The sequence below is a fragment of the Temnothorax longispinosus genome, chromosome 7, assembly GCF_030848805.1.
Source record: "Temnothorax longispinosus isolate EJ_2023e chromosome 7, Tlon_JGU_v1, whole genome shotgun sequence".
NCBI classification, from domain to species: domain Eukaryota; kingdom Metazoa; phylum Arthropoda; class Insecta; order Hymenoptera; family Formicidae; genus Temnothorax; species Temnothorax longispinosus.
In genome coordinates this window covers 19,616,914-20,111,766 of record NC_092364.1, presented here as the reverse complement: position 1 = coordinate 20,111,766, position 494,853 = coordinate 19,616,914, and the positions used below count along the sequence as shown (strand labels likewise).

The following is a 494,853-nucleotide window of genomic DNA, read 5'->3' as shown; positions in this document are numbered from 1 at the left end:
AAAGAGTCACGGTCGGTCTCGCTCCGCGTGTACTTGGCGCGAGACACTACCGTGTCTCTTGATAATTTGTAAAAAAAAACATTTGTTAAAGCGTAGTTATTATTCAATATACCTATACCATTACATTGTTACAGATTATTCTTGGTGCATATCGATTCGAAGCAAGATATTCATGCGACCGTCATTTATGCAGGACCTGAGGTCACTGCCTCGTCGATCGAGTTTAACAAAAATCCCATTCTAATCCTGGGTAACAACGGTAATTTAAAATCGATCCTACCGTACGATTCTGTCAGAGTGAACTCCAAATGGAGAAAATGGTAAGCTTAACGAGTCACTGACGAACCAGCATTGACGCTAAATCGTTGGTCTTACAACTGACTGTATTTTTTATAGCTCTTATTTGACGACCTTAAGGACCGTGGATGAGATCGGCGTATCCTTCCTGACAGAGTGCGAGTGTTACTTAGGCGAGATCGTTTTGGAGAGCACGAGAGTTTCGTGACCGGCTTTACAGTTACATTAAGATTCCGCGCGAGAGCGAGACAGTTGCGCATAGTAAACGTATTACGTCATGATAAAAGCATATCACAAAGTCCTTGGATTGCGTACAGAACCGCTCCTTAACGATTACACCTTATAGATGCCCTTCCTCGCCTGCTCCTCCTCCTCCTTCTCGTTTCTGCCGATTGAGAGTCACTTGGGTGAAAGGCGCGCGTAAACTGTTCCGCGATAGACCAATCGTTCGATTTTATTAGACCACTCCGGCATTCTACCGAGGGATCAGGTGCGAAGTTGTACTACGACTAAAAACATTCCTGCGACAATGTCGATGATAAAAACAAAATTGCTCGCCTGTGGCAAGCATTTATCCACGGTATTCAATGGGCGAAGATGACATCTTTGACATCTTAAGTAATTCGTTAGCTTAACGAGACTTCTATTACAAGGATATCTGCATTCTTCGATATAGCAAAACGCATGCCGCAACGGCACGGCGGATGCGAATTCTGTTACAGCCACTTAGACGCGGTCAACTTCTTTACACCGGATATTACAAATCATCGGCATTTGCGCACTCGCACGGTTAAACGAATGGTATTTGTGCCCAAAGGTGGGCATGCAGCCACGCGTATTTGATATATGCATTGTAATCAATGTGTCGCCTACTGAGAAGATGAGACGTACATATATTTAATTGCATTGAGACCCTCCGGTGCTGTGCAATCAAGTCGCCGACGCTTTCCAACTTTACTCATTGTCAGTTAACGACGTGCATCCACAATATGTTCTTGCGAATTTCTTAAATCTATCGCGGGGAATTCTGTGAATCGATTTTCTCGTTAAAAATTCAAGAAAAAGGATTTTATTCACGTATATGCAATGCGTCGTGTATAAATTTTGCGCTTTTTAATTTGCATTAATATAAAAGAATTCTTTATTACACACAACGCGATTTATTATTTTCATGCTACAGTAACTTCATTTTCTCTGTTGAATATTCCCACGTATATTGTTACAAAATCTCGAATACTCGTTCGTTCGCGTAAAGATACACGGGGCAATCTCGCGCTGCGCGTGTGCTTTTGACGCGAGACACTATCGTGTGTCTTGATATTTTTAAATATATTTCTAAATATATTTTAATTAACGTGTATCGTTATATATTTTTAAGTATATTTTAAAATGTATATATGTGTGTATTTATTCCCGATATATTGGATATCCTCTCGCTTTTTTATTCTCTCTCTCTCTCTCTCTCTCTCTCTCTCTCTCTCTCTCTCTCCCCCTCTCTCTCTCTCTCCCCGTATATAAGTGCAAGCACGCACGGACGTGCACACATACGATAAAAAGGGAGAAAAGTGTTTGTTTATCGTGCAGAGCGTATCGAATGTTTGAAGAACGATGCGGAAGACTGCCGCAAAGCATTATATCAAGTCGATCTAGAATTCTAGAACGCAAAGAATTTAATATACTTGGTTTCCCTCGTGATTTCACTTATTTTTCATGCCATAAAATTATATCTACTTTTTATTTTTTTCTTTTGTGGAAGATTAATTGTTAGACAAAGAAATATCTTTCAGAGAAAGACTTTTATTAGAGAGAAATATATATTTGGCACACATTTTTCCTTTTATACATTTTTTAGCGTTACCATTTTCGGTGCTTGTTCGAAGCAAATGAGAAGAAGAGATGCGTGTAAAAGAATATTCGTTATTTTCTTCCGGTGCGAAGCTTATAACGCGAACCGAGAGTTTCTTCCTGGCTCAATAATTTATAAATTATTTACAAGAGGTGAAGCGACCGTAACGTTTCCACCGATTATTCGGCGTGTATCGTCCGCTGTTCCACGAAAAGAAGAATTATTCATGGTATATTACGTCGCGCGCGCGTTATTTCTACCGGCTTTTAATCGCTTCTTCCTCAGGATCCCGCTTAATGGCGCAATCTTAAACGCTCCAAGCGTGTTAGCGAATTATTGCGTAAAGAAAATTTATATATTCGCATGTCTTTTAATTTATCATTCGCAGTCACACACATCACACGCAGTCATAAATTTATTGTTTCCAAGCTGGATATACTCATTTAACAACAATCTTTTTCATTTAACAGAACCATTAAGATTGTACAGTCAGGATTTTGAAAATCCCTATAAATATAAATATATTTCATTACATTTATATATTTTCTATCTTAAAAATTATCTTAGGAGAGAATTTACATCATCACACCTTAAATTAATTTACCTTAAAAAAAAAACAGAAAAAATGTAACTTTTCTCTTAGATTTATTCTTCTATCTTCAAATCTATATAATAAAGATATAAATAGAAACTGTGTTGCTCATCCCATACACAACATACACGCACATGCACACACTTTCTACTTTCTTAATTATACTTATCTATGCAAGTTTTAAAATACTTGACTTTATAATAATTTATTTATTCGTCTATTTGATATTACTGTTAAAGTCTAGCGATCAGTTGGAGCATGGATAGAACGCGGTTCTCTCAAACAGCTACAATGCTCGTGAAAAAGGTCAGATTATTTCATTCTTTAGGAATGCTCGCGGTTGCGAACAATCCCTCGCTGCTAATAATTTCTAATAATTTCTATTGCCTTTTTAGATTTCCCTTTAGCACAAGGGAAATCTTCCTTTTTAGAAAAAGGAAATGAGAAATTATAGAACGGACAAAATTATATTAACTTTCGCGTATTACTGCAAAGGATTACGCAGCAAAATTTATTTCTGAAAGGCTTATGATTTTTTGCATTATTATCCTGGAGGCGGAGAAAACTTCATTATATATTGTGTCTAACTTATATCTTGTACCTTGCATATGCGTCAATGCATATGTTTATTAGAAAAATATAAGAAAAGGTTTTAAGCATTTAGAAAAACACAAATGTACAAGAAAATAAATTAAAATTAAGCAAATGTATATATACTATATGATTATAATAACTATACTCAAAAGGTCTTAAACTTAAATTATCAGATATAGATATATAAAATAGCATTAAAAGATCCAGAAGAAAATATTGTAACACACACGTGGAAGATTAGCTTTAAATTATTTATAAAGATTAGGTAATAAAATTTTACGGATGATTACGGACAATTTTATTTGAAAAATCGAGAGAAACAGGGAAGTGCATTTTAGAAAGGATATGTGATGTACGACATCAGACGATAGTATATGATCTTGTAAACCAAATGGGCTTCTAGAACACAGGATAACCGCAGCTCTTCGTGACAAAATTGAATTGTCGATCGGTGTAAGCTAAATGTCGAAAACTTTCTCCTGTGATGGCACGTACCGCGTGCGCATATTGTATGTAAAATGTGCAAGTAGGCAAGGTGCGCGCGAGAAATTGATTTTACAGTGACATTTGTACTTTCTACAGGCATGTACAAGGTGTCCCTCGCTAAGCGCATTCAATAAACACAATATAAAAATTATCGAAGTGGTGTCCATCGGACTTTTGCATTGTTGCATTATGATCGTGTTTCTGTCCAATTAAGAATAAGTCTTCCAAGAGCAAAAAAGAAATTTCTCATCGGATAATTGACGATTGCGAATATAATCCGTTTTGGCAACTGTGAGAAAAATTCTCTTGATCAATACGCAGTAATCTCTCTTTCTCCCAATTCCCACGTAATTACGTACGCGATTATACTGACGTAGGGGATTGTTGTTCGGGAAAGAAAAGGATTAAGTCTTAACCGTTTTATACTCACTGTTACTTTCCATAACATGTGACTACCGTATAGAAATGACGCACTTGTTGTGTTTTGATAGTAAAAGCAGGCATATGATTTACGTATCAATATTATTAAAATGAGCTACAGTAATCCGACAGAGATAATTTGATTTGAATGATTGATTTAAATGATTTAAATGATGTTGATCCTAATTTCGTTCAATGTTAGTCTCTTACACAATAAATTAATTCTTGAATTTTGTAATTCTTTAATCTCTTTTTTAAATATTTTTTTTATTATTCTGGTTAAATTATCTTTTTTTATTTTATAGTTTAACTATCGATATTTCGAGTTATTTATATGAATATTTTCTGTACGCAAAGTAATATACACAATAAAAAAAAAGAGTTTCAGTATTGGATGGTTAATATAAAAAAAATAACTAATTGCACTTATACGGTTTAAAAAAAATCCGAAGAGAAGAATAATTATATCTTGTAATTTTTGTGATGTGCGCGATACAATCTTAATTTTATAAATTCCGCAATGTTCCATTGCGTCCTAATTTTGAAAATTTCGAGTTCAACTGGAAGGAACTACTGCTCCTTTTTTCTGAATTAAAGAAGTTATTTTCTCAATTGTGTTATTACGTCACTTTTGCAATTAAGTAGCTCTGTAAAAGAAGTGACGAATGCGGCGCGGAACTTTCGCTACCATTGATTACGATTGCAATTTTACGTATACGCGTCTAGAAGCGCCTTCCCGGACAAACGGATCGTTTCGAAGACAATTTGCGGAGAGAGAGACTCCAGACAGCGGCAACGGCGATTCCAGGGCTCGGCTTCTTTTCTTTCGCGTTTCTCCGATGGATGCCGTTTTAGAAAGGCGACGGAGAAACCTCTAGAAGCGTACCGAGAATTCATCTCAGTGGCGTACCGTGTTATCGAGTTTACACGCTTATTTTAACGTATATCGAATGCCATCAGCGAAAAGAAGATTGTACCAGTAGAAAGTTAGTTTGGTCTTTTAAGAATGATACTTAGACATGAAACACTATTGTTTCTAACGTTTTGATAGTATTTTAATTATAATATTTTAATATAATACTTTAATTAATCAAATATTGTATAGAATATATTTGTTAAGAAAATATTGAGGAAAGAAAAATATAATATATCAAGAAGAGATTTAACCGCCCTAAGTGTATGTCGAAGAAATGAATGTTATGAGAATGGATTGAATAATACGGCATTTAATACTATTGTACTTAAAAACGTATTTATTTATATAATTTTATGTTTGAGAAATGAGAAAGAATTTTCTATTTCGTTATATCTGCCATATAAAATGTTTACTGCCACGAATCTTTGCACAGCATAAATCTCAAAGATTTTATCTGAGATGCAAAATATTCTCTTTAAATGTGTTGTATCTGTCTACGGAAGACAGATTAATTTAATTAAATAAAGGAAGATAATATTTCAACTTTTCGAAAAAGAATATGACTTTTTGAGTTTTTATGTAGTGTCTTCTTCAGAATGTAATAACTTTTTTGGAAAAATGTTAAACTGTCTTTATCTTGTTTTTATTTCATAATATTGTAGCTATAAAATGTATTTTTAATAATATGTCGTTTAATAATACTTTTCATTCAATTCATTCCCAAAATTACATATTCTATGTAGTCAAAATAGGTAAGTTTATTAAAAAGAAAGAAATATATATGTTATATATGTATAAAATTGCATAAGGTGAAATTTTTTAAACTGAACTTGATTAAAAAAATATAATGCTAAAATAATCGTCAATTATTATTTATCTGAAACTGTCAATATGCGGGTAGTGTCTTTCTATTGCTCATGCAAGACTCTTTCACGCCATTTCAAGACAATTGTCGACGATAATAAGCTTCAACGAGAAAGCGAGCGCGAAAGAAAAGATTGCGATATTACGACCATCTTTATAATATAAAAGTTAATAGCATTGATGATCAAATTATCATTACGCTAATAAATCGTCATTAGAAAATCAGAAGTGACCACGGCATCGAAACGGACAGCAATTTCATTAGAAGTGGCGCAAGTGCCATCATTGAAATTCCAAGCTGATATAATTTGAATTTCATTTTACTATGACGTAAGCGTACACTTCGCTTAGTTTCGTATGCGAGATGTCGAGAAGTCTTGTTTGTAACATACTGTTGTAAGAAGAGATAATTGCGCAGCAGCAAACTCTATACGCGAAAAGAAGAATTCTAGATATTCGTAACGTTTCGAAAAATAATTTCAATTTTAATAAACAAATTTTAATTTAACATCCAGACAATACGTAATGCGAGTGCTTGTTTGGTATTTCTACGAACCCAGGGAATCTTAAAATCCTACTTATGTAATGTGATTTCTTTTATGTTTTCTTTTCAAGTCGTTTTAATTTTCAATAATTAAAAATAAAATATAAATTGAGGTAACAATCAAAATAGAATTTATGCGGTACGCGAAACGTAACATTTTCGAAAAGAGAAAATGTATAATTCTTCAGGAGAAAAAGAGTTCTCTTCTCTTCATAATTTTCGACACGGAATCTTCTACTTTAGAAAATTGAACTTATTAGAACGGAAAAAAATTGAAAGCTTAAATTTCCTAAGTTACACTAACAGTAACACTAAAATAAAATAGCAATCAATATATCTTTGATCTAGAGATATAATTATGTTATTTAACCAAATTTAAACTTGCTTTATATCTGCATATAAATTGAATTCATAAGATACAGTACTTGAATTTTATATTGAATACTTAAATTCAGTTACCCATTTATTGTAGTAATTTCTTCAAGAAATATACTAATTGATAAAATATAATTTACATTTTGAGAAACGTCTACGTATAACGTATTTGAAAGAGTAAAATTAAAAAAAATATAAAATAAGAGAACTAGGCAGACATTAAATCCTTTTCCTTGAAAGTTTCTGATTTTGAAATAGATACGTTTCGATACATTCTTGTGCCTAGTTTCCTTTTTTTCTTTTCTTGCTTTTTTTCGCAAGAGGAGCAGTGAAAAGTGAGAGATTCCATGCACGTTATCGTGCATCTTACGTACGTTAACGGTTTCGTACAGCACTGTATACGGCAAGCTCCTGCTGTATGTAGCACGTACTTGTGTAGAGGTAATGGCCGGGCAATGTGCAATGCGTGCTGCACGTAGACAGGAGCAGACATTTCAACGACGTGTATACCAGTAAAGGAGGATACCGTAAAGAGGCGCGCGCGATTAACTTTTCAGTGTGCCGGACCGCATCCGACTACGTGGCGTTGTTGCGGCTCAGCTTGTATTCGTCGTGCTTCGCGAATTATCTCTCCTGCACACGTTAACTAGCACTCTAGTACTTAGTTCTCCGACAATTATATACTTTACGAAAGATGATATTCCCTTTACGAAAAATATTTATTTCTACATTGTAATTTTTATCCTGACTAGGAAGTAGTGGTTGTGGTATACGGAAATAATTAGGAAGAAAGTTTCACTTTAGAGGGAACGCTGTATTATGTATTATTACGAAAACACAGTCCTGCCTTCTTCTTTTTAAAGATATTAAAATTAACTTATGTCGAATAATTCTCGCGCAATTTATTAAAAAAACGGATAATTTCAAGAAAGTTTTAAGCGCTGCATGTTTTTGGAACGTGGCATTCACTTGCTCTTAGCTCCGTTGTCGTTGCGTGCAAAAATATATCGCAAGCAACACACGAAAGTATGCGCCTCGAGGCGAAAAGATATGCTCTAGAAGGTTACAGGCGGCTTTGCCGTGTGCTCAGCGCATAAAGAAAACTAATTAGCTAAGTACTGAAAGAAAGAAAAAGAAAGAAAACGGATGCCGGCTTCTTTTCGTATATAATAATCGCGGATGATGCGGGGAAAAACGTAGATTCTCTCAAAACATTTACCTCCAAATTATGTATCCTGACTTTTTTCCCAATGTTGATCTGCATATTGAATTATATTAAGAAAGAGAGAATTATACGATAATATGATTATAAAAATTACATTTAAGATACTGAACTATTTTCTCACTTTTCAAGCTAAAATATTTATTGAATTCCCTCAGTATCTCAATTCTAAGAACCACATAGAAAAAGAGAATTTAGTAATTAAAGAATTACAGAGTCCGTGGAAAACACAGTAAAGAAAAAAATATAAAAGATAAAAATTAAAGATTAAATATAATGTTGTACTCATGCTTGGTTGAATTATATTAGCAATATTTGATATACTTAGAGATTATTATTTTTGAAATTCTTCATGTAAGTCGTAAGATATCCTTTTGCTTCGTTTATTATGCTTTATATAAAATGCTTTTATTTCTATCTTTTTCCAAAACGCTCGCTTCATTCCTATATGTTCATATGATTTATATAATTTCTCATAATTATCATAACTACATGAAAAGTACAGAGAGGTGCTTTACTCTTACATTAATGAAATTTAATAGGAGAAAAAAACAGCAGTTTTCGACCAATCTCTCTATCTGGTAAATTATAACGTGTGTATAAAGGTAGAAATAACTGCACTTTAATATGCGTTTCCGGGTTGAAAGACCATACTCAGACACTTAGTTAATGAGTGCAGTCGACCCTCCCTATTTTTTTATCACCTCCATTCTCAGCGTTTCTTTATTCTTAGCGCTCTTAATTATATTAATAGCATGTTCTTAGTGTCTCCTCTCGTGCTGTTTCTCCGTTACCTAACATTTGCCATATGACCACATGGCAAATACAATGAAAATGTTATCTCGTGCGTGCGTACAATGACATTTTCAGTCTGTGCACGTGTCGTTACAATAAGTGTGGGAAAGTGACAGAAAGTGTTAAGGAGAGAGAAATTAATTTTGACAAATAATTATGAGTTTTTCTTCTTGGAAAGTCTTAAAATCTTTGGTTTTTTTTTTTAAATTATAACTTTTAACCAAAATCTGACGTCACAAACCTCTTTTGCAGCTCGCAAATTAATAGCAGACTGACTTGTGAAAACAAGTCAATTGCATTATAAGAATTGCTTCTCTAAAAATACGCGGAAGCCAAGCGAAAAGAAAGCGATACTGCTAAAAACAAATAGAAAATGTAGGATATAGTTATTATAGTTTCTCATACAAACCTAGTTTTTGAAAACTTCACTTTGGATTAAAAAATTAATTCATATGTCGTCAAATTTTCCTCGACAGCAGCTATCAATATACATGTGTATAAAGGTAGAACAATTTATAAAAAACATAAAAAAGATATTTTACACACAATCTTTTTAATAACTTGAATAATTTAACTAAATGGAACTTCATACTCTTTTACTTGTATGTTAATAGTCGTTGTTAAGATAAGTAATTGTATATATATAATTTATAATCGAAGTTCTTCCATGCTTAAGAAAATAAACAAAGATATAAATCTTTCCATTTCTAAAAGGTTACTAGTTTCAAAAATAAAACTAAATTTATCTCTGTATTATGTTCTTTCCGATTAGTAGCGGCGTATTACTTTGCATAAAAAGAACCGGTTGCTAAACAATTTCAATCCTTTAAAAAAAAAAAACCGCGCGAGAATGCGAATTAATTCCTGTCCTAAACCTGAATACGTTACGATCGCGTAACTTGCGTACGAACGTAAATTAATGCATTTCCCACTGACGAAGATATGCGGGGTGATCGATCTCTCGCGTCAATTTCGCAAATTCCAGCGCGTTGCGGCGCGCGCGGAAAGGAAGGAGCGAAGGTAGGAAAAGCGGGCGAGTGAGAGCGAGAGAAGGAAGCTGCGAGCGGGAGAGATAGGGGAAGAGGGAGAAAGAGAAAGAAAGGGAGAGACGTAGAGGCGAGCAGATAGGAGCAGCGTACCTGCAATCTACCTGTATACTTCTCGACGCGTGACTCCAGTTGCTGATCGAACGCTCGAGAGATCGGTCTCGCGATAGATCTCACGGTTCCGCGACCTGCATACCTTCGCGAAAACGCGCGAAAAGGGGTGGATCGTGCGAATATCTTACGAGACATTTCATATTTCCGATTAGTATAATGCGTGGATTATGTGAGTCGAAGGAATCAGCAATGATAACACGCCGGTATGTTAATTCACGACCTTTCCCGTGAGTCGTGGACCTTTGACTGAGAAAGTACGAGCGTACAACGAAGATTTGTCGTGCACGTGCGTTAGAGCTGTCGGTGTGATTTTCTCTACAATCTATAATTATATTGTTGTGCAAAATAATTGTACAATTGTATGAATTTAATCCGCGATTTACGATGAATGGCGATTACGATTGTTTGGAAAAAGGTGAAGATATTACAGAATTGGAATTGGGGTCGATAGAATATCGGTGAGTTTAAATGCAACGCGAAAATTATCTATATCTTTGTATTATAGTTTACGTAGCTTTATTTACTGCATGTGGAACAATTAAACGTGTGACAGTTGGCTCAATAACCCGAAGAAATTGTTCACGCCTGCACTGTGCATCTTGCACTATATTAATGTTAAAAAAACATATAAAGAAACATATATTTAAAGGAAAAATGCATATTACAGATGTATTGCATTGCGTATCTATAAATAAAGAGTAGGATCCATCAATCGATTTCGTTTATCCCTCTGCATTTAATCCTTAAACGGTCACCTCACTTTTTTTCATTAACAGTTATCTGGAGTGATTTTTACACCTCAATTAAAAGTTATTGTTATTAATTATATATTTGCATATTTTTTATTGTTTTATAATTTATTAGTATTTAAGGACAGTATGTATATAGATTTACTCAATATTTTTTGAAAAAAGTAAGGAAAAACAAAAAATATTTGAAAAAAAAAATAAGCACATTAAAATTACTGTAAGTGCGTGAACTCCATTTTTTGACACTGACAATGAGGTAAAAATCATCCCACGTGACCATTCCCGGATTAAAAGTCCGATATTATGGTAACATAATTGAAAAGTGTACAATTTACAAGATATTATTTTATATTACACTTATTGTTAGATCATGTTTTAAATTAAAATATATTACTAAAACAAATATAATATCCCATAAAATATTCATTTTTCAATCGATCTCGTTTTTACATCTTTACATATGTATAGACTAAGGATATTTTTAAAAATATAGAATTTTATTCCCAAAAATGGGAATAATCTTTGAATCTCGGAAATGATTCTATCTAGATCTAGAATAAAAAATATGCTGTCCATCAAAATTCCTCTCAAAAACAAACAACCAGCAATCTATTTGAAGTTTTTTTCCAAGAGACGTACTACTTTCAAATCATGTAATTCGGAGTAATATTTTAAATGGAACACGCACATACATACATCGCGTGTAGCAAATGGAAGTCAGCGTAATATCAGTACAAATCTTTATTTGAATCGCAAAAAGGAGTAAAACGTGCTTTCTGGCCTCATAGAAAGCGGAAAGCAGAACTGAAAAGCATTGCGAGGTGTAAAAGGATTCCGCGAGCGCTGACCAGAGCGCTCCGGTGAATGTAATAATGATCTACGTCAAGCCCTCGAAACGCTTCGAGAAATGCCTCGCAGCCGTAAGAACGGTCCGTTACGTATGTTTATTCACGAGTACGAGAAGTGGAAGATTCGCGGCTAGAACGTTCACTATTTTAGATAATCAGCATTTGCAATTAAATCCTCCATTTATCATGCATTAATGTTCTAAATTTCTGAAAATAAATATTGATATATGTAATTTGAAATTTTGTAAATACACATTTTATTTATATAATAAGAGGATTTTGAAAAATGTATACGTATTTATAAAATCTGTGGTTATATAATATCGAAAATTATTCTCCAAGAATTTCGCAAAATAGCATAACCTGCATAACGTTACGTCTCGACATAAAATATAATTAAATCTCGCGAAATATACACTCGCTTAATTGATAATTTTGATATTTTCCGAGAATATTTTATTAAGATTTTATAAATATAATACATATTTTATACTATCTAAATTTAATGGATCCATTAATTAGTAAAATCTGTAATATAATAGATAGCAGTCGTTCTATTGCAATAATATAAAATTAAAAATTCTTTTTATCGGATTTTATTTGATAGATTTTAACGATGTGTGTGTGTGTGTGTGTGTGTGTGTGTGTGTGTGTGTGTGTGTGTGTGTGTAATTAATCAGAAAGTTGTAATATTCTACAAATGAATCTGACCGTGACGATCATGAAATTGGAAATTCCTGATTTAACGCAACGGTTTATACGATACTTCTGCAAGCTCGCAAATTATCCCGTTCATTTCATACCGTCTGATGCCTTTCCCCATACAAGCGAGAGAATCTCATATAAGTTTCGAATAACGTCTCTCAAATGTCACTTGTCATCGCACTGAACAGAGAGATGATTGTTCGGGATAACTCCATGGTATATGATGATCATTGATCATAGCATTTCTAACAAATTAGCTTCTTTGCGCAAAAATAAAATAAAGCAAAATTATATACATATGCTTTAATTAACGTACGAATTTAATTAATATATATGTTGAAAAGTTGCGATGCGGTCTATAATAGAAGATATCTTTGCAATGAAAAAAATAAAAAAAAATCAATTTTTTGTGTAATTTATTATATAGCTATATATTATGTAATTGTAATATACAGCTATTTCACTTAACTTGACCATCTGAATTCAATGACAATCTGCCATTAATAATCCCATACATTTTTCTTTCAAAAATGTAAATTAATTAAAGCAGAATAAATTTATAAATTGAAATGAATAAAGTAAATAATAATTGGGTCGTTTATCAGGCTTATATTGACCTAGATTTTATTTATTAAATTAATTAAATTCGTCTATAATTGAAACTGTGAGAGAATTGTGCTTCTATATATAGTTTGACACAAGAGCGTGTGACCGATTACACTCATACCATTGTTTAAAATTAAAATTTGTTTGTTGATAGTTTGAAAGATTATTAGATATATTCTCATGCTCTTACCATCTTAGTATGTATTTTATATCACGTATACGTACGCATGCACATACAGAGTGTCATATTTTATAAGTCAAACTTGTAAGTATAATTCTGTGAAAGTGAGTTTTATAAAAAAATTGTAAAAGTATTCAGAAATTATAATATAAGATATTTCAAGTGATCAAGTGAAACAACCTATGTTATAGCTATATATATCATGAAATAATGTAACAAATTTATGCTACTGGTATTACACTTGTTTTATTATTTGTCCCATTTAGAATTTTTAGAATTTTTGTTTTATTTCCAGATAATCGCGTTCCTGCGCATACGTTGTCAGTCGTATCAGTGATTATCACGTTCAACCATCTGTTTTGGACTCTACGTAACTGTAATATTAATCCAAGTTATAATCAATCTCTATAACCCACGCAAATGATACAATCCAAATAATATAAAATGTTTTATCACTAACTTTACGTGATTTTCAAAAATATTTAAGAAGAGAAGCAAAATTAAAGATAATTTAAAATCGAATATTTATTTCTACCTATATATGAAATAAATATATAAGATACATAAAATCGAATAAAATTGAAAGAATGTGTGAACGAAGAAAATGTGATTAACGAGATCCTACACGAATATCCTTAATTGAATGAGCGCCACATAAAAATACACAAGACTATGCTCGAAATAATAGTGAACAAAGAAATTTGACAAGCAAATCGGAAAACGATTGTCACCGCAATTGAGACATTATCAGACTTCGAGTTTGATATTATTATAAAAGTCAATGATGTACTACTATTGATTTGAACGAAGAAAAACATGGAAGACACAGCGACGATCGTGCTTGATTCCACGGTGAGAAGTCAAAATTCGAGTCACTCGAAGGAATCGAAGGACTCGGTGAATTCAGAATTAAAACCGGAGAGTTATCTAGAATCAAAACACTCGAAAGATGTCCTTATCCCGGAAAAGCAACAGCAACAGCAACAGCATCAGCTATCGAGGCGCGCCGAGGATCAGCAGGATCTACGAGCAGCTTCCGAAGCTAAGGACGATTCTAATCTGCTCATGTTCACGTCCTGCGGGCAATTGCTGCTTGGTAAGTCTCGACGCAAGAGAGTTCCCGATAATTTCACTAATTATCACGCTAATATTATTGCTATTCATTTTTGGCGAGATGTATATAATTGTGTCTTTCCGCGATAAATTTTGTTATGTATATTATATTGATTATTATATGTCAAACTTATTATAATAATGTATACATAACATTATTAAAGTTGATCCTCCAAGAGTGAAGAAGATAATTGATTCATGCGCTTTTGCACTCAGGTATTGTCTTGGTCGTCTTTGGTATCCTGGTGCTCGTCCACGGTGCTTCTTTAGGTGGATCTGGCGCAGGACTTTGGGCAGGTGCAGCCGCTCTAGTTGCCGGTGCACTAGGAGTGGTCGCAACACTAGCAACCTCGTCCACTAAAACAAATTCTGCTTTCTCGTCCGCTCATCTTGCGTCCAGTTTAATCGCTCTGGCCCTCTCGAATATGGCCACTATAACGGCATTAACGGCGGTCGTCAGAGATTCACAAAGGGCACCGGACATATCATTTCTCAGTCTTTCCGTATGTTCTTTATATCTATTTCTTGATTCAACCGTTTAGCGCTGACATTTCGAAAAAACAGTACTAATGAATCATTTATAATAAATCGATTCTTTCCATTATTCTGCATATAAAAGTATCAAAACATGTACTTAAAAAATAAATAATTTAGAAGACATCTCGATCTTTTTTTAACTCATACCTCTTATTTGGTATTTATTATAAAATTAAACTCTGTATATAACTGCTATTGTAGGTATAAGGATAAATATTATTATCTTATGGATTAAGAACTTCTCAATGTATGTTTCAGGGTGATGACAACGATGTGATGGAAGTAGATAACGGCTTGGCGGGTTTGCTAGCGAGCATTGGCCTATTGGTCGCTAGTGTGGCAGAGCTATTAGTATCCGGTTATAGCTGCCTGACCTTGACACCGAAGCTATGTGGCTGCCTGAGAGCGAGCACCGCCGACGATATGATGGTCGACGGTCATCTGAAGACGCGCAATATGGTTCACCAGTGGGTCGTCACGCAAAATCATATGCCGGCCAAAAGTCAACAGCCACCTGTCTACGTGGTGCACTCGGTGCCAATGCCAATGCATCCGATGATTCAGGTAAGCGCTTTCGGTCTCTTTTCCCACGACCTCAACCAAGACCTCAACAGCTGCAATTATTCCTTCTTGGGGTAAGGCACCCCTAAAAGCGCGACTTCTATTTGCTTACGTATCTTTTTCTTTTCTTCTTTCATCCTATTGTCCATCTCTCTCTCTCTCTCTCCTCTCTTTTCTTATCCTCCTTGCTCTGCTCTAGATTTTTTCTTTCTACTCGTCACTTACTTTCTCTTCATTCCTTCTTAAGATGCCTGAGCATCTCTCCTCTTTTACCTTATGTTCCGTTTATTGTATTTCAACATTTCTATCTTTTACATTCTTATCTTCTATTTCCTCTCCTTTATCTTTCTCTCAATTTCTCACACAATTTTCATCATAGTTTTTAAATCATCGAGTTTTTAAATGATATAGATAACTTTAAAAAAATGAACACCTGTTTCCAAATTTCTTAAGAAATATATAACAAAGCTTCCTCTATGAGGAAGCAATAATTCAATATGTCATTTGTATATATTCAAATATAATGATTAAAATAGAATAGAGTCTATGCATAAAAGAATGGGCTTAATTACAGAAATAATATAAAAGATGTTTCGTGTTCATTACAGCCACCATACGGAATGCCATCGACGCCCGGAGGATTTGTACCTAGATCTCTTCCGATTTCGACAGCGATGCCATATGGTGCTGTGCCCATGTTGTCCCATATACCTCCATACGCTGGACGACCGCAATCTCAAATGGTAAATAATACCTCAGTAAATTAATAACTAAAATAATATACTTCAATGCAATTGTAATTCGTACGAAATAATAAAACTAAAACGTATAAATCGGCCTGACTGGCAATAATTTATCATCGTGACGATTCGACCATTGGTTTTGGTCCGATTAATCGTCAAGACGTTAATAATCTTTGATACTTATATGTATAAGCATCTCATTTAAATAATTTAAATTAAATTATATTATTAAATTTATTGCGAAAAATATTACCTCAGCCAGGATGAGGTAATATTAAATTATTAAATTTATTGCGAAAATTATTAAATTTATTATACCTCAGCCAGGATGAGATAATATTTTTCGCAATAAATTTAATAATGTAATTTAATTTAAATTATTTAAATGAGATGCTTATATATATAAGTATTAAAGATTATTAACGTCTTGACGATTAATCGGACCAAAACCAATGGTCGAATCGTCACGATGATAAATGATTGCCAGTCAGGCCGATTCATACGTTTTAGTTTTAAAATAATATAGTATAATAAAAGACGTGAAAATTATCCTGCTAAAGAATGTGATTTAATAAAAAGATCAAATTCGGTGATTGTTAATGTTATTATTTCGATAAATGACAATAGATATTTAAATAAAAAATATAACTAAAGTGTGTAATAGTAGCGTTATAAACTTTTAGATCGCTCGACACACTTTTCGTATTTTAATTTGCTTGCAAATTATTTTGTTTATTAATTAATTCACTTAATCATCGTGAGCAATTGCTCATTTGTAATTAATATGTATTTGAATTTAGTTCCGATCAAAGCACAAACGTCAGCCGTTCGCAGATCAAGAGGAATCAAAAAGGCATTTTGAAGTTAAAAACGAATCTCCAAGGATGATGTCACCGACCTGCGAAGATCAAGTTGATCTGGCGCAGACTTACACGGGCTTGGACAAAAGAATTTCCGAAGAATTTATTTCGATCGCAATGGATCCTGACAGAAAGTCGAAGGTTTCCAGCCATCACGGCAGTGAAATTGGAACAACTTTTTAATAATTTTTACTTACAATAATTGAAGAATTTGATACAAAAATAAAGCATTTGCTCACAATTTATGTCTATCTTAGATACGATTTTGTATCTAAGATTACAGATTTAAATCAATCCTGCATACTTGATTCAGTATTTCAATTTCAAGCATATTAAATTTCTATCTATTAAATGTAACATCTCATTAAAATTATTGCTCTTGTTCTCAAGCATATATAAAGTGTAATGCAATTTTGAAAAGTGGAAACATCAAACCACGTCCTTAACAAATAAAACTAATATAACATTTATTTCTTATCGCAAACATAATAAATGTGCGATTATCTGAAATTCTATTTGTAAAATTAATAACTATTTATAAATCTTTATACTCATTTCTTATCGTTTATTTTCTGTTATAACATAATTTATTTATTCTTAGTGTTTTTCAACGTGAAAAAAAAGGAAAAATAATTTATGCACAAACTATATATGTATAAACAATATAAAGATAAATATAAAGATTTGTAATAATACATATAATTTTATAAATAGAACTATATGTTCAGAATACTGTAACTTTTTCAGAAAAGACAAGCTCTGAATTTATGTAATTTTATCTAACACAGACTCAGTCTTCCTATTCTGTTATATCTATATGTTTTCTACAATGTAAAACTATTTTAAAATAATATTTAGGTTTTATTAATAAAAATATTTATTTCTGTGCTATATAAAAATCTTCGTTTTTTTTTTTTGTTTTTTTTTCCAAATAATAAAAAATAAAGTGTGAGTTGTGCTGCATTAATTCGTTAAGCATAATTAGAGAGATAATGTTATATATAATTACAATTCCTTCAAGTGTCTATTCATGTTATCTATTTCAGTTTTATTGAGATATTAAATGTTATTAATTTAAACTCATTATTGTATTGTACAGTTATAATTTCTTATTCATATTCTATGTTAATTTAACCGTAGCTTTTGTATATGCATATGTAATATATTTTGTTATGTAATATAACGTTATATGAAATATATATAATGCAAAATAAATTTTTATCTAAAATTACATCAAATTTTTATTTTTACTAAACACACGTCATAGATTGATATCCCGTATCCCTACCTACCCGTATTCCGTGATCTATATTCCTACCTATTCGTATTATAATCTATTATACAAAGATTTAATTAAAATCGCGACACGATTATAAAGGGTCTAATTTACTGGTTAATTCAGCGGGATACCTGATAAACGGGATGAACTCATTAAAAAAATTTCTCATCGACTCACCGATCCGATGCGCAACGGGCGGAGTTATTCGGCCACGTAGCTACGGCGGTGATACCTGTAACATACAAACATAAGATTTAAATTAAAAAAGCGCTCAAAATTATCAACATTTCAAAAGTTAATTCTTATGCACCTCTTATTCGTCTTTCAATACAATATTTAGCAAATACAATTATCTATTTACCGAAAAAAATCTTTACTGGAGTAAAATTTTAAATAATTTATCTTTCTTTAATTACTTTTAATTTATCGAGATAAAACAATTCAAATAAATAAAAACAAATTATTAATTTTAAACAATTAAGAGACGACACTTACCCCAAGGTTGCTCCGCCGGTGCCCGATGCCTCTCCCAGGTCTCCTCCTCCTCTCAGGACGTCAGGCTCCTTCTCCTCTCACCGCACAGGACACTCGCGAGAAACACACCCGCGGATAAACTACAATCGCGCGCGGACTAATTATCAGTAAAAGTCTTTCTCGCGCGATACCGTCCGGCACTCCCGTTTAAAAAAAAGCCCACGAGAAGAATATTCCGTCAAGTATATGCCGTAATATTCTTCAAATAGACTTTGAAAAAGTTCTTTAGTCCGATTACTTGAACGGCACTCCCGAAGCAAACGCGACGAACCGGCTGCGGTTCGTTCGTTCAATTAAATCGGCGGACGGAGGGTACGTTAGGTTTTCCGTCTTTGGATTTTTATCCAAGCACAACAAGAGTTTTGCTTGGGTAAAATCCTCGTACTGGGTACTGGGCCTTCCCACCTCGCCGAGGTCGTACCCATCGGAAGGAAGTTTCTTTACTGCGTGATAGAAAATTAGGTATTATAAAATCAAGTTATCGATATACAAATATGGATAGATAAGCTACAAAGAATTGGAATAAAATTGCAACATGATTAATAATTGTCTTCTTTTTCATTAAATAAATTAATGAAACAATAATTAAAATAATAAATAATTTAAAAATTGCCCCGATTCGTTCTGCGTTCATCACCGCGTTACTTTAATGGCGAGTGGCGACGAAATGTTCCAAAAGATGTCGACAACTTGTCTCTCGATACTACGCGAATCGAGCGGACGATTAATATAAAGACACGCAGACGCAGTTTGGTTAATCAAAAATACTGAATCAGTGGAACGCCATGATACATCGCTCGTGAATGCTTCATAATCTCGTATATATATCTCGCGTCGCGTAAGTCAGCGGCCGGCAGTCACGATTCTTCGTCGTGCAAATAATTAACAATGCAATTTTATAACTTTCGTGAAATTTACGAGTTCGATATCGTACGTGTATACGTGAGTAATTTAATTTCAATAGCGTACTCTGAAATTAAATATCATACGTAATATCATACACGTACGGTATCGAACTCGTAAATTTCCAAAGTAAAATTGCATTATTAATTTGCACGACGAAGAATCGTGACTGCCGGCCGCTGACTTGCGCGACGCGAGATGTACGAGATTTTTTAAGCATTCACGGGCGATGTATCACTGTATCACGGCGCCGGCGTGCCATAACTCGAATCACTCGATACGGAAATATAACTCAGTCCTCTTTTTCCGTACGAAGAGAATCAGAGATCGGAGACAACTCTCACACGACAATTCCGGCACAGCGCGCTCGAAGCACGGCACGAGACAAATGAATGCTACACATTCGAATCCAGAAATACTAGTATGTCGGGACGAGCGAGCGCCACGATTATCGCTCGCAAATATCACGACGAAAGCATAAATCGTTCGGAATTGCCATGCATACCTTCGCCGACTACGCCTCGACCGTCTCCACCTCGATGTCTCCGTCTCGAGCGAGCGATTATTCGCGCGATACGTTTATTCCGTACAAACACTTGACACACTCGCAAATTATTTAACGCGCACACGGCACGTACTTACTCGCGTAGGCGATTATTCTCGCGGCCCGCGAAACGAGGAGCAGGAGTGCCAACCGCAGGAACGATGAGCAACGAGCGCGTTCCGAATAACATGGCACGGAGCACGAAGCACGGAGCAGTGCGGGAGCACGGCGCGGCGGCGGCTCGGAGCGGCCGAACGTGATTGGCCAGATCTGGGGGCTCGACTCGCGTCCGACGTATCGTATCTCCCGACTCACTCGACCACAGCCGACTCGGCGGCGGCGGCGTGCGCAAGCAAGTGATACGTAAACACGACAAACACGTTGAACGGTTGAACGGTGCGAGACGTCGCTCGTGTAATTTCTTTCTTGTAAACGAAAAGAAATCCGGTTACGGGGTGTCGCAAAGTGAACGTACGCCGAATATTCCGTTCCTTCTTGTGTCGAGTGAAACGAGTGGAATTTCGTCGCTGGGCGAGATAAACGCCGAGCGCCGTGCTGGACGCTGGACGTACGCCGTACGTGTTCACGTGTCATTAGGTAAGGAAATTTCATTAACAACATTGAGAAACAAAATGTGACAAAACAGTCGGTTCTTATCTGATACAATCTTCCTGCTGTTGTATTGACAGATTTTGTGCACGCGCAGATACGGAATAGGTGAAGCGAGATTCAAAGAGGATAATCAGCTAAAACTGTCAGAGGATTTTAAGACTAGCCTCCAACACGATGTCAGCTGAAGAAAATTTTGAGCAGGTTAGATATTTACTTTTACTTTTCTTCCTACATAAATTTAAGTTCCATTTTATCATGTGAATGTAAATAAATCTGAGCATCTCACAAATTTCCTTGAAATTTACTTCAATGTGTATGTGTGCGTGTGTATACATTTATTTTTTCGGAGTATAATTTATATGTAAATAGAAACATTAATTAAAAGAAGTCATTAAATTAAAGAAGTATACCTTTTTTCAAAGAAATCTGGTTAGAAGCTTTAATTTTATACAGTAGACAATAAAATCTTACAAATAATTACTGAGATGTGACCATCACAATCTTTTTTCTTACTATGTACTTATACCTTGCTGCTTTGATAGTTCGAGGACGAAGAAACAGAGGTTCCAATTGGCGGGACTCTGCCCGGTGGAAGGAAACGTCTCTTCTCCAAGGAGCTGCGCTGTATGATGTATGGCTTCGGCGACGATCAGAATCCTTACACAGAAAGTGTCGACTTGTTGGAAGATTTGGTTATCGAATACATAACCGAGATGACACATCGAGCTATGGAGATTGGACGTACAGGACGTGTTCAAGTGGAAGATATTGTATTTTTAGGTAAGAATTACATATGTACGTTTTAAGTACATATTTAATTAAATAAATGTTTAAATTGTTTAAAGCTTTCTGCTTTCACACAGAAACTTACTGTCATATTGTACACTTTTCCAATTCTTAATTCGTTAATTTACTTGCAGTGAGAAAGGATGCCAGAAAGTATGCCAGAGTGAAAGATCTTTTAACGATGAACGAGGAACTTAAGAAAGCGAGAAAGGCTTTCGACGAAGTTAAATATGCAGGTACTGTCAAAGAGTAGACAATACAAATTGTAATGTTATATCCATCAACGAATGTAAAACTGAATGCGTATAAGTTTGTATTAATCTACTTGAGAATCTCTCGTTCGTTTACTTAAGTAATCTTTCAAATCAGCATGATCGAGTTGCAAGTAGTATTAATGCAATCTGTTTGGTCATATAATTGATCTGCATATGTACCTTGAGCGAAGCAAAGTATTGGTTTTTTATTATTTACATTTATTGCTGGGATAACGTCGCTTTATTTTGCAATAACATATAATTGTTTATAAGTAAACACCTGATTTACTGTCTTTTGTTACAGATAAATAGAAAAAATTTTTATGTTTTTAATATAAAATTATATAGTTGTACAAAAACGCAGTAGGCAGAGTAAAATTCAACAAATAAATAAATGATAAAATATTAAAATAATCTTGCACTACTGCGAAATATATAGTTTGATAAAAATATAATGAAAAAAAAAGAGGCGACTGGTTTCAAGAAGCGCCTTTTCTATATTATGTAACAAAGAAAACAGTTTCTCTGGCTATCTCTTAGGAAGATTTCATATACTTTATATATTCATATTTTAAATGAAGTTACATTATATTGCTACAATAAACTATATACTGTACGTTTAATACAAATATAACTCTATGCAAAACACATTTTGCTGCTCTATTTTTGTATGTCACATATTTTCACGTAGCAAAATAGTTATTTACTACTATTATCATTTAAATTGTGGACTGTTTTATCCAGAGATCGTTTACATTTTCATTTTAACTTTATAACAGAATTTTTTGCATGGTTTGCGTGATTCAGCATGTCAAACAGCGTTTGCATGTAGTTTCATTTATTTTGTATGCTGTTATTTTCTCTCCTACGGTTTTACACGAATCAAGCGATTCTGCAATTATTTTACAACGTCACGAACGGCCTGTTTTGCTGACAGAATAACGTCATTGAGTCCTACACCTTGGTAAGAAGAACCGCACAGCGCCAGGGGAATATGGTGCGCGGAAATGTAATCGTGGATGCGTTTTACACGTGCAGTATGACCGACGACGTGCTGCGGAATACAGTCCTTGAGAACGGCAACGTTGTGGGCGACTGGTTCCTCGTCGATTTGTAAGATATTCTTGGTGTGATTAATCGCCGTCGTTAACAATTGCTCCTCCGACGGATTTGGCCCGAAATATTTCTCGAACCACGCACCTCCCATCATTACCGTCAACACCTAAATCATGGTCACAACACGTAATTTATTATCATTAAGTAAAAGAATTTTTCTTACACGTTAATTTATAATGCTCACAGTTTTGTATATATAGAAATAAAAGTTATATATTAGAAATAAAGATTGTGAATTATGCCGTAAGTGAATCGACTAAGAAACAAAACGACCTGAGCGGACAATAAAATCGTTCCGAGATACACACGTACCGTGGAAGACTCGGGGAATATGCAGGAGTCGAAGATTACCCCTAGCAGAGGTAAATTTTCCTTCGGCGGTACGAGGAAGCCGAACGCCTGCAGAGGCAGTACATTTCCCTGGAATTCAAGATTGACCACTCCCACCGTTACGGTAGGTATCGCTTTCAGTTCCGCTGACAGTCCAGGATGTTGCTCGCGCAACAGCTCGGCCAGGTCCTTCGCGCCCAAGCTCGAGATAACGCGCGAGCATTCCTGAGGCTCGCCATTGACCGACAGTTCCACGCGATCCGATTTAAACGTAAGCTTTTCGCACCTCTTCTCAGTCTGTATCCGCGCTCCTCGTTCCTTCACGTTATCGGCCAGTGCCCGAGGCAATTGCTCGAGTCCTCCCCGCAAGCCCCACAGTATCCATCTCTCCTTTTGTGCTTTCTCCACCAAAGTCAACGATCCGACCGCGGACTCATGATCCGCATTATCCTTCGCTGCGTCAGCTTTGTCTTTTGATTTTGTAAAGATTCTTTTCATCAGCAAGCCTTTCACTATGGAGCCGTGTTTCTGTTCCGCTTCGAACAGCGATTTGAGCAGAAAATTAACGCTTATCTCGCGGGCATCGCCCGCACAGATCCCACAGATCATGGGGCTGATGATGTTGTCCGCAATATCCTGGCCCAATCTTCTTTGGACAAAACTATAAATGCTCTCGTCCTCCATAGACACCTTGGGAGCCCTCAAGTCCGTCCATATGCGGTTGATCAAGGGACGATCTAGCAGCGAGGACGTCTTGAAGATACCCTTTAAAGAATTTGGCAGACGATGCAGCGCCTCGTCCATGTAAATCAATCGATTCGACGCCACAGGGTGGCTTATTCCAATGTAAACTAATTTGTCGTTCAATTGCAGGTCATCTATCAGATTAAGGGTGTTTTCCCCACCTTCGCCAAGTGTTCTTACGGTTCTTGGTCCTTGCTCGAAAATCGCTCCGCTAGGCGAGCTTCTGCTGCGTATCCATCCACCCACGCGACTGGAAGCCTCCAGTAAAATGATAGACGATAGTCTCGCGTCGAGAGCGTAATACGCTGCCGACAGGCCTGATATACCGCCTCCTAGTATTACTGTCATTTCAGTACTTTAAGAGGAGTCACAACAGCTCCGATAAATAGTCGATGTCAGCGCAATGTTACGCGATTAAGTGCTAATGTATGTTAGCTTACGTGAAAAATCTACAAGTAATAATTTACAGTATTTTATTATATACAAACGATATTTATTATTATATATGAATAAAGAACAAATCTATTCGCAAAAGTAAAACAAATATGTGCTAAGTCATTTGCAGGATGACAATTTATAGGAACGTGACACGCGATGTAACTCGAATATTTTAATTCTGTTGGCTCCACTTCGGCGATGTCATCGAAAGAATATTCGAAAGGACATTCGAAGCACGACGGGCGATTTATTTTTTCCAAAGCTTGAAAAGGCGCTCTCAAGATAGCAGGTTATGTTTTACAGGCGGAAACACGTGCGAGGTCCAATCGTCCTTGCTCTTTAAAATTTCCTATTTTCCCTGACTCTAAATTAAATCTCCAAACGAATTACAGCCACTCTATCTCGAGTTACGTTCTACAGAGAAAATCACAGCAACGTAGGCACGTGAGAAGATTCGCGACATCGCATACTTTCGGACATATCCGGATACATCTAACAATCTCTAACCACTCCTGAATCTTGCATTATGTCGATTATTGTCTCGCAGCTGGACGATGCTCCACGTTCGGCAACGTTTTGATCGTCAGAAGCGTCTGGCGGACCGCAAAAAGCAAAAGACTTTCTTCTTCTTTTGATAGATCGCGACGGATCTTCGACGTTCAAGGTCGTGATTTATCGAGGATTTATCAGATCCTCAGTACGAATTACGATGGATTTAGGATTATATTGTTCAAGGGATCTTATATGATTTGGGAATGAAAGAAATGAAGGCGAATAATTTTTTTTAACATCGAATTGATAAAAAGAAAATGAGGAAAGGGCTAGATTTCCTCATTTCCTCGACTCGGATTCCAACGATCGTGACGCATCGAGTTGTACGTTGTATATACCTAGACGAGCGCACATACGTGCGGAATTCAGCGTTCCTTTCCCCTTCCCGACGGGACTGACGACGGACGAACTGACGTCAGTGACGTCGTCGCCGTTTGGCAAAGTCAGTGCGAGCTCTGCAGTGCGCGTGCGGTGTGGTCGTGAGCTGGTGGAGGATCTCCACTCGCGACGGAGTGTGTGTGGTGGTCGCGGATCGAACCCCGTTTTCCTGGAATCTCGCTGACGCTTTATTCCCGCATTCCCGCTTCCCGCCTCGAGTATTCTCGTCAATTTTCATCGCCCACGTCGGTCGGTCCAAGGAGCACGGAGCCCCTACGGAGGTCCCGTTTACGGACTCGCGCGAGTTTTCGGCAACGAGGACGAGGACGAGGACGACGGCAGGTGCGCGAGATGCACCGGCGTTAATCGGCGGGAAGGTCGCGTCCTGGCGTCGATGAGGCCGACGGGATAGAGCGAACGGAGAATCCAGCGGGTTGGCGATGCAGAACAGCGACAGCGAGAAGGCGTCGCGCGGCGTCGCAGAGCGCGACGACGAGGAGGCGACGAATAGTAGCGACGGCGCCGTCGAGGAGGCGGTCGGGGATCGCGACGACGAGGCGTCGAGTCGCGACGGCGCCGTCGAGGAGGCCGTCGCGGATCGCGCGAACGACGACGAGGCCGCCGGGGTCGCGGAACGCGACGACGAGGATCCGAGCGGCGGCGACGCCGAGCAAGCCGCCGCCGCCGCCGGCGTGGATCGCGACGACAGGGATCGCAAGGACGCCCGGAAGCCCGTGAAGAAGGGAAACTGCGTGTGGACCATGTGTCTCCCGTCTACCTCGGGCAAGGAGACGCTCGTTGCGAACAATAACTACGGCTGCGAGCACTACAAGCGAAAATCGAAATTCGTGGTAAGCTTGGAGATGTGGCCCGTTGTTCTACGGCCAGCTTCGAGTAGCTCGTAGAGTGTTTATTTGCGGAAACTGATGATTTAGTTTGACAAATAAAACTATAAATATATAGTCTTAAAAATTGGCGTTTATCGGAGTATGATATGAAACATTAAACTTGTAGTTATTTTTAGATAGGGATGTTGTAATTTGAATGTCGAGTATCGTAGGTTGTTATAGGAATATGATAATGAAACATTATCTAGCGTCATGGCTGTTATCGGAGTATGATATGAAACATTAAACTTCTTCTAGTTATTTTTAGATAGGGATGCTGTAATTTAAATGTCGAGTATCATAGGTTCATGGCTGTTAATGAGTTTGATCTTAAGACTCATATTTATTTTGCACATATGAAAAACCTGATATAGGACGCTTTACTTCTTTTTAGATAGAGACGTTGTAACTTAAATGTCGAGTATATCTTCTTAGATTTATAACTATTAATGAGTCTAATCTTGAGACTCATATATATTTATTTATTTTACATATAAGTATTTTACATATTGCGCGTGTAACATTCTTGTATAAATTAGAAATGTAATAGTAATGAAAAAGGTATGCTCTGTTTTCTAATTAATTATTTTCCTTTTCAAATCTGATCTCTTTTACATGCTCTTGATTTTTTTTTCTCTTCATAGACTCCATGCTGCAACAAGGTGTATACCTGTCGGTTTTGTCACGACGAGCAAGAGACGCACACAGTGAATAGGAAAGAAGTGACAGAATTGATATGCGTTCTATGTGACACTCGTCAACCTGTCCAAGCTACCTGTCAGAATTGCCATTGTCAATTTGGCAAGTACACCTGCCTGGAGTGCAATCTCTTCGACGACGAGGATAAAAATCAATACCATTGCGACGGATGCGGAATATGTAGAGTCGGCGGCCGTGACAAGTTCTTTCATTGTGCCAAGTGCAACATGTGTTTGCCGATTCAGTTACAAAATGGGCATACGGTAAGGATACGATAATCCAAGATGCATGTTTTGTATGATAAAATGATTGTAATGTATTCGGAACGCGCGAAGAAATAATTGAACCCTGTCGTTTACATTCTCAGTTTGCAATTATTATACACGGAATAAATTTTATTTTACAGTGCATAGAAAATGTCTCACATTCCAATTGTCCCGTGTGCCTGGAAGACATTCACACGAGTCGTATACCATGTCACATTCCCGATTGTGGGCACTTGCTTCACCGTATGTGTTTTGAGGAATTGTTGAACTCGGGACATTACGCCTGCCCGTCCTGTCAGGTGTCACTCTTAGACATGACGGACTTGTGGAAATACTTGGACGCCGAGGTATCGCTGACACCGATGCCGGAGGAATATAGCGACTGTAAAACCGATATCTTATGTAAAGACTGCCACGAGGTCAAAAATCTACTTCTTCATACATATATCCGAAATGCTGAGGCGTGAAAAATGATTGAGTGATATTAATGGCAAGATACCTGTTATTTCAGGAATCTACGGTAAAGTTTCACATCGTTGGGTTGAAGTGCTTGAACTGTGGTAGCTACAACACCTGCAGGATAAAAGGCTCACCTTGTTCAGGTGACGTTCAATTACTAATCGATTGATTTAACCCTCGTGGAACGATTATGTGAATTCTCGATAATTCGTGCAGATCCCGATGCCCTGAACGAAGCAGCTGGTATTACAGAAGAGAAGGAAGGATCGTAAAGCCAAAGTTCGGATAATATTATCCGATACTGTCCATCGATCGTGGAAGGAATATAGTAACGATGATAGGAGAGTATTTGTATTTTAGAATTTTATCTTTATTTCATCTTTTTGTAGCAAATTGCACTTTTGTTGCCTTCTTAGTACTTTTTGTTTAAGTAGTACAGTAAAAATTAAATATCTTGTTAAATGACCACTGATGTTATCGGAACTAATGCATAACCGTTTTCGGTTATTTTATATAATACGCTGTAGCACAATCTTCGAGGTTGAGTATGTAGATGATTTCAGTAACGTAAGTATTAACAAAATATTTCTGCAAACTTTATTAAATCACGAAGCAAGCTCGATGAAGTGGGAATATTTTGCAAATGTTCTTTTTCGCGTACATTTACGAGGATATCGATTTTTATATTTTCAATGTTTTTATCTTATCGTTAGACAGGATATCCAGACTTATCGCGCAGTATTTCAGGCATATCAGGATAAATTGGGAGTCGATTTTTTTCAACGAAAATATATTTTATTTTGTTGCAATTTTTCTATTTCCAACAATAAGTATTGTAATTAAAGCTTCGTGTTCCTTCTTGCAGCTTAAAAGTAGCTGTAATTACTGCGACATTTTTTATTAAAAAAATTTGAATTTCGAATTGCTCCATAAAGATTATCGATAAAAGTTCTGCGCGGTAGATCTTTGGATATTCTGTATATATTTTCTGCGTCTGGCTACATTTATCTTCAGAATGGCAACTGCATTAGCAGTTGACTACTAATTACGCCTAAGAAAATAATTAAAAAAATTGTGGAATGGCACGTGTGTAATGTGTATGTATGTGTATACGTACGTGTGTTTAAGAGAAGATGGAGAAAAATAATACAATGTTTCGAAATTTTTCATATTAGGCAGTGTAGCACCGTGTCACCCTATCTTGAGTAAAACTACATATTCTGCATATTTATACGTTGCTGCAACACTAGTTTTCTCGTAAATATCTAACGAAATCCTATCATTGGCAGTGGAAGATAATATATACATAGCATCTTTGCGAGATTAAAATGTAATGCTTGGTGGCCTAATTCATTGTACTTTAAATGACAGCATAAGTCGATCGTGTAGAAACAAGAGTAAAGCCTTAAGACAAATTTCTGTTCGTAAATCGCTTGGAAGCTTCCAGCCTTATACATTCTGTTTTATTTAGGGAAAGATCTCATTTAGTCGTAATCTAGTCGCGGAAGATTTGAGCGCGTATTGCTGCTCCTACTACGATTTTTCTCGTAAGTGTGAATGTTTTATACAAAACACAGGTGACTCCGCACGGGTGGCACACACTAATGCAAACAATAAAATGTATCAACGTAGCGAATAATTAGGGAAAAGTTATACTTTTCGTTGAATAATGCTGAGATATATTACGTACATATGTACCGGTGCATTTCGATGTGCATATATTGAATTTGCATCTCTCCTGGGAGAAGCATTCTCTTAGCAGCTAATATATTCGCCTATTAATATATATAATCTGTTTTAGTGTAATTGTACACACATACATATAATATCTAGGTGGAATACTTGAATAATCACGGCATTAATCATGAATCTTGCTGTCACGTTTGATAAACAATTTTTAATTACCGAATAGCTATTGTCAGATACAGCTCACTTTATGATAAACAGTCTAAAAACGTTCGGCAGGCACGATTAAATTTTCTTTTAAGCTCGGATTTGACAGTTTCGTAGGATTATTTAAAATGCTAAAAGTCAAGTGTCGCTTGAAATGCAATTTTTCAAGATTTTGTTCCTGAGTAAGACAAATCGCGATACCGGTGACTTCAACCTTACCATTCCATTTATCATTCTATTTTAGTGAATATTAATGATATTTTAGCGAATTTTTAGTGATATTTTAGTGATATTATAGTGATATTTTTAATAAGCAATAAAATATTGAGCAGTCCTTAAAAATCTCTGTAGGTTTCTTTTTTTATATTCATGTTATAAAAATGAAGCATACTTAGATGCGGAAGCATCGAAAATTTTTTAGGGTGCTCGATATTATATTGTTATGTTATATTAAATTGTTATAATTCCATACATCAGCGAACAGTGCAATTAATAATTGTCACATTCATTAATGTCGCTCTTCATATACATATATTTTTAGGAATGATATTAATGGGTGCTATGACAATTGCATTTAATTGTATAACATTCCTAATTCCATTGAAGCAACTTTATTAATGTTAAATGTTTACCTGTTTAGGATCCGTCAACAGATTAAAAGCATCTCGCATATTACGTGTCTAATCTGCATTAGAAAAACTTTGTGACGCAGAACGGTATACGTAGATTCCATTGTGATTATTATCACGATTTTATTATTCACTTGTAAATTAAATATGAATTACAAAGGCTCTTTGTACATAATGGTTGCAATAATGATTTTGTTTTATATTACGTATAATATATACTATTATATCAAATAAATCAATTATAATTTTATTTATTTAATCTTTCCCATATTTATATATTATATAAAATAAAAAGAGGATGACAAGAGTGGGTACGTACTTGCGCACGGAAAACGCGCGTGTTTCGCCAAGAGCGTATATTAATTTGTTGACATCCGCGTTTATGCGATTCGGGTATGTGCATTAAAATCTCACGATGAAACAGAAGCAGAACTGTTATATTTTTATTGCGGGTTTTTGTTCTGTGAAGGAATGATTTCCGTCTGCCAGAAATACCTCCCTAGAAATTCGCCTCTAGGTTGGTAACCGTATTAATGTCACGGGATAGACGCTGTTCATTTATTGCTTGTATTTTAAACTTATATCTTCCGCGTTTTTTTTTTAAACTTCTCTTCCGTTTAATCAAATACGCAGACTGAAATCATTCTTCCACGGGACGGAGTTTACAGGGAAAGTAGTAAATAAAATTACAAAATTATATATAGTATCCTACTTCTTATTATCCCGTACGTGGACGCCAAAGATCTATTTTCGTATTACTTACACCTCAGGCGAGAACGGCGCGACGGAATTAAAGTCGATAAAGTGCAACAACCCCGTGATCCTGGATGAAAATTCGGTTGCACTGTGGCTTTCGTATATGTTACGTATAAGCGAATTCAACAAATTGCACTCGACGCGTCCAAAATTACCGACGATATCTACAACGACGCATAACTTCGTACAACGACGAGAAACTTTTAACTCTACGGTGCGCACACGGGTTGAACCTAGTCTCCTTTCTTTACACAGAATCAATTTATCAGTACTCTATCATTAGCACCTCTTCAGAAGTGGATCTAGAATTCTAGCTTGAGGAGGGAAACTAGCATGTTGGCTACATCTAAATACATTATATAAAAGATATATATGTATTATATGTATACTATGTGCTATATGTGTGTATATCAAGAGACACTGTAGTGTCTCGCGGCAAGTTCACGCGCAGCGCAAGATCGCCGTGATATATACATACATGTGCTATATACATATATATATTTATAAATATCTCCAAAAAGAAATCACAAAATACAGAACAATTTTACAAAGTGACATAATGTTTAAGTTTTGCAAATCGTGAAACAGATACTTCTTCGCTCCATCTCTTACATCTGCTTTTATTGCATATATATATTCAGTTTTCTCGCAAGAGAAAGATAAATAATTTCCAATAGAAAGTATTAATCGTTCGAATAAATAATCTCCAACAAATGATAAATAATTTCCAATAGAAAGTGTCACACACACAATCGTTCGAATAAATAATCTATACTTTTTTTTCAAAACGAATGCACGGTTAAAAATGCTAATTTTTAAAAGAAGATGTGAGACGGAGGAGGGAAGATATATGTATATGTTCATTTCCATGTTAGATCCACGTCTAATTCGGTTATCCCCGAGGATTAAGGAAAGAGTTATTACCATCATTTATTTCCGCTTTTTTTTTCCAAGGTACCCTCTTTGTCACCCGCGCAGTGTAGAGTTAATCTACGCATATCGAGGTCAACCGATCGAATTCGTCGCTTAATTTACATCTCGAATTCATAGCGCGTGAAATAACCGATAGTGATCCGCGCGCCTTCCTGAAACGGAAGCGCCCTTACATCTTCATCTACGACTAGTTTAACGATTTCGTCTTTTGTACCACAAAGTGCGACCGCGAGCGCCGGTATTTTGCTTTTTACATTCCTTCCTCTTGTTCTCAGAAATTCAAAGAACGTGGGCGCAACGGCACATATCCATGATTGCTCAAGAAGCGTCGGGCGGCGCGGGTCATGTCAAGCTGGTCGCGGGTACGACCGCACGCCACTGTTATCCACTGCGCTTCCAATTGTGTCTACGAACAAGAGAGAAGAAATTTGATAATTGCGATAGTAACCATGTTGCAATAAACTTGTGTTTAATTTAGTAGTACCCCGATAGGAAAAGGATGCAATATTTTACAATAATTACGTCACGAAATGTGTGGAGAAATTTCACAATAATTGCATTAAGATAATTCGCCATAACGCAGCGGTTTTGTCAGAATAAAATTTCTAAATATGATATTTGCCCAAAAATTGATAAATTCAGCTCACGTTTGGCCAATTCCGCGACAATTTCCGAATGCGAACAAATACGCAGACTTGTTTCATGGATATCCGACGAAAACCGATGGATTCTTTATTTAAAACTTTGCCATACTGATTACGTTAATATTTCATGTCATAACATTTAAAAATTACTAAATTTTATCCAGATTTCGTCATATAATCTTACAGATCTTTTCCTATCGGGGTAGAATATTCTACTTGGCAGCGTACGCAATCACAGACATAAAATTCAATATTCGCTGCGATATAAACATACAATTTATTAGACACAATTTACAGTTAGCTGCAATCAGTCAACTAATTGTCTCTGTAAATTAGATTTTAAAGCTCGATGAAATTAACGTTTATAAGTGCGCGACCTGCGTGAAAAAAAGACAAAGTGTTAAACAAGGAACTCACCTTGGTGCGTTTTACCGGCCTGAGAGGCAGAGGGCTGAAGATACAATAAGGACTGTCGAATGCGTCAAACGTGATCGCTCTCTTGGCATTCGGCTTCCGTTGTTGTACGGACGTAAAGTCGTGAGGAGTCTGGAAAGGATAGACACACTAGCTACAGCCGGCAAATAAGAGATGTTCTTAGAAAAAAAAGAAAACAATAGAATTGGCTTTATATTTCAAAGAGTGAATATAAGGAGTACGAGAGAGGAAAAAGAAAGAGAGGAAAACGACTTGAGACTCGCAAATAATTGACGAAGAAAGACAGATCGAAGTATTTTTCGAGGATCAAGGAATTTGCAACGATACATCTCGTTGTGTCCTCCTTTCTCGTTCAACGCCTTTTCCAGAGGAAGAGAGAAAGAGCAAAAAGAAAGAGAAGAAGACTGCCCACAATTTGTGGAATGACTAGGCTCTTAGGTGAGGGCGTAAAGGCTGATTTTGGGCAAGGATGACTTTTGTTTGTATATCGCTCCCTGTCTATGAGCTCAAGATTTCACATCTCGAGACACTTTCTCAACTCATCTAAGTAACTATAATTTAAGAATCTTGATTACTTTTACACCGATTTTTCTGAATTATACTGAACTTTTATATGATAAGGAAAGTGAAAAAAGATCTCTCTGAAATTTTTTTCCGAAGAAAGAAAAAAGGACTCGAAAAAGACAGATGGGAAAACTTGTGATTTGTTCAACTTTACATTTAGTCAAGTTGAACAAATGTCCAAGTAAAAAGAAGAAAAAAAAAAGACTAGGCCTTCACATTTTAGATTCGCGCACTAGGGTTGTTCTCGACTGGATATCCCGCATAAATATCTTTGGATTGGGAAAAGATTGAGGTACTTTGGTACGCTAGGCCAGGCCTGTATAAGGAAAACGATTTCAGTTAGTGTAATGCAATTTATTAGTTAGTGTATGCAATTAACATGCGACAACTCAATATATCATAAAAAAAAAAGAAAAAACAAGTACATATAAATAATATAAATATTTACATATATATTATTTAAATATAAATATTAATAAAAATATTTAAAAAACATTACGCTCGTGCAGGGCTACATCGAGGATTCGTTTTAAAGGACGAAGATCTGACATGGAATGGATGTTAACATGTTGTTTGAAATGATAAAATTTACGTAGGATCGATTGTACGATACCCCTTTCTCATGCTACCGCATATTTTGCAAGCACAACATCATTAATATATTAGTCATTTGCGATTCATTGTCAGAATCCATTCTCAGCGAAGTTAAGACTGAAGCAAACAAAAACGAAACAAGATCGGTCACCTGCCGATTATATGTACAAGCTTACAACGAAATAATTAATAATTTAATTCTTCGAGCAAAAGATATATAAAAAAATGACCACAATTTGCAAGACCAACAAATGTCTGTCACAAAGGTATGAGCATAAATAAATTTAAATGCTTTTTCTATTGGTCACGATTAAATAACATGAACGTTTTCTCTCATTTTCGACGTATAAATTAATATTTATAGTTTTAAAATAATAAAATTAATAGTAATATTAAATAAATATAAATAATTAACGGCCAAGGTCTCGGCACTGGTATAAGTTTCAATAAATAGATCGAGTGACCTTAATGTTAGTTTATATACCTAAAATTAACAAGAATTAATAATCTTTGGATTGGGCAATATTAAGCGACGAAAGGAATACAAATAGCAGTAGAAGAAAAAAATAATAAAGAATTATCGATATCTTCTGCGCTAATTGGATTTTGTCCCTCAAATAATGAATAAGAAGCATTATATCAATGAGATGTGAAGATACAGGCAAAAAATTCAAGTACAAAGACATAGCGTTGAAAGAAAAGTTAGAAGGCCGGCTAGCGTGTCTAAGGACGATTGGTACGAGAATAATACCAGGATAGGGCGGGTTGATTATGAATTTGAATTGGATTTTGAGTACGTTGCTCTACCTTTGTAGGACTGGGTCCTGCCGTCAAAAAGCTATCTTCCAATGCCATAGATGCGGGTGAGAACAGTGTGGAAGTCTCCAAACTTTTACTCTACGATAAAAGATATATATTATTATCCGTTTGTCTCAAATTTCTCGAGATTTATGAGTGCGTTCAATGAACATAATAATTAGAATATCATTAAATTGCGGACGGCGTATATTTCTAGATTTATCAAGTGAGATGCATTTCGTAGAAGCTGATTACTTGTAACTTTCGTGTTCATTGAACGCAACGTGATTTGCCTCGAGCAATTGTTTGGCCAACATACTGGTGTTTCCACAAGGAAACTAATGTCGGAACTATCCTGAGATGCCCAAGCCTGACAAAGAGCCTTCCGCGCGCGCTTCCCTCCTGGAGCACTGTTCTCTTTACCGCGCCTTCGTATCATGCTGTTGTAGCCCGAATCTTCCTGAATCGTACTTGTTCCAGCCTCGTTTTCAACCTCCTGCTTTATTATTTCGGTCAGTGCGTCCAGGCGACTAGGAGTAGAGGGCAACTGTGCCGTTCCGCTTCGTCGTTCGAGCTCGGCAAGAGCGTTTTTGAACGGCGTTGGTGTTCTTGGTGTAATACCGTCTGTAAGAGTGAAAAAGAATCCTAAGAAAAATTTTTTATTTGTTTAAAATGTCCTACACATAAGCATTAGAGATTACGTGGACTAAGAAATAATAAATTTGCGAATTTACGATTCGTTTGAAACTCGTAGTGCGACACATACAAGTATATCCTAAAAGGGGTGTACCATTTTGACTTCGTCGGAAACCGGTAGGCTGTGGAGTCGTAAGCGGGCCAGGACTGCTCGCCTTGGGCGTACTCGCGCGCGGCCACGACGTCTCCGACGGGCTCAGGCTGTTGAGGAATTGCGAAGGACTGAACGGAAGTTGTTTGATAGGAGTCGAAGGGGTGGTGTTTCCCGTTTGCACTTGTTGGCTCGTTATGATGTAATCCGACTGATTCCCGTTGTCGGAGATGTCTATCCTCTGCAGCAAACTGTGCGCGTTTTTGCGTCTGCGTAATATAGGCGGCTGACTCTTCTTCTCCACGTGCTGCTCGGGTATGTCTTCCAAGTCGGGCATCGGCATCAGCTTTATCTCCGAGCTCTTCGAACCGGATGTCTCGGTTGATATTTGTTGCAGGTTGAAATATCTACGCAGAAGAAAGAAAAAAGTTAAAGGCTGTCGGGAGATATATGGACATCACGTCGTTCGTTTCAAAGACAACATACTTGGGTACTAGCGAGGCTGTCTCGGCCTTGGCTCGCGAAGATTCCCTTTTCGACGGAGATGCACACTTCTCATCGTCGTGTGTATGCCTGTTTAGCTGTAGCGCGTTGTATCCCGCTGCAATGCTGTTCCCAACATGCTGTTCCCAATTTCTGATCCAATCAATAGACTCGAAGTTGAGAGTCTGCGAAGAGCTACCCGCCGTTGAACTGCTAGTCGAGGCCTTCATCTGACTCTGTTCATCTTCCAGAAGAAGCGGATCCCTTGCGGTAGTGCCTTGCGTATTTTTTCTTTTGCTTCTGCCTAAATACAGTAAGTTTCGTTCATTTATCGCCGTGCTCTATCGAGTCTAACTGGCATTATAAACAGAATCATTACGTACAGTTCAACAACGAAGAACATATTTTACATTTATTAGGTTAAAATTTATATTGTTACGACATTACTGCATCAAAATTCGTAATCGCCCGTAAATAGTACCTTTGGTCGCAGTTCTTCCTTCTTCGCCTTCATATTTCCTTCTCATCGTACTATTCCAATGATTTTTAATAGCATTGTCAGTCCTGCCCGGCAAAAGCTTAGCGATCTTTGCCCATTGATTGCCGACCCTACGATGGGCCTCGACGATTACCTTATCCTCAGCCTCCGTCCATGCTGTTTTCTTTATCTCCGGATTCAAGTGATTGTGCCATCGTTCTCGACACTGTTTGCCAATCCGGCCTTTAAGATGCTTCGCTATCAACGTCCACTTTTTCGGGCCATATTTATCTACAAGTTCCACCACTTTCTCATCTTCCTGTAAAACAGAGAAGTTTATAAAATATAATAAAGAAATGTGTATTCACATGAGATATCTTAAGAAAATATTTGGCAAGCAACAAGAAATTCGTACGCATTATTTACATTGCATTTAAATCGCTCCTTTTAATATATGAATACAATATGCAAATCTTTTTAAAACTAATAAAATATTATTCGATAATAATTCGATAATGAAATAACCGAAATACGATTTAAGTCAGCTTTCTCCGGTCAAAAAATATAGTTTCAAGAAAGATGTTACGCCCTGAACGTATCACATCCTCTACACGTGTCTAATCGTAAATAATCTGATTTGTCAGAATGACACTCGATATATATGCAAGTATAAGGGGATACCGAGCAGGTATCTCGACCAAGGGATATCAGTGGGAAACGCTATAATCGCACGTACGCGTACGCAATTCGCGGAGTCGCGCTACTTGCCCTTGGCTGTTGCCAAGTGCATTGGCACGGCGACGCAGCATCACCGCGACCCAAACTTTTTCTTATTGCATATCCCACCGAGGCGAGCGCCGGACACGAATGCCGGGATCCTTATATCTGTATGCGGTTCGCCTCGTGTAGGTGGTATGCGGCAGTGCCGTACAACGACGCTATGCTACCCAGCATTAAAAAAACTCGATTAAAACGTGATCGCCTCAGGACATCGATACGGTACTTGGTCGTCCCTAACAACGCGAGAAAAACATTCGGTTTCGGGAAACTCGGGTTCTTTTCGGAACTTTAATAACTTCTGTTCTGCGAAACAATTCAGTAATTCTGGAGTTGCATAAGAGAATCCAAGTCTGATTGTATTAGATATACGCATGCATTCTATCGTACATATGTATTCAGGTGTAAGATTATCGAAGACTGATAAAAATTCGGGAAAGGTTTTTCGGGAATGATGAGGATCGGACGTTAGCGAAAGCTGCCCACCTCCTTCGTCCACGGGCCCTTGACCAGCTCCGGGTTCACGACCTTCGCCCATCTCTGTTGGCACTGTACGTCGCTCCGATCCGGGAACTGGCCAGCTATGATGTCCCATCGCAGACCAGTGCCTTGCTGTTCCGCGTTGCTCACTAGCTGTTTCAATAAAGCGTCCTGCAAAAAGAAAGATCAATGTGTAGGAAAGCGAGAAATATTTCGTTCCACCTTGCCCACGGTACATTTTATTCGCGCGCCTTAAATGCACGAAACGAGGAAGGACGGACGGACGGACGCATGGGAGATCGATCGACCCTCGTGGGCTTTCCCACGTGAAGCCGTGTAAGTGCACCCTATGTTCTATGGGGTAACCGAGGCATCTGCCTCCCGACACGACGACGCAACTCGCTGCAGAAAATACGAGGGGTGGACATTTTTTTGGGGGAGAAGGGGGATCCGTATGTTCATTGTTTTCCCCCGTCCTCCTGTCCCTCAACTTGCTACATGGAAGCGATACATGTATAACAATACGTGTGCCTGGCGTATAAAAAGGTACAGCCGGAATTGATATAAATTTAAAAGATCTGTCGGGAGAGTTTTCCGGACAGATAGTAAAATTTGCAAAAAAATTGATTTTATCGCGATTATTAAGATCCATTATTAAACATTAAAGTTTTTCTCGATGGATTGATTGATTCTCGATAGACTGACTCAAAGATCCAGGTTCAATCCTTCCACATATGAAAAACTTTGTGTTGAAAAATATTATTCCACTGTGAAGCAAAAATCAAAAACACATCTCAAAGTAAAAAACCGGGTAAATAAAATCGTGATACTACATCCTTTGCGAAGATCGAGAAGAAACAGAAAAAACTATTCTGACAATTCAGTATTAGATAACAGAAAAGACATATGACAAACTTACTTCTTCTTTGGTCCAACGTCCTTTATTTATGTGTTTCCCTTGTCCGTAATTGATATTTGCGGGAATTTGATTGGACACTTGATTTTGTACTTGATTGCTCTGACTAGCCGGTGTGCTGTACTCGTTGTCGGACTCTCCACCGCTGCTAGAATCGTAACCAGATCGGGACCTGGAATGACAAGCAATAACATAGAAGTGAGATAACTCGTGTCAAAGCAAACACCGCAGGGAAACGCATGAATATTTTTTTCAGTATAAATAGTTTAAAAAATCATCTCTAGATACTCTCAATATTAACCGCAAGCCTCTTCGAGATTTGATTTGTATTCATCGGGTACAGATAACACAGCAACGTGGCACGCGTCAGGTTTTATTGCATACATTGATAAAAAAAAAGATAAAAAGTACTCGATTTTTATAAACTTAGTATTAATAACGCAGGTAAAAAAGTATAGGAAATCGGAGATTAGATTCCGTCAGCGTAATTTCCTATAAATATTGCTAATAATATAGTCCTATAGGGAAATGAGCGTCTTCCTTCCCGTAACGTTCGCTCATAATCACCCGAATCAGGACTCCACAACACAAAAGCCGAATACGGAAGCTTCAGTGAATATCTTCTATCTATCCGGGAAGTTAACGGTTGAGACGGGAAATCACGGATGGGTGAGTATCCTTCCTGTCCCACTACTCTTCCTCCCTTTTTCTTCTTCTTCGTCGCTCGACTTTTATCGTCGCCGGCCTCTCCTAATTTCGCCACCCTATCGCGATTCGGGAGGCAATTCTGACCGCGAAAACGCCGGTTTTTTGCGGTTACAAACGACCTGAGCCTCCCTCGCTCCGCGACTTCCCGTCACGTCTCGTACGCAGGTAATTGGAGCTCTTCCTTATTGGGCTTTTGCATCCTTCGCATACTTCCCCAACCACCCCCCCCCCTCCAATCAAGAGTCCATCCTTTACTTTAACTTTACTTTTTTTACCATCGGTGGAATGATCAAGTTATAAGAGACTAAAGGCGCACATACAATTTATTTAACTTCATTAAAAACCCGCCGTCGTCGCCATTTATTTTTTAAATAACTTGTACTCAGTATTAATAACGTAGAAATTGGTAGAAAGTGGGAAATTAGATTCTATTAATGTAAAATGTTGCTAATCCTAAAATGTTGCTAATAACATCCTGCAAAGAAATGAACACGTTCCCTTCCTTAAAGATGAAATTTAAGTCATTATCTTGAATTAACTAACATCTTATTTTTAACTACCATGTGTCGAAATTTATTATTTTAATACAAAACAGTATTATTTTAATTTCATTAGTTCAGTTAAATTAACGATATATTGAGTATGAGTAGTGGCGACCTATAGGAATGATTAAAAATAATTCAAATAATACTACGAATTTAATAGTGTGTCATTTACACAAGTATATATATATAATTTTTCATCGTTTTACGTGTCAATTGTCAGAACTCTTTTGGAAACGGGATCGAAGATTCTGTAGGATCCTTCGGGGAAGCCAGAACCCAATTTCTCGATTACATCGACGATTAAATTCTGAATCGCAAAATTCTAATTTCTGTGAATTCCGGGGGTATGAATTTCACAGAGGTAGGTATAGGTCACGCCGAATAACAATGCATCCGAGAACAGAAGGCAATGTCGAATGCTCCTCGGTACGTGCCGTGCAATCTGCTTCACCCTCGCTTTTTCCCCTTTCCCTCGCCCCTAAACAGCTGCATACGCCGGGGAGAGTCCGGGGTGAGCGACTGAAGATATAGTTAGCTTATGCAACGCGATAGCAACGCAGCACCCGCGGAACGTATGCGTGTGCCGTAAACATATGTGTGCTGCAGATGGCCCGGGGTTCCTATCGTCGCTTCATACACGCCGGGCGCCATCGATCGAGACGTCCTCGCCCCTAATGAACCCCTATTTCAATCAGGTTTATCATAAATATCGCAGAATGAAAGAAAAATGTTATACCTACAGGCATATTTTGCGCTTAAAAAATAAATTCTTCGTAGGAAATAATTTGTTAACTTTTACCGTGGTGATGCGCGTGATAATTTGTCGCGTGCGAAATATGGCGCGCGACTCCAAGGCGATTTATTTCAAGTCGCGTAGTTGCTACGCATTATATAGACGATACGAAAGATGAAGTTACGTCATCGCGAACGGTCTAGCACCATGGAATGCAAACAGGCTAAAACGACACCACTCCCGTTTGATTATACGTCCGAAGAAAGAGGCTCTCTTAATAACGACGCGGCTGCTTGGCACAACGAGCGCTAGCCCCTGAGTAATATTATAATTGCGTCGAGCAATAAAACAAAACCTCGTTTTATCGAATGTACGTACATACCGATTAAAAACCCAGTCGTCGTGCCAATAAATTGAGAACGTAAGAGCCGCAATCCACGAAACGATGAATTAAGTCAATTAAGATGTTAATCGTACGTTTCGACTAGTAATTATAGTCGATTTTTTAGATGATAAGTTTCGGTAGTGCCATGTCCTGCAACTTTTTATTAATCTGCAAAGAATATCGTCTCTCCGCAGGTGTACATATTATGTTTACAGCGATGCGAAGCAATGTTTCGAGAATACTTAAGAGTCTGAGAATACTTAAGTGTAAGGTGCACGTGAGAAGGTAAAGCGGAAATGCCGCTGTAACGAAATGTATCAAGAAAGCATCGCAATATTCGCAATCGTCGTAATTTCTATCTGAATAATAATATTAAAGTCACAGTTTTTTGTTTGTATATTTTTGGGGCTTAATATAGACTTTTGCCAACTTACTGCAGACTTCGCCATGGAATAACAAAAATTAATTTTGCAGGACGAGCATAAAATTAAAAACAAAGAAAAACCATGTGTAAAGGCCATTGCACGTAACAAAGTTTTATTGTTAGTCATAATCGTAAGGCCGTAAGAAAATAGACCAATCACACTCGATTATTCTTCGAGCTCAAGGAGACTAATCGACTGTGATTGGTCTATTTTCTTACGACCTTACTATTATAACTAAAACTTTGTTACGTGCAATGGCCTTAAGAATTCCTAAATTTACAATTAAAAATAAAGAGAACCGTGAGATAAGAATTTCTTTAGATAAATCGACAGTTTTTCAGGAATAGACGTGAAAGTATCAGGAATTCTTATATAACACGTAACATTTACGATGTCCTCGCTATAGAGGAATTTGGGCACAGTTGTCACTAATTCTTGTTAATAAGAGAGATATCAAATTAGCACAAGAATTCCCGGAAAGTTACGTAAAGGTTCTCGTCTTCGCGGAACTCCTAACCGCCGAATCGCCTTCTTCGAATTTAAATCCTTCAGGCACGTGGCGTGTCTAAAAGGACCTCTTCCACATTCTTCATCATTCGCGAAAACACACCGGCTTAATCGCGGTCTCGATATAGCGAACGGAAACGTCTTCTACCTGAAGAGATATAGTGGACGGATGGGATATTCTAATCAGATTCGAGAGAAATAAAAAGAAGGTAACCAATGAAAAAGTCCATATATTTGCATACGCAAAATAAAAATTTAATTTAAGTTAAATAACGTCGAATCTTTAAATATAATAAAATAATAATAAAATACAAATAAATTTTTAGATAATTAAAATACTCACATTTATCTAAAATTTTATACTGCGACGTGAAAAATTAGAATTTCTATGACTCGAATATAAAAGATTTCGCGCAATGTCAGGTGTTGAAAAATTACCACACTAATCGGACAGCGAAAGCAGTTGGAAAATATTTATTCTTAAAGCCTGTTGTCATTGAAATGAGAAAATATATGGCAACACAAGAACACGACGATAAAGGGACATCCTTCGTCCTTCGATTATTTCGGCAAATTGTCAAATAAAATATTCGGGTAAATTTATCGGTGGTAACTTTTACCCGAGAGGCGACAACAAAAGCAGGTGCCGCTAACAGCTGCTTACTTATCTATGAAGATGAACGGCGTGTCTCTTTTGTCACCGTGCAAAAATTTCCTTCTTCAAAAGCTTTATAGCTCCGGTATACATAAAATACACATGTACATAACCGTGTATATCATGACATGTGTAATAAGCTGTGAAAGTTAGCCTTTAACGCAATACAAATAATGAACAGGACATAAATTCGGCATCGGCTGTTGCATGCCGTCAATTTACGAGGCTCAGCGTTTATTCGTTCGTCAATAATAAATTTTTAGATAATACAATTCATATAATCATAATCAAACTAATAGAGCTTTTCACGATCCACGTATTCGCTTATTACAGAGAGATATATCGAGCCTCCAGAGAGATATAAGACTCTCCAAATGGGGGGGAGGAGCGAGGGGGTGCGGATGGACGTCGCTAAATTTCAGAGACAATAAAACGATATCGCGAGACCGGGCGATCTGACTTCTCGTGAGAACGGGAGAGAAAGCCCCGGGGCTGTGCGTGCCGTAGTATGGACATCTGCCAAAGTCCCGAGCTTTCCCCTCTTTTTTTTTCCATGCGCACTTCTTCCGTTCACGTTCAGCGCTCACGCGTTCATTTCGCCTTTACGACACACACACACCGGGCGCCCTTAGCTCCTCTTCCTTCTTTCCTTACTTCCTCCTCGCTTCCGCCTGTCGCGCGTCACGCAACAATAAGGTCATCGTGCAAGGCGTCCCTTCGTGCGCGTATGAAAAGTCCGTCGACGGCGGCGGCGACGGCAGCGGAGATCGGCGATTACGACTTGGCAAAACAAACTTCGCACGCGAAGCTGTAACGAAATGTGCTGAAGTCATCGTTAATTAATGGATATAATAAGCTAATTTTTCATATCGATTTCTTTATAGATATTCAGAGAGTGCTTTCTTGACATTGCTCTTGTACTAATAATTATAATGTTCCAGATAATAATCTCATACAAAGATCTCTAATTATACGTTAAATTTTCTGATGGAAAGTTCAGACATCTCCTTTGGCTTCACTCTTCGGGTTTTTACCGTTTCTTTCGTATACAAGCCAAGCTCCTGAGAGGACTCTTTATCGCGCGAAATATGAGATATCGGCATTCATACGTCTTATCGAGCGAACCGTGCGGAACTTCGCGCGCCGGTTACAACATCCCCGACGAACGTAACAGAAACGGGAATATTGGGTCAACGCAAATACTGATCCCGCCGCCGCCGCCGCCGCGTTGGTCGCGTGCGACGCCCGCAACACAATTGATCCTTTCGTCAATTTTCTAGTGTCCGGGACCAGGTGTATGGGATCCAGGGAGCGTTCGTTCATGGCTGTGGCGTCAGCTGCTGCCCCGGTGAGTCTCACCCTCTTCGTCCCGGTCTCGTTCACGATCACCCAAGATACCGGCGCTTACGATGACGCGTGCTCCCCCCCGCGCCACGGCGTCATAGGACACTCGCGTCCGATGACACGAGTTGTCACACGAACCGATTGCTCGCCGGCCCGAGGTAAATGCTTTTGGAATTTGTGTCATTCACTCCCTTGAGTGAACACTCTTGCGTTCGTCGCCGTCGATGTATAACTGGGTTATCTTTGTTAATTACCGATCTCAGCGTAACGCATAACGATGTGAAATAAAGTGTTATAAAAAAATTGTTTACTATTATGTTCGGTGAAATCATAATATATCGAAATTTAATTTAGAACATCCAGCATTTCTAAAGAGTATATATTGATTTTTTAGAAGTATCGACTATTTAAAACTACTTATTTCTAAGAAGCCAATATATTTTTTTTTGGAAGTGCAATGTTCTAAATTAAATTATATGTACCTATACATTATTATATACTAATATTTATTATTTTTATATTCGAATATAAAAATAATTTTTTGAGATGCATCGAATATAAAATTAATTTTTTGAGATGTCATGTTTATGATAAGTACGACACAAGCGGCATTTTTATATTATTGATCAATAATATAAAAATGCCGCTTGTGTCGTATAACTTATCATTAATATGTCATCTCAAAAAATTAATAAGCATTTTTCATAGTATTCTTATTTCATTGAGAAAAAAAAGAACTTAAAAAATTTAAAAAAATCCGTCGCAAATAAATTTGATTTAATAGAAAGCAAAATCTAGAAGATTAGAGAACATAAATCATCATTGTTATCAGATCGGAGAGGGAGGACGTAACTCATCACTAATTAACACGAGACATTATTAAATCGTTTTCAGGTATGTGACTATGTCTGGTGGCAACAAAATCTTTTTGTTTTCAACCTCGTCATAAAAATTTCGTCGCCAAGGAGTCAAGCTTTCTTTCTATCTCAATGATCCCTTTTGCTGCTACGAAACGGACGAGACTCTGATGGGTGGCTCTCACGGTTGACTAAGTATAAGGTTATTGACATCGCAGAACCTGTTTCGATTAAAATATCTGGTTAAAAGAGTACATGAAAGATTCCTCTTTTACAAAAAAGAAACAATCAAGCCATTAATAATTTCGTTACATGCGTAAGAGTCAAAGTCAAAGACGTCGATAGATCAGTATCAAAGCTCGAAACGCGAGACGCGGTATCATTCTTCGATCAATGCTAAATAAATATTGCCTCGACATATTTTAATCTGATGGTAAGAATTACCTATTTGCGCACAGGGCCATACCGAAGCCCGAATGTGAAAGTCCGGCCGCGAAAGAAGATCCGATAAAGTTTTCTCGCCGCCGCCGCGCGTGCATCCAGATCGACTCGAAATCGCTGGAGGAAGATTCCTGGCACGAAAACCAGCTAGTTTGGCGGACAGCGTATTTTAATGAGGCCGCTAGACGTTCGTGAAGGATCATCGCTCGGCGCGGAAGGCCACGGGGCAAGATATACAGGGCCGCGCCGCCGAGATGAATTCCGTGCGCCGCGCCGCGCCGGTTCAGACATGCACGGCGCGGCGTGAGTACGACCGGGGTAAACGGCTAGGTAAGCATACGTATGTACCTACCTACACGTGCACTTTATATACGCGCGAGGACCGTGCGGGCCAGCCAGCCAGCCAACCAGCCAGCCAGCCAACGACATCAGGGTGGAAGTCTTTACCGAAAGACATCTGGCTACCACCTGCCTCGATGCCCTCGCACTCGCTCCATCAAACTTCCCCATAATAGAACGCTCCCCGAGCATACGCACCCGCTCTCATATGACGCGTGCACATGTGAGGAGGTACACGTATGTACGTGTGTGCATCGCGACCGTGTGACTCATATACCGGCGCGGACATAGGGTTGCGCGCGTACGCGCCGGCGATAATCGAGTGATCGCGCCGCTCCTCTCCCGTTCCCGTGGGGTTGCACGAAAATACAGGTTTACGGTATGCGATAAGGGTCTCTCCGCGTCAATGCCGTATCGAAAATTAAATATTCATCCGCAATCTAATACGAACGACGAAAGTACCTATTTCCGCATCGAGACCGTATTGTCATCGTGAGCAAAATTACGAAGATAATATGACTACATAATATACTACATTTTTTATAATTATTTCCTTCTACAGTGAACATACGATATCACTTCAATAACGATTTACATAAAAAGTGTGATTTTATATTATATATATCTATAAATTATTTATTTATATATATTTTTTAATTATTTCTTTGCAATTTCATCTAACATTTCTCTTTTGTAATTAACTTCGGACAGAGAAACCTTATTTTCTCATAAAATTAAAAGATTTAATAAAGTTAATTTTAATCAAGTACTTATAAAATCAAATCATATCGAAAATATTAATTATTCAGCAAGCAATTGGCTTATTCTACAATTCTTTAGATAATGTATATATAAGAATATGCATTAACCGGTCATTCACTGGTGCATCTACCCCAGTGTACATACTATCTCTCATTACCATACACATAAATATATATATATATATATATATATATATATATATATATAATACGCATGCACGTCTACAAGACGAATTCCATCACCCCTCCGTGACGTGAAAAAAAGGCGGGAAGACCCTCGGCAACGTGCGCGCGCGTTTCATCCCTCTCGTTCGTCGAGGTGCGCCTTGTCGCCATACACCACGCCTTTTATCCCCGTGCCCATTGCGAGGCGATTGTACATCGGACGAGCCACCCGGTGCTCGTTCCCATGACAAGTGCGATGGGTATTTTCACTCGTGAATCTTTAATTCCACCGTGGGAATCGAGTCTACATAGACCAAAGATCCGCGCACACTGCACCATATGTATGTATGTATGTATGTGTGTGTATATATGTGTGCGCTTGTGATCCGATTAAATTACATCTTCCGCGATCGAGACAGAACGCGGTCCTTTGTGTCATTACGCGGAGATCTCGCTGAGGGGGAGGAAAATCCCCTCGCGGAAATTATCTCGTCTAAAATATGAACCTTCGTGCCTTTCTTATATTCTAATAAGTAATAAACATATAAGTTCATATTTTTACTTAGAATATAAAAAAGATGAAAAGAAAATATGGTACAAGATAAAATAAAATATAAACAATAAACATAAGAAGCTATTCAATGATTAGGAGAATGTTCAAAGAATAAATAATTCTACTAGAAAAGAAAGATTTTTCCAACTTTGATTGATTAGAAATGTAATATAGAAAAAATACATACAGATACAGTTTTTATTTTTTAGATACCTGATGACGTTTAAATCTTTGCTTTTATATTTCAATGGCGTCTTGGTATTCTGAATACTCGTCTAATTTTGAGTACTAAATTAATTGCGCATCGAATATGATAATAAATGCGAGTGACTGGTCCCGCCAGACTCCGAAAGGTGGGTACAGTGGCTTGCTTAGACAAGATTATTTAGGGGCGTTTTCAGTTCAAGCATCTGCTGGAAATCAAGTTCGCCCTTGCGAGCCCGCCGATCGGCATCTCGTCGACCCCGCGCGGTGCGCCAAATCGATATCGAAACATAATGAAAAGGAAAGAGGAACGGGCTGCGAGAGCGGGGTCGGAGGGCCGCGGTCCATCCCGTCTTAAAAGGAGCCTCCTCAAGGGGCCCGGTCGCGAATCTCGTCGGCAACCCCCTTCGAAATTTGTTATTTGACGTTTTTTTTTTTAGGGTGGCTTTCTTCTGGTTCGCCCCACACGGTCCGATTCCGGCGAAATTTTAGGGCAACGACTGCACGGCAGCTGTCCAGACGTGTCGCCGCGATTCAGTTTTAAATTCGATTGTAGAACTCGAGAAATTTAATCGCATGCCCGAGATCACAACGCGCGCTCCGACATTTCCCATTGAGGGAAACGTGTCCCTTTGCGCGTTGACTTCAATTCTAATGACGAGGCGAGGAACTCACAGATCTCACCGACGATTCGTAAACCCCCCGAGACCGAGCTGAGGGATAGCTCTCTCTCTCCGGTCCGAAAGACCACACGCGACGCGAGTACAATAATACACGATCTATTTATGTAAGGGACCCCCGGGGCGCGCAAGTGATGTATAGCTAATGAGAATTCAGGCAGTTTTAAAAATGTTTTAATGTTAAAAGAGGAAAAGCTTCTAATCAATTTACCGTCTTTGACGATTACCATTGCAAAAACGTATCGAACGACCTCGACAAATATCGTGAAAGTAATTATCAAAGATAGGCGATTAGGGATTAGTTAAAATTAATTAATAACAGAGGTGAAAACCTAGACACAATAATTTTATAAAATAAACACATTTCTTAATTTAAAAATTAAGAACAAAATAAAAGTTGCAAAAGATTTTCAATCAAGAAACATTAAATTTTTTATATCGACGATTGTAAGCTACGTAAGTATATATTATTGCGAATCGATCGGTTTACTTCGGAAAGAGGAAACCGTATTATTATCGTAAGTATCGCGGTATCAATAGCTATTTCCGCCTCGTGGCCAATGACTTCGATACACGCCACGTGGGGAATCCACAGAAAGAGTCGGAAGACGGAAGATCTCAGAAATCGTCTCCTTTCCTCTCTCCCATCTATCCCGAACAGCCATTCATGTCTCTGCGTGTTTGCGTGGAGCTAACATCCTTCCTTTTCCATTCGTTGATTTCGTAGCGGAGTCTATGCTAATATCTGACCTCCCAATGGTACTCGGCATGCAAACTTAATGACCTCTCCAAGATCTCGGCTAAGTGTGAAATCGTTAGGGTCCACCTTTACGGCAACCTTGCTGTTGCTAAGCAAAAGACCTCCCATTGTTTCCTTTAATTTTTCGAACCTTCAACCAACGAGACATTCGGCAATCACGTAGAAGGCAGTCGCTTGAGCTCATAAAATTTAAAACTTTATTTAAAAAAAAAACTTTTCCCATAGAATTTGTCCTATCCCTAAACTTCTTTTGAGGATTAATAAAATAAAAGCGGAACATAAAAGTAGGCAAATAAATAATACATGGATATTTAAGAAAATGCGAGGAAAATGCAGGATAAAATAAAATATATTTTACAGCATAAATAATTTTTAAATTTACATATACAATTTATATAAAAAATATTAGTCTTATGTTAGATCTATATTCGAAAAGAGATCCGAATGACGGGCAGAGCCGAGCACAAAGCGTTCTTATTCACTATGAATTTATAAGCAATAACTCTCAGGCAAATACAAAAAAAAAAAACCCGCGGGAAAGTGGACATCGCAAAGTGTCTAATCAAAACGAAAGTGATGGATACTTCTCGCAAGGAGATATTCTTCTCGACGAAAGGAACGGAACCGGGCCCCAGGGTCGAACCCAGAGAGCGAAGAGGTACAAAATAAACGATGCACAAATTTCCAGCGCAAAATTGACCTGGAACCGGGTTTAAATCTCCTTAGTCAACCTAGTCTCCCCCTGTCTCTCCCGCTCCCCCTTTTGTCTTGCCGAGACTGTATAAACCTGCGAGGACGACCGGCCCGAAAAATACGAATAGTCGCCTCACGTTTCTTTTTAACTTCGAAATTCGCTCTGAGCGAATGGCGTTTTGAAGAGCGGCGCGATATTCGTACATACCTTGCCGGGTACCATGCTGCGAGAGTAACCACGATGTTACCCGGGCATTCTTGTCTACCATCCATCCGTTCATCCTCGGACGCTTGTCAAGCTTTTTCCCCTGTTCCCCTTTTCCTACCTACCGCTGGGAATCGGAAATGGCGCTGAACAAATATCTCTCTCGCAAGGTATTACCGCGTATTAGATTTCCATGTCCTTTACCCGACCCTTATACATACCAGACCTGACATTTCAACGGAAACAATTGCAATTGTTACTAAAATGGCGTTTACCTTTGTATCTACCTTTGAAGCAGACCGCGGAGAATTCTCAGAAAATAAAAGATGCATTTAGCACTATGGTTTCTTCCGAAAATGTTCCATTATATTTTTTTTCAATTTGTACACGTCCATAAAAATTGCCTCCTTTTAACAGTGTGTACCTAAAGCGACAAAAACCCTAGTCTAAGTTGACTGCATCACACCGAGAAATATAATAAGGAGGAGTAAATGAAACCTACCGGCATGCTCGAAAAAAAGCATTCTTTCCTTTTCACAGAAAAAATGTCTCTATGGTAGGCACATGGCTGAAACGGTACGTTGCAACATAATGGAAAGTTTTCGGCGTCTTAAAAAGAACGCAGTTTCTTGAAATGCATAAAGAATTTTCTATTATAACGTACGTGTTATTTATCTAAATTACTTGTATCTGTATTAAACGCTGTTTAAATTTATCCTCGTTTATTTTATAGTAAACGTTTGGAAAAGCTCTGAAAGTTCTCCGAAATACGTTCCGAACAATCGGCCATTGAAAATGAAAGACTTTTTGGGAATCAAGTGAGAAAGTAGCGAAACTATTTTTTCACACGGTAAAGTAAACTTTGATAAAAGAAAATCTTTTAAAATTACATATATAACGTCAAATATCGAGAAACTGCAACAAATAGCTCCCCTCGACTTTTTTGCTATGAAAGAATTCACTAAAAAAGAAATTAACCAAATTGAGTCTGTTCGAAAAACATTCGATTACATCTCCTATAATATATTGTATCATTAAAAATTCATAAGATACTCATTATTTATGTGTATTATATAGCAAGATATTTAAGAGATATTAATCGTATTCTTATAAATAGGAATCGTGAATCGAGAATCACATTATTTCTGAAAATATAAATTTCACCAAAATCAAACATTTTTATCAATTTAATTAGATACAGCAAAGTATATGGTTACTGACCACAATTTTAATAATCTTTTAAGTATTTAATAATTCAACAAATAAAATTTTCAATAATTTAGAGATATTGTAAAAGTAATTGCACAAGAGCAGGATCACAATCGTCTTTTACTACTTAACGCATTTAGTGTTCGTTTAAAAAATTGAACGAACGCATCCAGGAAAGTTTTAAAAGATTTTAAAAATTGACTATCATCTGAACCACAAGATCGATATAAACGCCAAGATTAGTTTACTTATAGAATATAGATACATAAGTTTAATTAGTAAGAGCTGGAGACTCTCTTGGAATAACTAAAGTAAATAAAAATATTAGCAATATGGAAAGATACGATCGTATTTATCTCTATTAGAATTTAATCTAAAATTTAATAGGGAATCTAATATCTTATATCAAATACTTTTTGTAATTTCACTAATATCTTATGTCTAATAAATATTTCTCGGTAAATGCTAGCGGAAGTAATTCAAGATTCACTAGCCAAGCTAATGAGAGTAACAAGTACGCGCCAAGACCAGCTTCATATAATCTGCTTTGCGATAACGCTGTATCCTTTGATATCATTGCGTCATATTTCCGTTGTCGGAATGCCGCGCGCATTCCCTCCACCCTCGCATTCGTATATACGCGATATCACCGGCGGAGTTTTCTCTGGCGATTGAATATTTGGTCCAAGGGACTTTGATGTCGTAATATATATGTCGCACTTAAATCTCTTCAGCGCGATACGCGTATGAAAGAATTTCGAAAGATACTGAACCTACTGCTTATATCGCGCGTATTTGTACAGCGACGAATCAAGAGAGCCTGATGAAAGTACCAAAAGCGATACAAAGTTATCGTGTTTGAAAAATATAAATAGATCGGAGCAGCATTAAGGACGGTAAAAATAACAAATTTTTGTCATATCCAATATGCTAGAATATTTTGCAAAATTATTTAAAAAGCGTGTGTTAAAAATCGTAATCAAAGGTCTACAATATCTGATTTTTATAAATTGATCTGTTAAATTCATCTCGATATAGAGAAGCAACGAAATCCGGGTAGACGAGGAGACGAAATGGAACAACTAAAGATCTCCGATTGTGAAGAAAAGGAGTAAGAATTCAAATATAAAAAATCCTCGAGAATTTATGGGGTATTAAATTATATTTTTTTTTTTATATGAAGAATGTAATAGTTTCAAAAATCTACGCCATTAAAATACTATTCTCTTCTCTCTCGTCTCTTAATATTCCTTCCATAATAAATTCCCAATTAAACTTCCCCTCTCATCGCGTCCCATCACGACACAAGTCTACAAGAAATATTTATCGACCGATTTGTAGGTCGATCCGCAGGTACGATCTTTGCGACAAGAACCGAACAGATATTATAAATAAACACGTGCGTGGGCCTCTCGAGCCGATTATACTTACGCTTCCGTGATCGGTGGTGAGCAATAGGACGAGTGATAGGTCGCTATCTCGTTGTTGATCGACAATCCATTCGGCCCGAGCAATCCAGTCGAGAATATATCCATCATAAGCGGCGCGGACGATTCTCGCGGGTGGCGGACAAGAGAACGGGGAAACGGGGAACGGGAACGGGGACGGGGATGGCGGACGAGGGGGCAGAGCCGAGGGAGAAAGCGCGCGGGGTTCGGCGATAAATGAAAATATCCTCTCGCCCGCGTAGATGCTCCGAGCACCCCCCGGCTTACGAGCACTACCGCCTGCACGCGTAGTAGGTAACGACGCGATCCATTGCGGCGGTCCTGCTGCGCGTCTCCGTCTCCGGAGAATTTTGCTCTACCTCGCAAAAGGAGAACCGCGCCTCACGCGGTCATGTTTACGCGCTTTCCCGCGGTCCCGCGCAAAATGAGACCCCTACGAGCGTCGGCACGCCACGCGCATCCCTTCTCCACTTTCTTCCTTCTTCGGCTTTTGTCTTTTTTCTTTTCCCTCCGTTTTTCTCGTGAAAGCGTGTATATCTCGCTTCTCCCGACCGGACGGAGGAATATCCGTCGATCCTCGAGATCGCGAGGGAGAGAACGCGACGCCTAGCACGCTACGATAAACGGTGAAAGAGGGATGCGCGCTCCGACGCGCGCGCGAACGGCGCTATAAGTTTACGCGCCGAAACACTTCCACTGCCCCGATGGGTATCACGTCGCGCGTCAGCACTCGGCGATTTCGGTGGGGAAGTGTCGCGCTGAACGATCCACTTTCAACGGCGGTCGAGTTCGGACTGGCGATCGCTATCCGAAGGAACTCTCGCTGGCAGCACCGCAGCAGCAGCAGCAGCAACAGAAAACGGCAGGTCTAACGCTGGAATCGGTGGCGGGGAGAGAAGGGGAAAGGGTCGACCCTAGGGAGAGAAAGAGACGAGAAGAGAGAGAGGGGGGGAACAGGAAGAGAGAGAAGGAGACAGAGAGAGAGAGAGAGAGAGAGAGAGAGAGGGAAATGCACACGAGGAAACCGGCATGGCATCTCGACTCCGAAGAGTCCGAAGGGTGAGGTGGAACGAAGGCGCCGGTCCGGTCGTCTCTACGAACTTACATGCATACGTGCCTCGGAACGTACGCGGGGAAATCGCCAGGAACGATCGACCGGCAAGAGGCGGCGATGTACGACGCAATGCGCGACCTGATGCCTGTGCGGAATAACAATCGACGCCGATAAGTAGTCGGAGAAAAGGGCGCGCGAGAGGAAAGCGTGTTGGAGAAATCCATTCATTCTCAGGCCCGCCGCGCTGACGTCGCTTTCGAGTTAAGTTCCATTTCGACGAATTGCACGTATTTCGTATAGAAAGAGCATGATAATAAAATCAATCTGTCGAAAATGCCATCGAGTTCCCTTAAAATTGAATTGTCAAACCGTTTAAGTGAATTTTCCAAAATTTATGAAAAGGGTACGCTATGAATAGTTAAATCCATTTTGCGTAACGCGTAACAACATTAAAAAATCTCTCTTGCGCTCGATGCAGCTCGAAAATCGCTGCCACCCAGAATTTATCGTCAAACTTTAGAAAGGTTTTGTTATTGTCATTGCTTTATTACTTATATCTATAAAAATTAAAATATAATGTTTACAGCAAATTTATTTTGTGCATGATTTAATTTTTCTCTCGGCGAGTACCGCTCTCAAAAGCACGAGGGAATTGAACGCCTTGAACGGCGCGGTGTCCTTAAAACAAGAGGAGCGCTTTGTTTGTGGGAATGTACTTTAATAGCGGCGCATACCTTGGAACTCCACGGACTACGCCTTAAGCTACAGCTACACTGCAGACACCGCTGCTCGCCGAGTGTCTCGACATGGAAATTTCAGAACCGAGGACGACGGGACCGAAATAAATATAATGAAAAAATAATTGGTATATCGATAGCATAGACAAGTCATTTTGTGACATCAAACAATGCGACTTGTTTTCTACAAATGTCTCTAACGCCAGTTACGGTGTAATCTGCACTTTGCCATATTAAAATCGACATTTACTCTTCTAACGTCATAATATAAAATAACAGGTTGCAAAACAACAAAAATAAGGAGCGTCATCCTATTTAGACCGTTGTTAAAATGCTGTTGCACAACTTTTATGTAACTTACTACAGTGTAAATGGAACTTTAAGTCGGTTAACCCACGAGAGGTACACCGAGAAAAATAAGAGAAAGGAGAAGTGGAGAGAAGGAAGATGAGAAGGAGAATTGAAAGAAAGAGAAGAGGTAAGAAAGGAGAAGGAGGAGGAGGAGGAGATCGCGGCGACGCTGACGAGGAAGAAGGACGTGAGAAAGACGAGGAAATGAGAGGAAGGGTTGCGGACTCCGGGATAAGCCGCAAGGTCTCGGCGGTATCACGCCGTCATGTTCTGGGAACCGATCGATTCCTTGACGAACCGCGGCAAAGGAATTGCGAGTCGATGGCGCGAAATCATGGAACCTCCTACGGATCACGCTTCGAAGAATATCAGGGACGAAAAACGCGCCGGAATTTCGGCGAGTCCAAATATATTTCTTCCTGACATTACATTAAACATATATAAAAAATTAATATAATGACAAGATTTTTCTCTCTGTCAGAACCTACATTTTTTCTTGAAATCTCTTTCTCCTTATTTATTAACGATTTACGGTTTGTCAGTAAAAATAACAGGAGTTTCAATTTGTCGTAGGAAGATTTCAGTTTATTGAATAGAAAGCAGGTTTGTGCTGAAATACGCTCGCTATTAATTTCTTTTTAAATACCGACGAAATTCGTGCGCCAACGTGATCGAGAAAAAAATGTGGAAGCTGAGAAAGGCAAGAAGAAAGAAAGATGGAGGGAGAGAGAGAGAGAGAGAGAGAGAGAGAGAGAGAGAGAGAGAGAGAGAGAGAGGACATCACGAAAAGGAGGCGACGTCGCGTGACTCGTCCCGAGACCGGGAACCCGCTTCGAAATTGAGAGCGGCATATGTCGAAGTTGAAAGAATATGCAAAATCTGGAAGAAAGGACTTCCTGCGAGATGTATGCAACCGCGAGAACGAAGCGCGTCCGGGCGGGCGGTATTCTCCGCGGCGCGGCGGCTGATTCCGAGAAGAAACGACGAATAGAGAGAGAGAAAGAGAGAAGGTCGCGACGTGGAAGGAAGAAAAATGAGGAACCGACGCGGACGCCGCGCACAGGTACACGGCCGTGCTGATACCTCCGGATTGGATGCAGGTCGCTACATGACACGGACAGGTTTTCCTCGACGAAAAGAACACGACGGGCGCCCCGCCGCCTTCCGGGTTCTCAATTCGGGATAAAAAGACGAGAGCGCCGACCGTGGCGGTCCAGCCCAAGACTCCACACAGCTGAGAACCGCCAGCGGCCGTCACTGCTCGGCAAAAAGATAATGAATCCGCAGGATCTCGCGAATAACGGACAAACGTCTGGTATTGTGCGCGATTTTTGCAAATCACCTGTTATTTTTGAGAAACCTCGGCGGACCGTTTTCTCAAATTCTGCTGAAATTATTTTTTCTTAAATGATCGCATGACTGCGATTACTGAATATTCGATTCTTAGAGATATAAATAGTTACTTATGATACGTAGCAAATACATAAATGCAATTACTATTTTTCTATATAAATTATTTAATTTATTGGGCATTTGACATTATATAGATACGTCAAAGATAAAATATTAATACAGAGTATTAACTTTCAGTACTCCAAATCTTATACCTGAAAATAAAATTATTGCTGCAAAATAATTATCGTTTTACTTTTTCTATTATACTTATTTTTCTTGCAAATGAAGTTTTTTCTCCCCTCTCTGTTTCTCTCTCGACCGCACCAGTTCACGGTCTGCTTTCTGTACAGTCGAATGTTTGTGAGTCCGAATTTGATTATCTCTAACCGACCTGTGGACGAGGGTTATACGTACGCGGTAACCCCGTAATTTCGAAGGCATTAATACCCAACGCGTCCGCAAATCGCCGAAGTTTATTACGGCGGTGAAGTTCGGCCAAAGCACCGAAACGGGACTCTGCCGGCCGGTACAAAGCCACGAAAGATTATAACGTTCGAGGCTCCCGGTGAGGTTTCGTGCAATATTTCAAGAAGATTTATTCACGAAAACAGTCTTCTATATGGCGAAATCAAAAAAAAGGAAGCTGAATTTCACCAGCATATTCCATTAATAGCGATAAAAAAAAATGTCATATAAGCACGAGCTCACAAATGCAACTCTTTTCGAGTTACGGATATTGAAGGTTGTCTATTGGCAGAAAGATTCCGACATCAGAGTAAACCAGCAATATCAAGTATGTAAATATTACATGACATTGCTCTCGGATATTACAGCGGAGCACAAACATAGAATTATTATTCCTACTAACAACGTAAGAAGGAATAATAATTCTATGTTTGTGCTCCGCTGTAATATCCTACTGATGTCAATGCTGCTATACTATGACGCCACGTACTCAGCCTTCGTCCCCTACGCTTACTGAATTATCTCTAATTTTGTAGATACATATATTAATCTGGGAATAGTCACCTGGGGGTGATTTTTACCCTCCAGTAGCGTGGAAGATATAGCTCAGTCACAATAGTTCTCGCTACTGTTCGACAAAATCCATATCTATTTTTATTTCTCCATACTTTTTTTTAAATATTAAGTATAATATAAAATATATTAAATAAAATACTCTTTTGTAATATTAAGTATGACATAACTCTATATACATGATTTCAAATACTAATAAATTGTAGAGCGACCAATATAATACACAATATGTAGCTAATAATAGCGACTTTTAATTCGAATGCAAAAACTCATTCAGATTTCTCGATTCGCGAATCCTAAACACGATTTCGTTAGAGAGAAAACATTCTGCCCGGAGAAGATCGTGTGTTCGCCCGCGTTTTTTCGCGACCTTCTCGTCGAGAATGACGCGGGGCGATATCCATGCCACGCACGCATCGCGCGTCTCCGGTCTCGTATACATCTTTCCGAACTGCATCGAATTTGTGTATTATGGGACCGGCGCGCGGCGTATTAAAGAGCCACATGCGACGCGATGCAAAGCGCGGCGCGTCACGGCGTCGCGTCGCCGGGTGTCGATCCCTGCCCTGCGCGCTCTCGAGCACGCCGTGCGCTGAATAGCGGCGCATCCGCGCGACGGGTGAAAGAGACGGGGCCCCGACCAAACCGGGAGGGTTCGCCGCCGCTCGTCCGCCTCTGTTCCTATGAACGAGGCAGCTGTCTCTCATTTGTTTCCGCGCGCGCGCGCGCGCTCGCGCGAGATGACCGTCGACATCGTCGCCGGCGACACCGAGAGGTCAATCTCGCCGATTATTCCTGCGCGGATTCTCCGACGAGAGGAATCATCTTGCTGGGCGGCAATTTTTATCGACCCGTTTATTAAACTGAGTCTTATTTTTGTACACAAATTTTATATTGCGATTTTTATTCTAAATATAAATCACTATCTATTTAATTATTTTAATTATATCCGATTTTTAATTATTCCCGATTTGCGATCGGGGCCACGTCGATTCGACGTATTACTATGTAGCGTTAATTATAATTAAACATTGTGACTTACGTAGTAACCGCGTCGTACTCTCAATGCCCATTATTAACTCTACTCTGTTAATTTAATTATTTTAGTATTAATTTGGGATTCTCAGAGGAGATATAAGAGCAATCGTAGTTTGACTGAAATTCTTCGATGTTCCTAGCCGGTTTTTAACGGTACTGCTCCGGTTTTGGGTCAACTCGTTCTATTTTGTGATTATTTTGTAGACATTCCTAACTCCTTTATAAATATTATGGCTTTATTAATTTTTTTTCTAAGTAAATTTTTAGTAAATATTAGTTAGTTAAAACATTATTTAGTTAGTTAAATATTATTTATAATTAAATATTTTATTGTGCATAATAAAAAATATATATATTCAATAAAAGTCGTGTTAAAACATGGACAGGCGTGGAGACGTCAAACGCGTGCGGGCAACCGAACGGAATGATTATAAGAGTACGATCTTCCTACGCGAATAAATGGCGCGAAATGCGCGTCAAATAGAGGACCAGAGAGCGAGCGGCGAGAAAAGGGGGACGTGGGAGGTGCAGGAGGGCACGAACCGGGCGCGAACGGCAAGGCCAGGACGCGGAAGGGCGTGTGCACGAGGAGAGACCGCCAGCAGGCGATGGCACGCGTGGTTGTATATATACGTTCGTCGTCTGCGTTTTGTCCTCGTCTAGCAGTTGCCATGCGAAGCACTGGAGCCCGCGGGTTGACGTCACCCTATCTCCCGACGGACAAGCTTAAAATTGATAAGTGGGACCTCGCGTGGGCCGTTCCGGGACGAAGAGGAGGATCACTCTGTTTACGAAGTATTCCCGCGCGTGGAAATAAAAAAGCGCGGGAGAGACCCTTGCGTTCATCGATCATCAAATGGATGGACGAGATCCCGAAGTTTTTCGAAAGCTCGTAACAGACTACGCGATTGAGAATAAGTCATTAGAACGGATTATTTAATTGATCGAATTTGAATCTTCAATTCATCCATCTTAATCGCAAATGCATAGTCTGACGCGAGTTTTGAAGATCTACTCCGGAAATATTCAAGAACATCTGTGTCAGATGTTCTTATATACATAGGCTCCGTCTATGCTCTGTTTGTTTTATACTTTGTTCCACGTTTCTGTCTACCTTGTGATCTGTTTATCACGTTTTGCTTGCATTCTATCAACATCGCAAACTACATTCTTTTATTTTCAGGTAGGCATCATAGCAGCGGCATTACTGACGTCTCACTTTTCGCAGATGCATCTGAATATCAAACACATTATATTTACCTATTTTGTTATTACCAATCTTATATGCGTAAAAATTATTGTTATTGTCACGTCAGGCCGATAAAGGATTATTATCATCACGATTGGAGCAATAATCTCATGTTAGAAAGTTTTTCAAGAGAGAGAAAGAATCTTCGAGAGAAGACTCTTCGGCTTTTATCGCAAAAAAAATATATATACAATCGTGAGAAGAGTACTTTAAACTCCAGAACCTTTGAAATACTTTGTACTGATGTTTACGTGAAATTTTTATGTGTTTATTGTGAGATCGATGCCTGTGTACAAAACAAGTTTAACCCGAGAATAGTCACCTATTTTTCTTTTTGCGTAAACGATCACCTGGGTATTTTTTTTTACACCCCAATTAAAAGTCAACAAGTATTATCAATTACATATTGTACATTTGATTCTACAATTTATTAGTATATTCGAAATCATTATAAATTTATTCAATATTTTCTATAAAAAAGTAAGAAAAAAATAAAAAATGGGTATGGATTTTCTCAATTAGTAACAAAAAAATATAAGATTTATTTAACTTTCTCGCTGCTGGGGTGTAAAAATCATTCCAGGTTACTACCCCTGGGTTAAAGATGATTTCGACCAAACTCCGATTAAAACTTAATCGGAGTTAACTTATCAAGTAATATATCACCTATAATGTTTTGTACATAGATAGAATTATTAATTGTTGTTTATATAGAAAGAGAGGTCGAGAACAATGAATTATATAGTCGAAAATCTTGCTTTGAGCGACTTTGCCGGTGAAATTACTTAATCGCGATTAACTTAATCGGAGTTTGAGCGAGACTCCCTTTAAAAATCTTCAACAGAGTAAATTTTTCGATTTTAACGTCGTCTCTTGGGTCTCACCGTCTCTCACGGCTGTATCTTATTAATTCTTATCCCGAAGGAGAAAGTCGATCCTTTCGGCGCGGGTTATTTTATACTTCGCTCGGTTATCGGATACAAGAATGAGAAAGATGAGATCGCGACGCGAGCGGATAAAACAAAAGCGTTACCGAAGACCAAGCGAGGCTGGAAATCATACATTGCATCTTCGTAAAAGACGATACAAAGAGAATATACAATAATATAACACAAATTCAAAAGTCAAAAGTGTAATCTTAAAAATTTTATTCTTTTCTATCGGCACCTCTTGCGCAGGGTTATTCTATACTTTTCTCGGTTATCGGACACAGGAATGAGAAAGGTGAGATGTGAGATCGACGCGAGCGGATAAAACAAATAAAAAGCGAATGTCACCGAAGAGCCAGACCGGAAATTGTACATTGCATCTTTATAAAAAGTGACATGAGAATAACACGATATACAATAATGTAACGTAAATTTAGGAGAAATATTGTCGATTACAATGAAACGTTGTATAAATTTTCTGGCCTGAATATTCGAGGAAAAAATATATTTGACGATACTTATAATATATTAACAAAATTTCTATACTAGTATAAGAAAAATAAAATAATACATGCTATACAATAATATACAATCCTATAAAAAATTGTTGCAAAAATACTGAAATTCATTATCTCGACGTGACAATGTACCAAATCGATGTATAAAATGTATCAGTGTACAAATGTCAAACCCAAATATATAAATACAACTTTCGACAAGATCAGTCCCTAATTTCGCTTCACGAAGCAAACCTGAAAAGCGCATCTTCTGTGAATATAAAAAAGGAGGACAAATCGATAGACGCGACGCATTCCGAAACATTCTGTACGGAAAATCGGAAAAATCGGGGATCAAGGACCAAGAGGACCAAGACCAGCGACGACGTCGTTCATTCGGCCGGAAAACAAGTGGCACACGACGCGACGACGATGATCGGGGTGACAGTCGAGCAACAATAATAGGCAATAGGCATCGCGAGATGTCGACGAGAGAGCAAAGTGTCGAATTCACCTTGACGAGGCGCGATCTGTTATTGTCGTCAATTGTCACTCTCGAGCTCTCGTCTTCGCCTCGCGACACGCGTAAAATAAACGAGCCGAGATCGGCGCGTTCCCGCCAACCTGCGCGACGCACGCGAGAAGATGAGACACGCTGATGGAAGCGTCCCCCCGGCTGCCCGGGGCACTCCGGCCTCACTCCGGACTCCGGCCTGCCTGGCGCGACTCGACAACGCTCTGAATCCCTCGATCCTCGTGCCCCTCGCGATACGCGGGTGAGCGGAGTGAGAGGGACGCGAGATACCCGTCGCGCGGGTCCACGCGTCGCTCTCCCACGCTCTTCCTTCCCGCCAAAAACATCGCGCTTTAAACACGGGGGACCAAAGGAGCGCGCGGCTCCCCCGACCCTTCGGAGGGAGGAGGGGGGGAAGAATTTCGTCCACCTCCCTCCTTTCTCCCGTCCCCGGGGCCGGCGAAAAATAACCGAGTACAGAGTTATCTAATTTTAAATACACCAGAGGAGACAGAGAAGGGGGAGGTAGGGGGTACGGGGAGACGCGTCTGAGACGCAGCCTCGACGTATACGCGCAAACCCCTTTTCGTCGGGGTGGGAGGGAAGGGGGGGCCGCAACATACAAGGGGGCGACATATACGTGCACTCACCTCTTTCTACCGAGGAACATGTTGCCGCATCGTCTCGGGGTGAACATCCGAGATGCGTCTCACGTAAACCGCGCGCGAGAGAAAGAGAGAGATAGAGAGAGAGAGAGAGAGCGGTGGACGCGTAGAGAGCGATTTAAACAATATGGCCGCTCTCTCACCCTCCGTAAACCGGAACAACCGCGAGAGACGCGACGCGACGCCTCGCCTCGGCCGAGGCAGGGGAGAGAAACCCTCGTTTCGGCGTTCCGCGGGCACTCTCACTCCCCGCGCGAATCGACAGCGCTCCGATTTGCACTCGCTCCGAGAGATTTTACAACGCTGCGTCGCGCACTACGCGACCGATCTCACGTCTCGCGTCCCGTCGGCGGGTCTCGCGTGTCTCGCGTTTTTTGACAGACCGCGTTTACGAGGATTACGAGGTATAGATCGCTCCCCGTGACGCCGCGAGCCGTTTACCTCGCGCAGGCTAACTGCCCCGCGGAGTCGCCGACGACACCGACGCGACGCGGAGATCAGCCCCGTCGGTCACGTAGTCCAGCTCTATCCCCTCCTGCCCCCCCCCCCGCCCCACGCTGTTCTACCGCGCCGTACGATCGGTGATGCTTTAGAGCGGAGTTTTTACTTTATCAACGGCAGCAAAGAAAAAGATCTTCCTAATGTTTTGTAAAAGATAAAATAATTATAAAATAAATGTAATTATTAAATTTAATGATTATAGTAATTATCAAATGTTAGTAAATTTGTAATTTTTGTTATTTACCTATTTATTAATAAATAAAACTATTTAGTTTAGATAAATTATTGTTTGTATTATAAGTGAATAAATTTTAAGTGAATAATTTAGATATCCATTTCATACATGTAATATTAATGTCAATATTAATTAAATATAATTATTTGAATATTTCTCAATGTTATTATTTATTAGTTAATAGATAAATTATTTTAGTTAAATAAATTTGTTAATAAATTTATTTTTAATTTTTATATTTAAATGGACAAATTTAATATTTATCCATTTTTTATTTTATTCATTTTCATGTTTGCTTTCTATACAAGTCTCTCCGTCTCAATCTTTTTTGCATACGTCATATTCATAAATAAAAATGTGTATAATAAAATAAAGAAAGAAACAACAATACAGAAGGAGCAGCTGATAATCTGACAAACGAATTTATGTCACGTGGTCGACAGTGTCGACACGCGCGAACGGCGAGTTTTCCGCGCCAATTTCACATCCTCTCGATTTTCTTTGACACTTACGTCAACATAGGTGTCAACAATACAAGCGAATGACTTAATTAAAAATGAAGTTCAGATGTAGAATGGTGGATACGGGTGCCATGCGGGATTTTACAAGTAAAATTTAAATTTCGTGCTTCTAACCTCATCGTGTGTGGATGCCAAATGCCAAATGCGAATCTCTTAAAATGATAAATATGATGATGATTGATTGATGATAATGAATATGCTTTCTCTATCTCTTTATTAACTACGAACGTGTTTTTTTCTTCAGGTATTGTTAATACTATATCCCGAATGGCAAAATACTGCGTGCTGCGATTGACGCCGGACGAATTGTGCTTCAACGTCGGCGACGAGCGTATCCCCGTGCTCTGGGCGGTGCTCTCGCAGCAGCACTTCTTCGCGGAGTACGTTATGAGCGGCGTGTCCGAGCAGGAGAACGAGATCTATCTGGAGTTCGACGCCTCCATGTTCGCCAGAAGCTTGAACAGCCTCCGGGTGACGGCGAGGAGCGTGAAGATTAAATTGACGAACAAGCGACAGCCCTGTCTCACGTTCGAGATCGACCTTACCTCCCTGTCCGTTGACTCGCGGCAGTGCGTGCACGACGTGCCCGTGAAGCTCATACCCCGCAGAGAGTGGCCGGAGCACAAAATGCCGGACATTCCCGAGTTCGACGTAGGTATAGCAATGTACACTCTGTAAATCGTGCTTGATCGATTCGGTAAGGGTAGAACCTTGTGTTCCACGCAGATATCGCTGGAGATACCGCAGCTGAAATACCTACGTTACATCGTGGACAGAATGAAGAGCATGAGTCCTCAGCTGACAGTGATTGCCAATAAATCTGGAACGTTGGTGGTAAAGATCGAGGTGGACTACGCTACCGTGTCCACTCATTTCAAAGGGCTACAAGTTTGGGAAGGCAACGAGGAGCAGGAGACTAACGATATCTCGGCGACTGTCAACGTAAAGAAACTCGCCATGTTCCTGGGTTGGGACATTCTCCATCCGGACAGCGTCAAGTGTAACTTGTTGCAAGAGAAGATGGTGAAACTAACTTTAGACGTGGGGGATCACGTTAAAATACATTATTTTATGCCGGCCATTGCCTCGTGAGCGAAGGGAACGAAAGACTTAGATGTAGTGTTATTTAAATGCAAAAAAAAATACATATATATTTCTTACGATTCTCATTCATACGTTCGCATCCATACAGGTTGAACTTGTCTATTAAATAAGCTGTACGCCAATTCGAAAATAATCCTTACAAATTTATAATATAAAATGAGTAACTAATTATAAGCTAAATGTAAATTCTGTTCGCTCTCTTGCCTGAAACTCTGATGCATCTGATCGATCTGTTGTATTTTCTGATTCAACAGGGCCGTCTGTTGATCGAGCCATTGCAGACTGTTCATGTGCGCGTTCAGAATTTTTCCGATCTGAACAATAGGATCGCTGGAGTCCTGAGCGCGGTTCGCTTCGTTCAGGTGCTCTATTATTTCCTTCAGATCCTCCGACATGCGTTTTAGCTGGGTGTCGAGATTCTCTGACAAGCGATAGGTGTAATCTCGATCGGAGTCCGAGACGGAGAGAGACGCCAGCTCCTTTTCCAATGGTACTAAACATTCCTGCAACTCTTTCTGTTGTCCAACCTGAAAGATATTATTATTCCAATTTAACGTGGAAATTTAGTAATTAATTTTTCCCGTGCTCTAAAATCGCACAGACGTCAATCTATACAATTGCAGATATACATGTGTAACTTACAACGTAGTCCAGCTCGTGTTCCAATTGCTGCTGCTCGATCTTCACTCTTTCAACCTCCTGATTCAGCGAAACTATCTTCTCCCCGTTCGTTATCAACAACTTGTCCCAGGCATTAACCTGCGTCGCTTGATTCACAAACACCTTCTCTTGCTCCTCCAACTCCAAGGTCCACTTGTTGATCGATTCTTCAAGCTGGCAGAAATTAATAGCCCCTGGTTGAACGCCGGTCGCGGAGCTGACGCTGCGATAAAAATAATTGAACTTACAGTTAACAACGAACAAAAATTAACTAATTATTCTAAACACGGATTTTGTAATTAGCATTACTTACGTGGTGGTGGTGCCCAGTGAAGTGTGAGTAGACGGTGCTGCTAGGCTTGTCGAAACAGCGGCGGAGGTCGTTTTGCTCAGAGGGAATCCAGCGGAGGTGGTCGTCGACGTTCCGAAGCTATATCCTCCTGTGGTGGTAGCTGCGAGAGAGAATCCAGTGGTCGAGGGTGTAGTGGTACCCGTTTTCGAGGCGTCAAACGACAGTCCCGGTGTCGCGGATGTCGCTGGCGTACTGCTAGGAAGATTGAAGCTCGGAACGCTCGGTACGGACGTTGTAGCAGCAATTGTACTACCGAGACCGAACCCAGTTCCAGTAGCCATGGTGTTTGGAGTGCCAAAGGTTAAGCCGGTGGCTCCTTGAAGATATAACGCGTACGTGTTAACATCTTTCTTACATTGTAAAGAGGCGAATGCTTTGTTGCGCCGGAAAATAGGACGTACCTGGTGTACCCGCCATGGGTTTCGATGCGCCAAAACCTGCGAAACCTGGCGCTGCGGTTGTCGCGATGGGGAATCCCGTGGACGGGGTCACGGCCGCTTTCGCGGGGTCGAACGAGAGCCCCGTCGTCGCGGACATGAGCGTCCCACTGCTGGTGAGATTCGTGAAGCTCGGCAGACTCGTTGCCGTAGATATGGACGTCGTCGTTGCGGTGACGCCGCTTCCGCCGCCGAGGCCGAAGCCGGTCCCGGGTATCATGGTGTTCGGAGAGCCGAAGGTCAGCCCGGTGAGTCCTTGCAACAGGAAAAGTGCCAACGGGCATCAAAATACCGAACGCGAGTCTCCCTTTCTCTCCCCCGAGCTAAAGAAAGCACAGAGACGTTTCCATTTCTGTTCCCGTTCAGCACGCTCGGCGTATACCTGTCGTGGGCTTCGGCGCGCCGTAGGACAATCCTTGGGGATTCGGAGGCGTAGCCATCGTGTACTCCGTGCTCCGGGTCTGCTCCAACCGTCTATCTTAGCGGTTAAAGTGGTTAACTGGAGCCTGGAGTCCGGAGCTGCGTCGAGCACTGAGGGCACTGGGCGAAGATAAACGAAGATAGACGAGCGCGCAGTTGTCTGAAGTGCGCGTCGAGTCGCCGGCCAATCCGACGGCGGCAGAGCGCGCGCGGCGACCAATCGCGTCGCGGGAAAACGGTCCCGGTTCTCGCCCCGCTGACCGCCGACCCTGAAAGCGGGATTCGATGGCACAGATGGGCACAGATGCACTTGTATAACCTGTAATACGCATGTAACGTATGTACTGTAGCGTTTGTGACGCGCGGTCTATGCCCTCTATGCTACTGTCATGCTACTGTAATTATCACGTAGCGACGATAATGAGGGATATACCCATGAGATCTGCTTTTTTTTTTTTATATTATAATCCAGTGTACACTCTGTACTTAAAGTAGAGTAGATTCAGTAGATATGTTTGAAATTCGATGAAAGCGAGGAGGGATCAATGCAGTTCCATTCTAATGCGGTCCGGTGCAGCAATAAAAAAGCAAACCCGTCGGCGTGGAACCGGCGCGCGGGGAAGTCGGGGAACGCCGGGCGCAGGACGAGGATCGGATCGGAGTCCCACGCGTTGGTTGCCGCGCGCGCGGACGCGGACGCCCCGCGGACGTTCTGCGTTCGGGTACGAGTTATTCATACGCCGCGCCGACCGCGACGGCCGTGTCTGTGGCACGCGTGGAAGGACCCACGAAATCTCGAATCTTCGTTGGACCTGACTCGGGACACCGAGCGCGTTTGGAAGCGCGATCTCTAGAACCGGGGATAATTCTCGGGCCGCAGTTCGCGCGGACAGGTCCGGTTTGAAGCTGAGATCCGAGGGTTCGACGCACCACGATCAGGAAGTCGTTGTGCACACGCGAACTACGATTTGGACGTCAAGAGTGATGAGAGGTGAATATCGCGATAATCTCGAGGAAGTTAGAACGTCCTTTAGATGCATTTTACCACATATTCTAATTTTGTTTGTATCTTTTAGATTCTGTGATTGCTTCGTGAAACGCCGGACTGAGAGTGCAACGCCTTCGTTTACCAACAAATTCAAAAGTTTGTTTACTAACGAAAGGGATACGTGATCGTCTAAAAACGTGCACCATTTTTGTGCAATAGTAATTCTTCGATTAGAAAATCGATAATCTAAGTCAGATGTATTAGGGGCCGCTTGTGCAAATTTTATAAATCCAAACAAAATACAAATTACGACGAAATTTTCAAGTGCAATTATAATAATGTCGAAGCTAATTGGCTTGTACGCGTGCTTTTGTTTATTCCGGTTTGCGAGTAGCTCGACTTTGACGGCACCTCCTCTATCGGCTCTGGTAGTTGCGTTCGAGAGTGTATATGATCTATCGCTGTTAGCTAATACCCTGTCGGATCAAGGGATTGATGCGACAGTGATAATACCAACGTATGCTGCCAACAATCTTTATAATAAATTGATCGACGTTGAAGTGCTGCAACTGGACGTCGATAAGTCGGTGCATGTCAACAAACGTGCATTGGAGACGTGTGAAAATCTCTTCACGGATGAGGAGATATTGAAGAAAATACGAGAGTTTCAGCCCACGTTCACTATATTTCCAGCATTAAGGTATGTTGATCTTAAAATTGTTTTCACAATTTTATTACAATAGATTTAAAAGACCCAGGCTTGATTAATTTAATGAAATATTAATGTTTTATACTTTTTATGTTTTTTAGACATGACGGCTGTTTGCTCCCATTTGCAAAGCACATCGGATCCATTCCGGTAATCTGGATAAAGAATTCGGATGAGGAACTATATGCATTTGAATGCACCAGAGTTGCCCTGCCGGTGCATACTGGCGGATTTTGGTCGAGACTTTCAACAAGTTTCTCAGGGAGGTCCATATTTTCCGCTGCTAAGAACGATTACCTAGTTCCTGCTCTACGATTAACAGCCAAATATCTGCCGGACGTTAACATCGATTTGGAGCACCTCTACTCGGATGTTCGACTAGTGCTTTGGGGAGCCGATACAGTGTTACGTTCTGATTTTGCGTCTTTAACAGATCTACTCGTGGAGGTTCGTAAAATGCACGTTAATTCTTTATCTTGGTATTTTTTTTTAATGTTTCAGCAGTCTACGTCCTAAAACTGTAACTTATCGGTTTGAAATTGCTCTTAGGTTGGCTGTCATCATTGCAGAGGCGCGCATCCCTTACCTGAGAACCTACAAAAATCATTGGTCGAATATAGGACGGGCACTGTCGTTGTTCTTTTAGAAGAGAGTTACGAGACGTTGATTCGAGAACTGGCAAAGAAATTGCCTCAAGGTAGGGAAGGTCAAGCTGTCGTCTGGAAGAGCAAGAGCGATACGATTACTGCCGCACCGGAAAATCTTTTTATTGACGATGACGTCGACCGACAAGATCTCATAGGTAAATAATTATATATGATAAGAAGTGTGGATATTTTTACAAGAATGAGAATTAAATATAAAATATTTCAATTCATTCAAATCAGATTAGAAAGAATGTACATGATATTTTGTGTTGTAATGTAAAGATGTGAACTTTTAAGTTTCAAAAAAGTACGAGGGACCTTTATCTCTTTCCCACGACACAATACATTTCACAGTAAATGAAAACAATGAGTCTAGGCGTTTACTTGCGCACAAGTGAAATACGTGCCTCGCGAATGCGAGCTCTCCAAAGCGCCATTGAATTGAATAATCGCGCTGAAAGAGGATAATAGTGCAATAGCGTAAAGGCATTCTCCCTTAATACTGTTGCCTCATTGTTACAGGTTACAGCCGAACCCGAGTGGTGTTGAGTCATTGTACCGATACAGAATTCCTGGAAGCTGCCTTTCACAGGACGCCTCTGATATGTCTGCCGAGGAACGCTCACGAGTCTCGCAACACGGCTCGCGCGATCGAGTTGGGTTTCGCGCGCTCCATCGAGGCCGCGAACGATCACGCCTCGGCCGTGGAGATCGCCCGGATAGTCAACGAGATCCACGAGACGGTGGCTTATCGTGAAAACGCGCGAAAGGTCTCCGTGGCGATACGCGACAGACTGAACCCACCTTCCGACAGGCTCATCTATTGGCTGGGCTACGTCGCGAGGACGAAAGACGACAACGAGAAATTTCATAAGCCGAAAAGTCATGCGAGCACACTTACGGAGGATATTCGGTTCTTCGTTGGCCTTTTGTTAGGCGTGATCGTCGGGATTGTCTGTACGGGCAGCGCGGTCGTCGCGCGATATCTCATCGTCTCGGCTAACAAAGTGCAAACAGCGAAGGGACGATACACGCAGTGAGCGTGCTCCATTGAGATTCGACTCGATATACGCCATGCATGGACATTTCCGTATATGTATATTTATATAAATGCACGTAGAATACAGGTACATACGAATACAAAGGTTTTTTTACGAGCTAGGATTTATCTCATAGTTAGCGAAAAGACGTTTTTGCTATTACTATATTATTATTACGAGAAGACCTTCTCATAATTTGACTGACAAGACTACGAGTCTAATGAAGTGTGATGTATTATCGTGAAGAAAATAAATTACAGTTTGTCAATACTGAATTCTGTATGTCGTTGGCACGAGCGTATTCCCTCGTGTTTACGTTTAACGCTAAGTTCTTACAATATACGGACGAATCGCGATATCTACTATGCGTTGCTTAAGGCCGTATCCTAAACAAGTAAGAGAGATAATAGGTATGCAACCTCACGAAATAATGCTTTATGTCCATACAATGTTATATTCGCGAAATATCTTATTATAGAATTCATCAAATAAGCGTCGTTCACTGACGAATTAGATTTGTGGAGCAATTTTATATTCGCAAGAATTTTTTATAGTATGCTCTAGACACGTATTTATAACTGCACAGTACCATTATATACGCATGCATGTATATGCGTGCATATGTAATAGTACTGTATTATATTTGAATAATTCCTTATTCTGCAATAATTTGAGTAAATTATTTCAGCAGATTATTTGAGAAGTTGCAGAGTCCTGTTTATAAGACATTGCATAATATTTCATATTTATATAACTATAAAATAATAAAGCATATATATATATATATATATATATATATATATATATATCTGTCTTTCAAAATAATAATTACGTGATGCGTTATGCTACTACGATTTCGGCCGAAGAAAAGTGCGAAGTCTCGCGTGTAATTCGTTGTGAGCATAGTGTCCGCTGATTATGGGAATCAGAGAAAATTCGTAAATGACTAGACTGCCGACTTAACTGGCGACGGCATGCGATAAAGCGGTCATATACACATATATCGTATTATCATCATATTAAATATATAAAATAGTGAGAGATAAAGTCGCGGATGAGCTAAGAGTATTTCGTGTAAGCTGTGAAAAGATTGCAACGCAAACAGATTCTCCTAAACGAAGCCATGACGAAACGCTCATGTATATACAACGATGATTACGGACGTAGAGTCTAGAAAAAACGGTGAGACGATATTTACATTCATTGGCAGTATTGTTCCCGATTCGTGCGAGTAAAGAGCGCGGAGATCCTCGAGGCGGATTCGTGGACCGCCTCGTAATACGCATCGCTCGTTGCCACGCGCCCGTCGCTACGTTGCTCTTTAATTAGATGAAAAAAGGATTCTATGAACTAGAGAGCATCGATATACAATGTGAGACATACACCTACGAGACACCGTGCGGAGGTCTTTACCTCGATATAAATGGGACACTCGTCGCGTAATTGCACGCGTATCATGCGCGAATGTGCGAGAGCAGGGAGAGGGGGGGAAAACGACGCGCGTCGTCTATTACCACGTTTTTGCTTTCCTTTGCATACTCCCACTGGCTTCTTTCTCTCTCTTTCTCTCACACTCTTTCGCTCTTTCATTCTCTCTTCCTGTCGCACGCAGAAATAGTAAATTGGCACATCGGGGCGCGATGTCGAGCGTCGCGAGATGCGTAATATATGTCACGAGGAGAAATCTAGATAAAGTTCCGACGAAATCTTCTATCACTCGATTCTCGCTATAAAAAGAATGCGCGTACTAATTATATGAGAGATACATATAGCTATATCGAATAAATAAATATATGTATATATAATATATGTATATAATAGAGTCGGAAACGAGAGACGAGGGAAACTTGATGCCGTTACCGTGTTCGCATTGTTACCTTGGAACTCGAATCGTCGGGCCGCGCGAGTCCGATGATGCAAAGCGAGCATGCAACGGGCTTGCGTCAGTGTGTCCCTGGAATATAAAGCCTCTCCTCCGCGGTACGTCCGGGTCGAGATAAAGTTAAACGATTAAATGTAAATTTAAAGTAACACATTCGCTTTCGATGCATTAACGTTCGCGCCAAGTAGTGTGGCACCTGACAGTCAAACGGTGATGATAAGCCACGCAACAGCAACCTCGCGGACGTATCATTAACGTTAACGTTGTAATAGCAATACCGAGAATCTTGATTGCCGCAGGCAGTTTCGCTCGAGCCTCTAAGTAAAAAAAAAAAAAAAAAAATCGTAGGTTAAAATGTTTAAGTCAATGAGTCATGCAAAGCGAAGGTGAAGTAGATGCTCTTAGTAAAAGAGCGTCTTCGATCAAATCGAAACCGTCCGTTTTAAAATAAATGCATGTTTCGAATTGTAATATTCATTTATCATTCACATATAGCTCTTCGCAGCATTTTCTGCGCTTTCTTATGGAAGCAAAGGCTTGAAGCACAAGCGAACGCTCTCGTATTGCATTTTATTATTCTCCACGTGAGAATGAGAAAAATGGTGTTTAGCGACCGTCAGGCGGAAACCGCATCGACGTAACGCGTCGTTGTGTGTAGCCTCTCGCGGCGTTAATTGCGGATATACAACGCGAAGTGGCAACGAATAATTAATCCAAAACGTGAAGAACGACGTGAGCGCCGTTCCTATAGATAGGCCGGACCCCGGAATGCATCTGCCGCCTAGTTGCACACGTGCTCCTCCCGCGTGTGCCGGCACATCTCGCACTTCACGTGACAGCACCAGACAAATCGGCACTTGCATTTCTCGGTGACGTCCCGCACTCGCGTCTGGTAGCCCCGGCCGCAGCACAGCAGCCGGCATCCGTCGAGACCGAGGGACGTCCGGTTGCACACCCTTCCTCGCGTACCGGGAATACCAAGCCTGCGGAGAGAACGAAAATTATGACGTTGCGCGAAAGCGCGTGATAATATCGCACAAAATTTAAAAAATGACGCGTCGTCGACGATAGAGAATTTCCTCTCAATTCCTCGGGTCATGTTGAATCCTTTGAACGCAACAGAGCTCGTGATGAAATAATATAAAAGAGACGCCGGATCTTTTTCACGAGATTTTCCTCAATAATATGCAATTGTGTATCCTCGAGTATTCTTCAAAAGTACACAGAAAAAAAAGAAGTGCCAAATTAAAACTTATACTCAAATTAACGCGTTCATTGTTTCGCATATACGCGACAATCTATAATCTTCTTATAAGAATTTAAAAACATGTGTTTCTTGCATTTTTTAAGACTGCACAACTCGTGCAATCATATCTATTCGACGGATAATGCTGGAGGATTATTCAACATGATCAGGTCGAGAAGGGGTGTTTTTGCGCGGCGCGAATTTAGACCCACGTGAGATTCCTTTCGCAGTAGTCGGGACTGTCCTCGAGATAAACCAGATCCGTCTTGTTCGGTCGCTTGAGATCGGGACGCGCCGGTCTGAGTCTGGCCGGTCTTCTACCGCCGCGTTGCGCCAGCCGCACCAGAGCGGCACCCTCGTGCAAAGCCGCCAGGGCGACTCCGGCCACCCGGAACGACGGCAATCTTCTCCAGCACACGCGCACGCTGCAGGAGCCGGACATACCTGGTGCGACAGAAGAGAGGATGGAGAATTTATTCAGCGGGGCGCGCGAGAATGAAGAAGCGACATCAATCGCGGGAAACATTTATTGATATTTATTATATTAATATTTTTTATATATTAATATTAATATTTTATTTCGTCGCATTTTATAGGTAGCCACGATGTGCGTCGTGTTTGCGCGAGAGAGCGACTACGGGCATCGAGGGATCTTCTCCTTGTTACTCACCGTGGCACTTGCAAACGCGCTGCATCCTGGAGCGAATGGCGCGTCTACCGGCCTCGCTATCATGTTTCCTCATCAGCTGGCCGGCCAACCCTTTGGGCCCGTACAGAGCACCCTCCTTCACCGGTTCCTCGCCACCCTCGGACCATTCCCGCGAAAACTTCTCCCCGAAGTGTATATCCTGCGGGAGAATCCGCACACGTTTCTGAATAAATTTTCCTAAACAACGTTAAAAACTTGACGCTAAGAATTTGCGAGAGGAGAGAAGACTTCCGGCAGATATATCTGGAGTCGAATGTCTTCTAGGGAACTCTTTCGGATTTTTTTTTTTGCATCGCCCGGCTTTCCTTCGTTTTGCGGCGGCGACAACGAGCCGAGAACGACCGTGGAGATTAAGCGAACAGGTCCTAAGCCTGCCCGAGGAGATTTCGCGCGGTCCTTAAAGACCCCCCAGCTTTGAAACTTCCGAAGCAGCTTTACGCGCGATTCATGGTTACGAATGCGCAGTATACGCGGTACACACAAGTTTCGCCCTGGATGCTGGCGGAGCTAAACAAATGCATATCATCAGAAACGATACAACTTCGTCGCGTAAAATTCTGAAAATCCTATTTTGCCACATTTTAGCTTCATACCGCGCGAAATAACTTTTACATTACTTCAGTATTCACGTAGGCTAATATTTATATTATTATCACCGTTTTTTTGGTGTGTATTAGCGTTTCGTCCTGACGTTTCGTATCTAATAATTTTTTTAACTTATTAACAGTGCCGACTTGGTCGGTTTCGAATGTTTTCCGATGCACGTCGGCAAACCGAGATTATGTCGTGCCCTCTTTGCTTTCGCTGTCAGATGTTGTCTAAACGTAACCCTTCCCCTCGGACATTGCCACTTTCTATCTCTCTCTCTCTGTCTCTCTCCAGTGGCATCATACACGTCGACTTATCGACGACAGCCTACTGTAGTCAAGTCACCGAGGGTCTTCGATAGTATCTTCTCGGTGATAGTGATAAGTAAATAAGTCCCGTATTTCAGTCTCGTGCGTGTGTCATATAATCGCCGTGATTAGAACTCGAAACAGAAGCACTCGCGTGCTTCGATCTTCCAATGTCACTTCGATTACTGGAAAAAAGGTCGCGTGCATATTTTTATTTTACAACAAATTATCGTAAGTAGTTACTTTTCGCTTCTGATATCCACTAAGATATTTTAATTTCCGAATATTCCACTTCAACTACAACAAAACAGTTATTGCAATTAATAATTATTAAAATTGCTAACATAATTTAATAATATAATTGTCGACGATAAACGAAATATTGGCAAATAATTCGTTACTTTGAGATCCATCGAGATATTCCGAATATTCTATTTTAATCATAAATAGTTACTGTGATTAATATGCCAATAATTTTGACGCTCTGATTTCCACTGTCGCGATATTACTTGATCCGGCTATACGTGAAGGTTCCTCAATTATTGCCGAGCCAGCTTGATAGTATAAAAAACGATAGTAAAACAAAAACTTATTCAGGCCCGGTGGCCTTTAACGGCGAGACCCTCCGGCTGGCTGCTCGGCGAGAGAACGAGCAAACATCATTACCTCCGAGTTCTGATGGTGTCGCCGGTTATCCGAGGCATTTGTCCACCAAACTCACCCTCGTTAAGATACATCCGACCCTCCCCCGCGATTTTCACGTTTTCTCACGCCCTGGCTCTCGCGACTGAATGAGAACTTTCCTAATGTGACCGTCACGCGATATTTTCTTGACAAAATGGATATCAAAAGATATTAAAGTCGCAGAAAAAAAATGACAAGTAAGAGAGGAAAAAAGAGAGAAGGAATATACAAAATTCTCAGTCTAAAATAATTATTTTTTCTTCAATGCAAAGTGCTTTTACAGATTGATCTCTCAATTAGCATGAAGATGTAAAAAGAGTGTTAATTATCGCTAAGATCACCAAGCCTGATACTCATGTTCTTTACGAGAATCCGTTAATTTATTTATATTTAAAAATGATTAACGGGATTAATAATAATAATTAATAATAAGAAATAAATAATTACATTAATAATATATTTCTTTGTTATTATTAATAAATTCTTACACCTAACTGTCTGCACGTGTCACGCGTCTAACGTGTGTTGCGCGAACTCTCGTTCCTCTTTGCCCGACTAAGTTACGTGTCCGGGATTGCAGGGTAAGAGGGGGCGGGAGGGGTAGGTGGGGGACACAGGGGCCGGTGGGTTGTTGCAACTTAACAAGCTTAGCTCCCTTAATCCCCTTGTAAGCCGGCAATGTCTACAAGGGGTCAGCCGTTCGCATGAAACGCATCCGTTTACTGTTCGAGCTTTGTCTTCGGAGCTGGCATTAAAATTCGCGTCGAAAGACCCGCGCGCCGGTGAGAGACGGCGGGCAGAGAGATATCAGATAATTACCGACGCCACGTGTCCCGGGTACCCCTTGCGGCGCGATATTGGATGCGGGATACGCAACACGTCGGTTGCGCATCCAGCTCTAAAGATGTTTAATGTACAATATTTAATATCGGATTTTAATACCGAATTATTTGTCCTTTCTCGTAGAAATGTAGATTACTAAACTATCGATCTTTATCCAATTATTGAAAAAGATTTCAAAGTGATAATGTGGATAAAGTAAACGCGTAAGATATAATAGACAGTTGGATAAAGATCGATGATACGAGACACGCGACGTTTACAAGAGATTTATAGATCACGGTGTCGCGCAGAAAGTGATATGGCGAGAGTGACGCGTCAAGCATAAAGATAAAGAGAGACACGTATACAAGGAGATATACGGTAAACGAATCCTCCATGGACACTCACCTCGCTGCATCCTCCCCACTGCCAATTGTTCGGACGTCGCGCTCTCACGCGATTGTCGCAGGAGCAATCGGTGAGCTCGCCTCTGGAGCAGGCTCTCGTGACGCTGTAAGCGACCCCGGCTGCTGATACGGCGTATATGAACGCGGCCTCTCGGCTATCTGCAAAACGCAAGCGGATTTTTTTTTTGTCGCCGTTCACAAGCCGACCACTCTGGCCGGGGTACTTGATGTTACGAGAGTGCAATGTGGGCGCGCGAGCAGAGAGCAACTCCGAGAAGCGACACGCATCCGGCCCGCGCCCGCGCGCGTCCGCGGGTCGAGCCGCGTCAGGCATCGAAGATGCCCGTGGAGTACTTACTGACTAACATGACGCCGCCGAACACGTTCTCGGGATTTTCCGGGCTGACGGAACAGTTCCATCTCGCTGATCTAAACTGGTGCTGACACTCCTCTATGGCGAGCCTAGCGCCCGCTCTGACTGCCTGCAAGCGTATAAGACGGTGAAAGCTAAGAATCAAAAGGGACGCCGCTTTTCGGATACTCTCGCGGAGAGCGACGTCTCCCCTCGCATCGAGCACCAGCCGGTGCTCAAACAAGCGCGTTTCCCGTTTTTTAACATCTCATCCAACTCTCGATTTGTCGATGACGTGCTTTCGTGCATGAGCATGTAAAAAATGACACATGGAAGATCCACTTTTTTTCTTCGATGCAAAATACTTTTATAAATTGATTTCTCAATCTGTAAAGTTCGATACTCGCGTTCTATACGAGAATGCCACGAGAATTTATTTATATTTAAAATTAATTAAGAAATTATTACCATTTACTAATATATTTATTATAATATTAATAATAAGAAATCAATGCATCATATTAATAACATATTTCTTTATATTATTATTATTATTAATAGATTCCGAATGTAAGATGTAACGACCGATGTGACAGTGAAAATTGAGAAAATTTGAGTCACCTCTATTCCTCATTCACGATGTACCTACTCAACTTTCTCTTTATCTTGCCACGAGTATGAGTCACCGTTTAAAAGCACGCCACCACTGAAAATTATCATCTAATGTCCAGCTGCGATAAAACGAATTCCAACACGCTTGCGCAAAAACACGACGGCGCGCTTTAATAAACCGCGGCCACCACGTTAGCGGTAACCATAGTGGATATCGAACGTCGGCGTACATTCCGTGGATCGTTGGAAAGCGATTTAGCTGGCTCTTAATGGGTTTGGTCGCTCGTTAAAAAATTAAACCTCGATACCCGGATTGACATATGAATATTCATGCCCCGGGGCCTCTTTTGTCGGTAACTCACACACTCGGAAAAACGACACCGCGCTGTCGGCGATATTCAAAGAGATATCGTGCCTCGGCGGTTCCCCAGGTTTACCTAGGTACCTAGATAGATTCCTAGACGACCGTCCCCTTTGCCCCCCCTCCCCCTCCCCCTCCCGACACGTTTTGTGCATTAAGGAAAGGTAAACGCGATTTTGGGATGGCGTGAACCGCACGACGTCCGGCTCCGTTTTGTTCACGCGGGGCAGCGGCAACCGAGATCGAACCGCGCGATGCCGATCGGGAAACAAATTTGTTCCGCTTAAAGAGTTCGTGCCTACCTATTGTATCGCAACGGTAAATCTTCGGATGCCCACATAACGTGCGTCCCGTCGCGAGAGCTTTCACGTCCCGCAACGAATGGAAGGATTACAATCAGATTTACAGACGGAACCCAGCAAACACCAAGTAACACGCAACTTACAATTTCCTACTCAACAATGTGTTATATTACATGTAACAGTAAGTTACATGTTACTTGGGTTACATGTTTGCTGGGAACAGTCGTTCAATTATGTAAAGAAACGCCGAGTATATATACCCTGATTGTCGCTTAATTTCCTTCTGCGTACAAGGTCGTTAACTCCGCTTCGCGAAAATGGGCAACAATGACGAAATGTTAGTCCGAGAATTCGAATCTCTATAATGACGACTCCGTATATAAATCCCCCGGAGATTAAACACAGATTTCAGAAATTGTCGGCCGCGAGCCCTATAATTCCTCCGTGATTCCTCCGATAATGCCCAGAACTATCTAATCACGACACCATTAATCCGTTTATTACGCGGAGGCGAAGCAGCTTTCTCGGAAGAGCGACTCGACGAAAAAGATTTCGGTCGGCCGAAGGCCGAAGGCCGATGCTCGGCCACGCGGTCGTAGGTCCCGCGAATCGAATTAGCCGCGTGCTTCCCCGGGCATTAATCCGGGGAGAAAAGAGAGAAAGAAAGAGAGAAAGAAAGAGAGAGAGAGAGAGAGAGAGAGAGAGAGAGAAAAAGAGAGGGACCCACCGGGGCCCGCTACGAGGTAAATACCTGCAGGACGGGTGGCGAGCGGGAGCATATTGCCTGCTGCTTGGCGGTCAGGTGCGCGTTCTTACAGTTCTTTTCGGCGCTCGCCGGGCCGATCACACCCGCGCCGGCGATCTGCGTCTGCGAGTCGACGCCGCTCCCTTGGATCGGGCCGGATGTCAGCCTCGGCTCCAGCCCCAAGTACCTATAAACCAGAACACGCGCCTTGTAATAACGTAATGACGGTTATATCGGGTGATTAATTTAATTAATTCCACGCTTCATTGCGCACGCCGGGTTTAGGCGTGCCGCTAAATAACGGGTCGTCGCGAATCAACGGCGCAATTGAACCACTGTACCCTTGTCTCTTCTTCGATTTACGATTTACGAGGATGCCAATGTGGTATCTCGATCGGGGAAGAACGAAACACGCCGTGTCGGTTTTTAATCACTGGTCGAAGGTTGATTATTATCGATAAAAGAAAGATGAGAAACTCCAACGATCACGTTCGATCTCCGCTGAGGATGCGCACTGTTGTTTCATCGCGATCTCTAAAGGGCCAGCGCACGAACATTGCGTCTTACGCCTTACGTGAGAATCTTGCGTTACGCGACACGCAAGCCAATCTTACGGCAACGCATGAAGAAAACCGTAATGTAACGTACGTAACATAAGACTATAATTACGTTACGTTCTTCTTTGTGCGTAACGCAAGATTCTCACGTAAGGCGTAAGACGCTACGGCAATGTTCGTGCGCTAGCTCTAACCGTCGCCTTTTGATCGCCACGAGTCCACCGTCGAATCCAAGGCGAGTCGGCGCGGAGAACGTACGCTATCGAGAGAACGCGGTGGCCGACAACTATGGATCATCTTACGATGAAATGCCTCACAACGATACACAGCGGCGGGAACCGCACGAGCTACCGACACTATACGAGAGAATACTCTCTCCGCCGTGACGAAACACCTATAATTAGAGCAGGTATTCGGGTGAAAATTATAGAGGGGGAGAGGACGACCGGGGGCCCGAGAGAGGGTGAAACGCGGACTAAGGGGAACGGGTGGGGAACACAGGATATACGGGGAGGACGAGAGAAGCCGTGTAGCCTCGTCGTGAACGAAGTCAGGAGGAAAGCCAAGCAAGTGAGTTAGGCTGCTCGCTGCCTAAACTCTCTAAAACCGTCGACGATCTTACTCCAATTTGTAACTCGAAAACCCCCGTTGTTTTTATTCCTTGCTAATTAATCGAGGAACCGTACTGATTAAATCCGCATTTTCTTGGTTTCTGAATATTTTAGTGTAAATGACAATTCTTTGCTGATTCGATCAAGACGACAATAAGATATCTATCTATCGAATCATATTATTGAAATTACGAAGCTGTTTCCCAATCTTAATTCTTACGTACGCGCGTGAAATTTATGTTTCCTGTAAAATATCGACGTCATAATAATTTTCGTGTTAGATGCAGGCGTTTGAAATTATGGGGTATTCCTTACGAATTAATTTCGACGAGAACAGATAACAAGATCATACACTATTAAATTTGTAGTAATAAATGACTCAAATTATACCCAATTTGAGTGATTTTTAACCATTCTTGTAAATCGCCACTGTTTCCGTTCAATATGTCGTTAATTAAAACAATGTTAATTTAACTGAACTAATAAAATAATACTTTTTTGTTTTAACATAATAAATTTCGACACATATGGCAGTTAAAAACAATAAAATGTTATTTAACTCAAGATATTGGTTTAAATTTTATCAGTTTTGCTCGGGCACATTTTTGCAACGTCTCACATATCAAATTATATGCTAAAGTTGTTGATCTTGGTCAGCATATAATAGTAACGTGTGATCGTTGATCCGCGGTCGGATTAATTTGCCGATTACTGTGCCGGCACTTACCAGCAATTTCGTTAAATGTAAATCGCCCAGACAACTGCCTCCGGTTTCCTTGCCTCTCGATGCCTTTAAACGCCTAGCGCGTTCTCGTTCTCCTAAAAGCATCGGCTCTGCATTGTTTTCAATTCTTTTCGGCTCGAGGGGTTCGATTAGTAGCACCGTCCGGACATGGGCAACGCTCGTTTACACGGTAAATCTTAATGAGAATCGAGGGTGTGGCTTTTAGGGCTCGGAAGCACTCCCAGCTGCCCTTGGGGCACCAACGGGAAGGAGACGGTGGTCATGGTGTATCGATGAGAGAGCGAGGGTCGTTCGAAAAGTGACTGAAGCACACTCGCTACTTGGAATGATAATCAACGTCATCGATACGCGCAATAACTGAAAATGTAATCGTGTACAATCTTGTATAGCGTATCATAATTTTTTTCACCCACTTCGCGGTCGAATACTTTTCGAATACTTTTTGGTAGAACACGTTTTTTTGTTAAATTACATATTTTTAAATAAAAATAGTCAACCCGAGCGTTTTAGTATGTAATCATGAATTACAAGGCGGACCTCCACCGTCGGGAATAAGCATTTAGAAAAGATCACGGAAGAGACGTTGTAACCACTTTATCCACCAACCGGTTACTTTCGTTCTCATCCGTTAGCCGTTTTCCGAAGCATCCGTCAGTCGTAAAGGAGCCGATGATAGTTCGTCCAGGGGTGCAGCTTTCATAGGGAACCGGCGACGGTGCGTGTAACGTTTATTATTTATTTGCGGCCGAGAATACAGACGGTGCCGGCATCAGCAGTCAGCAAGACTCGTCAAGGCACCGTCGGAGTCGGGCCAGCTATTTCAGGTTTGTTTGGGTACGGTTTACGGCCCTTCCGAGAGCGCGTTTTACTGATACTCAACGGCCGCGAGTCTAGTCAACCCCACCTTTTCGTCGTTTCGGTGTTATCTTGTGTATACTCGTGAAATGTCGCTGACTCTCTCTCTCTCTCTCCCCGTAACCGGGATTACCGCCGCTTACGCGAGGCAAGATCGAAACATTCCTAACAGACGCGTTCGATCCCGATGATGAGCCGGAACACGCCACCGCCACCGTTCCTTGCGGTCGCATCGCGAGAAACGGTGTTTGCAACGAGGATGAGCCTCTCGTCAAACAGTCGAGATTTTCTTCCCGGGTGGCATCCCGATCGAAACAGTCGTCCGATATTGCGGTCCGTCAAAGTAAAGCGAAATATACACCCTCTATTTCGCGAAGGGAAACACTCGGTATCGATATCCTAAAAGCGCCGAGGAGTGGTCCCCGCACTGTCTTAAACATGCCCGAACATCGAGGAGACAAATGAAAATAAAATCTGAAAACAGAAATATCTTTCGCAATTGTCTTTTTCATGCATTTTTAAATATAAGACCGAGCGTTGTTGGATAGTGCCATCAGTTTTAACTCCTTGCCCTTTCAATCTATGAGTCTATCTATAGATCTGTCTTCGATTTTATCTCGTTTTGATAGCACCGTTTCTCTTCAATTCTCGGAAATGCCATTCCGAGACAATCAAGACGAGCGACAGTAACCAAAAGCGTCGTTAGCGGAAACGGGTTGATTGTTCGGACAACCGGTCTAGTTTTGCGGTGGGCGCAATCGATATCGGGCGATCGGTTAAAGCGGTCAAGGACGTAACGGCCGGGGAAAAAAAACGATGGGGAGACCATCGCTTTCTGCTTGCAATCTTTTGTCCCTACGTGCGTGGATTCGCTCACGTTGACTGAAAAATAGATTTTCTCCGATATAGGGATGTTTTAGAGGATTTTTAATATGCTCACACTCATTAATACATTTTTAGCATTTTTTTTTATCTTTACCCCGTAATCCTTTAAATAAACAAAACATTTTAAAACTTTAAAAAATTCATTTAAACAAACGGAGTCCATATATCACTGAAACTGTGTTATTCTTGAAGAAGCACACGCGGAACGGCTTTTTTAAATCATAGATCCGTCAACCGAAGGACTGTTTTGGTAGAAAACCTGTATGTGCATCAAAATATACACAAAAAAATTACTCCAAGTGCATGGAGACGGACCTCACTGAGGAGAGGAGAAACGCGCGTACAAAGAAGACGAGGGGGTGGCAGGGGGGCGATAAAAGAGCAACAGAAGGGAGAGGGTGGGAGCAGAATAATTGCACAAAGCGCCGATATGAAAGAATGGAATCCATATTCAGGTTCGCCTGATGTATCCGGCCGCGCGCGCCGGAGGAGAACCGTCGCGTCGGTCGGGGCGGCTTTTCTCCCGCGTTCCTATTCACGTCCGGAGAGCGGAAAGGGAACTTAGAGACAAGAACGAGACGGGTAGGAGAGACGATCCCGCGTGGTTCAACGACGACGGCGAAACAACCGCGATTATTATATTATTACTCTCGAAAGCGGGTATCGCGTTGCCGTCATAACCACGTCGGGGCCGCGGCTTTGTTCGTGTGACAGTGATAGGGCCCATTTATGTCGAGAACACTCACTCACGGCCGCCGATATAATGGCCGGATAAATTCTACGAAAGCCTACAATACGTTAGGTACGTCTCGTCGATATTAACCCCCTCCCCGGAAGAGAGCGGACGGGGTGGATGAGGGGGAGGGGGACGACGCGCGGGGGATAACCCATCGGGGTGAAACGTTGGCGTACCGTTGAAGCACGAGCGCCGGCACACGGTCCGAAACTTCGCCTCATTCTAATTAGTATCGATTACCGAAAGGAGAGTCCCTCGTTGCACTACCGCCGCCGCACGTTACGCACTCCTCGATCTCTCTACCCTCGTTGCGTAATGGCAACCGGCGAGGGGGAACGGCGGCGTGTACGTGTGTATATTCGCTCGGGGATATTTGCCCGCAGTAATTTTTCGATCGCGTCAACGGATTGACTTGACCTCCGTTGGATCGTTGGGAAAGTGCGTTATATAGCTGGCTGGAACGGGGGGTCGACAGAAGGAGACGGACCCATGGCACCCCCCGGGGCGTAACGCTAGGGGGGCGCTAATTAGGGTGGTTAGAGTACAAATGTTGTGGCTGCGCGTGCAGAGAACGTTTTTTCAACGTTTTCGGTACCGTGATAATTATATATCAATTTTCTTTTATACCTATATGTCTTCTTTTTTCTCTCGCAAGTACATTATTTATTTTCACGATGATAAAATATAATTAATATTTTAAACTTAGACGTTCGTGAAATTCATCGTTATTGTGGTAATAACGTGATTACCTCGCGATAGAAGTTGAAATCTCCACGATCAGTTGGCGCTAATCGTTCTGAATCAATCACGAAAGACACTGCAGCAACACGAGGACATTCATTCTGCAAAAGTGCTCGTTATTTATCCGCCGTTCCTTTCGCGTCTTGATTCGCGTAAACAAATGTGCGAGCGTGCAGTGTGTCAGTAAGAGATTGCTTCCGCCAGGCAAACTGCCTCGAAGTTCGTGACGAGGAAACGTTGGCAACGGTCCCTGTTCTTGATGAGCTTCGGACATGTACGGAGGCTTAAAATATGGGACGTATATTTTTTCATACATCGTAGTTTTAAGCTTTCGGGTTTAATCCCCCGAGATATACTCGAGATATAGGTACTAATCGACATTCCCAATCTCTTGCACTGTTAAATATTAATTAAGGGATGAAATTTAAACCACTACCTTGAGTTAAATAACATTTTGTTATTTTTTACTACCATGTGTGTATCGAAATTCATTATTTTAACACAAAACAATATTATTTTAACTTCATTGGTTTCGTTAAATTTTAATATATTGAATAGGAGCACCTACAAAAATGGTTAAAAATAACTAAAATTGAGCATAACTTATTGACATTAAGAATTTAACACTGTGAACATATAAATAAAATACATAGAAAAAGAGAGATAGAGGTATTTGAAATTTTGCGTCTCATAATATTAAGATCACTTCACGACTGAACGAAATTTAAGAAATTTTTTTGGGACAGTCAATTTTCAGAAAATCTAGGTATATAGAAGAGCAAAAAAGGGCAAATGCCTGGTACCTGGACAGCGAATAAAGTACACTTTACGTCGCCGTTCGCTACATTATTTATTGAAAAATCCGTCAGACGTCGTCACCGATAAATATCGTTTCGATAAATCTCTCTCGCGCGCGCGGTACATCAATCTGGCTTACGTTTTTCGACCCAATACGGATATCCTCATAGCCGTAGTGCGAAAACAGCCCTCCCCCATGTTGGTTCAGGCTTTCGTTGCGCCGGGTTAAGGGTCGTTCACGCGTGAAACAAGGAGCCGCGGCGAAGTGCCCCGGCAGGATCTTAACGCTCGGTTAGACAAATGTTGTCGGATACCACGATGGTTGCATTAGCATATTGCGCCGCGCCACATGCGATTTGCATTTCAGGATGCTCGGGCGCGATCGGTGAGGGGGAGAAAACGGAAGGGAAGTGGGAGATACCCGCGTTTTCCGACTACGGCCGTATTGTCGAAAGTTAATGGGATATGTTACGTGACGCGCGCGTCATTATATGACCGATCGTTGAACTCGTCATTCGAAGTCGCATTCATCGGTGAGAAGAATCACGGCTGCAAAGCCCGACATTGGTCGTCGGTGCGAAAAATAAAGCGTACCGTCGCTTTTGTGGACATTTAACGTGTCTAACGACAAGCACAAGTCACAAATTAAAAGTAACAAATAATTTTAGGGATATCTCCTTTCCCTCAATTATGACCAATGGAAAGCTAACTCTTAAGAAGAGATACGACTTGACGTCGCGAAAACGTATACGTCGTCGCGCGCTGCCTGACAAAAGGAAGACGAACGGTTGAAGGCGAGGAAAACGCTGTAACGAGCGCTGTGAGCGAGTAATTAACGCATGGGAAACCGGAGTATATAGTCACGCGTGACGAGGCGCCACGCACGCTTGATCTGCAGAGTCCGTATGATAGACGCTGCAGGCGACTGAAAATAAATCAAAGCATTCTCGTAAAGCGCTTTGCATGGAGGCCTTCATTTCAAAGCAAAGAAGAAGAAAATGTCGGCAATCCTCCATAAATATCCCATCTCTGTGTATCTCTCTCCAGCTATGGACGGAAATAGTCGAGTACCCGAGTACATCTCTATAAGTATTCGCCGTATCAATTCGATAGATATAAATTCTCCAATTGCGCACCACCCTCTTAATATGTCAATCCTTATCGCTCTATAAATTTATACCATGTTATAAATACCGATCCTTTATCCAACTTCGATTTGTATAAATTATCTATTAATATACCATTTAATTATTGATGGTAATACTTTTAATATGATTAACTGAAGACTCTCGATATTGAAATTAACAAGTAATAAAGAAAAAGTGGGCTTTGAGAGTCAAAGAGTCGATTAACTGTGCACGTGAGTTAATTTTATGTAACATTTAATTAACAATTCAATCCAAATTATAAACTTCAGAAGATTTGTTAATAGTAACATATACAGTAACATTTCTGATATTCGCGGTAATTTTTTGGATAATTTTGCTTTTCAATCTCGATCTGTGTATCTCATTTGCATCACTGTATTTGCAGAAATTCTTTTGGCGGACCATCTCCAAAAGTTTCGATATTTTTCTCTCGAGAATCTTAATCTCACGTTTTTCCTCGCGATGATCGAAGAGCCGGAGCGTTTCCGTCCGTGCGTACGGTGCGTACGATTTTACCGCTCATCTCGCGCGTACGTCGGCTATTTCTGATCTACGCGCGACGACGTCGGCACGTCGAACTCAACGATTGCGTCAGCAGCAGTCACGGGGCGATATGTAACCACCGGTATATTCGCGCGTGGACGCGCGCGGATCATCGGGCGCGTGGGTGCCGCGCCGCGATTCATCGCGTGCGCGCGAGGAAAGAGAGTCGTCGTCTTGTTGGTGGTCGTTAATTCTTGTCGCGCGTCCTCTACCGCTTTGATCACGCGAGTATGCTAATTGCCGCTCGCCGCCCACTCGCCGCGACAGACGGGGAACGCGAAATGAGGAGCGGCGAGAGACGAGGAAAAAAGGAACATCGGCCCGAGTGACATGAAGAAGAAAAGGAGTTGATAGCGCGGAGAGGAGAGTAGGAGAGGGATGTTTCGATACTATCGCGCGCGAAGGAACGACGAATGGATTTGTTGCTACAAATTGGAGAACAATTCGTTTCAGATGGCGTGATGTTTATGATAATTAAAACCAAAAATAAAACGCTTGATTTAAATTTTGAGAAAGTCTTTTCGAATTTAAATCACGAATTTTTTTATGTAATCGCATTTTTAAAGCCCCCTGCAATGCTAGGCAATAGGCAATAGGAACAGGGAACAGAAATCATGTATAAATACAGAGTAAACAGTGACACAGGCAATAGACACAGAGTTTCCGTCACGTTGGAAATTCTGTGCCTGCCTGTTGCCAACCAATCATAGCATTCGAATTTTTTAGGTTGTAATTAACGATTTTTTTGTTATTTCTTGTTCCTATTACCCGTTGGCTGGCATTGTGCAAGGGACTTAATTCTTAAAAAGTTCTTTATTTCCAACTTGAAACTCGAAGATTATTCGTCACCGTAGCTAAACAAATTCAATTGATGAGAGAGTAAATCATTGTCATTAAATCATATAGATTATTATGTGCTTTGTCTGTGAATATAGGGCGCGGTAGATAATCGTATTATCATTCAGGAACGACGTTAACATCGAAGGAGGAATTATCGCGTGCTCTTTTCCCTTCGCAAATGAAACGGCGCCTTTTTTGGCACAAATGAAAAATTTCCATCGAGATCGCTTCGCCTCTCCGAAACGAGAGGTGAAAGATCGAGTGGATGGCTTTGGCACTCTCGACCCGCCGTGTACACACGGCTCCGACGTGAGACACAACGTATACAGCGGCCGACACAGTATTTATTTTGTCCCGCGTGTGCGTCGCCCCGCGTATGTGAGACCACCATTCATGCCTCTCCACCCCACCCGTCCCCTCCCCTCTCTCTTTCTCTCTCACTCACTCACTCTCTCTCTCTCTTTGCTCGCGGTATATGCGCGTGTATGCCTTCGCTAAGAAGACAATTATCTCGCAGGCCTCGCAGGCAGGGCTCGCCTGTGGCGGCGCGCTTTGTGCCGCGGTCGCGGTCTCTCGCCGCGTTCCTCAAATCTTCGAAACCATTTCGTCGGTACCCATTATTGGCTTATGGGACTTACACAGGCCGCGTGTACGATAAACTGAGAAGTCGAGCCCGTCTATCGGAGACGTCCAGGTTCGCGTGGGAAATCGTAAGCGACAATATCGAGAGATCGCGCGCGGATGAATCGCTTCAGCCATTTAACTTCTAAATCCATATCGTTCATCAATAAATACTGATTAAAAATAAAAACAAATCTCCGTTGTTGAATGTTGCGGAATAAAGTTTCTCTCGCACACCGTAATGCTCAACATATGAAGTCTAGATTTGTTTTCACTTGTGAAAGTCCGCATGGCGAGGAGGTTTTTTGCGGCTCGCTCATGAATATTCCATATCACTCCGGTTACCGGAATTGTTCGGATTGCTGGAAGACGCTCGCGGTAATCTCCGCGCGTTCTCGCGAGCACGAAATCGCGGGGGCCACGTCGCGTCGTACCTTCGACGTGCAGTTTTTTGTTTGTCCGCCGGACGGGATCAAAGCGCGACGCACAAGTACGCTGAGAATAATCGCGGACGTGCGGGAAGATAACTTTTGGCGGGTAACAGCCGCGCTCGATATAAATCCTCGTCGTATTACTCGAATAAAATGTAAACGTAAAGCGGAATAATATAATATCGTAAATCACGTAACACGTGCGACGACTCGAGGTTCAAAGGGGCCCGAAGCGGAGAGGGCCTCCGAGATTGAATGGTCCTACGAATAGCGCTACGAAATCACGCGTACGAGGTGTATCGCGATATTTATCGTGTGTTTTGCCGCTAGCCGGCAGGACATTTCGCAAGCACGCATCGTTAGATCGTACAAATATCGTGTGTGCCAATGCCATTCGCAAGGTGCCCTAAATACGAGTCCTCTGACAAATTCGATCATTTATCAACAAATACTTTGTGATAGCTTGTCGTTCGCGGCACGCGAACCTCCAATTTTTTACGTCAAGCTAAGTATCTTTCATTCATCTTCTATTTCTATCTCTTTATATGTACAACAATAGTTTTGGCGAAATGAATAAGAGTGCCGAACTCTGGGCGATCGTAATTTGCACTTTTAAGATAAAAAATATTTTTCTTTTTTCATGCCGTAAACGAATAATTGAAATTAATATGGGATATTTTTCCGATCTGTTTTTTCGGGCTGCAGAACATTAGTGGAAAAAGGACAGCAAGAAAGAACGCGCGGCGGAGATCGAATCAGGAAATCTGGAGCTAAAAAACGGGGAGAACGAGAGTGCGGGTGCGCGACGAACGTAAAGCAACGCGGTGAGAGAAAGAGACTTTCGGCTGAGACGTAAACATAGATACGCGTACACGGTCCATTGAGAGGGGCCCCCCCTCGAGCTGGTACAACATGAGAAAGTCTGATTAGCTCTTTCGTTTCTTATTGGAAAACTTTCATTGCGCGGCTACGTCGTCGCGTCGGGGAGGGCCAGCAGCCACCGGGAGAAATTCCATCTCAACGGAAGCGGCTCAATTTAGCAGAAAATTCTTTATGCTTTCTCCCAATTACCCCGGTGTTTACCCTCTAAACCGGCCTCCTCCCCTCGCCCGCCCGTTCCCTCCTCTTGCGTATGGATTTTCCGCTTATTAAGCCATTGTCTCGCGTGCTCCATGACCCGAGAATCTGGCCAATCTGTGGGCCCGCAGAGTCGTCAGATCGTGGCGTTGTAATTCCCCGCTACTTCGCAAACGAGCGAGAGAACGAAATAAGCAAACACGGTAATTATACCGCATTTAATTCAATAATGAGAAGGGAAAACTTGAGGTTCGATAACTTGATAATTAGAACGTCTGTATCGCATTTTTATCTTTAAAGAAGCTACGTGGAATGGAACTAGTGTGACTGATTTAAATTAATTTTAAGGACAGGATCAAGAGACGTAAAAATGAAAAATACAATTTGAAAGACAACTTTGAAGACAAGATCAGGAGGTGTCAAAATGAAAAATACAAATTCGCGACAAGTCTCTCTCTCAGCGCGGGAAGAACCCGCCGTTGAATCTACGGCTGGAACGGCTGATTCCGAGACGTTGCTTGATCGTTACGCGCATCGTCGCTCGTGTTCTATACCTAAGGCGCGAGACACGCGATAAAGATACGTTCTCGAAATAAAAATCCTCGCCTCGCGGGACGCTTAAACGTAAACGGCAGCATCGTCTCTGGGCGAAACGCGCCCTCGTCGCGCTTTGGCCGCGTCACTTCAAAGACGAGATTTTTCGGAAGCGCGCCGTATACGTTATCTTTGACGGTCAGCCTCGGACGAGCCGGGGAGGACGCGAGGAACGGATGCACAGCCGGATGTCTATACCGCGCGCGCGCGCGCCTTTTTACTTTTCCCCCCTTTTCCTTCTTTTTTAAAGCAAAGTTGCAGCACTGTGTGCAGCCAGTTTGTTCCTCTACCCTGCGGTGGCTCGTAATCTGAGAAAAACGAGCGTCACCCGTTCCATATACAGGCGAGGCTTTATCCCTTTAACCGCGTCAATCGAATTACGACGCTTTATCTATGACTCTTTTCGCAGCATTGCTCTCGTCGTATGCTGCGTTTCGTGCAGCGGCAATCAGACGCACGAGCGCGATAAGAGACTTTTATTTTTTATACTATATAAAAGAAAAAGGAAACAACGCATGCAAAATCGCAGAATTTGCACCACGTTATACCGTGTGCGGCGGTCCATATTTCTTATATCGTAATTCGTGATCGCGTATGCACCGAGCGGCCTACTTTATGTGCACAAGTCACTCTTTCGACACACAATAGATTCAGGCTATCGATTCCTGCATTATATAATTTCTGTGTCTAGTAAAACGAAGAATTTGCTGCCCGCGGTGTGTAATTTGTGCTCGCAAGCACGACTCTTTATCGCGGGAAATTAAAAGAATATAAATAGAAGGAGCGAATCTTGAACGTGAAAAATATCGAGCAAACTTCGAAATATAATGTATCGCGGCGTATACGCTGGGGAACCGGGTATATTCAGAGCGACAGTAGACCATTCTTTCGCAAGTACTATCGGTATCCTTTGAACAATCGCCCTTCACGTGCTCCTCGACGACTTATCGTATCGGTCGATCGCTCGCTGGATTACGCTTGATCGATCTCGTAACGGATAAGTAGCGGTTATTTGAGAAACGCTCTCTCTTGATCTGGATCATTTAAAAAAAGAGTACTTTTATATATAGATATTATCAATCGCCGTCATTAAAAAGCCAGGACACAAATCGCATTAAGAAATCTCGCTCATATAAGAGAAATAAATTGGAAATAAAAATTCTAAATATTACAGCTATCTTTGAAATTATTTGCAGATACAATTTGCGAGAGAGAATATTGTATAAAAATGAGTATATAACACACTGCAAACTAATTCTGTACACTGTTAAATATTAAAGGATGAAATTTAAACCAATACCTCAAGTTAAATAACATTTTATTATTTTTAACTATCATGCATGCAGAAATTTATTATTTTAGCTCCATTATTTTAGTTAAATTAACGACATATTGAGTGGGAGCAGTGGCGATCTATAGAAATGCTAAAAATGATTCAAATTGTGTATAATTTGACATTATGAATTTAAACAGTGTACTTCAGATAGGGACAAAAATTATTTATTGTGCAAAAAAGCTTGCATCCTTCATCGTCAGTACGTCGTTTGATCATATTCTTCAGAAAGCATTCACACCGCGTAGGAATCTTCGCCGTCGTCCAAGATTTAACATCGAGTCGCGACCATCCGATTGTCAGTCCAGAATGCTTTTACGCGAACTCGTCACGCGAGTGCTAGACGAAACTTCGGATTCAGCGCGGCCGCAAGTTCGCGGTCCTAAATCTGGGCTATATGTTGACGGAGTCATAATTTTATCAGTGGGACTTTTATTTTTTGCACGCGCGACTAAACGTGTCGCACGAAAGCCGTAGACCAAGCGTGACTTCGCTCGTGTACGAGTAAGAACAACGTATTTTGTGTGACGAGAAGAGAAGGAGGAGGGGGAGGGGGGGGGGGCAACAGTCGAGGTCACGCAGCTCCGGTGCTCGGTGGAGACGCGGCATTTTATGGTGAACGCGTTTTATTGCTCACGGCTGCTGGCCGCGACCGAGTAGTCGGCGACGTTCAAAGGCCCGAAGCGGAACAGTAAAGGCTAGTTTAACGGTGCTAACAGCGACCACAACACGAAATGTATTACTATACCACCGCGGCGCGATTCCTGGCCGCTCCCTTTACCTCGTCCGTTCGCGCCCTCCGCCCCCTCGGGGCCCGCTGCGCCCCGCGTGCCCTCGTCGCGCGACAGGTTCCACCTGACATCCCTGTCGATAGCGCGATAATTTACAGCCGCACGTGAGTTTAATTAAATTTTCCAGCCGAGACGATCGGCCGGCCGCGAGTGACCGGCGCCCGCGCGCGCTCCGCGGAAGAAAACGGGAGAAAAGAAAGAAAGAAGAACGAATTTGGATAATTTCTGGAAGGAGAAGCGAGCATATGTCCGTCAAAAGGATGTCCATAAAATTGTCGAAGCAATAATAATTTTCTTGAATTTATTATATATATATAAGATGTGTATATAGGAAAATGTATAATACTGATTTATTTTTTTAAATAAAATGCGAAGAAGCGGAAGGTTAATTCTTCATAGACACCCCTTTCAAGGAAATAAAGGACAGAACGGAATCCAGCGCAACCTCGAAAACGTCCGTACCAGGAAGCAGGAGTTTCGGAGCTTATAAATAAATACGCGCGAGCGACCGTCTGGCGAGGATTAAAATTGATTTCGTGTTTATAAGATGTCGCGGATACCTTTCTGCGCGATCCCCTTCTGCGTTGGAACGTCGCGGCGCGTTCCAAGAGGAGCGCATCGCGAAGGTGGAGACGGAGAAAGGGGGAAGCTTACCTTCCGAAAATAGCCGCGATTTAACGTTGGGTTTAATGTGCGCCGATGCTGTCGCTGGAGCGTGCGCGGGGGATGCCGCGCCACCAAATTAAGGTGGCATGCAACAACGGGGCACCGGGATAATTGACCCCCCCTTTTGCCTTTCAGTTTTATTAAATTTTTGTAAGATTCAACGATACGAGAAGCGGGCTTGTAAAACGCGATATTATATTAGTTGCTTTCCATTTACATCAAAACTCAGATAATTCTCACTTGTGATGTCATTCTGTCTTTATTATTCATTAATTGCCAAAAAGGATGGAACGACGTCACAAGTGAGAATTATCTGAGTTTTGATGTAAATGGAAAGCACCTATTATCTAACGATATTTTTTCAACTTCCCCCGGTCGTTCACCGGGCAGTCTCATGTGCGATAACACGCGGAGAGAGAAATTGTCTAACTACTTAAAGAAAATATTCGAAAGAACACAGACAATTACCAGAGGAATGAAATTAAGATTGCATTACGAGAGATATGATAAAAGCTTTATAAATGGGGCCTCATTAAAAGTGTTTGGGGCAACGGCCGGAGATATCGGAGATAAATGTGGACGGCAGAGCCGGGATTCCGAGAGAAGTCGTAAAGGCGTCTAATCTGAATTTTTCTCGCGACAAGTTTTACGCAACAGCGAGATAATGCGGCACTTTTGTCCGTTCGATTGTGCGATACCGCTTAAAAATTTTTCGAGAGAATCGTATATAGGCGTCTCCCCGCGGGGGATCGTAAATTTTCCCGGCAAACAACTTCCGTAATATTTGCAAACGGGACAACGGAGAGAGATCGCGAGAGTTTCCCGACGAGATAGATCAGATAGCCGAGTCAAGGATATACGCGTGCCAAAGTCCTGTCGTTCTTTTTCCCCCAGTTTCTATTAATATTGTGTCTTCTTAGCATCGCGTATCGTTTTCGGGCGAATCTGTAATTTCTTATCCAGATCCAAGCGTCGCGAGATAAGACGAGCTCATACGATCGATCTCCCGACAATATAGACACAATTTCGCGGACTGGCGCGACCGGGACTAGATTTTATCGGTGTGCGGCTTTTCCGCGAGATTGTACACAGGCAGATGTCGAATTGCGGCGAGATCGCGAATTTTCCTGGCAAGACGAAATCGATCGATCCGGACGCTCACTTTCGTTCTATCTCTCCTCTCTTTTAGCGGCCGCCCCGTTGTTCCGCCGTTTTTCCGCGTTCTCTCGCTCCGGAGTTTCATTTCGGCGGCCTCCCTTTCGCATCTCCGATAGACGGAATCGTTCCTCCCTTCTTCTGGCACCGCCGGCGCGGCGCGGCGGAGCGAGCGAGCGCATGCTAAGCTGGAAGAAGCCAATCTCAGAAATGAATATGACTGCTGCAAAATTCACGGAACAATCCGCGGGATGCTGAATGCGACTTGTTTGTCTGTTTGTTTACGCGCCTAGTTCCGGTCCCATCTATATGCACGCGCTGCATCACTACCGGGCCGCCGCGCGCGCGAAACCGACCGGGGTGCAATGGTTAAGCGCGTCGGCCTCTCGTTCGTTTCGGCGAAAAACTCGCGTTCTTCGCATTCTCGCCCGGCTCTTTCCGGCCAAATAAGTAATAAAGCGTTACGGGGATTCTCGTGCGAGTCAACAGTCGGGACTGAAAATGCCCGACGAAGGGTGCAGAGGGGAGAAGGCCGGAGAACGTTACGTTACGCTCGCGTACCTGCATGCGCATTGTTCCCCTCTCATAATGAGAACATTTCTTGTCGAGTTGAGAGCTGAGCCGTCGCGTTTAGACATTCCCGATATACTTTGTTTCGGAGATTTAATTATTATTTTTCAATACATACCATACTGAAATTATCGCTCATTTGCGTTTTTATGTATTCTTAATAAATAATAATGCAAAGCAGGCGAAAAGTTAAATGGAAAAAGGAGGTAAATCTGAAATTCAAATACGGATATGTTATATAGAAATTTCGTGGATCAAGAGACACGGTAGTGTCTCGTGCCAAGTACACGCGGAGCGAGACCGACCGTGACTCTTTTATCTAGATCCCTTAAGAACTGCGAACGCGATATTGTGTACGACAACGCGGCGCTCGAGAACTGGCAGCACTCCGGCAAATTCGGTCGGAATTGAAAGAGCGCCGTGATATCAGCGGGAATATTGTGGCTAGACGAGAAGGAGAGGATAAGAGCAACGGGGCGGCTTATAGGTAGCCAAGGGTGGCGGCCGAACTCGGCGGCGGAGAGAGCGGAATCTTCTCGTTCTGAGAGAACATCTGCGCGAGTGCACCGGAAGTGGCCCCCGAACAGAACTGTTTCGCGTGAGGACATACCGTAAAGGGTAACGAATGAAATTTTGAACCGGTCGAATGACGAATAACGAAAAAGTGCGACGTAGGCACTGGCGGATACAACGGGAGCGGGAGCGCCCGATTGGTCGGCCCGGCTGAAAAAGGGTTGGATTTTCGAGTGAGCATCGCGGTGTAAAGGGTGGAGCGCTCGAGCACGCTCCAGCGTGCGTGTTACACAAAACAGAACGAGAGAAAGAGAGAAAGGGCGAGGGCGCTTGAGAAGGGGGCAAGGGACGACGATCCCGGAAAAGAAGCGGAAAAAGAGAGAGGGAGGGAGAAAGAGAGAGAGAAATAAAAAAAAGAAAGAAAATATACGCGTGTGCACGCTCAGCTTTCTCCGCTCGAGTACACTTGAGCTACGAAACCAGCCTCGAGCTTGTTTCCCCACAAGTTTCCTCGAAAGCTTGTTAGCGAGATTCGCCATTTTTCCCACCCCCGCTGACTGCCCCTGCCGATGCTGCTGCTGCTGCTCTTCTCTTCTCTTCTCTCTATGTCCCGTGTACCTTCCGCCTCTTATACGCCGCCTCCATCGTGGTGCCCCTTTTTCTACGAGAAACTAGCTCCTGACAAAAGATCGACCGGGAAGATCGAGCCACCGGCGAATCGAGAGTGCTCTCCATTTCGTGTCCCCCTCTATACATGCCTCTCCGCGCGCATTACGCCCCAGTTATCACGATTCGTCCTCTTCCCCTCCCCCCCGCCCGTCCACCTCATTTTTTTCTTCGCATCGATACCACGGAAAATGCCGACAGCGAGGAGGAAGGATCGCCTGCGTAGAACGCGGCAGAGGCAGGAAAACTGGACGGGGGCTGTTTGCTTTTTTGTTCCCGCTCTTCCTCCTCTGCGCTTCTTTCCCTTTCTTCATGTTTCCTCTATCCGTTCGAGGCTAGATTAGAAGAGGCCGCGGAGCATGATCGCTCTAGTCGGGCCCGAGTAGATTACACCTTTACTTATCTAAGGGAATGAAGATTGATCTTTCAGAATTCCAACGATGAGATAGGATTCTTCTATGTTATGTATATACATAACGGATATGATAATTGTATTCATTCACAAGGTAAAAAATCTAATAGCAGCCGAGTCGGATGATTTTGTTAAAATAGTAAAGATAAATCTCTTTGCGATCTGAAAGTCTCCCTTCAACTTTGAAGATTTAAATCTATTTAATTGAAATTATTTTTATACGATAGTATTGCAATGTGCAAATGAAATGTCTAAATATATATATGATATATAAAAATCATATTTTATGCTAACATTATTTATAAATAATACTTTGAAGGAATAAATAGAATTCATACTTATTATGTTTTACTGTACAGTTAACATTTTTCTACAGCGATTAGTATGAACAAGATTTGTTCACATTTTTATAAATTATCACAATTGGCAAGGCACTTTATTAAATAATTAATCGAAATCAACAAACTAGCTGTTAATCGTTTGAAATCGTCTCAAAGTCTCTTGAAAGAAAACATAATAGGGAAGATATCTCAGCCAAAACTCGTAAGTGGATCATTCAGTGTTTCCCAAGCTCTTCTTTTATATTTCAGACCATCGGACCGTCGTTAAATACTTGGCGCAACACTAAAACGGCAAATTGCTTCTCATTAACGCGCCGCGGAATACCGCGCGGCGATCCTTCTCGGCTACCCAACAATAAGTACCTACCGCGGCAGGTGCAAAAACTTTGTTTAGTAATCATTGCTTCATGCGAGCGGGGTTTACGAGCTTTTACGAGAGAACGGCCATCCGACAGATGTTTTAATATAAATTTTGTGACCGATTTAAAGCTCGGCGCGCGGTAGTGATGTATAGCGGAGGGAACGCACTCGACGGACCGCGCGCGCGGCGCGCGTCTTAATGGAGTTTGCGCGATTGCCGCCTCGCTCGGAGAGAGAGAGAGAGAGAGAGTTTTAATAGCTACGGGCGTTACGAGATGTTATTACCGAACGGAGAAATGCCACAGCAGCGCGCACAAGTCAGGTATAATTAATTGATCTCGCGTTCTCGTGCCCCGGCGACTTAATGCTCCGGCAGAAAACGAGTAATTAAGTAACACGTAATTATCGATCTGGTTACGCGCGTCCGATAAAGCAATTGCAAACGATGAAACGGCACGATGCGAAGGAAATCTTTCAACAGTCGCGGGACCGCCGCGGGATTAACAAAGTTAATTGGGAGAAATTCGCGGGATCGCGTTGATTTCTTTTTTTTTTTTATATTAAAACTCAAACGTTCTCCCTTCACATTTTTCGCATCGTTTGTATCCAAGCGTTAATTATATCGCGAACTTCTTATGTAACATTTATTTCGTTTCTCTGGACGGAATGTTTCATCTCGTCGAACTTGACACCAAGAATGCGTTAAAATGCAAAGCAACTACGAAGACCCTAGAGAGACATATTCGCCTCTATTCACCTGCTCGCATTCGATACATATACATATACACGCTCAAACATATAGGACGTACGCGGGTAAGCGGCATTCGTAACGGCGCCCATCATCGACGTCATTACATCTCGGGGAAAGAGGGTGTCTACTAACTTGTCCATTAATATTAAAGATCCGGGGTTCGACTCGAGGGCGATGTTGCGCGAGCTCGACTATGACTTCGAGAACGGAGTTCGGGGATGGCGCCATTTAACATTTATATTATTGACAATTAAAGTTTCGCGGCCATGATGTATCGCTCAGTTCAGTTCTCTCGTGCTTTCGGATGATCATCGAGAGCCCAACTTTAGATACTCACAACAAGGTTATATTTCCCCATATATACACGTCATGACTTTTATTGCGAAACATTGATCATACAGTGACCGAGTTCGGGAATCGAGAAAGTTAAGAGTGCTTAACTCGAAAGAGGGCGTAAAAAAAAAAAATTGCGACTGTTATTTGCCCGGAGAAAGTGTTCGAAAAAGAAACGCGCGGGAGTAACGGAAGCATTTTTTTTTTATTTCTGTAAAGTGCCAGAGACCATCGGGCGCCCCGGGTCCGCGCGAATAAATCGTCAATGCGGATTAAAAAATGTCTCGCGTATTTGGCAGGTGGTTAAGCACTAGTCGGATATATACTGGTATACACGCGTATATATATACGCGTCCGCCGGCGCGATGCAGCACGTGGGCCGCGATCTTTTCGAAATAATTTAGGGGGACGGAATCCCCATGCGCGCACGCATGTACACGCATCTGCACGGAGTTATTTATGATGGATTAGACCGGGATTTAAGCCACGACTAATTTATGTCAGGCCACGGGATTGCGATTCTCAACGATTTTCTCCCCCTCCCTCCTTCCCTCCCCCACACCCCCTCTTCCGCCACTCACAAATTACGTAGCCGTGGGCTCTCGTGATTTGCGTGCCTCTCGTTAAGACAGAACGCATCGGATAAATGTTAATTCAGACGCGATACGAGGCGGCGTGTCTGGAGTACTGACCCCGGAATCGCGTGGAAGAAAAGTTTGCGCGCCCTGCTTCGAAAGGGTTGCGTATTGAGCCTAAAGTTTTCGCGATAAGATCCCGTTAATTTATCGCTGAAATTATCGCTGTAGCTTTATAAAAAGGAGAAATTACCTTGTTATTTATAATTTACCAACTTATTTCACTCTATATCGGTTATGTATTTTGATTTATTATCAGGAATGCGTTTATTTAATTTAGTAAAACCTTATGACTCTGTATCTCAGAAGTGGGGAGAGAAAAGGGGGCAATATAATATTATTAATTTTAACATCATGTATATTATTCTAACTGTAAGAAAAACGAACTTTATAACTTAATTAAAGCTTGTAATATAATTACTCAAAGATAATGCAATAAAACAATGTTTTTTTATTATAAAAAATAATTTTATATAAACTTGCTTGTTTTGACATAAGAGTTAAGAGATAAAAATAAATACCAAGAGATCAATGTTAGTTCACATATGTTCTCGCTTAACTGAGTTTATATCCATATTATCTAGTTTATTTTCGAGACGCGCAGTCTGAAATTCTGTTTTCCTGGAGAGAAGAGGATTTCCGATCTTATCCTCCTTCTCGTATTCAGACGGATGAAAGACGAAGGCAAAATCACTACAATAATATTTCAAGTCTTACAAGTCTGAAGAAATAAGTAGAATACTCTCTCCGGCCTATTTATTTCTTCGCTCACTTCCGTCTCTTCCTTGCCTATCCCTATATCCCGTCCTATCCGGATCAATGACACCGCGCGCGTTTCATTTTTATTCCGTCCTCTGGCTATCCCTCCATCGCCCTCCCCCTCCGCTGCTTCTCTCTCACCCCTTCTGCGGCCCTACGTCCCGATATCTCGCCGGCCATAAATTACGCTCCTCCTTTTATTTGCACGAGCACCGAACTTAAGTAACTAGATCCGAAGTTCACATCGAGGGGTTAAACGCCCACGGTACTCTCTCCTTCGGCACGGCTGCGATACGCGGCGGAGTAGTGGACCCACCCCTCTCGCCCACTCTCATTCCGAGCAGATGCAATTGCGTCGTCCCGCGGGGGCGAGAGAGCGTGTCGCACAGCAGCCGGACCAAGGGGTCCAATAATGGCGACTTGAATAATACAGGAACCGAGAGAGAAAGACGGAGGGAGAAGGAGAGAGACGGAGGGCTATTGCCTGCGGAGTCAAATTATTGTCGCCGCCATGTTCCTTCTATATTCGTGCGAAATTTCGTACGTTATCGCGATGCACTTTCTACCTAAATTGCGGAAGACTGGAGACGGATCGAAAATTCGAGGTAAAGGTCTCGTTCATTCGGTCCGGATATCTCGCTCGCGCCGCGGATTTCGGAAAGTTTATCCGCGATAATATTCGATCCGGGAAGTTCTCCAAAACGAAGATCCGATAATCGGCAAATATTCGCGAAAATTTCGATCGGAGGTAATTGGAGAACGGCACGGGCAATGCGCAATTGCTTCGGTCGCGCGCTCGCAGCTTTTAGAGAAGAATCACGAAAATATAGACATTTGGCGGTTGATACAAACAATACAAAATTTCCAAGCGATATGTATCCTTTCATCGAAAAATGTATGATTTTACGTATTCTCTTTCTGCAGTTCCTTTATCGATACAAGACAAATAAAGGAGGATATAAAAAAATAATTTTATTTTATTATTCGGAAGCAAATATAATTTCAGAACTATACTAATCACTTACTCAGCAATACATCTTTCACTGTTAAATATTAAAGAATGAAATTTAAACCAGCACCTTGAGTAAAGTAACATTTTGTTATCTTTAACTGCCATGTGTGTCAAAATTTATTATTTTAACTCTATTGCTTTAGTTACTAATTTTAGTAATTAACAACGTATTGAGTAGGAGCAGTGGTGACCTACGGGAATGATTAAAAATTGAATATAATTTGACGAATTCAACAGTGTCCGCGCGATTTCGAGCTTCGGCGACTATTCCCGCTAACCACATTTCTTTCGATATATATTGCAATTCTGAAAAAGAAGGAATAATAACATTGCTCAACTGCCGTTTAATTTCAATATTAACGTAGAATGAATGTCTTTTGTAAATAACTTCTAAAAGAGATCGAAATAACGATCGCACGATATTATATACGACTTGGCCGTAATAGCATCGCGCTAATCGCGACCGTTCCAGCGCGAGCTGCGAGCGAGGAGACGAATAAGGTGACCAAGGGAAGAAGTCACTGGGGAAGACTCGTTAGACTCTGAGTGATCTATAGGCCAAGATAAACCACGCGTTCAACAAGTGTGCGTCGCCGATAGTCTATCTATAGTCTGCCGAGCAGCACGGCGCGAGGTACACACCACGGAGCGTCTGACGTTTTTCCGATATTTCCGGAGAGAGAGCGAGAGCCGGCGCGGCGTCCGCGATTTCGATTAGACGTCGCGGAAGATCGTCTCAGGAGTCACGGGAAAATCTATCTGATTTTACGGGGCAATTGCGGCGAAATTGCGCGCGCGGGAGTTGTAACGCGACGACCATTGAAACGCTCGACATATTCCCCCTCTTTCCCCACCTCTGATATTTATCAATCCAATACGTCAATCGCGCCGTGCCTTCCGGGCACTGCGCCGTTCTATGGAGCCGCGGGTCGACCGCGAGCTAACAAGGTTATTGTTCCTTGATGAATATATGAACATTTGCGCGGTTAATTACGTGCGCCGCGAAAAAATGTTACTGGCCATACGGGAACAATGAGCGCGCGATCGCAAAAGCGAGCGCAAATAACGAGCCGGCCGCGTACAGCCCAAGGAAGGAAAAAAAAATTGCGCCAGGTAGGCGAAACGGCCGTTATTGTGTAAAAACAAAAATCGCCGAACGCACTCTCGACTCCCGCTATACAGTTACAAAAAACCTGATTGTTCCAGCCGGCAAGTACCTTTGAAAAAAGGAGTTCGCGGTATAACGATGCCCCGGCAATTTTTCATTTTTCTCCCCTTCGCTATACGTGTTTCTGCATAACTTCAAAATAATTCGGTAGGCCAAGCTTGTTATTGACTTCTTTTCAAGTTATTTGTCAACCTTTGTCAAACAATTCAGTTCCGGATGTTACGGTGTTATTATCGGAGTAATCGGCGTATCAGGATCGTGCGTCTCGAGGGAAAAAAAAACAACGGAAATTCGCACGCGTAACGAAATCGTTCTGGAAAATTGGAAAGTGGACGGGTACAAAAGAGCGGGTGAGAGACAGGAGTGGAAAAGAAAGGGGGTAGAACGCGGAGAAAGAAAGAGGAGGCGGAGGACTGAAAGAGAAGTATCCCCCGTACAGCCTAACCTGGCCTCTTCGTTATGACAATATATCTCAGACTCCAGGGAAACATCGCCGAAGGAGTCCCGAAGGCATGCTACCAAAGCTCGCGGCGGCCTCCTTTGTCGGAGATTCTTCGGGCGAGAGGAAGAGATGGCCAGCAGGACGAGGGGTCAGAAGATGCAGCTTCACTCTTTCTTCTCTCTCTCTCTCTCTCTCTCTCTCTCTCTCTCTCTCTCTCTCCCTCCCTCCCTCTCACGCTCGCTCGCTCGCTCGCTCGCATGCCCTCTCGACGTAAAACGAGAAATACTAAACAAAACAGGATGCTATTAGGTTTTTGCCGCGCGCCACTGAAGCCTCCGTGTGCCGTGCCCCGCCGCGCCGTCCGATGATCCTTCAGGCTACCAACGCGCCGCGAGGTTATTATTAACGCGCCACGAGGATTTGGCGGTGCCGATCCTCTCGATCGCTCGAGAGGTTTCGCAGAAAAATTCATCTTGCGTAATGTGAGCGTTGTGTGCCGGCGTTGTTTCGACGCGGGGAAACGGGGGAAATAAGTTTCGACGGGGGGGGAGCGGATTTTATAGACGCGCTCCGGCACTCCCGCGAATTCCGAACGATCGAATTAACGAAACGCGCGGTAATCCCGATTTATCCCTTCGGCCAGAGGCCGTAGCGTATAGCGTCACCGGATCTCGGGGCAGGGGGAGGCTTTCGCGAGGGGATGACACGTCGCGCCGAAGGGGAACACGTTATCGGCGGCGATGCCGTTTATTTTTACGAGACGGCTAGGTCATATATTACGGTACTCTTTATATGGGTCTTATAAAAAAAATATACGAGGACCCGGGAGTAGCAGTAACTAAAGTACGACGAGATGCGCGCGTTCGTATTGGCCGCGACGCGCCCGTCGTACCCCATAAAGCGCTTCCATACGTCGCGGAGCGAAACACATAACGACGAGATCGCGCGCCCTTATCCCGTCATCGAATCTCGCGAGTAATCTACCTCGAGTCTCCGACGAGCAGCGTCTCGATGTTGCGCCACATCGCCATGAGTCTTTGTCTTCGCGTAAAGTACTCTCGGATTTGAGAATTCCTGTGTCTTGAAAAAAAAAACGAGTCATTACGGAATAGCCTTTTTTTACTTTTCGGTTTGTCGAACATGTATTTGACAATGGGCAAGATAAGAGCGCGCAAACCTGAAGCAAAACGTATAAGATTCATAAAAATTATTATTAATTATAAAATTCCGTCCATTATTTATTTTGTATTATATCGGCGTATCGGTCAATATTTATTAAGCATTCCGTTCTTATCGAAATGTTACCGCGTGTTACGATCATCGCGTTACGATCGTGCGTTAAAGCGCGGGCAAGAAACTAGCCACGGGCGAGCTTACGACGATGACATAGCCGGCCGGCCGGCGTTGCTCGCAATGTCATCGCCGTCGGCGGATGTGCTCCGTCCGATAAAAGCGCGGTGCCGAGAAATAAAGCGCAAAATCGTCGTTCGGGTCCGGCTTGACCGTCGTCCCCGGGTCGTTTCAGGAGGAGCCGGATAATGGCCGGCGCGGCGGCCTGCCGACAGCGACGAGACCGGGGGATTATTGCGGGGTAACGTTAGAGTGTTAATACCAATTTTAATCGCTCGTCGTAAAGACGATGCGCGCGTGCAACTATAACGCACCCGACCGGAGACTCGCGTTTGGCAATAAAGACGCTTTTATTAAATCTGCCTCGACGGCGGCGGCTGCGCACTCCCCTCGCCGTCTCTCTCTCGCCACCCGGGGCCCCTCTTCACCCTCGTGCTCCGCCGCGTGTTGGTTTACGGCCGCGTTCTTTCTATTTCTTTATGAAGATCGTGACGTTTCAAAAGACAGCGGCGTCGTCTTTGTCTCGATCGCTCGTCTTCGTCAGTCGAGAGCAAGCACATCTTTGTCGCCACCGCATTTTTGTCAATCGCCGAATAACAGGTTTACCCTCGGAATCTGGACTTGTAATCCGCTCACCGAGAGCTTTCGTTTATCGGCTTGTCAGCCAACTCTTTGCCTGAGAAAATGCCATTCAATACTGTATTTGTAATCTATTGAATCTCCACATATTACATTTTTAATATGTATAATTAATAATAGCAATTATTTAACACCGTTCGCAGTCCGCAAGTATTTTGAACGTCGTTCGGTAATTGAAATCCCATTTATGTATTTACATTTTATTAAGTAAAACTAAAAAAATTAATCGTCTTTAGCATTTTTTTACATATCAATTTTTTTTAAATTTTAAGAAACTCATTTTCCTTGCAGCGTAACTTGTACCTTCAAATATTTGATACACAGCTTATTGCGATAGAGTTAAAATAGGCTTTGTTGCAATACAATTAAGAAAATGTCGCAAACAGTACGCTAGATTTTCAAATTTACGCGTAGAACGAGAAGGAGCGATAAATTGTTCCCGCTCCTCTCCCTTCGGCTAGGCCGAGAGGAATCACCCGAGGGTGCGCGTCTAATTCTGAAGCACGTTAGATTCTATGGACGGCGGTGGCGGAAAAACGCGAGTGATCGATAAATCGAGTGCCCGCTCGAAATGGTAAACAAAAGCTGAAAATAAGAACGGAAGCCCTCGTTAAACCTCATTAAAACCGGGATAGTCATGCTCGAGGCACCCCCGGAATTAATGCGGCGTGTATACGGCGTGGAGGGGCCCTCGCGTTCCCGTAGCGAGAATCGAAAGCTTCGAAAATTCATGACTCGCTTCGGAGATACGGGCCTCCGGTCCGCGCAACGGACATCCATAATGACGACGTTGAAATCGACCGTGTTAGCTGCTTTGATAAACTATTTGAAGGAAAGGAAAAGGAAACGAACGCGTACTTTCGCCGACGACGAGAAGAAAAGCAACGGGGGGGTTTTCTCTACGAGAGACCTACGCTAAAACTCAATTCTTGAATATATTTCGCGATCGTAATTGATAGATGATAGATGATAACTGTAGGATATCACTGCAATTGCGGTATCTAAAAAGCGATCGATAATTTGAGTTGATTGATCTCGTTGATGTGCATCTGAGCATCTCCCGCGCCATACTCGTACGCGTCGTTAGTTTCCACGATCGCGGATAAGAGTCAAGTCGGCTCTCCCGGGATATTCTTCAATTTAGTCGGTAGGCTACTCTTTAATGAGATCGAATGAGATAGCTAAGACGTTAGTGGTATTCTCTGGTAGAACGACCGACCTGAAGCACTCGTCGATATAGAAACCGCGCATGCTTATGATTTAAACGAAGTTAAGACTAACGCGGTATTACGAGGGGCAGTAATGAAAATTATATAACTCTCATAAAAAAAAAGAATAAAGAAATAACGTGAGATCAAGTCCACGTATGCATATTCGTTTATTTTCTAAAACCGCAATTGCAATGTATATTTAAAATACTCTTATTATTCGTTTGTCTATTTTGACGGAGCGACATCGATGCCACGATATGATTAACAAAAAAAGTCTAGATAACATTAAATACTATTCTCGAGTCAATCGAGAATAAAAATCAAAAATGTAAAATAGATGACAATTCAAAGAAACACCTGTCTCATTTGTCTCGTTTTAACAATAATGCACAAGCAAAATCCGCGGCTCAATGGTCGGAGTATCGTCCACCGGAATGTATATTAAATATCCATTGTGCCGTGCGGATCGATGTTAAAAGCGAAATAGACGGTCGATACTTTCCAATATCGGCGTATCGGTGACCCTAATCGGCGGATTCGCCACGCGCGCCGATATAGGCGGGCGATTAATCGCCCGAGGGAACGGGTTTGTCGGAAATGAAATATCTGGGTAGAAAATCATGCTCGGCCGTAAAGGATCGACCCGCTCTCTTCCTCATTTAAGATTGTATAAGGGGGCACGTTGTCGCTACCTATACGCCACGCACACCGTAGGCGGTGCGGCTCGCGTAGCCATTACCGCCGGGGCTTCCTCCGATCTCGCTCGCGGCGCGGCGCGTCGGCTCGGCCGATCGAAGGGGATTATTCGTCCATTATGGATTCATGACTATCGACGACTGTCCGGCGCGTCGATGAACATTCTTCAAATTTACGCCGAAAATCCTCTTCGACACGGCCGTATTCTCGATCGTTACCTGATTAACGTTACCCTGCCTGGCGATTAAAGTTCTACTTTTTTCAAATTATTATTACGGTGAGAATTTTTCGAGCGCGATAACGAGCAATATTGGTTTAATAACTTGGCGAGTGTTCGAATTAAATCGGTGTAGTAAAAGAAGATAGTGAAAGAAGCGTTTAAACGTAAGTTATAGTCGTTGAGGAAAAATATCTGACTTTCATCTCAAATCGATGACAAATACCATCTTTAAATAAAATTTAAAATATTACAGACAGGGATGGGAATTTTATTTATACATTCGCTGGAGTTGCGATTTCGTAACTGTAATCGACGCGGGGGGGGGGGGGAGGAAGAAATCTGAAGAAAATTTATCGATAACTACGCGGTTGATTCGGGATTCAGCGCACATTGATGATAGGAATTTATTGCAATTATTTCTCAATCGGTCCGCCTTTATACGAACCAAACCGCCGGGTTGTTGTTTCCCTTTCGGGAAGACAGCCGGTCGGGATGAATCAAACATTTCGTGATTACGAGACTGTATATATACGGTTGCGGTTTCCAATACGTATCCTTGAACCCGCCCGTTGAGTGGCGTTCAACATAACTCGCGTAATAACTCGCTACTTACGTGCCACTTTAGATCCGCGCGCGCGCGCGCGGCAACATCTCGGGGGATGCTGCCGTTCGAATAATCACGAAGAAAGCCGTATAGCGTTGGACCGTATTCCCGGCGGGCCGGGATTCCCTTCTCGCGTGATGCATCCGCCGCCGCGTTTTCGCGAGTTATACCGTGGCATCAGCGCGCGATCATCGTGTCAATAAAAATAATCGACTGTCCAGAACTCGCGGAGGACATTTGTCTGCGGTGGAGAACGCATTTGTTTGGCCGGCCGCGGCCAAACGGCGAAGTGCTCTCGGAGAGAGAGAGAGAGAGAGAGAGAGAGAGCGAGAGAGAGAAGGGGGGGAGTGCGATGGAGAGACAAGTTTGCCTTCGTCTCCCGGAGGAAATTACCGTAGATAGAGATGATGCTTGCAGGAGAATGCATTCCCTGATCGTGCGCGCGCGCGCGCGCGATTGCACGCTAATGATATTATAAATCTGGATAAACTTCTCAATTTTGATAAATAATAACGACATCTTTCCCAGGTCCAACGCGCTAACTTTAAAAATTTTCTTTTTAACACGCCGTTGTAGACCTATCACCTGATTGTGAGAAGAGATCTTTATCCTAAGGCTCTATAATTAAAAAAAAAGAAAGATCTCAAATTAATACGAGATTGGACGAAACAGTTATAGGAATGATCTTCAATTACGCTTTAGAATTGATATAATTTTTTAAATTATGGATGATAAGACCTTGTGCGATTATTTCTTTACATTAATTTCTCCTAAGCCGTTTCAATTGATATTTTTATATTAGTTTAGCGCCCGCAAATTAATTACTATTTAAAAATTGCGAGTAGCTGAAACATAAGAATAAAATGTCATCTGGTGCCCCTGGCTTCTTCCATAAGAAAACGGAGGCGTCGATAGGCGTTCTTGGCAGTGAAAGTACTGAAGATCTACGTTAGGAATATGCGCAACTGCGATAGTCAGAAGGTTTAATTAAACGCTAGTATACAATCGCTGAACTTAAAATGTATCATATTGCTATCAAGATATTTAAAGAGCGTTAGAATAATTAAGATGATTTTTAGATATTGTCACGAGCTTTTTCGTATTCGTACTTCTTATTTATCGGCCGTTTTCATCGTGCGGTCAGATTATAACCTCACAAAAAAAATTGATCAAATTCAGAGATTAAACGGTTAAACATAAGATTCAACTCGGCATTACCAAGGCGAAGTTCAAGAAAATTATTTTTACCCGTTTACTAGATACAGCGTTATTTTCACAACTGCTCCTGTGTCTATCGGAAAAAAAGGCAAAAGTTAAAAATCATTTTTAAATGATCTTGAATCGTATCTATTTTATTGGTATGACTTGGGTTGGTTCAAGAAGCAACCTCGGTTCAAAATATTTCAAAATATTCATCTAAATGAATATTCTAAATGTTTTTATGACTTAGATTAGCCAGGGTTTACCCCCTCCCTCCGCCTAATATTTGTTTCTACCAATGCAGATTAACTTTAATTTCGGTTTAACTTACTTTTTATCTTTTTCTAATTCTCAGAACTTAGAGAGATTAAAGTTTATAATCTGCATTGATAGAAATATACATTGGTAATCGCGTCATACGTTTTTATCTCGGTGAACGACGAGTTAAATACGAATCTCTTGATGTCCCGGTTTGTTTATCCGATAAAAGATATACATTGCAACTTTGACTCACCACCAGTTGGCTTGCGCGCCGCTTTGCCACGCGACGATCAGCAAAGACACAAGTAGGTAGCTCATTGACATGACGAGCGTACGTTGCGTGCGGCGATCCCGTGTGGACTCTCTCTCTCTTTCTCTCTTTCTCTTAACTCGACCGCCGAATCCTCAAAGTCGAATCTCCTCCGTGGAAGCGCGAAGGAGAGGAGAGATTACGTGGAATCGTCCTTGCCTTCTCTCAACCTCGCATTCTTACATGCGTCGCCGACGACGGTCCGCGTTTCGCATCGTCTTCTCCACGAGCGCGAGCGCGAGATATCGAACGACGAGACGCGAGATCGTCGACCGATCGAAGATCGCGCGCGAAAGTGGGAAAGAGAGAGGAGCAGAGCGTGGCCGGGATCGAGAGCGATCTCGGAGCGCGCGCCCGGAGCGGATCGACACCCCGCGCGTACCCGCGTCTCCCCCTTCTCGCGCCGCTCTGTGCCCGAAAGACCGTGGACTTTCTGCAGACGAAAGTTCTCCAACTCCGGTCCCTCGTCTCGTCTTACATGTTTCCGGCGACGCGCGGACCGAATTTCGAATGCCGCGATCGCGACGCGACGCGATGAATCGAATTTTGCGCGGCCGGAGCCGGATCGGCCGTAAATCGGCGAGTAAGTCGTTTCCGCGCGCCGAAAGGTCTCGCGGCTTCGAGCAAGCGATCAAGCGGAGATCTGAGGCCCCTCAAGGGAATCTTAATCGGGCGGAACTTTGACGCCGCCGATGAGAACCAGTCGTCGTGTCGTCGACGCACGGTGAACCGCGAGCGGAGCGGAGCCGACGCGAGGCGAGACGACGCTCCGTGAACGTTCGCGTACGGACTGTGGTGGCCGGTAGTCACGAGGAAAAGGGCAACGGGGCTCTCACGGTGGGCGGAGTCGCCGCTCGTTCGCGGCACGCCGATTGGCCGCGTCGCCGAAGAGCCACCGGAGGCTCCACTCGCGCTAATTAAGCATTTCGGCGCACCGGCGACGGGACGGTGCCGGAGCACGTACGCTCGCTCGCTGAGCTCGCTCGCGATTCGTTCTCCTCGACTCGCGCTTGCTCATCGAATCCGACTTAACCGGTGAGACCCTGGAGACTGTCCCCGCGTTACGTCTCGCGTACCTACGTCCGGCCGCGCCGATTACGCGTTTTCATCGCTGCCCTTATTGAGATGGGAGACCATCTCGTAGGAGCGGACATTTAAAAGATACCGCTCGTCTTCCTTGGCGTATTCGTAATAGGGTGAGGAAGGGCTATTTGAGTTAGTTAAAGAAAAAATCGGGTACAAAATTCTTCAAGACAAGGAGGCTCTTAAATTTTCAAGGCTTTTTGGCTTTTTGTCTTGAACATTTTTGAGCCGATTTTTTTCTCATCGTCGAAAATATCATAATCGGGTGGTTCCCAATAAGACAACTTTGATAAATATGGAAATTAACTGAAAACAAAGATTGAAAGTAATGATTATCTTTCAGATTGTTAATGAAATAATTGGTGAGTGTAACGCGATTCTTTTCTGTTTAATGATGCTAGAGGAAGTGAATTAAGTGATTAATAACGTAGGTAGCCACCTGGATAATTATTGACTCTTTTTTAGGGAAATATACAGATAAGAATTTCGATCCGCGATTTATTATTTTTGATGGAAGGACTTTGCTGACACAAGCAAAAAATTCATCTTTACTCATAATCGGTCGGTGCGTAAATTTGTTCAAGCAATAGAAAGGACAAATGCGAGTAATCTTAAATATTTAACTTTCTATCGCTTAAATTATTCCTTGCGGGTTTGAGAAACGTTCAGTAGAGAAATGAGTGTTAAATAAAGCTGCGTTATAAATTCATATTTCCGGAAACGCGAAATGGATTTTTATACAATAACGTAACTTTAACTTTACGTTAATTTATACTTTTATACAAAATAACGTACACGGCGTACAGCGCGTACATTATATTATTTTATGTTATAAAAAAAGTTATATATCGATATAATACAGTTAAAATTATTCCTCGTCATTACGATAATGATGGAAATAGGAGATTCTATTTGACAGAGCAATCGTTTCGTTATTTCCTGCCAGTCACGAATAGCATGCATTGTTTAATCAATATTGATGTATCGCCATCCAAATCGAATTGATTTCAATACATTTCGGTATCTTCAGACAGACATAAACTCGTTTCTAAACAACACACAATTGCATCGAGTGTTTACATATCACCATAAGAATTGTACATAATTCTTCTAATTTTTTTAGAACTTTCATATTGGATCTATACCCTGCACTTTATAATAGGTCCAATGAATTATATGTAATTACGAGTATTTCATGATTAAGATTAAGATCATCTTGAACAATAAGTTTTGGTGATAGATATTCAAATCAATGTCGCTATTTTCCGGATTGTAAATTTTGCATTTATTACGCGCTTGAAGAAAATATTAACGATTTTTAATCTACGATTTTCGATCATTACACATCTTGAGACTCATATTGTACATAACGCATAATTTATAAAAAATATCATAAAATTAACATCGATTCGATATAGTCTCGGTACTATTGAGATGAAGATTTGGACTCGCCAAAATCATTCTACTTTCAATTTTTATAACAGCATTACGAATTGTAAACTACAAGACAAATGTCCATATCTACCAATGCAAGTTATAATTTTAATCCTGGTTTAACTTACTTTTTATTTTTTTCTAGTTATAGAGTTAGAACAAGATAAAAAGTAAGTTAAACCGAGATTAATCTACATCGGTAGAAATGGACAATGGACAAAAGTGATGCATGTGCCGTGCGAAATAATTACGATAATCGATAGAGCGTACTATATATTAGAATAATTTTTTGAAACGCCGCAATATTTAATCTTGAAATGAAAATCACGTTTCATTATTTACTTTAAGCAAAAAATATACTGACATTTAAAAAGCCTATGTTTTCTGGATACACAATAGTATAATGGAATACATTTATATAGATTATAATTACTTATTGACGTAAAATACTTATGTAATTAATTGATTGAATTTATAGTAGTCAAAACAGTCGTCCGATCAAAATCAATTCGAATCGAAAGTTTTTAGGAAAATAAAAAATAAAGTAAATGGGTATTATTTCGGTTGTTGGAGTAATGCAGAGAAAATTATTTTGCCACGTTTTTTTATTATATATAAATTGTAATTTTTTTTTAATACTCATTTGTCATATTTATATATTATGATATAATGATTTATAACATTAGCAATAAAATAATTATCTTTTTAACATTTTTTGTTAATATTTACGATGTCAAAATTTCCAATAGATCAACTATTTAGAAAAACATGCTTTTTACGTCTTATGTTCATTTTTTCATAATGATATTTTTGTCAATTAATATATTATGAGGCTAACGCTGCCATCTGCGGGTCTGATAGGGCAATTTATTACGAGCAACGGTGGGTAAGGATTCGGAAAACATGTGATTATATATTTAACAAAAATATTTTCTGCGCAAAATTATATAACCCATAATAATGATAAATTATTACAAATAATTTTAAATATATTTATAAATGGATGATCATCAAACAACATCGACATACAAATCACAAAAATGTATATATTTTCTTCTTTGCAGAATTATATATTATGTAATATACAATATATTACACAATATTTTGACGCCATTAACAATGTTAATTTTACATCGCGTTTCGTTAAGCGTAGTATAATGTGTTTTTATTCAGAAAAACTTTTGATCGCAAAAAGGAATCCACATCAATCTAAATATAACGATACAGTATTTATTTTAACTAATATAAACAGTAAAATTATCTTATAAGTGAGCAATATACATATATATACATACATTTAACAGAGCAAAAAGTCATCTCTCTGATAGAAGTGCTTTGGTAATTTGAGCTATAAATGTCATATACGCATCAATTTACATTCAAGGCACTCTCACCGCATGGACAAACTCCGACACTGACATTGACAACTCATGTGACGAACAAAAATAATAATTCTTTTTTCGATTAGTTAATTAAAGCAGCAATTTAGTGTCATTAAAAAATCAAAACAAACAGGGATATATCACATGCGTTGTTCGAAAATGTCTTGCGTGGTCATACAGCCCCGAATTCCGCTTGTCGTTGCGATGGGTTGTGATACAAACCGGCCATCGCTTCCTGCAACGCTCGCAGGCACGCGACGTGCGCTCTAAATCCACCCGCTCTATCGACCTGACACTCGTTTCGTATATGCGAAACGTATCCGCGAGCCTGGAGCTCCCGCCAGTTAGGCGGCGACGGCCCTTCTATCTGCTGTCGGATAGGCGTGTAAGAATAGAGGGGTCCTTCTTCTACCTTTGGCACCGAGTAGTTCTGATTTGCCTGATTGCCAAATTTAATTCCCGTGCTAAACTGAGTCGCCCTAACGGCGGGAGATACGGCGGCCTTCGCCTCCTTCTTCTGGGTCTGTATCGCGGAAGCGAACGACTCCACGATATTCTTAGCATTCGCGTCGGAGAACGTCAGCTCGTCGATCAGAGCCTCCTTCTCGCGAATCTTTTTCTTCTTCGCCTCGACCTCCTCCTTCGCAAGCTCTAGCCTCCTCTCCTCGTCCTTCTGCTTCTCCAATTCTATCATCTCCTCCAGCTCGTACTCGCTTCTGCCGAGCTTAGATTTACTCTTCGCTATTTGCTCCTTGTTGTCCTTCTTATACTGCTCTATCTGCTTGTTCGTTTCAATTACGTCGATGTTATTGGCCAGGTTGTATATTATCGTCTCAATTTCCTCCAGATAATCGTTATATTCCCTTAATGTGGCAAAGTCTTCTTCCCTTTTGTTAAAATCTCGCAATATACGCTTCCTTATGTTCACTTCCTTCTCCACCATAGAATCCTCGAACATTTGAACTCTGAAGTTTGCTCTCCTCAGTGGAATCTTGCATTCTGGACAGGATCCGGAGCCTGAACAAATCAATCGTAAGCATCATTGAAATCGCGCTCTCCTCCAAATTAAATGTAGTAAACAATGAATGGTGGAATCAAAAAATCAACCTTTCAGAAAGAGCAGGTCCACGCAGCTCTCGCACAATGCGTGACCGCAGACGTTCACCATCATCTTCAACGACGGATTCCGATATTTGGTGGTTTTACACCGTGGACACGCTTGATCATCCATCTTCGAGACGAAAGAAAGATAAGATAAATATGAGATTTAACAAGACGTCTCTTTAGCTTAGAACGGGTTATGCGCAAATGCAATAAATCGTAACTTACCTTGGCGGCGGTGTTGTTTCTCGCACAAAATTAATAAGTTAAAGTAACTACTCGGTACAATCAGCTGTCACTCACAAACTATATCTAATATTACGTTCCAATATCATATTTATGTAATGTTGCTTACAGCCGCGCACGACTCATGCAACGTGCAACTCCGGCAACATAACCTGCCAAAGATATTTCGTTTCTCGATACACTTACTCTCGAATACTATCGAACCACCTATCGATATAGGCAGTGCTGAGCAATGCGACTTTGACTTTGAAAGAAACAAATTTCGTCGAACAAAGATTTGTTTTCCATTCTCTTGAAATTGTATATTTTTCCACGCGTGTTTACTTACTTTATTTACTTATTTCACCCCTTTTATCAATTATGCAACAGAAAGATTCAATATTATAGTGAGAACGAAGAAACTGCGAACTTAATAAACGAGATAACTGTTTGTCAGTAAAAATATATAATCATACCCAGTCGAATTCGCCAAAATTAACATTAACTAAAAAACTGAATGTTCTTAGTTCTTATTAATAGATTTGTTTTTCTTTAGTTTTTTATTTTTCCAACCGAGAATAGTTTTAACGTTGTAACTTATTTTATTATTTTATGTTACATTTTACCATATATATTTCTATTATTGATTTTATGTTTCATGTTTTTTTTTCTATTTTTTTATTTTATTTGAAAATAATGTACTACAGTTTTTTCCGTACAGGAGAGAATTTTCTCTTAAAATTTACCCTGAAATCATGGCAGTTGTGGGACAACATGTACCACCAAGAATTTTATGCGAGCTATTCTGATTAATATCCACCATAATAAAAAATATTAATATCTATTACATTAAAATATAAAATATGTTTGATTAATTTTACTAAAATACATCTAGGAAATTTCAATAATTTTTCAAAATTTACCAATCTGCTTGGTAATTTTTATCACATTGTTTGTAAAATGTCTTTTGTATATTTTAAAAATTCCTTGGTTGCCAAGTTGTCCTAAGTTTGTAGTAAATTTAAGGGTAAAATATAACAAAAAATTCTCTTCATATTTAGTTTATATTTAAATGAAATATTCTTAATAAGCTTAATAATCTTAACTAGTTTTAATTTAAATATATATTATATATTTATAATAAATATAAAAAATATATATATATAATAGGTTGGCCAATAAGTCCGTGCGGTTTTTTACTTATAAATGTTACTTATAAATAACCGCACAGACTTATTGGCCAACCCAATATATATAATTAAAAAATTCTCGATACATGCAAATCGAACTTCCGCTACACATAAAATACCGGAATTTGTAACGGTAGATTGCACTTCCTTGAATTATGGGGTCCGATTACGTAATTTACACGCGTTAGTAAATTAAGAGAAAATTAAAAATAGCGCGCACGAATTTCCCGTGCGAATTCACCGCGTCTCCCGCCACTGATCTACTATACGAGAACCTGACGTGTGCGTTCATTTTTAAAACAGGAGTTGTGCGAAATTACGGCTATAGTCCGCTCTTTTTTGTTTCTCGCTTTACATTCGTCGTGTGCTCCGCCGTAACAATTGTTAAACATTCGTTGTTTTAGATTGCGAGGGGAAAGGAGAAAAAAAGGAATCGCGTAACGGCGAGGAGCGGAGGTAACGTTCAACAGACAGACACGGCTTAATGAGCACGGATCTCCCCGACAGTTCCGCAAACTTGGAGCGCGCAATCGAATTTATTAACCCATTTATTAATTCGTTGCCGGGCGTTTGTTTATCGAACATTCGTCTACCGGAGCTTTTGGTCCGAACTGATAAAGTTTCGCCGCGATGTTTCGCGCGCTGTGAAAACGGCACGGGGGAAAATCGCAACGCTAAAGTTAGCAGCGAACGGGGCGAAAAAAGAGATCGAGTTAATAAGCCGATTAGCGATCAAAGGACCCGGGATATTCTGACGCGGCGCGAGCAAAGGGAGAGGGATTTTTGCTGGCAAACAACGCTGCAAAATTTATCGCCTATTGTCGCCTAAACATGGAGCGTTCGGAAAAAAGTGAAAGCAAAACGGGCAGGCGCGAAACACGGCCAAGTGGTGCATCGGTCGCGAAATGCGGAGTTCGTTGTCGCGAGAGCTTTCCGAGAGCCTTCGATTCTTCGTCTTTAACGGTGCGCGCGGTTGAAGAAATTTGCGAGAAAAGGCTGAAGTGACATCAAATATTCCGTTTCCGTTCACGCCGCGACCGAGGAATTGTTGGTGTATTTTATTCTATAAAAGAACCGAGAGAGAGAGAGAGATACAATATTGATGTAACGGTTGCAAATGTAAGGGAACTTAAGCGGTACTTAACGTTTGAGCACAAATATTTTATAACAAATTTATAACAAATATTGTCAATTTTTCGGTTTTACGATATAAATGCTTTTATTATTATATGTATAAAGAACGAAAAACAATTACTGAATTACAATTTTGTAATAAACCTGTTTAAATACATATAACTGGTTTAATTAAATAAATATCATTTAGAGTATCTTCCTTTTTAATAATTTTATCACAAATTTTGATGAATTTGGCATGAAACTTAAAGAAAAAAAAACGGTTAGAAATAAATAAAATGCATAGTAACATAGAATACACGGAAAGTATTTACAAGTAACTCTCCTTCACTAATATGAGACGGAAGAAGTATCTAGTACTGTAAAAACACAACAGAATATAACGTTACACTCAAATAACACATAAAGACTTGAGAATGGCTGCTGTCTGGTTGTAGACGATGCTATACTGACACAGTTTCGAGAAATCCCCGCAGATTACATCATTTGATGGCAGAAATAAAGATTTTACTCCGTTCTACACCCCACGTTCCTCTACAATATATATTAACTTTTGTGTAACTGATAGTTCTTTATATATCATTCTCTGCTGTTCAACATAAACTTGACAGGGTAATTAGTGGAATTCTTGTGAATCCATTTACCCAAAACATTAAAAACAATAATGATAACAATATATATTGTTATTTTGTTAATTATTTCTTTATAATCCTCTACTGTTGACCATAAACTTGACACGGTAATTATATGAAACTTTTATGAATAAATGAACAGCAGAAAATTATAAGGCAGCAGTTACATGAAATGACAATATATAGTTATTATTATTATTTTTAATGTTTTAGGTAAATGAATTCACACAAGAGTTACATTACCATGACCGTGTCAAATTTATGTTAAACAACGGAGAATTATAAGAAAGTAGTTACACGAAAGTTAATTAACAAATAATAAGATAGACTTGAGATTAATTCGCGATGAGAAAAATATATAAGAAGCTTGCTATAACTCGGAAATATGATAAAAATGAAAGAGAGACAGAATTTCTTTCCGTACAACATGACGTTTCGACAGAGAAGATTTTCCAACGCTTTCCGTGATTTTTAAAAACTTCCGCGCAGTCTTTCAATATTTTTAATTCTTTAGAACATTTTGGATTACATCTCTCGGAGGTACGAAATTCCCGATAGAAATAATAAAAGCAAAAAAAGGGACACGGAAGAGAATCGCGCAGCGCACGTTATTTAAATTGTTAAATTCTATACGCCGGCGTCCTACTATTTATAAAACGGAGTGCGCGATACCGAGAACAACAGCGATATGTATACACTCGCGTACAATTTCCATATACGTTTTACGATACTCCAACCGACTGGACCAACAATCCTAAACTCGACAAGAAGTGACAGTGGCGGGGGTACGTACGGTGGAGGTACGTAAGGTAAAAAAAAAACAGGGATGAATCTTATAGGATCCACTGCCAAGTTTAATCGGCGCCGTGGTATCTCGCGGGGGCGGTATTCGATTCCCGGATTCCCGGCTAGGGATGCTGTGTGGGATGCGAAGAGAGAGAGAGAGAGAAAGAGAGAGACAGAGAGCAAGGGAAAGAGAGAAAGCAACCGGGGAAAAGGAAGGGAAGGAGAGAGCGAGAGCGTGCGCGACGGCGGCGGCGGCGACGACGACGACGACGACGACGGCAACGACGACGATAAAACGAAGAGAGATACACGCTTGCGCCAGGGATATCAACCCTCATCTACTCGCACAGTGCACCCCCTTCCTCCTCCACCCTGAGTGAAGGGGGGACGAGAGAGCGGGGCGTGTGCGAGGATAGATGGCAGGGCGTCTCTCCCGGGCCGCGCGCAGGGCCGCGCAAAGCCGCGTTGCACGCACTGTCAGTCCTCTCCTCAGTTTCGCTCGGCTATCCGTGCAACGAGTTGACCCCTTCGGTCGGTCGGTCGATCGGCCCGCCGATCCGAGATCATCCCCCTTTACGCCGAGAGGGAGGGCCGCCGCGTGTGTCGATCGTCGCCGCGCGCGCGACCGGCCGGGCCGCCGCGCGCGATCGGCGCCGCGACGCGCCGAGAGAGACACGCCTGTCGCCGACAGGAAGCGGGATCGCGTGGTTTCCGCGACGGTCGGAATCCTCGGCTTTCTCGACGCCGATCTCCGATCTTATAGATTAGAACGTGTTAAAGGAGAGAGACGGTGAAACGAATCGAGAGCTTACATCACTCAAAGCGCACAGTTGATTTCCGACACCGACAACTTCGGCGCGGCGCGGCACGGCGCGGCGAGACGCGATCAGCCGGAGCGCGATTTCGCCGAGGGTGCGATAAGACCGGGGGGAGGAGGAAGACGAGAAGGAGAGTCAAAGATCCGGAGGGATGCACGTATCACGCCCCGCCGGCGCTTTTCAATTACGCGAATCTAGATCACGAAGCTGTTAGCGAATTAAGCGGGCTCGAGAGAGAGAGGAGCGGGACTATGCGGGCTGGACGCGCGACGGAAAGAGGGTAGGTAACGATCGCGCGCGTGCCGTCGCGATGAGAAATCGCGCTGGGACAGACGATACGCGGGTACGAAGCAGCGACGTAACGGTGCCATGGAGCGTGGAGGCAAGAAGAACCGGAAACCGTCGATTCATCCGATAAACTCGCCCTGAACTCGTCTCCCCCCCGCTTTTTTTTTTCTCGTCCGGCGCACGTTGCTGCCAATTTCGGCGGAGTGCGAGGCACTCGGAAACGCTCGCGGGGCCGCTTTACGGAGCCTACGAGTAATCGCTCACCCCTCCGGCGGCCTCTCGCCGGACCTCCGCTCCCGCTTACGGAGGATCGATCGGAGATCGGAGGATACGCGGCGCACGAGGAAGGAAGATCGATTCCCGGCACCCCGAAAACGACTATGAGAGATAAAAAATGAGGTGTCTAATCTTGACCCTCGGTCTGCTGATGGTTTCGGGTGAGTTTCGAAATAAATCGCGTTCCGGGAAATCGCCCCGACCGGTGTCGTCGCGTCGTCAATCAACCCGCACGTCGTCGACAACGACCGGCCACACGCCAAATCTCTCACCGAACGCGACGTACCCCGACGTAACGGCCGGCCGACCGCGGAAGCGGAATCCGCGTTTAGGCAAACAACACGGCCGGACAAACATTCAACAGCCCTCGAATAGCGCGAACGATAAACTACATTAGTAAAACCGCCGGCGAGGATACATTATATACAAATATCGCGGGTTTTACGCAATTTTGTCGATTTTGTCGCGCGCAAGAAAAAAGTCGTTTCCGCTCATTAGCCAACTCTATTCGTGCGATTTGCGTTGGGCCGGAAAAAACGTGCGAGGAATTCCCTCGGCTTTTATCAGCTGCACTCTTTTTTCGCGCTCCCTTCCTTCTCGCACGTAGTCTCGAGTCTCGGAATAATCCCAAGATTCCCACGAAGAATGATACTCCGGAAATTTCAAGATTCGAAATTCGTACGCCGTTGCCCTCGCCCGAGAAATATATCGTAATTAAAATTAACAAAAGAGAAACGTATATTGAGGCTTCAATAAAATTAATTAGCGCGATCGATAAATTCCTGTAAATAACCGTTTTAATTTTTAATTATGCGCGATGATTAAAAACGTATATATATATTTTTTTTTCCTACGAGTGCGCGTGACATCTCCGTACGCAAAAATAAACGTCGATGGTCATTCAACCCGACAAACGGTCCTTGACCGTTGTGTCCGTCGTATTTGCTTGGACGTGCTACTCGGTTCGATTAATGGGGGATGCGGCAAAATTAGATTTACGATTCTAGCGAGAGCGTACGAGCATTAACCACCCCCCTCTTCTTTTCAGCGCGGTTTAATGACATTTACGCGAGAGGCACGTACGCATCGGGCGGCGTGTGTAAACCGTCTTTTTACTGTCTCGCGATGCGCGTTGAATATATCCTCTCCCCTTTGGCGAGAGACGCCGCGCGATATTATGTATACCCAGCTCGGAGGGTGCCGACGGTATATTACCGGGGGTTTAGTTAGCTCCCAAACTTAGTCTTAACTTCGTAATAACTTAGTATTAACATTACCCTTGTCCAAAATACGGGTTTATGCAGCAATTAACCCGAAAGTCCCATGTACTCTGTAATGTAATGAGACAAGATATAATATCACACACACACACACACGACGTAATGGTAACGCCACGGTTAATAAAAGAGCGATTCAAAGTGCAAGCACAATTTTCTGTACCGTGTGTACATTGTAGAAAATATACTTTTCATTGTCGCCCTTCTTTTGGCAAGCGTCAACTCTCGTTTCTTTTCTGTAGATGCGACCCAGCTAGCAGGAATACGTCAAAATGACGTCAAAATTTGGTCAAAAGACGATTAAAAATGACGAACTAGGGTCACGGACCGATGACAACATTCAGGACGTTAAAAAGATGTGGCTTTACGACTTCTTTGGTCTTTCAGTGACATTTTAATGATGTTTCAGTAACGTATTGACGTTTTAGTAACTTAGAAGATTGTAAAAATCAAAATTATATACAAAATTATTTTTTACTTAAAACGAGGTTAATTGTAAAATACACATTTTATGTTTTGTGTTTACTTAACTATCACCACAATAATCTTAATGTCTCTATTATTATCACAATCCTTTATTACTCGAAAAAATTTAAACTCAATTTTTGATCAAGGGTTTAAAAATAAGTTTGCAAATAAAACTGTTAATTTTTAAAATAATTTAGGATGTCAAAAATTACGATATTATATGATGTTTTTGTACAACGTCATTAAAATGTCACAAAAAAGACATTTTAAACCAGGTATTATTTGGTCACTAAACCAATAATCACCAGTAATCACAGTTTTTGATGTCATTCTGATATACGTATGCTACCTGAACAGTTATCTGTCCCAAATCTGCTCGTTACATCTCATTGTTACCGAAAAAATATCAATTAAAGCTTATGCGCGTGTATATTTTCCAACCAATTTATATTTTTCTGCAGAATTATACTAGTAAAACGGAGACCGTAAAATTTTATTTCCATCGCTTCAATGGCTTTAATGATTTTGGCCTTTAGCTCAGCTTGGCCTTACTGTTCATTCAACAGTAAGCGGTACCATGGAGACTGTTATATTGAATTTTTACTCTTTCGACAAAAAATTTTATTGAGCGCTATTTAATTGACTCGCATTCACACAAAAATATTTATATACAACTCTCGTGTTTTTGTTTTTCACTGGCTAGTAGCCATGTGTAGAGAATTAATAATTCGGAAAATTTAAAATAAAAATAAAGCATGATATATTTTTGTTCACTTCTTCCTATATTAACAAATAGATAAATATTTATTGCGCTTCGTACGAGCGTGGGAGAGGTAAAATTGAAAAATTTACAAAATGAGGGCATTATAAGATAAATAAAAATTGCGATGCGCATATGATGAGATAATTTTTCGCGGTGAAAGCACGGAATTTAGAACGGAATTGTAAAGTGATATCATCCCACGCGCGAGAATCATATCAAATTGTGTAAAAGTTTGAAAGATTAGATTTTTCTTAAGACACTAATAGGATTGGGTTGAGATATCCCTTAAGACAATATAAACGTTCTTAAAACGTATCTAATATTGATAATTTTTAGCCCCGGCTTTAAGATTAAATTGGGATTGTGCTTTTAAGTCTGCGGAACTGATTGTGAGTAAACGCGCAATTAGTCGGTTGCTGCTGGCTGTTAGGAAATGAACTGAATTTACACAACAACGTGATAAGGAAACAAGCAAAGAAATTAATTCGACTGTACATTCTTGTAAAAGTAACCGTAGAGGATAAAAGGAAACAGCCGAGGGGCGGAAATTCTGATATGTATTTTAACGTGGGTTATGCGGGGCCGCGCAAATCCCACGGAAGCGCGGAGAGGTAAATATTTACTCTCGCAACTACCTGCATCCCTTTAAAGTTACCCTTTTGGAGCGGCATTTATTTTTAACGCACGATTTTCTGACGACGACGGTCTTATCGGATCCGAAAACTGGCGCCGCCGATATCGCGAGAGGAATTTTCCTTCGCTGCGCAAGGAAGCGTGCATTCCCGTATATACAGCCCGTTTCTTATATGCGTATATCGTTATTACGTATAAAAAGTTCTCTCTCTCTCTCTCTCTCGCGTACTTACACATTTTCACTATTAATGGAGGCTGGGGGATGTACCCATCATCCTCTCAAGTTGACCGTCCATGTACAAACGGCTACATATATATATATTTACGGAAAACGTCCGACTAAAGTTACGAACTTCCCCGTGAACGATGAACGATTCACAACGTTAGAGAACTTGATAAACGGGTAATGGAGAGTTCGCGCTGTTCTATGTGCCGATTTACGATACGGCTATTTTATGGCTGTTTATGAATCTAATATGAGGACATTATGCTACAGGCTATGTTGAATTGGCATACAATTGTATTTACGGATAAATGTTGAATATAGCGATCCAATGTTTCATGCAAAGCTCGTTTGATTGAATAAAAAATAAATATCCATTCGTTAATATTCGAGATGCATGTGAAATATTTTCATGGACTTTTTAAAAATTAAATTTCTCTTCTGGTGTCACGGAAGATTCAAGAGGAAATTTGAAGGGAAAGGAGCTAAAAAGAAGGGGAGCTTGACAATATACGGTAGACAGCTTGTTCTTTGGATACAAAGTATAAATCTTTTTATGGTTTGAACGCGAAATAATTTCCTCGAAGGAGAAAACGAGATAAAACCAAATTGATTATAAAACATTGCGACAAAGAAACCAGAAGTTCCTGAATTATGCAAATGAGAGGTTCTCGCGCGATTTAAATCTCAGAGACGTAAACAGCTAGTGAAACATTATTCGTCGTACACCTTGAATTTATTTCGAAAAGGAATTTAACGGTTTTTTTTTCTCAGGTTTTATTGTCAAGGTATTGATCGAATATTGAAATTGCGGCAGAGACAACCTCCGACATTTTCAGTAGGAACGGACCCTTTAACGAGAAGTAATATTAGCAGAAATAATCTGCCAATTTGCTAATATTGAAAGATTCTATAAAAAAAATAAATAGAAGTAATAAACATACGATTCTCTAATGCACCATTTCCCCAGTGATGTTGATCGTAGAAAGTATATATACTTTCAATCGAACATTTTCTACCTCAAATAAATTGTTCTCCCACCAAGCTTTAAAAGAAAGATGTCCTCATTTTTTTTAACCGCCACCACGATCTCGCAGGTTCTAGCTTCCCTTTTGGAAAGAGGGATCTCCCACTACAAAAATTCCTCTGACAATGGTACTAAAAAGTTACGAAAGAGATATTTAATAGAAAAATGAATTTCATCTTATTTTAAATGATATTTTTACGGGTCTATTTTGTTTTAAAATATTTGCCGGAGAACCGTGATGGGGAAAAGGTTTAAATTTATCATCGGCTTTTCCAGGACGATTATCCTAAAATCTCTGAAATGTTTATAAAAAAATAATTATTCCGTAATATGCAAAACTGTTATGTAAAATACGAATAATTTGTTGCGTTCGTATTACGTGCGCGACGTGTGTTTAATTTCATGTTATTTTGCAACGGGAGTACCGGGCAATAAGAATTAAAGAACACGCCCGTTAACCCGGGAATAATACAACCTTTTTCAACGACCTAAACTACTTGGCGGGATGTACTTTAATAAATCATTGTTATTTATTACGCAGTGCATATAACGACTCTATGAGATACGGGAGAGTTCGTGAGTGTCCGAAAAAGATAGTCAAAGAAAGTCTGAAAAATAGGGGCGCCTTTTGAAACGTTTATATCCGCGGAATTGTCCTCCCTTTTTTTTTTTTTTGTCGGAGACGCGGTATAATATCCCGAAGCTAATTCGCCTAATTGACTGGAAAACGAAACTTTTTATCGGTAATTCCGACGCGTTCGAACGGAATGGCGATAACATATATCTTCTCGATCTTCTCGAGCGGTGTAAATTACATCCCGCGCGACCGTCCGCAACGTTAAAGGATTCACCCGACCCTTGACACAGCCTTGTTGTATTTGGTTAAAGTGCAAGGACCTACCCGTTGCATGGCCGATCACAGGACACACGAGAATCGTGCATCGGAGCCGCTCGATCGAGGACCGTACTTTGACGTCTCGGCCTCTCGCAACGTAACGGCCCTCGTCGGGAAAACAGCGACGCTGAATTGCCGAGTACGAAATTTGGGCGACCGTACGGTAAGTGCAAAACCACCCTCCCTTTCGCTGTTAGAAGTGACTTTTATTTTTGTAAAAGAATATAACGCGAGAGATATTTCGAGTTTTATCCCATTACCAAGTATATTGATTAACTCTCCAGTGGGCGCGTGAAAATTTGAATTGTGGGAAAGAGCGCGTGTGGAGTGTAAATTATTTATGCTATTTATTTATGCTATTATTTACATTATTTATGCTATAAATATTAAACCAATTAATATTTTTTCTTTTGTTTTGTAAAATACGCCCCACGCGCACACTGGAGAGTTAAATAAGTAAAATATGTTTAAATTCGAGTGTACGGTTGGATTGTTTGAATCAATACCATCTTCTCCTGATTAAACTCTGTTAAAAGGGGTTTAAAAATATAAGTATGGGAGAGATGTAGCGTAATAATATTCTGTAATATCCTAATAACGACTGAACTGCCGTTTTACAAAGCCAATGTAGTTTTATATTCTAATAAGGTTATCTCGCTTATTATAATAAGCAATAAAGTTTAATATAATACGATTTTAGTATAATATCGACGAAGAATACAAGTAAGTAACGGTAAAGAGAGCCGTTCTCGAAAGTTTATTTTAAGCTCTTTAAGAGGAAATTTGAATGATGCGAAGTTTCAGAAAATATCCCTTTAGCGCGCCTGAAAATAGACGTCCACTCGATATCGAAGAAAATTTTAGTCTCTAGTAATATGCATTGTAGCTCGCGCGAGTGCCACTTTTATCTCCGGTATATATCGCGAAATCGGCTGTCAGTGCTAAAATATTTCTCGCCGGCGATACTCCTGCGCCGAGGGGAAACTTTTACCAGAAATGGATCGACTCAAAAACACGGCAGCTTTAGAGAGCTTTTATTAAAAGCCTGTCTATTAGATAACGCAACTTCTTTCACGGGCACACGTATCGACTGATACCCGTCAAGGATTCTTCCACTACGCTCGATGCACTAAGCGCTTTAGAGTGAAATATAAAATACACGACTTGCGCGCGCGCGCGCGAGACGATTAAACTTGTCGCGGCGGATAAATACGTACGTACGTGTTATTTGCGACGTCGCGGTGCCATTTATAGAAGAAAGTTTATGAATAAATTATAAAGAGAGAGAGAAAGAGAGAGAGTCGTGGAAAGCGCCGTGGCTATCGACGCCGCGAAACTTATACGAGCCACGAAACGCGATTAGTTGCAAAACTTGACTGCGGCGCAGTTTCATATCCCCGGGCGTAGTTTTTCCGTCACATGTATAATAAAGTTGGCCCATCACGAGACACTCATATATATATACAAAGAACACCGCGAGAATGGGCAAGACTGCAATATCTCGACTGCCATACCTTTTTTCTCCGCGCTTTTTTCAACTCGCGCGCGCGCGCGCGCGCGACAGAACGCCCGAGAGGGATTTCGACAAAAAAAAGGCATCATATACCCCCTTTCGCATCTTTCGCGTCTGAGTTTTTGCTCGCGCGCGCCGCTCGTCTCTATTTCATTAACACCGTTTTTTATATTTTCCCCCGCACACAATCTGTCTCTCTTCGCTGCGTCCATGCGTGGGGTAAGTTGAATTACGTTTTCACAGAGCAATGTAAATTTTACACCTCCCGGCCTCATACGAGGGGCATTAATTTTAACGGAAAACCTGTTATTCCAAATGACGATAATACGCGGATTGTATCGCGATAATTTTAACATGTATAACCAAATATGAGAAAAGGCAATACCATTTTCTACCTTTATTAAAAATTTGCGGCTACGTGCGGATATGTCGAATTATTATTTTTTTTTTCTACAAAGCAAAAGCACATTTTCCACATTTCCTATAAAATCACATTAATTTCAGCGGAAAATTTATATTAATGTAAGCAAAGGATTAATCTCGAACGTAATGCGAGAATTTTCACGGTTGAAATTATTTGTGGAAAAAGCTATTTTTTCTCATATCGTCTAGAGTGCCGCTATTATATATAACATTTAGCTATTATTCATTAAAATATAGATGAGCCACACTTTGCTGCAGATTAATATTTTTGTACATTATTATTATTATTGCGTGCATTATTATTATTATTGTATGTCGCTTAACACGTCGATTAATACGTCAGAAAGGTACGCTCGGTGCACGTACGCTATCGAAAAATTGTACACTTACGGGCACTGTCGTATTTGAAGTGAACGCACGTATTGACATTTTCAAAATGGAATTCTGAAAGCTTAAGATTCTTTGCTCGCGTGACTTTTCGCGTATATATAGTAGTCAATTCTACACGGTAATCACGACGGTGGAAAGGAAAGGGATGGCAGGAGTAAAAAGGGGGGAGGAAAAGTTCGGATTTTCCAATGGCTAGCTAAAGTATTCGAAAGCGCACAAGTTTGACGTAAATTGATAAATCGATGTTTCCACTTTAGCGTATAAGCATATTCCGCTCGCGGAGTCGCGCGTATTAGGTATATATACACAAACGTTCCTGCCGTATTTCGCGCAATCGCGAGAGGAGATTTCTAATGTTGCTGCACGGTGGGTAAATATAGGTCGGCAAGCACGCGGGCAAATTCGTGTTATTGAGGCGGAACGACAAAGGGCGCTAAACTATTTTAATTACAGCCCCGTATAATCTGAACTATGCGATATGATTGCTTCGCTTCATATACATACGCGAAAGTAACGTAAATATAATTTGGACATTTCCATATGCTTTCTATCAGCTGGTATTTAAAAGGCAGTTTGAACGTCATTTTGTTTAGCTTCCGGGGGGGGGAAGGGGGGAACTTTTCAAAACACGTCCATCACCGTCCATTATTTTGCAAAAACATTTACAAAATTAAATGAAAATTGAATTAAATTGTTTTTACATTCATATAATTTAATTTCCCCTATAGAATTTAACATTTCTGGCCGAATTTGACGTTAACATTTATTTTTTTACGTTCTTGTAAATGAGATTGCCGGACCTGCTCGCAGGCCTTTGAAAAATTATTTCAACTATACGTTTGCCGGTGGAGGCATTTTTTTATGAGCCGAGAGGGGGAGGAGAGGGGCGAAAACGCACGGCTGTTCCATTCTCTTTATTAAAAGGTAAAATCGAATATGCGCTTTTCATTAGCACTAGATCGTAACCGCGCGTCATATGAACAAAAGCCGCGTTACGGTTCTTCTGCCCGCACCTTTTCCCCTTTTCATATCAAGCCTCGGTACGCCGAGCACGCGTAACAAAACTCAATGAAGCCGTTTTTATGGGAGAATACGCATTTTTGTCCTACGTGTTCGGCATCTCGCGTGTCCCCGCTAATATAATATCGCTCAAACGCACGCTATACGTTTACGTAAATCAATCACGTCGATCCATTTCGAGGAACGTAAGACACGATCTGTCGAATGTTATCGTAAATGTAAAAAATTAAAACGAGCCAAAAAGAAGTGATGAAAAAAAAAGCACTGAATTACATATCGGGGATTGAAAATGAATTCGCAATATATATTATTCGCGGAGCGATTTCGCGCTGTGGGGGAAAAACCCTCCGAACTACTATTCGTTACATCAGATGGGCGGTATAGGGATCATTTTTACATGTCCACAGTATCGCGAAATCCGCTTAAATTATACCGCAATCCCTTGATCGAACCTGCGGACGCCTCATTCCGGGGCCCGCCGGGGCTCAGCTGCGCGCGGAAAAGGGCGGACATCTATACCGCGGACGATGTTGGAAATGGACGTTCGCGACGTGTCCCTTTCTTTTCTTTTTTTTCTTCCAGGTGTCATGGGTGAGACACAGGGATATCCATCTTCTCACCGTGGGCGTCGAGACGTACACGTCGGACCAGAGATTCGTCGCGTCGCACTTCCCTCACACGGAGGACTGGACGCTACAAGTGAAATACCCTCAACGACGAGATTCCGGCACATACGAGTGTCAAGTGTCCACGACGCCGCCCATAGGTCATTCCATGCTCCTCTCCGTCGTCGGTCAGTTTTCCTCCTCTTCTTCCCTTTTCGCGACCGCCAGCAGCGCGTGCTGGGAAGCACCGCCGGGGCACGCGCGCGCGCCTCGCTGATTTCGCCGCGACGCGGAAATTCACGCTATATCTATTTGCCGGAAGCTTAATGTGCGCCGCACGTGCATCGCGATATACCCGGCGGCATTTGCCGCGCCACGGACCCCGCTGCTGATTTACCGCCGCGACTTAATTCACGTGGAGTTCCCTCGACGGGACGGGCGAGACCTGAGTGTTTCACGTCGCGTCGCCTCTTGTCTCCTGCTCGCGCGTCGCGCGCGCTGACGTTATCGGGTGAGTTCACCCGGAAGGATCAAATTATCGGACGGATACGGTCGAGGGGACGTATATACGTTTTATGAAATCGGGGAATATCGACCTTCTCCATCCTTGTCTTCGGATTTTTATGAAGCACGTTGAAGTTCGCGCACGGCGAGAGATTCGTCCTACCAGACGGACTGCAATCTCGTCTTCGCGAACTTCGCGAATTATAAATTTCTGTCATTATACACGCGCTCGCGCTCCCCGTTCCGCGGATAGTGACTTTAATCAGCTTCGTGTGACTCCGGAGTTAATATCAACCTGATATTAATAAATCTGACGTTAATATCAGACTCCTCTCATTCCGAAATTTAGGAATTGAACCAGCGGTTTTCAATACTATGTCGAAAGTATCTGTAAAACTGAATTATTAACCGCGATAAACTCTCTTTCGCTGGGTTAGCAGCATTTAGCAGGAAAAAAAGCTGAGGAATAAAGTATAATACGGGTAACCTTCGATTAATTGGTTCCGTGTTATTGAAAACCGCGTTTTATTCGAGACTTTTTTTAGGAGTCGTACAATTTTGGAGATCACGTTCCGTGCTATTAAAAATCGTGCAATTCAAAACTCTAGATTCATATATAAAATTGAGTGAGCATTTGGTTCCAAGGGATTATTTAAAAAAAAAAAACTTTTGAAAAATAGAGATGTCACAATTTTTTTTACCGTGCAATTCGAGTATCGTGTCGGTGTGTCGTTCGAGGGTCACTAGTAGTAATTAAAAAATGATAACTTGAGACATAGATACGTCTCATTAATTTTTCAGTTGTGCGTTAATGCATTAATGCATTAATAACGAATCATTTATTAATGTTTATCGTTTATTAACATCTGATATAGTGCATGTTTGCTGATTCTATATGATCGATAATGTCAGTGTTTCTAAATGTAGTAATAACAAACGAGAAGCAAACAAATATCAAACGCAATGTGTTTAACGCAAACAGTTCGTCATTAATTGCATGGCTTTTCAATTGAAAATATTTATTTAAATTGAAAAATTATTTATTTATAAATCATTGTTTGTTGCAGCTAATATTTTTCCATTAATTTTCATGAATTAAATACTGTAGCGGAATAATATAAAATTACAAAATTCCGGAAAAAAGATGAAAATAAATTTAATCAAAAGAAAATTAATTAATAAGTATGCGCAGTATGTATAATTTTATAATTTTTGTCTCTTTCATTTCCGTTTAAACTCATCGCCGACTTTCATTAGCTTCATTAGCTTATTATTCCGGTTTCATTTTACATCAAAAAAATATTACAAAGAAAACGACCCGAAGGTTGATAGTTGATCCAATAACAATTTTAATTGGAGATATTAAATTCTTTATGAATATGCAATGTCCTTTTTACCTTGAATTAACGTTTTCCTTTGTGATTTTTATAAAGTTCGCATTTGCCAAATTATAATTTTCCCCAATTACGAAATTTTACGAAAGTATAAAATTTGAAATGCTTATCACATAATTATTATTGAGTGAAGATAAATATAAAATCTATATATTTATAAATTGCTATTGCAGTCTCGAAATGAAATTAATCTTTTGAAGAGAATAATTAAATTTCATTTAAATGTCGTCTAAATAACACATTATAAATATCAATTTCCACACAAGATATCCGACAGAACCTCTTCGTTAATTAATACATTACATTAATGCATTACATTAATAAATTACTAATATTAAACTTTCACGTAAGATACGGATTTTTTTAATGATCATGGGTAATGCGACTTTTTTAATAACACTTCCATGCACATTCTTTCGTTATCGTCCATAGAGCCCGTGACGGCGATCATTGGAGAACCGGAAATGTACATAAACAAGGATAGCACAATGAACTTGACCTGCGTCGTGCGGCACAGTCCCGAGCCACCCTTGACCATTCATTGGACTCACGATCATGAGGTAAGTTTTGTCATCAAGCGCGGCTCTCATTTGACGGAAATGAAAGCAAAAAGGAGACGGAAACGCCGGTGGATTAATTTTCAATCGCCGTTCCCAACTAGGACGGTAAAAGACGGTAACTTAAATCCACTGTTCTCCCCGGCGCTGCCATAATTCTTTGCCATCTCCCATTCAACTTACACTCGATCTACTCCGTCCTCACTCCATCATGCGACCCGTTTTAAGCAAGTTTTTAAATCTAAGATTCTAAGTTTGCTGAGAAAAGAGAGAGAGATAGAGAGTGGGAGGAGGGGAGGGGGAGGGAAAACTTTTAATTTCAATATTACCTGTTCGGAACGTTTCTCCTTGTGGAATTTTTAAATGTACGAACACCGCGGAAAGAACTCCGTCTCATTTCTCAACTTCAAAACCTATCTCCTATCCCTGTTATTCCTTCTCTTTCTCTTTGCCGCGTAAAGTTTTTCTAGTATGCTTTGCCGCGACCCTGGTCGCATTATACAACACCTATTTCCACGACCGTGTTTCTGTCTCTGTACCTCGCGGGCTTCTCTACTCCAGGTCTTATATTCTTACTTTCGAACTCCACCGACAGTTCATCGCATTAACTCTCTCGTCGTCCTCCGCGGTATCTCCCGTTTCGTAATGTTCCTCGCCAATATCGCGCGCTGTACACCTCCGTTCCTCCGTTTATTACCCATTCTCAGTTCACTTTATCAATATTTCTTCGCAATTCGCGGCGCAGTTCTGAGATAAACGTGCAACATTTAATTTAATTGTCACAGTTTGTTGCACCAATTCCCCTTATTCAGTTCCCAACGTATCGTTCATCGCAACTTGTTTGCCATTATTTATTTCTTGCTCAAGTTACTTATTTAAATTGCTTGTATTACGAAATGATAAACAAGGCGCGACGACACATTAAGAACTGAACAAGGACGTGGTGCAACAAATTGTGACAATAAATAACTAGTTAATAAGTAATATAAGTAACTTGTTCAAGTTGCTTTGTTGCTTATAGCTTATATCATTAATATTATTTTATTTACAATTAATATCATTTTGCAGACCTGATATTTATTTTCATTATTTATTTTCATCTCCTCTCCTGTTTACGCTCGTCGAAGTTTTTCTTGGCCTACTCCACGGGCGGATTTATTTTCCTTCTTTTCACTGGCTATCTTTCCTTTTTCACCTTTTCCCCCTCATTTGAGGATTTTCTTTTCGCAATCCGATTTTTGCAATCCTCGCATGCGGGTCCAAGTCCTTTTTCCGCTCGTCTGTCACTTTATTTCTTAGTCTATCTTCCGCAGAATTTGACTTTCTTCCTCTCCCGAACGGGGAACACATCCCATCTGTTCCGTCGTCCTCGATCCCGATAAGCTTCCGCGCGTCGCGCGCGCACGGGAGAGATTTCTCCTCGTGTACTTGTTCCGCCGGTGTCTCATCATTCGCTTTCTATCCCGTCCCGGACGCTATTGCATCCTATACAGTGCTAGCCAATCCTGCCTCGATATCCCGAACCCCCGAGTGAAAAATTTGACGTGCAGTATTTCCTACTGGCCCCATATTTTCCGTCTGTCTCGTCGCACGCACTCCTTCCATCCGTAGCGACCTAGTTAACCCCCCCCCTCCCCCGGTCGTTCGTATAGGGAGAATTATGCGTGTTGAGATATGCAGTACGTAGCATAAATATCGGTAAACGCGCAATCGTGCCACCGCCGCCGCCGGGACAATTGATTTCGGGTATCGGTGTCTATTAACTTCGTTACGCGTAATTGCGTTTTGCGTTACGTTTGCAATTGCGAGGAAAATTGAGATACTTATATAAATAGCAAGCGCACCGAGAAGCTTTGGTATAATTCACGAGGAAATAAAATTTCGCGGTGACCCGCGGAAATAGCGGTGTGTTCGACTGCGAGAGTTTCCGGCGCTCGTAGCGAAACCTCCCCATCGACCCGAGAGCACTCGGCATTATCCACAATGTAATCCGCTTTGTGTATCCTCATTATAAAAAGGTTTACATAAGATCGTCCTAATTCGAGAAAGTTACGTCGCAGGAAAAAAACATTGTGGTTTGGAATACCATTTGCCTTGGAAATGTATCTTCAGACAAACATTTCAGTTCGAAAGTATCTGTATACTAGAACTTATCACAGATTCTGCAGACGCGCAGAGATTATTGTGAAATAAATCAAACGTGTCGTAATTAATCTTTCGAAATAATCTTCCGAACAAAATCGTATTGGGGATTAAATTCATCCTTATTTCTCACAAATGGTAAGACATTTTTTTTTGTTCCAAGATCAGCGCTTATCGCTTTATATGGATTGTTGTAGAGTACGCTGTGACTATTGGGATACATAATACAAGCGAGATTACATTCAATTGGTATTATTAACTTTTGACTGTTAAATTAAATACGTTTATATTCTGTTTTGGGAAGAGATTTAATTCGTTAAAAACGACAAGAGATAAAGATAGAAAAAATGGTATTGCGTTAAGAGAATCACGCAGCGGTGCCGACGGGAAACTAAACGCGATATACACGAGAGGGCCGCAAAAACACGGATGTTAATGTCAATTGAGCATTGCCAATTTGACATTTTGGATTTTCAGAATTTTGGACATTTTGTGGCCCGCCGACAGCATTTAGCCCGTCGTGCCATTGTTGCATTGGAATTCGCTGACGGCATGCGGCTGTAGTAACGGCATGCAAACGCTGATGAATGTTGGATCGGCTTGTGAAACGGGAATATGTTAATATTATGTATTAAACGCTAACTTTCATTAAACAAAGGTTCAATGAAAGCCAAATATTTCGCCGTATATCTCGTTTCCGAAATATTTCCAAGATACGCGAAAAAATCCGTAAAAGCGAGACGCTGTTAAAAAAAATGCTCCGTCAGTACGACTAAACAAAAATGAAATATGGCGCACGTGTAGGTAATGACATTCGAAATATTATACACGCATACACATACGTGTGGTACATACAGATAGAATAGCGAGAATAACACGCTCGTGGTTGAAATAATTATTTGAACAGTTATTAATTCCGCTCATATCAAAACTTAATTAAATACGGGGTGCCCTGTGTTTCATGATTGATTTTTCGTTTTAATTTCGAAAAAAAAACTCACACGGGCACGTATCTGATTTGCGTGGCAAAGCGAGAAACACAAATAAAATATTTTGCTTTCATACTGACTAAAAGCAAATGTAATATTTTTCGTTTCCGGCCTCCGGTATGCATACGCTTTGGAATTTTTACGCGAAACACGCTAGACGGAATTTTTGATACCTCAAACAGTTTTGAAGGTATTCCCGCATATATTACATTTTCCGCGGATCCGAATAGCTACGTGGAATCGCTACTTTGTTTAATATGGAAGGCGCAAGTTGCTATCTGTTGTAGGCTCTCGATAAATATGCATTACGTGAATATATATGACGTTGCGGATAATAACGGTGGGGGATTCGTTGCCAGATGTGTAATAAGCGCGCGGGGCATGATTCAATCAAAATCCATTTCTAAGCGGACGTGAGAGGAGTAAAAAGCGATCGTCTAAATTTAAAAGAGGCAGAACAAATGGGCGATGTGGATATATAGAAAAGTTAAAATTAAAGCAGACAAAATATATGAGCGCGGGTAAAGAAATTGTCGTATACAGAGACGGGAAACGGCACTCAAACTGCACTCGGAAAGAAAATAATACAAAAAAAAGCGACATTTAATATAAAACAGACGAGATGTCCCGAGCTGTAGTTGTATTTTTGGATTTATGGTACTTCTCCGCTGTCTCTACTATTTCTCTCTCTCTCTCTCGCACGCATACTCCGAAAGTTTTTGAAATCCATTCTGCAACGGAGTGACATACGATTCGTTTATTTTGAAAGTGCTGTAAGTTCAGCTTTGAAACATTATGAGTTTCAACGAAATATACGGACATAAACTGATAACTGCTATATCAGTTTCACTAAAGTTTTCAAAACTGAATTCCCACCAGAGTTTACAAACCGGGAAACGCGATCGAGCTCAAAGGAGAGCTGCCCGTTTTTAATCCGCGTCCCCGAAATACACCCGCGAAAAACGCAAACGCGATAACGCACGCGCCGCTAGGCGCAAGAAGAACATGCTTATTTTTAAATAAATTAATAGCGAAGGCACAATTTTCTCGACAAAACCCACTATTTACGACGCTATTCGCGGAAGAGGAATTCCACGAAGCTTTTCGCGCCGGGATAAAGACGGAACTAAAGGATTTATCTCTCGCATTCGTATAATCCAGGATAAAAAATCCAGCTACTTTATTACAGCGACCTTCTTTTGTCCCTTCCGCCCTTCTGCGAGGTATCGCCAATGTCCGCGAGCGAGGCCTTTTTTCCGACGGAGGATTAATTAATCACCCGATTAATTGATCCCTTCGGTCGGTTTGTCGAACACTATTGCATAAGCGTTACAGGAGGAGATTTAATTAGAATAAAATTTTTTTTCCGGGGCCTGCACGTGACAGGTGATCAATTATGACAGTCCGCGAGGCGGGGTATCGGTTATCACGGAGAAGGGTGAAGTAACGACCTCATACCTTCTAATTCAACGTGCTCAAGCGGCGGACAGCGGACAATACACCTGCCATCCCAGCAACGCCAACACAAAGACAGTCTTAGTCCATGTACTTAATGGTATGTATACTTATATTAATCTTATAACGCACCTGCTGTTACGCAGACTGTTACAACAGGTCTGTATGGGTGGCTTAATGCACCCTTAATGGCCGATCTTTACACGCTATTCAGTCCCAATTATCCGGGCGCGTATAGTATATCGCGAGAAAATAAATATTACCGCGGCCGGGGGCGGTTTAAGAGAAGGAAAAAGCGGCAAAAGAGAGGGCATTAATCTTTCGCTTTGCAGGGGAACATCCAGCCGCGATGCAGCACGGCGGGCAGCTCAGATTAGCCAATTTACCTTTTGTAATGATCTCGACGACGCTTTTGACCTTCCTGAATCATCCTTATTAGACGTAGAGCTGGACCATTGTGAAACGTTAGTCGGATATATTTTCTCTCGGATCCTTCCTTCGCACCTGACCGTTTGATTTTCCTCGAGAGAGAAAGAGAGAGAGAAGCATCCACCCACCGCTTAAACGTTCCATGCAGTATGAATAAAAACGATCGATAAAATAAACCGCCACAAGTTCGAGAGTCTTTCTAACGCGATAACGTGATTTACATTGTACACCTGTTATTTGGATGCGTTGTTATCAAAGGCTGTTACTACCGTCGTTCCCTATGATTTATTGTTTATTAAATACGTTTGAATGGAAAATATAGCCTTTACACGACGTAACATAGTCCTTTAATCAAAACTAGTCTTTATACCTTGCGAGAATTATTCAATATTCTTTACGGACTGTAAACCGTCGCCTACGTATTGTCTACGTCAATAAGCGTACCTCACGAAAGTCTGTATAGGAGAATATAACGAGAGAGAATCGTACCTCGGAATCGAAAGCATCGTAACGTATACGTAAAAGATGTGCAAGGATAAAATCGATAAATATTTAACAAGACCGTCACGATACACAATCACTTAAGAAGAAACTTGCCATTTGCGATCCGAGCTGGATCTTGGTAGCCTAATACTATTTTCTGTGTATATTTCATACATATATTTTTCCAACTTGTTAAACTGCGCGCCGATTGTTGGTCTTAGAACAGTTATTGTTGGAACATTAAAATCCCCTCTGTCGCCCTAATTAAATCGATTCGATTTAACTTTGTTATTAGCATCTAAATCACTGTGAAGAATTTACTGCAAAAAATATTACCTCAGCCAGGGTTCGAACCTGGGTGTCGTACCAATTCGACGCACAGATTGATAGAGGCTCCATATTATAATATTTTTCGCAGTAAATTCTTCACGCAGATTTAGATGCTTATAATATCAAAATTTAATCGAATCGATTTAATTACGGGGAAAAGAGGGGATTTTAATGTTCCAACAATAACTGTGTTTTAAGTCTGACAAACAATCGGCGCGCAGTTTAATAAGTTGGAAAAATATGGGTACAAAATGCACACAGAGAAAAGTAGTATTAGGCTACCAAGGTCCAGTTCGAGCCGCAAATGGCGGTTTCTTCTAAATTGACTGTAAAATCGATAGTTATATAAACCGAAACGCTTCTTGCCTCGTGCAAGAGATGAAAAAAAAAAAAAGAATCAAATTTTCGTTTGTGCTGAAACACGGTAAATGTGCGATTCAGGGCGAAGAACAGGGTAAACGAAAATCGAGTACATTTGCGAAAATATCTGCCAGTTACTTAATTTGGGGTGCTCCAGACTCCCCGAGCAACAGGTAACGTTACATCTATTTTGCTTTACCCACGTTTTTACAAGACAATATACGTTGCGCTTGCCAAGAAAAAGAGCTGCGTACATGTTAATGTTACAGGAATAATTTAGATTTCGACATAGAGAGAGATTCGTGTTAAAATCTATTACGTTGTGAGGGGAGAGAATCACGTATAACGAAAAAAAAAAAAAAAAATATATATATATACATAAGATACACTGTAAAGCCATTAAAATGGAAATATTCGATGATGTGTGAATGAGCGTGTCACGCTGAGGTATGATTGGAATCATTTGCAAACAGAACGCGTTCGTACAAACGGTATAAGTTTTTGTGCAGCGGAAACTGTTCCTTATAACGAGATCGTCTTCAAACCCCGATGAGAGAAGAAGCTCCGATAAGTTTGACGCGCTCGAACGAAAAATAACGCTTCGGTAACCATCGAATGTTGTGTGCTACAATCACGTTAAATTTCTATTTCGCCAATTCGAGACGGACCTATCAAACGTTTCGCGCTTCATTTCATACCAAACAATTTGACGGCGTGGATCTATAGTGCGCTTCGAATGACTGTTATAGAGCTCAAATGTGGTGGTATAATAATTATGAAAAGAGATTATAATTACAAGTTTGGTATCATAAGGTTCGAGATTGTAATTGTCGAGGAAAGTTTGCCCCCGTTTACTGTACGAACATTGATATGTAATGTGTCTTTGTTTTTTCTAATGCGTTACCTTAGAACATATGTACCTGGAAGGGGAACGGAGGATCCTGTGTCCAAATCGGGTGCGAGACGGTGCGAGAGAGAGAACTCGGAGAACTACTTTTTTTTTTTTCAAGGAAAGAGTATCTCCGTCCGCAATGCGCGAGCGCGAATCGCGCCGTAAAAGCGCGGTGAGCGTGACGTCATCCCTACGCTTGCGCATTGCGAGCGAAGATTGATCTGCCTCTCTCTCTCGCGCCCAATTTGAATACAGATCTTTTCCACAGAAAGCATACAGGCAATTTCTCTTCCACGTATATATACGTTCCAAGTGTGTTACCTTTAATATATTGTGTCGCGCAAAAAAAGCATAATAGAGATTCTAATATTTATTCAAGAAGGAAAAAAAATAGCTTAATTTTATTAATGTTGGATTGCATCTCGAAGACTTGGATTGTTTAACGAATTTAAACGGTCAGTTTCGGATTTACGGCATTTTGGTCTCATAACACGCGCTTCTATATCGTTGTCGCTCTAATACAAATTAGAGGGTGTACGCCGTGCGTTTGGCCGGGAAATTATTCGACGTTGTGTGGACGATTCGAGACTCTCCGACCACTTCTTGATTTGGCGAGTCTATTAGATAATAGCTATTTGTTATTGTCGTGCAAATAAATCAATTATGATTAAATCATGCGTATCGAACGTCTTTTAAGGTATATCGCCGTCTTGCTCCAATTTCGAGTATAAACGATATTACATTCGAGGATTAGATTTGGTTTTATAGATTTATTCATGATATTGAAATAAATCATTAAATCAAAAATAAACAGGTTAGACGCGAGAATCAAAATTTCAAGTCAAAATTTGGATCACGATAAACAATCTGCTAATATACGGAATGCCCCGCAGTCCTCCCTAGAAACTATTTGTTAACGAATTCGAGAGAAAGACAAGTCGATACTTCCTTAGCTGAAACCTTATTCGTACATGATCTTTCAACGATCAATATCGCGATAATCTCAAAATTAAAGTCCTATTAGGATAAAATGTACGTGATGCTAAATAAAAAGAAACCAAAAACCTTTATTTCCAATATTGCCCTCTTTCATAATAGAATATTCAATCGCTGTTAAATCACATACGATTGACGTGACAAGAGATGCGGTAAATATACTTCTTTTTTTTTTACAAGCTTACTTTTTACAGCTTACACGGTTTGTAGTGGATCCTCGTCACTTTCGGAGACGCACACCTCGACAGGTTTTTCCAAGCTGCGCTTTAATATCGAAGCAAATATCTTTAGAAAACCGCGTTCTGAATCAGAATGATTCGTTAGTATAACATGAATCCCTTGATGCGCAGCGTCCAATACATCGTGATGCAACATTTCTCCCGTCAGATACAAGTCTGCAGATATTCCTTTCAATACCGACACGCCCGATCCGGCACATAATGCAACGGTATTAATGTAACCATCTGAAATATAATAATAATGATGCAAAATAATATGTACATTTATTTATCACCCATCAAGTTTGACTTCTTTCTTTCAGCATTAAATTATTTTTGCCAAGATCTCACCTGTACCGCGCGCACGTGCCAATCTTACGTACTTCAGATTAGTTCGTTGCTTTACTAAATTTACCGCTTCGTCGATAGATATTCGGCTCTTCAAGGTACACAACCTTCCAAATCCATAAGTCGCGTTACTCTCGTTTGGCTGAATCGGATTGCTACTCTCGAGCTCTTAAAATATAAATTTAAATGGTAAGATTAATGGTAAGATTAATGTTTTAATCTTAACGATTGAGGTAAAGATCCTGTAACGGGTTTTCTTCTTACCGAAAGCTTCTGCTAGCCAATCGTTTACACCGCCTTTCACAGAATCAAAACTGCTGTGCGGAGAGAAGACAGCGATCTTATTTTCTAGACACCTCGCTACTATTCGTTCCTATTATGCAAAATAAAAAAATAATGTAAAGAAAATCAGGTTGCAATAACATTTCAATGAAGATTATATTACAGGACATCACGGTACCTTCCAAGATGCAGTTGTGATAGATTTCAACGGAGCAAATATTAGCGGATGATACGTGACGATCAAATCGGTTTTTAATCTGACAGCTTCATCCATGACATCTTCGGTTAAATCATTTGTTAATAAAATATGCGACACAATCTTCGGTTCCGTAGGTTCAACCAGTAATCCAACATTATCCCAAGAAGCTGCCAGCGACGTGTCCGCAAACTTGTTCATTGCGCTCACAACATCCTTCAACGGCATGCCTTTGTTTTCTGCAGTGTGACTCATCGCGCGTACAGTTTTGTACTGTCTAATATATCTGTATCGAAAGTAAAAATTCTCGCAAGATAATCCCACGTTGTACAAGCGCTTCAGCATTTATGTGCAGCTCTGAAATAAAAACGTATTTATGGATAATATGACTTATATATAAATATATTTCAAGTACAAAGTTATATTGAAGGTAATATCCAGATATATTTTAATTTACCATTTATTTATCACAAAATTAAAGTCGAGTTTTGTTGACAAGAATGTCGAGATATTGAGCTGTTACACTATAAACTACTGAAATTAGAGAATCTTGTACGAATTAAGCTTTCAAAGAAAGAAAGAAATAATAAAACTATTCACCATTCTACGTAACTTACAATTTTTAGCAAAATTTGTTCGTTGCTACACAAAATAAAAAATTCGACTAAAAATTAGGTGAAATAATGACGTTTCTCTCATGCTACTCTGAAGAGGTAATAACTCTTAATTTTATAACAAACGTTATTATTTATTATCCACTAATTTTGGATCGTCTTATTTCTAAGTAAAAAAAAAGACAAATAAAGTACGACAGAATCACATGTATCTTATAGATGTATACTTTATTCGTTATAAAACCATATCTTGACTGAACTATCATCGCTCGCGGACGCGAGTTGACCAGGAATCGCGGGATTCCACTGAACACAGTTAACATCTTCAGCGTGCGCGCTGTTTATCGAGCAAACCATCGTGAAATTCGGTTGATGCGGGTCGCAGTCGCCGTCCTCCTTAAATATCCTAATGATATCGTCGCCGCACGCGGTCACCAGTAACCCCGTGGTCTTACACCAGTCGATGTCGTAAATAGTTCTCGTATGGTATCCCGACAACGTGCAGATACACTTCCAAACTGGGTCGTTATTCGGCGTAGCGACGCCCATGTCGTTCCCAGGTTTATATTCCCGCCATATCTTCACCGTTTGATCGTCGCTGCAGGTCGCTATACGATTGCCGATCTTATCCCACGAAAGACTCCACACCGTGGACGTGTGAGACGACAAGGTTGCGATGCACGACCAGTCGCTGTCGGCTGCGTCTTCCTTAAATATCTTCACCGTGTTGTCGTAACTGGCGGAGGCCAGGATCTCTTCGTGTGGATGCCACCTCACCTAAAAGCACGCTCTTTTCACGTACACTGGATATAAATCTTCTACTTATAAATTGACAGACCAAGTAACAGAGATTTCTCTTAATAAATATATATACTTTAATAAAGACTTTTCAATGGATAAATCTGTAACGTACCTTCTTTACATCTTGAGTATGAGCATTAATAACGGCGGCACACTCGTATTCATCGTCATTCACTTCCCATACCCACACGGATTTGTCTCGGCTACACGTGGCGAGTAACTGGCCGGAGATCGACCAGCTGACGCTTTTCACCTCGTTCTCGTGCCCTTCCAACGTCGCGTTGCATTCAAACTGTCCCGACTTTTTGTCCCACACCGCGGTAGTGGCGTCGAAGCTCGCCGATGCTATGTAATTGCCACAGTGGGACCAAGCCACCTCCCTAATGGTCCTCGAGTGTCCTTCGGTGAGGATCATTTTCGTAACCCACTTGGGCCCTTCCAATCCCCATATTATAATCGTCTTGTCCTCGCCGCAAGACGCTAGATTCGCACCCTTGGGATGCCAACAGACACTCCACACTCTGCCCCTATGCCTGGTCAGGCTCTGCTTTAGTTCCAACGTACCCATTGCTACCTGCAACAGCATAGTTCACCTGTCAGAGGTAAAACGACAATACATATCTTTTCGTTTGAGGGACAAATCTATCTAAAGAATTACAAATGCATCAAGACAAGTAACAATTAAAATGTGTGCTTTCAGGAAATGGACTTGGAAAATAAATTTTTTAAATAAAATAAACAACTACAGTTTAGGATACGTTGGAACTAAATAGCGCAGCGTATAATTTTCGTTCTTTCTACCAATCTTCGTCGTTCTTACGTACGGCATACGTGACTTGCTTGTTAATACACGTGATTAACAACAATGAGTTGACCGGAGAGATCTTGTCACATGGACGATAATAATTGGGCGACCCTCGACCGAAATTAATTCGCTCAAACTTATTTAATAAAATATCCAAGGATCTTGCAGACTCACCGTTTCTGTTCTCAAGGCGAATGTCAGTCGGCGTCGCTAATTCTTGCATGCATGAATATACCGGTTGATAACGGGTGGAATATTTATGAAAACGATAAGCCTCTGATAACAGTGATAACCTCCTTTCTCGTCGCTGCCCGCGACGATCCTGCGATTGGCTACCGATTACCGATAAACGTGGGATTTCATGCAAATAATTACCGAAGATGATCACAGAGAGCGTTAGGGTCCACTCGCGCAGAATTGCGCGGTAATTTTCAAAATTACGCGACGTGGATTGTTTGCATATTGTTTACAATATGTTTACATGAATCTTTCTCATGTCGACAATATAATCAATGTAAATTTTTATAAATTGAATAATTGAATGACTTCTTTAAATTGTATTTTTGCAAACAGTTCTGGAAAAATAAAAAGTATATATATGTATATATGTTATAACTTTCATAGTAAAAAAGAATTTAAAAATAAAGATAATTTGTTTTTATATGATTTTCAAAAATTAAACTTATTTAGATCCCCCGCCCCCCCGTTACAACAATTTTCATTGGCCTTCTATATACAATATAATAATATATATATTTATATACATATATAATATAGCCTGCGTTCGTTTATTCACGTTATGTGTATTATACATATATTTTATTTTCCCAATAGCTCCCAATGGGAATAAACAAACGCAGGCACGTCGAGAAATTTTTTGGCGAGCCGGATAAAACTTCACGGAGTCCGGATTCGACACGCAAACCCATAGGTTGAGGATCCTTATCCTGGACCGTCAGATGCGCTACATCTTTTGCTCCTCAGTCACTTTAGAACAGGTCGAATCAGCTCAAATTCGGAATAGGCAAGCGTTGCTCCAATAAATTGCGCGTCCGCTCCATTTTCAAAACCTGCCGAAAAAGAGCGTCTCGGAGTAAGCGCGGTCGTTCGCCTCGCGCACGCGAGGATTTCAATCCGACTCATCACGCTCAACCGCGACGCCGAATTTACATTTAATTTGCGGTTAATTAGACAGGTACATTTTTAGAATCTCACGTCGCGCTCGATATTCAGCCGCGCGCTAATCCAATATATATAAAATCTCGTCTCTCCCAAACCTGTTTATCCGAAGTGAAGTTGCGCGCAATCGCCGTGACGGCGACGCTACGCAACGCGGACGTCATCATCGCGCGCCGCCGAAAAGGTAAGCGGAAGATCCGCGCCTAGAGGTAAGACGGCAGACGGTAACCCCGGCATCCCCGCCATCCCCGGCCCACCCAACAATCCCCCAAATACATAATAAACGAGGGTGGCTGCGAGAGGGGCGCGCGGAGATTTCACGAATGAATGAAAACCGTAGAAAAAGGAAGAGGAAACGTCAGCCCCCGAGTCGTCGACGCCGTGGTCCCGTGGGCGTCTGCTGCCACGGCGCGGAGAGGAGCGTAATCGCGGGTCGCGGACGCGGACGCGCTGACGTAAAAAAACCCCCGGTCGGCCGAGAGTCGCCGCGCTGCTGCGCCGCGTCGAGCCGAACCGAGTCGTTCGTCAGCCGAGGTGATTCTACCGCGTCGCAGGTGAGGAGTACCGAGGTACTTGGAGGTGAGGAGGCGCGAGGTGGGAGAGATCCGCGCGCTGCTCGTCCGGCGGCTTGTCTCGTCGCATCGCGATCATCGCACACATCGCATTCGTGCGTGCACACGGAGTAGCCGACGACGACGACGACGACCTGCCGGAGCGGGACGAGGCACGGCGACACCTGCTCGGTGGGTAGGTAGGCGTGCGACAGCGACGGAGCGCGACAGACACGTCGAGAACGCGAGACGCGCGTCGTACGTAACGTAACGTAGGAACGGACGGACGTACGGGCAGACGTGCGTGTGCATGCGTGCGTTCGGCGCGGTCAGCGGCAGCAACAGCCAGCAACAGCAGCAGAAGCGGCGACGGCCATACTCAAACAACGGCCGAGCCGAGCGGAGTCGGGAGTGCGCGGCCACGAGAGATGAGGTAGATAATAGGAGTTTCGGAAAACAGGCGTGAGGGAGAGAGAGAAAGAAGGATCCACACCGATCTCCGTGAAGCGGGCCGCGCGCGTGAAGCTGCAGGACAGGCAGAGAGCGAGAGAGTGAGAAAGAGAGACGAGGAGAGGAGAGCGCGAGGAGAAGAGAGACAGACGAGGCGACAAACGGAGCACGGAGCTGAGAGCTGAGCTGAGCCAAGTCGAGGCGACGAGACGAGTCGAGTCGAGTCGAGTCGAGTCAAATCGGCGCGAGTGTAACCGCGATATATCGGCGCGCGAGGGCGAGCACCAGCGGCAGCGGCAGCAACAGTAACAGTAACAGTAACAGTAACGAGTAGCAAGGAGAGCACGAAGGAGCGGCTCGGAACGGGCGGAAGTGTGGGTCGCGCGTGCCTCTGCGTGCGTGCGGTGCGTGCGGAGAGAACGTTGGACAAGGGATAGCAGACAGCGGCGGCGGCGGCGGCGGCTGCGGCAGCTGCGGCAGCGGTGACGAGGACGAGAACGACGACGACAGTGGAGACGGAGGCGGAAGCGGCGAACGGGGCACCGCTGGTCGAGCTCGGCGCGGAGGTCCAGGTGGTCGGCGGGATGAGCGCCAAGACGGACGTCAACAGGCGGGTCCTGGCGATCCAGGCGAAGAAGAAGCGGCACAAGCCGAGCAAGCGGAAGGGCAAGGCCGGTTCCCAGGGCGAGCAGGACGCGCAGAGCTCCAAGGGTGCGCGTGGTACCGGCCAGGTGGTCGCTGCCACCACGACCACCGGCACCACCGGCAACGCTGCCACCACGATCACCAGCACCACCACCAGCAGCAGCAACACCACCACCACCACCACCACCAACACCAACACCAACGCGACGTACGAGTACGCCTCGGTGTACGCCTCGAGTAGGCTTCCGCAGCGCGCCTACAACAGCGACAACGGGACCAGGTAACCCCGACATGCCTGATCGGCGCGCCGGCACGAAGACTCATCGTCCGGACTCGTTGCGTTACCCCCGCGTTATCCCCCTCACGTTACGTTGCTTTCGCGATTTTGTACGGGCCGCGTGTCGACGATGACAGCTCGTCGTCGAGGAGTACGCCGCGTTCCGTTTCGACTCCCTTTCCGTCATTTGGGTTCCTGTGTCACGGAGATATCGATAAGTGGGTGATTATGTATGTATATATGCACGTTCGTGATTGCCGAGGGAGAGAAATTGTGGATAACGATGATTAATACGGTATTTGATGTAAGATAATAATTGTGAGTAACGATTGTAGGTGGCACGAAGGATTAAGATGAATTATTCGTGTAATCTTTTTATTAATCGGGAGCTTGGAACGACAATCACGCGTGTTGGGTGTGTCGTAGGAAACGCTGGATATGAAATTCGCGTATTCGATTACTTATGATCTTCAACACATTATTTATAAATCAATAGAACAACATATTATTTCTAAATCACTGGGTAATAAATATATGTTCGTTGAATATCACCATCGTAGAGACGGTCGACGTGAAACCTGGCTATTGATTGCGCACAATCTGCTTTCTCCCTCTGATTTAGCTCGCACCTCTCGTGTCACGAGGAAGAATCAGGTGTTTCGATAGTGTCGCGTTAGTTAAGTAATTTATCATTTACGATTGACGAATTTGTCGTAGATCGGTACCATGTCATAGTTCCAGCAATGAAACGATAGAGGACGACGATGCGTTCAGTAGCGAGGACGAGGAGCAGGAGGACAGCAGTGACTACTGTAAAGGCGGGTACCATCCCGTGAAGATAGGGGATCTCTTTTTAAATCGCTACCACGTCACGCGCAAGCTCGGCTGGGGTCACTTCTCCACCGTGTGGCTCTGTTGGGACCTGCAGGTACGATTCCCGGATGTGCAGTAATCAATTCTTCTTTCACACACGTATACATAAACACGGGACGTTTTTTTGAAACTTATGCTGCAGGATAAACGTTTTGTGGCGCTTAAAATAGTGAAATCCGCATCCCATTTCACTGAGACTGCATTGGATGAAATTAAATTATTAAAAGATGTGCGCGACACGGATCCCAACGATCCTAAGCGCAACAAGACCGTCCAGTTGCTCAATGACTTCAAGATCAGCGGCATTAACGGCCTGCATGTTTGCATGGTATTTGAAGTGCTTGGACATAATCTTCTTAAATTGATTATCAAGTCGAACTACAGAGGAATTCCAAGAAATAACGTTAAGCGCGTCATCAGACAAGTCCTCGAAGGTCTCGACTATCTTCATAATAAATGTAAGATGAATGTTTAAGTCAATGATAGGATTCAATTTTCAATTTTATATACGTAGTCCGCTTTATGCAATAGTTTAACAGATTATTGTAAATCTGAAATGGAAAATCACTACAAGTTTCAATAAGTTTACCGCTGTGTACACTACATGTTGCATTCTCTTTCAGGTAAAATTATTCATACAGACATTAAACCTGAGAATGTTCTTGTGTGCGTCGATGAGATTTATATAAGAAAATTAGCTTGTGAAGCGACAGAACTGCATTCTATGGGAGCGAAGTTACCTGTGTCCCTGATTTCTACCGCGCCGAAGGAGTTTCAAGAACCTACACCAAACTCCAAAATGTCCAAGAATAAGAAGAAGAAATTAAAGAAGAAGGCCAAGCGCCAAAATGAGCTCTTGAAGAAGCAGATGGAACAGATCGAGGAGCTAGAGGAACAAAGTAAACTCGCGAATAACACGAGAGAAAACGGGGAAGTTGAAACGAATAGCTTAGACCAGGATCTCAATACAGAGAGCATAGAGGACAATACGGAGAGCAAAGGTTCTCCGGACATCTCAGAGCCATCCGCGCCTTCCTTGCACATGAACGGAGTAGACGGTTTGGCGGGCGGTGAGAAGATACAGAATCCATCGCCCGAGCAATCCGAAAAGATGGACAACGTCACTCTGTGCGATGTGGAGAAAAGCTGCGGCGAAGGTATGCTACCACCTGATCCCGACGATACTGACGAAGGTAGCGAAGGTAAAGTAATCGTCGCTGTCGAGCGACGACACGTCTCTTTTTTTCTCTCGTTTTCTACTGCAATTTTATTTGTCATCTATCGTCTTACTTGCAGAACGTAGGTCATTGAACCCTCCGGAAAGTAAGCAGTTGAAACGGGCGTCCATGTCTCCTTTGGATCCTGCCATAATGGATTGCGAAATAGAAGTGAAGATAGCAGATCTCGGGAACGCATGCTGGGTTCATAAGAAATTCACGGACGATATCCAAACTCGTCAGTACAGGTCGCTCGAGGTTCTGTTAGGTTCCGGATATGACACCTCTGCCGATATATGGTCAACTGCTTGCATGGCGTTCGAATTGGCGACTGGCGATTACCTTTTTGAACCGCACAATGGCAAAGACTATTGCAGGTAACGATTACAAGGTTCAACTGCAATTGTGTGAATTTTGTAAAAATTGTATCAACGCTAGTTCAAGGATTGAGTCAATTACTTATTAACGTTCCAGAGATGAAGACCATTTGGCTCATATTATCGAGTTGCTGGGAGAAATACCGAGACGTATCGCTCTCTCAGGGAAGAACTCGAGGATATACTTCAACAGGAAGGGCGAGTTGAAGCATATTACCGGATTGAAACCGTGGGGCCTGTACGAAGTGTTGACAGAGAAATACGAGTGGACGCCGAGCGAAGCGCGCGAGTTCGCAGAGTTCCTAATACCGATGCTCGAGTTCAATCCGAGCATGCGAGCTACCGCAGCCGAGTGCCTGAAGCATCCGTGGCTGCAAATCAAAAAGTGATCGCGTTTTTTATTGTTTTATCTGTAATATCCCCCTCAACTTTCACCCCGGTCCTACCGCCCAGTTGTCGCAATCGTAAATCGAGAGTGTGATAGGAAGCCGAAAACACTTGTAAATGTCAGGTGTTATTTCCGTACTGAAAAATTATAATTCAGCGACCCACAATTTGCGTACGAAGAGCAAGTGCGTTTTAAGAGCGCGTACACACACACATACACACTAGAAAACTATTTGATATAATACGAATTACGGAAATAAATTGTAACATATGTTGTTATATTACTCGTACGCTACGAGCGTGTCTCCGCGTGGGAAATGTTACGAAACTGTAAACGTTTCGAAAAGATTGTTATATACCCTTTACAAATGGTGATTTGACAATATTGCGGAAGTCGCCTCAAGGAAAGTTGTCTCTCGAATGCAGCGAGCGAAGTGTCGCAAAATCCGGAAATTGTTCAGGAAGAAGATCTTGCAACATTCCGCTGATTTCCACATAAAAGAAAAAAAAAGAAACGGCCGCGCGCGTGCTTCCTAACGTAAACACTCTCAACACATCGGCTGACCATTTGTAGTTGTACACTTGTTAAATCGTATTTTTATTTTGTGATGAGAGAACTTAAATTAAAAAGGAATTTTTCATAGTATACTTTATATATACATTATTTTACACACATTCGTGTCGCATTCTTCGTACTCGTCATTTAATTTATCTACGGATATTCCAAGAGTCGTGGGATCTGCTCGTAATGCGCTGTGAAGGTACTGGCGGGCTCGGTATCGTGTTTGGTTTAAAATTAGGACTCATTGCCTTGACTCAGTTATCCGTGTGTACTTTTATACATCGCACACGCCGGTCGCTGTAAATTCTTGCCAACAAACTTGTCGTGAAGTCGCAACGGGACAGAAATGGCTACTTAATTAATATTTTACGTCTACCTCAATACACGTGGACCGGTTTAGAAATACTCATCAACAGACGTGCGCGTAACGAAGGGCCGCATTCAAATAAATGTAAATTGAAATAGAGGGATCTGTACATTGTAGATAATTGAGAGTCGGTCACTGGATTCTTGGGATATGTAATTTTTTACGCGGGCGCTGATTGGGATAAGACAATATGTATGCGCATATTCAAAAGTTTCATTTTTCTCTAATGTGAAGTTTTATATAAAATTTGAAAATATTGTTTTTCTTTCGTATCGCTTTTGTCAATATATCTAAATTTTATTAGCGGCAAGCGCTGATAAAAATAGCGCGAGGTAAGATCGCGCTTGCAAATGTTGATATAAAAAAATTTATATATACTTTTGTAAAAAGTATCATGTGCTTTGTCTTATTCCACTGGGCCCTGCAATACTGATATTGTAATGAACATTTCTGTTTGTTATAAACTTGTTTACATCGCTAATGCGAATGCCTGTATACATAATGTACAATTACCGAAGAGAAAGAATAACTATATTGCGAGTAAGGTCTTGGCAAGCATGATGGGGACAGTTGTAACAAGAGTGATGTTTGAATTTCATGCGAACTTCTTTACTTCGCGAACACTGACTGACTATCGAGCTCTCTGCCGATTATAATTGTCTTCTATTTTATAAACGATAAAGCGAAGCAGTGCGTTCCGACCGGACCGTCTATGTCGCGCATACTTTCCTATGCACGAGCGCAATTCATGCTTCCCGCTGAATGTTCTGTTTCGCTTCGCCTGCCAGTTTGAACTGAAGTCATTTGACAAGAAAAAAAAAGAAGGTCTCGATCGAACTGTGTGTGGAGAGGCGTGCGTACGTGGAATTATACATTTCGTCATGATGTACAAATGTCTTGTCACTTACTGCGATTGTATCTCTTCCCCGGGTAAAAGAGGAAAATACTCTCGTAAAAATATACAGCATTTTACGATCTATTTTTTTAACACAACACATGCGTTCTTTATTTTATTTTTGATCGTATCTTAATAGCATAATTAGCAATATTTCTATTTGATCATGTAAACACTCCAACGTGAAATGTTGTACGAGGCGTACTTCTCCTAATTTATTAAAAATTGACGTGCATTTTTATGAAACACGTTTGCTGATTTCCATTTATATTTTCGTTGTCGGTCATTTAATTTAGCGGATGAGTCATATATCGCGATTAAAAAATTGGAAAAGAAAAACGTGCATCCCAAAATTTTTAGTGTAGATAGAAAACAGGTGATATACGACACGCGAGATGAGAAAGTGCCTCTTCTACCCGCGCTACAATTATCAGGTAGAGGAAGAATGCGTTTATATGCTGTTTTATCCCGGCAATACAAAACCTGATGCATTTTAGGTTGTAACACGTTATTTATCATCGTTTCCCCTGCAGGAACTCTTTCGTGAATATCGTGTGGTCTCCAGTGACGGCGATCGTGGCGAATCTGTACAGTATATAGCTAAATTTTAGCGGATAATTACGGATAATATTCGACACCGTTCTACTAAATTCAGCCATGAATTAAATCCATTATTACGAAGGCAGCGATCGCGGTTCGATTTAATTTTCCCATTAGTATTCCTCGTTATTCATGATAGAGAACGCGCTTCTAATCAAATCAACACATCGAGCTTTTCTCGGAACTCACATAATTCTTCTGAAAAACAAGTATAAGGATATGTAAATTCCAAGGATCTGTCGTGTGTAGCCGAGGATCAAAACCGGTGAGTTTCAGTTTTCAGTTGTATAGGCACGTGAAGAATCCTCCATCAATAAACAGAATAATCAAACCTACGCTTCATTGTTACGGGCATCTTCAATGGCAATTAATATAACGTGAGAAAACAGGATAAAAGTTTGAGCGTTTAATTATTTAGATATTATTTCACGAAGCGAGGTCGAAATTGATGTCGAAAAGAAAATCCGTACGCGAATATCACAAACAAGAATCGAGGTAATTCTTACGTGCTTGTAGGGCTGAATTCAATGAAATTATACATATATAATGAATATCACATATGTATAATTACACGTGTATATATTTTTTTATTTAATATATCTATCGGTTTTCATCCCCGGTTAAGAGAGATAGGTATCGAACGAAGCGTGCAATTAAGGAGTATGGTCCCGTCGATACGACATAATTATCAATAACGGATCGTTGACTGGACTTAAATGATTTTGTTGGACGACCGCGAGTCAGCGTATAGGCATTGAAATCGCGTCCCGATCGTCATCAGATCAACCGAAGCTCAAGTACCGTGTTGCCGTGTTGAAAATCGCTCGCATTGTGACCATAGATAATGTTATATCTCATATTAATATATCATATGTATCATACATATATATATTAATACCTCTAGTATACTCTCTATACATATAAATATAGATATATACATACATATACATATAAACATACGGATATATTGAAACGATAATTACATAGGTGTGACTCGCGCTGCTTGGCGTTAGGATATAGTTAGAAGGAAATTAACAAAAGCGATAATAGCGAACTGTGTATAGCTCTTGATGTACGAGACATCCCCGTCGCCCCCTTTCCAACTTCCGAGCGGAATAATTTTACTTACGCGAAGTAGATAGCGAAGAAAGGGAGAGAAAAATAAGAGATATCCCTCCCCACCCCCCTTCGCGATAGAGAGATCTCTCGCGCACAAATGTGTATAAATGTAAGGGAGATTCGCGCGGACGTGGATGATCGGAAATCAGTCGGACGAAAGGGGAGGAAATGGTGTATGAATACAGGGACCCAATATAATTGAAATTCGCACACACGCACCATGCAGGGACTCATGTTCCAATCGGGTAGATTCTAAAAAAAACTTGTTCCGAGCGAAGCAGATTTGTTTTCGATCGGGGTATATTAATCGCGCCGAGGAACTCGAGCGTTGATACACGATACACCAATATTTGTGAATTATATCTCGGGATCGGAGCAACCGGTATCATATCGCGACTTAGAAATAAGGGAGCGCAAGTCCCCGCGCGACGGAGGGGGGTGTGATATCTTCACGCACGTGCGATGTGCTTCTCAGACGAGTTTTCGATTCCTTTTCTCGCGCGGGCCGAGGGCCAAGTCGCGAGACGTGATACCGATTGCCCTCTCGTCCCCCGAAAAGGATCGACGATACGCAATAAAGTTGTACGACGTTAAACGTATAGCGGAGACTGCATTGCGCGATTGCCGTCGGTCGTTTTCTTAATTATAATCGAGGACGCGTAATCGCGTTGCGGGAGAAACTCCCGCAACTCCGTTCGAATCTTCAACGAACCGAGCGCGTCGGTATATACCGCCGACGTTAAAGTGCGAATGCGGAGGACTGAGGAAGAACGTGGCCTTGATCGAGGAGCGAAAATAAACGTCGACGATAAGTTTGCGTGCGCTTTGTCGAAGGGATTTTACTCCGCGCGCGGTTTCTCCTCTCTTAATCTTAAGAAATTGGAAATTGAATCGTGGGAGAGCGACGCGAGCGACGAGCGAAATTTTTCGACTGATATAGGGACGGAGAGAGTAGAGAAAAAGCTTTGCTATATCAAACACCAAGTTTTATTACATGTAAGCGCGCGACGCGCGCGAGATGCTGTAAATATTGCGGGTAAAACCCGGAGCGCGCGGGGTTTTGCACATTTTTAGAAGAAGCGTTTGCGTATTAAAGACGATCCCCCACTCGGCGATCGAGCCGCGGAAGGATTGGCAGAGGTACCCTTCTTCCGAACGGGTCACACGACGTTTAAAATGTACAGCGATTATATATCAGAACGATAGAGGAGATATTAGGATGCGCGCGCGCGAAGAAGAAATAAGAGAGATAAAAGGTGGAAGGGAGACGCGAAAAGTCGGCGTACGATAATATTATTATCTCACTGATTGGTACATAGTCATACTGGTCTCGTAGCGTTATAGAGAGCCATTTAACTCTGCATGCTTAGCCAATTTGTGGGTCGCCGGCAGGCCCGGCCCGCGAGGTCCTGCCGCGCGACGGACGTTTTAATAAAGGGTTGTAAAGCTATCGATAGAGGCGCGTGTAGGCGCTTGCGATACGTGACGATCATCTTTAGAAGTTCATCGAGCCGACAAAACATGCAAGTTACAGCGAACTGAACCCGGACGATGCGTTCGCGAGAAAAACGGGGCTGGAGCATCGAGACAGGGAAAGAGTCAGGGACGGCGGGTGTGTCGTCGTCGTCGTCGTCGTCGTCGACGTGCGCTCCTCTCTTAGACAATATCCCAGATTAGCGCGATAAAAATATGCCCTTTGTACCAGCCGGGCGATCGAATCCTCTCGCGAGAGGACCGGAGCGAGACGCTCGATTGACTTAATTAGTCCCGCCTGATCGCGTCGAATACGTCTGCGAGGTGCGAAGGAATGGGAGGCGTCACTCTCTCGACACACGCGCGTCATTTGGGTTCTCTGCAAATAATGAGCGAATTAATTTCGCACATTCAAGCACGGATCTCCGTCCGTTTCGGCATTTATGTTATACAATTGCGTTCGATTTTCAAAATTGACGGAGATTAATGAGAGAAGGATTCTCACCTCACTCGCTTCCGACTTAAATCGTGGAACCATATTCCTTTCCTGGATCGCGCAATCCGTATAATCCGTTCCTTTCCTACGGATTCCTGATAGATCTTTTCCAACGAAAACGCTTCCTTCCGCACCGATGAATGTTCGAAGGTGTGTTAAATCACGTTCGTCTGAGCGTACCGTACAATCAAAGTCGTGCACTCTTCCCTTTCAGGTATCCTTGACGGATTGACGCTCGCGAGAAAGAGGGAAGGGAAAAAAAATGACGGCGAGTATATAAATCATCGCTGATCTATTGTATACTAACGTCTCGTGCTCCAGTCACTCGATGTAACGAACCGTGCGAAGCATTTAAGAACTCTAGAGCATAATAAAAATAGCCGTAACGAATCGAACGAATAAATGGATTTGATGTTTAGACGCTGCCTCCGTTATGTGCCCTGCCGCAAAGAATAATGAAAAACAGACAACCAATGTACCCCCCGCCCCCACCCCACCCCCATCTGAGAGAGATCGATATATATGAGAAATAAATTCGCAACAAAATAAAAATGCTTCTCTTTTTCACTCGTCATCCGTCGCTTTATTAAGGGTAAGAAAGCAGCAGACCTGGATTCGCTCACGTGAGTTTATTTATATATGTATATCACAAATTATATCACCTTTATTGTCCCTGTGACTACGGTCGTACAAAGTGTAATGTACAATATGTTCACGTTTTTTTTTTTCTAAATATGCGTATTTCAGACGGTGGACGAAGAGAACACTTGAACAGAATTCGTCTCGCAATTTTTTCGTTGATACACCGCGCCAGTTACAAGGATAAATCCGTGTCGCCCGCCAAATATCATTTTATATTATAATTCAACTCGAATCACATTACAGCGGAACGTAGGACGTGCTATCTTTCGCCAGCTGGTTTCTAGCTACAAAACGTAACACGCTGGGTTAACGCTCGGCCTCAAGGAAGCAAGATAACGCAGTCCCTCCCACGAGTGATACGATACGAAACACGTGCTCGTAAACTATTCGCATGACGGCATACGTATTCCCTTCTCGCAATAACATCGTCGCGGATAATTAATAACTAGGAAACAGATCTTTTTTTAATTTCAATCTCTCACATTTTCTGATTGTTTAAATCAAAATACCTTCAACACGCTGTACAGACATATTTAGCGATACCAAAAATACAATCCATTTTGTACTATAAATATTGAAGAATATTGGGATGTTGTAAAAACGCAGATGACATTTTTTTTTACAAATACAATTAGACAATTCTGTGAAAGAGATGATAATGAATAGGGACTGTTTTAAATTTTTTTCAGTCAATTTCAGTAATTTACTATCGCTAATTAAATCGTTTGCGAATTCTGTTCGAATAACTTGTTACTTATTGAAATAATAATTATCACATAATTGGATAAAATAATGCTAAATGATAAAATATACAACATTATACTATCGTTATGCACATTACTGTGACCGACTTCGTTGTTTCCTGGTTATTATAATTTTACTTTCATACAATATTAATTTTAGAATAATTACAAATATGCATAACAAGAGTAACACAAATAGAAATCTGTTGTATGTACACATCTCTAATACCAACGAAGGTATCAGATCGTATAAATAATCTTCATCGAATTCAACAAGTATTGCGCGATTAAAGAATTACACGTGGAACAAGTGATTAATCCGCAGGGGAAAAATATACTTGTGGGAATAAGTTGAACTAATCAGACCAATCCTCCTCAGCACTGCAAATTAATAGTATTTCTGTTAATATTTTAGGAACTGAAATCAATTTACTGCCCATCACCATCGTTGCCAAGCTGCTTTGAATAAAGCAAGCATATTGGACAATACACTGCTGTTCACTATATAAGCAATAATGTAACGATGCTTACAATTATACAGGTACGTGTAAATATTAGGCGAAAACAAATAAATTACGAAAATATGATGTAGAGACAATTCAACCTTAGAAAAATTTCACTCGTATTGTAGCTGTATAGAGTTTGCTGTGCACAAACTCTCTTATCCATTTTCTCTTTCCATGTGGTTGTTCACAAATCATGGAAATAATTAGAGAATTATAGGAGATAACATTTTATATTCCCTATGTATCAATGAAGTGCGTTAATAAAACGTATGTAAGTTAATATTAAGCAACAAGCGAATTTAAAGTCAAAGAGAAATTCTGTACTAATTTTAAATAGAGGAAATTGTAAGTGCTCTCCTTCAGCTCAATGGAACAAGGCAACATTTGCAGCTTTGATGAAACAGAAAATTCTCCTTCATGTGAAAAGATCTATACTGTTATAGATTTAATACTAATGTTAATAAATACTTGTATATACACCCATTTGTAGGCAATATAATTTAAAAGCACGTAGTTCAGCACACATAAGGGCACACCACACACACAAAATAAATTAAATACTTAATATAGACCCGTGTCTAGGACGTCCGTTCTTCTCCTTCCCGTGCGGCGGTTGCCCCTTAGCTGTTCCGGTGATGTTCAGATTTAATTGCGCGGTCGATGCCGTGGTCGCCTCGTCATCCGATTCTATTGGACTGATTCTAATAGCTTGGTACCATTGATTCGTCAAATCCGTCATCTGCGACTTGCAGTCCTTCAGCTCCTGCTGCGTGAATCGTCTCGTGAAGAACGGAATGAAAAATTTCAGATCCCACCTCGCGAAACCGCGAATTCGCGATTGCAAGAAGGACACTTCCATTTCCTCCTCCGTGAGTTCCGACAAGTGCTCAGAATCTATAGTTTGTCCCTGTATTAAAAAAATAATATATCATCTATATGTGTATAAAAATTTTTGTACGTGTTATCTGTGTTATATAATTTTTTAAATTACCCATTCTCTCGTTTTGCTCAATGTAACTTCCTTATCCTTCTTCTTCCTCCTACTGTTGCTCTTCGGCTTCTTTTCGGCCCTCAAGAATTTCAGCAGAGGCATCGTGGACCCGCCGAATATCAAGGTCGTAAACAATACGATGATAAGCGTCGTCGTTATAATAACGTGGCGCGTTTCATCGCTGAAATCCAAATGAAGCGATAACGCGTATGATATGGCACCGCGCAGGCCGCTGAACCACATGATGAACATCATCTTCCTCGTGATTTGATGCTCGCGGAAACGATTCACGAGCAAGGCCAAAGGAAAGATATTGGCGGCTCTTCCAATCAGGCACAAGATCACCGACCAAACGACTAGTGCTGGCTCGAACTACGGGCAGGAAAAAGAGACTTAATCGAAAGGATTCGAGGAGTGTATATATTCGGCATATTATACGATACACTTACCCTATGTCTAAAGCTAAACAATGCTAATCCCAAATAAGCAAAGACACAGGTCTCAGCAATGAAGGCTAACGTACGCATAGTCTGTTGCATCGTAATCTGCGTAACAGTTGACAAGTTGAAATGCGTGTAGTGCGACATGACTATTCCATTGAACAGAATCGCCATAATTCCTGCAACAACGAATCAGTATGAAACAAATATAAGCGATAACAGAGTTGTACAACAGAGAAATTTACTGTATAAAATTATCACAAACGCTTACCTGACAGCTGTATGCCTTCCGCTAAAACATACGGGGCGTATGTGAACACTAACATTATGCCAAACTCTAAAGACGGATTCTTCCTGAGGTCTACGTGCTTCAACAGCAACGCGCTTATCAAAGCGAACACCACGCCGATGCCCGCCGACGCGAAGAACATGAGGCAGAACCGATTCAAGCCGAGTATGATAGCCTCGCTGGTCGTCGCCGCGTTGTTGGACTCCAGGACGGAGGTGGTCAACACGATGGAGATGGCGTCGTTCAGAATCGATTCACCAAAGACCAACATGTTCAGGACCGGATCGACGTCCAGGGCGTGAAAGATCGCGACCGTGGCGACCGGGTCCACCGCCGATATCAGCGACCCGAACGCGAAGCTCTCGACGAAGCTGAGCTTGTACGCCACTTGTGCCAGACCAAGCAGATATATCCCGGCGCCGATGACGAACGCGGAGATGGCCGTCCCGAAGATGGCGAACACCATGATGCTGCCGATGTTCTGAAAGAAGTTTCCCTTGTGCAGATTGTAGCCGGACTCGAAGATGATGGGCGGTAGTAGGACCAGGAAGAACGCGGTCGGCGAGAAGGCCTCCTCCTTCCTCCAGTTCGCTATGTTCTGATGCGACATGAGGTTTATGATCATGCCGATCGCGGCGCCCAGGAAGACGATCACCACCGACTCGGGCAGGTATTGGAAATTCGTCTGCAGCATCAGGTGTATCAGCAGTATGCCCAGCGCCAGGACGCACAGCACGAAGAATATGGACATGGAGCTGTTGTGCTCCTCCTCGGCGGAGCCCTTGTCGGGGAGGACCGGCTCCGCCGGAGCGACGGTGGTCGTGGTGACGTTGCTCGCGGTGACATTGGTCGAGTTGGCGGCATCCGCCGGGCTCTGCGACGGCACGGGAACAACGTCCGTCGTGTTCCTGTCGGGGCTCGGCGACGTCGCGGGGCTTTTCTCGGTCGTCCGGTGGCTCGCGACATCCTCCGGCCGCGCCGTGCTCGCGGCAGAGGTCGGTGCTGGTGGTTTAGCGGTTGAACTGGTTGAACTAGCATTGCGACTGACGACTTGACTCGTATCAATCGCGGGTCGCACGGTGCTGGATAACTCGTGTGATAACACGCTGACATTCGTTGTGACACTCGGTACGGCCGAGGCGTCCGTCACCGAGGCCGCGGTGACGGATCTGTTCTCGGTGACGATCCCGCTGGTGCTTAGGTTAACTGCGTTCTCGCCGCGCGACACATGTTGCGACACATCGCACAGCAGCAAGATCCCGATGACGAGGCTCCACCTGCACGACGGTACAGAACGTGCTCGAATTGTTGTCATCTCTCAACGGTGTAGCATCATCTATCTCGCAGGTAGCAGAAGACGGCTTGCAGTTTTTTCTCTTTTTCTCCTCTTTTTTTTTACCGAGATGCCAGTCTCGCTAGAGCTCAGTAACTGACGTTTGACTAGTGGATTAGAATGTTCAAGATCATCAGCTGACTCAGCCGTCAGTCCCTACGAATATAAAAAAAAATTCCCTAGATTATTATCTGTAATGACTGTGTAATGACACTAATGACATTTGTACGAATCTCTTGTGTTAAATAATTATCATTGATAATAATCTTTCGCCGACGGAAATTACGCCCCTTTCTAGATTTTGTACCCCAAAATATGTTGCTTACTAAAGTTACTCATATAAGAATACAGTTATCTTTTTTATTGTCCACCTCATTTCTTTCTTTATTTTATATCGTTACACTCCGTTGATAAAATAAAAGGTAGATATATATGTATAAGAAATAAAGTTGTCGACTCCAAGAATTAAATTCCAAGAAAATGAAATACTTGGAGTTTTTATCTGCATCACCTTATCAATTCTATTAATTACCAACCATTACCAACTACTGATTATATTTTCCAGATACTTTTGACGAGATTAACATCAAGTTTTTGCAGTTCAAACACGCGGACTTAAAAATTCTAAGAATTTCTGGAGTCGCTGGTTCTTTTTCATTTTTCAGTACAACTCTTAATTGTATCCCAATTTTTTATTGATTTTTGAAAATTTAAATTCTTGCTGTTCGAAATCTTGGTTTTAGAAATTTTTGGAAATTATATTCCTGATACTTAGTTAATTTTTGAGGGTTTAGATTTTCGGTTCGAACTTTCAGATCGCAGGAGAAAGGAATGAATGAAATTACTCTATATCTAGAAACGCTATATTTATTCCGCTTGTGCGTCACGTTTATCTGTTTTTAAAGGTTCATTCGCATATTCCCACGCTAATCCAACGCGACCAGCTTCCGCTGGTTGTACAGGATCTTCGCCTAGTCGCTGTTCGGCACCCTTCCAAGATCTTTCTTGTAGATATTGAGCCCCCGCCTTGCCAATGGCAACAGTACCTAGTAAAAGAATTGCTGTATTATTACTAGTGTCTAATTACATAAAATCGCTTTGAATTGTTAAACTGCTTGCACAGAAAATACATGTAAAAATGTAAAAAAAAAAAACATTTGACGCTTCGAACATATAAAAAGAATTCTTTAACAGTGTAGTTACAAGAAAAGTAAGTCTCTTTGATCTTTGTGGAGACAATTATGTCTCTTCCATGAAACTAATTAATGCGGCAAAAGATATCAAATAACTTCGTATTAAAAGTACGATTTCAAGATTGCAATTTCAATTTTTACTATCTTGTTCATTGTTTTGATATTTCTTTTAATTCAAATAAATTGGATATACCTGAGGAACGGACTGTTAGAGCATTCATTTGATCTGTACATAAAGTGTCGTCCTCGCAATTTCTGACATTGCTAGTAATGAGAGAAACATCCGAGTCCGTTGACGGCTTAAAGTCGACGTAGTGAGGGCCGCCGGGTAATATTTGTCGAAAATCCATGAAATATTGCGGACAGAACTCCCTCGCGCTGTTAAATGCTAATTCAACTTCGTACACCGTAAGCATAGGCTTAAAAAAGTCTCTCGAGTCGAATACCTCGTTCTCTGGGCAAGCTATCACGACAAAGGCGTCGATCTGTAAATAAAAATCGAATAAGTATTTATCGACATGATTGTATAGCAAGATTAAAATTAAATTCAAGTCAAATATATTTTATTGCACCCTGCTGAACGTACCTCTGGAAAATTTGCGAGCTTGGCAGGATTTATCTTTCCTACACTGAGAAGATAAGACTTTTTATTTTTCTGTTTGAGGGTTCTTTTCACGGTGTTAATAGCCGTCAGGTATTCCTGAATGCCCAATGTGGCCACCACAATTCCCACAACTCTGGCATCCCTCAGCTTCTCTACCAGGAATCTCCTTCGCTTCAACCATGGTGTGCTCAACGCTTCAAACTCGCTAATTTTACCGTTTGCGAAACAGTACCACCTTTTCACGGGTATACTCATCGCTAATAACGCGAGAGTCTTTTCTCCCTCGCCCAAGAAGAACCCTTCGTAATCCTGTACGTTATATCCATTTTCTAAGGTGTAACCTCTACCCAAGACGACTGAGGCCGAGCTTACTCTCGTATCGGTATATTCCACGTTCGACGTACAATTTAATTTAGACAAAACTAAGTGTTTATATACAGGTTTCAATGCGTTATATACATTTTCTGTAATCATACAATGTGCATTACGTTACTTTATCCGCCATCGCCAGCTCTCTCAATCACTAGCAACATCTGAAACATTTACCAATCTCATGCGCGTATGCCACGTCGTAGAAAAATATAATCTTCTTCCCGCAATCTGGAAAAATTCGCACGAACTCGTCGCAGAGTGCCGTCGCGTCCAATCGCTTCCTCGGCAAAACGTGAAAGACCGGCAAGCGAGCGGTGGGACTGAGGCAAGTGTGTCCGAAGTGTATTATGCCGTCCGCGTCGACGTGCTGCGCCGTTACCTCGTCGACGCAACAGCTACCGCAGGTCGTATCACCTAAGATATACACCTTTCGCCCTAGGCTTTTCTCCAAACGTAGCGCAACCTCCACCGAATCCGGTAGCAGGCTGTCCGGAAACTGTAGGCATACCTACAATACACGAAAGAGCATTACGACCCCATAAACATTCAGTTAATAATATAATTATACATGTATTAATATATAATAATATATAATGTATTTATATGTAAATATATATGAATATATTTATATATAATTATATAAAAAAATTATCAAGTTATGCTACAAAACTGCTCATATCAAATACATGTACAGATGGAGGGATAAAAACAACAGTGTAAGTCAAATTTTTAAAAATATTTTCTCGTGTGCATAGATGCAATTTATGTATTGTACAGATTGCATCTACGCACACGAGAAAATATTTTTAAAAATTTGACTTACACCACTGTGGTTTTGAACCCCTCCAGATATAAACTTACAATTAACCTAATCTCATCTATCATCAATAAATAACTCCAGCAACGTAATTATCGTTATCGTTGCGTCGCTTTTTATTTATCCAGCATTCTTGCAGTGGATATAAAATCATGCATCTTGCATAAAAAGAAAGATCTGGCAAGCTAATAACATAACCTCAACCTCAACTCTTTACCGCGTCTCTAATTCGCGAAAAGGAACGATTTGCTGATTCTTTTCAAAAAGATCTGCAACTACAATTCTACGGTACGCGCGAGGAATTTTTTTCAGAAAACGCGTGCATCTTCCAGACCTGTTTCAAGGCGTTTGTCCGGACCCAACGGGCGCATCTCTCCACGTCGTACGGATCGTCCTGAGCGTCGGTCACCTCGGCGACTTCCACCACGCTTCTTTCGCTTTCCTTCGTCAACGAAATCATTCCGAGGCCGAAGATCGTTTATACGTGTCGCTAGAATTGCAAATTACAGCCGGTCCTCACGAGGCCCCGCGCAAATTTGCGCGGTTGTCATACTTGCCATTGTCACTTAAATGTCACTCCCCCACCACGTGTTCGCGAAATCTTCCTCCGCCCTCTCCTCTGCCTCTGCACGTCGCGAAGACAAAGGCACTATAAAGGCAGAGGCTAAAAAATTGGATAAAAATTTTTCAAAACATTTATAAAAATCTCGGAAGTCCCAGGAGGGACTCCAAGAACTCTTGAGGAGGAAGGGAAAGAGCAAAACATATCTATATAATATAAAAACATCGACCTTGACAATAAATTAATAAATTAATGCAGAATATATTATTGCAGCCCCATGACTCAAAAAGCCCTTCCCAATCCTATTTTTGTACAAATACAACCTACCGTAGACCCTACGGACTACAGATCCCCGAAGGACGAGGGGAAGAGGAAGGATCGGTCATCCGATCTGCTATTTCCGGCTGGCATCCCTCTCACATCGAATTCGAAACGAAGATGTTTCGCGCAGAACGAATGGATACTCGGGATCTTGCGCCTAATAATTAGTTAATTTAGAGTTCCATGCATTTCGTTTTTGCGCTTTCGAACAATGCGCCGACTCTGTTATTCTCGAGACAGTTTTATGACGAAACTGTCAAATTGATACGATATTACCGCGAAGCTGACAATGTCCATTTCCACTTCTATCCGTATCCAGTTCTAATTCTTAGAACTTAGAAAAAAAAAAAGATAAAAAGTAAATCAAACCAAGATTAAAGTTAATCTGCATTGTAGAAATAAACTTAAGAGTTTTACAAGAAATTCACTACAGTTACGAAAGTGGTCGGTCAGGCGATTGAAGGAAACTTGCGTTCGATCGAACGTAATTGTCGACTTGGAAAAATATTGCTCCGACCTATTTCGCAACGTCGCATCTATCTCATTATAGATGAAATATTGATATTTCAATCTACGTGACGCACTTTATGCTCTCGGCACGCGGAAAGTTACATAATCTCATCGCGGGACGCGACGAGGCGGGCGATCTAGGCCAGGAAATGAAACGCGGGGCATGAATATTGCGTCAAATAAATGTATTCGTGTATAAATCTGCGTGTGCATAAAAAATATTTAAACGTAATAATAAATAAATACAAAACAATATAATCGTTATAATTTTCGTTATCCTTCCGATTTGTGCACGCTACAGATCCTAATCGCGATCCCTCTATATGTACGATTCGCGCGGTTCGGCATTTAATTCTCCTCGTGCGATTCTTCCACGCCGGAAGGAAAGTTGAATCATCATCGTTGAATTATACCGGTTTCGATCCTCGATCCCGGGCATCGCTGTCATCTTCTCTCTCCGTAAATCCGAGATCAGGAGCGAGATCAGTTCCAGATTAACGACGACGGGGAACGGTCGAGAGAGAGAGAGAGAGAGAAATAGATGCTTGTGCAGAGATGAAATAAACGACGAGTTTAAGTACATATAGTGCACGGAATTTTTATCGGCTTTAAAAAATTTCACGCAATGTACAATTCCCGTAACGCCTTCCTCTGCAAGATACAAAACGCACGGGTCATCACCCGATCACCCTTGCTCGCGCGCATATCTTCTTATTCTAGGGGCCCCCAACCTGTATGGCCCGGATTCGGGCCCTATGAACTTTTATTAGGTCTGCCAAGAAATTTTGACATATATATGTATAAAATTAAAGGCGCAATAATATATATATTTTTTTATTATTATATATTATAAATATAATAATTATTATGTACGTAATATATATTTATAATATATAATAATTATTATCTATATATTGTTGCGCCTTTGGTTTTTTTACGATTCGGTCGTCGCTGCGTCAGACTTTTATAAAACTTAATATAAAAGAATTTAAAAAATAAAGTCATATTATTTTTACAATTTTCAAGAATAAAAACTTATCCGGTTCCCCGGACATTACAAAGATTTAAATATTTGACCCTCTTGACAAAAGAAGATCGGAGACCCCTATTTCATACATTACGCTCGCGTCGAAACTCGTTATTACTATTCCTGCTCGTCTACATTACGTAAAAATAATTTCAAGTAGCACATCGTAAAAGAAATCAAGTTGGATTGTATACAAGATTGTATAATTCTGCGACACATATAGCTATGTTACAAATAATGATACCTTTTTTTTTTCCTGGGTGTACTGATAAAACGACTGAAAAATAAGATGTTCTTTAAATTATATTTATAATATATTATCACTGTACCATTTGTCTTCACTCTCGTCAGCGGCTGTATATCGTTATACATCTCGTTGTTTTAACGCGCGATAATTACAAACTCCGCGAAACACACGATCCGAAATCAGCAGACAGGGACGCAGGATTGGTGTACATACATACTCGTGAAATATCGGTGATTTATTTAGGATCGAAAGAACTTGAATGTGTTCCGAAGCTCCGGAAAATCCGTGAGGAATTCATTAAGTCGCGATTGCCGTCGAGAGTGTAATTGAACATTATGTATGTACAAACGATTATTACTCCTTACTGTAATACATTACATAGTTTTGCTTGCTTTTTTTTTCTCTGTATATACGTCAGTCTTGGATTGCTTTTGCCAGAATACGCATCGCTTCCGATGTCTCCAGAGAGTCGTTTTTAGATTTATATGTAGAAAAAGAATACACGATCAGAGCTCACATAATAAAACTTTTCACCTCGCGAGAGAGAGAGAGAGAGACGTCATCATCACTTCGTGCCATCACTGCACTTTTACGAACGTCAGTGTGTTAAAAGCAGAAAAGGAATCTAGAGATCAATAGTTTTCTTTTTAATTTTAATTAGAACATTTTGCGTAAAGCATCGCGCATTTAAGATTAAAAATAAAACCACACATTGACCATAGGAATGTATGCCGATCAATTTCGATAATTACAGAGACATTTTCAAATTGATCCAACGATTATTATGTGATTATCCTTTTTCCACACATGCACTCTCCAATATACATCGATTACCCACATACCTAGTGTGAATCCATATGTGATGCTAAACAAAAAGGAAAGTCGTAAAACCCTATACATTATTTAGAAACAGTTTGTCTCTTTGATTTTGCGTCTTAACACTAAGACTGCATATAGAAATGAATCCAAAATAACACGTATAAATGTTATTCCCTTTCTTCTCCTTGTACTAGATAATCTGTTATTGACGGTACAACGAATTTAGGAAGAAACTTACGAAGAAGAAGTATTTTTATTCTACAATTTTCGTCGGAGAACTATTTCTGAGAATATAAAGTCTTGTAAGAACAATTCCATTCAACATTCATGATTTTTCTTTTCATATGGGATCGATTATCACCTTTTCGATTGTATCGCCAATAACAAATCACCTTGTATTAATTTACATTTTGCATTTCCACGATTTTACATATCAGTCTGTTAATGTAATTACTTTCTCTTTGCCTTTCTCACATATTCAGTGTCGATTCCAATGATGATGGTATTAATCATAATGACGGTAATATAATAATAATAATAATTCTGAGAATAAATCTCAATAACAATAATGCAAATAATAGTCGTAATATAATAATATTAATATACCTTAAAAACGTATGTACAATATTCACCGACCCATTTTTTTAAGTATCAATAAGATTCTCCTACAAGTACTACGGATGAAGTGGAATAAGTTGCTTTAAATAATTACTTTTTACAAAATTACATTACAAAGTGGCATATTGAAAAATCTGAGCGAGTTATCTATCTAATCTATTCACATTTACAGCTGCTAGAATTAGATTTACGCGGTGGCTTTATTACAGCTAGACTACTGGAAAGTATACATGTTTGTATATTATGAATAATTATTGCCATTGTAGAACAGAATATTTGATAAATCAAAATGCTCAGTGAAACATGTATGCGCGATCCAGCTTGTCTCTGCTGAATAACGTATAAATAAAACAATAAGGTCACATATGATTTATACAAATAATTTAGTAATTATATCTGTGTGCTTCAAGATATGCAGTATCGGAAACAGTCTGCTCGACACGTTTATCAATACTAAAACACAGTTTCCCATGATAGGTAGATCTCAACGATATCCACAAAAATCATGAAAAATCGACTTACAGTTGTTCTAAAACTCTTAAGATGCATAATTAGCTTGATTCAACTATCAACTTTCACTTCTTAACATACTTTACTAAAGGAGGGTCACGAGCCTAAGATGCTGCGGACTGCTTGGTCCAACGCAGTGTCTTTCGAGTCGCCGGACTGCGATGACGAACTACCGCTACCGCTGCCTGTTAGGGTGTTCGTAGGACGTTGCTTAAGATTAAGAATGCTGTCGATGGCGGACTGTACTTGCGCGTTGATCTCATCGTGCTCGTTACCGGTGTTACCGCTTTCGCTACTCGTCACGTGGGCAGTACTGCTTGGACATTGCGTCTGGGAGTGCAAAGCCAATTCATCCAAGTCGGTATCCTCTGACAAATCCCGTTCAAGATCAGTGGCACTACTCCAACGCCTGTCGAAGGACGTATTTACATCCTGCTCGCAATCGTCCTTCATAATCGCGTTCGAGACACCGGGCAAATTTGTATTTGCAACATTTGCACGAAGACACTCGCCGTTTGCTCGTGTTCTTTCAATTTTCGATGATCTCGCAACAGCACACGCACCACTACCACTGTTATTGCCGTTTTTACACTTCAAAGTGTCTGCGGTAGACGGATATACACCCAGTGCCTTCTGAATCTCCAACCACTCGTCGTAATCACCACTTGTACTACTCGTCGTCTTGATCACTGGTTTGCATTCCATTTCGTCACTTGGGAAATCATCTTCCAATTCGCGTTTTACAGATACATTCACCAAAGGTGACGATGCTGTTAAGGTTGACTTGTTCTCTTCCACAAGGCCAGGTTCAACTTTTGGCACCAACGGTTTTTCTTCCTTCTTAAACTCCGCTGTAATTTCATTTGCAATATAGAAAGTAAATATATAAGGTAATAAAAAAATATATATTTTTTTTTAATTAAAAATCTCGTGATTCCAAAAAAACAATATAAATGCATACATATTGTATTAGCTATTATATCGATTAAAAATAATTGATAACATGCGCAGTTACCGTTAAGTTTTGCCTCCTGTTCCTTTAACCTCTGGAGAATACTTTGCTCTTCAGATACAAAAGATCTATCAATCATCATCAATTCTGACGTCCTCACTTCACGCTGTAAATTTGTTAATGCAATAGTAACGTTAATCACTTATGTGTGAGACTGATTTATCAAATAAAAAAAGAAAATTTGGAATATAGGATACAGTTTTCTATAATTTAAAGTTAACCAAGTATCAATTTTATTAAAAATTCAACTTAATGTATCTAATTATCAGATAAGTGTATCATATTATTCATACCATGCTTTCCATTAGGAGAAGATACGTGTATTTATTTATCATAGAGCTGAACTTGTTCAATAGATGTTTCGCTGTCTCTTCAAATATTTCGTCCGCTTTTGTCAGATCCTTGGGTCCTAGTACTTGCTCATTTAAACAATGATATCGTACCAAACGTTTGCAAGCATCACGCTTGCCTGAGAATGGTGTATTCATATCTGGATTGGTTGCGCCATTTTGATCGGTTTTTAGTTGCTGTTCCACTCTGCAAGCAATGACATAATTACATGTCAGTATCATTAAATCTCGAAAAATGATGATTAAATGTAACAGAAATGTATATTTAAATACGTACACATCACTGCGGTTGACCTGCCTGCAAATCGGGCTAATCGCACGCCTTTTTACGCCTTGCCTCGGACTTATCAAAGGATTGGAGTTGCTATTAGGACTGACGAGTTGCTTCATCGTATTCCCGTTGGTATTTACAGGGCTCTGAATCCTTTGCGTTCCCTTGTTTATCATTCTAGGCGAGGTCACCTGACTCGCAGGCGAGCCGCTTTGAACTTGCACTTGAATAGGGGACGAGAGCTCTTGTTTCACAGGGCTCGGTGTCTGTATATTCGGTTTGAAATCCAACGGGTCTGTCTGACACTGCGTCGATTGTTGTTGACACTGTATGCCTGTTTGCTGCGTTTGCAATTGGGTCAATTGTTGTGCGCTGCTCTGTAACTGTGAAGTTGCTACGGAGGTAATAGGCGGCGAGAAGATTTGCATGTTCGCAGAGGACGGATTCAACATCTGAGTCCCGTGGTTCTGATAAAACTTATGCTGTTTGACGTGCGTCTGCTGCATACTCTGTGTCACACAAGTATTCGATATACTCGATTGTTGCCCTTGTATACTTTGCGGCACCTGTAATTAATCGTCGTTATAAAATATAACATTATGACACATCCAACAATTGTTTCTATGCATAAAATATATTCTTGTAAGTAAATATTTACAACAACTCTCCGCTTACCGTAATATTATTAATGAAACTACTATTCGAGCTACTTGGCATTGTTGTAGTTGAACTTAGAGTTTGAGATGTTACTGGCATAGCAGCGGTGGAAGTTTGTGTCTGTGTTTGCGCCGCTGATGTCTGGTTCTTGAATGAATTTTGCGAATGTATAGTCGACGCAACTGTTGAAACTACGTTTACACTGAACGTCGTTTCGGTCGTCTATGTGGAAAAAGAAATATTTCGTTGGAGTAACAAATATTAAAAAATATTTCGTATATCTTGGCGATTATTTTCTGTGCTACAAATTTACTTACGCTGTTGACAGAATGTGTAGTAGTGCTAACGACTTTCCCACTGGCTAATATCTTTGCTTGCTCTTGGTACAATTTCGCCAACGCCGTCTGATCGTGCGACGTACCAGATTTTCGAGATAAAAGAGCTTGGATTTGTGACTGAATGTTCTTCAGCGATTGCTGCAATTGAGCAGGAAGCTGAATAGTTTGTACTCTTTGTACCATTTGCCCATTTGAGGGAACTGATACGTGACTGCCGGCAGAGGATGTAATTAAAGGACCATTGGCAATGATCTGAGTTGGTTCGCTCTTAGTAGGATTTGTACTATGAGATACCGTCGTGTTTATTTTATTAGTATGATCAACTTTTTGTAAATTGGACGTAACCATTGTTGGTCGAGTAACGGTTACTGTCTTCGTCTAAAACAAAAATAAGAGTAGATTTTAAATTACAAAAAGAGTAAATAAGAGGTAAAATGCACATTTTGTAATATTAACGCATTTTTAGAATAGAATCGACAATCATTTATATTGAGTAAAAAATAGATAAAGCAGATTGGAAGATATAGAAATGCATTTACATACCTGTGAGTTTATGCTTTGAGCAGTAACAGCAACTTTCGTCTTTTTCACGATTTTCGTCTTCTTTGGTGGATTGTTGCCCAAGTTCCTAATTTGTTGTTGATTTAGATTGTCAATAAATTGACTAGGAAAGCCGGAATTTTGAATTTGTATATGTTGCGGCATCTGGGACGGTGCAGCTTGCACCACGATGTTCTGAATATTATTTTGGATTGTTGGGGCTCCACCAGAACTGTTGACGATTATCTGGCTCGTTGGAGTGTTGATCTGAACTCCTTGCAGATTCTGATTACTTGCATCCGGCTCGCCAATCACTATCTTCTGCGTTTGATTTTGATTCTGTGTCTGATTTGTCGCGTTTAACTGTCCAGCCAAAAGTTGTTGCAAGAGCTGCTGACTGATCACCTGCATCTGACCATTCGCGTTCGCGATTAGCAGCTGATCGTTAGGATTCAAGTTTCTCAACGCATTTAAAATTTCAGGCGTGATTTTAGGTGCGTTATTTAGTATACTGTTCGCCGCCGAGTTCAATATATTTGCGCCTTGGGATTCGACATTTTGAGATTCGTTCGGCTGGGCGGTATTAGAAGTAGGAGCGGTCGTAATCAATATATTCTGATTCTGATTATTTTGTTGCGTATTGATTCCTTGCTGCACGACGTTAGCCGAGTTCTGAGACTCGAAGTGATGTGCATTAACGGAGGAGAAGGTATTTGCTGTCACTACCTTCTGTTGCTGAACATTCACATTTTGCTGAACACTCGTGTTGTGTAAAACAGCAGACGTATTTTGTTGTTGCAAACTGGTCATGACATTCTGCTGCGCGTGTGCTATATCCTTGATACCCGACAAATTTTGTTCTATATTCTGAACATTACCGGCTGTATTTTGTTGCAGCACATTAATCGTATTTTGTTGAATACTCGAGTGTAAAACATTCATGGTATCGTGTTGTTGCATGGTGTTACAAGAACTTTGTTGCTGCAATATATTCATGGAATTATGATGAATGTTTGAGCTCTGTAAGTTTTGTTCAAATATTTGTTGCACATTTTGAGTTTGTACGGTTTGCGCAGTGATCTGTTGATTATGTTGAAACAGTGGCGATTCCTGCTGCAATGTTAGAGTCTCCTGTTGACTCGTTTGCTGAAGACTCTGATTAGTCTTGGACATATGGTCGTTTTGTGCTATTGAGCTACCGGGTAATGATTTTTGCACATGAGCGTGTTGTCGGTGCGCTGGCTGCTTTCCCAAATTTTTCCGTATATTTGTTACACAAGTGTTCATGAGTCGTACCTGACTAGACTTTTGTAGAGAAAGATTGGAATTTTGTTGATTGGAACTCGTCTGACTTGCATTAGATATTCGAGAACCTTGAATGCCATACATAGACGAAGGCTTTGATAAGACATCTGGGGGATTCAAAGGAGTATTATTGCTCGTTTGTGACAATGCAGATTGAACATTCTTAGCTTGCATCAGTTTTTGTACATTGACGTTCTTAGACGTTTGCGTCTCCTGTAAAGGTCCGAGGCTACTTTGAACGCAGATATTAGGTAGCGAGTTAGTCTCTTGAGGAACGTTTGTATTCTTCTGCTGATTAATCTTCGAACATATCTGGCCATGATGCGGACTAGTAGTGCAAATGACATTTTGCGAGCATGTGGAACTTATAGTATTGCCTGAAGCTTGATTTCCACTAGATAAAGGAGATTTGGCATACTTTTGCCTCTGCTGGGTCGTATTTGGAGCGGACTGTGGCGTATTTTGCGTTTGGCTGAAAAATTGCGAGATAATCTGCGAATTTTGTCCGCTACTTTGAGTCAGGGATCGTATCAAAGCTTGCGCTGTCGCTCCATCCATTTCTGGTTGATTGGGTTCGGGCTGATGCTGCAAAATAAGTTGTTTTCCGTCTTCTCCAATCGATATACGAAATTGTCCCGTTAGCGTATTTTGTACAGGCATCTGGAGTTGGGTGACAAGCTGATTGTTAAGTGGTTGCGATGCAGAAGCTTGCGTGTTCGTTGTGTTCGTTGCAGGTACTTGAGTTAGAGTAGGGCTAGCAGGAACTGTTCCTTGCGATGAAAGTTGGCCTAGAGGTTGCCCGAGATTAACTTCGCTTTGCTGCGTTTGACAAGGAACCTCGGTTTCAGTTGTCAACTCAGAATCAAAGATATCATCGTCATCCCCAATACCCGATATTTTTATGATACGGGCAAGATCTAACTTCGGTTCGTCATCTTTTCGTTTGGCTTTCTTCTTCTTTTTCGCTTTCTTCTTAGGAGGCGGCAACAGATTTTGTTCGGAGACAGGTTGCGTGCACGAAGTATTGCCAGTAGTGTTACCAGATGTAACTTGTGAGATTTGCGACTGAGGACTTTGTACCATAGCATTCTGAATTACGATGGGATTGCTAGTTCCTGAATTAGCTATAAAATTAAAAAATATAGCAGAAAATTAATATCTTATGATACATACAGATTAATGTCGTGAATTTTAAGACATGACAAGAGATACGTAAGATTTAAAAGATTTTACGTATTTCTAAACATTTAATTTAAATACACTAAAATAAAAATTTAAGTTCTCTTAATTTATATAAATTACGTTCTACAATATTTTTTCAAACCAAGAGAAATATTTAGTGTTCTATTTCTTAACTTAAAATATTTGTATGTAATATTGAAATATAATTATAATTTATTTTGTTGTAACATTGTTATGTAATAACTTACCTGGCGCAGGACTAGTTGGGGTATGCCTTATTACTGGAGGAGCGGCTGAAGGAAATCCGTTGGGTACAGCGAAGAATGTGGGCGCAATCCCCTGCAGTTGCATACCTTGTGCTGTGACAACCCTCACCAATTGCTGTTGTGTTAACTATAATTAGAAATTAAATATTTAATTCATTTCTTACTCTATTGGATATTTTTTATCATGCTATAATTTGTATGCAAGTATCTCAGAGGCTGTTATACGTATTCTATGTATTCTCACCTATTTCATGTAAAATATGTAATTTTTTATGACAAATAATTATAACTTTACCTTCTGTAACATTATTGAAATTTATGTAATTATTAAGGTAAAAAAGATGTATATAAACATAAAAAGTACTTTATGAAAATTTAATAAGCGATGATTATATATGAATGTCAATATGAAGAATGCGCGCATGAATGGATGAAACCATCACCTGTGCAGTATGCGTTTGTTGCTGCGCGCCTGCTGGCGTCCTTAGTATGAGTTGAACGCCTCCTGGCTGCTGCTGTACAATGACAGGTCCGGTAGACGGCAATACCTATATACCAAATATGACAAATATATGAAGCATAGAAGCAACATTTTATGACAATAGAAGAATGCACATAAGCAGTCGTAATAAATATGAAGCATATCAAAGTACCTCATGATGTATATATTTTCATGTAATTACATAATGAATATGCAGATGATAATAGACATAACTAAGAAACACAAACCAGTTTATTATAATAATATACCTGATTCAGTAGCAAACCCTGTGCTGTTGGGATCATTGTTGCTGTAGTTGGACTTGGTTGTGGTCCAGCAAGAACAATTTGCGGCTGACTCTGCTGCGTTACCTATAAAGAAAAAGAAATTTACTTTAATGTAAAATCTCATGTTGTGTAATGTACATTTTAAAAAAATTATAAACAGCATTAAAATATGTTATTTTTTAAAATAAGTTAGCTAAAGATTCTCGACTATTGAAATTAACAATAAACAAGGAAAAAATGAGATTCAAACACGATTGTGTGTAAATTAATGTTATGTAATATTTAATTATTTAATACAAAATTTTAAATCGTACGTTTCTTCAGCAAAGCGGTGACAGATAAATTAAATAATCTCACGCTCTCCGACGAGCCTCAGGTGAGCATTTCATTGAATAGTCAAAGATAGGTGTAATTTTCATGAAAAAATACTAATAAAATTTTGCTAATTTTAGACTATTCACAGAGTCTGCCAAATAATCGGAGAAATAAAAGTTGGATCTAACTGACAAAGAGAAATGAAATCAACTCACCAAAAGCAGTCCAGACAACGTGAAATTGACAAATGGAACCCATGGTAAAGACATCGAGAAGCAAGATGTATTTTTTTAATAAAAAAAAATAAAATAGATAAAATAGCTAATAAAATAGCTAATCAGCCAAGCTAGTTTTGAGTTTTGACTTCAATGACTTATTGTCCAAATTACCATTGCTCATTATTAGCGCACTGAAGACGATTACAAGTTGACAAGTTTGACATTTCATATTTATATTTATATTTATATTTAGATGACAAAACATTATTTGGATGACGATACATTATCTAGATGACGATAATTAACACTAAGAACTAGCTCGGTTCATTAGCTTATTTTATTTCCTTTGATTTTTATTTACTGAACCTTGAATTACTTTCATATTTTATTTTTATTTTTAGTATCGTATAACAGATTGAAGAAAAGAACAATTTTATATAGAATAGATTTGAAGTTAAATTATAGCTAAATGCCATGTTAGATGTAATATCATTATTTGTTTAATACATGATTAATGTCCAATTTATCTACTTAACTATGTGATATAAATTATTTAAGTAAAGTATTCGAGATGTAGCAATTAAAAATAAGATTAAAACTAAGACCGTACCTGATTTGTAATTGTAGTGGTAACTCTTTGCGACTTTTGTTGAGAAGCATTACAAATTTGCTGATTTGGTGGTTTTGGCAAAATTTGCGGTGGTTGCTTGGTGGGCTTACCCGCCGCTATTTGTATCTGTTGATTTCCAAATAACTGGGTTCTAGTCACCAGTTGGGTAGGGGTAGATTGATAACCCTGTGGTGTACCGTGAATTATTTGTAACACCTGCATTCCTTGCTGTAGTATGGGTGTATTAGGCCTAACCTGGAACACGTGAAAAATAAAAGAATGTATGGATAAATAGATAATTTAATCTTGCATTATTAAAGACACATTTCCTTTTTTTTATAGGAAATAAGCGAAATAGATAGGTAACAGTACATAAAAAAAAGATAGGCTGTAGTCATCTGAACATAATTATAACAAATTACAAGAGTTAAACTAAAATGAGATAAAGCTCTCCAATTTCTGAGCGGGATAATGAAAATATTCTCTATTCATTTTTAAATAAAACAATAAAAGAAAAAGATGAAATTAAGATATTAACGGGTATTCTAACAAAATCACTAAAATATATCTTATACGGTAAATATACAGTGTTGCAAACAAATAAAATTTCAATAAGCAGATAGAGTAGAATTGAAGTTTCTACGTTTTTATAAGTATTCTTACCACAGGTGGACCAGGGCTACCGCCAGGTGCTGGGCTTCTATTGTTGAGAGAATTATTCCCGCTTAATAGATGAGGGCTTTTTGCAGGGGGATACGGGCTAAGTACAGGGCTCTGTATTTGGCTAACGCTCATCGGACTCTGCATGGGGCTTTGCATCTGCATGTTAAAGTTACTGTTCGAAGTCGACGTGTTGACCGGGCTTGGACTATTCCGATTGGACTGTATCGAGTTCGAAGCCGGACTTCTAAGTAAAAGTCGATTAGGGCTAGGACTCGGCGTAGGTGGTGCTATATTAGACGCTGGACTTTTCAAGGGTATTGAAAACGGGCTGCCCGGTGAACTAATGTTTTGACCTTGAATATTTTGCATAGACTTAACGGTATTCATAGTACTGACCACATTCGACGGTTGCGTTGTGCCTGTTAATGCTACTGACGCATTTAACCCGGGGCTTATCCCCTGTGAATACTGTCGCTGTGGTTGAAATCCAGTCGACTGGGAGGAACTTAAAGAAGAAACATGACTCAATGACATAGTCGGTTCATTGGATGCGGATATATGTTGTACATTAGACGTCGATATATTTGATAAATTAGGGTGCATTGTACCAAGGTGCGGTATGTTCGTAGTGAGATTCACGTTTGAAGCGTGATTCACATTTGCAGTGGTCGCATGAATCGATTCGCTCGGAGTGCTCGTGAATATGCTGGAACTCGTCAAAGTTCCGGAGTTAGAGATTTGTGAGATTGTTGAGATGTTCGAATTAGGATGTTGCGATATAGCAGAGTTTGGTACATGTGCTATATTTGACGATGCAACGATGTGTGGTGCAATAGTCTGAATGCTCTGTATCGTTTGGAATGGAAATTGTGTACTGCTGGAATTCAAACTAGTTGGCGTCAGACCAGTTGCCAGAGCATTTGCAGGTCGATTAAGACCCTGATTCACACCAGAATTTATACTAGTGGTAGCCAAATTCGTATTTGGATTAATAGCAGATAAAGCTGATACGCCGGAATTCGCGACGGTTAAATTGGTATTCAACGTAGCAAGATTCTGATTCACGCTCGATGAGTTTAGACTCGTCAGATTTGGACCGGTCAGTCCAGCGCTTACTCCAGATAGCCCAGAATTAATATTCGTGGAATTTATCGTATTGAGCCTGTTTATCCCGGTATTAACCCCCGTATTAATGCTATTCAAATCTTGTCCCAAATTGGACAAACTGTTGTTAATACTGTTTGAGCCAATGTTGGAGTTGATAGCATTTAATTGATTCAGGCTAGGATTTATCGCGGTTAGCCCTGTGCTTATACTCGGCAAGCCCAAATTCAGCAGAGGATTTGATGTGGTGATAACATTGGACGTGAGAGAAGTAAGACTGGTATTTAGTGATAGTGATAGTGGCAATCCCATATTAAGGCCCACCCCAAAAGTGGGGGTGGCCGGGGGTAGGCCCATACCAGTCCCCGAGGGATTTATGGTACTCTGATTCAATTGATTCAACTGATTTACGTAGACTATGTGATTTCCAGTTGCTGACCCATTTCCTTGCTCTTGTGGCTGCAAGAACAAGCGGTGACATTAGAACACCGACATTCTTCAAAATCACATTCATGACAGAATGTGTTCGCCAATAAAAATAGCTTACATTATTTGATGTCTGTTGCAAAGCAAATGTTAGCGACTGGCCACTGCTATTCTGGGCTTGTAACTGTTGTAATTGCTGCAACTGCAATAAAAATGAGTTTTTCTTTACGTATTTTCTATATTTTGTATAAAACAAGCTACATAGATGTTTAAATTTGGAAGGAGATACTTAGAAAAGAAGTACATGTAGGAGTATAAACAAAAAATCTATGCGTTTCTATGAAATCTTACTTGTTGTTGGGTCAAAACTGTAACTGGATTATTATGACGCGCATTCGGGGAAGTTGTAGAGGATACTGAGTCCCCAAGAAGAGGGCGTGACTGAGGCTGCTGCATGCCCACGCAGCCCCTCTTTACTATGGGCAGCGTCTAGCCACCTTTTCAGCTTATTTTGTTCTTTCCTATATAAAATATCATTTCATTCATCTCACAATTTGAAGAGATTCACCAGAAATTACAATATATATAGTTTGTAAACATAATGTACGAATAATTATAACTTCCAGTGATTAAATCTTGACTTGTACGTGAAAATTTTATATTTATCAAAAAACTGACACATTCCAGATAGATAAAACTACCAATAATTCCATAAACATAGTTGAAATATATATATATATATATATATATATATATATGCCTCAATAAAACTATTCAAGATATTTTATATTTAATGTCTAGAATCGTTTAATTTTTAAGCAAATTATATATTATTAATACACACAGATATTTACCAAAATTGTTTAACAGTTGCAGCGAGCGATATTTGCGTTTCGGCGCCACTCAACACGTCTGCGGCCTACGTTCTCTCCTGTTCCTGTCATGCATACAATTTCGTATTCCTTCCGAAGCTCAGGGCAGCAGCGTGCTCAATATCCTCGGAGCGCTCGTATCCACGTGTACGGTTAACGACGCCTTCAAAAGTCTCGCACCAGTGCTAACCATTCGTGGCCGTTACGGGCATTGCTTCGCAGCACGCAGAAAGTAGTTCCCTCGCGAACCACTTTACCCATTAAAAAACAATTGCGCAATCGCATCGTGGATATATCCTGACTTATACTTAAAGCGCGTCTGCCACGGGATCTTATCCATTTATAAGTGCAGCGACGCTACGCCTGTCCATGACAACACGGCTCGGGGATGCACGTTCGGCAGAACGGTGTCAAACAGGATATATGTATCACTTTACGAATAAACAGTTCTCTCGTGTTACATTCCACTCGCTATCCCAGGTCCAGGAAGTAACTCACAGACATTCTTGAATACTTGTCAAATGGCGTAGAGTGTAATGTCACAACATTACGCCTTCACCCACACGATGTCCGTCGCAGCAATCCTTTTCTCTGGACAAAAGGTCTCTCTGTCGTCGCTGTGCCGCGCGCCAGCCTTTCTACGGGCGCAGATCTCGCCACCGCGACTTCCGTCCTGCAAAGAAGAAACGGAGACCCCGATTAGCCGTCGGCGGATCGAGCGTTCGCGCGAAGACGCCAACTAGCCTAGACGCTTTCCGCGGATCGGGCGATCAGATCGGCGGGAATCTCGGGGGCTCGCCTCGGAGGGGATACGCGAGAGAATCTGGGGAAACGCGGTGGTAAACGTGTCACCGAGCGGCCGAGCATCCGCCGTGGCCCACCGTGCCCCGTGACCGCGACGAACTCCCGGGCCGTACGGTGATTCTCGGGTGGACCGGGGGATTCCGGGATGACGATTCGGTTGGCCCGGGCGAGAATTCGGGCCAGCTGGAAGCATATTTTGAGGTTATAGGCAGGCGCGCGCCTGTGTGCGAGAGGTACTACGTGCCACCAACACACGCAATACGGGACGTGGGAAATCACGCACGGCACAGCTCTCACTCGCGGGTGCAGGTCGGCGGCGCGGAGTCGCGCACAACGAAAGGGGTCGCCCCCCCGGGAGCCCCGTCGACTGACAAGGCGTAAACAAAAGAGAGCACTCGGAGAGCACACGGCGACCACGGATCCCACCGGGGGCCGCCGATCGCGCGCGGCGGGGTGCCGGGCCGCGCGGCGCCGCGACGACGCGCGTGCACGGCTCCGCCGCCGACGCGGATAAGTGCGCGCGGCGTCGCGGCCCCGAAAAATCGTCAATATTACCTACGGTACCGCGTACGCGGGGCTCTGGCCACCCCGTGTTTTCCTCCTGGGAATCTTTCGGCGCCCGCGCGCGACTAAGCCGCGCGCGATCCCGCGTACCCGGGCGCGTACCGCCGCGACCACGCCGTCGGGAAAACAAACGCACACGGAGCACGCGCGACGACGATACTCCACTGAAAATAATAAACCTTTCAGTTACACGACGGGTATCATGTACGCGTTACACTATTCGGTGGCAACGGCCATCATGTATTTGTCAAGGCTGCCATTGGCGCGGCGACGTAAGGCCCCACGATCGGCGCCACTGGCGGCGTCTCGCGTCGTCGCGCCGCAAACTTTTCGCGACCGGGGTGGTGGGGGGGTGGGAGACGAAATAAAGGCAGGAACGCGCGAGAACGCATGAGCGCATTCGGTACTACAGCCGCTCGCTGAGCGGCTGGGCAGCAATTAAATGTGATTGGTTGGTTCCGAAAGTAAGAACCAATGGCCGCGTTCAGCAAACAACAACTGTTGAGTTCGCCCTATCAACGCTCTGCGCTGATTGGTCGGTTCTAAAAGTAAGAGCCGCGCACATTCGACTGCGACTCAGCGGCTTGGTCTGCTGAACGCGACCATTCAAATTCTATTGAGCTGCGTTCAGCAGAGGAAACTGCTTTGCAATTGTTGTCAAATTTATTAATCTTTAATTGGTGCAATTTTCAAAAATTCTGGCAGTATTCACGAATTTTACAAGTTGTCTCTGCTGAACGCATTAGCTACTTACAAACCGAGTTTAAAATTAGAATCTGCATTGGTAGAAATGGACAAGTCGCTCAGTGAGCACCCAATGGCTGCATTTAGCAAAAAAAACAACTCAATGTACGCTCAATAATTATCTATTACGATTGGTTTTTACATTTAGGTCTAGAGAACAATTAACGGCAAGAACCAATTATGTTAAGGAATCACTGAGAGCTCGCTGCTTTTACTGTACGCGGTCAATATCTGGCGGAAAAGAAAGAAAGGGGGGAAAAAAAAAGTGTCGTTTCGTTAATTAAAAACGCTGGGTGCTAGACTGCTAATTTCTAATGATCGCTAGCTCGCATCGAGTCATCGCGCGCCATGGACTTCAGATATACAAGAACAATGTCAGAGGTTTCCGTCTCTCACCCCTAATTATATTTACCGATATCTAGAGATAAACTTGACTCGTCACTGACTTGTAAAAGATATATTCGCCTTTTATTTAACGCTAAGGTAAGAATGTTACAATATAGAAAGTTTAATCTATCAATTTTTATACGAATAAAAACTATAATCTCTCTATCGTTAATTACACTTTGAAGAAATTTAGGATCCGACTACGTATGCCACGACCGTTGCGTGATCTAGCTTGCCAGGTATCATAGTTATTTTCTCCAGCGTCTTCTTCCTTCGAGATCTCTGCTCCTGCTTCGAGAGCTGTACGAGGTGACCGTCTTTGTGCTGGGCGTAATACAATTCCGTGTCTTCGAGTATCCGCCTCTTCGCCGCGGTTATACGTACCTGCGGGCAAAGGGGGCATTTGTAAAGATATCGTTTGAAAAATATTAAAAGGTGTATTTGCTTCTTTGCTTACTGCAAAGTCCAGGAGAAGTTCGCACAGATGCTTGGCACTGTTGCACGGCGGCCCTTCTCCAGAAACCCCGCGTCTCAGCAGATCCTCCATTCTGAGCAGGGTGAGCTCGTGCCGCTGATAGGCCTCGACTACCGGGAGATTGTTGCTGTTCACGTTGCTGTTACTCGATTCGGTGTGCCGCAGATTCTCCGTGGATCTCCGGCGTGTTTTTGATCTCGCGTCGTGACTCTTTAGCGTGGCGTCCGCGCCGCTACTGTGACTCGGTAGGATCGCAAATTTTCCCACCACAGGGTCGAAATTATCGGAAATTCCGTCACTGGTGAGAAACACTATGTCACCTCTCTCGACCTCCGTTATAGCCAGCGTTAGGTTATTCAATTCGGGATTAGAGCCGTCCACCGGACCTAGGGCTCCTAAGGCATCTCGCATGTCTCGCATGCAATGAATATCGTGAGATCCTCGCGTTATCTCTCTCACCCCGGTTTTCCTGTTTTCGTTTTAACACAAGGACGGATTATCAAACGGACCTAGTTCATTGTGCGTAACAAGAAATACGTACCCTGAATATACGTAAGCTAAACTATCACCAACGTTGCAGGTACAGGCAATGTATTTTCTCTGGCATATATTTGTATCCGTATTTGAACTTGGCAGTGGAAGGATTGTGCACACCGTTAAGGTAGTGAGCATCCCTTGCTCCTGAAGAATCAACGAATGTGCCGCGTGGAATGATCGAAGTAACGCTATAAACACGTCTTTGGTCGTTGTCATTTCACCATTTATAGACGGGCAGAACAAAGCTCGATTCAAATACTCTATGCTACCATGAACCGCAGATCTGGCCGCTATACTCGCTTTCGCACCTAAAAAATCACAAATTATACAACTCGCAACGCTAAATTAAAGTAGAACAGGGCCAGTGGCAGAGAAACCGAGTCCAACTAGTTTTAATGAAGCAATAAATATAAAGAAAAAGAATAAATCAAATTTTTTTATCAGAAACTTATGAAATAAGTTTCTAATACTTGTAACTCGAAGATATTCATTCCATGAATATATTCTAAAGTTATTCTAAAGTTATGAATACATTTGTCAAACAAAACTATTAATTTGCACTCGCCCCAACTTCTATTTTCGCTTTTTATGACAGCTTATTTTTCTCTCAGATTTACTGTGCTTTTACCCCAATTAACACCATCCGCAAGAGCCAGTATGGCAGAGTTTGGTCTTGCCACAATGCCAAAACAATCAGCTATCGGCTCTCCATTGTTGGTGTCGTTTGTAGGATTTTTCTCATATAGCGTAGTCGCAATTCCAAATGCATTTTCATGAGGATTAAACCAATCGGCAACTCCAGCAATCGTGACGTTCGACGTCGTCGAGCCTGAGAAGCGTCACATTTTTATTTTGTCCAACAACGCAAGAATCTGTCTCATCAATTTTATCTTAATTCTAAACTCACCGCTTCTATATTGCTCATTCTGATCCAGCATATCGATGTAATCGATATCGGTATCGCTAATACTTAAATGTTTCTGTTGAAGATTGACCGCGGTGAGACCGCTGTCGGGACCGGTGTAGGCCGCAAATACTTCCTCGTTTTCTTGAACGTCGATCTGCCTGCTCGGCAATTCTTCCGGATTCCGGCCGTGTAAAATTGACGGTCCTTCTTGTTTCGTTTCCAGTCTAAGGACGTTAAAAATACATGTATTAGAGCAACACGGATAAATAGAAGGGTGTGAGAGTAAGTCGGGATGTGGGAGCGTGATCCTGATGTTCTTACCCATTGAGGTAGCGCGTGATGAAACAACCGCCAGGGAAATCCTGAGTCAATGACTGCGGGCTCCGCAGCGACTGTTCTCCAAGGCCTATACTTTCCACAGCCCCAGCTAAGTTGCTGATAGACAGTTGGCGCATGAAGCCGGCAACTTTCTTCCGTAAGCTTGGCATCTTTTCGAGGAGGAGTCCAAGCAAAGGTACAGCGATTAAGAATGTTAATTATTGTCTAACATTACTTCATCTGATGTAAGGCTCATACCATGATTATAGCTACCGGCGATAGGTCGCAAATTAAACCTGAAAAGATCCATATATAAGTGCGCATTATGAAATTTATCAACCGATAAATTTATTTCTAATCTATTCTGTCTTTTGCTTACTCTCTCCAATCTACACTAATACAAAATTTAAAGGAGAGGTAAATTATATCTTCCTTAACTCTCTGATGGATGCATGGGGTGTCGTTTACATTCTACAACAGCTTGTAAAAAATTATCGACTTATTTCAATAGAGAACCGATTAATATCGAAAAAACATTAAAATTAAAGTTTCAACCTGTTAATATTAAACAGAAAATAAAAAATACCGATTGTTTTAATATTTATAGCACAAATAATGGGATGTAATTTGCACCCCATGTGTCCTTTTACGTTTTAAATTTTCACACGTCTACTGGAGGGTTAAACGGAGTAAACGAACAAAATCAACTTGGTTAATTTGTTCGCCGACTATAACTTCAATTTGAAACCAACCACGAGCCCGAGACACGGATGTGCATACAACAAATCAATTGTACATTCATATTCCGTGGAATCTATAGAACTTTGTTGAATAAATTAGAAGGGAGAATTGTCACGATCTATCCCACGTATGTACATCCACGCGTTTCAGGCTCGAATCAAAGTTCCAATTATCCTGGGCACGTTATCCCTCGAACAATGCGCAACGAAGCTCACAGTCGTCGAGTCGACGGATTCTTTTCTCCGTTCAGAGATTTCATCACCCCGACGCCGCGGTCGTCTCATTGACAGCTCGACGTGTCAAGTGTCACTGTTTTCCTAAACGCGCACACACGCCAGTGCGGGACGGATGACGGATGTCGGCCGGACCCGGGGATGGGGTCCAAGGAGAGAAAGAGAGAGACAGAGACACGCAGTGGGGGAGGGCCCCACGGGGCGACCACGGCCGTGTCACACGCGCGGATAATGAGACAATGGGACAATCACCTGGGAAAATTCTCACTGCGCGGAAACGGGATCGCGACGCGCGCCGCGCGACACCGTCGTTCTCCACCTCACCGCCATATTGGGAGGACGATGTGTCAATAGCCGACTGACCGACCACGGGCGAGCGGTCGGCGCCGGCGGGCCTCCCGTGAGTCGCCCACTCCCGCTACGGGGCCCCCCGCCTCGCCCGTTCCCCCGTACATGGAAATGGAAATCGGCACGTCGCTCGCGCGGCCGCGATTGACACGGACGATAAAGCGGCGCCGAGACGACGGGACGCTCGCGTTATCTCGCCGAGGTGTAGTACGTCGTAGCCGTCGTAGATACAAAACAAATACGCGCGCGGGACTGGGAGGGGGGCGATCCCGTTCAATCCCGTTCCCCGAGAATCGACGATTAGCTCCGATTCTCGCGCGGCGGCGGCCCGAAAACCGAAATCAGCTGGGCGGTCTCGCGAGAGGGAGACGCATTCGTCCCACCCCGCCGCCCGCCGCGTCGCGCGAATTGCGATTCGCGCCGCGCGATGACAGTGACGATGACGACGGCGACGTCGACGACACGGCTGCGCTCTTTTTTTGGTCTGTTTTGACATTTGGCGAGTCAACATGGCGTCCGCAGCACAGATGAGAGTCCGCGAGTCCTCGCGGCCGTGGCTCTAGCGAGGATCGCTCCGCGTACGCGTCGTCCCTCTGACCCGACGTCGAACTCTTCCCCGCGAGCTCCTGCTCCGCGACGCGGTCGCGCGGACGTCGCGCGACGTCGCGCTCGACCCCCCTCGACCTCGAGGCGCGTGCCGTCGGGGCCAGTGCACGGTGCGGGAGAGCGTTTCTCTCCGCTTCCGCGTGCGGAATTGCATCATTACGTAATCGTCAATAATCGCCGCCTGAAATCCTGTTGTCCGAGCTGGCGAGATTACGCTCGCCCGCTCCCCCCCTCCCCCCCGCTGACCTTTGGCTCTCGATCGCTCGAGGAAGGAAGCGATCCACGGTGCCCGGTTGACTCCAACGTGAACGAGCTTCACGTGACGTTATTTTCATGTATGTGCACCCCCCTCCCCCCTCGTAAAAGAAAATTTTTATATCTTGTATTCCACAGCGTGCGATCTGGTGCGCGGATGTAATTTATAAACATTTGTTTGATATCAAAGTGCTCATGTGCGTTTTCTCCGATGTTGCACTTTCAAGGTATGGGACTGTGAATGCGCGCACGGACCGGTGCTCTCTAGGAAGCCGATAGAACATAGGAAAAATAAGGGCCAGAGATTATCGCACGGATGACAGCAGAAGCGTAAGATGTTCGAGTCTCCGAGAAGTCTCCAGGAGGTTTGCATCGACTTCATCTGCGGTAACGTTCTCGCCCTGTGCAAGGTTCACCCTAGCGACACAAACTCTCCCAATACTCTGAGTAGTAGTCCCGTATCCGGTAAGTGGCGTAAAACTTAGTTGGTCGGCGCAACTTGACTCTCGCAGACATAAAGCTGCATATAAGTTTTAGATCGACAAGATAACGGTACGGCGAACGGTAATAGCGCAGAAGTTGATACTGCAACAGGTAGAACATCGTCTAACGATGCTCCCAACTCGGCGACTTGGCTCACCTTTAGACATCCGGACGCCTTTTTGCCCGCCGAAGTGTCGGAGCAATTATTATCGAACCTATGTGAGAAGAAAACGTTATCCGATTTAACGATCACGCTTTTCGACTCGAAGACCACTAGATTAAGGTGACGAGACTTTTGGGTGCGTTTAGAGAGAAGAAAAATTTTATTAACGACAGTTAAAATCTTCTTCCAGGCACGTACGATTGAAGGATGCGTCGACATTGTCGGCTAAAGGCTTAAGCGTTCTTAAGCAACATAAAGTTATAGATTTAATAGTAAACGGTCTGAAGATCACTGTTAATGAATTAATTAGCTGTTTAGGCGATTGGAGTATACAAAATCTTAGGTCGCTAAGTGTAGCTAAAGGAAGCTTTATGGATTTTTCAAGGTTGTTACAACATTTCACGTATTTGTAATATTCTCAAATCGAATTATGGAAGCTCTCTATGATAATCCATAATTTTATATCTATATATTTTTTTTGTTGTAGACAACGCATGGTAGATATCGCAACGTTAAACAAATTAAAGGCACTTCATACCTTGAATGTCTCAGGAACAGAATTTAATAAACACGGCTTGGACATAGTAGTCGAAGATCTTCCCCTTTTAGAGAGCTTAGATATATCTTGTACAAGAGTCGACGATATAACGCCGTTGAAAAAATGTAAAGGTCGTTTAAAGACATTAAATATGTATAATTTAAAGATAAGTGGATGCGGAAATTTAATACCGGTGTTGCTGGAACTAAACGAATTAAGGCACTTAGATATTTCCGATGAAAAAGATCCGCATGGTTTTGAAGTTTTCGCACCTGCCAAGCCAAAAATAACAGATTTTTTAAGAACTCTGAATTGTATGCCTTACTTAACAACCCTAGACTTATCAGGTGAGCGGTGCAACGTGATATTTATATGCAATCTCACATTGCGTGTTGCACTTCATGAAATTATTAGTTAATTATATTGATATTTCATTAAGTGTAACGTTTGTTTACATAGGCAAAGATGATATAAATCCGAAGGATTTAAAAAAATTTATTGCGTCACATGTACACTTGAGGTTTCTGGGATTGGTGCATTCCGATGCTTGTTACGATGAAAGTTTTATAGATTCTACACATGAGGATTACAGACCTGAATTTATTGTAAGTTGACACAATACATACTGACTGTGCAAGCATATATTATGTCTCTGTATTATTTTAATATCTAAAAAAATTGGAATTTATATTTTTGTTATATATTTTATTTATAATATTGTATCGTTATACGTTGCATTACATTTTACATTCTAAATTTAACATTTTCAATCGTCACTTTACTTTCCTTGTTAGAAATTTTGTTATTTATTCTGTACTATAGAGATAAAAATTAAGAAAAGTGTAAAGAAATATATGTATAAATTAAATAGCATAATAATAATAGCAAAATAATCACTAACATTTTATTGATAAGAAAAAGGAAAAGAATAAACGTGTTTACAGATGAAATTCATGTGAAATAAATATACATTTGCCTTTTGCTTCAGATCAGTGGTACAGCAACAGAGTCTCAAATTTTGGAAGCCCTTAGGAGATATACATACAGACCAATATATCTTCAAAAATGTCTATTTAACTTGTTCCGTTTGACACCAAACTTCCTCGAACCACGGGTCGATGTGATAAAATTAGTCTTACCTGGAATGAGAGAGCATCCACAGGAGTTTCGTGTACAAATGGCGGCTACTGCGTGTATCTATAATCTCACAAAGGGTGAATTGGCCCTCATGATTCATCCGTCGATACTTAAACAAATAGTCGAATTAACATTACTAGCGATGGAATCATATCCAACTAATCATCAACTTCAAAAGAACACGCTGTTGACCTTGTGTAGCGATAGAATCCTACAGGATGTTGCATTTGACAAATATAGGTAGTTATATCAATTTACGAATCTAATATTTAGAAGTGCGGTATGCTGAGATTTCAATATCTTTAGTTTTAAACTCTTATCAATATTTTGCACATTATTTGCCGTAATGTCATCAATATTAAACAAGTGGTGTATTTGAGTAAATCACAATATATTAACATAAATAAATAAAAACGTTATTTCTTTAGGTTTAATTTTTCTTATGCATATAAAATGAAACGTAATAATATTATCTATGAATAGAGGTATTGAAATTTTCAGCATATACGAATATATTCGTGATATATAGATAAATCTAAAAAAAAAGTGTTTTTTATTTAACAGGTGCGCAAGATTAGTTATGAATTGCTTATCGACATTTGATGATGCATCCATGAATCGTATGTCTGTGGCCATTTGCTCAATATTAGCAGCAAAGATATCGACATTGGAAACCTCTATGCTTGGCGCACAACCACAATATATGTTGAAACTGCTTGCAATGGTTAGATCTAAGGTCGAGTCCAAATTAGTAGATATTACAATGAAATTTACATTAAGCGCACTATGGAATTTAACGGATGAGAGTGCGGCTACATGCAAGGTTTTTCTTGACGAAGGTGGAATGGAGTTATTTCTTGAAGTACTGGACAGCTTCCAAGGAGAATCTAGTGTGGAAACCAAAGTTCTTGGTTTGTTAAACAATATAGCAGAGGTTCGTACCGGAGTCTTTAATATAAATGTGACGTATTGTATGTTTAATAAAACGTTATATTAATATGTAATTTAATTTTTTGTATCGAAAATTTCAGGTCGATCATTTGAGACCACGGCTTATGCAACCTCGGTTTATAAAGATGCTTTCTATGCTGCTCGATTCCGAGCACATTGATGTGTCTTATTTCGCAGCTGGTATCGCTGCGCATTTACTTAGCGATGGTCCTGGATCTTGGTGTAGTATGCCATCACAACCGAGCAGGGAGCAGTTATTAGATCAACTGGTCCACGCTGTAACTCACTGGCAAACACCACAGGGAGAGATGGTTGCCTATCGTAGCTTCCAACCATTTTTTCCACTGTTACGTTGTACAGATGCGTATCCTGTTCAACTCTGGGCAGTATGGGCGATTCATCATGTTTGCACAAAGAACCGTAAGTTTAAAACAGAATGTTTTATGTGACAAATTATGTTAGACTGTAATAATCTATTCTGATAGTACAATAAAGTGTAAAAATTTACGAATTTCTATACACACAACATAATAATCGTATGTTTATTTTCAGCAAAACGTTATTGTGTGATGTTGATCAGAGAAGGAGGAGTAGAAACTTTAAAGCAATTGGAAAAAACGCATACAGAATATACGACGCAACCGAATTTGCAAAGTTTATGTCAGTCAATTCTGGAAACGCTTGAATTAAATTCTTAACGATAGCTGTTGCTTTTGCAAATTAAATACCCCATGGTATACTAGTCAATGTTTATCTTAGTGCAATCCTATATCCTGTTCTCTAGACCAAATGAATATAAAAATCATATGGCCATGAATAATTACATCACAAAGAGATAGACTGCAATCAACAAAACACGACACACAAACCATAAGTCCAAAATATTTTAATCGAGTTGATACTTTAATTAGGTTGATATTGGGTGGCTGAATTGAAGATCTGAATTGAGAAATAGATATATCTTTGTATATTATAGAGCATATTGTTATATGTAGAATTAATTTTGAAAATTATTCAATTATATAAGCAATAGTTGTATGGAATGAACTAATAAGTAAAGCAGATTTATAACTTAAAAAAAAAATAAACTACATAATGCATAATAGTATGTCGAGATATAACTTTAAAGATAATGTAATTTTTTATTTTGAAATAGAGGAGAAAAGGAAAATTTATCATTTTTTAATCGTTCATCTAATTATATCACCTACTGTCATTGATATTTGTTTTTTTATAACTTCAAAGTTACATTAATTATTGCAGAAAATAGTATAATTATTCAATATAATAATGTTTGTAATGTCCCAAAATATACCTATATTTTTTACGATTTATTTGATGATGAAGATTATCTTTATAATTTATATCTGAGATTCTAGTCTAGTTAATTATTATCGTAAACGAGAACGAGTAATTAAAATAAACATCTATTTAAAATATCTGTAATTAACATCCTACTTTGGATGTAGATTGGATTTTAATTATTAGTAGTATGAGAAAAAAAGATGATCATATTAAATTATTTTGTACAATTTATGCAATGCGTGCATAATAAGATTGTATTGATGTTTGATTGAATAACTAATTTCACACATTGACATTATTATAAACAAGATGTATAAAGAAACAATCATTCTTAAACGTTTATGCCTAATTAATATATCTAATATTATATATAATTTATATATTTAATATATAATCTGAAATTGTAGACTAGGATCTTGAATTATGTATTATATATTAAACATTGTTGTATTTTCCAGAAAATTATGCTAAACTTCTGTCTCTTTCTACGATTCAACAAAGTGATGGGATATAAGATAAGATGTTAAAATAATTATTTTGTTAAATGTCATACTTTAACGCTTAAATTCAGATCTTCAATATATTTTGTTAGTAAATATTCTTCATGGAATTTATTCTTCATTAAATATTGATAAAAACATCCTAAAAATTGATCATGCATAATACATGCCTTCAGAGATTATACAAAAAATCAGAGAGTTTGTAATAAAAGAAAAATACATATTAATATTAGATTATATCTGTTATTAAAATATTGCGAATTTATATAAACGAAATTTATTCTTCTGATATCATTACATGTTGACACTTTTAAAGTGTAAGAAATATCAACTTAAATGGTACTGAATGTTAATAAACATGCTATGCAAGCCTTTATATATTGATGCTTTTTTTGGCGGATTAGTTACTGCATTATTACACATCAATACTAGTATTGATTTTATAAGATTTTTAAATAAATAGTAGATGTGTAAAAATGCATCTTTCTCTTTCTCTCTCTCTTCTCACTGAAATATCTAAAATTCTATATTAGCCAAGAAATTCTTTATTTACCACTCATTAATTTTACATTTTATATTACACATATGTCTTAATTATTTTCTTTTTCTTTTCCTTAATGAAACAAAAAATTGTTCATGCAATTTGTATCATTATCACTCAATTGATGCTGATGCTGCGCTGCACCTGCAAAATACTTAGCGACATGGAGGTAACATTACGAAATGTGTCTCAATTAAAAATGTGTTGAAAGTCGGCACTCCTCCTAACACCTTAGCACAATGGATCAATATTTCAGAAACATATTTTACACGCGTCTTACAAATTAGTAGCAATATGTTTAAGATAAAACTGAAGATGTATAGTTAGTACTTAGTACTGAATAAATGAAAGTTGCAATGAAAAATATGCAACGTGTAGTCAAACATTTCACATACAGGATAATTCTAATATTTAATAATTTCTTGGCGCAACTTTCAGTTATCATGCATACAAAATTTACTACAAATTATAATTATATGATATTATTCTAGACATTCACTTTGTAGTTCAATCTTCTTACCGTTGTTTTATATCATCTTTTTGACGTGCAAAACTGACGGTGCATTTTTTATCAAGTAGATAATATTACATATCAATTCATGTGTATTATAGTTAATAATTATTATTCAGTTAAACAATCATTATTCAGTTATGAATATGTTAATATTCACAACAGATGGATATTATTATCTATAGTTCAATCTTTACCTATAATATTCTGTTGTATCTGCCTTAACACAAGACATACACATCTCTACATATAATTATCCCTACAATTATAATATCTATCATTTTATGTAAAAAATCAGACCACATTAAAATACAAACTTGCTTTCATACAAATTTACTATTTGTTATTAACTTTTTTATGTCAAAGTCAGTACGGTGCGTTTTCAGATTCTGCTTTCAGGTGTACACACAAAAATTTTATGATATATATTTTTAAATGATATTGTATTATTTACCTGAACTACTCACTATGAATATAATTGTTCTTAATAAACATGTAATATTATTTTCATACAAAATTAATGATGTAATACATTATTGAAGTTTAAACATCTTGCACATGTATAGATATATAGATAAGTTAGACTGTTGGTGATCAAATATTTCAATTTGCACAAACTGAATTGAGCCTGAAGTCAAACATTTCAATGACACCTAATTATATAACGTTTGTAATTGTAAGATTATATGATTATATTTAATTATGACACTTGTATAAGTTTATTTACATTAAATATATATATCGAATATAAATATTTAATAATTTATTTATATTAAATATATATATTAAACATAAATATTAAATGTATTAAATGTATATTTTATTGAACATACATTGAAACGTATTTTGTATCAGATACATAAAACAGTTGAAATATATATATGAATAAAGTAAAGCAAAACATTTTGGAAAAGTTTTAAGGCGGATACAAAATCAATTTTATAAAATTTATTGGTGCTAAAACTTTAATAAAAATTTATTGAACTACAATAGTGAATGATCGCTGTTCTACATTTGTAGTTTTATGTGATAATTATTAAATCAAATATAATTAATTGTGCCCAACTGTCCAATCTTTTTTTCTTTTGACATGATGTTTTTCTCTTTTTTTTCCCTTCGTATCAGTTTTTTTTTCTGTGGACATATCATAAGAATTTACTTAAATATCTTAACCGCTTTTCAATGCAATGCATGATGATATACACGTTTGTAAGTTTCTTGTGCGAATTGTTAATCAATTTTTCACAAAAACTTACAATTTTCAATGTTTTATCTCACAAGGCCATACTCTATACTTTCAATCTACGAAATATTAAATATATGAACAATATGCACGTTTAATTGAAATTAATAAAAATGTAATAAAACGTGATAATTTCTTTAACTAAACTAATAAAGAAAAATGCAATATATAGAAAAGTGAAGCGAACAAGATGTCATTTTACAATTTGATATATATTGCAATATTTTTTAATAGTATAGATATTTATTATGGCCAAGTGTCAATACTAATGTATCTAAATATCATATTCCATTATATTCAGTGAATAAAGCGATTACAACTGTTAATTTCTTTATAATTTTAATTTTGTTGCATTACTAACAATGAGTTCGATCATATAGATACATCAGATTATATTAAAAGTGATTAAAAGTTAAATTTATTGAGAGTTAAGTAATGTGTTATTACTAATCATAATTTTACTATCTCAATCATATGAAGGAATGGCCAGCAAATTATTTAAAAAAATTGGTCCAAAGATCCTAATAGACACAGTTATCGCGACGTTACATAACTGAATAAAAGAGAAATGTGAGCAAGAGTCACTCAAAAACATCTAATTAGAAAGTTCTGATTTAACGCATATATAAATGTATAAACATTGTATTAATTTATTACTATTTTTATTCAGATAATTATCCAATTCTCAAATGCTTCTGGTCCTTCCTCCAGTTATAATAAAATGTATAAAGTTCAGAAACCTTCAGAAAGCTTAGAAACGTTCAAAGAAATGTTCCTTTGTTGCTGTAAATATTTTATTTCTTCGTATCTACCTCTCAAAAATCATGAAATTGTTAATTATTGATCAATAAAAATAAGCATATGTGTAATAAAAAAATTTAATTTCTTTACGCTGAGAACTTTTCTTTGAGCGGTATAAATAGGAATTATCACATACATGACGTAAAATAACAACTTACCTTGATACTTGTAAAATAATGTTGCCCTTAAAATGGTCAATATGGCATATAGTAACCACGTCTGTAACTCCTGCAAGAGAAAACCATGAAGTAGTAGAATTTATAGAAAGCACGACAGAATTCTCTCTTTAAAAGAACACAGATATTGTGGAAATTGTTAATGAATTCGTTAGAAGGTAGTAAAACCAAACAGAAATTACCTAGGTCGCCTCGTAGGTCGGTATCCAAAGTATGTATTACCACGAATAATTCCTTTAGCCATGCCTCGATAGCCTCTTGCACCTCTGGGACCCCTGTAAATACAAGAAGCAATGAAATGCAATGTCGATGCTATAGAAGATCCAAATAAATTTGAGTTATGTATATCAATTGATTATTTTTTATTAAGTTTTTATAAAAGTCTTTATATTATTTTATAAGTTACAATTATAGGATATGTTATCTGAAACAGAATTACCTATTTGTCATGGAGAAACCAGGCTTATTTGTTCTTTTAGGCATTACTTTAATTTGACGTCCTCTGAACATAGATTCATCCATGGCCATTGCGGTCTGTACAGAATCGCGTTCGGCAAATTCAATATAAGCAAAGCCCTTGGGGTGACCATCGAATTTATTACACAAGATTGTCACTCTGTTGACACTGCCGCAACCGTGAAAATGTTGCTCCAACTCTTCAGCTGTAGCGCCATAGTCAACCTGCGTATAATACAAAAGAAATCAAGTTTTTAAGTCTTTGCAACGCTAACATACATTATAGTAGTACATTTTTAAAGAAAGATGCTTGCTGCAGATTTCAATGGTCGTGAATGAATTGTGCCAAACTTACATTGCCGACGTAAATCGACCGGTTATCAACTTCCATCTTATCTTCCAACGACATATTTAATGGGCTTGCTGAAATATAAGACGTGTAATAAGAATAAAATTGTCACTGCATATAGCTAAAGTATTCGGTTTTATTCTTAAATGTACTTTCTCATATAGAAGACACAAATTTTGCAAACTTACTAATACCAGGTGGACTGCCCATGTTCATCTGCTTATCTACCTCGGATTGGAGTTGTTTCAATTTCTCGGCTTCCTCCTCCATTTCCCTTACTCGTGCTTTAATCGCCTCCAATTCCTAAATCACAATATTTCATAAATTAAATGTCACATCGGTAAAAAGGATTTTTTATTGTTGTTGCCATATACTACTGCAATAATAGCATTTAGTTACAGGATCGTCAACGTTTGCTTCGCCCAAGTCACGCTTCACGCCGTCGCACTGCATAATAGTGTCTCCATCTTGACCGTTTTCAAGACCATCCAGACCATCGATGTGGTCGCCAGCTAAAAGATCGGATTCAGACATCTCTGAAAATACAATAGCACAATCGTAAGTTATCAGAGAAACTGTAAATTAACACCGTACTTAATATTTAGGTTTACAAGCGAGGAGGCAGCACGACAGAAATGTATTCCCGCTATGTTGCAAATTATTTTTATAAAAATAAATTTCCATCACATTTATTCACGTATCGTATGCATAACGAGATTTTCTTTATTTCGAAGTAAAGCAAGAAATAACAAATATAAAAAGTTATTATTCTATTCCAAGCAATGTGCGATATGCATTGATCTACGTTCGCTACTCGTTTCCTCTATTACACAGGCACGTAATTAATTATACATCGGCATTATTAAGCAATTATAAGACTCGAGAGCCTAACAACTAGACAAGTCGTGCGAGATTTGCGATACAACACACCAACGTGTACGACTCGGCCGAGTTGGACGATCGCGAGAAACGAAGACGACAAAATGTTGGAATATACATATTTAACTCGCTCGTTCGCGACGATTCGAGAGAACCGCGACGAGAGGCGGCTCGTGCCCTTGGCGCCGTGGACCCGGGACGAGAGTCGCAGGTCGGAGATATAAACGACGCGCGACACAACGCGGAGCGATTATGTGAAACGAGCCGGGGATCAATTTGATCGGCAACCCCCGAGAACGACGCATGCACTGATATAGCATGTCCTATTCTCGAAAGAGAATATCCTACGTGAAAAAGAGCCGACGGACGCTACCGTATTCACCCGGGGGACGGGGAGAAACGTACAGGAGAGTATGCGGGCGAACGTTCGAGATATCCCACGTATTGCTTCGAGGCGACTCAAAACCGCCTGTCGATTTCCTTCTCACGAAAAATCAGTATGAGAAAATTGACGCGACCACCGTGCGAGGAGAGCGAATCCAAACCTCCTTCTCGGATAGAGGATAGAGGGAGAGAGGGAGCAATTTTCAGCGCCACCGTCCGTGCTGGACCCGGAAACGGCGAACTAAAAAATGGGCCACGTGACGAGAGCGAGGCCGCTGGCGCTATATTGAAATTGGAAATGTAAATGTATATGTACATTTATATATATTTATGTTTATATTTGTATTTTTTTGTTTCAAGCCATAAGTTTCTGAGCGAATAATTTATGTTATTTACGGTTACTTATTGTTAGATCGTATATAAAAGTCATAAAATAAAATATTTTAGTTAATACGGAATGAAAATATTCTTGTATAGATTATTTCTGCATTTTTAAGGAATTTAAATAACGTAAATTATCGCTCAGAAACTTATGGCAACTTTTTCATAATTAATTTTGATAATAATATTATAAAGACAGTATTTAAAAAAATCTATTTTTCTTGTTTTCGATAAAATTTACTTTTTTTTAAATGTGCTTTATACAGTTTTCAAATAATTTTTAACCACGCTTCCGGGGTGGTTCAAAAATGTTTTACAATGGACAGCACATTTCATACTCCGCGGCATTGCGAGACACACACGCTCATTGGCTGCGTTTAATGGAAAATACAGCTAGTAAAGTAATTAGCGCACGGTCGTAATTAGCGCTCATGTCAGTGATTTTCCTTTCAGTGGCGACTGGGGAACAATGGGGGAACGATAGTGCTGCACCCTGTGGACCCGGAAGTTGTGAACTTATCAAACTTCCGTCTTCCGTCGCCATTAAAATGCAAGGAGTCGAGACCTGTCAAGACCCCCCCCGATTAGGTTATCGAGGCCCGTCAAGTGTCAAGTCTCGTCGTTAAAATCATGACGTCCATCAGCGAGGTCGACGCGGTGCCTAAATCGAAAAAGCCGTCGGGTGAGCGATTAAAACGATCGTTAAAGGGGTTTTAAAGGCAAGAGACCGAACGGTCTCGAATTAACGGGCTTTCTTGCTGATAGGCCTCCGACGACTTCGTACATCCTGCTCGACGATTCCTCGACTATCTCGAGATAATTTCGAGTACAATTTTGCATATTCCCCGAGTTGTTTAAATAATGTATTGCGAATCTTTTTTTAGGTCTTAATTATTTACTTGTTTCTGCTGAAGTTGGCTAAAGTTCGATTGACTTCTGCGTATTTTGGAGTCTAGAGTTGGAAGGGACGGACACTCGATCGCGCAGGATCACGTATCATCGAATCAACTAACGTTTACGAAAATTGTCTTAATTTATTTACAAAACGCGTTAGCTCTTGGTGATGCGATACGCATTTTCTTTCGTCTAGTGATTCATCTTTCCGTCGAACAAAAATTGTGTCTTGCTGTGGAAAGCAGCGCGAAAGATCTAACAGATAGCGCAGGAATATGTCTATCTAGAAGATCACTTTAAACATCTTTCCTCGTTATCTAAACACAATCTCGTTTCCTTTATTTTATATATACAAGAAACTACTCCCGTAACATGCAACATTCGAGAAAACGAAGTCAGGGAAACAAGATTATTTGATATATTGCATCGATTGTTGATATTATATATACTGTGTATTTTCGAAAATTATTCCTAATACACGTGAACTTTGACTGTGACGCAGATAGCGCGTTTAAGCAGCAGCGGCTACCAGCCTGGCAACCGATACTCACAGCTGGCACAGTTCTACCGACGTTCTTCGTGATAGGAGTCGCATTCATACCGGTCGGCATTGGATTGCTTTACTTTTCGGACGAAGTCAAGGAACATACTATAGATTACACCAACTGCAACTCCACGTTCTTGGAGAGCGATGGGGTGACGTATAAGAAGTGTGCGGACGTAATCGCGGCAAATCCAATGGAAAACTGCACGTGCAAGATAAATTTCGAGCTGGCCACGGAGTTTGCCGGCAAGGTTTACATGTATTACGGCCTGACAAACTTCTATCAGAATCATCGGAGGTACGTAAAATCTCGAGACGACAGTCAACTGCTGGGACACCTGGACTCTACAGTCTCGAGCGACTGCGAGCCGTTTGCCTACGATGAAGTGAACAATACCAAAATTCCCATCGCCCCGTGCGGCGCCATCGCAAATTCGCTCTTCAGCGACGAGCTGACGCTATATTCCGAGAAGCATGGCAATAAGTCAGTACCGTTGCTAAAAACTGGCATAGCCTGGCCATCCGACAAGAACATCAAATTCAGAAATCCAGAGGGCGATCTGAGGGAGGTGTTCAAGAATTTTGCCAAGCCTAAGAACTGGACTAGACACATCTACAATTTGGATGAAACGAATGATGAAAATAATGGATTCCAAAACGAGGATTTAATTGTGTGGATGAGAACTGCTGCATTGCCCACTTTCAGAAAACTCTATCGCAGGGTCGACCACACTCAAGAAGGCTATAAGAATGGTCTGCTTGCGGGAAACTACTTTCTTGAGGTCAAATATTGTAAGTAATCTAAGCAAATTGAAACGCGGTGAATTATAAGGATACTCGGGATAACGAAAATAATGAAATAAAAAATTATTGATCGAAAATTTGTAAAATGAAGAATCAAAGGTCGATGTCATTCACATATATATTTTACTTAAATGAACATAATGAGAAAAATGAAGTAACGTTTTCGAATGTTTCTTTTCAGCATTTTCAGTATCCTCCTTCTACGGAAAGAAAAAGATGATTTTAAGTACAACTTCACTTCTGGGAGGAAAGAATCCCTTCCTCGGTATCGCTTACATTGTTGTGGGGAGTTTGTGCTTACTGCTGGGCGTAGCACTACTCATTATACATATTAAATGTTCTAAGAGGTAACCAATATATTCTTACATCATGTAGCCTCCTCACTTTTCCATCTATATAAACAATAAACATATAAAACGTCTTACTTAACATCCTCTATGTGGTGAAGGAACATCTACACGAATTATTGAACATAGTCTTGTAAAACCAAGATATTAACCATTAATATCTTTAATGTTCACAAATGTACTTTAAATTTTGTGCAATATTAAACATGCACGATCTAATATATTTCAATCTCAGACAATATAATCACTTGTGATTTGCAAATGATTATCCTCTCGAATCAGGTCGACACAGAGACACATATTTAACATTTTTTTCTGTAACATGAGTTGATAATATAATATATCTGATATATGTTATACAGCAAACTAATGTAAAGACGACTACAAGAAAGTATTCTTAGGGCACCCATGTATGTTCTTGTAAGTGTTTGTGATATTGTGTTATGTCTATCCTTTATAATTGACGTGTAAAATGTTAACTTGATAAAATATGACCAATCGGGCGATCCTTTTGTCGTTTATAACATCACTTCAACGGAAATACCGAAATGTATAAAATATTTCACTAATATTTTACTGCAAATAAAAACTAACAATTAGCTCGACTAGTCATATTTAGCGTATTGTATGCTTTGCCGGAATGTGTGCATTTTTCCGCTACGTTTCTCAGACTAATAGGATGTTTATTTTTAAAGAGCTACGTGTAATTTGTTTTTTTATATTAAACGACTGATAGAATATTTTAATACAACACTGTTGATTTTATTATTTACATAATTGTGATATATATATAATAATTAGAAGACAAAATAGAATTCCATATAATTATAATATAATTGTTACAAAGTAATGATTGTGTATCATATGTGAGAACCATAAGTTATAATTAACTGTTTGTCCAAGTGATTTCGTTACATGCTTGTTCTATGTTTTTGCGTTTTGTATATATATATTTGTACATATATTTTTTGTTTTTGTATATATATATATAGTATGGATATACGCACATTTTTTAAATCAAATTTGGAAATAATTGCACTTTTTTGTGCATTGGCACAAAATTAAACAAGAGTTGAAGTAGTTTCTCGATATCCTCGAAAAATCGGCCAAATTATTACAAAAATTCCTTTTTCGACAAAAAACAACACGGACTAAATCCGATTCAAATTATATATATATATATGGGCATATTATAAAAAGCATGTCGCATGTCCTGAAAAAAGAACATTCATCTCAAAGTCGATAGTATATATATTCCTAATTTACGTATTACATTTCGAAGCATTTTAATTTCTCCTGTGCTTTTATATCGTTGGGTTTTATTTTATTAGCAAACTGAGAAAAGTTGGGCGTAAATTTTCTTTCGCACTTATTACATATATATATCTTTTTTTTTAGCACCGCCGACATGATCAATGTGACTCCAACTACGGAATATCATCATTAGGAACGATTCGTTTACTTGAGATGAACATAATTTCATCAGTATGAATAAGTCCATCGATTAGGACGAGAGAATTTTTTCAACAACATTGATTTTCGCTTGGCCGTCGTAAACCGAAATACGGATAAATGCGGTAAAGCAATAAACGAATAAAACAATTTATTGTTTAAAGGATAGTTATCTTTTAAAAGTTTTTATATATAATCAAGTTTCAGTATTGCTATAAGTACGGCATACACAATAGGATTTTCATAACTGAATTTTATATCCTTGAAATTATACTGCGCTTGGAATTGTACTGTAAACTTCAAATAGAATAAGTCCAATTAATTATTCGAAACTTAATTGACAAACAAATACCCGTCGTCATTAATTTTGAATTAAGTTATGAATATCCTATTATGGAATACTGTACAGGGTGTGCCGAAATACGTGGTGCAACCGGCAAGGGGGTAATTCTATGGCTCAAAATAAGTTGAAATAGTAAAATAATATTTTTTTTTTCAAATATTTTATTTTTTAGAAAAAGGACTTTGAAAGTTAATCGAGTATATGCATTTGGCTGATATTTGACGTAATGTTTTTTGCTACAGATATTCTGTACGATTTGTCTTCATCATTCCGATTTATTTTAAGCCATAAAATTTTCTTCCCGATTATGTATTTCGGCCCACTCTGTATATCAGCAAAATGGACGAAAGTATTATACAAATGATCGTACAATGCTGAAACCAAATGTTTATTAAAATGTTATTCCATTTGTAGATAGTGAACTTTTTGTAAGATATTCTTTTGAATTAAGAAATGCGCTTCAATGCATTTATCGATGCACTTAGCTTACGTTTTACGATTAAAAAAAACAACAAATATTATATGTGCTGTCACTTAAAAATTAATATTTATTGCATAAAATAACATTTATAGATTCTACGAACTTGTGTCTATCATGCACTTGTAATTTCTCGATGTCTTGGAAGCGTGAGATATATATGGAAAGTGGAATATTGCGTTCCTGGAAAATTAATTGCGTTACAAAAATGTAGATAACAATTCATACATGTGTATATATATATATATATATATCTTTCCGATAACAATGGTTCTTTTATGAAACTCGACTTATGAAAATATGACTTACGACAAAATGACAAACTGATACCATTGAAATTGATTGTCGATCAACCAATATTGTGTTCTCGTGTATGGCTCGCGAAAGTATCCAAAAACCGGCGATGCGTCATCAAATTAAGTGACAGCGTTTAAATATTAATCCCGAGCCGTTATACGTCCTCGCAAATTGTTCATTAATTTGGATCTCTCTACAGCGACAGCGTTGCCCTCAGAATCTTTCTTCTGAGTGCAATTTTGATTTATCGTGCCTTAACTAGATATGCATGCATTACCGAGCGACGTAATTGAAGGGACGGTGTCGTGTCGTAACTGCGATTACTTTGTAAAGAGCGTAAAAATGAATTGCCGGGTGTCGTATTGCGATGTAAACCACTTATAAGATCAATCTAGTCTACTGTGAACATAACAATGAATAAAGAGAAACGATTAAAGAGTCAAGATGCGGTATCCTCTTCGTTTATAATAATCAGCCGTTAACGTTATATACTAGCGATACGGATTTCTGGGAACTCTACTGTCAGATATGAAAAAGAAAATGAAAAGAAAGCTTTACGAGCTTCGCTCGAAATCTGGACGATCGTAGCGAAAGAAGAATGTTTAAAAGATAAGCGGGGTGACTGAAATCTTATGTTCATTATTTCTGTCAAATGAAGATTAACTTTATATCTTGATTTAACTTACTATTTATCTTTTTCTAATTCTTAGAGATTAACCGAAATGAAAATTAATCTACGTTGGTAAAAATGTACGTTAATCAGCGATTAATTTATCAAGTAATATCCGTGTTACTTTATTAACAAGTTGTTAATTTTTGTCTTGTCTGACATATGGGAAAAAGCCTAGGATTATATATCGGGGACAATGAATCATGAAATTAAAAACTTTGCTTTTCGAGCGAATCTCGAATCTGGACAATCGCAGCGAGAAGAGAATTATGTTTGAGAGACGATTAGGGTGACTTTAAATTTCGATTTATCTGTCCATTTGTCAATGCAAATTAACTTTAATCTCGATTTGACTTACTATATATTTTTCTAATTCTTACAAATTTTAACTGAGATTCAAGTTAATCTACGTTGACAAAATGCGCGTTAGTCATGCAGTGATTGATTAACAAAAGTAACATCCATATTATTTCATTAAGGTAAAATTATTCATTTTTATTGTCTAATCAGTCTAACATATGGAAAAAAGGATTATATCGGGGGACAACGATTTCATTTAATTATCAAATTGATCGCTGAATCGGGAGGGGGGGGGAAGTTCGAGCTCTCGCCCCCCGAAGAATTCTTCGCCTCGAACGGGGGATTCGGGGCAGAACGCGTCGCTCGTGCGCGGGCGCGGCGAACGGAGCGGAAATATTTTCCCGAGGCGCCATCTTGCCCCGCAACCGTACAATTCGTCAGTGCCTGTGAATGGACTTGTCATAAGTGTCTTACTTATTTAATTCCGCCACTCTGTCCCCGTTCCCCGTTACGCTCTCGCGAGCCCCCCGCGTATCCAAATTCCCCGGAGTGGTGGCCGCCCGCGCACGCAAGGTGAGTACGAAGCCGTCGTCCTCGTCGCCGTCGCCGTCGTCGTCATCGTCACCGTCACCGTCATCGTCGTCACTCGTCATTCAGTCGGGTTCGGATGGACGCGACGGGGTACTCCGGATCGAGCATCTCGCGCGACGGTCGCGCGACATTGTCAACAACCCTTTAATGTCGTAGCGTCGTAAAACGGGTGTGCCGCGCCCCGTCGCCGCCGTCGTCGCCACCCCTCTCGCACGGCCGTAACTGAGATACCCCCGCGGGACTGACGTGTCAGTCGTGTCACGTATACGTACACCTACATCTACTCCGATCTAGTCGCGCGACGAGGGACCCCGGACCCCTCGGTGGGCGGGTACGGCGCGCTCCGCCAGTCACGCTCGGAGCGGAACGGCTCGCCTCTCTCGTCTTCGTCGTCTTCGTCGCGGAGCGTTGCACCCGGAGGAGGCGCGCGGCGGCGAGGTGGAATCGACCTCTGGAACGCCTGGCGATCTCTTCGCCAGCATAATTGTACAACGGCAATAGTTTCCTGCCCGCGCCTGCCTCCCCCGCGCCGTCGCTCTCTCCTCCGCGCGTTGACGTACGTTAACTCTCGGAAATCGTCGAGATAACGCGAGTGCGCGAGTATCTCGGCTTCTCCGAGCGTGCGATGCCTCGGAGATATACGATTCCCAACAAATGTGATTGTTCTTTTCACGGAGATTCTCTAAAGTGTGTGTGTGTAATCCCCGCAGATTGTTTACCGCATCTCGCCGTGCCGTCGCTGGTTTTCCCAACTCCGACGTGACAGATCTTGACAGTTAGCACACGTGCGAGCTTGTGCACACGGGGAATAGAAAGTCAGCGGAGCAGTGCGAAAGGACGGAGAGGATAATGATCAATACTTTCACGGTCAATTATATGTATAATGCTGTTAACGCGACGGAAGGAAGCCTTAGAAAGGATCTCGGGCTCGCTGTGATATATCTTCTATCTAGTGTAACAGATTAAGGCTCTTCCAGCTCATTGTTGGCTGTGTTTATACTCTTCTTTACTTTCCGCAAACAGTGAGTGACGATATCTGCATAGTCATGCTCGACAGCGGGGAGAAGAAGACTTAGTCAGTGCCGCGAAAGCAGATGCACGTGTGATTACAAAGGAGTACAATGTTTAAGTAACAACGTCGATATCGTGCGTTGAATAAACGCGAATGGATGCTATGGAAGATCTTTAGATTGTCACCTCGGAGATGGGAGAAACAATAACGGCGTCGAGAAACATATTCTGCGGCTCAAAATCTCAAGGCGTTGCTAATTCGTGCGACATTTAAATATCGAGAACAATCTCTCCATATGATTTTTTTTGTATATAATAATTATCATTAGACGGATTGGTAACGTTGCTCCGATGAGGAATAAAATCACACCGCGCCGCGATAAGATAAGGCGGGGAACACACAACAGAAACACGCCGCAAGGACGATAAAGCCTCACCTGTTTCTCTTTCTTTTTCCAGAAGAGCAGTACACAGTTTTCGCTTAAGGAAGGTGCAGCATCTTTACCTCCGTCAGTGTAAGTGATCTCTCTCTCTCCGTGGACGCTTTCTGCATGCGCTCTATCATCTGTAAACGGGGTAGTTTTGATGATAGGTCTCTCTCTCCCCTGTAGGAAACGTCTCCAGGTTATGCTTTGTTCAATTTAGCGACTTGCTCGTCGAAAACTTTGCTGAGGCGCATATATAACCAGTAGGAGTTCCTGGTTTTCTTACTTTCGAATCGAGCGCGACGTCACGGATCTTCCAAGATCTCTTTTATTTAAATCATAAAAGTCAACGTAAACGTTGTATCTCAATCGATGTTTGATCGCGCGTGCGTGTATACGTGTGAAATTATTCCTTTACATTTTCTCAGTGAGATACGTGAGCTGTTATATTTTTGCAACGACGTGTCAATCGCGTTATTGTACATAATTAATCGTAAAAGGAGCTTAGGGAATATTATGAGCTGTGCCTATTAAAAACAAAATATAATATTTTTCTATTTTCTTTTTAAATTAATAGTTGCTGTTGTCGCTACGAGTATAATCTTTTGTCATACTAGCTCGATTCGCAAACGTATTGAACACGTGTGCATCGCTGCTACTTCTTTTTTTTTTTCGCGCATATATGCACAATCTTGCGGAGTCTCGTTTGAAATTCCGACGATTTTGACAAGAAAAAATTTCATGTAATATTCATTTGCATAATACCATATTAATTTAACAGATTTAACGTGTCATTATCATCCATATACGCAGAATGACGTACTTATCATGCATTTAAGGTGTGACAAATTTTATCTATAAAATTCTCGTTACTTATTTATCGTGTCATCTGATAGCCTAGGCTTTTGTTGTGATTCGGAGTATTCGGAAGTTTTCTGTATTTCGGGGCGAAAGACTAAGAGCTTCGTCAACAACCGCCAGCGATATTTCATTAGTCAAGAATGGCGATGCAGAAGGTAAATTCCAACGATGTGTTCATAACCGTTGAATTAACAACTGTAACTCACTCGTAATAACATGATATTCAATGTGAGAGCATATTATTAGAAGATCTCTGTGTTTCACAGTAAATATCTATCAGTATTTGTAAAAACAATCTGATATTTTTTTTTTACAAGCAGTTATTGCTATGTGTGTTATGTCTTATGTGACATATATATTCGGATTATTTTGATTTTCCAGTTTTTTTTTGTTACAATGCACCTTTATTAGTTTTGGCAACGTTCACCAGCGGAATAACGCGATAATAATAGGTAGTGAATATGATGATGACAAATGTACATTATGCAAGTCAGTATTGCATTAAATATTGTTGTACGATTATTTGGGGTCGATTCGTTTCGAAATTTAGAGCTATATACTCCATGTAGCCCAGAACAATACTTATCTCAGATAAGATAGAGAGAAAGAGAGATAATATTAATTAGAAATTTTTATATAGGCACATCTCAAAAGAACCTGATTTCTATACGATATTAAAAGAAAATATAGGTATATTCTTTTATTAGTCTCCAAAGTCAATGACCTTTTATACTTACATTGAAGCATGTAGGCATATTTTTATACATCATTGGATAATTAATCAGGTGAATTGTGTTAAAGTACAGATTTTAAAATAAAATCGTGTTAAATATAGGTAAATTGTACTTTACTTTCTTCGCTTAGCGGTGCGGTATAATTTGATTTACCTGTATGCAACTTGTATAAACTTTTACGATATTTAAGAAAAAGTACAATTTTTTATAATATAACAATTATAAAAATATAGTATAGATAAAATTGTATTTACATTTCTCTTTCCGCAATTTATATTTCTTTCTACTATTTGTTTGTTACAAGTAATTTGATTTAATGCCTTGCATGCCTTGATTTTAGCTCTGAGCTTCCCGCTATTAATTGACTTATAATTGTATTTTACTGAAATTTTGGTGATAATATCACTAGTTTTGTGACGTTTAAAATAACGCATACTTGTAGCTGCATGGCTTTCCTGTGTAAACAAAACATCCATATTTATTATCAGACGCTACTTGCGTCATAATTGGCCTGCTATTATTTTTACATTATATAGCAATTATAGGTTGCGTACATTAAAGATTTTAGTCAAGGTTTATAGATTTATAGATCTTTGAAAGACTACGAGTCTTCGTAGAATGTAAATCCTGTAAATAGCTGCTTGTGTACCATACGTCTGATATAACATGTGTGATTTTTTTTTCCTTTTGCCTTGGAACGGATACGATAATAAATATGGGTTCCCAGAACCAAGATACACAATACTACAATTGAGTAACATGTAGCGATGATATTTTAGATGAGAAGACAAGGGCAAGACGTCATGCAGGTGAATCTAGCAGGTATTAGGCGAGATATTATGAATCTCGCCCATAATTACAGCAATGCCCAGGTGATTAGTGAAATCTTTTTTATATTACTTGACATTATTTTTCATCATTAACGTATTAAAAATAATAACGGAATATCTAAAAAGACTTGAATGAAAAAAAATTAATAAAACTAAACGAATGTGAACATTCTGAATATCAATATGAGATAATTACTGTTTTTCTACAGAAAGCTGTACGAAAAGCTACCAGCAATGATCCTTGGGGTCCAAGTAGTACACTTATGGCAGAAATTGCCGACTTAACATACAATGTTGTAGCGTTTACGGAAATTATGCAAATGCTATGGAAACGATTGAATGATCATGGGAAAAACTGGCGACATGTATACAAAGCCTTAGTTCTCTTAGAATATCTTATCAAGACAGGAAGTGAAAAGGTAGCGCAGCAGTGCAAAGAAAATATTTTTGCCATCCAAACTTTAAAAGGTAACAAATGTGAAATTTTATTTTATAATATATGAGATCAAGTATTCATATGTGTGATATATTATTGGAAAATTAAAGCTCTATATATAAATAAAATGCAGAAATGCATTGGCGTATATTTGTAATTAATGAACAAATCTAGGAATCCCCGGTTTTTCAACACAGTCCTATTATTCGTTTGCATAGATTTTCAATACATGGATGGGCATAAAGATCAAGGGATTAATGTTCGAGAAAAAGCAAAACAATTAGTGGCCTTATTAAAAGATGACGAGAGATTGAGAAATGAGCGAGCTAGAGCGTTGAAGGCAAAAGAGAGATTTGCACAGTCGGTTAGTGGTTTTGGAAGTGACGGTCTGGACACAATGTCACCTGTTAGCAGCGATGTAAGTAATGTGTTATCGATCAATGATTAAAAACTATAAATTTACACGTTATTATCTTGTTTCAGTTTCAAGATTGGGAACCCTGTCACTTATCCGAATCAGCAGCCAGACGTACAAGTAGTTCCTATTTATAGTAACAAGCACTAGCATTTCGTAGCTCCTTTTTGGTCAAGACCTTCCAAATTGAGATTACTTTAACTGGGACGAGATAATTCTTTTACACATTTGATCTAAATTCTCTTATCATATCTCGTTTATTTTTCGCGCAATCTATCAAACGCAAACATTAATTACTTTACGTAAGAATTAACGCAACAAGTATATTTTACAGCGGAATTGGAAGCCGCAAGACCGCAAACGGTAGGGGAGGAAGAATTACAACTGCAGCTGGCCTTGGCTATGTCTAGAGAGGAAGCGGAGCAAGAAGAACAAAGAAGACGCAGCGATGACGTTAGATTGCAGTTAGCTCTGAGCCAAAGTCAGCAAGATTTTAAGTAAGTGATCAGCGGAATCCACAATGTAATTCATAATAATCAAGTAACTCGATACAGAAAAAAAAACACCCGACTGTGCATTCACGGGACAATGCCACGTGTATGAATTTCAGAACTCCGCAATCTGAGAAGCAAAGCCACATGCTGGATTTACTCGATGTAAATTTGGGAGAAGCGAGCGGCTCTTCTGTACAAACCGATCCTTGGGGTATTCCGATAACAGCTCCACCGCCTAGACCACAGGTACAGGTAATTATGCTGCGGACTTTTAACAAACGTACTTTGCATGATAACACGAAATTGTATCGTTTTTGCATGATGCACCACAGTCTTTGGATTTATCTGAATTTCATGCGTATAAGGTATGTCCGATGAATGTTAGAGGACATTATTGACATTAAATATGTATTTAGAAGAGCGTACAAGCATGGAATAACGGTTTTGTTATTATTGACAAATGGTGGAGTTATTGATAAACTGGTGGAAGAATAATAGTGTACTCGTTTTACAGCCACAGAACGACCCATGGAGTGTTCCAACAACGAGTACGACATCACCCGTACCCTCGGTAGACCCGTGGACGCCCGTTCCGCCACAAAGACCAAGTGAGTCTTATTATGATTATTGCAGCAACGTGCTCTTTACACGATTGTACATTTATTTAATCTCTATATTTATATTCTTTTTGCATGTGTTCTTACGTCTCTCTTTGACGATTTCCGATAATTCTCAGGATCCTCAGGTATAATCAGTTAATTTTTTCACATAATTTTCTTAAAATGTATTAAATTACTATATTTGGATCCTTATCGAGAATATGTCTACTCTTTGTTCTCTATTGTAATGTCTGAATAATGAAAGCAGTGTTCTAAGTTTTCCTAAGTTCTGATTGCAATATTTGACGAATAATTTGGACTGGACTTAAATTAAATTTTAATTATAGCTGCCACTATCGACCCGTGGCGTGCACCTGCCCCATCTCCCGCTACGGTCGCATCTCCTCCGCGTACCAATGACCCTTGGTCACCAGTTCCGTCTACCGCTGCTACCGAATCGGAGACGAACAAACAGGTAATACAGATCTGTCCTTTAAAGTTCCTCGAGTTTCACAATGTTTGTACTAACACATTGGTCTGAAATTTTCTCGTTACAGACGGCTCAAGATGGCATGACGTCCCCGTCGCCATCCTTCAACAATTCAAACTTGACGACTAACATTGGCTTCAATGTATCGTCATCTCAAAATATAGGTTTCAATTTGCCACCCGTATCTTCGGCCGCTACCACCTTCAGCACTAGCAACGGTTTCAACGGCACGGGGCCGGGGTTCAACAACTTTCCTACTCAGAACAACGGTAACGCCGCCGTGACGAGTCCTCTCAGCGATTTAGATGAATTTGACGTGATTACCAACAGGGGAAAACTCGGAGCTAGTCCGCAGACGGTGAACAACGGTACTTGAGCCACGCAAAATTTCTCTGTGAAACGCAACATTAATGTCTGCTGAATTTGCGTAATGAGATCATATGATTTAATAACAGGTGGTACGGCATCATCGGGAGGAGATCCCTTCGATCTGAGTGGCATGGGTGAAAACCTTCCCGCCAGCACCGGTGCCGTGAAGAAGACGCCACAATCCTTCTTAGGAGAGAACTCGGCGCTCGTCAATTTGGATAATCTTGTCAGCGCTTCGGCGATTAAGCCATCGGCTCCTGCGCCAGCGGGTAAGTTTTTATTAGCGATTAGAAGGTACAAATATCGAGAAAGAGAAGTCCAGTATTCAAGATATTTCTCGTTCGCATATATTACTCTTATCATATGATAATCCATTAAAGACAAAATCTAATTAATGTAATATTCAGCGAACAAATAGTTTAAATATCATGGAAAAAGAGAATATTTTACGCTGTAACACGCTCTATGTCTACAAAATAGCGTTTCATTGGAAATAAGTTCGTGAGTATCAATAACATGATTAAGAATATGGCATGAATGCATGGTGACTATTGTGCAGTATAATTATGCTTATTACGTCTTTCATATATTACGTCAAGCGCGTTATGTTTTTACTTAAGAGTACTGTGATTTAAATCTTTCTTCGAATATATATCTTGTAGTGTTCCAGTGGAATACGTAGATTTCTCCTTTTTTTAGATAGTTTATTTTTTCATATTTTTAATTTCCACGATTTTTTTTCTCGTAATATGCAAATTGGAAGTCCAAATCAATATCTTGAAATAAGAACTAATCTTATTGAATGAAAGTAAAAGACAGGAAATGTATTTCTATCTCCAGGTCATAAAATAACATCTTTTTGGTTTTTATTCAAGATATTGATACAAGTCTCGGATGTCGATGTATTGAAAGGCGTTTAAATGATTGAGCTGTCTTCGTGTGAGCGATAAGAGTTATTTTATACTAACGAACGAACATACGTGAATGATTTTACAGCAACCGTGTCATATGCAGCAAATCCATTTGCAACTGTGACGCCACCACCACCCCGTCCTACAATCAATCAGATTCGACAGGATCCATGGACAGCGAACACAACTACTACGGCTAATCCGTTCCTCTCGTAGCCTGATCGATCAATTGGAAACTATGTAATTACTGCGAAACGTGATCCGCAGTTCTACATTGTACTATTACGGTATAGATTTCGGTTAACGGTAAAAGAAAAAAGATATGATTTTATAGCAATTGTGGGCAGGGACAGACGTTGAATAAGACCAATAAGAGGGCGGAGGAGACACGTCCCCGTCAATGGGGATTTTTATCGATAGCTTGAAACATTACTTTTTTCGACGAATTATATTGCAGCGCACTTACGCTCTTTGTACAAGTCTCCTTTTTTTTTTTTTTTAAATTTTTCTTTTGCATGTACTACTCGCTTCTTGAAGTTTATTGTGAAATAATCACCCAAATAATTAACTGGTAGAAGTGTGGCATATTTGTAATTAAGTGAATGGTTGAATGGTTAAAAGGTACACAACATAATAATACAAATCATGTTTTAACTTTTGAACGCTTAAGCGATCCCAAGGGGTACGACTAGATTTTATATAAACTCCTTTCTCTATGCGATCTGTTTTCTATGTATGAATCACATAATTCAGGGAAAGATTGTGCTCAGCAACACCGCATCACCGCCGGGGAAGGATGTAAAGTAACACTGGCATTGAGATCAGTTTATGCGTTTTTATACACACGTGTTTTCTATAGTAAAAAAAGGGGAAAAAATGAGATCGTGAGACTGTAATCATGATTTGCAAAAGCATTACAATGAATAGAGTTCCGTTCGCCATCGTACGCTTAAGATGTGTCGATTATGGTCTGTAAAAAAAAATTCGATGTTGTGGCTTGCTTTCTAATACAGGATCCGCAATACGGGCAGCTACTGCGTTGCAAAGTATACACGAATTTCTTACATAGCCGTATAAGGCAGAAACTTGATCTACACATAAGAAATGTACATATATTAAAACATATCGTTCCCCGTTTGTCAAGTGTTCGTAGTGTTATCAATGGATATACAGAAAGTTTTTTAGTTTTGGATATTCGAAAGCCGTGTCATTGTTCTGCGTTTGTAGAAAAATTTGCTGAGTTTTTTTTGTCGCCCCTTTTATTAGATTTGCTACTCTTGCCTATATAATTCGTACCGCTCTGATATTACATGATGATATTATTTATTTCGCGATATTTGCTCGTTTATAAATAGCATTGATGTAAGTTACAAGCGAAAGGTTTTTTTTTTTTTAGCACCATTGAAATCTGTTGCATGATCTCAGCATCTTTTTCTTCAAAATGACGACGCATTTTACAGTTTTATACAAAGAGAATACTTCGCCAGTATACAGCATTGACAAGGGGGAACTATATTCGCCTGTCTCCGAGATAAATCAGAAAGTTGCACGATTCAACAAGCTGTTCCAATAAGTAAACGTCGAGCAAATAATTCCAATGTATTATTTATCGTTAAATCTATAATTTCTGTTGGCTTTATGCAATTTTAACATTACTTGCTTGTATGAGTGAAATTGTATATTTAATATGTATTTATCCAGATGTTCGCCAGGACATGAAGTTAAAAAATGTACGATACGTGTAGAGATTTAATTATACAATCATTGTCTTGAACGGTTTGAAAATATAAACGATTCTACTAGCCATCGTGCCTGTTGAATATAGGATGACGTTACCACAGCATCCTGTATACTTTGGTTTGTTATGTAGATCTGCATCTTTTTTATACCTGTCTTATTTAAGTGACTAAATATATACAAATCATGATGTATACACGGCTTCATCCCTGTGCGAACAGTGGAATATTTTTGTTTAGCTTTTAGAGCTGATGTAATTGCAGGAAAAAAAAAGAATTCAAAGAACATTTATATAAATAAATATTATATATTTTAGTAGATTATAATGATATACTTATTAATAATTATACAAATAAATATAAAGGTTTTTAAGTTTTCTCAAATTAAACACTTAAAATTCCTTTGGTGCTTTTCTCCAGAAAATTTGTACACAGATTTGATTGCACGAACTAAAATCTATATATATTTAATAGTTAAATTATTTCATAAAAGAATAGAGAACGAACATTACATTTTCATTAATATTTCAATTAAAAAGGTATTTATCTTTAGACAAATATTCTTATTAAGATGTTATGCACGTAGACTTTAGATGAGTGATGAGATCAGAATTATTTTAATACTTAATTTATCAAAATAAGTGTATATAACAAAAAATGATATGTAAAATCTATTTTTTTTCCCCATAAAAATGCATCGGATAATTTTTTCTTCACTCGCAGTTATCCTTAGGTAAATTAATACAGTCTTCAGGTAAAAATGATATACATATGAGGAATTCATCTTGCTTTCTGGAGGAATTCATATGTGAATCCCTTTCAATCTAAAGAGATGCTTCAGTCGAAGAGTTTATCGTAACCGGTGGAAGGAAGTACGAACGGACCTGGCTGTGTAGCTGCGCTATTTCGGCGTCCTCTCTCTCCAAGGCCCTAATGAGCTGCGCAAATTGCACAGTACCTGCTTTGCGCACAGATGACGATCTCAATCCTTGAATTCTATTTTCATCAGACTTACTTTCATCATACCCTTAAATGGCCTGAATCCACCCACCTTCCCTTCCTTCTGGAAATCCATAATTCTTTATGACGTCCATTTGAATCTGCGTTACTAGTGGGAACACAAATTGCATCATTTTCAACATCTCGTTGCCGGAGCTCTCCTTTGCCTTTGTCAGCTTTTGCAAATTCTCAGATGTGTTCAGCGCTGTCAGAATGTCCGTCAATATCGCTGAAGGAAAAAGATATTTCTTTATGTAATTACAATTTCAATATACATTTATAATATATACATAATTCACATAATGGATTATACCTTTTGCAGTTTCCAGTGTGAAACCAGGAACACTTGCCATAGTGCACTATCGGGTGTAGGCGAGGGTTATGTTTTTTTCTCAGCGACGTTTTATTATGTTATTTATATAATATACTTTTGCTAATTACGTGTGGTAAACTGAGATATTGCAGATCACTATTTAACGCTTGTTAAATGGTTAAATCGGCAAATATTTTACATATAACACTTTTTCGTATACAATTGTTGACCCTTTTTTAGATTATCGTATTTAATATGACGTGATTTCATTTGATAACAATTAACAGCTGCTTCTTTCACGGTATACTACTGATGGAACTATATTTCGGCTTGTTTACGTTTATCCTGCAAACGACGGTCATTCACATTTGACGATTTGACATTTCCGAGAGTGGCAGATGGCAACTAATGGCAAGCGTGCAAAGCCAACTAGTGTTCCTTTCGCTGATTGGCTCCGCCATTTCCCGATTAGCGCTTCCGGTTTTTCAAAACATTTGACAGGTTGTTGTCCATATCAATTAATAATATATAAAGTATTCATCAATTATAAAATATTCTAACTTGAAATAAATACTACTGATATGTTTTAAATCTTAATAATACTATTTAAAATAAAGTGCAAGTACTGAAAATCTATATAGTTTACGTTGCAACCGAAGGCAAATCCTGAACCCAGGAATGACAGCTACCCATTAAAAAGGTTCTAAATCCTTGACCGATGTCCGTGACGGACATAATTCCCAAAATTAAAGACAATTACCCAATATTTTCCTATTATACATTATGGTACACAATTATAATAATTTTGATTAATTAATTAATTAATTAATTTAAAGTCTGATACAGATTTTAGGTCTGTTCTTTGTAGTTGAACCTTCTCCACTTTTTGTCTTCTCTCCTCTTCTCTCCAATGTCCATTACATATTTATTTCACTTTAAGAAAGTGAAGTGCATCTACAAAGAACAGCTGTAGTACAGCTCTCATGCTCTCATGTCGGCATTGGGTCTGTTTTCTATTGCTGAACTAGTGTATACGAGACGAATTTGGAGTGTATAGGTTATCTTAAACATTCTTAGAAACTTGGACCGGTTCCAGAAACGCGTGTCCAAGATAATTGAATTTTCTCGAGCACATAATCGAACCATTTATTCTTCCCATTTATTCGACAACTGGCAGAGTATGCCGAGTGTTTCCAGGACTCCGTAGAAATCTCCGTTCAGTCATGGGATCCGGTCACGATCAAACGTTTCTCCACGTACTTCGTGAGGAGAAGAACATCAGTAATTTCTTAGACGCCTTCTTTGGTTTTTTATATAGATGGTGAGTGTCAGAGGTATCGATAACCAATAAAGCTTCAAATAATAAAATTTCATTTTACATGATAACGTTTTGTAATATCAGCACAGACTTCTATGTCGAAGCGGACTCGGAGCAGAAATTGGGCTTCCCACCGGGAGTGGCAGAGAAACTCGTACTGAGTACCATGTACAAGTGGAAGAACACCATACCATCTTTACAAAAAGCAACATTGTCCGATGATGATAGTACAAACAGCAGTGGTATATTAAATCAACTGGTTTTGACGCAAGACGAGAGCTGTAGATTTACTCCACCAGTGGCGCAAGAAATTGAAATCGATTTGTGTGACAAATCTAACGATGTTAAACCACCCTCCGCGCAATCGTTCGAGATGAATCATGCGTCAGACAGTTACAACGGAGCCGTGAGAGAAAATTACGTTTGGACCCAGACTCTCAGCGATTTGGATGTACTTGTAAAAGTACCCGAACATATAAAAGCGTCCAAAGATACGGTCAAAATCGATATAAGCTCGAGTGAGATCAGAATTGTTGGGAAGCCTTCTGCTTCATCAGCAAATTCCGAATGGGATAGCATTTTTGATGGCAAACTTAGTTTTAAAATTCGAAGTGGTGAATCTACATGGAGCATTGAAGGGAATCAAATTAATGTACGTTTATATATATATATATGAGACATATTTAATCTAACTTTTTGGAATGTCATCAAATGTATTTGTCTGGTATCTATACTTATTCATTTATTTATTTGTTACTTATAGATTCATCTTGAAAAGACTATGGAAAGATGGTGGGAAGCCCTAACAGTTGACGAACCGAAAATTGACTTAAACAAGATTGACTGTTCGAAACATTTTGACGATATGGCGCCAGAGGAGCAAATGAAAGTGCAGGGACTGATGTGGAATTGCCAGCAGAAGGTCTTAGGCAAACCAACGTCTGAACAAATTGTAATTGTCTATATCTTGTTCGGTTAGCATGTATAAAGCGAATATTTATTTCAATATTTTGTAAATAACATTGTTACATTGCATTTACAGAAGATGGAGGCTACTTTGAAGCAGGCATGGAACGCGAAAGGATCGCCTTTCCAGGGTACACCTTACGACCCTTCTATTTTAAAATACAATTAATGTACCTTAATATATTTTCTGAAATTTCAATGTTTATTAAATAATATTTATATTAAAATATTTATATTGTAATAATTTTATATGTAAATATACGTGTATATATAATATATGCAGTATATATAATTTAATCGCCTGGAAATCTTCCTGTTTTAATATCCTGGATATTTTGTTTCATATATTTTATACTTATATGTCATGTATTTAATATTATGAAAATTATTAAGAAAAACAACGAAATATTTTTAAATAAAATAATTCAAATGGATATTGCACTTTCATATTTGAATATTGTGCTTTGATAAAAAGAGCTTCGACCCAAAAGGGTAATAATTTGTAAAAAAATTCTTAAAAGACAAATTTATATAGATTTCCATATTTAAATATTCGCTGAACATATTATGGACAAGTTTGTTAATCGTGATTTTATCTAATTAAACTATTAAACCTTTCCTATTTTCGAAAGATTGAATTGTAATCTTTTCAAGATGTATCTATATCTATAAAACTACGACATTTTCAGATCCATGTTGGAAGATCCATTAATTATGGCGATGGATGAAATGTCCATTTTCTTCGCGATCACATTTTCCTGCGCGACGATCGTGGCGAGTCTTCACATTTCCTTTTTAAAAATAAATAGCTAATCTATACGAAAGCAAAGAGCTGACGCTTCTGGATCGACTGGATCTCGACGACGACGACACCCTGTGAAATCGTGAGGCGATCCGAGAGTTTGTATAGAATGCGCGGAATCCTACGCTTTTCCCTGGCGTTTACGCCGACTTTATATCACAATAGCGGTGGGATCGTTCGCTATATACAGGGACGAGGCAGGAGCGGTTCGCGGACGGCAGGTACACAGCCTCGAAGAAACTGTTCTCATTTCGTTTAAGTCGCGTTCGCGACCTTCCTAATCTTCTACCCTGCTCTGACCGATCCCAAACAAATTTTCATGAATGTAGCAGATTACAACCAGGTAATCGGCACATATCTGAATGAGATCCGCGTTGCTCCGACGACTATTGTTATGGAAATTGCAGCCGTAGGAATAAATATTTCACAAGAAATCCTGAAGAGACTCAAATGAAGCTAACGACTCGGTCGGCTTTAAAATTTAGAATGTGGTAAGCAACAAGACTCTCTCGAAAGATAATCTTGCAGGCTTCGATCTCCTGCACGCAGAAATCTTCGAGCGTCGCGTTTCCGAGGAGAGCGATATCGTTTTCAGGTGTCGCGCGGCATCGTAATCGGAATACCATTCGCGGACTCGTCGCGTTCGTTTCGAACGCGCTAAATAATAGATAGTTTCTTCGCATCGCGATGGATATCCTCTGGGAATATTCTGCAAGAGTCAAGAATGACTCGATCCTTCCCTTTCCCGGCGCCAGGTGCAACGGGGCGACACAGGATCACGCGCGTTGAGCACCGCTGCCGGGTAAAACACAGGTAATATACCTGCCCGAGGCTACGAGTCCATCCCCACCTGGGGTCCGGTTCTCTCTCCTTGCTCTCTCGGCCGGCTCTCCGGCTGGCTTTCCTTCGAGGTGAGTCGGGAGCGAGTCGAGTCGAGTCGAGCCGTTAGTATCGTTGCCGTTGCGACAGGAACGGTGGTGCATGTGTGATGTGCATCGCGGCGGAGCGCGCATCCTGAAGGACGGCGGAAGATATCGCGGATACCAGGCACGGAGGTACACCCGGAGGTCCCTCAGTCGAACCCTCCCCTTTCCCCCTTCTTCGCACCCCCTCGGTGCGATCCCGCGGGATTCGTGAGAGTCGTGCGCGCGCGCGCGCGCGCCCCCCGCGTTCTCCAAAATCCACCGAAGTGTGGTCCAGCTCTCCTCCTCGCGGTGCGCTCTTCGTGGCAGCCTCTCCTTCCTCGTGTGCGCGCTGATGCCCACGTACATCGACCACCACGTAATCGCGGTGAGTGCGAGGTGAAGCTAACGGAAGAGACGGGAGAGAGAGAAAGAAGGTGAGAAGACCGAGAGGGGCCCCCTCGACGACGAAGAGGAGAGAAAGGAAGAGAGAAGATACCGAAGATAAAATACCAAGATGCCGTGCTCCGCGGTGACGCTGTCTCTTGCCACCATAACCGGTATAATCGCCACTGCCCTCCTGGCGATCGCCTTCTCCACGGACAACTGGCTCTACACCGAGGTCAAACGCGCTCAGATCCAGGTTCGTATCCGATCCTCCCCGATACCGAGATGAGGGGCGTCCCGTCGATCCTGTCTCAGCTCTGTCGAGATCGCGCTTCGCGCTTGGATAGACGCGAGAGAGACGCGCGAAAGTCAGAAGTGGAAGAGATAACGCGAGTCGCTTATTTACAGAAAAGGATGCTTCTCTGACAGAAATGATTAATTAAGATAGATAGATTTATTTACTTCAGCTTTAAAAAAAAAAATTAGCCAGGAAGGGACTTGGTTTACAAAATATAACGTCTTATCCACACTCATCCATCCTTACCATGCATACACTTAAACTAACCCATCAGAAATGATTAATTAAATAGACGTCAATTCGACGTCGATAAATACTGATTGGAAAGTATCTTTGTTGTATCTCATCCTCGATCTCATCATAATTGTTTTTAAATAAGATACATAATGTAAATTGAGCAATTGCAAATATTTTTGTAAAATTTCTATTGTCTTTTGGCTGACTCTACATCAAATTAATACAAAAAGTTGGAAAGCACAATATATACATATATATATTATGTATTCGATATAGAATTAGCTGAAAGACATAGAAATCTTATAGAAAAATATTCGTAATTACTCAATTAACATATAAAAACAATTATGATGACGTCAAAGGTAATAAAAATACCAGTACTCGAATTGACGCATCAACGTTGAATTAAAGTCGAATTAAAGTCGATTTGATTTATCATTTCTGGTTGAAAAAACATCGAAAAAGATAATAGACGCATTCGAAGCTCGAGTGCATTTCCGCGCCGAGATATTTTCATAAATATTAGATAAATCGAGTTCGGTTTGCTCTCTAATTGTTAGATGCAAAATTAATTAGATGTAAACACCGATTAACTTTAACATATGTCCGTAGGAATGGCCTCGAATTAGAAAGTGTAATATTTAAAAATATCTAGAAAAAAGATGTGCGTTGTTCGTGTCACGATACATAATTTAACAAATATCCAATCAATTTGACTTCCGATCTCGATAAACTTCAAATACAATGAGTTCAGTGATATGTATTCCAAAATTATGGATGCGTCCCTTAAGATATGCCTCCACTGATTTACTTTAAAATACAAATTCTTTCGCCTCTCCGTTTTCTCGAGAAAGCGCTCAAAGCGCTTTTCTTTTACACAAATGCGTGTCTCCGCATTCCAAAAAAACCCATTCGACCGGAAACATACCGATTTGTCTAAAGTAACGAGCAAGGATTTTCCAAAGTAGCGTATCTTCGTATCCGACGTTTCAGATAAAAATTCGTTCCTTTCAATCGTATCTTCGCCGCGTCACCTGTATTTAAAAGCAGGTAGGATGCACGCGCTCGTGAGAAGAATTAAAGAGGAAAGTTTTTCTTTTATCTCGTAGATAATTCACGGAAGGAGGTGCGAAGGCACGAGGATACTTCTTATCGTATTATCGCGCCGAGAGGAGATCTCGACGACGAGCAGATAAGACACCCGACTCCTGTCGCGAGTACGTTCTACGTGCGCATCGAGGAATCTCTTATGAGAAACGCGTCACAATGGAAATTGTTCGCCCGTTTGCAAGGACTCGGCGCGGCGTCGCGTTAATGTATGCAATCTGAGAGGCATTGAGAGAAAAAAAAAAGTCAAAGTGGATTGTGAAAGCGTGAGATCTGACGGTGGATCCTCGCGATGTTGCGCGACGATGTCGCGGAGCGTCATCGGTGATCGGCGTCGTTGTTGATTTGAAGCTAATTCGGTTCGGCCGCGGACACGCTCCACTCCGCTCCGCGTTCTCTCGATCTTTTATGCAAATTCTGATGAAACTGCCGCTGTAAATCGGCGGACGGTCCCCGCGCCGAGCGAAGGCTTCGATCATTTATGAAAATGGCCATCTTCCTGCCCGAAGTTGGATCGCATCCGGATCTCGTTACTTCTGACGGCCGGAGCTGTCATCAGCCGCCCGTGCGCTCGTGAATCTAATTTCTTCCACATCCTCCGCATCCTTAAGGATGCGAGTACGCCGCGAAGAAACTCGATTGCGGCGCGGCCGTGGTCCTTGGGCTTTCTCCAGTCCCCCTCCCCTTATTCTTCTCACTGATAACAATTTCATGGCCCACGCAGCGACACGTAAATTGTATCGCGTTAATGAACACAATTTCCGACATCGTTATAATCCCATTTCTGATCACACAACAGATATTTACTAATATACGACGAGTCAACGGATCATTATAGTAATTTCTATGATTATGTATTATCGTTGCTATTATATATCGTGCTTTTGAGTAACCACAATTTGAACTATGAACTATATTTAAAATAAATACACTAAAATTACTCGCAATCGACGCGATTGCCATTTAAAGACTAAGCGGTTACTTAAATTAATTCAATATTTCGTATGGCTTCATTTAGAGAGAAGTATGCTTTTAAGGATTAGAAGAAAAAAATTATTTTAGTGAAATTTTCACGCTTGCCTAGCGGGTAAAATATACCTTACGGAAACAAGCTACAAATGTTTGTAATTTCTTCGCTTTTTCGAAATTAGTAATTCGTAACAGGAGACAGGATATAAAAAACTGTTCCACACGATGAATTTTTTTAGTTAAAATATACGATCAAATAATTGAGAACAGGGCCGATAGAAATTACTATTAATTAGCGAACCTGACAAAAAGTAGCATTAATTAGCGGGAAGATTGCGTAATCTCTATTAGAAGATCCAAGTGGAATGCGTTCTTCCTCGAGAAGGGGGAGAATAGGAAGTAGAATTTCCCGCGACTTCCGCCGTCCTTCTTGTGGGTGAACGCACGGGTCGAAGGTCAAGTTTACCCTCTAGGGTCGTTGAAAGTCGGACGTTGTTCTCACGAGTTCTTCGTGGAATCGGGAAGATGTCAGTGGCATTTAAGGAAGACGCCAACGAACACTAGCGAGAGGTGCTTGAAAGCCTATATTTTATTCCGTTCAACGAGAAACTTCGGTTAACTTGATCATGGCGGACGTTTTTTTTAATACCGAAGTCAATGCTAAGAAGGTCTATGTTATCTAAATGAAATCGATTGAGACAAAAGTCAACCAAGTCAACCAAGCATCTCGAATAATCGATGCAATTAATCATAAAGCGTCGATTCGACGATTAAAACAATTGCAACGCGACCCATTGTTGCGACCTGTAATTCGTGCAATTAATTGTGCAATTAAATTAACTTTAGGTTTGTTCAAGCAAAGTGACCGCATTCCTTCTTTCGCACATCCAAGCAATTTTTGTCTGACGATAGATTCTTTTGAAACGAAAGATATGAGGTTTTCAAACGTTCAAGCGTTTTTTCTCGGATGTTCTGATTTAGATCCTTTGGGGTATTCAATTTTACAGAATCAAAATTTTTAGTTCCGACTTGAGAGGCATTTTAATAGGACGCCTCGAATGATAAATCGATTCGTTGGCGTAGCGAATTACGCCACGGCTCGACGCAAAACGCAGCTCGGCGCACGCGAAATATTCCGACGTTGATGTAATTTCCTGTGCAACGCAAAAATCATATCCACGGGCGAACGTAAGAATAGAAATTATTAAATGACAGATGCGCGGACGCGCGCGTTCCACGCGTCATCCAGCATGTAGGTGCCGCGTATCCATTCAACATACGATCATCTAGCCGTATTTAACCTGTTATGCTTGAGAGCCACAATTTATATATATATATATATATATATATATATAACATACGATCATCGTACGACGAATTCGTCAAAGCGTTCCGCGACTAATGATCATTCTTACGATGGAACATCTTGTGTGATATTTTAAAAAATTTTTTCTAACTTGGACTTACGCTTGAGAAGGACCAAATCCAACGAAACATCGGGACTTAAAAAATTTGGATCAAGTAAAAATCATTTTTGTCAATTATTTACTGACGAGGCAAAGTTTCTATTTGTTTTCTTTGTTTTTCTTTTATTTATCTATTTATCACGAAGAAACTTTATTATTTGTGCGTCTCCGTTTGACGTTAGTACCCGCTGTCGTTATTACTCCAAGCAGCTGGAGCAATAACGACCTGTCGCCCGATTAAATCAGATTATCTCGTCGTTAGCGGAATCTCATTTCGCGTTTATCCCGTTCCTCCTTTGCGCTTTTCTCTTTCTCTCAGCCGACCGTGGCGGCTCTCCTCTCCTCTCTTTTTCTCTCGTTCTCGTCTCGATCTCCCGACATCTCGTCCCGTGTATACCTTCGGAACGATCGACATTCCGAGCCGCGCCCATTCTCAGCGCGTTGACTCGACGAGTCTTGTTCGGCTCGGTGCGCCGATCGCGCGGCCGATCGCGCGGTATGTCCTTTTGCGCGAGAATCGAGAGACGCGAGAGACGAGCTTCCGTTGATCGCGAGATTTCACGCAAGCACGCTCTCCTCTCGGGAGAGCGAATCCGCGTAAATGGACAGCCGCGCGCGCGACAAGAATCCGCCCGTGTCTCATTCTCGCGAGGCGTGATTTCCATTTTATCTCAAACGATTACGTCGCAAATCCGAGAGCTGCGCGATATTGAAACAGTTTTCCAGTATTTCGTCAAAATTTTTTCGTTTTTAAACTTATTTGGCATTCTATCGAAATCCCATGTGGACTTTCCAGATTCTGTGCTCGGTAGTTCTGCGTACGCTGTTAAATATTAAAGGATGAAATTTAAATCAATATCTAGAGTTAGATAACATTTTGTTATTTTTAACTACCATGTGTGTCAAAATTTATTATTTTAACATAAAACAGTATTATTTTAACTTCATTGGTTTTAGTTGAATTAATGACATAGACATATTAAATAGAAGCAGTGGACCTATAGGAATGATTAAAAATAACTCAAATTGAGTATAATTCGACACTACGAATTTAACGATCAGTGGTCAGTGCAATTCCATTAAATCAATTTTAGAAGAAATGCCATTTACGAGCCAAGTTGGATTTTGATAGCCTATTAATATTTCTGTGTATTTGATACACATATTTCCAACTTATTATTAGTAAACTCAGTAAACTGCACCGATTATTTGACGGACTTGAAACACAGCTTCCGTTGGAACAGTAAAATCCCCACCCCTACTTAAATCGGTAATCAAGTTAACTTTGAAGCTAATAAGCATCCTATTAAAATTACTGTAAAGATTTTACTGTAAAGAGAATTCTCCGTTAAGCTTTCGGCTTTCTTTCCCTCTCTCTCTCTTTCTCTCATCACCTCAGTCGAGTTTCCATTCAAAATTTACGCATCGATTCTTCCGCGTGGACCGATCGGTTCGAGATCGGCTGGTGTCATCCACAAATTACCCACTAATCCACTTCTTGACGGAGAATCGTGGACGCGCAAGATTCGAGAGGATCTCGCGACGCGACGCGGCGCAGCGTGACGCTCTGTTATTTTCTTTTGCGCGTCAGAGGAAACCGCGCGATCCCCAGACCTGGACGACCGGCCGGTTGGCTACTTCGCCTCCTCGCTCGGGTGGCGAAGAGGCGTCGAGGAGAACCGGCCGCGTACAGTTATGTCGCCCGCGCCGGCGCGGCGCGGCGCATCCCGACGAGAGTAGGCGCGAGCGGACGCGCGTTCGGATGCCTCCTCGCGAGCAGCACGCACGCGAGGTGATAATTCCGCGGGCCCCTGCACCTTACGTCCCCCCTGGGACGCGACCTCGCATCGAGCGCACGCGAGGTAGCCGTCGATTAACGGGAAAAGACTCCGCGCGTAAATTCCCGACATTAACGAAACCCCCGTTGATTGTCGGATGAGACCCGATGACAACCTCGGCAATCCTTAAGCCGAGGAGACGTAGAGACAGCGATTTTCCGAAGGACGCGATCTCGACGAGACGGATAACGACGTGTATCCGTCTTGACGGGTTTCGTGCACGCTGTCCGCATTGAATATCACCTAATGGAAGATATATAATATATACTCGAGAATATATATTGTGAAGAAAGTGATTTAGTTCTCGATACTTTGACATTTCTTCCTGATATTTGAAAGTAGGAACGAAAAGGACAAGGATATTTATATAAGAAGGACCGCTAATTGATAGGACCAGGTATTCGAGAATCTTAATTGGAATGTTCTTTCTGGCTGTAGGCTGTAAGATAAAAAAAAACCGGTTCTACGAATTGGATCTGTATTGCATTATTACGTTCAAGGAAAGAGGCATCAGAGACTGACTCTTGGGCGATCGAATATATATTTTTTAAATCTCGCGTGTATGAAACACTGTATTTTCCTTTATACAAATTTAATGTTACCTACGAGCGCGCAGTATAATTTTCACCTTGCCGCTCCCGCTTTAATAATGAATTACTCGTAATGAGTAGCGTGTGTTTACGCGATGCGCGCACCATCCTGCCGGCCAGGAGAGTCCGCTTGCGTTGCACCGAGCTGATTGCATCGCTGTATCCCTATTTGCTCGCCGGTATAAAGGCGTCCGTTTAGCACTTATCCTGCGGTGCGCACGGTAGCGCGTTACGCGGCATTATATTCATCAAGTATAGTCACTGTACTTTCATTCGAGAACCGCGCCGCGGTGACGTGGCGCGCTGGGCGCGCGAGGAAAGGAATGCGCGCACCTGAATTCGCCTCGATATTCGAGAGACAAGCGGAGAAACAGCTCTCGCGGATAACATTTGAGAATTACGGTTCGCTGCGAAAGAAGGAGTACGTTCCGATATAGTTCGGGCATTTAAAAATTAAAAATTAAACTCACGCAAATGCACATTAGGTGAAAAAATTATAGAAAACAACGAGATACACGAAATTACGTCGATCACGCCAATTACATTGTTTCGTAAACTTGTTTCTTAAAGAAGAATCGATCGACACGATCGTATCTGTCGATAAGTTAAGTTAGTTGAGGCCTGTTAAGGGGATCGTCGCGAATCGCGCGTGGAGGCCTCTTCAAGGCCGCGAAGACGCCGCGATTCGCGGCGCTTTTTAAAGACGTTGAATGGCGTAACGTCGGCTTCGTGAGCGAAACGATCCGGAGAAACTCGAGTATTGCACGATATATCCTTCCTGTCCAAACGCGTCGACGAAGATGCTCCAACCGTCTTTTGTCGCGCGAAAATGCAACGTCCGCAAACTTTATAAATATGAGTAATCGGGGATTATTTACTCCTTATTATACTCCTCGCTGCTTCCCGATACAGCGTTTCGCAACACACGCGACGTAATTCGTCTTAATCAGTTTTACCGTGCCAGGCAAATTTTCTTTCGACGCTCGAGAAAAGCGTTCGACTTTTATCACAATCAGATAGCGACACGCTGAGCGAGTTTTACATAAGAGGATAGATGTAGAAAGCAGAAACGTTTCGGCCAATATACTTAGTAGCCGATATATCACACTGATCGTATTCAGCAGAGACAAGTTGTGCAAAAGTCGCGTCAAAGTAGTGCTTGTACGTTGAGAATAATATACTTCTCCAATACCTAATACATTTCGATGTATTAATGAGTTATTCTAATAGCGAAACAAAATTTCGCACTACCGACTACTACCGACGTAATTGACAAGCATTGCATCTCTAGATAGAAAATCATGAAAGAGAGAAAGGAGGCTTGATCAAGTCTCAATGCTTCATATATCAGTTTTATTAAGTATTGAGTTCGGCTTCTGTTTATCTCTGACTCTACAAACTTTCAGTATATTGGTAATTGGTGATTTTAACCTGAGCGCCCCGCGAAAGCGAAGAATATATTTAAACTACGTTTGTTAACTTAAAAAACCTTTCAAAATTATAAATAGAAAGGATATGTCGTCATTACTTGCCGATGTAAATATGACTGGCAAAGAATCTATAAAATAACTTTGGAATTAAATAGAGGGAATAACTGTACTAAAAATGTCCGATATAAATACTGAAGTATGTAAGAATCTGTTGCTCAACATTTAGAAAAATAATTTATATAAACGAGAGGCTCCGTCGATTATGGGCTGCTCGATGTTGGCGAATACGCGAAATCGCATTTGCCGATTGAACAATCCGTTTCGCCGTCCGGCGTGACGGATTAATGCAAGAGATTCTTAGATGCATCCGGCAATAGGATAAATCACGTCAATTGTCACTCAAATCGGAGCGGTGTCCGCGCAAGCCTGTACATCGATCCCTTCAAATAATCGACGGCACAACGGCGGCGGGATTATTCAGATTCGCCAAGGAATTGTGTAATAAGTCGCGCAAAGTCGGAAAAACGATCACGACACGATCTCGACTAGTGGAGTTAGCCAGCCGGCGAATAAAAATTCAAATGAAAGTTGCCGTACGCAATTTATAACGTGGCTCGTTAGCGAAAAATCTCGCTGCTCGCGTACGAGGTGAACCGGCCTCCCTCGGTCTTTTAACGCAAATTCACAACCAAGCCGATAACGCCTCGACAATTTACACCGATGCCGATATAAGCGGCGTCGATAACAATTTGTCCGGCGCCGGGAATGAGGACGAGAACGACAGGCTTTAGTGAAAGCTATCCTCTGTCCATTTCCGCGAGCGCGCGCAAATATTTTGCATAATCACCTCTAGTTGCTGCAATAATTATCACGCTTCCCTCCGCGATTAAAACCGCGATACAATCGGCTACGACGTTGCGTTAAAATGTCACGAAGTGAAAATATGTTGCAAATGCTCGCGCGTTGACATCGCGGGAGTGATGTAGCGGAATTGTGTCAGAAATGTAGAAAACGTACACAGCGTAAATCGGTCTCCGACAAAATGCCACAGGATTCGGGCTCTTAATTTGATAATATAACTGTCTTCGCGGAGCACCACGGCGGGTTTTCCTTTCTATGTCAAAGAAATCAGCCGGACTCGACGATATTCCCGCGCTTGAGGCGAGCAATGGCGAAATAACAACGTGAAAGCAGAATGGCGTGGCCTAGACGAGACCGGGATTCGTTGGAGTCCTCCTTTCTTCCTTTTTACTCGCCAACCGCGAGCGACGATTATTCCGCGTAAGCGATATGTACCGTCACGAGATGATTCACGTGTTGCATTTTCAGACAACACCTGTTGCTCGCAGAAACTTTCGCGCGCGGAACACATTCTCTTTAAATAACTGCATTGTGCACGGAAGAAAATCAGTATTTCTCGATACTTGAAAATTTTGTCGTGCAACTTGACTGGAACCACCTTTCTTTTTCTCTCCTGATATTTTGTATCTATATAGGGACGTTTGTCAATCGACGACAATGATTTTAATATTCGATAATAGAATTTTGTTACTCGATTTATTATAATACAAAGTTACTCGATCTGCGCGCGTAAGGCAACAAAATGGAACCGTTCTGGCGAACGTGCATCGTTATTCACCTTGCGCGTTCTTTCCGAGAGAACCGCTGCTCGGAACGCATGGGTGTTCACCAAGGTTGAATCGAGCCTTGCATCAGCATCAGCGTACGTCACGCTCGTACGATTATCGGTTGGTAATCGAGGAAGAACGTAGGCCGTAGGAATTTCAGAAACACCAATCGCCACGTCGTTGTTGACAGACGCAACGCGCGAACGTGTTTCTGCTTTCTGTGCAAACCCGTGTGTCCGTCGCGTAAACTTAATCGCTTTGCCGAGCGATAAAGCTCCGACTAACGTTTCCCACCTGTAGATACGTTGTTACTTTCTGCCATTACTGTAGAACAAAGTAAATACGAAGCTCACGTTAAATGCATTTTAAGATTTTAATAAAATAAGCGTTTTGTTATATGAATTATGCTAATAAATATACTTTGATAATTTGATTAATCTGAAGCTTATTTTCCTTCGAGGAGAGACGAGATTAATCTGAATTTTAACCATTTTTAAATAATTTGGGGGAATATATAAAAGCCTAATCCTAAATTGGCTGGCCCTTCGAAACGAGTTAAAAACTTGTTAAATCGTGTTAAAGGACTGCGCGGCGACCGCGTTAGAACCGTTGATATTGTTTTGCCGAAAACGAGTGTTGAAAGAAACGCTTTCGCTAAACGGCGATAACAGTTTTATCAGCGATCGGCGGACAACGGTTCGAGCAAAATGCCTCGTGAGAAGCGGACTCGTGTAACGCAAAGGTAAAACGAACAAGCGTGTTTTCGCGGAAATGTTCCTCTCCGTCGCCGACACGCGTCGCGATTCATGCGTTAAGATTTCCCGCGTATATAGCGCGGTATATCATTTATACTTTCTACCAGACGTTGAATCGGGAAATCGAAGACGGACTTTCTAGAAAATAGATCGTAACGATCCAAGCCCTGCTCGCCGTGGACGAGCCCCGAATGGGTATAAGATTACCAACTATGAGATCGTCGCCGATGGGGACGAAATCGACGCTCGCCTACCGCATCACAATCTGAAATTGCAATTGAATTTCGAGGACAATGCGCGCGCGAAGTACACATCCTTGAGGAACGCAAGAAAGCACGGAACTTGCCTGTCGACACGCACGAGTAAACACTCTCTATGGGTTATTCTTATGGGCCATCGTGGACGGACTCTATATAGTGGAATATCCGATTGCCTTCGATGCGATGCGAAATAAAATTGGTCGTCGTTTTCTCCACTCGTAATTTCATCCATCGGCGGTTCTTTAACGTGACTGCGAAACTCGCGCGAGCGTCACGCTACGATTTATTACGCAGACTTCTGTATCGCCAACCCGTTTTAAAACCGTAATTAAAAGTATTTTAATTTTTAGCGCCCTGGATTTTTATAATTAAGTCTTAAGACAGTCTCGCGTAAACTAATAAATTAGAATGTTCCTTCTTAGGGCAACGTTGCTCGCTAAAAACTCTTTCACTAAAAACAAGAACGCGGTATTTTTTTTTTAACCATAACAACATTTTTGATATTTATTTTTAACAATAATAACATTTCGGCGAAAGGCAGAGCGCGTATATTATTACGCAGACTTCTGTATCGCCAACCCGTTTTAAAACCGTAATTAAAAGTATTTTAATTTTTAGCGCCCTGGATTTTTATAATTAAGTCTTAAGACAGTCTCGCGTAAACTAATAAATTAGATGTTCCTTCTTAGGGCAACGTTGCTCGCTAAAAACTCTTTCACTAAAAACAAGAACGCAGTATTTTTTTTCTAACCATAACAACATTTTTGATATTTATTTTTAACAATAATAACATTTCGGCGAAAGGAAGAGCGCGTATATTATTACGCAGACTTCTGTATCGCCAACCCGTTTTAAAACCGTAATTAAAAGTATTTTAATTTTTAGCGCCCTGGATTTTTATAATTAAGTCTTAAGACAGTCTCGCGTAAACTAATAAATTAGAATGTTCCTTCTTAGGGCAACGTTGCTCGCTAAAAACTCTTTCACTAAAAACAAGAACGCGGTATTTTTTTTCTGACAATAACAACATTTTCGATATTTATTTTTAACAATAATAACATTTCCGCGAAAGAAAGAGCGCGTATATTATTACACAGACTTTTGTATCGCCAATCCGTTCTAAGTCATTAATTTTCAGCGTCCTGGATTTTTAATAACTATAAGTCTTAATAAGATAGTTTCGCATAAACTAATAAACCTTAGAGTAAATCCTGAGAAGGCAAAGTCGCTCGCGGTCTCTTTCACTAAAAACGCGAGAGGGAGAGATTCTGACAGATGTTCTATCGCAGAAACGCGAGTAGTCTTACTTTCTAACGATAATAACATTTTCGCGAAAGGAAGAGCGCGTATACTTCATCTGCATTCGAAAACGCACGTCCGGTAGCTCTCTCCGTTAAGGCGGATTATTCGCCGCGACTTTGTTCCTTGCCCTTTCACTTCATCATCGTTAATAATGCGCGTTGCAACTTTCGTTGAATATTAAAACTTGACATTTGACGCTTAACGACGGTTTTTCTTTCTGTTGCAGCAATACGCGAGCAAGCATGCCGAGCAGAGCCACTTGGTGGAGCAAATGAACACGAAGTACTATTATTACACGAGGACTCAGGGTCTATTTAGGATATGCTATCCCAAAGAGAGGCCACCGACAGGTAAGAATTCTCACGCGGAATTGCGTGTAACAAGTGTTTAATAAGTAAAACATACGATTTGATAAAAATTGTGAGGAACTCGGCGTATTATCCCGAAAGAGTTGCAGTTCAATAATTATTCCGTTATTTTAATTAAATGTTATTTTTGATTTGACGAATATTTTCTTTTCGTCAAGCATACCTCAATTTACTTAATTTTGCATTTTGCCAATCCAATATTCGTGCTTGCAGAAAGTTTTGAGATTGCTTGTGTAATTGTTTGCATTATTTTTATAATATTACGTCAGCAGGTATAGGGTACGTAATTACGTTGAATAATATTGGACTGACGTCTCTTATTCGCCTTCGATCAACGTCCGCGATAATACTCGCGATTTAAGATCGACAAATCTTCCCGAGGTCCCGAGTTCCTCGTTCAACGACACCCCTCACGCGGCCTTTAGGAAACTTTCTACGTTACGATCTCGTAATGTCGCAGGTTATCCGATTCCCACGTAATAGGTTAACAGTTTATAATCAGCCGCATAGACGCGCACAATCTTTGGAGAAAGGTACATTTTCACCCGATAGCCACGACGCTTTCCCATCCCGGGATTCATCACCGCGCAATAGCCGAGTGTTATGCTCTCATATGAAAAGTACCGATGTAGTAGATCGTAAAACGACGCTTTCTTTCTTGTTTATCGAGAACAGATACCTTCAGAAAAAATTAAGATATTAAAGTATATACGCATGCATGTTTTTAAAGTTAAACCGTCTGCCTTGTAGTAAACTTTCAAACAAATTCCGAATCGTAGTGAAATAGGTATGTATTATGTACGCGATATTATCGTCAAGCAAATTTATGACGGACAGGAACGCATCGAAAAAGTCAATCGAATCGGAGTCAAGCTCTGAGCAACGCCTCAGGTACGTCCGCTAGCTGTTTACGCGACGGCAAAAATGTCGTGTGAACGACCGCCGCGGTCATCTTTCCAGACGTCATCTCGAACGAAATGCCTAAGTAATGACGGAAATACGGAATTCTGTCCTCGAGCGGAATCGACTTGCGCGAGGTTTTTGCATCGGTATCGATCGCGAGAAGCCTCGTGTTAAATTACTTAATGGACGATAAGACTTGTTGGAGTTGCGAGGACTTGGTGATCGTTTTTCTTTCGGTGCTGCGCATCGTAAGTGGACCGTTGCGATCGCGGTCGTTGCGAAACGAACAGCCGACGTGCCGATCGATCGGCCGATCGCCCGCGTGTTAATGCCTTGGAAACACAAGCCGCGTCTAAGTATTCGGTCGAAGCAAAGAGGACAAAATTTCCTCGAAAGTTGGCCAGATATAAATGCAAATTTATTTTCGTAGTATTTTTAGAAGTCTCCCTTCCTGGAAGCTATTTCTTAAAGCTTGTTATAAGTGAATAAAAGAGTTTAAGTGTTCTGAAGTTATAATACACGAAAAAGAACATATGAATACACAATATACTGCACGTTGGCGAGTTAGCGAACAATGTAAAAGTTCTTGTTCGAGTGAATATTTTCAATAGAAAAATTAAAAAAATAAAGTCATTAACACATTTGGACGAAATGGTCAAGAACGGCAATAAACTTTTGACAAACGAAGAAATTGATATAACTGGAAAAAATTTAGAGAAAAATTAAAAAGAGGAAAAATTAAAATTGAAATTAAAATTGACAGCCACCGGTGACCGCCGCCGTCGTGGCGGTGAATGTGTTAAAATCCTGGCATTTAAACCCGGAATAAAAGCACGCAGGTTACGCACAAGGATGTGATCAAATCCTACTCTTCGTGCGTAATTTCGCATCGTGTATAACGCTCTATGGCTTGGAACGCCTTTCCAATTAGAAACTTTCTACGGTAATGACGCATGGTGTATGTCGTATAATGTTCAGCGAGATATCGCGGTATTTTTAGGGTAATAAATGAAGAAACCCAACAATGTCTGTGTCTTTGCGGACAATTAAACCAATTATAGGAATTAGATACGTAACTGCAATGATACGTAAATGCAGTTATACGTAATCAAACGCGACGACACATAGTTCAGAATTACCGAGTCAATTAAATCCGTAATCAACGCAATTAACCCGATTATGGCCATAATATCATATAATCACTTTGACGTTCATCGCAGGAAGTATGTGCCGATTAAGTGAATTCCGATACAAATCTAGGTCACGAAGTATAAATTAATCAAATTGGGTTTGTCCAAGGATCCAGTTCCCTCGATGCTGATTAAATTTAATCATAGTTCAATCATTCTTTGCTCTTTTAAATTTTGTCTCTAAACAAAGAAGTACAATTGAACCCCGATTAAAGTCAATCAGCATTGGAAAAATCGATTCTAATCTTAAAGTTGATTATTAATGAGCGACATTTCAGATTTACAAAATCCATCGCGTTAGCTTCTGCAACGCGTGTGCCTGAGAATCTTCTTAAAATAAATTAGAACAATGCCGATATACGATAAACGTCATTTTTTTTTACGTCGTACAGATCGTGAAATCGATTTTTACGTGCCTCGATGATCACGCAACGTTCATTCCACGACGTAATAATTGGAGATTTCCGTGCAAGCGTCAGCGTCGCGAAGCATGCGTGGCATACAATCAAATTGTGCTGTAATCGGTTTAGCTAAGCGATGAAAAATATCATAAATAAACGGTCGCCCGCGTCTGCGCACCGTGTTACGCGAATAACGAAAAGTAGAAGATGTAACGTGACGCAATAAGACCCAATTCTAGATCACGCTCTAATAACAAAAATGTATAACCATGAATGCGAAGCAGCATATTTCGCTCTTCGGCCGCTGAAGTTATGCAAGCTGCGTCTGAAGCAATTTCTATTTTTAGAATCATGCAGGATTGGCATTTTAAATCTCTTATTATATTATACTGAATCCGATAAGGCACGCGATTTTCCATGAAATCGAGATTTGAAATTAGATTTCCGAAAATGTCGCGCAAGTCACACGAATCGATTCTCGAGACGGCGGTGCGGCGATCGAGGGATTAAATGGAAGAGAAAAGGAAAAGAATGAAGAGAAAGATATATACGTGCGAGTATACTTTTGCAAGTCCGGTACGCGGTACAGGTGATTCCAGTTCTCCCGGAAGTTTCAGGTTGCGCACATTCTTCGAACGGGAAGGGAAAACGCGCCGCGCGCACTATGAAGTGAAAACGTACCCATGGCTAGCCGTGTGGATGCGGGCCGTACATACATTAGGGCGGTCATATAAAATCCATTGTTGTTCGCACAATAGCGAACCGTCGTAGGGAGGAAACAGTGGTTAACGTTCAGTAAAATTCCGAGGTGAACGCGAGGAAAGTGTGTCGATGTCATGTGTTACGGACGAGATTTCTCGAGATAGGATCGATTTAAAACGAATGAAGCAATTATTGAGATTAAGTCCTCGGACGCGCTTGAATTAGATTTGTATATAAAATAAAAATAAAATATAAGATTGATAGAGATGTTGCTATGGCGTGGCGAGCGATATAATGAACTCGATATCACAACAAGCAATTAGAAGAGTCAAGAAATTATAGAAATTAAGAAATATTAAGTGAGAGCGAAAGAGATCATATTCGACGAAAAGAAAAAGATATTAAAAATATTTTCCATAACGCACTTCATTTATAAGCAAAACGTAAAAACCGCGTTAGCTTCTTATGACTGTAAAATATTCATGTAAATTTACTGCAATTTTTAGCGGAGAAGAAATTTGTGCATGCAAAATATTCATGTAAATTTACATGAATATTTTACATGCGCAAAATTCTTCTCCGCTAAAAATTGCGGACAGCAGGTGAAACTGCCGTCCCAAAATCCCGACGGTCAGGATGTCAAGATCGTAACGATCGGTTGCTTTCTTACACAACGTGTAGCGGTACCTCCCTTGGTAAAGTGACAAGTCGCCTTGTCTCCATTACCAGATTAGTTGGACACGAGAGTAATCGCCCTCATTACCCTACATAACGCCGGTGTCCTCAAGAGACCTGAACTAGTCCCAGATCTCAGATTAATAAATGGACGACGACTTAGGGTTAACGATCGAGCCAGACGATCCGATTCGGATAAAATACGATCTGACGAAGCGGGATGCTGAAAGCGGCGGAGACAATGCTTTCTCACCGGATTCGCGAACGAAAATACGCTCGCGCCAGGCCGGTACGTGTAGGTACCTGTTCGGCGGGTATCGTGGGACCAGAAAAAAACAGCGAGGAGAAGGCGAGCGTATCGAGGCCGGATCGGTGAGAATCGATTCTATCGGTCGGTACACCGATCCGCGGCAGTCCGCGAGCGAAGAAATCGTTGGGCGAGAGTTCGTTCTCGTCGCTCGGCCGGAAAACAATCGAAATGATCGGTGTGCATCGCTCGTGTATCGCGGTACCGTTCACCGACCGATGCCGTTCGCCGAGGACACCTTATCGGTTTCGGCATGCCGTTTTCTTCCGGCGACCCGCTTCCGGCGGCTTCGATTTATTAGGGACGCGTGATTGCGGCTTGACCTTTGCATCGGGAAGAATCCCAAACAAATCCGCGGTCGATCTCGCGTGAAATGTTAAGTGAAAAATTAAAAGAACCGCGCATTTTTCCATATTGAATATCCATGCATCAATATTTTGTATGCATTTATGATATAATTTTGAATTGCTGTAAAGAATCTATCCGCACGCGGTTTTCTTTTAGGAAAAGCAAATATCCCTTTCTCGTTGAAACAAAATTAAAAAAGATCCTATTTTATTTTAGTTTTTTTTTTAATATGTGCAATATATATTTCTTTAATCAATTTAAATCGGAAACAAGAAGAAATATCTTATCTCTAACTACTAAACACATTTTAGAAATGTAGTTTAATTACATTCTCAGAAAATATCTTTCCCTCTCGTATCAATTAATTATTTAACCCATTACTTAAAGAGATTATCTATTTTATATCTGATGAACGAATCATATCAAGTGTATTACATTATTAAAAATATATATCTATTCCGCTATATGTTTACGAAACAAATCCAAACTTTAAGATACCCTGGGGGGCATATCTGTTGATACCCACCAGGTAATATTTCGTTACGTGGAATTTCTATGGGATGACTTTGTATCGCGTCACTCTTGTACGGTCTCGTGACCGGCGCGGTGTCGTGTCGGCCAGCGCCGAAAATCGAGGTCAGCGCGTACGGTCGCGAGAGTGCACACATGAAAAATTCGAAGAAACCAGTCAACGACCGGTCCGGCGACTTTTATCTATCTCTCGCGGTATCGCGCGACGACGCGCGATGCGCGATGAAAAGCACAAGGGGGGAGCCCTCCTCGCCGACCGCCGGTCGCTCCGCGGCATCGCCACCGTCGCTGACGACTCCTCTTCCGGAATGGCGAGGAGTGTAACGCGTGTACAGTTAGGCGCGAGTCAACGATCTTGGCATGGCGCCTTGTTTCGTTTAGGCGAAACTAGATTCGAAGAGGGTCGAGGAAACGGCCGCCGCGCGGCATCGTCGTCCGTCGCCTGAATCTCAAATATCTCGAACGGTATACGTCTCGCCCTGCGGAGGCCGGCCGTGAAGTCCGGGCTCTTCCTCCGGAAAAACTCACTTCCGACCCTACGTTAACGGAATTTTGCGCCGCGAATTGGTAGAGTAATTCTCGCAACCGGTATATTTTATGTGTACGCAGATATGCCTCAAATGGAAGAAAAACTTGTAGTATCCTTATAAAGTTTGAAGACAATTTTCATTAATGAGAACGTTAAAACGTTAACAGTTTTTGAAAACGCAGGACGTTTCACATTTAAGATAAATAACGGCATGTTAACTGACTGAAGGATCTGAGCGAAATCATAATTAGAAAAAAAGATCGAATTACTCGAAAACGTCATTCTGTTCCGTTTCTTAGCTTCGGCAGTTCTTTTCAACGAAATACTTTCACTCACAATCAGTTACAACTAAAGAATGAAGCAAAAACAGATAATCATCGAAAGAAAAAGACGAGAGAGAGAGAGAGATGAATCTATAGTTGAAAAAAAAAAAATATATTATTTAGCCTAAAATACGATTGCGAAACTTTCGAGTCCTGGAGCAAAATTTCTAAGAGACTGCGTCCCGCCTGAATCCTATTAGCGACAATGATCTGATTGACTGAAGGCTCACGGAGAATCACGTTTTCGAGACAATGTCATTGTCTCGGCTCGTCAAGCGAGACGTGCGTTCGCCAGGGAAAGAGACCGCGAAAGCGCGATTGCTTTACAGTCTTTACACCTTTTTCCCCTACGTGCCAAGGTGGCGTTTCGTGGATTAGGATTCGCCGAGGGAGTACCGTTGCGAAAGAGCCGAAAGACCTCCGTGCGCGATAAATCCCCGCTGCGCGAAGTATATACAGGTAAAAGCATACCGCGCACACTTCGCGCCCGGCGATAGCGTATTCTGCATTCTGGGTCGCGTGCTTCTCGAGGCGCGCGCTCGCCTGACGTGCGCGGCCGGGGCTGTGGGAAGCGCTGATAAATCCCAGTAGTAAATTCCCCGCGAGAACACGGGGATATCTAATGGACGCGTCTTCAAGGATCCTTCGCACCTCCTCCGCGCGCAACCGGAGAACAAACGGACACGACGATCAGCAACTGGTCGCTCATTATTACATTACGTATATATCTACAGGAAATCGTAGATGATGAGATATCCTTATGATATTCTGTATACGCAGAAATCCTCAGAACATCTCCGAAATGTATTTGCGAAAGAAGTTGGCGAAATAAAGACCCTGCGAATTCTCAGGCTAATTAAAAAAATATATATCTTGTGTTGGATTGCCCCATTCCAATTAATCTTTTTTTGTTATTTTTATGTGATTTATTGTTAGTAACGGACTGCAATGAGCCACATTTTGCTCTCGACGTAGAGCCTTCTCTTTAAAGTGACATGAATTTCCCAGATAAGTGGTGTAAATTACAACGTCGTCATTTTCGCAGGTGTAAAATATTATTTCGCGGTTCAGGACTCCGTATTTATATCTCGTTTAGAAAATGCAGTGCACCTCGATTCTCGATGTCGTAAGATCGGCCGTTGGATGAACATTGACTCCGCGTATCTTGCGGCCGGTGGAATGAGAACGTCGGTGACGATTAGCCAATTAAGCGTAGAATATGCGCTTTTTGGTCAAACGTTTCTTACTTCTCATAATTGGTAAAGGCAATTCGCGAATCCACAATCTCTCGAGAAGGATTATTATTAAAGAGATATTAATCAATTTCACGCGAGCAATACAAATGAAGAGCACAATAAGTTTTCTTGCTCGGATTATAAAAGAATAAAAAAAGTTTCAAGTAAAGTTAATCAAAAATAGCTTATACAATTCACTCTGTAACGTGCACTTGTATCACATTCTTATATTCTATATCATGATTTGTTTTTTGTTTTGATTGCAGTTGAGACTTATTTGAGCCCCGTGGAGACGCATTGCATGAATATCGATTATTTCATTCCCGATGAAGAAAATCAAACGAGGGGCTTCTCCGACGACGCAATGGCACGATTACGTAAGTACAGCGCGATCGAACAAATTTCGTCTTTCGTCGCATTAAATCAGGATGAAAAATCAATATTCGTCACACGTTCACACTTTCACTAGAAAAAAATTTACATGTGTTCGATTATTTTTCTAAAATTGAATACACGTTAAATTTATGTCCTTTTTTCCTTCCATTATTAATTTTTCCGATATCGTTAATGCAACGTGATCAAATAATTCTATTACAAATTCTGTTTGGAATAAAATAGATTCATAAATAAAGACTTGGTTTGTTAAAAGTTTGTAAACTACTTGGCGTATATCACAATTTAAAAAATTCTCAAACTCACTTTATAATACAAAAGAAATTAAAATATATTCCCGTGTAGTATATATTTAATACGGAATGTCTTAATGTGGAAAATAATTCGTATATTTATACCATGTCGTTTATGTTACGTCGAAAGGCGACATCGCAAGAGTTAATCGTACGTGAGAGACAGTACGATTATATCTCTTATAAATATGAATGATTATAGACGCTTCAGAATTCGGTCACGTTGCTATCCGATATGCGACGAGAATGGAAAGTTCGCTGACGACTGACGTGGCAGCGAACGCGTTTATAACAGCAAACGATTTGGGAAAAAAATATATGTATATAGTTTCACAAAAATATTCATAATAAATTTCTCGTCAATTTGGAAACAGAAGATGCAGGTTTTCTTATTGTAATGCGTGTGCGAAGTGATATAATAGGTCTGAATCATTGTTGCAGATATGGGGAGATCCGTGATAGCTCTATTCATGGTCGGCTTTCTCGCGATATTTTCGGCATTCTGGACGGGAGTAGTGGGTTGCTGGAGAAGATCACCAGGAAATATCACGGCCACGGCAATTCTGATGTTATTCGCCTGTCAGTACACCTCTTTTGATTTTTTTTTCTTTTCAAAAATATCCGACATTCTCTTTCGTTTTGCTCTTCGCGAATTAGACTATTGCAAAAGTTTGTCTATGAAGAAAGTAAAGCTTTTTTGTTGGAGACGAATAGACGATATTTCGAATAAAAATACGCGGAGAAAGTTTCTAGACGGCGACCGTGGGAAGATTGAATCATAAATTCGTGAATATTCATAAAAGTTCTTTATTGTAATATTACTGGACCTATATCTGTTTATGTCGTGCAGGCCTGCTAAGTGCTGGCGGTATGGGCCTGTGGCACGGCGTCGAGTATTATGAAAAAGAGAAAATCGTCGGGGAAGAATATTATCAGCAATGGAGCAACGTAAGTACTCAATTTTACTTTCTGAAACTCTGTTAACAAGAATGTAATCAAAACGCTCTATAAAACGTTAAAACGTTGTCGTTGACTGTTACACCAATCGTATCAGAAGACTAGGAATTTATACGATATGTTAATATATTGGTTATTTAAATTGCCTCAACTTGATTTTACATCGTTTCCTTGAGTCGTCTGAATTATTTGCACGATTTTCTAAATGTCAACCGCAACCGATCAACGTTTGGCGCACACGCCAATTTTGCTATGCCAAAGATAAGCGAAAAAGGTGATTTCTTAAATATTAAATAAATGTAATATTAAACAGTTTCCAAAAGAGTACGCTTGATTTGACAAAATCACGTACTGTCGGATACATTTTCTCGTATATAGAACCAAAAATTTCCAAATAACATAATTGCAGTCAATATGCTAATTGATTTTACAGACTAATAACCGCAGAATGATAAACGTAATGGACATATAGACAAATTTCGCTTATTTTGCATCACGAAGAGATTCTTCCAGGCACCTGATCGCATCGAGTACTTCCACGTGACCGAGGTGGCAGGCGTAATCATACGCATCGGATTTTGACCGAATTTTACCCGCAGGTTTTAAGGGACAACGCGGCTCAGTGGTACGACTGGTCGTTTTACCTCGCCTGGCTGGGGGTGGCTACGTGTCTGGGCACAATGACGCTATTCCTGATCGCGGCATCCTGCCTGAGAAGGGAGCGTGCCCGCGAGCAGGCCCAGAACGTTCAGTACATCATGCCAGGTGACACGACAACCATGAAACGGCCGAACTAACTCGCCCCGTATCTCTTCTTTTTGTTTGTTATATACGCCCGGCGCGGCGCGGCACGGCACGGCACGGCACGGCACGCGGGGGAAAAACTGTCTAGGTCCTGAAGGACAACTCGCTAATCTCGTACGACTGGTCGTACGTGGTCGCTTGGGTCGGCGTCGGTTGGTCGTTGGTCAGCGCGATCTTGTTTAGCGCCGCGGCGATTTGCTTGAGGGGCGAGAGAATGCGCGAGGAGGCGATGAACATGCAGTACCTCATGCCTGGTACATATTTAACACTATTGCTTTTGCCGACTACGCGCGGAATATTCGACTGGCGTACTATCTGGCGATTACTTCAATTCCTGATCGCTATGCGACGCGCTACGTCTTTTGACGACGTCCGAACATTCTGACAGTCCGATGTCGATTCTCCATTCATCACATCCTGGTTAAATCATTAATATCGTTGATCTCTGTACATTATATTAATACGATTTTATCATTAAATTGTGTAATGTACTTGTTTATATAAATATGACTTAAGCCTCAAATCGATAATTTTAGCCTTAGTTTCAAACAGCGGTTGATATCAACGATACCGTTTAAAGCACTCGAAAAAACATCGAGACTGTCCCTGATCGGACAATTTTATGGCTGTAATTAAAGTTGCAATAGATATCGTAATCTTCCTCGGAAGAAATCGCCCGGGATACGAAATCGCCACGTCGAATTCCGCGTGCACCAGGTGGTTCTACTAACTTTAGTTTACGATCATCGGGCTTGATCGCAAGGAACACGTTCCTTGATACGAGGATAACGATCTCGTCATTATACTAACTGGATTCAATCGAAGAAGAAGAAGAAGCGTCAACACGGAAGCAGGCGATGTCGTTAAACGGTTTTCCTAGTCTTATTTACTTTTTTGTAAGTATCTAATAGCTGTACGGGGTTTACCACAAGTGCTTCCGTATTGGCGCATAACGATTATTGTTAGCGCGATCAGGCGTATTATTTTATGGATACTGTCATCTATACGAAGGAACAATATTGGATGAGAAATAATACCCATTATTTCAGGATTTAGCTTATCCGATATTCAGATTATATATATTAGTAAGCGGTTGTAATATATACTCAAGGGGTTGAAGAGAGTTTCGTGAACTAATTGAATGATGATACATAAAAACGAGATTAATCTAATTGCTTAATCATAACTCATATCCACAAACCAAGAGACTCGACCCCAATAACGCCTTGTATATAAAAAGATCTCGATCCCTCTCTCTTTCTCTCTTTCTCTCTCTCTCCACATACCGTTTGAGTAATGTAATGTTAATCCTACTGGCGAGAGAGTCCGGTGATGTTTCGAAAACATTAGTTTTCGCTGCGAATTCGCGAGCGCGAAAAACGAGGCCGCGCGCGAAACTAGTTCCGATGAATATTAACTTGAAATCGCAGCGAATTGCACGGCGAGATTCTATATAGATTTGGTTTTTACGCAATTTTCCCACAGCTTTAATATGATCGGAGGAGCGAAGCCGCGCAAAAAATTACTGGTCTGCCGAGTATTTAAATTTGCATCTATATGCTCTCGATACCTTAATACCGCCAAGGCCGCATTTTTATTGAAAATAGATCGGAAACGCGTACGCGTATCAATGAAAAACGAATGCCACTGATTGTCGGGTGCAACGATTGTGTTCCATTAGCGATATAGGTGATTATTGAGGATAAAAAGCGAGATCGAGATCGATTCCGAGCGACGGATTTAGCCAGGTCGATTATCAAATTCCACTGATAATCGCGTGGAAGGTAACGGCCAATATTCATTCTCGCGAGACTTTTACTTGTTCGCCTCACGCTCTGTTTCCACCGCGGATCGGAGCACTGTCACGCTCTAATCCTGAAGGAAACTTTCTAGTTCTCCTCCGGATGATCGACCGGGTTGCAGAATTGCACACCGTCATAAAAATGCATTTCGAAATTTTTAGGAAGAAAACGCAACGCCGAATGATTAACATTTTCAGCGATTTACTTTTCCTCCCGTTACACATGCACATTGTAAAAATTCCTTCCAATATAAGGATGTTTCTCTATCATTTACATTTGAAAAGATCAATCTCGTGAGAAGTTTTGTTTCACAAAATTACACACTTGTGGTAGCAGAAATATTGACTATACTAGTAAATTGTATAAGAGATTTCAAAGTTTTTCTCGCGTGCTTTTTCCATGAACTTTATTTAAAAAATAAATATACGCGGAAACGTGAATTTAATCGAGATCAAAATTTCTTTCTTTTTTCAAACAACTTCTTATCGCTTTTCTTATGCAAAAATCTTATTTCCAATCTTTGCATAATGCGATCCTCGGTCATCGTCCGATGTTACAAGTAACTTTAGAAAATTGGTCACGCGGAAATAGACGTTCGTGTGAGATAATTGTTGTTTTCTTCGAGCAAAAGAACGGAAAAACCAGTGATATCCAGAAGTAGACGCTCGAAAGCGACATACTTGCCTAATTTTCCGTTCCGTACACCCACCGACCTCTAGCCGCAAAGGAATTTCCGTGTTTGCGCATTCAGCCCCATACACTGACTTATCGATGCTGGGATTCAATTTATACGCAGGACGGAGAGAACAAATGTGTCGCGTCTCGCAATGCCGGATGCAAAGTCTTTCTTGAAATCGGCTCAGAAATTTGTGGAACAGTAAATGCATTTCTCGGCGGATTAATTATTCGAAGATGTGGCAAGGGTGATTGAAAGAGACATGAAAGAGAAAATATAAAATAAGAAAATAATTATTTCCTCGATAAAATCAAGGTCGACATTGTCCTTTCAACTTTATATCATGAATAAATATATATCTTTTAATATTAAAGCGTATACTCTCTAACACGTTGAATGCCGTATCGATTATCGGCGCTACCAAACTCAAAAACTGCATCAAACTTGTAAAAAATAACATTTGTAATTCTGTAAATATAATTAATATAATATAGTCTAAAATAATAAATGTACTACATAATAATTTTGCATAATTTAATTATATTATATAATATAGTGAGATATGGATCTAATAGTGAAAATTTCATTCCGGCGTTACCGGAGAGACAATTAGCGAATTAGATCCGGCAATTCAACGTGTTAAACATATATTGTTAACGATTACATATGACGTAGCATATACCTTGGTAAACACACATTTTGGCCTGTGAAGTAAAGGAGTAAATTTAAATCATCGCTTTATCTAGTGTCATTTATAAAGTAGTGAACATTTGTTCCTATTTCATCCTTTGACTTTCATGAAACTAACCGTAGCAGAATAGATCGTATCATCTCGTTTAAGAATTACGTTAAGTACCTCATTTATCTAAGAGAACCGTACCTTTTTCCTTTATCACAGAAGCAAAGTCAGGTCGAGTCTAATCTCCCTTTTCGTTTTTTTCCAGTGTACCCGCAGAAGCAGCAGTACGCGTACGCCGGATATCCGGCACCGGCGGCGGCGTATCCGGGACCGTATTATCACGGTTCCCAGTACGGGCCCTACAACTACTGAAGAAACTCGGCCGATCGGCATCGATGGAAAGAAAGTGTCCCGGGCGCGCCAGTGCTCGTCGCTAGCAACGAAAATTCGCGTTTCACTTAGCAGAACGAGGACCAAAAGTAACTCAACACGAAATTCGAGAGACTCGCCGAGGTCGATACGTCGATCGCGCTTCGCGACGCAGAGGATCTGTCGATCCGAAGCGATCGCGCGTACCGTCGACCTCAAACGTAAATTTATATTTATACCCGCAATTCAAAATCCGTGGCTCCGGATATTACGCGAGATTATGATCACGCCATGAGATTCTTCAAAATACAAAAGCTCTTTATTTCTTCCCGCGATAGACCGATCGTTTGACTCCATCCGACCGGAAGCAAGAACCCGGGCAGCGCAAAAGTCCGAAAGACCCCGAGGTCCAAAAGAAGTCCGAGAAATGAGAGGGAATATTTCTTTGGACTCTCTTACCGCGTCTTTCGGACGTTTGCGTTGCCCGGGAAGGCCGACTTGCGCGAGACGGTTGCTCAAAATACGCGTACTTTACATTTTAGGAGCGAGATTACTTAGTATTTTTCCAGTTCGATAAGTAAGATATCGATCGTCCCTCATGCATCTTTCCCGCGCGTGTTGCTCGCAAGGGCGATGAATTCGCCGCGCTCGCGAGTGCGACACGCGTTTCCATCGGGCTCCGATGATCGGTTTCACCGAGCTTTCTCGAGTCCCCATTAACGTGCGTTACATCGACGGCTCATTCATCACGGTAACGGCAAAAAAAAAGAGAGGGACCCCGACGGAAAACGCAGTCGGGCGATCACCGCCGCGGATTTAACGGACGTTACTCCGTCTCGATGAAACTCGGTAAAAACAGTCGTGAGCAAGTTGTAACTGATTCGATCGACCACGTCGATTGAATTTAGATCCGCGAAGCTTGGCTCGCGTTGACGCGCCGCGCGTTTACTATTATTTATTTAACGCGAACGAAGCTCAAGTTTCTCTCACCCGCGAGGAGGGAGAAATGTCGTCGAGTCGCGCGAGCGAAGCGCAAAAAGGACACGAATACGAAAACATCACGTTCATGAACGCTCTCGCCTTCCTTGGTAGTACCAAATATTAAATAAATATCCCGACTATATACGTATATATAAAAGCAAGTATCGCGATTTCGCAAGAATATTTGAGCGCCGCGAACCTGGTTTTAACACCTTCGAGCCTAGCGGAACGATAGATTTCAGTTGGACGCATCGAGCAATTAAAAGATATAAAAGTGATTTGAAGGGAAATCATAATTATTTTTTGTTCCTTCGCGTCACTTTATATTAATTGTATCTCCAATGAAAATCTATCCAACCATTGATGTGCGTGTACGATGCAATATTTGATTAAATAAATTAAAAATGTGGTTTGAAAAGGTCAAAGCTACTTTCTCGGGCGTATACGATCTACGTAAACGTTTATATAATATATGGTGCTGCTAGGATCGTTACGCGATAACGATTCGCGAAGTTCGTCTAACACATAGCTCTTTTGATATAATGTTGATTTTTGTATGGTTCATTACATCGATATCTCTATGTAAGACGTTTTAGGAAGTAAAGAAAAATATTTCAATTATTTTAGATATATTTTTCAGCAAATGAACTCAATTGGACTTGCTCTCTTTTCCTCTCTTTCTGCATTTCATTTTTACATGCAGATAGATTGTTCCACATACACGCACACGCAAACAAACACACACGTACACACACATCTCAACTTTCTCTTTTAATTTATCTCTCCTCGTAGTTTATTTTTTATTTGCTCTTTATAAGCGAGCAAACAGCAATACTTTGTAAAAGGATATAAACTATGATTATTATGAAAGTATGAAGAATTTTAAATGTATCTAAATTAAATATAGTTATGTAATTGCGCGATGAAGTTAAGTAAGATTTAGGAATGAACGCAAGTATAAGAAGACTAAAATAAAAAGTAAAATTAGCGAAAATTTATAAGATCTTATATAATAAAATAAATAACAGAATATATATATATATATATATATATCAAATATAGTTGGCATTTGTATCTGACATTTCTCCATTGTCCTCAATCTTTCAATTTTCGCAATACTGCGGGAATTATACCGTAAAATGTAGCTATATATATTATAATCCAGGTATAATTATATACTTTGTAAGAGGGAAGGAGTTTACGTACGGATTATTTAATTAATTGCGTGTTGTAAGGTAATAATTGCTAAGGCTTTAAAATCAGAAGAAACAGTTTCGCAAAATACCATGCATAATATAACTTAATTTTCAGAACATACCAGATCGTTAAATCCGAAATTACCGCGAAAAGTGGTTAACCACGATTTAGACACCGTTATAACTGTATCAGACTACCTACATATCGGATAATTAAGTGCGTTGCTGTTTTACAGTGGCGATTGTTACTTGACCAACAGTCGGTTTCAACCTTATTGATTGAATTACAATAAAAAGTTGAAATTTACAGTCACAATGCCATTGTAACTAAGAATCACGTAATTTGACCTACAAGCTCTTTCTCTCTTTCATTGCATAGGGCATAGGGTAACAGCCCAATTAAAAATTGATCTCAAATGCATGAATTGAAAATAAATTGAGTGTATATATAAAAATTAAAATTTGTAGTCATGGAAGGAAATATGAAAATTAAGCATTCAAGAGTGATAAAAAATTGTTAGTAAAATTAAGCTTTTTGAAAATTGTCATTTAACTTTATCTAACTTTATTTTTACCGTTATCGAATTTATCAGCTATGTTTGATCGTGAACGACCTAAATTAACTTCTGTATTTCATATAATATTGAGATTCATGAAGTGAAAGAAATGACGTGTGCCATTAATTTCGTTTCGCATTTTTTCTACATTGTGCTTCCTTGCTAATTCTTTCGCGTCACTTGTTTTCACGGTATAGTCTTTTTTCAGCCAGCCTCGTTATCTGATGACGGCTCAATTACTCTGTCGCAATATATTTTATTTAATTATCTATATCCAAGCCCCATCGTTTATCGCCACCAGCATTTATTACATCCATTACTGCAATCGTTACTCCAGATAATATCTTAATATGTCGCTCGCACGCAACAGATATTTCGCATTATAAAATAAAGCACAATTCTTAACATCCACAGCGTCTCGATGTTAGGAACGGTCGCACCAGAGTCGTGCAGAATCTTTGACACCGTCGGCAGTGCAGCGCAAAAGCTGTTTGTACTTCTACCGTCGAACGCAACGCGATGTTAGCAGCCATGCCGCTTCCCTTCGGCATGCGGGTCCAACGTTTCATCCACTGCGCATTCGCGAGGATGATTTACGCAACATATTATCCCTTCTCGAAGTGAGACAAGCGTAAGGCGAAGACGGCGAAGCCGTCGGAGAGAGAGGAAGGAAAGATGGAGAACTCAGCCAAAAGGAACGGAGCTCTCGTCCTTTTTACATCGCGATGCGTTCACAGTTGACGCGCGACTGCTACGGAGCACGGATATGATCGCGCTATGTATATTTTTCCTGGCCGTCGTCGTGTCACCGCACGCGGCCGAGCGAGATCGCCCGAGGGAGGTGTCCCTCGCAAGGGAGAAAGTATGTAAACGTATATAAACGAACGCCGCGTCTTCCCTCGTTGCACGCCCATCTTCTTCGCGGAGGAAGGAGACCTCCTCCGCGATTACTTTCATCGCTCGCATCGCCGCTCTTTCTCTCCCTCTTTCTGTCTCTCTTTAGTTCATTGTTACGTTCTGTCACCGGCTGACGAGTGTGTCATTATTATTACGTGATTTTCAGTACTATCACGTGCCCGGCTCGCTGACGAACGAACAGGTCGCCACGTTGTCTGGTCTCACGAACGTCACCCACATGAATGAGGTCTTGGATAACATATGCGTGGTGAGGATCGTGGGGACCGCCGAGCACGCGACGGTAAAGGAGGTAAGGCGCAAACGGGAAAAAGCACCGCGCGGGAATTTCTCATTTCCACGAAACTGAGTTTCAAAATGATGTTAATTCCTTTGGATTTTCCGCGCTCACAATAAAACACAAAGATAACGGTATTATAACGTTTAGCTGACAAGTTCGATAACATTAAAGTTAGATAAAGTTGAATAACATAATTTAAAAAAAAACTAATTTTTACATAATGATAAATGTCTATGTAAATACGTTTTAATCATCTAATGTCATAGTGTCATTGCATCTAATCTACGAATAACAGGAAAAATGTATGCTTCTTTTTCAGTATATCAAGAGGTCAATGGGAAATCTGGGTTGGACAGTGGAATCGGATTTATTCAAAGCTAACACGCCTGTATTTGGCGAGCTGGAGTTCGAAAACATAATAGCAAAATTAAATCCTAATGCAAAAAGATATCTGGCGCTGGCTTGCCATCACGATTCGAAATATACAAGAGAGAGGGACTTTATTGGAGCCACGGACAGTGCTGTGCCATGCGCTCAACTAATTAATTTGGCAACTGTCATGAGTGAATATTTGACTAAACAAGTAAGTTATGCAGAATATTACGAGAGTCAACGGCTCATATATGTATGAAACTTGGAAAAATCTATACTTATATCTGTGTTACATGTTATATCTAACAGCAGGATGTCAGCCTGATGTTTATCTTCTTCGATGGGGAAGAAGCGTTCGAGGAATGGGGTCCGAACGATTCGATTTACGGTGCTAAACACTTGGCTAAACAATGGCACAATAGAAGGACCTCTTACGGAGAAGGAATCGATTTCTCTGAATTAGATAAAATAGTACGTACCGTATTTACGTTATCAATACAGATATATCATTAGAAGTATTGACGAATCATATAAATATTTCCAATTTACAAAATATTATTGTATAGTAATTATTTAATATTGCGTGAATTTTTCTACAGGACATATTGGTCCTCCTCGACTTGATAGGCGCGCCTGACCCGACTTTTTACAATTACTTCAGAAACACCGAGAAGTGGTACTCCTTGCTGGTCAGTATCGAAAAGAAATTAGCTCAAATGAGAAAATTTGAATCGTATTCGTACGGCAAACCGGAACAGAGATACTTTCAACCGTACTCGTTCGAGGCGCATATCGAAGACGATCATATCCCTTTTCTAAGGAAAGGTAAGTGTTTCCTGAATTATTTCGCGAAGCACGAATATCGTTTCGCACACGTTCCTACCAGTAAAAGTGCATTTTCTATACTTTCCAGACGTGCCTATTTTGCATATAATACCGACCCCGTTTCCGCCCTTTTGGCACAAGTCTGGCGACAATCGACACAACATCGACTTGAAGACTACAGAGAACATCAACAAGATCCTCAGGATATTCGTCGCTTCTTACTTACATTTGTCGACCGTCTAATATTCCAATGAAATTAAAAGACGTCATACAGTACATTCCGAAGAAATAATGAACGCGTAGGAAAACTGTGCTTCATCTATGCGTCAATCCCCAAGATATATAACTATATACGGACAATACCGAGAGAAAAAGTGCATAATGCTGTTTATGAAGTATTTACATATCTAACCAAAAAACAAGAAATTCCGGATATCGTGATATTTAGAAAGGATTCTTTACATTAAGCACACGGCCTTTTTTGAATCTTTACGTCGTGACGTCTTGCTAGACGTTTTTTTTTTACGAAAAACGTAGTATATTTGTATAATTTTGTATTATACGTAATTATTAATTTATTATATAGACGCAGTCATGTAATATTGTATATTGTAGATAAGGCAAATTCTATATATTTGTATAAATTTAACAGATCTGAAATTACGTGTCCTGTACATAAAAGTAGTCTGATAAAAGTACATATTTTTGTTTGATACATTTGACGCGTTTCATCTTCTCGTGTCGCCACGAATCTCCCCGCAACTTTTCTCAAGAATTTGCGCCTCTCGAGGCGCGTTTCGTTCGAATGTAGGAAGATTCGTGTCACACGACGGTGATGATCGGGGAGCGATTTCGGCGCCGCGTAAACGTCTAGAGCGCAGGAAATCGCCGAGAGTCGAACGCGTGACGTCCTGTTACATGCTCGGAATAATGTTCTACGAGCATGCGTTTCACGTGCGTCTCTACATCGACACGCGCACACGCACACGTCCATTATTAGAACGTTGTGACAAGCGACTGATGCGAGTTTTACTACGTTTACGCGAGCGTTACATCCGTAGTAAAACTTACGATAATTCCTTCGCGTAAGTAAACGGAATTTTGTAGTAACTTAAGTACGATAATTTACTCCGCGTAAACGAGTGAATTATCGTAAGTCACTATAGAAGTAACGCTCGCGTAAACGTATAGTATGTTTGTTCGGCATGTAGTCTCGCCTATTTAAAATCTGGAGCATCGGATCGACGTTATAATTCTGAGACTTCGATATATTTTATATAATCGCGGCAAAAATTATCTCGAGTATGACGCTGCCTCGTCACTCTCGTCAGTCATAAAAAGAAAAACAAAATGGAATCATGGCGGGAAAGAGTACATAGGTACCGACGAAGTCGTTGATGTTTGAATGCGTAATACAATAATATTACACGTATAATAATTATTCGTACAAGAATCTACGCGCGACCATTCGACGTACGGACAGACGCATCGATCGTCCAGTCGCAAAAATAACGCGATTTATCCAAATGTACCTACGCGTTCGCAGCGCGCAGCAGCGCAAAAAATTCGCAAGCGCGACGAAATGAAAATGAAAAGAGCCACCTGCACCTACCGGAGTGACGATTCACCGTCACACTTTCCGTCGCTCTCCCGTGAGATCAATATCGTCGAGGACATCGCAGAAAAACGTAAAACGTGCTCGCAGCGAGGCGCTAAGTTGAAGCGACGACGAGAAAAGGTCGGGACGAGCGGTCTCGACGATTCCCTCGGTTGGTATCGTTGGCAATGGCCGCCGGCCGTCCGTCGGCGCGCCGCGCGAATGCCGCGAATCGAGAATGACGAGAATTCGAGAGCCGATCGAGGTCATTGTTCGTTCGGGTGCGTCCGCCGGCGCGGCGGGGCGCCGAGCGCGGCCGAGGACGGCCGAGGGCTTCCGAGCGAAACTTGTGGTAGCGCGCGGCGGTGGGAGGTGGGAGAGTCGACGCCGACGGTGCGAGAGAGAGGGACGTGTGGTAGAGTGATCGAGCGCGCGCGCGCCTGCGTTGCCTGCCGTTAGCGTTTTCGTTTTCGATGGTGTTCTGGCGTTCCGTCGCGCGTACCGCACACCGCACGATCTCGGCCGGCGCCGCGCGTGAATCCCGGGCGTCGCCCCGTAGTATCCGGACCGTGTGACGTGTGATCCCCCGTGCGTCCTCCCGCGGGAGGGTATAGCCAGCGCGCGTATTCCGCGAGCGGTGATAGACACGCGAGTCGGCTGTCGGCTGACACATCGCGCGATCCCCTCGAGCGCGACGAGGACGAGACCCGCCTGGGTTGTGTTGGGTTGTGTCGAGTGTGTGTCGCAAGCGCGCGCGCGGGAGAAGGAAGGAGCGCGAAGCGCGAGTGAGTGAGGGAGAGAGAGAGAGAGAGCGACGGGCGCGACGATCGGCGACGACGACGGCGGCGGGGTGGGAAACGGCCGGACGCGGGTGGATAATACCGAAGGAGACAAGGGACAGTGACGTGCGCGGGCGCGCGCGTCCACCGTGAACGTAGCCGTGGAACGTGGAACGGGCGGTAAATAACGCGGCGTCGTGACCGCGCGCGGACGTGATCCAGCGCGACGTTCATTCAAGAATGCGTTAATTACGCGCGGCCGCCGGTTAAAACGTGCGTGTCCGTAGTCCGTACCTGCGTGTGACGTGCGACCAGCGATAACCCTCGCGTGGTGTTCGCGGGAAAGAGAGAGAGAAAAAGAGCGCGAGCGAAAGAGAGAGAGAGAGAGCGACGAAGAGGGAGCGAAAGAGCGAAGAACATACAACGCGCTGAGCTGGGCTAACGGCGAGTCGAGATGCTCAAGTTCATCAGGGGGAAGGGCCAGCAGCCCACGGCCGAGCGGCAGAAGCTGCAGAAGGACCTCTTCGCTTTTCGAAAGGTGAGCGAGAGAGAGAAAGACGGACACTCGTACCCGGCGAGACGGTTCTCGCCCACACCCGGCGCGAAACACGCCGCGAATGGGCGCAGAAACGAGCGTCGGGGGCGATGTTGCCAGGCCAATCTGATCAAAATGATTCGACTCGGTCGTCCGAGAAAGAGAGAGAGAGAGAAGAGGGGCTTGGAACGAATCACTTTGTAGGACTCCTTGGGAAAAGCGCGTTGCTCCTGCAATCCTACCGGAAGGCGCGGGAAGCCACGTGCGCCCGTCCGAAATGCATGCGTTGCTCGCAAGGAAAATCCATTTTCGATTTTCATATTGACGAGACTTTTCCTGTTCTCTCTCGATACTTTCCTCGACGAGTTTCACTCTGCGGAGCCTTGATACGCGACATGAGGACCTTCACCGAGCGATAAATTGACCGTTGGTCTGTGTCAGTCGAAAAGAAATAATTCTCAGGTATTTCTGTTCCTCTCTCTCTCTCTCTCTCTCAAACTATCTCTAAGCTGTAACTAATTTTTACACACGTGTAATACTATCCTGACTTTGCTCGGCATTAAAACATGCGCTGCTTTCTTTCAGTGGGACGTTATTAAATTCTGTGATGTGAAAGTTAAAAATTACAGAGCAAAACTGTACCTGTTGAATGGTGACACTGTTCAACAAAAAAATCACTTTTTTCGAGCACAAGAATGAGAATCATTCTTCCTGTAGTTTTTTGGACGTTGAATAAGATCCCGTTTACCAAATCGCTCTGTCATGTCACAAATTTGAGTAATTTGCAGTTACAAAAAAAAAAGGATTAATGTATTTTGGCATATTATAACTATGTGTGACGTGTTAGAGAAGTTTTATTGCAATCAGAATTAAGTATGTTGTTAGGATCTTTAGTCCTTAAAAAGAATTTATTGTGTTGATTATGATTAAAAAGATATTAACGATTAACGTTCATGTAGAGTCTTGCGGATGTTAAAATTAAAAAGTGTTCTTCATACAATTTAAGTTGAATTTGTCAACTTTGACATCGGGATCAGCGTCTAAAAATTATGGGAAATTATTATTTTCGTTCTTATGCTTTTTTTGCTGAACAGTGTAAATCGGAAAGTTATTAAAATTGAATAGCTGTTATTTTGTAGATGAAATGAATTGAACATCATTCCGTAGAAATCCATCATTTTTCCGCACACACACAGCGTATGTTATGCGCAAGAAGAATATACATTTTGTGAACATGAAAAGATAAAAAAACCTGATAATTCGGCTTTATGTGACTCACAAGTGACATAGTATATCCAGAAGATCGCATTGTCAGTCTGGACGGCCGTTTCCACGAGAGGAATTTACCTGGAATTCTTCGAAGGCGCGGTTACAGTTATTAACGTCAGAAAGTGCATATAATAGCTGTTCAAAAGCACCTAGAGATTACCCCAGCCCAGGAGTTCAGATGAGATTATCTTGAAAACATACATCAGCCGTGCAATCAGGTGGATTAATTAGTCCTTTTTTACAATATTTACTTTTAAAAACTTATATACGTACATTTTTCTTGCGTCGTGTGTCAAAAATGAGTTCTTTCCACGGTACATTCATTTCATTCGTTTCATTCCGCCCACTCGTTACAAAATAACAGTTATTTAATTTCAGCAACTTTCGATTGTCATCCTGCGTGCTTATGAGACTTGCGCAAGCGTTTGCTTTCCCGACGCAGTTTTAGAGAAACAACGATTATGGAAATATGTAGGCGAAGAGAAGAGAATAAGGATTGCTCTTTCAACACATTCGTGAATCAAAGCGTTGCGTTGTGGCGAAAAGTTTCTGGCCGGCGGAAACAGCGACGAGTCTCTTCCCGCAGCAGACAGGTCCGAGCGATTCGTTTCGCCGGGTATATCAAGTTACCGTCTGTACCAATGGTATCTTTTTATCTGTCTGCCCGTGTGCCCTCCTCTTTTCCCTGCTCGTTGCTCATGCACACGCTGCAGCATAGTTTATTTACTCGGCTGCGTCTGCGGCGCAATAATTTTCACAATACGAGCACGCAGCTAGCGAGAAGATGCGTTTTCGCTCTCCGCGATTGGTTTAGAAGTTTAGATATACATCTTCAACTGACTCTCTCGGAACACTCCGCGATCGACTGGACCCTTTAGCACGCAGACTGTCGTAAACTATTTATTTATCAGCGATTATTCAGCGTTGTAATTAATTAACCGAGAAACATGAAATGCGCTACGAATCGAAAGAGTTACATCTTCACGTAATTTGGCTTCGGTTTTTAACAATATTGAGAGCAATCTACATTCGTTTATGTTGTAACATTCGATATCTTAATAACCGAGCCTTGAATTAAAATTAGATTCTAACGAGAGTCGCTTCAAATTTGAAAATATATAACGTTCTATTATTTACCTACGTTTTCCGAGGCTTCACGAACAGCTGTTTGTTTTCAATGACACTTCCGCCAACAGAAATTGATTGGATTTCACGGAGGATAACGCTAGAAGTTGATTTTCCGTCAATTCTAAGATATTTCGTACTGCATAATGCGATTCGTACACCGATTTGTCGTACCGCATAATGAGGCTATTTTGTGTCTGTATTATTACATTTGTTTTGACGTGCTTGTTAGTTAAAAGTCATCGCCGACAGATTGCGAATCTGATCAAAATCTTAGCCAGACACGCGCGCTGCACTTATTCTTCTCCCGATATATAGTATGCATCTTTTTATGCAAAATTGCTCATTACTTTTTTGTTTCCTGATGTTAATGTGTTACGTACACGCGTACGGATAGAATATTTTGTCCCCCGCGAGGCAAAAGATTTGTTCATCAAAGACTCCGCTTTTCTTGCACGCAACAATTTCATTTTACGTATTATGTAAACGTAGCATTATATAAAGGCGTCTTTAACTCTTTCTGCGCATACCCATCTCGCTATCTCGTCGAAAGTCGGAAATATACTCTGTGTCACTTCAATATCGATCATCTCGTCGAGATATAAACGTTCGAAATTCGGTGTTTTATGAGGTGTTCCAGCACAACGCGGGAGTGTATTTGCGAAAGCGGAGTAACGCGTCGTTACTTCGATAATGCCGCGAGCGTTTAATCACGCGCGAAAGTATTCGCGCTCACCCAGACGCTGCCCGTTAATTTGCGTTATTTATTCGCGAACACATCGCGCGCGATTCCGTTCGACCGCAGGTATTCCGTGCATCGATCGTAAACGGCCGCATGTTTCAGTGGGGGGGCTACGCTTCGAAGCCGACAGCGTATTATCTGACGTATCAGAACGTGTTTGCTTACTTACGAAATGCCATGAATTTCCATGGCAAGAATGCAGCTTCGAAAGGCGTCGAGGAAAAAGTCCAATGACGGTACGATTGTTTTAAGCAGTGAGATAACTTTGTCGCAAATTTTTCTCTTGACCTTGCTGGATAGTTTATGTGTCTGCGTGCACGAGGGATTTCGATATTTGCCGAAATCAGACGTGTTCGGAATTTCATCGAATTGAGTAACAGAAATTTGAGACGATGACTCTCGCCTATCTCGATACCGTACATTTTTTATTTGTATTTTATCTTGATTGTTAACAGCCGTGCTTGTCGTTTATCATTTTCTTTATAATTACATCTTTTAATCTTTTAATTTTGTTGGTGTAGAAATTTCAATTTATTTTTAGAGATCAAAAGACCCATTTAATCAAATTTTCATACATTAAATCTCCATTGACAGAATTCATGTTAAAAACTGTCGAGAAAAATTCTTTTTTTTTTTTGTTAGAACAATAAAGTGTTAGAAATGCCTGCATTATATTTATACATTATATTAATTAAGGACAATTAATATATTTTATCTCTAAGAATAAATTAGATAGAGTTCCATAATGTAGAACTGGTTTCAAAAACCAGTACTTTGAATGTTTTTTTTTTTTTTTTTTTTTTATTACAATAGAAATAATTATTAAATTACAATTCGTCTAAAAATAAAAGTTAAATATTTTTTAGAATGCTAGAATTTCTTCAATTTTAATCAAATTAGAGTAAATTTGAAATTTTTCTCTTAAAAATCGCAATCGTCATATGGCACCAATCTCTGAGTTCCATTAAAAAACGTAGAATTTTTTAACAAGAGGATTAATAAAAAGTTCGGTTGCTTATTGTTAGCATGTTGCTTGTGGATAAAATATCTGACAATTGAAGGAACGGCCATTACTCAATACGTTGGTTAACGATGAAACACACGGCATTTCGGCTGACAATAACCGTTCAAGTGTTACGAAGTCGCGGTCTCTTTGTTAAATGCGGCATTGCGCATTTTTCATTATGCCCCATTAGACGCGCGATCGAACAATCGTTCGACAAGAACGTGTTCCACAAGGTGCACGCATGCGAGAGCCCTCGCCAGCAGATAATTTCCTGCCGTTGGGTCTGTGCAATCTGCCAGGAAACGTCGAAACCTCTTATCAGTCGCGCAAGTGGCTGGGAACGGCTTTTTCGAGTGAATTGCGCGGAAATCAACAAGTCAATATTGCACCTGATCTGGAAAAAGATGTTACAAAACCATGATTATTGCGTTAGAATTTTCAAGTCCGAAGCGCTTCAAATTTAATTACTTTGCTAATGTAAAGAGAAGCTTTGAGATTTAACTATCGATAGATATGCGAGTCTGTAAAAATACGAAAATAACACGAATATTTTACAATATATAATCTTATATACGTTTAATAAACAACTTGACAAAAGTTTACTTCAGTGGCAATCTAGAAGGAATAATTTAAAATATTTAGATAGTTTATAAATAAAAATTTTAGTGAACGTAAAATCCCTTTTGATTCTAAATTATCGTTCGTCGACGCTACTTGTAAATGATAGGCAGCATTTTTAGTGTCTTTAAACGAGCGAAAAAGAATTATTGACGATTTCCGCTGTAAGGGCATTCCCAACGCATATGCGTCCGTCCGACGTGATGACGCTGTAGTGCGTCGTGTGCATTATCGCGAAACCCTATAGCGATTTAATTCCCCGCGCTGTGGATTCTCGAAGAGATTCCACGAAGTGCATGGAGTAAATGCGCGAGAGTAAATTCAGGCGATGGCGAACCCAATCCCAAACGCGATTATCCAACTAAGCCGGTTGGCTCACCGTTATGCTCATTTTTTCATGAGGAAATATTTCATGTGTTGGAAAATTTGTTGATTTTCTCATCTTGCACTCTTTAACCCTACACGTCAAAATTTGATATTCTCGGGACATTTGTCACAGCTCGTTATTCTTATTGTAATAAAAATGCTAAAAAGATCAATAAATATGAGAATCTTTTAATTTTTTTATTAATGAGAAAAAATTTCACTCTTTTGTCGTTTATTTATCTTTTTTTAGGTTTTGCGACATTTTTTTTAGTGCAGATGCAACACTGACTTGTTGATTTCTACGTAATTCGATCGAAGAGTCGTTCCCAATCTTTGTGTGAAGTTTTAGAAATTTATTCTTCCACATTTGGATATTAAATATACTGAATATCTTATTATATAGATACATATTTTTTTAAATTTTATAATTACGAAGAAAACAGTCCGAGATACTGTTAACACGTCATATATCAATCAGCCTTATTTAACAAGTTAACGCGGCATGATTCTTAGAGCGCTCGGTATATCTTACCTAACGCTTAATTCCTCGATAGCTCGATGCCGAACGAGAAACTTCAATATATATCGCACAGATAGCAAGTGATCATATCGGCATTACGAGCAAACAAAATATATGATAAGACCCTCGGGACCTTCCCTTTTTTCGTATTTGCTTGGGTGCGTTCTCGTAACTGCATCATTGAATCGATATTATACTTGTGATAACTTCATTGAAAAAAAAAAATCAATCCTCCGATACATAATTTTTCTGATTTAAGTAAACATATATAAATATATATTTTTCAGTTGAAAAATGATTGAAGAGATTGGAACATGTTTCTTCGGTTGGAATTTGATATAAACCAGTTTTCCACGATGGATAAATTGACTATTTAGTGCCGATGCGAAGCAAACACGGTTCAGTCACCTTGATATTTGTCTGGACGATTTTTTCCTCCCCGGTATATGCAAATGACTCGAACAGTTCGAAAATAGCGACGTGCGAGTATAGTGTCCATTCATCCGTGTATGTTTGCGCTATTTCAGGCGACAGAAAGAAGGGAGAAACCGGCGAAAGAAGGTATAGATGAAAAGAAGAGGTCTCGTACCTCGTTTCGCGAGGAAGGGTGGAAGGGAGTTCGCCAATTTGCGTATCTCGCGCGCTCCGGATGCGACCGTGAACCGTAGCCCGTTCCACGTTGCAGTTCGTAAATAACTTGTCAATATCTCGCGACCGGTGCAAAGTTTTTATGCTTTTATCTGCATTAAAATACTTGATGAAGGTTGATGATTCTTTTACCCTTTAATATATCCGAAACGCCAAGAGTATACGTAATAAAAGTCGTAAAAATTAAATTTTAGAGCTTTCTCCAGATCTTAAGAAAGGTCAATTATTAGATTACCGCAGACGCGATGAATTCATTAATCGCAGGTGTCGCCAAGTACTGTTTACGAGACAAAATTAATTTAATGCATTTTCTTTACTCGCGCACCACGTACCGCGCTTGACTCGTATCGTCGTCTATTAATTTGTTGTCAATGCATTTTTTTTTTTTTCCCAAAATCAAGCGAGTCTGCGAATTTAACTTGAAAGAAATGGAAAGGAACGCACGCGCTTCTTTGTTGCACAGAATACCAGCGCAGTGTCTCGCTTTAAACTCTCGTTAGGATGTATCTCTCGTAAGGATCGTGTTTAGCACAACATGCAGGTACTGACACCTTTTCTCATGGAAATGGTGCTGGAGCCAAGGTCCGGGATCACCGGTTTTTTTTTTATCTCGACGGTTCAGGTCGATGTATCTTTATCGGCGGGCTGAAAACGAAATCTTCGACGAAATCTTCGTCGCCAAGATTTATCTTTATCAGTTCCGGATAGAAAAATCTTTCCTCTCTGTACATTTTTCTCGATTAACCGTCTATTTACGGCGGATTGCAGAAATCTTGACGCGTTTGTCTATTGAGAAAATTCGCGGCGATGATGAGTTTTCCATCGTAATCTCAACTTGAACGAAATCTCTGTTGCATCGAAGACGTGAATAACGGATTTCTTTTGCAGATAGTTTATACATTCTGGTATAAATTTCCATTAGAATCTTGATTTGTGAAACTGTGTTTTTTCCCGTAATGAATAATGTAAAACTTTACGATATAAGTTTCTATGACGAAAATCTTCAAATTAAATAAATGCAAATAGCAGTGTTTATCTTGACTTTAATTTTAATTCTGAATTCTATTATTTTTTTAACAAACATTTTTTTGTAAAACATTTAGATTGCGATTCTCTTTCGCTTGAAAAAGAAAATTGTAGGCATTCTGTTACAAATTTCCCAACAAGTAATATTGAATATTCTATTGGCTTTGAATTAAGATTTTCAGAAAATATGAGTATACATGTATTCAAATGACTAACAGGATTCGTTAATTACATTTTTTGCATAATCGATTTACGGAAAGTCTTATCTTCCATCGTTTATGTCTATTAGTGCTTAATATACAGCTTCGAAATGCAATTTTCTTTTACTCGAGGAAAATTCTCTCATCGTTATTCATTCGCTATAAATTTATACTAATTAATTATTCAAAATATAATCATTGCGTCTCGAAGGATCGAGGATAATTTTAGACAAGGAAAAAATTGCTCTCCTGAAGGTTTCTCGACTTTATTTCAAGAATCACTTCGTGCACCTTTATATATATATAGTTAGATTTTAGAGAGAACGCATGGAGATTTTAGGTTTCCAGGACATACTTGCGTACATACGTCTCGCGATTCACGCGGGTGTTATAATTGACCGTGGGAAGAGACGGAAATAAATGAGCGTGGTCCACGGTGGAGTTTACCGGCATCGCGCAACAACAATATTTCATCGCCCGTGCGGATCTCTATTGCCGCTGCCGGCTGCTTTTCGAAGGCAGCTCGTAGTCGGACCGTATATCGCCTCTCGTATGCTGACGTACGCGCGCGTGTAGGTATGACCGGGCACGATAAGCCACGCTCGATTAACGGGCGCTGTCAAAATCTGACTCATCGCGGGAGTCGCGGCCGACTAACTCGTCGTAACTTTCACCTAAATCAACCATTTAATCGTGCCAAGACTCTTCAATTTCTAATTATGTTTAGAAGATGCTGAACAATCGAAAATGGGGGCGGAAGTGACTGAAGGCAGGCGAATTTTATTCGCGTTCTTGGAATTTTGGAAGAGAACAGGAACTCTGAAGTGATAACAAATCACATTGAATGTGGAAATTACTTCAAATTAATGTTCACTCGATTAATGCGTGGAGCAACTTACTTTTTCTTTGAATTCTATTTTATTCCGTGATGGTTAATCTTGCTTGATCATAATATTCATATATTTGATACACAAAACTGTTATAATTATTACAATAAATATGTAGTTATTTTGTAGATTAATATAAGCTTTGCGAATACATTTTGAAATGTGTTTTAATGCATTCCGATTTGAATGTCTATACAATAATATAATATAAATCAAGATAAGGAAATAATTTACGATATATTAGCGATGGGATAATATATATTATACAATGCACGCGTGTTTATAGATTTTCTCCAAGCTTATGACTAATGACAGTCATCTTTTGCTATCTTTTCATTATTTTTTCAATATTTGTTAAATCTATGTTATAAGTTTTAACATTTTTGTAACGTGATTATCACGTTTAGAAAATTTATTACACCGGTTATATCTACCACAAAATTTCTTTGGATGTATCTAACGAATACCTTTCTCACGTGATAAAATTGTTCTGATCTCAAGTGGTCAACACAATAAGCATCAACGAAGACAACTAGAAGCATAATTCTGTTTACGATGTCAGGAAATTGATCGAACTCAGCGTCGCTAATGGGTCCGCTCTTATTCGTTGCAGACGGTGCAGCATGGTTTCCCGAACAAGCCAACCGCTCTCGCCTGGGATCCGAGTCTGCGGCTGATGATCATCGGCACGGCATCCGGCGCCATCAAGGTGTATCCTTTTGCTTTTCTTGCCTCCCCGTCTCCGTCTACCTCGCTTTCTTCCCGTTTGGTATTTATAATCTGGTTCCCCGAGGCGCAACCGCCAGGACTCGATGACGCGCGTATCGATCTATTAATCCTCGAGAGGCTTCGTTCCTCAGGAAGAGAGAAAAGTAAGAGAGAAGTTCAAATAGCACGTGTCGCTTGTTGTAAAAATTGTTACATTATCGTTGGAGGAATTTTTGTATTATATTACAGACGCGTTATATTTTATTTAATTTTATTTAAAAGGAACGCTTTGAATCTTTTTAGTTACTTCAGTTAACTCACTAAACGGAAAATAAATATTCTCCGTGAAATGAAAAGCTATTACCGCCGTAAATATCAGGTCGGTTGTAAATACTTGTTATGACTTTTCGTATTGCCGCAATAGGAAAATCTGTTTCGTGGTGCCGCGAGCGATTGCTTAACAAAGGCTCTATAAATCACTTGCGGTATGTTTTACAAACCTACATTCTGCTCAGAGTGAGGCATTATTGAAGAAACATTAAATCACACTTAGAGCCCACGATAGCGTTCGCGTGTAACAATCTCGCATTATGCGAACGCATTTGTTCCTAATTGAAGAATTCAATGCGGCATTCTCTCTAACTTACTTTCTTTAACAACTCGGGGGGGAAAATCGGGGTCCAAGTTTACATTTCTCAATTCTAATTTTACCAACTTCTCGGAGAACCGGGTTAGACAACTGTCGCGCTGAACTCGTCGATTAAGAGCAACCGCGTTTGCATAATGCAGGATTCAGTTGGCGATATCGATTGTTCGCGAAACTGCACATGCAGCGTTCGACTTCGTAAGACTGCTGGCCAATTTTATTACAAGTGTTTTTACAAGAGAACGCGATATTTCGCAATTATTTTATGTTAAGAAGGTCGCTATCTGTGAACGACGAAAGATTGAAGTTTTTGACAATTTGACGATATTATAAGGTCAGCCCGAATTCGCTTCTGCAATACTTTTTGTTGCTCTCGTTTCCCGACCTTGTCAACGCTTGCTTCATTTATATACACGCACGCAGAAATTATCGATTTCAAAAATACTCAGTATCAACTAGAAATTGCCGTATTGTAGTTTGAAATTATCGCCACACAATTTGCAGCTTTTCAAAGTAATATAAATATAAATAAAGCAAACATGAATGTTTATTTGGTTCAATATAAATTTATATTCAATATAAATGGTTTATAAACAATATATTATATGTGACGAACTTATACGCTACGAGCTTATATTTAAAAAAATCAATTTTCTAAACATCTGCGCGCGATGAATTGTTCAAAATTACATGTTTTTAAGTATGTATTTGATTTTTACACAATTCTTGTTGTTTCGTTACTTAGTTCCTGTTATTGAAAGTTAGTGGCGGTCGTGGCGCAGAGAGATGTGCGCTGGTTAATGAGTCGAAGATCCGAGTTTCAAATCCAACCAAAAGTCGCCGGATTTTATTCGATCGTCACCTCTCGGAAGGTGTAATGGCAAACCCACCGAGAGTAGTGTCAGACTGAAATCGAGCAAAACGACTGTGATGAATATCGAAAACTGAGGGGATAAAAGTGAAGAAAGAAATTAGATTTCCTTACGCTGATAATGAGTCAAATCGAAAAGAGGTGAATCTCTTGGAGTTCTCGATATTTTTGCATATAATACTTTGCCCCGAAAAAATTTTTTTATTTGATACATAATAATACATACGTATTATGAAAAAACATTATGGAATATGTCTCTTAACAAGATGACTCATTAACATTAATCAACGCATTTGCACTAGTATCATATTATACGCGCAGAGCATTATTGCAAACAAACGATTAAAAATCAATTCTCTAATCAAACTCCATTATCGACGAAGCATAAACGTTGAAATCCAATCGTTGATTGATTTAGTACAATAGAAAGTAAAAAAAGAGCTACGTGAGAAAAATGACACATGATCCGAGAACTATATCCTGTCGATTCGCGAAAATTTGTGAGTTTTTATCTCGTTCGTAGATATACTATTAAACGGGATGTTAGATCGTGGTGAAATAATCAACACGTCAGCGAGTCGGCAATTTAATGCCAGTTTAATACCGTAACCGCGCGTGCACTGTCGGCAGATGCTTCCAAGGACTACGTAATCACCAGATAATCGTTATTATTTCGCAATAGATATACGTATACACGATTATCTGGACGGCACACCTCGTCGTCGCGTCGGTGAAACCTTTGGCTGAGCGTAACGCGTTTTACAAGCGCCTACAACTATATTTGAACCTAATCACGAGCCTCTTGAATTCTTTCCGTAACTCGAAGCAGCTCGTACGGCGATACTTTATCTAGTTTTCCGTTTTTAGACTCGACAGCTTTCTACGAACCAGCAGGCTACGTATCGCTGGAATGGGCTCGGATTGATTGAAAGAAGAAAATGAGCACGAAATTTTTAACTAGAAAAGACAATATTTGTAAGTTACACTATTGCGGTTGCAGAAAATATCGATCGAAAACCAAGAAGTAGGTGACATCTTGTGCTAAATAGGGAATGCCACGCAACGCTAAAATTTCAAGTTGGCGAATGAAAAGTCTTCGTTGATAAATACGTATAAACATTAAAATAAGAAAGATGATTGGGTAAAAATTTTTTCGAACTCTGCAGATTTATTGTTTTTCAAGCTTTGTATATATATTTTTTTAACAGAAAGTTACGCAAATCAATCATTTTGTCAATAAAGATGCATCGAAGAATTTAATACGAGTATAGTTCAACCGACCTTATTTAAGAATTAGAGAAAATTTATATAAATTTAATCTTTTCAGTTTTTTAATAGCAACTTGTTAAAGAGACAATTCGAATCATTGTCGAGCCTTCTAATTGTAAGGAAATTGAGAATAAAAATAAAATCTAGGCTAATTCTTCAGCACTCATTCAAAGTAACTTACCGATTATGCAACTGTCCATTGACATAACATCCCAATGGCATAATAAATTTGCGTCATTCATCGCGCGACTTACTATAGAATTCGCAAAGTATGCGATAACATTTGCGCTTACGTATGTTCAACAGCTGTTTCTTCGAATGATGAATTTCTACGTCAGTCGATTATTCTAAGTCGATTATTGCCAAATTCGAGGTCCGAGGGTCTATTCTCTCGAACGCTGTGTGATACAGGTTGTTTCTATGTCGGTGTTTTACATATTTATACAATATTATGTAAACCCTTCTTTTCTTGGAATTCCTTAACTCAAGCACCAGTTTTGGAAGGCCAGGCGTAGAGTTCTATGGACAACATTCCGTCGAAAGCGGTGAAAATGCCGTCACGAAGATTGTCGCACTGCCCAATGAGGTAAGATTGATATTTAATTACGATTACATTTACATTAAATAAGAACTATAATTTTCGGAATCGATTCTTTATCTCGAAATCGCCGCTTCTTTATTTACATCGGGAATTGAATAGTTGAATAAATTGTCTGAAAAAATTAGACTGTGTAAGATATAAGAATCTCGTTCATTGATCAGTTTTCAATGTGCATTCTCTTATTATTATTATTATATTTACATGTATCATATCGTGCGCACCTCTTATATGTTTATGTTGAAATTATTTTTTGCATATGCGTTGTTTAACGATTTGCGTAGAAAGGTGCTAACTTGCGGCAGTTCCGTTAAAATCGCAAGCATCGCGCCAACAGTAAGTAATGCGACACCGTGTTCCGCTTATACGGTTGCCAGCGGGTTGCATAATCCCGTGCGACACTCCACAATGTGTTCACGCACGCGTGTACTGATAAATAATACACGGGTGCAACGACATCGTGACGATGCGTCGCAATTAATGCGGAATGCAATTAAAGCCACGACGTAAAATGTGGGAAGAAAGACTTTCTTCGCGTTTCCGAGTTCAATTATCCATTTATCGCCAGACACGCGGGTAAACGTTTAGCCGATGTCATGATAGTGTCGATAAAATTATCTTAATATATTAGATTTAACACTAGGTTTTCTAATCGAGTATTTTTTTAAGTCTAAGTGGCTTGTTATAACTACGATGATAACTGTATTGTTATACGTCTAAGAGGCTTGTTACAATTATAAGATAATAAGGTAGATGATTGATGAAGTAATTACATACGATATAAGAGTTATGGATTCGTAAGTGCGCAAAATTTGTATAAAATTATATGCGTGGATAACTTATTTGCAATATATAATTTTTCATAATATTGTTCGAATCAGGCGTGGCTTTTAATTGAATCGCACTTTTGGTCTCACGATTGTACAACAGCATAAGCAGGAACGTTCGTTATCACGATAAGCGGTCCCAGGTAAATCTCGAGGCTGATAAGATAGCGCAGCTAGTCTATGATAGAGATCTAAAATATTACCTTTTATTCAATTTATAAATTCGACCTATTTATTTTGGCAAGATCTTTTATAATTAACTTTGAATTGTTTCCAAATGCAGTAATAAAGAATTTTTATATTATATACAGAAAGGATGCTTACATTTAGAAAGTAAATCAGTAATTTCAAGTAAAAACTGAGTGCAAGTGAACTTATGTGATTTTACGTTTGCTTTGAATTTTCGCTTTGTGTATTGCGCGCAATAGTTGCAAAATCAGAAAGGTACGAGAGTTGAGGAGTCGTGAGAGATGGCGAGATTACGCGAGTATTTTCTCCGTGTAATAATAGTGATAGGAGAGGCCAGCAGCCGCTGTTGATCTCGTTGCGCGGCGTTTTTATTACTTCCGTTATGTCAAGGAACACACGCGAACTTTCTAAGATAAAAACCGTTGTTAAAACTTATATAAAATATTAAATGCAAGTATGTATGAAAGAGAATATAGTAGAAAGTTTGAAACATCTCTATTAAATAATGTTCTTGAAAATAAAATGAAAGATATTTTTGAGGATCCTTTATGCTCTGTGGAATATAATACTTCTTCATTCCGACAGACATTTTATGATCTGTTTGGTAATTTGCAGGGTCGCGTGGTGTCCTTGTGCGATGACAATTCATTACATTTATGGGAGATTAATGAGAGTTCCGTGGTGGAAACGAAGACGTTGTCGTTGGAAGGGAAATTAAAGAAGATCTCGGCGATGTGCCTCGAATCCAGTGGGGAACATCTCTTGCTGGGAACGGAAGGAGGCAACATCTACTTGCTAAACTTGAAGACTTTCGTCACTCCGGAGAATATTATCTATCAAGATGTCGTGATGCAGAAGTAAATAATTACGTTATCTATCGTTATCTAATTTGACTTGAATTTTATTTTCTGTATTTTGACCTAAATGCTATCAAGATTATGAAAAGTATTTCGCTTGTTTTATTACATTGTTAATCTTATAACAAGATTTTATTGTCGCAATTCTACAGGATAACGGATAAACCATAAAATTCGATTATTCTGATTGTTACAAAAGAAGCCAAAGAAACTTCGAAAAAAGCTATTTTATTTAAAAGAATAAAAGAATGTAATAACTTTGGGTTTTGTACTGAAAATTATTTAAGACCAGAAAGAGAAGAGTTACTCTATGTCTAAAATCATTAATCTGTTTTTGTCGCACAGCGTCCCGGAAGACTACAAGATAAATCCAGGGGCGGTCGAAGCCATAGCCGAGCAGCCAGGGCATCCGGACAACATCCTGATCGGTTATAATCGAGGTTTGATGGTACTATGGAACAAAGCTACTCCGGGAGCTCAACAGGTAAGCCTTGTCTTCGTTACATCTCTACGTATACACGATTACACTTTGGCAAATGCAATAGTCATATGTTGTAACGCTTACATGCTTTTCGCAAAACAACACAGTGTGGGTCAATGTTTAACCCTGCTAGCCCATTCATTTTTAATACACTGATTAATCTTGAATTTAAATGAATTTTCATACTTTTTATATTTCTCAATGTTGCTATCAGATAAAAAAATCTCTATCTTATTTTATAAATATATATTTAAGAATGGAGGACTATAATGAATCCATGAAGTTAGAAAAAGTTATATGCGAAGATTATTAGACTAAAGTTAAAAACTGTGTGCATCTTTTGACTAATTTTCTTATATAAAGAATCTTACATTAATATTTTTAATATAGATATATCTTTTTACTCTGGAAAGTTTTTTCCCGAAAAATGAATTGAGAATATAATTAGTCTTAATCTAATAACTTTTATCATTCTGCCACAAAGCTACGCGGAGTCTTGAAAAATAATTGATTAAAATGGAAGCGAATGGAACAGCAGGGTTAAGAACGAATTGTGAGATGGTATCGCTTGTTCTGATTGTCGTTTGTGTCTTTGGTGGTCTTTGGTGGAACGCGCAGCTGATGGGTTTGTTTTCGCGTGCGCAGACCTTCGTCTCCACGCAACAGCTGGAATCGGTCCACTGGATCTCCGAGAATCGTTTTGTCTCATCGCACAATGACGGTTCCTACGCGTTTTGGAGTCCGGGTAGCGACGCCGTGCCGGAGCCTACGACACTTTACGGGCCGTTTCCGTGCAAGGCCGTTAACAAAATCCTCGTATATCCTACCGCGGAGTAAGTCACTTCAGGATTGTATAGTAGGGGAACGGGGGGAGGGGGGTAGCGCCGGACGTTATTGAAATTCAAGTATACCGCGTATCTATGGCCATTGTTTAAACATTCTGCATATGTCGAGATACGCAGAAGGGCATATTAGAATGTTTAAACAATGGCCATAAATACGCGGTTTACTTGAATTTCAATAATGTCCCGGGCTACCCCCGTTCCCCTATCTCCCTTTCTTATTACTTCACGAATTCAACTGAGCTTTTCCGTAGACACGGCGAGCTCGTGCTATTCTCCGGTGGTATGCAACGTGCCAGTTATGGAGACCGACATACGATCACTGTCATGACCAAGGAGAAACATTTAGTTTTCGATTTCACGTCTAAGATCATCGACTTTTTCACCGTCTTCCCTAAGGAAGAGGAAGAGAACAATGAGAGCCCTGCCGGTCCGGAAGCGCTTATAGTGTTGGCCGAGGAAGAATTGGTAGCTATCGATTTGACCAACCCCGAATGGAAAATGATGGCTCTACCCTACCTAGTATCTCTCCATGCGAGCTCGGTGAGTACTCTGAAGTAAAAAGTAGCCAAATTGTGGAAGATATGCGATATAAATTTTTTCATATCGTAGGTGACTTGTTCCCAACACGTGCCTAATGTACCCGAGGAACTTTGGGAAGCGATCGTGGCGGCCGGTAAAGCGCAGACCGAGCATCTTTATTCGGACAAATCATGGCCCATCGACGGCGGCCTCCTCCTCTGCCAGAAACCGGCGCATCCTGACAAGCCTAGAAACAAAGAACTGCTACTTACTGGACACGAGGACGGTACCGTCAGATTCTGGAACGCGTCCGACGTCGCTCTGACCCCTTTGTACAAGTATAATTCGTCGATTCTGTTCACCGGCGAGCACTTGGACGTTCTCGAGCAGCCCCCGGAGGACGACGAGGATGAGTGGCCGCCGTTCAAGAAGGTGGGAATCTTCGATCCGTATTCCGATGATCCACGACTTGCTGTGAAGAAGGTTCTTCTCTGCCCGTTATCCTCGACATTGGTAATCGCCGGCACAGCCGGACATATCATAACTGCTATTATCTCTGCGGAACCGACCAACAAGGAGATAAAGGCCGTAACAATGAACATCGTCAACGATCGCGACGGGTTCGTGTGGAAGGGTCACGATCATCTGCCGCCGAGAACGACGAGTATATCGTTCGCGGTCGGATTTCAACCTCAGAACCTCCTACAGCTGTACCCACCGGCCGCCGTCACGGCATTAGCGTTGCACAGCGAATGGGGATTACTTGCTGCCGGTACAGCGCACGGACTCGCGGTCTTTGATTACACCAGGTCGAAAGCCGTCAGTGTTAAATGCACGCTTAATCCAAATGGTATGTGAATGCTACAATAAAACGAGACAACTTTTTCAGCGGCTAATACAACTTTGATATCGATAGGAAATCTTTCGTTTCATAAGTTCTATTTTAAGTAACTTTCTACATGTAGTGTAACTTTCTAAAGATGAGAATAAAATCTAGAGAGTGAAAGATTTGAATACTTACGTGGATATTTAAAACATACACTTCTATTTAAAGTTACTTTGTTGTATCAATATCGTAAATGAAAATGGCTGTTTTAATGTTTTACAGATCTTTCCGGTGCAGGCGACACTCCTATCTCCCGGCGGAAATCTTTCAAAAAATCCCTTAGGGAATCTTTCAGAAGATTGAGAAAGGGACGTTCGCAACGTCGAGCAAACGCTAACAGTCCTACGCGAAATACCGCACCGGAGAAAAAGAAAGACAGGTGAGTTTAACAATTAGATCAAAAAGTACGAAGGAAGCAATGTGTAATTATTAAACTTTAATCCCAGCGTTGCCTCCTCGCCGAGTGGCGATCCATCACCAACAGAATTGAAACCAGTGGAGAGACAAGTGGAAGCGAGGCCTGTTGACGACGGTCTAGGCTCTATGGTTCGGTGTTTGTATTTCGCCAGAAGTTACATTATTAGCCGTTAGTATTTATTTTTGTAAATTGAATATTAGGGACAGGCTGCAGAAGTGACTTAAATATTTGTTTACAGTACAAAATACAACACCCACACTTTGGGCGGGCACCAACAACGGCACGGTTTACGTCTTCACGTTGGCCATACCGGCCGGTGTGAGGAGAACGGAGGAAGACGTCAACTGTACACTGGGCAAGGAGATCCAATTGAAGCATCGTGCGCCAGTAATCGCGATCACGATCCTCGATGGATCCAGTGTACCGTTGCCGGAACCCTACGAGGCCGAAAAGGGCGTGACGCCCGGACCCGATATGACTTCCACGCACAGAGTTGTGATTGCCAGCGAGGAGCAGTTCAAGATTTTCAATCTTCCGTCCCTGAAGCCGTATTGCAAGTACAAATTGACCGCGCACGAGGGATCCAGAGTGCGAAAAACGGGTTTCGCCAAGTTCTCGTGTCTCGTCGAGCCAGCGGGAACTCACGAGGAAACTTGCTTGCTTTGCCTAACGAATCTTGGCGATTGCCTAATACTGAGTATACCGGAACTGAGAAGGCAGTTGAATGCCGCTGCGATCAAGAGAGAGGACATCAAGTCAGTATTTCTGTTTCTTTTTTCCTTTGTATTTCGTATCTTAATGTCGAACGTTTGCGAATTGACCATGTATGTCTTTCGTCTTTCAGTGGTATTTCTTCCTTAATATTTACGAAAGCCGGAGAAGCGCTGTATCTTCACTCGAGTTCAGAACTCCAACGAATTTCCCTGTCAACCGCGAAGATGACAAAGGCGTATTGCGCGCTTAATTTACCACCACACGCTAGATCGTACGTGGAAAATGCTAACGAGGTCGCACAGGAACAAGGCGTTGTCGAAGGCGTACCGGAAACCGAAGGGGAGACACAGGGAAGTCAACCACCGATAGCGGCGAACAGAATTATCACGGAAAATGGCGTAGTGGGTACCAGTGAGTATTAAAAACCTCCATATATTTTGACGTGAGTAATCTAAAGATTCTAAAGCAGTGATCGGATTTTTGGCTGTTTTTGAAGCAAAGCACGTTTTAATTATACATAATTATGTGACTTGTCAAGAAACGGCAAGGAAGGGACGAAAGTTTTAACTAAATCCGATTGCTGATCTAAAGAGACGAATACATTTTAACATATTGCAACAGAATACATCACCGGCTTCTGTGCAAACCCGATTGTGTATATGTGTAACCGCTTGGCATACCTTGTATAACCCGCATATACATGTGTGGCTTACCCACGTATTCCGATCCTAATCGCAACTGAACCATTATTACCATTTGTGTCAATTAACGAGACAGTAGGGAATGTTCTTATTCGTAATAGTGCCGTTTAGTGTCGATGTGAACGCATGTCTTTTAGCTGGGGAGGAGGAATCTCCGAAGGAACCATCGCTGCGACCGGCTACCAGTAGTATAGATGTAAACGGGGAAGACGACCGTCAGGATTTAAGTTCTATCGGAGATATTACGATCGACAGTGTTAAAGATCATTTGCTGTAAGTTCAGTTGTAACGTTATCAGATATTTTATCTATTATATTATTTGCTTACGATCAGTTTTGTTTTAATCGTGAGTTTAGTAAATCATAGTTTTTAGTTAATATCACGTCACGTACATATCTATATATTTAATTTGTGCAAATCATATTTTTTACTACGTGGCTTGATAATTTATTTTGCCGCTATGTTAATTTTATTGATTAACTAGCAATTCGATGTACATGCCATTTTTTTGGCAGTAACAGTCCACTTTTCAGAAACGCGACGTCTTCCGAAGATCTCCACAATCGTTTGGCAGGACTTAAGATGGAGGTGACTTCACGCACTTCCGAGGTATCCACTCAAAATCAGTCGTTGGTAGTGAAAACGACCACCGTGGTTTCGCAAACCACGAATAGCACGACCGCTAATGGCGAGGTCGAGATGAGTCAGGCGAACGAAACGCAACACGTAAACAGTGAGTGAAATCGCAATCGATCTAGACCTGTGAAATGACTATTATGCAATTTAGATCTACCATCTGATCATTGGACTGTCAGATTGACGTTTCGTAAAGAGATTAATCTTTAAGTGCACTTGCAATAGTTTTTTTTTTTTTTTACACACAAACGATTTAATTGCGTGAGTAATCGAGTATTTTTTAGGTCAACATATTTCACTGATTTTTCAGGATCACTAATCGACAGACTCGACGGATTACGATTCACACCGTTACTTTACATTGTATAGTTAATCTACATTTCGTCTTTGTCCACCGACGCGCTTTCGATAATTTTCGTTTCATTTCTTCCGTCCTTACATTATTTGCATTCATTATATTCTTTCTTTTATCATTGTTTTTTGTTTGTGGCGTTTGTTTTATTGCGTAGGCACTACGGTAGAGCGAGAGATACGCAGTGGTATCGAGACAACAACGACACACGCTACCATCACTCTGCCCCCGAATGTCGAGGTCAGCAAACGGCACTGAATATAATTATAATTAATTGGTGTCGGCCGTTACACCTCGATATCAGTCTAATGTTAATGCTCTTTAATACCTTGTCGTGCGTCATTAGTCAATTGATCTTCCGCTACTAAATGCACTAGCTTTCCATTCATTTATTTTTGTTAATTAATTCCTCGCTCCTCCCTTCATGCGATATTCATTAAAAAACTGACTAACAACATTAAAATGAATGTAAAACGTTTAATTACTAACCAAGTAGATCCTTTTCTACTAAGAGATGTCAGAGATGTCTATCGAGCGATAAATAAATGTTTAAATATTACAGATTAATGCCGCGGATTTGGCCAATTTGGAGGTCACTACGACTACAGTGACCACTACTACAGAAAGGTCCAAGGCGCCGTTGGCTAGGCCTGAGGAGGTCGGATCATAGGCCTGTTCCATATCGTTTCTCCATGCTGACCATGCATCGATTTCGCGCTCCATTTACAGAGCCATCAATAATTAGTTACTCTTACCGAATAAACGTGTACACAGCGGCGACATAGATAGGATTTATATATCATAGATTTTTTAAGAAATCTAGATTTCTAACTCAGCATTTCAGCGACAATCACTTGCACCGCGCGAGCGACGAGTGATCAATTTTTAATACAAACTACGCATTTCATTGACGTCTATATCATTGTATTCTATTCGAAAGTGTTCCAAATGGATAACTCTTTGAATTGACAGGGAATCAATGATTTTTAACGAAAATAGGCCTAGAAAATGTTTTATTTATCATGGGGCGTCATGATATAAGAAATACAAATCCTCATTGTGCTTTTCTTTACAGAGGAGATTTTTATTAATTGATAAATCGAGATAAGGCAGTTTTATGGAAGAGTATCGTATCAAAATATCCAATTTTAGAATAAATTTAAACGATTTTGGTCACGAGGATTGATCTATCGTTTTACATGGCCAATTTTAAGTTGTTTATTAATTTAATGATGAATCTGGTGCATGTTGTATAATCAGCGTAATCGTAGACTTAAAAAAGGAAAAATTACTAGTTTACCGAGAGATAGGGAGAATGATGAAACATCACAAACCATGAATTATGGCAGCCTTAAATCTACCATTATTTTATATATTTTTAATTATAAAGACACGCGACATCCGCAGTATTTGAAACGTTTCGAGCATCTCGTTATAGCTTTTTCGCGAGCAGAAGTTTGGTGCGATATAGAGATGCTTCGAACAAAAAAAAAACGTAGCTACTTAAGTAGAGTTATATATTTGACGGACAAAGCGAGGAGATTAAGCATGGCAAATTTGAGGGGAAAACATCTGTTGGCAGAGGGAGAACGCGTTGAAAAGTATATTTTTTATCAATGTTGCTTAATCGTTAAGTTTTCCTCTCTCTTTGCGTTATCGAGGAGTGCGTGTCACCGAATTTTCGAAAAAAATCCTCGAATACTCGGGAGCGCTTAACGTATTACATAAATACCGACGTAGTTACTTTATTGTTGCATTTATCTGCAGTCTTTTTTTCTAGACGGAATAGTCGCATGGATAATCTTCAGCGATGGGACTATTGTTGCTAGATGCGTTTCTTGATACTTTATCAATTTTTAGAGATATACTACATATATATATTATAGCTTTTTTTCGCAGCAAATTGCTATGTTTCGTAGCTTGTCTTTTCGCGGGAGTACCGATTATATTGAATATCTTATAATTTTGATCTCAGTAGGATTGTCACGGGAATGATGATTCGTATTCCGGAAACTGCAGCTTTTCTTAACCACACACGTGCGTCGATAATCTCTTAATATCGTACAAAAATGAATCCGAAGTGCGAGAGACTGAATGGAAATGTGCCCTCCTACCGATTCGCATTAACTTACTTTCCTTTACACGAATAATACGAACGATCAAAATTTTAATTGGTGAATATTTTAACTTTAAATACACATATCAACGGTATCATCGATTATCCTTAGTGCGATAAGTTTTAATCTATATAGATAAGTTTTTTAACGTCCGCCTCTAAATCTTTTTATCGGCAAATCTATATTGAGTTAATCTTAATCTTTGAAGCATAATATATTGTCACATTTCGCACATGTGTGTGTTTGTTCGTGCTTGAAAAGAAAGAAAAGTGTATCTACGTGTTGAGATGGATTTTAATTTTTATCGCTAAGTGTAAAGTGCTATTTTTTAACGGTTCTTTATTTTATCAAATCGACGCCGAGCTTGCTGAGATACTCGCACTCGTAAACATTGTAAATTGTTTTTTACTTTGATAAAGTAATGTATAGTGTACACAGAATGAAATTGAAACACTGCCCCCGAAACTTTTTCCTATCCGACACTGTTAAATACCGATTGTAACATGTCATATATTGAATGCCTATTACGATGAAATATATAAGTAATTATTAATGTATTTTCTATTTCAAATCGTGCTATGTTGTTTATTCTCCTAGATCGTCTTCTGGCTATCCTTAATATAATTCCTTTTATGCCGCTTGACAATCTATACGATTTATGATAGAATATCATTATATTTTAAAGATAATATAAATAAAATAAATCTATTTTATCTGAACACCGTCCATTACTTATAATAGCTGAAGTTTTACAACGTTTATCGACAAAAATCTGAGTTTGCTTTCGTGTCACGTAAATGAAAACGTGTTGGAAATTGTTTCATTAATTGCAAATTAATATGTAAGACGTCTTAAATATATAGTTCCTGATGCATAATAACCTTTTAACTATGTTGTCTTACCATCAATACTTCTTGACAGTTTATGGATCTGAAATCCAGAAGAATATATATTATATATTAACTGCACGTGGTTTCGCAATTATTGTAGCGTTTTGATAAAGCAATAAGCAAATTATTAAAGCAAGAAATAGTCGCTTGTAAAAAAATTATATCAGTATTGCTGCTGAAAGTAGTTTTATTGACTGCAATAGAGAAATGAAGTGCGTTATTACATCAAATTGCGGATATTAACTTTAGAATAGTCTTATTGTATATTATTGATTGTTCTACGATTTATTAGTATTTGAGATCATTTATGTATATAGATTTCCTCAATATTTTCTAAAAGGGTAGGGAGAAAGGAATAAAAAAGTAGGTACGAATTCTCGATCAGTAAAGAAAACTACTGTGGCTGAGCTTTATTTTCTCGCTGAGGGGGTAAAAATGACCTCAGGTAATTCCTGGGTTAATCAAGGAAGCATCGAAGCAAAAAGCAGTAAGCAGAGCTAGACACGTACAAAAGCTACGCTGAAGCATGAAGCATTATGACGATTGTAACATTTATTTAAATTTACCCAAATAGTAGCTCTTTAAATACTGCTCCGCGTGGAGTATCTCCTCGCATGGATGTTCACTAACTTCCCTGTGTAATATATCGAGAACGGCCTTCACCGCCTCAATATCGTACATATTCGCGAGTAATCTCTCCCTGAAAGGTCTCAGTTTTTCCACAAGCTGCTTATTCTTAGAGATAGATCCGATATGATCTCGCAGGATCTCATTATATGTCGGCCAATCGTTCTTGCATGCCGGACAATCGCAATCGAGAAAGTAATCCTGCAGTATCTTTTGCTTCCTCTCGGATCGTTGCATGTGCGCGTAAACGCCACCGTAGCTTGTGAATATTTGATCCCCGGGACGTATAGGTGTCAAGGCACGCGTGATCATTGTCAGTCCCTCGAAATGTCGAAAAGTATTCGGTGCGCAAGAGTGATTGTACAGACTGTGAGCCACATATAGGCCTGAACCCGACACAATTCCAGGTTCTTGCTGTATCTGTAAGATAAATATATTATCATACAACTTGAGAAAAAAAAGTCCTGGATTAATTTATATATAAATTATTTAATAATTGCATATATGTAATTTAATCCATTTAATATTCTCATATTTTCAAAGCTGTATAAAGAGTACATTTAAGTAGCGCAACGGGTTTGATAATGAATACATAATAAATTTAGAATTAAAAGAGGGAACTCACTGAAAAGCAATTAGATGACATTATCACGCAGGCACGAAACATTATACTCGCGCAAAACTTGAGCTCGGAAAATTCGCTGATATCCTTCAAGTCATCAATCTCGTATCTCTTGGGGAAAAATCTTGTCTGCGTAGCTAAAAGAATTACCGCGAGCGCCGAGATACAGGCGAACGCGCTGATTCCGATCAGCGGTCTCGTAGTCATATTGGTAGCGAGGCTCAGCGCGGACCGGCTGCTAAAGCTGTCTAATATTCCAGTATCTGTAAATCCCGCCGTTCTATTGTCTGCGATAAAAGGGAACAAAGGGGTCATTATGCGATTATCACCAATCCAATTACACATTTATTTCGAATACAATAGTACGTGGTACCTGAATTGGATTCCGCCGTTTTCATATCTTGCTGCAGCTCTTTAATTCTGGTTCCATTCTCGGTCACCACGATCAACAATCGAATGATCTTGGAAATCATTCTTATCTTATCCTTGTCCACGTTGAGCAGGTTCGTCAACAGCTTTAGAATTGGGCATTCTGTCTGGTGGCATGTTTCCCAGGCCAGCTTCCTGCAATTCTCGGAGCAATACTGAGCTATCGGGCATTGCGGGCATGGTATTAGATTGTAGCTTCTGGATAGACAATAGTGGCAATGCGTGTAATACCTGTAAACAACGAGAACGCTAATTTACTTCGAGCGTTAAGGAAGAGAATGCAGTTGCGCGAAATAACATGGAAAAACTCTGTCTTTACATTCATTTTATTCCCGTATAGGTCAACATATTTAAAATCATCTCTTTTTTAATTCTTTTTCTCATATTATTGACTACTACATTTTGCCAAATTATATTCCGTTAACAAATTCTGTTATATTTCTGATGGCATTCTATCGACAAAATTTACAGCAGACACTTTCAAAATTTGTTCCCGACAGACTTGGGTAATTAACGCACCGAAATTCGACCAAAAAATAAACACGACAATTAGGGTTCCTCACCGTTCCTCGTAGATAACATGCGCGTACGGATCTTCGATGCTGACTATATCGCCAGGTTTAAATTCCCGTGTAGCCACGTAGTGTCTGCCGTATCTCTCGGAGAAGGATATGACGATGCCGTCGCTGATTGCAGGAGCTTCTCGGCTCGGGCCGTACGTTAACTTGGAAAAATCCTCCTCCTGCAAATATCGCGGCTTCCGCGGAGGGATCTTCGCCGCATAATGAAGATAATTCTCATTAGCTATCGCGCCCTGCTTCTTCGGAATCTCTCGATCATTTTCTAATATTGCCGTCCCGTTGCCTATGCGCTCGACGCTTTCTGATTTTGTAGTTCTCTGATGATCGGCATCCTCCAGCTGCAGCAGCCTTTTTATCTCCGTTATCGCTTTGTCGCCCCTGTCCTTCAAGTTCCTCTGCTTCTCTTTTGGATATCCATGAGACAGAGCCGCGTCAATGTCTATCAGGCATTCCTTGTACAATTGTTTCCTGTACAAAGCGGCGGATCGGTTCGCGTGTGCGTACGCCATGAGTTCATCGCTATCGGCGTACGCTAAGCTCAGGGTGTAACATTCAATTGCTTCCAGGTCGTCGCCCATTACAAAATGTTGATTGCCTGAAAATTTGCTCGTTATAATTAGACAAATGCATTTAGTGGTTTGTACGTTAATTATCCGGGAAATAAAATACGCACCTTCCTCTCTGTATCTGACGGAGTCTTCCTCGTTTTTCGTTACACCGTGTAGAGGAGGCATCTGGGATCTGACCATATTTTGCAAGATGTGCCCGACGAGAGCCTCGCACTCTTTTTGCAATCCATATCCAACGTGCGATTTATTATTTTGCTTGAGAGTCAATACAAGTTCCTTTGCTATCTCCATTATTCGTGTAGATAATCTTTAAGATGCTGTTGTATATGATATACTTGAAAAATATTAGTCAGAATCTTTTTCTTTCTTCTTGTACCCTACATTTGCCACTTAATAAATTACATGCATAACATACACTTATATAAAAAATCTATATATAAAAATCTAAACTTCACAATAAATATCAAATAATGAAGAAAAAGTTAAACTTCCTTGTTTAAAAACTTACTTGTAATTTTTATTTATGTGACACTTAAGTTTTTGTACTTATCACTGAGATTTTAAATCTTCATTATTTTATGTCTGATATATTAAAAGTTGATATTGCAAAATGTATATTTTACGTAAACGCAGTGAGAATTACTTTACAGATCACGATACTCAAAGTTGACCTTAGACAGTAACTGAATAAGCCATGAGTGGAACATGTACTGAGAACATTGAAGCCGGTGAAACTAAATTTACCTCAAGCCGGATGACAGAAAAAGACTATGCTGTGCAGGAATTACTTGGGCACTCATTGTACGCAAATGACTGATCGAAAGTAAAAACGTAGATAAAAAAAAAACAAATTCTCAATAAGTGAGCATTACAAATGTACAATCGCTGCATTTATACTTGTCATCGAATATTTGAGTTTACTTTAGTTTAATTATAGAGTTTAATTATAAAAATAGATTTGCATGATTCTATTTCTCAATGATTAATTCGACAAGAGTTTGTTACTTCTCAAAATCTTGAAACCGATTTTTTACAAGTTCGCACTTGATTGCCTTAATGTTCTAATTACGTGCAATATATATAAGTATTAATATATATATTAAGAAATTATTTATTTCACTTATTAATTTATATTTCATTTATTTTTAATTTTTTTTTCAATAAAAATTTTGGAATATATTATATATAATATCACGTTTGTATTATAGCATTATTATGCAATTAAGATTACAGCAATTACTGTAATATTTTAATTAACAAATAATTATATAACAAATGTATATAGTGCATAATTATAAAAATGTTATAAATTTATTTCCAGGAAATGCAGTAAAACGAGAAATTACTAAATGCGTTCTCAATCGTTTCTGTACTGCTAATGAGAGCAAACTGGCAAATATCCAAATTTCAGTTCCATCCTATGCAATATTTAGTCTGTGTTACTTAATCTTTAGGCTCAGTTCCACTGATAATTTTAGTTAATTAGCTTTGGCAACGCTGTGTGATCAGTTTTATTACACTAATCAGTATTTATAAAATTTATCTTTTATTTATTTTTTAATGCAAATAATTGATAACTTGGACATATCAAAGAAATAATTAGTTTCAACGACAAATTGAAAAGTTCTACTTTATTACATTTTTGTTATCCCTATTGTAGAAATTTAGCAAAAGATCTAAATTTAATTCTTGATCATATCACTTAGCATATATTTAAATAATTCTTCACTATTATTATTTTATTTACTATTAAGAAGTCATGTAGATTTATAATACAAAAAAAATCAAAATTACTTATTAAAGGAACCTTTATAAAGTCAAGACATTACTTGGTGTGAAGAATATTTATTGGGACTAATCAGCCCTTTTATAAAGATATAATTTCAACGTACAGTTATTGAAGCAATTAAAAGAAGTATCTGTAACAAGTCTTTGGAAATTTATAAATTATTGTAATCTGTATCCCGTCAGATTCTAAATGAACTGTAACACTGTAACTCCAGAACTCGGAAATCTTCAATCAAGAAGCATCAATCAAATAACTCTTAAGAAAAAAGGCTTTACTTGGTATATATTTGCAGGAAATATTTAAAAATCTTATTTTACATTACATTAAGCTTCTCAGGAGAAATTGCGTCATAGAAATATAGCAATATAAATCTACAAACAATTATTTATTAATTATAATTTAAATGAACAAAATTACATCGGCAAATATCAATAATGTAATAAATGTATTTTTAATATTAAATGGTAATCAATGCGTCTCAATAAGAAGAAATATTAATCCGATTCTTCGGATTCCAAATTTATACGACTACCAAACTTTGCATACAATTGTGTTTTTAATTCAGTCATGATAGTCTTCAAATCTACACATTTGCCTTCTAATCTCGCAATCTCTTCTTTTTTCTTACTTTTAGCATCTTCCAAAGAGCTCTAAAAAAAATAGCTTTTGTTAATATTGATTAGGTAGTTGAAAGCATGAATTAAAACAGTGATTTGTAATTCTTGATTTAATGATCATTGGCCTGGAAATTACGTTCATGCCTGTTACCTTCCTTTCTCTTAGAGATAGAAAAAGGAAGGTAATAGGCTTAAAAAACGCTGATATACTTCAAGTCAATGCCTAGAATTACAAATCTTAGGAAGTACTGAATTAAAATATTTATTTAAGACATAGATGATGTCAAGAATCATCGCACTCATAATTATTGCCGTTTAATCACCTGCGTCTTCTCCAGGCAATGATAGATGAACACTTCTCCGATAAAATACGGTATTTTTACATCGTCATCCATAAGAGCGAGTTCGTCGGAAGCATCCTCCAAATTCTTCAATTCGTTCTGTCAAATGCAAATAAACAGTTATCGCTCATGGTGCATGCGAAGCTTTTGCATGACCAAATAAGGTCAACTCAGTGAGGACGAAAGAATCGCTCTTTAATCCTTTTAAACTAAAGTAACTTGAATTACCTGCTTTACTCTAAGTTCTTCCTTATAGTCCTCCAACTTAGCATTTTGTCTTGCAAACTTATTAATCTTCTGCTGTTCCTCGAAAGTGATATGAACGTCGGAATCCTTGCAAAATATCAAATTACGAAATAGGTTAGATCGTAAATACATGAAACAATATCGCTCTATTAATTTCCAATATTCTCTGTAATATCGTTTTACCGGCTGAAATCCAGTTTGACTATTTTTCCCTCCTGCCATATTTATACTTTTTTATAATCACTATAATTGTCGCATTAAAATAATCGTTCAAATTACGTGGGAAATAGAATTCGAAGCCGTGTGTTATGAGCCCGGTCGTATATAAACAGGTCTGGGCACTCCTTATCAGTCCTATCCAAAAGCATAGATGAAAACGTGAGTAACGTGACTCGAGTGAAGTCAAGAAAACCAATATGGCGTCAGCCGTCAGTCTGAGGAGACGTTTGCGCATGCGTGGCACATGACGGTCTGTTTTAAATGATTAAAAAAATTAACTTTTATGTATATAAAATAAATTCAACTTATTATTATTATTATTATGCTTATGCAAAAAAGCTCATAAAACTATCAGGTGGTACAAGAAGTCAAGATTTAAATTTTATTTATTGTTAGTTAATGTTGCTTTAAAATACATATGTATATATGGGTAAAGAAAAAAGCACATTTAATTTATTTTATTTATTACTAATAAGCTAATAAGCAATTAAAAAAAAACTATCCGTTTCTTTGTTCAAGATAAGTTTGAAGTACAAACGTACATACTTCAAGCTTATGTTGAACAAAGAAACGGATAGTTTTTTTTTTTTTTTTTTTAATTTATTGCACACCACTCCACTATATGCGCGCCTAACTCTTGTCGTCCGATGAGATCGTCCGTGAGAGTATCGATCAGGGCAATGATTATTGTTGTCGAATTTGTTTATATATTTAGTCGGCGCGGTCGAGCGCTCGCGAGAAAACGTGGTTAATATGTGTTGCCATATTGGTAGAGGCGCGCGCGGCCACCACAAAACGAATGTCTGATATGTTAAAAAACAAATTGTATAATCAAAAAACCAAGTTTATTGCGATCATTAATCCTCAGTTATCATTAATCCTCAATGCTCAGTACTGAGCAGTGCGTTCCTCTTACTATAACTATATACAGCAGATCGTTCTATCAAGCCATTAACCATTATGGCATTTAATTTTAAATATAAAAGCAATAAAATTTCCCAGAGGAAATATAACAAATACATGATATTTAATGAAGATGCAATTTGCATTAATGCCATTTTTAACATTTAATTACTCCTTTCCCAGTGCTAAACGACAATTTCTGCTTTTTCCGCTTACCTTTTTTGCACGTAAATCGAATAAACGCGGTAGTTTTAATTCAAGATCTAAGGTGGGAGATCTAAAACAAATATTTACAAAGGCGCATAACACCGGATAAAAAGTAAAATCAAAATAAAGGCATTTTAAAACAATTAAACAAAAAAATGTGACTGAAGATGATGCAAGCAGGAGGCTGCAGGAGAGAAATCTTTAATCTATATAATCCAATTATCAATTTGCGACAGATCACGCGAAACGGAAATCCGGGCTGCGGGCTCGTTGGCGCCGAAACTTCTTGCAGGTTGCGGTTCCTGTCGAAGGTCCGCGTCCTGACTTCCCTGCGAGTTTTATCGCAGTTGTAGGCGCGCAAGATACCTTCTGTGATCCGTCTCGCCGAATCCCGGGCGCGGATTTTTTTACTGCTGCTTGAAATTCTGCATTCCCGTAACAACGACGCAACGCAAAAAACACAATGAAGCACCCATGTCTCCTAAACCAACGTAACGGCAGTACAACTGAAAAATCTGGAATTTTTTGTCAAACCGAGAGACATGACTGACTTTCATATGTATTATGTCCATTTCTATCCAAAACTTCTATTTTAATCTGACAATTATATTATAAATTAATGAAATTTTATTATTTTAGAAAATTTTATAAAGTCCTAAGATTATAATGTTCCAATTTTAATAATAGAATATAATACAGAGGGAGGTAATTAACAAGCTGCTGCTTTTCGTTATGTTTTTATATAAATTTGCCGTAGTCTAATTATATACAACGATTAAAGAACATTAATTCTTAATTTTCCTACTTCCAAAGGTAAAGTCTTTTAACGGCACTTCAGCTGGTTCCTCAATTTTATATGTATCTGAGGATATGGACTTATACAGTTTCTGTCGTAAGCTATTTTCTCTGGCACTCCTCAATTTTCTGGTTGGCACATTGTTCGATAATGCCTTATTCCAATCCCTCGTATGTCTCAAGTCCAACATTATCCTGGTACACTGGTCGAGCGTGAGATTCTTTGATGAGCTAGCACCCCAGTCGAGATATGTGTCTATAGGAAATTTGGCCATGCTGATACCTTCCCTCTTAGCTTTTGCCAGTGACAACGGCTGCGAATTAGTCTATAAACAGACGACAATCTAATTTAATAAAAAAAAAAAAAAAAAGAATATTCGCGCACACAAAGAGAGAGGATATATCTTGTCAGTTTACCTTGTCTACCAATGCACCTATGATATAAACCGCGTCTGGATCGTATTCATTTAGATTCACTCTACAGTGTGGCGTGAGATACACCAACTGATTCTTTGGAAATAAGTCTAAATAAGATTGGGACGTTACTGTCACCGGAAAATCATCGTTCATCAATGTGGGTATGTTTTGATGAAGGTAACGCTTAAGTAATCCATCTTTGTTAAAATTACAGAAATAAAGGCACATGGGATCTGCGTGGAGGCGATTGCTGGCGAACGCCAGAGACAGCTGCTTGGCGCAATTGTGTATCTCGCGATGGTTCATGTCGTCGTCGTAACCGCAATCGAACACTAACTTCGGTTCGAACATCATACTCTGGAGCAATTTGCCATTGTAGAAGCGGTTTATAGTCGTCTCGTATATACGCATAAATAGCGTGTTATGCAGGAGCCCATATTTCATTTCACCGGTGTCGTCGGCCAACTCCGCTTCTTTTTTAGCGAGCGCTTCGGCCTTCTTCAACGCTTTCTTCGCCTTTTCATTTTCCGATGCTCTCTCATTACGCCACAAAAACTCCAGGTACCTTCTGTACAGTGGAAAAACCGTGGTCTCGATTAATATCAGCCAAATCAAAGATAAATTCAAATAAAAGAAAAGAGAAATAGGGAATGAAATACTGACTTTCTTCTCGTCTTGGTCGGCGAGTTTAACAACAACAGCCAGTCCGATGGCTCAATATTGTCAGGAACTCTCTCAGCATTGTGCCGCAAGACGTCCAGTTCCAACTCTAATATTTGAAAGCGCTTCTTGTTCTCGGGATCAGACAGAACGTCATCCAACTTCTGCTGGTCCAACTTGTCCTGTTGATTCTTCAAATCGATGCTCTTTAGATTTTGCTCGTCGATCTTAGCTTGACAGTAAAAACGTTTGTAGACCGCATTATTCGAACGTCGAGCGTTCGCGCGAGAATGGAGCACGGGCGACAGGACATTCTCGTGGATCGATCGTATTAATAATTTCCCACGAGTCCTAACTGAGACTGTCAGACATCTCCTCACGTTATTGAGCATCCTGTAATTTAATTAGTTAAATTATTGGTTTTTATATAGCTCGCCACTTTATCATAAACTGCACACAGCACAAACGGATTCCTAACCTAACTCTTATAACCACCGTAGTGCGGTTCGATTCATGGACCGGACGACCGGACCAAGCGCGCATGACTTATGGAGGATTCACATCCAATTGGTCAATTTAATTAAAACCCGTATCACATTACGGATTGGGATTTGGGATTGAAATTGGATTAAAATAATCAATCAAAATAAAGAAAACTAATCTCAAGTTTAGTTTTGCAAATCTTTTTGTATATCTGCTCTCATATCATTGGGCGCGTTCAGCAGACCAAGCCGCTGAGTAGCAGTCGAACGTTATTGGTTCTTACTTTTAGAACCAACCAATCAACGCAGTGTATTGATAAGACGAACTCAACAGTTGTATCTGGCTATCTGCTGAACGCGACCATTACAAAAAGGTTCAAATTGTTCAAATAAGGGTTCAAAATAGTAAAGAAAAAATTTTAAATAATTTTTTTAAGATTCCTTAAGCAGTCATTATTTATTTAAAAAATACTCAGAATGTCTAAAGCCCGGTCTACAATCAGTTGTATGTTGGAGTCGGATGTCGGAACGTAGCCGATAGTCTAATGCCTGGTCTACAATGGATGTCGGAAGTCGGAGTCGTAAGAAATTGACCAATCACAATCTATTATTCTCCTTGCGGTCGAAGAATAATGAACTGTGATTGGTCAATTTCTTACGACTCCGACTTCCGACATCCATTGTAGACCGGGCCTAATGAGGAAAATTTGTTTCCGAAAAAGAAATTCTCTCATTGGACCATCGGCTACGTTGCGACATCCGACTCCGACATACGACTCATTGTAGACCAGGCCTTATGCTTATGTTTATGGCGTGACCTTTATGCGGGGTCTACAATGCGAGTCGCAAGAATTGACCAATCACAGTCAATTATTCTCCTCAAATTCGATTGTGATTGGTCCATTTCCTACGACTCACAACCCACGACTCCATTGTAGACCCCACTTATCTTCGATATCTGGAAAACGATCAAACTTTTTAGAATCTTCTATAAATCTAGAACAAACTTCTAGAAGCCGGGCTAAACCAACAGCCAATCAGCGCGAAGTCCAGGTCACATGAAACGACAAACCACGTCGTTCGGGCACTCGGGCAGTTTCGTGCAGGTTCGTGCAGCTTCGTGTGCAAATGGCTTGGCACTCTTGCAGTGCATCGTGCATGATCGTGCATCTGTGCATGGCTACGAGTTGGTGCAGAGTGCAGACGATCCGAGACGATCTCGTTGACGAAGGTGACGGTACCGTGGGTTTTCGGTAGAAGAGCGATACCATTACACCCGAATAAGAAAAGAAACGTATCGCGCGAGAAATATACCGCATTTCGGAAAAGGTAACGCGCCCGCTCGCAACCTCGTTCGTCGACGAACGGTTAGCGACGGGTTACATATGTACTAATATTGGGTGCCATATTGCGTTTCAGCGGGTCCGGGTTGGTGTGACAGAGAAAGAGAAAGAAAGATATAGCACAGCGCGTCGTTACCGTCGTTAGACCGTCTTGGACTTGGACCACTTGGGCCACCTTCGACGAGCGCACGTCTCGCACGAGAACTCCGTAACATCCCCTTGCAGTTCTCTCACACCATCATGGAGGAATCGGACCGCGAGGAGGCGGCGCACCGTCGGCGACGATACTCGGTCAACTCAGTGTAGTGTGCGAACTCGGCGAACAATAGTGTGCCCGCTCTGTGCGCGCGGTATCGATATCGACGTGCGGATCGGCAACGAGAACTGGGTCGGATTCTACAAATTCGCTGACGGCCGAAGAGGACGGACACTGATCCACGAGCCGAACGGCTGGTTACGTGTGTGTTTTTCGTGAGCCCTCTCCCCCATCGTCCGTGTTGTGCTCGCCATGACGTTGCTGTGAAATCTGTACCCCAATAATATCAATCCCGATGTTGGCCGTAGGATTGCGCCAATGTAACTTTCGTGCTTTTAACGTGGAGGCGAGAACCCGGGGCAGCGGCAGCGGCAGCAGCAGCAGGAGCGGCGGCAGCGGCGACGGCGGCGGCATCGGCAGCAACGGCAGCGGCGACGTCGGCGGCGACGGCGGCGGCGGCAACTCGTGGATACCGAAGAAAGCTTCAAACGCGTTTGAAGCTTTCGAGGTCGTATTCATGGAACTATGAACCTGGACTCGTTGTCTTTTACTTTGTCACAGATCAGTTATTTGGTTGCGAATTTGAGTAAGAAAAATTTCGAGGACAGCTGCCGGGAGATATCGGGCGTGAGTATCCGCGCCGAGGCGCGCTTTTCCGTCTTCCGTCTCAGAAATCCGTCACACGACCTCCCCTTTCTCACCTTTGTCCTCTTCCCCCCCCCCCACCCTTTCGCCATTCGTCTTTCGAAAGTTCTTCGCGTGCTTGCTCTCCCCTCGCGCGTCTCTCCTCGCTGGTCGTGAGACACAAAGCGAGATGTTCGTGTCAGTAGACCGCGCGACGTCGAACGTAGATGTGCACGCTCGCGGAGCAACGTGGAGATTACACGTGCGTGTCCGCCCATGTGCGTCGCGTTAGCCCGCGCGTTATCGAGATCCGTTCGTTTGTTGTTGAGATATCAAAATCTCGCGTGCTTGCAACTCGTGCGTTCGCGTTAAAAGAGTCACGGTGCGGTCTTGCTTTGCGTGTACTCGGCGCGAGGCACAACCGTGTCTTTTGATATGTCGAAGGTATTTTCAATGCCTGATCCAATATCCATCTACTTGTTTCCTAACGTATTCTTTTGAATCGCGAGATTGTTTTTTTTTCTGTTTATATGTACCAGTGTTTACTTTATGTTATATCTTAACCTTGTAAACAGGGGTCTCTATTCTCCCGCTCCAACATTTTTACGTACAAAAGTATATCCTGTCCTTTGTTACCTTTTTTGTGTTACCAAGATCTCTTCCAAATCTCTTTATAAATTTATCACAAAGATATAAGTTAAATTTTGGATCGTTAGACGTTGTAAATTACAAATGTGTATGCGAGCGTGTCGAAGTCACCAAAGGTCAAATGCGGGACAACAGTGGACTAAATTCTGATCCCTCCGCAGTTGGTGCAGTGGCATGGTCTAGAGGCAGAACGACATTTGTTCCGCTGTCTGTTCTCGAGCGTTGACTTTTCCAAGGGCGAGCCGTCAGATTCGAGTGCGAAAGATTATTTCCAAGCGAAGCTGTTGAAACAGGAGTGCAACAGCTTATTGAGCAAGCCTGCTTTTATATCTACTTTGTGCTTTGCTATAGATAATCCTTTACATCATCAAAAGGTATTTGTGAAAAATCATTTGTTATCATTTGTCGCAAATAGAGAGATCCATACGCTAATACTTCTGTATATTTTCAGTCACTGAATCCCTCCCCCAAGTTTTTTGTCAATTTGAAGAAAACACTTGGCCTGACCTTGGTACAGGAGGTTGCGTTTGCGATTGCGTTGCAGCACTCGGAGAACGCTGAACGTCGTTCTTTAGCCTTGGAGCATACTCAGAAGCAACTGCCTGAGCTGATAAAGAATTACATAAACTCTGAGACGAGTAGCAAGCATCACGAGGGTGGTTTGCACGACTCGTTGCCCCAGGTCCTTCATCTGATACTCAGCCAGGCTCTCCATACTGCCAATCCGTATAATCTACCTACGGAAACGAAAGAAAAGTTTCTTAAACATTTACGACGCGACTTTCCCCGCGAACTGGTGCCAGTGGTGCTAGCACCATTCCTGTATCCGGAAGACGAGGAAACTCTGCAATTCAACATCGAGTTAAACATGGCCGTCACTCAGATGGTAGTTAAACATCATTATTTATTTGTAACATTGTCAGTAATTTATAAAATTATAATTACGATACATTTACGTTTTTTTTTTTTTAATTTCAGGATAACAACACTCTTGTAGAGTTGATTATGGAATTAGGATATAGCTTTACTAGTAGCATAGAAGAATGTCGATCGTCGTTAACGGGTTTAGGCCCCAGGGAGATATCCCCAGCATGTGTCGCTCGTGTGCTGTCACAAATGGCACGTACCTGCAGCAATCTCGACGATGCTGGAGGCCTACAAACGTTTTGGGGCAACTCAACTGCCTCGCAGGACTCCAATAAGGAGAAATCATCGGACAGTACCATTCCCACAACATGGAACATTGAAATATTCGTTCTAACACTGAAAGAGATAGTAAGTTTATATGTCACATCTTTATAATTGATTAATTTTGTACCTATATAAGATTCATTTTTTACCGATGAACTAAATTATACGTAATGCAGCTGTGACCAATATTATCTGTTTTTATCTTCCAGCAATCTACATTGTCTTGGAACGAGGTCATCGTGAAGTTAGATCATCCAGAGTTTATGATCAAGGACAGACAAAGCTTAAACTTATTGATTACGGGTCTCAAGCTGGGCCTGCAACATCAAGGATATCCGCCCGACATGTTTCCCGTTGAGCTTCTGTATCGGCACTGGGAAAATATAGACGGCCAATTTTCTCTAATTCAACAAATCCTCAAGTGCCCGGACATATTTTGCTTCGCTGATTATCCGTATCATTCGGTGACGGTCGATGTATTAAAAGCGGCTCCCGAGGCCGATAGCAAGGAAGGGCAAACGTGGCGATCCTTGAACATAGTCGAATTGCTTTTACACATGGCCGAAAGAGGCTTGTTCACTCCTGTACAGGAGATCTTTAAATGGCCGCTCCAACATTGCCCGGACGTACTTATCTTGGCATTACTGCAGATCAATCCACCTTTCACAATACTGAGGCAGGAGATGTTCACTACGCTATTGCCGATCTTTCTTGGCAATCATCCGAATTCTGCTGTGATACTGCATCATGCGTGGCATTCTAATAATACTAAGATAAAGTCACTTATAATGCATGCTATGGCAGAATGGTATACGCGTGGTGATCATGATCAAACGAGATTATCGCGAATCTTGGATGTCGCGCAAGATTTGAAAGCGCTCTCCGCTTTACTTAATTCGCAGTCGTTTCCATTTGTCATTGATCTCGCCTGTTTGGCCTCTCGACGAGAGTATCTAAAACTGGAAAAATGGTTAACGGATAAGATCAGAGATCACGGTGAAGTTTTTGTCGCTGCATGTGTCAAGTTCCTACAACGACGATGCCCTCAAGTCATGGGCCCTGGTATCAAGGAAGATCCTACAGTTCCAAAGGCAAGCCAACTGCCGCAGGAAACACTCACTACAATCTTGGCTTGCTTACAAGTTTGCACCGGGTATGTTTTTTTTCCCTCGAAATTTATGTAGTTCATCGACATTTAATTACACTGTAAGAATTACATCTGATTTTTCTGTTTTCATATGTCGTAGAAGTGTCTCCCAAGAACTCTCGGAGGTAATATTGACAATGGTGCAGAATTGCAGCATAATGCTGAGTAAGAGCACCATGAACAGACCACCACCGCCAGGAGTCCTGAGACATCGAGGATTAGAACCGTTCAATCCGGCAACTTTAGGAAGCCAAGTACTTTCACTTTTTCTTTCTATATTTATTCTTTTGTCAATAGATATGAATATTTATCGCGCAGTTTCTTTGTTTATCTCTGAATTTCTAACCTTTCTTTTTTTCTTGTTTTTCTCTCTTTCTTTTCTTGCCTGATTAAATAAATTTTGTATTTGTTAAATTTTTTATTTGTTACTTAAATCTTACTTAAAATGATACGTTATAATGCGTATGTAACCATTTATATTAATGTTATCTTCTACAGCTATTTTCCTCAAAGCAAGTGGACTCTCTTGGAAATCTTGGTTCAAGTCTTGCTTCCATGGGTCTCGGCACGGGTCTTGGACCTCCAAGTAGCTCCGCGTTCAATTTGCCCGGCGCGCTAGGTCCTCTGGTCTCGGCGCCCGGATCTCCCTCACGACTCATGGGACCTTCTCCAAGTCCATTTCCTATGTTGCCGTTATCTTCGCAATTACATTCTGGTCCGGTTGGTACTCAGGGGCCATCTGTCCTCCCGGGTGGTACAATAGGTGGACTGGGACGCCTCGGACCGCCAGCTGGTATTGAGAAAGCGAGAATGCCGGAAACCCCCAATTTGTTCCCAGACATGGGACAAAATGTCTCCAAAGAGGTCGAAGACGAAGCTAATAGTTATTTTCAACGTATATACAATCATCCACCGCATCCGACTTTGTCGATCGACGAGGTGCTCGACATGTTGAAAAAATTTCAAGACTCTGGTATCAGACGGGAGAGAGAGGTGTTTAACTGTATGCTGCGAAATTTGTTCGAAGAATACAGATTTTTCCCTCAGTATCCGGAAAAGGAATTGCAAATAACGGCACAATTATTCGGTGGAATTATCGAGAGAGGTCTTGTCAACAGTTACATGACACTTGGATTAGCACTGCGATTCGTTCTTGATGCGCTTAAAAAACCCGAGGGCAGCAAGATGTATTACTTTGGCATAACGGCTTTGGATCGATTTAAAAGTCGTTTGAAGGAATACCAAACGTACTGCGAACACGTTAGAACGATCCCGCATTTCAGCGAGTTCCCGCCTCACTTAGTGGAATATATAGAATATGGGTTACAAGGACAGGAACCACCGTCGAGACCGCAGGGCTCGAAAACTCTAGCGGCAATGCTGGCTCCGGTTACGACCCCGTACAAAACCATGACTACAACTACCGTCACAACTAGCACGACGCAAGCGAAACCGTCTACGACTCCGACTACGTCTCTCACGGCTAGAGTAAGTTCAGTAATAAAAATTCCCGAGATTTTCCTCGCTTCAGAATTTCAATTTGTACGTGCGTGACACATCGCGTTTTTTTTCCCACAGGCCTCTATGCCCTCGGTCGCCAATGCGACTAATATCGATACGTTGCTCGTGGCAACAGACAAGGAGGAAAAAATTACGACACCGCCGGAAGCCTTGCAGGACAAAACTGCTTTCATCTTCAATAATCTCAGCCAGCTGAATCTGCAACAGAAATGTGATGAGATCCGTGATATTGTTACGGAAGAGTACTGGCCGTGGATGGCACAGTACTTAGTAATGAAGCGTGCCAGCATAGAGTTGAACTTTCATGCCTTGTACTCGAACTTTTTGGATTGTATAAAATTACCTGAAGTGAATAAAATGGTCACGAGAGAAACATTCCGAAATATCAAGGTGGGTGAAATGAAGAATTTTGTGAATGCTTTCAGATAATTCTTCTATCTTATTTATATAGCTGTTATCTACATTTTATTTGATCATAGGTTCTCTTACGAAGCGATAAGGGAATAGCTAACTTCTCTGACCGATCGCTGTTGAAGAACTTGGGACACTGGCTCGGAATGCTAACACTCGGCAGGAATAAGCCTATTTTACAGGTATACTCTCTATGCAAATATCATGTATATTATAATTAATACAATTATGGGTATTGTATGAATTTTGTCACATTTTAATTATATTTTACAGATAGATATAGATCTAAAAAGCTTACTCGTTGAAGCATATCACAAAGGGCAGCAAGAGCTCCTTTATGTAGTACCTTTTGTTGCGAAAGTACTTGAGAGTTGTGCGAAAAGTCGTGTCTTCCGACCACCCAATCCGTGGACCATGGCAATTATGAACGTTCTAGCCGAACTACATCAAGAACCTGACTTAAAACTGAATTTGAAATTCGAAATAGAAGTACTTTGTAAGAATCTAAGCATCGATGTTGGAGTAAGTGTGCGCTACGTCTATTCCGTTTTAACTACGTAACGTACTTGGCTATTTATTAAAACTGAGTTGTTTTCGCGCAGGAGCTAAAGCCGGTCATTTACTTGAAAGATCCCGAAAAATTGCGCAATCTGGAATATCAGCTGTCGCATCCGAACAAGAAAGCGGAGACGACTAACAATCAACAGCAACCTCAGGGGCCTATAGAGGAGTTGGTTGGGCCGACAACAAGCGGCACCATCAATCCTCAAACTGCGCCACCCGTGAATACAACACCCTCGTTACCGGCTGGCCCACCCGAGCCACGATTCAATTACATGGATATATCTGTAACAGGCATTGCTAATATATCTCAACACATTACTGCCAACAATCAAGTATGGAAAAATTCATTCTTTTATACGAAATATTCTTATTTTTATTAAGCAAATTGTTAGGAATGATAAGATGCATATTAGATTAGGGCACGGTTAGATTAAATCAAATATATAATTTGATATATATGGATGTTCGATATTTTATGGATGTATTACATGGGCTTTCAGTTACCTCTGTTCCAAACGCATCCTCATTTGAAACAATTCATTCGCCCGGCGGTTGAAAGAGCAATTCAGGAGTGGATCCATCCTGTTGTAGATAGGTCCATTAAAATTGCTCTTACAACCAGCGAGCAAATTGTGAGGAAAGATTTTGCGTTGGACCCGGAAGATGTACGAATGCGTACAGCTGCGCGTCACATGGTGCGCAATTTAACCGCTGGTATGGCTATGATCACGTGTCGTGATCAGGTGAGTTTGCACCTGTTGCATCGCTACAAAGTTATAAAAATCGGCAAGAAGTTAAGAAATTTTGGACACGAAAAAAATTACTTTATTCAAATTATCATACATAACAAATATACTCTTTATTTGTAAGAGAACCATAAGTGATTTTGAAATAATCTTGAAGAATGAGTGATTTTAAATTTAAATTTGGATCTTTATTTAAGCATTTCAATAAAGTCAAATAAAACTCTCAAGGAAGTTTTTCATATCTCCGATTCTAAAAAATCTAATGCCATTCAACCGTTTATTAATGTTTTATCTATTTCTGTATAGATCCTGGCATCAATTAGCACGAATCTGAAACAAGCCTTTCTCACGGCGTTAATCGGTACGACTCCGCAGCAGAAGGAACTTGTCGAACAAGCGGCGAGTGTAGTCGCTGCTGATAACATGGAACTCGCGTGTGCGTTCGTACAAAAGACCGCTATTGAGAAAGCAATACCCGAAATGGACAAACGGCTGTTGAATGAAATTGAGCTGCGAAAAATCGCCCGGCAAGAAGGGAAAAGATACTGCGATCCGATTGTTAAGTATCAGGCCGAGAGGATGCCGGAGCAGATAAGGCTGAAGATGGGTGCCGTAACGCCTCAGCAAATGGCAGTATATGAGGAATTTTCAAGAAATATTCCAGGATTCCTTCCGCTCTCCGAACGAGATACGCAAGCGCTCTTTATACCGAAACCTATTTCTGTAAGGGTCATTTGTTGACTTTGTATTAACATATCTGAAAGTTAACATTCACGATATGGAATCTCTCTCATTTGGGTTTTTCATTTCTTTATTATGTCCCGAAGGAGGCTCCTATCACCGCGTTCACACCCAATTCTGCGGTGGCAGTCGCTACGGCGCAACAAGTAGCGGCCTACGCAACTGTAGCAGTTAGCAACGACGAAATGGGCGCAATGTTGGAGAAACTTGCGACGGAAGTCGAGGTCTTATTGGCTGCCATGGCACCCGTGGCACCGCCACCGCAGCACGCTATCCTTCACAGTCTTCTGGAATCGATCGTAGTCACGAGAAGATCAAGAGACGCCAATGCAGCTTTGGCATTATTAAAGAAAGTGAGTTACGCGAGTAAACTGTGATATTCAATCAAGTAAATCGTAAGATTGCAGCACGAACAGAACTTACCGGCGATTATATATTCTAGGCTGTCGAGGGTTTGCTAGACGGGCCCATGTTCAACAGCGGCGTCATCGATACCGATAGTCTAATACAACGCTACAGAGAAGTGCACTTACGGATCTTGAAGTGTCTTCAAGATCCGCGTGCATACGGCATGCAATGGACGAACAAGAACGTGACTCGTTGTCTGATCGAATGCCGGGAGGACTACCGGTATAATTTCGAAGCCGTGGACTACCTCATAAGGTACGATATCGGTTAAACCATATCCCTCGGGGAATGTCTGGAAGACATTGCTAACGGACGATATTATTTCGCAGATCTCACTTGATCAGTCTTCCCCAATACGACTTAGCTATAGCGCAAGCTATAGACTCGGGAAACGTGTTGGCAACGGTGTTCGCCATGCAGTTGGTTCAACTTTATTTGATTGACGAGAGGCAGGCGACTCATGTCACCGAAACTGACTTGTACCACACGATTGAGATATTGGCTCGATTGTCGGTTCACCGATCACTACCGGAAGGGTATTGTTACAAATATTAATTTCTGAAAACGTTTGACAATCGTACAAATAGCGTAAACTGACGGCCTGACGGCTATTCTCACAGCACAAAATAAGCAAAGCGAGTGAACCCATCGCCGAAAAACGGCAGCAATAAGCCTCTTGCTTTTTTTTTTTAGAATGGATACGATATTATATTCATTAAGTTGTAAATATATTATACTTGTATTTATTCAAGTATGTATAAATGTTTCACTATTTCAGAATCTCGGGCTTCAGATTGACAAATCTGGTCGAATCATTACGTGCCAATGTTGATTCCGGTGTGTTGGGAGACAGAGCTCCAGCAGGACCTACAGCGCACATTCATTCTGGAATCCTGCAGGTGAGAGTAAGTAGATTGTTCAAATTATTTAATCCAAGTAGATTATACCGGCGATATTTTGTACTGTGTTAATGATTGTTTATCGATATTTGTCGGTATCGCAGTTTTTTTTTAATTTGCGTGGTGTAATAGTTGGTGTCAGTTGAACGCTATATTCTATTAATTTTCAGTCAGTGTTTGTTATCGTAAAGAATATTTTCCAATGATACCGACGAACATTGTTAACAAAGTACGAAATATGTCTCTCGGTAGCCCTAAACGATTTTAACATGTGGCGTACATTCACTTTTTACAGGCTCGCGATTTCGACGATCCACCCGGACTGATGGACAAGACGGAGTATCTATTACGTGAATGGGTGCAAATGCACCATAATCCGCAGTACGCGCGAGATCCCACAAAAGCGTTTAGCATATTCGTCCATCAGATGAACATCCACGGCATCTTGAAAACCGACGACCTCATCACGAGATTCTTCAAGCTGAGCACACAAATGTGCGTCGACCTTTGCTATCGGACTCTTTCAGAAACTGGCTTAGCTCCCTCGATTATACGTGCGAAGTGCTTCCACTCGTTGGATGCGTTCGTACGTCTCGTAGCATTATTGGTGAAACACTCGGGCGACGCTAGTAATACCCATACCAAGATCAATCTCTTGAATAAGGTGCTTGGTATCGTAGCCGGTGTGCTGCTCCAGGACCACGAAATACGTGGCGCCGACTTCCAACAATTGCCGTACCATCGGATCTTTATCATGCTCTTCTTGGAGTTGTGCGCGCCCGAACCGGTTCTAGAGGCCGTGAATTTTCAAGTTCTAACCGCCTTTTGCCATACCCTACACATTCTGCGGCCAGCGAAAGCGTCGGGCTTCTGTTACGCCTGGCTAGAGTTGGTCTCGCACCGAGTCTTCATCGGCCGCATGCTGGCTATCACGCCACAGCAGAAGGGCTGGGGGATGTACGCGCAGCTCCTTATCGATCTGTTCAAGTACCTCGCACCCTATCTTCGAAATGCGGAGTTAGCAAAGCCTGTGACGAGTCTATACAAAGGGACGCTACGTGTGTTGCTCGTGCTGCTACACGACTTTCCGGAGTTCCTTTGCGATTATCATTATGGATTTTGCGATGTGATACCACCGAATTGCATACAAATGAGAAATTTGATTTTAAGTGCGTTCCCAAGAAATATGCGCCTACCTGATCCGTTCACGCCGAATCTGAAGGTTGATATGCTGCAGGAGATATCGCACGCTCCGCGTGTCCTTACCAATTTCGCGTCTACGATACAGCCAAATTCCTTCAGGAAAGAGCTCGACTCTTATCTGAAGGCTCGCGCGCCGGTCACCTTCCTGTCCGAACTCCGCAGCAATTTGCAGGTGTCGCAAGAGGCCGGTGTGCGTTACAACATTCAGCTGATGAATGCCCTCGTGCTCTACGTTGGCACGCAGGCTATACAATTTATTCGCAGCAAGGGTCACACGCCTAACATGTCTACCATCGCGCACTCCGCGCACATGGACATCTTCCAGAATTTGGCCGTCGATCTGGATACCGAAGGCCGTTATTTGTTCCTGAACGCTATAGCGAACCAGTTGCGGTATCCTAACAGTCACACGCATTACTTCAGTTGTACGATTCTCTACCTATTCGCTGAAGCGAACACAGAAGCGATACAGGAGCAAATTACAAGGGTTCTTTTGGAGAGACTGATTGTAAACAGGCCACATCCATGGGGGCTTCTGATTACCTTCATCGAACTCATAAAGAATCCGACGTATAAATTCTGGTCGCACGAGTTCGTACATTGCGCGCCGGAGATCGAAAAGTAAGTCTTGCTTCCTAATTTTTTTTTAGAAATCAATTGCACCGAAATTATTTTAATTCTACCGGAAGGAAATCATATATATTCTTAAAAAACAATCCTAACAAGCTTCAATTTTATCCGGCGTTAAATGTCAAATTTATATTGGTATCGTATCAACATTATTCACAACATAAGTATGTTGAATTGAAACTGAAATGAAGAATTTAATTTTGATACCGATTTCAATTTTGGGATTTTTTTGGTAAAAATTGAATTCTCAACACAATGATCACACGTCAATCTAAAATATTGATAAAAGAAATAGAATTTAAAGTCTCGGTTGCATTTAGCACCGAATGTAGAATGTAAATTTGAATCCACAAGTCTTTAGCGTACAATTGATTGGGTGATTCGTTTTTTTTTTTTTTTTTATTTATTTTTTAATTAAACATTCGTTATTGTTTCAGATTGTTCGAATCCGTAGCTCGATCGTGTATGGTGCAGAAGCAAATACCCACGGCGGAGACGGAGATTCCAGAGTGATAGAGCGTTTCACTCTTCAACTATCGCAGTGTGTACAGTAAAATGAAGGTAATGACTGAAGGTACTGCGTGTAAAAAGTTGTTGATGTAGCGATAAATCGCGCACTATCGCGTTTAAATTGTTGAGATGGGCAGATGCTGAATAATCGTAAATAAGTGTGCATCGATTTATATAATGTGTAAGTGAGACAATTATTACGTTAATTATTTTAATAAGAAGGAATACGTCGATTATAAGGGGAGCAAAACCTCATACACCTCACTAAACGTGTCTTTCGGACAATGTATTTCACACTGTGTATTATATATATATATAAACGACATTGTACACATGACACAAGTGTCAGTATATACATAATAAAGTGTATCGTGGTGGAACAAAAGCTCATGAAAATTAACAAATGGTGTTCAAACAAAAAGACGCAATTACGATGAGTATTTCTCGCGCATGCGTACGATTTATTGCAAATTTGTATTCCCGAAGGAAGGTGTATAAGCATTAGAATATGTTGTACAATGCGAGACAGATATTTGTAGAGAGAGATATACGCTTTAGAAACTATTATTTAAGTATACATTTTGAAATCTGTGACATAGCGTAGGATACTAGTATATACATAGATATGGATTTTTTTAAGAGGAAGTAGTTACATAATGACACGAGAGATGACAGGCCCAATGTAATTTATTTACAAGATTCTTTGATCCTGAAGAATTTCTACTGCGACTTTTAGATTTTTCGATGTAGCAACTTTTGAGTGATAATTATTAAACGATTTATTCAATCTTTTGCTATATGTATATACATCGTTTGTACAGACTTTGAAAGCGTTATTTCTGAACGAGAGATTACACAGACTGTTGGTCGCGCGTGGCGTGATAAGCGTCTCTCTCTTTATCGGGAAATTTGGTCGGTAAATTCGGACTGTGCAAGTGACACTTTGCGGGGTACATGATACCCGCGACGTTCACTTCGTAATCGCCCGATAATATGTACTCGTTCGTCACCTCTTGCGGTTGACCTTTCGAATCGAAATTTTGTACAAATCCAAGGCATACCTGTGGAATATCGTTCAACAAATTATCTCGAGGAAAAACTATCGGTGACGCTCTTGTAAAGCTTAGATTTTTTTTTTAAGCATACGAGGGAGACTAAATTCACCTGTTTCTTGAACGTAAATCCGTAACCCGTGGTCGTTGTCATTCCGCAATACTTTCCGTTTCGATAAATAGGCTCGCCACCCCAGCACCAAGTATCGAACTCGAGATCGTGATCGTTCAACAGTAACTGTACGTACTTCCGCTGGACTCCTTGCTCACGCTGCCTCAAAAGAGCGTCTCTGCCGATGAAGTCGACTTCCTTCTGCGGAATGAAAGTTTTATATAAGTTCACATATAACAAACTCCTTTAAAATGTCAATCCTTAAAGTAATATTTACATCGAATTTCACTCTCCATGATCTTCCGCATTCCAAGGGAGTGGTGAAGGTATCCAAATCTTGTCCCCAAAATGCGTAAAACTTCTCAACGCGTAACGCTCTCGTCGCATAATAACCAGCGTGTTTAACCCCGTATTTCGCTCCGGCCTCTATTAGCCTTGTGTAGACGTGCAATGCAAACTGAAATTGTGAAGAAATTTGGAACACGCTTTATAGATCTAAGAAAATTTGTTTTTAATACCGATATAACTCAAAAGAGCAAAGACGGTATAATAGCGATTACTCGAATAGATTTTTACCTCGTTTGGAATATACAAGACGTAGCCAAGTTCTCCCGTATGCGTTAAATTCATCGTACGAATGCCATTGGCAAGTCCAACATCCAATTCCTGATAAAAAAAAAAAGAAAGCGAACGGATGATAACGTAATTTAAATGTTTTAATTCAGTTGTGTTACCTTGAATGTGAAAAACGGGAAGTTCTTTGGATTTAAATCTATGTCTGTCAGTTCAGTTAACAGTTTTCTGGTGGCCGGTCCCATTATGCAAATCGCAGTGTACGCCGACGTGACGTCCGACACGGCGACAGAACCGTCCGCCGGTAGATGACGGTGGATCCAGTCCTTGCAACGCGTTTGTTGAATGGTTGGAGCAATCATCATGTAACTAAGTGAAAAAGTTTCCGAATGTACTCGTAGATTCATTTTCCTTATACGGAGAATATTCCTGATAGCACAACCAAAGCGCGACGCACGATCAGCAATTCTTCAATTTTCAAACTCGATCGATCTCTTCAAAAAATTATAGAAGGAAATGTATTTTAATTTTTCAATTATTTTCTAATGTAAAACCACACCTCGGTTGTATTATCAATAATGAACCATCGCCACGTGTGCGATGCAAATTTATTCATTGCAACTTACTGATTCGGCGCGATCCGCGCTAAACTACAGTCGTTCTCGTAACCACCACGACGATTTTGCATACCGGTATGAATAATACTTCCCACGGGCACATCCACATCATTTGAACACAAGTACTGCAGCAAATCCACAACTTCCGTGTCGTTCGACTGCAATACAAAAAGCAAGATATTAGTATCTCAATGAAAGTTTACCCAGAAAGATACACGAGCCCTTGGATAGTTACCCATAAGTCGATTTTGGTGAAGGACGAATAATCGCTCAGACCGATCGCTTCTCTGCAAGCAGCGTATTCTTGCGCGACCGCGTCGAACCAGGGTGGCTTACCGAAGGTATTCGTGTAAGCTATTTTGTATCTCTGGAAACCGTCGGGAAACTCCAAATCTGTTAACAATAAATATTTGTAGTACGGAAATGGGATTCTCCAAAAGTTTTGACAGAAAGTCGTGAGTAGTGCAAAATTACCGCAGTCATCGTCTGGCTGAAACCAGGACGGTCTCTCGTAGCCCATGACCTGGCCGAAAACGGCGCCCGCGTCTCGGAGCTTCGGATAAATCGGCGACATCCTCAGATTTCGTCCGGTTTTGAACTCGAGATGCGGATACTGCAGCGCGTAGTGCATCCCAGGCACCTCTCGCACCCGATCGCGCAGGAACTTGCGATTGTTATGCAGCCCGAGGAAACGCGAGACATCTAACTCGTACATATCTAACGAAGTCGAGCCGTTAACTATCAATTCCGCCGTTGCGCGACCGACTCCGCCAGCGGCGGATATTCCGACCTTTAGAATACCACAATTTATATCGAAGAATTACGGGAATCGATGCGATTAAGCGACTTAATCAGTTAATAGTTAATTTAACTAACCGTTTTCATCCCGGCGGCGATGTAGTAATTACGTATTTCCGGCACCTCTCCCACGATCCATCTGCAATCCGGAGAGAACGCTTCAGGCCCGTTGCAGAGTCTCTCCAGAACTGCGTTTCCTAAACTTGGAATTCTGTGCAACATCTGTTCCAGCAAAATATGAAAGTGATCCCAATCCTCCGGTAAAAATCGCTTATCCGTGCCCTCTAGAATAAATAAAATAAGAATATCTTTAATCACATTACAAATAAATAATTATCTCAATTTAAATAGTTTATAAATTGATTTAGTGACATCAATTTAGACGAGCAAAATTCTTTTGCAATAATTTAAACGTCCAGGAAAATTCTCATGTTCATCTAACCGGGAATCACTCCGTCTTCGAACGCTGGTTTTGCGACCGGCTCGAAACCACCGGCTAACAGCCGCCCTTCGTTCTCTCGAAAATAGGTATACCCATCCAAGTCGCGTATAACGGGTGTCATCGGATCTAAATTAGCAATAGGTTTAGTGTGCAAATAATAATGTTCCACTGGATGAAGCGGTACCTGGAAAACGAGTAAGACATTACTTTCTGCCAGACAATTTTTGCTTAATAAATCAGGTATCAGGGATACCGACCTTGACATACGGCTCACTGAGTTTACCCACATTCCGCGCCCAAAATCCAGCGCCATTGACAAAATGCTGGCATTTGACGGTACCGCGGGTCGTTTCCACCGCTTCTATCTGGCTATTCTGATTGATAACTTTCGTAACCGCGCAATTCTCGAATACCGTAACACCTGGGTACAATGAGAACGTGATTTTCTTAAATTTGAGGGCAGCTCTCAATCAAGTCTCTCCGGATATCCTAATTTTTTAATCGTACGATACCTCTACGCTGTGCCTCTTGAATCAACGTCAAACAGATCCGATACGGATCGCCGACGCCGTCCCCTGGGATCCACAATCCTCCCACCAGATCCTCGACGTGTAACAATGGACACAGATCTCGAATTTCCTCCGGCGAAACCAAGTGGCACTCGATGTCGCGTGACCTGAGATATTAATCAAGTTTAAAACGTAAATGTCGATATCGCCGATATTGCGGTATCGCCGTGTCCGCTAAATAATTACACAGATTGCGCCTTCATTCGCCTGAACGAGGTCATGCGGTCTCTCGTTCTCGCCAACGAGAGACTGCCGCACTGCTTCCATCCTGTCGAGAGGCCCTTCTTCTCCAGCTCCTTGTACAAGGCGATGCTATCCTGAGCGAGTTTCACTTGTGCTAGACTGGGCTTGAAGGCTCCTACTAATCCTGACGCGTGCCACGTTGTTCCACCTCCTAGCCTGATAACAGACGCATGAAATACCTTTGTTATATATTGTAAAAAGAAGAATGTGTAAATATATTAAGATAAAAAAATATATATGAGTGTTTTTAATGGCTCGTTGAGTAAAATACATTTGAAGGGGGTATTCGCGTACCTGCCACTTTCTACCAAAATAGTCTCCGGTCCCAGTCCCATGAGGGACAAGTGATACGCCACGGCACCTCCCATAACTCCGCCTCCGCATATAACAACTCGTGCTTCCTTAGGAAGCGCATGTTCCGAGTCCTCCGAAGCCGCGGCGTCGGTCTCTTTCTTCGTCGCCGCTCCCCCAGTTTCGTAACCGCGCGAGAGAGCCTTCCTCCCTCGCACTGTGCATCTGCTGTACAACAGTTTGGATTGCTTCCACATTTTAATCATCGGGCAATCGAGATTCTTAAAATAACGCCTCTGCTAATTCACGTGATATCCCTATAACGTTCCTCGAGCCATGAAAAGTACAATAAACGTGGTTTTTGCGTAGCCAGGCATTTTTTTATGTTCGGCCGGCAATGTTTCCTTCGTCGAGCGTTTCTAACCTGTACAGTTATCTTGCACACCTTTACATCTAGATCGTTTCTCTTACTATCTTCGTTCTTCGTGTTTACATTCTTCTTCCTGTTTTTGCAACAAATTGATATATCACATTACGGTAATCACAACAGCGAAAGAAAATTGCGACTGTCGACATATATGCATGCTGCATCCTCACAGAACATATATACTTGCATCCTGCACTTTCTGCACTGTTAGATCTGTTCTTTTAGCGAGTTTACGCCGTTTGCGCCCCACGAAGCAGCGTGTCAAAATGTACTCTATTTCTTTTTTTTAAAGACTATACACTTGCGTGATTTTCTAATTTACAAATATTTACGAGAAGCAGCGCTTTTATCTTGTGTAACTCTCGCGGTTTTGTAATTAAAATTTCAAACGGCTTATAAATAAAATACATCCGCTTACGCTTGATTGCCTTGATGTTTTTTTTTGCCACGGCCGCAATTTTCATTCCTCGCATGCGGAATGAAATTGTTAATAGTCCGAGACAGCGGCGCTATTTTGAAGTGATTATCGATATCGTTTAATGCACAAGGATGCTTTATGTGTGCTATATATTTATAGAGAAAATCAATATCTTTAATTTTCACACATCCAATGGAGCTTGTAAGGTTTCTCGGGTCGCGCACCGTCGCACGGTATAATGCTTCTTTTTCAATGCGTGCATGCGCGATAATGGGAACAATAATAAAAGTAATTTTAGTTTTTCAGCAGACGTACTCCGTGCCGCATAGGTCTTTAGAGAAAAGAAAATGAGAAACGGTAGCAGATTGTTAAAAGTCCTTCTGCAAGCTTCAGAGAAGGCGGCGAACATTGCCAGAACTTGCCGGCAAAAGGAGGCTCTTTTTCAGTTGTTGGTGCAAGAAAAATCTCTGGAGGAGAAGAACCCTCGTTTCTTCCAGGATTTCAAAACGTTAGCCGACGTTCTCATTCAGGAAACCATCAGGCACGACATAGAAATTGAAGTGAGTACAAAGAGGTCTTATAAACCCAGTCAGAAATAATCAGTTGAAAAGGCGGCGAATCAACGACTTGTCAACCAAAGGAACGGTTGATATCTAGACGTCTAAAATTAGGTCGATTATATGTTTTTGTGTCCTTCAAATTAGACCTCTATAAAACCATAGACGACATAGCCGTCTAATAGCCGACTTTTCAACTTGTCACTTCTGACTGGGAATGGTAGGAGTATAAGACGCTGGTGAAAAGAACTATGTTTTTCTGACTTATTAAACTTCAAAATTATTATCGCCATAGTTTCCAGAGCTGGCCAAGCTGGTGCAGGGCGAGGAAACCAATGTGTTCAGCAATACCATGGGGGAATCTATTATCGTTGAAGTCTGCTCCTGCAGCAAAGATACGACACAGCTGCTGACGAAAGTTATGGGTAACGACGCTGTGGCAGCGGAATTGCTCGCTGCTGAAGTCCATAAAGACGTTCAGCTTTCAGACGTGCCAATCACGTTAGACATCCCCAATGATTTCGACATCAATGTAGACGACCTCGGTATTTGGATAGATCCAATTGGTAGGTGCAATGTACGAGCGCATGGCAGAAAATAATTCTAGATTACATATATTCGATTGATATTTAGTAAATTTGCATTAATTCAGGACAAGACTGAAAAAAAAAATATATATATATAAAAGTTGGACGGTATTGTGGTAAAAACTATGACTCTCTTGTTAGTAAGAATCGTAATTGGCCTGTAAACTGAGACGCAACGCTTGTAAGAACTTCTGTTTGTTTTGTAGTTTGATAATGCATGCCTGTGGAGCAATTCGTGGAACTTTTGTAGATTCAACAGCAGATTACATAAGCGCAACGGAGGCAGTGGACGAGCAGACCGGTTTACATTTGAGTGGGTTGCGTTGTGTCACTGTCTTAATTGGAGCGTACAAGAAAAGTACGGGAGTGCCAGTTTTGGGTGTAGTCAATCAACCTTTTTGCATCACTGTGGACTCCCAGTAAGTATATACTAAGAGTGAAACGGATAAACTTTTAATAATCATAAAATATAAGATTTTTACTTGTTCTGGGCATTTTTATACGTTACCAAACATATTTGTTGAGATTGAAAGTAATTTGTTTTCGTGTTTGTAATAAACCTACGTATTTTTGATATTAGAGAAATGTGAGCTTTACATTCTCCGCTTCATTACACACTATTGATTGAACAGATGGACAGGAAAATGTTACTGGGGTTTTCTGGGAGGAGGCATCGCCAAGTCTTCCATAAGCAGCACGTGCAACGTCGATAAAATCATTTTGCTCAGCCGCTTCGAAGATGCAGATGTAAAATCAAAGCTGTTAAACAGTGGATTCAGATTGGTGGAAGTAACCGGGGCAGGATACAAGATACTGAGCGTTGCTGTTGGACAAGCGGCCGCCTACATCTTGTCGAAAGGTTCCACTTACAAATGGGACACGTGCGGACCGCAGGCTCTCCTGTCATCGGTCGGCGGAGGTATCATAGAATTTAAAGAGTTTATCGTGCATCCAGATTCGGACAATTTGAGCGTCAACTATTTACCTATCGGCACAAATTTCTCCAATCGTGCAGGCTTGATAGCTTACAGAGATCCCCAAATTCTGGAAACTTTCAAATGTATTTTATGCAGATCTCGTTAATAAGTGTACGACGAAGATACATTGACGCTAAAGCTCGACATTCTACTAGGAAAATTTTCACGCTAATTACATTACATACTATTTAGTTATTTACTATTTGGTTATATAGATAAAAATTATATTTTACTCTACAAATTTTATGTGAAAACTTCTAAATGATGTTTTCGTAGCAATTTCTTATGACTATATTTTGTGGTATTATCTGTAAACTTTGATTCGATTGTACAATATACTTATTATATAAGTAATATATCCAGTAATAAACTAATATTATATTTGTTGATTTGACAAATTGATTATTTGTTAAATTGATGTAGCTTTAATCGTTAATTATGATATAATAAATAAATTGGATCCAAATAGATAGATCGTTTAAGTTTTTAGGCCCGAGGCCTAGAGCCGAGAGGCCCGAATGCGTAACATTACATGTACGCAGCTTATAATAGCGGCCGCTGACATGTGCAAGAACGAATTTATTCCTCCATCCCCCCATCACTGCTCCAACTGGGTATGTCTGAAAAAATTGTATACATACTTCGTGACACCTGTGAACTTTCGCGCGAGTGATTTCGCAAACACTTCGCGTTGCTTCGCGTACGCCAGTGGCGCAACACGATCCGTCGGAGCCCGGAATTTTTCGACAAAGAATTGGAAAAAAAAAAAAAAATGAACGTGCAAATTTAAAGCTCGATATTATGTCACTACATACACCGCTCACTGATGGTTCTGAACGTGTAAATTGCCAAAGAGTACTTATTCTAAATATTGCGTAATAACAAAATTAGCGATCACCTGAATTGATACGCGCGAGGAAAGCGAACGATGAGTTCCTCAATATCGCTACAATAAAAGGGCGGTATTCATAATAATCACAATCCGACCTTGTATTTAAGATCGTCTAAAGTTTGATTTTAACAACAGTAAAGCTCCATGAAGCGATCGTGTAGTTTCTCGCACAATCCGACCTTGTATTTAAGATCGTCTAAAGTTTGATTTTAACAACAGTAAAGCTCCATGAAGCGATCGTGTAGTTTCTCGAGAGAGAGATCGTACTTATAAACAATCTTATAAGATCGGACTAACAATAAGAATATATCGTTCTAAGATCTCCCTCAGTCAATGACCTCCGGGCGAACTGGCCGTTCAGTAATCGGTCGAAAGGCACTATTGGAGGTGAAAATCATCAGTTTATCGTATATATCCGTAGGGCCTCTCGTACGAGCCTCGAATTGAAGTCACACAGCTGTCCATTAACCAGATTGGTCCAACCTAAATACAATACAACTCGACGTTCATTCATTCCCGGTGTGTTCGCGTGCCCTCGTGGTGGCCGTCTCGCTCTACGTCACCGTCGGGGGAAACGGGCCAATTGGACGCTCCCACATTTCTAAGCGTGCACACGCGTACCGCGTACTCGAGTCGCATCCGGTAAGCGGTCCACTCTGACAGACGGATTGTCGGGACTGCCGCGGGGGCCAGACAGTTGCGGTATCTTCGTTCGCGTTGTCCCGTCAGCATCATGAGGCTGCTGTTGTTCCTGGGCTTGGTGGCCGCTGTCTCCTGCGCGAGCAACGGACCGAAAGTCACCGACAAGGTATAACGTGTAACCATAAGGTGTACGGCCAACGGCACGCTTTATCATCGATTTATTTGGATCTCGCCGATGATGAACCGATGAATACGTGGCAATCTCTGTGCCCACCGCCCCCGGCGCGAGATATTTCTGTTTCACGCACGGAAAGAACCGCGCGTCACTTGCGAGCGAACAATGCTTTTCAATGCCTTTGTCCGGCAGCGCGTACTCACCGGAGCCTTCGGAATTGATGAGTCAATTAACGAAAAATTAATCGAATTTTTAGGTATGGTTCGATATCAAGATCGGTGGTGAAGATGCGGGCAGAATAGAGATCGGCCTGTTCGGCAAAACCGTCCCGAAGACGGTCAAGAACTTTGTGGAGCTCGCCAAGCTGCCGGAGGGTGAGGGGTACAAGGGCAGCAAGTTCCACAGAGTGATCAAGGACTTCATGATCCAAGGGGGAGACTTCACGAAGGGGGATGGCACTGGAGGTATATATATATATTTTTTTTTCAATCATTCGGCACGTCCACAGGTGTACGGCGTTTGATTACTGATTTTTTATCTGCTCGTCAGGTCGCAGCATCTACGGGGATCGCTTCGCGGATGAGAACTTCAAGCTGAAGCACTACGGCGCCGGATGGCTGTCCATGGCCAATGCCGGTAAGGACACCAACGGATCTCAATTCTTCATCACGGTCAAGCAGACGCCGTGGCTCGACGGCAGACACGTCGTCTTCGGCAAAATTATCAAAGGAATGGTAAGACCAACTGTTATGTAAGGTAAATGTATACCAAACCTGGACACACGTACCTATGGCACACCATTTTTATCATTTTAGTCCTTAAATAAGTTAGAACGTGAATTAAAATCAAAGAATCAAGGATAAAAATATTTTTCTTGTATTATATTTTTATCTTTTATCTAATCTCATTTTTATCTAATCAAAGATAAAATTATTTTTCTTGTATTATATTTTTATCTTTGATTTTAATTCGCGTTATACTTATTTAAGAACTGAAATGATAAAGGTGTCCAGACATAGGTCTTACGTGTCCAGGTATTAGTACATACATTTATCTCAATGATAACTAGAGAATACAATTTTTTTTATTTGTCATTCTGTCACTTATGACATAATCACCTTCCCGCTGTAGGATATAGTGCGCAAGATTGAGCAGACGGGCACCGACTCGCGGGACAAGCCGCGGAAGGACGTGGTCATCGCCGACAGCGGCGCGGAAACTGTAACGGAGCCATTCAGCGTGGTTAAGGGCGACGCCCTCGATTAAATCTTCAGCATTCGTCAACAGCCTCATTATTCTTTATGATCTCTTTATTTCGTACAAAACAATCTCTTGGGAGCCAAGCGGGTTTTGACAGCCTCGGTCGGTCTCCCCGTACGGATGAGCGATAACGTGATGTTTAACGGCATTTAACCACAGGCAGCAGCGAATATCAACGAAAAACGTTTTGTAAAAGGTCATAAAGTTGTTGAAGCAACAATCGATGAGCAATAGAACGACGGTTTCTATTCTAATTGTTAAAAAATTACGTATAACTTGCATCGCACGGTAAATTTTGTACGTAAGCGAATTTTCTACATTCACGAATAAACGTAAGTTGTTTGAAGCATCGTCGTACGTGGTCGTTTCATTTCTTCTACGTAAGAAAACCGAGCTCCAATTGATTCTGGAAAATAAAAAAAAAAGAGTTGACTAAATATTTCAATTTACAACCATATTTTTTTATAGTTATACGGATTCTAGATAAAAAAAAGTTGAACATTTCTGTATATAGCTGGTGTATTTACATATGTACAACATACATACATACATATGATTCTGACTCGAAATGGCGATTCAACAGCTGGGGATCTGTCACATTTGGAACTCCCTGTAGCCATTGGCAGTTCCGAATTATTTTTTTCTCCCACGAGGAGCTCGCCGGCTTCTCTCTCGAACTTTAGATCGGAAAATCAAATCAATGAAAAATGTTGTCGAGGCGACGGACGTGCCTCGTCCTCGCGCATAAATGGATCCGGAGGCGAAACGATCTTTCACGGCGGTTTCTTTCGTCCAAGATACAAAGAGACGCAAAAGTACGGTGAGCAGCTAGGTTAGGTTATGAAAAATGTTTACATTCACGAATGTGAACGATTCTCGTTACAATTTAACATTATCTCGCTCGTTATGTATTCACGATGCTCCAGCAATCGTCGTAGTCGAGTCGTTAACTGAATTCGACTCTTTTTTTCTATTTGTAATTAAGGGAGAAATGGAAGCCCACCGTGGGATTGGAGGTCCACGCACAGATCGCCACGGAATCGAAATTGTTTTCCGCCGCGTCCACGGACTTCGCCCGCCCGGTTAATTCGTGCGTCTCGTTCTTCGACTGCGCTACACCGGGAACGTTGCCTGTAAAGTTTATTGAAAACTGGTTAACACAGATTGAACACCGCCTCTTTCTCGGTCGCGAGAACAATTAACCGCGCGCAAACTATTGTGATACACATTAATTGTTGTTGTAGACACGAGTGTGTTGGTTGCAGGTATTGAACAGGAGATGCGTGGAATCGGCGGTGACAACCGCCCTGGCGCTGTCCTGCCGACTGAACGAGACTTCCTTGTTCGAGAGGAAGCATTACTTCTACGCGGACTTGCCTGTGAGTGATGAGGCTCTATTGCAGGACAGATACATTACGTTGTCAACTTTATTACCTAGAAATTGCTTAGGCGGGGTTTCAAATCACTCAACAAGGACGACCGATCGCGGTCAATGGCGAAGTTAGGTTTCATGTGTTCATCCCGGGGCTGCACAAGTCCCCGTACTTGAAATCTTCCAAGATCAAGCAGATCCAGTTGGAGCAGGACAGTGGTAGAAGTTTGCACGTCGAAGATGCGGCGAGGTATCGATCAAGGCCACTCGGTTCTATTCGAAAGTCGGTGAAAGCTTAGACGATATTCCCATTAAACTTTTGGTTTTGTTATTTTTTTGTAGAAGCCTGATCGATCTTAATCGCGCCGGAATACCCTTGATGGAATTCGTGTTTGAGCCGGACTTGGTCGACGGCGAGGAAGCGGCCGCGCTTGTGAAGGAGCTTGCATTTACATTGCAGTTACTGGGCGTCTGCAGCGGCAAGATGGAAGGTCGTTTGCAGAGACCACTTTCGAATTATTGTTCTTGTACAATTTTGATATATTTCGCTATCCTTGAATTGTAGAAGGGGCACTTCGCGTGGACGCCAACGTTTCCGTGAGCAACTGCGGCAGTTTAGGCGTTCGAACGGAAATAAAAAATATCGGAAGTGTGCGCGCTGTCGCTGCGGCTGTTCAATATGAGATAAATAGGCACTTCTCCATCCTTGAAGTCGGTGACGAGATGTTCAACGAGACTCGCGCGTGGGACACGGTGAACAAGAGAACTGTTCCTATGCGAGAAAAAGAAGACAAAGAGGTAATATGGCATTTTGATTTTATGTCGCTGTTACTATAGGATTATTGAATAATTCTATAAATAAATGAAATGATAAAATTACTGAATTTATTTCGAACACTTTCAGGATTACCGATTTATGCCCGAAACGAATTTGCCACCTTTACGCATACATCTTAGAGAAGATTTACCGAATAGAAGCAATTTAGTCGATGCCGTAGTGCTGCGAAGACAATTACCCGAGTTGCCGGAACAGATACGTCAGAGATTACAGGATGTTCTTCAGATAACTCCTGAAATAATCGTAGCTCTAATGGTAAATCTTGTGATGCTCTATAATTCTATAAGCAAACAAATACAAAAATTGTTTTTAATATTTTATACTTTTTTTAGAGTGACTTCACATTGTTACAATTATTTAATGGAATAATGAGAAAAAATGAGAAACGCGAGCCGCAATTGGTCGCAAAGTTTCTCGTAATGAATCTGTTGACCTTTCTCAATAAAAATAAACTAACAATTGAATTTTGGTAAGCTTCTTTTTATTTAAGTAAGATAATATGGAAGTCTGAATTGAAAAATGTGCTCACCTAATGGATTTTTAGTATACCACGTGAAGATTTTATTGGTCAATTGGTCGATTTATTACAAGACAAATTAATTAATTTAATAACGGCGAAAAAGATTTTAAAGGAATTAATAGCCGACTCAGATAAACGACCAAAAGAGGTAAAAATCTCACTTTTTTTTAAATAAAAATGCAATATTCACAGCTTGAATATTTTTTTAACTTACATGTGATTACCTTTGTTTATTATACGTAGATCGTTGAAGAGCGCAACTGGTTCCTGATATCAGACGAGAAGCAATTAGAACAAATGTGTTTAGAAATTATAGAGAAAAATCCGAAACTTGTATCAGGGTATAAAAGTGGCAAGAAGAAATTATTTAACGCATTGATGGGAGAAATGGCAAAAGTTACAGAGCAACGTGCAGATTTTGCTGCTGTTGCAAAAATTATGGAACGATTACTGAAATCGTGATAAATGGTAATTGCGGGAACGATAAATCTATTACTGAATTAGTATTGTGATATGATACTGTAAATAAAACAATCTGAGTAAACAAATGAGTGTAAAATCACAATGTTACTAATTACTTACCTTTCATCGTATATAATAATGCTGATCAACTACGTTATATTATATATAGGGATCTTTACTAAAATATAAATATTTAAAAAAATATACAATATAAACATGTATGAAGGAATTTCACCATCGACGGATAGAAGTTTATAAAATAACAAAAAAATAAGGTTCATGTATAAGTCTATGTATTAAATATTTACACAAATATTATTTTCTAATAAACTTCATTACGAAATAACTACATTGAGTCATCCTTTTTTACAATTGTTTACAATAATATCATTAAAAAACATGCCAACTGTCAATTACACATTCCATTGTCCAATATTTATAAATTCGTCTTTATCCAGAGCGTATTGGACAATCATTGTTGTTGCTATAAGAAAATAATAGGTAACAGCATTTTATATTGGACAGGTAGTTAAAAATAATAACACAGATTCTACATCAACAGTTCGAACTGAAGTTACCACAGCTCTAACGTACAGTAATTTTTAGCACTTTAAAGGAGATTAAAAATCCCGATGTGTCTAAAGTATATTTTACATATCTGTGATATTATATAAGAAAATGTATTATATTACAGAGTAATTAAAAACATTTACTCCCGTATATGCATCAAATTTCTGTCTATACTGCAAAAATGGCAATGATGGGAAGGATTTACAAATTGCAGTCTTCAGAGAAAGGCCACTTGAGTAGCAAAGGTCATGTTCTTTGACTCCTTCTTTACCACCTGCGTAATTTAGTTATACAGATATATGTCACTTATTGCTTCGGTAATGCAGACTCGTTTACGATACATTATATGGATTTGCTCGTATGCAATCAGAGTGTTTCAAAAATCTTACTCCGCGGGTAAAAGTTCTCTTCTCAAATTACTAAAATGTCACATCACCATTGTCTATTTATCTGTATTTACAAAATGTCCTTATAAAGAATCAACATCGATAACGCGATTTGTTAAAAAAGAAAACTGTCCGTAAAGATTAACAGTTCTTTTTCTCTTCCTAATAGTCAAATAAAATAAAGCTGACTTTTCCTCTTTTTTTTTTTTTACTATAAAGCATTAAGTCGGTTTTATATATTGGATTATAAAATTCATCTTTCCATGACGATAAAAAGTAATTCCACAAAGTAAAATTTCTCTAAGTCTTTTTTACGATCAAGTTATTCACAGTCTAAGAATAGGAGAGTAACATTTCTTTTCGCCTTTGGCACAGCCATGCGATTAATTGATCTCATAATTGGAATAAGTTAAATTACTACAAAGATAAATTCATCGGTAGCATGATGCACGTTTGTAAAGAATACTAGCGATAATGATGATGCTGCTATAGTTAAAGCAATTCATTCAATATAGTTGTAATACAACTTAAAATTTCATTACGATGTGTGTGCAGTTGAGACTACAAGATTTATTTGGACAATTTGCTGATTACTCTGATCAAGGCACCATTTTCATCTTTTAGCCTCTGATTTTCGCATTTTAGTTGGTCCATCACCTAGAAAAAAAAAAAATGTCACGCTAATTTTTATGCGCTAATTGAGAGAACATAAACGTTATATAGAGGAGAGTACAGAGAAATAAATGCCGTTATAGACGGAGTAAAATTTCAGTGCTCACAAAACAACAGGAGGATAAACGGAAAGAGGCACTCACAAATATTACTGCAACCAAAAGTCATTAAAGTATTCGGGTAGTGTATATACTAGCAGAAATTAATAAAATCTTGAGATTGACACAGAGTAAAAGAACTGAGAAATGATCGCGTGTAGCACAAAAGCGTTTCATCAATTTACGATCTTCGTATTACATGTAACACCAGAATCGTAAACTTTATTTCCTTCAAGTATCGTTGCATTTGTACACAAGTATTCTTTCATGGCAATCGTTTTACATCTAATCGATATCCAAACAAATAGCTCGAACAAACTATTTAAATATAAATCCGACATTCGAATTAAATTTCTTACACATACAAATATATTACAATAAAGTTCGCATCGTTTGGAAGAAAATTTATCCTCGTACTTGTACACAATCTAAGCGAGACTCAATCAGCGAATAATTAAGTTGACAGTTTAGGCGACGCATAGTCTTAATTAATATAACAATTCGACTTCAAGTTTTAGGGGAGGGCATTTCATATATAAAAATGCAAGAAATAATATTATGTTACAGTTGCAACTATAACTGTAAGATTGTAATCATTTGTCACATTCCTTGTTGTTGAGCACTTTTAGAACACTACAAAATAATATCGTTGATACGAAAGCTCTCTAATGCATACCATGGAATAATGACAAGTATACAATATTATACGTAAATGTTAAAAAGGGATTTAATGCCAACTTCGTGTTTTGGATCGTTTTATTGAAGTCTATAGAAGTGCAATAAAAGTGCAACAATTTAACATTTAACATGCTTTCTTAAAGAGAAAGAGAGAAAGAGACAGAGGTGAAGATCTAAGTTAATGGAGTGTAACATGTGTTGATTTTAACAGTCGAACATGTTTCGGGAATTGTATAACTTTCACACAGTTATGATTAAGATGAATAAACTGAGAAAAAAAAATAAACTAACTGCAGAGTCATGGCTTTCTCTTTCATGTGAAACACGTGCTAAAAATGATTATCGATGCTTGCGATGAGATGGCATTCAGTTTACTGATGTTATTCTGCATGTTGGATGATGGTTTTACATGGAGGAAAGTTTCCTAAAGTTAAAACTGGTGGTGTCTATATTCATTCCTATATGTATCTTATAAATGACAGACTGCGTTCTTTCTTATCTCTTGTTAAAAGACTTTTGATCTTTTTTTTAGTAAATGTATTATTAAATAATTTATTTGTAACATGCATCACACAATCAGCCGGAATAATTTATTGTATAATTATCACGTTTGGAACTTTATAACAATGTTGAAAAAAAATTGTACACGTATATAACGTTATATACGTAAATATATACGTGAGAGAATTGCCTCAATATACATACATTCCAGAAATAAAAATGCTATTAGTATCACACAAGAGTAATAAAATACACGATTGTATAAATATCGACTGCAGATATTTAGAGAATGAGACATATGTATTGTGGTAAGCCTGAAGTTTCTATTTTATAAAAGTAAATTGTGATACCTTTAATTAAGAACTGATTAACGATCGCGTTATATGTTGGAATGCACTTTGCAAAGCTGAATTGTACGATAAGTATGATGAGTAGTATCGTTTCTGTTTTAATATTGGCGATCAGAACACAAAATTATAATTAATCATTCGATTAATGCTGTACGTGAGATACGATGTCTAATCGTTAACGCAGATGCTGTCATTGTGTCCTTTACCTATTTAGTATTGGTGAGTTTGGATACGACGCGGGTAAGTGCCCGATTTTCGGCTTTCAATCTCTCATTTTCAGCTTTGAGCTTTTGCAATTGCTGTAAACAGTTAAACGATTAGCCTAAAACCCCGCCACTGTTTTTGCTAGTTCCCAAAATAGCCAAAAAAACAAATAACTAATTCGCGTTCCATTAACAGACGAGTTAAAAACCGCGTGCAATTCCCCGCCAAGCTACGCTACAAAGTTCTCAGAGAAGCGGAACTCAGGGGAAATATAAAACGGGCTACTGAAAATTACTGCTTCCCGTGAAAAAAAATAAAAAAAACGAGTAACAATTAAAAAAAAAAGTGGAGATTAAGAAAGAGAGTAAAGCGCCAATTTGCGTAAAATTGCCAGGTAAGGAAAAGCGTATAACCGAAGCGAATCGGGTCTTCGTACCAAAAATAATCATTGCTGTCTTTGCTTGCCGCTAGCGTTCACAGCAACACAAGAAAAAAGAGATGACGGTGTGTAACTAACTAAACAAAATCTAAAATCGTAAATATACCGATACGTATATTCGTACATATAAAAATCACAGACGATCCGTGTCCAGTGTCTCCTCATTGCTCAATTCAACATATGAAAGCATTTCGTCCATTCGCTTTCACATACATAACGAAAAGATTCATAATGAGGAAAGCGTATCAAATCAGCGACCTTACCTTCAATTCCTCTTCCATCTCTGAAAGTTTCCTTTCCATGGCTCGCCTCTCCCTTTTCTCTGCCTCAGAGAGAATCACTTTGTTTTGGTTGATTTGCGTTTTTTCCAATAAATGCCTGACTTCTTTCAATTGCTCGTCGGAGCGCTTCAGTTTCTCCTTTAGCCTTTCGTTCTCGACCTGAGATTCCTCGTATAGTTTCTTATAGTCTAATTCGCCGTTCTCGGAACTGTTTGATTTTAATCTGATTGGTGTTGACGAGGCTTCCGACGATAGCGAAGATATCGAACCTAATCTAGTGGCTCTCCCAGAACGATCGTTTCCGCTCTAAAACAGACATAATATCAAATACCGTTAACTTTTATTAAAAAGCGAATCATTGTAATTTCTCGTCAACCTTTAGGAAAAATTATACACTTAATAAAACGTCATTTGAAAATATTTCAAAATCTCTGGAAGCTTGTATAGATATTTACAATACGGATTTAGGATTATGAGAGTCAAGGAAGCTGCTTACAGCGTATCCCTCGGAACTAGTTAAGCTTTGCAGACTGGAACTTCTCGATCCGACACTGAGACTCGGTTTTACTTTGGATCTGCTAAAACTCTCGGTTTTTTGCACGTGCGGCCGGGTGTTTACGTTTAAATAATTGTAACTGGGAGACGGACTCAGATTCAGGGGACTGTGCGAAGACAAGTTGTGAGCTGTGTGAGAAGGTAAATTGTGAACTGTGTGAGAAGGTAAATTGTGAGCTGTGTGAGAAGGTAAATTGTGAGCTGTGTAAGAAGGTAAGTTGTGAGCTGTGTGAGAGGGTAAAGTCACACCACCGTATCCCGTAGTCGTTCCACCGTACGACGTGTAGAGATTCTGATATTTCGGACTGTTCGCAGATTTCGCGTACGGATTCGTTCGGTACAAATCGCTGCTCTTAGTCCCCTTATTTAAAAAACTCGACCCGGAATACAGATTTGGCGTTTTTACGCCGAGCAATCCCGCGTTGAACGTCAAATTATTCTGATTTAACGAGAGCAAACCGCCGATCCGTGACCTGTTTCCAAAAATTGATTGCCCATTTGTTGACGCTTGAGCTCGTAAGCCCGCAGCTGTTGTTGGCTTAGTCTGCGCTCCCTTTCTGTACGAAGACATGGTTTGCGTCACGTGCGAAGTTATTACGAGACACTATACAGCGCATTCGGCAGCTTCTCCCGCGAGAGATCCGTCACACGTTACTCCACACAAATGGTTTGCGAGAAATTTTATTGCGGCCCGCGGATATTTTAAACGCAAAAACGTTTCTCGATTTTTAGAGCCGCGCTCTCGTGTACGCGGTGCCGCGGATAGCGAATGATAGACTGACGGGGACTGGGCAGGGGAACCCAAGACATCAGGCAGTTCGCTTTAAAGCATCACTACTATGTGCTATTTTTGGAATGCACGCGGACACGCACACAAATATCAAGGTTGTATGTTTCGAAGAATAAATGCAGCTTTTTGCCGCAGTTTAAATGTCTTTTTTTTAGCACATAACAGTTTAAATATAGACGTTTGTGCACTATATACATTGATATGTACCACGACATACCCAATTTTATGGTGGAAGTAAGTTTGAGCGAGAAAAAGGAAATGAGTACGAATCTCGTAACATTAGACAATAGCCCTCGCATATACAAGATTTATATAGAACGCATTAACGAACCGTCTATCATCGATACATAAAGAAGAAACGTTTTAGAGACGTTCGATGGATGCTAAATAAGCGGTATGTATACACGATTCTAAATGTCAAAGTGTCAGATTGTATTCCAAACGCGTCGGACAGAATGCTTTTAGACACGGTCAAGCCTCGGCCACGATCATCTATTTTGCTTCAATCGCCGATTAAGTTCCCATATATAATTTAAACTCCTTGTCAAGACCAATTCAATGATTTTATATTTAGAATAGTATAATTATTTTATATCAAGATTAAGCAAAATTATATATTGACGTCAATCACGATCGTTTTTCTGTATATTTTTATATCAAATGTCGCAATTTTCCGAACGTAACTGACAGAGAATAATGAATGCTGGACTATTTTTATCGAGAACAAAGGCTATTCTTTCAAGAAGCTAAAAATAACGTTAGCTCCGATAGCTTATGAAAACCGTTTATACCCAGTGAATGAAAAAGTTTAGCTGGAACATTATAAACGAGCTTCCAGAATAACGAAAAAATAATTACGTAGATATTACGAGAAAATGCTTTCTTTCATGTTATTTGCGTCTCTTTACACATAAAGTGATTTACGCGTAAACAATTGGAACTGCGCGAAACAACAAGCTGTCGGTACCGAGGTCGAAATGAGGTAATGTCCTATATCCTATGCTCTCCCCGATTTACGAGTGTTGTGTTTCCCTCTGCGTCATTCAACTGCGCGTTATCCAATTTTGGATTTTTGGCACGTGTCTGGTAAATCTGTGGCAAGGGACTCGTAAGTCGAAATTCGGATAGACGCTTTGGCGTCCGTCTGTCAGAAGGATTTTGTAAATCGAAGGTCGGTAAAACAAGAGAATAATGTATTTTAGTTGAAGTATTTATACCACCGATCTGGTAGAAATTAGTTTATCATTCATGCATATGTAATCTAATCTTCGTGTTACTTTAAACCAAGTAACTTAAATTTGAAGCGCTGCTTTATGGTTTTGAAGATAACGAGGTAATGATTGGAGTTAATGCTTGGAAAGTTTATACACAACACTGTGTAACAATTATTTTATATTACAAAAAATAGATTGTACTTACTTCGTTGTGATTAATTTTGGAATCATCGCAATCACCGCCAGCAGTTAGATCTTGTTTTTCTGGGTCAATTTCCTATAAAAAAAATAAAACGTAATCTTTTAGAAATTTTCAAGTATATATTTAATTTTTATCATGATTAGTTTTGTTAAATTTTCTTCTAATTAAAACTTTGGAAACTTATCCAGAGTTTTTTTTCTCACTTTCTTGTAATAATATTAATTAAATATTTTTGAAGATAATGTAAGTCCATTATAAAATCATTACTAACATCCATATCCACGTGGACTACACCTGTCGATCTTCTCTTAGGCCGACGTCTCCTTTGAATAACTGCTTGTGTAGCTTGTGCGTTCCTACTGTCATTTTCCTTATCTTGATCTATACACACAAAAAATTCCGTCTTTTTACTAAAATAATAAATAATACTACACGAATTCATATCGTATTTTTATTTAATATATGTATATATGTTTTATATAATTCTTATTAAAACATAAATTATATTCTTTATGTTGTTAATTATTCTGTAAATTCTTACCTTTGTCATCAGGTTGCTTTAACGATCTCCTAAGGGGTAAAGTAACTGTGGTTTCTGTACTACTGGTAGCAATAGTTTCCACTGGAGCTGATGATGGTCTGGGTACACCAGTTCCACCAGACGGTCTTCTCATATAGGCCGTTGCGTTATCAGTAGGTTTATTATTAGCATCCTCCAACTGAAACTATATAAAACAAAATATATTATTATAAATATATTATTACAAATTAATTTTTACAATAACATATTTGTAGTGCATTTTCCATTGTCGATTACATTTCCCGATTACATTTTTTAACGCATTGCGGCGTAGCACCAATCACACGGACAACCGTGAACATTTGCGGATTAATCACAGATAAATAATGATTTTGTAAGCGCACACACCTTGCTTCCATTGTCTACCCTTAATCTCCAAGACGGTCGTCTCTCAGGTAAATTAGTTTCTTCAGAAACTTTATTCGCAGGAGTCACGGTAGTAGAGGTTGCGGTTGTTATTGTAGCTGTGATCGAAGCTGTATTGCTGGCGGTAGTAGTAGGCTGGATTATTTAAAAAAAAAAACATGAATAAATCTCAGTTCCATTTGTCGTGTTATATTGCGTTACTATTGTAAAAATATAATAAAAAATAAAATATTATATACTCTCTCTGTCGATTTTAAGCAACACAGGTACTTCATTATGAAATCAGTTATTTATTATTCAATTAGATCCTCACGAAATTTATTACGTTCAATCGTTAATGTCGCACTACGTTTTAATATTCACTATCAATATTCTCACACTCTGGATGAGTCTTCCTTGATATTATTATAAACCACAAAGAATTTTTGCACATATCGGCTGATAGATAGGTAGTTAGTCGCTTTTCTAATCACAGCGATAAGACAGCGATAATAATTACTGATATGATCTTTACCTGCGTGGACGGCGGCAATGTCGGCGATTCGTTGTTCTGTTGCTTTTTCTTCACTAATTGTTCCGCGCTCTTGATCTCATCCAACGTCACACCTTGAGTCGACCTTCTAGTTTCTCTTACTCTCTTTGCGTGGGCTTTCCTTTGGGTTTCACTTTCCTCATCGCGTACCGGCGGAACGAAGGATCTGTACATATACATACGGTAACACATGAGATATCAGCTTACAAGTTGCAACAAAAGATATGTAATATTGTCAGATTGTTTTATCTGTGCAATAAAAACAAACTTTTAGTAAGCATTGTTCAACACAATTTGTAAGCAATATCAAAAGATTTCACATAAAATAAAAGTATACGTATTCCTGTAAAAACAAATAATTAAAATATCTCTTCTCCGTTTCAGGTACACGTTTGAGGTTACATATTACATAATTTCAATTTCTTCCTTGCAGTAGTGTATCCAATTTGGAATCGATTGTAAAATAAATAAAATTAAAAAAATTATTCTAGTCGACAATTTTCACAGAATATCAATCTTTGTTGCAATAAATCAAACCATATTGAAAATATCATAAAGTTATACATTTAGCAGTACAAATCGAATAAAGTGCATTTGTGTGTAGCAGTGTGTTCATTTGCCAACCATGATTAGGTAATATTTGGGCAAATTTGGTGAATTCAGATGTGTGGTGGATAAGGTGGGCTATCCATATGTATATAAAGATATTCAAATATATATATATAGGACGATTAATGAGCAAATAAAAAGAATAACCACACTGCAAAAAGCAAACTTCCATGCTACTGCCAGCAAATTAACGTAATTAATACGTAAATATTTGACAATATGCAAAAGTCATAATATTTCAGGAGGATCTTCCGAGCAGTGAGTACCCACTTGAAGAAATTCTTGAAGATATTTCCTGGACTTAGCTTGCTCCCTCCTGGTGTAGTGGGAGTTCCAGGAGCAGTTGCTACTGCATTATTTGTATTCGATACAACTGTAGATGCAGCTTCCACTGGTTGAACACTACCCAGCCACATTAATATTATAACGCACAATACAGAATGTAAATACACAGATGTCAATTGTGTGCACATGTAATAATGTATTTTGATGTTGTAAATAAGTGTTTAAGATCCCTATTAGAAGAATTCGTCATGGAAAAGCCCAAATATTTATTTAATATTAATTATGTGACAAGTAAAAGTATATGAATTGAAAGTTTTATACGTAGCTTTATGTAGAGCTCATAATAGCTAAAAAGTGTTTAGAATTTTTACTTCGTGTAGGAAAAATTGAAATAACATATATTCAAATAACATATATACATGAAATATTCGATTTTAACCAAAGTTGTAAAAAGATGATTAAAAATTTTACGGCCAATATTTTTTACATTTTGTAAGACAGTGAAGATACTGCAATCCACTTATAATCTCATGTAAAATAGATTAAAAGAGGCCATCTCATAACATTTAGATAATATTTAATATAATAAGTGTAGATCTTTAGTATAAAAATGTATTTACCTGCGAATTTGATTGACTGGAATAGGACTTGTTGTTGTGGTGGCAGTGGTAGTTGTTGTAATGGATGACAATAGACTCGATGCCAATGTTTTAGATGCGGATGTTGGTGAAAGTGTATTGCTTCCTTGTGGCAGTCTTGATAATTCCAAATTTAATTTCACGTCTTTTTTTCTAGAGTAAGAATAAAATAAACAATTAAAAAAAAGAAATAATGTGTAACATATAATAAATTATCGAAGGTATATATTTTAATAACGTTGCCATATTCAAAAGCACTAAAGATAAAAACATTTTCGTATTTATTAACATTTCCACGGATAAACTGAAATAATTCTTGTATCTCACAATAGAATCTATCAAATGCTTTAATTATATACTTTAAGATTTATTTTTTAAAAAGATGCAAATGTATAATTATAAATTTCTCTATTCTTTTTCTATTTATTTGTTACCTCAGTCATGTAAGAGTGAGAGAATTAATATTAAAGAAAATAGTTACTTTTAGAATTGATTAAAAGTTATCTCTTGATGTAATCAGCACTATTATTTGATTTAATTCAAAGCTTTCTAAAGTTTCAAGCTAGGATAACAAATAGCAAGCGACATTAAAAGCTCATTAGTATAGAATGTATAAAAAGAAAAAAAAAACATTAAAACCACATCTGTTACATTTTCACACACTTTCAAATAATACAAATGGTCTGATGCTATCGCAGCAGTCTACATATTATACAGTACAATCATGTTGAACATGTCGGGCAGAATGACCGAATTGATATCAACATGATTGCAGTTTGTATTGTACAAATGAAAGCATTGTAACATTGTATCATTGATTAGAAGCATGCGGCATATACCTGTGTGTTTCGCGTAGAGATGCAGAGCGAGTCGTAGCATTGGTGTGGGTAGGAGTAGCTGCATTGCAGCGATGGAGGGTAGGGCACGAGAACGCCTTGATGCGAGCACGTAATGCCAAATACTGCTCATAAAACCTGCATCACATGCATTACCGTGCCATGCATATCTCTACACTAATTATTGTAATAGTATAGGGACATACGTTACAAATACAAAACGCTAAGACTCATAATTAATGCGGACACATATGCGGAGTATGCATATTATACAATATCTTAGTTGGGCCGCCGAATGTAGCACCGCTGTTAATAGCATTAAATATCTGCCGATATCATTAGCAAGTAAAAAAACAATATCACAAAATGTACGTAAATTAGAACAAACACGAAGATTGGTTAAAACAGAAATCGGTAACTCCTTCACCAATCATCACTAAACTCAATACCAACCTTTCTTTATAATGACACTCTATGCATAAAAATTTCAGCTTAATTGATATCACAAAATTTACGGAAATTAGAGCAATCACGGAGATTTGACAAGATAGAAATCGGCAACCCCCCCCCCTTTTGGAGACTTTAGATAGAAAATGGGACTCTATAAGCTATCGAATGACACCTTATTTATTTCTCTACAATTATTAGTTTCGCAGATATAAAAACGTTCAAAAGACATAGTTCTACGTCAAAAACGTGATACTACTACAAATATAAAGCTGCGAATATATATAAAAAAAAAAAGAATATGACGTATGAAGCAGGGACTTAGCTAGACTTACTTTTCATCTGTCTCGAAACTATGCGTCCTTCTTAATACCACATCGGATTCTCCACTAACTTTGTTTGGTGTTGTTGGTATCTTAATATTGTTATCCTTATCTTCGAGTTCTGTGAAATAATTACACAAATTTATTAAGAGCACATCTTAAAAATTTGTGAAACATAAACGCAACATTCGATGAACATACTTGTAGGTGCAGAATTAGTAGTTTCAGTACTTTGCATTCTATTTCGAAAGGAACCTGAACGTCTCCAAGATGGTACAACACCGTCCTCGTTATTATCAGTCTGTTGTTTTGGAGGCAATATTGGAGCCTTAAAAAAGACGAAAGCGAATAAATGTAAAATTATTCGAGAATACAAAATATATGTTAAAACGATTTGTGATTAAAACGAATGTTTTACCTGATTAGGAACTTTATTAGTTTCGACCGGAGATATTGGACTATGGGGTGCACTTTCATCCTTGTTTACTCTATTTTTCTTTTCTGTAAAATAATTGATCAAAAATTTTACTACAAAACTGTCAGTGTATCACAAAGAGAAGAGTATTTCAAGTTCAAGTCCAACTCTTTAAAGCAATAACCAATCCAGTAAGTTTCATTTAAAATACTCTTTATAAAACTTTTATATAATACATGCAATAGCAAGCAGTAATTCATATCATCAGAAATAAGAAAGGAAAACAGTCTTACAGATCAAACTTACCGTCATCTGTAAGACATGTCGCGTGGTTAGACTTATCAGATTGATTGGAGAAAGTGGAAGAGTGTGATTCTGAGCTAGTCTCAGATTCACCTTCACCATCACTCTCTTCCATGTGTGTTTCACGTGTTGCTTCTGTCCATGCAGCAATGTTATAAGAAATACAGATTACAGTTAACAGTACATAAATTAGATTTGTAAAACTGAATAGACGATAGAATAGAGATTTGTGAGAAAGTTTGCAAAACATAATTATTCTCTTTCCTCTTTCTTCATAAAAGATAAACATGGAAGTTGCAGAGTAGAGTTATTTCGTATTAATCTCTTAAAAAAAAAGAAAAAAATGTGTACGTGCGGATTAGATCGTATACTGGAAGGAATGATACAAACAAAAATCTTACCAACGTCGCTGTTTGTACTAGTGCTGGAATCTTCTTTATCGGATTGAATCTCTAATTCAACCTTCTTAACTTTATTTGGCGTTTCCTCTTCAAAGATCTCGGTAGATTCTTGTGCCGCTACTGCGTTATCAGCACTCGTTGAGACACTGTAACATTTAGAAAGGGATATTAAAGAAAAAAATTAATAATTTATAATTATTATTTAAGATTGTTATGTTGCTCACCGTTTCTTTGGTATAGACGATTGCTTCTTATTATTTGTTTGTGGATTTTCTTTCACGATAAGTGCTTGTTGCTCTCTTAAGTTTTCAAGAGATTTGAGGATGTCTGCATCAGCAACATCGAAAGCAGTTTGATCCTAAAAGCGAGATACTGGTGAGAAAAGAATTAAGAAGTATCATGTAATTATATCTGTCAGCCAAAGATCCAGCCCGGATTCAAATTAAATTAATCTGAAGTCAGCCTGGAGCTAACTTGAAGCAATCTCGACCCAGTCTGTGATATACAATTATTATAAATGTTTATTCTCTTACAGCGTAATTTTTCATATCCATATCACAGCCATTCTCAACAAGAAGTTTGCAAGCTTCCAGTTGGCCCCAATGTGCCGCACCGTGCAAAGGCGTCCATCCATCAAAGTCCTGTGCATCAACATTGCATCGAGCTTGTAGTAATATTCTGCACAGAAGTATTAAAAGGATTCAATAGAAAGAATCAACTCCAAATCTGCACTTAATATATCAGAAAAATTGTTCAACTTTTAAAATAATTTCTAATGTTTTGTTGCAATGCGCGTATGTGTCCAATACAGATTTAACTTCCTCTGACTCAAGTAATATGCAAAATCAGATAATTTTATTTTTAATTAATATCTTACTGCATGACTTTGATGTAGCCTTTGGCGGCGGCGACATGGAGTGCGGTGGCTCCTGATCTCGGATGGATGGAATCTTTGCCTGGTGCACCTGCCCGCCAAGCTTTTGCGTCATTCAGCATTGATCTTTCCTCATCACTCCTAGCTTGATCACAATCAATACCTGCGAATAAAATTAGATATATTCGTTAGAAAAAAATTTAATTTATTTCGCATATTCGATGATTTATTAATTTTTTAGCAAGCAACCAGTATTTCGCAAATATGTTTAACTGTGATTTTATCAGCGAATTTAATTGTACTTTAAAAAAGTCACTTTTAATAACAATATCTCAATACATTTGTATACGAGTATTTATACGTGTGCAAAGTGTGAATAATGCACGGTTGCTTAAGAGAGTATTTCAGCACATTGTACGTAAAATTATATCAATAACATCACGAAAAGGGGTCAATGAAAGAGAACATCTTTGCCAACGTACGACTTGCTGTGTCTGAGCGTGCAAACCTCTAGCCGGATGTTGAGTTTTAGGTGCTTAATGTTTTACATGTCAAGCGTTTATACTTTATCCAGCTTCACGTATAAACATCTAACAGCTTTATAAAGAGCTTAGATAACGAGGGGAATGATAAAACGGTGGCTAATTGCCACTTACGCAATTAAATTGTAAAATTATCGCAGCAGAGCACTATTTCAGTACTAAAATTTCCAGCTCTGATTTTCCTCGGAAGTCTATAATTAAAAGTTTTACGCAATAGAGGCCTCAGACATCCTGCAGGTATACATATATAAATACAAACCTGCTTTATTTATATGCTGTTGGAGCATGTCTTCCATCTCGTCGCTTTCTGCAATATCCAGCGCCAGTTCACCGTCATTGTTTACCGCTGCCAGATTACATCCTTGTTCTATTAGGTATCTGTAAAATACACAATTTCCCATTCATTGTAATAAACATGTTTTTAGCACACTTATAGGTACAAAATCAGCGCATTTATAAATAAATTACGAATATAAAATATATAGAAAAAAAAATATCTTTTCTACAATTTTGTAGAAAATTATACTAACTTAGCGATAGATATGAATCCGCAAGATGCTGTGGCATGTAAGGGCGTCCAGCCTTCATTATCTCCACGATTGATATCCGCTCCTTGTTCCACCAAAAACTCCACCATATCCAGGTCATCGTCAATGCAAGCCTGTCGTAATAATATAAGCGTGGAGTATAGCACGAATATATCGTACGCTGATTATATCAATGTGCGCGAATAGACGAGTTGAACGAGAGGGATGAAAAGCGTGCGCGATTGGCAAGATGTATTTCGAGGTCTCAACATCGAGACCGCTGATTTTGCTCGGTCTAGTCAAGTCTGGTCGCAATCCAAGGCTCGAATCGACGTTATGTTACAAATGCGCTGTTGGATTTTCGATTTGCATCATTACCTTTTATACCTCAACACGGAAATAATATCTCTGTACAATAATGGAATGTTTTATTGCGAGACATATATAGTAAATTTGTATCATAAAATTTACAAGATTTTTTAGAGAGATTAATTTTCAATATATTTTCAAACAGAATTGTAAAATAGAATTATAAGAAAAAAAAAGAAGATAAAACATGGTTGTCGTTTAATCACAAAATCTTTGCAGATATTTAACGTTCGGTAATCTTTTCGTAACAGATTACAGATTACACGGTACGTTAAAAGGTGTGAATTATTTTTCACGCGTACAAATTCCCGCGACTTCGATATTGCCGAAGTGAAAAAAGTTCGGTACATATTACAACATTGCTAGACACAGAGAATTTAAACTGAACACAGATGCTGCAGCCTGTGACTTCTAACAGAGAGCTATAAATAGCATTTGATGCCTGATGTATTTTCACATTCTATTTTCGCAAATCCATGAAATGCCTTAACTTCCTTCCTTCTCACTTAAATAACAGCCATAAATATCGGCTCGCGTTATGGAAAATGTTATTCCATTTAATAAGACTTGGATGTAAGGCTCTCCGCTACCACGTTTACCCGCCGCGAGTATATCTCTTTACGTTTACATGAATATATTGAACTATATTTTCACAGTTTTCTCAAGCTCTACTTCGAAATCGTCACGGCTGTTGATTAATTTAATTGGCAAATATGCATTAAGGAATACATTATTCAGAAAATATAAAACGAAATTATTGCATATTGCATTAAATATTATCTTTTGTGGTTGTAATTTTAAGATTACATCTTAAAAAATATCATGCTTTATATTATTTTAAATTATTTACGATCTGTGAGATTTACGATTTACTTATATATTTAAATAATTACTTCTTTTCGGCCGGAATATGATTATTCCTTTCTTCTTCGCATCAGAAAAATTCTTACACGCTAACCGACCTTCTTCTCGTTAATGTATCCTCATTAATTACTTAGTACTGTAATAACCGTTATGGTATATACGTGTATTATACAAGGTGTCCCGGATTACCCAGTTGCGTCCGCTTTCGGAAACACCCAGAAATAGATTGCTCGTAAAAGCTTGCCGCTCGCGAAAAAAAAAGTCGTTGCCGGTGTAACAAGAAAATTGCTACATAATCTCTAATCGTTAAGGCGTATCTCAGAATGACGTTACAGCTGCAAATACAAATTCTTTGAACATCAGCGTGTAAAATTAATTCTCTTTTCGACAAGGTTTCAATTTTAATCTCCTAATTTTTAATAACTAAAGCTTAGTTAGAAATAACTATGGCAATCGACTTATCCGAGAAGCAAAATAAGAGAAACATTGAGATGATAAAGCAAGTTTTTAAGTTATTAAGTAAATGTAAAAAAACAATCATGCAACTCCAATCATTGAGTATACAATAAATCAAATATACAATTACGTACACAATTATATACATCCAATTTTAAGAGAATAACACTATATGTTGGACCAGCAATTATTTCATATTCCAACATTCCAGACATAAGTCGAAGACTATTGTGGACACAATGTACAATAAAAATATGAAAATTTTCAACCATGCTTCATAAGGGAGAATAATTTCTACAAATTATATTTCATAAAATAAATAAACATATTTTAATAAGCGTGAATATATAATATTTTAATAGGAAAACGAGATAAAATTAACAATAAAACATTGTTCATTAATAATAGCAATTAACTCTCCTTTAAAGATTTATTTAAGAACTGCAGTTGTCTTGTCAGGCAACGTGAAACTTGCAGAAGAGTAAATGTCTTCTGAGCAATATATCACTTTTAACTCGTTAAATTAAACGAATTAAATGAATGAATTTCTAGAAAGTAACTATAGATATTTCTGAGGAAAGATTAACGCCTCTCGGAATACATTTTATATATAAAATTCCGTCTTTTGTTTTTGCTTGCGTTTTTATGCACAATATGGATCTTAAGGTCCAACAAGATAGAACGAGGTTTTAGTGCGCCTTTATATATATTTTTTCTATATTTCCTCTTTAAAAGAAACGAATAACATTCAAATCCTGACCAGACCAAACAAAATTAGTGGCGAATAGATTACATTTAATCTCGGTTTAACTTACCTTCTATCTTTTTCTAGTTCTTATAGGAATTAGAAAAAGATAAGAAATGAGTCAAACCGAGATTAAAGTTAATCTACATTGGTGAAAGTGATGATCAATTAACAAAATGTCAGTCGCGTGTCAAGTGCCGAAGGAAAGAATCTGGTGGAAGGAAAAACAAAAGAGGATCTCGTGATAGAGTTCCAGGGTTTACTCCGATCGCGTGGTGGATACGGTCGAGTCACGGCGCCGGGGCGGCTCGGCTAACGCTATACGTCAAAACGTCTCGCAACAAAGTTAGCATTTCGGTTACACAAGCGAGGACATTACCGCGCGTAAAACAGCCTCTTCACTAATACACGGTAACGCGGGTAATTAACGGTCGGAAGCAGACGCCACCGTCGCCGCCGCCGCCGTCGCGTTTGCGATCAGCGTGGCGGGTCTCTTGACGGGATTCCAAGAGAGACCTGTTCCCCCCTTAACACCCGGCGCCAAGTCGAGTCGGCGAGAGTCGGTGGGAAGGAGGGAGGGGGCGCGTCGCGTATCCCCCTCGTCGGTACGCGAACACCCCCGCGAATAAATACTCGAATTAGATTGAATTAGACAGCTGGAGCTCGTATAGGAGCCATCTTGCAGAATTACGTTTTTCGAGAGAGGAAGAGAAAAAGGAAAGAAGGACTAGAAGGAGACGTCGAAGGAAACGCGGAAGGAAACGCAGAACGCGTTCGGAGCGGGATGGGAATAAGGGGAGAGGGGGGGGAGCTTGAAAGCTGTCAAAATCAGTAGGATGCCAGCGGAATGTCAGAGGGATGCCAGAGAAAGAGAAAGAGAGAGAGAGAGAGAGCTAGCGACGCCCTTAACTACCTGGTGCAGCGCGGTGAGGCCGTCGACATTGCCGGTGTTGATGTTCGCCCCGTTCTGCAGCAGACGCACGACCTCCTCCTTGTCGCTGGCCGCGCACGCCGCCAGGAACACGATGTCGGCGGAGAACTTGATCTTGCGCGCGACCTGCCGTGGCTGCGTGGGCTCGCGATTCGTCTCGGACTGCTCCCAGCGTTTGAGCTGTTCGGCACGCTTGAACAGGGCCGAGCTGGAACGTGTCTCGAGAGACATTGCCCCGACGACGGCGGCGGCGGCGAGGACGGCGGTGGCGGCGGCGGCGGCGACGGCAGCGAAGAGGAGAAGAGAAGAGAAGAGAAAAAAAAAGTCACGACGCGCTCGGGCTCCGAGCGCCGCTCGCGCGCTCCTCTTCTCTCAAGGGGGCACGGCAGAGAGGCTGGCAGGCTGCTCCTATAATCGCTCCTCCTGTCGCGCGCACGGGCTCCTCTCCTTCTTCTCGCGCTTGGCACCCGCGCGCGGCCGCGCGCCACACATGCAAGCCGTCGGCGCACACGCGCACACGGTCACTCACTCATTCACTCGCTCGTTCGCTCCAGCTCGCTCGCGCTCGGCCCTCGCGCCGCTCTCTCTAGCTTCTTCTTCTTCTTGCCCTTGCCCGCGCGCGCCCTTCGGGTCTTCCACTTCGCTCGGTTCGTGTTTCCGACGATTACGACGATGACGGCGGCGGCGACCGCGCTACGTGAAGTTGAACACGCACGCACGCACGCACGCACGCACGCATGCACGTACACAGTCGTACACTTTGCTTCACTGCGCGCGACACGGCACGTGAAACAGGCGTTTCCCGCGATTCTGCTCCATATATGAGAGAGCGGATCGCGCCCGGGGCCGTATTCCCATCCGCGTGTTTATTGTCGGGACGCGCGCGCCGGAGTCTTCAGGCCTTTTGACGGGGTTACCCGGAGGGAGCGGTCGTGCACGGGGTCGCCAGTCGCCAGTCGCCTTCCACAGTCGAACACCACACACCACACACCACCTCTGCTAGGCACTCATTTACGGAAACGGTTTAGACCAGCGTGCTACACGCTATTCTTGGCCGTCGCTCCCTCGCGCTCCGCGCCGGACGAGCTCGGAGTTCGAACACCGAAGCTCGGGCTCGCATCGTTGCCAACATGCCGACTCTCTGGCGCCGACGACGAGACCGGCGTCTAGGGATTTCGGGCTGACGATGTTCACGTTCTCTTATTGGATATTCGACATTAAAGTTTTTGAGAGAAACGAGGTGAAAGTTACAAAAGTGAACAAATTTATTAGATTTCGATAAAAGAAATCGTAGATAGTGGATTTCTTCACTTTTGTAATTTTCAGCTGTCCCCTTTTGGAGGATTGACGAAAAAATTTAATTTTGCTATAAATTGAGGCATTGCTGCGATTTAAAGTTACATTATTTTGTAAGAATTATATATAATTCATTATGTTACATTATGTTACATTTTCTAAGAATTAGAAAAAGATAAGTAAAGTGAACTGAGATTAAAATTAATCTACATTGATAGCAATAAATATCAAAACTAGAAAGAGATAAGTAAAAAGTAAAATTAAATCAAGATTATATACCTAGCTTTAATCTAAACTATTAAAAATGATATTCCAAAGTAAATATCCGAGAATCTATCTGCTTGAAGAAATGATTGCGAATATATCGAAAACATAACGAGAAACGACACGATCGATAGCCAATCATAGCCGTTGTCATAGATCTGTTCGCGTTGCCTGCACTTTTTTTGCACTTTACTATCCTCGCTCTCTCTTTCTCCAACGTCCAATATATATTTATCTCGTTTTAAGTGCAGGCATTTTTGGGAATTTTCAACAACGCGCGAACAAATCTCCGTGCCGTCGCGTACACATTACGACGATGCACATTGCACCAGCCCATCAAGTTCATTATCTCGAGCAGCGTATATTTCATGCCGTAGTACTCGCTCTTTTTTTTCTCCTTCTTTACGCTTTTTTCACCGCCATGGGATAATTTTGATTTTCCCGAGACTCATCGTCGCGATCGAAGGTTAATTGTCCCGCCTTTAATTCTAAGCCCAGGGGACCCGCTAGGATAATTCCGCGACGGAATTCCGAGAGCTCGAGCGCGCGACCCGCGGCCCAAAACGAGAAATGGATACCGAGCACGTACTGAGGAGCGACATCGGGCAATGCCTGAAATTGATAGTGTCGGGGAACGACGCGGCCGTCAACGACGGCTGGCTGATGCTGCAGAATCTGCAGGAACGCGAATTCGGCCAGCTGACCGACTGCGAGGACACCCTGCGGGATATCCTCAGGGGCGAGATAGCGAACGTGTCGCAGGTGGCCAAGATCATGGCCTGGATGTCGAGCCGCATCGCCGAGAAGCGTTTCAACATCAATCCCATATCGAACGACGTCGCCCATCTGCTGCGGAACACGAGGATCGACGATATGTCGCATCTCACGGAGATCCTCAACGCCCTCGCGGATCACCGGGCGTACCTGCCCAGGTCGGCGAATCACACGAAACTCTGCGAGGCGATAGTCACGAGCCTGTCCACCTTTCAGATGCCCTTGGAGCCGAAAAAAATATCCGAGTTCTACGACAACACCGCCAAGATCCAGCACTTTCTCAAGGCGCTCTGTTCGAACACAAAGAACGGCGAGCGTGACATTCTAATGTTTACCTGCCTCCAAACCCTGTACAATATCATATCGGACACAAACAGAAAGCCGGAACCCGGCCCGGGGCTCGCTGCCATATTGCAGCTGGTGGAAGCTTCCGTTATTCCGCAGGCGGTCGACTGGATTCTGTCCCAGTCGCACACCGATCATCAGCTGATACAGGCCCTGAAAGTTCTGTGCAATTGGCTCCCGAAATGGCTTGAGGATCGACTCGGCGTTTGGATCATGGAGTTCATACGTGGCTTGGAGAAGCAGCACAAGTATTCCACCCTTCTCGAGCTTACGGAATCTTCGATAGACATGCTGGTGTTGATGTGCCGAGTGTTGCTGGTACCTGTGATCCGTCAAAACGCTTCCAACATTATATTTTACATCTTGAAGAGGCAGAGCTCGTTGTCGTTCGTTCAGAATGTGGCCAAGAGGATACCGGCTTTGATAAAGGACCTGATGAAGGAAGATTCGGACTCCAGTAAGGAGTGCATACAGAATTTAGTCGACATCATGAAGGTATACAGCAAGAGATTTTCTACCTGCATACCTTGCGGAAACACAGAAAACTATCCTTTTCCCGTACTACCGCGAATGCAAGTCGTCAGAGAGCTCTGCAAGGAGCCGGTGTGGATAGACGAGACGAAGGAATTTGAACCGATCGTGGAGCCGGAGAGGCCGTTGTCTGGCAAAGTCGGGCTGTCCAATCTCGGAAACACTTGCTATATGAATAGCGTTTTACAAGCCTTATTAATGACCAGACAGTTCTGCCAAGAAGTATTGAATTATCGTCCTCTAAACGAATCGGGTAAAACACCCCTGCTGGAGAAACTTCAAAATCTGTTTGCATTACTGTTGTATTCCAAGAGAATATGTTTAGCGCCAACTGAGGTATTGCGAGCGTCGCGACCGACATATTTCTTACCTGGGCAGCAGCAGGACAGTTCAGAATTTCTCTGGTTAGTATATTACTCTTGTCCCCTATGAGCTTTTGCTTCAAATTATAATTTTAAAAAATCTCCATTTGTCATCTCTGCATATAAATGCAAATTTGGATATTAAGAAAGTTCAAAAATCAATCAGTATAGTTGAATAAAATTTATTTTATGTTTATTCTACATTAATATAATCAACTGTTAATAAAAATTCTCTTTGCAGTCATCTTTTGGACGTTCTGCATGAGCAAGAGAAATCCGCCCATTCAAACTGTGGAGGAAACGATAGCGCAGCGAAATGCAAGATTGAGAAGCAGGAAGACGACGAGACGTTGTCGATGGAACCAACAAAAAGTATTATTAAACGTTGGACCACTGAAGAAGATCTAACAGAAGGCTTGGCCTTGCAACGGAAAACGCAATCATTGGCGGACTTTACACGAGGTGATTTTCTATATATATGTGGTTAAATAGATTGTAAGACATGCTTTCTCAAAGTCTCCCGATTTTACTGTTTGTATTTACATCTACATCCTGTATTTGACTTAAATATTTTGAATGTTTTTTTTTTTTGTAACAGGTGAAGAGCTAGGACAACGGCTTAGCGATTCTCATTCGGATTCGACTGACAGCGGTATACAGTCCGTAGGTGGCGAAGAAACGGGCACATACACGTCTCTCGTACACAGAGTGCTGGGCGGAGAGTCCCAGATCACTCACCAATGCGCACAATGTGACACCAGTTCTCGCAACACGGACAAATTTCGCGACCTGCAGTTGTGCTTCCCCGAAGAGATACAGGAGAACCAAGAGGTTTCCGTTCAGGATCTCATCAACTATTATCTCACGCCGGAGAAGCTCACGGGGGAGAACAAGTATCGATGCGACAAGTGCACGAAATTATGCGACGCGCAGAGGATCATTACGATCTTGCAAGCGCCCGCGCACTTGATCCTAACGTTGAAACACTTTCGATACGACTTTGATTCACGATTAAGGACAAAACTTCGGCACAAAGTAGTATATAACGATACCATACAGTTGCCGGTGTCGGCGATACCGTACACCGTAGCGGAAACGTATCACTTGTATGCCGCTGTCGTTCATTCCGGATACAGTATGGATTACGGGCACTATTTCACGTACGCTTGCGATTCCAAGCAGACTTGGTACAAATTTAACGACAGTTTCGTAACGCAAACCACGTTCGAGGACTTCAAGAGCTTGAAACCTCCCGACACGCCCTATATATTGTTTTACGAAAAGTCGGGAGCACATGACGGGCTCTACGAGGACGACAAGCCCGAATTGTCGACTCTAAGTAAACGTATTCAGGAATTGATAGCGAATGATACTACAGATTATATTGAGGAGCTGCGACGTCGAGCGATAGCGTCGCAACGTAGTCAACTTCCGACAAAGCCTTTGAGACAGCATAACAATTCCGACGATGATAATCCGCCTCCCAGTAGCTGTCGCGGTGCAATCGACGTCCCGGCGAATCGGTTTCTTTATTGAATCTGTTACAACACGAACGGCGACGCATCTTGCCAATTGCAAACAACTCTGTATTTGTTCTAAGTATTTTATATATATATATACATAGATAAAAAAAAAAAATCGCAATCAGCCTGTATAATCGCAGAAAGTCGCGTTTTATGGTTCTGTACCATATCGTATCGCTGTGGAAAATTTCATTAAGAATTGATATTAGATTTTACATCTTACGTTTACCAAGTGGAATACATATATCACTGTACATGTACATCACACTACTGTAACTCGACGATAGTTACGCTGTCCGGAAAGTAGTTATGCAGCTCTGCAAAATAGTGCGAAGTGCAATGATAACCAGAACTCGAATCTGTGCAAAACGGATATGTACATAACATATAAATGGATACACATACGAATGATAATTACACGAATGAGCAAATACGTTCATACATGTACGAGGGATGAAACGTATTAAGACTAAAAAACAAATTAGTGTTTTTATTTATTAGTCGCTAATGTATTTGTATTATAATGTGTTCAGCATATTTTTAAATCAGTGTCTCTCGGTTGTTTTTAAATTTATGTATTATTGAGAAGAATTATATATTGGAACATCTCAAGTTTTATTTTTATCATTATTTCGTTTTTATAAAATTTTATGTTAACTGAATGCGTGGGTGTATGCCTATGTGTGCCTATGTGTGCACTATTAAATTATGTTTCCTTAAATACAACACTTTTTATTTTACCTCGGCAGATATATTAAACATTTTCGAAGCAACTATAATTTTATTACATGCGAAGTGTTATTATATTAGTTTTTGTTATTTAATTATATAATTAATTTTTATATGATCAAAAAATTCAATATTATGTTTTTTTTATTTTTTTTTTAAAGTAAATTTTAGTATATTTATGTTCGTTTCGATGAGGCAGTTATTTATTTATTACATCTGGCGAAAGTTGTTCAGTCAGCATTTGAAGTACCTTGAAGAGAAAGTTTCTGAGAACATTTATTTTTTGTTTTCTTGAAAATAACTCGGTTGAATTATTTCTGAATTATTATTTCACTAGGAGTCAAAAATCAAGGGTGAGCAAATAGTAAGTGCCTCACTCTACGTATACAAGATGTTACAAGATTCTACCGATAAAAATCTTTTAGTGTTCTTTATCAATAGATATAATATTCCTGAAACTTTATGTCGGTAGAATTTTGTGAAATTCTGTATATAAAGTGTATAAATAAATTTCTCTCGATAATTAAGTAACTACAGTTCTATATATATAGCTAGTTACTTAATTATACATACATACATATATATATATATATATATATATATATATATAATATTGTTGATGTTAATAAATAATCATCATAACATCGTTAAACTTGAAAATCGATAACTCGCAGATTTTATAATATACATCGTAAATTTTACATATTTATTAAAGGAAGTGTCATCCACGGAATATTTGTGCGAAGTTACCAGTGTTGTTACAAAAATGTTAAGGAAAAAAAAAAGAGAAATACGATCATCGGCTGTGGTTCTTTGTACATACATGCGTTGTGTTATTACAAAACAGTATTTATTAAGTACAAGAGATATTACCTGATTTAACATTGTTGTAATTGTTACGTTGCGATTGCTTGTAAGCTTATTGAATGCACCTTGTCGTAAAAAAAACATAACTTATAAAATAAAATTAGCATAGTTAATAGGTACATGTATATATAATATGTATAAGCGTATGCGTCTTTTTACAATATAATATATGCGATGTTTGTCTAAATGTGCCACACTGAGCCTTTATTTATTATCATTCGATATTCATTGTTTCGTACTTATATTTAAAGTTGTGGATCTTCTTTTAAAAATAGTAATTGAACGTATAACACTATAATATTAGCACTCGTTTATAAGTTATAGCAAGATAAAAGTTCTTCACACGCTTTAAAATTACAAAAGTCGAGAGAATATATTTGTTTTATAAATAATTTGTTTTAATTATGAGGGTACCATGCAACATATACATTCCAAACTCTTCGTCAATCTGTGATAACTTTTTACTGTCGAATTGACAATATTAATTTTTGAAACTTATTATGGAAACGGATACGCGGACTGTTTAGTTTTATTTATAATTAAAAATATACATATACTGTACAGCTTCTGTTAAGGCTGCAATATTCTAGCGGGTACGGTTAATGTTATACATATAATATTAAAATAATTAAATTATATTTGTGAAAGAGAAAAGAAAGATCCATGCATTTATTGTCAATGTCAACTAGAATTAATTGTGCGATATTTAATACCATTGGAATATAGTTCGCTGAAAGATTAATGTAAGCTTATTAATTATAATAAATTTTCTACTAAAAATGTGACGAGATAATTATGTTGTTTTTGCACACCGCTGCCGTTTATTTATTCAAGACAGACAGATACGAGACATTCTGTGATAACGCGATAAAAAAAGAGTTAAAACAATAATATTATGCATTTAATAATATTTTTTAATGAAATATCTTATTATTAAATATCTTATTATACATATAATAAGATATTTAATATGAATTCATACGTTATGCGCAATACGATATTTAATCATTAAGATCACATAACAATTCTTCATCTTCAGGCATCTCAAAAACATTTTTTTTTTCTTAAATGTCTTAAAGACTTTATCATTAATGTCATAAAGTCGTTTTTCTGAACTTAATGAGACGTTAGGAAAATTTTAGGACACGATAATGTTCCTTTTTGTTTGATAATGGCAATTTTATATCAAACTCTTGAAATGCTTTAATAGATAAAGGTGATATGATATTATCTACATCATTTGATACATCTTGGACAGTATAACTCATCGTTACAAATTCAATCATTTAATATTTGTTCGCGGCGTGTGATTGTATTGAAAATATGAAGAAGGTATATTTCGCCGCTATAGCTGGTATGTACACATTGGGATAATTACTAAACAAAAAGACATTTTTTGACAGAATTGCTTGATATTCATCTAATAATTACGCAGAACTTAAACTTAACTTTTTTTATAACTTAAATTATAAACTCTTCTGTAACTAAACTTATTTATAAGTATAATAAAAGCTCAAAAGATTAAAAATCAATCAGAAAATCAAAAGCGTGGAGCCATAACAATGTATTTTTGTAGTATATTATTTATTGTATAATAAAATTGTTTTTTTTTTTTTAATAAAAATTAATAAAATTACTGACATATATTAAATCCTCTTCGAAACTTATTATTTTAATAGGAAATCTCGGTATGCTATCGGTCGGCCAATTTATCGGTTGGGGATCGCCATCCTTGCCTTTACTGATAAATGGTGGTGATGTTGACTATTCCGTACGTTTGAACCTCGAAGAAGCCTCTTGGGTGGTAGCCTTACTTTCTTTGGGTGCCGCCGCGGGTTGCGTTATTTCTGCATTGATGGTGAATGTCATCGGCAGGAAGAACACCATGCTATTTACAGCTGTGCCCTCGATAATCGGCTGGTTGATGATAGTCTTCGCAACATCAACGTGGGTAATAATTGCTACATATTCATCTAGGTACATCCGAGTACTTTCTACAAAATGATACGCCGGATGTGTAAAAAAGCATTGAAAGTCGAAAATTAAAATATTTGTGTGATGGGTAACACTTTCTGTACATATGTCGTATGTATAAGATATAATTGTCGTAAAATTCTAAGCGCCTCAATTAATCAGATCAAATTAAGATTCAGATAAAACTGATAACGTACGCTTCATAGATAATACATTGTTAGCAATAACGTAAATTTTTCATGTGACTGATTGTTGTATTGTTTCATGTGACTGATTTTTTCGTAGATTGTTATCGATGTTATCAAACATGTTATAATAGAATAATAAATGCTCACGATTTATTACACATTTTAAGATAACGATGACAACATGAGTTTATTAAAGTGTCCATAAAATTTAAACTAAAACTAATTTTTAAATTAAATTAATCACAAAAATGGGGTTTTTAACTGTGTAGAAGCAAAAAAAGAGATTCATAGTATCATCTTGAATAAGTTTCCCGAGATAGGGACCAATTTGGATCGTTCAATACCTTTATCATCTCTTTTCTGCTTCGCAGGAGCTATACATATCGAGGTTTACATCCGGACTGGGAATGGGCATCGCTTATACAGTCACGCCGATGTATTTGGGCGAGATATCGCCGGCAGATATCCGCGGCAATTTAGGATCCATGCTGACGGTTGCTGTGAAACTCGGCACTTCGATCGAGTTCATAATAGGCCCGTTTCTTTCGGTGAGAAATCTCGCCCTCGTCTCTTTGGCGGTCCCGTGCCTGTTTGTGGTAGCTTTTGTCTGGCTACCGGAATCCCCGTACCACTTGATGCGCTGCGACAACAAACAGAAAGCTATAAACTCTCTTGTTCAATTGAGAGGCAAAAAGGACGTTTACAAAGAAGCGGACAGTATCGAGCAATCCGTAAAGACTGATTTGGCTAATGAAGCTGGTTTCCGTGAGCTCCTATTTGTGCCAGGAAATCGCAGGTATGACGTCAAATTTCAATCTGTCCGCGTCAGCGAATCAATATGAAACTTTAAAATAAGATTCCTTGCTGTAGCACGAATAAGTAAATAACTATAGATATTAAATTTAAAAATTTTACTAATAATTATTACAAAATCGTTTTTAATATGAGTCATATTTCAATAAAGTTAAAACTATCGTTCTGATAACAGAAGGATGCAATTGATAATTGGTCCGAATGATTTTTACAGAGCCTTAATAACGTTAGTGTGTCTGGGCATGACTCAACAGTTGAGCGGCTCGCAAGCCGTGTTGCAGTATGCTCAAATGATTTTCGATCAGGCAAACGGTAATCTGGAAGGCAAGTACTTGACTATGATACTGGGCGCCGTGCAGATAGTCTGCTCGATCGTCTGCATGACGATCACCGATTGCAGCGGCAGGAAGTCATTGCTGACGATCTCCGCTGTCGGTTCGGCCTGCTCCACCGCCATGGTCGCGACGTACTTTAATCTTCGATATAATCACGTGGATACCAGCAATATCGTGTGGTTGCCCGCCACCGGCGTGATTCTGTACGTGGTCATGTACGCCTTGGGTCTGGCGGCGTTACCGTTCACCATGGCCGGCGAATTGTTCCCCACGAACGTGAAGGCCCTCGGCAATATGATAGGCATAACGACGACGCATGTCACGGCCTTTGTCGTGACGAAATTGTATCCAGTCATAAGCGAGGGTGCCGGTGTGCACTCGCCATTCTGGATATTCACCGCATGCAGTCTCGCCGGTGCTTTATTCACGCTTCTTTACGTACCTGAGACCAAAGGCAGGACACTGGAGCAGATACAGGAGAAATTGCACGGTTTGTCGAAACAGGGAGGAGTCGAGAATGGGGTATCTCCGCATGTCAATCATCCATCGACGAATATTTGAAGAATATATTTGCGAACTCTAATAGTTGGATAAATAACAAAAGACTCGCGATATAATGAAAATAATAAGTAACAAAATAAGTACAAAGGAGCCTTGGAGAATTTAACGCGGAAGTTTTTATCTAAGACTACTATGACAACGCCCTTATCAGCTCTGGTAAAAATAATATCTGCATTGTTCCTGGAGGAAATGTTTAATGGATACACTAACTTGAAGAGTGTTGAGTTAATAGAATTATTGTTAGAAAAAATACCAACAAGCATACATATTGTTTGGTTAGGCACGATAGCATTTTATCAAATGTATATATCTATGACTGAGACGCCATTTAGTTTTGAGTTTATTTTTAGTAGAATATTTCTTACTGTCGTTATTTGTTTATACGGAAGAGAGTAATGTGTAATATTTTATAGAAAAAAAATTTGCCGCTTATCTTTTGAATTAATTACTTTTTAAATCTCTGTGAATATATATAGACTTCCAGCACTGGAAATCTATAGTACACATAACGTATACTATAGATTTTCAGCGCTGACAATGAATTTAGAAACTCAGCCATTCTTTAATTCATTATCTGATATGAAAAGCGCCGTTTATAATTTTAACTGCGATGATTTATTTTACTTTGAACTTTCGATTTGTTTTAAGATATTTATATAGCGGAATTATTTCATATTTCTTTAGCAAACTTTGTATATACGCTTGTCTCTAATGTCTTCAATGTTGCAAAGTTATGGTACCACGATGCGAAGAAAACTAAATTAATAAATTTTATCATTTATTTATAACTGCGTTTATTTCATTTATCTTTTCAATAGTATCTTCTTTACCTTTATATTTCTTCTTCTGCAGTCTACTTTCTTCTTAAATTTAATTTCTTAACATTTCTGCATTTATTAACAAATTTCCTCAAATTTATTCTTTTTTCTTTGATTACCTATCATCTCGAGCACTGAGAAATTTCTAACTCTTTTCTTGCGAATAGGGCAAAAATAAGTAAATATCTGTATTGTTTTCTTTTACACAAAAAATAAAAAAAATTGATATACATTTACACACACACAATGACAGTACAGGAGATCATACAGTAATATCGTTAATAAAAATAATAAAATGTTATTGAACTCAAGGTATTAGTTTCAATTTCATCTTTATTAATATTTAACGTCCGACGGAATCGTGCTTGGGGACAATTTTCGAGTCGAGATTTCTTCGGGACGCGACGAAAAAACCTCGAATGACTTTTTTTTCGTCGAACGCAGCGCGCGTAAACAAGCTCTTGGCGCGCGAAATTCCTGGAAGCCGGTGTCCGCGCGAGCGAATCATCAATCGCGCTGCACTTCAGAGGGGTGCGAGCGGGGTGCGCACTGCGCTCCCGGCAGTCCGTTGTCCGTTCGGCTGCCCGCTGGATCGCGGTCGATCGCGATCGCTCCGCGTTTCTCGTCGTCGTTTACCCGGTTTACTCTTCCGCGACGTGTTTCGCGGCCGGATCTTTTAACAGTCAATCGCCCCGGCGCGGGTCCGTGAACGAACGTGAACGAACGCGATCGACACATCGTTCGATACGCTCATCGCTCGAGTGACCGAGGTCCGAGCGAATCGCCATTGTTACGCTCCTATTTTATCGCGCTCGCGCGTCGATGGTGAATCTCGCGTATTTGACGTACGAACGTCGAGAGTGCCGAGTTCAGTGAAGGGTAATCGTCTCGGGTGCGTTAATCAACGCGGGCAAGTGTAATTAGTGTCGGCAGATATTCGTTGACTAACGAGACGACTCGTGTCGGATCGTGTATAGAGACGTCGTGAAGTTGGTCGGAGTCGGAGTTGAAGTCCGTCATCGGAGTCGGTCGGAGTTTGTGTGCCCGGGTGTCGCGAGAGCGAGGATCGAGTATCGACGCCATCGACGGGGACTGACAGGATCATCGAGGGATCGCCGAGAAGGATTACGAATTACGAAGAATTACGAGGTTGGTCACTTTTAGTCAGCGTCATCCGTCATGTTCGTCATAATCGCGTGATTTTTAAGCAGTTTCCCATTATCTTATGAAGATTTATTTGTACATATTTGCTGTACATCATCCCATTGAACGTTATGTAATCGATATACTGTCTATTCGGCTGTCGCCATTATAGAGAGAAATTTGAATTAATATTTTGTTTCATCACACTTAATATCAGAATTATAGTGTTGGCACTGTGTAAATAACAGCGCCGTCGTTCGGTGACGTCGGGAATACTATATCTTCGAGTTCCGCTCGGTCCTTTGTGCTGTTTTGACAAAGATACTCTCGGAGATTTTCCACGAATTGTTGAACTCTGTTTTTATCGACGAGCGCCACGATACAGCCGCCCCAACTGCAATACGGAAATTTCACTTTCATTATGAGACATAAAAGTAACATTAATGTGTGTGTGTGAAATTAATACAAAATAAAATAACATTGAGTAAATTATTAAATATATAATATCCGATAAATTTTCCCTCGTTACAAAAAGCATCTGGCACAGCAGAGAATTCAATCTAGAGATAATTTACACTTTTTTGCCGCGTACGAGAAACTATTATATAGCATTTTATCTCGGTGTAATAATATACTTGCCCTGCTCCTGTGAGTCGAGCGCCAAATGCACCGCAAAGCATGGCCCTTTCGACGAGCGCATCCACACTAGGATGGCTGCACTCGTACAATTTACGGAGACTGGTGTGGCTCTCCGACATCAGGTTGCCTAGTTCTTGAAGCGTCTTGTCTCCTCTACATGTGTCATAACGAGGGTTTTCCTTGTTTATACGGCAGAACGCGCGTACTCTACCGGCCTCTGTGATGTAAAAGCAGTGGTGCAGTTAATTAATCGAGGCGAGTTTATTGGCCATCGCGCTTTTCAATGTGGTAAATGATTCAATGTAACATTTAACAGGTATTTGCAGAGTGTTTAATGTGACGCTAACTGATTCGACGTTAATTAATACGTGCGTAGAATTTGTTGTTGGTAAAGGGACAGCTATAAGTAAATAGAAGAAAAATGAATATAAATTTTAAATATTTCATGACCAGATTATTTTTTTGTACGATTAAGTTTCTGCGGCATTTAAGTTTAGGATTCATATCGGTGTTCAAATCGTGTAGAAGTCGCAATTGACATATGTCCCGCAAGATCATTCATAGAACAATGTATATGATTATAATTATCGGTGCAGTGTCGTGCACAAAACTAGGACTTCGGGGATTCGATTTGTAACTTTTCACGTTGTTTTTACGCCGTTGATGATATAGGAAAATATTTAAATACTTTTATAACACAGTTAACGAAGACTAACAAAGTTGAACTTCTAACTTTTTTAATAGTACATCTTCGAACGTTTTTTTTCTCAATGAGCGCGAAGTTTGCGGGAAAATGTAACATGGTCTTTGTTCGCCCGGAAAGAATTAAGAATATATTGGAATATAAAAATAAGGAAGAGTTTAAGCTCTTTTGATTTATCGGATTTAAAATCGCGTTTTGCGATTTACTAGCGCATGAAAATTGATGCTTTTACCTTGATAAACGTGCAGAGCCCGCTGTTGCAACTTGAACGTTTGCGAGATATTAAAGGAACTGACGAGAGGCGTTCTTTTCTTCAATTGTTCGTAATTCATACCGAGGCTCTCACAGATCTACGAGAAAAATATACCATCGATAATGGTCCTTTGATTCATCGTTAACGACAAGACATTCGCTAGACATCAATTTATTTAACACGATTGAATAATTCATGTAAAATATTTTTTATCCTCTTTATTATTTTTTATAGCACGATTTATGAAATTTTTTGGCGCGTTTCTTTAATGATCTTTATTAAGATCTATGCTCCCCCTTGAGAACTGTACAGAAGAAAAAAAACTCTCTTTATTTATTGCGTAACAATATTGTGTACCTCATCAATAGTATACGGTTCTTCGTGCAGTTCTGTCATTACTACAGTAACCATCTCGTCCAAGTCTAAGCGGAGTATCTCCTGAATTGCCATTAAACTTTGAACACTTTCCCAATATTTACTCCAGTCCATATTGGGATCCATATTGGAATCCATACTGGAATCCATACTGGAATCCATATTGGGACCCATATTGGAACGATATACATAACTCTTGAATATTTCTTTCATATTTCTTTTCTTGGCTATCATCTAAACACAAATGAGAGATTTTACTTATTATCAATTGGGGAAAGGGAGATCGCAATGTGAGAGTGATGAATAATTAATTGCATATTTTCGTGAAACTTTTATTTCTCCTTTTACATTATTATGTCCTTAAATGAAGAATATCTTTAGAAATAAAGGAAAAGCGAAGGAAATATAATTAAGGAAGCTATAAGAGTTAGAAAATGTTCTAATTAAATGCGCATCGATCAATGTCTATCGAAGAGCAACGAGAATTAAGGAAGCTAAGAGTTAGAAAATGTTCTAAATAAATGCGCAACGATCAATGTTTATCGAAGAGCAACGAGCGCGAAATGTATAATCGGGTAAAGAGTCTGTTTCTTTGAATAATTTTTGGCGTTTATTTTTTTATGGATATTTAAAGAACTTCGCGACATTTGAACCGAAAAGGTAAATTATATCGGGTCTTATAATCACGTTAATTATATTCTAAATTGACATTTGGAAATATATAATAATAGTTGCAAGGAAAATTCCTTTTCTTGGGAGAGAAATGCGGCATTAATATATACATACATAAAAATATAAATACCTGTGCGGCTAATCGACATTCCGCAACTCTGAGATTGTAGTCGGCGGTCGAGGCTTTGTTGTGATACGCTTGACTATGCGCTATTACAAACACAGCGGATTCTGTCAACGTTACGTCAGTTGCGCGTAGGGGTTCATCCGAGGGAAACTCTATCAACTTGGCCTTACCTTTACAAACAGAAAATATCGCGAAAAAATGAGACATTGACAGCTTTTTAACACGATTCTAGAGTCTCGTTTTAAACACGATCAAACAATTCTAGCGAATTACTTTAATTAAATAGATTAATTTATGAGATTTTCTTTTTAGATTTAATTTTTAAAAATACGTTTTATAAAATTTTGTAACGGGTGATTTACAATACGTAATGTACGATCAATAAAAGTCAAGATTACCTGCTTTCGCAAGAAAAGCGATAGCCTGATCCATTCCGCCACCTTGAGTGCCGATGTGTCTCTCTGCTCGAGCACTAAGAGTCGCTAATTCACGCTTTGACAATTGACGCCGCAATACAAAGAACTTGAATAATAATATTTTTTATAATAACGATTATAATTTATAGTGATAATTTATAAAAAAGATAATAATGCATATTCATGATCTGAATAAAATAACAAAGAGTTTGCGGAGAACAAACTTAAAATGAAAACTGTCGAAATCTGGACATAAGATTTATATAGAAAGCTGAGACGTATATACATAAGGTAATGACGCACGAAGAACAATAAAAAAAATTAAACTATCTCAAAGATTCGCGGTGGCTATGTCGCCTTTAATATTTATTCGAGTAAACACGAAAAACATCGTCATCGTCAAAGGAAATAGGATTTATATCCAAAAGAATGTTATACGAAGCAGTGATCGGTAATTTGATTCACTCGGCTCTCGGCTAAACACAATACCTCTCAACACTTAATACTTGACATCGACAAATACGATATCGTTTCTACGTTTGTAGCAGATCTGCTGGAGGAAAGTTTAATTGGAGAATTTTATATGAAGGAATTGTGTCGGCGTAACTTTGCATCAAAGTGAGAAACATCTCTAGAGCCAATTAATGTGTAAAAAAGTAATTTGCAAACTTTAGTTTTGACATTTACGCGCAGCACACTGTTAATTATTTTTTTAGATGACACGCTTATGACATTATTTCTGTAATATGGGGCAGAAAGTATAATATTTAACATCTTGCGCATAAGATAAATAATTAAAGCGCTCACCTGACTAGCATGTATGACCGAAAGGAGCGCGGCCGAGACCAGCGCGCTAGAACTGGAAAGGCCAGAATTAGGGGGAATGTTTCCCCATACCGCAGCCAGAATTCCCGTTGGAACAGACGTCGCTGGGATTGCCTCCAGTGCTCCTTTCACACCACATAGAAAATATTTGTACCACGCTGACCCGCTCTCACTATCACTAATACAAGATCTGAAATGCGCGATTATGCTACGTTTATAGAAATTTAACCCTCAGCATCACAAGAAAGATTATTACAGTATTTATTAAATATTTTATTCGGATATTTAGCCTTTTTTCCCTTTTGTCGGGTTATTACGTAATAATTAACGCGTAATATGAAAAACCGGAATATCGATAATGGTCCATTTTTGGACACCAATTTTGTTATATGATGTTATATGTTATATCCGGTGGTTGCGCGAAATTGAATATAATGAATGAGATTAAGAAAATTTATATTATCTTCCTCAGTATTATACCGGGAGTAAAAAAAGCGCGGAGGTAATTTAATCCAAACGACAGCCAGGTTATACGAGGACACGATGTCATCTTCTTATCTTATATTACATAACACGGATCCGTTGGTCATCTTTTATATTTTTTTTATCCGGTTTTCACATCGTGAAATAACAATCTTGCTTTTCATTCAAATTAATTTAATCGCGAGATGTAAAGGGATTTTATCTCAACTAATATAAACGCACGTACGCTGTAAAGATAAATTGCACATAATTCTATAGCTTCAGCGTCATAATCCAAGATGGTCGCGGTAAGGGATCAGCAGGGTTAAATTGTTAGGGGGACTATATAAGTGCCTATATAAGTGCATAAGACCACAACTGCGAGCACGACAACGCGTTGCGGAGGAAATGTTATATGTCACGTGCGGTATACTGCATTGTATATTAGACACGTTGTGTATCGCAAGATCTTAGTAATCTCAGGAAAGTTTCTTTAAATGTGTCGCTTAGTTTTTACGAACTATTATAAAGTTATTGGCCGAATAAACAGTTATTTCTTTATTATAAAGTTAATTAACAAGTCTTCAAACTTGTACTATGAACTATTGACTATAATATTGTTCTCTGAATAAACTTGTTAGACTCTTATCAAATTGTACTCACTCCACGTTCTCGAAACTGCATCGGAAATCTTTGTATTTAGGATCTACGTTGGTGAGATGAATCTCATTATCTTTCGATGTCGCAACCGCGATAAGGATATTTTGTTCAATGGCCATTGGAAGGACGGCATACCCGCAGTAATCGATGTGCTCGCCTATCAGATTCACCCTGTAACAAAACAGAAATATTCGTAAATGTATTTATCGTTACTAAAGCAGTTTACAAAATCTTTAGAAGCTAATTATAAAACTTAAATGCTGCCTTTCAAAAATAAAGATATAAATTTAATTGCATGACAATTATAGTATCCGTATTAAATTATACGTAATACATTGTGTAATTAATTTTATATTAAGTATTTGATAGAGCTTATAAGAAAAGATAATTTATTATCAAAAATAAATTTATACCTTCCTGGTACTCGAACGAAGAAGGATGGCTCCACGTTGTATTTGGAGGTAAAATGAGCGGCTAAGGTCTTTAATCGCGGTAAAATATCGGCAGAGGGTGCCAAGATGGGCACATAGTCTTTGATGGAATCCCCGATATTCTCTTCTTTATCAACGATAGCAATATGGGACATTTCTAATAGCTATATACCTACGCAGAGACATAAGAATTAAGACTTCCTAATACTGCGAGATGCTTCGTCCAATTATCCCAAATGGAATAATTCGCATTCGCATTACACCTTTTTGAAAGTTCCGTTATTATTTCCATCGCACAATTAGTTTAACGAAATTACGCCGATACACGATGCGGTTGCATGATTAAATACCGCGTTTTGGTATTGACGGTAACTTTGTTAGTAATTAGGAATATTAGGATACTGTTTCAAGTTAAGCTACAGGAGCCTACATTGAGTAGGAATATGCTTGCAGCGATATTGCTAGGTAATTTCTATTTAAACCTCTTATTCTCAATATAACTATACGATTATGTAACAAGAAATACCTTTAAAAGGCATTATATATAATTATTTAGCAATATAATATTAATTTCTGCCTATATATATCTAATTAATTTAAAATGTGTAACACGTAACATGTAGTATAGCTGAATATGTAGTAATATATTAAATATATGGAAATTGTGCGGTTGATAATTTTTATTAGAAGACGAGATGAGAATATTTCCACGAAAATAATTGATAACTGCCCTCGGTCGTGCTATCATACTGCGGTGACCTTTTTATAAGATAAAAGCAAACATATATTAATAAACAATAAAGTATATAATACATTTTTCGCGATTAAATTTCATTACCGTGTGAAGCCTTTAATTCTCGCGGCTCACTGCAGTGCTTTCATTCAAACGTTCATTATTATTGAGATCGCAGAGTACACAAGCTCTGCTTCACATCGTGAAATTATTGACGAGTTAATGCGGCATTATATAAACTGAATAAGATTTATGGAGCCACTATATGTATAATGCATGACGGCAGAATTGCATTTGTGCCGGAAATGGAATGGTCAATGCAGCAACATACTGACCTAACATAACATTTTCCTAAGATATTGCAAGCACAATGAAAACTTCCATATAATACATTACAATAAACAGACATTGTTTGCAGTTTGCATATAATCCAGCTTATAAGCTTTAATATTCGTTTCTTTTATCAAATGATAAGATATACAAATGATAATGTCATCAATATGGTCGAGTGTTACCTGGTACTTCAAAGTATATATCAATCATTATCAAATTGACATTTTAGATTCGGATAATGCACGTTATGCACGTTACAGAAAAAAACTCAACCATCCAGTAATTTATTAATAAGGTAACTCTCTGTCGAGCTCAAATATTGCTCTCTCTCTCTTTTTCTGATTTAGTATATCAGAGTTTAGTATGATAATTTGAACTGCCGACTGGCTATTCGCGGTTTCAATATATGTTTTTAAAGACATGTAAGGAATCGATATTGCCGTAAATGTTATTAATTCATAATCGATAATTATATATAATTACCAATACAGATGGTTAGTGTGATAAATTTCATTAAAATAATCATCTTTACTGGTAATTTTACATAATTGCCAGAAAAACGACTAACTTGCATTTATTACATTTGTCAATTGAATACTGGAGATTATTCATAATCATCAATAAATATGATAAATTGAATGAAAATAACAAGGCTTTATTAAATTTACCAAAATGATTGGCAATTATTGTATAATTGCCAAATTAGTTAAATTTATGATAACAGATATATATGATATACAGATTATCTCCGATGTTTTCTGTATTTTATCTACGATTCCTTTGTATCTTATCTATGATCTTTTTTGGCTTTTCGTTAATAAAAATACGAAAACATCAACAATTTATTTACAAGTTATAAATAACTAGAAACCAAGTGTTCAAATAATTCAATATGTTGACGAAAAAGAGCACCGCAGCTAGATATGTTTTAGTACACAAGCGTATCAAATATTTTTTTTTAATTTTTAAACATCGATACTAATCAGTGTTATTGTTACCTTGTGACTCTTGTTACGTAATAATACAGATGTTCAACAGAACATCTGCTGCTCATTGCGCAATCGTTTATCTAATTTTTATGCATAAGAGAAAGTTGAGCGATGCGACCGCAGGTATTGTGAAAGACTTCTTCCGGTAAAAATAATCATTTTAAACTTGATATCTCTCTCTCTCTCTCTTTCTTTCTGTTTCTCTCTTTCTACTGCTTTGAAAAATCGAAGACACAAATAAAATAGAAATATTTATTTATTTATTTATGCGGGTAATTAGTTCTAAATATTTATTCTTTTAAAATTTCTCGATTAAGAATTCCATAAAAATTTCAGCAGTCTCCGCTCGCTAAGAAATTATGACAACCGAACGTCGCGTCGTTCCGACCATGTTTACAAAAAATCGGCCGGATATTATGATCTTTATTTGATACAACGCACACACATTAGGTCGGTTTTTTTATAGTCAAACTAACGTACACTCTCTTAAAGTAAAATAGATATATTGCTTAAAGCTTGACGCAAGCGAGAAGGAAAGTTCTATTTAGGTCTGGTGCAGTGATGAAAAGCAAAGCAATTATTTCGCGGTATGTACATGATACACATACTTCGTAATAGCGCCGCGATACGGGCGACGCAAGCGCACGAGCACACAGTTGTTTACGGGCGACTATAGCGGCGCCGGCTGTGCTGTTGTCAGCCGTTCGCTAAAGCACGCAGAGAAGAAGGAACAACCTTACTACGTGGCGGCGGATTTTAATAAAGCATCTCGGGATCCGGTAAACTTTGACAGAGCCGACGTACCTCGTTCTGCGGGAGCTCGCGACGGTCTACTGAATAACGCGATGCCTTATCGCCGTTGATTAACCTTATCAACACGTGATGCGTTTTTCCGGCGTACTCCGACTCGTGGACCGTGACGGGTTTCTTATCGATCTGTCGTTTTACGAGGTACAACACACCGTCGAATGAGTCGCTATTGCCGGGTGTACGGCTCGCCATACTGGCTACGATAGCACGTGGCGGGTTATTCGAACCGTTCCTAAAGAAAAACGTGGATTACTAACGATCGCGAGGTGCTTTTAGCCTTTGAACACTAGCGTCGAAAATTTCTTAAAATTTGAACGGTTTTATTGCGATTACTTCTGAGCTCTGCACAAGTTTTAAACACTCAGGAACTCACTTGCAATTGTGGATTTGCAATAATATCCAGCGAAATTCGCCGGTAACGGCGACTGCCCGATCCTTCGTCGCGGTTCGGGACGCGAAAATTCTCTTTCGGTGAAATTCCAACGGGCGTAGTTTTTTACGTTGCGGTCGATCGAAAATCGTAAACGGGGAGCATCTACGCGCCGCGGAAGACGGATACGAAATCGAGGTAGGAAGGACGACGAAATCGCGCGAGAACGGCTCGCCGACTGTCGGTGCGCGTTTCTCTCTTCCGAAATTCCCTCCTCTGGAGTTATCTCGCCACGCAAAAAGCCCATCGGCGCGAGCGTGGCGATGACGCCTGCGCAATTGTCTATAATATCTCATCGTCCATGTGTGTGCGTGTGGTATATATATATTTTCTTATATATGTATACACACACACACACACACACACACACACACACACACACACACACACACACACACACACACACACAGGGCACTTTTGTAAGCGCGAATATGATCCGTTGACAAGTATTGTATCACCAAAAGACAAATAGGATTGAATCGGAAAATGAGGTTTCTTATTCGGGATACGTGGGTGAGATGTTTGTTTTTCTTTTGACTGATAAAATAGGAAAAATTTTATATGCAACAAGGTTTCTACCAAGGGCGATCTAAGATTTTTGTAATTATTTTATTTAGTATCGCCTTGTCAATTTTATTCAATATCAACAGAATGCGTGATAGAATGCGAATACGAAAAAAGTAAATGAAAGAGGGATTTGTTTTAAAATTATTTAAAAAAGCAGGATCGCTTAGTGACGCTATCCGGATACACGTGCTAATATATATGTATTTTTAATCACGCTTTAAACACGATTTTCACGATTAACGCGCATTACAGAAGTGAAACAATATTTAAAATTTTCTACATTATTACAAAGTTTATAACAATTGTCAGAAGTTTTGATTTTGCTGAATTAAAATAACTTCGTTGAAATGATTCGTTGATCAGGATTAAGTAAAGGGGAAAAATCTAAAAGTGATCTATGTTTTGATCTTGCATTATTGTCTCTTTATCAAATTGAAATTATATTTATCATTTGAAATTATATGTTGATTAAGAGTGATATATTCCATCATGAGTATAATTATTTATTTATAATTGTTTCGTGCAAAAATACGTTACATATCAATTATTTTAATTACAAGATTTATCATGCGATTAATTATACTTCGTACATTTTTAGAATAGCGAATTACAACTCGTTAAACACACATTATAATTATATATTTAAATGTAAGAATCACAGAAAGGAGAGATATACAATCCCTGACATTATAGTTTCGAGAATATCACAGTATACATTACAAGGCACTCTAATAGCAAGGAGTAATGTCTAAAAATAATACTGTCCGTTTGCGGTAGATTCGAGCGCCAAAAATATCAAAGGAACGCCGAAAGCGCGCAAGTGTGACAACTTTTTATTTTTTCAGTTAAAATTTGTGATGTAGGGCTGTAGGGTGAAAGAAAACCGCGAAGTGAAGTGAGGAGAAAATAATGGAATATCAATAAAGGGGCGACGTGACGACGCGGACCAAGGGAAGTTACTATATATTTATTTATTATAGCGCGGGTTTCACGATTCAGAATTATAGTGTTGGCACTGTGTAAATAGCAGCGCCGTCGTTCGGTGACGTCGGGAATACCATATCTTCGAGTTCCGCTCGGTCCTTTGTGCTGTTTTGACAAAGATACTCTCGGAGATCTTCCACGAATTGCTGAACTCTGTTTTTATCGACGAGCGCCACGATACAGCCGCCCCAACTGCAATACGGAAATTTCACTTTCATTATGGGGCATAAAAGTGACAATAATATGTGTGTGTGTGTGAAATTAATACAAAATAAAATAATATTGAGTAAATTATTAAATATATAATATTCGATAAATTTTCCTTCGTTACAAAAAGCATCTAGCACAGCAGAGAATTCAATCTAGATATAATTTTTTGCCGCGTACGAGAAACTATTATAGCGTTTTATCTCGGTGTAATAATATACTTGCCCTGCTCCTGTGAGTCGAGCGCCAAATGCACCGCAAAGCATGGCCCTTTCGACGAGCGCATCCACACTAGGATGGCTGCACTCGTACAATTTTTGGAGACTGGTGTGGCTCTCCGACATCAGGTTGCCTAGTTCTTGAAGCGTCTTGTCTCCTCTACATGTGTCATAACGAGGGTTTTCCTTGTTTATACGGCAGAACGCGCGTACTCTACCGGCCTCTGCGGTGTAAAAGCAGTGCTGCAGTTAATCGAGGCGAGTTTACTGGCCATCGTGCTTTTCAACATGGTAAATGATTCAATGTAACATTTAACAGGTATTTGCAGAGTGTTTAATGTGACGCTAAAAGGGACAGCTATAAGTAAATAGAAGAGAAATGATTATAAATTTTAAATATTTCATGACCAGATTTTTTTTTTGTACGATTAAGTTTCTGCGGCACTTAAGTTTAGGATTCATATCGGTGTTCAAATCGTGTAGAAGTCGCAATTGCGACATATGTCCGGCAAGATCATTCATAGAACAATGTATATGATTGATTATAATTATCGGTGTAGTGTCGTGCACAAAACCAGGAGGTACTTCGGGGACTCGTTCTGTAACTTTTCACGTTGTTTTTACGCCGTTGATGATATAGTATTGACACTTGACAGATAAGATGGAAAATATTTAAATACTTTTTATAACACAGTTAACGAAGACTAACAAAGTTGAACTTCTAACTTTTTATAATAGTACACCTTCGAACGTTTTTTTTTTTCATAATGAGCGTGAAGTTCGCGGGAAAATGTAACGTGGTTTTTGTTCGCGCAAAAAAATTGAGAATATATTAATATAAAAATAAGGAAGAGTTTAAGCTCTTTTGATTTATCGGATTAAAAATCGCATTTTGTGATTTACTAGCGCATGAAAATTGATGCTTTTACCTTGATAAACATGCAGAGCCCGCTGTTGCAACTTGAACGTTTGCGAACTATTAAAGGAACTGACGAGAGGCGTTCTTTTTTTCAATTGTTCGTAATCCACACCGAGACTCTCACAGATCTACGAGAAAAATGTACCATCAATAATGGTCCTTTGATTCATCGTTAACGACAAGACATTCGCTCGACATTAATTCATTTAACACGATTGAATAATTTATGCAAAATATTTTTTATCCTCTTCATTATTCTTTATAGCGCGATTTATGAAATTTTTTGGCGCGTTTCTTTAATATGATCTTTACTAAGCTCTATGCTCCCCCTTGAGAACTGTACAGAAGAAAAAAAACTCTTTATTTATTACAATAGTAACAATATTGTGTATGTACCTCATCAAGAGTATACGGTTCTTCGTGCAGTTCTGTCATTACTACAGTAACCATCTCGTCCAAGTCTAAGCGGAGCGTCTCCTGAATCGTTATTAATCTTTGAGCACATTCCATATTGGAATCCATATTGGGACCCATATTCCAACTATACGTACATGACTCTTGATGTGCATAACTCTTGAATATTTCTTTTATATTTCTTTTCTCGGCTATCATCTAAACACAAATGAGAGATTTTACTCATTATCAGTTGGGGAAAGGGAGATCGCAATGTGAGAGTGATGAATGATTAATTGGATATTTTCGTGAAACTTTTATTTCTCCTTTTACATTATTATGTCCTTAAATGAAGAATATTTTTAGAAAGAAAGGAAAAGCGAAGGAAATAGAATTAAGGAAGCTAAAAGTTAGAAAATGTTCTAAATAAATCCGCCATCGATCAATGTTCATCGAAGAGCAACGTGCGCGAAATGTATAATCGGGTAAAGAGTCTGTTTCTTTGAATAGAATTTTTTGCGCTTATTTTTTTATGGATATTTAAAAATCTTCGCGACATTTGAACTGAGAAGGTAAATTACATCGGGTCATATAATCACGTTATATTCTAAATTGACATTTAGAAATATGTAATAATAGTTGCAACGAAAATTCCTTTCCTTGCGGCATTAATATATACATATATATAAAAATATAAATACCTGTGCGGCTAATCGACATTCCGCAACTCTGAGATTGTAATCGGCGGTCGAGGCTTTGTTGTGATACGCTTGACTATGTGCTATTACGAACACTGCGCCTTCTGTCAATGTTACGTCAGATGCGCGGTGGGAAAGTTCCCCGTTATTCGAGAAAAACTCTATCAACTTGGCATTACCTTTACAAACGGAAAATATCGCGAAAAAATGAGAAATTGAGAGCATTTTAACACGATTCTAGAGTCTTGTTTTAAACGCGATCAAACAGTTCTGGCGAATTACTTTAATTAAATAGATTAATTTATGAGATTTTCTTTTTAGATCTAATTTTTAAAAATACATTTTATAAAATTTTGTAACGGGTAATTTGTGATTTATAATATGTAATGTACGATGAATAAAAGTCAAGATTACCTGCTTTTGCAGAAAAAGCGACGGTTTGATCCATTCCGCCACCTTGAGTGCCGATGTGTTTCTCTGCTCGTGCACTAAAGGTCGCAAAATGACGCTTTAGCATGCGACGGAACCCCACAAAGAACTTGAATAATAATATTTTTTATAGTAACGATTATAATTTATAGTGATAATAATTTATAAAAAAAATAATAATGCATATTCATGATCCGATTAAAATAACAAAGAGTTTGCGGAGAACAAACTTAAAATGAAAAATGTCGAAATCTGGACATAATAAGATTTATATAGAAAACTGAGAGGTATATACATAAGATAATGACGCACGAAAAACAATACAAAATATTAAACTATCTCAACGATTCGCAATGGCTATGTCACCTTTAATATCTGTTCGAGTAAACACGAAAAACATCGTCATCGTCAAAGGAAATAATAGGATCTATATCCGAGTGCGCGGAGGAATTAACAGAAGAATGTTATACGAAGCAGTGATCGGTAATTTGATTCACTCGGCTAAACACAATACCTCTCAACACTTAATACTTGACATCGACAAATACGATATCATTTCTACGTTTATAGTAGATCTGCTGAAGATAAGTTTAATTGAAGAATTTTATATGAAGGAATTGTCGGGGTAACTTTGCATCAAAGTGAGAAACATCTCTAGAGCCAATTAATGTGTAAAAAAGTAATTTGCAAACTTTAGCTTTGACATTTGCGCGCAGCACACTGTTAATTATTTTTTTAGATGACACGCTTATGACATTATTTCCGTAATATGGGACAGAAAGTATAATATTTAACGTCTTGCGCATAAGATGAATAATTAAACCGCTCACCTTATTACTATGTATGACCGAAAGGAACGTGGCCGAGACCAGCGCGCTAGAACTGGAAAGGCCAGAATTAGGGATAATGTTTCCCCATACCGCAGCCAGAATTCCCTTTGGACGCATTCTCGGTGGAAGGCGAAATCGGTCCATCATCTCCACTGTTTCTTTCACACCACATAGAAAATATTTGTACCACGCTGACCCGCTCTCGCTATCATCACTAATACAAGATCTGAAATGCGATTATGCTACGTTTATAGAAATTTAACCCTCAGGATCACAAGAAAGACTATTACAGTATTTATTAAATATTTTATTCGAATATTTAGCCTTTTTTTCCTCTTGTCGGGTTATTATGTAAAAATTAACGCGTACATATAATATGAAAAATCGGAATATCGATAATGGTCCATTTTTGGACACCAATTTTTATATGCTATCCGGTGGTTGCGCGAAATTGAATAATGAATGAGATTAAAAAAGTTCATATTATCTTCCTCAGTATTATACCGGGAGTAAAAAAAGCGCGGACGTAATTTAATCCAAACGACAGCCAGGTTATATGAGGACACGATGTCATTTTCTTATCTTATATTACGTAACATTGATCCGTTCGTCATCTTTTATATTTTTTTTAATCCGGTTTTTACATCGTGAAATCACAATCTTGCTTTTCATTCAAATTAATTTAATCACGAGATGAAAAGGGATTTTATCTCAACTAATATGAACGCACGTACGCTGTAAAGATAAATTGCACGTAATTCTATAGCTTCAGCGTCATAATCCAAGATGGTCGCGGTAAGGGATCAGCAGGGTTAAATTGTTAGGGGGACTATATAAGTGCCTATATAAGTGCATAAGACCACAACTGCGAGCACGACAACGCGTTGCGGAGGAAATGTTATATATCACGTGCGGTATACTGCGTTGTATATTAGACACGTTGTGTATCGCAAGATCTTAGTAATCTCAGGAAAGTTTCTTTAAATGTGTCGCTTAGTTTTTACGAACTATTATAAAGTTAATCAACAAGTCTTCAAACTTGTACTCTAAACTATAATATTGTTCTCTGAATAAACTTGTTAGACTCTTATCAAATTGTACTCACCCCACGTTCTCGAAACTGCATCGGAAATCCTTGTATTTAGGATCTACGTTGGTGAGATGAATCTCATTATCTTTCGTTGTCGCATACGCGATAAGGATATTTTGTTCAATGGCCATTGGAAGGACGGCATACCCGCAGTAATCGATGTGCTCGCCTATCAGATTCACCCTGTAACAAAACAGAAATATTCATAAATGTATTTATCGTTACTAAAGCAGTTTACAAAATCTTTAGAAGCTAATTATAAAACTTAAATGCTGCGTTTCAAAAATAAAGATATAAATTTAATTGCATGACAATTATAGTATCCGTATTAGATTCTACGTAATACATTGTGTAATTAATGTTATATTAAGTACTTGGTAAAGCTTATAAGGAAAGATAATTTATTATCAAAAAGAAATTTATACCTTCCTGGTACTCGAACGAAGAAGGATGGCCCCACATTGTATTTGGAGGTAAAATGAGCGGCTAAGGTCTTTAATCGCGGTAAAATATCGGCGGAGGGTGCCAAGATGGGCACAGGTTCGCGCGTCGAAGCGTAGATATCCTCTTCACTATCTTCGCTATCTTCGCTATTCATATCAACGTCCATAGCAATATGGGACATTCCTAATAGCTACCTACGCAGAGACATAAGAATTAAGACTTTCCAATACTGCGAGATGCTTCGTCCAATTATTCCAAATGGAATAATTTGCATTCGCATTACACCTTTTTGAAAGTTCCATTATTTTCATCGCACAATTAGTTTAACGAAATTACGCCGTTACACGATGCGGTTAAATGAATAAATAATACCGTGTTTTGGTATTGACGGTAACTTTGTTAGTAATTACTAATTAGGAATATTAGGATACTGTTTCAAGTTAAGCTACAGGAAATACATTGAGTAGGATATGCTTGCAGCGATATTGCTGGGTAATTTCTATTTAAACCTCTTATTCTCAATATAACTATACGATTATGTAACAAGAAATACCTTTAAAAGGCATTATATATAATTATTTAGCAATATAATATTAATTTCTGCCTATATATATCTAATTAATTTAAAATGTGTAACACGTAACATGTAGTATAGCTGAATATGTAGTAATATATTAAATATATGGAAATTGTGCGGTTGACAATTTTTATTAGAAGGCGAGATGAGAATATTTCCACGAAAATAATTGATAACTGCCCTCGGTCGTGCTATCATACTCCGGTGACCTTTTTACAAGATAAAAGCAAACATATATTAATAAACAATAAAGTATATAATAAATTCCTCGCGATTAAATTTCATTACCGTGTGAAGCATCTAATTCTCGCGGCTCACTGCGGTGCTGTTATTCAAACGTTTATTATTGAGATCGCAGAGTACAAGCTCGCCCTTTAATTCTGGCATTGGATGGAAATGACGTTTAATATGTACACACGGCGAAGTGGCTCGCACCACGAACCGTATAATAAATCTGCTTCACATCGTGAAATTATTGATGAGTTAATGCGGCATTATATAAACTGAATAAGATTTACGAAGCCACTAATGCAATTATGAGTAAATGTGATAAATTAAATGAAAATAACAAGAATTTATTAAATTTACCAAAATTATTGGTAAAATTTATGATAACAGATATATGATACACAGATTATTTCCGATATTTTCTGTATTTTATCTACGATTCCTTTGTATCTTATTTATGATCTTCAATTTTAGCTTTCCGTTAATAAAAATGCAAAACACATCAACAATTTACTTACGAGTTATAAATAACTAGAAACCAAAGTGTTCAAATAATTCAATATGTTGACCAAAAAGAACACCGGCTAGATATGTTTTAGTACACAAGCGTATCGAATCTTTATTTTTTTTTATTTTTAAACATCGATACCAATCAGTGTTATTGTTACCTTGTGACTCTTGTTACGTAATAATACAGATGTTCAACAGAACATCTGCTGCACATTGCGCAATCGTTTATCTAATTTTTATGCATAAGAGAAAGTTGAGCGATGCGACCGCAGGTATTGTGAAAGACTTCTTCCGGTAAAAATAATCATTTTAAAGTTGATATCTCTCTCTCTCTCTCTCTCTCTCTCTTTCTTTCTGTTTCTCTCTTTCTACTGCTTTGAAAAATCGAAGAAACAAATAAAATAGAAATAATTTTTTTTATTTACTTATGCGGGTAATCAGTTCCAATATTCCCTTTAAGTTTCAAGATTAAAAATTCCATAAAAATTTCAGCAATCTCCGCTCGCTAAGAAATTATGACTACCGAACGTCGCGTCGTTCCGAACATGTTTACAAACATCGGCCGGATATTGTGATCTTTATTTGATACATCGCACACACATTAGGTCGGTTTTTTTTATAGTCGAACTAACGTACACTCTCTTAAAGTAAAATAGATATATTGTTTAAAGCTTGACGCAATCGAGAAGGAAAGTTCTAGTTAGGTCTGATGCAGTGATGAAAAGCAAAGCAACCATTTCGCGGTACATGATACACATACTTCGTAATAGCGCCGTGATACGGGCGACGCGAGCGCGCGAGCACACGGTTGTTTACGGGCGGCTATAGCGGCGCCGGCTGTGCTGTTGTCAGCTGTTCGCTCTGAGCGAATCGCTCAGCCGTTCGCTGAAGCACGCAGAGAAGAAGGAACAACCTTTACTACGGTAAACTTTGACAGAGCAACGTACCTCGTTCTGCGGGAGCTTGTGACGGTCTACTGAATAACGCGATGCCTTATCGCCGTTGATTAACCTTATCAACAACACGTGGTGCGTTTTCCCGCGTACTCCGACTCCGACTCCTGGACCGTGACGTGTTACTTATCGATCTGTCGTTTTAGGAGGTACCAACACGCCGTCGAATGAGTCGCTGTTGCCGGGTGTACGGTTCGCCATACTGCCTACGATAGCATGTGGCGGGTTATTCGAACACGTTCTTAATGAAACGTGGATCACTAACGAGATGCTTTTAGCCTTTGAACACAGCTAGCGTCAAAAATTTCTTAAAATTTGAACGGTTTTATTACTTCTGAGCTCATCTGCACAGGTTTTAAACACTCAGGAACTTACTTTACTTGCAATTGTGGATTTGAAATAATATCAAACCAACAGGATAATACCTCTTTTTAAATTACAACATTAAAATATACAACGATAAATATTATATACACGATAATACACATTTTTAATTTTATCCAAAACTTCTTCCTTTTTTCTACCATGAAATATTTTGATGTTCTTAATGTTTGTAATATTTGGAAGATCTAAAGTATGTCCTTTTTTTTTTAACAAAATAAATATTTTCCGCTAGAAAAGTGTATTATTTGTTTTTCAATACGTAATTTTTAGGCAAAGCATTTTGCATTATACAAATGATTAAATCGTATGTTTCTACAGGAGTTATATTATCGATTAGAATAGTTCGCAATGGTACCAGCAGCCAGTATAACGCGTGGTATGGTATCGCGGTCAATGATTTATCTTCAGTTGATTTTATTAGCAATTGTTATCAATAACGCTGTTTATTGAAGATAAGTCATTGAGTAAGATATTGGGACATATTCTGTGCAATCACTGGACAGTATTGCAGTGAATTTTGAGCAACAATATCTAACGTTTTTGTTCCATCGATAAGGTAGAATTAGTATCTAATATTCGTGCCTCTAGATATTTTGCTATTGTTTTGTAATAATTGTTTGTTTGATCGTGTCTGTATTTCATGTCTATATTTTACGTACCATTAATGGATCGGTTGCACAAAATTATAATTGTCGATAAATATTGTATCAAGACTTTTAGATCTTGATAAAGGCAAAAACTGTCCGAGAGATGAATTGAGAATGACAAAGTATAATTTCAAATTTAAGTTTTAATTGTTTTAAATTTAAAGCACAAGAATGCTCGTTTATAATTTTCTTTCCCCTCTGAAAGAAATTAGATTCATTATACTTTTGAGTCATATTAAAAAATCTCATTTAACTGGATTCTTCCCTCTATCAGAGAGAATATAATCTTGTAAGCATTCTCGATACGACTATCGCGAGCAAAGTACCGCAGTCCTAGGGAATTAGAAAACGCGTTTAAATCTCACTCGTGCAGCTCGCGCAATTTCGAAGAGAAAGGAGGAATACGTATTCCGGGAACGGCGCGGATAACACAAAAGCGTTCCTTATATCATTCTCGGGATTAAATTGCGTTATCGGAGAAGATGGTAGGCAGTCAGCACACCATAATGTATGTTGCCCTCGAGGCTGAGTCGAACACGATCAGCCCGGGTGAAATGAACCGTTCAGAGAGTACTTCCCTGAATTTTTATGCGATCTGCCGCGCGCAGCCAATCCGAATTACTCCGACTTTGTTGGCGACGCTCGTTGCGGACGGATTCGAAATCACGAGAGGCTTGTTAATTCGCCGCGCCGTTCTCGAGTATGTTCCAGAGCAAACGAATCTATTCTCGTATTTTTTTTTACGAAAGAAAAACGTTCGGCTATATTCAAAATATATTGAATATATATGCAAATCGATGTTCGAATTTGGATACATATATATATGACTGGTTAAATGTCAGAGATGCCTAAGTCGCAATTTTTTTTATATATATTCGCCATCAAGTCACTCGTGTCAAATTAATTGCCTGGAAGTTGAACAAATCAAAAGTATTAAACATTCTGATTTTAATTTTTACCAAAGTGCAAACACGTACATACGAATCGTTACTCGTATCTTCATCATTTGAATATATCTTATCGCTCGAAAGAGCACTGAATAATACCGGAACGTTGGAGCTGCGAATGAGATCATACGGCATGATTGAAATGTACCTCCGTATAACGTTGCGGAGCGGTTTCCGTGTCGTTGAATCCGCAGCGCGAATCGCGAGTCGATTTCATTAGCGTCGCATTTGGCGTGCACCCGTCAAAATTGCAGCAGCAGGCAGGCAGGCAGGCAGGCGGCGGGGGCTTAAGAGAAACTGCCATCGCCATCGTGCAGGCGGTGGTGAAAAGGGGAGTGGTTGGTGGTGAAATAGGAGCCGGCGGATGCTGCTATGCTATGGTGGGAGAAACCGGGCCAGTAATCTCCGCTCACGGCTCCACTTCTGCGTAATTTATTACGACTTGCCGAGCATCCCGCAGGGTCGAATCCAACTTCGGACGGCGAGGCGCGCTTTCTCGCCAGCGTACCGGGGATTTATCGTAAAATACAAAATGAACCGTCGGGCAGAACAGTATTATGAATCAGATACTCCTCGTCTCGAGGAATAAAAGGGCTCGGAAGTACTTAACGTAAAAGCTACCGCGTTGTGATATCTTCTCGAGTTTTTGCGTGAAAAATAATATTTCAAATATATATCAAAATAATTGGGCAGAAAGTATAACATATTATATTTTATTTTCACTTTTTGCAAGTGTAAAACGTGAAGTTGCTAATAGCTTAAAAAAAAAATGGTAGTATTTTATATAAAAATTTAGCTTTTTCAGTTTTATCGTGCGTCAATATATATTGTTACAAGCACTCGCAACGTCGAAGTCTTTAAGTTATATTCCGAAATCGCGCTTTTACACGATCGTAAAACGTTTCGCATCCGTCCGGGCGCGATATAAAATTCCGCCGGGCTATATAAGAACCTCGACGCGGTGCCCACGGAGGGTGCATCCCTGGGCGAACCGTATAGCACGTATTATACGAGGGTGAGGGTGATCAACAATGGCGGCACGACCTCAGGAGGCTCCTCCGTTCTCCGTTCCCTGTTCCCGACGCCATTTTACGTTGATTACGATGCGGTTAGCTCCTTCCAGCCTCCCGCAACCCCTCGAGTTCCTCACTCCACTCTCGGACTGCCTTCCCTTCCCTCCACCCCACCGCCCCCGCCGCGCTCAACCTCTCCGGCACCTCCTCGCCTAATTCTATTCTCCACCTCTCCTTCCGAGGCACTTACACACAATCGACTCGACCAACACAATCCATGCTTGCCGGTCACCGTACTTAACGTTGTGGTCCGTCCTGCGAGGTAAGAACAGCTCGGCAGCACGGATCAGCGACTGATCTATGAGTCTTTGTCATGTTTACCGAACCGCCGGCCGGACATCTCGGCTTAGTCTCTTTCGCCCGGCGATATATCGCGCGAGCATTCGTGCGTTGTGAATGTCGAATGTTTATACGTAGCTCACGTAGAGAAAAAGGTAGAAGTGTGAAATATAAATTTCAAACAACGAGCTATAATTTTGACTTTGTCCAGATAATTATAGAAATTCTGTATGTATGGTAGAATGCCTTGGAAATTTTAGAAAAAAAAACTAAAGTAATGCTTTCACAAATTCAGAGTCGATTTTTCCTCCTTTTGTCTGAAATAATACGATTATTAATTACGATATATAAAAATATGAGAACTCAAGGAGAAAAACGATTACGAAAAAAAGTCTAAAAATAAGTAATTTTTTTGCTTCGTTGGCAAGTTCATTAGAGGCAACATAGCCGATTTGTTCGGTTCTTTTCTGGCACATAAAAATTTGCCTTGCTAACGACGATCATAACAATATTCCACGTGACCTATGACTTTAATCCTAATAGATTCGGCTTTTATGACGACCTATCTTGTAATGGATAAGTTGCCCCTTAGGAAGACAAATTAGAAACGGCACTCAGGAAAATATGATGAAAGATCTAGTATAGACCAGACTCCGCAGCAGAAGCCTCGGATTGTATTCTTGTGTTAGTTTTTATGGAGATGTTTAATTCTTCTACGCCATTACACGTGTACGATATTATGCGGCTCATTCCTCATTATTATTTGACTTGTATTAAAACTTACATATATATAATTATAAGTAATCTTGTTTTATCCGAAGATAAAACAAATCAGATACGGGATATATCATTTTCTAGATATATCTTGTATTAAAATATAATTCTCAATTTTATGATTTTGTTATCATTATTGAATATCTACAAAGAACGCTATTGCAGCGTCTTAACGGGGGACGCGAATTGTTGACGAATCGTGCAGGGAAGGCGGTCGTGGAAACTGGATAGCTTCCTACCTCGAAGTACACCGTAGTGGTGAGAACAAGAATAAGCTTGAAGAGGATAGGGATAATGTGGCGAGTTGGACAACGTGGATGAGGACAAAGAGGAGAGAACGAGAAAGAGAGCCGAGGATAGAAACGAATGATGAGGATGGAGACGGATGTAGGTAGATGTAGAAATCAGGATGGAGGCGGAGGTAGGCATGTGTGACGAAGGAAAGAGGGGTCGAAGAGACGGCGGGCAAGAGAATGGAGAGAATGAGAGAAGAGGGATAGATGTGCACGTAACGTGACGGACGTCGCCTGAAAGCTCGTCCGAGAGAGCGTCATGACGGCGTCGTTGTCGTTGGGGTTGATTGTCGCAGATCTTATTATCCCCCCTTTTGTTCTAAGGAAGCTACGGCCGCAAGTTCGTACGTGTGTACGTGCGTGTGCGCCCGTACACGCGCTCGCGCACGTGTACACGCGTGTATGTGTTGCGCGAGCCAAGGGTAGGTCGCTGGAGGAGGGTGGGCATTCCCCTTCGGCCTCCCGCACTGGGCCCCCCGCCACCCCCTTCAGCCCCAGGCTAACCTTGTTAGCGCTAATGACGGACTCTGCCGCGAGATGCGCGCGAGCCAAGGCAGGGACGTATATCTCGTGATCCTTGCGGGGTGTTCTAAGTTAAAGATGGCGGTGCTTGACCCTTGAGATATCTCGTGACACCATTGTGAAATTACATTCCTTTTTCCTTCTGTATAACAATAAAAAAATAGTCGGAAACATTTAAAAAAATCTATTTTGAAAATTGATCGAATTTTCTTAAACTTTTCTGTATAAATTGAATTGATCTATAAGCGTGTAAAGGCTTAGAAATAGAATATTAATATAAAATATAATGAATTTTGAAAAATTCGTAGTATTGGTATATTCCAGACTGTGTTATAGTAATTTTTCTACATACAGTTATGAAAGAAAGAAATTAAATTTTATGTTGTATTAGGATAATTGTGTGATATGCAAATTGCGAAATCTGCGTTTACCTTTAATGGAAATTCCGAACTATCATGTTGAAGTAATAAATCCTCGTAAATCCTGTTTTGTTACCAAACACGTTTCATTACCAACATTACCACAGATCATTGACAGCGTCAAAACTTTCGCGTATTTTTAGACAGGGACTATATACGTTCGAAAGATGCTAGAAAATCTCTAATTCGAGAAAAAAAAACGAAGAGAGAGAGAGAGAGAGAGAGAGAGAGAGAGAGAGAGGGAACGTGAGGGACTCTCGAAGCAACCCTCGACGGCCCCCAAAATCCATTAGACCGGAAAACGAGGTAGAATCGTAGAACGCAATGGCGTCTAGAAACAAACGACGGCCGATAGGAGTGAACAAGCAGTGAATCACCCAAGCACTTGTTTACCAAGAGAATCAGGGATTCAGGGATGCCGTTCTCCGACTCTTGGAATCCAGCCCCATCGCGCTCGTCCCCCTTCCTCCCCCCTCTGTCCTCGACCCCTCCGCCACTCATCCATCGGCCCACCGCTCCCCACACCATCAACTTTGCCATCAGCTCACCACCACGTCGTATGGGATCTCCCGAAGGCGGATGGAGTAGCTCTTCGCATACGTAGACACGCGCCGTATCTCAGAGCGTGTGAAAGAGAGACGGAGGTGGCGACAGAGCGAGGCGGAGCACGAGAATGACGGAGAAGGAGGGCGCGGTGGGAGGGAAAGTTACGTAGACACAGAAGCGGCACTAGAATCGCTAAATGTAATTCGGTTAAAAGGGTTTTAGCAATACAATGCATATAAACATGAGTGCCCCACCCCCGTCGTCGCCACGTCCTTCCGAATTGCCTCCCTTTCGCCTGCACGTTGTCTTCGAAATCCTCTCCCGCGACGACTCTCGACTTCCTTCTCGACGAGGACGAGCTTCCGTTACGAGATACGAGCGAAATCAGCTAACTGAGGTTTAACGTTCGCCAAATGAACGCCGGTGAGAGCCTCGCCGCGAGATCTGGCGATATGATTTTTTTTTAAGATTAAATCCATTTCTCAGAAGCTGAAAGCATGAAAGAATTTCTTTCGAATATTTTAATAATAAAAAAGAACACGATATCTTTTAATCGTAGGATGCGTATAAGAGAAATGTCACGTAATTCTTTCATCCTCTTGAAATTCGATCAAATTTTTTCGAACTTACTCGAACTCATTTAAATTATACATAAGTTATACATTTTCACTGCATACAAGTTTAGCAATGATAAAATTAACAATATTCTCAATCATTAATATTTTGAGCATTTATCTAGTTTTAACTTGAGATATCTCTCGATTAATCTTAACTTATTCTGTATGCAAGATTATATAAGAGAATAATAGACCAATTTTTTGCGAGTTGAAGATTAATAATAATTAATCTGCGGTATCGAGCATATAGCAAACTTAGGATAAAGCGAAAAAGCAAAAATACCGTGACACATCGAGTTATCTCCGATTGAGATCGATCTATGTACACCCAAAATATTGGTTGCACACGTGACTACGCGTAAATGCGTTTTTCACTAAATCTCCGCTCGCGCGAATAAATCTCCGCGTGCCGGAAGAAGGGAACGCGCGGAGAACGCGAAACGAGATTGGCCGTTATGGTAATTCTCTCAGCGTCACGTTAACGCGCCTTCGTGTGCTTTCTCGGGTCGGCGGCATATTTCTCGAAAAAAACTTTACGGCCATTTCCTTTTTCCGCCACACCGCGCCGTGGCGTAAACGGTGATGTGGCGCCATGCCAGAACGTTTTCGAGATCGTCCTGCCCGCCCGTCCGGGCGCAATCCCGGATTTTTCCTCGCAAATAATCACGCCCGACTCGGGAAGGCTCGCTCGAGCTGCTCCCGCCACGGATTTTCTCACGAGTGAAAGATAAAGACGAAAAATTGAAATAGTATATGACAAACGGGGGTGGGGGAAGAACTTGGCAATCGAATCAGTAATAGGAACGAGGAATCGACTGACGAATCTGCGCGACAGCGAAATTACGAGGAAAATATACGTATAAGCGAGAAAACTCGAACGCAGAAGAGCATTCATGGTACAATCTTGATAATGTTTGATGATCAAATTTAGCTCGAATGATTTCTTCAATTTGCGAATCAAAAATGCTGGAAAAATCACTTAAGATATCTAAATTGAAGCTTTATTTATATCTATACATATACATTTTCTTTTCAAGAAATTAATTTTGTTGTTTGATATACTTATGGTAGATATATACAAAAGTATAACAAAAGTATAACAAGATGTATATATATATATATATATATATTATTTGTACTTATATTTTTTTTCTCTTTCTTTTTATATCTCTTTTTTATTGAATCTCTCAATTTATCAATACATCTGATGTCTTCGATTTTTGCGCGACGGCTTTCGAGCTCGGAAAAAGAGAATGGCAGCGCGGGGGAATGCAGCAAGTAGTGACATCGATCCGCATTCGTCAAATACGACTTTACCTCCTTCTTGCGCCGTTTCGCCGAGTGATGACGTTTTCCGAATGAGCGGCTCTCCGCCGCCGGATCCCGCGGAATGTCGCGGAATTCGTAACTGGGGATTAGCATGTCATAAATACTGATGGCGCAGCGCGGCGCTACTCCTTCGGGTGCCTTTCGAAACACGCCATTCGGTTCTCCATCGAGTACCCACCAGTCAGGCCCGTTCGGGGGTGGTTATCCGCCGGGGGATGAAGCTTCTCATTTACAAGCCATATACCAATCAGCGGCCATCATGCAAATAACATGAGACCCGGCTCCCTCGCACACGCGGCTGAATACGAGCGGATCTGAGCATTTATTGTTCGAAATGCAAAGTAAAATCTGATATTGCGGTCGTGACGGATTTTTCGGTTGATTTAGCAGTTTAGTTGATTTTTAATAAGAAAAAATAAATTTTGTACATTGAAATAAACTGCCTTCAAATAATTTTTGAGTAAATGTATGTCAAATCAAATAATGTATCAAATAACGTATGATACTTTGAAGAATAGATATAAATATTTCTAGATAATTGTGATAGATTTATTCGTCTAAAAATAAATATAACTGATATAAGAAAATATTTAATCTTACGGAATTGCTATCGCCAAAAAACTGGTTCTTCTAAAAATGGTCGAAAAACGCATAATTTTTAATCAAAATTACATAATTCTAGCATGAATAAATGTATGGCACTGGCCCACACATATAGTTGCCGAAATAAATAAATATCCACTTAAAGTTACAATAGCGTTAAAAATAAATGCCTGTTAGGAGAAAATGACATTCATGGAGAAAGAAGAACGCAGCGACTTTGCTCGATTTCATAATTTATTTAGGAACTTCTCGCGATATTATCATACCGTGTATTTGCATCGCATTCACTAACTTAGAACCTATGCGGATAATATTTACACTCACATCGTAAATACATGCTTCTCGCTCGCACGCGCACTCGTATGGGACAATGCTCGAGTAACGCCTATACCTCTGGACAGGAACGATCCTATACCGTCCTGTTTTCTCTTTACACCGTTTATATTAACAACTTCGCGATTCCAGCGTCTGCCTGGCGTCTCTTCTATCTTACAAGCCGAGCGAACACAGAATAAATACTATCTAGTCATGTCTATATACACGATGAATTTAGATTAAATGGCATCCGTCTCGAGGCTTCATAAATCCCGAAGGTAGATCTTCGCTGTCACATATGCGCGTCGATCGTTAAATCGCACGATCACGGCGCGTAGATCTTCCAGTTGTTGCATGCTCGAAACGCGATTATTGTCCGCCTTCTCTCCGGCAGGCAATAAAAAGATAATTCGATTATAAAACCAATATCCCGCTGGGTTTTGAGCAAGACGCTTCTCTAGAATCAGCAGTGACACTTGTGTATCTAATAACCGTGTGATTAACAAGCGAGGTATCGTTAATGATCGTGTTCGTGAATATCGTCTCGTTCGCACTTATTTACATCAGAACTTTTGATATAGTAAATTATAGAGGTGAGATATATACACACACGAGAGATCGACTGTTTTTTGGTAGAAAACTGTGTTCAACAATAAGCAGAGACCGAAATTCATTGAGATCGATGCACGCGAAAATAATTTCCACGTTCGTTCGTGACAATGGATAGATGGGCGCAAGCTGATGCACTCACCGACGAAAAATCAGTATTATGTCGCTTTCAATCTCTGATAGTAAGTCATAACAACTCTTACTGTTACGATCGACTATCAAAATTATGTCGCAATCGATAGTAAAGCGGGATACTTTTGCTTCTCACTATAAAAAGTATCTATACAGGAACAATCACGCAGTCAAATTAACAAGCAGAACTTAGTTTTATTAATCGAATCTTTAGATTCGCACTCGACTTTGAAATCGTTTCTCTGAACAACTCAATTTTCCAAGAAACAATCAGTTTAGTGATAATTTACATTTTTTTAACCGTTAGGAGACCAACAATTAATTTTCTTTTAACATTTTAAGAGAAATATTTCTTTTTCGTATATTCTGTTTGCCTCCTAATTAAATTAATAATATTTAAATAAAATATAGTTAAATAAAATATATCTACATCCAAAATAATTATGTATAAAATAAAATGAGCGGCTGAAACGTCTGTGTACGTTCGCGAATATTGTTCTTTCTTCGCGCATTTTCGAAAAATGTTGATTCCCCAACAGTTAAATGCCTCCGTTGCTCTTTTAGACCACGTAAGGCCGATACAAAGGCTCCTGGAGGTCCGTTCCAGTTCTCTGACTTTCCTGGAGCGTTCCTCTAGATTCCTCCGGTGTTTCAGGTGCATTCACGCTGACGTCACTTCCAGTGTCCCTATCGGCACTTCTCGCGCTTCCGGCTTCCTCGACCTTTCCGCTCGTACGAGCCTCCTGCTGCGCCTTCTTACTGCGTTTCCATTTCATTCGGCGATTTTGAAACCAGATCTTCACCTGCAATGAGAGTGCAACGTGTAATTATTCGCGGCGAGTCGACACCGTGTAAATTTGGTAAAATTTCACGACGCGAGGAGAGATTAGAGGAATTATATGCGTAGCGATAAGCGATTTCGGTGAACTAACAACTATCGCGCGCGATATTTGATAAAAATATTTCGGCACTTATCTCGCATTTAATTTTAGATAATTACGAAATACTATTCGCGAAAACAGAATTTGTCGCAATGTCGCAATGAATTTATATTATATACAAGTATGATATGATAAAATGTATATAACGTGTATATAATGTATATAATGATTTCAATTTCGTGTCGATAATAAGTGCAAAGGCGTTAATTATAAGAATTGACGAGTTGTCGGTGTGATTGTCTTCGATCGGCGCCCGATTTAATTTAGCGAATGCGTGCTCTATAAGCGCGGGCAACGTCACGTGAGCCACCCCGCGAGACGCAGTAAATCAGGTAGACAGATACAGGGACTCGATTTTTCCTCCCCAATCGTAAGAAAACGATGTAAATCTTTCGGACAACATATCATGCGCCCGGGCCAATCCCCTCCAGACACACCAACCGTATTATATCTTTACCCTCCGTGTAGGAGCGCGGCTTTCTCATACGAATACGAATGGAAGAATCTGTGAACGTTTCGCCGAATTCTTGCTACTCGAAAAATCTTGCGTGTGACAAGATTATACATATAAAATCCTAATCGCGTCACAGTAAAGCACACCTCAGTGAAGACAATCTTTTTCATGATTGTTACATTTCACATATGTTCACATATAAATTCAAACAAAATATTTGTTTGTGATAAAACTTTAGGTTCGTGAATAAAAAAAAAGAAAATAGTTTAACATTATAATACAATTTGAAGATTAAAAGTGTGTTTGCGATGAAAATATTTATTTCTCTTGAAATATAGGGTTTTGCATTAAAACAGCGGGTGTGCCATTGCTTATCGATCAGCTGGATGATTCGATAGACGAAACGACGAGGACTTACGTAAATCATTCGCGTCGCGTTAACAAATAATTCGGAGCGCGAGGTAAACAAGCGCGGGGGAATTGAATTTGAAGGAAGGGGGGGGGGAGGAAAGGCGGGCGAGAAGGTGCGAATTGTAGGTGCGAGCGAGTCAGTCGAAAAAATGGATCGAGAGATGGGGGGAGGAGGGAGGGAGAAAAAGCGATTCGACGCTTGCGAAAATAAATATTTGTTATATCGCCGATAAACCGACGAGCGATAAAGAGCGAGCGAGCGAGCGAGAAAGAGAACAAATAAATCGCGTTGTAAATTATCTCGCGAGCCGAAATTAATCGACATCTTGTACATGGGAAACCGAACGACGGTGAATCATGGGATTCCGAGAGCGTTCGATCTACGATACGATCTCAATTGCGATTGCGCTAATTGGCCGAAGATATTTTTCTCACTGATGAATCGATGATCATCGATGCGTATATATAGATCTTGCATGTTATTACGACGATCACGATCACGATTTCGACAATTGAACCGTGAATTTCGGACTTCAAACTAATTAATTCGGCGAGCTTAATTAATTCAGCAAGCAGGAAATCGCGTTGCCATTGTCGCAATAACGTCGAATCAATTTGGTAAGAATCCAAAGGGAAACAATCGTGCGGAAAACATAAAAGAATGCATAACTCGTCGAAAAATATGCTTATATATCACAAGAAATGGTCGAACTGCTACATTTCGTGAATTTTCATGTTAAATGATTTGGCAATAACATTTACGTGCGATAACTTTTACGAATACGTGGCGTCTTCATACAAGTGTCCCTAAAGAATTACTTGACTTGATAATGACAAAAATTGCAATGTAGAGAGATTTATTGGGAGCTGCACAGCTTTCGCCCTTTTCAAATAAACGCGTTCTTCGTCGGGCGTCGCGACGCGTTTCGTCGTGATGCTCGCGCTTGGACGGTAAATCGCCGGTAATCGCGTTTCTGCAAGCGCGGAACTCAGACGTGAAACGGGTAACAGCATCAGGCCCCGGGAAAGGAGGAGGACGAGGAAGGCCGAGGCGGAGGCGAGGAGCGAGGCGGAATCGGTAAAATATCGAAACAAATCAGCGACTGAGCCCGCCATAACTCAGACTTTCACGTCTGTTTGCCGAGCGATCCGTCAGGGCTCGTAAGCTTCGGAGTTATGTTTAAGTTGTTGAACTATGCGAGAGAGGATTCGCGCGTGCACACGTCGGGCGTCGGATGGAGGTATAGGGCGGGCCGGATTATTCGAAGGGATTTTCTCTCTTTTCGAGGGTCTTCTTTTTCCCCTCTCCCGAGTGCTCATCGCGCTCCCCCGTGACCTCGCGAATTTCCATTTTCGCGCTATTTACCGGTTGACGTCGCTCAACTTAACTTCTCACGGGGCCGACTCTCGACGCTATAACTTAACGCCAACTCGATTCTAACTTTGTCTCCTTCTTCCCTCCCCCTGGGAAATTATCGATTCGATTTCTTAACGATTTCCGCGAGCGATTCCGTATCAATCGGATATATAATTATGCAAAGATACCTCTCCCGAGAGAGGAAATAGATTTTATGTAAAATAACACTCAGTCTTTTTTTAACTTTACATAGCAGTTTTGATGAAAACTGTTACAATGCTAAACGACAACAAAATTATAACGGAATTCTCATCGGGTTTCGCTATTTGGTGCTCTTCGAGATTTCTATAGTATGGACGATGTCGATAAAAGCCATTTTATTGCATGTTTTATCGCGGATCTCGTATTACGGGTGATTCACGATTCGCATTTTCTTCTTTCTGCTCAGACGTGAGTAATAAAAATGGCTAATCGCGATACTTATCGTACGAGAGATGATTCACGGTCGTTTATTGAATTGGGCCGTTATTGAATTTGGGATATCGAGGAAGGTAATGCGCAATTCAACATCATTATCTCGATTTACCTGCGTTTCCGTGAGCATCAGCGACGTCGCGACCTCGAACCTCTTCGGTCTGCTGAGGTACTTGTTCTGTCGGAATTGCTTCTCCAATTCGAGGAGCTGCTGGGACGTAAAGGCGGTCCTAGGCCTCCTAGTTTTGCCCAGCAATGCATGCTGTGCCGCGCAACCTATTACAAAAAGATATTTTGTTCAAGAAATATTTTTTGTAACTTATATAATGGTACTGTAATAATAGTGTTATTATATTAACTCGAACAACAATATTTGCTCATGAGCCATAAATTAAAAAACTCAATCATTAAGATACGTGAAATAAATAACTTCATATAAAACTGCGAAGAGATATATTTCTGACGTCGTGTTGATTTTTGCATAACGAAAATTTTTAATTAAAAATATTGCTTTATTAAATTTGTTTGTATCCGATAAAAGTCGCAAATTAAATGCGATTTTAGTCCGGCAAAATTCGGAGAACAAAAATGATTCATTATTGCGATCCGGACGATCCAATAAAAATCATCGAATGCTAATGCAATTATCGTGAGTGTAAATCCCTATGGATTACGGGGGATGATTTGGGGTTAGACGATAGGGGTGGAAAGCCGCCCCTGCAATTAGCCCCGTGAATGACTCTTGGTCAGGGGAGAATTGCCGACTTATAACACCATAGGCGTAGGACGCCGTGGAGTCTGACGAAATGATCGACGTAATCATGATAGAATTGCTATTGATCAATGTGTGATGAATATGTTATGCCATACAATTGTATATGTATATTCACATTAATTATTTATCCACAACTTCTAAATACGATTATTACATATTAATAACTAAATGCGTGACTATTTTTACTTTTCGTAATTTTTTTAGAAATAATATAAATTGCAATTAAGTTAATTCACTGCGATTACCTTTCTAATGCAAAATAAATTGATAAATAAAATTTGAGATATATCAAAATTTGAGAAATAAATCAGCTTTATAAATTTGAAAGAATCGTTGAATAAAATTGTTTGAAATGACACGTTTGGGGCGAAATTATTAAAATGCAATTCTTGTAAAAATTCAGTTTGCAGAATATTTTTTGGTCCAAGGTTTCGAACTTCAGCATGTACGTTAGAGACGCCGTTATTTTTGTCACCGCGATGCCACGTGTTTTTGTTGTTGCCGAGCGCTATGTCCACCGGCGGGTTTCCACGATTAGCAGGGAGGTGGGCCTTGCGTCACTGGCTTAAGCACCCTCGTAACTTAACTAGCAAGTGCGTGACCGGCTGTCAGTGTTTGTACACATGGCGGCATTTAGTCGAGCGCATTCGGATTACCGGTCGACGCGTGATTCACTAAGCTGCGAGCAGGTACGCACGTTCTCGCTCTTCCTCAAAGAGAGACCCGCGTATTTCGATGTGGGGCCGCGCGATTTCACGCCTGGTACACAAATAAGCGGCAGTTTTGATATTTCGATGTCGTATTATCGGTCTTTCACACAGCGGGGCGTAATGTATTTTCGCAAATTTAACGCAATTCAAGCATCAGGAAAAGAGTAATAATATGTAATATGTATCAGAGAAACATATAATTAAATATAAAATTATATAAATAATATTAGATTAATAAATATAATACATTAGAATAATATATCTTTGTGTGTGTGTGTGCATGGGAAATTTAAAATTTCGTTTAGTTTAAATTCGAATAAGATGGTTCAACTGATTTTACTAAATTCTTACTGTCCACATTTACCTAAATTTGACCTCTCATTTTGCATTTATCGAGTATAGTAATTATAAAAACGTTATGAATTAAAAAAAAATACACGCGGGACTTTTTGACGATTGTTCACGGGAGCAAGCGCGTCACGCGCGAGGGACGAGAGACTACATTTGATAGCTGTTAGTATTTAGACTGTAGCACATTTATTGGGTTATTTATCGTTGGACAAAGTGGAGTTCGGCCCCCCTCTTCCCTGCTGGGCACATATGGCCTGACCGATGATTTCCCTCCCCGCTGATTCGTGACAATTATTATTTGCGCCATTGCGCTCCTCGCCCGTTCCGTCATGATTTATTTTTATGTCCTTTTTTTCAATTTCATCGTCCGGACACACCGTGCACTCGGTATCCATTAGATTCTCTTGACACGCTTGCATATCATACGGTATTATAAATTACCGAATTTTTTCACATTGGTTTATCTATCGCAACTTTGTTAATCTTCGAGATAAAGCAATTTTGTAGCTGCTCAACTTTATTGCGATTGACATGTGATTACATTAATTCTACAATCAATCATAAAATTTTAATCTGCAATCACTTTTGGTCAACGTGATCAAAAGGTCGAGAGGACTGAGATAAGGTTCGGGCATCTACCTATAATTCCTCACAGTATTTTCCCGATTAATTTCAGACGATAATGATAATGTATCAGTAATAACAGTAATCGGCGCGAATTTCATTGTGGGATTCGTGAACGTGGATGTGAATTGATTGTGATTAAAATAAAAAAGTTATGACTAATTATCGTACGACGAAAATATAGAGCGCGCGATCGCTTTTATATCTGCACTTTTATATATAAATTTATATTCTACGTTTAATTATCTCGGCTCTTTTTGAAGACATATTGTAGAAACTTTTGAGGAAGAGCTAGAACCGTATTAATTATATTATAAAATTCTGAAAATAACAAGGCCGTTAATTTTATCGAGATCGTAACATTTTAACCCGCTATAAGACGAAAAGGCAACGTGATCGAGTTCTGACATTTAAGGGTCGCATCCATTCTCCTTTAAAAGTTTAAGAAGCGAGAAGAGCGGTCGGATAAATAGCCGTCATAAATTATCGAACCCTTCGTCGCCAAATTGGCCGGCTCGCGATAATTATTCATTGAGCCACCGGCGCATTACTCGGCGTTATAAGCGCACCAAAGAAATTCGTCTGCCGCGATCGAGGGGGTTGGTTACTGACATACGGTACATACCCTTCTATCATCAGGGGTGTCGCGTTAACTATAGCGCTAACTAACTGCAAACAATCCCCTCGTAGCCTAATAAATAAACGCAATGCGATGTACCGTGCAATCACGAAGTCGATAAAGATAATCGAGGAGCAAAATGATACGACAAATGATATAATAGAAACCAACACATTTAATAAAATTTAGCAATAAAAATTGTAAAAAAGTTGAAAAATATATATTATAAATTACCGAAGAATGTTCAACGAGTAATACATCTCTTTTTCATTATTTGCCTCCAAAATTAAAATTGGACGAATTGGCCCCATTTTAAATAGCATTAATTTTTATAAATAATTGCCATAATTAATTTCTGCAATCCTTTACGATAAATTTGCGCTTGAATTGCCCTAATTTCATTGACACGCGGAGAATGCACCGTGTCCCGCTAAATTGATCATTTGGCACATTGCACGTCGATCGGGAAATGCGCAAACTGTGACAGATGTCGGTAAACATGAGAAGGGAGACTTTATCGAGTGGACAATCACCATTCGCGCTCTTATATCGAATAGAGGGACGGGAGGGGGCTTTTATCATGATAATTTAATTTATTTGGGGTCCCATCGGCCGCTTCATGCCGGGCCACCCTTAAATGGTGCCGATCATCGCGGCGGTAAACACCACCTATTATCTGTACTTAAAGCGCCTGCTCTCTCTTTCTCTTTTCGTCGTACCATCTCGTCCCCCGGAAGTTTATCCCCCGAAAAATTACATTTTACCGGTCGCATGAATATCCTTGCGTAGCAATGAGGGATAGTGATGCGGTAGGTATCGTAGCGAACTTTGCTTTGCGTCGTTAAAAGATATAGATATATAATGGAGACGAGTCAGTATTTTTCTATAATTTTATATAATCAATAAGAAATCAGCTTTCATATCAATTATATTTTTAAGCTAATTATAATAATTTATAATCAGCAAATAAAATACACGACTTTCTATAATACGTTTATTATTTTACAGTCTTTTTGTAATGTATTGATTTTTGAGGCATAACACGATTTAAAATCCGAAATAAGATCATTGTTATATTTTGACCGATTATTATGAAATACTTACGAAATTAATTATCCGCATGTAACTCTTCGTTCCACTGAGCCGAGATCGGATCTCGTGCGACTTTTTTTTAGGGTCGGCGAATCGCACGGTATCTCGGACTAACGAGTAACTACCCTCGTTAACTCCCGGGCGAAAGGTACGCTTAATTAAAACTGATTACTCGATCCGAGCTCCCGCAGGAACTTCACCTTCGTTTTTAGTCCTTTTTGCGTCGGTTGCCGGAATGTTGGCGCGTTACCGAATGACCCGAATGCTTCGCGCCACGATGGAAAAGTATCGCAACACATATTCCCCGTAGTAAAATAATTATTTTATATATTATATACATTTTATATAGAAATACTATTCTGTGCTATATACAATTATAATATATACTTCCTTATTTTGAATATATCTTATATCGCAATTAATAATTAAATTAAACTTTTTGCCAAATTTTCTGTTGCTAAAAGTAATTACAAAAATATTTATTAACTATTAAAAATAAAAAATTCATTTTTTAAATAAACCTAGTCTCTCCGTATTCTTTCCACATTTCTTACGAGATGCACGTATAAATAATTATTGTAGAGAGAATTTGATTGCATCTAGAGCTAGAGTAATTATATATAGCAAAAGAAAACAGTTATTTGCGCATGACAAAAATAATATATTACAGAAAACCGATCCTTGTGCTCATTTGCGATAATAAAATCATAAGAAAAAGTTGAGATCAATTTTTTCGCGTGCGTGTAGCATGAAATTCGATTTCGGGATTCATCATAATGATAGTAATTAAAAAAATGGGGTAAAAATGTATAGGAACAAGCTAGACTTGTTTGCGCTTTTTGTCATTGAATTAGAAATCTCATTTTAATTAAAGATCCTTTCGTTGGATTTTTCATCGGAAATAGTGCACGGCTCGTCTTTTACTCGGAGGTGCATCGATCCTGTCCTCGCTGTCACGAGTACATAGCTCCCGCGGACGCGGCTCTACGCCTACGTAGCAGCCGAAAATGGCCTCCCTCTAATGGGCAGCAATTACCCAATAGCGAATTGCAAATTGGAATTAGCGTCCTAAATCGGCGTGTATACCTCTAACTGTGCCGCCGTACCCTCCGTCGCTCGGTCCGGCTAGCACCGCGCGCGCTCGTCGTCTCGAGGGGGATGGAACAGGGGAAGACGGGGGGCGGATAGCGCGGGGGAGAAAGTGGTGGGAAGGCGAGCGAAGGGGTTGGTAACGTCGATTTGGTAACTTCGTCGGTGGTGCGTTCTCTCAGCTTTTGCTCCCGCGTCCGTGTTGTAGCCATGTCCGTATATGTATTTGCGCGCGTGTATGTGTATGCGTGCGTACGGAAGAGCGTAATGGTGTGTTTATCTCTGTGTATATGTGTGTGGGGGGTATCGTGCCGCGCGTGTGTGCGTCGCCGGCAAGCCCCGCCCGCGGTCCCCGGAGCCCCTTTGCCGTGTCCCGCCCCCCGAATTATCTGCCCCTCAGATCCGAGCTAAACGAATCTAGGCGAGTAACGTCGCTATCCGCCGTCTCGCCACCCCCTCGCCGTCCGACGGCCACCCCCGACGTGCCGGGGATGATCGTAGATGGGAATGGAGCCGGACGAGCGCGTAAGCGAAAGGAAGAGAGAGAGAGTAGGGAGGAAAGAGAGGAGATGGTGATAGGAAAGAGTGAGAAAAAGGAAAGAGAGAAGGAAAAGTTGGGCAAGTTTTATCAGGCTATTTTCCTTACCCGAAATGGCTGAATTTAATCCCGAACTCGGGCTCGCGAACTCGCCACAAATCACGCCATAAACATCCGCGATGTTACTTCTTATTCTTGCCTCGTGCACCGGATGCTCGCCCGATTCGCCATCTTCTTCCGCGTCTCCAGACACACGCAAGTTTGGTTTTAATTGAGACGTCGCGTTGCGCCGCACGCCGCGTCGAGTGTTCGGTGAATACAGTTTTAACACTTAGCTAATTATGCAACAGTGATTTTTACAAGATAAATTTGTAATTTTTATTGTTAGAATCTCGATCTCGATTGCCACTTAATTTTGATTGATTAATTCAAAACCGATTGCTTTCTTCAGAACCTCTGATTGGTCTTTAGCGTAATTAACTCCCGATTGCAATACTGTATAGCTCTCATTACTGCAGTACGTTACATGTTACATTAATGGATACTTTTTTTTACCGTCGAAAAACATTTTATTATATGCTACGTCGAGAAGTAAAATTCGCGGTTTTTCTCGGTGATGGCAAAGGGTCAAAGGCGTTTTGCGGCCGAGAGGAGTTCGACCGTACGCGTCACGTATCCGGCAGCTATCCGATGCGCGTACGCACGTGCATATACACGTACACGAACGTGGCGCACGCATATTCGCGTACACGTAGCTACGCGAATAGTATTACCGACAAGACCGGTATATAGACACGGGATGGCGCGTTTGAGCGAGCGCGCGGGATGTTACACATCGGGTAACCAAGATCTGTTTGCTTGCGGACGGCCAAACTAGCTAGCAGCTAATTCAGAAACGCCATTACCACCTATACGCTTATAGGCGGATCTGATGCCGCCGCCGCCACCGGCTTCCGGTGTATATACCCGCGCGTATATACACTCCGTGCGTGCGTGCGGTGGTGAGCGAGCAAGCGAGCGCATCGGTTTACTCTCTCCCGCTTCTAACTATCCGCGCTCGGCCGTCCATGCTCTCTCCTCTCTCTGCCGCGCGTCGAGCTTTAATTTCGAACTCCGTTCCGGAAACAACATCGACATCAGGTCGTAGTTGCGACCCCGAGGTCGAACGAGAAGTCAATCGCTAACGACGCTGATTCGCCCGACGCCGACTTGTCGCTTTCGGAGCGCTGTCGTATGTTAGCGAGGGTTGTTGAAACCGCTACCATATTACGATGAATCCGATTTCCGACGCTATACACGCACAGAGGAATGAGCCCTCGATTTAATTTACCGCGATCTCGTTCTTGCGAATAAACGTGGATATTGTTTTCCCGTTAAATATTGGTTTTTTTTGCTATACAAAGTTTTTTTCTAGATGCTGCAATAATTTTATATGCTTTGAAAAGATGTTTGTCAGAAAACTCAGAAAAATAATTTTTATTGACTTTATTAATCAACGAATATTTTTGTAATCAAAATGTAATTAATACACACAGTAGCAGTAGAAAAATTCTAAAATAATTAATAAAAATTGTACTTTTTTTCTTCAAGCTCCTTTAAATTTCTGTGTTATAATTCATGGAATATAATTTTTTTTGCGATTTTTTTCACCGCGAATTTGTAATATCAATTTTAGAGAATGATTAGATAATACATGTACTATACATCAATATATAAATCAATGCATAAATCTTGGATAGTACGTGCTTTATGCCCTTCTTTCCCTTTATTTCTTATCGAACTTTCTTATCGCGTAATTTTAAATGAATACTCGATTAAATCTCCCTGGAAGTAGATAACGTGGTGATAACCCGCGTGCAATCAGCCGCGTAAACCTAGCTATCTGGAACACCATAAGCGCTGCGGTCGAATTAATAGGAATGCTGTAAATTCCGAACAAATAAGATTAATCCCCCGCAATCGCCATATGTTAGAGTATAGAATATAAATGGTGGCAGGACGACCCAGTAAGAGCTGATAGAAGCTCCTTCCGTTATCCACACAATTCAACTAGCTCGCTTTAGCATTCTTTTTTAACTCCCTTGTTGTCACACGGTTAATTACATCGTACGTTACGTTTTTATTACATTATTTTTATTACATTGTAATATAACATATATGGCGCACTATCTTATTAGTGTAATATTTTCGTAATTATTGCAGTACTATAGTGTGATATTGTACAGTCATAGTTTTGTAAAAGGCAAAATATACAAAGCGCGGCTGGGCCAGCGGCTTCCGTTCGCGGGTCTCCGACGGAAACGCGAAATTGGCCGTTTAAACGGACTATAAGTCCGCGGAGTTGCCATGGGAACGGTATGGTGACGGCGGTGGCAGAGCATGCCGGGACGTGGGAGGCTGCGAAGGGGATGAATAGACGGATGAATGACGCACAATTAACTAATTAAATCATCCGCCAACCCCTCGCGCGCGCGCTCTCTGTCTCCCGAGTATCATCCCCCTTTTGTTGGTAGAGTTTCCGCCGCCATCTCCTCGCCATTGTTTCTCCCCGTTCGTATGGACGGCGGGATCGGTTCGAAAAAAAAGAGAGAGAGACAAGAGAGAAAGAAGGAAAAAAAAACGAGATTCCGGCCGTATCGTCACGCCGGCCGCTATACCCTCACGGTTCGTCAAGTCGATTTAAGCCAAATTGTCGATCGAACTGTCCGTAAAGAAACGAATCCTCCTTAATTGCGGTTCCTCGAGGGAAGAAACTTCTGTTTTCCTCGACCGAACAATGTCGATTTAGTGAAAATTTGGTTCACTCAATAAAATATACCGCGAGAGACGAATATTCAATTGACTGATAACGGAACGGTTGAATAGAACGCTGGTCCGGATTTATTTCGAGAAAAACGTGGTTCATAGATGAAATATTATCCCCCATCCCCCATCTCCCGCGAGACTTTATTTGAAGGAAAACATTAATATCGCAAAATGAACTTGAACATATTTTTTTATGTATCAATAAAGGAATTAAAGAATGAGAAATTTTATTTTATGAATAAGTACGCGAAAACTAACCGTTGTTTTATACTTACTGCTATATTAAAGTTGAATTTCCTTGGAATTTATTTCATTGTCTTTTGGTGATTTTTTAATTCTCTGCAAATACAACTGATTGCATGTAAAAATAGAAACATACGCCACGCTTAGCAAATGCCATAAAAATGGCCAAAATTACAGTATTAATTTTCAATATATTTAATTTCACTTTGCAATATCCTGCCGTGGCGCTAAAAGGAAATGGCAATGCTGCTTTTTCTTCGACGCCCTTCGTAAATAAAACCACCCTTAATTTCGTTTGTGCCTTCTACTAAGAACTCTCCCATTAACTTGAAAAAATATCTTCACAGACCATCGGCCATTAGAGAGGAATTTGTAACTCGATTTACATTTACATGGGAGAAAGATTTCTCGATAAATGAAAAAATGTGCATATATGGTAAATACTGTAGTATTTTTTCACACAAAAATGATAGAATTTAATTAAAAACTATTTGGCGTGCTTGTTTACATGTATTTAATCTTCGTATTAAATTCAGTAATTCGCAGTATTCGTAAAATAATGTAACTATCAGCAGTATTGCGAGATAAGAAGCGCTCAGACGCATGAAATAATATACGTCAGCGTGGAAATTTTGCATTTCCATAATCGGCAAATTAAACATTCGCCGTCATTAAATCATTGGCATTAAAATATGTAAAACAACGGTGAAAATAAAAATTACGTGTTAGCAGTTTTATCGTACGCGAGATTTATCGCGCCCTCCACGATTATTTATATATTTGCCGTTGATATCGGTACCTGCAATTAATATCGTTAAAACGCTTAAGGATTTTCTCAGCGCGCGCGTTTCGCGTAAAAAGGCCATAAATTCGTGATGAATAATTTATTCCTTCCTGGCGGGGGGACAGTAATTATTACAATTGTTACTTCAACTCGCGCGAGCGATTAATCATCGCTGGCGTGCCTATATGACGCGCACCATCGGAAAATCGATGACGTTTCGCACGCTAATCCAAAAGCCAATTATCGACTACTGTCGATCATTGCTGATTGACGCATGCACATGTGCCAACTGAAAAAAAACATCCGAACTGTCACATAGATACGCTATAGTGCGAACGAGTTAGTGAAAAATGTGAATACGCCTTTGCGAACGACGTGTAGTTTACATAATATTAATTTATTTCATTAACGCAGACTTTCCTGATGCAATTTTATTAAATACATATGGGAACGAAACTTAGACTTAATTCTGTTTTATGTCATTACTTCTTAGGAAAGAGTAAAATATTTATATTTTTGCATTCTTAGGTAACTTATTGCAAGTCGTAGAATAATAATTATGAGGATGTTTGCTAAATATATTGAATTTTTATGGATTGCAAGTAATTTTTATGTAACATTAAACACATCTATTTGAAGAAAGAATTTATTTTTTAATATAATTATCTCTTATAAATTCTAGAATGCATATAAAATGAGTTTCTGAGATCTTAATTTTTTCTCAATATATATTTCTCATGCTTTTTCTATCAAATCGTTTTCTTCGTCGAGATGATGTTCGAAACTTTAAACTAGTTTTCAGCATCCGATCAAAGTTTCTCAAAATGACTTTTCGGTTATTTTAGTACAACCCTTTATTTACCAACTTATATCATTACGAGAGACAACGTATTCCGAAATTAAATAATTTGTCTCTAAGATGTTCGCACTTAGTATATAATTCCAGTAATACGATCGTTATAATAACGACGATGTTTTGCCGTTTCAATGGCCATTCCATTCGGCGGCGGCAATCGATGGCCGCGGAACCGCGCTAATTAGAGCGGTCGCGGTGCGGGCCATCCATTCGTAACGCGATATGGATAACTATCTAGTAGCGGCGGACGGTGACGTGAGGTTTGGGGGTGCGGTGGGCGGCGGTGCCGTTCGGGCACCGGGGTACATCGTGCAATACGCGGGCCCCGACACGTGCACACACCCCGCTTATAACGCGCTAGTTAAATTTCGATACGCCGTTACGCGCGGCACGGGATAGATGAAACATGGTGTTGTCGTTGCGTCGCCGCGCGCGGGCATAACGCGCGACAAATATTCCGCAAATAAAAGCTCGCATCATCCCCCTCGCCGTCCGCGCTCTCATTCCCTCCCCCGTCACCCTTCCTTTCCCCCGTGTTATTTACAAAACGTCGCGCGGGGGTGGTCCGCGCGGCCGCCGGCAATTTTTAACAAGTCGAGCCGTGTACCGACGATGGCCTCCAACGAGCATGCCACGCGGGGGGGGGGGGGGGGGGAGGTGGCAGCGGCAGGGGCACATTCGATGTATTCGACGCGCGTTTTATTTCGTGCCACGCGCGCGCGCGCGCGCACGCATTTGTGCTCTTTCTCTCTGTCTCTCTCTCCCTCATTCTTTTTTTGCGTTTTCCCTTTTTTGCGCTTGTTTTACGCTACCGCTCGATTTTTTTCGCCTTTTTTGGTCGACGCTGGATTGCTCGGCAACTACCAATCAGGATCATCTGACAGGAAATACCCCGCGCACCCGTCACCGTTCGCCACTTGTGTCCGCGGCGTCCCCGGGTCCCCGCCGCCACTCCGCCTCTCATTTCTGCTTCCCTTCCTCCGTCCCGGGGTATCCGCCGCCGCCGCCATCGCCATACGTTCACTGACCAATTTGTTCGATAAAAGCCCTCGACTGATTGGCCTGACAACGCGGCCACGGCTCTTTTTTCCGAGCGCGAAATTTACCGTGGTAACCAGACTCCTTGTTGCACACCCCTTCCTCCCTCAAGCCCTTGCCTTTTACCTTCCAAATTTCTTCGTCGCCACTTGGTATCATCCCTCTCTCCTACCTTCTCTCTTTTCCTTCTTCGAATTTCTAAGACGGTTTCTGTGATTCGTGGAAAGGTTTGCGAATTAGTTGGCAGCGATGCAGTTCGTCGGTCTCGTGAATAAAGGTTTTGTAGGCAAACGGCGACTGAACGAATGCACTTTCTCATTTTTCAGGACCAATTGCGAAAGTTTAATTAAAAACTGGCGAAATTTATTAGATGAAATGCTATTCAAGAGAATCAATACAAAAATTTAAGTTGAAAATATTAGCTGACTCTCTGAAAGATTAAAGGAAATTTATTTCCTATAATAAAATTATCTTTCTGATATAAAAGGAACATAATAATTGTTGAACATAATCTTTTATCCAAAATAAAGAAAATAAAAAATTTTGAACGATTGATATCTTATATTTCGTAATATTTGTACGTTATTTTACGTTAAGTTTTTCGAAGATAATTTCGAAAATCTATGTTTGAAGAGAACCGCGAGCATGCGAGCGTCACATCACCGTTATCGAGATCGTAAAATTTGTGTGGTCGGCCAATATGGTCTAGTGGAGCGGTACATTAGACGCGTAAACATGTACTATCTGCTCATCGCAGCGGCAATCTGTCTTTCGACGTTGCCTCTCACTTTCGAGTTAATAGCTGGTAATAGCTGTCGAGAGCTAACATAACACAACCTCCCACGCATGAGTTACCGTCAATCGACGATATCGCCTGACGATCCACTCACCCACGCGAGGAATTTCGATTTTGCGCAATACGCGTCTGCCGCGGATTCCCCGACGAGGAAGCTTATTGTTAGTTACTTCCTCTTTCTGTCATGAAAATTGACCGCAAGTCATTTATCATGCATGCTCGACATTTCGTTGATTGTCAAGCGATAAATTAAATTCTCATTAAAATAAATCCTTATCGAAATACACGGAAAAATATAAAGAATCCTTTTACCTGTTCGCGAAGTTTAATCGCAGACGTTATCTAATGTAATAAGGAAATAGATAATTAAGAATTGCTGTAAATTCTTACTAGAAAATTCATGATTTCAAATTTGATTTTAAACATTATTTTAAATCGAATTCACTTACGTCTATTCTTGTGCTATCTCGCGCGCTATTTGTTGCAGATCCGCAGTCGGCGATAAAGTCGCAATCAACGTGTTTTTTTTTCTGGGATCGGCACCGCTAGCATCACTGTCGGCTTAGGAAAGAGCGATTTACGAGGATTGTTATCGACTTTAACGACCGTTATCGGTTATACTCGCAAATTATTATCGAATCATTAATTTATCAAGCATTGAAACAAGATTAATGGTTTTAACGTGAAGGTCGAGTCGTCTTTTGCAATAGCTTTTTGCAGTATTTGCGATTTTATTCTGGATTATGATAAAAATCCGCGCGATCCGGAAATTAGAATTCGGGATTTCCATTTTTAAAAATTAATTGCACACCGTTTTCGCGTTTACCTTGTAAATAATTAATATACATATAACGCTTGAAGCCATCATATCGCACAAAGAAACGTATTGTATTTTTTGTTTTAATTTTGAAATGTAAAAAGCTTAAAGAAATTCTTTATATAAAATGCTTAAAAATTTTTTAAATTATTTTATTAACACTTAAAAAAAAATAAAAGAATAAAATTTTCTCCCACGTTGCGCGCGCAATAATTAGATCATTATTTAAAATACATGATTTATCATTATTGATATATATCGTTAAATTACACTTTCTTTTTACACTATTCCACTTAAAAGCTCATACGAATGATATCTTATCATAAAATAGGGGATTTCAATTTGCGTCGCTTTTTATAGCAATGATAATTATTGTGATTTTCATCAGATATCGCGCGATTAATTGCTTGTATCGTTCTTCGGCGCGGCAATCATTATGATATATTCAATTAATTACAAGCATCAGCAGTGATTGATAATCTCAATTTGATGGACATGATTTATGCTTTTGTTATTATAGACAGTGATGTAATTCAGAATATTATTTTTGTCACATTAAGCTTATAATTCACGTGTAGCTGTACATTATTACACATATGCATCTTCCAAAATCTCTTATTATTTATTAATAAAATTATTAAATTATTTAAAAATCTCAAACAACTAAAATACGTAAATTAATTTTTATTATAATCAATATCGTCAAAAATGTTATCAATATCATCTTCAATATTATCTTTATTAGACATGGATTTAGATATGCTTTTTTTTTACAAATAAAATTTATGAAACGGTATATGTCTCAAGGTTTCTTCAACATAATACTTTTTTTATTTTTGCAAAATACATTTCTCTTTCCTGTATTTCTATATTATCAAAAGCTATAACGATTCGTTTATGCGCAAACATCAAACTATCCGAAACAGCCATTGTAATTATTAATTACATTAATTGCATCTACTCACCGGCCAGATCCGCGGGAAGTCTCGGGTATAACATGCCGGTCCGGGCGAACCACTCGAGCTGGAGTGGATGGATGTGATGCTGCTGAGGATGAGGCCCTCCAGATTGGGGATGGCCGACCGGCTGACCCTCCTTGTGTATCGAGTGGAAGGCGCTGCCGCCGGCCGGATGATAGTACAATCCTCCGGGATGGATGAGTGGTCCCGCGGGATGCAGTAGGAGGCCCTGATTCTGCCTGACCACCGCCGCGCCCACGCCGTAGGGCCCGGACGCGAGGCTCTGATGGCTCAGCACCCCGTTACTGGACGGATCCTCCGAGCCGGGAGATATCGGAGGGCTGGAAGCGGGACTGCGACTCGCGTTACTCCCGGGACTGGCGCTTCCGGTTCGCGTCGGGTCCACGTCGACCGACGTGTCGTCCTCGACGTTCTCGAGCCGGTCGTTCCGATAGTTGCTGGTCCCCGTTTCGGGCCTGAACTGGCCCCTTTGGACCGACACGCCGGAATCGCTGGAATGGAGGCCGAGAACGGTCTCGCGATTGGAGGAGTGTCTATCTCGTGCTTCCAGACTGGGCGAATCGGATTCGTGATGCTGAACGAAAGGATTTAGAGAATTTCTCAAGGCGGTTCTTTGATCTCCGGAACATCTTATGGCGGTGGGGGATTCCCGTTCCTGAATGCCACCGAGATTCAGGCCATCAGATTGGACACCGTGATTTCTGGAGAACGATTTCTGTCGATCGGCCGACGATTGTTCTATTTCATTCTGCTTCGTAGCGCGACCCAGAAGCGCATCGATGCAGAAAGACGTTTTGCCAATGGAGCTATTGTGCTGATTGGACGAGCTGAGGATGTAATTTTGCGGCGAAGACGTCCTTCCGGGAGAGCTTTCCGACTCGCGGCAACGACTCGTCGCTATTCCGTCGCTAAAACATTTTCTGGACGAGTTTTCCGAATCCTGGAAGAAAACAGGCCCCGAGTGGTCTTTCGGGAAACGTTTACTTCCGGCATCCTCGTGATATCTGATTACTCTATCTTCCACGTCCGGCGATCTAGCACCCACGAAACGCACTTCCTCGAGCGATCTCACTCGGCTGTCCAGCGGCGATCTGGCATCCTCCGATCTGGGCGAAGATCCGGGATCCTGAAGTCTCTGTTGAAGGCTGTAGAGATGTCGCGGATGCTGATGCAAGTCTTCTGAGACCATCTGCGCGTTGTAATGCATAGCTGCCATGTCCTGCGACCACTGTAGATTTTTAACACATACTTTCTGGTGAGATTATGTCCTTGCAATGTCAACACTATTGGATTCCAACCGAATCTAGGTGTCACTTGAGCAATATAACGATCCCTGACACTGACTCAAAAGAATTGTATATAACAATGTCTAAAAGATCAATGACGTCTTGATCTGATTGATACCAAGATGATCTTCAAAATCAACACTTGACGCAGACTAATTCTAGTTACAATGAAGTTTTCATCCGATTGATGATTAATTCCTTAAACCGATCGATTATAGGTGATCTAGCGATGGTGGTGTACCTGCGTAAATCTCTCAACGACGTTTCGCACAGTTTCGAACGTCATTACGTGGACGTGTCATCGGAACGATTGTTAATTGATCCATAGCTCGGTCAGCCGCACTTGGTGGATCGATATAATCGTTCCTCGCAACCGATCGATTCCGCGATTATACGAATCACGATCTTCACACGAAGCCGACGACCACGAGCAAAGCGGCTCGACGTCGCGTCGCAAAGTGACGTCGCGAATGACCGCGTGTCCGACGAAAAAGCTTCTCCCACTAGAATAGAATCGCTGCAACTGCCAGTGCTTTTGACTACGCCCACCGCGGGTCGGGCGTGTCCGAGCTACACACCCACAGATCCTTCGGCGGGGGTGAGATACAGCGAGGTACTTCCGCCGAGTGCAACGGGGATAGCGATGCCACCCTCGATGCTTCCCCCTCGACCAATCAGAGCTTGCGTGAAGGATTGGCGCGAGAGTGGTACAGAGAGAGAAGCACGAAGCTTCTCCACGTGACCGTGGAGGTCTGAAGGAGAGGCAAATAGGCGTGAAAATGTGGCGAGGGTGCGAGCGGATGGACGATTCCGCGGTGTCTTCTTAGGGATTCTTGGTGTCCGCGCGCGGCGGGTATCAAGACGGTATTGTAATCGATATTATCGCGTCATTAATTTAACTCAAGTCCGATAGCCACCCATCGTGGCTGATTCGTGAGACTGTTCAGTTTGAACAAGATGGTGAAATCGCCCGAGTTAGACATTTTATTTCCCCTTCGTAATTTTCTTTTATTAACATAAACCGCGAGACACGAAAGTTCGTGAGAATTATTTTCTAGTCTGCTGTCACTGAATTTGTCTTAACGTCTTTCGCAATATTATAAGAAAAATAGAATGAAATAGGAACTGAGGTTCTGGATTACGAGGGAACAAATTATCCGTGAACCTCATATTGGAAACTGATATTTCTTTTATTCAATCAAACTTCTTTCTCGATTGAAATGTCTTCTAGAAGCTTAACTTTTGGAATTATTTGAGTAACTTCTTCCAAGATCGAGGTGACCCTCTTTCTTATATATCGCAAGTTTTCTCCTTTTATAAACCATAGTATCGGATTATCGCGGTTTTCCTTCTGTCGCGTCTTCATCCTTTGATTTTCGATGATGACTAATTTTTTATATCGATTAATTTTATATATATTTATAAAATAAATATTTATCTCGTAAAGAGAGAGAAAGAATAAATATCCCCGAATATAAGATTTTTAAAGATTACACAGATATGCATTTATAATCAAAATATTTCTTATCGTGGCGATGGTCGCGAGTCATTGGGATTAATTATAGCGCACATCTGATTATCTGAAAAATGTGTAATCAGAGATATGCGTATTAGTGGACATCCGTTCAGATAACATCGTGCAATGAAGTATTATATCAATAATACGTGTCGCGTTATCGGGTACCTAATAGTCACCTAATAGGTATCACACCCCGTTTGCGCGTAATCGTTCCCCTTATCGACTGTTTCCCGTATCAGTTGAACGAATATTTGCTTATCAGTGGGGTGACAACGCATCTAACGCTCAGAAATATTTCTTCCAAGTTCAAACTGTTTCGTAATTATGTAATGCGATCGTGATTTAACGATCAGAGCAAAATAATCAATGTATTTTAAGATAAAATATTTAAAATACATTGATTATAATAGAAGTATAAAATAGAAGTTAACATGAAATATTTTTCAGTTTCTGAGCTATTATGGTAAACATTTTATCTTATCTTATAAGTCTAATGTAATAAAATATAAACACAAATTTTAAAGACTATCGCATGTTCAATATCCCTTTATTTTCTCGGGTAGAAATCTAATATCTAGTGCTCCGTGTTTTTATCTCATATTTTGGTCTTTTCTTTTCAAATATACATATATTAATTTTTATTATGATTATATAGGCGTCCAGCACGAATTATTGCCTGGAACGTGATTATATACTTAAAACATCAGAGAAAAATTCTTCGGCGATGCAAAAATTGATAATAATTCGATGTAGATGCACAAAGGTGCACGTCGTGTCGTAGACACTTGAGGCGTTTAACAATCGAAAAATGATGGATCACCCGGTGTCGCTCGCTTCGTGGTTCCACCACGAATACGGTGCTTGGAAGGTGCATGGTTCGTTCTCCTCGTTTGCTCGATGTAGCCAAATAAGAGACGAAAGAGTGTTTACTTAAGGGCCGAAGCACGTCCAGCATACTCACGAGATACTCGTTTTCACTCTCCTCTCGATACGTTTCTACGTACTCCCTTAATGTTATCGTATCAGTGTCGTGGACACACGTGCTGCTCCCTTAGAACATATTTTGTGAAGGCTTAATACGACATCGGTCTAACCTACTTTTCCAAGACTTCGAGAAATATAAGAGAAAATTAAAATTTTCCCAAGTTCTTAAAACAATGTAGGTTAAAATCACTAAATTTACTGAATTTTTCATTTTATTGAATTTTTCTCTGCGTGAGGACGACTAAATGCAAGTTTAATTCTATTTACGTCTTAATTATCTTACCACAAATTTATTTTACTTGTTATAAAAAATTAAGAAAAGCTTAAAAGATAAACCGATATAAATAGATGTTAGGAAGAATGGCTTGTTGCAAATTATTTTACATTAAATACTTGATTCTTCCTAAATTTTTTATTTAGTCATCTATTTTATATATTTTTCTCATATCTACCTATACATTCTTAATCTCATAAGAGGTACACATTTATTAGGCAACAATAACTTTGGATACCTTTCTTGTTTACAATATTTTTATCCATTATCTATTTTCATTGCAAAGAAATATAGACTTTGATAATAATACTTGAGATTGCAAGTTGCTCGCGATTATCTTGTAATGAGTGTGTCTTATAGTTAGTAATTGCTTATATGAGTCCTTGAACATACATGCATTCTACGCCACTGTCGATATATCAGGGTCCATGCAGGTAGCAAACACATATGTATATCATATTGTGGACCTCTGGCACACATACAGAGGTAACTTTCTGTCACCCTTGGCTGCCGAGCAAACATCAAACGATTTTTAACCATCGATTATGCTCCGTCACGATAAGCGAGAATTCTCTGCCATATCGTTATTCGAGAGTGAAAAGTCTTTCACTCAAAGAGATGACCTTTGAAAACGAATTTGTGGGATTATAGCTTAAAAAAAATATTACCGATAATCGCGAAATAATATTACTACGTAATGCAAACAAATCACGTCTTATTAACGATAAGTGCGATCGCATGATCGTGCCATTGAATTTAGCAATTAAAAATTACACTGCTGGAAGTTTAGGTATTTTTTTTTTTAATATTAAACTAGGAATATTTCACGTAAGATACATTTAAAAAGAATTAATATTTGCCTCGCAAAAATGTTCGCGTAAACGGCAATGATGTTTCTATTAAGTCGACAAATTTAAACCCTTTGAACGATGCACCACGCCACGCAATTGTACAAAGTCGAGATCTGTTCGCTCATTTGGTAATGCTGATTGGCGGACTATTAGATTTCGCGATTTTTTCGATAATCAAGAATTTAGGCTAAATTAGCGGGTGTAAGTACAGGTGCGAGAAAGAAGAAAGCATTATATATATATATATATATATATATATGTGCTATTGCGTTTTTCTTTGCCAAAAAAATTAACAGTTTGATAATGCTTAATTCGCACGTCGCACTTCTTATCCGAAGGATAAGATCGCTGTTTCGATTAGTTATCGTCGGCCGCTGATAAATCCTAATTGGTGTCGCGTATTCGCTTATCGCGGATCTATATTTATGTAAATATCGTTAATGGAGCCATATCGATCGCCTGATGGTGTTCGTTTATCGGACTAATTTCAATTCTTTGCTCGCTTATATTGTTAAAGTAAAACTTAGGGCATCCTAAACACTTCATGCGACTTTATGAAACTAAATAGGTTTTCTTCTTTGCAGTTCTGTAGCAAGGATGAGATATTGTGGTTTTTATTAGCCGATGTAATATAAAAGTAGTCATAGAGTGAAGTCCTTCAATATAATTTTGTAATTGTGGGATGTATTGTTGAACTTGTTTTGTTCCCTATTCGTTGTGGGTCTATCAAATTTTGATATAAATTATAAAGAAATGAGAGATTTATTAATAATTATCTCTCCGTGACTATAATTTTATTAAAATTTATTGCGAAATTTATTTATTTATTATTGCGAAAAATTTGATCCTTTATCAGACTTCAATTTGATATAGTCAATTTGATTTAACGATAGAATGGTAATTATCGATACATCTGTTATTGATAACGTGCACATGATCTCGTAAAGTGTCATACGTCGATATATATCTCTCTCTAAATATTATATATAAAATGTTATAAGTAATTAAATTATATGTATATTCATCTATATATGCCTTTTTCGTTACGTCTAATTAGCACGATTAAGTAGAGCAACATTACGTATATTTTATGGCTAATAACACAGATGAATCATTGTAGGTATATATTTATCAGATGGATTACACATGGCGATGTTTATTGGTATAAATAAGTTAATGAAATGGCTATTTTATTACTGCGATAAATAAGCCATCATTGTCATTAACTGCGTCGCTCCACTTTAGATTAACGGGTAATAATAGCAAATGAAACCATATAATCGATTTATAAGTTTTCCATTAAAGTGCGAGGTATATTATCGCATCTTGATATATTTCATTATCCCCTTTATCAGCTTGGATATACAACTCGCGTACATATATACACAATTTGTTCAGTACTATTCAATTAACGAAAATCATTAACTTTCTTCGCACAGAATATTTTTTTATCGTTCTCGCTTTATCGTTCCACCTTGACTTTTTATCCGCTCCTTTATCACCTTGTTACCGCATTAACTACATCGCCGTATACGCGCGATACGGGTATGCCAATATAAAACATTTGCCTAACATTATTTTTAGCAATCTTTATCGTACAGTTTCATCGCGCGCGATTTACGTAACGAAATTCCATAGAAGATGCCTTCCACTCGCTCGTTATTCTAGCTATCATTTCAAATGCGGAAAATTAATCGCGCGATTTCAATAATCAGTTCGGATGATAAGTTTTTCACGACGTCGTCGTGCTCAGGACAATTACGCGAGTTCCGTACCGGAGGGTGCAATTATGCCGTTTAACGAATATCATGGCGTCTTCCGACTCGGCTCTGGCCCACCCTCCCCACATCCGGCGTTTGACCTCCTCTCCGGTCCCTACCCCACGCCTTACGTACTCCACCGGGGAAGTCCTATTCCGTAATTAGAATCTCCCAGCCCCCTAGGAGGCCTCGCGACCGACTTCGCCCCCTCACCGGCCATTACTTTTAATGGCGTTGTTAATGAAACTAGGTGTCGCCAAATTAACCTCCCATTCCAGCTGTGCTCAACCGTGAAACGAAAGCGCTGCTCGGAAAGGCGTAATTAAATTTCTCTAATTATATCGCCGTATGATTATCGTCGATAATAGACTGTAGACCTTACGGTTCATTTTTGAGAGACTTTTGATACAAATTTGCAGAGCACGACAATGAGAAGGCTTCTAAGATCTTAAAGCAATATTTCTTGAGGTTTTTATCTAAATTATCAATAATATCAACATATTATGTATAAGTACAAGAGAATGTTTACAGAAATTACATTTTACATAAACTTACATGGACAAGTCTTAAACTCAAATTTATGTTAAAAATACGATTATTTGATTGAATGTCTTAATGTAATAATTGTCGAGAATTCACGACTAAAGTATAGTTTGTAAAAGTAAGGTTTTAATCATTGGAAAATCTTACTCTTTCCCTTACGATTCCTATCGCATTGTAATACTACAGATTCGCGAAAACATGAGTTTCGTAATTGGAGGAAACCTATCTGGTTTAGAAATGGTTTTCTTCAACTACTTAGATTCTTCCGGACCTCATCTCTCGAGATTGCGCTTGAATTCAAGAGAGAAAGAGATGTTTACACCGGCAAAGTTTTACCGCACTTTTCATCCTCTTGAGAGATACGGGACAGTATTAAAAAGTACAAACATATTCGCGCGATACGGTGAACATTTCGAGAGGAACTTCGCTCGTGGCTATATACGTACCTAGATATTCGATCGCGGCCCGAAGGAGAATACGATCGGCAGAACGGCCGGAGAGGGTTTGAAAACCACTGGCCCGGGCTGATTATCGCGGTAACCACCCCCCGAGCGCCAATTAATCTTAACTTTTACGGGGCAAACACTTTTCATTAAGCCCGCCTCTCCCGCCGGCGTCGGCGTTTCGCCGTCCCTTCGCCGCCATCCCTTCCTCGTTTCTCGCAGCCTCAGCCACCCCCGCGAGTCCCCCCATTTTTCCTGGTCCCCCCTCTCCGTCCCCGCTGTCTCGCTACGCCGCTCATCCTCCTTCGGCTACGGCGAGGAACGGCAAGGAAAATGGCTCCCCAGACAAGCGTTTAATCTGGCTCTAATTAGCAACTTACCCTCCACCATTGCTCTCGCTCTCTCTCCCTCCTTCCGCTCTCCTCCCCTTTTCCTGTATCGGGGTAGGTGCACTTCTCGCGCATTCTCTGTGACCAATCCCGTTCTCTTTCTGCTTCTGCCGAGGACAGGAGCGGATATATATAGTTTCGGCCCTATATAAAGTGAAAGGGTTGAAATATACCCCCTTCTTTTTCCTCCGTCGATTAACCTTAGCTTGAAAGAAATGCCAACTTCTCCTTGACTCAATCTTTGTTAGTTTTACATAATGGTTGAAAGTTTGTGTTTCTGTATGATTTCTGAAATATAACAAATATTGGAAGAAACGTATTCCCCCCCCCCCACACACACACACACACACAACAGTTCAGATACAGTGGTTCAGATATGTAACGATAATTCGTGAAGATAAATTAATTAAAAGTTGTAAATAAATCTTGAAAAATAAAATTATGATTGAAATTATGAAATTTTTTATAATTATATTTTTTTATAGTATTCTAGCGTAGTATACTCCTTTACATTATCGGAAGAGCACCCTGAAGTTAGAGTTATCTTACGTAGGGTACTTATGGGTGAATGCAGGATAGGTGGTATCCATTTTTGTAGATGGTCGATAACAGGAGGTAATATATCGACGTTGAGTACATGCATGCACGTAGGTGTCTACAAGAAATTGTAGAAACCTATTTTATATACAATATATTTGTTGCAAAACTAGATTTCTACAGATATTTTTGGAAAAAAAAATATTTATTATAAACCAACAGCGCATGCTAACAAATGTAAAAAGGGAAAATTTGCTTGTTTGAACTCGCCAAGAAATTTATAAATTTATATAAACGAAAGTATATTTATTGCAATTGAAATTTCTCGTATATTTTTTTTCCTGTTAAATTCCGTACATTTTTCTTCCGGCTAAATATAATTTTTTTTTACAAACAGAATTTCAAGATAGATTTGGTAAGTTCTATATTACATCACAAATCGGAATGATTTTTAAAATATATTAAAAATATTTATTATCTCTTGAATTCTTAAAACTTTCTATGTAACATGGATTGGTGGATTGATATTATAAAAAAATGTCAATGTCAATAATATCTGTTGTATATTAATACAACTCTCTATATTAATAGAGATAAATATTTCTAAATGTAGATCATTTTTTCGTTTTAATATATATACGACAATAAATTATTTATAATACAATACTAATAACAATAACGAAGCTTACAAGCAGCTTAAATGATCTTCATATTAAGCATCTCTCCATTTATTACTAACTAGCATCTCAAGAACTTCATCCTAGCTTGGCTAATTAATCATTGGGATACATCGATTGTAATCTTTGATTAACTTTTTATTGCCAGTTTCGAATATACTTAACGATCTTCATACGACAACACTTTGAAAAGCGTCATGCTTTTTGGCACTTTCGAAAGAGTGCCTATTCTTCATAATCGAGCACGATTATAAAAGTCTTAAAGAAAAAAAACGAGATAGGACTTTGGTAACTTCGCGCTCTTATCCTCTTCCTTCTTCTTTTTCTCGGGTAAAGCAACTCATCCTTCGGAGTAACCGAGGTTCCCCCGTTTTAGCTCATGACTTTATCGATCCAGGGCACGAATTTCTGGATATTGGTATATACGCCGGGTAGGTGTTCGCGACCGCAACCGATGCCCCAAGAGACCAAACCGATCAGAACGTGTCTACCTTCCACGGACATTGTGAGCGGTCCACCCGAATCACCCTGTTACAAGATAACGTGTAAACGAAAGTCTTCTAATGTTACGTGTGTTTAGCTAATTACCGAATTGAGCGAATACCTGACAAGAATCTCGTCCGCCTTGTCTATAACCTGCGCAGAGAAATACATCGTGAATGGTTTCTCTCCTACCGGCTGCTCTGAACCACTTCTGACATTTGTCGTTCGGTATTACCTAAACAAAAATATATAACATACACATACACACAATGATATGTTAAAAAAATTATTTATCGTGTAATTAAATAATATGAATATTATAAGCAGAGTAATAATTAAATAATATATAAATTTACTTACGGCAGATAAATTCTTTTCGTTTATATTGGCAATAATTAATTATATAAATAAATAAATATAAAATATCGCAAAAAATTATCTTATAGAATTGCATAGGTATATAGAGACGTTTTATCATCAAAGATAAATATGTTAGCCAAGAGCGTACTCACCTCGACATCGACTTCTTGAAGAACGGTTGGCGCCGAAGTTTGACCATGCCTGGTTCGTCCCCAACCAGCGACGGTTGCGGTTCGGCCGGAGAGCTTCAAATTCCTCGCCGGCAGGCAAACCGGGACGATGTGCTGCTTGAAAGCTACCATCCGGGACAGCTTCACCAAAGCCACGTCATTTCGAAAGTCGGTAGGGGAGTATTGCGGGTGTATCTGTTGTCGTTATAATTTTCAACGTAATTATTACTAATTAAGCTTTCAGCTTTGCTGGATAAAGTCCAATAAGCGTGTGTGTATTTTGCAATTTTTTTTTAATATTCTACACGTCGCAATGCGACGCGAAGTTTTTGGATATGTACCGTTAAATCAACAAAGCTTAAATCATTATTTAAAAGGAGAACCTCTTTTCTCTCGATATTAAATTCTTCATGGAGCAGCCGTTCTGTCTGGTCTCGAACGTCCCATTCCCCGAGTCGAACTTTTAAATTGCTATTCGGTGTCCTGACATACAAAATGCGATATATCAATGTTCTTATTACTGTGTACTAAACTATTGTTACAATAATAATCAATACTAACGTCGCGACACAGTGTGCCGCGGTGACCACCCATCGGTTGTTCAGCAAGGCGCCGCCGCAAGACAGTTTCTTGGTCTGTAAGAATCCCGACTTGATAATGGCGGCCTGCAACAAAGAGAACGTTTAGAAGCCTATTTACAAGCGCGTTACATGAGATATGTATCCGAGCCCGCGATGTAACGGCTCGCGGCGTTTAGAGAAGATTTAATAGATTATTTTCCTCCTCGCTCTCCGCGCTAGGCGAATCGAGCAAATTGATGGCTCGTTCCCGATGAATAATGCAGAGGAAAGGAAGAGTGTGTCTCGCTCCGCGAGACCCGAGCGAGAGATGGATTTATGGCGGCCGAGCGAAGAGAGGAGAAGGACGGAGAGGAGAAAATCGCGCGAGGAGGACCCTCACCTGCCACGGATGACTGCCGAAACTGGACGAGTGTCCACCTACGATCCTGTTGCTTCTCGTGTAGAGCTCGCCACAGCCTGAAAGTACGATCTATGTTAGCTATTGCGAGTATACGAGTTCAAGAGAAAATGTTCGATATTCCATGTTGGTGATAATACGCGATGGTATAATGTTGCGAAGGTGATATTTTTGGGAACGGGCACATGATCGAAGAGATGATATTTGTGCGTGTCGTATAGAGGAGAAAATATGCGAATATGCGAAGGAGAGGAGAAGCTCACGCTGAAAATTATTAACTGATACTTTCTACAATTATCGCAATTAAACTGATACCTTGGTGTTTGCTTAAGATTGTTCGCGCCTTAGCGAGAGACAGAAAGCAGAAAATAGACGTGGCGCAGTGTAGAAAGTTTGCGCGACTTTATAGGAAATCTATTTATTTTATCGCAGATTATAGAGATACATTATCCATAATTAATCGTTGCAAAACTTTCTTAACACGTGATTTTGTTCAAGATAGAAAGAAGAAGATAGGAATATTCGTATACTTAAACATTAGATAATTAAACACGTGTAATTAGTATCATTTTACCTATTAGCCTATTAATTTTACAATTTGAATTAACGTGCAATTTAATAACAGAACATATGTAATATAAAGATGCACGTTTAAAAATTTTATTTTGTTGAAAGATTGTATTCTATTTCATGTTTCTACTTCGTATTTCAATGTTTAAAGGGACCCGAGGACTGTTAAGAATACAATTATTTTCTTCTTTGTTCCATATTGCTTCATAAAATTATGCAGTCTTCTATTATCTTCCTTGTTTCGCTTTTCCCGCTTATCCCTCGTTCTCTGTCTCCAGTCAGTTTTTCAGCATTCTCTCATTTTTTTTCTTCAAATTCAATTTCTCCAATTTCAACTTTAATCATTTTCCGGCAACACTTTATACAGGAAAATGTGTGCGATGTGACGACGAAAGCATTCATTTTTGTGCGGTTTCCACGCGAAACATTGTGCATGTTTGGATACTGTCTCCGTCATTTGGGATCCGTTATAGATCGATTTGATTATTATTAACTGGTATATTTAGTAACAAACGTAGTAGTATAGTATTTTGTATTGTCTCGATGTTATCCATTTTACAAAATTCGTCACAGTTTGTCTCGTATATTTCGTACTGATTTTCGTCAAAGCTGTAATTCTATATAATTCTATGTTCTTTAAAATCATCAGTACTTTTCTTCTCGATATCAATGAATTAAATCTGGTGTGAAGTCTAATAATTATCTGTTGACATTTATTGGCATAAATCAACACGTACAAACATATCACTTCTAATCCAGTGTGATTAGATTAAAATCAAGTGCCTGTTTCGATCGATCGTAATAGTCAACATCGAGTATATCCAAACCAATAATTATAATCAGGTGCGCAAGATCTCACTCTGTTGCAAATAGAATTGATAGCAGTATAAAAAGCAGAAGCTCGACCAGACACGTTGAAGCGACACACAAGTTCTAATTGTAAGGAGTATAATTTTTGAGGTGAGCTCAATTTCCCATGCTACAGAAGACACGACGGGATTCTCGCGTGCCTGTAGTCCTCGGAATCTGAACTCACCGAGGTTTTTCAGCGAGTCCTCGACTCGTGCGCTCGACACACATCGTGCTCGACATTCGGGTGCAATAATCTGCGTGCATTTTCATGCGATTACCACGGTATCTGGAGTAGTCCATGGCGTTGGACGAGTCCTCGATCGGCCCGCCGGAAGCGGCGGGCCGGTAGCCGCCACCGTACTCGTCCTGCGGATATTCCTGAACCGTGTGATGCGGTGGACGAGTAGCGTACGTCGGCCGGTCGTGGCCGACCGCGAGATCGTTCGGTCCGTCGTGGCTCCAGATCGCGTAAGGTGGCTCGTAAAGACTTAGCGGATTACTGACGCCACCCACGTACGTGGGCCGATGGGCCTCGTGGCTGTGCGAGGGCCTGCCGGGCCTGCCGGGCCTTACCGCGCTGCTGTAAATGTGCACGTCGTCGTCCACGTATGGCTGTTGGTGCCCGAGATTTATGGAAAACGCTGGGCAACGTAACACGGTGTTGCTATTAGCTACTCGGAATCACTCGCGTCGCGCGGCTCCGCGCAGCCGAATTTAAGCCCGATAACGTGGCAATTATAAGTAATTATGCGCGTATCTATATATAGCTGATATTTTAATCACAGCTAGAGGATTAAAGACTCTATCAGCTTAGAATTAATCTATCCGAGAAATCAACAAAGAAGATTATTATAATACTAATAATATCAATAATTTCATTCACCTGCATCGCTTTCTCTATAATTGTTCGTTGCAACAAACACTTTTACTCAAATCAGGCAAAATCGTGTATCGCAAAATAGAAAGGAACTTTTACTTATTTTTCAATTGTGTTACAAAATAATACGATAATTTGTAATTGTCTTGTTCCGTCGCTGACATTATTTCCTCGCCTGTTTCTAATCGTGCCATTGTATTGATGGTCGCGCGGTTACGGTGAGCGACTTGCGGCTTGGGAAAGCACGCTCGCGTAAAGTTCTACGGGCGTGCAACGCGATGCCGTCGCGCAAACTAGGTGTGAATAACTGTATTTGAAAGTGCCGACCGTATACTCTGTCGCATCGTCTGTGGGCGCGCGACACTAGCTGGACGCTGTTGGTTGTGTAATTTCGGATGTCGCCGGATAGAAATCAGGTTACTTCCAGCCGGCGCGTCTCCTTTCAGTTCGCGATTCGCGATAAAGCCAAGCGTTCTCAACCTTCTCGCGATCTAATCTCATCTTAATCCCTAACGTCAGTCTGGTAAAATAACGTTACATCCCCCACATTGAGGATAATTACGTTAATTACAGTATCATCTGTATTCTCTTTGCGCCTCTTCGCTATTAAATGCGGCTCGAATCTCTCTACTTCGCGTAGAGAGTACACATCGAACGTATTATTTTATTGTTGTCGTTGCGAGTGAAGATAAAAATTAGACAATTTCACTTCCGTAAACAAATTTTAAAGCGTTTACGGAAGTTGTTCGCGAGCAAGTCGCGCTAAAAGCGCGGCGGCGCAACCTCGAAGTCTCGGTTCAGAAACTCGGTTTAGCGACATTCGAGGACACGGACCCTCTTTCAGGATGTCGTAAATTTACGGCGGCATGACGGCAGATAAAAAGGACCACGCGAGTTAATTGAGACACGCCGTTAAATTAAAAACTCTTCCGCGAGAAAAAAAAACATACGGCGTTTCTCATTGTTTCCTCTATTGCTAAATGGTAGATTAAGAAGTTCGCAGACTATTTTAGTTAAAGTTTACCTATTTTCTGATTAAAGTAATTTCAGTATACATGCTTTTTTTCGGTATATGTGCCCGAGATACGTCTTAACGATGCGAAAGAACTCACTGGCATTCTGCAGCAAACCCGGGGTCGGTCGTGGTTGTTCGGGTATGTCCTCGTCGTCCACGCAGCAGCTCCATATTAAACCACCGGAACAGAGATCGACAGGTCGACCGCCGCCTAGAACGCAGCTGATGCTGAGGCCGCACTCGAACTTGGCACCTTTGTACTTGCACGTTTGCGGTATCACTGAAACAGATTCCACGTATAAACATTGATATCTATATACGTACATTGGCTCGCACGTTTGCCGATGGATTATTTTAATATTATATAAGTAAACGATTAATAAATACAAATGTTTGCTCGAAAATGATTTACTCAAGAATTTATCTTCTTGCTAGCATAAAAAGACATCCAAAAGTGAAAGTCTGTTGCGATATCGATGAGTTTGTTTATCTCTTGTCACGCGATTGCAACTTTAATTGCGCCAAGTATATTATTTCACCCAGCATCCAGCGCGTTTTCCTGAAGATCAATATTCATCGAAATGAATCTTGTGTCGACTTTCAATACGTACAATTGCATTAATAATTTGCTTGTAACCGATATTGTACTTTGTCAATGCTGGAAAGTCAATGATATTTGCTATCAGTTTTCATTTTACAATTTTCAAAAATATCAGATATAAAATATCGAATCATCGATCCTCCTATTTTTACTCATTTACTTTATACAATTTATTTCATTTACAGCTTACGCGCTTTAAATTTTTTAATAAATTAATCTGCAATCTATAAAGTTTATTTTCAGAATCGATATATCTCGTTTGATTGTGAAAGCACTTTTAATCTTTCTTTAATTTTCATTTTCGTCCCATTTTCAATCCTACATACTTCTGCCCAACATATCCATAAGGCCGCTCTGGAGATTGGAGCTGTGTCCTCGATGATCGTTGGTGTAGTTTCGCTTCTTCCTGAGCGTCTCCACGAGCAAGGCACCTTGCTGCTGGCTGGTCAGCTTTCTCCCTCTGCCCTGTCGATGTCCGTCTACCGTTTCCTCGAATACTCCATTTAACCTCTTTCGTCTCATTTCGTTCAGTAACTCCTGGAGACTTGTTTCCTCTTCCTCTTCATTCTGCGGGTCCTTTTCGAATACCTCCTGCCCGCTCCAATCCATCTCTTCCGCATTATGACTCAGGAAGTGATCTTGAGTATCTGTGGAGAACACCGAGCTCTTCGTCGGATGATCCGCGTTCTCCAATATGGCGTCGGTGGATCCATCACCGCCGTATGGAAAGTTCGAAAAGTACTGATACTGTTCGACCTTGGCTGGTCTGCCTATCACGTTCTTCAGGGTGCTCTCGATGGCTCGATTCTCGCGCGTCAGGTCCGGTCGCGTCCTGGCGGCTTCCGGTTTCCAGAGCTCGTGATGCTCGTCCGAATCGTCGGCCACCGCGAAACTTCTCGCCGAGTTTTGGAGAACGTTGTCCTCGCGCGAGTTCGACGATCTCGATCGATACGTATCGGATCGCTGCAGACGAGTTTCTTTAACTTTGACCGGCACGATCGCTCGGCTCGCAGTCGTGATCTTGTAATCCTCCCTGCGTTTCCACGAATAGGTGTCATGGTGATCGAAAGCGCTCGCCACGGTCATCAGGAGCATCCCGAGCACGATCTTCATGATCGACTTTGACTTCCGCCTTGTCACTTCGAGGATACCTTGCGCATCGTCACGATCTCACTGCACGCTCGATAGTTAAAAGGGACGCACTGCGATGAGGATGACTCACGAACGGTTTATCTTCCTCTCCATTAACGGCGATCGATGAAGAACAGTGAAGATCTCACTGAAGACTAAATCAAGTTTCTCCGAAATTATTCGAAGAGAAACTTGACTTAGTTGGAAGCTGTAAGTCAAGTTTCTCTTATTCGACTAGTTGAAATTTCACTTGCAAAAACGTTTGAGGAATTAATTGGCACACGGTTAATTTCTTTGAATCGCCAGCTTCTTGTTTTTTTTTCTTTTCTTTTCATACAAATAATATAACTTTCGACTTCGGGAAAAATCTCCGATTTTCAATGCACTTGATAAGATTTGATTATCGATCCCGGTGCATAAATCCTTAATCTCGAATGTAATTTATGGCCGAATTTCTGTCTCACAAATCTCTCACTTCGTCGAAGGCTCCCGCGAGCGGCACAGTATTTCGAACGATTTTGGGATCCCATGTAAGCACGGCCATTTTGATATCACTGGTTTCTCTTGCGACAGCTTCGATTTATCATGCAAACTTTCCTGCAGAAGGTGACAGCGGACGCAGCCTCTTCTCGGCGATCGCCGACGCGTAATGTACGATCGAGAGACAGTGTCAGAGGTTAAAGGCGCCTTATGACACCTGACCGGAGTGACGGTGAGAAGCCGTGACAATACACGCCTTCTGCACGTGGACTGGCTTGAACCGATGTCCCACGATCGTCTCGATCTAAGAAGGCGTCCACTGCTTTCACCGGCGTCAGCTTTCCCGCAACGGCAGCGACGGTGTCGTCCGTTTGGTCTCTCACATTGGTTCCCCACCTTCACCATCGCCAGAACGCATCGCGGTGTTGTGTGCCTTATTTTCCATTCCTTTCTTCGTTGAGTTATTATGTCGCCGCGAAATTGTCGTACTCTGAATAGCTGGAAAACTTCGTCAAGATTCGGGCCAGTCGCTTCGCGAGGACGGAAAACGGGGATGGTTATTTCTCCGACGAATCTTTTGTTGAATCGTTTAAGCTACATCTTTGGTCACTCTGTTGTTTACTATTGTTGAGATATATTTTTTATTGCTGTCAAATGCGGAGATCACATTTCAAAAAAATTATAAATTTTTATTGAGATTTTTCTCTACTGGTGTTATTTTGTTGATTTCATTTCTCCATTGAGATTTTGAAAGTTTTATTACAATAACGATGTTATATTGAAAGAACGATTGAATAATATTTACCGTTCTACCAAAATAAGCATTCAGGTTTATTAAAAATAAAAAATTGTGCGATAATTCCGTCAGTAGTATATTGAGTTTTATTATAAATAAAGGATATAAAGGATATAAGAGAGCGTATATATGATTTCGAGAAATCGGCTATTTGCTAAAATGGACATTTACATCGAATAGATTCGATAGACTGGGATTTCGCGACCCAATTTCATCGCATGGCTTCACAGACAGTATTTTTACTTTGGCGGATAAAACTTAGATCGACAAACCTAGACCTATTTACGAAATGTTCTATTAAATTTATTTAAAAAAATAAATATAACGATTAATATTTAAACTTCAAATCTCATGTTTGCAAATTTTTATTTTTAAATTAGTAAAAATTAAGTAGAAAAACACTTAGATCGTTCTGCGAATTTTCTTATTAGAGATTGAATTAAATTCAATGAAAATTCAGAAGCCTTGCTCGTTTGTAATTCAGTAATTCAGCGAGACAGTATTAGGTATCATTTTTAATAAAAGGAAAGATATCATCGGCAAAATGCTTGTAATCACAGGTGCGCTGAGGTCGCAGTGAAAACGGAGCTTCTGTGCGCGCACTTCATTATAAATATTCTTGTAGAAAGTAAGCGTCGATAAGTGGCCTTTCAAGTACGATTCCGATTTCGTATCTCTTGTTAACTCAACTGTGTATCTTTCGTGCTTTGCTTATATTTTACGGTAGAAAATTATTATAATCGCAGTATCTTCTCTTTTAGATGATAGTTATATCAAATAAAATAACGTTCAAAGGAAAAATTCTCCTTTTTATTTTTTTTCAATTCCTCAAATATATTCTGGCAACAATAAATATTTAATTCTAATAGTATTTAACTGTGAATATTTAACTTAAATATTTGACATAATTTGTTTGAATAGTTTTATTCAAAGCCTATATACATCAAAGAGAAATAACGTTCTGAATTTACGTTTTCTAACCGATTATAATTATTACATGCAGTAATAATAAAAGAAATCTCGGATTGCCTGGAATAGATAAAGATATAGACCATGTTGCTTTGCTTGTATAAATATGAATATCCGGTGAACGTCAACCGGTCTGTCATCCTAAATCTTTCCATCTAAACCTATCATTTCGACGAGATCTCACCGTTGCACGCAAGTGTTACTCATATGGCTGAATCATCCTTATCGCATGCCGCTCATTTGTCAACTGAAATTATTTTAAAGGACAGTAATAGATATCAGGATTGTTTACCGCTTTTGCTGTTTTAATTTCGCAGGGGTGTTACGATGACACATGACTAACATGACAATCAAATACTCAAATTGTATTTAAATTATATTTAAATTGTGTTATTAATTAAATGACTCGGAAGCAAAAAGCAACCCACCGAGAGTATCTTGCCATAAACACCCTTCTATAGAAAGCCACTCGGAATCGGCGTTAAATTGTTAAATTCCATGTATCTGATGCATTGATATATGCAGAGAGGTCACAACGCTCTTAAAATCGAGCAAAACAACTAATTAATTAAGTACGAAAGTAGAAGCGTGCCATGAAACTCCATTTTCACAAGAAAGTTAAGAGAAATTAATTTATTATTCTAATATACGAGCAAATTTTTTCTTTCGGAACAATCTTTAAAATTTATGTTAATACCTAAATTTTTTATAATGTAATGCATGAGCAAGCGTGTGGAGAGTAATAGCATTACCTAATATATATTATAACATAAACGTAATAATAATGACGGTACTTACATCCAAGTTCATCGAAGAATCTCATCTGTCCGTGCGAGTCGATCGCATTTTCGATATTTTCTTCTTTCTCTGGCTGATCTAAAAAAAAGTACGTTAAAATCTCTCTCGGTTTTAGCATTATTTACAATAATGAAAAAAATGTAACTAGTCATTTACCGAAATTCCTCAGAAATCGATTGTTCCTTCTTTTATTAGCGAGACAGTAGATATCGGCGATCAGAAGTAGCGAGATGAGCGCTCCGGCTTTGAGAATAGTCATTTCTCCCCTCGGCCGTCAGCGGTGATCGTGCGATTCACTGTCGTTCGCCAAACATGCTCACGACGTCGTCATGAATCGTTCCTGACCCGGCGCCGTATCATTTTGCCGCGTTCCACATGGATCTCACTTTGAAATCCGTGTCTTCCGACTGCTCGCCGTCCCGCCAAATCTATCAAAGGCCCAAAAAAAGATCTTTATGAAAAAAGATGAAAAAGAGCACGCCTTTTCTTTCACAAGCTTTTTTACGCGGCGCGATTCGCCCGTTGCAGTCGGATGTAGTATGTAAAATTTGTTTTACACTGGTCCGTTTAATCAAAGAGACCGAAGAGGACTCGATAATACGAACCTCGCTGAAAAGTGTTAATTGCTGGAACTGTGAAAGATTCGCCTTGTAATATAATCGCATTTCGGGGGCGGATTCGTTCGCACAAATTTTGTAAAAATATCTTTGCGACGATTTTTCGAGCGCATCATATTATTACATTGCTTTGTTACATCGTTTTATTATTTACTTTATTAAACAATTTTTTATACATTCTGTAATTCAGTAGACAATTTATATTTCTATTCCACGTTTATGGGTCAAATCCTGTCTTCATCTCTGTACAATGTCACGTACAATGTTATCTCAAGCTGAGAATCAGGCCGTTTCACGTGAAAGAGTTAACACGGAGTAAGATCTCTCCGAATTTCGTAATTCTTAATTCTATCATCTTTTAATGCACAAGCTTTCTGACTTCGCGATTACCTGTCGAATTTAGGATTTCACGCTCCGAAATCAATGATATACGTGTCTTGCTTTCGCTTTTAACAAATTTTGAAATTATTCTCATGGCGAGGCCCCGTATGAACAAGCTAGCAGTCACTACTTTGATGTTATTGTGCATCGCGTCAAAGGGTTAATCGCGAGTCGTGCGGACACGCTCCGGTTTCTTCGTCGATCTCGGAGAACCCTCGGGTCTTTGTCCACATCCTCGATCGGTTCCTCAGCGGCATACCGTGAGCGAGTTCACGTTAGCGTGTCCGAAGACGTTCACGTACAGTCCGGTACAAAAGTGGGACACGAAACCAGGCCACCGAGACAAGTGGCACGCCTTTTAGTGCTTCGTAACGTTCTACAGCCGATCTACATGCGGAACCATGTCCACTCGGCGACGTTACCCCTTCTCTCTCTCTCTCTCTCTCTCTCTCTCTCTCTCTCTCTCTCTCTCTCTTCCCCCCTTTTGGTTATTAGTGAAAGTTAGTGGTAACTTTCAACTTTGACAACGACGGCGACTCAACGTGGTGAGTGCGGGGAGAACATGCCGTAGGCACTAGATCGCGTTTACGAGCATCATTTTGAAGAGACGTTTTTCAATCCTCTTAATATGAATGACGAAGTACTATCACTTGATACGAAAAATCGGTAGCAATCAATAAACAAGTGACAGATATGATAAATACGTATTATTTTACTAAAAATTAGTCTCCATTTAACTTCTCAACTTTCTATCTCTTTTAATATTACTTGTGAAAATAAAAATTATCAAATCCGTAGAAAAATCTACTTTTCCTTGGAAGTATCGCGGAACTAAATTATGCTCGTGCAGCAGCTCTACTTCGTGAAATAAAAGCTTTATTCTAGAACGAACTTCGAATAACTGTTCCGTTTAGATGGTACGAGGCGAATTGAAGACGGAGGAAAGAGTGAAATATCACTTTCAACCATCGTGCCGTAAGTTACGAGTTAAAACCCGTATACACGAGGCACGCGCTATTGTTTTTGATTGCTCGACTTTCTTCGCGCTTCTTCTTTCTAGTAAAAAATAAACAAGTGGCATCACGCGCATACTCCTGGCACACTTTGTCTAATTTGAATCTATTCTGTTAATTGATATTTTTTCGCCCAATCGGTCCGTTGCTGTTTAAAACTTTTTTTTAGATCTTGGATATATTATTTAGGTAAATAATACATATTATTTATTTTTTCTAAATGCAATTTAAATAATGGGTATTATTTATCTAAATAATATCTCCAGAAGATATATTATTTAAATTATTCGAGAGCGCGAGATTCTATAAATTCTTGAAGTCCTTAATTATAATTAAGGAATTAAAGAAGGATTTTATAAACGAGCCAGCAAATGCATTGTTGTGACAGTTTTTATGAGGGTATCGTTACATTCTTAAGAATCGAAAGCACGTGCAGCGATCCGGACAGCCTCACCTGGATTTCTATCAAGATCAAGGTTGAAGGCGAGTCTGAGATCTCGTTCGCGGATTGCAATATGACATTCGCAGAAGAGACGCGAAAGAACTCGTACTTTTTTCCTCGATTCAATCGATTATCGTATGTCACGTTTAAACCAATAATCACTGGTGTTATTCACTATAAATATTAGAGAAGGTAATAGAAATAATATATTCCTGATTTAAAGAAAATTAAAATTAAATGTCAATAGAGATATAGGAAGTTTTATTTGATATAAAATAAAAGCTTTATAATTGTACTTTATTTTTTCTATCTTATCTTGTGTTCCTACCTCTTTTTATATAATATCGGTATCATACGATTACACACTTGCGCTTGAGGACCCGATCACTTTGCGGAAACGCGTACTTTCGGGATAAATTCACCTCGCGAACGTTAACGCGAGGTAATTGTAACATTAATTCGAGATTTTATTTGTCCGAGAAATTCGATGGAAACTCATATCACGGTTTATGGTCACGTTCACATATCGAGACGGACCAATGAATAGAGCACCGCCGCGACACGCGGTTAACTACTGATGAGGAACAGAAACATCAGCATCCGAGACCACTCTCTTTGACCTGTTCTCACTCTCTCCAGATGGGCCCAAAGGCGCCCAAAGCGTTCCTTTTCTATCTAGCCAGTGAAATTACGACGAGGTGTAATGAGAGTCTTTTACATCCGTTCGGATAAAAAGCGTTCGACGGAACTCATCACTTTCTAACCAGATGTTCTGTTCTTGTTCCTTTTTGCTTAACAAGTTTTTATACGCTTTTTCTCTATAATTAATTTCCTTTTAATTTCAAATATTTAATTACAAGTTAAATGTTTTTTAACTTTCTAATTTTTTCTGTTCGACTGTTTCGTTTCTGAACATTTGAAAAATTCATTCTTTTATATTTCGTTTTTTTTTATTTCTCAAAAATCACTGTATGTCCCGTGAACTATGATTGTAATTGTAATTACCTATTCTTACGCGTATTTGACATGGATCTGCATGTTCTTAGCGAGACGTAATTATGGTAATACATGTAAACTACACCGTTGTTTTGTTCGATTCGCTGTTCGTAAGCTTAGTAATCCCGAAACTTACTTTCACGGAGAGCCACAATCGCACGGGACAATCTGTTTATTCCGCGCGAAATTTCACTTCGAAATGTCGTTGCCGCGTGAAAATTGCTTCTTGGACTTTCGGTCGGTACGCAGTTTTCTGAAACTACTCATTTACGCGGCGAGTAATTATAACGTAACTATCTTGTGACAATCTCGCGAAGATGACAAACGAGTGACAAGGAAAATTTCTTTCTAGGATATCTGGACTACTACACTATGTACTGCAGTTGCAAACGTATAAGATATACACAGGTAACACTCGAATAACACGATTAATTGGTTCCGTGTTAATAAAAACTGTGTTATTCGAGACTTATTGTTAGGATTCATACAATTTTGGAGATTACGTTCCGTACTCTTGCATTTCGTGTATATTACTTCGAATGCAAATATATTATTGTAAAAAAAATTAGATGTTCAATAATGTTTAATATATTTTATCGATTCGAGCTTCATTAAATAGATAATTATCTATTTAATTGAATAAATTATGTATTTAATGAATTCTTATCTTGCTATAATAATAATTATAATAATATTAATATAATAAATTATATTTTTATTTTAAATCTCAGTCGAGAGATCAATGTATTGTTATTCAATCAACAGCACTTGTACGCATTTTTCTCGTTACTTTCGAACGGAGCATTTACATAATTTGCTGTATAGGCCAGTGATATAATGAATAATGAAAAGTCACGCATAAATTTAAAGTCATTGCCAAGGCACACTCTACACCACTCTGTGTCATTACTGTGCTATTTCTGTGTCATTTGCGCAATTACGTCTCGCGGTCTTTTATGGACATCGTATTTACATTCCGCGCACGCTTGCGGCTTGAAGTAGAATGACTAATGTGAATGATCTCGGCGTGATTTTTTCAAGATAATACAAAAATTTTATACTAATTTTTCGTAAATATTTAGACATATAGGTATTCTCGAATCTCGCGAGTTGACCAATATATATTTTTAAAAATTAAAAAATATGTATAGTTATTATTTTACCACATGTTTGACATGCTATAATTATTAAATAATCGTATGAAAAATTTACTATATAGGGAGAGCTTATAAAGTCTAAATCTTAAATAAGTTTAAAAGAATTACACAAGTATAAAAAAATACAAGAATAAAAATGGAGAAATGTTCGAACATTTTTATGTTACTTTGACAGGGTAATACTGGCTCTACCGGCTACAGTCTTCTCTAGATTCTCCTTTACCTTATACAAGATGTCAGCACGCATTCTATCAATACACGCAATGTGGAGTAGTCGTGTGGTGATGATATGGTATCGTATAGTATGCCAATATGGCTACAGTCGACTACAGCCGACTCCGAGCAAAGTATTAAATGTTACGGATTAACTAAATCCGTACTTGTAAAAATAATTCCGTTCGTTATTTCGAAGTTGCGAAATTCAATTTATTCGTTAGGGAGAATGTGGCCGTACTCTGTGTCAATAGAGATATCTGTAAACAGGAGTTAACCACGTTTACTCCGCAGATATTAGTGTGTATACTTCTGTATTCCATCTCCTTTGAAAGAAACCTGGAATCGGTGTTCAACGGAATATACATTCGCAATGACCGACTCAGAGAAACTCTTCACTTGCTCCACATCGGGCTGCAATATGGTAAGTGACGATTATTATCTCTCTTATTGAAAAAAGTATAACTTGTCTCGAGTCCCATAAAATCTTAAAGAACTACAATAATGTAAGAGACAACAGGATTGTTTTTCATTTACAGAGTTTTACGAATGAAGATCAATTAACAATGCATAAGAAGAAACACGACATGATGCTAAATCTTAACAATAACTCCAAGAGTGCTGGATTCGTTGGTAAGTTGATAACTTAACAACTTGAATCATGTCCGTACCAAAGAGATATGCTGAAAAATTTAATCGATATGTAGCAGATCAAACTCCAACGCCAACGAGGTTCTTCAAAAATTGCGAGGAGGTTGGTTTATTTCAAGATCTGCAAAACGTGGTCAATCCTTTCGAAGAGACGTTTCGAAGGGCTGTTGAGTCTGGAAATATTGGCACGCTTGTAGTATCGGAGGTAAAAAAAAAATCACATACGTATGTTGTCTCAAATGAGACAATAAAAAATTATTTCTCTTATATAAGAGGTATCAAAAGTGCACGACGATATAAGTTCACTTTTTGCAGACTGGAATTACGGATGACACGCTGCATACTCCTCACATCTTTCCCTATATAACAGATGTATTGCCCGCAAATAGTCAAATTCTTTCCGAAGACACTGTCGAGGTCTGTTCCTCGACCGTGTCTCTTGCCGAGAAAGATGCGGAGGAGGAAAGCGCTATAAAGACTGACGAGTGTAACAGTATTAAATTAAGTACAAACGAGACGCAGGAGTTGATGAAAGATTCGACTGTCGCATCTGCGAAAGATGATACTCTCCCGGCGGACATTATTGCCGCGAATGCAAATATACCTATAGCGCCTAAACTTTCACCGACGCAACCTATGTCTCATCTGTAAGAATGCCCCTTTCATTGTTACAAAGGCTGCATTCCGATATCCACTGTCAGAACTGCAAATCTATATTTTACGTCACGTATACTGTAGATTTTCAGTATACTGAAAGTTGCTGACAGTAAATATCGGAATGCAGCCAAAATTGTTCCATGTATTTCATCGTAATAAGCCTCAATTTCTCTTATTTTAATTCAATATATTTTCTTTTGCTCGTATTATTTAAATCTTTAACGTTTTCTATGACACACATGTACATGATCAATTCTTTTTCTAGATAGTTATTCTTAGATGATGATCAAGTTTTTGTTTGAATTCATTCAAGATAATTAATATCTCTCCTTTCTTTAATCTAGAAATATTTGAAGATATTACGATGAAATGTCATACTTGCTGCACATCATTAATAGATTTAGAATTTTTCTTTCTATGAAGGTCCATCAACGGCGAGGAGGTGCAATTGCTACTGAAAACCGCGGATGGTAAATTAATGCAGTTGTGCGCAACACCGGTGTCGGAGCCTTCTAACATATCGAATGTCAATACCGAACAGCAAACCGTTGTTATCAGAACCGAACCAGCTCTGCGGTGTGCGATGAAATTGGAGCCCAAGAAAACTGTGATCTCAAGATTATCGTTAGCAAAAATGGTAACGTACCGATTACACCGAGATGATTCGCGTTTCAAGATGAACCTCTTAGAAATTCCATTACAGAAGCTGAAACAATCCCTGTCCAAGAACACGATCGCACAGAATCCAAGAGCGACCGAAGAATGCGCGAAAACGGATGCAGCCGCGAAGAAGGAGAATGTCAAGAAGACGATCGATCAGCTTAAGAAAAAGGACATTCTCGAGCGCAATCGTGCCAGTTCGATGCGTGCACGGGCCAAGAGAAAGGAATGGATCCAAGAACTCCAAAGAACGGTAACCAACGTGAACGAGACCAACACGGCCTTGCAAATGGAAGTGAAAACTTTACGCAAGGAAATTGCGAGGTTAAAAACTCTTTTGCTGGCCCATAAGGATTGTTCGGTCACAAAGGCGATGCAAAAAGGCGAGTAATTAATTTAGATATCTATTTGTCGCACGATTCAGCGCCGTGGATTCTAGTTATTCACATTCGCGAGTTTAATTGTATTTTAAAAACGTCTCTTTTTTATTGCTCCAGATCTGCTCGTGTAATCTGATTAAATAAGATTGGTTTAAAATAACCAGAAAAAGATGAAAATATAATTCTCAATTTAGTTTAGAACAAATTTTATTGCAATCTCTTTGAATTTTGCAGGAATAATTCTTGGACCCAAGATAATATCAGTAGATAATCCCGAGGTACTTACGGTGCCGATATCGAACAATGGCGTCCCCGTGAAACGATCGGTTTCCTACACGACGGAGATTCCGAACGTGTCGACGAAGAAATCGACCCTGTCGATCACGAAGAATCCGGTGATACTTCCGAAGATGGATTGCGGCACCGCGAATCTCGCGATTCCGAACGCGACGATCATAAAGACTCTACCGGCGTTGAAGATCGTGGGCGTCAATCAGTTTATGCCGGAGAAGTCGGAGGGAACAAAACAGATACTGATAGTGCAAAATCAACCGAGAAAATTGTGCGAGGCTACGACTAGGCAGATTATTCAGATAAATCCGAATTATGAAGTGGAACATGCGGCATCTAAGAGCACGGGAACGTAATTAATCGCCTTTTAACGTTCGCACATTTGTAACGCAAATGTCGAAGTTCTTTTGGCTAAGACGGTCAGCGAATAGACGAATGAATCGATTCTATGACGCTACGCGATATATACGATATCGTGGATAGAGCAAGATATATGACGTTCTTGAAAATGTTCACAAAATCTACTTTTACGCGTCTCCCGTTTTTTTATCTTCCATGACAAATTAATTCGATAATATTTTCATGTGTCATATTTTATTCCACGAATAACTGCTTAATGTAAACGATCGTTGATATTCCTGATGTAGAGGAATGTGAAGTAATACAGGGAGTACCAATTTTTGTATTATTTATTGAGTTTACAAGAAAATAGGTTTTTATTGAGTATGATTTATTTATTTTATAATTTTATCCTCGTCAATATATTTTTCATTTAGGAGATATTTGTAAATATATAAAATTTTATTAAGGACATAAATTCTTATATAACAGATATTTATATGATAAAATGAATTAATCTCTTCTTCATTCTTCCATTAATTAAATAAATTTAATTATGCTTATAAAAATACTTCTTGTCTATTTGTTAAATCATTGATAAAATATGAATATGATTGATATAACAGCGCTTATTAAATATCATTACATTATCATAATACAATATAAATCAAATTGATGAATAAACAGCTTGCATTGTTCCTGCCGCGTGCTTTCGGCATCTGGCGGACGAAGAGTTATGCGATGTATCCAGTCCCACGATGATTCTGTGACCCTCGGGCCCTTATCAGTTCTCCGTCCAGTCGTCTAACAAACTCTACACCGGACAGGAGAATGATAAGGGGCTTTGGGCACGCATTGCTTCAAAAACGGGGAAAATGGTCATGTCAAAAGATGGAATTCCGCCCTGGAGTGCACGTGTTCCTCGAGATATCTGAAAAAATCCAAGCGATTGATTATTCTTTCATTTATCGAGAGATACTCAACAAAATCATAAAAACGGAACTAACGTTACTGCATTCGGGAGGGATATATCTCTGGTTATTTCGAAAACATGATGTTCCTACGTCATTTATATTTTTAAAATGCACGCGCGGTAGAATAACAATCTCGTTATCTTCCATCCGGAAATACATAAATTGAAATCGTCGTACGCTAATGTTATAATTCAAAATGTTTGCGCGAAGTGTTTGCGTTTTTAAGAGATATAAAAGAATATCTGTCCGTCAATTTTACCGTCCATAAATAGCCGTTCGTTTTTCTTGCAGAGTCGTCTTGTGTATGTATATCTATCTGTCGGCGTGAAAAATATATTTGACCCGATTGTCGGGACACGCGTGTGTCGCGCGCCGAGTTCTTTCAATCTCACAATCGCGCATTACGTCAGAAGAGCCACGAATTGTTCGGAGCAATCGGGCAGAGATAAGCACGCCAACAAAGGACAAGCGTCTGTCTCTCTCTCTCTCTCTCTCTCTCTCTCTCTCTCTCTCTCTCTCTCTCGAACAAATACAAAATTTCCGCTCCTTCACGAATCGTAGTGAGTCACGTTCGAGAGAGCACAACGGGCTCGTGTGAGGCATCCTGCGGGTCTGGTCTGGGCTGTCGGTTACTCGGTAAACTCTGTCAACCGCTTTCTCGTGTCGATAACAGACGTCGATAGCGACCGGCCGGATACAGTACGCGTCCCTGTTCTCTCTCCTGGGTCTCGCCGATGCTTCCTTAACCTTCGTCCTCGGCGATGAAATCAATCCTGCGTAAGCCCGCGGTAGAGAGCGACCGCGTTTATTAATGATGCCTATGGGTCACAAATAAAGGATATTCTTTTCACGAAATATAAAATGTTGCAAAATCATTTATGATGTAATAACGCAATCGTTGAGATATTGGGCTATGGAATTTTGAAGCATGATCAGAAGATATGAATATCACGCATCGAACAATGCACCAATTTTTTTCAGAGTTGATCTGCTTAAATAAAACACGTTTTAATTAAATCTATGATTTAAAAATGTCCATCTCCTATATTCTTCTTTCGCAACATTTTACCTCGTCGTTTTATAATACTCTTATTTTAAATCGAATGATTCAGGAGTAATATTGGACTACCTATTGTCGCTAAATAAAAGACAATTACACGAACGGAATATCGATGCTTTCGGCGGGTTAAATATTCAAATTTTCACTTGTAGTGAAAATACAATTAAAAGAAAAGAATACAGAATAAGAAAATACAGGAAAGAGCATATTTCAGAACTGGTCGATTATACTGTCTAAATTTCACCTCTAACGAATGAATTCGCTAGTGACGATCCACGCGATTGTGAAAATACATAAGAAATTAGGGGAAAAAAACAAAAACATTCTCAGTGTCTGAAAGCTTCTATACATTCCGAATATTTCTGCTGCGTAATAATATCGTTAATTCTCAGCAATATTATTCTAAACTTTTCAAATAATAATTCTCGATATCGTTAAATGATATTAACGCAATATTGTAAAATGATATTAACACTCGTTGGTTTTATAAATAAGAATTTTCAGGACGAGGGAAGATATTTTTCTCAAGATAAATCAATCGATTAAAAATGAGCACAGCAATTCTTATTTGACCCATTAATATCCTGCGTCGATATATCTGCTTTTCGAGAATGCCGAATGTGACTCACTCCTCGGCCATTCATACTGGTATTTTACGTAAAATCGGTAACGACCGATCGCGACCATAAACACGCGAGTTCAAAGCTTCCTCGCAAGGATGTGGCTTGCCATTCGATCATTCGTAGAATTCTTGGCGTCGATTCGTCTTGCCAGCCCGCTCAATCGACGCACGTACGGAAATAGCACCGAGAGAGAGCAGGTGCTCGATTCTACGGCCCTGCTGCTTCGAGATTGCGCTGAACCGCACGACTGTTATACAACACGTGAGATTTCCCAAACCTTGGACCCGAGAGCTTTTCTCGATCGTCGCGAACGACTGATAAATCGCTGGAGTATCATAGTGCAGATTTTAGATAATTTTAGTGCTTTAAGATCAATGTTATTTACTGATGTTAACAATCAATAGAAATTAATTCTGAATCCTGAAAATTAGAGTTCAATATAATGTGTATTTTTACCAATGCAGATTAACTTTAATCTTACAATTAGTTTAACTTGCTTTTTATTTTCTTTTAGTTTTAGGAATTAGGAAAAGATAAAAAGTAAGTTAACCGAGATTAAAATTAATCTGCATTGATGAAAATGAATATAAGGCGTTATTCCATCAAAATAGCGATTCACAAATCACAATAATTTTACGCTGCAAAATAAGTCCGGTAAATAAATCTTTTTCTTCGAACTAATTTTAAGAAAACAAATTGATATTGATAAAAGTTTCACTGCACGAGTATTGCGATTTCAATTATTAAAATACCAGAGAAAATCTCTACTTGATATTACATTTTATACATTAATGTTAACTATAGGGAGATATATTTGTCGCCGCGTTAGTAAACCCGTATGGACGTTGTTCATATTAAATGAACGCACCGGAGTTCACGTTAAATATTAAAGATCTAATTCGTCGACTAACGAGTCTCAACTATGCAGTCAACCACATATACAAGTTTCGTAATTATATCCTCGCACAAAGACGAAAACATTTTCAATACAAATAATAAACGAAATCTTAATTAGCTTAGGTGCGACAAACAACGTCGCTTTTATATCGCATCGTTTCGATTAAAGATAATACAATGTCGCGACTGCGGAAATGGATCGATTAACCGAATCCTCAATCGAGAGACGGACGATCAATCATCCGTCGCTGCGCATCAAGATCGCTCTTGATATCTCGTATACGATCTCGCGATTATCCGTATATACAGACGGTCGGGAACGTTCGGAGCGAGATTTGCCCTGAAATTCGCTTCTTAAATTCTTGTTAGCGGAACGGAGCTCTCTCCCGGCCACGGCGCAACGCGGATTCCATTTACTGATTGGATATGGCATCAGTTATTCATCGCCGCTAGTCGAAGGAGAGAATGAGAGGAGAGGAGCACGTGCGGCCGTTATAAATACGGCGGATTTCCCGTCGGTATGCTGCTGCATTTGGAAATTCTCGACGGGCCTCCCCCCCTTTCGAAACACGTCCATCCCCACCGTTGCCCATTACATTGCTCGCGCACGTCCATGTTTGATGCACTATCAATAAAAAAACAGACCTCCCCGCGTAATTTTCTCATATACGCGGCAGCTTAGAAAGATGCTGCCAAACTTGGAAGGGTATTCTCCTCACGGCACGGCTAAGACCGAAGAAAAGTTGCGTAATAACTAATACATCGGCCTTGTGGCACATCGAAACTCCCCTGTGATTCAACCCTCCCGATTTCTTACAAAAATACCGACATGACAAATTCACGATGGTTTCTAAGAGAACGAACAGGAGGCGATATCGGGCGAGAAAGATATAAATAGAGCGACGATTTATTTAATTTAGTCTGTTGATCGCGGCGGATAAAAATAATTAAATCGATATTATCAGTTTCGCGATTATACTATCTTTTATCTTCGTCGTAAGACGATGGAAATTGACCAAAAGCGTGTTCTGTACTGCAATAAAATATTTAGATCAGAATTCGCAGACCCCGTTTGCAGATCTGCCGAAGGTCGACAAATCGAGACACAGGACTTGACGAAAGGACGTCGAAGCGTCGGTTTGCCATTATATTTACGGCCTTTGAGAGATGTATCAGATAAATAAACACATTCACCGGGCAATATGACGAAGATAAACTGGGGGAATCGAGCATACACGATTCTACGTTTCTGAGAGGGGTAATATACGCTCCGTTGAGCCTTGAGACACGTCTATGTTTCCCTTTATTTTCACATTCGACCCCAGACACACAATTGTTGGCGTTCTTATCATGGTTTGCCCGTCACGATAAAATTCCAACTCTAATCAGATACAAAAATCCGAAAAATCCAAATTCTCACATAAATCAGGTTGAAGAACGAAATGAATCTCAGAAATAGAAAAAAGTGTCTCCGACACATGCATGTTCATTGACGTGATTATTCTCGTCCTTCCATCATCTATTAGATTAATTAGATCTACTGTGCTATCCACGTTTGAATCGATATCGCGACAAGTCCAAGTATCGAAGGGACAGGCGAGAAGCGAGACGTATAAAGTGCGACCGATTCGAATGGAGCGAATTCGATGCGACGGCTATTATCCCGGCCGAACCGCCGAAAAATGATCAGTTAAACGCGCGCAACGACGTACGTCGGATCGGTGTCGCGGGGTGGTCACACTAGTCACGTAGTCAGTAGTCACATGGGCGCGCGCGACCGACGACAGCGAGAGAAACAAGGGCCGGCGCGGCGCGCGGAGTCGATCGATCTGTTCACTGCCGAAAATACACGCGCACACAACACACGTACGGCGGCGGGTATACCCCGCGTTTTTCCGTGCAGCCAGGGCTGCGCGATATACAAAACGCGGAAACTGCACGCACATCAGTGGTCCAGTCCAGAGAGCGACGGCGACGGCGGACTGAAAGAGGGAGAGAGGGAGGGACGGGAAGACAAAGAGGGGTGGAGGAGAGAGGGCTCGCGGAAATTGTAGCCGCGCGACGATTCCGCGCGACGATAGTGAGCTCAAATCGCGGTAAACGCGCGAACTCGCGGATCCTCTCGGCGACTCGTGCGATGACCCCCGCGCACGTTGCCAGTTGCCATCGTTATTCGGACGCCCGCGTCCGTGGACCGCAAATAACGACAGACGGTTCTACTAACGCGCTCTCGGGTCTTTTCACGGTCCTGTCTCACTGTGTCGCGCGCGCGCGCACGCGCGCGGCAATGATAAAGTTATCAGGCCGGGGAGTCTGAATGCTTTTATACCGAAGAACGCGCGTTCGTTCGCAATCCAATTTCTATATACTGGAATACCGGAATATCGAGGCGTTCTTGCGCGATCGTTTATCGACTGCTCTCGTCTCTCGAGTATATACGCCGTTCCTTCGAAAGCGGAAATGAATTTCGAGAAATCCGCGAAGCTTTGTAATCCCACGGAGCATCTCTCCGCGCGCGCAAACATGTTTTGCGCGAGAAGAACGATAATAATCGATCAGAGAAATTTACTCGTCGAATTCCCCGGTCAGATTAGGCCCGACCTCGTGCGACTTGAACGGAATCGCCGTTATACACGATAATCGGATTCCTTCGATTCGAAAAAAAGGAGAAAAGAGATACGAAAAGAAATACAAGCTCGCCGCAAGGTCCACTGAACATTGATACTCGCGCCGGGGAGGGGGGGGGGAGATTCTCGTATCGCGAAGTTTCATATCACATGCCGCACGCGTCGCGCAACGAAGTGCCACAGCTCTATGCTCGGTCTCCTCTCGCCAACCGGAAAGCTCAAGGTTGTCCGCAAATATTGTATATAGCTGTAGCTCTCTCATTTTTCGATATCGATCTCGAGTCTCTACCCCGCGAGCTTTATTCAGGCAGTCGTGGAGATAGGAGACGCCGCGATAAACGGATGAAGGATCGATAAGATCTCGAGATAATCTCTGGATTTTCGGACCAGCTCGCACGCGGTGAACTGATAGGACGCTCCCAGTTTCGAAGATACGAATTTTTACGCGCACAGCACACATTACACTCTTTCCGATGACTCAAAAATCCACCCAGATCGTATTATAATCAGTCAGGCAAAGATTACTCACTGGACGCTGCAATCTCTGATCGGGCATCACGCTTCGTGAGATATCAACGCGCCACATTGAAGCGATCACTGGCTACTCTCCGCTCGCGACAGACGTTACGAGAAGACGCATATCGCGATACTCCGCCACAGGCTCCTGTACCATCGAGAAGAAGCCGAGGGACGGACGAAACGAATGAGCGAGCGGGCGAACGAGCGAGCGCTGATGTAACGCACGCGCACGATTGGCGACGGCCGGCTGCGTCGCATCTCCGAGATATCCTCCGGAGCACGCAGCAGCACCCAACATGATGCACGATGCACGTCTCGCGCGCAACTGAGCGACCGTGTTGGCCGCTTCGTCGACGCTCGGTCGTTTCCGCAATGTGCGTGGCGGGAGGTTCTCGATTTCGTCGTGTCTTCGTCGGTGGCACGAGAACGGATCCTCGTCGCTCTTTCTCTCCCTCATCCCCGCTCTCGCTTCTCCGGGGGTCTCCGCCGTCAGCCGTGCTGCTCTGCTCTTTCTGGCCGTCGTCGTCGTCGTCGTCTGCGTTTGCGAGTTTGCGGTTGTCTCGCTCGCGCTGACGACGGTGCCGAACACCGGGGGGATGAATAGAGAGGCTGCTGCCGGCTTCGGCGAAGCGAACGGTACAAAGGGGGGGACGAGCGCCAACCGCGCCAAGAATCTTCAGTACCCTAGTAAATACGAAGAAAGGTGGTTCTCGGATTTTCAGGTTTGAACAGGGGAAGACTGACGTGAGGTATGCACCGCCGCACCATACGGCGAGGCATCCCTCGCCGCGGGATTCACGGGGAGTGAAATAACAAGCTGCGGCAAAACGTTAAAATCTATCGCCTGTTAAATTTACGAAAGAGCCGTGAGTCAGCGCTACGCGTGGTCGTCTCATTGATCGACGCGCTTAAATCCATACCTGCGTCCTCGGCATGCGTTTAAATATGTATATAGACATCGTATTTTCTGTGTATCAATCACAATGTTACACCTTATTAATGTTATAATAAGCACTTGACAGAGAAAAAGCCTTTCATCTTTTAATGTGCCATCTTCATCGCCGCATCGCCGCTAATAACAAAGAAATTTTGTGTACATAATTTCTGATAGATGTATTCTCATAAGGTGAAATAATGCCGTTCGTAATATGAAAGAAGAGAGGACGAATGAAAAAAAAAAAGGAATTAATATCTCGCGCGGAATAGAATTTTGTCTCGAAGCGGGCGATTTCACGTCGAGGTGGAAATACCTGATTCTCAAGGGAGCCCGACTATACGGACTACTCTTAAATTGGTGGCTAAATTAGAAATCGCTCTCCGACGTCTCTGCGAAACGAGAGACCGCGCGCTAATGCGGTCAACTAAAGTAAAAAGCTAACCGAAGGAGTGGTAAGTAGATACTAACACTTCCGGGCGAGCGACTCGATATCGGCGGGGGAGAGTGGGGTGGGTAGGTGGGTGGGCTCGCCTCGGCTTTAGCCCCGAATTAATTCTTCGGGGGTGGCCGAGCTTCCTCCATTACCGCCGATGGAACGAGCGGCAGTAAAGTGTTCCGCCTTAAAAAGAATACGTGTACCTTCATCCTGACGCCTGTAGCAACCGCTTTTCTCTTCCCTCTTTCTCCCCGCCGTTTCTCGGCCCTCGGTACGATGCGGTGAGTTTCCTCGAAGATTTTAAGGCAAGTCCGGGATTTTCTCCGGTCTCGACATCGCCGATCCTGCATCAGAGAAAGTTCCATCGACCATTGCTTCACTGTCTTAAAAACGGCAGAAGAATCGTTCTTTTACAGAAAGAAAAAGCAGCATTTACAAATGCTAAATGATAAATCGAGAATATTCAAAACGATATGCTTTTCAATGATTTTTTTATTGTAATGGTTTTTCCGAAACAAAGAATTTTTCGACACACGATTTCAAAGAATTCGCTTGAGAAATTCCTTTGTGCGATTTCACTGAATGTCATCGCACTTTTGTAACAATGTAGTGCGCTTTTTTCATCCATTTTACTTTCTCAATTATACTTAAATTTTGTACGAATTTAATCTTGAACAAACAAGGGTGCGTGACGCGTCGTCGGCGCGGTAACAAAGCGTTAATCACGCTTTTCCTTTAACTGTTTCGAGGCCGAGAATGTACTGGAACAAAGTTTTGTTAGGTCAGGTATGTCGCACTTTGTTGGTTCAGCCTTCGATTCCTTCAATTCCTTGCCCAGGAAAGACAGGCCACCGATGAAGGATACCCGCCTGGGGGGATTCCATATGTATACACAAAGGCATTTTTCAAGCGAATTCTTTGGTTTGAACGGCCACAGCCTATGAATCTACTTTCGGCCTGTAAAGAGCGAAACTAATTATACTTCACGTTAGTGACCTTCGTCCACGGCAGCTGTTTCTGTTCTATGAGTAAGCGAAACGCCTGCGAATGCGCCTAAAGTCGAAGACGTTGGAATTCTGACTTCACATCGACTTTAAGCAAACGAAACTTTAAGTCTCCAAAAAAATTGTACGTATCGCGATATAAATAAGAAATGTAATACATATGAACGTGTATCGCAATATTATGTAATATTATTCCTTATATTTTCCTCCTTCCTCTTTAAACTTTTTACGAAGACCATATTATAGATGATTATAGACATTACGGACGATTGACAAAAAGAAAAAAATTGAAGGAAAATATTCTAAGTCCCTCGGTGGAAGGATAACGTCAAAATATGGCACTAGCAGACTCTGTCGCGTCAAGTCTTCAATTTATTACCTCGTATTATCCGATGTCGTATTGAATATTCGATGCACGAGTGATCTCGGTGGATGAAGAAAGAGAGCACCGGCGGCGGATGGTTCAGCGGGCGAAGAGATCGATACGAGCCAGCAGCAGCAGCAGCAGCACGATGCCCGCGAGTTCCATATAATCGCGGAGGAGAGGAAAAAAAAAAGAGAATGAGCGATAGCAGTCGCGTTGCTCGCGCAGCGCGCAAGCCGAGATAAAAGCGTTTACGGGGAAGTATAACGGGGATGGTTCAACCGGCTGGGGCGTGGTGGGCACCATCGGCGACAGTATATACGAGGGTCAAGGTTAACGTGGGAATCCCATATGCCGACATGGTGGTTAATGCCACGTGCGTATTAAGTAATCCTCTTGATTTTCAGCGAGGGAGAAACGGAAGGTCTTCCAACTCATTTTTGTCTTCTGATTAAAACTTTTGCCGCGGAATTTAGAATTCATGACGATACGTTAGCACACGTTATAGATATTTATTTTTATATGTCAGTCTGTATATTTATCCGCGTAGATAATTTTAAACGTTGACATTTTTAAATATATATTTATATCTCGTCAAAGTTAGTTAATATGTTAAATAAAAGGTTGTAACGCTCGACTGAATAATTACATTGTTTAATTGATTTTACGATGATACATGCCGGTGGATTGCGGTAGGTGCCGTACATATTACTGCTATGAAGGAAGTAAACGCAATGAGAGATCGAGCATGTATTTATAGTTATAACACAAATCAAAGAACGAAGCACGTTTATGGCAAGCAGCACGGACAACGGAGATGATTCACCTCTGATAGGGGGTTTGCGATTATTACGAGGGTCAAGGTTAAAGAGGCAGATCTACATGCGGCGTATTAGTTTAATCCGCCACGTGTGTGCGGCTTCCTCTCTTTTCTTCCCACGACATAAGTACGATTTTGCATACAAAATTGCAGGCGTCGATTTACACGAATCTGCAGTTAATGAATTTTACATTAAAAAGCTGTACAAATATACTTCAGAAAGAAAAAAAAAACTGTTTTCCTGATTCATAGTTTGACAACGACTTTGAATGCGAATAATAGATAGGTTTTCTTTGCGTTAAGAAAAGCCTGATGTACAATAAAACTGAAAGCAGTATCTTCTTTCATTCACGCTTTAAAGAGAAAATCTTAAGGCACTATGTATGCTCTTTGTAAGAATTCCTGGCGCTGCAGTTAGGCGACCTTGCCTTATGTTCTTGTTTGACCATCGCTTCCTTCCGTTAATAGATATTCATGGAAATATGCCGTTATGCAAGGATGCTATTTGGATTCTATATCAATGAAAAGATATATATCTGAATGATATTGTTTTCACGCAACTGTTGCATCACAAATAACATCTAATAATATTATAGAACGTTTCGTTACATGTATATTATTCCGATTAAGAATTTCAATGTACGACTATAATAGGTACATACATGGTAAAACAAAAAAGTAGTACAATATATCGATTATTAATTTTATAAATAAAATCTGCAGAATATTTGTTAAAATATAAAATGAAATATATGAAGGTAGAATAGAGTTAGATCACCAACAACTTTTCTATTACGTTAATTAAATAGGATTAGCCACGTTTGAATCCAAGATATTGAACACAAGTCGTCGGATGAGTCAACGGGATGATTTCACACGTAGGTGATATTGTGAAGTAGTCGATAAATTAGCTGTTATCTTTTTTCGTACTAATCGTAAGTGAAAGTCGGTAAAAATTTGCCGTCGCGAAAGGAGATAAAATCTTACTAACCGCAACCAAAGGTGGTCCCAATAGGAAATTGAATTTTGTGGTAAATAGCTCGCAGATTTGGTCCCGCGATACCTGCGGCGATGTCGCCACGCACTGATTGCCATAAGAACCGTGGAGAATAATAGCGATTTCCCAGGTCGACACGGAATTCCTTAATGAGTCTCTCCTGGGCCGAAGGACGAGGCTGCAAGTCATGGCGACGAGGAAGAAAGAAAGTGAAACTAAAGTGGATAGTCGATGGTAGAAATTAGGACGCTATAAAACTGGAGAATTACATCTTTTAATCATCGATTCAATTATCTCACCAGCACATATAACGAAGTTTAGTCCGTAATAAGCTGCTATTTTAAAAATTCCGATAACTAATTAAAATTAACGTAATTATTAAAATTAAAGAAAAATATGAAAAATGATAATAAAAGCAGAATTTTATGAAAAATATTTTGTTACGTTTTATGCTAATGTTTCTCTTTCTTTTTTATTTGAAAGATCGTTAAAGACGTATATAAAATTTCCTGAATAAAATTGAGAGAAAGATGCGTTTGGGTTATAAGTACACACGCAAGTATTTTGGTTATGCCACAGTGGTAAATTGATACGCTCGTATCACGTCCGCACGGTCTGCACAGGTGCGAATGCATCATCGTGAGGGTGTGTAACACCCTTCTCGAGAGCCCTTTATAGTTAGGCCTTCCCCGCCCGGCAAATTGAAATTATTGGCACGGGCCACCGCACATTATTGTCTCGTTATCGGAGCATCGCCATTTATGAATTCGTTTTTTCAACGTTCCTTTATTTCTCCTTTCGATGCTTTTTTTATCCGGTTTTCAATTTCGAGTCTTCGAGATCGCGTCTTTATGTTAACCATTGAGTTAACCACTTGTGCCATTAATTTCGATATTGTTCATCATTGAAGTTGAATTCTATATTGACATGCGAAACGTTAACCTAATGATTTACCGCGTGCTGTTTCGTTTAAAATTCTGTAAAATTTTCATCGACAAAACTTTTTAGCTAGAAAATTTAGCACGCCGATGCATCGATCGCCGGGTTTTACCGACAAAATTCACTAAGTAAATTATTATCGAGCGCCTCCGCTATTTACCGCAACGGGACCCAGCTTTATCTCGATCTAGCTCACGTATATACTTATCGAGATGAACGAGGCGTTACTTATCGCGCGGCTAAAAGTGGCCATTAGATAAGGCTCGGAATGCGTACACTGAACTGGAATATTACCCAATTCCGTTTATATGGATCGTACTTTTTTACGCTTTTTCATTTTATTTCAATTATTTTATACCGACCGTGGCTTTTATTATCTTTATTGCCGTGTATCGTTATTATTTTTCTCTATCGTTTTTATTATTAGATATATACACCTACGTGTTTATCGCGTAGCTAAAAGTGGTCCTTATTAATAAGTATTAATGAAGAGCGCTTTTTTCCCTCTCGCTTTTTCTTTCAAAGATAAAAAAGGCGAAAAATATTGAGGTATCGTCGAAGATGCGCGACTCTCAAAATGCACGGATGAGCTTTGGAGAATCCTCTCTGCGGTAGCTTCCACTCTTACATTCTCATATTTCGCTTCTGCCTCTCCGCGATTTCCCCGCAATTCGCGCCGCCTCTCGACATCGCTCCGCGGGAGTGTCGTTTTTTTTTCTTTATCGCGAATTATGCTAATTACTGGGGTCCTCGGTGCTCCGGGAAGGGCGAGTGGTTTTGGCGTGATGCAGGTTGTTGTCGACGTAGCTAGGCAAAAGAAGAATAATCGGGGCGTTAATTTGTCTCGGCGCAAGAGCGGGAGAAAAGGCAACCGGCGACGACGACAACAACGACGACGACGACGACGACGACCTCCGGTACAAGGTGGAAACGAGCCACTACTGAACGGATAGAAGGTGGGAGGAATCAATTTATCCGGAAGAGAGTCCTAGAGTCCTCTTGATGGTCCTTTGTCGTTCTATTGGTTCCGCGGGGTGCAAATTGGGAACGGTGAGTCTTACCGATAAGTCGTCGGGCAACCCGGCGATTTGCATGGAATATTGCGCGGTTATTTCGATCTCTGCCTCAGATAGTGCATTCGACGCTGAATCTAGCGATCCGTGTTGAAATTTCATTAAATTTTTATGAACGAAAATTTCAACGAAGAATTAATGTCCGACGTGAGATTTTGTTGGGCAGGATATTTCAATCTGTATTAATAATATTAATATTTCCGAATTATATTATATCGTCGCTTTTACTCAAACTTATCGGATAAATAATTTTATCTATTAACGATTTTTAACTGACTAAAAGTCTTTGTCGTCGAAAAATATCTCAGTGTCGCGATTTACCCTAATTGAGCTCTTAATTATTAATTCTTGACGAGTAACGATATTTTGCTTCAGCGAGAGCTGGAAAACAGGCGGGAACGTATTAAAGTACAACGGGAGGAAAAGGATAATGATCGTTTCGCGAGCTGAAATTAGAACAGAGTTGACCGAAAAAAAACTCATAAGGGTGGCTGCCCCGCGGACGCGCCGAAAACGGCTAACGACGTCGCGGTCGCCCGCAACAATGTAGCAAGAACTCTTGCCGCGGTAATCTTCAATTCCATTAAATCTCGGCGCAGTGGACGTCTGCTCGTCGCGTGGGGAACCGGTGACGAGTAGACGGCCAGGTGTTCACCTTTTGCCGATTTACGAAAGCGCGCGTACATACATTCCTCCACCTGGACCGGTTTCAGGGTGTTTTTTTTCCTAGCGGTTCTCTTCCGTCGTCGTGGAAAAAAAAGGGACAAGGATGTCGCACGGGCCGTGGCTTTCTCTCCTCGGGTTCACTTAGATGCGTAGCGATGCGGACACGCTTCCAGAAGGCGTTTCCACTCTTCTCTCCGTTCTATCTCGAACGAGGAAAGACGGAGAGGCGAAAGGATTTTCCTTTCTTACTCGTGCATACACACGCCCGCGTCACAGTTTCGAGGTTGTAGCTTTTTTTTCTACATGCTGCTCTTGGCGGATGAGAAAGAACTGGCCAGGAAGGCTAGCTCTCCGGGGCGTTTTTCTTTCTTTTTTTCGAGTAGATAACTCGAGAAGATATCAAGCCGGATACTTTTTTGTTCAAGTCGCGTCTATGGGTCTGTGAATCTCACCTAGGGCTGTTTTTGTTACCTCCCGGTTATTCGGCTAATTTGCGTTCTGATTAAAATCCTGCAGACCTTAGTGAGAAGGATAATTGAAGGGAAGATTCAGCACAAAGATGCATAACTATTAAGAGATATTCCGTAGAAATATAACGGGAAGTATTTCAAACTCCACGCCTGATATTTGACTTCCTCAGTTGACTTAAAGTAAACTTTGCTTTAAGAAATTTCCTTTCAGGCTTGATTACATAGAAATGTATAATTTAAAAAAGATTGAGGAAAGTTGTTACGCGTGCACGCGGCACAAACAGCGTTCGCAAAATTTTTACAGAGGAAATATTTAACTATATTGACTAAAAAACTTATCGTTAAAAAGAATGGAACAACCTGTACAGAAACTTTTGGCTGAGAGTTCAGGCTCTTTCAAGATATTCAACTTGTCGCCGGCCGAGAAGAAAAGAAGTACGAACGATTTCCAACCAGGTGCTGAAGCTAAAAGTTTTCGGTGGAAGACACGAGAGGCGACACTTTTTGAAGCTTCGTGTATCTGCATATGTGGAAGCCGTTTGCTCGAAAGGGTCAAAGGTGACAGGGGTCTGGTGAAGGTACAAAATGCTAATAAGCTGTCTATTGTATTCGAATGCGATATTATGTCGCGGACGTATTCTTTCTTCCTGTGGACGCACGAAAAGATCCTTAATGTGGAGTAGCGATTTCTTCTTTTAAAATGAAACGAGGTGCTCCTTCTAAATCTTTCTCCGTCTTGCAAGACTTATTTGAAATTATAATCCGGCCGGAAGTGTTTTATAAATGCATGGGAAACGACGAGCTTGTCTTCCTGCGCGTTCTTAATATTTATCTTTTTAATCCTAGCTAGGTATTTTGTAATAACCGTCGAGAATGAAAAGAATTCTGCGGAGGCAGAATTATAAATTGTAATTGTTAGCTTTTCATGGTCAACTACTGAACCAGCTTTGTAAAATAGTCGATATCAACAAATAAAGTCGATACAAAACTCTTGCACACATAAAAACCACGTTTATAAATTTTTCAAATGATACTATCGGAAATTGGAAACTCTGTAAATATTTGATCCAAACATAACATAATTCGTCAATAACATTTTCATGGAATTTTTCTCTTCAAAAAAAAAAAAACATTGATTTTTCCTAATATAAATATTTTCGTAATAACCTTTTTTGTTATTTCGAATGAAAGATACGTTTTTGAATATTTAATAAAGTGACGGTAATCTTGCTATATCACATTTATTTATTTATTTATTTACCCGACGGTATTTCAGCTTAACGCTTTAGAGAAGTTTGCGGAATATTTCCCGCACATACTTCAACTTTGTGTATAGTCATGTGTTGTTTTAAAAGTTTCGAAACGGGGGAAACGCGTTTGTCGTGCGAGCGAAACGAATTCCTTGCCTCTTTGTGCGCACGGACGGTTACAAACGAATTATAAAACTGTCGAACCACAAATCCTGATTGTATCATTCGTCTCATATGGCTGGTCCTTTTGTAAGAGCTATTAATTTTTCACCAGCGGGCCATCGTCGCAAAAATAGTTCGCGTACAAGAAAACGTAGGAAAAAAGACAGAATTCGAACAATGATAATTCAAGATTAAGTATGAATAATAGCTGACGGTGTTAATTGGTAGCGCTCAACTAACGGAATATATATTATACGCGAGATAATGATGGCGTTGCTTCATACGCGTGTGTAGCAAAATTTAATTACATTAAATAAACATTTATACTTAACGAGGAAAAGTGGGCATTAAAAATCAAACGCGGTTAGCCGTGCGTGAGTTAATGTTACGTAACATTTAATTAATAATTTATTATAAATTATAAATCTTACGTTTCGGTTCTACTTTGAGCCATCTTCAGCGATGCTGTGATAGATAAATTAAATAATCTCAAGCTCTCCGATGAGCATAAAGTAAGTATTTGAAAATTGAATGTATAAAGTGTAATTTTCAAGAGAAAATACTAGAAAAATTCTGCTAGTATTCATAGTTTGTAAAATATTCGGATTAGAAATGAAAATTGGCACTAATCAACTCAATCAATTAACTCAACGGTTGACAGCCGGATAAACCAGCTGTTAATTATTTAAAACCAGGTCTGTTTTCTAATTGTATTATTGTCTCGGTTGTCGGTTAGTCCGAATTTTCATTTCTAATCCGAATATTTTGCAGACTATCGATATTAGCAGAATTTTTCTGGTATTTTTTTACTTGAAAATTACACTATCTTCGTACATTCAATTTTTAAATACTCATGCACCTTATGCTCGAAGAGCTTAATTAAATGCTACATAATGTTAACTCATGTATGACTAACCGCGTCTGGCTCTCAAAGCTCACTTTTCCTTATTAATTTTAATATCGAGAGTCTTTAGTTAATTAAACATTTATACGTTTCGCTTGCACGGTGATAAAACTTGACGATGAACCGCAATTTTAATTGGCTCACTTTGCCTGCGCTGCTTTTTTTTCTTTACTTAACCGCACGGCTCATCCTATTTACTTGGAAAAGATATAAAGAGAGCAAAAGCGCCACAAGGATGCAATGCCGATTTCCTTATATCCTTTAGTCTTAGATATTATAGCGTATGCATGCAATGCTGGGAAGAGTTTTTGTATGTAGAATATTAGATTCAAGATTTTAATAACCTGAAATCTTTTCAGGAGTATCTTATTAAAATGAAAAAATAAAAATGGTTAAATGAAATAAATATTAAATAAAAAATATTTCTTGTCGATTATAAGATAAAAAATAAAGTTATTTAAAAGTATTTAAATTAGTCTTCAACGTCTGTAAATTGAGCGAAATTTAATACGTCTTAAAAATTTTTAAGTTAACCTGAATTCGACGACTGGTCTCCCTGCTACGCTCTTTACAGTTAATAAATAGTTCACATCTGCTTCATTCGATCAGCACTCAGGTCGATCGGACTCTCGCAAGCCGCGCGAGCGGATTAGGCGGTACGACCGGGACGATGCGATTACAAATGTAAATGCACTACTGCGACCAGACGTTCCACTCCCACGTCGGCTTGACCCTATCTTTGTTCGTCGACGGTGATCCCCCCCTGCGCGCGTTATCGCTCGCGATAGATATATGCAGTCGTCGGCCATCGCCGATCGGATCGACGTGGCCAGGTCGCGTCGGCTACTTTCGGGAATTAATGCAATTAATGCGCCGACTTACCGGCCGGATATTAGCTCGATCCAGGATCGAGCGCGCCTGGTCCGAGTATGTAAATTAGCCACGGGACACGTGAAGCATCGTGTGAACATTGGAACCCTACTGACCCGAAAGTTACGATCCGCATCACGGCCGGATAAATATGAACCTCGAAACGCGCGATTTAAGAGAATCTTGGCGAACTGTAGCACTGGTTGACATGACATATAGTTTCTTTAATGAATTTGTTTGCGAAGATAAATTGCTTACATACCAGCAAGATGCAATTTCCATTTTGGTAACTGATCCCACGTTCCTTTGAAACCTTTTCGTAGTATACGTAACTGGAAACATCACTGGAAGAAAAAAAGAATAAAATTAGAAAAGACCAGGATCACTGGACAGAATATACAACGCGAAATTTTGTAATATCGATATTTTGTGATAGCGAAACGTTTGAAATTGTTACGAAATTGTATTTTAAAATTGTGAAAATAGTTGAGCGTTTATCGTACAGGTACAGCATTAAAATATTTTCGTCAATAGAATATCATATTAAATTAGAAATACCGAGGAGACAATATGAATCGATTGTTGTGGAATATCTGGGTCGGCGTAGAGTGCCTTTGACTGAAAATTGTGTCAACCCGTTACATCATTTTTATTTATACTGTTTGTCGCGGTGCAGTAGCAGTAGCGAGATCCTCATTGAAAATGCAATTAACGATACCGCGGCGTAAGCAACGCTACTAATGGCAGTAATACTAGTAGCGGCGTAGAGTCAAAAGAAGTGCTTCGCCTCTCACACCGTGGAAAGAATTAACCGGCGGGCCGCAGTTAACGTTTCACCGGCGCGGTACTTAAGAATAATACTTGGCTTCGCAGTAGTATGCGCGTCGACGCAGGAAAACGCGAAATCACTTACGTAACAACGGCTTAATTAAAATTGATAAATAGCCGGCAACGCCACCGGGGCAAGCAACTTCCTTACGGCGGCGGCGGCAGAGTTTCCTTTAATTTGCTAATTAATACGTGATTCATGTGCTTCCGTTCAGCTATCGTAATCGAGATATTTATTCGACGACTCGAGAAACGTATAATCTTTGTCGAGTGCGATAATAATAATCGGATTGTTCGTTTACTTTTTGTCAACGATTTTTTTTGACCAGTTTTTCGACCAGTATTTTAATAAGCTGATATTTAGCACTGCCGACGTGTGAATGTACGTTGATCGTTACAAAAATAGAAGTGGAAAATATTCTAGTTTCGAGTTTGGTAGGCGAACGTCCGTTTATCGCTCGTGTCGTGAGTGCAGCCGTGAAAATTTCCGGTGGACCGAAACTTTTCCCAGAATTGGCGTTTGTTGGCGAGAGCAGGGAACGCGGTGACTCCGATGGCGTCAAATAATCTCATTAACCAAAGTGTATCTGATCGTTTAAAGTCGACCAATGGTTTCGCTATCGCTAGAATGGTTCTGTTTACTCCCTTCTCGCCCCTACCCTCCACTTCGCCACGCTCTCATCGCTTTGCATACTCGAATGGGCCCGGGAGTGTTCCCGAATCCATTAACGGACGGTTCGGGTCAAGTTTACTTAAGACCACGGCGCCGTCGTGAATCTGCCAAGAAAGCAAAAAGCTTTATTAGACAGTGACAAAGTGAGAACGGTGGTTTGCGCGGCGGAATCATAATGAGGAACGAAAGAAAAGTCAGGTTTCGATGAAAAATCGCCTTACACCGCTTTGAGAATAGCTGAACACAGAACCCGAGGGGAGAGATCGTCCTCTTTCTTAATAAACTCGCGCGTGGTCGAGCTTCTTAGCGAGAATGTAAACCGCGGCTTAAACTCACCGCATTAGACATTACCAGAATTATCGCGCGAGTCGAGGTTGAGGAGCGTCGATTCAAGTTTTCAAGTGCGGTTTGTCTCCGCACGGATGTTTATAATTCCATATTTTCCATGAATATGATAACGTCATACGACAACGTGTAGTACACGTATGCGGACGCGAAATAAGTGGCCGTTAAATGCGGTGAGCTCCTCTGCGCTGCGAGCTCGTTGGGAAATTTAGCTTTGAGATATCTGGGCTGTGCTATTCCACGACGTAGTTTACCCCGAGACTCGGAGTATTATGCGAGAAAGATCCCGGCAAACCGTCACTGCGAGTACCTCAACTCGCGACATCGATATACGGGACGGCTAACGAGGCATTTCAAAGCGCGATTGTCTACGTCAAAGTTGCACGATAAGGATCAAAGTTCTATCGAGAATATCTTCCTACGGTTGTCGTCGCAGCGACTCTCATTCTCCACGGAGACTCATATAAAATTACTCGGCATTGTCTTTCCCTCTTCCCGAGGCAATAGCTGGTAATTGTTATTTAGCTTCGCGTTACACCTACACAACATCTCGAAATGGAAACTCCCACGTTTATTCATCTCATTTGCATAAAGGAGGAGTAAAAATAAATCCAATTAATGTGATTTTATATTTTTCGACTTAAATTTAAGTTTTAATATATAATCTGTTATGAATATAACGTATTAATTGAAAGATTCTTTTTTAAATGTAATTGAAAGCGGAAGAGAATTTCGACAGCTTTCACAATCTCGATTTTTTTGCTCGTTGTTGCTTTCTCGTGTTTTCTGTCATATAAATGCAAATCTACGCTACAGCGAGTCGTTACTGGTAAACGATGTCTATTTCTACCTGGTGTGTTTTTTCCTTCCGCATTCTTTTCTCGAAAAAATTTTTTTTGACCCTAGTAACCATATGGATGCACTTTCACCGATCCTCGGTCGTCCTTGGATCACCGATCATGCGACAACCGCCATGGTAAAGTCAATGTTTTTAGAACGGATGGACATGAAGATGGAGTAGCCGCGACGGACGAAGATGGAAACGTAGACAGAGACGGAAGCGGTTACCATGGCGACCATCGAGAGGAAAGAGAGCGGATCGCGGCGAACAGAAGGTTGAAACGAAAAAGCGAAGGAGAGAAAAAGCGACGAGGGGTGAATGAAGAGCTACGATACATGGGGCGGACCGAGAGAGAAAGAGAAAGAGAGCCGTGCAGAACGAAAGAGAAGTTACGATCTAAGGGATGCAAAGCGAGAGAATGGAGAATACTGGGAGAAAAGGGAGATGGGACTCAGGAGAAAATAAATGAGAAGATACGACTCGGTGTAGACAAGAAGAAAGACTGGGAAAAAAAGAGGAAGAAAACCAGCAGGAGTCGGCAAGACAACTACGCGACGACACTAAGGCAGGTTTATGAGTGTCAAAAGGAGCCGGTGTGAGTAAAAGTAGGCATATTATGGTAAAGCGACGCGAGAGGGTTTGAATCACAAGAAGATACGGCTCGAAAAATGCAAGGGAAAAATGCTGTTTTTTTTTTCGGACATTTTTTGTACAAGTGTTAACGATATAATCGTGTTCCCAGCATCCATGTTTTTCTAGGTACTAAATTTTCTTCTATCAATATATTCGTCTTACAGACTTACAGACTACCGTACTGGACTTTCCGAGGACTAAAGTAATTAGAAGCCGATTCCCCATTTCTTATTGCCTGAATTTTAAGAGCGGGGAATGAGAGATTGCTCATTTTGACCGCTTTCGGTAAAATATGTGGACCGACCTCGCCAAGATGGATAGAGATAAATATATATACGAGCTGGGAGTAAGACGACCGTCGAAAAACGGGGCACGGGGGAGAAACAGCGGGAAAGGTCGGAGGACGGGGGGAGGGAGGGAAGGAGTTAGAAACGGCTGACTGGGAAAACTATTACTCTCTCTCCCGATCCTCCCTCGTCGTCTTCACCCTCCTCGCCGCTGGTCGGGCCGAGGGTTTGAGCCCCGAGTGATGTTAATTGCGCTGCTACCGCCAGCAGGCAATATGTATTCGAGGAACGCTCGGAACGTTCGAACGAAGACGACTTGTAAACGCCACATATTTGCACCACCTCCCCGCAGCCTTCCTCCTAGGAAAGTAATGCTTCCGCGATATGAGCATCGCGCGACCGAAGTGGATCAAACTTTGCGCGATGCGCGCGACAGCAATATTCGCGCGACGTTGGATGCATCGCGTGTCCAAACGAGTATTTCGCTGGATAGTCGGCGGCCATTTGTATGGTAATTTTTCGCGACTATGCTCCGCCTAATTTGCGACGCTTCGCGAATATCGGCCCTGTGACGCGCGAGGAGTTGCGAACGACGAAAAATGACGAGCTATAGGCGCTCCAGCGATAGCTCGGAGGTGAAAATGTTGATTTTGTTGTTCGCCGTTGTGTATCGATATTTTCACGCGATATTTTCCGCGGAACAAGTTTCGCGGCGTCATCTTATTTTCCGGAAACGCCTATCTACATTGGGAAAAATGATGCCCCGCGGGAACGACGAGAGTGGAGTTAGCTAGATCGGCGACATCGACATTAATATACATAAAAGAAGATTTATGAAAAATAACGTTAGATTACAAATTAAAGCCGGTGTGAAATATTTTTCGTAATTTTTCGACCTTTAAATCGGTCGAGATATTTTACCACCGTTGCAAAATTTTAATTCCAACAAAATATTGCTATCGTTTCATTATATCTAAATGTTACTACCAACTGCGATAATGCAGGGGCAGTTGTCCTTTTTCCGATTAAACGTTCTTTAGTTCGAATTTCGAGTCGATTTGTCCCTACTAAAAATTGGTGCTACATATTTCCGGTCGTGAAAACCCGATATCACAATTTCGCTAATGGAATCGCTAGCACGCCATTTATAGTGACAGATAAATATACCGGTTTAAATGACCGTAATGGAGAACGGCGATTTTACCAGTTGAATAATTCCCATTTTTGCGGGCATATGACATTCGCTGTAACGAATTGAACGCAAGAATTCAATGGCAATAGTTAATTCGGGTCGTCCTCGATTTTTAAGCGATTTTCGTCGGATATCAAAATTCCCGTTGCATAATTTCAAACTTTCAAAAAGACTGACTGAAGCAGAAATCTGTCAGTTACGAATATATGAATTCGATATGTAAAAACTCACTATCAAAAGACAGTATATTTCTGTAAAAATATTTTGTTTTTTGTAACGGTAATTAAGATTCTTCAATAATATACAAGATGATACGATGAATAGCGACATTCGTATTTCCGCTGTAAACGTTCCTCGTAAAGAATCGATTGCGACACACAAGACGAGAATTAATGCCACGTAGGGTCAGTAGCATCCGTATGCGACTCGATACAGGACGAGACAATTGCGCCCAATCTTTCCATTGGTTTCTAAATGAACGGTCGTGCCGGTGTGAAAGGCGCAGCCAACATGTCATTACACCGATAGGGCACCGGCAATGATGCTGAAGACCTTGAGCGGTTTATTACCGCACGAATCGTACGACTCCGTAAAATGTTTGTAGATTTTATTATTTGCTTTGTGCGCTGTCGATAATAATTAATAGCGTTTGTTATACGTGCAAATTTATTATTTATCGATATATGAATCTTGATAACTCGCAAGTTATCAATTAGATAAAATGGAGAATGCCAATCGGATAAAATGGAGAATTTACAATATGCGGAGAAAATACGCGTACGCTTGTAGTCGCATTGCGTAATAAAAAAATATATAAAAATAAAAGGAAAGTAGATAATTATATTTAACAATTCGTTCATGAAATGATTAAGGTGGCGGGAAAGCTGGCGCAATAGCTCGGCCATTAAAATTACACGAATTTACGTGAATTACATTTCGTCGATTTTGCCCGTTTTATTTAGCGACAGAGCGCGCTTTATGACCACGGTAGAAAAATGATATTCGAGTTAATTTCGTTTAGCGTATTGCATGCCGCTCGTACACAATTCACATTTTTGTTTTAACGAAAAACACACACACGCGCGCGCAGAAAAGTCCATTTATTTCACGTCGAACGTTCCTTCCTCGTACCGACCGAAAAGCGTTTACGGAATTCGACTCGTTTGACAAACAAATGCGTTCGCATGGCAAATGTGTAATTACGACAAAAAAAGAAGAAGAAGAAGAAGAGAAAAAAAATCACCCGGGCCAACCTCTAATTGGATCCTGCGTGTCACGATTTTACGCGCGAGGGAATTAATATAGCGGGCCGTTGCTAAACTAATCCGTCACTATCACCTGAATAAAGTGGAACGCTGCCTACGCGTGGGGGGGAAACGTCACTATTCCTTCAAGAATATTAATGCATCCGGCACGTCCCACGAACGGTGACAACGCGCTAATCGTCGTTCGGGTTCGCGCGCATCGTCGGGTTTCACGCATCGATGTGGTGTCCGCGCATGGCAGTGATTCGTCGGAAATAATCGCGTACAAAACGCATGCGGGTAAATTACTATCGAGTACCCTCGTCCCCCTTTATCTCTTTCGGCCGCTTTATTAATCTCCACGGAATAAAACACGTTAACGACGTCTCGCGGCAAGAGCGTCCGCCGCGGTGAATTCCTGCTCGAAACGCTTCCGATCGCGTTCGTGCCTCCCTTCCAGAAATAATATCATTAATCAATCGAGCACTTTCCACGAATGGCACGTCAACGAGAAATGCGCTCGAAATATCGGCACACGTGGGCGAAGCAATTATCGGGCGGTCCGCGACGTTAATCGAACCCTTGCGAGCGAATCAAACTGGCGCGACTCCGCGTCCTTATCACGGAGCAATCGTCGCGTCACGTGACACACGTCGGTAACGCCGTGTGTTCCTGGACAGCCCTGCACTTTTCTGAAAGAAGGGAAGGGGCGCGTTTTCCCTTTGTAGATTACCCGTCGTATCATAGCGGGGGACACGTAGGAAATAAGATGTCGAGTGGTGCCGCGTGACGTCACACACTCGGGCTCTTTTCCCCGCCAGTTTTTGCCACCCTCGACTGTCTCTCTCGTTTCTCGGTCCACCCTTTCGTCTTAATCAGCGTTTCCCGGCCTTTTTAGCCAGCGACCGCTTTTAAGTATACAAGAAGGACCTTGATAATGATTTACTTGAGTATCATGCTGACGACATGTATGTACGTTGCATAATTTACGTTTGCTATCTAGAAATATAAATATCATATCAAATCATGTTATAACACGGAAATGATATTTGACAGGCGTTCTTCATACGATTTCTGCTGGACGATGAGACGCGAAGCGTATACTTCCGGTCTATTTAAGGCAATTTAACCAATTAGGAGAGACGAAGATAATAACATGTATTAACTAACGTAAATCTCCGTTTTTCTTCTCTAATACACGGCTACAGATTTCCGTGATGCGAGAAAAGTAAAAGAAAAAAATAGAATATTAACAGAATTAAAACGCGAGGTGCGATGAGAGCGGCTACTTGTGAGGGAATCGATGCAACACCAAGTGCATGCCGACTGCGAAAAGAGAAGAGATCGAGTGAAGGGGGCAGGAGACCAGAAGAGATGCGAGAGAGAACGAGTGGGGCAAAGAGTTGGCCTCAACATGGTCGGGCGATAACGACTCGTTGATAAGGGTTTACCCTCTTTCTCTTCGACACTTTAATATCTCTCCTATGCGCCTGGCTTTTTAATTATCTCTTCAGCGATAATGGGCGACCTCCGCGGCTCTGGCCTTCGACGAGACGCAAAGAGGATAGAGAGGGACAGGCGAGCATGGGATGAAGAAACCCTTTTTGGGATTCGACGCGTAGAAAAAATCAGATCCGCAGATACGCGAGACGCCTCCTGGGATCGCTCCGCATGACGTTCATATTCATTTAAAGGAGAGATCATTTTGCTGCTGGTCGTCTCGAATCGGACATTCGAGCATGAATTTTAATTTGGACAATTAGCTTAGGAATTAAAGATAATTCGGAATTATAAAGAACCTGATTTCGAAATTAAGACGTGTTAAAGTAAATTTCTTGAAAGAAATCTCACTTCGCTTCTCAAACTATAAAAAAAAGAAATAAAAATCGCAAAATAAGAGATTGCATCTTATATATTTCAGATTTTTATGTCAATATAAATTATATGAATTTTTCTACCTTAGTCCAGTTTATTTCTACCTTTTCTGTTCTAAAGAAAGCGATACTTCCGACATTCGATCAACGAGTTATGCAAGGTTATCGCGGCCCTTCTCGCCGTTAATTTTTCATCCTTGAAAATTTCGCTCAAACGCCGCTTAATTTTCGCGTCGCGCGCGGCTGAACGTGCCGTCGCATCGAGTTTATGCTAAGAGGGGTCCGCGCGCACGCCGAAAAGGCGAGAAGAACGAGCGACGACGACGAACCCGTTCGTTCGCGGGGCTTAAAAGGTGTCAGGGTGACTTCCCGCCCGAGCACCGGGCTTTTCGAACCATTACTTTTTATTGGATCGCCGAGATCGATCCCTCGTCCCCCTCCGCCGAACCTCTGCCTTTTCTCGTTTGCACTTTCTTCCGACCGTTTCCACCTTTTCGCGTTGCTAAATCGCGGAAAAGTCTCGTTGAAAAGACGCCTCAGCCGCTTACCGGTGACGCGTGCACGGGAGGAAAGAGAAGACGCGAGAGAATCCAGAAAAAGATGATCAAGATGACTGTCAAAGGCAGACGGGAAAACGCAGACGTCGCCGAGGCATACAAAGAGAAGATAATGCGGTATCAAACGTTCGCGGAATCACAATGAGGCGTCGGAAGCCAGCGGACTGGCTGCTGCTTCGCTTCGCCGGTGAAATCTACTGCGAGGATAAATGTTTTTGTCCGTTCGGTGACGCCTTTCGCCGAAGGCGCCAAGCAGGAAACGCGTATCACGTTTCCCAATGATAACTTAAGCTGGCATAACTTAAGCTGCATCAAGAATCGCGTCGTATTCAACAGAAATCATGAGCGAACAAAATAAAAAAATAGACGAAACTTATTTCTTTCATTTTAGTATTGAATTTTAGAATGTCCCGAGTATGTTAATGGTTTATTTCCCGACTTTTGCTTGGTGCAAGCATAGCTTCTTTCACATTTTCCGGTAATTTGACGTAAACGACGAATCGCAGTTCTTGGCGTATAGAGTTCGCGCGTCGAAAATCAATCGACTTCCGCACTTACGAGAGACACGTTTGTTTCCACGCGCGCATTTTAAGCAGGTGGAAAACAGGATTAAGCGATCAACAACGTCGATCGGGCTGTCAATTTTCACGAAACGTCTCCGTCGGACTTTCCCCGCGGAATTTCCGTGTGACGCACTATAAAGCGCCGCGCCGCGTCGCGCCGGGCCACGCCGAGCCGCGAGCGGAATATTACACGATAACGATGGGACACGTGCGCCGACTGGTATGATCCGTCAATCAATCGTCCGGGGAATCGTCGGCGTGCAAAAAAAGAAGAGCGAAAAGTGCATGTGACGCGACAGCCATGTTGCGATTTTTCCGCGCGCGGCGCGGAGCGGCGCGACGACGGGGTGTGCATTATTTCCAGCATCGGTTTTGTGCTTTCCGGCCGTTGACCCACTCCACCGTCAATCCACATACGTACACGTATACACCTACGCGCATACTCCTCTTCACCCTGTAGATCGCCCAGCAGCCCTTCTCTCTCCCGTCGAACGTATCCGCAGACGAGCATTTTTCGAATATTCGATGCCTCTCTCTCTCTCTCTCTCTTTTTCTCTCTCCCTCTCTTTCTCTCTCCCTTTTTCGTTCTCCTTCTCTCTGGTTTCGCTATGACGGAATCGATAGGCTTTCGGTATAACTTCCTCGATGTAACTCGCCTCTTTATCCGAACGGATCAATTTTCCGCGAAAAAACGCGGAAAATGCGTTTCTCGCGGAATTCAAGACGCGCGATTCGAGTTAAGTCACGCGGGCACGCCGCGGGAGATACGCTTAATCGTCCTGCCCTAATCGCGTTACTTAATCCTCTCGCTGTTGCGCAACGCTAACTCCTATAGATACCCAAATATCGTCAATGAAACTGCAGACCGTATTCTCACCTCTCCATATATTTATTCCACGAGTGCTCGTGCACCGTGAACACGAGCGGGACTGGAGCTACTTATCTTCACGCGCGAAGAATTCGCGAAATGTCGTTTTGCAAACAGTTGCATCTGCATTGTTTGCCAGTCTTTTAAAAAATGTAAACTCATATTTAATTCTCGTGGGTACTCGCGCTACAAACGGAATATTGCATTAAATACACAGTAAACAGTTATATCATTAACTACGCTGTACTTTTTGGAGAGGAGATTGGTAGTTAAAATACACAAGATAAATTAAACAATCTTTTACAAGAAAATGAGTTTCACGTCGGTTGAAAATATTATAGATATATCTGTTACTGTCCACTACTTTAATTTCAGAGTCGTAATGATCCATGAAAAAACAAATTTTTTTAAAAATCATTACGAACATGCATAATTTTTTCCAATGTTCGATTTTCATCAACTACGAAAGTTTCGACTTCGTGACTATCGGATGTTTGTTAGATTTTTCAATATCGGAGAAGACGTCGCGGCAGGTGAAGGTGTCGAGACGAGTCGGGCAGGACGATTAACTCGATTATCTTTCATGGTCGCGGTAAAGGCCATCGTCAAGAGAGGGACGAGCGCGCTTTTGTTTCGCGATAATTGTCCTCGTGGTATAGCGGGTACGGACGGCCAACCTTCGCGTGACAGAAAGTCTCTCGTTAACATTGCCCATGGAGAAAAGAGAATTACGGGATATCCCCTTGAACGTACCGTACACACACAATTTTATCTACTAAGCGAGTGAGACTGTCGGCTGCAAGCTTTTTGCGCGAAATGTCCCCAATGAATTCTTTTCGATAAAAAGAAAAAATGTATCCGAATTCATTATTAGTATATCATGGATTATGTAACGAATAACGAAGCAATTAATAATAATATCTTCCACTGAGTTTTCTAAAGATACTTTTTCTTTAAATTGTTGCGTAAGAGTATCATGCGAACGATTATATATTCGCTCAGCGTATCGACTCTGCGACCAATCGAGAAATATGCTAAAAAAATCGCGCGAGGAAAGGATGGCGAGAGTGAACGCGAGAAAGGATAATACCCTGTCCATTAGCGTGCTGACGAATATTTAAAGCGACGAGGATTTTCGCCGCTCGAATGAAGATCGGGGCGAATGGACGGCTGTCTCCCCGCGTTCTTCGCGCCTTCGTAGTTTCTTACTGCAAACGAGCTGTGTAACGACCGCACAAGCTTACGATAATATTTACATTATACTGCGATACGCGCGATGGGGATGGCTATGATAAATTTCCCGCGTACAAACTAATTTCGTGCCGAGATTTCCATGCGCTTGTACATTATCGCTCAGTTATCCTACTGGAGGCGGAGGGTCCAATAGCGGCGAACTAATCTTAAAGAACACCGCGCTACGCTACTGATAACAATCGTAATCAGAGCAGAGAAAATTAATGCGAGAATCATATTTTTTGAAAAATTCAATTTTTTTAAATTCTGAGAAATGAAAGAGATTCATTATTTTATATTTTTTAAATTCTTTATAATAGGTGGAACAATTATTATTTCATTTGCGAGAAGTGAGAAATTATCTCGTGGATTTGTAAAGGATTAAAATCAGAACTATATCTTGAATTATACGAAAATATTAATTGTTTTAAATGTTGAATAAATTGTAAATTTAAAAAGAAGCTGTTACTCAAACGGTATCTTCGTATCTTCGTAAAGTTATTAGCGTTCCATACACATTGTGTGTTTTATCATTAGGAAAATAAACATCGTGAAACAATGTTAATAAACTGCGATCTCTCCTGCGTTTTCGTTCGTCACCCCCGCGCGAAAATTGTACGCAAAGCGAAAAACTTTCCGTCAACTCGATCCGCTTATCTTAAGAAAACGCCTCTTTCCCAGTTTGCTCCGGCGAGGTCGAGATTTCTCGTTAGAGGTTAATTCGCGCAATTGAGGCGGTTGCCATCTTAAAACGACTCTCTCGCTGGCTCCCGCTTTCTCTTCTCTCTTCATCGTTCCCTCTTTTGCGCGGGCCCGGAAACGGTTTCCCATTTCGGATCCACCGTGCGGGTTTGCCGTCGCGTAATTTGACCAACGAGGTAAACGAACCGAGCGCCAGGAAAAAGAGAAGGGAAATCAGAGAGGAACTAGCAGATCTATTTATCCGAACGTACCTTTTCCAAATTTTCATGCAGGCTTTATTACGTCCTTACAGCATTTGCAAAAGTGATTCGAGAAGTGATTTAATTTATTTTAATAATATTTAACCGCTCGTCAATCTCGATCACGTTCAGTTGTTTCATTAAATACTCTGTGCTGTTCCACCGATTATTATCCTCCTTTTAACAAAAGTTCTAATTTCTTCGTTGGACCTGGACGGACTACCAGTCCGATTTTATTGTAAATAAAAATTGATCGTCGAGAAAGTCGACAGAGGGCGAATAGAGAACAAGCTTTGTACGCTCGCCTGCTGAGAATGATATTGACTGAACTTTTAATTTCTCCATGGAATCGCCTTGAGGACGGCAAATTCGATTCGAAACGGGTGTCGTCGTATCAATTACCTCGAATGACATTTCTAAACATTTTTCCGTCCGTGCTCGGCTGTCGTGCTTCTATTAACAAATTAAGCGCAACTTGCAGTTCCACTTAGCGTTCCAAGTGGAAACGCTGTACTCGATTAAATTTAAGATTCAGTTCCATTTAAGTATTACGCTGGGGAATGGATCCTTGCACGGCTCTCCATCGTTTAATGCAGTTTTCACAATTCAATCTCGCTGCGAGGATTCTTACGTTTCGACATATCCACGTTTCTTACATCGCGGAGAAGTGAGTTACTAAAGATCGCGTCAATTAATTGTGTCAATTAAATGTGTGTATAAACCGAGAAATGGCGTCAAGTGTACGTACATGTGCTGCATCTAGATATTTATATAAATATTTGTCGTACTGGCTGTCCGCGTTTACGGTGCATGCAATTATGTATCTGCTCCAATTTTAAAAACTTTCTGTTGATTAAAATAAATAATGCACGCGTTATATAAATTAGGAAAAAGCAATCCCGTAAGTGTGTGTAAATCTAGGTATAAAATTATTTCAAAATAATTTCTATTTATGTATTATAATGAAATATATATAATTCATTTTTTTATTTACCGTTAGGCACTCCGTACACGACGTATACCGCTTGTGTAACGCGACTTCCGTTCTGTTCACAGTTCATTGTTCACAGTTCTGTTTTCACTGTAGATAACCAGTTTTCATTCGTGGAAAAAGCAAGCCATCGTTGCATATCGTTCGCGACTTATCACTGACAGCTTGCAAGTTTCGTTACGCTATAGGAATTGCGGGCGGAGGAACTGTGCGTGTGTGTATACGCCGTGGAATCTAAGATAACTGATAGAGTACGCTACTCAAAACAATATATCGTCACGGCCGACGAAAATAAGCCTGTGACGCAACGCCGCGGCAAAGAATAACGGAAGTTTCGCCAATTTACGTTTGCAAATATCGACCTTCGCACAGCAGCGTCAAATTATCGGGAAATTCAGATGGCAAATTTTTCTCTGTCCACTAAATAACTGTGACGTTAGTTGGACATGATTTAATTTCCTTTTAACATATTGCGCTAATCAGTTGATACGAATGAACGAAAAGTGTTGCGGAAACGTGAAGAAATTTTAAATGACATTATAAATATGTGATTATCTTGTCGATTAAATTGAAATAATAAACTGAAGCGGATAAAAATGATTCGACGCTGAAACTGATATTGTAAAATGTATGTTGCATTAGTAGCTGGCGTTTTACTTGTCCTATAAAAATAAATAAACGACGGCTGCATTAGACCGATAAAAATTTCAAAACCTTTCTTAATGCCTCGAGCCTTGAGATTATGTTTGCGCAGCTTATCACTTCGGCTACGTTCCCATTCTATTTCTATCGCGCTTTTCGCAAAATAAAATGATCTTGGCGCTGTACCTTGCGCATTTAAAAGAATCCTCCTCATATAACGAATAATATTTGTTCGTTCTGTTATTAATAAAATTAATTCCTCGCAAAATTAAAACTGTTAACGACTTTTATCGAGAAGTATTTAAATTGAGTCTGCTCAAACGAGTTTCTCAATTATTCCAAAGCGAAGTTATAAAAAGGCATTAATTAGAACTTACCGATTATCTCAATATCGCGTAATGCAAATTGGATTGACGCTGTAATCAATTCTCAATTTATTCGTCGAATAATTAAACATTTCGAGCACTCGGAATTTTAATGCCCGCCCGAAATATTCCTGTTTTTTTATATTTCGTAACGGCGAATACATATTTCATAATCTAGCGCGAGTGCGCGTGTCCGAAATAAAGAAGTAAAAACTTTACAACAGCCGACTTTGACAAATGCTGTAAATAACACGATTTCGCGTCTATCGAATCGCGAATTTGACGCCACTCGTCGACTCTCGCGTCAGAATCTATTTGCTTAATACTGCCAAACGAATTGTATCTCGCCGACTAGATTTCGCGATAAAAACCGACAACGATTCCGAACGATAGGTACTATGAGACCGCTCTTACAAAGTAGACAGAATGTTTTGCAACAACGTGTGGCCGCAGTCTCGATCGTTCAGACTATACTGAAAGATAATTGTCCGCTATCAGCTGACCCTTGTCGTCCGCAGCCTGTCGTCCCGCCAACGCCTCCCTCTCGTCGATGCAACGATGCATTCTCCTACGTTGAACACGTACACACACGCACGTACATATAGGTGCACACGCCGCTACACCGGATGTACAAAAGGTACTTCGTCGGTTATCGTTTACACGATAATCTCAACGCGTGGAACTGGACAGATACGTGGCGTTACACGTGGCATTAATAACGTTCGTTGTGTAGCCAATAATGTACATGACGTGCCGAGTGCATCGACGATGCACTCTGCAAGTACGCCAGTTTAACGTTTTCGTCATTAATGTTGCGCGTTATTGCTTTTGAGAAACAGTATATACTCTGCTGATGATATCGCGATCTCGCGCGAACCCGAAAACTTTATTAAATGATTTGGAGATAAAAATTTTCAAAAGTTTTCAAGTGCGCCAGTTTTCCCCGGCTCGTCGGAGAAACATCTCGTTCGCTCTCTTGTCGGAGAAAGTCATTAGAAATTGGATTAAGATAATTAGTCGTACAACACTCTCAATCTCATTAATGCATCGCGTTCTCAGAAGCCATTAAAACGGCGCATCAATATAGCGACAATTAAACGCGACCACATCCACCACAATCGCGGTACAGAGAAATGGTTAATTATCATATCAATTATCGAAAGAGCCATCAATGAGAAGAGGAGTGGGCAATGGCTCGTTAATACCGGTACTGTCAATGCAACATGCTACAATGTTCAATAAAACGGCGCTCGATAACAACAATAGCGCGCAAACATGCGTATTTATAGTTTTGCGGTAGCATATTGTAGCATTTTCGTGATGCCTAAATTTACATATCGCGGCTTGGCCGAGGAAGGTGCAGATAAAAAAAACATCTGTTTCATCTGTCGTAAATAAATAACCGTTTAATTCGCGCCAGGACCGAAAACAAAAAGTTTCCAAATGAGTAATTGTCCGTTTTGATTAACACAATTACCTTATTCTGTGAGAATTAATTACTTTAAAAGTAAGCAAGAATTATGCTACTAAATTAATTAACAAAATTGCGTTTGTATTTCAGAACTAATGGTCTTACCTGTGTGTGTGTGTGTGTGTGTGTGTGTGATTACACGATTACGTATTACAATCATAAAAAAATCTTATTAATTTATATCTGAAATTAAATACGTATAATCAAATTGCAGAATACATGAAAATGTGAAATTCATGTTTTCCTTTTTGTTATAATGTCAAATAATCTCCTGTTAGACAGATAGTTTTAAATTCAAGTACATTGCTCGAAGTTTTCTGTTATATTGTTCGACAAAGATGAAACTATCTCGTACGTGTCAAATTTTTATTTATTCTTAAGAACGGTATCGAAGCTTCTCTCGGGAAGTACGGTATCGTGAATTTTGTCGGTGCCGACGGCGGAAATGTTACCTCCAACCCTGCACAACGCTATATCTATCTACTCCACTAGCCACCCTCGTCGACTTTCCGCTCGCAAGAACACACCATTCTCCGCGATCTGCTGAAGTATCGTAAATTCGATCCGAGGTAAACGATGCCAATGGGAGCAGTCGATATTGTGTCGCGCGCGTTATGCAGATACCCCGATATGCAGATATACGACGGACGAGGCGAGAGAAAGAGAAACTGAATTCCGTTTCTTGCTGTGCCAGGGTGCATCGTGTCGCTGCTAATTGGTCCGGAGGAAAATGGCGAGTAGACAGGCTATGAACAGTTTTCGCTATCGGTCGACGGCTCTATTAAAGCTTTTTCTTCACGCTAGATCGTTATTGAACTCAATGCCGTCTGCGAGAGCGAATAAATACCAACTGCGTGACACAATTATAAAGAGATCATTACACACATTCGACATTTCCCCATCATATTTCTAAGAGAAGCTAAAAGATCGTGAGAATGCTATGCCTTGAAATTTCTAATTTCTTTTCATATCGTAATTTCTACTTTCTTCGCCGAGCAACACGCGGGTAGAGATCAAATTATCAAGGAAAGACAAAACGAGAAGACGAGGAATCCCGACAAGGCAGACTGATTTGCGTTGCGAAGAAACGAAGACTGTCTTTGCCGGTAGCTTAAGAGCGAGGAACGAGAAAGGGTGGCATACCCTTCGATGCGCGATTAGGAAAGGAAGGAAGGGGAGGGGGGGAGACAGGAAGAAGGGAAGAACGGGCGGTATTGTCTCGGCGATTATTTATGGCGAATTTTAAGCCCCTAAGTGTGGCCGCTGTAATAATTAACAAAAGGCATTATGCCGCGCGGAGAATGAGCCGCCCCGTCCGCCCTCTCACTCGCTCGCTTGCCCCCTCGCGTTTAAGGGTGCGAAGGTGCGCGCACGGCTCGTCCGTTCGCCAGGAGAGATAACACCTGGGACCAGCGGCGCTCGATTGCCCGGGGCTCATTTACTAATGAGCACGGCCCTATAACGTCCGCGAGAGTAATGTGACTTCTTTTCCGACGGCCGCAGCCGGGCGTACAACGACGCGCGCGATTTACGGATGCGATTCGTCCCTCGAAAAAGCTGATGATCGTAACGCGAGAGTTGGCGCACTGAATGAGCGTAACACGTCACCTGTTTCACGATACACACTTCCCTGTATGACGGAATTCATTAAATTCGATTACATTTCTATTAAAGATATTCTGTCAAAAATAATTCCAGCTCTGTCAAACGTGGAAGTTGGAAACTTTCGCGATATTATTTATATAAAATGCACATTTTACTGCAGCATCATAATAAAATTGCTTAAAAATTAAAGTTTAAAACAGGGAAAATATATGATCTTTCTAAATACCTGCTTTTAACTGCAACAGCTATACGATAATTCGGGCCTTTGTTACTACGTTATACATATAATTACTAATTAATAACAAAAATGAAAGTTTAATTAGATCATTAGTGGATATTGAAATTACGATAAGCAAAATTGTGAAATGCTGAGCCGAGCTATTAAATTTAAATTAAACAGACAACACAAAGGATCGGACCGTCAAAAATAATTAGATGGAAATCAAGCAGAAATTCGTATGACTCATTAATGTGCGGGATTCGGAGTATTCGAGTACAACGGCTGTATCTCGACCGGAACATCCCCCGGATCGCCCCATTGCCACCCCGTTCCGAGCTTGCTCCCTCATCGTTGTTCGATTCGTCACGAGAGAGGAACGTAAGCCGGATGAGTCAGGGGTGTACGCCACACAAGGTATTCACTCTGTCTCTTTCTGTTTTCTGTCCCCGTTTTATCTTTTTTTTTTCTCGTATATAATCTTTCTCGACGTCGAGCAGACATGCACGGCGCTCGTAAAGTTCCGAGGGAGCACTCGACGACAAAAGGGCGAGTCCGGGTGTTTCGGAAGACGGACGTGTGTGGGAATTAAGAATGTGCCGGCGAACCACGGATCGAAACGTGATATGTGATAATTGCAGATGAATTTATGCCACTGTCAATTTCCGAGGGAGATAAATGTACAGTTTGCACGAACGATTAAGCGTCGGTGAAAATGTTTTTTTTGTTGGGGTGAATGTGTGCTCTAGATTATATAATTTATATATTACAAATTAATAATGTTACGAAACGTTATGTAAAAAGAGACATCGAAAAGTGTCAATCAATCGTGTGATACTGAATGACAACCGTAATTGAAGGTGGCGTTTCGTGCCTTTTTTGGGTCAATTCAAATTTATACAGATTATTCGAATTTAAAGTAGCGATTTAACGGAGGTTTGAGAATTTTGAAACGTGGAATTTTGAAAGCGTAAATTAGGAAAGGCTTATCCCGGAATTAGAGCGTGACATCTCGCTTGTATAGTGCCTTAAAGTGCGTACGAGTTCTTCGATCGAGATAATAACCGCACATTATGTGGTGCGCCATCCAATTAATATCACTTTACGCTAGCTTAGCGCCGGGTAAATAATCTCGATCTAGCGGCCGCTTAATTACCGTCGTGGCTGTCTAATTGTAAGACAGTCCAGAACAATGACGCTTTCGTAACAAAAAAAAACAAGATTTATTCTCGATAAAAGCCTTTAGTAAAATTTAATTGCAATAATCGCGTGTCTTATTATTAGTAGAAATATTCGAAGCGCACTATTATCCGAACAAAGGATAGAGATACGCTTCCGTTTTACGCGATTATGCAATTTGTATCTTCCTCCTTCTCCTCCCACCGTTTCGATCCATGGCGAAAGGGGCTACCCGCAGATATAGGGACTTAATGGTTGAAATTTAGAGCGGTTTAAGTGGCATATGGTGGCATTTTAATTGACAAGTCTGGTTAGGTCATCGCGGCCTGAATCGTCGTAACACATGGGCGAACGAATGGACGACCCAGACGAGCGGAGAGATAGAGAGGAGGAGAGGCTAAGCACCACGTGGGGAACACTTCATGAGAACCGGAGCGCGCCAGGGCCGTGCAAGTCGCTCGATAAAAAACGTCCCTGTCACCGTGCAGCTCTCTTTAGAAACACTCCAAGTCCGGCCAATCCGGTATTCTCCCGGTTAAATTGCGAGCGTGTCGAAGTTCTCCGCCGGAGTTCACGACTCCGCTTAATTTAATTGCGCGGTAATTTTCGGAAGAGAGATAATTATTGTGTAACGGCAAACTTATTTAAAACTATATAGCGTCAGCTCTCGCAGGCGCATAATCTCCTAGCAAATTGTATTGTTGTATCTCCCGTCGTTCTGCAGCCCCAGTTATTTTTCGCAGTACCGCCGCAGAGTTAATAGTTTATAAAATGCGAATTGCCTAAAGTATAACTTATCTATCCACGAAGTACGCGTCGCGCTTTATCGTCATTTCCCGTCTCACTCTTTGTTCCCGAGTAACGCGTAATATCACACTCACCGGCTGCATCCGCAACACGCCCAGGAATTCGGAAGATAGCCGAGCGATCCATTTCAGAGACGGCAGTTGTGTACTCGGACGATTACGAGGCGCTCGTCGCGGCTTATCTTGTCGCGCACTTGTATCAGTTTATATCGGGAGAGCGCGGGTCCCTGCTACACGATGTGAGAGAAACGAACGGATGCGCGGACTGAGTGCGACTGAATGGAGCAGCGGTTCGTTTTTCGCGACGCTCTCGTACGTCGGAGGCGTCCGAACGCCGTCGGCGACGACCGAGCTTGAAAGACGGATGAAGCGCAGAAATCGGAGCGTCATACGTTCAGTAAGTAAATAGCGCTTTCCTCGCTGAGGAAAAGATTCTAGATTCGATTGTATGCCAATCGGACGTAGCCATACGAAGAAAAAGCGTTGATAAGCAGTAAGCAACATTTTTTTCGCAGACTTTCCGTTTTTAATTTCAGATAAATTTTCTGACAAACGAGTTTTAATTTTTAAAACAAAAATTTCGAGGTCTAAAGTTTGTTCTACGGAACTGTAATTTTTAATCGGAATTTGTGTGTGCTTTATTTAATTTATAAATAGAATTTATGTGAACGAAATAAGAAAAATATATTGAATTGCAATGCGAATGTTAAACTGTTGTGTACTATATACAAAATGCTTTAAAATCTGTAATCAACCTATTATTGAAATAAATATAAATAATTGTGTAATTAAACATGGAATTTTTTCTTAGGTGTGATATCATTGCTATATTGCATGTCGTGCAACCCGCAATTACTTGTTTGATGTACGATCATGGGAGTAAAATAAATTTGGGTCCAGCCCCCGCTTTGTTCGGACGCTCGAAACTATCGCAGCTGCACATGAATCGATTTTCAGTGGTATTATTATTTCTTGCACGCATCAGAACTCGCTTTTATGACGAAAAGCGTTCAATTTCTGACATGCGAAAGTCCCGAATGGTTCTTAATTTACGGGAAAATGCTTTTGGCTTCCTTAATTGCATTTTCAAGCGAATTGTATATTAACTATAAAAGTATCTTGATTCGATAAAAATAGATATTTGCGACTATTCATTCGCATTTAAACAGATTTATGATAACTACGAAGAGCCTTGAAATTATTCACACGTTTTTATAATAAAATTTATAATCAAGAATACAGAGTGAATTATATTATAATGGCAATCACATTATCTCGCATTCAATCCTATCATTAATTTGAATTGCCTATTTCGGGTGCCGCTGACAATCCTGCAGAGATCTGCACGAGATTGTCTTCGAAATTCTATCGTGCGCCCCGGCTTTGCGGCCACAGCAAAGCTCATCTCATAAAACGTCGCTTTGATCACGACGCGTGCTGAAGATGACCTTTGTGACGGCAGGAATCTCTTTCTCGAAATTCCAGTCGATGAACTTAATTATTAGCGTGAGTCAGTCGAGTGCGTGGGACGCCTCCTGTCTCGTTTCGCTCTGCACGGGACTCCCGGTCCCGGTGCTTCGCGTCGATTCGTAAATGTTTGTACGCGTCTCGTAACTTCGCGGGTCCAGCGCGGGGTCAAACGGGGTCGAGCGAGCAAAGCTCGTAGCAAACCCATTAGTCAGCGGAGAGGAGCTGATTCGTCGCCCCATCGCTCTCTTTGACGAACTCGTACCGAAACAGATCGCTCTGGTCTCTATTCCGCGGTGAAAAATTGTTTCACTGTCGAATTCGCGTAATAAATATGCCACGTTACATCTGCTCCGCATCTTTATTTTAATTTTTCGAGACATGGGCGATCCACTTCAGGGAATGAAACCAGAAATTCACAACGAGAAAAAATTCATATATGCATATGATTTGCAGAATTAATAATTCAATATACAAAATAGTGGCCTCTAGTGATAAAACGAGGGAAAAAAAGGGAGAGAGAATTTAAGAAAATAATTTTCGAAAACAGAAGTTTTTTTTATTAATGTTTTTTAAAAATGTTTTTAGTTTTTTTTTATTATTTGCAGTGAATTTTTGATGCACGTGCGATCTATCGCAGCCATTTTTTTCGTTTTTTTAATTCATTTGTTTGTATATGATTCCATGCATGGTTGTTGATGGTAGAATGCTCTCTCTCGTTCGCGTTGTCTTGTTGTCTGTCAAAACGAATAACATATGCGTTTCGAGTATGAAAAGTAACCGTAACTGATTGGTGGAAAATTTTTATTTCATATTATTTTCGAGGGACTAACTTGGTGCGTAGAATTTCTCTGTTCTAATTTCCGAATCTTAAAGTCTCCTAGTTTCTTTTCCTAGAACCACGATACTATTTTTAGAATTAATGGTAGAATCACGTTGTAAATTTTCTCGCTAGTTATTGGGTGTAAGACAATTTTAAGAAATAGAGAATTTAATGAATTTTTTACATAATTACAAGATATATTCATTAATTTTGTTTGAACAGAAATGATGTTCGATTTCGTGGAAAATTTCAATTATTGTAGGTGGTCAATGTGAATTTTTAGTTTAGGTTTAGATCATATAAAGATACTATAGAAAAAAAGAGAAAAATATCCCGAAACAACGGAGGAAGCAAAGGGTCAGGATTGTGCCCTGCGGTACATATGGAGCTTAGGTCTACGAATATTTATTCATTTCTCTCTCTATCTATGTCTCCTTCTCTCTCTTTCTTCCTCTCTTAGATGCAAAGGCAGAGAGCGAAGAGGGAGACGGTGAGAGAGTAAGAGAGACCTAGGGCGCAAAGCTCGGACCATGTCGTTCTTTTGTGAGAGGAGGCCTTTTGTCGTTGCGACAAAGCCTGAAGAATATCCATCCTTCAAATGTGGAACAGCTGCCATCGAATGGCCTGGCTACCTTTTTTAGAGTCCCGTGCACACACCGCGCGCGCACACGAATACGCATGTACCGAGCTTCAGGCGAGAACGAGAGATGAATAAGGGATGGTACCGCAGCGGGAGAGAGATAAAGCAGGACGTTGTTTTCAAGTAGGCAGCTTTCGACTAGACTAGCGCCTTGAAATGGTTACTCCATGCTTTCCCACTTTTTGTACGTGTTCTCTCTCGTTTCCGTCATTCCGAATAAGCTCGATAAGGAGTTCATCGTGTCAAAACTTTATAGTGGCAATTCCGTGTCGCGCCATCGACCGCGTGTTTTCCACGCTTCAGGAAATCCACCGATTCATACGTATCTCGCGTATCTACGCAATATCACGTGTGATTGGACGAACATATTTGAGACGTTATAGAAATAAAAACGGCTTTAAGAGAATTTAACGTTGAAAGGATCCACGCGCATTTTTCGATAGGGTTTAGGGGGAGCGTACGATTTTTTATGTACCCTGTATAAATGCAAGCGCTGCGTTTCATCTCGGTGAGCCCGACTGCAAACGGAATATTCAATAAGCTAATCGCGATGCAGTGGCGGACACGATTATAATTCCCACACAAGGCCACGCGTGCCTTTATTATTCATTTATTGGGACACCGAAGGGACAGATATCAGTCCGTATTTACGATGCGATCGATACACGTCCAATTGAAAATCTTTGCGCCACAGTACTGTGTGATTTTCTTTGATGTTTTTTCTCGTTGAAGATATTTACGTTTTTCTGTGCTTAAAATTTTGTGGCAATTATGATAGTTCGAAGATCGATAAACGTGAGCAAACTAGATCGATCGATGATATCGTACCGCAGAATAATAGCATTCGGATAATGCACTGACTGTATAGTCGACCGGCGCATTGTTGAAATAGCATTTGGTGGCTCGATTTCGGACCCGACCTTCCTTCAGTTCGAAACAAAGTTTAGTCTGGAAAGAGCTGACCTGGCAAATCCTATTATTTATGCATGAATCCAAGTCTAAAATCGTCTAGCTCGTTTTAGATAGCTCTATATGCCAATTATGTGAAATTCGTTTTGACACTACAATAAGAATTAGCATGAAATCGAGTAAGAAGTATATTTGACGGGAAATAGACGTTTTCGAAGGAAGCACACATATTATCACTCGATACTTTTTCTCGTTTCTTTCTTCGCGCCAAACAACGACGGCAATCTTTTTTCGTCGTTCCGCCTGAGAATTAATGTTCTCGAAGTTCTATATACACGACTATACATATAGTGAATGGCTAATGCAGCGATTCATCCCATTCGCGTGTTTATTCTTAAAACAGAAATTCGATATACGCGAGATTTTGCTTTTGGCACCCACGATACATCGACTAATTCGTACCTGAAATTATTAGGACGATTCCAGGATTTCGGGCATCGCGGCCGCAGCGCTCGCAGCGCGAACAACAACGTGCTCCCTGGCAAAATACGAGCCACCGCGCGGAAATAAGAGCATTCGAGTAATGCCGCGATGCAACGGCCGGTGCATCGTTGAAATAGCGATTAATTCCCCTCCCCTGGTTTCGGTGAGCAAGCAACACACAGTTCCAGTTCGCAACAAAGTTCTCGGCCAAAGGGAAGGCGCTCTCTCTCTCTCTCTCTCTCTCTCTGTCTCTCTCTCCGTCTCTCTTTCTCTTCGGAGGGTATGGGTGGCGTCGGTATGCGCCGGCAAGTTCCGAAACCCTGGGATGAAAATGCCTCTCCGCCGGATTAGCCCCCGCTGGCTAGCCGACTGTAGTCCCCATACCTAATGTAGAGTATGCTCGTTGCCGGCTGGCTTCCGGTCCAGGGCCGGTCGGATCAAAAGGTGGGCTCATGGACCCCGCAAGTAGCAGTAAAATTTTATGATTTTTTTCCCTCTTTATATAAATTATTTTTAGGTAAGGAAGAATTAATGTGTTACAAAAATTATTATAGTAATGAAAAGTTGTAAATGTAGAATGTATGTAACGTATGTAATACTGTTGAAATTGGTGTAAAATAATTAATTGTGAAAAATAGCCTATATATTATCGACGCTCATATATGTATAAATAAAACTACGTTAAATATATTTTTAAAGTCTAGATAGCGAATTATTTTAATCTCAAGTTTGTTATTATTTTAATCAAATTTCTAATAGTTAGTCGCCGCCCTGTAAATGAACCGTATTTGTATGCGATCGCAGTCACATGTGCGCGTCTAGCTGTCGTACTGCCAAGTACGTGATCGTATATACAATGAATTGACCGACTCAGATGGGCTTAAGTTTAAAAAGTAAGAAGCATATTTAATGGCACATCTGGATGTCATTTTCGATTTGCCTTTTTTTCTCTTTCCAACAAGAAATTGTTTACGTCTCTTAATAATGCAATTTATTAAATTAAATATTAGATTTAATGATTAATTATAACGATCAAACGTAATGATGAACGTTTGTCGTGCATATCTACTTTCCTGTTACATAGAAAATAAAGTATCTGTGTTCCGTGAGTTCGAGAGAGTTCCGTGCCTCACGTTGTGGAAGTTTGACCGTGTGCGAAACGACCCAGATGAGCAGGAATGTCAGGCGGAGGAAATAACAAATTAACCGGTTGCGACGCCTCTGCGTCCTTCTTCTCCATTCCACCTTGTGTTTGCAAACATCGGTTATTCAGGCACATTTCTGTCTAGGGTGTTTTATGTCTAAATTTGTGTTTCACACTTCTGGATGAGATATTTTTACATCACGCGAGTTAATTTTCATGATAGAGATGTAACTAATGTCGGTATGGTAAATTTCAAAAGAAATAAAATTAGAATAAGTATTAAAAGTAGAGTGTTTCTCTGAATAGAGGGATGACGTAATTTCCTTCTCCACTTGATACTTAGACCCGTCGAAATTCCTCTCTTTGGGCTCGTTAAAATTACTATAGCGCCTCCTACGATCGATGGAGCGAGCAGCGTCTCTTCCTTACTCATAAAGATCACCTTTTGTAGTGCTATTAGCGCATTACGCTCGCGTCACCTTCGTGCTCGCCAACGGCATTCTTGTCGTTTCGATCTTATAGAAAACGTCTATTAGCGCGATCCTATTCTACAAACACACAACGCCTTTGTACGCGGCCAACAACGTGCTTACGGTTCTCAATCATCGTCCTGAATAAGATGCGGTTCAACGGTTGTCCGACGGAATTTGTTTACGCGGTAAGACGTCGTTTGTCACTTCGTGTCATCGTTGTCTAACACCGAGACGCCGTCGACGCTGCATAAATCTTTTCTTAACATCGACGCTTTAATCGCGTGTCTCTCCTGCTTTTGCGAGGATCGCTCAACTTACAATCTGTACAATTTATTTTAACAGAACGGCTTCAATTTAATCCAAAAAAGCCTGGAAATCGTATATTATACATTTTATTATTCCTATCGTTATGTCGGCTCTGTTATGTCGGTGTAATATGTACGCGGGGATCTGCAATGCAGAGCCGATGAACCGCTCCGGCGCGTCCGGCTAACTGCTCGGCTAACCGAGTCGACTGGTTAACTACTCGGTTAGCGATTTAACCGCCGCGCTGCTAATCACTCATTCGGTTAACCGCGCCAGCCGCGGCTACAAACGGGGACGCGCGCGGAATTTCGATCGCATAGGTACACGCGCGCGCTTGTTCGCGCTGGTTCGTTCGTTCGTTCGCAGGGGAACGCACGCGGAAGAGCCGAGTTAGGAAGCTGCGGAAGTAGCCCCCGCGCGCGCGCGCGCGTTCGCCGGAATGTTCGGCATTCTAATGAGGAAAGCTGCCGTTTGCCGGCGTCGCCTTATATTTCGTTCGTTGCGCACGCCGCAGCGTTGATTGCTACTATCGCGTTGCTGTGCGTGGGTGATAAGTCGCATGCCTTTCTATCTTTGAGCTCAAAGGGTTAAACAGTTAGCCAATCACTCTGGATAAATTATATATTGGGTAAAACCCAATTATATGAAATTCCTAGCATATTAACCTTTAAAAGATTAAAATAAAATAGACACGAAAAAAGAAATTTTATATGTTTAATAAATGTCAAAAAATGTGTCAAATAATTTTACTTTCCTGAGCTGACCTCCGTCAAGTGAGCATTTTCGTGACTTGTTTTATTTTCATAAACCCGCATGAAGGTAAAATATTAAGAGTTATTGCTGTTTCGCTTTGCTGGATAGTCTTTAGAGTATGCATGTCCAAGATGCTCGCGTTCCTCATCTATGTCGAAAGACGTCATCGCGGAATTTACTCCAGCGAATTACTCTTCCAATTACATCGCGATTACTTGCGCGAACGATGATGGCACGGATCTAATAAACGCGAGTCAATAAGCCGGCAGGCAGCCGGTATTGCCCGCGGATCTGAATGGGCGTTACGCTTCACGGGTAATGCTGAATTACTGTCTCAGTTCGGCCACGTGATCAACATCGCGGAGGCTCGCGGTAACAATTAGAGAAACCTCGAAGAGATCCGCCGGTTTGGGGTGACAAACAAGGTGCGAGAGTAAGCGAGAGAGCGTGCGCGCAAGAAAGAGAGAGAAGGGGGAGCTCCGATTACGTCGCAGCGTGATATTTCACGTCACTTCCGGTTACAAACCTCCTCCGGGCGGGTTATGAGATGCCATTTGGTAGAAGAGAGACGCGCGCGGACGAGAAGAGCGGCTCCCACCGAGAATTAATTTGAATTGGATTACCATGAATATTGTCGGCGCTTGGCGAGAGGTCGGGCAGACGCGTTCCCATCGCAAACTAAACGCTTCAAAAAGTCCGCGCTCTTTGGCGATCAACTTCAGCTTCGGTTCAATTTGTGAACACTCGTGAAAAATGAAATTTTTTAACAAGACGACATTTATTTATGGCACGGTACCGCATGTGTGTTATATAATATTCTTTTTCGTATAAATTCTTGATTCTTATATATAATTCCTACTATAGACTAACAATTCAGTCTCAAAATTACCAGAGACATTTCTTTTCATTAAACTCTTAAAAATTCGGGGAACGCGTAGCATTAATTATTTATTATTTAAGAACATGATTTGCTATTCCTTTAGACTGAAATATTCCTATATATTTATAAGACGAAGTATCCTAAGAATTTAGTAAAGTTTTGAAAAACTGATAATATCTATGGACAACGCCGAATGCGGTGCGTTCTTTCGACACGAGCTTCCTCTCGTTAGCGCCGGACAATACCCCTGTCAGGACCGCGAGTAGGACTGAAGAATCCGTTAACCCCGCGGCTATTTTTAACAAACGAGATGGACGCAACCTTTTTGCGGCTGTATTTTTTCGCGGTTTCCGCTTTTGCAAGAAGCGCCGTGAATTATCTCGGAAAGACGTACCGCGATACGAGACTTATTGTCGCCGCGGCTTCGAAATCTATTGTGCGCGAGTCCGAAAGTTCGCCAATTTATGTCTTGGTCTTCGGTAACTGAGAGAAAGCGCAGGGTGGTTGAATGGTTGTATACAACGCTCGGGGACGCGATGATACTTTAAACCCTTGACAAATTCGAAGAGTTGCGATTTAGCTAAGATGAAACATCTTTATGAGTCGTAAAGCGAGTGTCTCGTATTGAGATTAACCACACATTAATAATGACGACAATAATGATAATGAATCGTACGAGGGAGCAGGGAAAAATATCAGCGGCACTTCGTCGTATTTAATTACTTATATGCGTAGTTAACGTCGCGCGCTCTCACATCTCCGCGATAATGCAACGCCGGGACGCCAAACAACATCTGACACTTTACGAAAATCAGAAAATCGTGAGCGACGGCTAGAAATAATATCGCGCCGCGTGACGGCGACAAGTGCAATGCAAAGTGTCCCAAAACTACTGCTTGCGTCACGATCGAATTTTACCAGACACTTTTCCTTAGTTACTTTTACGAAGTTCCAACTTTTTCTAAAGAGAGATTGATTTGATTCTAGTAACAGATTTGGTAGAAAAATAGGATACAAAATATAAACTTGATCGTACTGAAAGGGGACGAAGGGCTGTAACGTAACGATAAAGACACACGGCAGAGATAATTGTTTTGACAGAGATTATTGACTGGAAAATTAATGGAAAACAGGATAAAAATTTCAGAAATTGCAAAATCTGGAAAAACGGTTATAAAGAAGATTGTTGAATAATTGAGTACGCGTCTCTACGCGGAAAAAGACGCCAAACATTCAGGCATCCTAGCAATTTCCTACGAACGCCCTCTCGTTCTCCACTCTATCTTCATCTAATCACTTTTGCTTTCGTCAACGCTCCGCCGCGGGCTAAACGACAGGCGTTGATGGAGCTCGGGCGTCGGTGAGGGCTGGAGAAAGAAACGCGATAGGTCTGAAGGACCGAACTGTGCGCCAAAAAAAGGAACGGGAGAAAGAGAGACGGGAGAGAAGTGGAAGGGACCGAGTCCCCCTATTCGGCAAACAGAGTGAAAGAGCAAGATAGAGCGAGGGTAGGAGGTTCCTGCACCCTGCGGCGATTGCAAAGTTTCACGGAAATGCACCCTCACGAGGAATTTTTCGAGGAGCCCTTGGGTCGTCTCGGGAATTGCATAAAATAGGGAGGCGGGGTGGCCTCTATTGTGATTGATACGGGGGCGCAGTCGTGATTCGGCGCGAAACGTATCGGCGGATTAAAATATAAAGGCCGCGTTTCCGCCATTTAGCGCATTAAATGACGAAAGAGAGAGAGAGAGAGCTGGATCTCGAATAAAGCTGCGATACAATCGAGTCTCCTCCGTGAGAGATATACAAAAGTCTCGCGCCTCGTTAGAGTAAAATTCTTATACGCGATCGCCGAGGGTTATCTCTCTCCACGGCGTTTCGCGGGATGTCTTTTAAGGGCACGGGTAACAAAGGGTCGCGAACGATGAAACGTCTCGAGAGAGAGGCCGCAAACTTAAAGCTCGTAACAATGGTCCCGCATACACGTCTATGCACAAGGGTATGCACAGAGTGACCGTATTTTTCCTCGAGCAAAAGAGCACCGTGCAGTCGCCGCTGTTTGTCGGCGAATGAATTTTTCGAGAAAATATATAATTATTATAATTATAATTTAATTCTCTGTTAACTTTGTTCGGAGAGAACATTTTTTTCATTTTACGCGTGCACGTATGAATATGCGATGTTTGTCCTTGGTTATGTAGGAACGGATATGGCATGCATTGAAAACTGAGGTAATTAAAAGAATCTTACGTAACGACGGCCGATGGACAATAGCTCGAAGCCGCCAAAGTGTTAATCACGACCCCGATTGTGCACTTCTTGAGAAAACTGCGAAGTCGTGTCCTGTTTTGTTGCTACCTCGGCGCTGAAATATATATATAGGTAAAAATAAGTTAGATTACTTTGATTCGTTGAATGCGCAAATATTGAAGCGAAAATATTAGACGGAATAGCTAGTAAGAAAAATTAAAATTTTGCGTATGCCAGATTTTGTGCACAATTATTTCGTCAAGATACTTAGTTTTAATTTTAGAGATTTTATTTTTGTAAAATAATAATATGTACTGTAACGAATCCGTTTTGTCACGATGCTCGGCAGTTACATGACATAATCTTTGATATTCTCTTTGTCAAGAAAATCGAGGATTCTAAGATCGTCAGCTTTCGACACGAGCTAGAGTTTTGACACGAATGCTTATATAAATATGTATATCTTTCGGAAATTCACCGAGCAATATATCGATTTCGCAGCCGCGCTATTGTCGCTATTGTCCTTAATATTGCGTCATCCGTAATTATGTCGTTAAACTTTGTGCTGTCGTGTCCATGGCGTACCTTGTATCACTAACGCGCTTATCGGAAGTTCAGCCACCAACTATGTGAGGAGGTTCGTTAACGAAATTTATCCAGTCTTGCGACGAATCGACAATAACTCGCGGCTATTCTGACAGGGAATCGTAAAGTCTAATGTAAAATTTAAAATCACACAATTACGAGATAAAAACCGACCGCTACGCAATGTTTTCTAAGCACAAATATTCGCGAGCGCGTTAATATCGAGTCAGAAAGACGAACTACGTAATTTTTCATTTCAGCACGAGTTGTCCAACACATATATTTAGTACGAACCTTTTTACGTACAGCAACGAGATTAAAGCACGTCTAGGAAATAAAATCTCTTTGCACTTTTCACTTATTGCACAGACGAAGCGAATTTATGAGCAAAGTGAGCAATTTTGTCGAAAGACACTGCGACATTGATAAGGCGAAATTGTACGATCGAGTGACGCGCGGGGCCCGAAGCCCCTTCAATTTATCCGTTCGATCTTCTAGAATTCTAGATAGTTCGACAATGTATTGAACGTAGACAAAGATGTTTTGGACATCATAGGTCCAATAACAATACAGATTACATTTGTCAAGCGAGTCAGATAAACAGATCGAAATTCCTATAAATTTTCTCTTTGTTTTGAGGTAACGTTTGTCGTTCAAAGCGAGAGGTATATAGGGTTTGGAAAAAACAAGCACGACTGTTCCTTTGTCAAAGTCAAATGTTAACGAATCAGACTCTAGAATATTCTTAAAAATTATTAACTTTCTCTTGTTTTGAACATTGTACGACACAAGAGAATATTGTCATTTTGATAAATGAAAATAGCGCGTGATGTATTGAATTTTCAATTTACGACGATACGCATTCAATTTTATTATCATAAATAAATCCAATTTATTATATAGTCTATCAGTTTGCGAACGAAATACCTATGTTTACGGGAGGAATGACAATACGCGTTGTAGAGTAACATTTATCGATTTCTCTACGTGTACCATCATACGCATTTGTATTCAATTCAGGCACTCATTGCAGTATCGTCTACACATACACGACCGACCGGAACACTTTATCGAATTCGTTAGCGTTAAAAGTATCGACGAGACAAACGTAAAAACTGAATATCTCGTTAATTTTACAGTTAATGGCAGAATCACAATCCACTAACGGCACGATGACTCTCGTTTTATGGAAGGAAAAATATATTTCTGAATTACTATCGTATATTTGGATTATTTTGACAAGATTTAATTATATATTTTGTTTTACATTCACTTCTCGGCACACCCCGTATATTCGCACTCGAAATCCCTCGACATACACACACATGCGCGCAGCGTGCTCCTCGTGGGGCCGTACACACATTTTAGCTGCTCGTGCGAGACGTAGGAAGCCGTATGTGCATTGAACATTGATTTTAAGCGCAAGAGTACGGCGGTAAAAACGTGCGGGATTTGCACGAGCGCGCCGCGCCGACCGTCTCACTTTTAATGGAGAAAATCGTAGGAGGCACGAAGGCGGTGAGCGCGGGCTTAAGACGGATGTGGGAAAGATTTCACGACTATCGAGACTCGATGGACCGACCGATGGAGCTTGCTGCCTCGCGCGGACATTGGCGTAGCACGGGTTTCCGTATTTTTCTCCGTGGTCCATTTCGCACGTGTTCCGTTTTACACGAGCGAGCAGTAGACTACCACTTTTATCTCTTTCACCAGAGCCAAGTGATTCTTTAACGTCAACGATACCTCGAAGGCACGTGTCAGTTTGCTGCAACGTTTTAAAACGCGTGTTACAGAAGCAATTCTCTTTTTTCTCCACGCAATTTTGGTTTCCGTGGTTGTTCGCAACGAAGTCACACATACGTAGAATTGAAATAAATGGTTTTAATACCTTAACGTTCTTTTTCCTTTCAATTTTATAATCCTGTCAATAAAAAGAATATTCGTTTGCATAACAATTTACTATCGGCTCATATTGCGTATAGAAATTATTAACTCGTGCAAGAGAACGATGTGTGTGAAATATTTATTAGCGGGTAAAAAAAAACCACAGAAAATGGACGTATACCCTGCTGGTTTATCTCCTCTGGCGCATCTATCGGGTAAACGTTCAAACCCCCGCGAAGCGTAATTTAGTTAAAGGGTGTAAGCGCATAACTTTCGTAAAACACACCAACTGTATTATTCAAGGCGGCGATAACACGTGGTGGCTAACAAACGACCGTCCGTACCTTCCTGGCAATTTAAGGGGTCAAAAAAATACACCGCGCCCTACGTTCATACGCTATTTCCGAGGATACGCTACCCGTTTCGGATATTTGCGTTTGCAACATTTATAACGTAGTGGAATTTGGAATTTTGCAAGAGCTTCTCGCAAACTCGCGCACGACGGTACACGTGATGCATTATGAATTATTCATGAATCAATTATCTAAGAGTAATAATTAACATACAATTATTTAAAAATAAAAAAAAAACAAGAGAGAGAAAAGGGAGGAAGGAGAGAGTATTTAGTCGAGGAGTTTTTGGTTTTGCCAGATAAAAAAGAATTTTTTTCCACACTTTTTCCGAGTAAGTATTTAGCATTATTTGATATGAGAACTTCCTAGATCTATGTTTCCGGAGCGCACCGGCGCCTTTCCCGCTGACTGTTCTATTTTACATTTGCGCAATTGGATTGCACAGTTGAGATAACATAGTCACGAGTACCTTCGCACGAGTGCCGAGTACTCTCGCTTAATTTTACGTCGCACGTGACACGTAGCACCGAAACGACATCCCGCGCATTCTTTGGTTATTTAAGGGGTCAAAGTACATATCTCACCGCGGCTCTTCACATGCGCACACGTGCATACGTCACGCTCTCCTCCGAAATTATTTTACGCTCGTAGCTCGTAGATGCTTCCTATTTGTGATCGCATTATCCTTGAATTAGTATTACAGGACTCCATCGTGCTCTGTCGCCGCTCGGCTTAATTCAATTTTCGGATCGCCGCGGTATATACCATCTCAATTTATTTGCTTATCGATATACACACTCCTATCGGATTATCGGATGCCTTGTTAAATTTGTTATCCGAATTAACGTCGCGTTGCGTAAGTCACTGTAACAATCGCAAGTTAAAAAAAAATAAATTTTATGTCGTCTCAAGTTCTAGTTTTTCCCATAGACTTTTGGATCTTCTTCTTCGACATTGATTTGCTGTATTAAGTTTCACATTTGTTTGGGATTTGAGTATTTCTCAAGTTCAACTTGCTCGATCCGCTTCTCTTTATTATTTGTAGAGTTAAAGCTTACGTCGTGTCTTTAGCGCTCTACGTGCATACACCATTGCGTAGATATAGTGCTTCAAAGTTATTTTGCGGGATGGGTTCCATCTCGCTCTTATGTATATATACTATTTCCCCATGTACGAGTTTGGCCCGTGAGCCCGATGGGGAGTCATGTGGACGAGGGACGAGAGTGAGAAAGAGGGATAAAGAAAGACGGAACAAGATGGATGGGACAAAAAGAGGGGAACTGGCAGAAGTACACCGTGTCCCAAAACTTTCGTTATACTGTACTCTTTTATGGATTCTCCTCGAGATTGGAATTTAGAATTGACTTTTACTTGATAAAAAAATGTAAATACGATTATTATATTAATTATGGAAAAAGATTTTAAGGAATTAACATTTTTTGAAATAAAATATTTATGAAAAAGAACATAGGATACGACAAATGCGTATGTGTTACGAGAGCAAGGCTAATTCTAATTTTACAATTATGACAGTTAATTACAAAGTAAAATGACAAATGTAATGTTGAAATTTCAGGTTACGGAAGGTATTCTGCGGACAGCTTGTACGCGAGATGAAAGATATAGATAGAGGTACAACTGCCAGTGATAGTTGTATGTGGAAGAAAGTACACGGATGGACCGACGACGTAATATTGGGACCCCAAACGGTAATCGATATCACATATATCTCCACCAATGTATATTCAACCGTCCTCTACGATTTTCCGAAAGGAACCCCTTAATAAAACTACTTACGAGCCTCCGAGACTCGTCTCTTGGCTCTATCTCTCAGGCCCTCTTTCCCTATACCTTCTCATCCCTTTCGTCCCTATATTACGGCACTCTAAGAGACTGCTGGTGATGAAAATACGTGAAATACGCCATCACATCGCGCGCGACTATATTTATTAACTCCGCCTTGCGCGCCATTTCTTCCCTTCGGACTTAAAGACCACCTGCAATTTAATTGCCAATCGAGAATCGACGATACATATTCTTAAATAATTACTTCAAAGTTTCGAACCATTTCTAACGATAAATGATTGAATTTGCGTTAAAAGGAACGAGTGAATAATAATGGCACTTTGAGAGAAAAATATTTAAAGATCTTGCAGTTTAAAAGAGAACATTATAAAATATGTAGAGTACAGTTAAAAGTAACTTTTAGAAATAAAAGTAACTTTTAGAAATAAAATTGCAATGTTCTTTTTACATTAGCTTTCAAATAACAAGCTTAACAAGAAGAAAAACGCATATACGATGAATAAAAATCTCACAGGAGAGGCATTTCCATATACATAGAACACTTTATTTATTTGAAATATTATAGGAGTATATTCTTTACTCTTCTCGCGTACGTTATAAGTATCTCATGAATAGCATATAAAGGCGATTTTCTAAAAGTACGGCACCTGCAATTTTTTCCGTGTCAAATTTTTCGTGTCAAGTGATCGCTGCAACCTACTTGGAGGAGCACTTTATGTTTTAAGAATTCGTGTCCGACTTGTATCCGAAAACAGATGTTCGAAAAATTCCAGTCCATACCGTGACATTTAAGCGACTTATTTAAATGCTCCATATGCCAGAAATGATTTCGAGTTTCAACTAATGCGAGCAAACGCGACACGATTCCAATCCCCGAGATATTTCCGACCACATTCTGCGGATCGATCATATCGATACGACCTACATAACATACACAAACAGCATCTCGACACAGTGATCTTCTTAAAATGCAAACACCTGCGTGGTCACACGTATGCATACATACATACGTACAGTGGAGCATTATTAAACATTATTCATGGATAATAGCAAAAGTGTATTTGTGCAAAGCCTGAAAATTCCTATTAATACCTCAGTCCTCTATACACCGGTATTTCAACCTCAGTAAATAAAATAAATGCGCTTTCCGAATAACGAATTCTCTATAAATTTACTTTTATTTTATACTGATTCTATTACGCGCGTTATTGTTTCCACGCGCTTCTCCGGAAGTAATTGCGCGACGGGATGTACGAAAGTTGCTCGGGAAAAGAGGCGGAATATCAGGGGAAGGTGCGAAAACACGACGAGGTGGAAAAGACGACAGACGGGGGGGGGGAGAGGCGAGGGGGCTTTTCAGCGTATAAATGTATGGAGTTGCGTGACGACGGTTTGTACACATGCACGCACTTTGTGCGGAATACTATTAATTTCGTATTCATTCCTTCTTTTCGCACCGCGCTTTCCTCACGATCGTTCCCTGGCTCGTTAATGCTCGCCCGCGGAAAATTTTCCTGGTTTCACCAGGACGCCGCCATTATGATGCGGCGTATGTAAATACGATCGCGGGGAAGTGGCGTAAAAATGAGCGAGGACGACACGGAGGTGAATATCCGGCCGGCGTGAACGAGGGTGAGAGATCCTCTGACGTCGTCTTCGGCCGGAGGAGCTGAGGGAGGAAATAGATGACCCGGTCGACACCGGGGGTCGGTATCTCGATTGTATCGAGGCGGAACGGCACCGGTGCGAGAAGGGCGAAAGCGATGTAAATTTAGCATCGAGTTTTTTTAGTTTTCCTCTCGGCCTTAAACATCGGATTGAGGGACGAGACAAGAGTTTTGAGGAAAAAAAATAGATACTGTTCCAAATAACATTTATGCAAACGTAACAATAAATTAATGATGTGGCGCAGCATCGAGGTCAGATTTAATATAAATTTATTCATTTTAAAATTGGCTCAGAACTATGCGTTTCTGGAGCACACAGACTTGTGCTTAAATGTATTCTCTCGCGTCCGATTGTTCTGCAGTTGCGTCGATTTCCCTCGTAGATTTCCTCTCGACGCACGGCGCAAATGTAATTCGCAATCGCATTCGCACCTCAAAATTGACCACTTCTCGCAGCTGCGCAGCTGCCGGGACATCTATTAAAGGACTTCGACTAGAGAGAGCAGAGCAAGGCGCGCGCCGCAAGACACTATATGGTAATTAGCTGTGGAAACTTGCCGGGCGAATTGTACCATGGCCGCGCGCGGCAAACTATGCCCGCATGCCCCTTGGGTACCAAATACCACCATCAAGGGGGGTGGGACGCGGGTGGCGGTCGGGTTGGGTTAGACGGTGGCGACATTACTAAAATGTCAGAGAATGTCACCCATCTCATAATCTATGCCCCACGATCCCGGCGCTACCCTCGATCCTCCCTTTCTCTCCATCCCTCTTCGTCGTCGCTTTCTCTCTCTCTCTCTTCCTCTTGCGCACCAGTCGAGCTTTCAGTAGTCTCCTCCACCCTCACTTCACCACCCCTTCTGCCGGGCCAACCCTCCGGGTGCAGTGTCGCCGCCGCATTCTCGCGAGAAATTAATTTGGCCCTATTAAAATGATCACTTCTGGATTTAAGTTACGATCTCCGCCATTCTCCCTCATCCTCCTGCCTTCTAACCGTCCTAAATTTTGGACGGCAAGGTCTCGCGCCGCCTCGTCTCGCGTATCCCCCGTCGCGTCGTGTAGAAAAGTACGCGTGAGATTTTACGTGATAGTGGTGGTGCGAGCTACGAGGTCGAACTTCAAGCCGAGCTTTTCTTCAAGCCACGGAGAAAGTAGGTCCTCTTTCCAGTCCTTCTTTTTAACGTTTTCTAGTTTTTGCGCTTAAAATAAAACAAGCGCATGTTCAGAGATCAGGAACAGAAAACGGGAAAGAAAACGAGCATAGCTAGAAAGAACGGACGTAACGTGAATTGAGGTGTGCGAAATAAAAGGCGTGTAGCTAAAGTAATTTTAACAACGAGAAAGCTTCTCGTCTTTAGCTCGATTTTATGTGCATAACATTATAGTACACTGCAAACACTTTATGAGATGTCTACGATGAAAGTTTTCCGCAATTATGAGTTGTTACACACACTGTTAAATTCGTAATATCAAATTATATTCAATATGAGTCATTTTTAACCATTTTCCTATAAGTCGCCACTTCTTGACTTCTTCTATTCAATATGTCATTAATTTAACTGAAACAATGTTAACTAAATCAATAAAATAATATTGTTTTGTGTTAAAATAATAAATTTCAACACACATGGTAGTTAAAAATAACAAAATGTTATTTAATTCAAGATATTGGTTTAAATTTTATTTTTTAATATTTAACAGTGCACGATTATCTAGTAAAGTATGTAGGGATTTTTAGATAATTATACATTATAGTTCCAGGCCATTTTATAAATAGTTAATGATTATATTCGGCAACTATTATACGAGTCAAATTCTTATAAAAATCGATATCACGCAGGTGACGCTTGATGCGGTTTCGAGGTAAGAAATATTTACGAGAATAAAAACATGCCCGCGTACTTGGAAAGACAAACTTTTTTTTTGCTAAGAATATTGTCTCTCAGATTTAACCATAAAATTTTTCCGCTGATTATAAACTGTGCGTATATAAAGCGGGCTTGAGTCATTTTTTTGTCGCACATTACCAAACAGGCGGGTATACTCGTTTGGTCGAAACGCGACAGCGATGTATGCCGATGCGAGAAACTCATCCGGCGCGTTATCGTGTTATTGCGCGAATGCGGGACGCGCAGGAAAAAGTGTGTAATTAATTTGAGTCCCGTCTGGGCAAACTCCAATCAAAGTGTACAAATATTAGAAAGCATATCGTCCGCGCGAGCCCGGCTCTCTCTCTCCCAGCCAATTACCACCCTCGACGCGACGATCGCACGCGCGGATAACGAAAATTTCTATCGTTTCGATATCATCGCGCGGCGCTTAAGTTTTTTTCTCGGTTGCCACGAAAACTCGTCGGTGGTTTACCCTCTTATATTTCCTGATCTCCTCTGTTTTCCTTCTCTCTCTCGGGGACACGTGCTCACGCGTCGTCGAGAGCGTTAAGCCCACTAAAGAGGCAACAAGGTGCGTTTAAAGCTGCTGGAAATGCAGCTTGCCGTAAGGTTAATGGGTTAGCTCGTTATGCAAAATTGAAATTTGCGTTATTTTGAACTTAATTATATCAATTTTATTTTTTGTAACTTCGCAATTTTGGACGATAACGCTAAATGGCATAAAATTATAGGTGCAACGTAATGATATTTTATAAAAATCTGGGTCATAATATTTAGATTGGCACGACCTCGTTTTATAAAGATTCTTTTACAAATTTATTAATCAACATTAACTCGTTATTTCATTACTCGAAGTTACCGATGCAATTTGTATAATTAATTCGCTGAAAAATTTACAGAGCATTTTATTAAGCTCCGATTAATTAATAAAAAAGGGGGTGGATTGATAGCTCGTAGGCAAAGTGTTAAAAGCTCGGTCGCCAATCTCTCGAGGAATTCGCCGCGGCCGATCGAATTAATTAAAATTCACCGTGGCGGGTGGCGCTGCACCACAGTGATCCTCTTTGGAAGAGATATTTCGATGGTAATGATCGCTAATTACAGCATCGACTTGCCGCTTATTAACTCGGTACCGCGCTTTAATTAGCCGCGCGTGCCCTCCTTCAAACCTCGCCGATCGTGGAAACGCCTGTGTCGTCCACCGTCGAAAGAGACGTCACGTGCCGCCTGTGCCTGATCGATCGTATCGGTTTGCCACGTTGATAAGACGCATGACGGACGTTTTCCTAAACGAGACGCACGCCTGTCTCCGAGGAGATAAAACTGGACTTCTAAGTCCAGTCGGAAAGTCGAGAAAGGAATATTGCTATTTAAGCATATTAGGATATATATAGCAGTTTTTTCCAGCTCGATACAGATAAGGTCTAAATAAACAGTTTTTATAAATCTCACAGGTACATATTCTGTAAACTATATACACAGTCTAATTTACTCCTTAACAAAAATTTGATGAGCTTTTGTCGCGTCTCTTTCTTGATCTAACGACTAGATCTAATGATCCTAATGTAAGCCTTTTCGGATTAAATTTTTATGTGGACGAATAAATACTAAAAAATAAAAGCAATTTTACTTCAATTGGATTTGATTTCTACACAGAAAGATTATTTTAAAACTTATAGAAAGAAAGTTTGAAATATCCTTTACCTCTGGATACGTCTGACAAGATTGTATTGGGCTTCCAAGATACTGATATAATTATAACTTTGGCCCAAAGGGATAAGGACAGTATGTGATACGGTGAGGAACATCATGGACGGAACAGTTATCGTTTTCGCACGGTGGTCCTAATATTGTAGGGGTTTCGAGCTAGTCCGGAAAGGTAAGCCCTTAAGAAACCAGGACCCTTCTTCATACATCATCAGGAATGACGGAGCACGTAACACGTGACATAGTCTAAAGCGACGTGATATGATATGACGGGACGCTAAATACAGAGCGACAGAGACCGAGAGCGCGCGCGCAGGAGAGAAAGAGAGAATCATCGTTCATCATTCGCATAATACAAGTGATACACCGGAGCTATTATCTTCTTTCCCACATTGTTGATCCCGAAACCGTCATCCGGCGAAATAATGCAACTCGACGCGCGCGAATGTTTCCCGAAATTCCGTTATTTATTTTTTGATGACGAAGTCGCCGCGGAAAAATAAGAGAAATGTTAGACATAAAGTAGTCTCCATCTGCTAATATTTTTGTTCGAACGTGCAGATAAAACAAACGCGCATGTGAACACTAAATATTTCATCGTAAACACTTCTATCGTAAGAATGTTATATTGATTTTTTTATTACTATCGTATTATAAAAATATTTTGAAGTAAATAAATGTACATACTAATATTTTCGGAGTGCAATTTTTTAAAAACGTCATTTTTTTCATTTGTTTGCTTTTTGTTATAGTAATCAATTAGAAACACCCTTTCTCCGAAAAAATTTCCAATTAAAAATCGTAACAACGGACTTTCCCCCACGCAGAATGTATATGTATCATTGCGTCTGCCGGGTAACGGCGTTCGTTTGACCATTGACCATTCGCCTTTTTCAGGTCTGCGGTATGGCGTAGCAACGATCGATTCCCGTCACCATCTGCTCACAGGTATACGCTATTTCAAAGCATCGGCAAACAAACTAGTCACTGATTGCATCCTCCCGAATAATAACGTGATAATTCGATTTCTTGCGGCATCGAGATTACCATTTTTGCGCTGGCTAAATCAAAGAGAGATATAGCTGGTCAGAAATGCGCGATTGCGATATTACATTCGTCCGCACGGCGCACACACTTAAACATGACTACGTCTCTATCAACGCCGTATTAAATTATATAGAGACATCTATTAATGGATGATAATAATAGATTTATGATAGTAATGTGTACAGTCAATAAAAAAAAAAAAAAAACTTGGACGATCAAGCGTCTAATTGCCTTACACTGTTACAAATTTACTCCGTCCTCTTTGTGTATTTTAAATAAAATTCCTTTACAAAATACGTAAAACCCATATCGCATTCAAATTATGATTTTTATCAGAATGGAAAGCGAAAAGATGACGAACGAGATAATTATATGCGCGCGAACGCAGTTTCGGTGCATCAATGCAAATTACGGCCATTGCCATCGCCGCGACGACGCTTCTTCTCGCACTCATTGAGAACGGCTCTTAATTTCTCCCTTTGTCCTCTCGTCATTCGCGCACAATGGCGGAAAGTTCGTGAAACGCTGTCGTAGACAATGCGACGAAGGATTCATATTTTCTGATGCACATTGCGCCAACGAGAAGAAAAGAGCGAGAGGATGAGAATCGTTTTCGTGGGAGGAGGAAAGGGAAGAGAAAGAGAAAGAGAGATAGAAAGAAGAAGGAAGAGAAGGATAAGAAAACTGGCGCACAAGCAGAGATAAAAGAGAAGGGAGGGGAAAGAGGGGGACAGGGATAGGGGCATTGAATGCAGGGAGGAAAAAGCAGAGGCTCGGGTACGAAAGTCGCTTCGGCTGGCGAAACTTCGGAATATGGAGACGCCGGAGCCGATATCGAGGAATCGCGCGGCCGATATAGAGGGAGGATGGTCGAGGGTGTATGCAAATATTTTTCCAGCTCCCACGGAAAAGCGGGGCTCCCCTTTCCCGCCTCGTCTTTCGCGCGTCTCCCGCCGGCCCGCATAGCCGCCCCCTGCCTTTTCCTTCTTGTCGCTTTTTTGCTTTCTATCGCGCACTTTTCACGCCGCTTTTTTCCTCGTCTTCTCTCTTTCTTTCACCGCGTGTATAAAAAATGAAGTCAAGAGTCGATAATCGTCGTGCTCTTTTTATATAGGACCTCGCCTTATCCCTGCGCCTTATCCGATGTGCGCACCTTCTTTCTTACCCCTGTCACATCGTGTCATTTTCGAGTTCGCACTCTGGAAAGAGACTCCGATGATTTTTATCGCGACGTTATACACTATGCATTGTATATTTTGAACGCTCGATGAATATCAGTAGTGGCGCTGGAATATAAGCTGTCCATTTTTCGCATTCGAGATAACGAACCGATTAATTTCATAAATATTACATTATATATATATATTTCGTGTAAAACTCCAACAATTATTAGAAATGTAATAACAATATTTTAAGAATTAAAAAAAAATAAAAATTATATTATTATCACACAGGTGCTTGTTTCATTACCATAAAAAAATATTCTTCTATGTGCTTATAGAATCTTATTACCATAATTTTATCTTACTTGTAGCTTAATCAAAATTGATCTTTTTTTGTCCTATTAAAAAAGCTAATATATTTGTCGAAATGTAAAATAAAAACGAATATTTATAGATGACATTCAAGGTAAAGGGAAGACGGTAAAAGGAAGAAAGCGTTCAAAATGGCGAACGGGGGTAACGTGACACGACGCGCGACGTCGGAACCGGTGGTGGACAGTGGCGGATACGAAGAAACCCTGGAAATCTCCAGAGAGTGTCGACTCCGGAAAAGTGGTTGTTTTACGAACGCCACGGAGTGCCAGAAGTCGTCGACGCGGTACAATGGGAAAAAGAAAGGAAGAAAGAAGAAGTACTCGAAGAAGTAAAAGTATGGTAGTTATCCTGTTGCATTGGCTAACGCGATCGCGCTTGCAGCAGCCTGTGGGGCACCTCGGGGATTTCGCCGATGTGTTCCAAACACGTTCGCGGGATCAGGTACAATGGCTGGTGGCCGTTAAGGAAAGATCTCGGACGAGAGCGGCGTTACTCGCGGTAATCGACGATGCGTACGTGCGCGCGTTTATAAAATAGTCAAGATTTTGCACGCCAGACCGACCCTTTTAAAAGGCTCGGAAAAGACTTTCGAATGGTCAAGAATACGTGCCGGAAGGGAGAGATTCATTGTAATGTATGTAAAGGTTGCATATATAGAGCGTAATCGGTCACCGGCGATGTCAAAGTCAATCTTCCCTCAAGAAGGATGCAATTGATCGATATCTTTTTTCTCTGAACTTTCTCATTTTTAACAGTAAATATCTCAATCCCTAAGAATTCAGTTACAAAAATGGATATTCTATCGAAGAAACATGCGCGGAGAATAAATAAATGGAAGAATTTCTTGTCCTGTCTCCTTAAAGAAATTTAATTCTTTGAAACCCCTGAATTCCTAACATTCCCTAATTGCTCACTAAATGCATTGAAATACAATAATTATTTATGTGCATTAGAATAATTCTTCAAACTTCAGAAGTGATATAAAATTAAAATGTTACAATTGTGATGTACTCGGGTACTCGCATCCCCTTTTAAATCAGAAAAAGAAAAAGAATAAGAAAAGTCGAATGTCCAAAATGTCGTAGTCGTAACGTTTCTATTTGTAACTCCACGTTGAAATAGTAAAGCGAAAAATTCTACTGTCATGAACCTTGCTCAAAGGAAACTAAGGTTTTATTATCTGTCTGCGATACTCTCTCAAGGAATGATATAGGTGAAGACACGCAATACATTTGGACAATTTAACAGAGATATCACTGCTGCTAAAACAAAGAACATTACAGTAATTTTGTAAAAGGGCAAATTAATATATTTCTTTTACGGGAAACATTAAATTACCAACACTAGACAACTTGTCTGTACAATTTCATTTAATAATAAATAAGTCTTAAATAATATTGTCTATAACAGAAAATTTAATATTACATAATAATTAGAATTTATAATCGATATGTCTGAAGAATCAGTTTGCGTCAGGAATTTTATATTTCCATTTTTTTTTTACTTTTTCAATTTCAATGGTTGATTAACCCTTCCACTGATCGTTTTACCCATTTTGACCAAATTAACGTGGATTTAATGCCGGTGAGTGGAATAAGAGAAAATAGGAGGTTTCGATTGTCGGCACCTCGCTCGGCTATTGTTTGTCAGCGGGGGATGGCGAAGACGAGAGGCCGGAAAAAGGCGGAACGCACGAAAAGAAAAAGAGAGATCCAAAAGAATAGATTCATTGAGTAATGGCGTATTTTTGCACGGGAGCGTTGGTTGTTTTAATCAAATACCTGCAACGCGTGCAATGTTTAGATATTTTATTACAATAGCTCATTCTATTGGTATTCATTTATAAAAACGCAAACGTGCCTCATCGGGATATTGTTGAATTAATAAATAACATTCATTTAAAATTTAAAAAATACGAAATTTCCCTGTTTGCATGTTTTTGCGGTGCACGCTTAGTCGGCGATTTTTAATCGAAGCGCGATAAACTCCCGTAAGAAAAATATAACACGAGCTAATGCGGAAAGTATATAGTTACTAAACGTTTAAAACATATCGCGGGCGCGATAATCTGCTTACTTGAACTTTTAATTAAATTCGGTCATTTAATTTTCGCGTTAACTATCTTCTTGCCCAGCTTTAATATATTTAACAAGCTTCTTCCCGTACGCAAAGTAACTCCATTTGATGGTATTGAGTTTTTTGAACGATGTCGGATCTCGCGATTTACGTCAACTCGTATCGACATTCGTCGACGATCGAGTGAAGCTGAACGGCTGAAAGTATTTGGGAAGAGCTTTTCGGGAAGAAACGGAAGTGGCAGAATTTCGGTTAGAAGCTCGCGGATGTGCAATTCCAGCACATCGTTGGTGAAGTATAATGGAAGGACCGCGCCGTGTCGTCTATCGCCCAGGGATGAAGTTTGTCTTCGTAAGGAAGAGTAGTCGAGGGCACGAGGAGCAGAAGAGGATCGCGAAGTAACAGGATTTTCGGATTAGGGTAACACGGCCCTGGTAATTGTTCCCTTGTTTCGGTTCAATCCCGAGAAGAGGTCCGGAAAAAAAGTGCTTTGAAACGCTCGCCTCTCCGCGGCCGAATACAATCGTTGCTGTGCCCGTTCTCGCCCTGATGATTTTATGTTCAATTAACCCTTTGATATATCTCGGTCGAATTACGACATTTCGGCCGCTACCTTTATTGAGCATAAATCGCTGGTTTTTCATTTTGAATGAAAGAGAGAGACGTCTCTCTTTCTCTTTTTCATCTTTCAATTATTTTATAATGTTAATCTATTATTCGACATTAGTAATCTGTTAAATGCTGTAAAAGAAGATTCTACAACAAAAGAGAAAGATGTTAAATAAGTACAACTGAAGCTACATGCATGAACATTGAAAAGATATCGTTTCTTGTCACATCTTTTAATTTAGTTTTTACGTAATCGCTAAGTAATGATTTGTACAAACTAAAAATGAAAAATTTCAGTCAGAAATAAAATTGATAATAAAAAACTAGTATAATTGATGTGTTATGCTTTATTACGTTCACTCACAAAATTATCGCGATATTTATCATTTATACACGAGAATCGATTCTTATAAGAAAGAAAATGAACGGCCGGCGTTTATGTCTTAAGTAGATGTAATATAAACAGCAATTGTCATAATCTGTCGAGGAAAAGTTCTTCGTCGAAAGCACACTGTTCCGTGTAACCGATTTACAAGTAGCAAATTGCTTTCTCCACTCGACCATATGCTCACCACTCTCCCGTCGTATCGTACCTCAGCGTATCGGAAAGCTCTTTGCGGTTAGTTCGACATCCCTCCTGCCCTCCCCTCCCCGGCTTCCTCGTACTATTAACTGTTTTTTCCTTGCTCACGTCGCAACGCACGCAGGACTGACGCGATCAGCCTCTCTCATTACGCGCGTTTCAAATCGAGCGTAATCGATATTCAATCGAACGCCTCTTTCCCCGTGGAACGTCTTCGCCACGTGGGGAAACGGTGATGCCTAGGCGATGGAATAAGAAAAAAATAATGGGGATATACCGCGCGATGTGGGCGAAAGGGGAAAGAGTGAGGGAGGGAAAGAGAGAAATAAAGACGGGCTCGAGACGAACGGAGAAAGAGAATGAGGAAAAAGAAGTGGAAAGGAAAGGTAGGAACGGCACTTCGAGATCGAACAAGAGAGCGCTCGAGGGTACTTGGGGAGTACCAGATGGAAAAGTGGCTGTTTTACGGACACAACGGGGATGCTAGGAATTCTTCGTGCGAGGCACAATGTGACGACTTGAGGGAAGAAGTCCGAGGGGCGGTAATGCGGAAGGATATCGGGACAGCCCGGTTTTGTCCCATTTAATACCTTTGGAGGTGACGAGAAAAGCTTGCCAAAGCTCCGGGCATCTTTTTGGCCCGGATAAACCGGGTTTGAATGTTGTTCACCGATGAAAACTGACAGTTTCGCATTGGAAAATATCAAAACGCAAAACGTGACTGTTAAATAGTTATCAAAATATCATCGATTATTCAAAATAACATTAATTTTTTGTGATTTTTCATTGCTTTTAAATTTTTCTAGTTCTTTTTCTAGAGTTCTCTCTCTCTCTCTCTCTCTCTCTCTCTCTCTCTCTCTCTCTTTATACGTAATGCTTCTATCTCAAAAATATGTAAGTTTAAAATCCGAATAACATTTAAAGGTTTATACAGGAATAATTAACGAAAAATTCAGATTTAGAAAAATTATGCTTTCATTCGAAAAAAAACTTGAGGAGAGAAGTTTCGCATTGTCAACAAATCGATCACAGTCCAGTATTTACAAAATGTTATTCATCATCGCGTTTGTTTTTGTAAAATATAATAAGACGCTTTCGCGAATTCATTGTAAATCAGATGTTTAGCTCTTGCCATAAGCGAGCTATCATCGCGGGTGCCTTTTTCCTGCGAATTTTCGCACGGATCGATCGCGCATTGCGTTCGTTGTGTCGTCACCGCCGAATGATTTGTTTTATTCGTCTCTGAAATATATACCGAGCCAGGGATCCACCCGATCCTGGCCAGGAGTCGACGCTTCGTACAGGACGCCTCGCACAATAGCCAGGCCGCTGACAATGGCGTCGTTAGCGATGGCCTCGGGCTCCGTTCTCTATTCCTCTGCCTGCGAGAGCACCGGGTATCGTGTACAGGATGTCTCAGAAATCCTACACCAACCCTCATCTATGGATCTCTCCCCGAAATTGAAATCAAATTTCTCTTGGTAAAAAATTCAACTTTCTTTTTTAAACTTTAGTGCTATCTTTCTTTTTGAAACTCTCGATGCTGGATGTTTTGACAATAATGTCGTGTATTCAGCTTTTAAAACTGGAAATTAATTGGAATTAACTGTAATATACATTTTTTTATTTTCACGCATTATAAATTACGGTCATTTTTTGTCGTTTGTAATTTTTCTTGCTCTTCTGCTACATTGAAGTAGATGACACTCATTTTTATTTCGAGAATCTATCCAAAGAAAATACACAATTTCTGGACCATCCTGTACATACGTCACTCTATTGCTTTCTATGCTTCTCTCTGTCTTCGTTGCGCAACAGTGCGAAATGCAAACGATCGGGTCTAACAATAAGGGCACGTGCACACCGGCAAGCCTATAAGCAATGATCCGCGTGATTTATGGAATTAAGATAGAATAAACGTTTATATCAGATTCGAATATAAATTTCAAAATTCAATTTAAACAACTATTCACCAAGTTGGCCCTCGTTAATTGTTTTTCTATATCTCTGTATCCTTTATTGTGTATCCTTTACTTAAAATTTTTAAACTTAAAATTATTTTCACGATTGAAAGAGAGAGAAAGAGAGGGAAATAAAGAGAGAAAGAAAAAAGAGGTAGAAAATAAAAAAAGTTTCTGAGATCTGGGAGAAACAGATTTAATGTGCACGCAGTCTAAAATCGACGCAGAAACGCTTAGTGTCGACACTAATCGAACTCATTTCTCTTCCTCTATTCTATTCGTCCACTGAGAGCGGCGACGATATCATAATGATCTCCCTGCGACGCGCCTAATTTCTTTCCGGTGCATTCTGCTTCCGCAGCCTCTCGAACAATACGCGTTCTAATTTTCGCGCAAAACGCGAATGCGCGATGGCGGTTCACTATTCGTTACTCATTAACCCGTCGCGATGGAACGGGGCAATCGATTGTGCGACTCTGGTCGGAAAACTGGTGAATATGGGCTAGACGCACACCAATGTATGATAATGATGACAGTATCTGACATACATATGTGATAAATTATCCTCTTCACGTTGAATAATATTTTCGTGGCATATATACCGTTCATATTCATTAGTTTAACGGAGCAAAATCGGCCAATTTTATGTGAAAGCGTGCTAGTTAAAGTCATCAAAGCCTACTTTAGATGTTCTATCTGTGTTAGAATTCTATTTATAATTTTATGTGCCGTATAATATAAAAAACAATGAAAGAACCAGAATACCCAAATATATACAATATGTTCCATAACAATAATAATTGTTAACCCGGATGTCTATTTTAATAGATGACCATATAATAAATAAAGGTTGGTTTACAAGTTACATCGATTAGCCATGCTATGAATAGAAATCGCCACAAATATCCCAAAGAGATAAAAAGTCACACGGTTGAACTTGCAGAACGTACATCGCATGTTTCCGCGAAATCACCGCAGACGGTGAAGAATTTCAGTGCCGAGTTTACAAAATTTGGTAAAGAATCCGACGCGCACCGATCAAATGCACAGGTCGCGATGGAGTTCATCTGAACTTCTCGAAGAAACGATAGAATCACCTGACAGAGAAGAGATTGATGGCACGAATTCCTCGGAAGTATGTACAATCTATTCACCAATCTGCCGTTTACAGATCTGTTTTTTACAGAAGTGCAAAATGTGTGCGTTATTTCATCAATAATATTATACCGATAATTGCTGGTAGATTAATTGTAGATTATCTTAAAAATAAAAGTGATATCTAATATAAATTTAAATGCATTTTACGTAAAGATGTGCGTAAAGATTGTTAAACACAGCGATTAGTTAAATATATAACAACGCAATGTTATTTGATATCTTAATCAAAATATTTAAATTTACAAACGCGTAATTCGATCCGACAAAATGTAAACGAATCCGTGCATTTGTACCCCGTAAATTGGTGGTAAATAGTTAGTGATCGGATACATCGCCCACCCATGCTCTTTGTCTATAATTTAGTGTTTTTATTGGAGCGCGCGAACGATGAAACGCCGAACGTCCCGGCGTTAATTAATACTAATATGGCCGAGCCTCATTAACGGCAACGTTTATTAAATATTCACACCGTGCGGCGACAGCCTGTATCCTGGCCGCGTCGATTCAATCGCATTGTGACGGCATGGCGCACGGCGAAATGAAAACTTGCCGCGTCTGATACCTTTCATTCACTTTTCCTTTTGCGTTGCGCGACAGTGATTCAAGCGCGTTCGCAAACGGATGCGACGTGGCTCTTGTCTGTCTTTAGAACGGCGTGAGAGAGAAAGAGAGGCGGAGGGGGGAAGCAAGAGGAAGAAAAACGAAGCTGCGTTCTATTTTTTTTTTCGATTCTTTCACAGCCACGAATGTCCCTCCTCTCTATTGTGTATCCAAGAATTTGGTCGAAAATTCTGATAGCCGAGATGTTTCGTGCATTATTTTTTGATGGGATATAATAATTACATGTCCGAAAGTAGAGAGAATTATCCATTCTACTTAACGTAACAATGTGTTTTTAAAATTCTCAGACCTTTCTCGAATTACATCTTTACATTTTCTTCTAATTACCATAATTATTCTCTTTGTCTTTGCGAATAGTATATCTCGGGAAAGTATATTAAAAACATCGTCTTATATACAAAGAAGTGTCTTTTACTTGTATATATATAGTGTCTTATAGTTGAACTGTAGTAATGGAATCGTATCAGTACTCATCACTCGGAAAACGATCGCGCTTGGTATTTCCGACTTGCGCGAACTTGTACTCGATTACTAAGTTTTGCTTAAATCAGCGGAAGGATACATTATGTTAGTCGTTGGAGGAAGATTATCTCCTCGCCATTAAAGTCAGCGCATTCCGTGAGCTGCCAGATGAAGGGATTTAATGGGATTGCGAACGCGAAGATATCTTTGCGCGACGTAAAAGGGGCTTTGAGTGTGTTGATAGGTTAACAGGATTAAAGTGGACTCAGTGTGACTCTGCGCGATGGCCGATGGGACACTTCGCTGTTAAGCCACCACCCTCGCGCGAAAACGCGACCTGTAAATTTGCGAGCGTGCCGGCCAAAAGAGCGTGTAAATAAAAATAAGAGAGGAGGGGGGAGGGCGATGGAGGGGGACAGTGGCGTTACGGAGTTGTAGAATCCCGCGGTCGGACTCAAACATGTAAATTACGCCGGAAAATATCATGTAAATGCGATTTGCTGCGCGGCGCATTCACGGCGACGCGAGTCCCGCAGAAAACTTTCAGCTCCAAACCGGTCTGAATTAATTTACCGGGGGTGTAACGTGTGCCGCGCGAGTACTTAACGCGACTTCGGCCGGTGCATCGCGTTGCAATGTATCTCGCCACCGCTAAAATGTTACGGGTACGTATGGGATTATTCTGGTTTTTCAACGGACACAGGAAAAATAAATATGTATCTCTCGCGCGCGTTAAATTTCGCATGGGATTACATTTGTGTGACGTGCTTATTATTTTTCAACGTTCGATGTTAAATAACTGAAAATTGCGGTTAAACGGGTCAAATAAAATTAAAGGGAGATTATAGCTAAAAACATTTAAAGGATATACTCTACGAATAATTTTTTTCATGGTTTTTGTGCATCTTTCCTCTATATCTTTGCTATATTGTTTCGAAACTTTCGTCATATCTGTCGACAATAATGAAATATCGTCTCGCCGTACAATGTCACGCGACATATAACACCGTACTCTGACTATGTTGAGAGTTGTCTTTTATACCTCAAGTTACCTCGCATACCTTAGAACTCGCGCGAAAAATAAACACGACCGCGCGCTATCCATTTGCTATCTTATATCTATATGAAATATATATAGGGAGACGACGTGCGCATTTTTGACGCGAAATCTATCGAAGCGTAATCTTCAAAGCAATGAATCGATTTCGTTTCGCTCGTTTTACCGCGCGATTGTATTCGCTCAAGTTTATCCACCCCGAGGATGTACGTACAATGGGCATAAAGGATCCCTTACAAAGGCCGCTGCATGTACAGGTATTTAACTCGATTAAGAGTATAATCGTTAATCTCTCGCTGCTGTTAATTCTATCTCATCCTCGTGCCACACAACGCAACGGTTTCGTGAGTTCACATCAACACATTGAAAGAACGTGAAATGCGCGATCTACTGCCGTATTTATTCGATATCATATATACTGATATAAATACATTCTATAATATCGAATATATCAAGAGAATTCAATTATTTAATTAAAAATATGTATAAGCAGATAACGATACTAATTGTAAGTATTATATGTATACGTGTATATATTAGGACTCTTTGAAATACAAGTCTGAATTTATATGACGTATAAAACAATAATTTACAAAGAGCATAGAAATCTATTTATTTATTTCGTATTGCTGATTGTAAAACTTTTTCTCTCTTAAAACTACTATCTTAAATTTTACGACATTAAATTTTTCGATATTCGATGCGATATATCTTACCTGCCATATAATCAGATAATGATTGCGGAACTCTCTACTCGAATACTCCATTTTAGCCGTAAATCGAATATCCCTTGACCCCTTTACGGTTTTAGGATCGCAACTAAATCTAGCGCGGTTTGTGGCACATGCCGCATTATTAATAGGGAGGTAATTCTACTTGAGAGATTAACATTATTGATATCGTTCTGATTAATAATAAACTGTAGGGCGCTTAATAACAATATCATAAAAGTAAACCAAATTTATATCCACACATTGGATATGCCTAGAAGATTTTAGTACAACTCCGGAGAAGTTAATTGCTCATGAAAAAATAAAAATGGGAAGTAAAGAATAGATGCTTTTATATTGTTCGTCGTTCTCTTTGGCCGCATTGAAATTTAATTGATCAGACATTTTTCTCGGGAGCACGATTATGCGAGTACTTACTCGCGAATTTCAAAAGAATAGGGGAAAAGTTTAAAATATGCAAGAGACTCTCCCCTGCCTCCGGCAATCCTCTCGATCCTACATCCCGTCCCCTCGCCCCTCCTGCGCGGCAGATCAAACGCGCCTCTCGCTCGCCGGCTAATGCAAATTTCACGTGTTCCAGAAGCATCGATCGCTTAATTAATCTGTACCGACGTAAACGTGGGGGGGGAGGGGGGCGACTGTCGGCGACGCGGCTCCCCCGCGGCGCGGCGGTTTCCCAATGAAATCGAATTTTGCGAGTAATCTCGGGCTCCTCGCGAAGAGAGCCGTTCGTCCAATCGAATCGCCGCGCCGAGAGCGGCAGAGAGAAAGAGAGAGAGAGAGAGAGAGAGGGGGGGGGCAAGAGGAAAATTCTGTCGTATTTCGGGGAAAATATAACTAATATAATATGAATACAACATATAAAATGTGTCAAATTAATAGTAGCTAAAGTACATGGCAAACAATGACTGAGCAGAGAAAAAGAGAGAAAACACAAAAAGAAGGATTTTAACATATACGCGCGATGCGAGCTTTTTGCGAATATTAAGCCACGAAAGAATGATACCATATTCATAATGAGAGATTACATCATGCCGAGCTACGACTAAATGATAACTAGGACAAGAGGAAAAAGAGAGAAAGATGTGCGATGCAGCGGAGCAAAGTGAGGGAGCGAAAGAGATAGAGATGCCGGCGAGAGCGAGGCGGAGACAAAAAGAGAGAAGGGAAAAAGAGAGTTTTGTGTCCGACAAAAATGCTAACCGACATCACGCGCCACCACTGAGGAACACCGGAAAACGAGTGATTCGTCGGCACCGCGCCACCCGGACGCCGGCCAACGTCACAACCCTCAGACACAACCCTCGGCGAACACTAATTTGCACGGTCCGCAACGACGCGACTCCGTTCGTTCGATCGATCGGTCGATCGATAATACGCACGTTTCCTCTCCTCGGAGAGGAACAATTCGCGACGATAACGGAACCACGTCCACGTCCGTTGTCCGCCGATGGAGAGATCTCCGTTTTCTCCTTTTCTCGAGTTACCACAGCAAGGATGTACGGTACTTACGATTACCCGGTCTCCTCGTTCGTTCCCAGCGTAGTCCTCCTCGCTTGGCGACACACCTCCGAGTCTCTTCTAACGTTCCTTTCCCCGTTCGTGTCGGCGACGTGTAAGATAACTGCGTGTGCATCCCGCGACGAGATGCGCTCCGTCGACACCGGGTGTAACGATCGTGTGTCCGATACTACGTGACCGACACGCTCCTCTTGGATGAACTGAGCTCTCCCCCCCTCGCGCCGGCCTGATATAGCACCCCCACCCCTCTAACATTCCCCTGATGTTCCCCCACCGTTCAGGCAACCCCTGCGCGCGGGACGTCGCCGTGGGGATGTGGATCCTGGTGGTCCATCGAGGACCCAGCATCCCCCTCGCGTCCTTTCTCGCCCTCGACGTCGGGAATGTGTGCGTGTGCATGTTTCTGGGGTGGGAGGAAGGGAGAGGCCGCGCATTCTCGCCCCCTCTCACCCGCTCTTCGCGAGTCTACCGTCTATCTCCCTCTGCCGAATGCTTTTCGTCCGTCTCCCTTTCGCTTCTTCCTTCTGCCCCTCTCTCCCTCTCTCGCATTGCTGCTCCTTTTTTGCAACTGACGTTTGTTAAGATGACTTTCATTATCATAGCTGCAGGCTGGCCGCGCTGCTCTCGTGCCACACCGCCATTCTCATTCTCATTATTTTTATTCGCACTAATTTAGCACACGCTTATTATTTTTATCTATAGATTTTTCTCACGACCACTTTGACACAAATCCCTCTTTTTTCCTTTTGTAAGTAACGTTCTTGAAATGACTGTTATTGAAATGTATACAATTGTTGAGATATATTTTTATTATACCCGCTATAAATTTGAATTGTAAATGCGACACTATTATGATTTTATTAGGTTTGCAACTAAACGAGGTTCTCCGTGGCTGTTTCAAGATTTCGTACGCTAGTTCAGTCTATCTCCATAATTAACTAAAAGAATATTATACATTACATCATGTTACTTCAACTTTTATCAATGACTTGTGAAATATCGGTATCATAAAGCTATTATCGATATTAATATATCAACTATTATATTATCTACTATTATATATATCAACTATTTTAATTGTTAAATAATATACCTCAAGTATCGCTCGTTCCTGATTATCTTTACGTTATTTTACATGGGAGAGTCATCTATTTTACATGCGCTATATGTCAGAATATATTTGCGACAGCAATGAACTCATGATAGACCTAATTTTAACGCATGCTCACGCACGCAGATAATAAACTTCAGAAATGTATTATTCCGCATTATTAATAAACTATCATCTCCTTCCGCTTCCTAATTTTCTCCCCCTCTACATCCGCATATCATCTCTAATCTTCTTTCTCTCTCTCTCTCTCTCTCTCGTTGCGTATTCCTTGTTCGCTCCGTTTAACGCTCTTTCTCTCTCCATTTCCGTCTGCCTTCCTTTCTCCAATCTGCTCTCTCATCCTCTCTATCTCATCTCGCCTCTGCCGCTTTCGGCCACCCTTCCAGCCCCTCAATGTCGTCCTTCTGCACGTTTCTCTCTCTCTCTCTCTCTCTCTCTCTCTCTCTCTCTCTCTCTCCTTCTCTCTCCCTCTCTCCTTCTTTTCCCCTCGATCCTTTCCCTCTTTCGTCCCCTTTCGCGTTGTGTCCCAAATGACAATGCGAAAACTTCGTGGCTCAAAATCCTGCGCGGCTCACCGAACGGAGCTTTTCCACGCTCTCTCGGACGGTGGCGAGCCGGAGCGGATGCGGAGCGGCGCACGGCAGGAGAGTGAGAGAGAGGGGCCTTACGTGTCATGCTAGGAATGTCCCTCGGGGTCAAACCCGCCGCCCGAGGGGCAGCGACGACGAAGGGCCGCTGTAATAGACGCCTGTATACTCGGATTATCCACGATAAATATTTACGTGCTCTCGCGCGACTCGCTCGCTCAAAAGCGCAATGTGGTCGCCGAGTGAACGGAAACGCTTTCGTTATTGTCGATGACTGGGGATATTGCCATTTCCCAAAACGCAATTTCTTCACTTTTAAGAATATTGCTAATTATTATTAATTATTTAAATTTTGTAGACTTTTAATCTTTTTTTGCGATTGAAATAGGGTGCCATTTAAAATTTTTAATGTTGATGTATGCAAATTTGTTGATTTATCGTTGAGTTTTATGGTCCATGAATTGTATGACCTCGCTCGAGGTCCAGTGCAAGTCTGTGAATCGGGTAATTGGCATACTTCGCGTATCCGGACACGGGTGTTAGAGCACAGCTGCCGATACCGTGCAAAGCGTCAAGAGTGCGTACACGAATACAACGAATGCGCGTGTCCAGCGTGCGATAATTGAAATAGTTTGCAGATTGGTCTTTTTACCGAAGTTACATAGTTTGCTTGCGTGGGCTATTATGTCACTGATGCATTTATTTCCGCGCAACGCCGACTCGTAATTCATGTACAACATTGTTAATCACGTTAATAACATTTTATTGTATTTGTTCCGCGATGACGCATCGCAGTCAATTTGTTATATAGGAGTGTAATCAACGTAGCAGTTGATCAATGTAGTTTAGAGTTGTTACAATAACGTATTTGTCGATTACGGTAATCGTCTTTCGAGTGCTAAATGTGACAAATGGTTTTTGCGAGAAGCCATTATGAGACAAACGGATCCGCACATAGAGTCCGTCGTCGTGCGCGGTGTGTTGTATAAATCTCGATATATGTCGCACGCTCGTAAATCCAGTCGCGATGGCATTAAAAATGTGCGAAACTTTGGAAATAGCGCCTTTCACGAAAAGGCACGTGCGCGCGCGCCCGCGCGCCTATCACACGACTTCGGATCTCCTGGGACATCCCTGGGCAGACGTTTCGAACTTCCCGCGCGCTTTTTACTCCTGCTTCTCTTTTATGGCCTAACTCGTAATTCATGTGTGGCAGACCACACATCATACACTTGACGCGCATAAATATCATTATCTCCAGCAGGCCGCGTAACTCGATTTAGAGGCGGATCGGACTGGTCCCCCTTCGCGTCTTCCGTTGCTTGGTAGCCCTACGGTGTATCTCGCTCTGTCCCACATCCAGGAAGTGATGATTCATTTTTAATGCAATATTAAAAGATTGGAGAACGTGAATCTCACTTTTATCTCGCTCATGATGATGCATTAATCTTATTTTTGTGTTTGTGTAAATTCTATATTTTATTAAAACCACAAATATAGTTTTATTAATAGTTTTATGCAAACTTTATACTCTTCTACATATTTTGATCTCTATACAATATATAATCGCATGCGAGAGTCTTAGTATGAATATATAATTATTTTCGTTTGCCATAATTTTAGATATTTTTATTATCCGTGATAAAGATATTCTTATAGAGTTCAAAATGGTACAGCGGGTTACGATTAAAGAAACAAGACTGTTCGAATTCAATTTGAAGGGCTTGGACAGTCGAGAATTAATCAACGCGTGGCAAATCCATGCTCCGACACACCAGATACGTATAATCCAACTAGCGACTGAGGAAACATGACTGTATCAAGCGTAGTGCAACAACCGTCTACTGTACGATTATTTACTAGCACCCACCTTATCCTTGATAAATGCTTAAACATATTCGCGTCTGCAACAAATTATGCTTTTGTCTTTCATAAATTAAGGAATAAAGGAATTAAATATTCGTTGAAAGTAGACATCGATAGTTTGATCAACGATCGACCAGTTGGATGATTCAATGCCATCTGACGATCTGCAATCACTTGTACTTATAAAAATGAAATTTGTAAAGATAATTTTTTCATAATTTATATAAACAAAGTAGGTGAGAGAGAGAGAGAGAGAGAGAGAGAGAGAGCTGCGAATTAATTTTCTCGTCTAATTTCTCATATTTCAGCCCTTCAGAACTTGCGTTACATAATTTAGTAGAAACAACGGAGTTGCAAGATGGAATATAGCCGAGTTTATAATCGTATCAAGCATGAATAATCTCTACTATCACGGGACGATAAATGTAATATTATCATCATCAAAATAAATCAGAAAATCGAAGGCTTAAAAGTTTCACAGTGCGAGCTGCAGCGATATCAGTCGCGATGATCGGTGGCCAATAATCTAATCAACGAATCGGCCGGTGGTCAGCGATACGGTGTCAGGGCCGAGTCACCTGGAGCGACCTACCTGACCTCCGTTGCGTACGTGTAATGCGTGCGGGTGGCCGAGCACAGAGACACGCCGACGGAGACAGAGAGACGGGGAGAGAGAAGGAGAGGAGGAGAAAGATGAGGAGGGAGAGAGAGAGAGAGAGAGAGAGAAAGAGAGAGACAGAGAGTCGTGCACGGGGTGGAGGGTCAAAATCCCCTGGTCGTCTCCCTAGGAATTCCTCCCTGCGGCGGTGATAGAGGGATGGTACGAAGGGGGACGGGGACGTCACCCCTTTCGCGGCTACCCAAGTACCCCACCAGAGGTATCGCTTTGGTCCTGGTGGGGTCGGTAGGGATGTTGTCGTCATGACGACCGAACAGCGAATACAGTGGGGACGGAGCATAGAGGGGCCCGACAGTGGCATTGATCGCTGCGCGCCCGTGGACCATCACGATGGTGTTGCCACGGGTGTAGAAGGGGTGAATACGAGCGTGCTCCCACTATTCCCTTCCCCCCCCGCGCGCGCACGCTCGCGTGCGAGAGAGGAGAACGAGGAGGAAAGAGCACGCCGCGCAGTTCTCTCGTATCGCACGCATTATGGACTTCGTATTCGTACGGAAGCATGCGTCCAAGTATGGACTTACGGTGCTTATGCGCGCCCCTCGAGCGAGGCGTGAATGATTCCGCGACGCGAGAATGCTATATTCCAGCGGCGTGCAGACGTCGCGACGCGCGCGAGAGATGCGAAGATTTCGCTGTGGATTCTTGCCGGCCGCAGAGTAATCTCTCCATTACAATTTGTAGGGAACATAGTTTTTAAATATTTGAGCCTTGTTGGAGAGCATTATGAGAGATACGTTTATTTCAAAAAAATTTCAATAAACAGACGTAGAAAATCATTTAAATGACTCTGTTTAAAAAATGTACCCGAGATGCAAACCTAATAGGACTGTAATGGAATAAATAATTAGCTGCTAATTAGCACGATTTACGTATTAACTAATTATATATTTGTACAGTCTATGTTAATTAATGTATAGATTCTTTCACGGGTATAAAGTAGCTTGGAATTGAAAAATATAAACAAAGGGGTACGATATGTGTTATAATAAGTGTTATTATTAAAAATTAATTACGTACGAATAAAATGAGCAATTATAACAGAATTAATAACGGTTGTGGGCTACTTGCCAAGCAGTTATATTTTCGTTTCATTTCGCGACTTTATTGATTGTAGGTTAATATGATTTATGCCGACGGTGGACGTTAACAAAATTGTGAAAAAACAATTTTACATAAAAATATAATAGAACTACGATGTTTTTCATTAGTTTTTATATTCCTATTTCTCAATGCAAATCAACTCCGAGCTAGGAAACAGCAGCGGAGTGCTATCGCCGCAGTATTATCAGCGCATACTTTCGATTAGCAGCAATGTGTTTGCGCGCACATTCAATGAACGATGTCAGCCGTCCCCGACTCTCGTCGTTTCACCGCGACCTTCGCTTTTTACGCGAAGATTCTTATCGCGCGACAAGCTCTTCAACGGTCGGAAGAAAAATAGATACCGACGAAACAAATTCCGGTTAACTCGCAGTCGTTTAAGCCGGAGTGCGGAAGCTTTATCGCGATCTCGGACGACATTATACTAGGATAAGGGAGGTTTTTAACGCTGTCGTAACCCCATTACGCGTCGCGCCATCCCAGGCCTCTCTGCCATCCCGCTGGAACATGGACAGCGCGCGGGGTGCCGTCGAGAAAGATAAAGATACAGATACAGAACGAAGCGCAACCCCAATCTGGCATGCCCTCGTGTTCTCTTCGTGTTACGCGACATGATGTATTACGGAGATTGCCGTGAAGCGAATTGATTGATATACGTGATGGCAATGCTGTGAACTAGATTGGAAGTTTCGTGGGTCGAGAGAAATTATTCAGGTTGAGTTCACGTTGAGTGATGCAAGAGTTATTCCGTAGTTTGCAGTGTAAAACGATTAGAACCCTGTTATGCGCAGCAACAGTTTAATATTGCAAACCGCTCGATTGTAAAGTTTTGTACTTTACAGATTGCAATTAAAACAGCGAGGAAGAAAGAAGCAGAGTTAATGATGATGACGTTCTCGCTCGGACATTTCTGAAACCGGCAGCAGTATAGTGACGGTAATCGTTTTCGATCAGACTTATTGTTGGTTCCAACTACGTTAAGTAGTAGTAACTGACGGATCAGACACTTCGTGGATTAATAAGCAAAATTCTTTCTTGCTCACCGGTGTATCCAGACGTCGTCTACGACGGTGAACGTCTCCCTAACAGGTCGTAGGAGAATAATCCTTATATTTCCCGCTAGTATTGCACGGTCCTGTGCGAGATACAATTATTGCCGAGCCCGGCCGAGACGTACCGTGATCACGCGAATGCTTGACTTGAAACACAGCCTTCGAGCACGCACCAACTAACGAAGGGTTCAATAATATATGGCCCCTTTCTGCGGCCACTGTCACTTTGCGATTATCCAACTGCAAACCGAAATTTACTAATATCGCTGTGCCGGAAAGATCAAACAAAACAATAGCAAATAATAACAAAATTCGTGAGCAAACCTACAGTCGATAACTGACGCGTCGTAATCATCCCTGTATTACTGTCGATAATAAATTTTCATCTAGCAATCGCAAAATACATTTTATTTGGATTGTTACACTTCCCCGGATAATGTAAGAAAAACGTGAATTTTTTCTTAGCGGAAATGTAACGACAAACTGCATATAATGTAGTTCAATCATTGAAAATTTGCAATATTAAATATAATTGGGCAGATTATCCTGAAATACTTAAAGTTTTTATGAAGTAAAAACCTGAAACATTATTAATTAGAAACGAAATTTATACGCCAAAATTATTTCACTATTCTTTCGAGTGTTAATTCGTAAAGTCTCTTTAATTTCAATATCTCGCTCTGTAATTAAGCTTCTCGTTCTGCTTACTAAGAAAGAATTTGCTTCAAAAGTATATTCATTAAAAAGCCCATGATTAGCAGGAAACACATAGTATTACGACAGCGGCGTATTCTATAAAATTTCGCGATCATCATCATCGACTGCCTCTTCATCCGCCCGCGGAAGCGTAACCACTAATTAACGAGCCTTTCCTCGCTCGCTTCTCAAATACCGTCGAAGGCGAAACGACCGGCGCGACCGATCGGTAGATCGGCAGTCGCGTTAGCGCAGCGGATCCCGATGTGCGCGCACCTTTATAACGCAGCGACGACTTCATTCGCTCGTTCGTAACGGGTTATCGCGGCATTGGATTTTTTTCAGGTCCTTTGCTAATTAAAAAATTCCACGCGAAGTCAGATTTCCTGCCGGCGCGCCGTGCCGCAGCGCGCACGAACGCCTGTATGAACAAATCCAATACTATAGCCCACCCCAGACCCGTCACTGTTCTCTCTCTTTCTCCCTCTCTCTCTCTCTCTCTCTTTCTCTCATTTCTCCACAACGCGTATTTAATTCGTCTCGAGTACTCGTGGACGCAGAGCGGAAGCATTAGCGGTTTACCACGAAGAGAACATTGTCGCGGTGTATTAAAATGTTTGTTTACCCATCGATCTGTCTGCAAGGTCACTTTATCCACTGAGAAAAGAAATTTGTTAATCCCAAAAAATATTTAATATTTAGTCCGATACGTTCAACTAAACATTTTAGTTAGTTAACTAAACATTAATTAAATTAATTAATTCTTGATTAAAGAAACTAAATAAATTGTTGAAACAACTAATGTTAAGTTAATTAAATAAAATGTTTAGTTGTACGTATCGGACTAAACATTTTTTGGGATTAACAATTTTTTTTCTCAGTGTCGGTTCAGCTACGACCATACAATTATGCATCCCTTTTCTTTTGGAAATCAGGGATATACAATGCTCGTTTGCGAAGATGACAATTTACTGTTGCCGCGTTTGTTATGCAGAAGCCTATGTTCCTTCTCTCATCTTCGATTTAAGTGAAAAGGCGAGCTAGATGGGTTTGCATCTATCAGAATACTTTAGCCCGGTCTCGTAGCTCTTTTCCTCCCATTTGCGCAATAAAAAACGCGCGTACGGAATTTCGTACTCAGGCTCGTTCCGCTCAGTAAAGATAGGCACGCGCAGAACGCTTCTCAGGATGTCGTTGCACTTATCGGATCATACGTCATCCCGTTGCATAGCAAAATACACACGATGCATGTTCGTTCATGGCTCAAACTAACGTTCGTTTCCTCCATTACATCGCACGGTCACCAACGCGATTCTTAATATCGCGAGTAATTATTCGACACACGCGGGCTCGCACGCGGTGCGCGTTTTATCTTTATTTCGGTGTAGCAGGCCGACGGCACGTCAAGGAAATTAACCGCGGAATGCGGCCGCCACGGCCGCGGAGGATATTTACGCGGCTCGAGGAGATGGGGGAGACGACGCGCTTGTTAAACATTTTTTAATTAAATCCAAATCGATCGCGCCGGCCGATGCATGCCTATGCTCCGGCAGAACGTGCGGTGAAAAGAACGGCGGCGGGACGGGGGTGCGAGCGTTTCGAGATCTTCTTTTTTTGGCGGACGATTCGATATTCGCCTAAAAATATCGCTGACCGATGAAAACTATTTGTTAAACTAAATTTTCGAAAAGGCAGGTAACAAATAATATCGCGTTATATTGCGCATTCTATCACAAATACGACTGTTTTTTTTTGTAACTAATTTTCAAGGGTTTTATTGGACAACATTTTTTCCCTTTTATTGGTATCATATCATTTAATTAAGAAGCAGAATATTTATTTTTACGATTTTTCCCGACAGATAAATATTATTTATCGAATATTGGCACTTGCTTCCGCATCTACGTGCCAGTTTTAGTTGTCGAGCCATGTACTTCGGGAATATATTCGTCACGGTGGGGCCAGGCAATACTCGACGCGACCGCGCCTATTCTACTTACTCTTTCACCCCGTAAATAGGGATGAAAGGGAGTAATTTCCAATCGAGATCGGCTGCGAGGGCTGCGAACCTCGCGAGTCTCGAGCTCTTAGTCGCCCACCCCGAATATTTGCGCGTGGTGAACGTCACGAGAGAGGCTATTTTAGATGCGCGACGCGAACGACGGCGATAAGCAGCAAGCGCCCGCTGTCTCGCTGCCAGTGAAAATCGGTCAGCTAATATCGATACTTTATGGCATGGACATGTGTACGCGTTAACAAGCACTAGTTATGAATGTGAAGTCACAAGCGGAAGGAAAATCGAGGTCGCCGGATAAACGAGACGGCGCAATTATTATCTCGCGACAAAGTTAAAACATGGTAGAATGGTTAAAAGATGATGATAATATTTATTCAACGTAAAATATTATGTATGATAATCTAGTATTATCAGATCATTTCAAATTTATCCAATGATTGCGAATGTCCGATTTCATTATGCTCGTAAACCGGCCTGACCTATTTTTACGCAACCAGCGCGATTACAACACGCTTGTGCATTTAAACTTATTCGTGCAGACTTAACGTAGCGATATTGATAATTTTGTGGATCGTCTGCCGCTGACATATACCGCAGCGGATGAATGGTCGCGCGGAAAGGAGGCCACGCTTGAAATCTCATTAACGTAACATCCTAATTTAAAGTTATGCCGATCTACGTGAACCACTTCGGTCTATCTAAATTACTAGCCGTCGTATCTGCATTGTTCGTGAGCGCAATCGTGTTATCTTAACCGCCCAGCAATACCCTTCGGTTCCTCGTTAGAAAAGTTAAAGATCGAAGCTTCGTCATTTTAAAACAGTTTGCAAATAAATATATATAGATATTATACGAGGTACAATTTTCCAAAGTTTTACATCGATTGTAAGTAAGGGAGCAATTGTTTTAATGCAAAGTAAGTTTATGAGAACGCGATTTTCCAGGCGTAGAGAACGCTGCATACTCATAATTTAATTGCACAACGAGATCTTCGGGTACTCGCACCTCGACTTTCCACAAGTTCGTGTTAATTTCCGCATGGAAAGGGAGACTCCGCGAATAGAGTACGCTTCGACGCAGAATCAATTATGTGCAACAATCGAACTTCCCCCGTGAACGAATGAGGGAAATATATATTCCAACTGCAGACAACGTTCTCTGCTCTGAAAACTTTTCATACTGCTGGGCCAGATATTTGCAAATTAAATTTTTTTCTGTCGACAAAAATGTTTAGCATAATAAACTACCAGCTGCATTGTAGAAAATGCGTTATTCAATGCGACCTAATGCCACAATTTATTGCACTATACGATCAAAAATTCATGTTTGTCTAAATCTCTTTAAATTACAGCGCCAATTACAGAGAACATATATTTTTTGAGATACAAAGATTACGTCTACCACTTGTTACTTAGGTTTTTTCGAAGTATAATATTACTACTGCTTTTCTTCGATTAGAATAAAAAATTGAATCATGAAGAATTACACAGGTAACAGTACAAAATACAAATATTTTATTAAAATATTTAAACCCAACAAGGGAATACAAGGTATTTAAATACAAAGTTTATATATGTATTTTAAAAGATTTAATCGCATCGCAAAGAATTACAGAGGTAACAGTACAAAAAATAAAAATATTTTATTAAAATACATAAATTTTTCTTGTCAAAAAACTTGGCGCTGCTAGAGAGAGAGAGAGAAAGAGAGAGAGAGAGAGAGAGAGAGAGAGAGAGACCTTTTACAAATTACACACACACATCGCCCACACCCACTCGCTCGCACATACACACCAGGCTGACCTAATTTTGAGGTCTAGCAGCGCCAAGTTTTTTGACAAGAAAAATTTATGTATTTTAATAAAATATTTTTATTTTTTGTACTGTTACCTCTGTAATTCTTTGGCGATGCGATTAAATCTTTTAAAATACATATATAAACTTTGTATTTAAATACCTTGTATTCCCTTGTTGGGTTTAAATATTTTAATAAAATATTTGTATTTTGTACTGTTACCTGTGTAATTCTTCATGATTCAATTTTTTATTCTAATCGAAGAAAAGCAGTAGTAATATTATACTTCGAAAAAACCTAAGTAACAAGTGGTAGACGTAATCTTTGTATCTCAAAAAATATATGTTCTCTGTAATTGGCGCTGTAATTTAAAGAGATATCATTTCTTTTTTGTAATTGTAATAATAGATCACTTGAAGCGCGACTCATTTTTTGATAAGGTAACGTAATTTTGTGATGTGTATCACTTGAGTAATAATTTTTGGAAATAAAAATAATACTGCTTAGGTTTTTTCGAGATTTTTGGAGATACAAAGATTACGTCCACCACTTGTTACTTAGGTTTTTTCGAGGTATAATACTACTACTTTGTTTTTTTTTTCGAAGTGAAGATACTACTGTTTAAGTTTTTTCGAGATTTTTCAAGATACAAAGATTTCGTCTACCACTTGTTACTTAGATTTTTTTAAGGTATAATACTACCACTGTTTTTTTTTTCGAGGTAACAACATATACACTACTATGCGTGTACTTGGCGCCTTTCTTTACCTTTTTTTTAAAAAAGGTAATTTTGTACAGATATCACGCCTTTTTGCAGTATTACGCATTGTATAAACAATATGTACAGGGTGTTATTTCGAGGTATAATACTACCACTTTGTTTTTTTCGAGGTAATTATATTTACCGCATGTTGTTCCGCCGGCGCCTGATGCCTCTCCCAGACCTCCACTTTCTTTCACGCTGCTCGGGGTGTCCTTCGTGTTTCCTCGATGCGAAGCTGATGCTCCTTCCTGCGCGCGCGTCGATATGTTCTGTAACATAAAAATAAACAAATCGATTAAATAATTGTCACGCGCATCGAACATCTTATTCGTTATTCCGATTAATCTTTTCCTAAATTACTTCTTCGAAAAAAGTCTCTACGTTAGAATCAACTTGAATCAAATTTTTCGATTTATTTCTTTTTACTAATTTATATTTCGAAACACGGTTTAATGTAGCAACTAAATAAAAACAAACGAAAAAAGAGATTCTATAATATCTTTAGAAAAAATAAAAAATAACACTTACCAGAAGTGTTAGTACGCCGATGATGCCCGATGCCTCTCCCAGGCCTCCACCTCCTCTCAGGCTGCTCGAGATGTCCATCGTGTTTTCTCGATGCAAAGCTGATGGTCCTTCCAGCGTGGATATTTTCTGTAACATAAAAATAATCGAATAGATTAAATAATTGTCACGCTATTCGTTATTCAGATTAATACACATTCAATTTACTTCTTCGCAAAAAGGTCTCTACGTTAGAATCAACTTGAATCAAATTTTTCAAATTATTTCTTTTACTAATTTATATTTTAAAACACGGTTTAATGTAGCAACTGAATAAGCACAAACGAAAAAAACAGATTCTATAATATCTTTAGAAAAAAATAAAAAGCAACATTTACCAGAAGTGTTGATACGCCGATGCCCGATGCCTATCCTAGGCCTCCTCCTCCTCTCAGGCTGCTCGGGATATCAGGTTCGCAGGATTCCCTCGCTGCTCCGATGTCACCTTCTGCGTCGTTATTTTCTGAAATATTCAAATGAACGATTCGATTAAGTAAAGACAGAAGAGATAGAACATTGTTGGACATAAGTGACATAGTACGTAAAAATCAGTTACACTCACCACTTTCTTTCCTGCTGTTCCGGCCGCAAAATCCACCACCACCTCCGGGTCAGATAAGAGTCTCGAGCCACATTGAGACTCGTGGCAATGCAGTGTGACTTCATCCATTAAGCAAAAAAAGTCAAGAAGCCATTTCGGCTATATTGCATTAATTTTACGACGTTGTTGCAATATAGTCGAAATGTTTCTTGACCTTTCTCGCTTAATAGAAATGTAATTGCTGAAAGGAATTAAAAATTGTTCTCTACTTTTTTTTTTTTTTTTTTTAACGTGGTGGAAATCTTCGAAAGACACCCTCGCCCTGTGGTAGGGAGGGGGAGTGTCGGATTCTACGCGCACGCGTACCACCGTTACGAGGGGCGCTTCAGAGGACCGAAATCCCCTGAGCCTCCCTCAGCGTGGCATCGCGCGCCCATAGCCTACCGACTAAAACCACCACGAGCAACCC

General features: G+C 40.3%; 42 protein-coding genes and 7 long non-coding RNA genes across 106 annotated transcripts; 24 read left to right on the top strand and 25 right to left on the bottom strand.

The window, feature by feature from the left end:
- The first annotated feature begins 119 nt into the window (after positions 1 to 119).
- On the top strand, positions 120 to 1,691 carry LOC139816031 (uncharacterized). Its single transcript, XR_011732901.1, has 2 exons — positions 120 to 320; positions 397 to 1,691. It is a non-coding gene; the product is annotated as an uncharacterized lncRNA (long non-coding RNA).
- Positions 1,692 to 13,519: 11,828 nt separating this feature from the next.
- LOC139816030 (uncharacterized) lies at positions 13,520 to 17,834 on the top strand. Its single transcript, XM_071783319.1, has 5 exons — positions 13,520 to 14,296; positions 14,530 to 14,816; positions 15,109 to 15,414; positions 16,020 to 16,154; positions 16,955 to 17,834. Exons 1-5 carry the CDS (start codon positions 14,017 to 14,019, stop codon positions 17,195 to 17,197), a joined length of 1,251 nt encoding a protein of 416 aa, XP_071639420.1. The 5' UTR covers positions 13,520 to 14,016; the 3' UTR covers positions 17,198 to 17,834.
- Positions 17,835 to 20,618: 2,784 nt separating this feature from the next.
- On the top strand, positions 20,619 to 23,289 carry Taf13 (TATA-box binding protein associated factor 13). Of its 4 annotated transcripts, none has more exons than XM_071784626.1 (5): positions 20,619 to 20,871; positions 20,964 to 21,087; positions 21,429 to 21,666; positions 21,807 to 21,908; positions 22,864 to 23,289. In XM_071784626.1, the coding sequence occupies exons 2-5, from the start codon at positions 21,061 to 21,063 to the stop codon at positions 22,866 to 22,868; spliced, it is 372 nt and encodes a 123-aa protein (XP_071640727.1). In that variant the 5' UTR covers positions 20,619 to 20,871; positions 20,964 to 21,060; the 3' UTR covers positions 22,869 to 23,289. The 4 variants fall into 4 exon arrangements, with proteins under 4 accessions (XP_071640727.1, XP_071640726.1, XP_071640725.1 ...); XM_071784625.1 differs by lacking the exon at positions 22,864 to 23,289 and adding an exon at positions 22,231 to 22,576; XM_071784624.1 differs by lacking the exon at positions 22,864 to 23,289 and having other exon boundaries at positions 20,981 to 21,087; positions 21,807 to 22,224.
- On the bottom strand, positions 22,447 to 24,464 carry Ppox (protoporphyrinogen oxidase). The gene is made up of 2 exons (XM_071784621.1): positions 23,355 to 24,464; positions 22,447 to 23,148 (listed from the first exon to the last, which is right to left on the bottom strand). The coding sequence occupies exons 1-2, from the start codon at positions 24,462 to 24,464 to the stop codon at positions 22,825 to 22,827; spliced, it is 1,434 nt and encodes a 477-aa protein (XP_071640722.1). The 3' UTR covers positions 22,447 to 22,824.
- Positions 24,465 to 25,581: 1,117 nt separating this feature from the next.
- Positions 25,582 to 30,556, top strand: Rchy1 (Ring finger and CHY zinc finger domain containing 1). Its single transcript, XM_071784622.1, has 5 exons — positions 25,582 to 26,335; positions 27,016 to 27,333; positions 27,477 to 27,755; positions 27,848 to 27,938; positions 28,012 to 30,556. Exons 1-5 carry the CDS (start codon positions 25,925 to 25,927, stop codon positions 28,065 to 28,067), a joined length of 1,155 nt encoding a protein of 384 aa, XP_071640723.1. The 5' UTR covers positions 25,582 to 25,924; the 3' UTR covers positions 28,068 to 30,556.
- Positions 30,557 to 30,909: 353 nt separating this feature from the next.
- Myb (proto-oncogene like protein Myb) lies at positions 30,910 to 62,516 on the bottom strand. Of its 2 annotated transcripts, none has more exons than XM_071784620.1 (10): positions 62,032 to 62,516; positions 38,966 to 39,134; positions 38,053 to 38,217; positions 36,793 to 37,108; positions 36,315 to 36,615; positions 35,832 to 36,235; positions 35,361 to 35,665; positions 35,051 to 35,140; positions 33,068 to 33,196; positions 30,910 to 32,412 (listed from the first exon to the last, which is right to left on the bottom strand). In XM_071784620.1, exons 1-10 carry the CDS (start codon positions 62,076 to 62,078, stop codon positions 32,278 to 32,280), a joined length of 2,061 nt encoding a protein of 686 aa, XP_071640721.1. In that variant the 5' UTR covers positions 62,079 to 62,516; the 3' UTR covers positions 30,910 to 32,277. The 2 variants fall into 2 exon arrangements, with proteins under 2 accessions (XP_071640721.1, XP_071640720.1); XM_071784619.1 differs by lacking the exon at positions 62,032 to 62,516 and adding an exon at positions 52,563 to 53,371.
- Positions 41,946 to 61,094, top strand: LOC139816851 (uncharacterized). The gene is made up of 4 exons (XR_011733098.1): positions 41,946 to 44,422; positions 45,159 to 45,323; positions 45,580 to 45,892; positions 59,376 to 61,094. It is a non-coding gene; the product is annotated as an uncharacterized lncRNA (long non-coding RNA).
- A 686-nt stretch (positions 62,517 to 63,202) lies between the features above and the next one.
- On the top strand, positions 63,203 to 64,593 carry Hus1-like (Hus1-like checkpoint clamp component). The gene is made up of 3 exons (XM_071784435.1): positions 63,203 to 63,390; positions 63,548 to 63,954; positions 64,030 to 64,593. Exons 1-3 carry the CDS (start codon positions 63,339 to 63,341, stop codon positions 64,393 to 64,395), a joined length of 825 nt encoding a protein of 274 aa, XP_071640536.1. The 5' UTR covers positions 63,203 to 63,338; the 3' UTR covers positions 64,396 to 64,593.
- On the bottom strand, positions 64,439 to 66,404 carry Nup62 (Nucleoporin 62kD). Its single transcript, XM_071784421.1, has 5 exons — positions 66,239 to 66,404; positions 65,821 to 66,111; positions 65,381 to 65,735; positions 65,050 to 65,290; positions 64,439 to 64,934 (listed from the first exon to the last, which is right to left on the bottom strand). The coding sequence occupies exons 1-5, from the start codon at positions 66,294 to 66,296 to the stop codon at positions 64,572 to 64,574; spliced, it is 1,308 nt and encodes a 435-aa protein (XP_071640522.1). The 5' UTR covers positions 66,297 to 66,404; the 3' UTR covers positions 64,439 to 64,571.
- Positions 66,405 to 66,684: 280 nt separating this feature from the next.
- Positions 66,685 to 69,935, top strand: LOC139816714 (uncharacterized). Its single transcript, XM_071784419.1, has 5 exons — positions 66,685 to 67,267; positions 67,353 to 67,964; positions 68,075 to 68,420; positions 68,523 to 68,775; positions 69,143 to 69,935. Exons 2-5 carry the CDS (start codon positions 67,603 to 67,605, stop codon positions 69,658 to 69,660), a joined length of 1,479 nt encoding a protein of 492 aa, XP_071640520.1. The 5' UTR covers positions 66,685 to 67,267; positions 67,353 to 67,602; the 3' UTR covers positions 69,661 to 69,935.
- A 900-nt stretch (positions 69,936 to 70,835) lies between these two features.
- LOC139816717 (protein Wnt-4) lies at positions 70,836 to 109,056 on the bottom strand. Its single transcript, XM_071784422.1, has 7 exons — positions 108,202 to 109,056; positions 78,685 to 78,865; positions 76,665 to 76,788; positions 76,308 to 76,465; positions 73,459 to 73,636; positions 73,001 to 73,232; positions 70,836 to 72,525 (listed from the first exon to the last, which is right to left on the bottom strand). The coding sequence occupies exons 1-7, from the start codon at positions 108,270 to 108,272 to the stop codon at positions 72,324 to 72,326; spliced, it is 1,146 nt and encodes a 381-aa protein (XP_071640523.1). The 5' UTR covers positions 108,273 to 109,056; the 3' UTR covers positions 70,836 to 72,323.
- On the top strand, positions 74,524 to 138,869 carry LOC139816724 (neurotrimin). Of its 2 annotated transcripts, none has more exons than XM_071784433.1 (6): positions 74,524 to 74,624; positions 123,887 to 124,056; positions 127,822 to 128,032; positions 130,175 to 130,302; positions 134,817 to 134,985; positions 135,218 to 138,869. In XM_071784433.1, the coding sequence occupies exons 1-6, from the start codon at positions 74,564 to 74,566 to the stop codon at positions 135,322 to 135,324; spliced, it is 846 nt and encodes a 281-aa protein (XP_071640534.1). In that variant the 5' UTR covers positions 74,524 to 74,563; the 3' UTR covers positions 135,325 to 138,869. The 2 variants fall into 2 exon arrangements, with proteins under 2 accessions (XP_071640534.1, XP_071640535.1); XM_071784434.1 differs by lacking the exon at positions 74,524 to 74,624 and adding an exon at positions 117,681 to 118,768.
- Mat1 (CDK-activating kinase assembly factor) lies at positions 111,986 to 113,869 on the bottom strand. Its single transcript, XM_071783318.1, has 3 exons — positions 113,487 to 113,869; positions 113,265 to 113,388; positions 111,986 to 113,174 (listed from the first exon to the last, which is right to left on the bottom strand). Exons 2-3 carry the CDS (start codon positions 113,386 to 113,388, stop codon positions 112,330 to 112,332), a joined length of 969 nt encoding a protein of 322 aa, XP_071639419.1. The 5' UTR covers positions 113,487 to 113,869; the 3' UTR covers positions 111,986 to 112,329.
- Ciao1 (cytosolic iron-sulfur assembly component 1) lies at positions 138,427 to 141,973 on the bottom strand. 2 transcript variants are annotated; one of them, XM_071784428.1, is made up of 5 exons: positions 141,814 to 141,973; positions 139,402 to 139,776; positions 139,206 to 139,314; positions 138,945 to 139,109; positions 138,427 to 138,839 (listed from the first exon to the last, which is right to left on the bottom strand). In XM_071784428.1, exons 2-5 carry the CDS (start codon positions 139,762 to 139,764, stop codon positions 138,571 to 138,573), a joined length of 906 nt encoding a protein of 301 aa, XP_071640529.1. In that variant the 5' UTR covers positions 139,765 to 139,776; positions 141,814 to 141,973; the 3' UTR covers positions 138,427 to 138,570. The 2 variants fall into 2 exon arrangements, with proteins under 2 accessions (XP_071640529.1, XP_071640528.1); XM_071784427.1 differs by lacking the exons at positions 138,427 to 138,839; positions 138,945 to 139,109; positions 139,206 to 139,314; positions 139,402 to 139,776 and adding exons at positions 140,243 to 140,810; positions 140,947 to 141,427 and having other exon boundaries at positions 141,814 to 141,938.
- On the bottom strand, positions 141,279 to 158,181 carry Nhe1 (Na[+]/H[+] hydrogen exchanger 1). 2 transcript variants are annotated; one of them, XM_071784394.1, is made up of 5 exons: positions 156,701 to 158,181; positions 156,439 to 156,608; positions 155,990 to 156,361; positions 155,571 to 155,905; positions 141,279 to 141,408 (listed from the first exon to the last, which is right to left on the bottom strand). In XM_071784394.1, exons 1-5 carry the CDS (start codon positions 158,031 to 158,033, stop codon positions 141,405 to 141,407), a joined length of 2,214 nt encoding a protein of 737 aa, XP_071640495.1. In that variant the 5' UTR covers positions 158,034 to 158,181; the 3' UTR covers positions 141,279 to 141,404. The 2 variants fall into 2 exon arrangements, with proteins under 2 accessions (XP_071640495.1, XP_071640494.1); XM_071784393.1 differs by lacking the exon at positions 141,279 to 141,408 and adding an exon at positions 153,718 to 154,873.
- Srpk (SR splicing factor protein kinase) lies at positions 142,933 to 153,525 on the top strand. 2 transcript variants are annotated; one of them, XM_071784395.1, is made up of 6 exons: positions 142,933 to 144,744; positions 145,459 to 145,669; positions 145,757 to 146,072; positions 146,238 to 146,816; positions 146,911 to 147,208; positions 147,306 to 153,525. In XM_071784395.1, the coding sequence occupies exons 1-6, from the start codon at positions 144,404 to 144,406 to the stop codon at positions 147,595 to 147,597; spliced, it is 2,037 nt and encodes a 678-aa protein (XP_071640496.1). In that variant the 5' UTR covers positions 142,933 to 144,403; the 3' UTR covers positions 147,598 to 153,525. The 2 variants fall into 2 exon arrangements, with proteins under 2 accessions (XP_071640496.1, XP_071640497.1); XM_071784396.1 differs by having other exon boundaries at positions 142,935 to 144,744; positions 145,477 to 145,669.
- Positions 158,182 to 158,902: 721 nt separating the features above from the next.
- Positions 158,903 to 161,630, bottom strand: Dph2 (Diphthamide biosynthesis 2). Its single transcript, XM_071784420.1, has 5 exons — positions 161,372 to 161,630; positions 160,395 to 160,728; positions 159,831 to 160,312; positions 159,438 to 159,729; positions 158,903 to 159,097 (listed from the first exon to the last, which is right to left on the bottom strand). Exons 1-5 carry the CDS (start codon positions 161,495 to 161,497, stop codon positions 158,919 to 158,921), a joined length of 1,413 nt encoding a protein of 470 aa, XP_071640521.1. The 5' UTR covers positions 161,498 to 161,630; the 3' UTR covers positions 158,903 to 158,918.
- Positions 161,631 to 163,008: 1,378 nt separating this feature from the next.
- Positions 163,009 to 178,176, bottom strand: LOC139816707 (uncharacterized). 9 transcript variants are annotated; one of them, XM_071784384.1, is made up of 17 exons: positions 177,908 to 178,176; positions 176,531 to 177,221; positions 176,028 to 176,197; positions 175,798 to 175,878; positions 174,543 to 175,709; positions 174,147 to 174,302; positions 173,484 to 173,738; positions 172,323 to 172,424; positions 172,016 to 172,120; positions 171,555 to 171,699; positions 168,823 to 171,248; positions 168,259 to 168,657; positions 167,960 to 168,163; positions 167,291 to 167,850; positions 166,957 to 167,200; positions 166,667 to 166,769; positions 163,009 to 166,502 (listed from the first exon to the last, which is right to left on the bottom strand). In XM_071784384.1, exons 3-17 carry the CDS (start codon positions 176,130 to 176,132, stop codon positions 165,748 to 165,750), a joined length of 6,807 nt encoding a protein of 2,268 aa, XP_071640485.1. In that variant the 5' UTR covers positions 176,133 to 176,197; positions 176,531 to 177,221; positions 177,908 to 178,176; the 3' UTR covers positions 163,009 to 165,747. The 9 variants fall into 9 exon arrangements, with proteins under 9 accessions (XP_071640485.1, XP_071640479.1, XP_071640482.1 ...); XM_071784378.1 differs by having other exon boundaries at positions 174,147 to 175,709; XM_071784381.1 differs by having other exon boundaries at positions 172,323 to 172,415; positions 174,147 to 175,709.
- Positions 178,177 to 179,102: 926 nt separating this feature from the next.
- On the bottom strand, positions 179,103 to 182,808 carry LOC139815555 (PP2C-like domain-containing protein CG9801). 4 transcript variants are annotated; one of them, XM_071782539.1, is made up of 8 exons: positions 182,241 to 182,808; positions 181,543 to 181,580; positions 181,288 to 181,454; positions 180,967 to 181,190; positions 180,688 to 180,888; positions 180,064 to 180,367; positions 179,505 to 179,991; positions 179,103 to 179,431 (listed from the first exon to the last, which is right to left on the bottom strand). In XM_071782539.1, the coding sequence occupies exons 2-8, from the start codon at positions 181,543 to 181,545 to the stop codon at positions 179,237 to 179,239; spliced, it is 1,581 nt and encodes a 526-aa protein (XP_071638640.1). In that variant the 5' UTR covers positions 181,546 to 181,580; positions 182,241 to 182,808; the 3' UTR covers positions 179,103 to 179,236. The 4 variants fall into 4 exon arrangements, with proteins under 4 accessions (XP_071638640.1, XP_071638642.1, XP_071638644.1 ...); XM_071782541.1 differs by having other exon boundaries at positions 182,511 to 182,808; XM_071782543.1 differs by having other exon boundaries at positions 181,288 to 181,580.
- A 234-nt stretch (positions 182,809 to 183,042) lies between these two features.
- LOC139815554 (protein zyg-11 homolog B) lies at positions 183,043 to 188,920 on the top strand. The gene is made up of 10 exons (XM_071782538.1): positions 183,043 to 183,547; positions 183,695 to 183,932; positions 184,005 to 184,233; positions 184,304 to 184,498; positions 184,601 to 184,998; positions 185,111 to 185,256; positions 185,640 to 186,028; positions 186,353 to 186,722; positions 186,820 to 187,159; positions 187,292 to 188,920. The coding sequence occupies exons 2-10, from the start codon at positions 183,803 to 183,805 to the stop codon at positions 187,435 to 187,437; spliced, it is 2,343 nt and encodes a 780-aa protein (XP_071638639.1). The 5' UTR covers positions 183,043 to 183,547; positions 183,695 to 183,802; the 3' UTR covers positions 187,438 to 188,920.
- A 2,878-nt stretch (positions 188,921 to 191,798) lies between these two features.
- Positions 191,799 to 194,080, bottom strand: Pabp2 (poly(A) binding protein nuclear 1). The gene is made up of 7 exons (XM_071782544.1): positions 193,906 to 194,080; positions 193,021 to 193,157; positions 192,810 to 192,924; positions 192,628 to 192,695; positions 192,256 to 192,497; positions 191,999 to 192,091; positions 191,799 to 191,868 (listed from the first exon to the last, which is right to left on the bottom strand). The coding sequence occupies exons 2-7, from the start codon at positions 193,153 to 193,155 to the stop codon at positions 191,835 to 191,837; spliced, it is 687 nt and encodes a 228-aa protein (XP_071638645.1). The 5' UTR covers positions 193,156 to 193,157; positions 193,906 to 194,080; the 3' UTR covers positions 191,799 to 191,834.
- A 707-nt stretch (positions 194,081 to 194,787) lies between these two features.
- On the top strand, positions 194,788 to 199,867 carry Cdc50 (cell cycle control protein 50A). 2 transcript variants are annotated; one of them, XM_071784425.1, is made up of 5 exons: positions 194,788 to 194,947; positions 195,662 to 196,495; positions 196,689 to 196,854; positions 197,217 to 197,274; positions 198,253 to 199,867. In XM_071784425.1, exons 1-4 carry the CDS (start codon positions 194,896 to 194,898, stop codon positions 197,227 to 197,229), a joined length of 1,065 nt encoding a protein of 354 aa, XP_071640526.1. In that variant the 5' UTR covers positions 194,788 to 194,895; the 3' UTR covers positions 197,230 to 197,274; positions 198,253 to 199,867. The 2 variants fall into 2 exon arrangements, with proteins under 2 accessions (XP_071640526.1, XP_071640525.1); XM_071784424.1 differs by lacking the exon at positions 197,217 to 197,274.
- Positions 199,868 to 200,769: 902 nt separating this feature from the next.
- Positions 200,770 to 210,615, top strand: Lqf (epsin homolog lqf). Of its 14 annotated transcripts, XM_071784418.1 has the most exons (15): positions 200,770 to 200,967; positions 202,456 to 202,511; positions 203,318 to 203,437; positions 204,796 to 204,888; positions 205,056 to 205,314; positions 205,501 to 205,700; positions 205,766 to 205,817; positions 206,032 to 206,194; positions 206,308 to 206,443; positions 206,706 to 206,799; positions 207,138 to 207,265; positions 207,348 to 207,648; positions 207,736 to 207,918; positions 208,130 to 208,150; positions 208,646 to 208,787. In XM_071784418.1, exons 3-14 carry the CDS (start codon positions 203,423 to 203,425, stop codon positions 208,144 to 208,146), a joined length of 1,641 nt encoding a protein of 546 aa, XP_071640519.1. In that variant the 5' UTR covers positions 200,770 to 200,967; positions 202,456 to 202,511; positions 203,318 to 203,422; the 3' UTR covers positions 208,147 to 208,150; positions 208,646 to 208,787. The 14 variants fall into 14 exon arrangements, with proteins under 14 accessions (XP_071640519.1, XP_071640512.1, XP_071640516.1 ...); XM_071784411.1 differs by lacking the exon at positions 208,130 to 208,150 and having other exon boundaries at positions 200,771 to 200,967; positions 206,308 to 206,437; positions 208,646 to 210,615; XM_071784415.1 differs by lacking the exon at positions 208,130 to 208,150 and having other exon boundaries at positions 200,772 to 200,967; positions 203,323 to 203,437; positions 204,782 to 204,888; positions 208,646 to 210,615.
- Positions 210,585 to 212,041, bottom strand: LOC139816727 (protein C10). The gene is made up of 4 exons (XM_071784438.1): positions 211,737 to 212,041; positions 211,609 to 211,654; positions 211,348 to 211,524; positions 210,585 to 211,254 (listed from the first exon to the last, which is right to left on the bottom strand). The coding sequence occupies exons 2-4, from the start codon at positions 211,646 to 211,648 to the stop codon at positions 211,121 to 211,123; spliced, it is 351 nt and encodes a 116-aa protein (XP_071640539.1). The 5' UTR covers positions 211,649 to 211,654; positions 211,737 to 212,041; the 3' UTR covers positions 210,585 to 211,120.
- Positions 212,042 to 212,580: 539 nt separating this feature from the next.
- On the top strand, positions 212,581 to 214,168 carry LOC139816721 (nudC domain-containing protein 3). Of its 2 annotated transcripts, none has more exons than XM_071784430.1 (4): positions 212,581 to 212,929; positions 213,016 to 213,578; positions 213,690 to 213,878; positions 213,969 to 214,168. In XM_071784430.1, exons 2-4 carry the CDS (start codon positions 213,093 to 213,095, stop codon positions 214,059 to 214,061), a joined length of 768 nt encoding a protein of 255 aa, XP_071640531.1. In that variant the 5' UTR covers positions 212,581 to 212,929; positions 213,016 to 213,092; the 3' UTR covers positions 214,062 to 214,168. The 2 variants fall into 2 exon arrangements, with proteins under 2 accessions (XP_071640531.1, XP_071640530.1); XM_071784429.1 differs by having other exon boundaries at positions 213,011 to 213,578.
- Positions 214,169 to 215,594: 1,426 nt separating this feature from the next.
- On the top strand, positions 215,595 to 243,378 carry LOC139816722 (uncharacterized). Of its 2 annotated transcripts, none has more exons than XM_071784432.1 (7): positions 215,595 to 216,239; positions 228,090 to 228,213; positions 235,642 to 235,752; positions 236,503 to 236,640; positions 236,912 to 237,009; positions 237,618 to 237,783; positions 241,245 to 243,378. In XM_071784432.1, the coding sequence occupies exons 1-7, from the start codon at positions 216,114 to 216,116 to the stop codon at positions 241,349 to 241,351; spliced, it is 870 nt and encodes a 289-aa protein (XP_071640533.1). In that variant the 5' UTR covers positions 215,595 to 216,113; the 3' UTR covers positions 241,352 to 243,378. The 2 variants fall into 2 exon arrangements, with proteins under 2 accessions (XP_071640533.1, XP_071640532.1); XM_071784431.1 differs by lacking the exon at positions 237,618 to 237,783 and adding an exon at positions 237,911 to 238,076 and having other exon boundaries at positions 215,600 to 216,239.
- A 1,288-nt stretch (positions 243,379 to 244,666) lies between these two features.
- Positions 244,667 to 247,172, top strand: LOC139816719 (glutaminyl-peptide cyclotransferase). The gene is made up of 6 exons (XM_071784426.1): positions 244,667 to 244,944; positions 245,146 to 245,289; positions 245,597 to 245,860; positions 245,959 to 246,120; positions 246,249 to 246,474; positions 246,563 to 247,172. Exons 1-6 carry the CDS (start codon positions 244,849 to 244,851, stop codon positions 246,715 to 246,717), a joined length of 1,047 nt encoding a protein of 348 aa, XP_071640527.1. The 5' UTR covers positions 244,667 to 244,848; the 3' UTR covers positions 246,718 to 247,172.
- Positions 247,173 to 247,308: 136 nt separating this feature from the next.
- L(2)gl (LLGL domain-containing protein l(2)gl) lies at positions 247,309 to 271,983 on the top strand. Of its 5 annotated transcripts, none has more exons than XM_071784390.1 (16): positions 247,309 to 249,388; positions 258,406 to 258,503; positions 261,782 to 261,872; positions 263,516 to 263,757; positions 264,103 to 264,241; positions 264,884 to 265,071; positions 265,335 to 265,623; positions 265,693 to 266,452; positions 266,711 to 266,867; positions 266,935 to 267,074; positions 267,145 to 267,661; positions 267,751 to 268,031; positions 268,459 to 268,594; positions 268,837 to 269,054; positions 269,467 to 269,549; positions 269,872 to 271,983. In XM_071784390.1, exons 1-16 carry the CDS (start codon positions 249,305 to 249,307, stop codon positions 269,977 to 269,979), a joined length of 3,531 nt encoding a protein of 1,176 aa, XP_071640491.1. In that variant the 5' UTR covers positions 247,309 to 249,304; the 3' UTR covers positions 269,980 to 271,983. The 5 variants fall into 5 exon arrangements, with proteins under 5 accessions (XP_071640491.1, XP_071640490.1, XP_071640489.1 ...); XM_071784389.1 differs by having other exon boundaries at positions 264,857 to 265,071; positions 268,855 to 269,054; XM_071784388.1 differs by having other exon boundaries at positions 264,857 to 265,071.
- LOC139816728 (uncharacterized) lies at positions 249,395 to 253,303 on the top strand. The gene is made up of 3 exons (XR_011733066.1): positions 249,395 to 249,847; positions 250,553 to 250,872; positions 251,033 to 253,303. It is a non-coding gene; the product is annotated as an uncharacterized lncRNA (long non-coding RNA).
- On the bottom strand, positions 271,077 to 276,240 carry LOC139816711 (SET and MYND domain-containing protein 4). 5 transcript variants are annotated; one of them, XM_071784401.1, is made up of 8 exons: positions 275,653 to 276,239; positions 275,249 to 275,461; positions 274,558 to 275,170; positions 273,939 to 274,225; positions 273,569 to 273,852; positions 272,883 to 273,363; positions 272,329 to 272,356; positions 271,077 to 272,073 (listed from the first exon to the last, which is right to left on the bottom strand). In XM_071784401.1, exons 2-7 carry the CDS (start codon positions 275,433 to 275,435, stop codon positions 272,349 to 272,351), a joined length of 1,860 nt encoding a protein of 619 aa, XP_071640502.1. In that variant the 5' UTR covers positions 275,436 to 275,461; positions 275,653 to 276,239; the 3' UTR covers positions 271,077 to 272,073; positions 272,329 to 272,348. The 5 variants fall into 5 exon arrangements, with proteins under 5 accessions (XP_071640502.1, XP_071640501.1, XP_071640499.1 ...); XM_071784400.1 differs by having other exon boundaries at positions 271,077 to 272,356; positions 275,653 to 276,236; XM_071784398.1 differs by lacking the exons at positions 271,077 to 272,073; positions 272,329 to 272,356 and having other exon boundaries at positions 272,869 to 273,363; positions 275,249 to 275,521; positions 275,653 to 276,240.
- A 733-nt stretch (positions 276,241 to 276,973) lies between these two features.
- Pfdn4 (prefoldin subunit 4) lies at positions 276,974 to 278,505 on the bottom strand. The gene is made up of 4 exons (XM_071784437.1): positions 278,321 to 278,505; positions 278,120 to 278,224; positions 277,874 to 277,990; positions 276,974 to 277,583 (listed from the first exon to the last, which is right to left on the bottom strand). Exons 1-4 carry the CDS (start codon positions 278,357 to 278,359, stop codon positions 277,428 to 277,430), a joined length of 417 nt encoding a protein of 138 aa, XP_071640538.1. The 5' UTR covers positions 278,360 to 278,505; the 3' UTR covers positions 276,974 to 277,427.
- A 1,682-nt stretch (positions 278,506 to 280,187) lies between these two features.
- On the bottom strand, positions 280,188 to 281,967 carry Rswl (tRNA methyltransferase roswell). Its single transcript, XM_071783334.1, has 4 exons — positions 281,817 to 281,967; positions 281,342 to 281,731; positions 280,679 to 281,246; positions 280,188 to 280,587 (listed from the first exon to the last, which is right to left on the bottom strand). The coding sequence occupies exons 1-4, from the start codon at positions 281,879 to 281,881 to the stop codon at positions 280,252 to 280,254; spliced, it is 1,359 nt and encodes a 452-aa protein (XP_071639435.1). The 5' UTR covers positions 281,882 to 281,967; the 3' UTR covers positions 280,188 to 280,251.
- A 1,015-nt stretch (positions 281,968 to 282,982) lies between these two features.
- Positions 282,983 to 295,451, top strand: Not1 (CCR4-NOT transcription complex subunit 1). Of its 3 annotated transcripts, none has more exons than XM_071783981.1 (20): positions 282,984 to 283,149; positions 283,240 to 284,046; positions 284,853 to 285,065; positions 285,143 to 285,577; positions 285,670 to 285,966; positions 286,092 to 287,035; positions 287,130 to 287,283; positions 287,528 to 288,517; positions 288,608 to 288,940; positions 289,030 to 289,143; positions 289,235 to 289,483; positions 289,564 to 289,857; positions 290,026 to 290,268; positions 290,578 to 290,994; positions 291,099 to 291,365; positions 291,455 to 291,675; positions 291,750 to 291,956; positions 292,199 to 292,319; positions 292,615 to 294,143; positions 294,590 to 295,451. In XM_071783981.1, exons 2-20 carry the CDS (start codon positions 283,945 to 283,947, stop codon positions 294,663 to 294,665), a joined length of 7,206 nt encoding a protein of 2,401 aa, XP_071640082.1. In that variant the 5' UTR covers positions 282,984 to 283,149; positions 283,240 to 283,944; the 3' UTR covers positions 294,666 to 295,451. The 3 variants fall into 3 exon arrangements, with proteins under 3 accessions (XP_071640083.1, XP_071640082.1, XP_071640081.1); XM_071783980.1 differs by having other exon boundaries at positions 282,985 to 283,149; positions 292,199 to 292,325; XM_071783982.1 differs by lacking the exon at positions 294,590 to 295,451 and having other exon boundaries at positions 282,983 to 283,149; positions 292,199 to 292,325; positions 292,615 to 294,147.
- LOC139816475 (pyruvate dehydrogenase phosphatase regulatory subunit, mitochondrial) lies at positions 295,332 to 299,625 on the bottom strand. Its single transcript, XM_071783991.1, has 14 exons — positions 299,363 to 299,625; positions 299,012 to 299,224; positions 298,769 to 298,932; positions 298,514 to 298,677; positions 298,257 to 298,440; positions 297,893 to 298,098; positions 297,491 to 297,806; positions 297,252 to 297,409; positions 297,026 to 297,174; positions 296,561 to 296,768; positions 296,403 to 296,492; positions 296,104 to 296,283; positions 295,827 to 296,027; positions 295,332 to 295,723 (listed from the first exon to the last, which is right to left on the bottom strand). The coding sequence occupies exons 1-14, from the start codon at positions 299,623 to 299,625 to the stop codon at positions 295,514 to 295,516; spliced, it is 2,706 nt and encodes a 901-aa protein (XP_071640092.1). The 3' UTR covers positions 295,332 to 295,513.
- Positions 299,626 to 299,928: 303 nt separating this feature from the next.
- On the top strand, positions 299,929 to 302,715 carry Ipp (inositol polyphosphate 1-phosphatase). 3 transcript variants are annotated; one of them, XM_071783995.1, is made up of 5 exons: positions 299,929 to 300,054; positions 300,503 to 300,764; positions 301,057 to 301,327; positions 301,599 to 301,767; positions 301,981 to 302,715. In XM_071783995.1, the coding sequence occupies exons 2-5, from the start codon at positions 300,552 to 300,554 to the stop codon at positions 302,429 to 302,431; spliced, it is 1,104 nt and encodes a 367-aa protein (XP_071640096.1). In that variant the 5' UTR covers positions 299,929 to 300,054; positions 300,503 to 300,551; the 3' UTR covers positions 302,432 to 302,715. The 3 variants fall into 3 exon arrangements, with proteins under 3 accessions (XP_071640096.1, XP_071640097.1, XP_071640095.1); XM_071783996.1 differs by lacking the exon at positions 299,929 to 300,054 and adding an exon at positions 300,068 to 300,437 and having other exon boundaries at positions 300,514 to 300,764; XM_071783994.1 differs by lacking the exon at positions 299,929 to 300,054 and adding an exon at positions 300,068 to 300,437.
- Positions 302,716 to 303,836: 1,121 nt separating this feature from the next.
- Positions 303,837 to 305,641, top strand: Ppib (peptidylprolyl isomerase B (cyclophilin B)). Its single transcript, XM_071783997.1, has 4 exons — positions 303,837 to 304,025; positions 304,291 to 304,498; positions 304,584 to 304,768; positions 305,166 to 305,641. The coding sequence occupies exons 1-4, from the start codon at positions 303,951 to 303,953 to the stop codon at positions 305,298 to 305,300; spliced, it is 603 nt and encodes a 200-aa protein (XP_071640098.1). The 5' UTR covers positions 303,837 to 303,950; the 3' UTR covers positions 305,301 to 305,641.
- Positions 305,327 to 305,982, bottom strand: LOC139816480 (uncharacterized). Its single transcript, XR_011733023.1, has 2 exons — positions 305,845 to 305,982; positions 305,327 to 305,700 (listed from the first exon to the last, which is right to left on the bottom strand). It is a non-coding gene; the product is annotated as an uncharacterized lncRNA (long non-coding RNA).
- Positions 305,709 to 308,589, top strand: Gatb (glutamyl-tRNA(Gln) amidotransferase subunit B, mitochondrial). 2 transcript variants are annotated; one of them, XM_071783992.1, is made up of 10 exons: positions 305,709 to 306,109; positions 306,280 to 306,427; positions 306,560 to 306,673; positions 306,744 to 306,916; positions 307,009 to 307,157; positions 307,232 to 307,464; positions 307,571 to 307,759; positions 307,837 to 307,973; positions 308,049 to 308,172; positions 308,268 to 308,589. In XM_071783992.1, exons 1-10 carry the CDS (start codon positions 305,847 to 305,849, stop codon positions 308,484 to 308,486), a joined length of 1,749 nt encoding a protein of 582 aa, XP_071640093.1. In that variant the 5' UTR covers positions 305,709 to 305,846; the 3' UTR covers positions 308,487 to 308,589. The 2 variants fall into 2 exon arrangements, with proteins under 2 accessions (XP_071640093.1, XP_071640094.1); XM_071783993.1 differs by having other exon boundaries at positions 305,976 to 306,114.
- Positions 308,590 to 308,801: 212 nt separating this feature from the next.
- On the bottom strand, positions 308,802 to 327,473 carry Mbs (Myosin binding subunit). 7 transcript variants are annotated; one of them, XM_071783983.1, is made up of 22 exons: positions 326,452 to 327,471; positions 323,108 to 323,238; positions 322,837 to 322,955; positions 322,039 to 322,198; positions 321,695 to 321,839; positions 321,386 to 321,519; positions 321,162 to 321,307; positions 320,764 to 320,895; positions 320,461 to 320,543; positions 320,244 to 320,370; positions 320,055 to 320,163; positions 319,276 to 319,410; positions 318,419 to 318,589; positions 317,784 to 317,915; positions 316,887 to 317,070; positions 316,355 to 316,507; positions 315,968 to 316,151; positions 315,698 to 315,807; positions 315,430 to 315,501; positions 312,648 to 312,971; positions 311,948 to 312,040; positions 308,802 to 310,099 (listed from the first exon to the last, which is right to left on the bottom strand). In XM_071783983.1, the coding sequence occupies exons 1-21, from the start codon at positions 326,698 to 326,700 to the stop codon at positions 311,948 to 311,950; spliced, it is 3,093 nt and encodes a 1,030-aa protein (XP_071640084.1). In that variant the 5' UTR covers positions 326,701 to 327,471; the 3' UTR covers positions 308,802 to 310,099. The 7 variants fall into 7 exon arrangements, with proteins under 7 accessions (XP_071640084.1, XP_071640089.1, XP_071640085.1 ...); XM_071783988.1 differs by lacking the exon at positions 316,355 to 316,507 and having other exon boundaries at positions 326,452 to 327,473; XM_071783984.1 differs by lacking the exon at positions 311,948 to 312,040 and having other exon boundaries at positions 326,452 to 327,472.
- Positions 327,474 to 328,396: 923 nt separating this feature from the next.
- LOC139815646 (ubiquitin carboxyl-terminal hydrolase 35) lies at positions 328,397 to 332,176 on the top strand. Its single transcript, XM_071782693.1, has 3 exons — positions 328,397 to 330,083; positions 330,283 to 330,503; positions 330,640 to 332,176. Exons 1-3 carry the CDS (start codon positions 328,600 to 328,602, stop codon positions 331,575 to 331,577), a joined length of 2,643 nt encoding a protein of 880 aa, XP_071638794.1. The 5' UTR covers positions 328,397 to 328,599; the 3' UTR covers positions 331,578 to 332,176.
- Positions 332,177 to 333,493: 1,317 nt separating this feature from the next.
- Positions 333,494 to 338,348, top strand: LOC139815649 (facilitated trehalose transporter Tret1). The gene is made up of 3 exons (XM_071782699.1): positions 333,494 to 335,111; positions 335,694 to 336,118; positions 336,350 to 338,348. Exons 1-3 carry the CDS (start codon positions 334,851 to 334,853, stop codon positions 337,029 to 337,031), a joined length of 1,368 nt encoding a protein of 455 aa, XP_071638800.1. The 5' UTR covers positions 333,494 to 334,850; the 3' UTR covers positions 337,032 to 338,348.
- Positions 338,349 to 339,067: 719 nt separating this feature from the next.
- LOC139815648 (N-acetylgalactosamine kinase-like) lies at positions 339,068 to 347,994 on the bottom strand. 3 transcript variants are annotated; one of them, XM_071782697.1, is made up of 12 exons: positions 347,794 to 347,994; positions 347,415 to 347,652; positions 347,219 to 347,317; positions 344,538 to 344,727; positions 344,128 to 344,295; positions 342,985 to 343,192; positions 342,160 to 342,283; positions 341,765 to 341,931; positions 340,945 to 341,196; positions 340,567 to 340,684; positions 339,632 to 339,848; positions 339,068 to 339,386 (listed from the first exon to the last, which is right to left on the bottom strand). In XM_071782697.1, the coding sequence occupies exons 4-12, from the start codon at positions 344,708 to 344,710 to the stop codon at positions 339,212 to 339,214; spliced, it is 1,602 nt and encodes a 533-aa protein (XP_071638798.1). In that variant the 5' UTR covers positions 344,711 to 344,727; positions 347,219 to 347,317; positions 347,415 to 347,652; positions 347,794 to 347,994; the 3' UTR covers positions 339,068 to 339,211. The 3 variants fall into 3 exon arrangements, with proteins under 3 accessions (XP_071638798.1, XP_071638799.1, XP_071638796.1); XM_071782698.1 differs by lacking the exon at positions 347,219 to 347,317 and having other exon boundaries at positions 347,346 to 347,652; XM_071782695.1 differs by lacking the exon at positions 347,219 to 347,317.
- A 905-nt stretch (positions 347,995 to 348,899) lies between these two features.
- LOC139815647 (N-acetylgalactosamine kinase-like) lies at positions 348,900 to 357,047 on the bottom strand. Its single transcript, XM_071782694.1, has 10 exons — positions 356,892 to 357,047; positions 354,611 to 354,823; positions 354,201 to 354,368; positions 353,096 to 353,321; positions 352,251 to 352,374; positions 351,840 to 352,015; positions 351,142 to 351,357; positions 350,756 to 350,873; positions 349,834 to 350,050; positions 348,900 to 349,593 (listed from the first exon to the last, which is right to left on the bottom strand). Exons 2-10 carry the CDS (start codon positions 354,808 to 354,810, stop codon positions 349,419 to 349,421), a joined length of 1,620 nt encoding a protein of 539 aa, XP_071638795.1. The 5' UTR covers positions 354,811 to 354,823; positions 356,892 to 357,047; the 3' UTR covers positions 348,900 to 349,418.
- Positions 357,048 to 365,552: 8,505 nt separating this feature from the next.
- On the bottom strand, positions 365,553 to 385,907 carry Exex (motor neuron and pancreas homeobox extra-extra). Its single transcript, XM_071784151.1, has 3 exons — positions 384,126 to 385,907; positions 370,136 to 370,299; positions 365,553 to 367,189 (listed from the first exon to the last, which is right to left on the bottom strand). Exons 1-3 carry the CDS (start codon positions 385,354 to 385,356, stop codon positions 366,947 to 366,949), a joined length of 1,638 nt encoding a protein of 545 aa, XP_071640252.1. The 5' UTR covers positions 385,357 to 385,907; the 3' UTR covers positions 365,553 to 366,946.
- A 7,451-nt stretch (positions 385,908 to 393,358) lies between these two features.
- LOC139816072 (uncharacterized) lies at positions 393,359 to 400,540 on the bottom strand. Of its 2 annotated transcripts, XM_071783396.1 has the most exons (9): positions 399,636 to 400,540; positions 398,806 to 398,988; positions 397,095 to 397,457; positions 395,377 to 395,453; positions 394,978 to 395,081; positions 394,800 to 394,899; positions 394,399 to 394,611; positions 394,008 to 394,121; positions 393,359 to 393,931 (listed from the first exon to the last, which is right to left on the bottom strand). In XM_071783396.1, the coding sequence occupies exons 1-9, from the start codon at positions 400,420 to 400,422 to the stop codon at positions 393,776 to 393,778; spliced, it is 2,097 nt and encodes a 698-aa protein (XP_071639497.1). In that variant the 5' UTR covers positions 400,423 to 400,540; the 3' UTR covers positions 393,359 to 393,775. The 2 variants fall into 2 exon arrangements, with proteins under 2 accessions (XP_071639497.1, XP_071639499.1); XM_071783398.1 differs by lacking the exon at positions 397,095 to 397,457.
- Positions 400,541 to 408,380: 7,840 nt separating this feature from the next.
- Atf-2 (Activating transcription factor-2) lies at positions 408,381 to 411,665 on the top strand. Its single transcript, XM_071783262.1, has 7 exons — positions 408,381 to 408,726; positions 408,842 to 408,935; positions 409,010 to 409,158; positions 409,269 to 409,600; positions 410,034 to 410,247; positions 410,314 to 410,653; positions 410,885 to 411,665. Exons 1-7 carry the CDS (start codon positions 408,676 to 408,678, stop codon positions 411,295 to 411,297), a joined length of 1,593 nt encoding a protein of 530 aa, XP_071639363.1. The 5' UTR covers positions 408,381 to 408,675; the 3' UTR covers positions 411,298 to 411,665.
- Positions 411,575 to 418,463, bottom strand: LOC139815975 (uncharacterized). The gene is made up of 2 exons (XR_011732875.1): positions 417,991 to 418,463; positions 411,575 to 412,211 (listed from the first exon to the last, which is right to left on the bottom strand). It is a non-coding gene; the product is annotated as an uncharacterized lncRNA (long non-coding RNA).
- A 10,674-nt stretch (positions 418,464 to 429,137) lies between these two features.
- LOC139815977 (uncharacterized) lies at positions 429,138 to 481,794 on the bottom strand. The gene is made up of 3 exons (XR_011732876.1): positions 481,605 to 481,794; positions 458,356 to 458,470; positions 429,138 to 429,216 (listed from the first exon to the last, which is right to left on the bottom strand). It is a non-coding gene; the product is annotated as an uncharacterized lncRNA (long non-coding RNA).
- A 10,844-nt stretch (positions 481,795 to 492,638) lies between these two features.
- LOC139816587 (uncharacterized) lies at positions 492,639 to 494,846 on the bottom strand. Its single transcript, XR_011733042.1, has 4 exons — positions 494,406 to 494,846; positions 494,182 to 494,306; positions 493,808 to 493,933; positions 492,639 to 493,548 (listed from the first exon to the last, which is right to left on the bottom strand). It is a non-coding gene; the product is annotated as an uncharacterized lncRNA (long non-coding RNA).
- Positions 494,847 to 494,853: the final 7 nt, after the last annotated feature.

Coding starts and splice junctions, on each gene's coding strand:
- LOC139816030 (XM_071783319.1), top strand. CDS start 14,017: ATGGAAGACACAGCGACGATCGTGCTTGATTCCACGGTGAGAAGTCAA. Junction 14,297..14,529: donor CTGCGGGCAATTGCTGCTTG/GTAAGTCTCGAC, acceptor TTTTGCACTCAG/GTATTGTCTTGGTCGTCTTT. Junction 14,817..15,108: donor TATCATTTCTCAGTCTTTCC/GTATGTTCTTTA, acceptor TGTATGTTTCAG/GGTGATGACAACGATGTGAT.
- Taf13 (XM_071784624.1), top strand. CDS start 21,061: ATGTCAGCTGAAGAAAATTTTGAGCAG. Junction 21,088..21,428: donor CTGAAGAAAATTTTGAGCAG/GTTAGATATTTA, acceptor CTGCTTTGATAG/TTCGAGGACGAAGAAACAGA. Junction 21,667..21,806: donor GGAAGATATTGTATTTTTAG/GTAAGAATTACA, acceptor ATTTACTTGCAG/TGAGAAAGGATGCCAGAAAG.
- Ppox (XM_071784621.1), bottom strand. CDS start 24,464: ATGACAGTAATACTAGGAGGCGGTATATCAGGCCTGTCGGCAGCGTAT. Junction 23,149..23,354: donor TATTCCCCGAGTCTTCCACG/GTACGTGTGTAT, acceptor ACCATGATTTAG/GTGTTGACGGTAATGATGGG.
- Rchy1 (XM_071784622.1), top strand. CDS start 25,925: ATGCAGAACAGCGACAGCGAGAAGGCGTCGCGCGGCGTCGCAGAGCGC. Junction 27,756..27,847: donor TATGTAAAGACTGCCACGAG/GTCAAAAATCTA, acceptor CTGTTATTTCAG/GAATCTACGGTAAAGTTTCA. Junction 27,939..28,011: donor AAAAGGCTCACCTTGTTCAG/GTGACGTTCAAT, acceptor TAATTCGTGCAG/ATCCCGATGCCCTGAACGAA.
- Myb (XM_071784619.1), bottom strand. CDS start 52,669: ATGATGGATATATTCTCGACTGGATTGCTCGGGCCGAATGGATTGTCG. Junction 39,135..52,562: donor TCACCACCGATCACGGAAGC/GTAAGTATAATC, acceptor TTGTCATTCCAG/GTCCCGATCTGGTTACGATT. Junction 32,413..33,067: donor GGCCGGTAAAACGCACCAAG/GTGAGTTCCTTG, acceptor TCTTGTTCGTAG/ACACAATTGGAAGCGCAGTG.
- Hus1-like (XM_071784435.1), top strand. CDS start 63,339: ATGAAGTTCAGATGTAGAATGGTGGATACGGGTGCCATGCGGGATTTT. Junction 63,391..63,547: donor TGCCATGCGGGATTTTACAA/GTAAAATTTAAA, acceptor TTTTTTCTTCAG/GTATTGTTAATACTATATCC. Junction 63,955..64,029: donor CGGACATTCCCGAGTTCGAC/GTAGGTATAGCA, acceptor TGTTCCACGCAG/ATATCGCTGGAGATACCGCA.
- Nup62 (XM_071784421.1), bottom strand. CDS start 66,296: ATGGCTACGCCTCCGAATCCCCAAGGATTGTCCTACGGCGCGCCGAAG. Junction 66,112..66,238: donor CGCGCCGAAGCCCACGACAG/GTATACGCCGAG, acceptor TCCTGTTGCAAG/GACTCACCGGGCTGACCTTC. Junction 65,736..65,820: donor ACCCATGGCGGGTACACCAG/GTACGTCCTATT, acceptor TATATCTTCAAG/GAGCCACCGGCTTAACCTTT.
- LOC139816714 (XM_071784419.1), top strand. CDS start 67,603: ATGTCGAAGCTAATTGGCTTGTACGCGTGCTTTTGTTTATTCCGGTTT. Junction 67,965..68,074: donor ACTATATTTCCAGCATTAAG/GTATGTTGATCT, acceptor TATGTTTTTTAG/ACATGACGGCTGTTTGCTCC. Junction 68,421..68,522: donor TAACAGATCTACTCGTGGAG/GTTCGTAAAATG, acceptor AATTGCTCTTAG/GTTGGCTGTCATCATTGCAG.
- LOC139816724 (XM_071784433.1), top strand. CDS start 74,564: ATGTCACTTCGATTACTGGAAAAAAGGTCGCGTGCATATTTTTATTTT. Junction 74,625..123,886: donor TTATTTTACAACAAATTATC/GTAAGTAGTTAC, acceptor ATTTGGTTAAAG/TGCAAGGACCTACCCGTTGC. Junction 134,986..135,217: donor CTTAGTCCATGTACTTAATG/GTATGTATACTT, acceptor TTCGCTTTGCAG/GGGAACATCCAGCCGCGATG.
- LOC139816717 (XM_071784422.1), bottom strand. CDS start 108,272: ATGTCAATGAGCTACCTACTTGTGTCTTTGCTGATCGTCGCGTGGCAA. Junction 78,866..108,201: donor GGCGCGCAAGCCAACTGGTG/GTGAGTCAAAGT, acceptor TCTGGTTTATAG/GTACTTGGGGCTGGAGCCGA. Junction 76,466..76,664: donor CGGCGGCGTCATGTTAGTCA/GTAAGTACTCCA, acceptor TGCGTTTTGCAG/ATAGCCGAGAGGCCGCGTTC.
- Mat1 (XM_071783318.1), bottom strand. CDS start 113,388: ATGGATGATCAAGCGTGTCCACGGTGTAAAACCACCAAATATCGGAAT. Junction 113,175..113,264: donor GGACCTGCTCTTTCTGAAAG/GTTGATTTTTTG, acceptor TGATTTGTTCAG/GCTCCGGATCCTGTCCAGAA.
- Ciao1 (XM_071784427.1), bottom strand. CDS start 141,420: ATGCTGTTGCAGGTAGCAATGGGTACGTTGGAACTAAAGCAGAGCCTG. Junction 140,811..140,946: donor ATACTCAAGATGTAAAGAAG/GTACGTTACAGA, acceptor GCGTGCTTTTAG/GTGAGGTGGCATCCACACGA.
- Srpk (XM_071784395.1), top strand. CDS start 144,404: ATGAGCGCCAAGACGGACGTCAACAGGCGGGTCCTGGCGATCCAGGCG. Junction 144,745..145,458: donor AACAGCGACAACGGGACCAG/GTAACCCCGACA, acceptor AATTTGTCGTAG/ATCGGTACCATGTCATAGTT. Junction 145,670..145,756: donor GGCTCTGTTGGGACCTGCAG/GTACGATTCCCG, acceptor CTTATGCTGCAG/GATAAACGTTTTGTGGCGCT.
- Nhe1 (XM_071784393.1), bottom strand. CDS start 158,033: ATGACAACAATTCGAGCACGTTCTGTACCGTCGTGCAGGTGGAGCCTC. Junction 156,362..156,438: donor TGTTTAGCTTTAGACATAGG/GTAAGTGTATCG, acceptor TCCTGCCCGTAG/TTCGAGCCAGCACTAGTCGT. Junction 154,874..155,570: donor AACGGACGTCCTAGACACGG/GTCTATATTAAG, acceptor ATTAATTTGCAG/TGCTGAGGAGGATTGGTCTG.
- Dph2 (XM_071784420.1), bottom strand. CDS start 161,497: ATGATTTCGTTGACGAAGGAAAGCGAAAGAAGCGTGGTGGAAGTCGCC. Junction 160,729..161,371: donor GGACAAACGCCTTGAAACAG/GTCTGGAAGATG, acceptor CGTGTATTGTAG/GTATGCCTACAGTTTCCGGA. Junction 159,098..159,437: donor TCTAACAGTCCGTTCCTCAG/GTATATCCAATT, acceptor TTCTTTTACTAG/GTACTGTTGCCATTGGCAAG.
- LOC139816707 (XM_071784378.1), bottom strand. CDS start 176,132: ATGCAGCAGCCTCAGTCACGCCCTCTTCTTGGGGACTCAGTATCCTCT. Junction 173,739..174,146: donor GTAGCCCTGGTCCACCTGTG/GTAAGAATACTT, acceptor CACGTGTTCCAG/GTTAGGCCTAATACACCCAT. Junction 166,770..166,956: donor TTCTCCTAATGGAAAGCATG/GTATGAATAATA, acceptor ACAAATTTACAG/CGTGAAGTGAGGACGTCAGA.
- LOC139815555 (XM_071782539.1), bottom strand. Junction 180,368..180,687: donor TGCGGATGGTGTTAATTGGG/GTAAAAGCACAG, acceptor GTGATTTTTTAG/GTGCGAAAGCGAGTATAGCG. Junction 179,992..180,063: donor TTAGCTTACGTATATTCAGG/GTACGTATTTCT, acceptor AAACGAAAACAG/GAAAACCGGGGTGAGAGAGA.
- LOC139815554 (XM_071782538.1), top strand. CDS start 183,803: ATGTTCGAGTCTCCGAGAAGTCTCCAGGAGGTTTGCATCGACTTCATC. Junction 184,234..184,303: donor TCGAAGACCACTAGATTAAG/GTGACGAGACTT, acceptor ATCTTCTTCCAG/GCACGTACGATTGAAGGATG. Junction 187,160..187,291: donor TCATGTTTGCACAAAGAACC/GTAAGTTTAAAA, acceptor GTTTATTTTCAG/CAAAACGTTATTGTGTGATG.
- Pabp2 (XM_071782544.1), bottom strand. CDS start 193,155: ATGTCTGAATCCGATCTTTTAGCTGGCGACCACATCGATGGTCTGGAT. Junction 192,498..192,627: donor GGTCGATTTACGTCGGCAAT/GTAAGTTTGGCA, acceptor TATTATACGCAG/GTTGACTATGGCGCTACAGC. Junction 191,869..191,998: donor CGACCTACGAGGCGACCTAG/GTAATTTCTGTT, acceptor TTTCTCTTGCAG/GAGTTACAGACGTGGTTACT.
- Cdc50 (XM_071784424.1), top strand. CDS start 194,896: ATGACGTCCATCAGCGAGGTCGACGCGGTGCCTAAATCGAAAAAGCCG. Junction 194,948..195,661: donor TAAATCGAAAAAGCCGTCGG/GTGAGCGATTAA, acceptor ACTGTGACGCAG/ATAGCGCGTTTAAGCAGCAG. Junction 196,496..196,688: donor CTTTCTTGAGGTCAAATATT/GTAAGTAATCTA, acceptor GTTTCTTTTCAG/CATTTTCAGTATCCTCCTTC.
- Lqf (XM_071784409.1), top strand. Junction 206,195..206,307: donor CAAAGTCAGCAAGATTTTAA/GTAAGTGATCAG, acceptor TATGAATTTCAG/AACTCCGCAATCTGAGAAGC. Junction 207,266..207,347: donor AATCGGAGACGAACAAACAG/GTAATACAGATC, acceptor TTCTCGTTACAG/ACGGCTCAAGATGGCATGAC.
- LOC139816727 (XM_071784438.1), bottom strand. CDS start 211,648: ATGGCAAGTGTTCCTGGTTTCACACTGGAAACTGCAAAAG. Junction 211,525..211,608: donor CACACTGGAAACTGCAAAAG/GTATAATCCATT, acceptor TTTTTCCTTCAG/CGATATTGACGGACATTCTG. Junction 211,255..211,347: donor ATTTCCAGAAGGAAGGGAAG/GTGGGTGGATTC, acceptor TGCGCAAAGCAG/GTACTGTGCAATTTGCGCAG.
- LOC139816721 (XM_071784429.1), top strand. CDS start 212,832: ATGGGATCCGGTCACGATCAAACGTTTCTCCACGTACTTCGTGAGGAG. Junction 213,579..213,689: donor TTGAAGGGAATCAAATTAAT/GTACGTTTATAT, acceptor TGTTACTTATAG/ATTCATCTTGAAAAGACTAT. Junction 213,879..213,968: donor AACCAACGTCTGAACAAATT/GTAATTGTCTAT, acceptor TTGCATTTACAG/AAGATGGAGGCTACTTTGAA.
- LOC139816722 (XM_071784432.1), top strand. CDS start 216,114: ATGCCGTGCTCCGCGGTGACGCTGTCTCTTGCCACCATAACCGGTATA. Junction 236,641..236,911: donor AATTCTGATGTTATTCGCCT/GTCAGTACACCT, acceptor TATGTCGTGCAG/GCCTGCTAAGTGCTGGCGGT. Junction 237,784..241,244: donor CGTTCAGTACATCATGCCAG/GTGACACGACAA, acceptor GTTTTTTTCCAG/TGTACCCGCAGAAGCAGCAG.
- LOC139816719 (XM_071784426.1), top strand. CDS start 244,849: ATGATCGCGCTATGTATATTTTTCCTGGCCGTCGTCGTGTCACCGCAC. Junction 245,861..245,958: donor GTGAATATTTGACTAAACAA/GTAAGTTATGCA, acceptor TATATCTAACAG/CAGGATGTCAGCCTGATGTT. Junction 246,475..246,562: donor TATCCCTTTTCTAAGGAAAG/GTAAGTGTTTCC, acceptor TATACTTTCCAG/ACGTGCCTATTTTGCATATA.
- LOC139816711 (XM_071784398.1), bottom strand. CDS start 275,435: ATGGAGATAGCAAAGGAACTTGTATTGACTCTCAAGCAAAATAATAAA. Junction 273,853..273,938: donor AACGGCGGAATCCAATTCAG/GTACCACGTACT, acceptor CTTTTATCGCAG/ACAATAGAACGGCGGGATTT. Junction 273,364..273,568: donor TGTCATCTAATTGCTTTTCA/GTGAGTTCCCTC, acceptor TTTATCTTACAG/ATACAGCAAGAACCTGGAAT.
- Pfdn4 (XM_071784437.1), bottom strand. CDS start 278,359: ATGGCAGGAGGGAAAAATAGTCAAACTGGATTTCAGCCG. Junction 277,991..278,119: donor AAGAACTTAGAGTAAAGCAG/GTAATTCAAGTT, acceptor TGCATTTGACAG/AACGAATTGAAGAATTTGGA. Junction 277,584..277,873: donor ATTGCCTGGAGAAGACGCAG/GTGATTAAACGG, acceptor TATTTTTTTTAG/AGCTCTTTGGAAGATGCTAA.
- Rswl (XM_071783334.1), bottom strand. CDS start 281,881: ATGCGCGCTTGGTCCGGTCGTCCGGTCCATGAATCGAACCGCACTACG. Junction 281,732..281,816: donor ACGGTGGTTATAAGAGTTAG/GTTAGGAATCCG, acceptor ATTAAATTACAG/GATGCTCAATAACGTGAGGA. Junction 280,588..280,678: donor TAGGTGCATTGGTAGACAAG/GTAAACTGACAA, acceptor GTCTGTTTATAG/ACTAATTCGCAGCCGTTGTC.
- Not1 (XM_071783980.1), top strand. CDS start 283,945: ATGAACCTGGACTCGTTGTCTTTTACTTTGTCACAGATCAGTTATTTG. Junction 287,284..287,527: donor CGGCAACTTTAGGAAGCCAA/GTACTTTCACTT, acceptor TATCTTCTACAG/CTATTTTCCTCAAAGCAAGT. Junction 290,995..291,098: donor TTATACCGAAACCTATTTCT/GTAAGGGTCATT, acceptor TATGTCCCGAAG/GAGGCTCCTATCACCGCGTT.
- LOC139816475 (XM_071783991.1), bottom strand. CDS start 299,625: ATGATTAAAATGTGGAAGCAATCCAAACTGTTGTACAGCAGATGCACA. Junction 298,099..298,256: donor CGAAGACGGAGTGATTCCCG/GTTAGATGAACA, acceptor TATTTATTCTAG/AGGGCACGGATAAGCGATTT. Junction 296,493..296,560: donor TCCCGTTTTTCACATTCAAG/GTAACACAACTG, acceptor TTTTTTTATCAG/GAATTGGATGTTGGACTTGC.
- Ipp (XM_071783995.1), top strand. CDS start 300,552: ATGAGAAACGGTAGCAGATTGTTAAAAGTCCTTCTGCAAGCTTCAGAG. Junction 300,765..301,056: donor GGCACGACATAGAAATTGAA/GTGAGTACAAAG, acceptor TTATCGCCATAG/TTTCCAGAGCTGGCCAAGCT. Junction 301,328..301,598: donor TATTTGGATAGATCCAATTG/GTAGGTGCAATG, acceptor GAACTTTTGTAG/ATTCAACAGCAGATTACATA.
- Ppib (XM_071783997.1), top strand. CDS start 303,951: ATGAGGCTGCTGTTGTTCCTGGGCTTGGTGGCCGCTGTCTCCTGCGCG. Junction 304,499..304,583: donor GAAGGGGGATGGCACTGGAG/GTATATATATAT, acceptor TCTGCTCGTCAG/GTCGCAGCATCTACGGGGAT. Junction 304,769..305,165: donor GCAAAATTATCAAAGGAATG/GTAAGACCAACT, acceptor TTCCCGCTGTAG/GATATAGTGCGCAAGATTGA.
- Gatb (XM_071783992.1), top strand. CDS start 305,847: ATGATTCTGACTCGAAATGGCGATTCAACAGCTGGGGATCTGTCACAT. Junction 306,428..306,559: donor CTACACCGGGAACGTTGCCT/GTAAAGTTTATT, acceptor TGTTGGTTGCAG/GTATTGAACAGGAGATGCGT. Junction 306,917..307,008: donor CACGTCGAAGATGCGGCGAG/GTATCGATCAAG, acceptor ATTTTTTTGTAG/AAGCCTGATCGATCTTAATC.
- Mbs (XM_071783983.1), bottom strand. CDS start 326,700: ATGTCTCTCGAGACACGTTCCAGCTCGGCCCTGTTCAAGCGTGCCGAA. Junction 321,840..322,038: donor GGCTACATCAAAGTCATGCA/GTAAGATATTAA, acceptor ACTTCTGTGCAG/AATATTACTACAAGCTCGAT. Junction 312,972..315,429: donor CCAAAATTAATCACAACGAA/GTAAGTACAATC, acceptor TGTCTGTTTTAG/AGCGGAAACGATCGTTCTGG.
- LOC139815646 (XM_071782693.1), top strand. CDS start 328,600: ATGGATACCGAGCACGTACTGAGGAGCGACATCGGGCAATGCCTGAAA. Junction 330,084..330,282: donor GACAGTTCAGAATTTCTCTG/GTTAGTATATTA, acceptor TTCTCTTTGCAG/TCATCTTTTGGACGTTCTGC. Junction 330,504..330,639: donor ATTGGCGGACTTTACACGAG/GTGATTTTCTAT, acceptor TTTTTGTAACAG/GTGAAGAGCTAGGACAACGG.
- LOC139815649 (XM_071782699.1), top strand. CDS start 334,851: ATGCTATCGGTCGGCCAATTTATCGGTTGGGGATCGCCATCCTTGCCT. Junction 335,112..335,693: donor TCTTCGCAACATCAACGTGG/GTAATAATTGCT, acceptor TCTGCTTCGCAG/GAGCTATACATATCGAGGTT. Junction 336,119..336,349: donor TTTGTGCCAGGAAATCGCAG/GTATGACGTCAA, acceptor TGATTTTTACAG/AGCCTTAATAACGTTAGTGT.
- LOC139815648 (XM_071782698.1), bottom strand. CDS start 344,710: ATGTCCCATATTGCTATCGTTGATAAAGAAGAGAATATCGGGGATTCC. Junction 341,932..342,159: donor CGCTTTTCTTGCGAAAGCAG/GTAATCTTGACT, acceptor CTGTTTGTAAAG/GTAAGGCCAAGTTGATAGAG. Junction 339,387..339,631: donor GCTCGACTCACAGGAGCAGG/GCAAGTATATTA, acceptor TCCGTATTGCAG/TTGGGGCGGCTGTATCGTGG.
- LOC139815647 (XM_071782694.1), bottom strand. CDS start 354,810: ATGTCCCATATTGCTATGGACGTTGATATGAATAGCGAAGATAGCGAA. Junction 350,874..351,141: donor AACCGTATACTCTTGATGAG/GTACATACACAA, acceptor TTTTTCTCGTAG/ATCTGTGAGAGTCTCGGTGT. Junction 350,051..350,755: donor GGCTCTGCATGTTTATCAAG/GTAAAAGCATCA, acceptor TTTACACCGCAG/AGGCCGGTAGAGTACGCGCG.
- Exex (XM_071784151.1), bottom strand. CDS start 385,356: ATGGCAGCTATGCATTACAACGCGCAGATGGTCTCAGAAGACTTGCAT. Junction 370,300..384,125: donor ACTTCCCGCGGATCTGGCCG/GTGAGTAGATGC, acceptor TTTTTGTAATAG/GTTGCGCGGCACAGCATGCA. Junction 367,190..370,135: donor TGATGCTCACGGAAACGCAG/GTAAATCGAGAT, acceptor CTCTCATTGCAG/GTGAAGATCTGGTTTCAAAA.
- LOC139816072 (XM_071783396.1), bottom strand. CDS start 400,422: ATGAAGATCGTGCTCGGGATGCTCCTGATGACCGTGGCGAGCGCTTTC. Junction 398,989..399,635: donor TATGGATATGTTGGGCAGAA/GTATGTAGGATT, acceptor AATCTGTTTCAG/TGATACCGCAAACGTGCAAG. Junction 397,458..398,805: donor GGGTTTGCTGCAGAATGCCA/GTGAGTTCTTTC, acceptor TACGTTGCCCAG/CGTTTTCCATAAATCTCGGG.
- Atf-2 (XM_071783262.1), top strand. CDS start 408,676: ATGACCGACTCAGAGAAACTCTTCACTTGCTCCACATCGGGCTGCAAT. Junction 409,159..409,268: donor GCACGCTTGTAGTATCGGAG/GTAAAAAAAAAA, acceptor CACTTTTTGCAG/ACTGGAATTACGGATGACAC. Junction 410,248..410,313: donor GATTATCGTTAGCAAAAATG/GTAACGTACCGA, acceptor ATTCCATTACAG/AAGCTGAAACAATCCCTGTC.